Genomic DNA, 576,716 nt, shown 5'->3' on the forward strand with positions numbered 1-576,716 from the left:
TTATGCAGAATCTGATTAGACCAACTTGAGTTTCACGAAAAAGTAGGAAAGGAACGTGAAAACCGCAAGGCTCTATCTTAAATAACAAGCGAGAAACCTGGCTGTCTCACCCAAAATGGGATGCACTGTACACTACTGAAAGTCTTCAAACGTATGAAGTTTTAGATTTCGTGAAATCATACATTCACGTGTATTCGCCGCTTGAGTTACCACGTAGTTTGTCCTTGCATCAATATTATTTATGTCAAGGCGATTTTTACAATCCAATATTTTTCATTTTCCGAACATTATTGTTTCAATAAAAAAAAGCTATTGATTACAACACTGGTATTACGAACACATTACTCTTAGTTGATCATACATTCCACGGGCTGTGACAATCTCAGGAAAACTGGTCATATTCCCCTGGTTGTTATAATAGCTATTTCACCGCAAAAATAAAAATAACGCAAAGAACTTACGCCTTCGCCATTTGGCAGCCATAGACAAAACATTAATGTTTTTTGATTTCCTTCAGTTGTCTATACATTACAATTCAAATTCCACTAGTTGTAATACAATTAAAGCCACCAAAAAAAAAGAACTGGCGCCTTCGCCATTTTGCAGTCCATGCAAAATATTTCAATGATTTTTAGATTGAGACATAAGTAAATAAAAAATTGCTGTCACCTAGAATATAAGACATATAGATGTGTCTCCAGGGTGTTCTGAAAAGCATTTTTTGAGTGAAAATTTTGAAATCGGAGACTGAAGATTTGTGACTTGGAAGCAAATGATTATTTATCAAAAATATCACATCATTGGGTCGAAACCTGCACTATTTGAAATATACTTTTATCTTATAATTCGAAGAACTTACTGAATTCACCAAATCAATCCTGTATATTTATATCAAAAAGATTGCATTTTGGAACCGTAGGCTAACTGAAAGAAACTATTTTCTAGTACGGATTTAAATAGAAAGCCTTTACAACAAGTAATCATTGATCTATTTTCTCTCCTTTGTAGAATATAAATACAAATCAACATTTACAATAATTTTTTTTGGAGAGTTCAATTTTATCTTTTGATTGATGTTGACTAATCAATAAATATTTACTTCATAAATTATAAAGGTTTGATAAATCTACTTGATGAAGGTAATGAAATACCCATAATTTTCAAAATTATGACATCATTGTGTCGAAGCCTTCATTATTTGATATAACTTTTTGTTTAGGAATTTAATTCGAAATTGATTAAATACTAAACAAACAAATAGAGAAGGTTTCGCACAAATGTCATATTTTGATAGTTATTGCCTTCGTTGAGTAGACTTATTGAACCTTTATCTAGCAAATTATTAAAGCAATGAAATACTCCATACATTCGATAAATAGTTCACAAAAAAGGCCTAGCACAGTTATACCTACTGTGTTAAATAATAAAAAGCAAGTTTTTCGTATATTCCTGATTCAGTATAGAAAATCAACACGGGGTGAATTTATCATACAAAGAAATATCTGACGTGTAATCGAACCGTAGACGAACACTCCTCCAAAGTCCTCTGTTAAATATCCCATTTCAGCAGATTTCCCCTGGAAACAATGCGATGGACATGTGACAGCAAATATCTATCTACAAAGCCGAAATTTGATAGGGAAAAAAGCGCTCAGGGACGTATAAAACAACCCCTATCATACAAGCGAATTGGCTTCCAAATTACCATGCATTTTTTATGCGCGACCAAGAGACTTATATATCCTTCTGTGACAGTTTATACAGCAAGGCCCGGGGCCCATACGCTGCGATGCATCATACATATTGTGGAAATCACGCTCAGTGGCGTGATTTCGGTTCACGTATCGGGGGAACAATGTGTTGTTGGCCAGAATGGGAAGATTAAACTACCAAAAATGGCTGAAATTGATAGTGGGGATATCAATCATTTTCCACGGTCTTCGCTGAATGAGTTTGTCACGGTTTTGAATTTCTGCTATTCTAACCTGATTTATTCTAACATAACCTTGTAAGTGAAAATAAAAGACGTGAATACTATTCTACAGAATAGTTTTGTGCCGAAGGAATACATAGAACTCATTGAAGATCAAATTGAACTTTTACCATGGTGTTCTGTTGAAATCATTAACTTCACTTATGACACTTATAAATTTGAAACTTCAATCAACAAGTTGATCGGTCAATGAAGACGCAATACGCAGAAGATTACCTCCAAAGACTTCAACAGGTTTTTATAGAAGGGCGGAACAACTAATCAAGATAATCTTCAAGCAAAAGACCCGATGACTACATCAAGAGAGTATAGTCGATTTCGAAAGCTGTTTGGAGATATTTGAGCGAAATAAGTTGGATTTGTTACATAAATATAAGACAGTGGCTGAAATATGGATTCATCACTGCTCTCAGTTAAAGAGAAAGTCAGCTGAGAGGGAAGCTGTAGATGAAAGCAATAGATAGATAAAGCAAGCAGAATTTCAAACATCAGCAAATTTTAAGGTTTTGGTGATGAAATCGATATTGAATTTTGTTGGAAGCTTGAAACACTATTTTTAATCTACAAGAAAAGTTTCTCTTCCACTTGAAATATTAAGGTTCTATTTTCGTATTCTGATTATTTTCAATGATTCTGATGAGGCAATCAACACGAAATTTCGAAATATTATTTAATATGTCAGGCAAAATCCCAACTTGATCGGATTCTCTCTAATTTTTGCATCGAGATCAACATGAGATTATCAAACGTCTAAATTTAACTTTATTTTGATGAAATATGAAGTTTTGGAATTGAGGAAAGGAAAACACAATTTCGGACGGCCTCAATTATAAAACCTCAGGGGAAAATTTCAAGTGTTAAGGCTTTACGTTTGATAGTCACGTGTTTACAGTCGGTCAGACAATTCTTGAATTTGATCATATTTCGTCAACAGTTAGTGAAAATTTCGGGCTTTGTGAAGAAATGATAGAGCGATCTGATCAGGGAACGCTATCCAAGTAAACTTCGACGTCAAAGGAGGGACATTTCAATAGACATATTCAACTGGTGGACCTTTTATGCGAATCTTAAAACAATCACTGATGATTTAAAATTTTTCTTCATCTTCTCTGATCCGCAGTAAAACTTTCAACTCGAAACATTGCTCTCCTGAAGTTTCCTCTTTCCTGCTAATCCAAAACTTTTTGTGGACCTCTCTGAATCTATTCATCTATTGAAATTCGGGTGGTTCAAAACGAAATTAGTTGAGTTTCGTTTTCACAATCGTTCTACTACTTTCAACGAGTTCTCGATTATCGCAGGGGAATCAGAATCCAGCTAATTAGGGGCGAAAGAATCCTGAAACAGGGAGAATTCCAGGGAAGGCAGTTTAGAATTTGTAAAATTCAGATAGAACGAAAGTTTCATGTGATTTTGCAATACTTCAAGAAATTAATGTATGTATTTCTTGGACTCCTTTTTTAGAGTTTCTTGAAAAAGTGAATTTCATACGAGTAACTTGTCAGAATGTCATATTTTTTGAGTAATTTTTCAACTGGACTGCACTTGTCGCCATGAATTTTTTGAGTGAGTATTTTTCCATGAGAAAGCTTTGCTCGTTCACCGCTGATAAAAAGTCACAAGTTCCCGAACTCCGTTTGGAGCTGTTTGAGCGGATTGCGCCTCCAACCAGTTTATTCTCCAGATCTGACCCCCAGTGATAACTGGCTTTATGCAATGAAAAAGTGATTGACGAGATTGTCTATTTCGAAAAAAATATCCTTCGTGAGGGGATATTTTGAAAAATTAGATGAGCAATGGAATGCATGTATTACAATCACGACTCTACACGCGAGCAACTTTCCAAGCACAAAAATAGAACATATTAGTTATTATGATAAATCACCCATAGGCGATTATTTAGTTGCGACAACTAAAAAATTCTAACACGCGCTATTCACCAGGCAATTCAATTATTGCCAGCATAATGGAAAGCACATGTTCATTCCTGTCTCCGCACAACAATAACAAAAATATTTTTTTCCAGAATTATCATCAACATGAGAGTAAAATGAAAATAAGTCGAACAGATCTGAATATTACTTTTAACATTAATGAGATCTTCGGCATGCTTCCTTGAATTCCAGTAAGTCATAAGGTTCTGATTCGGTCATAAGTGCATTAGTTCTCTTACGAAACGTTTTATATTATGTCAAATTCCTGATACTTCTAGGTAAAAAGTTGTATAATGTAATGCACATATACCTACGTCGTACTTCTTTCAGTTAAAGTTAATTTGTGACATGGAAAAAAGTACTTGTTCATTCTTCTCGTGTTATTCTGATTTTTGAATTTTTTGAAATAGTTGATATTTTTTCGGAAAGAAAGTAGGCTTCTGTAAATATATGATCCTGGTAGAGTGAGAATATTGTTTCTTTTAAAAGTTCTTCTCGGAATTTCATATTGAACATGGTCCTTATTGCTAGCTTCTATGTGATGAAAACTTGTTCAGCTTGTGAACTGAAGCCCCAAAAAATTATTCCATATGTCAGTAATGAATGGAAATTGGCGTAATAAATGGTCTTGATAACACTATTGCTGACTTGGTTCCTAACAGCCCTCAATGTGTACAGAGTTCAATCTGGAAATTAGTTGATCACAATGAGATTTACATTTGAGATTCCTATCAATTATGATTCCTAAAAACTTCTAACTTGTGCTTATTTCAACTTCCGTGTCATTGATGTTGATATTCTTTGGAAAGATAGATAGATATACTATTCGATCTTGTACTGGAAAAATACATGATGTTTGTCTTTTTTGTATTCAATTCAAGATCGATCTTATTACACCAGACTGCATTTTTTGGCATAGTTTCCTTCAGTTGATTGGTCACCAATTCAACATTCTTGGAAGTTATGAGGATATTGGTATCTTCTGCATACAAGTAGTTGTTAATATTTACTTCGGATTGATCTTGAACCATCAAACATGCCTCTCTCATCACTTCAACTGAATAGGAAACTTCCTCTGCCATTGTTACATCTTCCTTGATCATGGTTAGTTTCTCATTCTGGATATCATCTGGCAGGTCATCTATGTAAACTATGCACAATGGCAATTTGAAAAAAAACTCCGTTCCTCAGTTACAGTTTTGTTCTCCTCGGATCATGTCACTAGATATCGAATTATCTTCTTCTTCCACTTAATTTAAGGCTTGCCCTGTATACTCCAATCTCTTCATTCTCGATCTTGGGATGCTGAGGTCGATGACGTGGTCCATCTCTTTGGAGATCTGCTTGCTGGCCTTCTGGTTTTTGGTTTCTCCTTGAATGCTATCTTTGCTTTGCTTTGCCGACCTTTTCCCATTCAATCGATATGTGCCTTCCACTCTCGTCTTCTCCTCCGTACCCATCTGACTACAAATGTTATCTGATTCTATCTCAGAGGGTTACACCAGCTTTATATTTAAGGGTGTTCATCTCTGTTGTTCGGAAAATAAAAGAATAAAAGTTGGTTTATCCTGCTTGTATCTGCACTGGTTTCGGCTGCGTAAGTGAACTGTTTTTTATACGCATCTTGTTTGAGGTGAATTTGTTGCGTCATATAAGTTATAACGTCGCGCAGACTTCCAGATATTTTAGCAACCTTGTTAGCTTGTATGCTATGATGTTTTTACTACTTAATGATATAATTCCTAAATAGCTGAAGTTTATAAATTTTTCTATCATTTCATCGTTTATTGCTAGTTTGCAGCGTACTGGGTCTTTACTTATTGTCATAGGACTTTGTCTTGGGGATAGATATTTTCATATTGAACTGTTCTGCGATTTGGTTGGGTCTGAAAAGCATTCGTTGAAGGTTGTGTAGGTACATCTTCTGCTATAAGGGTAGCATCATTTACATAATATACAATTTGGAACTCGCTTTTTCTCATTGTGTTTCTTCTTCCTGTAGTTTTAACTCCATTTATTATGCGGTTTATCTATTGAAGAGTATAGGACTCAGACTGTTGACCTGTCTATTTCCTGTTATTATTGGAATGTCATCTGTGAGTGTGTTGTCGTATTGTATTCTTGTTAGGTTAACTGAGTTAAGTTCCTCGACTATTTTTATTACCTTATTGTTGACATGTTTCTCTTGTAGAGAGCGTATAACCTCTTTAAATTTCACCATGTCAAATGTCTGGATTAGGTTAACAACTGGTTTGAGAATAAATAAGTAATTGTTTATCGAATAAATTAAATCACACCCAGCGAATTATGATGAAATAGTGGAAAAATATACTGTTAAAAGTCTATGGAAAAAATTGTAGTGTGAATTAGGTACGCAATTTGTCGAGAAATTGATGAACTTAGATAATTAAAAAAAATTATGGGATTGTAACTATAAGATGTAGAACATCCATACATAAAACGAACTACTGGGTTTTGTGTTTCTCCAAAATTTTCATTGAAGTAAGTCTTTGTATATAATTACACAATTTACACATAACTAGTTAATGAAAACTATGAATCAGTTTCACGCACTATTACCAACAATTTACCTACTTGGGTATTTACGATGATTTTGATGACTAAGACCGATGATCGACTGTAGGGTTTTTACTAACCACGTGGCGACAAGGCCATTATTTAAACTTGAAATGCGCAAGGTAAACACTATGTCTCAAAGGAAGAGAGCAACAACGAACTAAACTGACTGTTGAATTAAATACCCACCCTGGTCACCATCCATTTTGCGGTCGAACCATAGAGAAAAGTTGAGAACATAAATGTGCCACAGATAAAACGAACATAGATAAAACACGATTATAGCCGTCGTTATAAGGACTACTGCGCGCATCGCTCTCATAAAGTAGTACGCCGAATTATCTATAACTAGCTTCATGGGTGAATCTTTGGGTAATGGCAGCCCTCAGGCATTAAGGGCTCTGATCAAAATTTAGCTTTTTATTATTTAGGGATATTTTTTTCAATTTTCAAATAACTTGTGAAATTTTCCATTGAAAAGCCTCGCACTGATTAGTCGATGGACTCAATATTTTCTGTACTCTTTCTAAGGACAAGAGCACATACGCACGCGGTCTCAACGAAATCCATTTTGAAATTGGTGTTGTGAAGCAAGTATTCAGTTGCCAGTGGGCGCTTGGTTCTAGCTGCAGGCATCTTTCTGGCGACTACATACTTTTATCACCTAAACTTAAAAGTTGCCAGTGTGCGGCTAGCCTCAAGGTGACCATGTTGATGAATAAAATGCTAAAAAAAATGTCTCGGACGTGGTGAGTAAAGTGTTGTTAATTTGGCGAGAAATTTGGACCACCCTTTCCGCTTTCTTGAAATGATGTATACAAATTTTCAATTAATATCTAAACAAATAAGACGTGATTACGACAATTGCACCAACACTACAAATTCATCATAGTACTGGGAAATAGTGATGACCAATCGTCTGACTATATTTCCTGCTACTGCACCTGTTACGCCACTGTATGGAAGGCCTCAGGCAAATTTCAGATCATAAACTACCCTGAAATGATATCTGCTATGTGACAATGTCGAGATCCATTTTTGATATCGGTTTCAAATGTTCGTAACAATCTTTGCTAGTCCACGATTTCTTTTCTCATTTCCTTCTTATGTCTCATTCTGGAACTGACACATTTTTTGTTTTCGAATGGAAGGTTCCGGTTCAACAGATTTTGCCCTATTTTATTGTCAGTATTGTTCGGCACGTTTTATAGGTTTGGAAGTTCTGGAACGTCTGAGAATACATATGACTATTTTGCATATATCATCGAACTTTCGATATTTGGTATCAATCAAGAAGTTGTTCAATATTTTCTCCCTTTATTGTCACCTATGCTTGCTTTATAGGCACGTTTGTTGAACGTGTTTTCAAATCATTCGATAAACTGCCTTGTTTTCATTGCATTACCCAAGAAAAATAGTTAGGTATCATTTTGCAGACCAGATGAATGTGGTTCGGTTGAAAGAATAGATGATTTTATGAAGATGAAAAATCCATTAACTGGAGAACAGACATTGAAGGTTTGAATACGGCCTATTACTATCTCATCAACAAAATGAAAGAAAACATAACTTGAACTAATTATTCAAATTGAATGTCAATGTCATTTGTGCAGATATTACTTAACAGTTGTCATTATTTACATATGTATTATCAGAGCGGTCTTTTCCCGATTTATCAGTTCTAATTCGATGGTGTCCAAAAGTATTATTTATTTCATATATTCCATAATTCTGACAAAAAAAAACACAAAATAGACTGTAAGTAATTGTTTCCCCTTTTTAATGTTAAATCATGAAGGACCTGTATGCTGAGCTGAATTATTTTCAATGTTTCTCTCACTGTTCGTTCTAAAATTTGTTTTTGCATTGTATTTTTCGAATATTTATGTAAATATTTATTCAATTGTTGTACAAATGTGATGTCCCATTGCATATTCCAACATAGTTTGTTCATAAGTGTTTTAAAAAATCTTGTTATTTATTTTAGAGCCCTGAAGAAGATTTTAGAATAAAATCGAAACATGTCGGCAATGGTCTGAGAGGTAGTTTTTGTTCCAACAACCTGACCTTCGACCCTGTGAAGTAAATCAGTTCGTTAACATCTTCGTCAATATTTCTATCCAGACTTATATTAACATCGTAGATTCATATAAAAACAATACCCTGATTTTTGGGAAATAAAATGAAGCGCCTATTGCTCCAAATAAATCAGAACATTCTTCCGCTCACATCATTACCCAACTTCCGTACATGCCCTTCATCATCTCCCGCACATGTAATAATAGAGTCTGAATCGCTGGAGTGAAAATTTATCGTATCATCAGCCAGGCTTATTTGTTCCCATTCAGCCATGTTGGAACTACAATGATTAAACTACTACCTGTGGGACCATTGCGTGAATACCATTCCTCGAAATTCGATTGTTCCCCATAATGAATATTTTCCTAGCTGTTCATCCGGTGTCATATGGCAGTGATGGCCCTGGAATTTATATTCGGATCTTGCAGCGGCCCAGTACTCGTTATCGGGATCAATCTGGTATCCAAAAATGGATGTAGTTACTCCCACAGTTTGACAGGTCGTCAGCGCGATTGTTTCATGGATTTTGACTTTTTCAGGTCGCGATCTGAATCGCTCATCGTTGTTGAATTATTGCGTGATCAAACGAGATGTGACGTGGCGTTTTTACGGTCAACCATCCAGATATCTGGCAACTCTTTCATATAAGTAGTGTTACCCAAAAAGTGCGAAAGTTTTCAGGGCAAATTTTTGTCGAGATATAATGGGGGTCTTTCATGTAAACAAAACTCTAAGGTCTTTACTTGAAAAGTTCCCATATAAATTGCTGAAGAGTTGAAGGAATGCTATTTCCTGGGCCTGTTTTAACACTTTAACAGTGAGAAGGCTACCTATGAATGTTTTTCAATTTTCTTGTAATATTTCAAAAGGGCGGAACATGGATTTTTTATCAAAACTTTTTAGGGAATCGAAGTTGTTCTATTAAAAAATATGTCAAAATAATGATTCCTTGCAAAATTTGTGTTGTGTTCGTGGAAGCAATAGTTTCCTGAAGAATAAATAAAATACAACGTTGTGCATTAATGGATTTTCTGTCAGTAAAATCGAAAAAATCTAGTCGAAGGCTTGTTTCTGGTCGAACATGATTGCAAAATACCATTGTCTTCCACTTTACGGCAATTTAAATTAAAAATGAAAATAATTTTATCATACTATTCATCTCCAATTCTCTTTAATTTTCAACCTCCTGAAACCTTCCGTACTTATTTGGTAACACCCTGTATACCTACAATACACTTAATGATTCCGTTCTATGGTCTTCAAGGGCGCAGTGACCACATAAATGAATTATAAAAGTTTAATGAGTCTACTTGATGAAGGATATTTAATATAAATCAAATAATTTGACAACTATTGTGTCAATAGTCAATAGTTGTCAAATTATTTGACAACTATTGTGTCAATAGTCAATAGTTGTCAAATTATTTGATTTATATTAAATATCCTTCATCAAGTAGACTCATTAAACTTTTATAATTTGATGTAATCATTTATTGATTAGAGAGTCATTACCAACCAATTGATAAATTTAAAATTCCTGAAAGTGTTTATTCAATGTTAAATGTCGATTTGTATATATACATATTTCAAAAAATAACAAGAGAGAAATCTATGACTACCTTCAGTAATGTTTATCTATGAATCCTCAATAGAGTAAATAGTACGTTTAGTTAGTCTGTAGTTTCTAGCTTGCAGTTTGATTGAGTATTGTACACGTGGTGAGTTTGCAAATTTAATAATTTTCGTTGAACTATAAGGCACTGATGAGGAAAAATTGTATTATTAAATACAAAAATTCCGAAACGTACGTCTGTCTTTATGTTGATGTAGTTGTTTAATTAGTTAACCGTTTACTTAATTGATACATTTTTAGTAATTTTGAATTTTCTTTTGGTTGATTATTAAATTTGTCATTTAAAATTGGAATATCATTCCAAGACAAAAATAAACTAAATATATCATATAGATATATTATTGTGAAGGATTAGACACAATAGTTGTCAAATTATTTGATTTACATAAATGAATGAGTGGAATGCTTCTGAAAACTACAGAATACTCACATTATATGCCAACATGATAGGCATGAAGGAAAAATTCATTCTTAAAACAAGATCTTAAAATTGGAGCAATTCCTGAACTATACCTGGTTTTCCTAAATTGGAGGTACAAATGAAAATGACAGATTCTTTGGCAGATTTTAAGAAATAGAGTCTATAAACATGGGCACACAAATATTTTTTTTTTGGTGATAGATACAAGGTGCTTAAGTTTTTTTTTCAAGTTTTTTCTCATAGCACTTTCGTGCACTAGATATTTAAACTTAAATTTGTCCTACATATTCTAATGAAAGTTTTCAGCATGTGATATGCTAATTTTGAATGCAAATCTACAGGGTGATATTTTTTTCTAGAATAGTGCCTGCTTCTGTCCTCCAAACCTTTTATTTTGGTTGACAACTGATAGTTCAGAAAAATTTAAAAAAAATGTTGACCAGATCTACACTTCTTAGTTTCCTGTAGTTTGTTGTATCTACCACCGATTCCGAGAAAAAATTTCAAACAATTCTCTTTTAATCCTCAGTAAAATCCAAATTATTATAAAGATCCAGTTGTAAGCTTTGATGAATAAATTAATTATAAGTGTTAGTAGTTATTTACTCAATCTGTATTGAAGATTAATGAAGATTTGATAAACTGGTATAATCATCAATATAAAGTAGGACTACAAGAAACACCCCGTATCTCGAATACAGAGCGTTTGCGGGCCCATGTTCATAAGACTTTTTTTTTCATAAAATTACCTAAAGAATCTATCATTTTCCTTTGTAGATACCCCCAATTCAGAAACACCAACATCCTATAGAAGAATGAACGAATGACTCATTTTCGAGTTTTTCTGATGAGAGACAGAAGAAAGAGGGATGGGATTCTGTAGGGCCATAACAAAGCGTTAACGAAAAACTTCTTTTTCATAGTTACGATCATAACTTCCACATTCTTGTTGCTATCGCTGTGTTATAAAGAGACTGTACATTATTTTCTTGAAAGCACATTTCATTATTTAATTTTTGTGGACTTGTTTTAAGAAAGAAATTTTCTCTATACATTTTGGCACAATTTTGGAATCATTCAAAAAGTTCTGGTAAACCATTTTTTTTAGCATAATCATCAGATTCTATGATAAACTTCACTTCTAAAATGTGTTTTTGCATAGTGACGACATAAAATTTGGAAGTTGTCATAGTTTGATGAAAATGAATAATTTTAATTTCCGAGAATGAAAACAAATATGGACATGTGGGTTGAAGTGCCTATAAAAAAAACAGGAAATGAGCCATTCATTTTTCTTTGACTTCTGTAATAAGGATGTTGCGTAATTAATAAAATCAAATGAATTTAGGTTTTCCACATTGAATGGCGTTTTTAAAATACTGAAATAGCATTTTAATTATCTCATTTCTCGAATTCAATTCAATAAGATTGATTTAAATTGAGTTAATTCCTATCGACTAGCACGTGACTGCGAACGCTAATCAGGGCAATTTGACGTCATAGCACTGAAACGTTTAGAACATAGGCAAACTAATCTTATCTAAAACTAGTTTTTCGATGGTTCAGTACGTCAGATGATATAATCAAACCGATTTGACCGTCACTATCAGCTGATATTAGTTCACTTTGACAGACCGTTAGAACGTGGTGACCATAGATAAATTAGTTGGTTTGTCTATGGTGGTGACTCTATTATGGAATGGGGTGACCATAATGCCGTGACAGAATGGAGCGTTTCAGCGGGAATTTTGAGAACTTTTTTATTTACGGAATTTTATTGGTACTTTCTATATTTTTCGATGAAAATTTTTTTTTCGTGTTAATATAGGGCTCATCTACAAATTATAGCAATTTCAAAATATAGGCAACATCTCTATTCCGGATATCCCATCATTAAACATTGAATTTGAACAATCCTATTCATTTAGTTCGTCTCCACTTCCACCAAAATGATACTAGGTACTTTATTCAAAACACCTCTGATATTACTCAATCATAGACCCCTACTTTTCGAATATTTCAAATTGCACATTTCGAATGCTAATAACTAATTCGAATCCAAAATTTAATGAGGATAGATTAGAGCGAGATGAGAGCCATATCTGAACACGAAACTCTCCACTAATTTTCTCCAGAATAACCCCGCTTTTCCAGCTATGGCGAGACCGTTTCAGGAAAATCGTAACGTATATGCGTGTCTAGAGTAATCATACTGCCGTAACATTGTTGTTCTTGGTCGTGTATTACACGTTACATAAACACCGTGAAATAAATGTATCGATACACTGACATTCAGTTAACTGCAATCGGATATTTCGGTTTTTCCAGCTTATCTTGATTCTGTTTTTGCGGGAAAACCGTTTCTTGGTGCATACAGACCAGGAATGTAAATTCGCAGGGGTGTGTACCACCCTGTTCTGTACACGACACGTCGACACAGCTATAGGTTTTAACTCTGAGAGTCAGATATTGAGGAAGCACCTTGGATTGAAGTGAATATAGCAGTCGATTGTGAAAATATGTGGAAATAACATATTTCCGCACGATTTTAGTCTACAAGGTATGACAAATGAATGGATTTGTCACATAATGGGAATATAGTTATTATAATACAAGTGCAGAAGACATTAATAATCTTCCTCGAGTGTAAAAATGAGCCTTCTCTACGAGTATTATACAATATTTTGCCTATAACTGCTATGAAAAGTGGACTATATTTCATAGCTAACTGAATTTCAAAACAGTATTTATTGATGGGCACTTTGTCCACACCTCGCTTGATTATATTGGGCTTTTGAAAAATTGCCCTTTGGAAACGCAAGAAATGCTCAGGTACTGTCAACGAAGGCTATTTTGAATCGAATCAGGTAAATAAGATGTCTTAAATACTGTAATGTTTAGATAACCTGGCTAATTTGCTCCTTAACATGGTGCTATACTGCTGTACAAATAATTGACCAATCAACAGCATCATTTTGAAATTTTCATTTGTGCGGTCGAAAGTTGATCGACATTGACTGAAGAACGATATGAGTGCTATAAGAAACGACGCGTCAATCAAGTGAAAAGGGAACAATATCTTCAAAATCCCAGGTACCGTGACACAAGTGATATTTCAAAACGTATACGTACATTCAATGTTCAGAGCACTGAAAGTACGTATACGTTTTGAAAGATACTTGTCGACAATACGGTCCCAGGTCACTTCAGAAGTCGCCGATTTAATTTTAATGTTTTTCATTCTCTATTCCTAAAATATGCTTAAAGCTGTAATTTGAGATGATAATTACTTATTGTATATGTATCTTTCTTAGGATAGATAGTACAGATATGTACAGTTACTCTCGGACACCCTATATATATTCGAAAAAGTTTCTTAACAATGGCCATTTGAAATTTTTAAAAAATTATTTGTAGCATTCTATGTAATCTGAAATGAACGGTTGAATTTAGAGCGGTGAAGCAATAAAGATATTTGCTCAGCCTCACGAGTTCTAGAACATATGAACAATCCTAGAAAATTCACCGAAAGCGAATTTCCCTTTGATACAATGAATTGTCCTTTCAAATTTGTATTCTAGGCTAGATAAAACATAGCAAAGCACTGTTTACAAACTTTCTGATGGCATAATATGTGGAATATCGTAAATATCTATCATTCTTATAGAAAACAGCAAGAACAAACATTTCTTTCGGCATTCTCTGTACGTCTGTTCAAAAATGCAAATGCACTTATGAGAGTCTATTGGAAATAAGTAAATGTAAGTACTCAATATTCTGGTATTTAATTATGCAACCGGAATGAAAGCCAAAATCATGTCATATAACCTCTGTTGAAACCACCAGTATCAGATAACTCCTAAGAATAACCCTAGAATCAGAAAACCAACCTTTAGCATCAACACCTTTCAATTCCCCAAAAACATGTTTTTGCACCTCAGCTTGCCGAGATGCGACAGAGACAAGGTCCCAAAATCCAATTAATATAATGACGAGCAAGCCATCTCATCTTTGATATATTCAAACTTGTACCTCAGGTCTCCTCACCCGAATGATTTGATTCTACACCGATAACACCTGCCTAATCTTCTCCAGTAATCTACGTCGGGGGTGAAACTGCTTCAATATTATCTGATTCCTAGAGACGCGACCTGTTTGACACGCTTATTTCAGCTTATCCTGATTAATATTATATGCTGATTTTTCTGGTTGCTTCGTTTCGCTTGACGCTGCGGAAAATTGGAGTGTCGCCGGGGAATCAACAAGCTTGGTTGGACGAAATCTGAAAGAGAAATGGTAAAAAATATGGGGGCTTTAAGAGCATTCATATTCTGAACCGATATCTCTATTATTTCGTCACGATACCAACAATTTTCCAATTTTGAACCAGGGATGGACTCAAAACTCCAAAATTCTATTCTATTCTATTCATAATCTGTGACGAAACTGACAAATTGGGCCTGAAGAAGAATTAAATAAATTCGAAATCGAGGCAGAGAGCGAAAGTCACAAATGCAGTCACAAATTATATACATAGACCTATAAAAAAAATTTATCTGATACAAACATTGTATAAGGATACCAAATGGTTTTTAAAAGAAAATAATGATTAAATAATATTGAATAGTGACAAGGGTGCAGTGACAGTTGTAATGAATGAAAAAATGTATAATGAAAAGATTCAATCTATTCTAGTATCCAAAGATTTCAAGAGACTACCCAGAGATCCCACATAGACATTACAAACAACATGTAATAAATCAACGGTTCATGAGTTATTGCGATTCTATTTGAAAAAATGGTGGCGATGAGGACTCACATATTTTGGAATATTCCAGCAGAAAAAGCTTTTTTGAACATTTTTTCTCCTTTTTCGATTCTGCAAATACGTAGTATTATAAGAATGTTTGCGGCTTGGACCAAAAATGTACAGGGTGTTTATAAGGAGATCATGAACTTGGACAACTCAAATTTATCAATTCTCAAAATTTTCAGATTAGAACCTATTATTTTTATTATTTCAGTCGATTCTACATACGAAGATAGTAGGGGTTACTTAACATAACCTATACCTAGAGTGAATACTTTAAGAGTTATCAAGGAAAAGCTTTAAATGAAGAAAAACCGCTATTTATAACTGTGTCTGCGACTTCCGAAAAATACAGAAAGGAACTTAAATTCGATGTTTCCATAACTAAATTTTACATTTCAAGAATTGTAATGGATTATTCGTTTATGGACTTCTCAATAATCCTAACGAAAATTCGATTAAAATTCATTAAATGTAAAATTCAGTGATCCAAACATCGAATTTTAGTTTCTTTCTGTGTGTTTCCGGTCACAGACAGTTATTCGCACAGTTATAAATAGCGGTTTTTCCTCATTTAAAGTTTTTTCTCGAAAACTCTTAAAGTATTCATTTTAGGTGGAGGGTTTGCTTAAGTAACACCCATTATTTTTGTACGTAGAATCAACTGAAATAATAGAAAATATAGGTTCTAATTTGAAAATCTTGAGTTTTGATGAATTTCAGTTGTTCAAGTTCATGATCTTCTTATAAACACCCTGTACATTTTTGGTCAAAGCAGCAAACAGTCTTATAATACTACGTATTTGCAGAATCGAAAAAAAAAAAAAAATTTGTTCGAAAAAAGCATTTTCTGCAGAAATATTCAAGAACATGTAAGTCCTCATCGCCACCATTTTCCTTATAAAAATCCAAATAACTCATGAACCGTTGAGTTTTTACCCAAAGTATGGCATATTGCCGAAATTGCCATCAAAAAGCTATCTAATGATGCAATAATATACTGGGTGGGCCATTTTAAATAAGGAAGTAGTAGTCTGTTTCCGGTATAACTGAAAATTGTAGAGATCTGAAAATATTTTAGGGAGAATGATCATTGTTTCAAACCCCAATGTGCAAATTTTCAGCTCAACATTATGATTAGTTTTCCATAAACGTCTAATAGGCCATCTCCGTGAATCACCCTGTATATGTTCAACTTGATGATTTAGAAATTACTAATGATGTTGCCTGTATATTGTGAGTGGAGGATCATTGATCTGACACTGAATATGTGAATATTATATTTGTAGTTTTCTTTGCAAATATGTAAATATATTTTTGGTTTTAATGATAAATTATTTTAATTCTTGTTACATTTACTGTTTTTTTTTCTCAACAATGATTTTATGCATCTATGAAGACTATCAAATTCTTGACTACAATGTGAAAACTCCAAATCAAAAAAACGAGTTCCTTGTAGACCATGAACTTCTGAACTCTTTGTCTTAGCTCCAACAATTAATCTGATTCTCCATAGATAAAAGACATAAGATAAAGTGCGGATCCAGTGGGGGTGAAAAATCCCCCTGGAATTTAACATACTAAGGCTGAAATAATTGCAAGATTAGCACAAATTTGATTTGACTTAATTTCTGAACCAAAGATATCTAACAGTCGGGCCTGGATCCGGTTTCTACAGCTCATGTTTGATTTACGAATAGAACATGCGCCGTAGGAGAGTGAATTTATTTATTCGCATGTGAAAAAACCGGCCTTAGGCGAGTTGTTTTCTTCTGAACACAATTTTTTATTTTTGCACTCTGTTTCTTTCAAATATCTATCTTGTTCATAAGGGTACTAAAGTTTACCCACAACTGAATGCCAAAAGCTCTAGGCAGAAGGCTTATGCAAGAGAAATTTATGTAAAGTTTCAGAAGTGAATTACAAACAATTTTACAATAATTTAAAACAGAAAGGTTATCGGGTATGTAGTCAAACTTAAACAATTTTAGCTCTTTATTGTTTCAGCCAAGCTTTCGGATAATACCTTATCCTTCTTCAGGGCTACTGAAAATTACAAAATGTTGTAAAAAACACACAGAAATCAATACAATAGAACTTACATCAATGTGAGTCTTGAATGTCTATGGAGTAAATTATTCCAGACTTGTTGGATGTTGGTGTTTTGTCCTTCATTTTTGAAAATACATATTTACCCAAAGTGCAAGGCAAGCGTGCAGCAACTATTAGATCCTGATTGTTTGGTACATGGTTTCTAAAAGTTCTTATGATGGAAGGTGTGATGGCAAGATTTAAGTTTGACTGCATACCCGATAACCTTTCTGTTTCAAATTATAAATTGTTAGTCGAGATTTACAAGTAGTTAATTTTACAATACCATATCAAAGTATCAAAAACAGTGAGCATATTTTACTGATCAAAGACCTTCGTTTGAAGATGTATAGCAGGGATCAGTGGCGTACCCAAGGAGGGAATATATCCTCCAGGAGAAATATCCATTATCTAAGTCGCAACGCTCAATAATTTAATCGTGCAGAAATTGAATCAACCTATTCATCAACCAACTGTTATATCAAGAGACTCGATCTGATCATACTGTCGTTGACACAATCATTATTTACATACGGGCTATAAATATCATACCAAATTGATGATAAACAATTGCGTGAAAACGATATCCTGAAGCTTACTTCAGGAGTAGTTCGGAGCTTTTAATCTGACACTTCGACAGGTGAAAATAAATCTCAAAAAGTGTCTGTAAGTTCAAAACACATCGGAAATGAATAACCAAATTTTTTTTTGTTTATTTCTCTATCCTATCTATTTTTATGTTGACTTCATTCATAGTTTGACGGTCCACATTGAAAACAAGTCCAACATTTATAGGGAAAAAATATTTTTGTTTGAAATTGAAGGATTAAAAATGGGGAATACTTTACAGAATTCTTATGATATTATTATACAACAAAAACAAAATTATCTACAAATTCAAATCAAAGCACATTGATATAAGATATTATTTGTTGTTGTTGCTTTGAATAGCGATGAGCAAGCTTGACACCGATTTCGAGCAATGTTTTCTCTTCGACAAACGTTCTCGCAAAATAGTGAGTACACTGCCTTATGATATCTTCAACTCCACATCTATCTCACTCAACTTAAATTTATGATCGCTCAGATCCATTTCATGAATTTTTCAATTAGTTTTTGAAACAAGTGCCATATTCTGTGGTTTTTTCGAAAATGTTCAAAGTCAGCACACCACCTTTTACAAGTTTTTGTCGATGGAGCCCAATCTAAATAGCACTTATCAAAGCGTTGTTCTGTTGAAAAGTATTTTCTCCCATAAAAACACTCAATCAATACACGAAACTCGTTTTCATCAATTTTTCAAACAATTGTAGCGTCACTTAATCAGACTCAAAACTGTATGTTCCAAAATTTTTTCTCGCATCTTTTGAAGCTTGGTTCATTATGTGACCAGTTAGGTGGTCTCCAAGAGAGCATGAATTAATGAGCGCTTATAAGCTCTTGTCTTCAAATCAATGCTTTCCTCATTTTTTTAATCAATTGTGTTTCTCAATAAAACGTCCGTTTCAAATTTTGTTTCAAATTCCATAAATAATTGTATATTAATCATAAAAAAAGTGTGGCCCGTTATATGGTTCGATCCATTTTCTCACCCTTCAACTTCAGACTGGTCTAAATTCGATACAATCCATCAATACAATGTCCTTATTTCTTGTGGGCCAATTTATCTACCGAAGTTATTTAGTGAACTTCAACTCAATAACGTGGTTTGTCCTGATGACATGCCAACCATTTTCAACTTCGACCATTGCCAGAACTGTACCGTAACACGAAACTTGGCCTGATATGGCAAGTCAGATAAAATTTAATTATTTTCTTGATTGCCTGAGATAAGAAAAACTTAATTGGTTCTCTAGTAAGTTTCCATTTTCACGATCATTACACTAGATTCCTAGGGGTTAGATTAATTGATTTCGCAAAATAATGTTGCAAGAACCAATTAAACAATTTAAATTAGTAGTTGTGATCGTAGATTTGAAACTTTTGGTTGCGCGAAAAGTTGGTCGAGGATTCACTGATGCGGTAATCTTCTTGTTCGTGTTGTGATGATTTGGAGAAATGAAGTAGATTAATCTGACATAATTGCGTGCTTCTTTCATGGGAACAGAGGGCTATCATTTTGCCTAGATGTCTGTAATTTTAGAATTTTTAAGCGTGTTTTTGGTTCGAATTACTGATGAAGAACTCGACTTTAAAATCAATATTGATCGTTCATCCAACTCTTAAACAGAATATGCTGGAGAATTGAAATTTTTAGGATTCAAACGCATTCACAATTTGATCATGCATACTTCTAATTTATAATAATTAACGCAGCGTGTTATAACACTCAGTAGGCGCTGAAGCTTTCAGAATGAAAAAAAGTTGAACAAGAAACTGTAACATTCAAAATCTCAGCTCACAACATCAATTCAACTCAACATGAAATCTTTCGTTTGCTACTCGTTAGAAGTGTGCTATTCTATTGAGATTTAGAATTCTAAAGGAAAAATGGTTTCAAAGGGTTGTATGAAGTGAACAATCTCTCAAAATTTGAACAAAATCAGACTGCTTGTTATACGCTCAAAATACCAGTGGTTCAGCAAAAAAAAAATCAGGTGGAAAAAATTCAAATTTTTATACCCTGTATCTTGAGAACAAACCTTTGCTGGGCCCATGTTTATAGACTTTTTTTGATTATCCTAGAAATCTCTCATTTTGGTTCGACCTATTTTCACGCTTTCACGTTTTCTCAAGAAAATTGTTCGAAAACAGTGATAAAAGAAATTTTGTTGAAATTTACGTTTCCATGGTAAGTTTTTTTTCGAATGAATTAAGGAGTGGTTTTGTACGACAGAGTTGGGGTTTGCACAACATTTCGTGAAATATAATATAAACATGAATTCGAAGAGAGCGAAACCCTCTAACTTTTTTTTTCATTGATTCAATGAAACTACGCGGTAAGGCTCTGAGAGTAAATATAAAAAGCATCGAACTGAAGAAAATCGAGCCTATTATGAATTGATGAGAAACTTAACGTCGTCAACAATTGAACGTGAAAGAAAAGCTTTTCTACGAGAAAAATTATCAGTCAATAATAACTTCTGACGAGATCTGAGGTACTATTGTGGTAATTCTAAAGGGGGCCACGCACGAATACCGGGCAGTTTGAGAAACCCTAATGAGGTAAATCAGAACAGTCTCGAAAATTGATGTGCTCAAAATTATTTCACAAATAAAATCCAAGGCGTGTGGTGTTGATGGCATCAATATCTATGTGCTGAATTTGTGCACTCCCTTCATCCTCCCATATATCACCCACCTCATAAACTATTGTATTATTAACTCGGCATACTCAACAGAATGGAAGAAAGCCCCAAACCAAAAATAGCTTCTCCTAAAGACTGCAGTGACACCTGAGGCCTATAAGCATCTTACCTTGTCTGTCGAAAATACTGGAGAAAATAATTTATGAACAACTAATAGAACACATCACAAACAACAGTATTCTTCCTGAAACGCAATCCGACTTTCGTAAATTTCACAATTGCTCTACTACACTTGCTGATATTACAGACGATATTCTTCGTGCTACAGATTGCAACAAACTCAGTCTACTCGTTTTCCTGGACTAGCAGAGCCTTCGACACCCTCAATCGTCCACTCTTACTAGCAATACTCCACTATATAGGCCTTGACGAAGACGCGGTTTCATTTTTCGACAGTTACTTTGATGGAAGAACTCAGAAAGTTAGATAGACGGAGATTTATCTGAGGACCTGTCAGTAACGAGAGGAGTTGCTCAGGGATCCATACTGGGAGCAATTCTATATGTGGTGTATACTTCTAGACAGGCTAACTCTTTCAGCAGGTGCAAGGTCCATTTCTATGCCGACGATACACAAGTACTAATATCCTGCGACAAAGATGAAGCTAATGAGGCTTGTGATTTGTTGAACTCTGAACTGGAAAACTTGTAGAGTCTTCCTCCCTGCACCACCTCCATCTCAATCACGAGAAGTGTGGTACCTTACTTTTTGGTGCCAAAAACTACGTGGATTATAGACATAAAAATTGGAGATAAAAGTAAAAAAAATTGAAAACAGCAAACGTAACTTGGGACTCATATTAAACAATAGACTCAGATTTTATGATCACATCTCGAGCTGCATACGTCGCGCCTATTTCAAGAAGAAAATACCGTTATCGTCATGATATACCATCACAGAAACAAAAAAGTTACTATGTTCCTCTCTTATTTTGTCTACATTTAATTTTGTGGACGTGATGTATGGAGATTGCTTAACCGAAATTGCTAAAAGAAGAATTCAAAAAGTTCAAAATTCTTGTTTACGATTCATATATGGGATCAAAAAATATGAAAAAATCTCATACAAGCTGGGGGTGGTTGAATATGAATATCCGTCATTATAATATAATTTGGATATAGTGATGATTTGCCAAATTATTCGCAATATCTCTTAATTCTGTTGGTGTCGAATCGATTTCGTCAGACATAATTCACGAATTTGATTCGTAATTATAAATTATTTCAAAATTCGAAACGTACGATTCAAATTGAAATTCCGTAATCTGTCAATTTTCGTAACTAACTACCAAGATACAATACAAATGTCACTAGGATATATGATCTGAATTTTTCATTGAATTTCGACAATATTGCACAAAACTAGACTCGTTTTCGAATTTCGCATTCGTGATAAAATAAGAGCCCATTCTGCAACTTGTTTTAGAATATACTATTATAGGACCGATGTTCACAATATTAATGTGAGAAATGAAGGTCTTATCACTCCACCTATTCCTAAAACAAGTATTTTTGAAAGAAGCTTCACTTATAATATCGCCAAGATCTACAACTCTCTACCTTTTAGCTTCAAGCTCCTGAACATAAATAATTTCGAGGTGAGCGCTTTCCGATACTACCTCAATGAACAGAATAAATGATGATTTTTCCTCTTGCTGTTTCCTAAGTCCTGTGTGTTTTTTTCCTTCTTGAAATAGTGCACACAGAACGCCTTTAAGTGAATAATTATGATTTTTTTTTGTTGAGTTGAGCAGGAGATGCATGCATGCATGACTGCACTCCGCCTTTTTTCACAATCAAGCTACAACTCGAATACTATATGTATATGTTTGTACTTTTATTTGGGAAAATAAAGTTCATTATTATTATTATTATTATTTATTACAGCTTGTCTCGGTGTGAATGTACCCCTCTGTGAAATACGAGGGCGGTTTGATGAGTCCGTGACTTTTTGAATTTCCCGCGCAGTTACTTCCAAAGTACTTGTGTGACCGTCATCTATGACCGTGATCTATCAGTGGGCAACATTCTAATTTTCAGCAAGTTACGACCTGCAGTTGCTGTTTTATAGCCGTTCAAAGTAGACCACCTCGTGAATTTTTAGAAAATGGAAAAAGTGAATTCCGTGTGCTGATTAAGCATTACTTTTTACGTGAAAAATCGATCATTGAAACTAAGGAAAGACTTGATAAATATTACAATTACCATCAATCATTTCAATAGTATGGTTTATAGAGTTATGTTGTGGTCGTACCAGCACTAGTGACGCCGAACGTTCAGGTCGCCCAAAAGAAGTGATCACGCCGGAAATCGTCGATAAAATCCATGAAATTATATTAGACGATCGAAGAATGAAATTGCGTGAGATGGATAATGCTGTATGTATCTCAACTGAATGGGTACATCATATTTCACACGAATATTTGGACATGAAAAAACTCTCCGCGAGATGGCTGCCGCGATTGCTCACATTCGACCATAAGCACAATCTTGTGACCACTTCAAAAGAGTGTTTAGCGATGTTCACCCATAATCCGAAGGAGTTTTTCCGCCTTGTTGTTACTGTAGACGAAACATGGATCCATCACAACACTCCAGAGACCAAAGAACAATCGAAACAGTGGGTTGTAGGGGGTGAACGTGGAACAAAGAAGGCAAAACAGAGTCTGTCAGCTACACAGGTTATGGCCACAGTTTTTTGGGATGCACGCGGTGTCATTTACATTGATTACCTCGAGAAAGGTAAAACGATCAACGGCGAATATTATTCAAAGCTTTTGAACAGATTCGACTTAGATTTGAAGCAAAAACGGCCGCATTTGGCGAAGAATAAAGTGCTGTTCCATCAAGACAACGCACGTGTGCACACTTGTTTAATCACGATGGCCAAAATCCACGAATTGCGTTACGAACTGGAAATGCTACCTCATTCAGCTTATTCTCCAGATTTAGACCCCTGCGACTATTTTCTGTTTCCGAACCTCAAGAAAATGGCTGGGCGATAAGAGAATTGAGTCGAATGAAGAAGTCATTACCGAAACAAACTCCTATTTTGAGAGCCTCGAGGAAACCTATTATTTGGAGAGAATAAAAAAAATAGAAAAACGCTGGACTAAATGTATAGAGCTAAAAGGTGATTATGTAGAAAAATAAAATGTTTTTTTGTCAAAAAAAAAATTTGTTTTATTCAAAAAGCCACTGACTTATCAATCGAATCTTTCAGACTTTCTTGATATCATATTCAAGAAAAATCAATTCTATTTTAAAATTATGGCTTCCCTTTCTCCCCACAGTAGATATCAAATTCACATCAGAATTCAATAACACTCCTGCGTGGGAGGTTCTGTGTGTAACCACCTGTATACCAAATCGATCCGAACAACATATCCCATTAGGCCCCGTTCAACAATATTTCCGCAAATATATCAAATGACACTTCCGAACAAGAGTTAGCACAATTTTCTGGAAGTCAACATGTTATCTATCAAGGCTCTAATTAGTGTCTTACAATATCCAAATTCATCAAGGTATAAGGTACATTGTTATCAGCCGATTAGGCTTGTGCATGAAGTTCGAGTAAACAGATCAAGTTTCTAATCATATTAAACAAACCAGGAATATAATTAATTACGTGCTACAAAGTTAGGACTTTTGGAAGCTCGGAAGTTTCTTCGTATGGCCTGAGGTTCTAAGATGCATAGTCGACTAGGGTTGATTTCCCCTAGTACCGTAAATAATGCCAGCAATTTCAATCTCAAGTCCCGTGAAGTGGTGAGTTTTTTACTAGATGGGGTTGTTTATGTTTTGGAATCAAAGATGGTATAACCTAGTTTCCATAGGAATATATTACAGAATTTGCGCGCTCTATCTAATAACTTGCTCATGTAACTTTTTCTCAAAACTTTGGATATAGATTCATTGAGCTTATTCAGTCTTCTGAATAAAAATCTGGAACATAATAATATCTAGAAAAGAAATTGACAATATTCTTCCAACCATATGTAATTCATCACTTTGCAGAAAATTTGTCTTTAAGGATAAAGAAAAGTTACGACAATGCTAAATGCATCCAATACAGTATATATACAGGGTGATTCCGGAGGAGACCGTCAGATTTTAGGAGAAGTTTACACTAGTCAAGGCAGTTTCGAAACAATGTTTGGTTTATGGTTGGGGCCCTTTATTGAGAGTCCACAGGGTGATTTGTCCGATTCGACCTATTTTTCTTTTATTTATAACTTTAGTATGGCTCGATCAATATTGATGAAATTTTCAGTGTAGAACAATATGATTGTTTACTTCCAATAATTCTAACAGTTTTTCAGAAATACAGGGTGAAATTAAATTTGCAGGTTGAAAAAACAACCTGTACATTCCGTTCTCAAAAATTCACTACCTGCTTAAGATTCTACCATAAGTGCACATTACTGGAGCGTTTCTATTTTTTTTGGCACACGTCCAGTTTTCCTAGAAAATTTTTTTGAAGATGAACAATATCGTTATTTTGCTCCAAGGTAGGGAGAATATTCTGAACTAGATAGTAAAGTCGTCCAATCATACAAAGAACTCAGGAAGACCTGAGTTCTAAAGTAGTTTTTCGAAATTTGAAATTCGTTTTTAATCACTCATATTCTGATGTATAAAATCATTTAATCTAGAAAATATCTTTATATGTATGATACCTAAGTAAACCAAAAACCACTAATACAGAATAAACATTCTAAACATATTATGAAAGGCAAAACAAAAAATTAACACAGAATAAGGTCGAAATGATTTCTTCTTTTTTGAATACATATTCGCGACCTTTTTATTAAATTTCCAATTGACCTTCTGATGTGGGATTGATTTTGCTTTAAGATATAACATTCCTCGAAAATTCTTTCAATTAGATGATCCCTACTTCTAATTCGGAAACTAATTTGACGAGTACTAATAGACGGTTCCTCCTAAACCCGTTCAACAATATGATTGGAAATTTCATTTTGAGTAGGCCTATCAATGTGCTCTGCCTTACTAGGATATTGCCCATGTTCTTTAGAATAATGGAATACTTGTCCAAGAGTATCTTTATTTGGTTGACGTCGGTTGGGAAATCGTCTTTGGTTTTCCATTTCGGCTTCATTTCCATTTCCGTTACAACAATCATAAACAAAAATCAAATCTGCATATTCCGCATCAGTAAAGAATTGGGGCTTTTTGAAATACACTTCTTGTAACAGATTATTGATTTAATATTCTCATTCTGTGGTTCACTATGATGGTAACCATGGATCTTCACAAACTTGATTTAAATTGAGATTTAAGTTTCATGGAAAATTCTCAATTTGATAAAAACTATTTTTCATTATTCGGAAGAGCTTGTATCATTGGACGATACAGCTTTACTATCTAGTTCAGAATATTCTCACTGCCTTGGAGCGAAATAACGATATTGTTCATCTTCAAACATTTTTTCTAGGATAACTGGACGTGTGCCAAAAAAAAAATAAAAACGCTTTAGTAAAGCACATTTATTGTAGAATCTTAAGCAAGTAGTTAATTTTTGAAAACGGAATGTACATGGTGTTTTTTCAACCTGCAAATTTAATCTGAACTTATCATAATTCCCACCCTGTATTTTTGAAGAAGAGTTGGAATTATTGAAAGTAGACAATCATATTGTTCTACACTGAAAATTTCATCAATATTGATGGAGCCAAAGTTATGAATAAAATAAATAAATAAATAAGAGTTCGTCAAGTGTATAGGGTACTATCGGACAAGAATGTTTCTTTGATGTTTCAGAGATGTTCAATCGGATTCAAAACCCCGCATCCGCAAATCCGTGCATTAAAATGAAGTCATCTCTAACAAATGAAGAATGGGCAGCTACAGCTTCTTGAAGAAAGTCTTGTATGTAACGTTGAGCATTTAGAGGTTCGTTTTCAATAAATAATAATTATTTATCGAAAATGGTAAGAGCTGCTCTTGATATTCCGGCCTCTATAACAGTGGCGGAGCTAGGGGGGCCCGGGCCCCCCCTAGAATTTTGCTGCCCCCCCTAAAATTGGACATACTAAGACTAAAAGATTAGCAGAACTATAGTTTCGCATTACTTTGGCCCCCCAAAAAAAAAACCGGTTCCCTCCTGGCCACCCGTGTTTTTGAAATCTGGCGTCGTCACTTCTTTACAATATACGTGTATGTACAAAATAAATTCAGATATCAAAGTGAAATAAAAACTGAAATATCTCGAAAAGGATGGTCTTTGTAATAAACTGGACGTCAACTCTACAAAGTTCCTGAAGTGTTCCACAGGGTATTGAGAAATTGGACTACTAATTCATGTTTTTTTCACCCTGTATAAATGAGCTGGCGTAGAAATAATTGAAATCGATGAAAAATTACAAGAATTCTTGGACAATGAACTTCGGCAGAATTTTAGGTCGCCGAGTCCTTTTACCGGTGAGTGTATTATTCTGATGGTTATATAAACAAAAGTTACCAAGGAATTCGTTATTCCACATATGCACGCAAAATTTCAACATAATCGAATCTGTAATATTGAGTTTTTCTTCACCAATGATGATGTGATAAAATTTGTATTTGTTCCGGTTTTACCATTGACATGAATTTATGAATCAGGCTTTGAATCGTCATTTTTCATCCGAAAGCAAATTTTAAACTACATTAATTTAATACTTGCGTTGTTATTCAACGCAAAACATTCAACTCCAACTACAAGCATATCAGGAGTTTACGAATAATTATGTTCAACTTGCAATATGAAATACATAGGTCAGACAGGACGTGTATTCAAAACTAGATTGAATGAACACTGAATAGATATTACCAAGAATGAGCGATTCTCCACGTTTGCAATATATTGCATAGATAATAAGCACTTTTTACACACAACTGACAACATGAATAATATACATGTGGAATCAATACGCTCTATTAGTGTGATGCCACACACCGCCATTTTTGGTTCTTCTGTCAGTGTTCGGAATCCAAACAAATAAAATGTAATTCAAATAAGTACGGTGTCGTTGAAGGAATTGGCTTATTTTCATAAATAAGAGTATTCGAGGAACGATTTCAGTATTAATTGATAGATAGAAGGAACAATGTTAATACCAGTAAGTTTGAATCCTGTATCATTCCCCAGATTTTGTAAAAAGCCGTGTTTATTAGTTGAACTTCAAGTTCCAACTTACTGGAATTAATCTCGTTCCTTCTGTCTATCAATTAACAGTAAAATCGTTCCTTAAATAATTATTAATCAAAATAAGCCAATTTCTTCTACAACGTACTAATTTGAATGACAATTTGTTTGTTTGGATTCCGAACACTGTCAGGAGAACTAAATGGAGGAGACTAAACTATTTATAATCCATTGAAATTTGAAAACTAGTGAACAGAAATAGTTTCGAAATTATGAATGGACAAACAGAATTGTGTTATTACAATATATCAAACACGTTCAAATAATACTTAAATTTCTATAGACCTTTCTATAACGGTCAAAAATGTTTTCTTCTTCTTTACCAAATTTTTGTCCTTTTTGAGTTTTTCTTAATTTTTTACCTAAAATTGTATAATACTCTGCACCATTCGTAGAGCCTTCAATGTCTGTGTATAAACTTGAAATAACTTCGAAAGTGCGAGATTACACAATGAATAATTGGATATTATCAATATCCAATTTTATTGGTAGCAAAAACATAGAGAGTAAAATAGTATATTCTAAAACAAGTTGCAGAATGGGCTCCTATTCCAACACGCATGAGTGTTGAAATACTGCAACGAGTATTAGACGATATTTTCTCTATTTCAGTCGAGGTTTGTGAAATATTGTCGAAATTCAACGAAAAATTCAGATTATACATCCTAGTGACTTTTGTATTGTATCTTGGCAGTTGGTGTGACTGTTACGAAAATTGACAGATTACGGAATTTCAATTTGAATCGTACGTTTCGAATTTTGAAATAATTTATAATTACGCATTAAACTCATCAATTATGTCTGACGAAATCGATTTAACACCAACAGAAATAAGAGAAATTGCGAATATTATGTCGCAAATCATTTCACTAAATCCAAATTATATTATATCGGCAATTTGACGTGTGTTGAATTTGATAGGATTCGAAGTCTATGTAGACAACCACAAAACGAAAAATATAACTGAAAACAATGCTGTAATGAGTTCATTACAGCACTGTTTTTAGAACTGTACTGAACTCATTACGATACTGAAATGGAGAAAACTTCATATACAGGGTGTTTCCTAAACATGCGGCCAAAATTCAGGGGGTTGTTCCTTGGACTATTCTAAGAATATTTTGTCCTTTGATGATTTTTGAAAAACCTATTTGTTTCGAAGATATAGGGGAAACAAAATTTCAGATAATAACATTTTATTATGAAAAATTACATGAAAATTCAACTCAACCTACAAAAACTGTTGAAAATGACCACCTCCAGCCAGCATACAAGCATCCAATCTTCTCCTCATTGACTGCCGAACCCTTTCAAAAACATCAGGATCATTTCTTATTAAGTTACACCCAGCAATGATCCGATTTCGCAAGTCTTCCACATTTTCTACTGGAGTGGTATAAACTAATGATTTTAGATGGCCCCATAGGAAATAATCTAAGGGGTTTAAGTCCGGGGAACGAGCAGGCCATAAATGAGGTCCACCTCTTCCAATCCAGCGATCTCCGTATGTTAATGTTAAAAACTCACGAGCAACCAAACTAAAATGCGCTGGTGCACCATCGTGCATAAACCACATTGCATGTCTTATTGCCAATGGTACATCCTCCAAAAACAGAGGTAACGTTTGTTCTAAAAAGTTGCGATACACGTCCCCGGTAAGTCTTTCTGGTAAAAATATCGGCCCTATTAGGCAGTCACCCACAATACCAACCCAAACATTCAATGAGAACTGATGTTGAAAACGATCTTCAATTACCTCATGTGGATTTTCGTCGGCCCATACATGGTTGTTATGAAAATTTCTTATTGCATTTCTTGAGAAATTCGCTTCATCAGTAAAAAGAATCAGCGTCAGTAATTGAGGAATTTGAACTAATGTGGTTAAAAGCCATTGACAAAATGCAATACGTGGGGGAAAATCAGTAGGAATAAGTGCCTGAACGCGTTGCATATGGTATGGGTATAACAAATTGTCTTTAAGAATTTTCCAAACAGTCTTATTACTCACATTCAAAGTATTGGAAATTTTTCGAGTAGAAGTACTAGGGTCTTCTTCGATCATGTCCAGCACATTCTCTTCCAGTTCCACCGTTCTTACTGTGTTTGGTTTTCCTGGTCCCCCCATTTTTTTCAATGCGCCTGTTTCATGCAGACGTTGATGAATATTTTGAAACAATTTTCTGTCAGGAATATTACGCCCAGGAAATCGTTCAATGTACAACCTCCTAGCTTTTAATGAATTTCCATCAGCAAGTCCATAAATGAAATGCATGTCAGTCATCTCGGTGTTTGTATAGCGATTCATAATAGTCAAAGATAAAATGTTAATTGCTAATACATCACAAAACGAATTCAAATGAAAACCGTGTTTAATCTGTATTCCTTTACCATCTGCACTTATCAATTTTTAGTCAAAAAACTGGCCGTTTTTAGTAATTGGAATGTTGTTAAACAAATTTAAAAATAAATTGTACCTACTTAGTAAACACAGTGCGGTACGCATTTTTATTTAAACTATTATTAATTTTAAAAATATGAAAAATGTTGTTCGCCCTGTATCTTCGAAACAAAGAGGTTTTTCAAAAATCATCCAAGGACAAAACATGCTTAAAATAGTCCAAGGAACAACCCCCTGAATTTTTGCCGCATGTTTAGGAAACACCCTGTATATCGTAAAACTCGCATATACATGCTTGCTTCATAATTGTCCAATAATAAATTCGAATCCAATTAATTTTCAGATCAAGTCGAATATTCCATACGATATCCAATCGAAAATATAGTCAGTAAATTCCACTCAAGCAAATACTGTTGTGTCCCAAATAACCATTTAATGACGTCTAAAATTCCAATGTATAAATTCTTTCAACTCCGTTGTAGCTACTTGTGAAGAAGTAGCATTGTTGACAAATAAGAGATTTAAATTCCAGATCCTCCGTTCAATAATTCCCATTATGAAGGCAAATACTTCCAGGAATGTGCAATAAAGCCGAAAAGCCATAGGAAAATATAGGAAAACGGAATCTATATGGAATTACAGAATTGCATCTTTTGTTCGATGTTATACGAATGATAAACTTATAAGTCCGGAAAAGGCCCGTTCAATATTTTCAGAATGTTGGCATCATCCTGGGCAGCAGGTGTGGAAAATCGCTCAAGGTTTTACTCGTATCTACATATGAGAGGGCTCTTTAGCGAAATTGGATATGTGCCTTGCTCTTTCTGGTTCATTAGAGGTATAAATTATGTGAATATCCCGTCGGGATGATTTGTTTCCGGTTTTAATTATAAATACTGTTTGGATGTCATGATATTGCGAATTGCGTTCCAGTTTTGCTCTTGCCCGTTCAACCTGGTCGATATCTAGCTTATCCCAAGTTTATTTTTGGTGGAGAAAGGAGTGAAAAATAATATACTAGTGAAATAATTCAAAGGATATAAATAAAATCTTTAAATTTTTTGAAAATTCGATCGAATGAAACAAAAAAACCGCTCCATAGATTGAATTGAAATTCTCTGGGATTTTTGTGGTGATATTGAACTGTGAAACGCACATTCAACATTGACGGGTTTTTTGATATTTTCAATTCAGCGCTTGATTATCTAAAAAGCCTCCAAAAGCTTTTTTTTATCTACTTTCTAATTAATGTAGAAAACGAAGAATTTTTTTCCGAGAAAACCATAGCTACTTCTTGTAGAGAATTCATTCAATATTTCAAATCATCCCCTAAATTTTCTGTGCAGACATTTTTTGGTGAGATATTGATGGTTAAAGACAAAAAGGTCCTTGTCAATCCAAAGTTCGATATTTCAGAAAGAAATGCTCGTATCGAAATTTTGAAAACGGGATATTGAAGCTGATTGTACAAGTTATCTCATTCATATGGTGGTTAAGTTGGAAAAAAATTTCCAAGTCTGTGGGCCTAAAAAAATTTCGCAGAAATTTTAGGCACTGTATTCATTAGGATTGAGCGGTACACGTTGCTTGAAATATTTTGTCATCATGAAATCTCTGAACTATTAACTTTAAGCTTCAAAAAGCTTCTTTTCAAATTGAGATACGACCATTGTTATCGAAATTACATCCATTTGAAAAACCGCTTAAAATTTCGAATTTCATTTTGATCCTTCAATTCATTCCCCTAGTGTATATTAGTTTGTTGATCCGATATTAATAGATTATTCGAAAAAAAATAAGGGGAGCACTAACGTGAAGTCCTTTCATACAATTGCGCCCTTGGACAGCACTCAACTTTATTCATACGAGTATACATATAAGTATAATGTAGTCTCTTCACAATTAGAGTAAAAATTAATAATATCCTCCTGACTCCTCATTTTTTTTAATATTCCGCTTGAATTTTCTATGATTTCTGAAGACGCTTCCAACAAGAAATAGTAAACGAAACATGATATTGCTGTTCTATACAAGTATTTACATATTGATGGTTTTGAGGTCCACTTAATTAAGAACCTTATTCATTTAATTTCCCCTTGTGAGATGGAAGAGGTAAATTTTGAAATTTCAAATGGAAGACCCCATTTTTACAGCCGATTAGTATTCTACCACAAAAAATACAATAGTTTTCCCAAAACAATTTCTGACGAATTGTCACAGATGGCTCACGTATCCGTTCCATTAATTCATCATGATGAAATTTGAAAGTTTTTTGCTGAACTGTTTGTTCTCAGTATATATCATTGATCATTTGAAAATGGAAGAATTATTTGTTTTTGGTACAAAATATTTTCCATTAATTAATAAGGATGTATGAATTGAAAAAAGATTATTTGGAATCTATACCTTTTCAACTTCAAATTGAGACTTAACCAAATCAAATTTGAAATTGACGAATTCAAATTGGGAATAATCAAATTCAAATTGGGACTGAACTCATTCAAATTGGGCATAATCAATTACAAGTTACAAAGTTAATTAGGTACATTTCTTGTTATTCAACTCGATTTTTTTCTATGAAAAAGTGAGTAGCGAACGAATATATACCTATAACAGAATGAAAGATGAAATGGATTCGGTCCTTACTTGACGAAAATTAATTATAAGGAAAATAAAACAAAATAATTTCAACTGAATAATTTCCAGTGGAAATTATTTCGTTTCAATAAATAATAAATAAAATAATTTCAACTGGATAATTTCCAGTGGAAATTATTTCGTTTTATTTCATTTTATAATGAGAGATTTCCAATATTTTCAAAATTTCAATATTGAATATTTTTTACAAATAAGAAAAGTGATCAAAAGTTCTATAAAAATTTATTTTCTCCTCAATACCCATAGCATTCGCGAGTCTTCTCCAATCGACATTTTCCCTAAGGATAGCAATGATCTGGTTTTTAATTGATTCTGCATCTTCCTTTTTAATGTAGGTCATGTTTTCAAAGCAACGTTTTGGTATATAGTCACTCACTATTTTCGACATAAGAAACTGTAAATAAAAATGTCAGAGTTCATAATAGGTGTACAACTTTACTTCCGCCGTTTTGCGATAGATGACTGTAGAGGTTAGTGGTTGTCGAAATAAATAGATACAATAAGATTAGGTATTATAAACATAACGTAATCGAAATATTAGTCGATTTATGTCTGCACCATAGAGTTATTCTCGATCAAACATCTCATCTTACGAGCCAAATTGTTGTCATTTGTGGGAAGTTCTAAATTTCTTGTTAATATGAAGAAATCTGCGGAGGGGCTCATCGAATTCTCTCGAATACCTATAGTGAGGCAGCTGTTAGTGGAAGAAAGTGCCGAGGGTGATTTTGACGTTGCTAAGAACGGTGATTTCGGCGTCGAAGACCTGCATGACGGCGAAAGAGATAAGGTTTTCGAAGATGCAGAATTCGAGGCATTACTTGATCAAAACTCATGTCGAACGCAACAAGATGGCAGGATCATTGGGGGTGACACAACAAGCCAATTCAAAACTCGTGAAAGTCATGACAATGCTCCACCCCATGTTGCGAAAGTGGTCTAGACATACATGGAAACGTTTAAATGGAAAATTCTACTCCACCCGCCTTATTCTCCAGATGTTGCTCCCTCGGCCCATTACTTTTCTCGATCAAGGGCACACGGCCTGGCTAACCAGTACTTCCGGTTTTATGGAGAAAATTGGATCGATTCGTTGATCGATGGGAGAAAGTAGTGGCCAACGATGGAAAATATTTTGAATCATAAATGTGTAACCAGCTTTTTACATTGAGGCCTCGAATTGCGGTTTTTTCCGAAATTCGGCGGAAGCAAAATTGTACGACTATGTACAAAGAATGTTGTCCCAATTCGAATTTTATTATTCTCAATTTGAATTTGTCAAGTCTCAATTTGAAGTTGAAAAGATTTAGACATCTCCATCAAGCCGTTATCGTTATGCGCAGAACGTTTTGAATTGTTTCAATGAATATTTGGACATTTTACGAATAACATTTCATGTGAATTATTAATGGAACGAATACATTAACGTCGTTCAGGCGGATAATTCATACTCGATTACAGAGCCATTTGCGACGATCCGTGAAAAATTGTTAGTAAAGTACTTTTGTATTTTTTTGCCGTAAAATAATAATCTGTAATAAAAAACACGTACTCTCATTTTAAATTCCTAAGTTGACTCTCGTACCCCCACAAGGGATAATCAGATGTTCTGGCATGAGGGAATTTCCCCCTTCAAAAACATTAAAATTTTATTCGAAACATTGTTCCGTAAGATGTTTCCTTTTCAGACTGATTCAACTCAAAGAAATCGCCCGATATAGGTAAATATGAGAGTATATTCATGTTATCCACAATGGAATTCTACAGTCAAAATCCTGTCAAACCAATAGGTGACTTAGAATACCCATAGGGGTTATTTTGGAATCAGCTAGATGCCCCCTATTTGAGTTTTCATTCGTCCGTTTACTCCAGGATCACTCTCTATATACACCTACATACATTGTGTCTGTAAAGTATGGAACGAATTCATTTTTAGCTAAACAGACCATTAAAAATAATCCTGAAACACGTCGATTTTTCATTTTAATTTACCGTATTTTAAAATAATAATCTAATATACAGGGTGCATTACTTTCGAGTTATGACGTCACTGTCATTTTTTTTTAATAGAACACCCCCATTTTGTCTCAATTTTCGAATTACTCTAGCTGAGCTGACTCCAAAAATGTATCACATAATGATTTCAATTAGTACAGGGTGGACAAAAATATAATAGTTTTGTGTGTGCTCATAAAGTTACGCGTATACATTTTTTATTAGTTAAATTAGCAATATTATCAAAAATAATGATTGTCTAGCGGCAATTGATTTGAATGTAACACCCTGTAGTTTGTTACATTTTTAGATTATTAAAAATAAGTTGTTTCCAAACGTGTTTGGTACTTGAGGTCTAGCAGACAGAATATGAAAGAAATTATTTCTTATCAATTTAAAAAAAAAACATAGTCGTCTAGTTTTTTGAGAAATGTCATTATTTGTTTAATTATTTATTAGTGTTCAATGAGAGTTTAGTACTACAATATTTTTGGTATTCGTGAATGTTTCAATTAGTTCTTAGATTTAATATATTATTTTTGTCCATCCTGTACCAATTGGAATCAATATGTGATACATTTTTGGAATGAGCTCAGCTAGAATAATCGGAAAATTCAGACGAAATGGTGGTGTTCCATTAAAAAAAAATTACGGTGACGTCATTACTCGAAAGTAATTCACCCTGTATATTAGATTATTATTTCAAAATACGGTAAATTAAAATAAAAAATCGATGTGTTTCAGGATTATTTTTTAAAATGGTCTGTTTAGCTAAAATGAATTTGTTCCATACTTTACGGACACAGTGTATACAGTCATGTGGTGTGTAGTGGAATTAGCGCATGAAGGAACGATCACTCAAAAGCTCCCGACTTCAAGTTAGTGTCCTCATTTTTCACCTCAGTTTTTCTCTAATCACGATGAATCCTCAATTCACCCTCTCACAAAATTCCCACAAACTCGACCTCCACCGAAAAATTTCCAACAGACACCCCCTTCTCACCCTTTCTTCAGAACGGGCTGAGTTAATGATATAATTTTTAGCCACAAACGCTGCCCCCCCAAACGAGGCTCTTGCGTGTTTTGATGCCAGTGGAAACGGCGAATTTTATGACCTTTCACCCCCAAGAATGGATGGGGAAAAATGCTTTTACGACTAGACGTAGAAGATGTCGCCCAGAATGGACATCCTTCCTAATTTGCGAATATGATGCAATTTGCATAATGCGAAAGCCGTGATTCAGGTTTTGCGCGGGGATGGAGTGGTGCAAGGGTGCAATTCCTGTTGTGGTTCAGGGGGTTAGACGGGAATATATCGGGTCGATACCCTTTGCTAGACGCCGTTCGGGTTTACTATCAACGTTTTGGTCTATAAATCCTGGTACTCAACAGGTGAAATCTTAGGTGGTTTGATGCACATCATTTTTAAGCGTACTTGATGTATATTTTGTTGTTTAACCCTTAGTGGTTTTGGAATGTTACGAGTATGTAATGGGGTGAGTCCCGAAAGTGGAGTGAACTCTGATAACTTAAGGAATTTTGGTCGAATGTGAAGATTGATTCGAACAAATTTGTGAAAAAAAATTATTATTTCATTAACAAAAATTGTTATAGTATATTCCAGAACAAATTGAAGAATGGACTCCTATTCCAACACGAATGCGAAATTCAAACACGAGCGACAAACGAGCGAATTTTCGAATGCATGAGTGTTGGAATTGCCTTCTGCAACGAGTATTAGACGATATTTTTTCTATTTCAGTCAAGTTTTGTGAAATATTGTCGAAATTCAATGAAAAATTCAGATTACATATCCTGGTGACCTTTGTATTGTACCTTTGCAGTTGTAGTGACTGTTACGAAAATTGAAAGATTAAGGAATTTGAATCGTACGTTTAGAATTTTGAAATACCTTACAATTACGCATTAAATTCGTGATGTCTGAAAAATCGATTTAGCACCACCAGAATTAAAAAAAAATGCGAATAATGTTGTAAATCATTTCACTATATCCATATTATATTATACTGACAATTGTGTTGTGTGTGTTGAAATTTGATAGGATCGGAAGTCAGTGCAGAAAGCCACAAGAAAAATATAACAGAAAACAATGTTGTAATGGCTCTCAGAAAGAGAGTTTCTACTTTGGAGAAGGAGAACGTTGAGCTCAGAAGAATCTGTAAGGGATTTGGAAAGTAGAGCAAGAAAGAATAACTTCGTCATATATGGCCTGAATTCAGGTGTGCGAGGGAATCTGAACCCAAATTTTATCTGCCAAGAAATAAACAAACTCCTGGGGTTGAAACTCGATGAAGCAAGCATAAATGATGTTTACTACCTGGGAATATCGAAAAGAAGTCCAATCAAGGTTGAGTTGATATCTTACATGGTGAAGCATAAAATATTTCAGAATCTGCGAGAGCTGAAAGGGAGGGAAGTATATTTTGCTCACGAATTGATGGGATAACAAAGTGAGGAATACAATCGACTGCGGAGTTATCTTTCTGAACTGAGAAGCCAGAACATATCGAATTGCCGAATTAAGGGAAATAAAATACAGGGTGGCCATTTGAAAACGAAACAGACGAGATTACAGACGAAATAAAGTTTTTCGATAGAAATGCTCGGACAGGTCGATTTCTGTTTCGAGGGGGACAACTTAAGATGCAGGTTACGGACGCATAGCGCTTCAACCCTTGCTACTACAACCCTCACCCCCAAATTTTGAATAGGGAAGATGGGGTGAGTGATACCTCATTTGAAAGGTATTTTTATACTGATTTCAGCACAGTAATTGTTTTTTCATTTTATGCATTAGTTCTCGAAATATTCTCAACTAAGTATTTGAAAATGAAGTGGTGTTTTCATGGCACTTGTAGTGTTTTGTGAAAAATCGACATTTTGAGATTCAAAAAAACTATGACTGTGGCTTCCTTCCTAACTAACTAACGCATGAATATTTCGAGAACTAATGCATAAAATGAAAAAACAATTACTGTGCTGAAATCAGTATAAAAATACCTTTGAATTGAGGTATCACTCACCCCATCTTCCCTATTCAAAAATTGGGGGTGGGGGTTGTAGCAGCAAGGGTTGAAGCGCTATGCGTCCGTAACCTACATCTTAAGTTGTCCCCCTCGAAACAGAAATCGACCTGTCCGAGCATTTCTATCGAAAAACTTTATTTCGTCTGTAATCTCGTCTGTTTCGTTTTCAGATGGCCACCCTGTATATGTAGACAACACTGCATATACTTTGGCTGAGATTGAGAAATTGCAGGGGATCCCTTTGAGCGCAGAAATAGCGCACCATCAACTCCTAATATTGGAAAATATCAGGAGCAAACTCAAGAAACCCCGAAGGAACAGCGTGCGGTTCAGCGGAGTAGACAGTTGACTTTGGAGTCTATCCAGGGTGGAGGTGGAACCTCCCAGCAAACACGTTACATCACTTGGCAGTTTCGCGAAGTCGCAAATTGCACTTTGACAGATATCTTCATTGCGATTACGCAAACTTGTTCTAAACATATTTATTTTGCGACATTGCTTTGTTAACAACAATTCGAAGATGCAGTGATAATAATTTGAGGATATTAATAAATAACCACAATGCCATCCCCATAGAAAGTGGTAAATTAGTAGTTAAAAAGTTTACCATCGAGCGACTTCGCAACGAAGTCTTTTTGAGATCTACACAATGTTAACATGAATTGGATGATATTTCAAATCCTTTTTGAGTGGGTCACTTTATGTTCCCAATGTGGCTGTTTATTCTGGTGAATGTAATAGTAATACTTTGCACATTATTATTTTCAATTATCCATCTGTGGCACTGAAATATCCAGCCCTCAAAGAGTCCGACGAATATTTATTTATTCTCCTTCATCTGGATGTAATAAACAAAAACAAACGATTCAGAGCAATCCGAGAGGTCGTCGGTGAAACCAGAACGTGATCCTAATAGAAGCATTTTTGCAACAAAATACAGATTAGGTATTCACTTGGTCCGTTTTCTGGCTGATCGAGCGATATTTCGAAAACTACAATAGCTATAGGCTTCCCGTTTTTTCAGTTTTATTTGTGCGTTGGTGTCTGCCATGTGGCTGGTGATATAGCTATATCACCAAAAAACCAATAAATTAAAATATATATAGTATTTTTTTATAAGTGGTCAAATGAAGACCGGCTCTGTTTGTTAATTTTATTATTTTATGAGAGATAATTTCACTTTTTTGTGACGTTTGTTTTTTTATATTAGATTGAATAATTATTTATTATATGGATGTTTCATTACTTCATTTCCCATTTCCAAATTGTATGTACAAATTTCTACAGGATTACTTTTATGATATTCATAAAAAAGTCCCTTTGGCACTATACAGTGTGTTTCCAAATTGTATGTATGACTTTGTACAAGATATTCTACACATTAAATAAATGATATTCTATATAGGAATCCTTGTCCGAATTTGAACAATACAAGGCATTTGACCTATATTAAATATCATTTATTCAATGGGTAGAATATCTTGTACAAAGTCATACATACAATTTGGAAACACACTGTATACTGCCAAAGGGACTTTTTTATGAATATCACAAAAGTAATGTTTTGTGGGGATTACAGATTCCTGCGTTACGGTCATGGTGGCGCTGCCAACCAGGTTAATGCTTCCCCCAACAGAGGGCGCAACAATCTACTTAAGCCTCGAAGTAAGCATCTTAAACGGAGATAAGCCGAGGAATCCCAGTCAAATTGCAACTTACATCATGTTTTATTTTATAACCGTCTAACTAGGAATATGTAGATAGAGGCCTAGTTAGAAAACCATTTATTTTTCCCGCCAACTAGGAGTAGGCAGATTGTGACCTAGTTAGCGCATGTCCCGTCACAGTTATCCCGAGGTTAATCAGGAATAGGCAGATTGAGGCCTGATTAAACCCCACCATCGACCAAGTCGTCACGCTTTCCCAAAAGTTTTGTTAAGTTCAAAATTTTATCTCATATGGAAGTCAGTATGTGTACTCTATGTGTAGTGAAAAAAGGAATAGAATTGAGAAGTCTAATAATGATATTCTAATGAAATCATAATCGAACTTCCTATTGAAATTGATATAATGTTCTCTATGTGTGGTGAAAAAGGGAATGGAATATAGAGATATCAAAGAGACCTCGCATGAAACGACCCAATGTGGTTATTAAAAAGACATTTATTGACTCAAAAACTTCCATAAAAGTGACAACAAATGGATGTTTTTTTGGGGATATTTTTTCATGTCTCAATTTGAACAACACAACGACTTGAAATGCGTACATGATGTCGCGGACATTTCGCTGCAAATGCGAGCGGGAGGCAATGTGTTTAATACATCGCATGCGAGCTTTTAGTTGCAAAGTTACTTCCATGGTACTTCACAGTTACCTCCCAGTGTTTGCTGGGCTTGTTGGTGAGAGCAACGGAGGAAACAAGTACAGATCGACAGAAGCCAACTTCTGTGTGCCACTGAGAGATACGAGTCTATCGCTGTCCTTTTCATTTCCAAGAACAAATAGCATGCGCACTCTTTTTCTTTCACTGGACGGACTTCAAACAGCTGCTATGCTGTGTCCTCTTCTATCGCATGAGATGGTTGATTGGGACCTCTCAGTCGCACACATTCACTCGTAGCAATATTTAACTTTTTAAAATTCGACAACCGGGATTCTGGACTGATTTTTCGCAGGCAACCCTATACCACCGTGTTCATAATGAAATAATCTTTAATTTTATTGATTTTGATTAAATAGTCTGACCGTTGCAAAATGACCGTTGCAAAATGCTAGTATAGATTGACCTGTTGGGTTAAGATGGCGTCGGGCGATGATGATCGTAGTGAAGACGAGAGCATAAAAAGTGATAAAAGTAGCAGTGTAATTGACAATTATTATAAATGTTGTTCCAAGAAGGCATGTACTATACAAGTGTGTATAAATTGCGAAGGAATTTTTCACGGTTCCTGCGTGAAAAAGAAAAATATCAAAGTTTTAAGCAAACGTCATATTGAATGCTGTGATAAGATTCCCGATGAAAACAAAAAGTTGAATAAAGAAGAAATACTAGAACTGAAAATTGAATATCTGAGTAAGTTGCTAGCTGAATGTCAAGATAAAAATGATGTTTTAAAAGAAAATAATTCCCTATTGAAAGAAAATAATAGGTTATTAACATTACAATTAAACTCCATTCATAAAAAAAGTGAGACAAAAAGTGAATCTCAATATGCAAACGTTGTCAAGCGCGTAAATAATAATGATGTCAACATTGTCAACAAAATAGTTCCAAACGTTCCACAGATTGTAGTTCAAACATCTGAGAGAAGTGACATGAGACCTAACCCTAAAAAACATAACCTTAGTATTAGCAACTCCAATGTAAACTCTGTCAATAAAAATATAAATAATTCTGGAGACATGGACAACTACAATCAGTTGGAAACAGCACAGAGAAAAAAAATGGAAGAAGTAATAAATCTGGGTCAACACACAGACTCAATTAATAACAGAACACATTTAACGCCTGAAAATCAAGAAGAATGGAAAACAATGCTTAGCAGAAAGAAGAGAAAATTCAGACCAACTAGATTTGGGACCTGTAAGATGACAGAAGGTATTGCAGAAAACAGCTTCGTTGGGCAAGAAAAAAGAGCATGGTTCTTCATTAGCCGAGTAAAAGCTCATGTCACTGAAGCTATAATTGAGGAATATATAAGAAAGAAACCAGGATTCGCTAAAGAGGTTGTGGAAATTAATCAATTAAATTTTGAAAATAAAAAAAGTGCTCAAAAGAGTTTCCTAGTGAAAGTTCCTTTTACTAAAAAGGATGAATTATACAAACCCGAATTTTGGCCTGAGAATGTAGTTATAAAAAGATTCAACATGCATGTGTATAGAAAAAATAATACTGCGGTTGATTTTTTATAAGAAACAAGTCGCAGAAAGTCAAAACCAGAAATGAAACAGCCAATAGAGAGTGTAGTATTATACATCAAAATCTGCAGTCTATGGGCAATAGTATCAACGCTTTTCAACATTTTCTCTTGACACAGCCTACCTGCAAGGTTGTTTGTGTAACAGAGCACTGGAAAAGTGAAGATGAATTAGTGCACAAGTTGAATAACTTCAACTTGATATCATATGTGTGCAGAGACAGAGGCAAACACGGTGGATCGGCAATATACATCCATGAAGAAGTCAAATGCAAGCGGAGAAAGAAATTAGAAGAGTTTTCCATAATTGGTCAGTTTGAGTGCGCATCTGCTGAGTTATCACTGGGCAGTCAAAGTTTTATTGTGCTATCAGTGTACAGACCATGCGGTGCGGCAAGTGACATAGAGGTGTTTCTATCACAACTAGAAAAAGTTCTTGCTGTGATTATTGAGGAAAACAAGTTCATCATTGTGGCTGGAGATTTCAATATTGACATTTTGGAGAATACTAGTAAAAGGTCGGATTTCCTTACATTATTGGGTTTATACCAACTTTTTCCCACAATAAATGTTCCTACTAGGGTTACAAGTTGTACAAGTACTTGCTTAGATAATATTTTTGTTAATTTTGATGCTGATTCAGAAGTGCTCAGTACTACTGTTTCAGATCATTTCGGACAAAAAATAAGTTTTACTGTCATGAGTAAAGAAAATAATAACAATAGGTTAGTCTATCGTAGGTTTTATAATGAAGAGGATAAAATGAATTTCCGTGATGGTCTGAAACAGGAGGGCTGGCAAGCAGTATTTTCGATTGAAGAATCTAATATTGATTTACAGTGGGAGTCTTTTATGAAATCCTTTTTTTTAATATTTGAGGAGCATTTTCCATTGAAATTGGTTAAATTGGGTAAAAAGAATTTGAAAAATTATTATGACACAAAGGATGTGAGGGAGAGTAAGTGTAAATTAGACATTTTGCTCACTTTAAAATCACATGATAGTTCTTATAAAGCTTTATACAATAGTGAAAAACAAAATTATGATAAACTCCTCACAGCAGCTAGGACCAATTTCTATAATGTGAAAATTCAGTCATCAGACAATAAAAATAAAACAATGTGGTCGATTTGTAATGATATTAGAGGTACAGAAAGTAAAAATAAAAATAATTTTTTCAATGAAGGTCCTGATAGTATAGCTGAAAAATATAATAAGTTCTTAGTTGATAAAATTCCCATTATGCTAAGTGATTTGGGTGATGAAGTATTTTCTTGTAATTTACCAGATAACCCCAGATCAATTGTTTTACATCCAACTAATCCTAATGAAATAGTCGAAATAATTAAGAAAATAAAGAATAAATACTGTAGTGGCGATGATGGAATACCTGTCAATATTATGAAATATTGTGCAGATGAGATAAAGGGTGTCATTTCATATATAGTCAACAATTCTCTTAAGTTTGGAATTTTTCCCAAGAACTTGAAATTAGCGTTGATAAAACCCATTTATAAAAAAGGAGATGATACTTGTTTTGAAAGTTACAGACCTATCAGTATACTGTCCAGTTTTTCCAAAATATTTGAACATGTAATGTGTGAAAGACTGTTGATATTTATGAAGGAGTGCAATCTGTTTAATGACTCTCAGCATGGCTACTTGGAGGGTCGATCTGTTCAGACTGCATTATATCAGTTTACAGAAAGGGTTATAAGACTTCTGGAGGAGGATAAACTTGGGTTGGGTTTGTTTGTTGATCTGGCGAGTGCTTATGACTGTTTGTTCAGACCTTTTCTTTTAATAAAACTTGAAAAACTGGGTATTAGAGGTAGTGCAAAAGACTGGATAGCTTCATATCTTTCCGAGCGTTCGCAGAGAGTGTCTATTGTTAAAAATGGCAAAGATGTAAAATCAGATATAATTGAATCAAATTATGGGGTACCTCAAGGCAGTGTTATAGGACCCATCCTATTCATAATTTTTATAATAGATATATGTGATGTTATTGAAGACATCCTAAAACTGTTAACTTCTTTTGTTGATGACACAAATTTGATGATTGGTGGAAATGATTTTGATGATATCAAGGCAAAAACACTCTCAATATATAATAAATTAAAATCGTGGTTTACAAAGAATAAATTATTTATGAATGAAAATAAAACATCAGCTGTGCTATTTAGCACAAGCAGATCGCAGAAAATGAGGGAAAATGTGTTGGATTTAAATGGTTGTAATGTCAAGATTGAAGAGTCAATTAAATTTTTGGGGGTATATTTGGATGGTTTTCTTAAATGGTCATATCACATAGATTACCTGTCAGGGAAGCTATGTAGTGTAGGATTTGGAATCAGAACCTTATCAAAGTATTTGAGTCTAAATAATTTAAAAACAGTTTATTTTGCAAATTTTGAATGCCTCTTAAGATATGGAATTATTTTTTGGGGATCAAGCTCAGAGGTCAATAAATTGTTTGTGTTGCAAAAAAGGGTGATGAGGTATATTTTTAAAATGACTTCAATTCAATCATGTAGGGGATTATTTAAGAGAAATAAACTTTTAACAATTTTTGGTATTTATGTATTGGAATGTTTGCTTTTCTTTTTCAAGAACAAAGATATTTTTTCAGTTCACACAATTAAAAGTAATTACCCTTTAAGATCGCAGAACTTACATTATCCTATACATAGGTTATCTCTATCAGAAAAGCACCCATCTTACATGTGTATTAGATTGTACAATAAACTACCTGATAGGATTAAACTGTTGAATGATTTTAAGAATTTTAAGAAAAATGTCAGAGATTATTTGATTTGTTTAGAACCATATTCTCTTTATGATTATTTAAGTTAATTTTAGTATTTTTGTGGATTTTGGCAATTTGACACTATTTCTTTTATGTATAGTACACTGTACAGACATATTATGAAATAAAGAGTATTATTATTATTATTCCGACTTTTGCCTATACGCGTAGGATATCTCCTCGCCGTCGGCTTCTCACTCCTCGCTAAGAGGAACATTCACTCAATCCCAGATATTTAAAATATCAGAAGGGCAGAGCTCGGTCGTGTCCGGTCGTTGTGGTCCCCCTGGTTCTCGTCGAACTTCTGGTCCTCTCACACGTGATCCTTGGACCTGTCCTTCGCTTCCTAGGAATTTTCTCACCGTCCTTGCAGTACCTAAAAGAACAGCTTTTTGCATTATATTACATATATACTCACTAAGACCTAGTTCCTTGATATTTCTCTTGAGATTTTTGGGTACTATTCCTGTTGTTGAGATGATAATTGGAATAGTTCTCGTTGATATCATTCCCCACTGGCGCTTTATCTGAAATTCGAGGTCCCTATATTTTGAAATTTTTTCGACCTCTTTTTGACGCATGTTGTTGTTATTGGGTATTGCTACGTCGATGAGTATTGCTGCCTTTTGATGTTTATCAACTAGCAATATATCTGGCCTGTTGTGAGGGACTGTTTTATCAGTCAAAACTGTACGATCCCAGTACAGTTTATAGCGTTCGTTTTCCAGGATGGTTTCCGGTCGGTATTTGTAGTATGGCACTTTTTCAGAATGAATTAGTGTTAATTTAGTTGCCATTTCTTGGTGTAGAATCTTTCCTACTGCATCGTGTCTCTCCTTATATTCATTTCCTGCAAACATTTGACATCCTCCCGTGATATGTTGGATTGTCTCATTCGTTGGACACCCATAACGGCATCGATCGTCAGTAGTAGTTCGATCCTTTATGATATGCTTGCAGTAATTTCTTGTTGAGATCACTTGATCTTGGATGGCTAAAAGAAATCCTTCCGTTTCTGGATACATCGCACCTGATGTGAGCCAATAGTTCGACGCTTCAATGTCGACATGATCCTGGTTCACCTCGTTGAAATGTCGTCCATGTAGGGGCTTTTCTCTCCATCTTTGCATTTTTTCTTGGATTGTCTGGTGGTTGTATGACAATTGCTCCTTGTGCAGTTGCAAAGGTGTTGATTCGTCTGCTTCACACAGTACTTTGTAGATCTCTGACGTGCCTGATTTGTCTTTGAAGTATGTTCGTAGGCATTCAATTTGACCATTGGCAAGTTCCATGATGTCTAGCAGACCTCTGCCTCCTTTATTCCTCGGCAGTGTCGTCCTCTCAATGCTACTTTTCGGATGGTGCTTGTGTGCTTTCGTCATCAAGGTTCTCATTTTGCGTTGCAGGTTTTCCATATCTGTTTTGCTCCATGGAATGATACCGAAAGAGTATGTGAGAACTGAACATGCATATGTGTTGATGGCTCTCGTCATGTTCTTGCTGTTGAGGTTTGTTTTTAAAATTTTGTTGATTCTCCTAATGAACTCAGTTGTTAAGTCTTCCTTCATTCTTTGATGGTTTATTCGTCGGTTTTGTTTCATTCCTAAGTATTTATAAAGATCGTCCGATTTCATTGCTTCTATCTCCTGTCCATTGGAGAGAGCTATCGGTTCATCTTGGATTTTTCCACGCACTACGCTAATCGTACGACACTTGTCCAATCCGAATTTCATCCCCACGTCTTTCGAAAAATTTTCCACTAGTTTGACCATAATTTGCAAGTGGTTTTTGTTGCCTGTTATAAGTTTTAGGTCATCCATGTAAAGCAAATGATTGAGTGCAATGGTATTTCTATTTCCTTTGACATTGAAACCTTTTTCAGTATCATTCAGTTGTTTAGAAAGGGGGTTCAGCGCCAAGCAGAACCATAAGGGACTCAATGAATCTCCTTGGAAAATTCCCCTCTTTATTGGAATCTCTTTAGTAGTTATGTTCGCCGTAGAGAGTTCGATATTCGTTCTCCAGTTGCACATTGCATACTTCAGAAAGTTTATTGTAATTGGATCGATCTTGTATATTTCCAAAATTTTTGTCAGCCACCCATGTGGAATAGAGTCGAAGGCCTTCTTATAGTCAAAATATGTCATAAAAAGATTTCTGTGTTTTTTGAAGGCTTGGTTACATATGATGGAATCTATGATCAGCAGTTCCTTCGATCCTAGTGCATTCTTGGAACATCCTTTCTGCTGTGCTGTCATTATGTTATTTGTCTCGCAATGCTTGTAGATACGAGATGCTATACATGATGTGATGATTTTATATATTGTTGGTAGACATGTAATGGGTCTGTATTTCGATGGATCCGCTGTGTGTTGCAGATCCTTCGGTAGGAGATAAGTGGTCCCTGTTGTTAGAAATTTGGGCATTTCCGTTGGATTCCTCATAACCTCATTTATGGTTTCAACTAGCCTGCCGTGTATACACCAAAATTTCTTCAACCAAAAGTTGTGGATTCCATCTGGGCCGGGTGATTTCCAATTGTGTGCGTTTTTCAATATTTCATGGAATTCTTCTATAGAAACTGCGTTATGCGGCATGTGTTCTATTGTCTCACAGGATTTCTCTTCACTTCTTATCCAATCAGCCTGGGAGTTGTAGGGGGTTGGTGAAGCCAGTTGATCTGTCCAAAAATTCTCAATATCCTCGACGATTGGATAACTTCCTGGTGTTGCTGACATATTGTTGTTTAACATTCTATAGAATTTTCTTTCGGAGTTTTCAAAAATCATATTATCCTGTTTTCTTCTATAGCTCTCATTGTATCTTCTGAGTCTTTCGGAGTACACACTAAGTTTTTGTTTCAGTGTGTCTAAAATTTGTTGAGCATTTTCATTGTTTGGATCATATGTTGTATGTTGCCGGTGACGATCCATCATTATATTCACCATTTGTTGTAATTTTCTAGACGGCGAACCTTTTGCAAATTGGGTGAGCCTCCCAATATCTTGGCGGATGCTGTGCACTTTATTTTCTAGTCTTTTTTGCCAATGTGGTTTATTTTGTTGTTTTTCTCTGGCTGGTTGCTGACTTTTAGGTTTTGGCTTCACACCTAGCACTGTTGCTATTGAAAATGCTGCACAGTATATGATGAGGTGTAATGATTCGAGATCATGGTAGTTAGAAAGATACTTTGGTATAATCTCCTTGTTGGTCATGACCAGAAGATGAGATAGTTTCTTGGATGTCCTCAATCTTGGTAGAATCGGTCGTCTCAATGGATCTGTGCCCTCAAAATCTATAACGCATCTATTCATTGTGGCAGATAATCGCTCCAGTAGTTGGTCTTCTTCTGGATTTTCGACGGGTGCAGCATATATTTTCCGTCGTTGAGCATCACTTATTGCTATCACATCTGCGTTGTTTTGTTCCTCAGTGTTCATTTGTGCATTGATGTTCTGTTGGTTTTCAGCACATTCGTAGTTTTCTTCAATTGTCCTTTCGTTGTTAGTGAGGACTCTATTCTGTAGCCTCAGTTGGACTTCATTTTTTATGGTGTTGAGTCTCTCATCGGGTACAAGTTTATTTCTCAATATGACCCGGTATTGGTCGGCTACTCTTTGCTCAGAAACTTGGAGTTCGGGATAGTTTCTTTCGAATTCTGCAAATAATTTTTGCCGGTAGCCTATTTTATCCTCTTCCATATTAGTCACTTCATAGTATATGCGCATGATCGTTTCATTTATCGAACTTGTCCATTTCATGCGTCTTCTTGGTAGACCTGCTTGGGTGAGTGCTGGTTGGGGATCCTGCGCAGCACCTTCAGCGGTCGGAGAAACTCGTGTTATTCTTCTCCTAGAATGTTGAGATTGTGGAGGCGTAGCATTTTGTTCGACAGACGCCCGTCTCCTAAGCACTCTGTCACCGACGTCCCGCATACTGTCATGTCCAGCGCCGGCTCCAGACACGCCCTGACGAACCTCAGGCAGCGGCTCTATATTCCTATTCCTCAAATTCACCATCATTCATGGGTTCCCCCGTGTCGTGGGGGAGACGGCCTTTGATCGCTTTTTACGATCCGCAGAGCTACGGTGGGAGAATTCTTGAGCTGCTTTCCACACGGCTTCGTCCGTTACCCTGGACAGGGACCCTTCGACAGGTTTCAGCTTCCCGGGTCAGGGAGCTCCTGGAATCTGCGGTGGGCAGGAGTCGATTCAACTCTCCTGATAGGTGAATCGCTAGGAATTCACCTACCGCTACCCCTTTATTATTATTATTATTATTATTATTATTATTATTATACCTGGCAACCCGAGAGTTGTGACCGGAAAAAAATAGGCAACCTAACGTTTGCACATTCTATGGGCTTCATACTTTCGATTGGTATAGAATTTATCTAATAAGCAAACCGGTGAAATGTTCGAAAAAAATTTTTTTTTTTTATTTATTAATTAAACCTACTCTGGATTAAAATTTGTTAGACAACCCATATGTGAAATATTTATTGACATGTTAAATTAAATATAAAATACGTTTTATCAAATAAGCATCTCGGTGAAGGTCGTTTCATATCGGGATCTTAGACTATGAGTTGTTGCATGAAAGTAAACAGACAACATTCAGTGTATGTTTTCTATAATTCCCAATTCTTTTACTATTCAAATATGGATATAACTCTAACATGAAACAAACATTTCATTTCAAGAATATTCAAATTTGACGAGTTTATTCAATCAAAGCCATCTAAATGTATTATTTCAATTTAGATAATTTAAATGTGAGTTTTATCTCTGAAATAATGTTATCCTTCTGCACCAAAATTTATAAAAATTCCTCACTTGAAACTCACTCTGCATCTTTATACCCCAAATTTCATTGATAATCGTTTTTAAGGACAAAAATTTTGAATATTATTTTCAATATTCTTCTTGAATTTTAGATGATTTGAAATTTGGCAAAAAGCTTCAAATTGTTGTTTTAATTCTTAGTCGGGTTTTGTCCATTAACGAACTCAACTGCGGTATTAGAGATACGAGAACATTTTTGAATAATTTCATCGAAAAAATTTGTAAATGAACAACTAAGAGAAATGTAAAAGGAAAATGGACGACATTATTAAATTAATTGTATTGTAGACCAATTTGAAAGTAGTATCAAACACAAGTAAACGAATACACTTAACTGTTGTATATAAATTCAGTTTCAAATTTATCTACAACATGACCAATAGTAAGTCGATTAAATAAATTAATTCGTCCACGAATTCTTAACTTACTCTCAGTATTAACAAGTGAAAACTGATTAAAATTAGATTATTTAAAAATTTCTAAGCGTTGTTGAATTTTTCCATGATTAAATGGCATAATTTTCTGGACACAAATGACATAAGAAATGTCGAAATACAATGCTCAGTGTTGTCATTCTAACCCTTTCAAATTGTATAATTCCTATTAAAAATCCCTTCATAAAACATCGATCTCGAAGATTTAACGTTAGAAAAATATCAAATTCCATTACCAGAAAAACAAAGTAACAAAAAATCATTTCGGCATGAATGGGATCTATACAGGAAATATTCAGTTACAATGTGACAAGAGCATAGATGATAATTGATAAAGCCATAGCGCCATCTGTGAGCAGACCGAGTCACTACACGATTATACACCGATTCACGAGACTCGAGCTGCGCTCTCGTAATGTTTCGCGAACTACCTCGAGTGAAGAAGTTCGTTTAATAGAAATTTATTATCTATGCTCGAGTTGGTATTGGTTACGAATTTATAACGAATGATTTCAATAACTATAACCAAAGCACTGCATTGTGATAATTCAATGACATTTCCCTGAGCTCGATTTTATTATTTTCGCGAACGTCCAAGATGCTACTATGGAAATTATCCCAATATGGCAGGAGGCGAAACACCAAAACGATCATACCTCGTCGTCAAGGCTTTATCCACATATCAATACGCCGTCACTATGGGAAATGCACGGATTCTATTGGTTCATCAAAACATGAGATATAATAATCAATGATATTCCCTATTATCCCTATTAATCTGATATACTCAACCAGCCTCTTGAACAATATTCCCAACGAAAACTGTTATCAATCCGATTTGTCAACACCGCAAGGTGGATATACTTAGGCTCGTATTATAATTTCTCGCGAGCTAGGATATCGAGAGTGTAGGTGTGTTATGAAATTTTCGAGGCGTGTAATCAAGTGCTCGTGTTAATGGTATATAGATGGGTAATGTAGCCCTGGGGAGATGATGTCCTATTCTATAGACCTTGCGCTATGTGACAACAACAGGGTTGCGTCAGAGATAACGGATTTCAGGAAAATTGTTGCGTTCCTCCCCTTTCCTTTCAACGTTCGCCCCTAAATTCCGATATGGGAGGACAAGAGCAGTTCAGGTACGGTTTTTTCCGTTTCTATTGTTTCAGCGCTGTTAATTCAACGATGTACAAGATTCTGAATTTTGACTGCTGAAAAATTCGGTCAACTGTAGGAACGGGATAGAAGTTTTTCAAATACCCTGCGGTAAAATAGGAATAGGTACGTTTGGACTTTTTGGATCAATCTTAATTCGGCTATAAATGCGAGAGAGAGAGAGAAAATAAGCAAGTGAAATAGTTCGAAATAGTTGAAATTAGGACACCGTTCACTGAATTTTTGATATGTTATAGTCCAAGTCCTTCCAAACAAAAAGTTCAATAGACAAAAGTTTTGATGCTAAAGGCCCTGGTAAACTCTCATTTGATCCTCATTGTTCAACAATAAAAAAACTTCATTCTGGATAGTTTTCAATATTCTGAATAATCAAGACGTGAGCACTTAAGTATCCAGTATCAGTTAAATTTTTGAGAGAGAGAGTACAGTTCTGCTAACCAACATTTCTCAATAATTTAACGAAACTTAGGGAAATAATCTATTGATTTCAATATGAATCCAGTGAATTAGAGAAAATAATGTATGAAATCTTCTCGCACAGAAGGTTCATTCAAAAACTCGTGGAAGACCTTTTATGCATTCTGCGCTCATTTTTTGAATAACTATTTTAACACCACTCTTAATAACTTCCCAAATCAGTTCTCTTGATGAGATATGGAAGATTAGTACAACTTCCACCAATCGAAGATATCAAATTGCCACGCGGTAGCATGTGTACTATTTTGAGCAATGAAAGTGAGCAAATCAACAAATACTATTTCGATAGACGATTAACTAGCGTACTGGCATTTATTCAAGAAGATTGGTGAAACAATTAATTCCCTGCTCCCCCAATAAATGTATAAGAACTTGTAAAACCATTGTATATCAGAAATATTCCCGCCTACTTAAGGTGAATGGAATATACTTTATCCAAATAAAAAGAAAACATCAATCAAGGAACTCAAACCGAGTAAAAATGCTCATTTCAATAACACCCTAAAGACCCCACTTTGCGGATCTTGAGATAGGTAATGATGAAGTGACAGATGTAGAAAGCTGCAGCCAATGAAAGAACCAATTCATCACCTGGCGGAACGTGGAGTATTTCAGCCAATAGAAATAACCAAATCGACACATTCTGGTTGCAGAATTAGATAAATACCGGGTTTTATTCAAAGAACATAGACGCACAACTTTGCCTTCACTGTTTTTTTTTACGAAATTCAAGGCTTTATTTTAAAAAACTGGTTCTACATTTATGATTCAAAGTGTTGTTCCTCGCTGGCCACCACTTTCTTCCATCTTTTCGGCAGCTTACGAATTCCGCGTTGGAAAAGTTTTTCATCTTTTGAAGCGATCCACGAATCGATCCAATTTTTCACTTCTTCATGAAACCGCAAGTGCTGGTCAGCCAGGCCGTGTGCCATTGATCGAAACAAGTGATAGTCCAAGAGAGCAACGTCTGGAGAATCCGGCAGATGGAGTAGGACTTCTCATTTTGCATCTTGCATTCGATAACGATCGCCTGTGATTGTTTCAATCGGTTTTAACATCTCATAATAGAGTACGCCGAGCTGGTCCCACCAAATACTGAGCATGACCTTGCAACCGTGAATACTCGGTTTAGTCGTCGACGTGGAAGCATCGCCAGGGTATCCCCATGATTTTCTGCGCTTGGATTATAGTAAAGAACCCATTTTATGTTAGCAGGTACTATGCGATGCAGATATCCCTTCCGTCTTTGCCTTGGAGCAACTGTTCACAACCGAAAAAACGCCGTTAAATATCTCTGGGCTCAAACTCGTAGGGCACCCTATTTCCTTTTTCTGATTCATTTCCATGACTTTCAGGCGTTTTGAAATGGCTTGTTGCGTCACTCTCGATGATCCTGCCAATTCTTGTTGCGTTTGACAATAGTTCTCATACCATATTTTCTTTAAGGTGAAGTAGATTTTAAATAAGACTATCCATTATATTACATCTTCCGAAATATTGACACATGCATTTTGAAGCTTTTTTCTAACGGGAAAAAAGTTCTATGCTACTAGTCAGGGCCGGCGTTAGGGGTGAAACAGTGAAGCGACTGTTTCAGACGCCTCCATTCGAGGGGCGGCAATTCAGCCCAGTTTTCATATCTCTAAAAAAATAGTCTTGATTCTTAAAAACAACATGAGGTTGACCCGATCCGCTAAGTTTATCAACATTTCCTGCAATAGAAATCTCCAAACCGTCTTTACTAAGCCGCCTGTTCAATAAATAACACATGACAACCCAACCAATATAAGTAGCATTGCCTATTATATCGAAAGAATGATGAAATATATTTCACAAAGACGAAAAACAACACTATCTTCGCATTCGAATTATGTGGAAGTTGTTTACACATTCAACATATGGAAAATTTCTACGATTTTGCATTCGAAACTAGTTACTGTTAAATGCCAAATGTTTTCAGCGGAACACATGTTTTTAATCCCATTTAGTTTTCGAAGCTTTACATGCCCTACCGCCCTTTGTATCTTGTATTATGATAGGTAATCTTTCATCGATCGTACCCTGTGTATTGTGAAAGTGAATATCAGATATATTACTTACACGAAATTGATGTATTTCTCCATCAGCCGTGTACATATAATTTAGTATGAAAAGAAAAACACACTGGTTTTAAATATTATCTTTAATCAGCTATCGATTTCGGCAAAATACTTATACTTATTAAATACTTTATTATTCCTTATTAAAAACAAATATCCAACTATGGAATAATAATAAAATAAAATAAAGACTTCATTACTTCAGCGCATCACATACATACGTCTAAGTTTTCAACCTAATTTGTTTCGAGTCCGCTGTTCCTTTGATTTCACCTCCGTCTGTCGGCGTACTATCTATGCATCGGTGGCATTGTTTGTCCCCGCTTTTTAATATATTATGATTTCTTTATACGTGAAATATTGGAGAATGGATTCGGATTTTAATGAGATGATTTTGGAAAGATACATTTGTCTAGCTTGTAAGTACTTTGTTTGTACATATATGTGTGTATATTACTTTTTATTTTTACTCTTATTTTAAACTAAAAATGTTTTACATTTTATTATGTTTCTTTGTATATCTAAATTATACCAGACCATCTTTTCTGTGATATTTTCTAGTCAATAACTTTAAGTAATGCTCATCTTTCCTTTATTAATGTTGCAAATTGTTTTTCGTAAATTTTGTAGAGCCCTGAGGATGGAAATAAATTTTTCCGAAACGTCGGCGAACTAACAGAGTATTATTTTCCTGTTTCTCTGATCCTACACCATCAATCTATAGTGAATGTCATGAACCACAGCAACAAGCTCCAAATTACAAAATGCAGTACAAACATACAAGAATTCTCAATCAATATATCGATATTTCCATCAGTCTAAGAACCTCATTTTATATCTTAGACTGATGAAATTCTCGATGTATTGATTGAGAATTCTTGTATGTTTGTACTGCATTGTGTAATTTGTAGCTTTTTTTGTGGCGTTTAATGACAGGCAGCCTGATGATGATATAAGTATTTTGCCGAAATCGAGAGATTATTAAAGGTAATATTGAAAACCAGTGTGGTTTTCTTTGCATACTAGATATTAATTACGCATTGTTCATCGGCGTTGTAGAAATCCAGGAATTAATCAAAATACCTACAGCGTAGGTAGCTGTTTCATTCAATTGAAAAACCTTAAAAAACCATACATAATATTATCTTTCAGAATATTTCAATGTTCTTCATTCACTAGAATTTAATTTTTTTTTTGAGTATTTTGAGTATTTGCTCATCGGAAATAGAAAGTTCTGTATTTTCAACGAAGCAGGTGATGTTTTTTGGTAGAGGGGGGAAAGGAAGTGGTCATGTTATTATTATTGTTACTTTTTCAGCAGGAGCGCCAAAAAATTATTTGCTTCAGGCGCCGTCCCTGCTACTAGGGATGGCATATGTACGCCAGGCCCGGTTTTTGTCAAATAGAAAAAAGTTGACATTCAAAATTTCGTGATGAAATCACATGAATACGGAATCGAGTGCGCATCTCTCCAATTTTCTCCAGTCGTAATTCCCCAGTGTGCGTAATGCGAATTCCACATCCAAAAAAACCCATAGGAATCGAATAAAATAAATTGGATAAGTACTCAAAATCAACCGCAATCGATATGGTTAATAAACCAACCGAAAGTTACCACGTTATGACGACGTAAAGTAATAAAATATTCCGCATCCGGGATACTTGGGCCAAACGGGCCAACCAAAACTCGTAAATTCGTTGTTTCCACTCCGGATATGTTTTTTCAGCAGAAGGAACTCATTTTTCATTCATCCCCCGGAATTTTTACCAGTGCGGACAGAGCTCAACGTCTCTCGTTTACAATTCAACAGTCTACATGAATATCTCATGTAGACCTGAACGACCCTGTAGATCATTCCGTTTGATTGCACTCTTATTTTCACTCTTCCAGATAGAATAATAGAGACAAATTCCTGCGGAACACGTGAGCGAGCAGGAAGGAGGTCAGCAGAAATGGGGGCTCGGTTCACGGTTCATGTAGTTCATGCATAGCAAAGTCGTTTGAAATAATATTCAGGTAGAAATTGGTACGGTCTAGAGTTTGGAGCAATTACAGGAACGTCTGAAGAAATAAAACTGGATTGTCGAAGTTTTTTTCTCTCTACATGACCTCGATGTCGAATAGGGTCGGGAATAATCTGTGTGAATGCCTATGAATTTCAATTGGGGACTGAATTTAGGAAGTTCCGGTAGCGAATAACAATCGTGTAGGGATCGTAGAGTGGATTGAACATTCTTGACAACTCCGTGTAATTCGTATCCGTTAATCATCTTTGTGATCTTCTTCTTTTATTGCGTCTTCTAGTGAAGATTAGTGACAACCGTGGCAAATTCGCCTCTTCTTTGGGCGATATGAACTAACGTTTGGACATACATCCCTGTACAGTCTCTTATATTCTTCATCCAGGATTGTTGTCTTCGTCATGGTTCCAGGTTTTGCCCTTTATGATCAACTTTAGCAAGGGATCAATGGCGGCTAGTCTCAGTAAAAGATAGTGAGGCACATTAAAAAAAATATATTATTATTATTATTGCAATAAACATATACAGGGAGAGTCAAAAATGTGTACCGAGCTTTCTGGAGGTGATGCTGTAAAAAGTATATTTTGAATGATTAATTTATGGCCCATAATGCATATTAAGGGAGATATATCCTTCCAAAATTGATAAAATTAAGAAAATTTCTCCGCATAACTTCTAAAAGGGGAATCATTTTGAAATTTCGTGCATAAATGTATATTGTTGAAATACATTTTTATTTTACTTCTACATTCCTGATATTGTTTTGAAGGGTGTTTTCAGATGGTAAATTATGATTTTTTTGCTACAACTTCTATTGTTATCGATGAATCTCGCGAATGAATGAATGAATCTGCTGAAATCATGTGACTAGAACACTAAAATATCTTGAAAACGATTCAATTCCTTGTATCTGGATAAAAGTACCTTTTTCATGTTATTTTCTTCACTGCATCGAGTGCTATTTTTTAACCAAAACGAATACAACGAAAGAAATTGTCCTAAAAAATCATGACTCACTCTCTGAAATCACCCATTTATGCACGAAATTTTAATCTGGTTGCATTACAGTTTAGGAGTGAAGTGGAGAATTTTTTCAATTTCATCAAGTTTGGAAGGATATATCTCCCTGATAAGCATTTTGGGCCATAATTTTTTTCATCAAATTATACTTATTTTTCAATGAACTATCACCTCCAGAAAGCTCGGTACACATTTTTGACACACCCTATATAATATAAGTTTACAAAGTTTATCTAGTGAATTGCACTTTTTCAGTTACTTTGTTCTATCATAAGAATAATTGAAATAAATCTTCAGCAGATCACCCAGAATATCATAAAATCACATGAATCGCTCAACCAGTTTGTCATTTATTACATAACTGAAAATTGTGAATCCGAGCTCATTTCAGTAGTTTCATCAACTTTCCAAGAAAAAGAGATTCTGAGATTTCTTCAATTTTTTAATTTACTACAAAAGAAACCGAATAGATTAATTTGGTTGTGTGGTTTTAGGTGTACCACGAAAAACAGATCTACTGATAATATTATTACAAATGCACGGCTAACAAAATAATCTATTCGAAGCTATACTGCTACTCTGCTAGTAAGCCAGTCGTACTTTTCATAATATGTATTTTGAAACCACCGATTTGATTGTCTGGCCTCACTTATAACCACAAGACATTCACTTAGATCTGGAACAGGTCGCTTCACTTCTTTAATTATGTATAACGTTTCCTCATAGGAATCACTCGAAAAATGAGGCTGACTTATAAACAAATTACAAAATCACAAGTACTTCGAATATTGTCATTAACCTTGGGAATTTGAGACGACTCACTCGGTACCACTAAATCCATCTCGCCCTCTGGTATAATTAAGTCGAATAACAAAATAAAAAATCTTATCGAAAAGAGTTCACACTAATACGGAGATAAACTTACACGAGACAGTCGAGACACAGCAAATCAAAACAAGGCGAAAACTAATCCGATTTCTAGCTCACCCAGTCCCAGTGCAGAATAATTGCAGTTCGCCCTACAACATTGGCATGCCTCACATCTATTTTTAGAAGCAGCATTCAAAGGCGAAGAGATATTCTAAATTTCTTGCCGCGCCGATGTAGATAAAGCGCTAGACAAGGAAGCGCGTTAGGCATGCAACTGACCGTTTACTTCTTGAAGAGGAAGTGAGATGAATATAAAAGAATTGTTAGATTAAGATCGATATCATGAATAGAGACCTAGTGCTGTACCGAATATTGTTAATTGAGGCTGAAATGGATTAATCAATGATTCGATTATTACGTGTAATTTGCAGAATTAATTTTATTTGTTGAGGCACTGCCACAACTGCCTCATAGGACAAGCCGCCACTGCAAGTTATACAGATCAACATTCAACTGATGTTGGAAGTGTCCGGCTTTTTAGTAGCTTTCTATCTGCTTTAACTCTGTCTAGTTTCCGCTCATTCCACACTTTATCTGTCAAAGAAATCTTGAGCATTTTGCGAGAGACCCTCATTTCGAATGCTTCGATTCTATTTAGAGTTGCCAACTTGTATATTTCATTTTTGTATGTATACAGGGTGAGTCTTTGACTTGTACATATATTTTAACCGAAGATTCCTGAGGTCAAAAGAAGCACTTTTTTCCTTTATAGTTTTTTCCGATTCGGCCCGGTTACAAAGATACAGGCTGTTGAAAATCGATAAAAAAATGTGATTTTCGGCTATATCTCGTAAATGGTTCTATTGAAGGAAATGATTTTTGGAATATAGCTTTTCCTTGATGTGATACATCTTCTCCGAACACGAGATTCCCTGCACATCTTTCAGTTTCTTCATTATGAACATTATATCACATAAAAATACCAGAAATTCAAAGAACCCAACTCTTAAAAGTAATTTGAACGTTCATTGAACAATATTTGGCTAATTTGGAAAATAAAAGTATTCTTCATATTTTCTCCTACAAAGCACCGTTTTCGAGTAACTTGATCTTAAAAAAAAAAAATTATCTGTGAAATTCGAAAAATTGGGTACTTTGGCTAAATGCAACTCTGTTCTGTTGTGGAAAAAAAACCACAGAAATGAATATTTACTATGTCATTGCTCAGATTTTAGAATTGAAGTACTTCAATTCTAAAATCTGAGCAATGACATAGTAAATATTCATAGCCAATAGCCAACTTAGTTTGAAAATGAAGTTATTTGAATAAGCTCACCTCAATTCCTTCATTTGATTACAAATTACTGAGCTTTGGCACAGCTGTGATAATAAGAAGATACTTCATTAAAATCAACATTCTATTTTGAAAAGTCCAGATCACCCATAAAGACCGTGTTTGAAAAAGTTTTCACAAAATAGTCCCATTATAATGACAACAATCAATATCCCACTAAAGACTGCTGCTATCGAACAATACTGTATTCTTCTTCTGATCATTCAAACTCACATCGAAACATACCACTAAGTACACACTAGACAAATTTTCATGTGATTGAGATTAAATACTTTTATTCTTTTGCTATTCCATAAATTCATCCTAGAGCATATGATTGACATACTTCCAAGAGTGCCATAATTGTTTTAATATGAAAACAAATAGGTGAGTTGAAAGAAACAGGATATTCAATTGTATATTGAATACTTCTCATTTATTTTCAATGGCAAAATCAAGATGAATCAAGTAGTAGAGTTGGCTATAATGTAGGTACATATTATAGAACAAATTTGATTACAAGTGGAGTCTAACATTTTCCATTGATTACAGAGCCATAAAACTTCATTTCCATATTTTCACACTGATGGCTCCAAAAATATTGAAGTAGATCATTATTTTTATGAGATAGTTGGAACAAATCAAATGCTTCATTTCATAAAGGAATTACTTTCTATCAGAATGCACACTTATTTATTTTGTATCCACACAATTATTTTGGAAATTGTTTCTAAATTTCTTGAAAATATGTATGGAACAAATATCATAATAACAATAACAGTGTAAACTGTTAATGAATATTTTAGGTTAGAACATAGATTATTCGAACTGCTGTGTTTAAATTTGCATCACTCGAAATTTGAGGTTCAAACTTAAAACCACAGACTACCAGTCTGTGTTAGATTCACAGATGAATATTATTTATTTCAGAATGTAAGGTTAAATGTACGAAATTAAATAAACAACGATATAATATTATAAATGCGATATGATAAATGAATGGATATGAATTATGAATATCAGAGCTAAGCTAATATGGGTGGTAGCGAGCACAATTCGTTATGATTATCGAAAATGAAATAGAAAATCAAGAGAAAAATATTTAATCTTTATCGTCAATGAAATTGGGATAATTGTATTATAAATACTACTTTGTTCAACAAATGGAATGTTAAAAGTGAGTTTATGATGGTTTTTCCAATCTACTAGCTTATTTCCAAGGTTCAAATTGTATATCTTATACTTGCGAAAACTTCAGTGTTCCGGTTACCAGGGCTGAATTAGCTCATTATGAAAATTTAAAATGGCTATATCTTTTTAACAGGGCCGAATCGGAAAAAATGGTAAATGAAAAAAGTGTTTCTTTTAACCTCAAGAATCTTCGGTTAAAATATATGTACAAGTCAAAGACTCACCCTGTATATTGACGCTATATCAACACGAAATTTGACTTGAAATTGTTATTTTATAGATACATGCAAAATCTCAACGCAGGTAATTTTGTTGTTACTGATATAGGAGCTTGTTTTTTTATTTTCTTCTGGAAATATTTATCTGGCGAAATGTTGATGACCAGAAATAATTTCTGGTCATCAACATTTCGCCAGAAGCAAAAAACTACTTTTCTCCATCTAAAAGAATTATCCCATACCGAATGAATTATTGTATTCTGAAAGTATTAATCAGGCAAAATATCGAACAGCGATATTCGAGCAACCCTTAATCGGAAATCTGAACCTTAACAAACGTTAACGACTTGTAGTATGTATCAGTATGAATAACCTGTATATTTTCATACTTGAGACGACAAGGTCCGTATAACCAAACACCATCTTAAAATATAAATATATTTACTATGTTTACCTTTGTCGATCGTGTTGTATTTATCAACTCGCAAGGTTGTTGTGAATATACAATATAAATAGTAAATATATATCATGTCGCTAGATACATAAAGTAGTAAGAATGATCTTATTCGGTAGTAGTCTGTAATTCATTCATTTGATGCTCACATTCTTGAATTACATCATGTGAGTTTTCATCTGTGATCAGTACAGTGTGCAATAAGAAATAAATACCCTTTGATGAGTCTGGAGAGTATTAATTAACCATTCCTTCAACTGTATAACGATTGACCGAACCTACCCTAGCTGGGTACATCACAGACTATTTTCGAGATATATGAATCTACCCTAACAATTTCAGATTTCTAGCCCTTTCGGCTCAAGAGTTATCGGACATTGATACAGCATTTTTATTGAATCTTCTGGTCTCGTTGATTTAATTACATACTTCATGCATCGATCCATTAAAATTCCCAGTACTGTATGCTGTAATCCAATCAAAATTGTATATTTTGAAGTGTTCATTGTCATACAGACACTCTCAAATGCAATAACAGAATATGTCACTGATGAATTCATTACAAACTCAAGTTGGATTGCACTGTTTGATGTTAACATTCAATTCAAGAACAATACATATATGTAACAGGGGTTGTTGTATACACCAGAGGTGAACTCAGGCAGACAGGCAGAGAAGGGACGCTTAACAGGAAAAGTCGTAAACTCTGGAGGAATTTATGTTAGCGTTCAGATGATGAGGGTTTATGTGCACTTGAGGTGAAATAGTCCCATATTTGGTTTCTCAGTTTCTAGTTCCTAGTTTTCATTGCGATAAGAACATGTTTGTGCTGATGAAATGATTTGGTATTTTAATAGGTATATTATTCCAAAAAAATGTATATTTTTGCTTGTTTTCTGAACCGATTGCCCTATCATTTCGTCACAAAATCAATGATGACGAATCCGTCCTGAAATTCGATTCTGTCCGTCTGTGCGGCCAATTTCGATAACTTTATAACAGGATAGGTTCGGATCTTGAATGCCTCGGTTAAGTTCGTTAATGGAAAAGATCCGAACAGGGATTCCGTATATATTTAAATTCTTCTCGAATATTATTTTCATGTTAATTTCAAAACAGGATCTAAAATGATAATTAAAAACTCCTTGCAAACTTTCATGTTGATCGCGTTACCAAAACGTCAATATGATAGTGCATTCATGAAAAATATCAAGAAAAAATTATCCAATATTTCTGTTACCACAAAATTGACAAAGTTAAGATTCTAGGTGTTGATATGATCACATTATAGTAAGTATAGAAATTTCCGGAAGAATATTGGAAAACGAACATCCAATATTTTCGTGATTCGATCACTATTGTGATCGTGATAGTGAAACTGTAGAGGTGAACAATTCATATTCTATACAAGATGTTCCACCATTGAAGCGACGCTGTATTGCAGTTGAACGCTGAAATTTTCGGAATTTTTTCGACACAGTATTATTAGGCTCCGACGCTCCATTAGGGTTACATTCTCAAATTGTTTGGAAATACACATGGTGCACCAAAAAAACGTGAATGATCAAACATATTTTTTTTTATGGAACACCCTGTTTTATTGGGTGTTCAGTTGCTTGAAATAAATGTAACCAAGTTGAATCGAAGTTTCTTTCGCTTAAAACTTATCATTTTTGAGATATTTTGATTAAATTGAAGTGCCTCTGGAAAAAGTTAGTGACTCCGAAATGAATGAATTCATTTGAATTAGAAGAATGGAGGTAAGTCCTGACTTTTCAATAATTATTGAGAACTTTACTTGAAATGAAACAGTTCACTGATGATTTATTTATACGTTAATATCAGCTAAAGGCTTATTCCAAATGTCAACCCTATATTAGATATTTTTTAAGTAAGCATATTCTATTTTTTCCGAATAATTATCTACCAAATGAAAAAATACAAAATATAGGATGTGCCATTTGAAAAATGCCTAATATTAACATTTGAATGAGTCGTCAATGAATCGTCTTATTTTAAACACCGAATAGAGTTCTCAATGCTTATAACAAAGTCAGTACCTTACCTCCTTTTTTTTAATATTTATGAAAAATTGAAAAATCAAAAATGATACGTTCTGAGCATATGAAACTTCGAACAACCTCGAATTAATTTATTCCATGTAATAATGAAAATTCAATGAAATACATAGTGTCCCATTAGAAAAACATATGTTTGGTCATTTACACTTTTATGGTACACCCTGTGTATTTCCAAACAATATGAGAATGTATAGCTCTAATGAAGCTTCATGATACTGTTTCAAAAAAATAATAGTTTCAGCACTTAACCGTAATAGAGTTTCGCGTCAACGATGGAACACCCTGTATACCTATGTATATAATAACCATCTCAAGTTTCATGCGAAATTTTTGTATGGTTATAGCCGAGGTAATAGCTTTATCACAACCATATTTGAAGCAGAATATTAAAAATGAAATACGTGATACCATTTCCGAACGAGTAGAGTTTGTGCTTGAATATACCTATAAAATAGGAATTTTTAAATTTCCTTTGAATGGCATTTTCAGATTTATAGAATTTTAGTGCAGTGTTTCGGTGAGAAACAAAAGTTAGCATCTTCTGAGTGCTCGTTCATTCATGTGCTATTAGATACCATGAATGAACGAGCGCTTAGGGAGCCTCTATTTCCTAATTTTTTTCGATATTCTTCTTCCTTTATTCTGATGCCTTTTGCGACAAATAATTCTTTACGAGATAAGGAATTGCTAATATTTCTATATAGGTACCTATGCAAATTTTCAAATTGATCGAATTTGTAGTCACTGAAATATTGGGTATTAGGTACTTTTCCAATATTCTTCTCGAATACAGTTTCGATGTGATTCATTTCAAAATTTCCACATTTTGTCGGTTTTTTGATCACGTTAGTATTGAGTAATTTTTTATTGAATATTTTATGGTTTTGATTGTATGGACGACATGAAATTCTGCACGAAGCTTGAAATTGGTTTTTGCCCAAATGCAAATTTTCATCTCGTCCGAGATCTTAACATGTGAGATTCCTTTATACCCGCAATTCTCGCGGAGCTGTATAAACCGACTATTCCATTACAGTCCAATTCTGATGCGCTCTAGCCAACTTTGTGGAAACTTCACTATACCGCCCGCACAGTGGCTTTACGCCTTGTATGTTTTGACCGAAGATACGCCGTTTGTTCTGAAAAGATCAACAAACAGATGGCATAATTGAGAGACTTTGGATGTAAGTGAATATCGTGTGACTACCAAGGGCTACTGCATGGCTAACTATGGCAACGTATGTTAACAATGTTTGATGAACATGTTGGAATTTCGTTATTTTCTACTCGAAATATCTTGCAATATATTACATAAACTGCTCCACACTGACCACAATACTTAGTTTCAAGAAGAGATATGCAAGTAAACTGGAGTGTATGGGAGTTTCTCTGTTCTGAGTTCCTAACGTATGTGTCGAAAGTTTTGGCACAAATTCAAACTGAATGAGAAATTTGAAACATTCAAAATGTCGAGTAGCCTTTGAAAATAATTGAAAAGTCATTATAAAAAACCGTCACACCGTTACGGTGTTTAAAAAATTCTAAAGATATAATTTCCAATGGAACTAAAGAGCAGAAGTATAGAATATCATAACAAAAAGAAATTAGTAAAATATACGCCAAGTCAATGAGCTCGACTACAGAGAAGTTGCCCTTCAAATAACAAAGGCATAGTCAATTTTACAATTTTACGGCAGGTTCCACCAATTGAAGATTTTTCTGCTATTTTTTTCGCCGGGAAACGGAAAACGAATAACAATTAAGAACGCGAATTTTTAGTAAAATTCGAAAGATAATGTTCGAACGGTCCAAGGTTCGATGTTCAAGAGCGTAGATCTTTTTTTACTTTGTGGAAGTAATAAAAAAAAAATCACAATTCACAAGAAGTTTGAATCAAAATACTCTATTGTCCTTACCTTATACTGGGTTTTCCTAAAATGGAGAGATTTCTTGGATAATTTTAAGAATAAAATGTCCCATAAACATGAGCTCGCAAACGCTTTGTTTTCGAGATACAGGGTGTTTTTTGTATAGTCGTACTTTTTAGTGATGCTTATATTAGTTAATCGAATCTTTATTAATTTTCGCCATAGAAATACCTTCTTCTTCTTCTTCCTTATTCTTAAGACCATGTCTTGTCATCTTCTGTTCATCCAGCCTCCTGCGATGTCGGCCGGGAGGGGGCTTTGAGTTTGGCTTTTCGTTCTTTGCCCACTTTGCCCATCGATCGTTGCTCATTCTTGCCACGTGATCTCTCCAGTTCCTGCGTCTTGACCGTACAAACCGAACAATATCCTGCACTTCCAGTTCTTCCCGTATAACACTGCTTCTTATTTGGTCCCGCAGTGTTACTCCCTTTATTGTCCTTAGGCTTTTCATCTCCGTACTCATCAAAGTATGCTTCATTCGTCTGAGTCCGCACTTCTTGATACAAGTTCTTGCAGCTGGATATTTCTACTCCTAAGTATGTACATTGCATTGTTTGTTTGATGGGTTTGTCATTGTAAATAAATACCATAACTTATAATTCATTCATTCATCATAGCTTACTAACTAACTAACTGGATGTTTATAATGATTTGGATTTTCCTGAGGATTACTACAGAGCTATTTGAATTTTTTTCTCGAAATCGGTAGCAAATACAAAAAAACTACAAGAAAAGTGTAGTACTAGACCAGAGTTTATTTTTACATTTTTCTGAAGTATCAGTGCTTCACCAAAAAATATTTCTGGAGGAAAGAAGTGGGTACCCAACCAGAAAAAATATCACCCTGTAGATTTGCATACAAAATATGCATATTACAAGATGAAAACTTGGAAAATTGGAATATCTATGCCAATTTAAGTTAAATATCTTGTGAACTTTAACACCGGTATCTCAAAAACAAAGCACTTGTGGACTCATCTCATAGGACTCTTTTTTTCAAAATGATCCGAGAAATCTGTAATTTTCATTTGCACTCCCAAGTCGGGAACACCGTTTAGATATTATCAATTCAGAACTGATTTTTGCACAAATAAATTGCAATTTGAATGAAACACAAAAATTGTAGAATACAGTCCGAACAATTTTTCGATGCGAATTACTCAGTTCAGTTCTTTGATGACTACAGTATTGAAATTTTATGACGAGAATGATACAAAAATCCGAAAACAACGGGTAAGTGTATAACGATGACGAATGCAAAAATCACAGATGACAAATGAGGGGCGACGCCGACAAAGCGGATAGATAAAGGAAAATAATATACCTTGGACATTGACGTACTCGTTAAGCAAAAAAAAATTATCTACTAATATTGAAAGCGATAATAAACTCTCAAACCGTAAAAGGGTCCGATTTTTTACTGCCGTGTGGATTTCAAAAGAAAGTTAAATGATTATTGGTGCATTTTATGGAAAAATTTTCATTTTTCGGGAGATTCAAAAGATTGGGTATTGTGAAATGATATGAACCTTCAGTTTTTAAAATGAATTTTGTTGTTTAAGAAACTATTAATTCAACTCATTCTGAAAAATTGCCGTAAAATAATATTTTCTTTTTGAAATTGTACGAAAATATTCGTGCCAATACTTTTGAGGTTTACGTTACTTAAATTATCAAGGTATTCTCATGTTTCAAAAGTTTAACCAGAACCCTAGAAAATATGCATGGTGATCAAACTCTATACACACAAAAAATCTCAACTCGATCGAAGCTGTAATCACAGATAAATTTGGTATTTCTTCCCAATATTCTCCTTCAAGTTTTTATGTTTCTGATAATGTGATCACTTAGAAAGTTTTGTGCAGCAAGCATGAAATTGTTATATTATAACACCCAAAGTCTCAACTCCATCGGCTCTGTGGCCACGAAAATATCAACTAAGAAAATCTAGTTGTTCCCCAACTCACGCGGAGCTCCATGCAAACCTACCGGACCGGAAGCAAAACCTCGAATTTTCCGAACGAAATGAAGCCCCGCGCAGATTGAAAGAGAATCAGCGTATCATCAGACTATTCACATTGTTGGGCACTTCTCGCACAATGAAAGTATGCTTTTGTCTCGCGCCAGTATCGAAGCCATCTACCAATCAGCGCTCCCGATTCAAAGGACTCTTTTGAACTTGCTGCTGCATCAGCTACAACAGTTTACCATTGTCCTATCTTGTAGCGCGCTAAATTTATAAATTCGGCTGTGTATGGCATTAGATAATGCTCGGTTGCCGACTTCGGTGCTGCCGCTGTACACTCTGCGTTTAGCCTTCCGGTGGCGGTTTGGGGGACAATGGGAGCTTTATTGAAAATGTGCAATTTCTGGAGAAAGAGGAGATGTTGGCGATTTTGGAGGTAGACGAGAACCGGAGGCATTCGGGGATATTTTGTTCGGAAATATGAATGGAGAGTCAGCGGACTGGATTTTAGTACGGTGGAAAAAAACTGAGAGGAGTTGTGAAGTGGAAGTGGAGCTTTCTGTTGCTTGTTAATGCTCATTTATTTTATGCCTATAAATCCCTCGAAGACACCTATGTGTTATCCAAGAGAGCAAATGGCACAAGAATGATCAGCGCTCAGAACCTATCGAGTTTATGTCAGACCTTTGCTCAATTTCACTACAAACGTTGAAAAAACTTTACTTTGTCATCAGTTTTAATATTTATTTCACCCATGATCAACCATGAACATAGAAAAAATGTGGCATGAAGTTTAAACTACGGTTGACAAGCACCTAGAAGCACCTTTATGCCAGGACTTGTATTATTTAATTCATTTATGTTCATTATAATAATAATGATGATAATATTTATTGATACAGTATCTTAACAATAAAATTATTGCAAAATAAGAAGAACAAGTCATATGTATATAATATACAGGTTATTCCTTTATGATATGCTAATATTCAAGGTGGGAAACTTTGAAGCCATTTTAAAAATATTGTGCAACAAGTAAAGAAAGCTCAACTTTTTTCAAGAGGGTGGAAGTTTGTGGCACGAGACTGAAAGGCGTGTGCCGAAAAGACACGAGAGAGGAAAGGACTTTTTCCTCAAGTTGCACACTATACTTTTATACTGCGAGAAATATTATTCCTCACGGCACTTTGCCCACACCTCGCTTGATAGACCAATGAGATTGGGCTTTTGAAACATGGAAACAACGGAAACTCAACAAATGCATAGGTACATACTATCAACGAAGGTCATCTCAAATTGAATCAGGTACATTACTTGTATCATTTAAATTTGGGCAGTTGTAAGGATAGTATAGTGTGCAATATGTGAAGAAAGTACTTTTTCCACGTGTGTGTTAGTGGCACTCGCCTCTCAGGCTCACGCTACAAACTTCCTCACTCGTGAGAAATGTTGAGCTTTCCCCAATCGTTTCACAATATACTATTGTATAACCACAAAAATGCAATTGCTGCTATTGCAGATATATTTGGTACACGTAGTCACCGCATCATGATTTTCTGATACAAAAACAATTTTTACCAGTGGCGTCTGTATCGGTTTTGCGTTGAATATTTTTGAAAGAAAAATTTTAGAACTTTCCTTTGTCTCAAATTGATAATTATTCTTGGAATTCTCATCAATTTCTGAATAAATTTTATTTCGTTCTCTTACTTTCTCCATAGTTTCCGCTTAAAAAAATGAAAATCCTTTCAATGTGTTCGGGGGAGGTGAGCATTCCATGGAAATTGCTTACATATCGGCTCAAATTAAAATTAGAGCTCTAATTGGTTCAAACTCGAATGAGAATTCTAAGAATACATTTTCGTCGTTAGATTTATCAATTTTTTTTTTTCAATCTTGAACGAAACTGAATACCTTGAGAAAAATATGATTTCTATACAAGAACCCATTTCAGCTATTTGACCCTAAAGTAAAACGATTTTTATTTTATCGAGGGAAAACCATGCGCAGGACAAATTAAAATCAAGAGATGAAATCTCTTCAAAAATTAATGAAAATATCAAAAATAATAATTTTCAACATGAAACAAAAACAACTCACCGTCATTTTTTGGTAGAATTCATTAGTTTATTTTTTTTGCTATTTAAATTTTGATCTATGAAATTGTTTGTCCATATCGAATTTTCATTTCAATCAAAGATGCAGTTTTGAAATGAACAGGAAAAGAAACGTCCCTTGTCGGATTGTGCCCATTAATGAACTCAACCGTTCAAGATCCGAACCTACCCTGTGACGAAATGGTAGAGAGATTTGGCCTTTGAACGAGTGCTCAAAAATACATAACTCTCTTCTAAAGCATTGCTCATATTACCACGTGTAAACTGTAAAAAAGTGCTACTAACTGACTAGCAAAATGTGTTCTTTTACACATGACAAGTTAAGTGGTGTCGAGTAAACTGATAAAATAAACGACTTTCAATGCAAAACACGCTCAACAAATGGAAAATACGAAAGAATTTTGCCATTATCACTGGCTCGGTTCCGTCGAAGCGAACCTCTACACAAGGTTGCCAGATCCTCAAAATTAATATTCCTTCAATCTGTATAAAAAGTTACCAGATTTTCAATATAAATTCCCAAATTCCTCTTTTAAATTCTCGTAGAAATGACGAGATGACAGTTTTTTAGAAGATTGAAAAAAATAATTCTTTCTATCGAATGATTCATTCGAGCAAATTGGTTGGAGTTCTTAAAGGATGTAGGTACTACGATTGTGGAAGGAATTATCAAATTTGAACTGACAAGTCTATTTTTTTTTCAAATTTTCTCAACCCTTGGTCAATAAAAGAAAATTGCTTTCATTTTATTGCTCAAAGCAATAGAGTAAATTGGTTGCAGTTCTGAAAAACTAGGCCAACTCAAAGTTAATCGCCTCTATACAAGCTATACCTGACACGTTGTACTAATGGTTTTTACTTGGTGACCGGACTCAATAAGCTACGGGACCCATATCGTTGCAAGTTACTGATATACCTGTTTCATATAATCTTCACTCTCAATTCCATTTATCAATTTGCAATATCACTTCAACCTTTACTCCGTTGTGAATTATCAACCAACAATATATTAATTAATATCTTGAGGTGTTTCAGCAAAAGCATACAATGCAAGAATTTCAATGAACCTAGAACAGAACGTGTTTCCAGGCCACCTAATTTCAAGATTCGAAAATGTGCAATGTCTTCCTCGGTCATCTGACCTTAACATGCATGATTCTCATTTGTGGGGAGATTTGATGGAGCGAGTTTATCAACAGAAACCCCCTACATCAGATGACTTGAAACCATCGATAAGTACAGTTGATAACTGCGATGACATTGGAACGAGTGTAGTGGGAGTTTTTGAACAGAATAGATAATTGTCTGAGGGAAGAAGGACGTCGCCTATTTGACATCATTTTTATTCGTAAAGTCAATGGCCTATACACACACCTATACAGGGTGTCCGAGAAAATGTGGGAAATCTCTCGGATTCAGATAAAACATGAAAAAATAAGATGACAAGTTTCCATCATTTCTTTTCCTAGTGGTCCTACCTACGGAGATACGGCCTCCTTAATGACGTCACTGGAAATCCATTTTAGTGGAATAAATTTCAAACTACTTAATATAATTTGAAGAAAATTTGATATGATGAACAGTGTTGAGGACCTCTTAAAATACTGCCCTTATATTTAAATTAGCTCTTTTAGTAATCCTTTAATTACTATAAACTATAACGTGCCTTTCTGTAATTCTGTAATTTTCGTATCAAACTTTGTTGCCTACAAAAAAAAAATTGAATTCATGATTCTTTTTAATAGAAATAAAAACATTAATTCCTTTGTTATTTTGTTCATTTCATCGACGATAAGCAAGAGTACCTTTTTTTAGCTCAATGTTCAAGCTATCCAAATTTGTTTTTTCTACTCCTCGTCGTACGGGGTGTTGAAAATGTAAGCATTAAAATGTACAACCTAGTCGCCCCTGGTAAACTAAAAGAACTGATTTGAACTTAAAGGAAGTATTTCAAGAGGTCCTTACTATTGTTCAACATATCAAATATTCTTTAAATTATATTAGGTAGTTTGAAATTTATTCCACTAAAATGGATTTCCAGTTACGTCATTTAGGAGGTCGTATCTCAGTAGGGAGGGCCGCTACGAAAAAAATGATGGAAACTTGTCATCGAATTATTTTTATGTTTTATCTGAATTCAAGAGATTTCTCACATTTTCTCGGACACCCTGTATAAGGTGAGTTCGAATTCAAATCCAAAATTCAAAGTCAAATTCAAAAGAATAAATATTATCTTGAAAAGTTATTATTGTTTTATTATTTTTAAAACATAAATATTTTTCGTGGTCACCCTGTATAATGGTTTTGTTTCGTGTGAAAAATTAATAATATAATTGGACAACAAGCTACCCATTTCCGATTTTCCCTAGATTTCACTTGTTTTTTCGAAGTTTTTCCTTAGTCCCCAAACTCCATCGAATCTACTCACTCCTGGGGAAAAATCCCTAGCACTGGCAACACTGTCTATACACAATCGCGTCGCCCGTAATCCTCGCGAAGTGTCTCGTTCACCCTTTCGTTCTCCCAATCAGCCCCCCCTCCTCCCACCAATTTCGATCCTCGATACGTACGTCATCCTCTCTTTGCCATCTCAAAGGACTGCTCCTTTACGTCTTTCCGTAGCGGCAAAGTTAATTCGCGGTCGCAATCAAAAAAAGTCGATGCATACGTATAATTTCTAATCAGCGGTTATCCGGCGTCCGTATAGATCTCCGCGCGTGATTGGAAAACTCACCGATTGCGAGCGTTTGGGAAATGCGGCCTGGGTTCCGTTTTGGCGTTTGTTACAGGGGAAAAGCAGGCTGTCATTTCGCTCAATGGCTGTAATTTTCGAATTTTGAGACGAGGGGGTTTGGATTGGTTTCGGTTTGAGGATGAAGAATTTGTGATTCTGCGCTTCCAACTGACTGTACAGGGTGGGCAAATAAGCGAGGTAAGCGGCTATATCTCAGCATCCACTCATCGTAGAGACTTGCGGTAAAAAATTTTACCACTAAAGTGTACTAGAAAACACACTGGAAATTATTTTGAAGTTCATACCACTTCCGCTAGGGGGCGTAATAGCTGTCGTCGAGTAGAAAAATGAATTTTACTCGAAAATGTTTGATATGAAGTTGAAGAAAAAATATTATCACTGTAATCCTTGGAAAATTCTCTTTTTTTTTGAATTGTCACTTTCGATTTTACGACATCAAATGAGGGTAGGTGAAAGGGAGAAATCTGACTGATTGAAACTTCAGTTTGGCTAAACATTTTTGAGCAAATTAGATCTCGTCTGAAAGATAATATCTTGTTGATTGAGGACAAAATATAGTCATGATAAATTTGTTTTTGCTGCTTTCGATAGGTGGGGCTAAGTAAGAAGTTCATTGATTTGTTCATTTTACTCCGAAATTTCAAATGTAATAATAGAATTTTCTTAACAGAAACAGAAATTCCATCAAATTTGCATGAAAACACCTGAAGGTCTCCAAGCGATAATTTCATGCGTTCTGAAGTTATGGCCGAAAGAAAACATTCTTCAACTCATGCACTGCGAAAAATCAAATTGTGTTTTAAGTTCTGACAGAAACAGAAAGCCCATCAAATTTGTATGAAAAAACCAAAAGGTCGCAAAGCGATAGCTTCAGGCGTTCTGGAGTTGTGGACGAAAAAAGATATTCTTCAACTGATGCACTGAAAAACTAAATTGTGTCTTCTTTCTGTTAGAACTTAAAGACACAATTTGGTTTTTCGCAGTGCATCAGTTGAAGAATATCTTCTTTCGGCCATAACTTCAGAACGCCTGTAATTATCGCTTTGCGACCTTCAGTTTTTTTTCATGCAAATTTGATGGAACTTCTGTTTCTGTCAAGAAAATCCTATCATTACATTTGAAATTTTGGAGTAAAATGAAAAAAACAATGAACTTCTGACTTAGCGCCCCCTATCGACAGCAGCAAAAACAAATTTATCATGACTATATTTTGTCCTCAATCAACATGATATTATCTTTCAGACGAGATCTAATTTGCTCAAAAATGTTGAGCCAAACTGAAGTTACAGGCGTTTCAGTCAGTCAGATTTCTCCCTTTCACCTTTCCTTATTTGATGTCGTAAAATCGAAAGTGACGATTCAAAAAGATAGAGAATTTGCCAAGGATTACAGTGATGATATTTTTTCTTCAACTTCATATCAAACATTTTCGAGTAAAATTCATTTTTCTACTCGACGGTAGCTATTACGCCCCCTAGCGGTAGAGGTATGAACTTCAAAATAATTCCCAGTGTTATTTCTTGTACACTTTAGTGGTAAAATTTTTTACCGCAAGTCTCTACGATGAGTGGATCCTGAGATATAGCCGCTTACCTCGCTTATTTGCCCACCCTGTACATAATTGATCGTGAAGGCCCTATTGCTTGTCCCCCAAGATCGCCTGGTTTGAACCCTTTAGATTATATTGTGTGGGGACATCTGAAAACAAAGGTTGATAAGGTTGAAATTAGGAGTAGAGAACACTTAGTTGAAAGAATTTTCGAGGAATGTAATATCAATTCTTCATCAGAGGTTTAATTGGAAATTCAATGAAATGTACTCAACAAAGAGGAAATCATTCCGAATATTCTATGTAAATTTTGTGTTAATCCTTAGTTTTGCCCTGCATAATACGTTTCGAATGATTATTCTGTATTATTACATTTAATACAGAATAATCATATAAATACCTACGTATAATAGTATATTGTGAAACAAGTGGGAAAAGCCCAACTTTCCAAAAGGACTTTCTCCACATGTTGCTCATTATTCTACAACTGCACAAATTTTAATAATTCAAATAATGGACTTGATTCAAATCAAAATGACCTTCGTTGACAGTATGTGCTGATTTATTGCGTTTCCATAAAATCGACTCAAAAGCCCAATTTCATTAGTCTACGAAGCGAGGTGTGGGAAAAATGCCGTGAGAAATAATATTTCCCACAGTATGAGCAATTCATAGTTTTGAGATTGAGTAAGCTATAAAGAGTACGTTACATTTCATAGCAGTTGTAGGAAAATATATGTTCCGTCAGAATATGAGTAATTAAAAATGAATTTCGTATTTGAAAAAAACTACTTAAGATCTCAGGAAGAGTTTTGTATCATTGGACGAAACAGCTTTACTATTTAGTTCAGAATATTCACACTGCCTTGGAGCGAAATAAAGTTCATCTTTTTTCATTTTGTCTAGGAAAACTGGACGTGTGCAAAAAAAAATAAATAAAAACGCTGCAGTAATGTAAACTTATAGTAGAATCTTAAGCAGGTAGCGAATTTTGATCAAGCCATATCAAACTTATGAATGAAAGAAAAATCGGTCGAATCGGACAAATCACCCCGTAGACTCTCAATGAGGGCCCCCAACAAAACATTGTTTCGAAACTACTTTGACTAGGGTGAACTTCTCTTAAAATCTGCACTGCTGAGCTAGCTAGTAAAATCATTTTATTATGTCTCTCGTTATATTGCGGCCGTTTGTCTTTCAATGCTTGGCTCCAAGGCATTAATTGCATTCGATAACGATCGCTTGTGATTGTTTCGGTCGGTTTTAACAACTCATGACACACCACGCCGAGCTGGTCCTAACAAATACTGAGCATGACCTTGGAACCGTGAATATTCGATTTGGTCGTCGATGTGGAGGAATGTCCGAGATATCCCCATGATTTTCTGCGCTTGGGATTATCGTAATGAACCAATTTTTTTGTCTTCAGTCACAATGCGAGGCAGAAATACCTTCCGTCTTTGCCTTGCAAGCAGCGGTTCACAAGCAAACAAACGACTTTCAACATCTCTCTGCTCCAACTCGTACGGCATTCAATTTCCTTGTTTCTGAATCATTCCCATGACTTTCAGGCGTTTTGAAATGGCGTGTTGCGTCACTCCCAATGTGCGTTTGGCACGAGTCTTGATCAAGTAATGCTTCCAATTCTGTATATTCGAAAACCTCCTCTCTTCCACCGCTATGAAGGTCTTCGACGTCAAAATCACCGTTCTAGAAGCCTTGAAACCACTCTCACTCTCACATGAGAATAACTTCATGATGCAAACACAATTCGACTAATATTTCGATGGCGTTATGTTAACAAATACCTAATAGTATAGGATCCCGATATAGAACGACCTTCACCGAGATGCTTATTTGATAAAACGTATTTTATATTTAATTTAACATGTCAATGAATATATCACATATGGGTTGCCTAACAAATTTTAGTCCAGAGTAGGTTTAATTAATAATTAAAAAAAATTTTTTTTTCGTACATTTCACCGGTTTGCTTATTAGATGAATTCTATACCAATCGAAAGTATGAAGCCCATAGAATGTGCAAACGTTAGGTTGCCTATTTTTTTCCGGTCACAACTCTCGGTTGCCAGGTATAAACAGGTCAATCTATACTAGCATTTTGCAACGGTCTGACTATTTAATCAAAATCAATATGATTAAAGATTATTTTATTATGAACACGGTGGTATAGGGTTGCCTGCGAAAAATCAGTCCAGAATCCCGGTTGTCGAATTTTAAAAAGTTAAATATTGCTGCGAGTGAGGACACAGCATAGCAGCTGTTTGAAGTCCGTCCAGTGAGAGAAAGAGAGTGCGCATGCTATTTGTTCTTGGAAATGAAAAGGATATATGCGTGCATTATTTTGGAGCAGATAATTATCAAAATAGATGAATAATTATTTAATTTTTTTTTAATCAATCAATTATTTATGTGTGTATATTTTTTATGTGACACTAAATGAAAAGGATAGCGATAGACTCGTGTATGCGTGCATCATTTTGGAGTAGATAATTTTTGAAATAGAGGAATAGTCAATTAATTATTTATGTGTGTATATTTTTTATGTGACACTAAAGAATCTTTACTAAAAAAGAAGGTTATAGTAATACATATATAATACTAATCTTGCAAATTTCATCTTTATTATTAGACGACAAAATGAAAAACAACAATTAAAAAAATACTTCTCTTTTTCATGAAAAATTATAAATACAAAAATTTTTTGAAATTATTCAGGTTCCGAGTCATCGGACATATAACTATGATCTCCAACTTCTGAATCTTCTTCGTCATCATCACTCTCCGTTTCAGTTCTTTCGACAATGTCTTCTATCTTCAAAGGTGTATGGTCCCCAATGAATCCTACTGGTTTAAAATATTCATCTAAGAACCAACCGCAGTTCTCAGGCTGAAGTTTCACGCATATTGGATCCGTTGCATTAAGCCACATGGAATTTACAAAAATAGTTCGTGAAATTTTTTGAATTAATGATATCCAGCATCGTGGTATGGAGTTGGAGTCGAAGCCTTTTATTTTTTCTAAGAAGTGCTCACTGTCTTCTTTGGCAGAATAATTTTTCATAAAAATGCGATATCTAATGCGAAAATAAAACAAGATTTTATTTCAAAATTTGAACGACAAAAAAAAAGGAGAAAAAAAAACCGAACAGAAACAAATAGGATCAAAATAGCAAATATAAACAAAGAAATTTATAAATTTAAATAAACAAAAGGATATAAATAGGAATAAAAACTAAAATCTTTCAGATAAAAATAACATTAAATAAAGAAATGAATTACTTGAACATAAAAAAAATTATTGAAAAATCAGTATCAATCTGCAGTCAAATCATCGTCTTTAACATCCATACATAAATTTTCACTATCCATCGAATCGAGCATATTTTTTGTAGGTTGAAAATGACAACAATCACCTATCTCTTTGAGTCCTTCTTTAGCATGTTATAATAATGCTATATTTTTAGTTAGAAATCTGTTTTCTATTCTCTTGCATTTGGCATTCGAAATCTGAAATATGCAGCCACCCAAATTTGTCGATGAAATTCCAGTTAGACATATTTTTTTCTACTGAATAGAATACCAAATGTGAGATAATGGTATATTTTCAACGAAAGTTTACACACCACCTGTTTTCAATGAGGCACCCTTCGGATATTCCATCATTCTTCGTATTTATTCTCAGCCGACAGAAGTTTTATGATTTTATTATGTTTAAGTAGGTACGTTCTTCTAGAAACACGTAGAACGTAGAACCTCAATGAGAATGAACAATGAATTGATTCATAGAAACAGTCTAGACATCCGAATTTCCATATTCCCAATCGCCTCGGTTATATTTTTAAAACTACCAAAATCTACTAAAATCTACCAAAGGATTTCTTCCTACTAAAAACTCCATGAAAATGCGAAAAATCTACTAAAAAAGTAGATTTCTACTAAATCTGGTCACACTGTATACGAGTCTATCGCTATCCTTTTCATTTCCAAGAACAAATAGTATGCGCACTCTCTTTCTTTCACTGGACGGACTTCAAACAGCTGCTATGCTGTGTCCTCAGTCGCAGCAATATTTAACTTTTTAAAATTCGACAACCGGGATTCTGGACTGATTTTTCGCAGGCAACCCTATACCACCGTGTTCATAATAAAATAATCTTTAATCATATTGATTTTGACTAAATAGTCAGACCGTTGCAAAATGCTAGTATAGATTGACCTGTTTATACCTGGCAACCGAGAGTTGTGACCGGAAAAAAATAGGCAACCTAACGTTTGCACATTCTATGGGCTTCATACTTTCGATTGGTATAGAATTTATCTAATAAGCAAACCGGTGAAATGTTCGAAAAAAAAATTTTTTTTAATTATTAATTGAACCTACTCTGGACTAAAATTTGTTAGGCAACCCATATGTGATACATTCATTGACATGTTAAATTAAAAATATATATATATATTATAAAATACGTTTTATCAAATAAGCATCTCGGTGAAGGTCGTTCTATATCGGTATCTTAGACTATAAAGCTTATTGTATGACATCTTCGATCCATTTTTTTCGACTACAGCTACAGCCATTTATTGCACAACGTCGGAAGTTGTAGACCTAATATATAAATAGTATCCACCACGGATAAACGAAAAAAAAATAACTAAATAATCATATAATATTCTTATTCTTATTTCAACATCACACTCGAAACAAACAAAATATTTAATCTATTCAGAAAACTCATATCGCCTGACAAAAACATTCCACTGGGTTCAAGCCGTATTTGTTTTCTTCCATCCTCAATAAACTTGGGTGCCCTGGTTTTAGTTTATCTAGTGTTGAACTGTTTTCCCCAAATTTTTGGCCCAGTTCCGTATGAGAGAATGCTTAGTTTAATTTTAGTGACGAAAACCTCTATTATTGCAGAAATGTATTCGCGTTATACTCGAAGAATTACCATTTTTGTAAAATTTGAGTACGCATAATGCGCGAAACTATCTCGAGAAACTGTCCATAGCGATCAAATTCCCAAGAACCAGGCTATCGACTGACATATCCCCTGCGTGTTTACGAATCGTTGCATTTACGCAGTAAACTAAACAAATATAAACTTTCTTTTGAGAAACCTTCTATATCTTCATGAATATCTTCATGATATGTCACTTCGCTAGTCAATTGAGTAATTGTAATAACGGTTCAAAGGTTCATGCGAAATTTTATGCAAGAATTACCATGAATAGAAATCTGAACAATCTCTCAAAACCACCTGACTTCACTCGTTTCTCATTCTTTTGATTTTTTTTTCTAATCATCAGTTATCCGCGTCCGTATAGACCTCCGCGTGATTGGGAAACCCACCGAATATGCCAGTTGAAAGATGCGACCCAGGCTCTCCTTTTTTAATATCCGAGATTCCCGGGGTGTCTTTTGTTGTTATTGAAAATATTTTCGGAAACAATGATTCCTGGGAAACGGGCGGGTGTTTTGTTTACTTTCCGGAGCCGTGATTGCTGTATATTTCTCGGGGCGGATGAGGCTGTAGGGCTGTGGGGTTGCAACCCTTCCTGTTCAATCAAGGATGCAGACGTTTTGTGCGGGATGGAAGTTTCTAGATTATTTTTTTGATATTCTCTATGATGAAAATGTCTGTTTCTGATTGAAGAGGAGCGTACTAGATTTTGAATTTGATTTTAACATTGTTATAGCAAAATTTTTCAAATATTAACGATTAGCAAATGAGCTCAATTCCATGATAGCACTTGATTGGACACTTTCACAAGGTACTTTTCGCACATCAGTTATGCGATACCTCATACACCTCTCTGTTCAATTCAACCCCATTATTTTATAATGTGTTGTAGGGTTGGGTTTGATGTTGGCATGCAACTTATACCTTCTTGTGATTGATTATGTATAATTATTTGATGTTACCTTTTTATCCTTGTAATGAGACTTTTGTGGTCTGTTAGGATATTATATAAATAAATAAATGAAATTTTGCAATAATCTGTGAAGTGTTATTCTACACCTAGGTGTTAATTTGATTTCCACAAGTTCGTAATTTCAAAATGATCGGGAAAAAAAAATTTGAACGATCATATTTACGTAACGTCTATTGAACGTTGAATTTTGCCCATTAACGAACTTAACCAATTTATATGACGTCCTTAAAAATTTCAAGTTTGATGGTTCGATGTCAATAATTCCTGAATTAACTATATGTCATACCTGAGATTTCTAAAATACTGGAAATAAATACTGAAATACACTAATTAGATTTTGTTCAAGATGATTCTGACGATTCGGTTGGGCATGGGTCCTCTTTTCGTTTTCTTTCTTGAAAGAGGTTTATACTTTCGCTTATCAGCGTTTTTGAGATCCCACCACTTTTCAGGATAAGTGAAGCAATCTCAAACGTTCCTCTGATTTACTGTCGTTTTTTATCACATGCAAAAATTCAAAATACATTTTTACGTTTTCATTTTTAATTTCAGAAGAACCTTTTTTTCAGGCTTTGTCAAGCCTCTTTGTGAAATATTTTCATGTGATAATTTCTGAAAACATGAATGTTACATCATACATGTCTTAAGTTGACCGACCGAACTTGACTCGTCTTCGGCTTAATTTGAACGGTCTCTCTGATGATTGGAACTGCCCTGTCTCGAATATCAACCTCCCTTCTTTCGGCTTGACCACACCCTTAGGGAAAGTACCATCCCCTAGTCCAATGAGAGCTTTGCCGTACCGCTCACAAAGATCTTCGCGGATTCCTGGAAATCGAATATACTCGAAGGACTAGTACCTGATACACAGATGTAACACATCTGGTACAACCGTCTTGTTCTCGAACTTTCCCAACCCCAGTAAATCTCTTAAGTTTTACAACCGACATGACACATCTTCGTCACCCCGAAGAATTACACATCCTTTTTACATTATATGTACAATAACAATTCGTTCCCTGTAAATTCATTGAAACTGTCATGCCCTCGACAAATCAAAGAAACTAATAGGTCTCCAAGCATCCGGTTGACCATCTCAATTATTTACAGGGAACAATAACTGGATCCTACATACATATATTTATTCTTCAATAAAAAATTTATCTAAATCTTATTTTTTCATTACGAAAAATCAATGACAAACTCTTCAAAATTAATAATAGTGAAAGCCTCATATGAATCGATGGTCTAGCGTAGAATAAAGCTCACTAATTTTTGAACTGATCACTGAAAAGGTATAGACACCTCTTAAGGTGGCGCTATACAAATAATTGACTAATCAATGGCATCATTGTAAAATTTAAATTTGTTCTGTCTAAAGTTGATCGACTTTTGATTCAACCCAGAAATTACATCGACAGAAAGACGAAGTGAGCGCCATAAAAAACGATGTGGAAATCAACTGAATACATCAAAATCCAAGATGTCTAGTACATTCAAAAGTCGTCACTTCAATCTTAGTAGAGTAGGTGCACATACTTGTATTTTACTCATCTTAGTCATACCCATCAAGATCGGAACCGTGGACTAATAGAATCGAACAATAACTTTTCAATGGACACCGCTCTATGATTCCGATCTTCCTCAAAATAATGTTATTAATTTGCATCCATTCCGTAAAAGAAATTTCGAAAATACTGATTATTTTACGGGATGCTGATTGTTCAGTCTTCTCTTACAATGCCGCACGAATGCAAACAAGATCGCTTATCGTGTTTTAGGACTGATCAAATCGATAGAACATATGTTCTAGGTACCGGCAAATAAAAAAGACGGGATTGACAAGTCTTGAGATGTGCGTCTATGTCCTAGGACATAGAGGTCCCGAGCATCTGTGATTAGGGAATAAGGTCAGTTTAGGTAGAATGGGAAATTCCTCATCCATGTACTTTGATTATGTCATCGCATGTTAAACCGTGTGAATTCGAATTATAGAGATGGTTTAGGGAAGATATTGAGATGCTAAAATTCGCATGACCTACCATATCTACGACCTAGGCTACGTCTAGACGATTCACATAGGTTATACGACCTTGATTGTTCTTTGCACTGACGTCTTTTATAAGGGTCTTCTCTAAGGGAATGTATGTGTATTTGGTTATATGCATATGCAGGATACGTGCTACAAAAAATTATCAATGGTTGCGATGATTATGTTCCAGGTTGCATCATAGAAGAGGCGATTGCAGCTGAAAAAACTATTATACCATTGAAATCTAAATTTGTGTATGGAACGGAATTCAACGACATTGGCATCAACAATAAAAATATGAATTTTCATTTTTGAGAAATTGTTGCTCTGAAACAAGATACAAAATAGATTTGAACATGTGAATGCATTTTTGGAACAACATTCCAGAAGTCAATGAGATTCAAAAGTGAAGAGTTCGAATGCTTCTTGCAGGGCCATCGACATGATTTACGGGTCCAGGAGAATATGAAAATGCGCTCCAGGCGCTTTCGCCATTTTGTACCAGTATTTTCAAAATGGTAATTACAAATTTATCAGTTTTGTATTTCTTCACCAATTTATTAGCGAATAAATAGCGGACAAGCATTGAAATTTATTGAAAAGTATATATTTGCGTATTACACGCAATTTAATATCAACCGAAAACAGGATCAAAATATAAAAACAATTTCGTTAATCCTTTTTATTTGTATCCTATAATCATGGGGTATATTATGTAGAACTATAGATATAAATTCCAAATGAATCACGTTCAATGATTGAACATTTATGAAGGACAATTTTCAATTTTTAATCAATACACAAGTGACTATTAAAATTGGGAGTTTCTGGTCTTGACTGCACCATAGAACTCGATAATAAAGTCGAAATCAATCGTTCGGTCTAAATCCGATTCTAAGCATAGAGTCGATAATTCCGTAACTCTTGAGTGAGCCGAATAAGAATGGTGATAATTTTGTATACCCATTAAAACACTTAACTTTGGGCTTTAGCTAACGATAATGATAATGTACAAAAATTCGCAATGCAATTCAAATATTCGAATTGAATGAAATTTTGTTTCGCTGTTGACATGTAAGAAACTTTTTTCAATTGATGACAAATTTTTCCACATAAATTTTTGGAAAATTGAGTTGATTCAGAAAATGAAATTTAATTTTAAAAACGAAGAAAAAAAATACGAACAATACTGGTTTTCCGCATTTTTTAAATTTTTTTCCAAAGTTCTTCAGCTTTTCTGAATTGATAACTCAAAATTACTCTGATGTTACCAGGAACCGCAACTTCAGAGGTTATAACTGAAAACACTCAATAGAATATTGTTCAGAAATGACGTTGAAACCCCTGTATCTCGCTTATGGGAGGTATATGTCATAAGGCAAATATGTTTCTCCCGTTGTCATCTACGCGACTATACAGGGTTTCTTCGGTTTATAATGACGCCCAGACTTTCTGCGACAGCAGATCCGAGTGTCAGTGAAGTAAGGACCCATTTTCCCGAAAATGAAGAATTTTTTTTTGTATTCTTTAGTAACTCGTTAGTAACTATTTGTAACAGTAAAATTTTCATTTGTACCTCAAGGATACTGGTAAAAAAATATCGCATTTCGCTGGGGTGCTCAGTTCATGATTTTTTCTTTATTTTTCTCGAAAAAAATATTCATTTTGAGAGTCCTTCATTAGTAACTGTAACACAACAATTTTGTTTGTGAGATAACCTATGAAGAAAATATATCACTCCTCAAATGCGAAGTTAGCACCCACTTTTTGAAAATTTCATATTTTTCCTTTGCTTCCGATAGAACTTCGTTAGTTATTTGAAAAAAAAATCGTTTGTAACCTATACTCTTAAATAAAAAAATAGCTCCCCTAAACTGCGAAGTTAGCACCCACTATTTCGACAATAAAGAATTTTTTTGGCATTTGTTAATAATTCGTTTATAATACCGAACTTTCCGTTTGTACCTCAAGAATACTGTTAAAAAAACATCGCATTCCGCTGGGGTGCTAACTTCATGATTTTTCAATTTTTCAATAATTTTCGAAAAAAAAATCGGTTTGAAAGTCCATAATTTTTAACTATCAATAAACACAAAAATTCTCGTTTGTAACCTAACCTATAGTAGAAAATTATCACCCCTGAAGTGAGGAGTTAGCACCCACTTTATCAAAAATTATTAATTCTTCGTTTGCTTTCGATAGTACTTTGTTAGTAACAATTTGACTGCAACAAAATTTTTTGTGTTAAAAATAGTTACTAACGAAGTACTATCGGAAGCAAAAGAAAAATATTAATTTTTTGAGAGAGTGGGTGCTTAATTTGCATATACCAGTTATAGTTTTCATTATGGATTAGGTGACAAACGAAAATTTTTGTGTTGCAAACAGTTACTAACTATGGACTTTCAAACTGAATTTCTTTTCTCGAAAAAAAAACGAAAAAATCGTGAAGTAAGCCCCTCAGCGAAATGCGATATATTCCTACCTATATCCTTGAGGTACAAACGAAAATTTTGGTATAACAAATAGTTTTCCACAAACGAATGCAAATAAAATTCTTCATTCTCGAAAAAGTGGATGCTAACTTCACGGACATCAGATCCGATCGAGTTGCAATTGTTACCTGGTATTCAGAAGTCACTTATGATATACTCTATTATACTCTCATCAGTTCCACCGCCAAACCGCGTCCGGGGTTCAAGTCTGAAGTGCCGGGAATCCTTCCCAAACTTCCACACGAGCCACAATCCTCGGCTCTCACCTCTTAGGTGGAGAGAAGATCATCCCACCGCAGGCGCCATGGCAGCGTCGGTGCAGCGCCGCCGTCCCCCCGTGGTTTCAAGCCGACGGGACGCCGTCCGTCACATGTTCTTCGGACGTCGCGACGGCCAAACGTCGGGTAGTCGGTCTTGAGCCTCACGCGGTTCCTCACGTGGTCATTTCGGAGTTCGTTATCGTTGTATACTATAGATTTGGATTTGGATGTTGCTAGGACTGTAAGTTGAGAGTTGATTCTTTGTATTGGTAGCTTCCGAGGTTTTTTGAATTTTATTAATTCAGAGACGAATTGAAAGGATAACAATAAAAGTTTTCATCTACCATGAATTAAAAATCATTTTTATTGTGATGATGAAGTTAAATATATATCGAATGGGAGACCCACTGAAGTTGACCATCAACATACACTTGTGATTCAAATGAAATGAGAAATAAGTCAAAAAATCTTCAAATTCGAATTTGGGAATATTCTATGATTATCTTATTTGTATATATGTTTCAATATGTTCAATAAATTGTTTATCTCGAACTCAGAATCTCTTATTTTTCATGAAACGTAATATATAATTGGAGAGTTATTAGTTCAGTACATCAAGATCAATTGCATTCAGAACTTTCCATTTATGGGAAAACTTTACTTTTGATAAACGTGATGGTATTGAGAAAATTATTGACTCTAGAACATAACCCTGTGGCATTCCGAATTCACAATAGAATGTCAGATTTCTTGTTATAAAATTCTGGCTTAAAACTTTCTTGCACCAAAAATGAATTTAATAAATGAACCTCTCAGTTATTAGATCTATAATGATATTGAATATTTCAATATATTATAAATCTTTTATAGTTGCAATATATCCTTCTGATTTATTCTGAAGTTATTAAAAAATTTTTCGAATGAAGCATTCAACTTGAAGGAAGTTATATTGAAAATATTCAGCGTTAGTATTTTTCGAAATCCCGAATGATTATGTTTGAAGGTTTCGATTCAAAACAATGTATCAAAGAAATTTTTATCTATTAGATCAACGAAATAATAAATCTATATATTTCTGTCAGAAACTAATACGTGAGCAACATATTTTCAGAAGGCGGATACAAAGTTCCTCTATGAATTTTGTAATTGATTTTCGTTCACATATTATATTCCATAAAAGCATATATGGTTATGAGAGAAAATTCTCGAAGAACCTCTATTCACTTATTTCTCAGAGGGTTTGAGAATATAGTGAATTTTCCTACACGGACTTCACCTTTTATATATGTCTTGCCATATCCACTAAATTCAGAGTTAATTCAACTACCGAGAGCGGTGAAATTTCGAGGAACTTACCCAATTTCCAAGTTGAAATTATGAGAATAATATATAAACGTTATAAACACATAAAGAATTTTAAATTCGAAACCAACAGCTTTTCATGTATCCCAAACTTCTTCATTCGTTAGATTTTCATGCAGCCTTGAATGTTTTTGCGACTTACAGCGATTGTAATATAAGAAATATTCAGTAATAAATAACATGTCGAAATTTATCGAATTTTTTAATGTTTTTGTAGGCTAAAGTCGGTAACTAAAGTTTTTTGTATATTCCTGTGTGTAACCTGTGATATCTTTTGAGTTTTGGTAGTAAAGTTTTATTCTGTTGTTTAGAATGAGATTGTGGTTTTATCAATTAGATAATATCTGATCATTCTTCTATATTCAATAATAGTATTTATACCGACTTGTTAGATTTTCATCACAATTTTCAAAATAGTTTTGATGTTTATCTTATTGCACCAAAAATATAAAGTCCCAGTGTTTTTTTACGTCCGTGCATTCTATTCTTTTTCCTGTCATGTTGGTTTGGAAAATTACACTATTGCAAGAAAATAATAATGTGTCAATTCCAATTTTCAATTTCATCATAAGTACTCCTCTTATTTCATATTCAGGTCTCAATATCTGATTTAATCTGGTCTTTTAGTTTATTTTGATTGACATAATTACATTTGTTATATCTGCCAATAGAAATTTGGCATCAGATGGTTTGATATGGCAGACAAGGGTACTTATATTTGAAAGACGACTAATTTTTAGAGGCGCATTGGTTTTCTGCATTGTTCAAATTATCAAATTAACAATTGATGAAATTAACTGTTTAGGTTGAATTGAAGTGTATGTGATACTGAAGTATTGAAATAAAAAGTTTTTGGGCTAGATGAAAGGCATTTGAATATTCGAGAGGAAATATAATTTGTTTGAATTTTTCTTATTACGCCTGTATATATAAAAGTGTGAGTAAAAGAGAAAGCTAGTATTAGTAAGAGCGCATTGAGTGTTGTTCATAATGAAATAGTAAGGTGATAGGAGTACCTAAGAGTTAGGCTGTAATAGATTGAGTAGATTGGGTAGATAGAAAACCGTGAATGTTTTTGCAAATTTAGTGTTATAAGTTTCTGAAATTACAACATCGTTGTCGAAACGTTCGTTTAGGGTTAGACTCGGTTCTTCAGATTCATTTTGAATCTTTGCGCAAATCGCACTTGCAGTTCAGAATAAACTCAATGATTTCTTTTCATGAAAGAATTTATAGTTTTAGTTTTTCATCATTTTGAGAATTGAAAGGTTCTTCAATTTCAGTAATGAATTTCCAAATTTTTTTCATCATCATGGAATTACCATTATTGCGGACACACAACTTTAAGCCAATTGTATTTTTCTCCTCAATTGGTAATATTTTCATTAATTCATATTCTGAATTTCAAAATTGAAATACACGCTAACGTATGAACTTTTTTCGAAGAACTTTGAGGATTCTTCCAAAAATTGAAAATATGGATCAGGCGATTTCCACATGGAATCAAAATGAATCTGCACTGAATAGTCTATTGAGAAAAGTAGTGTACACCATTAAAAGCTTGAATAGATTCTGTGGATCAGAGTTTGGCTATACCGAAACTTCACTAGATCACTATGGTCACTTGATACTCCAGATAAAACAATATTCAAATTGAATATGAAATATATTAATTTTTGTGAAATTTGAAATTTCAATAATGTTTGTTTCACCCTAAATTCATTCAAAATTGCTAACTATGGACGTCATTATTATTTAAAGGAACCGTCAATTTTCGTGCTATAAATTACATCCAACGGGTTCACCCACCTCTGCATTTCCTCCCTAAATCGTTAATCTTAAAAAAAAAATTACGAATCAATTTTTCGAACAATGGATTCCTCAACCCCCGTTTTATTGTTTCAGCAACTCATAGAAAATGAAGGGGGCGTGTGGCCTGATGTCATCCGTATTATTCTAGGACCGTTAATTGGTTTTTAATGACTGATTCCCCATTGAGATGCACTGAGCGAGACGACTTTTAAATTCCTTCAAAATGTTGCAAGGTTTATTGACGGGAGTTCTGGCGCTCAACTTCCTCCTCTATCCAGGTAAGTTTCTCATGGAGTTTATGCATAATTGATAAAAGTTCACTATATCGGATCGTACTTACCTTGAATGCGGCGTTCGGTTCGAGTCTTCTATAGGAGAGCAGAATACTTTCAGGGATAGAATTATCGGATACTGGATATCCTGCGCGATTTCGTTCAGCCAAAATAATCGCAGATGTATTACATAAGGTGGGTCTGCAGGGGGTCTGGACCCCACCAAAATAATTTCAAAAATACAGGATTATCATTCCACCGAAATTATTTTCATTTTTTTAAATTGAAGGGGGACACCTTCTATTTTATCGCATATGCAGGGGTATTTCTTAATTCATACCATCATTTGTATTTGTAAATTACCTAAGCTATCTTGTGTAGTCCTCATCTACCATTCCTCGGAAAAAATAACTGATCTATAAGAAATTTTGTATGAAATCAAATCTGTTTGATGGAATCGATTATTATGCATTATTATCTTTACGAATTTTAATCCCATCAGTTCATTGTGAAGAACAGTCCATTATTGTGGAGGACAATTTCATATCATATAAAAAATTTGTTGAGTGAGACTAAATGAAATGTGGATTAGATCAATGGATAATGAAATGGCTTAAAGAATCTGTTTCATCTCGATCGATCTATGCTATTGAAACTCTCGCTGAGAGTAATCAGGAATTATTGTTGCTAAATATTTTCGAAACATATTGACAACTCTACCTGTTACAAATGTACTGCGGAAAGATCTTACTCATACTTGAACACCTCAAAACATACCTATTTTAGGAACCTCACAGGTCATGAAAAACCAGAAGGCTCAATATAATATTGTGATATGGATCAGACTATATATTTTTTATGAATTGATTTAATTTTGTTAATTCTTTTTATCAATAAATCGAATTCTATACTGCTTGAAGAAGCAGTGTCAGATATACCATGAATAAATCCACAAAATTGAGAACATAGTTCATACCGCATAACGATTATTCAGTATGATAGTTGACAGAGCCGGCGCGAGCAATTTTGGCTCCTGAAGCAAAGAATTTCTTGGCACCCTTGCTGAAAAAGTATCAATAAATCCCACCACCCCCCCCTCAACAAAAAACATCATTTGCCTCGATGATAATTCGCCATTTTTGATTTCTCTAGCGTTTCTTTCTGAAGTCGTTTTCACTGGGTTTCCTTTTTTTTCGGACACTTTTACCTACAATGAATTCCTGGATTTCTTCGACGCCGATGAACAATGTGTAAGTTCTCACATTCACAGGACACTGCGTACGATCGATGAAATATTACCTATCACACCACAAGATACAAAGGGCGGTACGACATGCAAAGCTTTGAAAACTAAATGGGATTAAAAATATATGTTCCGCTAAAAAATTTAGCATTTATTAGTAGGTAACTAGTTTCGAATGCAGAATCGTAGGAATTTTCCATATGTTGAATGTGTAAACAACTTCCATGTAATTCGAAGTGTTGTTTTTCGACTTTGTGAAATAGATTCCATCCCGGAGTCCATCCCTCATTCTATTAGGGTAATAGGCAATGCTGATTATATTGGTTGGGTCGCCATGTGTTATTTATTGAACAGGCGGCTTAGTAAAAACGGTTTGAAAAAACGCAGCAACGCGGACCAACCTCATAGGGTTTCTAAGAAACAAGACTATATTTTTTCAGAAATATGAAAGGACGGCCACAAACTGGGCTAAATTGCCGCCCTTCGAAAAGAGGCGCCTGAAACAGTCGCTTCACTGTTTCACCCCTAACGCTGGCCCTGATAGTTGATATTAACAAATTCAATCATGTGAACTTTTGAATGTTTCTGATTTAGAAATCATATTATTGTACAATTATTGGTCGCAAACTCCGCAATATTTTTTTCAGTCTTATTGATATCTATAATCAAGTTATTCAATTATTCAAGTGACACCACTCGCCAAGCTTGAAACTACGTTCATTACATATTGCTGTGATATAAATATTGACAGGATACCTATTTCAATAAAATCCGGTAGATCATTGATAAACGATGAAATCGATATTTAAATTTGTAACTACTTTTTGAGCGCTTGTTTCCAGATATTTTTCGACTCACAGATGATGAATACGTGGTCAAATTCTATTCTGTCGAACGGAATAACCTCCTCAGTTATCACCGTTAGTCCATAGACGTTGGGTCAGGCAACCTTGACGGCCACCTGTTGAAACTTCAAACATGATTCCAGAAAAATTCTAAGCATTGTATATTTTTGAAATAATTGAAATAATAATGTTAATTTTAAACTCTTTAGAAATATAGACTGGATATCCTATTTGAAACACAGTTTATATTTTCATGAAACTCTACAGTATTATAGAGTTTATTGAATGTATTTTCATGAATAAACTCTCTTATTATTATTATTATTATTAAACAAAAAATTGATAGAAATATTTCATAAAATATCAGTTTGCTGAAAATTCAATTGAATTCATTGAATTCTACGTAAAAATGAATAAATAAAAATAAAAATAATAAACATAAGAATGAACAGACATAAAAAATTTTCAACTGAAAAAAATTAGTAGTTTCATTTCGAAAATGAACACCTGTTAACTATGTAACGGTGGTTGCTATGGAGTTGCGGATTTCGTTAATGAGTTTCTCATGAAAACTTGCCCTCAGAAACTGACATCAGTTCCCGCCTATTGTGTTGACGAATGAAGTTGAATTTCTGAAGAATAAATATGCTTTTATTGGCAAGACCTAAGACTCTAGAGTGAAGTGTTATACCTAAATACAGTTATATGATCTACAATGGTTCGATTGGCATATAAGTTATAGATCATTCAAAAAAACCTGACTTCAATCTTGTGTTCTCCTTATTCATTTTTCAATAGATAGAAATGTACCACCATAAACCACTCACATTGTAGCGTAAAATGTTGTAATTATGAAGTCCATTCACAAATAGATCGAACAAGATCGACAAGATCTTCGTATTCTCTCCATATTGAGTAGACGTGTCTTTTGGTGCTCCTTATGATATTTATCGAGGCGAATAATTGATCGAGGTTTTCAAGTTGTTTTGAATCGGAAAATAATCTTGTTGATTATTTTTCAAGACAGACGAAATATTCATTTAAAAACAGTAAATGTTCCAGTGAAAACCACCTACGCTGATTATTATATTTTACGGCAAATTGTGTAAACAAGAACAATTTTGCTGAATTCTGAATATGCCAACCAGTGGCGCACTCAAGAAGTGTTTCCCACAAAGTAAATCAGATGAAATGGAAATGAACTGTGATAAATGTGAAAACAAATTGGAGGACTTCGTCGTGTTATGCGATGGATTATGCAAGCGGAGATTTCATCCTAATTGTGCCAATTTAACGGATGATGCGTGGACAACGATATCAGATGCTACAAATGCAAAATGGTACTGTAATCAGTGCCTGTTGTACATCGAATTGATTTTGAAAAATGGTATAAACATAGCTGAAATAAAAAAACTATTTGAAGAAAAAATTGTTGATATTGAAAACAAGTTAACTGCTACAAAACATGCTAAGCAGAATGCGAAAACAAAAACTTATGCGCAAGCTACGGGAGAGGTGTTGGTGATAAAACCTAAACGAAAGCAGGAAAGTTCAATTACTAAAGAAGCCCTAATGAAATCTTGCAACCCTGCTACCTTAGAGGTAGGAATAACCCAAGTTAAAAACATCAAAGAAGGTGGAATCCTGATCAAATGCAACAGCAAAGAAGAAGTTGAAAAAATAAGATCTGCAACTGAGAAGAAATTAAAAAGAAGTTACGATATAAGACTGCCAAACCAAATAAATCCAAGGATTAAAATAGTAGGAATAGAGGAAGATATGGATAAAGAAACAATTGAGGAAATGATTAGATGCCTTATCAAAGAACATCACCTTTTAGATGTGAAAATAATCAAGAAGATGAGAACTAGATATATGGCCATAGCAGAATGCGATCCTTCGTGTTTTAGTCTTCTTGCCGAGAGTGGAAAATTGAGTATAGGATGGTCCAGATGCAGTGTGTATGAATATGTACCAGTATTCAGATGCTACAAATGTGGAAATTTTGATCACAAGGCCAGTGAGTGCACAGAAGAAGATAGATGCCTACTTTGTACGTCAGTAAGTCACAAAACTGAAAATTGTAATGAGAAAGTCAAGTGTCATAATTGTGTATTAATGAATGAAAAGTTTTCACTAAAATTGAATGTAGAACATAATATATTTGATTTGAATTGTTCAGTATATTTAAGGAAAGTTGAGAAATAAATTAGATTTACTTGAAATATTTCTGATGGATGAGGAAATTGATGTACTTTGTCTTACAGAACATCATTTAACAGAGGAACTGTCAGGGTATATATCTTTAAATGGCTATAAACTAAGTAGTATATTTTGTAGAATTCTGAAAAGTTGTGGTGGTAGTGCCATATTCTGTAAAGAATCTTTAATAAACAATGTTAAAGAATTAAAAAAGATAAAGGAAATGTCAACTGAAAATATAGTAGAAATAAGTGCAATCGAGGTATATTTGACTAACAAAAAACTGTATATTATCTCTATATATCGCCCTCCTCACGGTGAGATATCTCCATTTCTCAGGTCATTGGAAATTATTCTAAATTCAGTCTGCAGAAACGCCAATAATGAGATCATAATTTGTGGAGATCTAAATATCGATAACCTAGGCGACGCTACTGCTAAGAGGGAACTAACAGATGTACTATCATCTTTCAACATTTCTAAATTGATAAATACTGAAACGAGGGTCGCAAAAAATTCAAAAACAGGTATAGATTATATTTGTGTAAATAATTCAGGAAATGTTTTGAAATGCAATGTTATTTTTAATGGGTTATCTGATCATTCTGCACAAATCTTAACCATAAGCGAAAATATTAATAAACCTGTATTGACGCAGTATGCTAGGTCATTCACGGAACAAAATCATCATAGATTTCGATCTTATTTATTAAAAGAAACTTGGAGTGAAGTTTTCACATGTCTGGAGGTAAATGAAGCGTTTTCGAATTTTGTTGAAACTATGAGATATTACACGGATATAACATTTCCACTCAGAAAATACGAGCCAAATCTACACAACAACAAAAAATCTTGGATAACACCTGGCATTCGCACGTCATCAAAACACTTGAAAAGAATATACCGTGAATTATTAGACAGCAACTATGACGATAATAAACTAAATTACTATAGAAATTACAAAAGAATTTATTCCAAAGTTATTAATGAAGCAAAAAAGAGGCAGAATATCAGCATATTTCAACAAACTGAAAATAAATCAAAAGCGGCTTGGAAGGTCATCAGCAGTAATATTTCACATAAAAGTAACAAAAATCGTAAAGTAAATAAAATAAGAATAGAAAATCACACTATTTCGGAAACAAAGGATATTGTCAACTATTTTAATGACTATTTCGTGAATATTCCAGTCGAATTGAATGAAAAACTGCCGCAAACGCCTACTAATTGTGATTTGCCCTCAAGGTTGACTCATTCAATGTTTCTTACGCCAGTAGATGATAAAATTGTCAGGGATGTACTGAAAAATCTAAAAAATTCGAATAGCGTTGGAGTGGATGGTATAAATACGGAAGTTTTGAAAAGATGCGCAGATTTGATTGCCCACCCATTGGCATACCTCATAAATTTGATGTTGGATCGAGGTGTATTTCCGGAGATTCTTAAATTGGCGAAAATTGTTCCAATCTATAAAAAGGGAGATACAGAAAAAGTTGAAAATTTTAGACCTATAGTTTTACTGTCCGTCATATCTAAGATAGTTGAAAGAATTCTTTTCGATAAAATAATTTCATTCCTGACCAGTAACAATATCCTTCACAGTGCGCAACATGGATTCCTGAAAAATAGATCAACAACTACAGCCATTCACGACTTTTTGAGCAAACTGTATGACAGTGTAGGTAATAACATGAAAACTCTAGGAATATTCATGGACTTGAGTAAAGCTTTCGACCTGGTTAATCATGAATTGCTTCTCGAAAAATTGATAGCCTATGGATTAAGAGGACAAGTAAATAATTTGCTGAGATCCTACTTGACCAACAGAGCCCAGGTAGTGGAAATAGATGGTGTAAGATCTAAAGAAAAAAATATAGAGTTCGGTGTTCCTCAGGGTTCTGTATTGGGACCCCTATTGTTTTTACTATTTGTAAATGACCTACCAGATATAGATGAGAGAAATTCGATTGAAATGTTTGTCGATGATATCAGTTACCTATGTAGCCATAAAAATAAAAAAGAACTCATAATGTATGCACAAAAAATGTTAGATGGATTCGTTAAATGGTTTAAAGATAATAGATTGTACCTAAACATAGAAAAAACGGTATTTATCAACTTTACCCCTCGAACTAAACTCAGCATGGAATCATTTCTGATAAAAATTAATAGTAAAAGTATACACCAGGTTTCAGAAGCTAAATTCTTGGGGGTATGGCTTGAGAACAACTTGGGATGGAAAAGCCATACTAGTACTGTATGTAAGAGCTTGGCATCTTCTTGCTATGCTTTGTATAGATTAAGGGAATTAACTAATGCGAATGTATTAATGACCTATTATTGTTCTCATTTTTATTCCAGAATAAAATATGGTATCATTTTCTGGGGATGTTCCTCTCTTAGTTTAAGAGTGTTTAAACTCCAAAAGCGAGCTGTACGCATAATAGCAGGTGTTCAAAGATATACTCCATGTAGGAACATATTTATTGAGTATAGATTGCTTACAGTACCCTGTATTTATATTTTGGAAACTCTTGTATTTGTTAAATCTAATTTGGATAAATTTCAGAGGAATAGCGATTATCATAAGTATTACACACGGCATTGTGAGAAATTTTGTATACCTAGGCATAATCTCAGTATTTGTGAACAGAATCCAGCTTACTTCGGTATATTACTATACAATAAGCTACCAAACTCCATTGGAGAACTGAAAAATATTTCTGCATTCAAAAAAAGCGTGAGAAATATGTTACTCGATAAATGTTATTATCATGTTAATGACTTCTTAAATGATAGTGAATTTAATTAATTGTGTACCACCTATGATATAATTGTTCAATGACTTGTCCTATATTGAATGTTCTCAATCTAAAGGATTAATAAAGATTACTTACTTACTTACTTACTTACTTACCCAAATAACGAGTGATTCACAAATCCTCATCCCTCAAAGCGCAATAATCAAGCGAGGCATTCATATAAAGAACGATTTCCCAGAACTCAAAAAGCCCCCTTCCCAATAAAGAAATATTGAAAATAACAACGCCAATCTCCAATCCCCTTGTTACCGAGAACCCGCCTCTGCTATAAAAATATGAGGCTCAAAGACATCACCATGACGCTTTTCACGCCAAAGACATCTAGACGAGCGTGGCTCAAGAGTCAACACATTTAATAAAAGTTAAACTTTGCTCGCAGATAATCTACTCGCACTTCTGTGAGGATTTATTTCTGGAATTCCCTGATATTCTTCGCTTGACACCCGGTCTTTTTCTCCCCACATCTTTTTGTGTTTGGATTGTACGCCCCGAGTCTGATCTGTCAAGCTGAGTTCTCGACTTGTCCTGTACCTCTTTGATTTGACGTCGCTCGATATTAAATAAATCTCATGGCGGGACTTTTGATATTTCAATATGAGGGCTTTTTTCATATCTGTTTTTCTTGTCTACCCGGGTCGGGATATCTGAAATTGATTTATAACAATAGGGGGTAGGGAGGGGGGATGTCTAGGTTATTCTATGGAATTTCTGATGAATTTTCCGATCGTTGCTTATTCCGGGTATCTTCTTCGAGGTGATTGGAGGAAGACTGTGAAAGGAAATGATTTTTGTTGCTTCGACAGGGGAGGGCTATGCGAATTCTTGACCTGGTGTGATTTAATTTCGAGGTAGTGACGTTTGTCAATTGTTGGAGTGAGAAGGGTAATATTGAGGGGAATTTATTGAGGGTCATTCGAGAGTTCAAAGTTTACCGATTCTTCTATGCCTCGGTGGGATCCCTCAGAAGCTTAGTGTAAATGAATGGCACATATGAGATTGTTAGAGAGAATAGGAATATGGCGTAAAAAGTTTTTACGACTTTTTTATTACTGGTGCTATAAACAAGAAACAAAAACATTGTATGGAGTGTTCAAAATTCGTTGTCTTGTGAAGGAGCTTCAGAACTTCTTTGAACTAAAAAAAAATGAATACCACATTGTCGGGCTCGATTTTTGAGAGAATAGACTTGGTCAAAACCGCAACCTCATAAAGTCTGTTTTCAAACTATAACAAAAAATTGGAAAATAGGGTGAAATGAAAAGTTATCTTCATACCTTCTTCATTATTGGGGATATTCACATGAAACAAAAACATCCTACAGGAAGTTTCTTCAGCAGAATCCATTGGTGTAATACTTTTTCTTATTGCCATTAGTTTTGAAGTTAAAATACGAACTTGTGTATTTTCAAATGTAAACCATAACAATTTCTGTAACAAATTAAATCGTTTAATTATTCCATTTTCAAAATTTTTTAACAAGATATATAAATTTCTTATCAGACTATAAAAAATCATCAAAACTTTCAGTTTTACACTGTGAATCAACCTAGTGGCTATCTATAATGATAGGCTAACTTCAAATGATTGAAATATTTGGTGGCCAATAAGGTCTCCGGATTCAACATCGTTAGATGTTATCTTTCGGTCATATTTATCAATTCGAAAATATTGAAATATTGAAAAGATCTAACGGTTTTGGATTCTGGGACCTTGGGGGCCACCGAATTTTTCAATGTTCTGAAGTTCACAGATTATTATAGATAGACACTTGATTTGCCGAGTGAAACTGAAAAAATTGATGATTTTTATAGTTTGATGAAAAATTTCTTTCTCATATTTATATTTTTGAGAGGGGAAAAATAAAACAATTTTATTCATTATAGAAATTATTACGTTTTACATTCAACTTCAAAACTAATCGCAATAAAAAATAAATGATTATTCTTATGGGTTCTACTGAAAAAAGTGTCTGTAGGATGTTTTTGTTTTATGTTGATAGCTACAATAATAAAGAAGTAATGAGAATATTTCATTTCACGCCATTTTTCAATTTTCTTTTTTAGCTTAAAAACAGTTCTCATCGAATCAATTCCTTCAAAAATCGAGCCCTTAAATGTGCCACTCACCATTTGCTAGCTCAAAGGGGTTCTGAGACCCCCTCACTAGACAACGAATTTGGGACACCTGATACAGGGAGGCAAATTCCGATGTTTTAGCTATACAACTTTTGAATCAGAGGGACTAGACAAAATCTGATACCCCATCCTCATACGCTGTTTTTTTGAGAAACTTACAATGGTAATATTCATTTTTGGTCACCCTTCTTTTGTTTTCGAGTTATAAGTGAAAATTGGAAAAATGGTAATATCAAAATAACTTTTTATCTCCGCTAATATTGATGAAAAAACTCCCAAGTTTTTTTTCATCAGTATAATTTAATTGATTCAATTCAATCATCAGGTAATTCAAATTATACTTTTTAGGAAGAATCCAGTGGCGTGCTCGTCTTTTTAGCAGGATTTTCAATTACGAAGCTATGACCCAAAGTTGTTTTTTTAAATGAGAACACATGAGTTCTGTGCCAATTTTGGAAAGCTTAATTCTTACTGATTTCAAAAATAAACGACATCGTACGATTTGTAATCAATATGAATAATGGAAAATGTTCGAAAAACTTTTGTCATCTAAGAGTCTCAATATTTCCATGCACTCAACTGTTAACTGGTACGAAGGTTCAGATAATCATTTTTCTCAATGGATTTAGCTTTCAAAAAAACACAAAAAATAGTAAACGGAATGGAAAATTCCACAAAGTGCGTGCATACACAATGGATTACCCACTCCGAACGGTTTCTTCTTTCCTCAAGTTATGGTCTCTCGGTAAAATCAAAATGAACAGAGTACATGAAATCATCAATGTACTTTAGATGCACGTTACATCAGCCTGGAGTAATTTCGAATTCACCTTTATGGAAATTCCGCCGAACTTCAAAGGTTTCACTCGTTAACTATACTCTTTCATATCACTCCGATACCGCATATATGTTGGCCAATTTTTTTTTTGCTACGCATCACGATGGGTATCTCTTGTAATCAGACGGTTTCGATATGGAAATGGATTGTGCAACGTCAGATGGTTTCAGTTCGATTGGAATGGCGCTTTGTTCAAGGTCAATTATCGGTAAGAACGTATTTCAAAGGGATGGGTACGACGAGGCAAAACTGGAAAAAATTTCTATGAAACTTGATTCGCTTGGTCAAAGCAATATTTTAACGAGATTCGAAAAAAAGAGATTCTCAGTTTAGATAACATTAAATGTTTTGATAGGTAGCTTAGAAACAGTTTTTCAGAACAGTGAACGTTCAATGTTTTGTTTTGTTGCCTACTTAACAAAGGAATCGTTTATCATATTGGCAAACCTGAAAAGCAAGGAAAAAGAAAATTGGACAAGCTCTCAGGAGAAGTGCTAATCGTAGACACGTGTTTCGGGCTTTCGGTCCTCATTTGTACGGTGAAAAAGTGTTAGATGAGCAACACTTGAAGGAAAACAACAAACAAACAGTCCACAACAGAAGCCAACCGTCCATTTGTGGTTTCCGCAGCAAGACCCAAGGGGTTTTCGGGCAACAACCAACATCACCACGTGGGTAGCTATAGCTACCTGCGTGAAACACCAGTCCTGTTGATGATATGTGAAAATATGTTTTTCTTCAAGTGTTGCTCATATAACACTTTTTCACCGCACTGATGAGGGCAGAAAGCCCGAAACACGTCTCTACGGTTAGCATTTCTCCTGAGGTCTTGTCTAATTTTTTTTCTTGCTTTATAATAATACCCTCGTTGATTTTTTCACAAACCTGAAAAGCCCAAGGGATCCTTGACTTTCACTTTGTGAGCATTCAGAACAGATCTGCCTAGAAGTTTAGTCTTGAAATGGCCAATTCTAGAAATTTTCAGTGTATAAGTGTTCATCTGTTTCCATGTTCGGTTTGCAGAGTCTGCAAAATTCAAATGCTCACAGGCTTATGTAGTTAGTACTCTTATCGACAATGTTCCATCCAGTGGCGTTGCTAGACGTCTTATGGTGCTCCTTTCTGAGGCGACAGAAAGCTTAAAATCTAGCGAAAGTTTTACTCTGCATGTCCATATCACAAGTCCACCTACTTGTTCATTTCCCTCAATACTATTAAACCTATACTTTTAACTGAGTCAATTTTTTTGCTTCTATTGCAGTACTACTAGTGTTCTTCAGCATAACCTGACTGGGCATTGTAATGTTCTTTGAGACACTAGTCCTCATATATTTCTGCCTGCAAAAAGAGACTTTCTGGCCTAGGGGCATGGATAACGTGAATTTGGACGGAATTCACAACACTTCGATGACACTTATGACCATTTGTACAGAGTATTCCCATTATCAGCATTATGTCCGAAAGTTAGGTAGCTTATATCCTACTGATTCAGTTTGTACTTGCAACTGAGTAGGAGTTAACTAATCAGCTTGTCAAGTCAAGGCCAACAGATATTTTGGTGCCCGCAAATTTTAAATTGTTTCTTGTTAATGTTTGGGTTCAAAATACTAAAAAGCCCTCAGATTTTGTCTGTCACACCTATTCCATGAGGCAAGTTCCTTGATCGAAAAGTGGCCCTTCAAAGCGAGAAAAAGGATCCTTTTTGTTTGCCCACGTTATGTGATTGCGAAACATAATCTCGGTCAAAATAATCATATTTGAAATAAGGTAACTTCGTTCACTTTAATTCTATACACAGAAGACTTCTTGATCTCTTTGTCAACAGTATTTCAATATTTCCAAATGCAAGCAATAAAGGGACACCCTAAGAAACGTGGCAGCATCGCATAAAAGTAAGCTTTCTCTAAAAAACAGTAGAATTATTTTTATGGCACCGGAGCAAGTTTCTAGCTCTCTTCAAGGGCGACTTTCTGATTAAGCGTTTTTCATTAAATTGTGCCTTTTCGCATGGATTGTGGAACTGGTCCTAAGCATTTTTCATTTCTAAATCATATGTATTTTACGTTGTAACCATTCCTATTGTCAGTCCAAGAAAAAAACATGGATTGAGTAGTTATTTAGAGAAACACATGGATTTAAGTATTCATAACAAAATTCACATATATTCGAAAACTTTAATTAAAGAATTTGCTTCTTTAAAATTTCCTATCGTGACATTTACTAGGGTAGTTTTGCTGACAGCCATCATGTGGATCTTCCATAGTTTTATTGTCCTGATAGACTCTTTTCCACTGTTATTCACTATTATCACAATTTCAGTGAAGTGGTGTGTTTTATTTTCCTTGCTTATTCCTGGAAATTTGTCTGATAATTGCCAAAACTTGAGCTTTCGCAGCTTACTTCATCGACTCAAACTTTATATGTAAATGAGAAAAGAATATATTTTCTCACGAAACAATTACAATTTGTATTTCTTGAATCATGACATATCTTGAAGTCGACTTCCTGTTAATCCAGTCTTCATTTTAAGCTCTGCTGTTCCAAAGGCATAAAAAAAAGGGTATTTCGTCTATCCAATCTGCTGTCTGAGGAGGAAGTTTACTATTATTGAATCAACACAAATTGCCATTGAAGATTTGCATCTTTATATTTTTTTTGCAAAAATTGTGCAATTGTTTCATATTATATTATTATTATATGTATATTCATGAATGATCCGTATGATAGAATCATATTGTCACCGTTATGTAGAAAAAAATATTTGAAATTACGTTCAAACTGTCAATAAAAAGGGACGATCATAATTCATAATATGTATCGTCTTCTGTCAAACATTTTCTTGTTTCTTTATATTGTTACAGAATACGAGGTAATTTTCTTAGATTCAGGTATAATTCCTGCTATATATTTGCCCTATCAGATTTTTTTTCTAATTATGAAATTTCTATTTGGGTCGTTGAAGATTTATTTTCGTCTATTATCAAAACTAACATCAATCAACCTGTATGTCGAAAATAAAAACTGATAAAAAAATCTGGTTGCGTTTTTGAAATCAACACATCAAAATCAGTGGTTTGTTTTACGGCATCGAACTTTTTTCCTATTAGCCTATGTAATCATAATGTTATGTAATCCATAACAGTCGATTCATCCAATCCGAATATCCACACACTATCAAAATTCATTAGTAGAAAAGTAATCCATTATTGTGATTCATTTTTCATCTGGATGATATATCGACAGTTTGTTCAGGCGACAGGTAGGGGATGCGTTTGATGAGCGAATAAAAACAATGACGTACCTTGTTCCCTCTTTTTGTCGTTTTCAATCAGCTTATGGTTTGAACTCGAACAGTTTGAACGGTTAAGATCGATAACGTCACGATTCATCAATTTTACTCCTATCTCAATGCCAAGCTGAACCGATTCTATGTCATAATCGTCTGGGACATTTGGTGTTCGAGGAAAATACGTTAGTTCAGCTTGAAAATAGATAGTGAAGTTCGTCATCAGGGCACCGTGATACTCGTGAATATTCAATAGGAAACGCTAGTTACCGGAACAAAGTGCTGTATCTCTTTCTTGCAATGTTTATACAGGGGGTAGGGGTAATTTGGAAAAGTTATAAATAATAAATGTAATGAAATACTGTCTTTTTTATTTGTTATTATAAAATAGTCATCCATAATGTTTCGATCTTCAACTATCTAGGTACAGAAAAATTATTCTGATCACTAACCGAAACTTCCAAATAGGATATTTCTATAGTTTACGGGTAAAGTCTACAAGGAAGCTAAATACTCATCAAACCATTATAGGAACTAAAATAGGGTAGACCACCAATCCTGGTTCAAAATTCTGAATTACAGACATAGTTATGAAATGATAAAACTATGTTTGGGAAACGAGAGATCAAAAATTTGAGTAATTTCAGTAACTCTAAACCGCGTATCAATTTACCTTTTTTTCCTGTCTATTTTATCATAAAATTCATCCAAACTAGTACCATCGAAATGCTAAAATGCAGGTCTACATAATTCAAAGAGTGTGTACGGGGTGATATTTTTAAGTTGAAGCAGTCAAAAATCTCGCAAAGTGAACATCTTACGGAAAAAAGTTTCGAATGAAAGGTTGATAGTTTTGAGGGGGAATTCCAATTATGCCAGACCCTCTATTATTTAATTACCCCTTTGGGAGTATGGAGGTCAACTTTGGAATTTCTAATGTTAACTCCTTTTTTTCATTGCTGATTCGTATTCTATGTCAAAAAATATGAGAGTTTCGTACGAAGAATTTCTAACGAATCGCCACAGATAGCTCTATAATTAAGTTTGAATTACAGTGACTTTATAAACCACAATGGCAACGATCGTGGTCCCGTTTTTGATTGGCTGAGCCTAAATATGGCGGCTTTTTGTTTACATTCTACATTTACCTGATTTTTGGGATCTATTCAAACTGTAAAGCCCATTTTATTTAGTCACTGTAGTATTCTTCAGTTGAATAAATTTCTTCTATACACAAGCAAATATCATCAGGCCCAATAATTTTGATTTTGACGTGTGTCAGTTCAGTTCAGTGAATTGTATTCTTAAGTTTTATGGTTCTATGTCCCAATTCGCCATTTTTAGGCTCAATTCGAACGAATTGTCGCTACCATGTTTGATTAAGTCACTATAGTTTGAATTACAGTGACTTAATAAAACACAGTGGCAACAGTTCCTTCGAATTGAGCCTAAAAATGGCGAATGGGTACATACAATCCTCGAACTTAAGAATACAGTTGAATGAACTGAACGGACACACGTCAAAATCAAAATTATTGGGCCCGATAATATTTGATTGTTTATAAAGATTATTTATTCACCTGAAAAATACTACTTAATGAAATGGGCCTTACATTTTGAATAAGTCCCAAAAACTCCCAAAGAAAGACGGAGTTTTCTACTATATTCCAATTAATCTTTTTCCAATTGGTACATCTTTATTGATTGATAGGAAGAAATTTCGCCATTTTGAAATGACAGTACATGTAATGAAAAAAAAAAACAGTTCACCAGAAAAAGTCCAAACTTTCTGTGAACGATTATTGGAGTGACTACGTTAAAGCCGTTCAAACGGGAAATTCAAACTCGAATACAAAGCAGTAACGACGCTTGCTTTCAAAAACAGGGGTGGCCAAGGGGGCCGGATTTTTTTTGTGGTGGTCAAAGTGAAGAGAAATTATAGTTCAGCTATTATCTTGTAATTATTTTAGCCTCAGTTTTTCAAATTTTAAGGGAAGGCAACAGGAATATCCCCCCCCCCCCCTTAACGTCGCCAATGATACAAAGCCATCTTTGTGAAAATTTTTGGAAAATTGTATTTTTTGTCGTAGAATACGAAACATAAAACCAGGGGTTCTCATTTGAAATCCCAAAGTTGACCTCCGTACCCCCACAAGGGGGAATTAAATGGGAGAGTTTCTGGCATAACCAAAAACTGAACCAAAAACTAAAAAAAAAAACATTTCAGAAATTTTCGAATAACTCGAACAGAATCCAAGATATAGTGAAATATTTGAAACAGTCCATTTTGAAAAACGTCTTGTGATATATCAGATATATGATCCCCTTCCTGATATTTTATTATATCGATAATGAGATCAGGGACCCGGGAAGATTTTTTCTTTTAGTCTTTCAAGGGCTTACGTAATAGGATCTAAATGCGAAAATAATACTGAAGAAATCATTCATTTTGAATTAAACCACTTTAATATCATTCAGTATGTCATTCTCCCCCATCTCAATCTTAAAGGTCCCCACACTCATCACATCCCCTCCTCCTTGAACACACAAAAGAATCGATGTTCAATTAATGAACTTTCCCTTTCTCATTTCGACCTGTACCAAACATACTCGTACCTCTCGAGGTGTTTCCTTTATTCCCCGAAAAAGAAAACCTCATACTACGATCCAGACGAAAAACCCACACGTCGATCTGTAACTTTCCGCGTCGAGAAAATATCGAGGGTACTTCGGGTAACCCCCCTGCGAGCAATTAGTTCCGCCGGGATGGTCCCTTTGTGAGAATTCCGTTGTAAGGGACCCGGGTAAAATAAGCCGTGAAGTAATTTTCCGAGATCGGGGGAATTAGAAGTTGGCACAACAATTAAATATCTCTACAGCCGTTCTATCGGCGCCCAACTTGGACTTTAATTCTTCTTTAAACTACTTTCCGATATCTCATTTTCGGGGACTCGTCTAGGTAGGTGTTGATACTTCAAACGGAAACTTGAAAATGGGCGTCTTGAGGCCCCAGAAATTGTTATTATAGACCTGGTTCATAAAGGACTGCTGTTCGGGAATGGTTGGAGGAAGTTGGATTCAATTCCGTTCGATTGGTTAACGTGGAAATTTCCGAAGGAAGTGCAGGAGCTGGATGCACGGCTCTAACTTTCTTTGTGGAATTTTGTACGTTGAATATTAATGATGATTAGCCTTAGCTTGCAACATTGCAACAAAATAAATTGAAAATTGAAATTGATTGATTTGATAATTTATTATTGTACTGCTTCAAACCTAACTAATTGGTAGTTGATCATGATTGAAACAAGTTTTATAGTTTTATGTCTTTCTCATTACCAAAAAGTATCCACCAAAACATGAAATATTCAAGAAAGGAACTAATAACTACATAACATTCTTAACCTTTCAATATCACACTCGAACCAAAAAAAAATGTAAAACTTGAAACTGCAATAGAAACTATAAAACCAAACATGCAATTACAGGAATTTAAATGTCACATCAGCCCTAAATCGAATAAAACCCATCATAAAAACCGAAGAAATTTGAAATTCATACTTCGGTATAATGAGAGAAAAAGTAGATCATAGTCTTTTCAGATTATAACTTAATATTGCCGTCGAACGAATGAATAAAATATGATCGTTCTTATTCAATGATAAAATTCAACCAAATACAAATGTATATCAGTAGTTTATGAGGTCACATGTTCCTTGCAACATGGACAGATTGTATCTAATGATCACCTTTTTCTCAGAATTAGCAACAAAAAAGTTATACATTATTGATAATATTCAAAAATATTACACGTGTTCAAATGATAACTGAAATCCTGGATATTTTGCATAACGGTCACAATTCGTTTTTCCCCTTCGCCCAACTTTATAGCCTTTTTTGGTTTTTATTACCTTTCTTGTACTTGAATCCATATAAATATTTTGTATCTGAAGATGATCTTGGAATAAGTTCGAAACTGCGCGGTTACTCATTTGAATATTTGATTGTTTTGGTAGTTTAATCAGATACAGATAACAAAGTGAGAAACTTGTTTTAATTGAGTATTGTGTCTATTTGAATGATGCGCAATGTAAGTTTCGAATAAACTGAATTCAACTGAAGGATTTATCCATATAGAATTGGATATTTATATTTCAGGAATGGATGGGAAAGCACACTATAGACATGATTTGAACGACTTTATTGTATCTCAAAATATTCTCCTCGATGAACACATTTCCAATAAAAACAATTTTTCAACTCATAAGCAGGTAGCTCCACAACTTGCATTTTGAAGGGATCAACAGCCTCTTCTTGTGATAAAAATCACTCGCTATGCAATTAATGAATGAATAAATAATTAATACATGTACTACCATTCAAAACTATGATTTGGATGAGTGAGAAACATCGCATTCAAAAAATATACATTAAATAACCTTCCTGGTAGGGATAGTTTTCTTCATAAAACCTATGGAATGTGCAAGATAGACCATTTTCGGATACAACGCACAGGAAAATATACTAATTACTGTTATAGGGTTACCATGCACTGCCACCTTGAGGTCTATTGTAACCCCAACAGAGGTGATCTCACCACTGGAACATCTACAGCTCGTCTTTAAGTTCAAGAGTACTAAAACTCCAGTATCTAGGATGTTACATTCTGTCTCCTAAAAGTTTCTGGCTAAATCATTTTTTGCGGTGATTTCCAATGACAAGGCATTTTGTGACCAGGACACCAGGAGTTTCTTCCTCTCGTTAAGGACCTCCTAAAAATACTTTCGAAGGTGAACTTTGAGATCTGTAGGTCCTTTGATAATGGTTCGGGGCAAGCATGATGTCACGGTCAGTGATCGGACGCAAGCTGTCCTAACCTTAACTCAAGACTGGAGTCTCCGAGAAGGTTTCAAGATCAACCCCAAAAAGACAATACTAGTGTCATTCACCAGGATGAAAAAATTCTGTCTCAAGGCTTTGAAAGTGAACCTCAATTAATAACTTGGTGTTATATTCAACCAAAAATAATCTTGGAATCCACACCTCAAGGCTGTGATCAGTAAGAGCCAGAGAGCTCTATTCGCATACCAGTAAATTTTCGAAAAGATATGAGGGTTGAATCGTGAAAGGACGAACTTGAAAATCCATTGTTAGGCCAAATATAAGGTATGCAGCTCTCATTTGGTGGCCAAGAGCTAGTGACGGGGCTACTAGACCTGGAAAAACAACAACGTATAGCGGGTCTGTCTATCTCAGCAGCATCACGCTCTTGCCCAAATGTTGTCGTGCAAGTAGGACCTGCCTCCTCAAGATATCTTTCTGGAAAGTGAGGTGGACTGATGGGCTCTCAGGGTGGAAAAAGGGCTTGAACTGAAAAATGGCGACTCTCATTTGATGCTTCCTGAGGTTTGAATGCCATGAAGAAAGCCAATGACGAGGTGTTGCGTGTTCTTACCAATTGAAAAATAATTTATGATCTTACAGTATTGAAATATCATCGCTGGAAGATACCACTAGAGTATATATCTAACGGTTTCTTATCATCCTCCTCTCGAAATCCTTTTTTATGGGTGCAGTTTTTCCTACCACAGAAGAGTTCCGGAACATTAGAAGACGTTTGATTGAAATTAGTATATTGTACAACAAGTGGAAAGTTCAACTTTCCTCAAGAGTGTGGAAAGGGCTTTCTCCACATGTTGCACACTATACTTTTCCTATGGAAAGTAGCATATTCTCAATAGCTTACTCAATTTCAATTGCTCATACTGTGAGAAATATTCCATACGGCACTTTGCCCACACCTAGCTTGGTTCACCAATAAAATTGGACTTTTGGGAAGTGGTTTCTATGAAAACGCAATTAATTAAGAGATACTGTCAACGAAGGCTATTTTGAATTGAACTTAAATCATTTAAATTTGTGCAGTTGTAGGAAAAGTGAAGTGTCCAACAGGTGGACAAAGTCATTTTCTCACTCATGTGTTTGCGGCACTTGCCTTTCAGGCTCGTGCTAAAAATTTCCACACTCGTGAGAAAAGTTGGACTATCCTCACTGGTTGCACATTAAAATATTACCTACAACTGCATGAATTTAAATAATTCAAGTACTATACCTAATTCAATTCAAAATGACTTTCGGTTAGAGTATCTTTCATTTCTTACGTTTCCATAGAAACGACTTCTCAAAAGCCCAATTTCAGTTATTCACATGACAAATGTGACGTTTGGAATAATATTTCTCACAGCATGAGCAATACATAGTTTTGAAAGTAAGTGAGCTATGAAGAATACCGCTACTTTCCATAGAAGTTGTAGGAAAATAAGTACCTTACTATTCGTGAGTCAACTGAGAAATTCTTAGTCCAAACTACGATACTTTCGTGTTAGAATATCGAAGTTAACTCAACAGTTTTCACACCAATTTTGAGTCCACCATTCCATTAAATTCAGCAAGGACCTTGTAACGAATCTTTCACATCAGATAAGTCATATTCGATGTACAACGCTCATGGCGATGCTTTTACCCTTTTCGTCATTCGCGATGCATCGGTTATGCATGGAAAACCCATAAAATGGGGCATTTTCCGGTTCGCGAATATCTCATGTTCGGCGTTTCACGACCGAACCGATTTTTCTGGCGGCCCATGTTGCCAATTCTTATTTACATCCCTGACATGATTAATGGCAACGGTTCCAGCGCGTCAGAACTGTGGATTTATCCGCGGTTTCGGCAGTATTTCAGAGAAATATGTCCCCTCCTGCCCGACTGTGACATCCTGACCAATTTGTTAGATTGAATTCTGACTTATCTGGCGAAGTATACGTGTGCGGGTCACGCCCGGTATCTGATGGGATTGAAATTCGACATATTGATGAACAGATATCAACGGTCCGGGTCGTTAAATGGATGTGACGGTGACGTAATCCCTAAAAAAAAGGGTAATCTAAATTGGAATGCTATCTCGCTGGTGATCCAGACTAGGTTTGGAGAGAACGTTAGATTGACTCGGTCTTTACTTGATGAAAATCCATTGAATTCTAAATAAAATAAAAGTTATTCTATTTCCTGAATTAGAGGTACCAACAGAATTCAGAAATTCTCGCTTTGTTTTCAAAATACAGGTTTTTTAAGTTAGATTTCTTCAAGTATATTTCTCGTGGCATCTGCACTTCATAAAATGGTCCGAATTTTTTTTTGTCATTACCAATGGTTGTTTGGAGAAATATAAAAAAAACTTTGATCTAACAATGAACTTTCATTGTTTGCAGTTTTATCGTATCGTATCTGTATCTCTAAAACAAAGTTGTATGCCAATCTTTATACGACTTTTTTTCTTGAAATCATCTCAGGAGGCGTTCAATTTTATTTGTACTTACTTTCAATTTAGAAACACTATGTGTAAATAACGAGGAGTGAGAACTATTCACATTAGAAATGGAATATTTTGTTGGGTGATTATTTTCTTTATAGTTTATATCGAACAGCTCTGAACTAGATGAAATTTTCCAGACCTTCCAATTTTGTGGTGTAGATTACGCATCCGAAGTCAACGGACTCTGATCTCTTAGAAAAAAAAAGAAATCCAAAAGAAAATCAAAAAATATGTACTCACTAGGTCACTTTTAAAATCATCGAAAATCATTTCTAACCTAACCTAACCTTTTGTTTTTGAATGGAGGGAAATCCACCTTAACACCTGTCGGCACCTGTTGGGTAGCGTGAGGGTCTCCTGAAGGGCAAACTCACTTAAAACCTCCATTACACCCCCACCGAATCCGTACAGAAAGCTTTCAAGGACGGCTCACCGAGGGTTTGGTACTCTACAGCGGAATGCCCTTCTTGTTTCAAGCTGTCCTGCCCTAGTAGAGTGTGAGATAGGGCAGGAACGATTCCTTGAAGGTGGTAGAGTAATTCAACAGGTAGCCTAAAAAGCGTGAGGCTGCTATCCATCAATGAGCTCCCTCATTCCATGGTTTTCCTCATAGCTCTGATTACGAAACTCAAGCCTGAGGTAGTTCCCCGCAGGGATTGATTGGCAAACCTCCTTAGAACTTATCACTACGAGAAGAAGTCACTTGAACCTCAAAGCAAAGCCTCTGTTTGTGCAGGAAGTTATATGGATGGGGGTTTTTAAAGAGAGTTCAGTAGTCTTGACTGTGAACAGTGGGGTTGAGCAGAGGGCTAACATACTTTTTTGTTATCCTCGTTTTCTAAGATTCGAGTGCATTAAAGTCATAGTTACTCCTCGAATAGTGTACCGAGAATTACACTCTATGTCTTAAACTAGCGCCTGCGGAAACATAAGTAGCCCCTATTCTACCACGTACTCACAGCTGAAAGTTGGCATCTTCTTTCTTCCTTCTAGGCCTCTTGTGTCTCGTTCTGCTAGACCTGTCAATAATTTCTTCCTACCTTCATAGCCTCTATCTAGTCGGTTCTGCGTCACTACTTTCTCCTTGGTTGATGCAGCCAGCCGGCTGGCTGGCTGCTGTGCTGCTCTTCTCGTGATGCTCGTTCTGCTAGAACCTGTCGCTTGGAGGGGTAGAGTGAGCGAGGTATTGGCAGGAATTTGGAGTTTGGGGAACATGAGATTGTTAAGGTACGTATGGGGAATGTAGCAAGCTGGGATTAGCCAAGCACCATTTTCTAGTCAGTCATAGTTTCGCTGTCTACTCAACAGCAGGCTTTCCTACAAGCCCTTCCACCACGGCAAGGTGCTGACATCGAGAGAGAACCTAACCTAAACTAATCTTACCTAACCTTACCTAACAGATAATGGTTTAAGTAAAGTTAGGTTAGATTAGGTCAGCCAAGAAATGATTTTTGATGTTTGTGAAGTTACTTTGATGAATATTTGTTGTTCTTTTTTTGGAAAAAAATCTTCTGAAAAAAGGCGATCAGAGTTTGTTGATTTTGGATTCGTAATCTAGACCGCAAAATGAGTAAGTTTGGAAAATTTCATCTCGTTCGGAGCAGTTTGGCATAAAGTAAATAAATAATAACCATTTCGCGCTTTTCATGCATGGTTTTGTTGGTTTTTCACCTGACGCTTACTACTGCGATAGAACATAACATAGAAAAAACGGTATTTATCAACTTTACCCCTCGAACTAAACTCAGCATGGAATCATTTCTCTGATAAAAATTAATAGTAAAAGTATACAGTAGGTTTCAGAAACTAAATTCTTGGGGGTATGGCTTGAGAACAATTTGGGATGGGAAAGCCATACTAGAACTGTATGTAATAGCTTGACATCTTCTTGCTATGCTTTGTATAGATTGAGGGAATTAACTAATGCAAATATATTAATGACCTATTATTGTTCTCATTTTTATTCCAGAATAAAATATGGTATCATTTTCTGGGGATGTTCCTCTCTTAGTTTAAGAGTGTTTAAACTTCAAAAGCGAGCTGTACGCATAATAGCAGGTGTTCAAAGATATACTCCATGTAGGAACATATTTATTGAGTGTAGATTGCTCACAGTAGCATGTATTTATATTTTGGAAACTCTTGTATTTGTTAAATCTAATTTGGATAAATTTCAGAGGAATAGCGATTATCATAACCATTACACACGGCATTGTGAGAAATTTTGTATACCTAGGCATAATCTCAGTATTTGTGAACAGAATCCAGCTTACTTCGGTATATTACTATACAATAAGCTACCTAACTCCATTGGAGAACTGAAAAATATTTCTGCATTCAAAAAAAGGGTGAGAAATATGTTACTGGATAAATGTTGTTATCATGTTAATGATTTCTTGAATGATAGTGAATTTAATTAATTGTGTACCAACTATAATATAATTGTTTAATGACATCTCCTATATTGAATGTTCTCAATCTAAAGGATTAATAAAGATTATTATTATTATTATTATAGGCATCTTAAGAGGTTTTTAGGTCGTAGATTGTGAGTCGGCGCTAGATTTCTGGGATATCCTTTTTTTATTTCATTTCAGTTTCGAAAATATCAATAATTATCACAATTCAATTCCACTGGAGCCGGATACTGGATTGTATTTGCATTTTTGATTTGCTCAGCATACATGTTCATTTTGAAATCTCCAACTTATTTCATTGAAATCTGATATATGCGATTTTGAATAATACGTATCATACTTTTTTTTCCCCATCTTGCGAATACAAATCAACCTTTGTGAGCTTGCTGTAATCCAACTTTACTGTCTGTCAAAATGACGTCACTAATGTATCGTAGCTTGACATCGATTATCAAAATCCCCCATAACCTTTGAAAAATGGCCTATTCTGACTGTGATTCAAGTCAGGATTCACCCCCTTTTGAACATAAAGATGCTATACAATAAGTGTGCGGTTATTCCACTGCAAATATCATGTAAATTTCATCTGACTCTCATAAAAATTGTTAGAACTCTGCTAAATCTGGAGATATGATATATCATTTCACTTTATAAGATGAGTATAAAAATTACAAGACCTTTATGAATGTTTTGGTTTATAAAAATATAAAGATGGAGGGATAAAATGGAAAAATATATGCATCCACTATGCAGAAATTAAACGAACTACCGGTAATATCCTTAATATCCAAGAAGATAGTTTTATCCAACAGTTAGGTGAGACCTTACAAGTGCAAAAAAGAATTTCTACGTGCGAGGTGGATTTCTACATTATTGTTTTCAGTATTTTGGTTTTTGAAGGACAGAGCGTCATATAATTTCCTTGTGATAGCTCAAATGCCCCGTTTAAGTAATCGGATCTATTCAAAATTTTGCATGTAAAATAATTATTTCAAGCTTGATGGAGTTGTGTAGTTCAACCACCTTGGTTACAAATGGACTGAACTGGGTTACTAATGACCTGGATCGTATTTCGAATACGCTGGACTGCTATGACGAAATAGTGAAATCTGTGATCCAATGATTCAAATGAGCCGTATTACGAATAGACTGAACTGATTTTTCGAATAAGTGGAGGCTGTGATCCAACGATTGAGTATTATAAAAAAACTGCAATACAAATTATCTTCTGAACTGTATTACAAACGAAAAAATGAAATGTGTGAGAAACGACCCAACTCTTTTGCGACTGTCAATATAGTGAAATCTGTAATCCAATGATTGAATCATATAAATGATCTCTATTTCAAATAACAAAAAAAAACTGGTTTACCGAAATAGTGATCCAATTATTGAGTATTATAAAAGAACTATGATACAAATAATATTCTTTACTGAATACAGTTAAGTTATTCGTTTGTAATAACAAATGAATTACTTAACTGTATTCGAAATTACCTGAACTGTGATACTAAGGGACTGAACGAGTTTACCCATAAGGTGGAAGCTGTGACAAAGTATCATGAAAAAAATGTATTATAAATTTACCGAACTGGTTTAATGAAAAAGTGTTCCAATGATTGGGTATTGCCATGGACGTATCGAAATGATAATGAGTCTATGGGTGTGAAAAAAATAACTTGAACTGTGATATGAAAACACTGAACCGGTTTACCGAACTGCTTTACCGAAATGGTGAAAGTAGCGAACCAATGATTGAGCATTACATTTGAACATAATACAAAAAATGTTTTGAATAGTATCTAATATCCAATGGATTCAGTTCTTAATTGATGGAAATTCATATTGATTCGATAAAAATAAATATAAACACTTTAGAATTTCCACAGATTTTCAATTAATGCAACAATTGTTTCACAGTCTGAGCGGCTTTATAAAGGATAGTGCACAAGGCAAAGTGACTTACTCTTGATGAAACCGCTAAGACTCCGAAAAAATGGTTGAATTGATTAAAAATCTGTGGAAATTAAAAATGTTTATATTTATTTTTATCAAATGTTCTGAACTGTATTATAAAGGAATAAAAGAACTGCTACAAAATGACCTGAACTGTGTTACGAATAGCCTGAACTGGTTTACCGAAATAGTTATATCTGTGATCCAATTATTGGGTAGCATAAATGAACTGTATAACAGAACGAAATACAGAAAGCTGTGATACAATGCTTGAGTATTATAAGAAAACTGTAAGACAAACGAATACTTAAACTTTGTTGGAAATGATTTGACCAGTGTAACTGTATTCAATGGATTCAGTTTTTACTTGATGGAAATTTATATTGATTGGATAAAGATAAATATAACCATTATTCAATTGTAACTGATTTTCAATTAATTCAACAATTGTTTCACCGTTTAAGCGCATTTATCAAGAATAGGACACATTGCGAAGTGACCTATTCTTGATAAAAAGCCTCTTAGACGGCGAAACAATTGTTGAATTAATTGAAAATCTATTGATATTCAAAAGTGTTTATATTTATTTTTATCAAATGTTCTGAACAGTATTATAAAGGAACAAATGAAATGTGTAAAAAATGACCTCAACTGTGTTACGAATAAACTGAATTGGTTTGGCATAGTTCTATCGGTGATCCAATGATTGGGTCGTATAACGGAACTGTATAAGAAATATAAAATATACCGAACTGGAAATACAGAAAGCTGTAATACAATGCTTGAGTATCATAAGAGAACTGTAATACAAACGAATAACTGAACTGTGTAGGAAATTTCTTGACTAGAGTGACGAAAAAACTGAAATAGTTCACTTAAATAGTGCAAGCTGTGATCCACTGATTCTATATTAAAAATGAACTGTAATACTAATAATGTTCTGAACTGGATAAGAACGAACAATGGAAATGTGTTCAAAATGACCTGAAATGTGTTACGGAAAAACTGAACTTGTTTGATGAAATAGTGAAAGCTATGATCCAATAATCGAGTATCATAAATGAACAGTTTTATAAAACACCAGAACTGCGTTACGAATAGTCTGAACTGTCGTTCCAAAATAGTGAAACCTGCGTTATCATCCTCTACAGCAAATGATACCGATTATGACAGATCCTGTTATGCCGATAACCGATTACTCCACAAACGGCTCTATATCTGCGCAGAGCCTAAATCCGAAACGGGAATTATCGCTTAATAACCCCCTCCAGACTCAAAGATGCCGCCGTTTGACAGCCCATTATCGGTACACGCGCGCTCAAAAATCGAACATAAACAGGACTTCATTAAATTCGAGTCGTGGAAGCTTGATAAGGCCCCCGTTGGTCAGATTACAATGGCGGGATCGTATTGTAATGGATATTTCTGTTAATTGCCAATTGTTTGCCAAATCCGCTGTACGAGAGGATGGATATTTTCATTCAATCAAAATTCATAACTCAATTTCGTGACTATCGACGGCACACCAGGCTATCGAATGGAATTTGTTGGCCAAACGTTCCGTGTGTGCGTCTGTCACTGCATAGAAAATTGCATACACTGATTCGATTTCCTCCCCTATGTGTACGGCTTTACAGGTGGGAGGAGGGAATGTTGTCACTTTTTTTTATACGGATAATGGCATCGAACACTGGATGGGATGATAGTTGTTTTCGAGAGCTCTTCTACGAATAGATCATCCTATCTGTGATTTTAGAATCCAGAACCGATGATTCGCTGATGACGAATTCGTCCTCAAATTCGATTCTGTTCGTTAACACGATTACTCTCGAACGGGAGGACCAATAATCTTACAATTTCAGGGTAGGTTCAGATCTAGAATGCCTTGGTTGAGATTCTCAATGGGTAAAATTCGAGTAGGAAATCCGGGCGGAATTTAGGCGTAGCTTACGCTTAGTTTACCGTTCAATCCACAATATAACAGTTGTTAATATATCTTTTAAGATGAATTACCACCACGTGATGTATCGCGACGTGATGTATCGCGAATCAGTCAAACTTATGTACCTATTCATTTCCCCTCTGGCGCTCCTGTGATGACCAAAGTTTGTACGGTGTACGATGTTGTACATTCACTTTATCTTTTTTATTTTTTCAAAGAAAATAAGTAGCGGCATCACTAGATCGACGAATTCGATGAAATTTCAATTTTACCTCTGAGCAACCACGTGGTGGTGGACAATTGAACAAAAAAAAACTGATTCGACAAAGAACTTTTGAACTTAGAATGTATGTGGCGTGGGATACTGATATTTGACGAACTTCGAATATTGACACTGTGAACATTTCAGCTATATGTGATTTTTGATGTAGATATGGGGGTTTCAGCAGATAAATGATTTTATAAATAATAAATGAAACATGATAAATCAATGGTACGGCGATTCCTCATAATAATTCAAACAATAGAATTTATGTAGTTGAAGTTTGGCATCAACCTCCCCAAATTCAGCACCAACCAGCAACTAAAACGAACCATAAACAACATAAAAAAATTAAAATATTACAAGCCGAGTTGATTACAGTGCATCATTCTTAAACATTCATTCATGAAGAAAATTACGACTATTATGAATGAGTCTGAGAGATAATATTAGGTTCTCTTGTCTAGGGAGAGACATGTTCTGGAAGTTGCAGTTGGGAATCAACAAGCAACCCAAGATTTTCAACTGTTTTCAAAACTTCAAAACCTTGTCGAGAACCTTGACAGAAAATGCACCAAGTTAGGAGATGGAGTAAGCAGGGATTTGACTTATCAAGTTTCAAGTGTAAATTAAGATTCTCTACATTTCATGCCAAGGAACTTAGATCTTTATTTATCTGGAAGCTGCTACTACAGCTCGATGCGGTTTCAAACCAATGTAAACCTGAACATCGTCAGAAAATTAATGAATCCGACAAAATTTAACATTTTCATACAAATCAGCAGTATGAATCAGAAACATGAGTAGACCCAGAATAGAACCCTGTGGTACTCCCTTTGAGATACGAACACCCGACGATCTACCTGCCTCCACCCTCATATACTGACTTCTATTAAAAAAAGGTTTGAAAAAAAAATAAAACAATTCCAGAAAGTTCTAATACGACAATATGTTGTCCCTATTTTTATAACAGATAATGGTGTCGAACACTGGATGGGATTATAGTTGTTTTCGAGCGCTCGTCTCCGAACAGATCATTTCGTCTGTGGTTCTAGATTTCCAATTAGATGACTCACTCACGACGAATCGGTGTTCAAATTCGTTTCTGCCCGTCCGTCCGTTCGGAAGTCCGTGAACACGACTACTCTTAAACAAAAAACCAAGAGGCATGAACTTCTCAGAGTAGGTTCAGATACCGAATGCCCTGGTTAAGTTTGTCAATGGGTGAAATTCGAGTAGGGGTTCCGTAACTATGGCAGTGGGAAATTATGTTTTCAACAACAACAAATTTGATCAGAATTAAAATGCATTTGGATATACAAGGTGTTCCTAAATTGGAGCTACATAGTTTCCTTGTATATTTTAAGAAAAAAAAGCCCCATAAGCATAGGCCCATAAACGCTTCATTATCGAGAAACAGGGTGTTTCTTGTAGTGCTACTTTTATGTGAAGATTATATCAATTTATCGAATCTTTATTAATCTTCGCTACAGATTAGGTACATAACTACTAAAACTTCAATTAATTCATTACAGCTCATTTGATGGATCTTCATAATAATTTGGATTATCTAGAGGATAATTAGAGAATTGTTTGAATTTCCTTTTTCGAAAACGATTGCTAATATGACAAAACAACAAGAAACCAAAGAGGGTATTACTGGACCAAATTTTCTTTTTACATTTTCCTAAACTACCAGAGCTCCTCAAAAAAAAAGATCTGCTGGAAAAAGCGGGATTTGTTCCAGAAAAAATATCAACTTGTTGATTTGCATTCTAAATTAGCATATCACATGATGAAAACTTTAAATTCCAATTTAAAGTTTTCAAATTCAATTGGCATAGGCATATTGAATATTTTGTCGAAAAATGGTGCTATCTATGTGAAAAAAACTTGAAAAAAGCAAACTTCAACAACCTATATCTCGAAAACAATTCATTTGCAAGCCCATATTTGAAGGACTTTTCTTTTTCAATGATCTGAGGAATCTGCCTGTCTTTGAACCTCCAAATTAGGATCACCCTCTGGAATGACACTTTCAAAGTCTCGAGTTGAATTTTATGTTGATATCGAAACAAGGATAGTACAAAATTCAAGAAGAATATCAAAAAAACATTTCAGTATCATCCTGTTTACAAAAATCGACGAGGTTAAAATTCTGGGTGTTGATATTAAATTAGATGTATGATATATCTTTCCGAACAAACATTTCTGTTTTATGAATCACCACATAAGAATATTATACAAAAAGTCTGGTCAAAGGCTTTTTATAAAGTTAAAAATGAAGATGTAAAAACATATTTTGAATTATTTCATGAGGTAGAAAGGAGGGGAAACCAAAAGAACGTTTGAGATTTATTTACGCATCCTTTGCTCAGTTTGGCAACAAGCGTTCAAGAAGAAATTAATTTATTCAACATCGAATGAAAAATGTGCTGAAGAAAACGATCTTTCTCCTTAGCCAAGAGTTATATTCATATATTGTTGTTGTTACTATTAAGGTTTCGTTGATCAATATCTCTGTAAGATCTTCCAGAAGCTCAAAGCCTTCCAAGTTAAGAGAATAGTTTCTGTTCTATATTGTCGTCAATTTGATTCGAATCTTGTTAAATTGTGGGCAACAATTTAATATCCAAATCAGGTGCCATTAACTGACCACCTCACAACTGGATATGTACCCGATTGACGTTCTCCTTTTAAACCTCCTTTGATATTTGACTTAAATTCTCATCATCCAGACTAAGTCAAAATGTCAATTAAGAAAAACGTTAATTAAATTAATTTCTTCGCTAATTTTCATAATCAATCCAGGAATAAAAACCATCTAACACTTAATGTTCTCTTCCTCGATTGATAACTTCTATTGATTTAGGTATCCCCCCAGAACTCTATTTCCGTAATGGGAATCACATGACCTCATAACGTTGGATTACTAAATAATTCAAAACGAAAAATGAGCATGTAAATTAAAACGGGTTGCTAGATTGTCTCGATGTCCCAAATAAAACAGTGCAGAATGCTTCTGTTGGGTAAATACAATGTTTGAAAGGGAAGTTAATTTTCATCATTATTATTGTTTTCTTTTTAATCCACGTACACAGAATTGCCTTTTATTTTTGTAGTACGGCAATAATGGATCGTGACAATGGTTTCTGGTGAAAATGAATTATTTTCAGGGATGTTCGTTTAAAGGAACTGTTGCAGATTTCAGGTAATCAATATTTCCATCGAACACGTTATTCACTTTCTGAACTCTGTCACTTAATTAATCAGATATGTTAGACTAAATCTTTCTCAAATCAATTAATGAATAATAAATTTCATTTGAATAAAAATAAGTATATCAAGTACTTGAAGTAGCAAAGAGAAGATATAATATAAGAAAAAAACCTGTAGAATAACGAAAAATTGAATAAATTTATCAAAATATGAAATAAATAAAACAAAAATTAATCACCGAAAAAATAGGTATATAAAATAATAGGATGAATGATAAATGAGAAAAATATACTTAAATGTGAAAAGGAATAAAATGAAGCAAAGTATAAACAAATGGCCGATGAATGGATTCTTCTAGAAAAAATGAATCGATATTGATTCTCATTGTGATGGCTTATCTCTCTCTTCTCGAATTAATTACCATTACGAAAAAAAGATTTTTACCTTTTCTGAATTGAGCACTGAAAAATAATCTGATTTGACCAAAAATTGTAACTTCAAAGGTTATACATAACCACACTATAGAATATTGGTCAGAAATGACGTTGCACACCCTGTATCTCGCTTATGATATATATGGCAAAAATTATTCTCCCGGTGTCATCTACATGACTATATAGATTTGTCCGGTATAAAATGAAACATCCTGTATATAGATATTAACAAAGTGAAATCTCACTGCCGCATTCACCATTTTGCACCAAGTCCCTAAAAAGTTTGATACCCAAATCAAACGTATTAACTCAGCGTCTATATGCGGGTCCTAACATTGAAGTCCGCTAGATGTAAAATTGATTAACTCAAATTCAAACTAATTCACTATGAACTTGGGAATACATTGATTGATTTATCCGTTTGTATGGGATTTGAATTTACCGTCATCTAGACAGTATTAGAACTATTTTGTAGAACAGAATAAAAGAATTGGCATCACTCACCTATCAATTATATTCAATGGCTGGTTTATGAAATTATTCAAAGAATTAAATGGTTTTTTGCGGAATTATTGATGGATTTAAAGGATGAAAATATATTTCAGAATAGTATTTAGGTCGTCCGTTGATTGGTGAAAAGTTGAAATATTTGAAACGGAATTTGATAAGGTTATTTCTTTGGATAGTTTACATCACTAAATATATTTTGAAATATGTAATTTTCTTGGGTGGCTCACATAAAATATTTCAACCGAATATATTCCCTGAGTATGATTGAATTGATATTCTGCTTATATAGGCAAAATATAAACTCATGATTAATGAACATTTTTAGGATTATGAAAAGTTTTGAGTTGAAAGCATATTCAGAACCCTTTAAAACTCAAGAAGAATATCGAAAACACCTAATCGATATTTCCGTGTCCAAAAAACCGACGGAGTAGATTTTTTGGGTTTATATAAATTCAAACATCTTGAAAAATGCCAAGCACAAGATCACATCATAAGAACCATAGAAAATATAAAAATAATATTGGATAATCAATGTCCAATATTTCCTTGAAAACAAATATGATCGGGTTGAGATTTTGTGTTTAGATGTATAATAGCAATTTCAAGCTCATTATAAAATATCATATCGAGGACGTCACCAGAACTGAAGAAAATTTGAGCAATGTATCGTGAAAGGAATACTGATATCTCAATTACATTCTAGGGATAACAAATACGATCGAGTTTTTATTCTACTAGTGAAAATTGTGTGATTCAAGCTCATTATAAAATATCATATGTTGATGACGTCACCAGAACTATAGAAAATATTAATTTCGATATCATGTTTCAGTGGCAACAAACACGTCCGTGTTGAAATTCTGCTAGTGAATATTCAAAAACAACTTCAAGCTTTATACGAAATTTTGTGTTGATCGTATAATCAAAACAACATAAAATTGAAGCAAAATATTGGAAAATAAAACCTAATATTTCAGTGAAAACAGATCCGATTGAGTGTCGAATTACGTATTAGTATGATAGTTTTGTAAACGCTAAATAATATCTATTTGGCGTTCATATCAGTTGGAAAAGCTGATCGAGTAACGCAATGAATTTTAATTGTTAAGATTTTCAAATTCCCTATTTTTTCATATTATGTTCATTTCGAAACAATATTATATTCATTCCCTAATTCAGTATGTAATTTTGAACGCAGCTTATAATTTTATTTTGTATTCTAAGCAACATTGGAGTACTGAAAGCTGTAGTAGTCACTTCCAAGAAGAGAACACTCACCTGTTTGTACATACTTTCCTGAATCCTATACATCCATGATAACAAGGAGAAACTGACGCGAAATGGAGAGTTCCACAATTACACCACAAGGAATGCGAGGAACTTTTTAACTCCATATCATAGGGTCGCGGTGACTCACCTAAGCATAAGCCATGAGGCCATACAAGTATATGATAAGATCCCTGAAGCTTTCAAAGATATGAACAAAAATAAGTTGAAATATGAAATAAAGAAAATTTTTTACAAAAAAGCCTTTTACACAATCAGTGAGTTTTGGATTGACCATTTTGAGTAGTTTGTCATGTATGTAATGTATGTCTTATACTCGATTATTGACTATCAATGTTTAAATTTAGCCTATTTTAAACTTTAATTTATTTCAAAGTTTGACTATAGTTATATTCACATTTAATTATTATAGATTTGATGATACTTATTTTAACTGCTTCGAAGTAGATGTTATTGACGTATTGATGCCCCATGGAATATGTTGATGGATTAATATTATTCATTTGTATTTATTGCAAATAAATAATAGTATATTATTCAACGAGCGGTGAGGTAGGTCATAACTCACGCAGATGAAGTAATTCATCAAGTGCGCTATGACAATTACCACAAGTTGAATACTATAGTTTATCTACGACTATAACAATACAAGAATAGAGAAAGAACTTTATTAACAAACTCCAAAAGTTACCTATCAAAATTAAAATTATCAAAGTGACATTCCTTTCTTCAATAACAATAATGGAATGTCCTCATTCGTCCAATCGAATAGAAGCAGAGAAATATAGAAGCACAGATCCATCTTTTCCGATTTATTTTGGTGAGTTATTTTAACTCACGCTGTTTGTTAATATTTAGATACTACTAATTGTTCAAATCAGTTGAATAATGAATTTATAATTCAATAGGAGTAGATAAATAAATGAACATTCCATTTCGATCGTATCTTTCTTTTATAAGATAAGAAAAAAATTCAAAGTACCATATTCACGGAACTCTTAGTTGAAAGCGGCCCTGTATGGTGTCTTGCTGTGGGGTCTGAGTACGGATGCTGAGCGAGTTCTAATTCAACAGAAGAAAGCAATACGCGCCATCTTCCACATGAAAAATACAGACAGTTGTAGAGAGGTATTCAAGAGAGAGAGAATTTTGACTATAACGGCAGCCTTTATACTTGCTTACGCCAATTACGTCCACCAAAACCATGATAGGTTTCCGAAAAATTCAAATTTTCACGAATATAACACACGCGAGAAAAATAAATTTGCTATCCCTCCTGCAAGACTAAAGAAGACCCAACAAGGTCCGAATCATACATGTTTGAAAATTTATAATAAACTTCCAGATCATATCAAGGAATTGAGTCCAGCTGTTTTCAGTAAAAAAGTAAAGGAAATACTATTGGATCATACAGTATACAAGTTGAGCGATTTCTTGAATGAGTAAATTTATTTTGTCATTTTTGTGCATATGTGTATTCTTGATATTGTGCGATGATTTGTACTTACATGTTATGATGTTTTTTATTTATATATTGACTTTCAATGCTTTTTACCTGATATGATGTTTTAATTTATATAATGACTGTCAATGCTATCTATATATAATAATGCTTTTATTTATATTATTGGCTATCAATTACTATTTGTTAATATTGTTAATAATTCAAGATTTTGTTTTGACAAGCCATGTAAATTTTTGATGGCAAATATTTGTACATGTTAGGATTTTCTTATGTGCAAATAAATATTATTATTAAATATTATTATTATTATTATTAAATTAGCCCATTAATGATCTCAGCCGTGTCAGTCGAATCTATTCAAATGCAATGCATATTCAAACGGTGTTAAACCCGAAGACCTTGATGGCCACCGAATATGCTCATTATCTGAATTTAACAGATAATCATAGACAGACACTTGGTTGATTAGCCGCGTAAAGTGTGAAAGGTTATATTGTAACGTTACAATTGCCCATGAGACTCTAAGGACTAATTTCTAGGGGTGGTTTGGCTTATTTGGCAACAAAACTCCTACCCAGGTTTTTACAAATTTAATAAAATTAAAATATACAATGATCGATCCTTTTCACTCCAAACAAATAATAAAATAGAAACTTAACTTAAAACGATTTTAAATGAGTTACTCTGCTACTAGGATGGAACCTCTTCTGTAAATTATCTTCAGCCTTCTGAACACCAATTCTTATCAGGAAGCTATAGTACTCCAATCCCCATTCAACGAAGTTGATGTGATAATGCCAGGTATTTCGCAGGTATTCTCTCAGATTCAGGAACTAAAGTGGTCTAACATACGTACTATTCCAAATTCTGTATCTCGAGGAAGTAGTTCTTGATATCTATCAATCCCAAGGAAGGTCTTCTTTGTTTCAATCCCACGGGAGGTTTCTTCGTTCTAATCCCACGGGAGGTGCTTTGAGAAAATGAACAAAAATGATATCAGAATATGTTAACTGAATTTACAACTCCTTCTCGGATTTCTAACCAAGAAATTACAAAGAAATCATTACATTTATTATCAAATAAACCTGAGAAGGAGTTTTGCTGACATTATTTGACACAAAAAGAATTCCACCAAACCTGAAATACGTTTCGACAAGATGGATGACTCTAAAAAAAAACTACTGTTTCAAATTAAATTGATTCATTCTGGTGAGATTATTACTTGTTGAATACAAATATTCATGTCAACACTTACCGAGAATCCCGACACAATTCTCGCCGATAAATAAGATTCCGAGTCTCAAATTAAATTATTAATGACTGAAATCTAAATCTTAGGTACGTATTCTTGCTGAAGTCTCAATAATCATTGAAAATCTTTCAGAAGATTCTCTCCAGAAACGCGCATCTGCGTCCCGACCGATAGTACACGATATGATACGATTAATTGACAAATTACCGCGTCTTCAAAAATTCCAGTAGCGTAACATGGAATGAAGCGTGCAAAATCGTTGCAATATACTTTTGAGAAAGGAGTAGAAAGCGATTTTATATGTTATAGAAACTTTTATGATATACATAAAAAAACAAAGGTTTTCATTATAACTCCGAAAGTACACCGGAAAAAGTGATATGAGAACTTTTCATTTCAAGCCATTTTTAGCTGAAACCTATAAGGTTGTGGTTTTCACCAAATCATTTCTCTCGAAAATCGAGACCGAAAATGTGCTATACATTCCATTTTTTCAAGCTCAAAGACAACGAGTTTGGGACGCCCGATAAATATATCATTCTTGAAGGTTGTCACATAAAGTCAAATTTCGAAGAAAAAACGTGTTCGTACTGGTAAGGCCCTGTAGTTATCGAATGGAGTGTTAGTGTATAAGCGTAGGTCGAAATTGTTTCGTGCCGTAGGTATATTGTATTGGGCAGGTGAACTAATTTGCACATCTCTGAGGAGAACCACCGTGCCGCGACCGTTTTCACATGATCCTATCTAATCATGAACTCACGCACTCTCAAATACCCATAAATAAGCTGACGACAGGGTTGAATCCAGGAATATGGGATAGGACACGTTTTGGACATCCTGGGTCAGGATTGGATGGTCTGTTATGTGGTCGGGACAGAATTACGTGTTTTTGCTGGGAATGGTATCGATCGTGTTTTATTCCGAATGAGGTGCGTAGTTTTTTTTTTTTCTGGAATTTTAACGAGCAGTTGACTTTTTAATTTGTCAGTTGAGATGATATAATTGGTTGGATGAAGTGTGTTTTCATTGCAATTTTGAATTTGTAGTGATATATCGTCGATTGAAATGGATTTTTGCGTTTAGATCTTAAACGACGATCTCTCATACTTCATGGAATAGTTAATTGTTTTACTAGGCAGGAAAGTAGTGGATTGACTGCAACGGCTGATAGTTCATAGCCAAGGGTAACGAGGCCAGGAGTTCAGCTAAGACTGTCAATCTACTTTGCTGTCGAGTTGAACATATAATTTTTTCTCCTATTGTTTTTAATGGCATAAGTAGGATATTGTATTTACAAATTATTTTAATTCCCACAATCTTTCTATTCTTTCTGTAGTGATAAATTAAAACAAAATTTGATAGGAATTACAATTATCAAAATGGTTGGTGCTATGAAAATGTATATGTCCATAATAACTATAATTTGACAACTTATGAAATGTTTTATTCTCATGAGATTAATCATTTTGGTGCCTAGGTAGGAAAGTCCTCACTTTGCTGCCTAGGCAGGAAAAGCACTACTTTGCTGATTGATAGGTGTTTGCAAAATTAATATTTGCTGTCGATCGGAGAAATAATTTAGTTTTATCGCTTCACCAGAAATCAAAGGGAATATTGAAAAAAAAAACATAGTTAATATTTTGGTAACTACTCAAATAATAATTTCATGTTGATCGTTTCAACGGAACCGGGGGAAATTCAAAGAGAATATAGAAAAAAATGAGGAGAGTTTCGACGTGAAATAAAAATCTTTTGAGCACTCGCTCATTCATGCGCTAATTACACCCTTGAAGATCATATAACATTTTTGAGGTATATGTTGGCTTCAAGAACCCAGTTCACGGTTTTTTTATATTCTGTATGAAATTTCTATGGTTATGAAGCCGCTTTCTACATGAAATTTCGCACGATGCTTGGAATTGTTAATATACAGGGTGTTTCCTAAACATGCGGCAAAAATTCAGGGGATTGTTCCTTGGACTATTCTAAGAATATTTTGTCCTTTGATGATTTTTGAAAAACCTCTTTGTTTCGAAGATACAGGGCGAACAACATTTTTCATATTTTTAAAATTAATAATAGTTTAAATAAAAATGCGTACCGCACTGTGTTTACTAAGTAGGTACAATTTATTTTTAAATTTGTTTAACAACATTCCAATTACTAAAAACGGCCAGTTTTTTGACTAAAAAGTTGATGTCTCTTTCCTTGCATCAACTTCGTAAGTTTCGTGGTCAACGCCAAATGGACATATAGGTTATTTTTTCAATATTCTTCAAAAATGTACTATGGTTCTGGTTAATCATTGAACATGAAATTTGGCTCTAAGTTTGAAATTGTCGAATTATACCGAACTAAATTCTTCATCTCGGTCATATTTTCAGTTCCAAAAATAACAGCAAAAAAGTTAAATTTGACCGCAAGTTGGTGAGTCATCAGTAAGTCAAAACTTATTGGTTTGGACCATTCCCTGCCAATAATTCAACAATTACAGACAATTAACGAAACTATCTCTAGTCTGTTCGGAAAACGCAATAGAACCATGAATGACTCAAAATATTTTGACAACAAGTCATGTTCATTCTCAAATTTTTTTCACATCAGGTCACAGTTGGAGTGAAGCTAATGACTGTGAAATCAAAAATATTAAATAGGGCAGCTATGCAGCTTAATATGATTTTTGCCTTTCGTACATGATACTGGCGACCAGAGCATTATTCCGTATAAAATTTCGATTAATATTTCCTTTACTCAAATGATGAAAGCTTCATTTATTTATATTGTTCGAAATGAAGACAACGATGTACGAGATTCAAATTCGATTCGATATCTGATGATAGAAGCTTCGGAACAGCATAACTTACACATTTTTGTTTCTATCGCTATGAAAGGACAAACATCATTGAAGTGAAATTTTTCATAGTATCTGACTGCTGAACAAAAATAATTTTTAGTTCTCTCGTTTATCAAAGAAAGAGCTCAAAAATATGCAAAAAATTTTTCTCTAATAGCTGTAAATCCGGAAATACCATCAATAAACAACGAATTGAAACCATCCTGTATATATAGCGTCTTCAATTTGAAGAGAAATAAATGAAGCTTTCATCATTTCAGTAAAGGAAATTTCAATCGAAATCTATAGACCTCGAACCACCCTGTATACATTTCTCATTCTATTTCACTCACACATTTCACCTAGAACGTCGAAATAATCCAGTTGATCGATGAACAAACTCCCGTGTAACAATAAAAAGAAACCAACGAAATCATAAAAAATTGTTGTCTCATTTTCGTCCACGAACGAAATCGTTTTCGCAACATCTCCCATTTTTCCATTCTCTGCCTGGAACCGTGCCTGTCAACCCCGGGCTGAAGAATGTTTTCGTGACCTGATGAGCTTAACTACCCCCTGAAAAATAGCTTTCAGAAGGTGTGGACTAGAAATAATTACCAAATGGAAAAGCTTCGGACTGTGAAAGACATAAACTATCATGTGATAAAATCAATACGGAGATGGATTCGTGTGGTATGCGTCCGCGATATTTTATTAACTGCTGCATAATAAATTATGCTTGGAAGCCAATTCCATCTGCATAATAAATAACTGACTGAGATTTTTATTTAAACTGCGGGAATAGATACTGGTAATTTCGTGCGGATCTTCTTTTTATCAATTTTCAACGTTAGATTGGATTCTTTCCGGATGCCGATATTTTCAGGGACGTTAATAAAGTGATATTGTCGAGAAATTCCGTTTATTTTCACAATGGGTAGAAGAGGATTTTTAATAATTCTATCTTCAAAATTCTTCCTGCCTCATATAATGTCCCTTTGTTTCTGCAAAATTGTCGGAAATAATCTTTCGAGACTAAGTAGTTGGTTTCAAAATAACGACGTTCAATTGTTGTTCCTTTGAAAGATTGAAAAGATACTTTTGATGAAAACTGTCCTCCATCGAACAATGAGTCATATGGAAATTTGAAATGCAAGTTTCTTCAACAGTAAGAAACAAAAAGACTATTCTGAAAATCTTATTCGAATTTACCGCCAAGGTGAAGAAAATGAGTCTCTCGCTTGTTTCTATATTGTGTGTTTCATCACAATGTGTGGAAGATTCTTATTTTAAGCCGCGAAAGATCTCAAATATATTGACTTAATGATGACAAATCCGTCTTAAAATTCGGCTTTGTCAGATCGTCCACACGATAACTCTCGAATAGAATAACAATAATAATAGGGATGTTGCGTCATATAATAAAATCAAATGAATTTCGGTTTTCTACATTAAAGGCCGTTTTTAAAATACTAAAATAGCATTTTCATTATCTTATTTCTCGAATTAAATTTTATAAAATTGATATAAATTGTGTTAATTCTTATCGACTAGCACGTGACTGCGAACGCCAATCAGGGCAATTTGACGTCATAGCACTGAAACGTTTAGAACATAGACAAACTAATCTAATCTAGAACTAGTGTGTCTATGGTTTAGAACGTCAGATGATATAATCAAACCGACTTGACTGCGAATATCAGCTGATATTAGTTCAGTTTGACAGACCCTTAGCAGGTGGTGATCATAGATAAACTAGTTAGTTTGTCTATGGTGGTGACTCCTTTATGGAGTGACGTCGATATAATACCGTGACAGAATTGAGCGTTTCAGCGGGAATTTTGAAAACTTTTTTTTTTACGTATTTTTTATTGATAGGCACTTTCTATATTTTTCCATGAAAATATTATTTTTCTTATTTATATAGGGCTTATATACAAATTCAAAGCAATTTCAAAATATAGGCAACATCCCTTTTCATCTTAAATATAGGTCTAATGTGAATTTAATAGTCAATGTTTTTTTTTCCAACATAATAAATATATATTAAGTACATCATGTTCTTATGTTGTAGTTCGAATCCAAGTAGAATCCGTCTTTGCTACATCTCCTGAATATGTTACCTTAAATATTTGATGTCCATTGGTATACATTCCATCCCTTGATGCCAAGGGATCTTCATTTAATATTTCCGTTTCTTGTTCTGGGTCAAGAGTCATTAATATGGAGTTCAGCAGTATCATTCAATGCTGCATTTGAGTTAGTTAATGGTTAACTAATCCAACTAGAAGTTACGCAAGTAACAAAAATAATTGTCAACCTTATGCAAATGAATTGGTGCTAGAATAGTTACAACATCAATCTTGAGTAAATAATATAGGTACACATTTTTATGTTTCTTTGATTGTGTAGTAATTCCATCAAATTGTTAAATTTTTAACAATTATTTCATTTCAATGAAAAGAGAACGGAATTTTGTGAAATTCTTCAATATAAACATTTTGAAAAATTACTCAATAATTGTTCAATTTTTATGAACAATTGTAGAGAATACTGTCATCTTTGGCGAGGCGTTCCCAGCCAATTTAAAGATTCGCCTCCAACTAGAGGGATCATGATCATTCATCCTGAAATAAATGATGGAGTCGTCAGTACGATACTCAGAGATTAATACACCAAACATCCCTATAGCGGGGTCGGGAGCGTTATCATTTTACCGGTTTAAATCTCAAGCAGCGCCATCTTTCAGCTACCACTACACTGCTTAGAAGAAAAGGGAGATTCCAATAAATGATCGTCCTTTTTATCGAACGATTTCTGAATTTTTTCAACCATTCGTGATATAATTCTCAATGGAAAATTGAAGAAGAAAAAAGTATTTATTACGTTAGAATATTCATTATGCAATATTTTGTGAAAAACAAAAATAATTCACAAAAACGCGTACACATTCATCGAAAATCGAAGCTTAAAAAAAATACAATTGTGTACCTTTATGAAACAATTATAATAATAATAATAATAAAGTTTATTTGACTTTAAAAACAAAATGAACACTTCAAATAAATTTTACAAATAAACTTAAATAAAGAGACAGAGGCTCACTTCTAAGAAGCTCACCTGTTAGTCTCACAACAGAAATACTATTCAAAGACAGCCACTACAAAATGGAAACAAAAAATAAAAAAATTCTCTGGCTCAAATGGACATCATATACATCGAAACTTAAATAAATCAGGATACATCGTGTGTAACTGCACAACATACGCACTTAAGTCAACTTTGGCAATATTTGTCACTTTAGGGAATGTTAACATGAATACATTAATAAATGTGACTTCAGGGAATTTGTCACTTCAGAAAACGAATAGCAAACAGATCTTTTATATTTTATTTTCGTCATATTCTGTTGTTAATAACGTTATGTATAGTTTTTCTATTCAAACCGAGTAGCCACCGAATCACTTCCTTCTTGAATCTCACAGGGTTTCTCAAAGCTCTCAACGTAATTGGGATTGTTCCATATATTTTGGGAGCTAAATATGTGCAAGATCTCTGACCTATCGTTTTCGTCGTTTTACTCTCTTTATAGTGGTCGAGTTTGTTTGTAATCAAACATGCAATTGAGATTTTATACATCAGGATTTCTCTCTGCAAGTTCGAAATTTCAAGACTGGAGATTCGATAGGGATGAAAATTTGCATTAAGATGTATAGGGTTCTCCAATAGGATTGATATAATTCAATAGTAGATATATTACATAACAAGAGTTGTAAAAAGCAAAATACGCATGACTAGAAAAAGTGGAGCGTAATTGTCTTACAATTCGAGTTTTGTACTATACTTTTTTACGACCGCATTCATTTCCATAAAAACTTGGGCAAATCCAAAAACTTGTGGCAAATCGCGACACACAATTACGAGACCTCAAAAAGTTATCGCCTACGCTGGTTGTTTGCTATTCGTTTCCTTGGCAACTACTAGAGGTTTCATCTTATTGGTTATCCGCCCTGCGATATACTTTACAGATGCTACCGTATTGCTTGTTGATCGGGCTTTTATTACGGTAAAATGAATCGCACAGTTTTACGTTGCACAGGGCTTGAGTAGACAGTTACATAGTTGGCGACATGTACGATTTCCGTCATTTTTTGTAGAGGGAGTGAAAAACAAGATTATCATAGCAACACTATGTATCATTTTCTGACATTTGTTATTTAATTTGTGTTCAGTAGGTTATGCCTTTTGTTATGCAGAAATAAACGCTTCAATAACGTTTAAAAGTTGTTGAAAAGAGGGGTAAAGTCCTCGAAATATTGACGATTGTTTTGTAATTGGCAGCAAATAAAGTCCATATTCCCGATAACCTTCTCATTTATCAATAATATGGATGAAAATCTCTAACCAGAGTTGTTGAATTGTTTTATCAAAATCCGAGCTCATTTGAAAAAACTGAAAGAATTCCTGGACAATATTAATGCAGAAAAATTTTAGAGTGGAACCTAATACGGTATTCTTGGATCGTGTATGTTGAGGAAATTTTTTTTCGAATTTGCTTACAATATGACGAATAGTAAATCGATTGAATGAATGATGCTTTTTCTGAAATTCTAAGTCAGAATTTTTTCTCAACTGAAGCAGTGGCATTTAGTTAACCATTATTGAGTTAGCAAGCTTTTGGCATTGACGTCGGTTAGTGCTTTTCTGGACCATCAGGTTTTTTCCACTTACCATTGTTAGCATCATTCAGGTGATAATAAAAACATGATTATTGTGTTTGAAGAAAAATATTATCTTTAATCTTTGATCTGTTAAATTCATCACAATTTGGATGGACCTGACTCTGACGTTTTTTCAACGCCCAATCGCTACAACTACTCTGTAGACGTTGTTCATTATCAGCAAGATGAGCTCTAACATTGAATTTCTTCAAATTCGAAAAACCGAATATGAATTCCCCTTCAACTGTCTAGAGAGGCGACCCAAAATTGAATTCATGAATTAAATTTGAATAGTTGATTCCAGTGCCTGTTGAATGGACATCAGAGTGCGATATAAATAAAATAATCCTCACACTTGAATGGCCATTAAGTCTACGTGTGCGCTGAGCGACATGAGAAATGGCATCAGGCCCAGAAGGCCAGAGTGCCATGGACTCTTCCTGGTCTGCCACTTCCTCCTATCGTATCCTCTTGATCTTTCGCAGCTTCCGCGCCTTGACCCTTCTCGACCTTGTCGTATTTTAGGCAAATTGATTTTTTACTGCGAACCTGTCACGGAATTTAATTTAATTCCGGGAATAATTTCTGGCTGCCCTTTCCGGGCTGTCCAGAATTTATCCCCTACGTTTTCGCGCAAATAGTGTAGTGAAATTTCGGGTTGGCCGAGTTGGAGCAGATCTATGCTCATTGCTCTACTGCTCACACCTCAGAATAAGTGGATTCGCATACTTGAATAGCTTTGGTTCAATGAAATAATTAGTTATTTTTCTTTAATTACAATAACAACGTCAAATTTTGACTGACAGGATCTTCAAAAAGTTCTACTTTTCTCCCGCCTGAGAGAAAAATATTGCTTTGTCAATTATAAATTACTTTTCCGTCAGCCGTAGGGAAAGGTGTTGCCTAGCAATGATAATTATCAACTATTACACTTCATATCTGTCAAAATTAATTTGACAACTGTATCTAGGAAAATTTTCCTTTGATCAATCAATTATAAAGATCGTTAATATAAATATTATTCAAAGTTGGATCGCCAGATTTTTATTAATTTCCAAATAAACATTTTTTCAAACGAAAAAAAAACAACTCAATCAATTCGGAAGGAAAGCGACTATTCATGGCTAGTTTCCAAAATTATAAGCACAAACTGGCCATAAAAAGTGACACTTCTCTTTCTCATGAAATAATATATCAATATCAATTATTAATTATGCAAGGGAAAAATCTCAAAATTGTGTTGTCTCTTCACGCGAAGTGGAACTAGAATCTAAAAGTTCTCTCGTGTATAATAAACTTAGAAATTTCACTCACAAACTTGACTTCACTTGAAAATCAAACAATTTATGTTAAAAATTTTGACTTGACTTGATTTCAGTTTCTTTAGGTTTGGCTTGAAATCAAACTTCTTCAAACAGTTTGAAGTTTGAATATCACATTGCGCAACGTGTCTGAACCTGTACTCTGGTACTCCGCAAATTAGTTATGGTACATATTTAGAAGGATACTTGGCTTGTTTCGTTTTTTGAAGTGTGTGTGTTGTGCGTTGTGTTTGAACTCAAAATGTCTTGAATGAACTTTTTTCATGTAGCTCATGTTGCTCGGAATAGGTACCAAAACAAATTGAGTCTAATTTTTAAGATCTTCCCCCCCTCTAAAAACTATGAGAAAACGTCTGTAGACGAGGCGAAATTAATCAACAAAAAAAATAAATAAACAGATTTATCTAATGTTGCAGCAGGCGACTCCAAATCAACAAAATTTGGAAAATGCAAATTATGTAAAAATAAGGAACAACGGTAAAATATGCCAATAGTGGAACTAGTTTTCATTGACGAAATTTGATGGAGAGTCAAAAAAAAGTAGAATTTTCGCAGGAAGCAATACCTTCTAGATCAAATAGTATTTGTAACAACATAATATTCGAAAAATTGTCAAAATAGTTTTTGGACGGCAGCTCCTTCATTCTTGAAGTTACAGATATGCGGTTTGTGTTATTGTACATTTAATTTATATTAGCAGGGGGTTCTACAGACAGATTTCTTGTTCACATTTAATTTGTAAGAAGTACTGAAGTAAGAACTTTACTGTTCACGAAGAATTTTGTTGTGGTGACAAGTTGGAGTTGATAAAAATACGTTTGAAATAATGTATTTTCTTTTTGTTCCAACTTAGGGTAGGTATTTGATGTATCTTCTTCCTATATTCAACATAAATATTTCACCCATTAGAGGAATATCTACTAAATAAATTATTTCTCAAACTAGTTTGACAAATAGTTTGAATTCTCAAACCTGTAACCATTGTCCAGTTTGATTTGACTTGAATCATTTAATAGAAAGATAACTTGAGTTTGACTTAATTTCAAGTCAATCTCAAACATTCAAGTCAAACTTGCACTCTAAATAAACTATATTTTTTCTGTGACGGGGAAAACGACGATTTAATAAAAAGCAGCAGCAGCTGAGGACCGTAGCATGTTTTATGCATATTGCAATGTATCAATTAGGATGTGAATGAAAATCAGTTTCATAAGGTGCCTGAACCAGGGCCGCCGCCAGAGATTTTGGCGCTCCGGCTAAATAAAATTTCGGCGCCCTTCTTTATGGGCAATACTCAACAAGAAAAAAACCTATTTTTGGATATTGTTAGAATATTGTAGGTTTGGTTTTGTATGACCAAAGATGTGAAAACTATCACGTATCACGCATTCACTAGACGTCATATATGTATTTCGATTTTTGTTGAATATTTAAATTTTTCTCCAAATTTCGAAATTCGTCCTTTATTTGAGTATAAGAATTTTTTTTGGAATTATGTAAATCGAAATAAAAAATGTATACGCTCAATCTTCCGCCCCTTAGAATTAATTTCCTTTTTAATTTGCTGTCCTAGCCTTCAGCTTGCTCTCGAATCCGCCACTGTTACAGAATGATCACGAAGTCAATGAGAGAACTTACCTTCAATTTGAATCCCTGAAATCCAAAGACACAAAAAATATTGAATAATTAAACTCTGAATACACTCTCAACGTGGTTTTGCGTATTTCTTTCTCTAGAATAGGAAATAAACTGAGAAGATTCTGCAATATTAACCCCCTCCTCCGAAAACAATATCGTGATTGGAGAATGGATAATTGTTTTGCATTTTTGAAATATCAAAGAAGCCGCCTTAAGAATATCCCTCATTCCAAAGAAGCCTACCAATATCATCTGGTAAAGTTTAGTGAGATAACAGTTAATGCCGACAAGCTTTATGATCGTAAAACACATGTGTAAATAGGGGAGCGCAGGGAACGTAATGCCGACTGAAACTTGTTATTTTGAACATAAATGAAGAATCTTTCTCTATATTTCCCGTCCAATTAACTGCTATTGTTTTGTAATTCTTTAACAAGTTGAGAGCGCCTAATCAATTATTTTTACCACATAGAGTGGTATTTTCACTAAAAGGAAAATTTTGTGTCAAAAAGTATGTCTTGTTTTATTAACTGACTTTGCGCCCCTAGAATTTGGCGCCCCGGCAAAATATCCGATATGCCGGTCCTGGCGGCGGCCCTGGCCTGAACTGTAACTAATTCTCTGCTAAAGCTAACTTGAATGTAGGTTTTTTCTTTCTAAAATCGTCTGATACATTTTTACTTGAATCTGGAAGACACTTGAACACAAAAGAAACATGGCGGAAATCTTCAACGGTTGAAGAAAGGTTTGAGAGTTATAGTGTTGATGAACGGTCGGACATAAAAGCATACTTGATTTTGACCATGAATTTGTCATCAACAGATCAAACTTCGTCGTTTGAGATTTATTCTGGCTAAAAATTCGAAACTTATACGGTTATCGTGTCCAAATGATATCTAAGTATATATAAAACCGCTTGCACATATACGTCAAACTTTAAACGTAAAATCACAGCCCAAACGGGACCATCTAGAGCAAAAATGACAAGAATAAGACCCCCCTCAAAATCGTCTGGAGATCCCGGGAAAAATCCCAAACCTTCGATTCTCCCCGCGGTTTTCGAGTATACGGGGTGTTTCGGATCATTTTGACATTTCAAGTCCCATATTTCTGTGGTATCTGTGGACAATTTGACTGTCAGTGTCATGTTAATAATAAATATTCCATTTCGATATATGAAAGTTCTTGAAAAAGTTTGCAGTTTCCAAAATTGTTATTCAATATTTAAATAAATGCCGACAGATAAAATGCAAAGTCTTCGGCGAATCAAAAATTCGATAGATATTTGTCAAAATTTGGAAATGAACATTTATAACATCGAATGCATTTTCCTCAATTCAGGTTTGTTTGAAGGGTTTGTATTATTTGGAATTAATTGGATGAATGTTACTTTATTTCAGGAATTTTTCGTTTATTTTCCACAATCTATAAAACTACATTCCCTTTCGTGAGAATTTGAATTTATTGCGACAGAAGATGGAACTACCAAAGAGAATAGAAGCTTCATTCATCAATTCAGTCTTGGATTGGAGTAAAAGTTATGCTACTATGAAACAGTATTAAACAGATAGAAAGACTCCTTATAGATAATTCACAATTGGCTTTAGTACTGGAAAAAAAGAGCCAAGTTAGTCAGATAACAGTCAAAAGTTTCCATGAGTTTTTTGAATATCTAAAATATACACTTTTACGACAGAGGAGTGCAAAAATATAAGTGACCACTCCGTTTTTGAAGAATTTGAGTGCAGTGCTGTTGAATTTATAATGAATAAGTCAAATCTTTCATACTAATAATTTCAACTATATATGTATACCCTGTTATATTATTTTCCACTCAACTGAAACATGTATTAATAAGCCTTGGAAATTAGAGACTCTCAAACTTATAACCTGATTTCTCAAAAAGGTTTCACCAAGATAAGATATTGTAGGTAATTGCTTATGAGGTAACATAGGCCATGGGTATTTGAAAGGCAAGTCTATTCATTATGTCTCTTTTTAGTTGGTTTATTATAGCTATACTGAATATTTCTAAAAATAACATTCACTTCAGATGTGAATTAATTAAATTTGGACTTATGCATCATATCATATATGACTATGAAATTGAGAAAGACATATTCTTCTGAATTCCATTATAAGTCTTTCGAATAGTACTTTGAAGATATTGATTTCAATGACGTATGGAATATATCAGTTGAAATACTAGTCAAAATGTTACGACATAAATAAATTTTGAAGGATCATTCAGTATATGAAGAATTTTAACATGGCAGTCACTTTCGAAATTGGTATCAATTTTCCAGCAATTCAATGAAGGTATAAAATACTTTAAAAAGCAACTATTTATTGAAAATTTCCATGTCATGAATGAATGATCAAATTTGTATAAAAATGTAGATACCTACCTATTTGTTCACTAAATTTTCCAATTTTTTAATCGTTATAGGAATAGGTGCTATATGGCCATTTCAAAAATGCTATCCTACTGATTTATTCATTGCTTTTCATTTTGGTAAGAATTAAATTATTCATTGATTCAGATCCAAAGTTAACATTTGAAAAAATCAAGTCAATGTAGTTATTCGAACCCACTAATATGGGTCAATAGTATTGGCCGATACAATTTTAGTACCGATTTCAAATACTCAGTTCCTTTTGACTGAAGTAAAAATTGAACAATGATCTTTGTATCTTGAAATGAGTTTTGCACTTTTCCAGTGTTCAACAATGAGATAATTATTAAATTGACTCAAGAAATTAACAGAGTATGCTATATCAGGACTAGTTAATACTGCTGAAGATATTAATAAACCTATTAATTTCTTATATGGTTCATCATTACAACTCTCTTTTGTTGAATCAAAACTCAATTTAGTTTTCACATGTTCACAATCAGACATGTTGAATTATTGCAATACATATTTGAAGAATATAATCGATAGCTTTACTACCTTTTCCATAATTTCTAGTAATATTCATCCCTAATCATTTTTTAGCTTCCCCTAATTTCTTTATCATAAAATTTTCTATCAGAAAATTCATTCAGAATTAACATTAGTTAAAACAAAAAAGTCATCCATGTACAATGCAACAATAGTAAGCCAGTTATTTTTTGATTTATGTAAATACTATGATCAATTGTTGATCTTTTGAAACTTTTATCTATCAAAATTTTATTTATTATATAGGATATAAATTGCCCTGTTTAATTCACCCAGAGCCACAAGTCTCGTTCTATAACATAGCATCAATACAATCTTCAGATACTAAAAAACTCCTTAGTTCGTCAGGAATTTCCAATAGGTCCTTCAAATTGTTGCAATTATATTGTATTTCTTCACAAAATATGGAATAGAAGAATAATTTGCTGCTCAACTGAAAAATGTATTGATAAACCTTGGAAATGAGGGACTTCTTATAACCTGATTTCTCAGATATGGGTATCCGAAAGGTAGATCTATTATTCATTCTGCCTCTTTTCAGTTTGTTTATTACAGCTATACTGAATATTCCTAAAACAAAAATCTCACTGTAGGTCTTTTCATAGATCTTATCGAACGATTATGTAAATTCCATATTTGTCAAAACTGAAAATAAACATTGAATGCAATTTCTTTATTTCAGGTAGTATTTCTATTAATGAGTCAATTGAATAAATGTAACTTCATTTTAGGGCCCACAAGTAAATATCCAATGGAATGATAGCCCTTAAAATATATCTATTATTCATTTTGAATTGACTTACAAGAATATCAATATTTTCATCGGCAAGACATAAAACGACAAATTTTCTTTCAAAGTTGAAATTCAGAGAAAAATATGCTAATAATTGTCTATTGTAACTATTAAATAAACGAAAAAGGACCATAAAAAGGATTACAACTTAACTAACAAACATAAACTTTTTTTGTCAATTTTTCCCACCCAATCATCAATTAAATTTGGACTTATGCATCATACATGTCTCTATAAAGAAGAAATGTGCTAATTTAAAATCTTAATGTTGGGATTATATTATTATTCAATATTCTCTAAAAAATTTTTACAAACCTATACGCATGAATAACTTTCTTGAAAGACTGACGCTCACATTTTGATTATTCATTTCTCCCAAATTCTTCAAAGAAAGAAATTGCCATTTCTGGAAAAATGAGATCTGAGAATTTGGTTGATATCGGTTATTTTTTATTCATTATTAAAGAATACAATATACGATTTATATTTCAACAAAATTCTAAGACATGCGTGTGACTGACAATTATGATCATAGAGAAATCTTTGTTTATGGTTATGACTGCGTTCGGCAAATCCACACTAGGGATGGGCAAAGGTCAGAAAACTATCGATATCTATATATTGTATCGAAATTTTCTGACACTATCGAAATGTGTCGAAATATGTAAGAGCAAAATATCGATATATATCGCTGTGATATTTTGGTGTGAGAAAATTCTGTTGATTTGAATAAAGTTTTTCTATCATAGAGGATAATAATAAGATTCAGATGACAAGATTCAGTGGAAAACGACATATTTAGTAGTTTGCTTCCATTTTTATGGAGTATTTTGTCCTCCTGAACATTTATAGGGACATTGATGTTGACGAGGACGCTGTGATTACAAGGTTTTCAAAGGGTTCAAAGTTTTAAAGACCAAATTAGATTTTGTGATGTAGTTGCCAATTGTCTTCCATGGGCGCCCGCAGAAATTTTTCTCAGGGGGGGCAAAAAAAAATTATTGAAAAACGATAAGGCGTCCATGATTGTCATTGAAAACCGGAAAATTGTTGAGAATCCATTACTTTCCTTTTTTCCATGCCCTTTGGATTGAGAAAGTAATATTGAGTGTGTTGTGCTGAAAAATGAGGCAATCAAAATCTCAGGGGGGGGCCACGGCCCCCCCTGGCCCTTCCCTGCGGGCGCCCATGTTGTCTTCTTTTTTTCATATTAAACAATGTAATTTTTTTTAAATTTCTACCTGAATGGTTAAAACCCTGATAAGTAAATAATGGTATTATAATACAACAAATACATAAGGGTACAACTTTTTATGCGAAATTCTAGTCTTTATTGTAAAAAACTGGTTATACATTTATAATTCAAAGTATTGCCCATCGCTGGTCACTACTTTCTCCCATCTTTCGGACAGCGTACGAATTGAAAAAACTGGTCATCTTTTGAAGCGATCCACGAATCGATTCAAGTTTTTACTTCTTCATAAGATCGGAAGTGTTGGTCAGGCAGGCCGTGTGCTATTAATTGAAACAAGTGATAGTCCGTGGGAGCAACGTCTGGAGAATACGTCGGGTAGGGTTGTGGGGTAGGAATTCCCATTTTAACGTTTCCAAGTATATCTTGACTACTTTCGCAACATGGGGTCGAGCATTGTCATGCAGTAAAATCAATTCATCTTCTCTCTCGTTGTATTGCGACGGTTTGTTTTTCAATGCTCGGTACAAACGCATTAATTGCGTTCGATAACGATCGCCTGTGATTCTTTCAGTCATAATACACTACGCCGAGCTGGTCCCACCAAATACTGAGCATGACCTTAGAACCGTGAATATTCGGTTTGGCCGTCGATGTGGAAGCATTGTCAGGATATCCTCATGATTTTATGCGCTTGGGATTATCGTAATGAATCCATTTTTCGTCTCCAGTCCCAATCCTATGCAGAAACCCCTTCCGTCTTTGTCTTGCAAGCAGCTGTTCACAAGTAAGTAAACGTCGTTCAAACACCTCGCGGCTTTAACTCGTACCGCACCCAATTTCCTTGTTTCTGAGTCATTCCTATGACTTTCAGGCGTTTTGAAATGGCTTTTAGTGACACTCCTATTGATCCTACAATTATTGTTGCGTTTGACATGAGTCTTGATCAATTATTGCCTCCAATTCTGCATCTTCAAAAAACTTCTCTCTTTCACCGCGATGCTGGTCTTCGACATCAAAATCACCATTCTTGAAGCGTTGAAACCACTCATCTATTTCTTTATTTATTTAATCAAACGGAACAAGCCATTTTACTGATGTACCAGAAAATAACTAAACCTAGACATAAACAATATCGTTGGTACGTTCTTCCACCAATATCGTTCTCACTATATATTTTAGTAGAAAATTGAAACCTCCCGCAAATGACGAGAATTTGGCTCGTAAGCTAACATGGTTGATCGTGAATAACTTTATGATGCAGACACAAATCGACTAACATGTCAATGGCGTTATGTTCACAAATACCTAAACTTATTGTATGACATCTACGATATATTTATTTCTACTACCACTTACCGTTACAGCCATCTATTGCAAAACGGCGGACGCAAAGTTGTACGCCTTATATAAATATTCATATGAATATCTAAATATAAATATTTTTGAGAGGTAAGGCTTGATATCGGTATAATCTGGGATTTGGTCCCATAGAAATACTCGAAGCTCATAACGGCGAACCCCCTCAAAATTTAAGGCTAGGACCGCCCTTGATTTGTCGTCATGGAAAGTTATTTGCATCAAATATTTTCATGTGAGCAAGGGCCAAACGGTATGTTCTAGGAAAAAAATCATATAGAATTCCACCCTAGAATCAGCATAGTATACCGAGTGAATCGTCTGAAATCAGCTAACGATACAAGGTTTCCGAAAAAAATCTTTTATTTTCTAGAGGGATACCCAGTGAAGGATCTACCGGCATAGTGACGGGGTCCAAGGGGCTGAGCCCCTTCGGCGAGCAGAGCGAGTCTTTTATTGCTCTATTCAGGGAACCACATTTTTTATGTTTTCCGAAAAACATATTTCACAAACCCTTTGAATCTTGCACTATAAACTCTCTCCTGTACTCGAAGTTCCTGATATTCAGTGAACTCTCAAAAGCAACAGCAACAGTATATCATCAGGCTCCTAGTGCCAGATAAAAAAATAACCGATTATAATTACGGAATCCGATCATTCCATAAATTGTTCGCCATCGACATAACATAGCGAAGCATCAGACATCTGCAGGGCATGTACTGTCGACAGGTTGCAACCATTCGAAACACGGTAATAATAATCATAACGATAGAAGTGTGATCAACGACCGGATATATTTTCCCATATTCCAACGATAAACACTGAACGACCACAAAATTCACAACAATAAAAAATAGTAGTGTATTTAATGAATGTTTATTAACGTATGAAATCCCTTGTCGGAATTAATACCGTTAAATCTGATGAAATATACTGCTTCCACTAAAGTTGGGTATGTGGGTATATTTTCGGTAAATCTGTTATAAAAGGATTTTTTGTGTTGCGAATGTCAATCGTTATTGTTTTATGTTGGATCATGAAAATTATATACAAGGTGATAAACAACTAGTATCTAGTGAAAATTCGATGGAATATACACTACGTCAAAAATTAACGTCAATGTAGTTATTCGAACCCACTAATATGGGTCAATAGTATTGGCCGATACAATTTTAGTACCGATTTCAAATACTCAGTTCCTTTTGACTGAAGTAAAAATTGAACAATGATCTTTGTATCTTGAAATGAGTTTTGCACTTTTCCAGTGTTCAACAATGAGATAATTATTAAATTGACTCAAGAAATTAACAGAGTATGCTATATCAGGACTAGTTAATACTGCTGAAGATATTAATAAACCTATTAATTTCTTATATGGTTCATCATTACAACTCTCTTTTGTTGAATCAAAACTCAATTTAGTTTTCACATGTTCACAATCAGACATGTTGAATTATTGCAATACATATTTGAAGAATATAATCGATAGCTTTACTACCTTTTCCATAATTTCTAGTAATATTCATCCCTAATCATTTTTTAGCTTCCCCTAATTTCTTTATCATAAAATTTTCTATCAGAAAATTCATTCAGAATTAACATTAGTTAAAACAAAAAAGTCATCCATGTACAATGCAACAATAGTAAGCCAGTTATTTTTTGATTTATGTAAATACTATGATCAATTGTTGATCTTTTGAAACTTTTATCTATCAAAATTTTATTCATTATATAGGATATAAATTGCCCTGTTTAATTCACCCAGAGCCACAAGTCTCGTTCTATAACATAGCATCAATACAATCTTCAGATACTAAAAAACTCCTTAGTTCGTCAGGAATTTCCAATAGGTCCTTCAAATTGTTGCAATTATATTGTATTTCTTCACAAAATATGGAATAGAAGAATAATTTGCTGCTCAACTGAAAAATGTATTGATAAACCTTGGAAATGAGGGACTTCTTATAACCTGATTTCTCAGATATGGGTATCCGAAAGGTAGATCTATTATTCATTCTGCCTCTTTTCAGTTTGTTTATTACAGCTATACTGAATATTCCTAAAACAAAAATCTCACTGTAGGTCTTTTCATAGATCTTATCGAACGATTATGTAAATTCCATATTTGTCAAAACTGAAAATAAACATTGAATGCAATTTCTTTATTTCAGGTAGTATTTCTATTAATGAGTCAATTGAATAAATGTAACTTCATTTTAGGGCCCACAAGTAAATATCCAATGGAATGATAGCCCTTAAAATATATCTATTATTCATTTTGAATTGACTTACAAGAATATCAATATTTTCATCGGCAAGACATAAAACGACAAATTTTCTTTCAAAGTTGAAATTCAGAGAAAAATATGCTAATAATTGTCTATTGTAACTATTAAATAAACGAAAAAGGACCATAAAAAGGATTACAACTTAACTAACAAACATAAACTTCTTTTGTCAATTTTTCCCACCCAATCATCAATTAAATTTGGACTTATGCATCATACATGTCTCTATAAAGAAGAAATGTGCTAATTTAAAATCTTAATGTTGGGATTATATTATTATTCAATATTCTCTAAAAAATTTTTACAAACCTATACGCATGAATAACTTTCTTGAAAGACTGACGCTCACATTTTGATTATTCATTTCTCCCAAATTCTTCAAAGAAAGAAATTGCCATTTCTGGAAAAATGAGATCTGAGAATTTGGTTGATATCGGTTATTTTTTATTCATTATTAAAGAATACAATATACGATTTATATTTCAACAAAATTCTAAGACATGCGTGTGACTGACAATTATGATCATAGAGAAATCTTTGTTTATGGTTATGACTGCGTTCGGCAAATCCACACTAGGGAAGGGCAAAGGTCAGAAAACTATCGATATCTATATATTGTATCGAAATTTTCTGACACTATCGAAATGTGTCGAAATATGTAAGAGCAAAATATCGATATATATCGCTGTGATATTTTGGTGTGAGAAAATTCTGTTGATTTGAATAAAGTTTTTCTATCATAGAGGATAATAATAAGATTCAGATGACAAGATATCGGTATAATCTGGGATTTGGTCCCATAGAAATACTCGAAGCTCATAACGGCGAACCCCCTCAAAATTTAAGGCTAGGACCGCCCTTGATTTGTCGTCATGGAAAGTTATTTGCATCAAATATTTTCATGTGAGCAAGGGCCAAACGGTATGTTCTAGGAAAAAAATCATATAGAATTCCACCCTAGAATCAGCATAGTATACCGAGTGAATCGTCTGAAATCAGCTAACGATACAAGGTTTCCGAAAAAAATCTTTTATTTTCTAGAGGGATACCCAGTGAAGGATCTACCGGCATAGTGACGGGGTCCAAGGGGCTGAGCCCCTTCGGCGAGCAGAGCGAGTCTTTTATTGCTCTATTCAGGGAACCACATTTTTTATGTTTTCCGAAAAACATATTTCACAAACCCTTTGAATCTTGCACTATAAACTCTCTCCTGTACTCGAAGTTCCTGATATTCAGTGAACTCTCAAAAGCAACAGCAACAGTATATCATCAGGCTCCTAGTGCCAGATAAAAAAATAACCGATTATAATTACGGAATCCGATCATTCCATAAATTGTTCGCCATCGACATAACATAGCGAAGCATCAGACATCTGCAGAGCATGTACTGTCGACAGGTTGCAACCATTCGAAACACGGTAATAATAATCATAACGATAGAAGTGTGATCAACGACCGGATATATTTTCCCATATTCCAACGATAAACACTGAACGACCACAAAATTCACAACAATAAAAAATAGTAGTGTATTTAATGAATGTTTATTAACGTATGAAATCCCTTGTCGGAATTAATACCGTTAAATCTGATGAAATATACTGCTTCCACTAAAGTTGGGTATGTGGGTATATTTTCGGTAAATCTGTTATAAAAGGATTTTTTGTGTTGCGAATGTCAATCGTTATTGTTTTATGTTGGATCATGAAAATTATATACAAGGTGATAAACAACTAGTATCTAGTGAAAATTCGATGGAATATACACTACGTCAAAAATTAACGCACCACTAAAAATAAGGCGGAAGTTTAAGATATATTTTTGTCAAAACTACTCTTTCGATTTGGACGTTTTTTTATTTATATTCGTCATGTTCTTCTGAATGTTAGTGTGTGAACCGTATCGTCTTGTATGGGCATAAAAATCTTCATTTTATAAATATCGCGTGTCTCAATTATAGCCTGTTTTTTGTTATCAAGTTGGAATTAAACTTACACTTTATCTGTTTTCAACATTTTCATTTTTGATTGACTTAATTTATCTGTCCTAGTACTCGAGAAACACCTGTGTTTTATTCTGGTGTTCTTGGAAAATGAATATCCAAATTTAACAACGAAAAAACATAACTGAATAAAAAGAAACAAGTTGAATGACACTGTCAGTAGCGAGTATTTCCATCTCTGGTACGAACAACTTCTTGGCAACGACGGCCCATACTTAAAATTAGAGACTTTATGTCATTTTGGTCCAGGTCTTCCCGAATTGCAAATAGTATCTGCGCAGGTCATCAACAAGGATTCAAGTTATGTTCCTCTTGTAATTTTATCCCAGAGATTTGCTATGGGATTTAAATCAAGGCTCCAAGCAAGCCATACCCCGATAATGACTTCCTTTTTAATTTATTCAAATTTCGTCATACAACTTTGATCGTTTCTGCGTTAAAAAAATTATTTCAGACTTACTCGTCATGATATGCCAAATGTTAACTTTTCCAGTAAAATATAATCTTCACTCGACGTAGTTCGCGAAACAATACTCGAGCTGTGCTCTCGTGATGTTTCGCGAACTACGTCTCATGAATCGGTGTATAATCGAATATTGTCTATTAATTGTTATTAAAAGGCTAGTTTTAGGCGTAACCTGCCGAGTTAGCTTGATATAATTTCTACATAGCAGAAACGATCAAAGTTGGATGGCGAAATTTGACAAAATTAAAAAGTTGGAACCATTCATTTTTTCTGAGCACACCATACCCACCCTGGAAAAATCTTTGATCATGTTAGGTAGGATGATCCGCCTGCAATTTTCGCTTGAAAGAAGAATAACAAAATACCAAAAATTGTAGCTGTAGCCCTCAGAAAAATGATTAATGTGCAGATTTTGACGATTTCCATAAAACTGTCGATATCTCGAAAAATAAGACACTTTTACCAAATTCAAATTTAGATATTCTGAGCAGGCATGACCTAAGCTATCAGCATACGCCGTATTGACGTCGGTTCACGGGACACCCTGTATAGGAAAAAACGTCAAATTACCCAGCTTTTGCAAATTTAACATATTTGACTGAGCTGTCGAATGTAATGTAAGTTAATTTCAGAACCTTTTTAAAATTATCCAATTCCGTGGTCAATTGCAGATTTCTACTCGAATCTCACCCTCGAGCTGCGCTCTCCTGATGTTTCGTGAACTACGTCTCATGAATCGAATATTATCTATGCTCTTGTGATATTATAACTGAAAATTTTATTTGAAAGGCTAACTTTTGGCTTAAAGTGCCGAGTTGGCCTGATATAATATTTTTATAGCAAAAACGATCAAAGTTGGATGGCAAAATTTCACAAAATCAAAGAGTTGGAACCATTCATTTTTTTTGAGCATACCATACGCACCTTGGGAACATCTTTGGTCATATTAGGTAGGCTGATCTGCCTGTAATTTTCGATTGGGAAACGAATAACAAAATACCAACATTTGTTGCAGTGGCACTCAGAACAATGACTAATGTGTAGATTTTGACGATTTTCATAAAACTGCCGACATCTCGAAAAATAAGACACTTTTACCAAAATCAAACTTGGATATTCTGAGCAGGCATGACCTAAGCTATCAGCATACGCTGTGTTGACGTTGGTTTACAGGACACCCTGTATACGAAAAAACGTCAAATTACCTAGCTTTTGCAAATTTCATTTGCGTAAGATAAATTAGGATCGTGCAAAATAATTGCAAATCATATATTGGAAGCTGTTTTCAACTCCACTTTGGATATACACCTTCATCTCGAACATATTTGACTGAGCTGTCGAAAGTAATGTTAGTTGATTTGAGAACCTTTTTAAAATCAACCAATTCCAAGTTCCGTGGTCAATTGCAGATTTCTACTTGAATCTCACCCTCCAAGAGATGCTAGCAGCAGACAACCGATTACATTAACCCTCATCTTGGCTATTTTTCATAAATTTCCATAGAAATCCCTTTTTCCCTACTTAATTCGAACTGCCGCAAATAAAATTAGAAAAATACCTGGAAAGAATCGCAATCCGGCCTATAACGCCGGAAGATCAATTTAAATTTTTCCCTCCCTCTCTTCCTAACTTGATGATCCGAAGAAGTATACGGACGTGCTTTTATCAGCGTGCGAGGAAAACAAAGGTTTCGAGAGGGTTCTCATTCGCTGGGACCTAATGAAATTAGCGAATATTATTCTGGTCATGAAGCTTCGACTCGGTTTACTGGTCACTTTCCTTGTACAAGGTAGGATATCTGATAGCAATACAATTAAACTTTGTTCCTAACAAAGTTCGGATCAGGATCGGCTAACAGAGACTACCCCCGCACCCCCGCCAACTTCTTCAACCCTTGTAATTGGACGGAGTTTACGGCCTAATTTTTGCGGATACCTATCGTCGGATTTTTCCGATCGGAAAACTCTGCGGTACTTGAGGATTTTCTATAAATATCCCATTAGTGTTTAACAAACAGGGACAGCATGTTTGTCTAACGTTACGACATCATTTACTGGTTCCTTTTTCACTTGTGTGCCTTTTATTTTCTCTTTTTTGACTTTTTTTTTGTTTTTTGAAGTATAATGAACAGATCTTTTTTAGATTATAATAGTTAAATTACGAAGTCGTTTCAATTTGTTCAATCAATATAACAAATCTTTTTTTTTTCAAACTTATATGATTAAAAAACTAATCGACAAGTTCTATGTTGACATACAAATATTCACTGCCCTAAAACATCAGGGTTCAATAGTTACTGTCAGTTTAAACAAGCCAGAAAAAGCTTTCAAACTCCAGAAAAAAGTATTTCGAAAATCCAGTAAGAAGTCCGGTCGAAAATACAGGCAAAAAGCCAGGAAAGTATTCCAAAGAAAAAATACTACAAAAAAAAACATTCACTCAATCCCGGATATTTATATATCAGAAGAATAGAGCTCAGTCTTCTCCGGTCCTCGTAGTCGTTCTGGTCCTCGTCCACGCGACCCTAACGATCCTTCGGCCTGTCCGTCAACTTCTAGGGGTTACAATTGTAATTGAACATTACGAGATGGGCATACCTACAAAGAGGAAAATTTCATTGGAAATAAGATACAGGTGGGAGATAGTAATGAAGTGAAGGAAAAATTTCACAAATTTCAGAAAAAAAAAAATTTAGTATATCGGAAATTAGGCGACTTAGAATACCCATGTGGAGAAATTTTGGAGTGAGTTCGATGTCCTTTAATTACAGTCTTCATTTGTCCGTTTACTCGTGATTCAGCCTGAATAGAAGTCATTTTTGACTTTTCAATAATTAGTAGGGGAAATTGATTCATTCAAATCAATAAGAAAATATTTATAACGTGTAGAGGACGCTATGAATGAACTAGAAAATAAACAACAACAATAGCATTATAATAAATCTCATTTCGTGTTTTCCTATATTCAGTTATGTGGTATCCAAGGGCACAATATAAATACGAATGAACGAGCACTCGAAAGTACCTGACATCAAGTTGGTTTATCTAGAATTTTTCGTTCATTGAATAGGGACTGAGTCAATCCAATTCCGTCAAGCTTTCATACCTCAGTCTGCAAAAACTCTTTCAAAAATTCCTGGAGAAAATCCTGAAACAAAAACACACCTTAATTAAAACACAGAGACCCGCGAACTGCTCCAGAATCGAATACCTTCAAGTAACGAAACCCCTGAGGCAAGGTACGCAAGGAAATGTCCAAAACACCATCATATAAATTTCTGAGAAAATCTTTCCCAACCAGCTTCAGCTAATAGGAAAGACAGAGAGAGTTATTCACACACAACGTAATCCAGGATTTAATTTGTGGTGGATTTTTCATCCGTATTGTCTGGAAAGGAGCATTAATTAACTTGTATTATCCAGGAAAAAGGTCATTACTTTAATGGTAACATCAATTACCTTCGCGAGGATCTCTCTCCTACAAGATTTTCCTATTATCTAAATTCAGTCTGAGAATATAAACTTTCTCGGTATATTTCAAATGTCTCCGGTAGATGGTAATATAAACATCGCAGGATTTCGAACCTCCTTCTCTTCGTTCCACAAGATAATCCTAATTGATGTGTAATTCTTTCCATGATGGATACCGTCTCCTATTCTTCTATTCATCTCGAGTTTTTTTGTCTAAGATAGTTAAGGTTGTAAGATGAAGTGAAGAGTCTTAGGCTCTTGAGGTTGGTATCCACGAACGTTCCAATTTTGGGTTCGCTTCCTTGAGTCAATTTGTCGATGTTCGATTTGAACTAAGACTTGAGTGTGTTTTATAGTGTCTAGATCCATTTGATTTCTTTCAATGTTATTCCCATATTTTGAGCTCTCAAGAGGCATGGGTAGAATTCTTAAGGATCTCTACCTTAAGAATATTTATGAATCTTTCTATCTGTCATTAACTGTTGAATCTGAATTTAATGACAGTTCCACAGTTCAACTTTGTAATTCTATAAATTACAATTATTCGGCTTTACAGAACTTTCTTCAGATTTTATAGTTCAAGAACTGTTTTTAAGAAGGTAAAATCTGAAGAAGCTAATATGTACCCGAAGAATTGTAATTTATACAATAAGGTAAAAAGCGGTTGTTAGGTTGTTAGACGAAACCTGATTGGTTCAACACTTATTGAAATTTAAATGCCTTTGAGGTTCGACAGGAATTAAGTGGAATTGAAAAATAGGAGAATTCCCAACAATTTACGAAAAAAGAAAAAAAAAAATTTAATATTATAAATTATCTTACCCATACGTGGATGAATTCGATGGAATGGATCTTATGGCTGCACTCCTCTCCAGAGTAGATTGATTAAGCTCCAAGAGGCTGATTGAGCTGGCGACGCTAAGAGAGGAAGGAAGGGGCGACCAGGGCCCCCCTAAAATTTTGCTGGTCCTTCTAAAATTTGACAAACTAAGGCTAAGATAATTACAAGATCAGATGAACTATAATTTTTGCGTATTATTTCGATTTATTTTGCCCCCTCCAAAAAAAAATTTGGCTCCTCCCTGTTTTTGAAAGCTGGCGTCTCCACTGCTCAAAAAACTGACCAGAGGCAGAAGATCCTTGTATCGGGTGTCCCAAATTCGTTGTCTAGTGAGAGGATCTCAGAACTCCTTTGAGCTAGAAAAAAAATGCTCATTTTCGGTCTCGAATCTTGGGAGAATCAATTTAGCGAAAACCACAATCTCATTACTTCAACTAATTTCGAACTATAACAGAAAATTGGAAAAAGGCATGAAACGAAAAGTTCTCATAAATTCTTTATTAATGGCGCTGTTGAAATGCAACAAAATATCCTTCAGGCACTTTTTTAAGTGAAATCCATTGTTGTGATAATTTATTTCTTATTGTCCATAGTTTTGAAGTTATAATAGAAATTTGTATTTTTTAATATAAACCATAACAAATCAAATCGCTTTATTTTTTCCTTTTCAAACATATAACTTTATATATCAATATCTAATCGAACTATAAAAATCATCGAAAATTTCAGATTCACACAGCAAATCAACCAAGTGCCTATCTATAATAATCAGTGAACTTCAGATAATTAATATATCCAGTGATCACCAGGAACACCCTGTATAAAGAGAGAAATGTCCAGAAAAAATGGGGCATCTGAGCAGTTATGTTCCACAGAAAAGAAGATACAAACTTTGTTTAGATTTTGAAAGTTGTGTATATTTTGAAGCTTTTTCGATGAATGTGTGTACACGTTTGTGTGAAAAATTAATTTAGTTATTCTCAAAATGTTGTACAATATGAAACTTTCCAACGTGATGAAAACTTTTTATCTTTAATTTTTCTCTTGGAAATATATCACTAATAGTGGAAAAAATTCAGGAATCGAATGATTTATAATAAGATCGATCATTTACTGAAATCCAATTCTACTTTTTCTTGTAAGCAGTATTGTTACTCTGCGCTTACCCGGTAGATGGCATCGTGCACAAATGCTGTAAAATTTTTTGAAAAATATTAACAGTTAAAAATCAAACAATTTGATAGAATTAACACGGTCAAATATACACATAAATGTGAAAATTTTTCCACCAAGATAAGTGCTAAACCTATTCCAGCACCAATTTGTGTACATTAGGTTGACAATTGTTGAATTATAAAATCATTTTTGAGAGTGCATGACAGATTTTAATATTTTCTTCAATATTTGCGTGCGGAAAATATCCTTATATTTCTTTCTTTTCCACACTCTGTGACTTGAAATGCGCGCAGTAAACAGGCTGAAAGCACACGCTTGTAGAAAAACATTTTGTTGAACAAATACCTCGAATTGGTATTCGGAATTCCATCTAAACGAGTTCGTATTAATTAACCAACCATTTCGAATACCCGGCGTGTTTCGAATATTTGTCATAATAATTGCAATATGAGCGTAATTTTCCGAAACAATGAAATTATGCATTCTTGATATCTATACATTTTCATCAAATTTATGTCAATTACAATGAGTGATTAGATTGTTGTCCTTGGCGGTGTTTTCAGATACATTGGATGAATTCGAATTGCGTCCGCTAAATCTGTCGACATACCGACTAAAAGGCCGATAAAATTAATTTCGGAACAGTATGTGAATTATACATTGTTGATATTCAAAATCAATTCGATATGGCAAATGAACAGCCATTCAACAAAAACGAAATGTATTTTGTATGGCGAAATTATTGGGTTTTATGGATGGACGAAATAACTCATGCTTTGGGAATTAGGATTTTCGAATTCAGTATTAAAAGGTATGAATTTTATACATATTATTTCGATTTACACATCATTCAAATGCCTACTACTACCTTCACACTGTTTGCTTATTTTATGGAGCAGATTAGCAATGAGCTTTGAAAACAAGAGGTGTTATTTTATTAACGCATTGATCGATTGATTTTAGAGCATCCCTATTTATTATTCACTGCTTGCAAATAAATGAATTAAAATAAAATCAAGTGAATAATACCTTATGTATAAAGATGACAAAAATATGAAACACAACAGATATTTTGGTCGAAGATTGAGTGCAATATCCGAAACGAGTTTTTTTCTGTCAGATTTATTTTTCGGAATATGCTACATTTGCCAGATTGTTGATAACAGATCGGCTTCAGTTTTCATAATACGCAGAATCACATGGGCAGTGCAAGTGGCACCTTGGGTGCTAATTCACTGAAAATCAGTAGTAATAAAGCTAAAGAATTCCTTGCATCCTGGAAATGAATAACAAAGAAAATACCTTCAGTTTTGGAAGTAGTCAAAAGATTGAAATGCATTCTATTGATCCGAAAGAATTCGCAATAATACATTGTATTATGAATTTCTAACCAATGTTTTATTAAAAACACAAGAATTGTTCAATTTGGCCCAATATCATGTTCCCCATGATTTTCACTAAAGAATAAACATGAAAGGATCATAATAATTGCTGATATGAAAATAGTTATTTATGTGTCAAGGACGAAAAACTGACTATTATTCGAGTCTGCAAATTGATAACCGAGGCGGAGGCAAGGCTAGCAAGCAGGCGAGTCGATATGCAGTTTTTTGCCGAGGTGGATATTACAATTTTTTGTCGTCCTCTACATCCTTTTGATGGAAGTGGGCACTCACCAGTTTGCTCATCCCGGCTACGCACTTCTTCGAACTGAAGATTATAATTTTAATGAATATACAAAATGTATTCTGATTTGCTTTGTAACAACTCTTATATTTCAATTATAGTATAAAATTAATTTAATCTTAGAGACGAATATTAACCGTACAGTCGGTGCAATTATTGATTTTAATTCTTATTGTTCATGAAGATGCAAGAGAAGCAAAATAACTTGAAACATTGTGCAAAAGATAACTTGCATCTGTGGTATCACGAAGAATTTTTTTTTTCAGATTTACAAAAAACTCATTATTTCAACTGATAAGATCCTCGACAAGTTCGACTTTTCCTCCGCAGGAGGAAAAGTGTTGTCTACCAATGATAACTATCAACTATTATACATAACGTCTCTAAAAATTAATTTAGCATGACAACCCTAACTAGGTAAATTTTCCATTGATCAATTAATTATGAGGTTCGTTAACTAAATCTTTTTTAAAATTTGATTTCCAGATTTTCATGAATTCTTCTCCTTCTTATGGAATAATATAAGTTTATTTAATCTTGACTGAATACTGCAGATTTTTCCACTTTGTACCCTGTTATTGTTTTAGTTTTTCAAAAATGCGAGTTTCGGAAATTTTGATACGTGGCTGTAGTTGTCAAATCCCTTAGATCCGGTGGAGAGTTATCCAAATCGCTTTCTCTATCCATTCTGATTATTATGAACACTAATCACATGACTCTCTCATTTAAATGAAAAATTTGAAAGATTTTGTGAATAATTAATATAACGAACCAATTCGCTGTGGTTATTATGATATGATGGTGCCTCTATTATATTATAGTAACGAAAAGAGTTAGGAGACGATGCCAACGTGTATACGAGCGACAAATACTTACATTCAAAAATAGTAAATTTTTCAGTTGGAAATCAGGACGTAAAATGTCACTTTTCTTAAAGGTCGACGAAATAGTAATTTACGTAACAAGTCCGGAAAATAGGGTCCTGGAAGTCTGTGAGTCCAAAAAAACCATTTTCGGGCGTGTTGCGTACAATATTTTTTCGGCAACCATGTGAAATAACACTATTGCTGCTGCTTTCCATATTTTATTGCGATTGCGATCAAAAAACATGCAAATTTTTGACAACTAATTTCATATGAACTGTCAACCGTTATCTCGGTTTCTATGGATTCTATGATTCTTTTCCGGCCTAGTCCGGGAAGTACGTACTTTCCGGACTAGGCCAGGAAATGCTACTTTCTCAGAGAAAAAGCGTTGCCGAAAAAAAAAATTTCTCTATTTCAGTATCGTAATGAGTTCATTACAGTTCTAAAAACAGTTCTGTGGTTTTCTACACAGACTTCCAATCCTATCAAAATTCAATACACGTCAAATTGTCAATATAATATAATTTGGATATAGTGAAATGATTTGCAACTTTATTCGAAATTTCTCTTGATTCTGGTGGTTTTAAATCGATTTCGTAGGACATAACTCACGAATTTAATGCGTAATTATAAATTATTCCAAAATTCGAAACGTACGATTCAAATTGAAATTCCGTAATCTGTCAATTTTCATAACAGTCACACCAACTGCCAAGATACAATACAAATGTTACTAGGATGTGTAATCTGCATTTTTCATCGAATTTCGACAATATTTCACAAAACTTGACTGAAACAGAAAAAATATCCAATTCCAACACTCATGCGTTCCAAAACTCGCTCCTTCGTCGCTCGTTTTCGAATTTCGCATTCGTGTTGGAATACGAGCCCATTCTGCAACTTGTTTCAGAATATACTATACTCTATTTCGGTTGATTTCATTACAATACTCAAAACAATGCTGTAATGAACCGATTACAGCATTGTTTTCAGCTATATATTTTTCATTGTGTGGTTATCTACACTGATTACCGATCCTCTCAAATTTCCACACATAATAATAATAATAATAATAACTTTATTTAACCATCAAAAAAACATTACATACATGGTAAGTCAATATGAATATGCACATATAAGAGGAATTCGCAAAGCCTCTGAGAACATTATTGAAACAATCACAATAACACATTAAAATTTTTAAAACTGAAATGACATAAATTCATCAACAGAATAAAAGGTCTCTTCAATGAGAATCTCCTTCATCACTTTCGCGAATTGATTTCTTGATAATATCTTCAGATAGTTCGGGATCTTGTTGAATAACTTAATACACATATGGTTTGTCACTACCTGAGTTCTTTTAATACGGTGATGTGGAATAAGCAAGTCACCTCTTTTCCTCGTTTCATACTGATGGAAGTCCCCCAGAGCAGCAAACTTTTGGCCATTCTCAAGTGTATATAACAGGCTGTTCAGTATATACACAGATGGTAAAGTAAGTATTCTCTCTTTTTTGAAAAGGTCCCTGCAGCTTGTTGTTCTTGAGACCCCACATAAGGCTCTTATTGCCTCCTTTTTTTTGAGAAATACTCTCTTCGCTGCAGAGCTGTAACCCCACAGTAAAATACTGTAGGTTGCTATGGAATGGAAATTAGCGTAGTATGTTAATCTGCAAACGTCTGTAGAAGATATGGCCCTCATTCGCCTTATAGTAAATATAGCCGTAGATAATTTACCTGACATCTCATCTATATACGGGTTGCAAGAGAGAGAGTTGTCAAAAACTACACCGAGCAACTTTATACTTTCAGTATCTCCACCACATCCAAAACAGATCCTTTGGGTTTTTTCTTTGTTGAGCTTCAGTCCATTAGTAGCGAACCAATCCTCTGCCATCTGCAACGACATAGATGAAAGCTGTTTCACTTCATTTATTGAATTTGCCCTAGTTAGAAAGTTCGTATCGTCGGCGTAACGCAGAGATTTACTGGTAAGTACATTCGCTGGTAGATCATTGGTATAGACGATAAAAAGAAGGGGTCCCAGAATGGAGCCCTGTGGTACACCTCGCGAGACACGGAATGACTTCGAAGTCATTCCTTTCCAATCAATTACCTGGGATCTATCTGTCAAAAAGGACTCGAGTATGGAAAGAGCCTTACCCCGAACACCGTAATACTCCATCTTGTCTACCAGAATTTCCTTCACCACACAATCGAATGCCTTGGATAGGTCGCAGGACAACACTTCGCATTTTTCTTTCCCGTCCAAGGCATCGGTAATTGCTTCCAAAAGACTTATCAACGCAGTTATGGTGGACTTTCCCTTGGTGAAGCCATGGTGATCATTACTCAAGATATTATTTTTCTCTCTTGTCAATTGTCAATATAATATAATTTCGATATATGCAGAGTGGATTAATGTGAAACATTATTCGGAATTTCACTCGATTCTGGTGGTGTTGAATCAATTTCGTCAGACATAATTCACGAATTCAATGCGTAAGTATGAATTACTTCGAAATTCGAAACGTACGATTCAAATTCGAAATCCATAATCTGTCAACTTTCGTAACAGTCACACCAACTGCCAAGATACAATACAAAAGTCACTAAGATGTATAATCTGAATTTTTCATTGAATTTCGACAATATTCCACAAAACTGGACTAAAATAGAGAAAATATCTTCTAATACCTGTTGCAGAAGGCAATTCTCATACTCATGTTTGATAGGCGCCCATTCTGTAACTTGTTTAAGAATATACTACATTGATTCAATTATAGAAAAAAGTTTTTCTTTTGATCGGCTGAATACCACCGTCCTTAAATGTCGAATAAAATTAAAATATCAATTGCAACATTTCCTCCCAGTTAGTGGGAAATATTCGAACGCAACTCATAAAGCCCCATTTTAATATGCCAGTCTAGTACAAATCTATCCCTCAAAATGACTCCCATTTGAAATCCAGGAGAATTACCACGTTTTCCAGAGGAGTGCTACAAGCGAAAATTACGCTTTTAACTAGCTAACTTTTCTAATAAAAATGTGACAAGCCTCTATCCTGCCCCTCCGTAACGGGCAAGAGTTCCCAATCTGCATTTGAGTAAAAGCGCAGTAGAAGAAATATGCAATAATACCAAGATTGGATGATGTGATTTGTAATTCCAAAACTTCCGGATGAAGGAGCCCACTTTTCCGGGAAATACATTATTCATTCCGTTCGAATTATCCTTCTCGGGAATTTTTTTTCGCGAGTGAGGTTATGAATGATATTAGCTGTTCTCTTATTTGTGAATGGGAAAAGAATAGGGTTTTGGGCTGATAGAATTGTGGAAGATTCAATCTAGTCTCGGGGAAGGAGATCTGTAATGTAATAAGGACTCCGACTAAATGTAAACTTTTATGGAATAAGTTTGTTATACTTGGATTATGCTAGACGTTTCATTTTTCAATAGAATAGAAGATACCTAGATATCATTGTATCGTTTTGTTTTCCCGACAATGTCTGCTTAGTGAAATGAAAGAGTGGAAGTAAGATGAGTACTAACTTGAAGTAGGGAGCTTTTGACTCATTTTTCATATGAATGAACAAATAATTTTTTTTACAAATTTCTGCATAAACTTGGAAACCGCGAAAATTGAACAGAAGTACTCCATGAGTAGAATGTCATAAAAAAATTGAATTACATGGTACTTTCAGTACAATGATGCTTCCACAATTTTATTAAAAATTTAAGCCGGAACGAGACGTGTTGGGGAGTGTATAGATCATCGTGGTGGACAGACACATTATTAACAAATTTATTGAAAAAAATTGTGAACCCTTTGTTTTTTTCAAAATTTCAGTCATGTTCTCCTTGCTGTACCTACTATCTATGTTTTACCGAAAAAAAAATTAAAATTCAAACAGCTCCTTCTGGGTGTAGCAGTTTTTTGTCAGTATATGAAATCCTATACTGTTCTAGAATTCCTTGCAATATGAGATCTAAACATTTATCGCTTCTTTGTATGTTATAATATTCTGAGTATTATTCTGATTAAGTTGTGTATAATTGTTGACGAGTTCTCTATACATACTAAGTAAGTTTTTGAGAATACATTTCTAATATTTCCATTATTATTATAGTTTCCAAAGATGCAATTGGCGCATGAATGAAGAGGTGCTCGAAAACACATGATTTCACATCAGTGTTTTCCACATTTTTCTGGCGATTCTATACGCATTACAAATACGCCAATCGGGAACATACAAGCAAAAGCTATTAAATTCGCTCGGATCAGATTCGAAAAATAACCCGAATTTTCATTAACCCCCCAAGTTCTACCGCCGCGATCGGTTTTCAACTGACACGCAGGGTGTATACGTTAGGGATGGTTTTCCTGGACTGGAACCGCTTACGCGATTCATGATTACTGAAATTCCAGCGTTCACGTGTTATTAGCACCATCTAGGCAGCGTTAAATAACAACCCGGCTAATTTGAGGCGAACATGCAACTTGAAAATCATGAATGTGTATTTCGAGGAGTTTCCCGGCCGGTTCAAAAGGCCACTCTTCACGGAATCACTGGAAATTGCACCCCCGTCCGCTGAATTACTGTCGATCGTGTGCGTTTGTTCTCTACCGTTGGAATATTATTCTTCTGGAATATAGCTAATTAATTCGAGGGGAACGAGATTGGATCTTGAATAAGCAGTTTTGTAATAATCTTTTTTTTCACAGATGCGTAACAGACTCTTTGACAATATATCATTTTCTGGCAATTACGAGGGCAATTATTATGGAACTGTGATTCCTCGTCCTTCCTTCTTGAGAAGCTAGTGAATATTTTAAGTTTTAGGGGGAAAACCACCAGGTGACTGCTCAGTTCAAAACGAAATTATAGATTTTTCCTCTTACAACCGCCGATTTTTATGGGGTTTTCACGTTATTCCTTCAAACAATAATTCATATAATCTCTAGTCGAATGACAATATATTGAATTTGCGATTGGAGGAAAAATGTTGGTAAATTTTCGTTTTTCGCAAAAGAAATGATGGTAATGTTCAATTTACCGGGTTTTTCACCATAATTTGACCCCCCCCCTTTAACTTTGTTACTAGGAGAGGTACAAAAAAATGTTTTCTACAAAAGTTTCACGAAATCAACTAGTGTTTTTTAAAATGATTTCACAAAACGAAATATATACAAAGTGGGCAACATATTGATAGCAACTTCATTTTTTCAAATGGAACACCCTGTATATTTTTCTATATTTGACTAGCTCTTTTTCCCCTGATTTCGAATATATAACATATGTTTGGCCTATTTCTCTTATTCTGAGTACCACAGAGTTTCCAATTTTAAGAACCACCTGGCCAGCTAAGTGATCTCAATTGGAAGGCTGCGATATTCAGAATGCCCTTTTATAAGTTATCTCGTTGGCAATAATATATAACACACGTTTGTTATTGAATAAAACTATTCACCGAATATGCACTACACAGAAGCGGAAAAATTTGAAATATTTTCCCTTTATGTGGAGACCAATAAAACTAATAAAGCTACAAGGAGAGGATATATGAAGTTGCATCCAAATGATCCGATTCCAATTTATAGTGAAAAACGTATGTCATATCGTTGCCAACGAGATAACTCAAAAAAGGGCATTTTGAGTTATCGCAGCATTCCACATTGATTACTCTTGCCAGGTGGTTATTAAAATTTGAAACTCTGTGGTACTCAGAATGAGAGAGATAGGCCAAACATATGTTATATATTCGAAATCAGGGAAATAAGAGCTAGTCAAATATAGAAAAATATACAGGATGTTCCATTTGAAAAAATGAAGTTGCTATCAATATGTTGCCCACTCTGTATATATTTCGTTTTGTGAAATCATTTTAAGAAACACTAGTTTATTTTGTGAAACTTTAATAGAAAACATTTTTTTGTAACCCTTTTAGTAACATAGTTAAAAGGGGGGTCAAATTATGGTGGAAAACCCGGTACAAAGCACTGATTCAAATTCAAAATATTCGTTGAAAAAATATACAACAAATCATTCCAAAAGAGGTAAAATATCGTTTTGTGAAAAATATTAGCGACCGTACAGTGATTCCCTCTGGTCATATGTTTCGTAAAGGAAAGAAGATGAAGTGAATGTACAACTTCGTATACCTTACAAAGTTTGGTCAGCGCAAGAGTGCTAGAGGGAAAATGATGTTTAACTGATACGCGGAAAACCACGTGGTGGTAATCCCTTGTAAAGTTTAATGATAATATTAGCGGAATTTTTTATTCAGTAGTAATCACTAGTTACCAGATCAAAATAATAAAATTAACAATCATTTATCAAAAAAACTGCTCCTAAACTCAACATATGATATCGACAGATTCCTGAAGATTACATATTATTATATTTGTTAAATACCTTAACATATTCGGTAATTTATTATAGTATATTAAACCTCCAATCAGAATGCAACCCATTATCAATTCAGCACTTGATATATCAACAAAAAAACATTTTTATTTCTCTGATTGACATCAACTATTAATTTTGGAGACAAACTTCAATCAGCAAAGTATTACTTTTCCTACCTAGGTAGCATGAAAGTATGGACTTTCATGCCTAGGCAGCAAAATTTTGCAATGGGAATAAAACTGTCAGAAAGTTCATAAGTTGTCTAATTATAATTATCAGGGACATATACATTTCCATAACAACCAACCATTCCAACAATTCAATTTCTATCGAATTTTGTTTTCATTGATCACAACAGGAAACATGAAAAGATTTTGGGAATTGTAATAATTTGCAATATCATAATAAACAACCGAAGATAAAATTATATTTTCAACTCGGGATCAAAGTAGATTGACTGCCTTAGCTGAATTCCTAGCCCCGCTAAGCTCGGCTATGAACTGTCAGTCAATCTTTTAACTTAGAAACATACCTAATCTACAAAGATGAATAATTTGGTAACATTTTATTTTCAATTTAGTATATGGAATCCAACGTTTTGAAAAAGATTATTTGTCTGACAGTCATCAAATTTAGTGACTCCAACGTTGACCTACTCTTCTATTTCATATACATTCTATTCTATTTTGATATTGGAGAAAAACGAGTCTATTTTGAAAGAAATCAATTGGCGTTTATTTTATTGAGAATAGAAATTTATACCATTAACTATGGAAAACATATTCAGCCAAGTGGCCGCCAACTCTACGGCAGTGGCACCATATCCTTTTCACGAATTTTTCCATGACCAATTTGCACATTTGAGGCAGTATAATAATAATAATAGAGTTTATTTGCTTTCCACACAACCTAATATAATATTCTATTGAATATTGCAAATGAACATGATGAACAGAGGCTCACTAGAGGTTTGCCTGTTAGGTCTGTCCCCGATAACTTCGCGAATTCCGTCTTGAACCGATTGTGATGAATTGGTATAGACCTCGTGTTTCACATGGCCCCAAAGAAAAAAGACTTGAGGTGTAAAATCACAAGATCTCGGTGGCCAATTGTGATCACCTATTCGACGAATAACTAGACGAGGAAACTTCTTTTGAAAAATTTCGATTGTTTCGTTACTTGCGTGGCATGTAATTGTAGCGCCGTCTTGTTGAATAAAATACTAAGGCCCAGTTTCACCAAATGCTTTAATCTTGACTTAGCTCTTAAGTGAGGCCTTAGATCACGATTAATGTAATGTAGCGTTTCACCACACTCCAAAGCGCCATTTAATCGACCAATCGCGATTTAGCACTAATCGGCCATTTTTGGAGGATTATAACCTTTCAAGTTGAGATTAATAATTATTTATCAGTATGGAACTCTTGTCTATGTAATTATTTTTTCCGGAAATTTCTAATTTTTGGGTCAATTTTATCAAAATATGACTATATGTATAGGCTCAATATTTCCCATTTAAAATACACGTAAACTTTGTTTTTGTGTTTTATGAAATTTATTGCAAAGAATAATTTATTGATATGTTTGATTGAAATATTATTTAAGAAGCAGTTAAACTTGTTAATAAAAATAAATAAGTTAATAAAATTACTTATATAGTTTTTTTTCCAGAATGTGTGGTTTTGTGAAATGGGATAATTTCTTTTTAACTTCGGCAAGTTTCCGACATTTCGAAGCACATCACTCGACATCTTCGGCAAAAATGAACTCTGTTTTTTGTTTACAAGATGACAAATGTTTTGAAATGTTATGAGTTATGAATGAATGACACCTGACACCTAGCGCCAATGGTGGTCATCACTGCTAATACGATACAGAACACTATTATAACTCTTTGTTCACAACGTTGCCAAATGGTCTGACTATTTAATCGCGATTTGGTTAATCGCGATCATCTTTGGACGGGTTGATGCATGGTGAAACAGAAAACACTGTTAAGCCTGCTTTAGTAACAAGCGGAGTTTAATCAATCTGGGATCAAGTGCTGTTTGGTGAAACTGGGCCTAAGATAGATAGAATATTTTTCAAATGTTATGGGACATTGACAGTTAAATGAAGAAAATCGGTTGATGACCGTTTGACAGATATTATCTCTACTGCCGACAGCTGGTGCACGAAGGTTGATCTGCGAAAGAAATTGAAAATAATAATTTTGGTAGGAAATTCTGGGATTTCGAAATTCATATGTCGGTGCCTTAGAATTTGTATGAGTTTGAAATTTTAACTGAAATTGAACAATATATGTACCTAATATGAACTGTTTCAGAAATGAAAAGAAGAATATGGGAATCCATCGGAATTAAATTTGTAATGATTTATGCTGTTTCTATTTTCAAACGAAACGAAATGATAGACGAATTACTAAGGACAACGTCTAGACTAGTATTATATTATTTTAAGTTTTACACTACGATTTGTCATTTCCATTTCCACTGCAAAATATCTCGTCACGTGACAAAAAAGTGTTAATATTTTTTTTAATGAATATTTATTTAATATTTGAAGACGGTGTCATCAGTAACGAATCCAATGAAAATTTTGAAAATTCATATCTTAGAGAAAATAAGTGCTAGGACTGCCCGCTAAAAATTATTTTATTATTATTATTATTATAAAATTTACAAGAGTTGAGGCGAAGCCTATAGAATCACTTAATCAGGGATGAATGGATGATGATCGTAACAAAACATGTTTTGAATTCAATGATTATGTGTTTTTAACTTTGTGACAAATAATTTTTCTCGAATTTATTGTTTTTTCTTCAAAACATTCGTAGTTCGTTTTTTCGATAAAGCGAAAGACCAATGCGTTGCAGCTAACGATTATTCCACCGTATTTTGTGCAAATAGCTCATAGAAATTTCTTGACGGCATACAGCGGATGAACGAATTATTTTATTCCATTCAAGAATTTAACCATTCCAAAACGTAATTTTATAGATTCTGGCAGTGTATTATCAAAAATAAGAAACCGAAATTACTTCCTTGATTTTCGTACTTCGCTATCAATCAGATAGCTTTATAATTTCTGGAAATATTGCTGATTAAAAAAAATTCCTCGTCTTTTGTAGTGATAACAAAAGTTCTAACGACCGCTCACCCCCCTGTTGCAGGTCATGAGAGGGTCTGAAAATAAAGGAAAGGCCGGGAATTCTTCAGAAAGCGCTGAAGAAAGCTATTAAGTTTGAGAAAATGTGAATATTACCTCGAGAATATATTAAATTTTTGAAGGGTGTCGGAGTGCCGATAGCAAAAATTGCAATTTGAGCAAGACCAGGTGTTACACGCTGAATTAACGCCAGTAATTGCTAATACTCCAAGATTAAGGGCGTTCCTAAACATTAGTTCGACATGGTGCTCGTTGCTTCGTCTCCTCCTTCTACATCCCACCTGATTTTCAGATGTTCCACTTGGAGATCCAGACGGGAAGCTGGGAAAGATATTTCTTACTCAGATGGTGTAAAATCTTTGTTTGCCGTAATTTAAAAAACGAAATCAAGATAATCATCGATGTGAAGGTACATGAAAACATTTGTAACCTATCATTATATTCTACTTGCTGGTTGTGATATAAATTGTTAAGAATTTCAATGAATTTTTTATTCTCTTGTTGTACAAAGCCATTCGGAGCTCTAGTCAAATTCGAATTATCGGTAATCCAAATTTGACTCTTGGTCACGATTGGCCTGTCAAGTGCGGAGTTTTCAGATGTGGCATTTCAATGACTAATATAAATAATTCTGCCTACATACAAGATTTAAACCCTTCATTTTGTATGTGAAACAGTGAATCACTATTGATTACTTTATGCTCTTGTGAAATTAACCAATCAGAAGGTGTGGTCAAGTTCGGATTATCGTTAATCCAATCTTGATCTCTGATTGGCCTGTCAAGGTCAGTGTTAGCTTGAAGAAGTCTTTCCAAATTTCTTATCTATTGATTTCAAAACTGTAGACTCGATCAAGATGAAAATTTGAATTAGTCTTACAATAATTTCAAACTTTTCACTAAATTTTAATGAGTTGATCGTGAGAATAGAATTATAGAAACAGTTCCAAGATTCGTGTAGAATTCCGACCTAATCACTTAATTAAAACCTTAGAAAATTAAAAAAAAAATATTGAAAAAAATAAATATCTATTCAATATTTTCCTGAAAACATATCTTATCGGAATTAGATTTATTGAGAATAACGAATACAACCTAACCGCAAGATTTGAGGATGAATGCAAAACCAGAATCAAAAAAATTTAAGAAGAATCTCGAAGAAAATTACCCAAGTTTTCAGTTACTACAAAATCAATAGAGTTGAGATTTGAAATGTAGTTAGATATAAAGAAATAATTGCAAACTTCGTGTTAAATCTGAAGCTGATGACATGAGTGAAACCATAAAATACTTAAGAAGAAAATTAGTGAATAAATACCCAAAATTTCCAAGGCAATAAATCCGATCGAGATGAGATTTCAAAATTTCAAATTGATCACATAGAAGAATAGTATGAGAAAATAACGTAATATTCACGTTACAATAGATCCAATCGGAGTGAGATTTCACGTATATACTTGGTGTTGATGAATAACTACGATATAATTCAGGGTAATTCAGAATGAAAAATAAATGAGTACAGTACAATTTGTGTTTGTAAATGCTCCATATTGAAGTTTTTCTTGAAGACTTGCTATTTATTTATTGCTCAAAATATTTTGAATGACACAAATGATACGAAACTGAGATTTAAATAATATTTGTATGACTCGTATCTATAATTTTTTCCGTTTTCTGTATGGGGGCTGTTATTTTGCAAAAAAATAAAAGGTCTTGACTAGCTGATAATAGATTATGCTTTAAACGAATGAGAAATACATTTTGAGAGCTTTATATTCTAGGGTGGAACTGCGTTTCATATGGAAAAGGGATGAGGAGATTTTTTTGTCACAAATTAAACGAAGAATCATATGTTTTTCAGCTCGAAATATTTCAGTGGCATACCATTTTTCACTAAAAATAAAATAGATCATTTCCCATATGAACGTCAATTATGAACATTTAATTCTTATTTGCAATAATAGCGCAATACCCAACAACTTCTTGAAACCCACCAAATTTCATTCGAATACGTAAATATGTTTCAGAGAAAAATTATAAGTCAGTGTTTAAGATGAATTTCAACACTCCGCATCAAGGAAAACCATTTGTGGACGTTAATTTCTAATGCAGAATCACCCTCTGAAGTAAGTCGCTTCTATTCACTAATACTGTTCTAAAAATAACAATGTTAAAAATCTCTTATTGAACGCGTAGTCAGAAATCAGAACCATAAAAAGTTCAAGAATATCGAAAGAATTATCCAATATTTCCGTGGACGAACGGAGTTGAGATTTGATATGTTGATATGAAATAATAACTCGGAGCTTCGTGCAAAATTTACGGTCATTTCCTTACCCACGGCTTTCAGCGCCCTAAACTGATCATCGCCAGAACGACCCTCAGAAATATAATTGAACTTTGATGAATTTCAAACAAAGAAGGCGAAAATCTAATCTGGCGCATTGTCCGAGCTCATCGTTCAATTCCTTGCGGACGTTTCTTACACTCCCGCTTATTCAAATTTTAAATTATCACCAGGAGAATTTACCGAACGATTTAACGGGCTGGCGGTGGTTCCTTCTTTTCCTTTTTTTTTCTGTCTTTCAAGGATCGGAGTCACTTGCCGAATACTCGGGATCCGATCGATCGGAAGGGAGACGAGGGTAAGGAAATGGGTCTTAATAGATGAACCCATGAGCACTGACAACTCGGCTTTTATCTATGGAAATTACTGGTCGACTTGGAGATTTTTCCGCTTTCTTTAATGGTGTTGTTGATTGGTAAAATCAAGGGAAATGGTTTTTGAGCGCTGGTCCTTCGAATATATCGCTTTATAATTTCGTGACAGTATCTGTAATTGTTGAATTTTGATCTGGGATGGTCTTAAACGATGATGATCAATGAAATTTGATTCTGTTCGAACGTCTGTAGACACGATAACTTTCGAATAGAAACTCAAAATTTTTAAATGCCGCAGTGAGTTTGTTTAGTGGAAACATTTCCAAGTGCTCAGTCAAAAACAAAATTAGAGATATTCATTTATTTATTTCAACTTCAAGAAGGGTTGAGGTTAAACCTATAAACCCATAAGAAAATCGACAGTTCATGTGAATACGAAACAAAAAAAAACAAACAAAAATGAGAGCAACAAAAAGAAAAAGCTAGCGATGTCTGGCACTCCATCTCAGATCTTCTTTTTGTTTAAGGTCCGGAATTTACATTCCCTAAGCCTCTGATTCAATTTCTCCTATTTTCTACTGTTGTATGATCGGGAGACTTTTCTCCCTTCTTCATGTCACTTTTTTTCTTCTATTCAGTTCTTTGAAAGAGTTATTTCCTCTTATCTGTCATTCTTGTAATATTTTTCTTAATTCCTTATTCTCGTGCTCTTTCAGCGTCCCTCTTATCTTCTTTCTCTGTTTGTTTACTATTTCCTCAATAGTTTCAATTTTCAGTTCTTCTCTGATTTGTTGGTTGGTTATATACCATGGGGAGCCAACTGTTGTTCTGATTACTGAATTTAGCGTACTTTGCAACTGATCCTTATTATTGTTTTTCGTATTTTACCAGGTAACTCCTGCATACGTAATGCTTGGTATTAGCACTATTTTTATTATCTTCAGCTTGTTTTCTGAAGAAAGTTTACCTTTAGGGTTGAGCAGCGGGTACAGTCTCCCGTGCCATTACCTTGCCTTTTTTCTGTTTTCTTCTGTTTGTTAAAATTCATTCTTTCATCCAGTATTACTCCCAGGTATTTTGCTTCCTCTTTCCATTCTTTCGTCTGGTTTTCTGATTTTTCGTTTTCGTCTGAAAAAATTATGTTATGGTATACCGAGTGGTATACCTACAAAGGACTGAAGTATTTTAGAGATATTCGTTGATAAAAAAAATTCTAAAAAACTTTACGAAAGGGTAAAACTTCGATTCGGTGGAAATTCATAGAAAGACCCATAAAGAACTTCTCTTCGACGAAAATGTGATTATTGTAATATTCCTAACAATCCGTGATATCCGTGAACATGTACGAGCAATGTGGTTATATTAATTCCCAAAACTGCAATTTCGATGTGGATGAAAATGTATATTTGGAGGTAAAATGAAAGTGTCAAGCTTTGTGAATGATTTCAAGCTGATTACATTACCAGAATAACATCGAAAAAAAAATTCTGAATATTTTTGTGAATACGGATCGGATCGGGTGGAAATTTTGGCCATAGGTGTTTATCGAATAACAATTTCGAATTTCTTCCAGAATTTTGTGCTCATAGCGTACCTAACCGAAAAAATTGAATATTATATATTTTTGGGTGCCGATATATCATACGAATTTCAAGCAACGTGCAAAAATACAAACTCATCACATAATCAAAATCAAATAAAATTCAAGAAGAATATTGGAAAATAAAACACCAACTAATAAATAATAAATATTTTCATTATAACATATTCATTCGAGTTGAGATTTTGCCAATTCAGGGTCCTGCAATCCTTCAACTTCCAAAGAGGTTAGGATAAAAATAGAAAAATATCGAACAATTTCAACAGACTAAGGAAAGTACCCTGCGCAAGAGATCTGAAATTGAAACTGAGGTTCGGACTGGCAAGATGTTATGTTTTTTCGACGTCCCTTTATGAAACGAATTCTTGGAACCTGCATAATCGAAAAGCTAGAATCGTGCGAATTGTGAACGTATGGATGAATAAACAGAGAAATGGAAATTATTAAGACAATCAAAATCAGAAAACTGCAATATTTCTGAGATATTACACGTGAGACAAGATACGCCAAGCTTCAGCTGATTAGGAAAAATGGTCGGAAAAAGAAATGTATCAAGAAGAAGAATATCATGGCTACGTCACCCGAGAAAATAGTATAGATGTACATCCAACGAACTTTTCAGAGCAGCTGTGTCCAAAATAAAATAGACATGATGATTGCAAATATCCGACGCGAAGAAAGAACTTGAAGAAGAAGAAGAACACAAACCTGTGGTCTACATCTAATTCCAGCTATTGAAGAAGATGCAAAAGAAGTGTTTTGATTCCTTATTGATGTATGTAACTTCAGATGCAGAAGCTCTAGCCTCACTATTTTCAAAACTTCGACAGTCTCAAACAAACGGAAAATTTGGCGAATTTCGTGAATAATAAATGATAAACCAATTCGCTGTGGTTACTATGAGACGGTGGAGCCATATCATAGTTATCTCAGCGGATGAAAAAAGTCTGCGGACGAAAAGTGTTTGCAAACGAAAAATACTTGCTTTCAATAGTAGACGATTTTTCAGACGGAAATTACTTATGAACTTTTCGTAGAGGTCGACGAAAAAAAGTTTGCAGTACCTATATTATAAATATATTAATTTCCGAGAAAAAAATAGGAAGGATTATTTATAAAACTTCAGGTTTGCCAGATTAACCTTTAACTTCCGTCTTTCTACAGCTATCAGCTAAGTTCGCACCTATCAGATAAATGGAATTAACCAGATGTGAAAGTAAAGCTCCTTAAAATCGTCAGAATGTGCACATGTTGCGAATGTGACTTATCTGAACTAGCTAGTTAGTATTCAAAATTTTTCTAAGAGATAACATACTCAACGGAGTAATAGTTTCAATAAGGGATACTTAGAAGGTGGGGGTTTTAACACGCCATTTAATTAACTCAGCCCCACGGCACATTCAAGTGAATAATGAACACATCCGAGTAACCCTGCTGAGATTTCATCCTCATTTAACCAGGGGTGGGAGAATAATAGCCATTTGATGCCGAAGTCCTCACACAATTGGATCCAAAGAAAACGTTCAAGGATCGAAGGTATTGTAACGTCCCCCAACCCCTCTGAAAATTGGTTGACGAAAAGGCAGAAAGGGGAAAGAGAATCCCGAATAAATACGATATAAATACACGGCACAATAAAATGAAAATCGAATGGATCTAACGCCCAAGACTTCCAAAGGGATAGAAAGGTTTCCAGCGTTATAAGAAGTTATGTAACATTTTGTTCTACTCTGGGGAGGGATATAATAAAGACGTGACAGGAAAATGCCGGCGAGTCTGTTTATAGGAAAGAATAAGTCCTAGAGCCCACAGGTTTGCGGTCCGGGTCCCTAAAGACGCGTCTAAATGCGTCTGCTGCTCTCAAATATCACTATCATATATTATCATCAACTTGGTCGGAAAATGGAAAATAACGTCTCTGCTACCAGATTTATAAGCCGAAGTTCGGGAGATTAAATCTCTTACCTTCTGCCGAACGGGAAAGTATATAAACCGAAAGTTTAAAAGAGACCGCGCGAACTATAGGAAGATAAATCTAACCAACGATAATTTATCTTGTCTATAGCAAACACACGGTTAACTTATTTCCTAGTTGCATTACGGCTGGAGGTGGAGATACAGGGTGGCCCACATGTAACACTAATAATTTCTTATATGATCTTATGATTTCAAAGTGAGACGGAACACCGCCAAGTGACATTCTCGTGCTTTGTCAAAAGTTAGGAATATTACCATAATTCCAACTTTTGTAGGGAGGAAGTACTTAAAGCGTCTTTCTATAAATTTCCACGAAATAACAATTTTAACTTTTTTTTGTGGGACTTTTTCACGAATCTTCTTCTTCTCAAGGTACCATCTTCACTCAATGAAGGTTGGACACAATCTCAGCAAATCTGTCTCGGTCTTTAGCAATCTGAAACACGAATATTTTTGAAATATATCATTGCTTTGTAAGGGTACCATAACAATGAATATTTTTGTTAGAAGAAGTTATGTTAAAATCAAAGATTTGTAAAGAAAATAGCTCTAAATTTGTTTTTTGAACTGAACAGCCACATGTTGATGTTCCCTTTTAAGCAGAATAATTCACCACTCAATAATTTTAAACAGCAAAATGATTTGTTTTTTGGCAACTCTAATTGATAAAACTGCATGGAAATTTCTGTTTGGCGTTTGTTCAGATCTAAAAAATTCATTAAACGGCAAAGTTACAAAAACGGTTTTTTTCGTTACTTAAACAACCTGTATCTTTCCACCATAGACGAATCTAGAAAAATGGTAAATGAAAGTGTTCAATTTCATGATAGGAATTTATGCTTGAATTTATAGCACAACTTCAAGACTCACCCTTTTTATTGTATTTCCAATATAAAAGGGATGTTGCGTCATATAATAAAATCAAATGAATTTAGGTTTTCAATTTTGAATGCCGTTTTTAAAATACTAAAATAGCATTTTCATTATCATATTTCTCGAATTCAATTTAATAGAATTGATTTAAATTGTGTTGATTCTTATCGACTAGCACGTGACTGCGAACACCAATCAGGGCAGTTTGACGTCATAGCACTGAAACGTTCAGAACATAGACAAACTAATCTTATCTAGAACTAGTTTATCTATGGTTTAGAACGTCAGATGATATAATCAAACTGACTTGACTGTTGATATCAGCTGATATCAGTTCAGTTTGAATGAACGTTAGCACGTGGTGACACTAGATAAACTAGTTAGTCTACAGTGATTACTCTATTATGTAGTGACGTCACCATAACACCTTGACAGAATGGAGCGTTTCAGCTGGAATTTTGAAAAGTTTTTTATTTACATATTTTTTATTGGTACTTTCTATATTTTTCCATGAAAATATTTTTTTCGTGTTTATATAGGGCTTATCTACCTATTGAAAAATATAGGCAACATCCCTATTCTGAACTCAAGAATTGTATTTTCGATCTAGAAGAGTGCAGTATAATAAATGATGTTTTACGAAATTTCATAAAAATAACTCTCATTTTTCCCCAAAAAATAATTGCAATGGAAGATCCAAAATATTCATTTCTGAATATGATTAACCTAAATTGACATTTTATGACGTTTGCGGAAATATCCAGGGGTTCTGTTTTATGTACGCCACCCGGTATACACCTAAAGTTTAGCATAGACCGCGGGAACTATAGGAAGATAAATCTAACCAACGATAATTTATCTTGTGTATAGCAAACACCGGGTTAACGTATTTCCTAGTTGCATTATGGCGTAGTGGGAGACATATTTACCGGTTGAGTTACAGGATTAGGGTAACTAACTCCTTCTAATTAACAGCAAGGAATACAGTGGGTCTCTGCCATTACGCAATTCGATTTCGACCATCAGTTGCTCTGCTAACGATGGCTATTTGTTATTTGACTATTTGGAAGATGAGGGTCTGTTTCAGCTCTAGGAGGGGGAAAAATATTGTGTTTGTTTGGTGGTTGTCATAATCTTAGGTGATTAGATAGATGGATTGCCGCATGATATTGGTCTTCTTATTTCAAAAATTAGACCTTTACATTTCTCGGATAGTAGAAACAGAAAACATCTAAGGAAATGAACTCTGCGACATACAAAAATGCAACGCCAAGAAGACATTCTCATTGGAACTTTGTGACAGAAATGTTTAACTAGTTAGAGGTTGTAATTGATTTGAATTTGATTCAGTACCCATGAAAAATTTGTCGTTTTATTTGTGGTTAGAATAGAATAATCCGATATAATTTTTGAAGAATTAAGTCGATTTCGGTATTGATTTGGTTTGAATTTTTTGTTTTGGTGTTGTTCTTTGCGGTTCGATGCTGCGATGATGCCTGAATGGCAATAGAGGAAGTATTATTGAATTATTTGTAGGTGGTATTTTATTCAGCAAATTCCTAATCGCTTTTACGGATGCTTATCTTCTCTAGGATGGTGTTATCAAGAATAGTCTAGAGAAGGTCTAGAACGTCGTAGATGAGGAAGATGTGGACAGTCTAGACAGACGAATGTTTCCAATACTGATTTTCAAATGAAAGATCAGTATCCAATAAATCATTTCGGAATGAAGGACATTCTGTAGCCCTTCACTTTCAAAGCTAGCCCTTGGCTAGCAGTCGTTTCGACCACATCTTGTTCTTTCGGTGATGGTTCGCTACCATTACCAATATTTCAGTGGTGTACCTTGTGTCTGGTTTAGGACATCAAATGGAATAGGGTGGTCTTAAACGATGAATCTCAATTTTGATTTGGAAAACATGATGGTCGTATGATGGCCAGACCTAGATCTGGAGTACATCACAATGTGTTTTCTTCTGTTGAGGGGCGTGTGTACCACACCCTAGGGGATATGGTATGGGTTATATTAATTATGGGCAGGTGTAAGTTGATATTCCTCCAAGGCAATATAAATGTCAAGGTCCTTTCATTGCTCAAGGAGGAGAAGGACCCGATTATACAACAGCATCATTAATGAAAAGTCAAAAGTAATGTTTATATAAAAGTGCTTCATTAGTTTCAGTGCATACCAAGTCAACTAATTCAAGAGGCATTTCCATGAACAATTGTTCCTTCTATACGTTTATATAATGTTCTTAAGTACTTTTGTTGATGAATAAAACGTGGAACTGAGTTCTCTCTATTTTTTTTTTCATGGAAAAGAAACTTCAATATTATAAATGAATCAAAGTATTGCCCATTATTAGCTACAACTTTTTACCATCTTTTTTATTTCTGTGAAATTGAATTTATTGTGGTAGGAAAGTCCGTAATGCCCGCCACTCACGAGGCATTTTCTCGAGCATCTGGAAGCTAGGCATTCAAGAGATTCCAGTCGGGCATTCAAGTTCATTCTCTGATTTACAGTCGTGCGACTGTGTCCCGAGCTGCCCGACTGTAAAATGATCCGAACGCTCGACCATGGGTGCCTCGTGAGTGGCCGCCTTAAGTGATTTAGTCTTCTCTAAAATTATCCGCATTGACGTATTTGGCCGATAAACCGATAAAGAAGATCTACCGTTATTGTAACAGAGTCTTTTTTTTTGCACTCCTTTTAAGTGAGCTAAATTCTTCTATTCCAATAAAATCTACTTCAAGGCCTTTATAGTGCTTTTTCTCATTTGTGAAAAAAATTTGAACATAGACGTAGCAAATCCTCAAAATCAGATTTTTCTCCTAGACATTCATTATCAAAAAAATCTTGAAATGCAGATAATTTATCTCTTTATTCCTTTTTTCCAATACGATTCCACCACACATTTCATTATTCAACCGCTATCACAGCATAAATCTGTGTACAAATGAAAAGCGCAGAGGAGCTCGAAAGAAAACAACTCGAATGGAGATCTATGGCCCCGAAGAACCGAAATATTCAATTACAGATCTCTGCAATCATCATTAGAGCCGGGTAAATAGAGACGGGCGCGAACCCCTCGGGAAAGAAGAGACTACTTGTCTGTCCTTATAAGGAAAGTAATCATTAACATAGAAGGTAAATAACTAATACGATGCCGGAGGCACGGGAAGACCACGATAAGATTGCAAACTGCTCCAGTTACAAATTAGGTAGCTCAACGCGGCTAAATCCGAGGATTTGCGAAGCGCTAGAAAAATTAACCCATTTATTATTAAGAGACGAAAGAAACAAGGTTAACCAACAGGGAATTGTTCGAGTTCCTCCCTCGTCTGCTCCATATTTTTCTGGAGCTCCGAATGTGTTGTGTTTTAATGTTCTCCGGTGTAATTTCGGAACTTTGGTTCAGCAAGATTCTGTTCCCTGGAGTGGGGAAAGGAAGGAGTTTCTTCTGAAAGGTGACAGGTGACTGGCGTTGGGACGTGAGAGTGTCTAAAATGAGGTATGTCTGATGGTTGTGAGGGGTCTCACGGAGGAATATTAGAGTTGGGATGGACAAAAAAAATGAGGAAAGCGCTAACGTAAGTCGGGATCTTTTAAATGTTCTTCATACATGTGCCATTTGCGGCTTTTGAGACCACAGAACGGTACTGGCTGAGTTGAAGTACTTTTGTTGATTGATGAAAATGCTACTTCATTGCTACAAATTAGGTAATCATTCGAAGTATTGTTCGTTGTGATGTACAACTTTTTTCCATATTTCTGGTAGAGCTCGAATACCGTTGGGTAAAAGTATTCATCTTTTGAAGCTCTTCACATATCGAATCATTTTCGTATGTCTTTATATGAGTGGAACTGCTGATGGGGCAGACCATGGACCATCGACCGGAACAATTAATAATATGTCTGCGCAATATTTGGGGAATAAAGCGGATGAGCTAGGACATCTCACTTGTGCGATTCCAGATAGGATTTAACGGGTTTAACAATGTGAGGTCTAGTGTTGTCATGGTGTAGAATCTTTTTTATGTGCCTATGCTCATATTTTGTGATCCTTTTTCGCGCAGTGCTCGGCTCAATTGCACCAAGTGAAGTCAATTCCGTTCTGAAGTAATGGTTTCAGCAGCTCATAATAAATAACATCGATCAGGTCCCACCAAATCCTCAGCATAATCTTTCCAGCGTCAATATTTGGTCGAGAGACGACGTAGTAGCATAACCGGACACTCCCCATGACTTTTTTTTTTAGATGAATTTTTCGAACAATGGATTGGAAGGTACGATTGAGGAATATGGCCACCAAGAAGCCCTGATCTTACTCCTTTGAATTTTTTTGACTGGAATACGTTAAAAGGAAAAGTTTAACAAATATGCGTTCAAACTCGAGATGATCTGATAGAACGAATCCAATTGTGTTGTGCAGAAATGAGCTAGAAATATTCTGAACTACGCAGGATTGTAGATTCAGTATTAAATGTATTTAACAAGGTGGTAGACATTTTGAACATTCGCTATCAGTTTGTTTAATTATTTATAGTGAGTTTTTTCAGCATTTTGGCCTTTCTCTTGATTTCTTCCGTATAATATGTATTAAAAAAATTTAGTTCATTCATTTCACTTGAAGGATAAATTAACAGTTTAAGTGAGAGTAACTCCAATATTCCATCAGAGAAAACAACTGATTCAATAATTAAGAGCTTCGAAATGGAAGAAAATCAGGTTTGAAAAATATCTTTTTTTTTCGTTGTTATCATGTTAGCCATGATATTGAGGCAAAGAAATTACAAAAGTTGATATTCATTCTTAAGATTAGTAAATGGGGTGGTTTTTGCTGAAAAGAAAACATGATGACCATCATTCATTTTTCATCGATAAACCTATTGCAAAAATATTATTGATATTGTTCACCTAAGAATATTTATTTTTATCAGCTTACCACTCCCGCTATGAGGAATTTTTAGGCACAAAAAAATTCTTGTGTTATAGCCAGTTTTATGATCTTTTGAGGTATGTAATCAAATTTGATGAGACTACAAGGATAACTGGAGTATGATTGATTTTATGAAAAAATTCAGATATTTCGTAAAAACACAAAATGTCGAATTGAAAAATTAGCGTCAATATTTCGACCATGTGTTATATGGCATTTTTTGTTGAAAATTACATGTAGATTCTCGCCTTGAAGTTTTGGATTTTTAAAGTAGACATCCTGTATAATCTGAATGAATGATTGTGATGAATGAAGACATTTGATCTCTATTACGCAAATTCACCGAAAATAAATTTCCCTTTGATGTGGTACGTGGTCCTTTTATGCAGTTAATGGTTCCACAATGAACGAATCAATGCACTCTTGTCCTTTCGATGTTTACACCACCGATATAATAGCACTCAATCAAGTTGAAAGTGTGGAAATTATGCATATTTTGCATATTATTATGAACATCAAATGGATGTGATAGCGTTATAATCCAGCGATCGATTCTTTATTTCATAGTTTTCTTCGAAGTTAAATAATGAAAAATGCAATGAATTTCATTGAGTAACAGAAGGAAAAACAATTCGAAAATAATGAAGACGTCCATAAAAACCGCAAAACATTGTAACAATCGATTTTAATCAGGGAAAGTATTTTGGTGTAAGAAATTCCAAAAAATCGTATGATATCAATGGATATGATGAGTGAAAATCAAAGTGGTTACTAAGCGGCCCTATATTTTTTTATATCAAGTGATAGAAAACTTAAATTTTATGATAAATTTCAATATATACAAAAAAGCGAGGTATCCTGATCATAGCTATATTCAAAGCATTTCATTCATCTGAAGTGGATCCATAATTACTTTACAAAAGTTTTTCGATATTATAATTGAATTTTTTATGATACTGATGACTCCATTAGCGTAATCAGGGTAAAAGGCTTGAAATTGTAGTTCTATATTATACTTATATTCGAAGTATTTTCGTTGAGTGTAACGGAATGCCTAGATTTCGAAGACGTAAATTTTATCTATCGGCATTTTATAAATGTGAAAACAAATAGAACAATATCTCCTCAGATTCAATGTCTTCCAATTATGTCATTTGTTTTTTCGTGTTTTCAGAACGAGAGTAGGATCTTCATTCAAATGTACTTGGGTGGAAAACGGTGTGTGGGCGCTATACTGAAGTTTCCAGGAAGTTGTTTAGAGCGTTAATACGCGCTAGACAAATTCCTGGAAACTGGCGTTGTAGTTGACATAAACTGCTACTGGGAGTTTTAAATCTGTACATAGTTTTTTGATTTGAAATTTTCTGTTGAAGTAGTTTTGCAGGAAGTTAACTCACAATCTTGTGAACTTGCAGAATTTGATACATAAATTTTTATTATTATTATTATTATTATTACATTGGATACAGAGTTGAGTATAAAACTATAAAACTCTTAACAAAATAAAACCTAATGTGAAAAAATAACACCAAAACAATTCAGGAAAAACAACACATATTGAAACATCCGATATTTGAAAATATATTTGACTTTATTCAAGAACTCTTGTCCACCAGATGTCGAACCCATTCTTGAACACGCTCACCGACGCAGCTCCAACAAAATCATGCGTTAGTTGATTCCAACACAATCACAAGCGAAGACAGATAACTGTTCGAATTTTGAGTTAATAGAAACAATATTCGTAAGTGGCAACGTAATCAAGTTAGACTTCAATTTTTTGAGGACGGTATTTTGATTATCGAAGGGATTCCCTTCCTGTATTTAATAGTCAGGTCAGTCTCCCCAGAAGAACGTTTTCTTTCAAGCTCCTTGCGAAGGTCCTGAAGCTGCTTAATTTGAAGTGGCGTCTTATCATCATCTATTGAAATCCTCCTGTAGTTCTCAAAGGCAGCAAGGACCCGTCTATGACGTAGGATATTGGCAGGTACCGCCGGGTTCGAAAACTCTACCTTAACCAGTCTGGGCGCCCCCTGTCGCAAATTACCGAGTCTTCTGGTCGCGATCATATCGCAGGGTGAGCCGTCCCTGATCTTCGAAATAATATCAAGAATTAAAGCTTTATCTGTTATAACATCTACTGACTCAGGAACATTTCGGATAATGAGATTGTTAGCTCGCTTAACACGATCCAGTAACTCGACTGGATTAACGTACAATAAAGAGCCATCGGTTCCAGCCGCCGCTGCCGAGATGGACGAACCAGCGATATCCTTCAAGGTCAACACTTCACTCTTCAATATAAGGCTAGCCTTCTCCAACGCCACAACATCAACTGATCCCAACTGATTCTTCAACCCCGAAACGTCCTCCCTCAGAACTGAATGGGAAGTTTTGAGGACACTGAGCTCACCACTGACTTGCTGCAATGATGACGCATGCTGCTTCAACATTTTGTCATGTGCCTCCACACTTCTTACACAGCTGCTCAGTTTATCTGAAAGCTCTTTCTGTGCCTGCTTAATTTCAGCAATATCTCTAGCGATACCGTCGAGGATAGACAATCTGGACAAAACCATGTCCAACTGATTCGATGAACCAGTGGTTTGGGACTCCGCTACACCTGTCTTACTCCGAAGCGGACGGGGATTATTGCTTTGCTGGCTGGACATTATGAGGATGATCGAATTCCGAATAATCAAAAAAAAGGATGAAAAACAAAGGATACACGCTTCACTCAGCCGAGGCCGATCGGTGAGACTTAAATAAACGTACAAGGTGGGCCTAGGATGAGAATAGGATGAAAGAAAACAGAGGATCAAAAACACAGGTGAAAATAAACAATAAGTCAGATCGGGTATGGCTCCCCTTAGAATGTGCTCGAGATTATCTCAAGAAACATATGCAGAGCGTCAGGCCTGAATCAATTGAAAACCGAGGTAACGAGGATTCAAAATAAACAATATAATCCAAACTAATGCAATATCAACAGATAATACCTGAAGGAATCAATACAAATTATGTACGATCAAAAATTGTGGAAGTTGTAAATCACATAGAACAGAAAATGAAATTTTCTTGCGATAAAACACTCTGAATAAATCGAACAATCTTGGAGCACCACCGAAACGTGTTATCTCTCACAGGTTTTCACAATGAATATTGTGAATATTTGAAGATAAATTAATGAGAGGTGTTTTCCCTTCATCAACTGTCTATTTTAGACTTTAACATTTTCATCTCTCCGTTCAAACAGAGCGCCTTTCGAATTTTTTTTTTCGAGGCATCGACTACCATGGTCATCAGCCTGAAATATCTCCTCATATTTCACATCGCCTTTCATTTAAAACGAGTAGAACAACAGAGAGAACATGAAAACAGAAAACAATCACAAAATAGAAATATAAATAGTGTAAAATAAAATGATTTGGTAAAAATATAAATGAATAGCTATAGTTTATTAAATATGGATACTTTTCAGAAATTCTATCGTGTTCATACTATCTTCATTTCCTTGTAAATTGGGTACATCTCTCATGTTGTGTCGTAAACGATCATGAGAGTATTTAGGACATTCATATAGGATATGAAAGGTGTTGATGAGAGCTACATGACATAGTTCGCATTTTGGTCTTTCTTCCTTTTTAAGGATGTAGAGGTGGGTGAGTGCAGTATGACCTATACGTAAACGATGTATTTTGGTAATATCCATTCTGGGTAGTGTTGTGGATATAAAAGGTATTCGTACATCTGGTTTGAAAAGCTTCAGTTTAGCGTTGTCATCATTCCATGTTCTCTGCCATTCCATATTTTTTTATTCCTCAGTGTGTGAACTTGTGTTGCAATGAATACTACTGTGATTCCGGTAGTTGTCAGCTAATTTCACACTCTCAGGTGAAATAAAATTTGATATTGCATATGTTATTTGATACGGATCATTGTACCTACAAACCAACTACTGAATGTTATTGGCTGCTCCATATTTCTATGAATGAAATATAATGTATTACACATAAGTAATTAATTTTTTGAAGAATGTTTATTTACAATTTTGTGATAAGGCAGGATTTGATTCGTAAAAAATAATAACATCAACTATCCGTAGTAGATTTTTCATCCCTTCATACAAACGGAGTGCCTTTCGAAATATTTTCCAATAATTCCTGAGAGTGTTAACTTTGCTGTCAGGTAAGCGCTGCAGGAACTACTAGGCGGTCAGCTAAGTTCACAGTCTCAGATTATTATTGTTAACAATATTTGATATTGTATATGTGATTTAATGTAAATACTTTATAATGTTATTGATTTTTGATTAATTAGTTTTTAATGAAATACGATGCAATACACATATGAGAATTCAATATATACACTCCTAACAAGAAAAACAGTCTCATATACAAATTATCATACTCCGTTATGCTTTAATCAAGTTTCCAGAATCCCTTCATTCCTCATGCACAAAATCTCCCCTCTCCTTCTAAAAAAAAGACCATGCAGATGTCGACCGTTCCGGACTGAAAAAGATATAGATTCCGGACGGCCGGCCAAGTCGCCCTAATTCCCTCCTAAGCCCGGAAAATATGGGCCGGCGTCCAGACTCCCGAAACCATTCATCAATTATCGAGGGCGTTCTGTTCAAGTGGATGTTTTTGTTTCAGGAAGTCTGGCTGTCAGCTGGGAGGATTGGTGGACCTACGACGGCATTTCAGGTAGGATTACGGCCGGCGTATTGCCCATATTTATATCCGCGATCAATCAGCGCGATTCGGGCGACGTCATAACCCCCGAATGGGTTTGGGTCTCGATGAATTATGCCCATTTGGTGATGTGGAGATGGACACGTGTGTGTGTTTATTGAAGTTAGGTTATGAGGAGTAGGTTGGGTTTTGATACGATTGGATTGGTTTTGGGAAAAATAAGATGTGATTATAGCTTGAGAACATGCAGGTGGTCCAGATTTTAGTGCAATAACTTTGGCGTCTGATAGAACAGCTCTTCTTATGAAAAAAATTCCTATAAAATAAATCCTAAGACGCTTCGTTTTCGAGAGGGTGTTAAAATTTGAAATTTTTTTTTTTTATAACTGGAATCTTTATAATATAATGTTTCGAATTAGGTGAGTGTCTCCTGCTAAACTTATTCAGTGGCGTAGATACGAGAGTAGATATAGGGGTGCGATGATCTTTTACTTATTGAAAATCTACACCACTGTCTTTTCTTTCGAAAAAATTATTTTGTTTCTGAACTCAACAGAGCTTCTTAAAAAAAATCATGTACCATTTTCGAGATAATCGTGTGAAAGCAAATACTATACACAAAAATTGATTTTCAAATTTTTTCGTTTGTGACAGTACAAAAAATTTGCGTAGTGTATAATTACGCTTTCAGATGGCATTTAATTGAACATTTCAGAAAAAAAAGTTATGTGACACTCAAACAATAAAAAATATTCACAAAAATTGTTTTAACATTTCTGAAAGACACTCAAGCAGTCTTTCAGAAATGTTAAATTTAATGTCTTCTGAAAGCGTTATAATACACTACGTCAATTTTTGTACTTTCATTTATCACTAAAGGGGAAATTCGAAAAAATTTTATCGATTTTTGTGGATACTATTAGCTTTGGATTCGATTATCTTGAAAATGGTCCTATAAAAAATGCAGGTGCTTTTTTCTTTAATGAAGCTCTGTTGAATGAAACAATTCTTTCGAAAAAAACAGTGGTGTAGATTTTCAATAAGAAAAGGATCATCACACCCCTAACACTACGCCACTGGATAAGTTTGGCAGGAGACACTTACCTAATTCGAAACTACATTATCAAGACTTCAATACCTGAAAATTAAAACAATGATTGTGATAATACTAGAGTTATAAGTGAAAAACTGTTTTTTTTTTTCAAACTTCAACACCCTGTACCGAACTTGAAGTTTGTTAGGATATATGTTTATAGGAATTTTTATCATCAAACGAGTTGTTCTATCCGATGCCAAATTAATTGCACTAAAATCTGGGCCACTGTGTATTCGGATTCAGGTACTAAATTACACTGGAGGTCAATTCTGGTTTATAAGTTTTAATAATAAACAATTGAAATCAAGAACACGAATTCTGAAGGGAAGAAATCAATGAAACAAAGTTCGAAAAAATTTTTTTTTCAGGAATTAAACATAACACAATCTTGAAGATGAAAATATTTTTAACCGCTTAGTCTCAGCTAAGACTTCAAGGAACGAATGACGCTGGGATCGAATCTCGCCAGTGAATATTCGTTAACATTTTTTCCTCGTTGATCTTTTAATGTTATTGTTTTCAGTCGAAATACTTTGTGAGAAGAAATTCATACTATCATTTGATATTTCATCGTAAAATACCACAAATTATTGAAAAGATGGAAAAAAAGGATGTAGAATTGTTGTGCTCTCTATGCGTCTAGGCAATATAAAAAATAGAAGAATAGAATAGAAGATAGAGTAAAAAACGAAAAAACGAATGATTTATTAATTTCGGAGGAAAGAATGTGGAACACTGGATCTCTGATTTCTTGAATGGAAATAAATGAATTTCACTTCATGCTTCTGAAATTGTAAAGTCTGAAGATTTCAGGAGGGATTGAAAGTTTTTTCCTCAAATGGTTTGTTCATTTCGTAGGGAAGAATATGGAAAACTAGATGTATGGTTTCTTGAATGAAAATGAATGTAGTTCATTTCATGTTTCTGAAATTGTGAGGTGTGAAGATATCAGGAGGGATTGAAAGTTTTTTTCCCCTCAAACGATTCTAAAGATTTATCATTGAAAATAATCAACCAAAACCAGTCTCTTGATCACAAGCCACAAATCCAAAATTTCCATTTTTGAGTAAACTATAAAGAACACAATGAATTTGAATCACTGTTATTGCATAACAGGAAATATGTAGAGGGCCATTGCTTATCAATATTTTCAAGGTTCACGTTCAATTGTTTTTGTTTCAAGATAATGCCCTAAACCAAAATACACAGTGGCGCTTTATATTCAATAGACCCTCTCTTAACGTCCAGATCGACTCATGAAATATACCTACAAATTTTATTAGTGCAAAATTCAATGGATAAATGACAAAGAGGAAAGCACTGAAGCGTTAGTACCTATTCTTAATCATATACACGCTGAATATCAACTCGGTCGGATCCCTTGTCACTGAAATATAAGAATTTTTTGTTCTATACTCTGATTGGAATTTCTATGCTTCTGACGACGCTAGTATAACAAAATTTTCCGCAAATCTTGATATGATTATTTTTTATATAAATGCAGAACTTCAACCCGATTCGATTCATAATCACGAAAATGTTATCTCTTTTACAAAATTGTTCTGTTGATGTTGATGTTCTGGTCATTTTGCAGGAAGCATGAAATGGTTATTCGATATCAACGCTCAAAATTTGTTCTGTGGTCAAGGAAATATAAGGTAATTATTTGAAGATATTCTTCCCGAATATTTTATGGTTCATACAATTTTCCAAGAAATTTGAAATTGCCAGTCTTTACTTCTCACAATTAGATACCAATTTCCATATTGATCGAATCTGCAGTTTATAAAATTAACCAAAAACAAAAATTCTGTAGGATATAATAACGGATCCCCTAATCATATTTTGATGATATGTTTGTTGTTTTTATAGAATTTTGGTATATCCCAGTGAAGTGAATTTAATACAACTTCATGTTATAATATGTAATTAATAAATTTTCCAGAAATGTTGATAGAAATTATCTACAAATATCTCACAATTTCAGCAACAAAAATCCAATCCATTTACTGAATCAGAAATCCAGTTTTCTATTTTCTTCCCTTCGAAATGAACAAACCATTCGTATTTCCGGTTTTTCCTTCAAAAGAACTCTATCTTCATTTTCCGTATTGCCTATACGCACAAAGAGCACAACAACTTCTACATCCTCATTTTCCGTCTTTGATCTTCCCCTTGATCAATTTCCAACCAAACTTGTTGCGTTTTTAGGCCTTCCCGAAGCGACAGCGCATTATCAGGGACTTTTTCCCGTATCAACCTGGAATTTTCCTCCGCTCGAGGAAAATTTCAGGGATTTCCCGTGTAATCGCTCCTATATTCATAGAAATACCGCTTTTATAGAACCTCATCATCCCCAACGAAAGTTATCAAAGACGGCATTTGCGAGCTAACATTAACTTCGGGAATATTGTGGGTATTAAGCGGGAAACAGGAAGCGATATAGTAAAATTTATTTTTTGGGTTCTTTCTACCTGCAATATACGGCAATCTCTCGGTGAATTCTCTTTAATTCGATTCCAAACGCGAGGTGCAGCGTTGATAGCATGGCTTCATCTGGTCTTTCGCTGTGTTAATGTTTCTATAATAACACAAGGTGTCTCAAAATAAAGTTCATATCTAAAAAAGCGTTCAAAAAGAACCTGCTGTTTGTACAGGGTGGGCCAAATTGGACACTTTTGAATGAGAAGTCTTATTTCTATACTAGATAGACGAAAACTGATGTCTGAGGGCCAATTTTCATGAGAAACTCATTGGAGGAAACCGCAACTCCATAGTTATCACCGTTGAAAAGTTACAGGGTGTATATCGAAAATGTTCATTTTCGAATTATTTCTGTAATTTTTGTTTGATGTAAATATTATAGTTCTGTGAAAACATTCTTGTGGTTACTTTCTACGTAGAATTCAATGACGTTAAGTGAATTTCCGCAAACTGATATTTCATGAGATATCGCTATGAATTTTTTTCTGCAAATAGAATACCCCATATCTTTTTACATATTTCGATAGAGATCAAAATTACCATTCCAAAAATATAGCATACTTGATATTTTTCTGATTTCATGTTAGAAGTCCCAATAGGTGGCCGACTAGGTCGCCTGAGCTAACGTCTATGGGGAAGATAATATTTTTTAATCTTCCCCTAAGGTGAAAGTCCATAGACGTTAGGTCAGAAGATCTAGCCGGCCACCTGTTGGGTCTTTGAACATGATTTCAGAAAAATATCAAGTATACTATATTTTTGGAATGGTAATTTTGATCTCTATCGAAATATGTAGAATTATACGGAGTAATCATTTAAAAAAAATGTCCTAGAGACATCTTATGAAATATCAGTTCCCGGAAAATTCAGTTCAAGTTTGAACTCTTCATTTTAGAAATATTGCTGTAACTTTTCTTCTGTTGAAAATTTTTATTTCTGTAAAAACAGAGATTTTTGTTCGCCAATGAGTTCCTTTTGAGAATTGGCCTTCAAACACCTAAATCAGTTTTCGTCTCTCTAGTATAGAAATACTACCTCTCATTCAAAAGTGCCCAATTTGGTCTACCCTGTAGGTACAAGAACTGATTAATTATGAAAAAACACAATTTTTCAATTCATTTCTTGGAGATAATGTCATACAAATGTCTACTTTCCGTTGACGACACTCATTCAAGCTAAGATAAAAATTCCTTTAACAGCTTGGCAAGTTTGCTCCGAGATGGCTTCTATTTCACGACGAATATTTTGTTTTAACTCAAGCAGAAAAGTTGGTATATTGTAGTAAATTTTATATTATTCAAGGACTTTCCATAGGTAGAATTTCATGGTCAAAATCATAGCGGAAAGCAAAAGGGGAAAATGAATGTCACCTCTCTTGAATATTGATTAAGCCTGAAAAAATTACTCGAATTCGTGCAAATATACATTGGGGTTTCCAATTCTTCCATCAATTGAATTTTTATAGGGAAACAGCTTTAGATCTTCGTGCAAAATGCGGTGTAGAGAAGATCTACGCAAATTCATAGCATTTTCTCGCTTCCGAATGGACAGGTCGGGATCATCACGAACAGACGGATTAACCCGTTCCACGTTTTTTCCGCTTTCGATGAACTTGAACACTGAAATATCAGTTTTTTTGTCGATATTCCTTTGAAATTTTTTATGGTTCTGATGAAACTTCAAAAGCGAGTCAAACCTTAATGACATTATAGCGATATAATAATTTTTTGAAAGCTCGCTCGAAATTTTAACTTCAAAATGACATGAATTGAAAATTTTTTTATGAGAATTTGAACTTTTATGAGAATATTCACCTTTTCTGAATCAAATAATGTGTAAATGAAGAGGAATAATATTATATTTATCAGAGGAAAAATCAAATGAAGCTTCTATGTGCTGCAGTGGCTACTAAATTTTGGAATTGAATTTCATAGGAATAATCTCCAATTACAATTCGCGAATTCAAAACGATCCATTTCTATGGGAAATTTGATTATTTGCTCAGTGAATATCGAGCTCGTTGGAATGGCACGATTTGCACCATTACGCATTATATTGAGAGGTTAACAGCCAGGCAAAGTAGGTTAGATTTTAATCGACTTCAATCGAAGATTTCGGTTATTCATTAACTCTGAAGTTTTCCGATAGATTATTTGTGGAATGGACTGTACAAGTGATTAGGTTCAAAGGGTTCAAATTTGGACAAGGAAAATGATGAGAGTTTTTTTTTTTTTGTAGAAGTTCGTTGAGAATTTATCGTGTTTCAATCCTTTAATGAGTCAATTTTCAAAATATTTCTCTAAAAAAAAGATCAAAGAAATCAATTAAAAAAATACAGAGGATGAAGAGTGATAACAGTCTTTGAAATGATATAGCAGTCGATAACAAATGCCATTGAAAAAAATATGGGAGCTAGGAGGTAAATTTTCGGTGATGAATTTCATATTAATGTTGAATTTTCCAGAAAAAAAGTGGATGTGTTATTTGAAATTCTGTCTGTTTTTTTCTCGAAATTTGAACCAGGGATATTCTCAAAAGATCAGGTTCGATTTATGATGAGGAAAACGTCCTAAAATTCGATTTTGTCCATTCATCCGGCCGTGCTCATCCACAATATCATTCAGGTAGAAAGGATTGTGAATTTGAAATTGGATGGGAACATTAATACCGTTCGTTGATTTTCACTATGTATTCCGTGAATATGGCAGTTTGAATTTTTTTCCTATTTATTTTGAGTGTCAATTGAATCTTATAGGGATATGGAGAAGCAAATCCGAAAGCAAAATATACCATAGCGTGCCGTAAGAGAGGTCCAAATATGGTGCGCGCTGAGGAATGAATAAATTTGAATCTTTTTCAAAACTTTCACTCGTAGCAACAATATTTTCAATCGAGCGTGCATTTCGAAGATATATAAGACATCAGTATCAGATCCAACCTATTCGAATTCTTTCACTGTCTTACAAATTTTAAGGTCAGTTGGAAGATTATATGGAACATAATCTGCATGTAATATACGAAATTTTTTAATGAAATACAATCAGTATAAATCTATGGGAGATGATTACCCAACATAAGGAGCCTGAAGAGATCCTGGTACACTGAGGATTCGAAAAAATCCTCTCTTGGAGAATCGGCCCTGGTTTGTATTATTTACTTGAATATTGAAGAGATCTATGAACAGGAGTCATTTTTGTCGACATTGGCCATAGATAATGACAAGGTGGTGATCCTTCTGCAAGAAACCCGCACGGCAATTGAAGAACAACTCCGTGAAAGAGGATTTTTAGTATTGATAGATTGCCTATTGAGTTCTGTTTATGGTCTGGCTTCTTATATTGAAGAATCATTAATAAGTTATGATGAAACGGTCCAGAAAGGTGAAATTGATGGAGTTTTTCTATTCATTTCAAATTTTGTATTATTTTGGTAATTTATATGTACAAAATCCCTAATACTCTTCGACCTAGAAATTTCGATATGATTCTTTTTTATCCTTCTTGCCTAATTTATTTTGTAATTTCAATTGTCATCATTGAATGTGGGATATAACGGAAGCTATAACATTTTTTACCATTTTCTAGTTCTTTTCTTTTTTGTTTTCAGATTGAATTTTGAAAAATATGTTTAATAATTTCTGATGAAAAGGAAGGATGAAAGGATTTAGTTTGGATGAAATAGCCCTTCAAATTGAATTTGTCAGCTTATTTTGAAAACAAATACACAAACCAATCACTAGACCTATACGGGAAATGAAGACAGAGTTTTTGCTGAGATTTTTATATGTGATCTTGTATCATAATGTAACATTCACATTTCCTCTGCTAATACTGTGATTTATCGATACATGCTTCATTGTTTGAAGTTAACAATATTTTGTGTTGCTCTTTCTCGAAGGAATATTCATTAGTTTTGTAGTGAGTCTTCACAATTTTAACTTGTTCATCAGAAGAAAAACGATCCCAATTGAAACCACAACTAAACATATGTCGCTTCGGATAACAGTCCAGTTTGACATTATGTCATGATGCAGGGCTGTGAAATCCGGACCACGACATGGATAACCTAGTTTAAAGATGAAATAACCCAGGACCTTAATTATTTGATGAGTTTCTGGTATAATATTCCGAATTCCGATAGAGGCCGCTAGAAACAGCCCAAACCCTCCTAATTTTTCGCCAGCTCAGTCCCTAATCCCCATCCGTCTGCCCGTTCAACCCCATAATTGTCAACCCTGCCCCATGAACGTCAAACACGTCGTTAATCTCCCATCTAAACGGGACAAACAATGCCATCCAAGAGTTTGAGAAGAACCGAATAGTTCGGCCTTTTTGCTCCGTAAGACTCGCACTGCTCCCGTCCCTGATTAATGGTCCTTCGGACAAGGACCGAACTTGAAAATATAAATATAACTAGAAATTTCGTGCGGGGTTACTCGTAACTGACATCGCCGAAATTAATACGTTCTTCGAATTGTGAAGAACGACCGCAGAGAAACAAAAGTCATGTATAACCTCGTGTATAACCCCCCTCAGTTTGACAGATATTAGTTTTACTAACGTTTCGAGTAATTGATTACGGCATGAATATGGAATTTTATAGTGATTTATCAAGTGTGCTTTCACGATTGATTAACAAGTACAAGGAAAAACTAATTTTTCATTATATTTGCCTTATTTCCTGCTTCTTCTATGTAATTATTAAAGGTCAAGTCTGTTTGCATTATAATCCCAAGATAGTTGAGTTTCATTTCTTGGTTGTTGATCTTAGTTTTCGTTGTAGACTTAGTTTTCTTTCTTCTATATCTGAACGTGATTGCCTTGTTCTTGGAGTTTTCTTGTCGCAGATTGACGTTTCCTTATATCTTCTTTTTGTTTAAGGTCCGGAATTTACATTCCCTTCGCCTCTAATTTAATTTCTCCTATTTTCTGCTGTTGTCTGATCGGAAGGCTTTCCTCCCTACTTCATGTCACTTGTTTCTTCTATTCAGTTCTTTGAAATAGGTATTTCCTCCTATCTGTCTTTTTTATTTTGATTTGTATTATCATTCTTAATTCCTTATTATCGTGCTCTTTCAGCGTCTCTATTGTTTTCTGTCTTTGTTTATTGACTATTTCTTCAATAGTTTCAATTTTCAGTTCTTCTCTGATTTGTTGGTTAGTTATATACCATGGGGCACCAAACTCTGTTCTTATAACTGAATTTAGCGTACTTTCCAACTGATCATTATTATTGTCCTTCGTATTGTATCAGGTAACTCCTGCATACGTGATGCTTGGTATTAGCACTATTTTTATTATCTTCAGCTTGTTTTCTAAAGAAAGTTTACTTTTAGGGTTGAGCAATGGGTACAGTCTGCCATGCAATTGCCTTGTCTTTTTTTTCTGTTTTCTTCTATCTGTTTGTTAAAATTCATTCTTTTATCCAGTGATACTCCTAGATATTCTGCTTCCTTTTTCCATTCTATCGTCTGATTTTCTATTTTGAAGTTTCCTGCTTTTTCTTTCTTTACTGTTGTTCCTCCAAAGTAGATTGCAAGTGTTTTTGATGTGTTCACTTCGAATCTCCATTTCTTGAAGTATTCCATTAATGTATCTAGGTCTATCTGTAGCTGCCTAGTAATTGTTTTCCGCATTCTACTGTGATAGTATAATATGGCAGTGTCATCTTCAAACTGGGCTATCTTGCATCTATTCATTTTCGGTATGTCTGCCATGTATAAGTTGAACAGCAGCGGTTCTATCATCAATCCTTGGGGAACTCCGGCTTCTATTTCTCTAATCGTTGACCTGGTACTATCGATATTCACCATAAATTTTCTATTTGTCAGGTACGATTGTATCAATCTCGTATGTTTGATTGGAAATTTCATCAACTTCATTTTCTAAATCAGACCCTGATGCCACATTTTATCAAATGCGTTTTCTATATCCAAGAAAATTGCACCGGTATCTGTAGAGTGGTTCATTTGCTCCTTAATATTTTCCTTTATTCGTACCAGTTGATGAATCGTTGAATGATCTTTACGAAACCCAAACTGGTGATCTCGAATTATTTTCTTTTCTTCTACGAAATCTGTCAGTCTCCTGTGGATTAATTTCTCTACCACTTAATAGGCTTATGGATCGATAATTCGTTGGATTTTTTTTGTCTTTTCCTTTCTTCCAAATTAATATTGTATCCGCCGTTTTGACGTTTCTCCCCAGATGCGGAATTTATACTTTCTTCACCGGTGGTGCCGAACCCATGGGGGTCATCCCCTCCACTTCAGGGTACCGATTCATAAAGATCCCTAGGGAGCTAGGGAGAAGGAGCCACGCCCACTCTGCTCAAGCCCCCGATATAGATGCAAAATTACCATAATTTGTTCAATTGTTGATATTTAGATGTATTTTTCATTTTAAACATAAATTTTGATTCAATCGTCGTATTCTAATAAATTAAAAACCATTTTATGATAGGCAACTTTTGATACAACCTACAACGTTGTCGGTTCTTAGACGAAAAAAATTGACTTCAAATCCGCTGCCTTGGACCCAGCGGTTTTCATTGCGATACAAACTTGGCAACGCTGTGACATAAACGACATTCTCTGTGACAAATGTCAAAGATGCACACGTGGGGTGTCTCTTCAAAATTCGATTATTGGTGTTATTATAATTTATAATTAGCTCATTTTACTGCTTATGTTGAATACAGTAAGTTTATATATATATCACTCATGGTTTATTATGGAAAATCGAAATAAATGTATTGAATTGAAAAATAGATCCAATGTAATATGTACATTTGGCAATGGTGGAATTATTGTATGACAGTAAAAGTGATCTCGAATTACTATCAAAATATAATTTAAAGCTTCAGTTATTGTTATCCATTTGTTTTTTCCATATTTATAGGTGCTAGATTTATTTTAGATTGAGATAGACATAAAAAATAGAAATTATTTATTTTTCTGTTAATGTCACAGAAAAATAGTTCAAAGTTCGCCCTTCAATTTGGCAACGTCGATCCCCCTTCTTCCTACTTTAATTAGGGTGGAGCCTAAAATTTGGCTCCTTCTCCCTAGCTCCCTAGGGATCTTTATGAATCGGTACCCTGGTAGAACTGGTTTTTATGCATTCTATTGATGCGGGTGCTGCTATTGGCGTTTCTTCTTTTCTGTTGATGTTATTCGTATGTTTGTTATATTTCGATGACTGCCATATTCATTCGCGGACAGTAGTTCTTGAACTCTAAGATGATTTTTGCTCCGTAAGACTCGCACCGCTTCCGGTCCTGATTAATGGTCCTTCGGACAAGGACCGAACTTGAAAATATAAATATAACTAGAAATTTCGTGCGGGGTAACTCGCAACTGACATCGTCGAAATTAATGCATTCTTCGAATTGTGAAGAACGGCCGCGGAGAAACAAAAGTCATGTATAACCCCCCTCAGTTTGACAGATATTAGTTCTACTAACGTTTCGAGTAATTGATTACGGCATGAATATGGAATTTTGTAATGAATCCACGTGTTCGCGACAGGATAATTCATCATCTGGCGATTTTTGTTTTATGGAAAACGGCGGTGAGTTCTAAAAAGCGTCGCGGTGATTGCGTCGTGTAAATTGAATCGTGACTCGACGGCATGAAGGGTTTATTGCGGCGAGTGAGGGGGGGGCTAAGGGGGTGAAGTTGATGATGACGGAAAGGGGGTCGATGTAAAGTGTGGAGCGTTGCTCTATAATAGAGCAATTGCTTTTATTAGGCGTACTTTCGGTCGGCGTGTAATTATGATCATCATCATATAGCGTTGTGGCTTATGATACTTTTGGTTTATTTCCGGAATCGGAGGTAAATTGGTTCCTAATAGTTGCCGATCAGGGTTGTGAATACTTTGAAAGGATCAAGGTCTTCGACTCGTCTGTGGTTTAAATGGAATAGAACGTAATATCAGACATGTATTTTGGGGTATTTGTCATTGGTATATCTCCGAAATTATAGGAGATATGAATAAACAGTTGAAAATGTTTCTTTAAATATGTACGGAATTCGTTCATTCTGCCATACCTTGTAGACTAAAATGGTACCAGAATACATCAGTTCCACACAGATATCATGGTTATATTTTATTATTATATGTTGGTACTTCTGTCTCGGATTTATCTATCTATCTATCTGTCGAATTCGTGGTACAGAAAATAGTTCTGCCAAACCAACATTTATCAATGCAAAAATCTCTAAATGATATTTATGGATAGATTTCATTAATTTCAATAAGAATGCAGTGAATTAGAGAAAAGGTATTTATAATACAAGTGAAGAAGGCATTGATATTTTTCCACGGGTCCAAAATTAAATAACCTCGACACTTCGTGGCTCATTTTTGAAAGAATAAGTGCTAGAATGGGCCCTCAGCAAGAATATCATACATTATTTTCTCTTATTCACTGGATTTATTCGCTCAATTCGAAAATATTAAGCCAAGATACTCATCATGAACTCTATTATGAAAGTTGAAATAAAGAAACAATTACATAAACATAAATATTTCCATCATTTCGTGATTTTTGCATTGAAAAATGTAGTTTGGCCAAACTATTTTCTGTATCACAAATTCGCCAGATAGATAGAATAGATAAATTCGTGACAGGAGAGCTTCGAGTACCAACTTATAATAATGAAATATATCCATGATATCTGTCTGAATCCGAGATATTCCTTCACGATTTTGTTTTCTAAGGTATGACAGAATTAACGGATTTGTCACAGAAATCGAAAAAATATTGTTTAAAACTCATACGGAATGCTCTTTTTAATACACTTTCATTCAAAAATTTCGTGGCTCGTTAGTTGAGCTTTCCAGCGATCCCTGCCTAAGATATACACTCTGACACCATCATGGAGAGGTGACTCTGTTGCAACAAGATGAACCTTATTAAATCCGCCGGAGCCAAAGTATGTATGGGGCGACGATACCCATACCGCCATCCTTGAGCAGACAGAGTCACTACAGTGTAGAGTGGGAACAATAATGGCACTCACCCTCACTAGCCACCCCCAAAACTTTACAATTATAAATGACACAGCTAGGAAGAATGGAATTGTTTGCGTCATTTCAACACAAATACAAATCCAACCATAAATTAATTTCTTGTCGGTGTATGAAATTAGCAACTTCGATATCAATCGTTCGAAATTATTGCATTTGTACTTGAAAATAATCGACTGTTCTCACTCTCTTCTCGCACATGTTCCAATATCAAAGTAGTAATTATGAAATTATTATTGGTATTTTTTATGTATTTAGCAGACCTCAAAACCATTATCTCTTTCGTGTTATTATTCAATTTTGAGAATGATTATTTCGATCAGAAAAATGCCGATATCAGGTTATATGTAAAGTAGATCGCATTCCTTGCTAGTTTTATTGTTTATTTTTTATTTATTGGTTCTTATGAAAACTTATGAAAAAAGGTGAATTTTTATTATACACACGAGTCTATTTTATTGATGAATCATACTTTCTAAAGGCTTATATCGTTTCTGTGAATGGAGATAATGAAGTTTAATGAAGATGTTATCGAACTGAAAAAATCTGTGTCTACTTTGATATCTCATGTATGCATTGTCATTATTTACGTGCGAATGCCTTGGGTATGTCAAATTTTTTGCTAATTTTTGAAATGACAAGCCGGAAAGGCTGTGTTATGATTATGTGAATCACAAAATGTTTATAGAACCAGTGAGAAATCATGAGAACTTTTCATTTCACGCGATCTTAAAATTTTCTCTTATATCTAGAAAACAGTGTAACGTTATAATTGCCCATGAGACTCTAAGGACTAATTTCTAGGGGTGGTTTGGCTTATTTGGCAACAAAACTCCTACCCAGGTTTTTACAAATTTAATGAAATTAAAATATACAATGATCGATCCTTTTCACTACAAACAAATAATAAAATAGAAACTTAACTTGAAACGATTTTAAATGAGTTACTCTGCTACTAGGATGGAACCTCTTCTGTAAATTATCTTCAGCCTTCTGAACACCAATTCTTATCAGGAAGCTATAGTACTCCAATCCCCATTCAACGAAGTTGATGTGATAATGCCAGGTATTTCGCAGGTATTCTCTCAGATTCAGGAACTAAAGTGGTCTAACATACGTACTATTCCAAATTCTGTATCTCAAGGAAGTAGTTCTTGATATCTATCAATCCCAAGAAAGGTTTTCTTTGTTCTAATCCCACGGGAGGTTTCTTCGTTCTAATCCCACGGGAGGTGCTTTGAGAAAATGAACAAAAATGATATCAGAATATGTTAACTGAATTTACAACTTCTTCTCGGATTTCTAACCAAGAAATTACAAAGAAATCATTACATTTATTATCAAATAAACCTGAGAAGGAGTTTTGCTGACATTATTTGACACAAAAAGAATTCTACCAAACCTGAAATACGTTTCGACAAGATGGATGACTCTAAAAAAAAACTACTGTTTCAAATTAAATTGGTTCATTCTGGTGAGATTATTACTTGTTGAATACAAATATTCATGTCAACACTTACCGCGAATCCCGACACAACTCTCGCCGATACATAAGATTCCGAGTCTCAAATTAAATTATTAATGACTGAAATCTAAATCTTAGGTACGTATTCTTGCTGAAGTCTCAACAATCATTGAAAATCTTTCAGAAGATTCTCTCCAGAAACGCGCATCCGCGCTCCGACCGATAGTACACGATATGATACATTTAATTGACAAATTACCGCGTCTTCAAAAATTCCAGCAGCGTAACATGGAATGAAGCGTGCAAAATCGTTGCAACAGTTGAATCTTTAAGGTTGCAGCATAAAAAAATTAATTATCTCATGAATCGTGTGCAAAATTTTATTATAATTTTTCTTTAACTCGAAGCGATTCCGAGATCCCCTCACTAGACATCAACATCTTGAAAAAGTATAATATAATATTCAATATTTTTCCGAAAACATATACGTCATTAATCCACCGTTAACGTAGCTAGCAAGAACATCAAATTCGCTTTTCAATATCCCCGTTACAGCCGTCCCGTGTTCGACAGAAACGACGGCCGGGGGTTGCAAAGTTTTCACCCCTTTGAGCCCGATGGTTGATGACCCGAGCGAGGCAATATTTCAAGAATTGTACATTTTCTCGGCAGAAAAACTTCGGGACGTTTACTGGAAGTTTAGTGTGGCAAATACGCCGCTAACTCGCAAATCAACTCGCGCTATATATTCTGCCAGGTCGGAAAGTTTGCACTTCCCACACATCAATCACGGCCCTTGAAAGATAGGAAATGAACGAACCTTACGGCGTCCCTACTTTCATATACCGTCGAGATTCATGTATCTGAGTCTTTTGTTCCGCTATTTCGTAATACACAGCCGCCTTCTGATTGACTGACACGAACGGGGGTGTATATAAGGGTTCAATTCGGCTCGATTTGGGAATTTAACGGAAAGAGTTTGGGTTCGTGCGTCGCTTTATTGGGTCACAGGGTCAGGAAAATATACATTTATGCGGCGCAAATATACCCGCATATTTGACAGAACTTCACCTAACGTTTCGCTTACTACTGCGGTAAGCATCTTCAGAGGTTTCTAGGTCTAGGTTCTAGGTAGATACGTGATGTTGTATTTTTCCGATATGATTGACGGTGCCTGTTTCCAGTTTCATTGTGTGTTTGCAGTTTTAGAATTTCGTGTTTTTTTTCTGTTCCCTTCGATTGTAATATTTTGGGGACTTCTTTACAGTTCTGTTACAATACTTTTCTCAAGCGTGTGTTTTCTTGTGATTCGAAATTGTTGAAGCTCTTTCTGCAAACTTTTTAAGATAATTCTTCTAGTTGTGGGGTTTCTGTTTCCATTTCTATTTTTGTACTATTTTTATTCAAATATTTATATTTTTCATTATAATTTATTCATTTCTCATGTACCAGTTTTCCTTAAGTGCTCTCTTCTCTGGGTTTTTTTTATCTCTAGTACTTTCAATTTCTTTTTTTTCAATTAACATTCATATTTTATGGTAGGTCTGATAATTGATATTATATATAACTTTCAGTGAATCATCACGTGTGCTATTTCGATTGATTAACGGGTACAACTCATTTTTATTGTTTTTGCCTTATTTCCTGCTTCTTCTATGTGATTATTGAAGTCTGAGTCCATTATAATGCCAAGATAGATGAGTTGAACTTAATTCGCAATTGGTGGAACCATTTAATGAGATTCTCCACTTGTTTTTGCAGTATTCTTGTCGCAGATTTGAGTTTATCCCCAGATGCGGTATTTTTACTTTCTCCACCGGTGATGCCGGAGATATGGAAGTCAACCCCTCCACTCCTTGTAGATCTGGGTTTCATGCAGTCTATTGGTGGTAACCAGGTGCTATACACTATTGGTGTTTTTCTTTTCTGTTGATGTTATTCGTATGTTTGTTATAATTCGATGGCTTCCATAGTCATTCGCGGGTAGAGATTCTCGGCTTGACTTGATATTCGAGCTACTTGAGTTGAGTTTGACTTGAAATCAACTCAAGTTCAAGTCAGGAGTAGTCAAGTACTCAATAAATATATACTTTACATTGAAAAACACCACTTCACGAATTGTCTTGAATACGAGTTGAGTTCAAGTCAAGCTCAAGTCAAGTAGTTTGAATATCAAGTAAAGCCCTGACTCCCTATTCGCGAAAAGTAGCTTGAACTAAGAGATTATTTATATTCTATATATAAGATGTTAATAATTTTCCCACATTCACAAGCCATCTGAAAAGACATACAATACAATAAAACAATACAATATCGTTTATTTTCAGAATCATCATTATAAAACAACCATTACAACAATGAGATGAAAACAAGTCAAATGGAACCAGAATCATCTACAACATTAACAGTTATCTAACTACTTTTTACAGAAGTTTATGAATTCTGTGAAAGAATAGGGTTCACTATCCAATATGAATGATAATATAGTCTTTCGAAATAAATTATACACAGCTACCCTTCTTATACTTATCGGGAGAAGTTTTATACATAACATAATGTGTGCTTTTTTAAGAGCTTGAGAACTTTAAACAATTATACAATACAGAAATATTGTTATTTGTGGATACACAGAGAAATTTAGAAGAATTCATGGACGACATTATTCAGTTAATCGACTTACTTTTCGTCGTATTGCAGTCAATAACCGAAAAATGTCTTACATTAATTCTTTTTATTGAAAATCTAGGTTGAAATTCAAATTGGATATCTGAAACGATTTCTTCAATGTTCACGTCAAAAGAAGGAAAATCGTACAAATTCCTTTCAGAAATAAAGGTAATGTCGACCCCTGGACGCCAATGTAATTTAAAATTTCGAATCTAATGGAAATCCCATTTTATGAAATAATTTCCTTGAATATTGTCGTGTTTTTTGATAACTCCTTGTATATCTCCGTGCAAGTATTGATCATAACTAACCATCAGTCATTTCTATCGGTCTTTTCCAAACTGATGAAGATAAAACGAATTCCGATAGGAAAAATAAAGAGAAGGAACCGAACAATTTAACCATACTGTCACCCGACTCCCGTTAAAAAGTTCCAGAAAGTTATTTATAAAAACATAACGAATTGCGGACATTTATAAGGAGTTATATTGACTTTTCGTGTCATATTAGCGGAAAGAAATGACGTCCCTTCCCAGAAGTCTTCCTATAGCGTCGACGAAATCACAAATTGAAAGTTTCCACCACATATATTTAAAGTTTCCCGGGAAAAGTTGCCGGACACAGTTGTCGGTGAAAGATGAAGAGTTTGTCGTTTGTAATTGTGGTTATTGGAGTAAACTTCTTGATTGATTCTATACAGACGTAGAAACTTCGAGGGCGTGGACCTTCTGGGTTAGTATAAGGGAGGATGTTTTATTATGATTCGAAGGTGCTGTGTGGAATTCTCGTCTCCTGAAAATACATCCATATTTCGCTTGAGATCTTTGATTGTACGATTAGGAACTCCACTGAAGAATAACATGTTCGAGGGTACGTAGTCTTCCATCATTGGGCTAGATTAGATAAGATTATTTTTGGGGTCGATTCGCTAGAGATCAGGCTTTCAGAACAGCGACCATTTTTAATATTTTGTTTCAGTACCCTTCTCAACAGTAGCGACGCTAGGGGAGGATCGGGGCCGTTGGGCCTAGCCCCCCCTTAAAATTCTGCTGGCTCCCCCTAAAGTATGACATACTAAGGCTAAAATAATTAGAAGAATAGCAGAACTATAATTTCGATTAACTATGCCCCCAACAAAAATCCGGTCCCTCCTTGGCTACCACTTTTTTTAAAAGCTGTTGTCGCCATTGCTGCTCAATCTGTCTTAAGGAGATCTTCGATGATGTTGCCATATCTCACCAGCATCATCAGAAGGCTAAGTTATCACATCGTGTGGATTGAAAACTAGACCGCCTAGGTGTTTTATTCTTGGGCTAGCTAGTCTTGGGCTCAGCTGTTTCTTTCCCAGATTTTCAAACAGGCCCATTAGTCAGATAATTGTAACGACAATGTCCTGTCAGAAGTCCTACAAAGAACCGAAGCTCAGTTTTTGGCTGTAACCGGGGTTTCTCAATGTAGGACGGCAAACATTTCATGAATCGTTCTGCTTGAAAAAGTCTGGATGTGTTCCTCTAGAGAATCTCTTTGCATCCCATCGTCGCATTGTACATTGTGCATTTTTTTTCCAAGCCCACAGAAAAGTTTGGTTCTGGCAAGTGCTACCATTGAAGCCTTTCATCATGAGACTTTAAAGCACATATGTACTGATCAGTCAAAATCTAACAATTCTTTTTTTTACCGAGGTTTTTAATGGTTAGGGTCGAAATTCATTCGATGAAGTGTTAGAGTAATTTTTTCAAGCTTTGTGCGAAATAGCGGTGTTGAAATCGCAGAAAATTCAAGTATAATATAAAGAAACTTATTTAGCGTGTTGCTGAATTGGAGGTATCAACGGAAATAACAGATTCTTCGGATAATTTAAAAGAAAGTCCTACAAGCATGGATTCTTTGTTTTCGAGGTACTGATTTCATTTGGATTTTTTTCCCATAGCACTTCATCTTATTCACAAGATATTGAGCTATAATCTGCATAGATATTTCGATTTGAAGTTTTCATCACGTCAAATGCTAATTTTGAATGCAAATATTCAAGGTGATATTTTTTCTGGAACAGTGCCCGCATTTTTCCCTTCAGTACTACTTTTGGTGGACAACTGGTATTTTAGAAAAATTGTGATAAAAACTTTAGTCCAGTGCTACACTTATTAGATTTTATTATTTTTTTTGTATTTGCTATCCATTTCTAGAGAAAATTCTAGGAATCCTCAGGAGATTCCAAATTTTATGAAGATCCAGTTCACTAACCTGATCTCTATTATAATTTGAAGACAGCTTAATAGCTGTGATGAATTAATTATTTATAAGTTTTTGTACTCACTTATCCAATATGCAGTGAAGATAATAATGAATTCGATTAACTGGTATAATCATCACAAGAGTTGGGCTACATGAAACACGGTTATAATTTTTTTTCCTTTGAATTATTATCTAAGGAATCACTCATTTTGTCTGTTGATTGAACTCTTGAACACCACTTATATACAGTTCTGCGGTCTCAAAGAACGTAATAGGCACATCAAAACGAGACCATGAAAGATGAAGACTGCACGTCAGTGCTTTCTCCATTTTTCCGAATAAAATTTCTTGTAGTCGCTCGAGGCGTATAACAGGTGCCAGATCCCCATCCCTCGTAATAAGAAAAGAGTTCCACCCACTCCAAAACCGCCTCAGAGTGAGTCGTAAGCCTCCCATCTCCTGAATTATACAAAGCCCCCCGAAACTGTCCCGTATACACGGGGCAAGACACAGAAATTTAACATTCATTACTGCCCCGAAGACCGATCCTGTCTCTTTACTGCAAACAGGTCATGCATTTTTCCGAGCCTACTTTGCATAATGTCACCCCTGGGCTGATAACTACAATGAGCCCTCCCCAACCCCTTTTCCGTTGAGATCCTTTCATTTCTTCGGCGGATTTTTGTATTTATGATCCCCCACGCCCGGCATCCGTGTGGCGCATCCGGCTGTTTGTCCCGGCGACAATATACATGTCGGAGGAGACGAAACTTTCTAATTGTTTCAATTGCCATAAATTTATCTGGAGCAAGATCCGGAATTTTTAAGTCCTTAACTCTTCCGGCGTCCGGGTTCATTGTGGAAGTTTCTGCGGCTTTTCAGGGTAGATTTCGGCGGGTGGAATTTATGCCCGTCCGGGGATTGTTTGAACAAAAACTGAGGTTGGTTTTACGGGCGGGACGACAAATAGCTGCGTGGCACTGGAGGATGTTGCGGTGATGGGAGATGTTGTTTCGATTGTGATGGAATTATTTTGTGTTGTTCCTAGATTAATCGATTCAAATTGAATTAATTATTGATAGGGAATATTGAAATACATTTGGGAAAAGAATCGAAACTTGCCAATGAAAAAGTCTCAGGTGAGGCATATATAGCTACTATAATAATGAAAAATAATGAAGATCTGGTGAATATAATAATCGGTCGGCTCCGGCAACATACATACTATGAACCAAACAACGAAAATGCTCAACAAAAGTCCTAAGTCTAACAAACATTGTGTGAAGTAGACGAATCAACACCTTTCCAACTGCACAAGAACAAAGAACCTAGTGTCTCAAATAATGCCTTTATTGAATGAATTTGGTATGATTTCAACGAAAACTATCCAAATTAATATCTCAACAACTGAAATAAGACCCAAAAAATCTAAAGAGAAATATCAGCAACTAGGACTTTGTCCATATGATATGTAGGTTCTCAGGTGGTTTTTTACATATGGTCACCAGTATGCCTTAAAACGTTGAGGGCATGACGTTCTCAATTGATTCACAACGGAACCATTTTCTGTTGTGAATTTTAAGAGATGTAAGATTCCAATTATTGTTCCAGAAAGTAGTTTACATATGATTACCAATATAGTTAGAAATTCATTAGTTCTTCAAAGTGTTGCAGGCATGTAGTATTCAATTGATTTACGATGGATTTAATTCAGGTTGCAAATCTTTAAAGTTTCATTTACGCTGTAAATGAACATGATGCGTATAGTTTATTCAAAGTCACTTGAACTATTCCATTAAAACTCTTGGCCATAGATGTCCCTTTGAAGTGGATACCGCGATCTGCAAAATACCGGGGTTTATCTAAAAGTATTGTTAGGCAATAAATTCACTGGGCCCAAAGGAATTTCTGGAAACTTGGACAAACCTTGTATAATTGAAATATTCATCTTCCTCCAAGTGACTTTGGATATACTATACCACATGTCTACTATAAAAGTACTACGTGCAAGACAGCCTTGAACCGAGAATATTCCATAGTGAAAACCACCTAAATTCCTAGGAACCAAGGAGTATTTTATAGGCGGGGATGAAAAAGCTTATTGGCCTGGTTGGTACTCTCTCCGATACCGAGGAGATGCTAAGAGTGTGACCAAGAGGAGGGGGAAAACAGATAAGCATGTCAGAATGAGACGAGAGGGAGGTCGGTGGTGGGTAGTTAGAGTTAAGACGAAGTCAAGAGTCAGTGAAAACTCATAGTTGAACAACTAAAAGTTAGACGAGTCGCGAATTAGGTACAGGACGAAAAAGCCGAATTAGAAGTTAGACGTAGGTGACAGTATTCAAAAGACGTGATATTTGAAATAATTGAGACATGAATATTCAATACTGATGTGTACTACCATATTGTAAGACTTTGTAAATAGATGTTTACATATCCAAAAAGTGTTGAATTTGTCCAACCTCAAGCAAAGTCAACCAGAAGACAAAGATTGGCCAGGTTATCGAATCATACCCTTAGGGCATCGATAAACCAAGCCTACATAAATATGTAATGAAGCTGTTTTATTTGGGTACAACAAGGACAGTAACAAAAGGTGACGAAAGGGCCCAAGGATCGACTAGATTGATTGGACGAGAACCAGTGGGTCTATGAGAACTGGACACGACCAAGCTCTATTGTTAATTCATTTGTATTGAATACTATGCAGTTTTGAATTTGATAGGAATATAAAATTTGAAACGGTTATATGTACAGAACTCAGTCGGGTTTGGTCATTGAAAAAACTTAATTGTGGCATTTGAGATTCGAACGTACCCTGGAAATGTTGACTCTTCAACTCTGTCCGTTCGAAATTTATCATTTCTAAAGACATTTTTGAATTTGGGAACGAATTGATCATCAGCGAGTTGATGCTCGATAAAAAAACGGCTGATAAAACAATGAAGTGATCTGTTCGGTGAATGAGTGCTCGAAAACTCGGATAATCTTCCAGAAACTAACTACCCTTGCCTCTAGATTATTCTGAAAATCCCCTTTAGCAGCAGCTAAGTCCATACACCATTTATAATTTTTACACCCGATACAACAAACGATCTCCCATACACGCGTAAATATCCCTTCCTCCAAAGTAAAACCCTCCACCTAACGTATCGCCTCCGAATCCCGTGATTTACGCAAAAACATCATTTTTGGGGTGGCGCAAAACATAAATTAAAGGCAAACAAACCCCGGGGTTGATGCGACGGCGAGGATGAAGCCTGTTGTCGGGTATTTTGAAGGCGACACTTGTATAATATCAAGCTCAGATGGGATCACAATCATTATCCGGAGCTGACAACCCTAGTTCAAACCTTCCACGCTCGCCGTGATCCGTAACTTCGGGAAATTTCCCTAGTTACGTTGACATCTTATGAGAGGAGACGTTTTGAATTTCCGACGAATTCTCGGCTTTTCTTCGAGAAGGGTTTTCCACGGTGTGTTGGATGAAAATTGTGGTTAGGTGTGATGGACGTAGGGATGAGTTTGGGATTGGACGTAGAAGAATTTATTCCTTATCTATGTTCGATTTTGTTCAACCTTATGTTGTTCGAAGTGTTCGACCCTATTGGTAGCTAAATTTGGATTGGAAGTCACATTCTGTCATCTGTGTAGCCATCATTGGCAGTTATCACACTCAATCTTACTTTGCCGGATCCTATCAATTTCGTCCATAACATTATTAGTAATGTATGATTAGCAATCAATGATAAAAACAAGTCACTCGACTTTTTTAGTATTTTTCAAATCATAATCATTCTTATAAGGTATATTTTCCTCATACATAAAAACACCGCCAATATTAAGGGAACCTACAAAATCTCAACAAGGTTTACAGTTCATTTTCTTCTAATACATTCACCGTCCGATTTTAGCAATTATTTTTTCACATTAGGCTTTATTTCTCGGAAACATAACTGTTCAGATGCAGTTCTCAGTTACTTCATGTTTTTTTATATCCTGAGATGAAGAAAAAAAAATTAAAAGAAAGCTTTTATTCAGGGAAATAAATCGTTGACAAACTAGTATGTTGACGAATACTCAGAGGTTGCTACAGCATCACTGTATATTCCCTCTTTTTATTAAATGTGATATCCTTATTTGAGAGAAATTGAAACACTTTATATGGTAACGTAGTTGAATGAGAAATAAATATTTCGAATCGTAAAGCTCTGAATTTAATGTCAATTTATACAATGTATCGAAAATGTACATTGATTCCATAAAGAGTTAATTATATCATTGGATTCAGTCATCATTTTCAACTAATGAACAGACATTATAACAATGGAAAGTCGTTCATCATATCGTTGATAAATTAGCTTCATTGAATCGAAGCACAACTTTCATTGAACTAATGAAACGTTTGTTGTAGCAATGTTCGGTTCATTATTCAATTGGTTGTACTTGGTGTATTAATGTACATTGAAATTGGCCGAAGTACTTAGTTGATATGAGACTTGTATGCATCTGAAAAAAACAATTTTATCGGAAACACAAACACTGTAGAGCACCACTGTAGAATCATAATATTGATGAACAGGGATTAATAATGTAAATGAATAGATGTATGCGTAAAGGAATGCAATTTCATCATATTGATGAAAGAGTACAATGTATCAATGAAACCAAGTTGTTTATTACTATTTTTTATATAATGAATAATATTTTTTCGGGGTTCTGGAACCATTCGAAGTGCTGTAATTTCTCCCAAAATTAAGGTATGGCAATTACTGAAAAGAGGAAATTTTCAGAAAAATCAGGCAACATCTGAGTGTTCGCAAACATTATCCTGTGTTAATGATTTACTCCACAGGTTGTTTTGAATCAAAGCTTATTTTTCATTCTTTTTATTCAACTCTGTATACAACTAAAAACGGAGTAACAGACGACGGCATCTGAACTGTTATGAATCAAACCATAATTCAATAAAATAATTGCTCAAATTGGTGGAAGGCTTCAATAGAAAATAAACTTCAAACTTCGTTGAAATGTTGTCAGTTATTCCAATTTTACTGGTGTGTATGGAATTGCTTATGACAGGAATGTAATTATTGAAAAATTACAGCGGTAATTGCACTGCAGAGTGAAAATTGCATCGCGAAAACATCTATCCCGTCCACATTCACAATAATACCACAAACAATAATTGATAATGTCCGATTAACCTTCAAAAATGGCCCTTTTTGTTGAATGCTCAATACAATTGATCAGGGAAAATATAGTTATTGAAATATTTCCTAGACAAAGAGACGTCCATGAGCGTTCTGAAAAAAATATTAACTGACCGATCATTCAATATGCGCAAGCTGAATGGTGAGCAATATAATGACTTCAATGTGGATTGTGACCCCAATAGTACGGAAAAGTACTACAAGGAGAAGTAGTATTACTTTTAATCAGTAAAGTTTTACTTTCAATATGTTCACCGAGATTGTAATCAAATGAGCAAGGAACGCTGAATAAACTGAGAGAACAAACGATTATTGAGAAAAGAAGGGAAAGTTCAAAGTTCCTCAAAAGTAACGAATATAAAATTTGGTTATACTGTGCGATGAAGACACACCAGTTGGAATGCAAAACATGTGGAGAAGGCTGAGAGTTTTAAGCCTCATTCTTCAAAGAAGTAGTGTATGATTATATTTAAAGAATGGATGAATAATTTATTATCTCATTTATTCAAAAACAACCCAAGTTGAAGAAAAACCAGTAGTCCCACGAAAATTATTGATTAAAAATAAAATGAATCCTGATTTATGTCCTATAAGATTGTACAAAGAATGTAAGGATCTGGAAGGAATTCAGTCGGATTAACTCTTCAAATCAGATGGAGCATGGTTCAAGAATATTACTGTAGGACGAGATAGAATAAGCTCCTGAACAGACCAACAAGCATTATAAGAAAAATTATGTGTGAGAAGCAATTTACTGAAATCACTGACGATTTAAACATCAAATACATTATACTATATCTTCATATAAATTAAGTTCATAATGAGGAAATAATTGAAAAATGAAATGAAATTTGTGACATATTTTCACTCTTATGGATGAATAAATTTCTAAATTAAAAGAAAAAAAAATGAAGTAGTATCACGCGTAAGTTTCGTGTTGAATTCCGACAAAAAGAGGCCTTATTCTGTAACTCAATTAGAAACGAACGAATCCCACAGTGATTTGAGAAATCGGAATGTTTCATTTCTATCGTGTTCAAATTTGATATTCTGTTTCCAATTCTTCTCTTATTACCAAATGTAATTCGTAATTGATATAGTAATTCGACTTGAGTTACAGAAGAACATTTCGAACCGATTCCGATTCGACGGGTGTATTTCTATTCGGTCCATATCATCTCTATTCGATTTGAAGTTACGGAATAGGACTGAATGTATCAGCTGCAGCTGTCGAAGCTGATGAATACCAAAAACTTGAAAATTGACTTGTGTAAATATAAATCTAGCACGTTTTAATTACTTGTCTTTGTCAATGCTATGATATTTTTCAGAAAAAATCAATATTTGATTATTCGTGCATTATCTATACTATATTAAACTCGTAAGCGCTCCTCCCACCGAAAATCGAACGATTTTGGACCGATTTTGCGGTCGAGTGTTCTCGGCTCTGGGAGAGATACGAGAAAAACTAAAAGTACGGAAAGAAAGAGAAAATGTCGAATTAACTAACGCGGATATTCCCGTTTCCCGATTTTTCGGGATTACCTGGGAATGAACGGATAAAGTTTGGGAAATTTCCCGACGAATTTCCAGATTCACGTCGACGTGAACGACCAATAGGAAAATACTACGATGTCCTTGGGTAGCAACGGGCCTAGCAACGTCCGCGGCAATTGACGTTTCTAGAATATTTAGGTTTTATATTATTTTTACTGTGTCCATTAGAGGGCTCTTGATGAATAGAACTATTTGAAATATGAATAACTGTATAATAAAATCAAGGATCAATCTAATAATCTATTCAAAATATTCTGACGTTTTAACCAATTCTGTGCTCATTCATGAAATTGTCGAAATACAGAATGAAAATGGGAAACGTCAGATGATATTTCAATGGAAATGTTGAAATTTGGACGAATCGAGAGGAAATATGCAAGAAAAGATGAATCAGATGCGATTTATATCCCTTTTTCCATGTATATTTTATGATATTTTCAAGCGGAATCGTTTTGTGTCAGTGGAAAGCTTGGTTTGCCAGAAGCCTCTACAGGAGTCATTTGGTTATTTGAAAAGTTTTTAACGAGAAATTTGAGGAAATAATAGACTACACCTGTATGTACCGCCCTTTTATGATGGTATTTTTGCGTTTTGTTGATATTTTCATGGAAATTGGTCAAATCTTGAAGCATTCCGTTTCATGTGAATTGTCAAGGTAAATATATCATTTTGGAAAGATATCAGCATTTGAGGCGAAGAAAACTGGTAGGTAGAGATATTTTAATTCGATTTCCTTTATATTTAACGATTTTTTAAACGAAATTCATGAAAATTCATCAATTTATAGAATCTCTGTCACCAGTTATTTTGACATTATTCCTATAAGGAGCACAAATGCATCTAAATATACAAAGGCATTGTGGCCGGGTCGTTAGGGATGCGGTCGTACAATCTGAGGTCTCTTTTGGGATGCGAGTTCAAATCTTGCAGCAGGTGATAATTTTTTTTTCTTAATTTTTCGCCAGTTATTAATTTTTATATTATTTGGCGGTGAATGCTTCGGATTATTGAAATGGATCAATTTTTTGTTTAGTCTATTGTGTGAATGATTTCGTAGTATACACATATAATTATGTTTTTCCGATTTTCAAAGTACATATAAGAATAACGATTATACATTGTTTTTAAGTTGCCTATTGGAGGTTTTTCGATAAATTGACCATATTATACAGGGTGTACAATTTTCGAGCGCCAATTATGCTTTTCTGTAAAATTGAAAACTTATGAAATCTGAAAATTGAAATTTCAAGTTAGATTTCTCTCACATAATTTGCGAAGATATACGTGCGATGAATAACGTTTATACAGAGTGTACAATTTCCGAAATGTCTCTGGAGAACTGAAAACTTTTCTTATAGTTGTCATGTTAGCTCTATAGGTTATCATTCAATTGCATAATTCTTGAAGGTATACAGGTGGGGATTGACGATTATATACAGGGTGTACAATTTTCAAGCGCCAATTATACATTTCTGGAAAATCGAGACCTTATGAAATCTGGAAATTGGAATAAGAGCTTTAGATTTGTTTTCTCTTGCATAATTTGCGAAGATATACGTGCGATGAATATTTTTTATACAGTGCGATATCGATTTTACAGGAGATATGGAAGTATTTATGAATGAATTAAAATATGGATCTATGGGCTATATTGATCAACCTAAAAGGTAGATCTATGGGCTATGATGATCTACCTACAAGGTAGATCTATGGACAACATTGATCTACCTACAAGGTAGATCTGTGGGCAACATTGATCTACGTACAAGGTAGATCTATGGGCGTACTAGTTTCAATTAATTACATCCGTGCTTAAAAATCACCAGATTATTTCACATGCAAATGTTTTATCTTATGGAAATTGCATTCGGTGATTTTCTCCTTACTACTTCTTCCTTATTTCAAATGGCACACCCAGTTTATTATTCCATCATAAGATAAAATATAAAAAAAAATGGTGGCGATGAGTATTCACATTTTTTTGAATATTTCAGCATAAAAAGCTTTTTTAGAGAATATTTTTGTCTTTTTCGATTCTGCAAATACGTAGTATTATAAAACTATTTCGGTTTGGACCAAAAATTTACTGGGTGTTCATTAGAAGATTATGTACTTGAACAACCTAAATTCATTGAAACTCAAGATTTTCGAATTAGAACCAACATTTTTTTATTATTTCAGTCGATTCTACGTATAAAAATAGTCGGTTACTTAAGCAAACCTTATACCTAAATTGTATACATATGAAAAGTTATCGAGGAAGAACTTTAAATGAGGAAAAAACGCAATTTATAACTAAGTAGAGTAGTCTGTGACTCCCGGAAAACACAGAAAGAAACTAAAATTCGATGTTTCCATAACTAAATTTGACATTTCACGAATTGTAATGAATTATTCATAATTGAAAATTGTATTGGTTTATGGACATCTCAACAATCCCAACAATAATTTAATTATAATTCATGAAATGTTAAATTTAGTCATCCAAACATTTTAGTTTCTTTCTGTGTTTTCCGGAAGTTACAGACTACTCCACACAGTTGCGGTTTTTCCTTATTCAAGGCTCTTTCTCGATATCTCTTTAAGTATGCATTTCAGGTATAGGGTTTGCTTGAGTAACCCCCACTATTATGTAACGTAGAATCGACTGAAATAATAAAAAATATAGTTTCTAATTTGAAAATCTTGAATTTTGATGAATTTGAGTTGTCCAAGTTCATGATCTTCTTATGAACACCCTGTTCATTTTTGGTCTAAACCGCAGACAGCCTTATAATACTACATATTTGCAGAATCGAAAAAAATTTTTTTTTTTCGAAAAAACCTTTCTCTGCCGAAAAATTCAAAAATGTTACTCCTCATCGCCTCCATTTTTTTTATAAGAATTCTATTAACTCATGAACTGTTGAGTTTTCATCCAAGGCAAATTGCCGAATTTATCGTCAAAAAAACTATCTAATGATGTAATAATATACAGGGTGTACCATTTGAAATAAGGAAGTAGTAGTCTGTTTCTGGTATAACCGGAAGTTATACCAGTTATATAGAGAGTTATATAGAGATCTGACAATATTTCAGGAAGAAAGATCATTGTCTCAAACCCCAATATGCAAATTTTCAGCTGAAAATTATGATTAGTTTTTCATAAACTTTTAATATGCCATCCTGGTGAATCACCCTGTATTTCGATTATACGAAGCTCTTTCTTCACTCGAGCTGCGCTCTCGTGACGTTTCGCGAACTACGTCTCGGTAGGCGAAATGAGGACAAAACGACATATGCGGACAAAATGCTCTTTCGATTTTTTCAAAATTGGCGCCATATAGCTCGGGGTTTTCAGTGATTCAGGTTTTGCTTGTGATGATGACAATCCTGCGAAGAAATTGACATTCTACTGTCTGTTTCACTGGTGCAGTAGCCACAAATAAGTTTTGGTCGGTTGCAATTATTTTGTACACTTGGTTTCTAAATTACTTCTGGAGAGTGTCATGACAATATTCGTTGTATATTGAATGTATTCTTGTTATTACGGTTATGACGTAATAATATGTATGAGTTATAAGATGAAAATTGGACAAAATGACATACTATCCTGATGAACGAAACGACATAGTATGTCATTTTGTCCGATACATGTGAAGAAAATATACTTTTGGTGCTTATATAGAATTTTATAGATTGATTTTCATGTAAAACTAATGAGTTCATTTTTCATGTTATTTTGTACATAGTTTTCATGCACTATACGTAATAGGAGGTGAAATTTCTGGTATGTATCTAGTAAAAAATAGGTTAACTACCTATTGATTCCTGATGATTACAATAGACCAGGAACTTCTTAAGGATCAATCTTCGTAATAAAATTCTTACACCACTTCTTCAGGGACATAGCCTCATTTTGACAGAATTAAGACTAAATCTGTTGCGAACAATCCAACCAAGAAGAAGAAACAAGAAGTTATTAAAATATGATTCAATGAAAAAAACCCGGTGGTAAAGAAAACCAGACCGTTGAAAATAAAAAAGTCGATGACCACGAAGAATCCAACACTAAACCGTTTAAAAAAAAATGAGGACGACGATGACTGTCCCTGCATTGATTGCAGTGACGTTTTTTTTCGTTCCAAACCTGGTACATCGTTTGTTACTGTCTCGAAAAGAACCAAAATGTTTATTAGCGAACTTTGCATTCAAATATTATAAGTATGTCATTTTGTCCTTAGTGTACGGACAAAACGGATTTTTTTAGAAGTCAAAATAACTTCTTATATCTTCTTTTTTTGTAGTTCAATTCAATTTTCACCTTAAAATACGGAAAAACAATTAACCAAAGTTGGTATAAAGTATCAAAATGGGAGAATAATTGCAATAACTAAAAATATATGATTGGAAAACTAAACAGTATGTCATTTTGTCCGCATTTCCCCTACTCGTCGTATAATCGAATATTGTCTAAGCTCTTGTGATATTTTAACTGAATATTTCATTTCGCAAACTTGATAAAAACGAAAATTCCCCGAACGCGGAATTCGAAATAAACTCCAACCAGCAAACACACTCGACTTTTTTCCCCTGAATATGTACCAGAACTCATAAATATACCTCCCCGTAATAATAACCCAATTTTTCCACTTCATCCGATCCGAATAGCCCTACCGGATCCGTACGGTCGTCGCCGTATCGCCGAATTAAACGAGACAATGTCATATAATCCCGGAATCCGGCGTATTTGACTAATTCCGATTCAGGACTCGCAGACGGTAAAACGCTTGAATAGCGACGAATCGAACGGTCCGCTTCCGAACCGTAAGTTACCGAAATAATTCAGTGAAAGAGATAATAAATGATCATATGGCCGTGACATATTAAATGAAATAAAGGGGAAATCCTTTTCTATTGAAAAGGAAGCAGCGTAGCGCCGCAATCGCGTAGCCAAGGGGACGACCGTTTAGTATCGGATATAGGTATCGGTAGTATTGGGATTCTGAGCACCAAGATCTCGACTATGCAATGATAACTGGAGGTTGTGCATACTTATATCGCAAACAAAATAGATATCTCCATGCTTAGATAATTTGAAGTAGGGGTACCTCATGGATCCTTATTTGGTGCTAGGATCTTTGTTATGCATAGCTATAAACTTTTGATTCCTGAAGCATAAATTACCGCAATTATTTCATTGATTAATTGAATTACATAATAGATGAGCATCAGGCTCTGGTATAATAAATATAATATAAAGGTTATCCTCTTCAATACTGCAGGGTAGCACAGCATTTTCGTAGCCGTAGTTCTTCTTTTTGTATGAGGTCCGGAATTTACATTCCCTACGTCTCTAATTTAATGTCTTCTATTTTCTACTGTGTCTGATCAGAAGACTTTCCTCCTACTTCATGTCTCTTTTTTCCTGTATTTAGTTCTATGAAAGAGGTATTTCCTCTTATCTGTCATTCTTATGTGGATTCGTAGTATCTTTCTTAATTCCTTATTTCCGTGCTCTCTCAGCGTCTTTATTGTCTTCTCTATTGTTTGTTGACTATTTCCTCAAAAGTTTCAATTTTCAGTTATTCTCTGATTTGTTGGTTGGTTATATACCATGGGGCGTCAACCGCTCTTCTGATTTTAGCGTACTTTGCAACTGATCCTTATAATTGTCTTTCGTATTGTACCAGGTAACTCCTGCATACGTAATGCTTGGTATCAGCACTATTTTTATTATCTTCAGCTTGTTTGCTAAAGGAAGTTCACTTTTAGGGTTAAGCAGCGGGTACAGTCTCCCGTGCAATTGCCTTACCTTTTTTCTTCTATCTGTTTGTTAAAATTCATTCTTTCATCCAGTAATACTCTCAGATATTTTGCTTCCTTTTTCCATTCTATTTCTGGTTTTCTGCTTTGACCTTTCCTTCACTGATCCTTGGGGAACTCCGGCTTCTATTTTTCTGATCGTTGACCTGGTACTTTCTTCCAAATTAGTATTGTATCCACCATTTTCCATTTGTTGCGACAATATCCTGTTTTTGGTATGAATCTCGTAACCGTAGCCATAGGGACGACCATGTAGTAGGTATCAATAGTATTGGGATACTGAGCATCAGGTTGATCATACTTAAATCACAAACAAAATAAAGATCTTCACGCTTCGATACGAGTACATAGGCATACTACTTCGCTTCCGCTGTTCTTTACGAAGTTCGAGGCTTTATTGTAAAACTCTGGTTATACATTTATGATTCAAAGAATGGTCCATCGCTGGCCACTACTTTTTCCCATCTTTCGGGCAACGTACGAATCCCGCGTTGAGAAAACTGGTAATCTTTGAAGCGATCCACGAATCGATCGAATTTTTTACTTCTTCGTAAGATATTATGAGTTTTGATAATAAATGAACATGTGGCTGTGACACATCGAATGGAATGGAAGGAGAATCCTTTTCAATACGAGAGCACATATCCTTGATCCTGTATTCGTAGCCATAGAAAGGCCATTCAGAATAAGATATAATAGCAAATGTAGGGAACTCGTCCGGAGTGACAACAAATGGAAATTTTCGGTCGGTTTTATGAAAATACGTCATTACATAATCTAAAAGAGGAAATCATATGAATAGGTACATGTAAGAAAGTTGCTGTCTGCTCATGAAAATCAAATCAAAATAAACAAACGATATATAAATTCTTGCATTCAACATTGAATGAAAATTCAATATTAGCTATTAGAGGGTTTTGTAATAGAAATGAGTCAATTTGAAATGGTTATAACGACAACACTAATTGATATTCTCAACATTTTTTATGTCATTCAATGAAGTAGGTAAAGATATTTCATCTTGAAAAAATGCTTCAACTCACAACATGAGAAAAATCAGTGAAATATGGGTAAATAGAATATAATAGAAATATAATAGGTTTTTTTTAAATTCATAATTTATAAAATATATCTAGATTCAAATTTTGTAGAAATTAGTGAAAAGCATAGAAATAACCAGATTGACGTAAGGACGCAGCTCTTGTTATAGGAAGCTCTATTTTTCTGTGTTCATCAAAAGTTGAAACCAAAGAAATATTGAGTTGAAAAAAGGTTTTTACCATTTTCAAATATTTATATTGATATAATCATACGATGTTATATATTCTTGAAATCAAGAAAAACTCAGCTTTCAAAAATTGGAACAGAAATATAATGTTTCCATTGAAAAAAATAACTTTGCTTCATAGCTTCGTAATTAAAAATCCTGCTTCTACGTAAAAATGTGCCTGTAGAATGTTTTAGTTTCAGTGTTCTATCATCAGTATTAGCGGACATTCCAATTTTCGTTTATAACTTGAAAACAAAAGATGGTAGCCAAATATGAATACTACTTTTGTTAGTTTCTCAGAAAAAGGGAACGAGAATGGGCTATCAGATTTTGTCTATCCCCTCTGGTTTAAAAGTTGTAGTGCTAATAAATCGAAATTTGCCCACAATGTATGTACAATCATTTCCTTAAGTTTAACGACTCTATTTTAACCAATATTCATTATAGCGAAATAAACGCCATCCAGAATTTTGATAAGCCGAATGGCAAGCCATTCAAAAATCTACGTCATTCAAAATTTGAAATTCCTGAGGAGGTTGGCACTCAGGTTAAAGAGATGATCGCACACCTACGAAATTAAATTGAAAGGATTTCCCCCTCCAGTTAAAAGTGACTTGTTGACCTCATATATAGAGATATTTCACTTTCTCTGGTTTATGTGGGCTGCCTGGTATAGCTGTTCGTATATCTACAAAATCCTCAAGCCATAGGTAGGCGCGACCCCTCGCCACTGGATATAACAATCAATCCCTAGGACGCGTCCAGATTCACAACAAGCGCAAACTAGTATAAATAAAAGATAAAGCCATAATGCGTTATATAAGAGGGAGGCGGCTTCGTATGTGGCGGCGAGATCAAAGGCAATTTTTGAATTATTCAAAATATCCACTTCGAAATTTCTAGGTATCCCAAGGAATTTTATATCGACGTTGTTTGACATATAGCACCGACACTGCAGGTTGTTTTCACTCGAAGAATACAGATCACGTAACTCTCGCCATTCCACAATAATTCAGAACGATGACAGAAGAATATCGTACCGGTTTTTACGGGTAACGTAACGACCATTTGTTCTGGTTGGATTTATGCGGTTAAAAGTTCTATCTGTTTAATGGCAAAACAGTTACGTGAATAGCAATTCAGTAAATAATAAAGCCCTGGCTTGAAATTTTCGCCTATTGGTGAATTTCCTGAAGTAATCCAGTACATTTATGTTTATTTTTTTTTTTCTATTCCGACTCCTCTAGCCTCTGTGAGACTTCTCAGAAGCTTAGGGCTTGAGCGAGCTTATAGTCCAGTCGTCTCAGTCAAAGTTAGGTACTAATCTCCGAATTGGAGATATCCAGCTATAAACTCGTATGTATTTGTATTTTGACATGTATTGTCGTCACTGTATTTTATCAAGTCACTGTAAGTTAGATCAACCTCTAACGTCTACCATTAGTATTAATTATTGATGAATACATCAATTATAAATAATTTTCATTTTCTATTGAATATTACTTCATATTTACCTATTCATTTTTTTCATCAATTAAATATCTATCCACTCAATAACTCTTATAACCAGTAGGAACAATATGTTCAATTGTTTTGTACACTTACGACCGTTTTTTTTTTGAGGAAAGCTTTTTTTACAAACCTTGAATATTCGTTTCTCCTGTTCTACAATATCGATTAATAAGAAATAGTGAAAAACTCATTCGAAACGAGATATTTGCAATAAATCCATATTTGAGACCTTTGACCTTAGATTTTAATAGTTACGGGCATCCTAACTTACGTAGGTTTCAAGGTAACTTTTAGGATGTCAAAATACAAAATTATACAGGTTTATAGCCGGGTAGTTAAAATTCCAAGGTTAACTACTAACAGTAAACTTGTTACCAATTTTTTTTAATAAAAGTATTTTGACCTTAGTGAATCACCATCCAGTCATCATCCAAATTTATATTTTAACTCTATCGAATTCATTTAACCACCACCAGACATACACAACATCCATGACCTAGCCAGGATTCGATCCCAGTACCTTCGGCATCACAGTCGACTGTTAATCCACTGCGCTACCGGGGTAGTCTTCGAGCAGATTTCATAATAATTTAAACTACTAATGAAATCTTTGACATGCATTCTTGAATTCCAGTTGACATACTGGACATACTCTTATGACAATAAGGTTCCAATTCAGAAATAAGTGCATAAATTCTCTTAAGAAACGTGTTATATTCTGTCAAATTTCTTATATTTCTAGGTGAAAAGTTGTATAATATTATGCACATATAGGGCTCGCTCCTTCCAGTTAACTCTAACTTTGTGAGATGAAAGAAAGTACTAGTTCCTTCTTTTCCTGTTATTCTTATTTTCGAATCTTTGAACATAGCTGATATTTTCATCAGAAAGAATTAGACCTCTATGAATATTAAAAAATTATTCCATATGTTAGTAATGGTTTTGATCGCACTACCCCAATGTATCACATACGTAGTTCAATCAGGAAATTAGTTGACCGCAATGAGATCTCCAGTTGAGATTCCTATCAATTGTAATTCCTGAAAACTTTATATTTGATCTTATTTCGATTTCGTTGATGATATTTTTTGGAAAGATTATGGTCGATCTTGTGGTGGATCATTAAATCAACAATTTTTGAAAGATATGAGAATATTGGTGTCATCTGATTACAAATATTTGTTAATATCAACTTCGGATTGGGCCTGAAGCAACAGGTATGCCTCTCACTTATCAACTAAATAGGAATTTTCATAGAAATTTCGTGTGCCACTTGGTCGCCTTCTGGCATGCCTGACTGAACAGAATCTGTATATAGGTAATAAGGAATATGGTGAAAAAAAACCACAGAAGCATACTAGAGGGGAATCGAGGTTAACGGTGATACTAAACGGCATAAGATGCCGACACGATCATGTTCACAGATAGTGAGGAATCCTTGAAGACCATAAGAGACAAACCATACCGTGTTCATGGTAATCTCGACGACCAATATTATAACAGCCAATGTGGTTCTGGAGGGGCAGTGCATAGAACAAGCCGACAGAATCAAGTACTATGGATGCGCAATAACTGACAGTATAGACCAAGACATCGAAACAAGATCAAGAATAGAGTAGGCTAGATCTGCATGTCATCAAATGGTTAAATGCTATAAGTATTAACTCTGTTTCTTCACACAGTATCGAAGCGTTGGACATCCAACTAGAAAACTCTGAGGGTAATCGAACCGTTTGAATTGACAACGATGAATGTTCAAACTTTGGTACACACCACCCACAAAAAGAAGAAGAATAGCTCTTCTGGCCATATCAAAACATTTTTACCTAAACAAGGCCATCATGAAGCATATTAACGATCTTGCATAACCAACCTCGCTCCATTTCTTTCCATCGGAAAATTATTTTCTGTTATTAATATCGACGTTGCATCCCATAATAGACTCAGACCCTAACAATATTACGATTCTGCATTATATTTCCAGTTCGAAACATCGCAGTCAATAGAGTTAACTCATGGGTTCTATGTAGATTCTCCGCTATCTCGATTTTTAGCAACATAAGCGAGCAAAGCGAATAATATATTTTCATTTCCCTTTACTGGAAGAACAAAAACAAATTGCGACCAGCCCTAGGGGGTTACAGAAGATAACCATACCATTTTTGCCGACTTCAAAAGAGACAAAATGCTTTTTCCAGCCATAACGCTCATATTGTGAATCGGAAATTGAGTCAGAGTACGGAGATAGAAGAACGGATTTAATACCATCATATCCTCTCGTTTCTTTACCAGATAAACTCTCTGTTTCTGTATTGGTATCAAATTTCGAACGATTATGAATCTGTAATAACCTTAGAATCAATGCGAATAGAATTTCATCCAGCAAAAGATGCATACCCATATTATACAGAGAATTTTTTTCAATTTACTCGGCCATTACTTGATGGAAATCTATGCTAATTGGATACACCAGATACGATGAGATTTTCACAATTATTTTTATTTATCTTAAGATATGTTTTGCTATGATAACATTGTAGCTTCTTGGGATTTCAATACATTCAAACTATAACATTAATAACCTTACCATTTATATTACTTAAGTTGTAGTGTGAAATAAAGAAAATAATATCTATAAAGGAGAAAAACTGAAACGATTTAAAAAAGTTTTAGATAATTTCTCAGAAATAGTAGTGAATCATTCAAATCATGTTGGTTTTCATTTAAGTAATAAATTTATTCGCATTTTCCATTGAATTCATTTGTGTCTATATTAAATATACCTGGAAAGAGGAAGAAAGAGAATAGTCTAGATCTAGAATGACATAAAATTAATTAATTGATTTCTTGTTCCATTGAATGAACGAAATGTGACAAAAAATTCATTTCCAAAATTACAGTCTAGTGTCATGAAGAACTTCACCTTTAACATTTTTCAGAATCATCTGTATTTCTTCTAGTGTTCTACCTTTGGTTTCCGGTACATAAAGTTGAATCAAACCGGTAGAGAGAGCACACAAAAAACTAAACACAAAAAAAGAAACACTCAAATCATAATTGAAATTGATCCACTGATAAAGATACACCGATGTCATTGATGATAGGATATATATAAAATCCGCTAAGGCCATACCCATTCCTTTCACTTTAGCAGGGAACAACTCGGCCGTCATAACAATTGGAACTATGGCTAGCCCGAATTTAATTCCAACAGCGTAAAACATAACAGCCACGAATATAATCCAACTATAATCCCCTGTTGGGAAACCCATAGATTTCAACTGAAAGAAAGCTCCAATTGTCAACAACGTGACTGTGGTTACTACGCCTGAGACCAGCAGAAGTATTTTCCGTCCACAATAATCAACAGTTAGAGTAGCAACAGTGGCGGATATCAACATCAAAGATGGAAAAACTATAGCTGCAATGTCTGGAGATATTACTTCTGATCCAGCCTGATTCAGTATGGTGTGGAGGTTCATAAGTAAAGCTGAGACTCCTGCAAAATGCTGGGTGTAATTCAGCAAGATCATGATGAGGCAAGCTTTCCTATTGCTCTTTATTTGAAAGAGGTCTTGAGGTCTGCCTTTTTCGGATTTTTGCCTTACAATCGCAGCTTTGATTTCTTCGATTTCTTTAGAAATGTTGTCGTTGTTCCTGAGAAACTTAAGAACCTTTTCTGCTCTCTCATTCTCGTTTATATAAAGGAGGTAGTATGGTGATTCGGGCATGAAAGGAAATAGAACGAGCTGAATTAGGAGTAAAGAGCATCCAACAATTGAAGAGGTACATATGCTTACCCATGGTCCTATACAGTATATAATAATTATTCCTACTAGCATCATCAGATATATCAATCCTGCTAGGAATCCTCGGATATCCTGATGCGCAATCTCAGAAATATACACAGGAGATGCCGTGAAAGCTATGTCTGCTGTAACACCAAGCAGGATTCTACCAGCATACAGATAGTAGACATTATCTGCTATCCCAATGCTAATCCATCCAAGCATACCAACAACTGATGCAAATAGAATAGTTTTTTTTCTTCCAATACAATCAATCAGAGTGATAGAGAAGGGTAGGCCGATGAAGCCGCCGACCATATAGAAAATTTCGAGCCATACTTCTTCAGAATGCGTCATTGATACTGGGCTGTCAGGTGATCGTAGTTTTGGTATAGAGGGAGCTGTCCATCCGTACTGCATGCCATCGGAAATAGCATTGAGGGTACCTGAAAAACAGATACAGTTCACCATAAAGGCCAAAATAGAGGAAAAACTAGGACCAGGAACAACACAACACCTCTGGATGAAGCCTAATGGGTATGGGTACGTTGATATAACGTTGTAAAATGATTAGGTAACCAACGGTTCATTTAAGTATTTTAGACACCTATGATTTATGATGGTAATATTTTGGTATATTCTGGATAATCAAAATACATTGATTGGCGAGACCCAAGCTAATTTTTGAGAGGGATTGCGTTGTTTCATCGTGAGATCGCATCGTCAGTTTGGCACTCAGTAATATCTGTCAATACACCGTCTATTTCTATAGCGGAGGCCTTCAACTGAATGAAATAAACTTGAAGCTTACAGCCCGCCGTGTTCCTTAGCGGTCACCCACCTCGCTCAGCGTAGCTTGGCTTCAGTATTCCAACGTGAACTGACAATTTCGGCATACTTTGGGTGACTTTGCTGGACTTGCAAATAGGCAGTACAAATGTATATATAATATAATCAACTGTGAATGTGAAATAAACTTGAAGCTTACAGCCCGCCGTGTTCCTTAGCGGTCACCCACCTCGCTCAGCGTAGCTTGGCTTCAGTATTCCAACGTGAACTGACAATTTCGGCAGACTTTGGGTGACTTTGCTGGACTAGCAAATAGGCAGTACAAATGTATATATAATATAATCATCACATAAATATAAAGAAATATTATTCTTGTACTTACAGGTTACTCAAGAAATCTCTCTAAACAATTCAAATTTTGAACAACGTGGTTCACGTAAGCGGGTCTCTAGAATTGGTAATTTATTCTTCGAGCCAATTTAAAAAGTGACCCATCAGTATGATAGGATTTTTCACAGGCTATCCAAATATGTTATCAGAAAAACTATCGAACCCAGGCATAGAAAGTTATAAGGGAAAACCCGTTTCTCAAAAAAAAAAGCCAATTTGACCGGTTTTTAAAATAATATGGTTAAGCGACAATGCCTGGTCATTTTTTTTTCATTTGAACTTCCAGTTTTCTCGTAAGTGGAAAATTGGTTCTAAGCTTCTGAGACAATGAGGAAATTACGTTGCTTGACAATGTACAAATAACAATATAGGACAATGTGATATAGTAACAAGATTAGATCATAGTTTCATCATCGTTTTAAAATGGATATCCTATTATTGTTGAGAGATCGGTTGAAAGATGATATACTGTTGAACTCGACCGTGTATTTTAACCAAATAAACGACAGAGAGTATGAATTATATTTTTATATCAACGTTGAATGGGAACCTTATGATATGGTAGATGATATTAGAAAACGTTAAATTTTGTGTACACGCATCTGAAACACGTTAGATTTTGAAAATGACAACGTTGAAAATTCTACCGGTAATGTAAATTTCAACGATACAACTTTGAATAAACGTTGAACCATCGTGTGTGTGCCCATTGGTAGTATACAAAACTGGACAGGGATGAATGTCTAAACGTTGGTTCAAACCGCCTGAAAGAAGGACGAACTTGTCATGGTAGTCGCCAATAATCACTAGAACAGTAATTTATCTAACTAAGTGGTTCTGATGATACGAAACACCTTGAATTAAGCTCATGAAAACACTTCAATCATATTGGTTTTCAGCTAAATATAGAAGGAGTATTGCCAACTTCATTGATTACTTATTCATACGTTGCCATGTCAGTATAAATTCCGAGATAACACCTTGAATGCACGCATGGAACAAGTTCAATATATTCCCAGATAAGGTGAAATGTTTCAACTGAATGCAAGCCGGCGTATCTGAAGGCATCGAATAAAGGACACTCAGCCCCAAAGACATGGAGCGTCAGGACTAATTCGGCAGGAATGCAGGGTAGATCATTTTACGGAGCCGTTTCCGTCTATCGCTTGTTAAGGGCGCCATTAAGCGTCCCACTTGTTTGCCGGATGCTGCAAGGGAGAGACGGCCTGAGGGCTTAGCGAAAACGCCACCACAGAGATTTTCATAATTGCTAATTGAGATTGAGAGCGTCGTTTTGATCCAATGATTCTTTGGATTATTGCGCGCTTGTTCCAAGGGAACAGCAGGTTGCCGTTTTGTCCAGAGATCTGTCGAATCAATTGTATACATGTTATGTTGTGGGGAAGTTCAGAGTTAGAATATATAGGTTGAGTTCATTAATTTAAAAAATTCCGTTTATGATTCTAGAGCTATATTATATTAATACGTTCGAAGTGGATTTAGGAATCGGCTGCACGGTACTGAAACAAAATTTTTCAGGTGGAATTTCGTGTTGATTGTATAATTGAAAAATGTTTTTTTTTAATATACAGGGCAAAACGATGATCTCATTGGGAAGTGAGCCCTCTATCTTGAAAACTGAGACACTAGCTTTCTATACTTGCGCCTAAGAGTGTCTCTAAAAGAGCCTGAAAGGGGTGCGTATTTACATCACTACGGACAGCCAGGCCACGCTGAGATCCCTGGAATCATATATCCAGGGGTCTCTACTGATATGGAGTACCGTATTTGCATGAAGCAACTGGCCAGGGGAAATAAAGTAACTCTACTATGGGTACCGGGGCATTGTGGTCTTGAAGGAAACGAAAAAGCCGATGAACTTGCAAAAAGTCAAGGTTAGTTGGTGCTGAGCCCTTCTGAGATCAATGTAAAACAGCGGTCCAACAATGGGAGTGGGACAATGTAAAAACCGTCTGGAGAAATACTCCGGGTCTTACTCAGGCAAAGAAATTTATGGTGCTTTCAGCGACCTATACCAGAAAGCTTCTGAAGTCAACACGAGCTGAGCTTCGAGTAATGGTGGAACTGCTGACAGGACACTGTCGGTGCAAATACCTTTTGTACCGCATGAATAAGTCAGCAGGTGAGATCTGCAGGCTTGGTGGAAAAGAAGTAAAAACAGCCGAACACATAGAGTACAAACATCTGGGGCTGACTGGTCTAAGAACCATTCATATGGGAAAGTGACAAAGTAATATCAAAGGCTCCTTAGGATGTCGTTGGTTTCGTTAACCGTATTGACGGCCTCCCTAGGTTTGTATAAATAGGTAGGGTCAAGACGAAAGATCAAATTTGTTGCAGTTGTCGGAAGGCTAACAGAGCCGAAACAACCCCGATACAGTAAATAATAATTTCAATAAAATACAGGGTGTTCCTAACTTGGATGTACGAAAACGAGAGATTCCTGAAATCATTTCAAGAGAAAAAACGGTTTTTGTACACGAGCTCGCAAATGCGTTGTTTTCAACATTCAGAGTATGATTTCTTTTAGAGTTTTTTTTTCATATCACCTTGCCTTCAAGAGATATCTCACTTAAAACTGGCATAGATATTTCAATTTCCAGTTTTCATCATATGCTTAGAGTTCCCGCTTCTTGCCGCATAACATTTTTATAGTGAACCACTGGTAGCTTAGAAAAATGTTAAAAGAAACTTTGGTCCAGTACTACACTTTTTGGTTTCTTGTAGTTTTGTCGTATCGCTACCGATTTGGAGGAGAAAATTTCGAACTCGTGTAGACTCTTAAAGTCTAGATAATTCAAATTATTATAAAAATCTATTCAGAAAGCTGTGATGAATAAATGAATTTAAGTTTTGGAACTTCTTTCGTCAATCTCTGGCGAAGATAAATAAGGATTCGATAAAATGGTATAATTATTAAAAAAATTAGAACTAGAAAAAACACACTGTATCTCGAAAACGAAGCGTTTGCGGGCCCATATTTCTATGACTTTATTTCTTAAAATTATCCAAGAAATCTCTCATTTTCCTTTGTACCTCCAATTTAGGAACACCATGTAGGAAGTTCATCAATGAAGTGAGTTATCCAAAAATTGAACTATGTAGCGCACACATCAGGAAAAGGATCAAGTTGTTTTGTTTTTGCTTATACAGAGACACCTATCGATACATTTTTTCAACCATTGAGTCAAAAATTATCTGACACATGTATGTTGACAGACGTTATATTGTCTACCAACCTTAAAATGGGGATAGGTTTCAAAATAACGGGTATTTAGTTGAACATGGGAAGTTTCGAAAATTTTTATCTATGATTTGATAAGTCAGACTGTCAGACTGTGAAAATTCAGTTTGAAAAAATAAATGTCTCGACATACACCGCCTTTAATTATCTATTTATTGCAAAATCAATTTGGTGACAACTTTATTTCTAGAAGTGGTCCTCTTAACTCGTTCGTGTGTTGAGGTCATTGGTTTCTACCGATAACTCTTGAAGCATTGAAAGCTTATATTCAAATCACCATTGACCCCTTACGGTCAGATTTATCGTAAAAATAGTGAAAAATGGGACTGATGTAATTTGTATTCGCGGGGGATATATGCAGGAAATCATATTCGAAAAATAAATGCCATAAAATTATCAGATAAAAAATTCATTCCAGCACTTTTTTTTATTTTTAAGTTTAATCCAACCCAATATTTAGAGGGTTCCATTAAATTTAATTCGTGATAGTGACATCCGTATTCAGAAAATTCTCTGGATGGAAGGAAGTCTATCGGTCCGTTCATCTGAAACGAATTCTTGAATTTAAGTTATCGTATTATCGAACAAAATAACTACTTCTAGAATTTGATTCATCGCATTATCAAACAGAATAATACTAGTATCAATTTTCGGTAGTACCAACTCACCTAAGACAACTGCAACTAATTGAGATCCATTTTCGGTAAAGAAACTGGGAAGCAAAATTTTCATCGCTTCTCTTTGACAAATACTAACACTGAATGCAATGTTTCATCTCAAACTCAATTTAACAAATCGTATTACCTCAAAAACACGCAATGAGGATACACCATGGATATGGATGAGCCAATTTGAATAATTCTCATGAAAAATCAATGAAACAATAGGAATAAAATGCATATTATAATGCAGATATTTGTTTTCATCGCAGTTTATCGTCAATATGAAGTGGTTTGATTTTTATACAAATCAATCTGACGAGATGAGGTTCCGTAAAATTAGAACCATAGAAAATTCAGAAAAAATATCACATTATTTACATGTACATATGTGATCTCCGAGGATGCAATTAGCGAATTGATCAACGAGCGCTCAAAAGCTACTGATTTCAGGTACGTGTTCCCCTCATTTTTTTTCTTGAATTTATTATTTGAGAACAATTTTTTTTTAAATAATATTGATTCATTTTTATCCAACTGAAAAATATAATTCCAAAAAATCAGTTTAATAGGGTTTAATAATAAAAAACGATAGTAGCTATTCATTCTTTTTTTCATAAAATTCAAATTCGCATTCCATATAATATTTTATATGGAATATTATACATTTGCTCCCTCTCAAACGTCTCTCATAAAAAAGAGAGGATAAAATGACAATGAAATCACAATCGATCACCACTTTTAAGCCATTGCAAGGACTTTCAACTGTCCACACTCACATCCTCGTATCCTGAATCTTCTTTCCCTCTCCAACATCCTTAAGGATCATTTGTATTTCTTCCAGCGTCTTCCCTTTCGTCTCAGGCACATAAAACGAGATCATAACAGTACATAAAATGCAGAAAAATGAAAAAACGTAGAAGGAGATGTGAATTCCTAATGCTTGGTTCATCCAAGGATACAGATAGAGGGATATTATAGATGAGAGTAGATACATCATATCAGAAAACGCCATGCCCATACCCTTAACTTTGGCAGGGAATAATTCGGCTGTTATGACAATGGGTACAATGCCCAAACCAAATTTCACACCAGCGGCATAGACCATAACCGCCGCTAAGGGCACCCAATTGTACAGATGCGTAGGAAATCCAAGTAGTTTCAAATGGAAATAAACAGCCAAAACAAGAAGCGTTATAGTTGTTATTATCCCTGACGACGTAAGTAAGATTTTTCTGCCACATCTGTCCACCAAAAACGTGGCGGTAGTGGCTGATATGAACATCAAAACAGGAAACATCACAGCAGATATATCTGGAGATATTAGGTCTGATCCAGCATCGTGAAGAATAGTGTGCAGGTTCATAATTAGTATTGAAACTCCTGAAATATGTTGGGTGATGTTCAGTAACATCATAATGGTGGCTGCCTTTCGGTTGCTCTTGATTAGAAACAAATCCTGTGGTCTTCCTGTCTCGGTTTTCTGTCTCTCTACAGCTTTTTTTATCTCGTTGAGTTCTTCGGAAACATTTTTATCTTGTCTCAGTCTTTTCAAAGCCTTTTCCGCTTCTTTGTCTTTATTCACATAAATAAGGAAATAAGGTGACTCAGGCATAAAAGGAAATATGATGAGTTGCACTAATAGTAAAGAAGATCCGACGATAGCTGAAGCGTATATAGGTATCCATGGTCCAATTGAGTATATCACGATGATACCAACAAGCATCATGAGGTAAATAAGACCAGCCAAGAACCCCCTGATCTTCTGATGTGCAATTTCGGAGATGTATACCGGGGATGCTGTGAAGGCTATGTCTGCGGTGATTCCGAGAAGAAATCTCCCAGCGTAGAGGTAGTATACGTTGTTGCCAGCTCCAATGCAGATCCATCCGCATATGCCTATGATTGATGAAATCCATACTGTCATCTTTCTACCGATGACATCGATGAAGGCTATGGAGATGGGCAGGCCAACGAGACCGCCTATTAAGTAGAGGATCTCTAACCAAATTTCATTGGAGTGGGTAATTTTTACGGGTGAGTCTTGTGATCGTAGAAGTGGTATTGAGGGTGCCGTCCAGCCATATTGCATACCATCGGATACTACGTTGATGGTGCCTTGAAAAAAAAGTTCGGTAAGAAAATATAATTATGCAATTTTTTCATTGGAAAATTCTGATTATTTCTTGTATTCAACATATTATATTGATTTTGTCTTTTCTTGATGCGAACTCATTTTATATCGAAACTAAATGGACAGTAATTATGATCCCACTTTTTTATTTAGAAATTGGAACTGTTTCTCTCATCGAGGTAAATATAGGAAAAGGAACAAGTGGCGATTTGGTTTCTTCCACTTGATCCTTTTATAAGAGTCAATTTTAGTAGGTCTAGAAATTTTAAGCCACAACGTTTATTTTTTGTATGTGAAATTTCAGAATCTTATTTAAAATAATAATTGAACTTGAATTAAATTATTCTTGTTGTTAATATGGAACAACACCACTTGACATTCTCATGATCTGTCACTATTTGCCTTGAGGGGAAATAAAATGTGATTGAATGATTCTTAAAAGTTTAGGATATTACAATAGTTCCAACATTCGTCGAGGAGTAGCTTCTTTAAGGATACTTATTTTTTTAAATTTTCACAAAATTAGAGTTTTGCCCCATTGGTAATGTTTCTCTTTCCAGGATTTTTTCACGAGTATTTTTCAAATTCGTCAGTCTTTGTTGGAATAACATATCATCCATTATTTTGCAAAAAATGAAAAGTAACTGAAATTAATATTTTTTTTTCATTCACAAATTGAAAATACTGAAATATGTAATCAATTTCATTTTGAACTGAGCAATCACGTGGTTGGGTACCTTCCTAAGAAAATCTTCAAATTCGATTCTGCCCGTCCGGATGGTCATACAAATGATAACGCTGGAACAGAAGGGCCTATAAATTTGAAATTTCTAAGGGAGGTTCGGATTTTGAAAGAGTTCGTTAAGGTGCAAAATCCGACTAGGGTTTCGTAAATATAGCCGTTCAAACTTTTGTTTTCTTGATAATGTTAGAACTGCTGTTTAGATCTGCCTGAAGTTTTTATTTGAATATAGGACAATCGTGAGGGATGAATATCGAAAAAAAAATAACCAATATTTCCATGAAATCGACTAAGTTCCAATCGAAATTTCAAGCGGTTAACATAATAAATATTCAGGAAGAATATTGGAACAGCTCCCAATATTTCCGTTATTACAGAACCTATTGTGTTGAAATTCTGCTAGTGTATAAAGAATAACTATTTCAGGTTTCGTGCAAAATTTCTGTTGAAATCCGAGCTAAAACCATAGTATATTCTTGTAGAATAGAAATCACTAACGGAAAGTCGGGAACTTTTGAGCCCTCGCTTATTCATTCGCCTACCGCATGAAGTCTACATATTTATTTTACGCATATCAACAATTATGTGGTCTTTATTTTTCATAATTTCACTGGAATTTTCTATGGTTCTGATGGAAATCCACACAAGAAGCTTGACATAAATATCTTATAGGATGACGGAAATATTGAATACTCATTCTCAATATCCTGTTAAAAAGTGGAATTAGAGAATGTTTGTTTGAATTCGCAACATTCTCATCATTCAGCAATAGCTTTAGAACTGAAGAATGGTCATTTTAGTTCCATTTTATTCATATCGGTTGAAATTCTAGCTGAATAAATATGTAAATTTATCAGATAGATGATGATTGAAGTCCATTGAAAGATGAAAATAATTTTCTTATTGTTCAACAGAAAAGAATGTTTTCGTTCGTTATTTCAAGATAAAAACTCAGGTTATGTAAATTTTATTATCAGGATTTATTCAAATTCAATTCTTATGATAAATGGAATTGCTTCTATAATTGGGCATAGGTAATTATTTTTATTATGAATAAGAAACGCTCATTCGAAAATAGGGTACTGAACTTTAGGAGGTAGTACATTGCTTTAATTTCCATTTCTTCATATAAATATTTACATAATATGGAGATCAATTCCTATATTATATTCTTTTATTTCTAGAGATTTGAGTATTCGACACTCATTATCGATTTGGTATCCGTATGATGGAAATTAATTTGGAACACTGCAAATTTCATACAATAGCTTGAAAAGAATTATCTTGTCACTCAAAAATTAATCCGAATCCAAAGATCAATGAAGAGTGAAATCTCAAAAATAAAAAGAATTTTTACCTCTTGGAATGCAAACACCTGGCCGTGGGATAGGTAGAGTATGATGTTAACTTGAATGTGCACTTATCATCAGCGTCATACTCAAGAGAGACTATTCAAAAATTCTAAATTCTGAAACTGAGCCAGAGCCTCGCTGTTGATATATTTTTTTCAGTGAAATGATAGCATTAGAGGTTCTAAATTCCAAGAGTGCGCACGTAGACAATTTATGTAAATATAGGATTTTTTCTAATGAAGGCCTTGATTAATTAATAAATATTATTTATTCAATTAGATTGAAAATTAATGGATAGTAACCAATCTTGCAGGATCGATTAGCTATCACAATTAATTTTGTATCTAATTACATACGAAAAGCTCTCATGGTTTCCGAAATAACTCTGAACGCCAGAAGAGATTCATTAACAGCAGGGACAATTCTTCATATTCCAATCTCTTACTGGTACTAAAGAAAATTTTCTCATATTTTGGACGAGCCTTCACATCCTGAAGTCCTGAGCATATATTAAGAAACATCCTGTATATTCAACCAATTAACCATAATTTTGGAATTCTACATGAAATTTGTGGCTTAACATTCATAGAAGCTCTAAAATTAAATATACATAAAAAATTGGAGCATTATTGAACGACCTAGTTGGATTTTGAGTTAACAACTTTTGTTAAATATCTGGCTGTAAACCATTTACCTATTGCTGGAATTTCCAGAATTCATAGTTGAAAACATGTCTTATGCCTATTTACCCTCATTAGATTAATTCACCCTTATTAGGTTAGAGTTTCATTTTAAAAGATTTCAGTAAGTAAAAATAAAGAAATTCAGTGTAGCAAAATAATGGTGCTTAATTCATAGAATCGAACAGTGAAAATATAATGACCGATTCAATTCCGGATTTTATATTGTACGAGAAGTCTCAACATTGTCGAAAGACCAAAGCACTAAGCAGAAAATAATGCTTTATTTTGAGGGAATATTTTTGAGTATTCTAACGTGAGTTCCGAAAAAAAAAACTCTCGACGCCGGAAGGGCGTATTCTTTTATTCAATTTTTGCATTCTATTCCAAAACTGCGAAGATTTTTCATCAGAAATAATAAACCAAAGAATAAATTTCGAGCTTTTATATTTTTTTAGAACATTTTTGAATAGCGCAAGAATGAATTTTTGTATTCTTTGGAAGAAAGTCACATAACTCCTTAATAGTAGGCGAAGGTAGTCTCAACTTAAAGTTGAAAAAATGAGGCAAGATTGAAGTGACCTGATTCAGTCTTGTACGTGCATACGCATAAAATTCCAGGTCATAAATTTATAAAGTTAAAGTTAAAATTCCAGTTTTTTATCTCAAAATCCTTCGGGAAGACAACACAAGCCGCTAGGACGTACCGGTTTCAAATAACCTCAATAATATCTAGACACCAGTAGTTTCAAAGGGAGCATTTCATATATTGCAAAAATATATATAACTGGTTCAGAATTCATAAAATAAATGAAAAAAATTTAAATCAACACAGCCTCTATCTCTAAAGGGATTCGCGATTTCACTCTAAAAAACTCCTTTTTGTAACTACAATTAGAAATTATGACCTGGACTCTGAAATCACCCTGTATATCAAATCACAGTTATGTGGTCTTCAAAGGCGAAATTGGAGAATGAATGACGGACGCTCACAATCTCCTTATTTAATGTCAGTACTTTTTTTTAACAGTACGTACGTTCACTGGAACTGTCATTTACATTGAATGAGCATAAAACAATCAATATAATAAATTTTTGAGTTTAACTCACCTGACAGTACTGCCAATAGCTGTGGGCCACTGCCCACAAACATTTCAGGAATTGGTAGCCTCATTTTGATCGATGACGATGACGATGACTTTACACTCTAATTCAATCTTGACTCCGGATCATGGTGGATCCCCTTTTCCACTGTGAAGAAAGTGAATGAAGAGAAGAGTGAATAAACTCGTGACTAATACTACTATTCCAGAATATTTATCCTTCAATAATGAAGTGATAAACACTGGTGTTGAATTATTCCGATGGTAATTAATGGGAGTTGCGCAACTATGCAAAACCCTCCATCATAAACCCACAAATATTTTTTTAATTAGATGGAAGTTCCAAGTTTTGCTAGGTCCCATTCTTGAAAATGATAAGCGTTAATTCTAATTCAAACAGAATTTGATGATGATGTTGAGCAGTGATAGAGATCTTTTATGATAAACGATCAAGAGTTTACGTGGATTTTTTTATTTTACTTTCGTGAGTACGGTCTCCGTGTACAGATTGAATATGGTAATCAGGTTCTATTCTTAGATATCCCATTCATTTGAAATAATCTTTCACAGTCATGTTTCGGAATATGTGGAATCCACGAACATTTTAGATTTTCATTATGATTCATTACTTTTACCTATGTCATAGAGCATCTCAACAATGCAGCCAAAATTCATCAATAATGAGACAAAAATTGCGATGAAACTTGTATTTTTCAAATGTAAACCATACATATATCTTTGAAAATGATATTGTTCAACCGCAACCTCATTATTTCCACTGTTGTCAAGCTATAACAAAAAAACTGGAAAATGGCGTGAAATGAAAAGTTCTCATAACTTCTTTATTATTGATGCTAGATGCTATCAACATAAAATAAAAATATCCTACAGACACTTTTTTCGGCTGAAATTTGAATCCATTGGTGTAATGCTTTATTTTTGATTGCCATTAGTTTTGAAGTTATAATACACATTTGTGCTTCTCTGAATGTGAAATAACAACAATTTCTTTAATGAATAAAATCGTTTTTTGTCCCTTTTGAATAATATATAACATAATATATGAATTTCTCCTCAAACTATAAAAATTTTCGAAGAAAATTTCAGTTTCAAACGGCCAATTGACTTGACCAAGTGCCTATCTATAATAATCTGTGAATTTCAGATAATTAAAATATTCGTAGGCCGCCAAGGTCGCCGGATACAACATCTTTAGATTTCTTCTTTTGGTCACATTTACAGAACAACGTTCATCAATTTGAAAATGTTGAAATTTCAAATCCAGATACCTTGGTGGCCACCGAATATTTTAATTATATGTTCACAGATCATTTTACATAGACATTAGGTTGATTTGCTGAAACTGAAACTCTTGAAGATTTTCCGTTCGATAAGATATTCATAAATCAAGTTCTATATTTTTGAAAGGGAAAAAAGCGATTTTATTATAACTTCGGAATTAATGGCAATAAAAAAAAATAAACGACCACAACTCTAGGATGTTTTTTTAATGTTGATAGCACCAATTATGAAGAAGTTATGAGAACTTCTCATTCCATTTTCCAAATTTCCCTTATAGCTTGAAAACACCTTGATTTATAAGGTTGCGATTTCCACTTAATCCATTCAAAAATCGATCCCGCCATTGTGCCATTCTTTTTTTGTGCTCAAAGGGCTTCTGAAACCCCTTCACTAGACGAATTGACGAATTTGGGACACCCGATACATATAAAAAATTTTTTGAATACTACTCACTGTCATATTTTATTGACGGCATGCACACATCACTGTAGTCCGCTTAGAGTGAAGCGTTGCCTTTCCAACTTCCTCATTTATACATCGTTAAAAGGATGAAAATTTAAATATTCTGCGAAGTACAAATAATTTGTTTACTCTTTCTCTGCGTTGGGATTTTTCATCTGTCGGTGTTTTATGAATAAAGGCTATGTCATGTTTTTGTGCCAACATAACCTGTTTTGGCACGCGTGGATTTGAATAATATATAATGAGTTTAGCGGTTTCTGAGTATAATGAAGCGAGTCATTGTCAGCCGATGGGGGTTTCATGAAGTACGACATTCATTGCATATTTAATGAATGGGAATGAAAAAAATACCGCAAAATTACTTGTTGTACCTATAATTTACATTCCCTTGTTATGACTTTTCCACTTCTGTTTCACTTCAGATTGAATGACAGAATCGTGATTTTGCGCTAGTATGATTCTGACAATTTCATTGACGGACAGTTCATTTTCACAGCTATATAGGGTGTTTCATTGGTAAATGTACATACGTTCACCTGAGGTAGAGCTACCCTAGATGAGTCCAAAAAACCTATATATGATAGGTGTAATCTTCCCCATATCTGAGATACAGGGTGGTTTATGAAGTCACCAATATTTCCAATTCCTTATAACTTTTGAACCACCCATCATATTTGATTGATATCTGGAACGGACGATGCACTCTATTAGGTCTTTCGATTGATCTTTAAACTAATTGAAAAAATCAGGTCCGTATCAGAAAAATTTTTCACAAGCTGAGATTCAACACTCTGTATAGTGGAATTTGAAGGAAATATTCAAAAAGAGCAGAAATTGTTCAATGGGGATCAGTACATTTTAATGTTCCGCATGTCATTCACCACATCGAAAATTTCGGCCAAGAATTTAGTTCAGTACAGGAATTTCACTAACTCCTCAATAAAATCGTACATTGAGAAAAAATTGGGAAGTTCTCTTGTTTCGCTAATTGAATATTTGTATTTATTGATATACTGACAAATTTTTTTGAGTATTTGCCAGAAACACAAGGATTGTGTTGTGACAAATTAGCAACAATGAATAAATGATAAACACAAATAAATGAACAAATAAAACATTTTGAAAAAATCACAGATTGCTCGAAAAGACCATCGTCTTGATCGAGACTTATTCTTGCCCTTTTTTAATTATGTCGAGTAGCCTTTTTTATCATGTCTGGATTATTACGGATCTTGTTGCATGCAACTTCGATGCGTTATGAGAGAATTTCCTCACTTCATATTTCAGACGAATACACTAATATTTCCAAACGAAATAATCGATAGGATTGAAATCTGGTGATCTAACGGGCCCTGTATGGAGTTCATCTTTGCCTATCGACATATTTGGGAAGTTCTGTTAAAAAAAGTTGTTGACGTTAACTGTAAATTGAGGTGAAGGCCCATCCAATATATGTCATAGATATTGTTGTAGCCTACTCGAACAAACTCTTGTGGAATTTGACACGAAATAATTTCTCAAAATTTAATCATTTAGTGAAAAATAATGTTCAAAATATTAGGACATACAGCTGAATTAATGTATTCAATTAGCGGAATAAGAAAATTTCTCAATTTAATCTGAATGTTGGATTTTTCTGAGAAGTTAGTGAAATTCCACCATTGAACTAAATTTTTGGCCGTAATTTTCGACGAGTTGAATGACGTGCGGGACGTTAAAATCAACTGATCCCCAATGATAAATTCCTGCTCTTTCCGAATATTTCCATCAAATGCCAATATTCCACTATACAGGGTGTTGAATCTCAGCTTGTGAGAAGTCCCATATTTTTCTGATACGGACCTACCTCAGGTTAACGCATGTACATTTACCAATAAAACACCCTGTAGAAGATGCGATGACAAAAATTTTCATTTAAGAATTTTCATAAATCAGTGGGTCTGCATATATTCGTTGAGTTCGATTTGGAAAAAAGATATTTTTTGGGTTCGACATATATTATAATTTCAAATATCACAATATATTTCTATAGACTGATATGAGTGAGTTGAAAATAATATATATTCTTTATGTCGTTGCAATATTATAAAAGTACTAATAACTCTTCTCCTATTACTAAGAACAAGTGAAGAAAGATCTTCCACTTACCTTTTGAAAAAATCAACTGAATATCCTTACTGAACCCATTTTGGAAGCACGATAGTGGTTACCTATTATACTCACACTGTTTAGTTGAATATAAAATTTTTAGTACAATTTTTAAATACAGAAATTACAAACTGATAAGGCAATACATTTTCTGCTATTACCTGATAGCTTGGATAATTCTATAACAATAATCGATCACGTGTTTGTTTATTTTGTTTAGATAATCAGGGAATCATATCAGCCTTGTATTCACTTTAACACCAAATAGTCAATAGTCTATTATTGGAGACTATCAAAGTCAAAATAAAATGGTTTCCAGCAAAAATATATTCTGATTTGGTTTGAATATACAAACATATCTCACATAGTATTCCACAAAATCAAACGCTTATACAGTGTGGCCCACATAAAACAAGAACAGCCGAATATTTCCTTAAATATGAGACAGATCAATATCCGGCTGGACAGTATATGGTCCACCCTGAATAAGGTTGATTAGTTTCATTTGCTTTTGAAATCACTCATGAGATAATAATTTCAACCTTCCCTGAAATTTCAATGATTAATCTGTTAGTGGTCTTTTAATTTGAAATCTTCAACAAAATTCTCAGAAATGAATTTTTGATAAAATTGTATCTATATTATAGAAAATTAATGAGTCTTCTTGATAAAGGATATTTAATATAAATCAAATAATTTGACAACTTTGTGTCTAATCCTTCACAATAATATATCTGTATGATATATTCAGTTTATTTTTGTCTTGAAATATATTCCAATTCTAAAAATCACAAATTTAATAATCAACCAAAAGAAAATTCAAAATGACTGAAACTGACAAATTGAGCAAACGGTTAATAAATTGAACAACCAAATTAACATAAAGACAGACGTATGTTAAACGTACGCTCAATTTGTACAGTTTTAGTCATTTTGAATTTTCTTTTGGTTGATTATTAAATTTGTCATTTTTAGAATTGGAATATATTCCAAGACAAAAATAAACTAAATATATCATACAGATATATTATTGTGAAGGATTAGACACAAAGTTGTCAAATTATTTGATTTATATTGTATCTATAATTATTAATGCTCTACTGAGATCAATTAGGATATTTGTTCATTAAATTATGATCATAAGATATTACCATTGTTAAGAATGAAGTGGTTGATATAGGGGGTTTCTTGTTTCGTCCTTATTATTGAAATAATTTTAACTGTTTCTCAAACATAAGTAGGAACTTCTTACAACTTTGGGCATATGCCAATCCCAAGTTTTCAAAAACCCACGGTGTATAGCTTCAGCAGAATGACTTCATGATATTCTCCCAGAAAAATATATCGGTGGCTTTGATAATTTGAATTGTGGAACTTGGTTACAAATAATAATAATAATTGTCGTCATATTTTTATTTACAAACTCAAATAGAAAATTAATAAAATATCACTCAGATACAAAGCTCAGAACTCACAACCAGATCACATCTGTACAAATATCAAATTGTCCATAAATTAATTATCTTATTAAAAACTAAAAATCAAGGATCAGATCATGCTTCCAATGTTACCTCTTCAAAATCATCTGTATTTCTTCCAGCGTCTTTCCTTTGGTTTCAGGTACATAAGTTATTATCAGAACAGTCGATACTATACAGTAAATACCAAAAAAGTAAAATGATACGTGCATTCCGAAAGAACCAGATAACCACTGATAAACATAGATGGATATTGAGGAGGACACTACGTATACCAAGTCGGACACAGCCAATCCCCAACCTTTGACTCTAGCGGGGAATAGTTCAGCTGTAGTGACTATAGGCACAATACCCAAACCAAGTTTGAATGTAAGAGCATAGAACATAACCGATATCATGGGTATCCAGCTGAACCTAGTCAGGTTCATTTGAAGATGCTGCAGATGGAAATATACAGCAATAGTAAACAAGCTTACGCTTGTTAGCATACCCGAAATCAGCAAGAGTATTTTCCTACCAACTCTGTCCACAGTGAAGGTTGCCGCACTTGCTGCTATCAACATTAACGAAGCAAAAATTATCCCAGCCGTCGTAGAACTGAGCAAGTCAGAACCTGCATGATTCAGAATTTCGTGGAGATTCATTATAAGGACCGTTATACCCACAAAATGTTGAGTGTTGTTCAGTAGCATGACTATAACGCAAGCTCTCCTATTGCTTTTGACCAAGAAGAGGTCAAGGGGTCTTCCTTTCTCAGTTTTCTGTCTCTCCACTGCCATCTTGATCTCCTCCAGTTCTTTGGTTACGTCGTCGTCAACTCTAAGTCTTTCCAAGGCTCGTTTCGCCTGTTTTTCCTTGTTTACATAGAGTAAATAATAGGGAGATTCAGGCATGAAAGGGAATACAATGAATTGGGATAGAAGGAGAGATCCACCAACTATTGCTGTAGTTTGAATGGATACCAAAGTTCCTATCGAATACATCACGACAATACCAAACAGCATCATGAGATAAATTATGCCAGCTAGAAAACCTCGTATTTTTTGATGAGCTATTTCGGAAATGTACATAGGTGACGCGTTGAAGGCTATGTCTGCTGTAATTCCTAAGAGAAATCTTCCAATGAAAAGATGATTGACACTTGTTCCGGCTCCAATGAGCATCCAACCGCACAGACCAACTACTGAAGAGGTGAGTACTGTTTTCTTCCTTCCAATGTAGTCAACTAGGTAAATCGAAAATGGTAGCCCTGCAATTCCACCAAGCATATAAATGGATTCCAACCAAACGCCATCGCTTGCTGTGATTAGTACTGGTGAATCGGGAGACACTAAGATTGGAATTGATGGGGATGTCCAACCATATTGCATACCGTCGGCCAAAGCGTTAATGGTTCCTGTCGGACAAAAGAAAACGTTAATTTTTTTTTAAGATTTTAGAGAAATTCGAGTAAAGCAGTCAATTCTTCAAATAATCGATTCAAATGAATTTAATCTAATATCTAATCAATTGCAATTTTGGAAGTATGGTTCAAAAATTATATCAATCAATAAGTGGTCGACTATATAATTTCATCAAGATAAATACATTGCAGGAACTTTCAAGTGGAAAACCTAGAAATTCAGGTAATTTATGGTAAGTGTATATCACGTATGCCACAGTTGAATTTGGCAAATGTCAAAATCCAACTGAATATTTCGTAAATATGACCGTATAAAATTTGAGTTTCCTGATAATTACAGAACTTTCGAGTCAACTAAGATGAAGTTTGTCATTCAGATGCAAAATAATAATTTCAAGCTTTGTGTGAAATGGCATATTGATCGCGTAGCTAGAACTATAAAATTATAAAAGTTTAGTGAGTCTACTTGAGGAAGGTTATTCAATATAAATATCAAAAAATTGGCAACTTTGCGTCCATTCTCTTCACAATAAAATTGGAATTGTAAGACAAGACAAAAATTAACCAAATATATCATAAAGATATATTATAGTGAAGGGAATGGACACAAATTTGTCAATTTTTCGATATTTATACAATACTATAAAATATTCAAAACAAAGAATATCTCCACAAAAATTGATAATACAGTTATTTTCCTAACAAGAGCGGAAATTGGTACTTTCCACAAGAGTTAGGAACAACATTTTTTTACAAGCGCTTGAAATTAAGTGAAAAGATTTGATTAATTATTCAGATACACATGAATGACAGAGGTAATTCTGCAAGTCGTTACCACAGTTATCTCATCCTTGACGTAAATCGGGCGTTCGGTGAATAGACACATGACAGAATTTGTTATTGTTTACCTAATATTTGCGAGTGGAAAAATTCGCTGCTAAATAGCAGGGGTTTTTCCTAGACTGTGTGAGAAAGAGACTCTTTGTGACTTAAAATGCGCGTGGAAAAGGGTTGAAAGCGCACGCTTGTAGAAAAAATAGTTTTCTTATTTAATATGGTCTCAATGACCACAAAGTTTATTATTTGTTTTGTCATTTTTCATTCTCTTGTCATTGTGGATGGATTTGAAAATTGATTTTCTTCACATCTCAACAGTTCTATGGAATATCATCACTTCAAATTCTGTAATTCTGTTTGCAAACCATTAATTCCAAAATGAAGTTCATCACTGACAAAAGTTTTCAATGAAATTGGTCATCATTTTTTTGTCCGAGAGCTAATCAGAAAATGTAGGTTTATGGTGCCTTCAGTTCTGAATTTTGTAAGGATGTAAAACCGATAATTTTCCATGTGGTTTTTTGATGAGAAACACTCAAATATTGTAAACGACATGTAAGCAATGAATTTGAAATTTTTTCTTACATTTGTTAATGGCAAATCAAATCAATATTGTCTGCTTGCATCCATTTGTCGTACTGGTACTCTTGTATCGTGTAAAAAAATTCATTCTGAATTATTAATTCTTCTTAAATTATCTTTCACCCAAAAGTCAAAAACTTCTGCTTACGAAATATCACTTTTTTTTTCATATTGTTGATGTAGTGGAAATTTGAACTTCAAATAGATGGTTCGTTATTGCAACACATGGTTATGATATCTGTTTAGATTCAAATCTGCGAGATTCAGTGCCTATATAAGTTGAGTATCTTGAAAAAACCTCAAAATATCCGACAATATAACTAAATTCAATCAATTCTTGGTCAGTATTCTCTTTTATGAAATGATGCATGGTTCTGCGAAAATATATTTGAATTTTGTATGCGTTTGTCAACATTGATGTTGAGTTAGGGGTACAAGAGAGGGTAATTTCTGCGTTGAAAAAATTTTAGCTATACTTGTAAAAATGAAATGAATTAATATTCCACTTTTTTTGTATTTATTTGGCCAGTAACCTCTATTGACGTCAATCGCTTTTGAGGAATAATTAGGTTTACTTCCTGCAAAATATGTATTAAACATGAATATTCATCAATCATAACGATTATCCTTTTTATATTATCAATCTAGCAAGTTTGATTTTTATGAATTCTAATTTTTAGAAACCTATTCTCGGAAGAATTTGAAGGACAAGCATCCAAAACCTCAATTAATACCTAATTCTAATTTGATACAGTTGAATATTTCTTGTGATTCACAGTTGAAAAGTTGCCATATATTTATCGTTAGTATTTTTTCAGCTCTCACTCGAAGAATTATCTTCAGAACTCTAAAACTTTCATTGACCATCAGCATAAAAGAGCAATGATAAACGTATCGAAGAAAATATTGAAGCAATCTGCAACTTATTTTATAGTTCAGATATCAACGCTGCCAAGGTAAACAAATAAGTACGGTAATACTCCAATTATTTATATCTACAGATAACAACACCGACAAAAAATTATATTTATTTCAATTGTTCACTCTATTGATCCAACCATATGACGAAAATTGAAGATTTGAAGGACGCAGAGACATTCTTGATATTTTAGTGGTATTTTCCAGACAAGAATAATCTATTGTCATCATGTATGATAAATGTTCGTAAAAATATCAATGCAGTTTTCCAAATATTTTGTCAGACAATGGAACTGATTACCGCTCGTTTTAAGAATTCATTTCCAATAAGAACTATACGTAGATTTGTTCATTGGTTTACAAGTACATTTCGAAAAATCTCATTGAATACATTTGAATCAAATTATATAGGTAACCAAGATAATCTCACAGCAGCACCTTATTACCATAATAAATTATGTTCTTATCTACTTTTAATTTTATTAATTGAAAACACACGTGTCGATTTGACTTTTACTTTGAAGACACTGAAAATCATTGAATTTGATTGATCATCAGTTATTAATTCACAAATGGATTTATCATTACATAATGAATTATCAACAGGAATATGTTATTGTATAATATTTGGGAAATTCTTCTATCTGAAAGAATTCTAATTTGAACTGGTTATAATGACAACACTGTGTATTTTATTCTGATATTTCTTGTGTCCTTTGTATTCAGTAGATTAGGACATTCCATCATAAGAAAATAAGCCTTTGAATAATGTCTTGAAATTATTGAAATGTATTATCAAAATCAGTGCTCATTCATATAATAATAATTATTTGTTTTTATTGCCAACAGGTTATAACCCAATTACAGGAAAAACATTTGAAATTGAGGTAAATTTAAAAATAATTCGTGGATAATAATCAGTTGATAAACACACTTTTCTTCGTATTGTAGACAAATTTGAATGTGGTACCAAGTACGACTTAGTACTTTTGCAGTTTTGCATCATATCAAAGAAATTAACCTTAAAATTTATTACCAATACGACGAAGAGGGAGTCAATGAACTGAATAATGTCGTTTATGAATTGTTCTTAAGTTTATCTTGGTATGCATAACTGTGCCCTGCTCTTGACAAAACAAAAAACGTTGTTGAAGCATGTATCTTTCCATGAATGATTTGAATGATTTTGGCATAACCTGCTAAACACATATTAACAAAAAACAAATAAATAAAAAGATACATTGAAACCTTTTCAAATTGTATCATTCCTATTGGAAAATACTTGGTAAATATGATAATTATAGTAATAATACTATAGTTTATTTCTGTGGAGAAACATCTACAGCCTCAAGGTGTATATGAAGAACTTATCTCTAGTTTAGGTGAATCAATAAACTCTGTCAATCAATTTCGAAAATCAATTGATCAACCTAAAAGAAGGTAAGGAATTGAAGACAATTTAAAGATAGATGCTCATATGAGTAGACTGAGTAGCACAAGGATATATACCTATATCTTAATTATTTTAATGAATTAATTCTTTGAAAAGTATAGAAGGCTCATTAATAATATTGAATATACCCTTAAGTCATTATTCAGACATTTAAAATGTTGAGAAATGGTTAATTTCATAACATATTGGTACTCATCCCTACAAATATCTGATGCAGTTGAAGTGTTGATCAAAACTAAATGAATGCAAATCAATATGCCAGGTGTTATTTAACTACGATTCAAAATAAATTGTATACAAAAGCCCAATATTTTTTTTATTTCGAAGAAAACGAAAGTCAATAATATGACAATAACAATAATATGAAGTATTAATTGAAAAATAAATCAAATAAACAACGATATCGTTTATAACGAAAACGACAATACAAAAAGAAAAAGAAGTACAATTTCCAAGTGTGTAATATCATACGATATTATATTATACGAATAACGAAAAGTTTGAGCTCATATAGCCTTTATTCAACTATACAGGGTAATTTACCGCGATGGCCTATTAGACGTTTATAGAAAACTAATCATAATTTTGTGCTGAAAATTTGTATGTTGGTGTTTGCGATATTGATCTTTATCTCTAAAATATTTTCAGATCTCTACAACTTCCGATTATTCCGGAAAAAACTACTTCTTTCTTAGTTCAAATAGCACACCCAGTATATTATTGCATCATTAGATATCTCATTCGATGAAAATTTCATCAAAATGTCTGTGTCTGAGACACCAAATTTTAGTTTATTTATGTTTTCCAGAAGTGACAGACTGGTCCACTCTGTTAGAAATTGCTATTTTGCCTTATTTCAAGTTCCACCTAGATAACCCTTAAAATTTCAAGTGTAGAGTATACTCAAGTACCTAACCGCCCTCTTTTGTAAATAGATTTGACTGAAAGAATGAAAAATATAGGTTGTAATTCCAAAATTTAGAATTTTGTTGAATTTGAGTTGTTCAAGTTCATAATTTTTTCATGAAAAACCTGTACATTTTCAGTCCAAACCACAAACAGTCTTATAATACTACATTAGGCAGGATCGAAAATTGAAAAGATTTTTTCAAGAAAAAGTTTTTCTGCAGAAAGATTCGAAAAAATGTGTCGCCACTTTTTTTTCATGAGAATCCCATTAGTGTACGAAAAGTTGAGTTATTGCATATTGCTGAAACTGTCATCAAGTAAGCTAACTAACAATGCAATAATATACTGGGTGTGCCACTTGAAATAAGAAAGTAGAACTTAGTCTGTTTTTAGCATAACCATAATATAATATATATAATATAAGCTGTAGAGGTCTGAAAATATTTAAGTGAAAAAGATCATTGTCCCAAACCCCAATGCAAATTTGCAGCACAAAATTATGGTTAGTTTTTCATATACGTCTAATAAGCCTTCTTAAGCGTTGAATCACCCTCTATTTATATAATTTTTCCATATGTTCATCGTGTCATTCTCAAATTTTTCCATTCTTCCATTCAGTATCTGATTTACAAAAATTGATTGATAAAACTGTAATGCTATTAAAACCAGATTAGGTGTTTCCAAAACTTCATGGGTAAAAATGTTTTGGAAACACCTAATCTGGTATTAATAGAATTACAGTTTTATCTATCAATCATAATACAGATAAACATTTTATCGAAAACAATTAAATCAATAGCCATTGATCAAGCATTGACCTCAAATCTATTTTTACCTGCTAAAACCGCTAGTAGTTGAGGGCTACTGCCCTCAAACATTTTGAAAATAGGTTTGATCATTTTCGACACTGTGTCTTCACTTCAAATATTTCGACAACCTTCAAAGAACCACATAACAATTTCAACTTATATCACAAACCTCGATTGTTAACTTTGATTGTACCCAGAGCACATTCTTATTTTCTAATATATTCGAAAACCTACTGTGACAGGTAGTTTATCAACGTTTTGATAAGATTACTCTTGTTTGCTCTTAATCAAAAAGGTGCCAGCTCCCAGTGTAAATTGTTAAAGAGATCAAACAATGAGAAATACTCATTGAATCTTCGCCAAACATTGCATCATTGCGTTATTGCTAAAAATTTTCCAAAAAGAGAAAAAAATTTATTACAATATATCAACATGTTAAATGCCTTAAAACATATGTAGGTAGTGGAAATGCGAAAAAATATCAAAGAATTTACAATAAAAAAATTACAAATCAAGTTACAGATTAATTAGGAATGTTCCATTTTTATTCTGTTTCTGGGAACAACAGATTCGAATCCATTATTAGATTACATGTGTTAATCAATGTTTATTTTAGTTGTTTCTACATTCTCCCTAACAATTTGCTGAAAACATACTCATTTTGAACGGTAAATATTTGGTACATGTTTTCTCGATGGTATGGAGATTATTCAGGACTTAATAACGATTTGAACAGAGTGAAAGCTTCCAAATCTGTTGAAACTGCATTCACGCATCATTCAGATTTGTTTGTTGTTGTTTTTATGGACATCCCGAATTATCCATTTAAAACTTTTCAAAATTCACAATGTTGAATGCCTACTAAATTATTGAACTGTATCGGCCGTTACTAATTGATAGTTGATGATGAGTAGTAAGTTTTATTTTATACTTTCTATGTACACTAAAAATTGAATATTAAAAATATGAGGGTTACACTGTGCAGCCGTGCAGTTTCGAACTTATTTCAAACACATCTTCGGACACAATATCATTCGAATGTAGAATTGATATGAATTCAGGTACAAACAATTTTATAATAAAGCTGTTCAATTTTGAAACTATTCCTTAGATGATTAATTTCGTTAAATTCAAAATAGTTGAGTCCCTATTGAATGCACATGAAGATCTAATGTTTATGTTGTTAATTATGGGGAAAGGGTGATCATTGTCATTCTATGCAAAGGTGGAAAAATTCTTATTTCTGATAAATTCCATTCGATGTCCTTAAAACTAGTTTTGAATGAACGTTCTGACTGTTTCATCTATTTTAACCAGTTAAAGTTAATTCACAAACTCCTAATTTACTTGTGTTAGGAGTTGAATATTTCGCATTGAATAATAAGGATGATATTTTATATATTGTAGATACGACAAAGAAATTTTGATTTTGATTTTATGAAATGTTTGATTTATAGCTACTTGTGATATGATTCACTAAATTCTCTATAGTTGTAGATTTAAACCTATTGTTTTCAGGTATTGTTTTTATTGTTTCCATTTGATTTTCGCTGTTTACTTAGTACAATGGTAAGGTGAAGTCCTGTAAAACATTAATCGAAATTTTGCAGTTTTCTGTGTTTTTTCGCAACACATTGATTTCAATTTGTTTCGGAAAGAGGAAAAAAAACCACTTACTTTCTTCGACCTTCCAATATTACACTCGAACCAAAAATTTAATTTATGTGTTTAGAGAACCCACATCAACTGATATGTGCCTTCATTAGATTCAAACTACCCATATTCACATAAAATTTTATCACGATGTCATTTATTTTCTGACTTTGAGCCGATAATGGTTTGAAATGGTTAGCTCACTAATGACGAATCCGTTCATAAATTCGGTTTTTTTTTTGTCTGTGCGACAGTAAACTGAATAATTTTCTCCATTGATAAACCACTGTGTTCGAGATCCAAATTTTTGTGATCAGTGAAGTGAAGCTTTACGTTTGGGTACCACAGTTCGAAAATTTCAGAAATCGTGGCGAATTTACAGAGGTAGTTCTCTTTTCGGGAAACGAGTGCACTTAAAAATTTTCTTCGAATGCATTTTTAGGAATCGATTTAAAAAGAAACCTTTAAGCGGCGAATTAAATTGTATGTCTTTTATCGAATGGAAATAGTTGCCCACAAATTGAAGTGAAAAGAAAAAAGTCTACCAGAATCAATATGACAATTCAGGAGTTGAATAATAATGTGTTGAGTTTTTAGCAAGAAATGATTATTTCGACTTTACTGTTTTGTCAGAATATAACTTGTTAACGTGTAAATTTTTCATCGTGTTCTTACGGTGATATAAGGCAAATTGACAAATGGTGTATCAAGAAGACCTACCTTCAAAAGAAATATCACAAAATAATGAGTGATTACCAAGCGTTTTATCATTCAATCAAATCCACTCGAATATGAGAATCCCCTTGAAATAAAAATGTCTAAAATTTCTTTGATTTCCCCCTTCAGTTCACAGAAAGCAACAACAGGATTCTGCAATGCAGTGAATTCATTCTTGGCCTCGTCTCTAACAGATGATGTGTCCACGGAGAAAACTCCATAAAACAAAACATGTCACGTAGGGACACAGCTATACTGGACTTGCTCTATTTGATGTACACTTCGGAACATTTGATAACGTTTATCCCAGGGGTTCGTTGAATTTTTCTGGAACGATACGTATAAATCTTTGAAGTGAAATAAATGCCATACTGCATCACGAATTTCGGTTTGAATACGAAACACGATCGGTGAAAACGGAATTTGAACTCTCTGGGCTCATTCATATTTCGGTTTGGTAGATCAAATTACAATATTTGTCTGAAACGTAAATTCAAATTTAGGAAATCATGACTGTTTCTATCAAGGGACATAATTTAGTTTGACTAGGATTCTCAAGTATTGGCTCGAAGGTGCGCCCTCTCTCTGAGGATTCCAGTATTTCATCTCGAGATCAGTTTGGCTCATAGTGCGTTCTGACAAATAGGTACACTTTCTATTGGTGACTGGAATCTAGTGAAGTTGGTTTATATTCCCAGCGGTGCCTAATAAGTGAATGACGTGAAGTCCATAATGCCATCTCTCGGACATGCACAGAATCACTACAGAAAATTCTACCACCATTCAAAAGTGATTATTTCCGCAAGTGCCGATTGAGTAACATATCCAGGTAATAATTGAGAGTGGAATTCTCTACTTCATCTAAGACTAATTTAATCATTCAAGACTTCTAATGAACAACTGTATTTGTTATTAGTGTTCAAATTAGTAATTGTACTATTGACTACTGATGACTGATACTTTAATGATTCGTTCTCGAGCCAAGTTTGAAGGTGTTCTCTCTCAAGGCATTGGGGACTCACATCCAGAGATCACTGATGGAATCCTCAGTTTGGCACTCACTGCTATCTCCATAGCGAAGCTTAGTGACTCCGCCGTAGCAAGTATGGGTTTATATCCCAAGCGGTTCCGATTTCGAGAGAGATGCGCAGCCCATGATACCATCTCTCAGGCACAGAGTCACGAAAGTACTATACCAACTGCATCTCTTCTTCCAGTTTCAACATTTTAAAGAACTCCTGCATCTGGTTTGGCTTCAAGGAAGTTACATCCCCACCATTACAAGTTTCTCGCATTTTAGGTTGACTTGCAATGGCGAAGCATTCTGTGTACTGATTATCAGGAGTCTATTCTTCCTCCTCCTCACAGGATCTACTCTCGTTAGTTTCTGATAACCCTATCCTCATTAGGTCCTTTCTGATGCGGCATTGTCCTGTAAGAAAGGCAGAAGGTACTGAGCGCTAAGATACTTTTTAGATCTTGTAGTATTGAAGTTCCGAAAGATGTCTTTGTAGTAATCCATACCTGAAATATTCCGCTATAGTATTTCTCTTTCGATTACCTCCTCTTTTTATAGTTGCATTTCCATATAGGTACCACAAAAAGGCTCGGGTCAATAAAAAAAAATTGGTCATCCCTTCCTGGCATTCATATTGGCAATAGTCTTTTCGTTTAATTTCTGTCTGTGTGTCGCGAAAGAGATTGTATTTCAACATCAAAAATGTTTGAAAAGAACATTCCCTAAAAATAATTCTTCTTCAGATTATGCTTTTCGTCCATGAGTACGTAGGTTTTGTTGTAAATGAATTCTGATATTTCTGCTATCAAGATGAATGTTTCTACAGTGTTTCTGGATGTTTACGAGTGAAAAACTCCATCATTTCCATCTATCTCATTGAAAATTAAAACTGACAACTATTGAGTTAGTTCATTTGATTTCCACAAGAGTGAATAATGTCTATTAACGCATCCTCATGAATCGCTAAATGAATATCACATGACATTTAAATGCAAAAATCAAAATGTCTCATGTAGCTTTCATGAAAAATTGTGTTCAAGCCATTCACATCTCGACCAAAATCAGAATTCAGAAAATAATGAGCAATTATCTAGATAATTCAAAAACACTTTTCTTTTTGGGAATATACCTATCGAGTCCAAGACAACTAAGATTAATATATTCAGCTTCAAGCCAAGTTTTTGTTGAAAAATTTCCACTGTCCATAATCTGATGGATTAAACCTGAAGTATCTGTCAGAATCTCGCAGCAAAAGAGCGATAGCAACGTCATCGTTAGCTTGTGGTTAGATTAGTGCTGTAACATCCATCCTCCAAAAGTATTCCCTTGCGTTATTGTTCAGGGAATTATTTGCGACATTGTTCTCTTGAAAAATTCCACGTGACCCTATCTAGGTCTCACACACTGAAGCATGATATATTAGAAGCTTTTATGCACCCCCCTAGAATTCTTGATAAGGATGTTAGTCTCTGGGAAACATATAGTCTTACGTATCTGGTTCTGCGGTTTGACATCATGCGAATGGAAACAGAGCATTTCATGATAATAATTCACTGATGGAAACGTATTTACATAGAATTTCAATTTCAATAAGTGATCTGCTCACATAATGGATTGGTTAGTTGTACAGGTACATAAATTAGCCCGAACGGTAGATACAACAATGTTTTAGTAAAATAATATTGATGATCGTTGGTGATTTATGCGGATGTTGGTTAATCGAGATGTTAATCCGAATGGTAGGATTCTCGATTTCGGTGTGGAACTTTTTTGAGCGTTCTTTATATGAGCAGCTCGTTCTATCATTTCAACAAATTTCGACAAATAGTAATAGGTGTTTTTTAGAACTTGGGAACTTTAATTAATAATACAAGACAGAACTATTGTTGAAATGAATTTTTCATTATTATAACCTGGTAGATAATTTATTGGCATTTATTTTTCAATATGATTTCTGGCATATTATGTTCGACGTAGCTATACGTTTCACATAGTCCATTCGATCAGTCCATTTTTTCTAATGAATCTGGCCATATGGCTTCAATGGTCCTCAATAATAATTGTACAAAGAATTATTGAGGTAAATCCTCGCACCCGTTGATTTTTAATTTCAAAAGCAATTTATCGTATGCTTTTTTGAATTCGATATTTCTCACGATGTGGCTGTAAGTAGAATTGGTTGTGCAGTTTTTTATTCAAAAATTAGGAAATAATTTATAGTTTGTGATTAGAGGGTAACTGCAATCAAACCATTATTCCTCTACTAATTATTATGAAGGTAAATCCAGGATTATATATGGATTTTCAATTTCAAAAGTAGGTTTCCCTATGTTTTTTGAATTTACGTTCCACACCCTTTACGCTCCACATCCCTCTACTGTGTTTTTTTCAAATAGGAATATATGGATTGTGATTATATCAAATGGAAGGACATTCGATTGCTTATTGAGCGATGTGACTGAAAAGAAAATTTGTTGAGCTATTTTTTCATTACAAAATTAACAATTTGTGATTGATGTCAGGTTTTCATTCTTGAAATAGTAAATACTCATCGATTTTAAAAAAGCGAGTAACTATAACAAATTGATTATTTTAATTTTGATTGTTTTAATGGAAAAAACGGTTAAATCAATTTTCCTTCCATTTGCACCGTTGAGTAGGTAATCAAATTACCTTTTATCAGATGTATCACAATGCATATATTCCCATTTGAAAATTTTAAGTAGAGTGATGCGGGACGTAGGGGGTGAGAAATATAAAATTCAAAAAAAGCATACGATAAATTACCTTAAAAAAAATCGCCGGGTGCGAGGATGTTCCTATATCCTCGTACAAGAATTATTGACGAGTAATCTTACTTTTTTGGCACGCTGTATATACTGCCAAAATCGGATATGTATTCACGGAAATGTTGCGTATTTCTTTTGAAATATTCTTCTTGTGTTTTCGAAGCATAAACGAGATAAAGGGTGATCAACGTCATTTCTGAGTAATATTTTATTTAGTGTGGTCAGTACCTGATGTATAACCTTTGAAGTTTTGATTTCTGTTCACATAAGAGTATTTTGAGTGCAAAATTCAGAAAGTGAAGAGTTCTGAAAAAAAAATTTTGCTTCGAAAACGAGGTTATAAGGCAAATATGATTCTCTCGATGTCATCCACGGGAATATATGTTTGTCTGGTTAATAATGACACACCCTGTATACAAGCTACAATATTTTATGCAGCATCAACCGGTGATACGCTTCTTCAAGACAAAAAAAAATCTTTTCCGACCTAGGGCTCGAACTCTCGATCCTCACACCAGTATTAAAAAGGTTTTTCACAAACAGTCCAACCAACCTTAAAAATCGCACAGAGACAACGAAATGGATAGAAAATAAACACATCCAGTTCGAAGAAACAACCAAAGATCGACTGAACGTCTCAACAAAGAAATACCTACGATCCTAATCGAACCCATCAAGTGGGAGATTGGACCTGGAATTCGCTCCGGAAAATAAGCGCCTGAAAAAGGTCTCATTACCAGCGCTAAAAACCCAAGAAGGGGCAAAAAACCTGTACGATTCCGCAAAGAATTCCAAGAGGCACGCCTGACGAAACAAAAGATAAATTATCTACTTCTGTGATAGGAAATGCCACGTGTGTGGGTGGTGGGGATTTGCGGCATATTCCCGAGGGTCCCAGCATGAGAGTTCCCCAGGTGTCCGCGATTAGTAGATGGCGCTGTCTTAGCACGTCGAGATCTTTGTGTGTTCAGACAAAAAAAATTATTTTATTGGAAATTTGTTGGGGCAGTATGAAAGACGTATTTTTCTCGCATTATCTGAGAGGACAGATGGATTTAGTGTAGTACGAGGGATGCTGTTTGGGAAACGGAGGACCCAAGTCGTTATTTTCCGCATTGTTCGTTGGTTTAATGAATGTGCAGTGGTGTAGCGAAAAATTTGAGGCAGCCCCACAGCCAGGATTATAGTCACGGCACCCTCCATATAGATGTTGTTTAGAACAAGTTTGTTTTGAACATTGTTATTGGCGAATAGAAAAGAGGAATTATTTGAAAAATATACATATTTAGCAACAACTACTGAAGGATTTAAAAAACAATAATATAGGCTTCCATAAAAAATGAAAGTTTTGAGTAGACAATTTCTATTAAATGAATATCAATAGGTAGGTAGGTAACTTATTAATTCATTATTTGTCAAAACTTCACCATCCTTCTTTAATTTTTCTCGAGAATACGAAAGGCACTGAATAGAAAATTGATCTAAGCAATTGTTCAGTTTTGAAAAATATACGTCTTCCTATGGTAGATCTCGGATGTGATCGACAGATATAAAATCCCAATAGTTGAATAAACACAATTACCTACCTTTCCAACAAAGCTTTCAGGGTATAGGCAACAGGTCCATGTAGATGCGTTGGAAATTGTTAAATTCTGCGTTAGCATTTTTATTTTGCGACGTTGTTTTGCTGACGTCATGATCGTAATTCGACCAAGTTATTGAAGGATACGATACAATAGCGATTCGAAAATTTTGAATATTTTTCAGGCTCTAGCTGAAATAATAAATAATTATGAGAATTATATATATATATATATATCAGAAGAGCCATCTGAAAAATCCTTTATCATTCTGGTACCTTCACTAAAGAAGCAGCCCAAAAAACCTCCAAGCCCAATATTAAACAGTAGCGTAGCTTATATAGCTTTCATTTAATCAGTCAAATTTTCTTTTTTCTTTTCCTCATTTCATTTCCATTTGCTTCTATTGATTTTTTTTCTGCTATTATAATATCAACAGAAAAAATTGCGAATTCGGAAGTAAACCAGAATAAAATATCAAGGAGTGCCTTTTCTGCTGCTCGTCTAGGCCCCTCCGCATTGTAGGATACAATGAGCCTTCCCCTACACCACTGTATAGGTGTGAGTTTGATTTGTATTTCTGTGAAGGTTTAGGGATTGTTCGCATCAGCAACTGATTTGTGCCATCAATTGGCAGTAGCATTGGAGATTTGGGTCACAATAGGCTGAAATTTCGGAAAATATTGCCTTATTTATTGACATCCTTAAAGATTATGCTTCAACACACAACACAATAGGTACATACAATTAATTTATCGACATCCAAAGTTCCCATAGAAAATATAATTCTTGCTTCTGAAAGCTCTGAAAATGATTCATACAATTTATCACGTGACGGGAAACGAATGGTATCAGATGAACTCACAATCACGTCAATTCCAACTAAACACGTGTATCTTTAGCAATCTCGTCCCTTTGTGTTTAGTGCTTCGCTACAAATTTTGACATTTCTAACAAAAGGATTCACGTACGGTTATTTTGAGAATACGATCGTATTCATTTTCCTCATAGGTAGATAATTGAAAACTTAGGGTATTCAAAACATCAATCAAATATAATCTCAAAGTGGATGCCATATAGTAAGAATGTTATGGATCAAATTATCTTCCGCAATGTGATACATTTGAATAATAATAATTGTATTACCAAAAATGATTTCAGAAGAGAAACGGTTGAATCAACAATCAGGGCCGGCGTTAGGGGTGAAACAGTGTAGCGACTGTTGCAGGCGCCTATTTTCGATGGGCGGTAATTCAGCCCAGGTTGTGGCCGCCTTATATTTCTGAAAAAATATAGTCTTGATTCATAAAAACAACATGAGGTTGGTCCGCTTTGCTGCGTTTATCAATATTCCCTACAATAAAAATCTCCAAACCGTCTTTACTAAGCCGCCTGTTCAATAAATAACACATGGCAATTCAATCAATATAAGCAACGTTGCCTATTACCCTAATTGCATGAGATATGGAATGTATTTCACAAAGACGAAAAACAACAATTCGAATTACGTGGAAGTTGTTTACACATTCAACATATGAAAAATTCCTACGATTCTGAATTCGAAACGAGTTACTGAAAAATGCTAAATGTTTTCAGCGGAACATATGTTTTTGATTCCATTTAGTTTTCAAAGCTTTGCATGTCTTACCGCCCTTTGTATCTTGTAGTTTGATAAGTAATCTTTCATCGATCGTGTGTGATCGATTGTGAATATGAGAATCAGATTTATTACTTACGCATTGTTCATCGGCGTCGAAGAAATCCAGGAATTTATTGTAGTTAAAAATGTCCGAAAAAATAACCAGTCGAATCCACTTCAAAAAGAAACGATTAGCAAAATCGCTAGAGAAATAAAAAATGGCGAATTATTATCGAGGCAGGTGATGATTTTTTGTTGGGAAAGGGGGGGTTTATTGGTACTTTTTCAGCAGGGGCGCCAAAAAATTATTTGCTTCAGGCGCCAAATTGCTCGCGCCGGCCCTGTCAACAATGAATTCAAACGGTTTTTATATAGCATTTGTTTATATACCTTTAGATGACGTCACTGATACCATGTTGTTGATGTTTGCGTTTTCGTGATCTCTTCAAATTTGATTACTTCGTAAAATGTTTATGCAAATTGATAACTTAATAAATAAAATAAAATTCAAAAATAAAATAAGGATCAACTTTTGTCGCTAGCGTACAAAATAAAGATCATGGAAGAACAAAGAGGTGACAGATTTTGTGTTTTGCCATGGGAAACCGAATAACACAGGACACTCATGTAATTATTGAAATGAATTATGGAAAATCAGATACACCAAATATTCATAATGTCAAAATATCAGATGCCTCACTTATCCAAGTATTTGAAAGCAATAACCTACTTACAAATATAATAATTAGAATTTCCTTGAAATGAATGGAGATATTGGAAACATTTTTCATTATCAGCTCCAGAATAATTATATTGGCACTTATTTTTCAGTGACTTTTGGATACTAACTGCGATAATTTGTTTCATCGCTTAAAATTTTATGTAGGTACAGCAGAAATTTCATGTGTATACGGAACACATTCAAAGATCAAAAAAACCATATCAAAGGACAATGAGAACAAAATTGGATAACAATTTATTCTGGTATTAAATTTTCGACATGAAATAAAGTTCATAAAAAACTTTTTGACGTTCGTGGTAAAAAGCAATGCATCTATCGATAAACACTAGCCTTTGTATTGTATAGTAGTTTTAATATAGTAACCTTTTTTTCAAGTTTGCGAAAAAAAATCAATCTATCTATCGACATGAACTAATATATATTAATATGATTCGGTCCTCACTCGATGGAAATTTATCATCAGATAAAATGAATCGAAATAATTCACATAAATATTTCGATGTTAACAACCGTCAACTATCAATATTCGAGGACAATATTTTGTTTTATTTTATATGAACTAATGTGAATTTATGACATTTACGTGGAAAATATATTTATCTATTGATATGGACCAACGTTCATTTCTCTTCATAAAGCAATGAGTGCTTTCACGTCCTCGAGTAAACATGTTGAAGTTCTTCCTAAATGACTAGGACATTGGAATCAGGCGACCTGTTTGAACTAATCCAACGTTTCATCTTTATATTTAGACTTATCAAATCTACAGAGAAAACAAATGTAATGGAATAAAATGAAGTAACAAATATGTATAGTGAATAGTAAAAGGTGAAAAAGTTAAAAATATGCGCATCATTTTACTCAGATGAAGATTATTTGTTTGGGTACAGAGAATATCGGAAACTGAAAGTAAAACTTCCTCAAATAAATAATATTCAATACCCATTTTATTTATTTCCTCTGTAGTCTTGGTAAATTAAAAATATAGACGAATTCTTGACTCAGTCCAAATTGATATGATGATTTTAAAGGTCCTAACCCTATAATTTAATTACGTTAGTGAAAACGATGTTCCTTGAGGTTTGCCGAAAAATTCATGTGCCTATATCGATATGAGAGGGGCAATGAATGTCACCTTCGCTGAAAATCAATTTTCCTGGAGAAATTTCACTCGTAGCTGTTTTACGAATTCTAACCTCTGAATTTCATTTTGCTCCAATTGAATCTTTAAGTGGTGCAACTTTGTGCAAAACTTTATGTAGCGACGATCAATGCACATCCGAAGCACTTGCACGCTATCGAATAGAGAGGTCGGGATCATCATGAACAGACCGATGAACCAGTTCCATATTATCTTCCGTTCTAAATTACCTTGGGCTCCCAGTTTTAGGTTTATCTTGTTGAATCATTCTCCCCAAATTTTTTACCCAATTCCGAAAGAGATGAATGCTTGTCGCATCATTCAAGTGATGAAAACTTCGAATATTGCAGAAATTTCATCGCTCTCTATTCGTAGAATAACAATTTTTTGTAAAATTTGGGTACGCACAACGCGCGATCCGCTTCCGTGGAACACTCTATAGCGACTCAATCCCCAAAAGCCAGGCTACCGACATATACCCCGCGCTTCTCGGAATCATAAAGCATAAACTGAAGCTATATAGAATATGAAATTACATAGGCGTTCAACTTTGCTTCCGCAGTTTTTTTATCCGAAATTCGAGGCTTTATTGGAAAAATCTGGTTATACATTTATGATTCAAAGTATTGTCCATCACTGGCCACTACTTTCTCACATCTTTCGAGCAGCCTACGAATGCCGTATTGAGAACACTCGTCATCTTTTGAAGCGACCCACGAATCGATCCAATTTTTTTCTTCTTCATAAGATCGTAAGTGATGGTTAGCTAGGCCGTGCGCCATTTATCGATACAAGTGATAGTCCGAGAAAGCAACGTCTGGAGAATACGGCGAGTGGGGTAGGACTTTACATTCCAACGTTTTCAACTAAGTCTTGACCACTTTCGCAACATGGGTTCGAGCATTGTCATGCTGTAAAATCATTTTATCAAGTCTCTCGTTGAATTGCGGCCGTTTGTCTCTCAATGCTGGCTCAAACGCATTAATTGCGTTCGATAACAATTGCTTGTGACTTTTTTAGTCGGTTTAAACAACTCATAATACAGTACGCCAAGCTGGTCCCACCAAATACTGAACATGACCTTGAAACCGTGAATATTCGGTTTGGCCGTTGACATGGAAGCATGACCGGGATATCCCCTTATTTTATGTGCTTGGGATTATCTCAATGAACCCATTTTTCGTCTCCAGTTGAAATCGATGTCGATGCAGAAATCCCTCACCTCCTTGCTTTGCAAGCAGCTGTTCAAAAGCAAAATTACTCCGTTCAACATCTCTCGGCTTCAACTCGTACGGTACCCAATTTTCTTGTTTCTGAATCATTCCTATGACTTTCAGTCGTTTTAAAATGGCTTTCTGCGTCACCCCAATGATCCTGCTAATTCTTGTTGCGTTAGAGACAAGTCTTGATCAATTAATGCCTCCAATTCTGCATCTTCGAAAACATTCTCTTTTCAACCACTATGCTGGTCTTCAACCACTTTCGGCACGTTCTTTCACTAATAGCAGCCCCACCATATTCGATGAGCCTCAGCCGAAGATTTCTTCATATTGAAGCAGAAAATTAAAACCTCCCGCAAATGACGAGAATTTGGCTCGTAAGCTGATATGTTTTATCGAGAATAACTTTATGATACAGACACATTTCGACTGATATTTCGATGGCGTTATGTTTATAAATACCTATGCTATCGTATGACATCTACGATCTATTTATTTCGACTACCACTTACCGCTATAGCCATCTATTGCTAAATGGCGGAAGCAAAGTTGTAAACCTAAATTACTTTGTTTTATTATTTTATCTTTAACGAAATTTCATCGAATCATTTAATTATAATAACCTTGTAAACTAGTATCATGACCACTCTAAAAACAACCCCTGAATTCACCCCCCCACGCACAATCTAAAATCGATACGTTTCATTCTACCAATAATACATGGGTCATTGAAAGACCATCACACACAACTAATACTGAATAATCATACGTCAATTTCGATTAAATGAACAAGTAACTCATTTTTGCCGTCACAGTCGAGACAGGAATTCCAAAACGGGCTGCAATCAACGCTCTACGAGCCGGACGAAATGGGCATGTCAACAAATTGTACCAATTGAATCCATAATAATCGGGACGGCTATGAAAATCGACCCGAGGTGCCGGTGATTTATTGTTTAATTGTTCCGGGTTTTTAATATAAATCCGCGGGCCATCTGTCCGTGAATAATTATTCCTGTTCGATTTCCAAGTGATTCGATTAATATTCGACGTTGTCGGACGCCGCACCATCCGATATAAATCAGGGAAAAACGTGTGCGTGTATATGCGGACGCCAAAGTCAGGGCGGACGTCATTGTGCGGTGAGAAATATGAACGGGTTGTTATGTCGGCATCTGTGGTACTAAACGTCGTTGCGGCCATGTTTGAATTGGTTGTGAATGTCATTTGTTGTCGTTTGTATTTGGTTTGGTTCTGAAGAAAACATTTTTTTAATGAATGATATACTGATGTAGGAATCGTTTTTGCGCGCTTCGACTATCATTTTGCCCAAATGATCGTAATATCCAACTTTCGAGCGAAGAAATAATTGGAATAATGGCATAATGGGAATCCAATCCCGCAAATGCGGGATCCCTCTGAAATTCTGTGGGATCTAAATTGCGGGATTTGTCATGCGGGATCTGCGGGATTCAATATTATAATAGCATATTAGACAATAAAAGTGCAAACTTCTTTTGAAATATACCAGAAAGCTGTAAACAACTCATAAGTTACGGACGAAGATGCAACACTAGTTACTGCTGAAACTACACTACGATTAATGATCAGCAAATTAGAAAGTGATTTTAACTCGACATTGCATAAAGAAATAGTTAAAGATTTATTTTCTAGGATAAAAGAGCGCCGTTCATTAATGACAAGTATGTGACCGTATTCAGAAAACCCAAGGAAACATCTGGAATTTCTGGGATAACAGTCAATGTTTACTTATGGCCAAGAAGATAAATTCGTATCTCATAGCAAATCAACATTACGAAATGAAATTAAGAGTTTGAAAAACAGGCTGCAAATAGAGACGACTGTAGAAGAGAACACACTATCCCAAACTGAAGACCATTTGACTTGGGACGATGAGGATAAATCTATCTAGCAACAAGAAGTGAACCATCGTCTTTGAATTTAGAAGAGGAATCGAATTGTAGTATTAGTTTAGTACTGCGTGGGTACCAGAATCAAAGGCTTCCTCTATGGCTGTACGAACACGAGTACGAACAATACTTGACCAGTTATTAAAACATGACATGACCCTTTTTGAATGCACACGGAATAAGTGTTTACCCGCGACAAAACTTGACAACTGTTTCCATAAAATAAACACTTTTATACTATAGTATGTTTTTAAGAACATAAGACCTTTTTATGTGCATGTTTAATAGGTTGAGTACAAAGAGTATATTTATTGTTAACAATCCCGCATTCTTACGGATCCGCGGGATTGATAATTTTTATGACGCGGATTTGCGGGATTGATATTTTGGTGCCGAACTAGATTCTCTAGACCCACCAATGATTAATTCGAGGACAAAATGAATTCTTTCGGTTTATCCAGTCGACCGTTATGTATGCGATGCCTCGGTTAGGTTCTTTATTGGGCAATTTTTTTTAATGGTTTCGAAATCATTTCCATATGAAATTTTATACCCATCTGATGGAACTGAAATTCAATAGTCATTTTCCGAATGAAACTTCGTTATATGAACATGAAGTTCATAGCTACAAAAATTCAAATATTTAGCTTTTACATGGAACAAACATTTTTCTGGTCTAGTTTACTCGTGGAATATACCATAAATGTATTTAGAAGGAAAGACTGATTTGTTTTGTACTGCAATGAGGGATGAAGAAACGCCAATTGTGGGACAATAAGAATAACACGAAATTTTCGTGAGCAATTGACTTTATGGTAATAAGAAGACGATACATTTTTTTATAAATTCCGATGAAAAGATACGAAGTAGACAAATTAATAGAGGTTAATGTTTTCTTTCTTAATGATTTGGTGCCGATATTTAATGGCATTGAAAAAGAAGAGTTCCAAACAGATAAGAGGTTAATACGAGACACAGGATACAATAAAATCCCTCAAAAAGAAAAGGAACAAATGGAACGAGCCTTTTTAGTATACTCCCAAAAATCGGTAGAGATGGAGAAACAAATACCAAGAGACCACCCGGAAGGCTGGTCTAGGGCTGGGACTTTTCCGCCTTTTTGTTTTCGAATATTCATTCTTAAATTTATACGATTATTCATAATAATCGAATAATTCATTCGAACAAATATTCATGCTTGATTATTCATGAGTAGTTATGAAGATTCAACTATTCATTGAATATTCAATGAGTATTCATTGATTATTCAGTGATTATTCAATGAATATCCAGTGATTAATCAATGAATAGAAAACTAGTCATTGAATATTCAACTATTCAGTGAATACTCAAATATTCATTGATTATTCATGAATGAAAAAGGGAGTCATTGATTATTCAACTCTTTAGTGAATATTCGACTATTCAGTGAATATTCATGGATATTCGCAAAACGCAATTATTGATCCCTGAGACGGAAATTTTACTGGAATGACTCTCGAAAAATACGATATACGAGTTTATTTTAGGAAAAAATGATAGCAATATCGTCGAAGGAGGCAGAATAAATTTATATCGGAAAAAATCCTATGTCTCTTATTCATCCAGTTACACCACTTCCAGTTCAAACTCGCTCAGCAAGTTTTCGTATCAGGCCAGAACGAGCGTCATCTCTTCCAACGCCTCACAACCCATTCAAAGTCATTAAAACGCTAAGAAATAACTAGGACAGCACACAGGTCTCATTTAAAATACATTTGCGGCACGTGACTAGACCAGTACAGCCAACAGTACGGCCGAATTTCAAGGCGACGTCTCTAGATTCCAATCTAACGCTTGCCATCGATATTTCATTAAAAGGTAACGGCCCACAACGAATCCCAAGACATCAAGATGGAGAATAAATAGCTGCCTATTATTTATTCAGCATAAGCGTTGTCGCCACTGCCACTGTAATTGGTTCCCAAGGGGTATTTTTATATATGCAATATTGATGCTAGTGATCGCTGCCAGTCTCAGTAGTTGTGGAGAGAACTGGATAATAATATGTAACAGATCCAACGTTTGAGTGTTTGCTCAACTGAATATCTTGATTATTAATGTTTGTTCATTAATCTCTGGGGGTTGGAGACGATTAAATGATTCATTAGGGGGATGGGGTTGTTCGGTTATTTCTGCTCCAATTCTAGATATTCTTTTAGGGTGTTATTCATAATAAGAATTATCACACCTCTCATTTGGAATTTGTAGATAAAAAAGTTTCTATTTTAAGTAGAGAAACTGCAACACCCAGAAGGAGCTGTATAAATTTTAAACTTTTTTGGTATAACATAGATAGTATAGCAAGGAGTAAATGATTGAGATTTGGAGAAAAAACGAAGGGCTTAAACTTTTTTCAATAAATTTGATAATAATGTGTTTGTCCACCGCGAATATCTATACACTTCACAACACGTCTCGGCATTGATGCAATAAGTCTATTTCTTCTTGAGGGATACTATCCCAAGCTACCTGTACTTCGTGTTTCAGAGCCGTCAAAGTCCGTGGGGTTTGGGGTAAATTTTCAAGCTTTGTACCCGTGATGTCCCAAACATGCTCTATGGGCGAAAGATCGGGGGATCTGGGAGGTCATGGCAAAAGATTCACAAGGGTCGCTTCGAAAAAGTTTAAACTAACTCTGGCAACTGGATTGTCTAGCCGGTTGAGGTAAGGGAGAACAAATTACTTCACCATTTCTTGAAAGTAACGCAGCGCTGTCATGTTACCTCGAATAAAAACCTAAGACGTCGTCTAACACTTCTTCGGCCATCATGTGCATCCAAAGAGAATCGAGTTTTATCAGAAAAGACGACCTGATGCCATTCCACATTCCAATCTAGACATTCTCTGCACCACTGTAATCGTTGCCGGCGATGCTCAACCGTCAGAGATAAAACAAGATGGGGTCGATAATGCTGCAGTCCCATAGACCTTATCCGTCGGTGAACCGTTCGGACGGTTATCGGGCTGCAGCTTATTTTCTGAGAGGATTTGAATTTCGTTTCGGAGAGCTCTTTATTCCATCCATGTCCTTGGACGACTCTGGTAGGGCCTCTGCGATCTGTCGGTCCATGGATGTTTCACTGCGCCATTTATTTTCTTGTTGGCAGTCGGACTGGGAGACGTCTGACTTGGGTCGTTGTACCTTCGACTGACTCTGTTCATTTTACCCTTGGTTTCGCCCAAATTTCCCTCTGGCCTGTTTTATTTCAGGCCATGGTCCTTTCAAAGGTAATCTGTTCAGGCTGGGTCTGGTCGATGAGGAACATTGTTCATGTGGTCGCCCACAGTTCAGCGACCACATCCTTAGAAACTGTCCCTTGTGACTTTAGGGTCATTTTCGGTCTTTCTATTCTCGAGTCTCCGGGTCTCAGAATAAATGATTTTCGTTCATCTCGCAATCATTTTGGCCCTTTATCTGCATTCGCGACTGACGCTATATGTCGCCTCAACTCCTGGCATTCGGCCTTATCTGAGATTCTTCCACGGACAGCAATGATGTGAATGTGCTTAAGTGTAGTGACGAGTACTGCTCATGAACTACTTTTTGCACTGCTGAGCTGAGCTGAGTTATAGGATGATATTATTCTCCTAACCACCCATCAGCCAAAGTTCGAGTTGTCGTAAATCGGTTTCTAATGGCCATAAGTATTATCTTCCCCATCCTTTTTTTTACTAGAAGTTGACGATGCATATATTATAATCAAATCTGAAAATAGAAAAAAAAATCAGTAAGGACTAATAAATGTTTCCATTCTTCTTCTTCTTATACACCTTCAGTTCTTCATATCATTTTCGCAAAGGTTGATCTGAACTTTTTCGACACTTTGAGTGAATATATCGGAGTTTTCAACGAGTATTTTCATTCAATTATGAGGAGGAAATCGAACAAGACGATGAAGTTGCTCTTTTAGTTCCCAAGATATTTGAACTGCGTTCCGAACATCTTTTCCAAAGTTTTTGTTATACATAAATATTTAAATTGTTTTTTATGTAACATTATTCCTTCCTTGATCCGAATCATAGATATAAACATCCCCTAAGCAACATTCCCCATTGTTCCCGAATTAGCATAAGGAAATCCCCCCAGCATCCCTCTAACAAGCGCATCCATTCAAGAGACCGAACCCCGATCAGATTCATTCCTGCAGGAACTAATTGTAAAACAAGATCATCCCAGTCCCCCTTCCAGATAAACAAACGACGCGGCGGGCAGATAAAATCATTCCACCTGCGTAAAACTTGAGAGAGAAAGAGGGTGGTGGGGGGAGGATGTTCACCCGCCTCCAAGAGAAAGCCACCACAACAGCGCGGGCGGTTTACATAAATATCTTGGAACCAGTGGAGACTTGTAATTTCACCTTTACAGTTCCGCTGCAAACTCCACTAAATCTCCCGAGCTCGGCGAACTTGTTTAACTAAAGAGTTGTGGGTTAACTGGTAGTTAATTCCAGGCAGTGTATAATTATGAGATTACATTTATTTCGTGCATTACTGCGCTGCCTGTTGATTAGGTAGCCAGGCAGTGTGTTCTCTATTGAGAGTTATGGGGCGATTTTCGCCTTGTGGCTACGGTCCCAAAACATAATAAATTCGTCGTTTAGGTCGTAAAATTAGGGTTTATGCTGTGGGGAACTGCCGGAGTCAATTTGAAGTGGCTGCCGTGTTACGACTTTGATGACTTTCGCCGATGTCAACACGAAGCGCAAGTTCTGAAAGTATGAGGGCGATGTGTCTCGATAGTTGTTTTTTAAATTGTCGGTAGTACAATGGGAGTTATGGAGATTGGGAATGATTAGAGAGGTATATTAGTTATAAGATTAGAGAGGTATCTGAGATTAAAGAGTAATAGGGATGTTGCGTCATATAATAAAATCGAATGAATTTAGGTTTTCTACATTAAAGGCCGTTTTAAAATACTAAAACAGCATTTTTATTATCTTATTTCTCGAATTCAGTTCAATAAAAATGATTAAAATTGTGTTGATTCTTATCGACTAGCACGTGACTGCGAACACCAATCAAGGCAATTCATAGCACTTAAATGTTTAGAACATAGACAAACTAATCTTATCTATACAACATAATAGACAAACTAATCTATGGTTTAGAACGTCAGATGATATAATCAAACCGACTTGACTGTCAATATTAGCTGATATTAGTTCAGTTTGACAGACCGTTAGCACGTAGTGATCATAAATAAACTAGTTTATTTGTCTATGGTGGTGGCTCTTTTATGCAGTGACGTCACCATAATACCGTCACAAAATGTAGCATTTCAGTGGGAATTTTGAAAACTTCTTTAATTTACGTATTTTTTATTGGTACTTTCTATGTTTTCCTATATTTTTTTCGTGTTTATATAAGGATCATCTTCAAATTAAAAGCAATTGCAAAATATAGACAACATCCCTATTATTTTCTTGACTATATCTCCGTTGAGTTGACGACATAATAACTTTCTATATATAAGTATTGAAAATATTACTGAAATGATGTAGTTTTATACAAAAATATTTCTTTTGTTTCAACTATTTCTTTGTCTAGGAAAACTATTTCCTCTTGGCCCAAGCGCAACAAATGAATTCAGCACGCAGCCTAATACAAGATGTTGCACTTGAGCAGTTGACACCTCGCAAAGTGTGTTCGCGTATTGGTGATCGGTTTTGGTATTCTTTGTATTGAGCACCAGAAGTTGCGAATCAGTTAGTTCAGGTTTATGCCCTGAAGAAGGTCTTACTTCGAATACCTCGAACCTATTTCTGCATCTGAATTCGTTTCGATGCCGAAGTGGCCAAATATATATCTACGTAAATCAACACTAAAAAGACGAATAGTCAGTACTTCAAAAAGAGGAATATTCGCGGAAAATTTTCTTCACAAAAATAATTGTGTGGTGACCGGTTTGTGAACCGTCTGAAGTAAGTGGAAGAAATGCATAGCATCATTAAGAATATCAGCCTGTTATTTCCTTTAATTTTCGCTTCTAATTTTGTATTACCCTGTATTAATATTCACTCTTCCGTATTTTGTGATTTATTCAAATTTTAAACATAATTTAGCCCTTCTTTAATATTGATTTTTCCATTTGAACTTATGAATTCTCATATATAATTAAAATTCAATGAAATAATTTAATTACCAAACCCCATCCATTCAGGTCAATTTCATGTATCATGTGTTTCATGTATCATGTGAAATATTCCTAAATATTCCTAAATATTTCAAAATGATAGAAAAAACAAGGGATTAAGATGTACAGTTCAATCGAAAGGTTTAACTTCAAATTCATTAAAGGTCACGAATCGGAGCAATGAAGCAAACTAGGACTCTCGGGTGAAAGGGTGACAAAATCCTTTTTTGAGTAATAAAGTCTTGATGCTAGTGTAGAGCTGGGAAATCGAACTGATGGTGCTTCCGCTATAGAGATCGTCTCCTCAAAAGTCAAATGTTCAATTTCAAGAGTTTTCATTTGAAAGTCAAGTATTTCGGTTGACCAAAAAGAGTGCTCATAATTAAGTTATTATGTCGACTAATTTTTTCCATTTTAAGCCGGAATAGATCTGAAACGAATAAACGATAAAGTTCTGGAATTTGTAAATTAAAGTGTAATTACCATAACTTCATTAGAATCTTGAAATTTTCAGGGTGTTTTCAAGTTGTGCATTCGATGGAGATGAAATTTCGCACTTGAATGTGGAAAAAATTTGAAAAAAACAAGCGGTATACCTTCTGAACAAAACGGAAGTGAGAAAGAAAAAATAGAACCGAATTGGTTTAATTCTCCCACTTTCAATGAGAATTGAAAAATGAATAATTAATTCAGATGAACAAATAATTGGAGCCTCTAGCTTCAAGCTCAAAGTTACGAGAATAAACAAAATAAAGAATGCAAAGGATTCAATGAAAACAATAAATCAAAGAATAGGAATCACCTGAATGTATACAATACGAACTCAAACAAATCCTATAATATCATCCGCTTCAGTACACAAACCTGAGAGCCATAAAGCTTGAAACTCGACGCCAAAACCATCTCTAATGGACCACTCACCTGAATCGCTTTCCGAACAACAAAGCAATAACAGTAACAACCGCACCAAATACACCGTAAACCCGGCAACAAAAGCTGCATTTCATACGTCAGAAATTAAACGAATATCATCGGATGCGCCACGTATTCTTAGCTTATAAACTCGTACTCCGAAACAAATTAGGATCACAAAGAGAAATTTCACTCTCATGAAGTGATTATCGCTACAAAAGGGAGCATCTTTCGAATTTCCAAACCCAACTGCTGTACTAATTATGGAGAAAAAGTTTTCTCCTTGTGCCTGAACCATATGTGGAAATAATGTGTGTTTAATTCGAATTATAATATAATATAATAGTAGTTTTGAAGTCCTTCAGTTTTCTGTACTTTTCTTTCATTTGTCTAAACTTTCCTTTTTATTTATGGAAGTAAAATGCCCATAATCTGGATTACGGATGGAATTACGAAAATTTTTTATTGTGCAAACCACCATTATTTTTCTATTTTTTGCCTATCCTAGGTACGGAGTCACTTTTTTTGAAACACGTTACATACATAAATCGGTTTCAAAACGTTCTCCGATTTCTTCCAATACTCAGTCTTAATTGATTCCTATATTTCCGGATATCCCCCTCCAGTCTTAGTACTTCTATTTCCTTGTCTATCTCCTCTCTTCAGCCTTTCCGGAGTCTTCCTCTTTCTCTTCTTCCAGTTGGTTTCAAGTTGAGAATTGTGTTGGAAGTTTCTCATCCGTCATTCTTTGTATGTGGTCGTACTATTTTAAATGTTTTGTTCTCAAATCGTCTATAGTTGTTCGGTGAACTCTCATTATTTCACTTATTCTATCATTGGCTATTCTTTCTATTCTGGTCTGCTGCCGTCACCAGAAATCCATTTATGTTGTTTCGAGCGTAGTTTTATTCGTTAGCTGCCAAACTTCGTTAATATAGGCGTATACTCTTTACAGTTGCGTTGTATATCCGGAGCCGTTCTTCGAAACTCCTCAATGAATTATTCAAAACAGCAGCAGGTATTCTTCCCACTTCTCTTTGAGTCACAGGTCTTTTGAATTATTTGGCCGATTTTGGTGAACAGTACTCTTCAAATGGCCCCAGGGAAAATAGTCAAGAGGGTTCGAATTTGGAGATCGGGGTGGCCATTCAACTGATTTTATTTTCGTTAACATAACTGAATTAGTCATCGAATGATCTTTGATGCGATATATCACAAGGAATATTTTTCCAAAAGAAAGAAATTGTTGAGGTTTGAGGGTATAAACATAAACCTCCAACTTCGAAACTGCAAACTTCGAAAATAGAAATCAGTGGTAGGAGGGTATTTCTCAATATTTATTATTTCAAGAATAAGAACGTGGCACCAATCACCAATTGTTAATTTTGTAATAAAAAAATAGCTTAACAAATTCTTTCTTCAATCGAATGTCCTTTCATTTGTTACATCACCATTCATATATATTTCCATTTGAAAAAAAAACAGAACATGAATGTGGAGCGTGAAGGGCGTGGAACGTAAATTCAACAGAGCATATGGAGACCTTTTGAAATTGAAAATCCATAGATTCGTTGATTTCCATTTAAATACCTAATAGTAAAGGAATAATGGTCTGATTGCAATTACTCTCTTATCACAAATTGTGAATTATTTCCTAATTTTTTAATAAAACACGGCAGAACCAATTCTACTTTAGCCACATCGCTGAATAGGTAATCGAATTAACTTTCATTTGATGTATCACAATCCATATATTTATTTTTGAAAAAATCAAGTGAAGGTGTGCAGAAATATCAAATTCGAAAAAGCACAAGATAAATTGATTTTGAAGATAAAAATCGACGGGTGGCTAGATTTTCCTTAAGAATTCTTCTACGATGAATTATTGATGAGTTACGTTACTTTTTTGGCATGCTGTACCTATATTGATTTCCTTCCTTAGGTGTTTCTGTCACTTATATTCATATAGGGCTGGATGATGATGATAATATTCATATAGGGCTTCACTTCTCAATATTTCCATTCCCAGTTTTTTATAGTTTTCGCAACTTTGAATAGTTGTTTCATTTTTCAGTATCATATTCGGGTGGAGTCTATTTATGCACAGTTACATTATTTTAGATATGTTGACTTGCAGTCTCTACTGGTTATATTCTTCCATCAGTTTACTGGTCATGCATTTTAGATCATCGAGGTCTTGCGACATGACTACTCTCGATCGTCAGCGAAACTCAAGAAGGAGTAAATAGTGATGGTGTTGAGTTGGATAGCGATGTTGTTACATTTACGCTTCCATTGCAATCGTTTTTTCTGGGAAGATTTTAAATAGCTTAGGAGACAAACAACATCCCTGCTCTAATCCTTCATTTGCGTAGAAACTCTGGAAATATTATTTCTAAATTTTATTTTGATATTGGAGTTTTTATAGTTGTATTTAACAGCTTTGATCATCATGATGTTTGTGTGTGTTAGCTCTAAGGCAGTTCGATTAACGGGACGATGACGTACGCTTTTTTAGATCTACGAATAATAGGTGGGTTTCCTTAGATATTAACTGCTGACATTTTCTCCAGTATTTCAGTTGAACAAAAAAGATGGTCTATCGTTGATCTTCTTCTCCAAAATCCGGCTCGTTCTTCAGCTTCTTGATAAGCAAATTCTTGTTCTATTCTAGTCAAATTTTCCTATATTTCTTCAATTTGACCGAATTTTTTCTTAAATTAAAATTGTAAGTATTTCAGATAAACAATGCGCTTAAATGTCAAGATTGAGAGAGCCGCTAAAAGTAAAAGTCTCCTAAAAAAGAATTGAAAGATTCCAACTGTAAATAATAAATCAATGTATATAAATTCAAATGGCATCCCAAATATAATCCACTCAACTACACAATCTAGAGAGAGCCATAAAGCTTGAAACTCGACGTTAAAATCATCTCTAATGTATCACTCACCTGCATCGTGTTCCATACAACAAAGCAATATCAGTAACAACCGCACCGAATACACGGTAAAGCCGACAACAAAAGCTGCATTTCATACGTCAGAAATTAAACGAATATCGCCGGATGAGCCACGTATTCTTAGCAGGCTACGTAATCCCGTACTCCGATACAAATTAGGATCTCAAAGGGGAATTTCACTCTCATAAAGTGATTATCGCCACAAAGGAGAGCATCCTTCAAATTTTCAAACCCAAATGCTGTACTAATTAAGGAGAAAAACTTCTATCTTCATCCTTTCCCTTCGAATGATGGGGTGTCACTTGCAGTAGGCGAGAGAGAGCAGCTCAGTTCTAACCGATTCATTAAGGCCACTTTGCCCGATCCGCGGCGGCCGCACAAACAAGGCATCAGCTTTTTGATGTTCGGGCAAAGTTCCGTCCTTTGTTATTAAAATCAAGTACCTACTCCCTGCTATCCGGATTGTACTGGCGCTCGCTTACGAGGTTGCCAATTTCGTCCCGTTTTCCCTGTCTGATTGTTTTGACATCTCGGAGCGGTTTCGTTCGTTTATTGAAATGGGAGTTCAGGGGAGGAGATTTTCGATAATAGGGGGTTGGAGGAGTTTGGCGAACGAGAAAGGATAGAGGAATTAGGCAGAGAGTTGTTGTAGATATACCAACTGACAAAGAAACTGTAACACCCAGAAGGAGCTGTTTAAATTTAAATTTTTTTTTGATTAAACATAGATAGTAAAACAAGGACTGAATTATTGGAATTTGGAGAAAAAACGAAGGGTTTACAATTTTTATAAATGAATTTGTTAATAATGAGTTTGTCCACCGCGATTATATATACACTCCCCAACACGTCTTGGCATTGATGCAATAAAATGGTTTATTTCTTCTTGAGGGATACTATCTCATGCTACTTGTACTTCATGTCTCAGAGCCGCCAAAGCCCGTGTGGTTTGGGTAAATTTCCAAGCCTTCTACCCATGATGTCCCTAACATGTTCTATCGGGGGATCTGGTTGGCCATGGCATAATATTTACAAGGGTCGCTTCGAAAAAGTTTGTAATAACTCTAGCAACATGTAGTCGGGCATTATCTTGCTGAAATATAGGATATTCGAGCAGGTTAAGGTAAGGGAGTACCTCGAATAAAGACTAATTGACCTACTTGCATGTGCAAAAGCACCCCATACCATAACACCTACTGTCCGCCTACTCACATGACGCTCAACATCAAACTCAGGTTCACGTCTGACGTCCGACGTCGTGTAACCCTTCTTCGGCCATCATGTGCACCCAAGGAGAATCAAGATTCATCAGAAAAGACGACCTTATACCATTCCATATTCCAATGTTGACGTTATCTGAACCACTGTTATCGTTGCCGGCGATGCTCAACCGTCAGAGGTAACGCAATATGGGGTCGATAATGCTGCAGTCCAAAAGACCTTATTCGGCGGTAAACCGTTCGGACAGTTACAGGATGGCCTTATTCTCCTAACCACTCATCAGCCAAAGATCGAGTTGTCGCAAATCGGTATCTAATGGCCATAAGTCTTAGACGTCGATCTTGAACTTCGCATGTGCCTCTTCGATACTCTTTTTTGATTTTGGGCATTATCAAACCAAGCTTGGCAACATACTTCAACAGTAGTTGGATTTCTGTTCGTACGGTTATCGATTTTTCGAAATGACAATCTCGCCTCTCATAGACCAATAGGTCGACCTCTTTAAAATTCACTTAGCTAGCGATAAATTCCGCGTACACGTGCTCCAGGTATTTTAACAAACAACTTAACATCGACTTTGTTGTAAATCAAAAAAACATGCAGAAAACGACTACAATATTTAAGTAACAAAAATTGTTTACATGAAAAAACTTTCACGATTTTTTTCTCCAAATTCAATAATTCACTCCTTGCTATACTATCTATGTTTTACAAAGAAAAAATTAAAATTTAAACAGGTCCTTCTGGGTGTTGCAGTTTTTTGTCAGTTAGTATATTATTATGAGATCCACATCGACCGAAACAGCACAAGTCAACATAATAGAAGAAGCTCGGCCAACGCCGTTCTTGGAAATGTGCGCGATAGTGCAGAAGTGCAAATTCTCTCTGTGAACTCATAAAGCTTTCTTTTTAGATTTCAGGACAGACTTTAGTTAGTTATGAATCAGACTTAGAACATCAAGCTTCGTTTTGTAACTCACGTTTTTCCCAAATCTTAATCTGTAGAATTATTAATTATTTATCCAAGTGTTGTAATTCTTAATTCAAAATAGAATAAATCCTTTTTAAAAACAGACTTTAAGATACGGAAAACATAATTATATAAATACTTTTGGAAATGTTTCCATTTTTTCCAATTTTTCAATATGAGTATTATTAAAGTGTATATCAGTTGTTTCCAGATTCTTTTATCTGAGTAAAACTAACTCACCAAGAAAGAATGCAGATATGGTTTAGTAATTTGTTCAAGTAGAAGCTTTTTATCTGGAATTCTTGTAGAACAGATGTGTTCGTTTTATGTTCCACCCTGATATTTTTAGACCAAGGCACTGATTTTCTTTTTCATAAGCTTTTTTCTCTACTCAGAAAAACATTGTGGAAAATAACGTCGTGTCTGAAGTAATTCTATTTATTATTGTTTGTAACTTTGCAGATTAATCGAGTGAATGTATTCCATGATAATTAAACATTGGGCGCACAGCAACTTATTTTACATCGGTGTTTTTCTCATTTGTTTCTTTATTGATTGTTATCATTCGATATCTCTCATACTTAATACGACAGAATAAAAAAAACTAGAAAGAAGCACTGACGTGAAGTAATGGAATTTTAGGCGCTTATTCATGCGCCAATTGCGCCTTTGAAACCACAGAATAGTACTTAGATAAATATATTCTTCTAGGGTGCAATTTGTAGACGAATGACGAGTCTTAGACTTCAGGTCAGATCGCTAATTTTTTTTCTTTGTCACTATGTCACTCAAGATTAATACAAGCACAGTTCGCTTTCTGATGCAAAAGAGTGAAAAACTAACATCCGGCCCGGTCGAAAAAATTCTAATATAAACTCGGCAACTACCACCCGCCAAAAAAAAAAACCCTACGCTCACTAAAGGCAACACGGACGGCGCGACGTGTCGGTACAGCGTCGCTAATGAATTCCGACACGTTCGGTTTTTTATCGAAAGTTAATTTATCTATACCTGTTAGCGTATTCGAGCGGTTCCGGCCGAGCCCGGCAGGGTAAATAAAATACCGCAAACCCCTAAATTCAGCAATTTGCCTGAAATGATAAATCACACAGCGGCATGTTGTTCTGAACTGCTGCGTCGTCGCTCGGGGGGTCGCCATTTATATTTTTAACTCCGCGAAGTCGTTCGATGATTTATATCCGTGTTGTACACGGCCCGGCCGAACTTTCGTTCTTTCCGGGGTTTTTTTTTTTTTTTAGAGCCGGAATTTGAATATTTTCTCTCGGCGTGTTTCATGAATAAATACGGGGTGGGGGGCCTAATTCGGAATTTTTTACGGGGCGATTCTTCGGAGCGTATTATTAGGTGCGTTGGTGTGTTTGTTTTCGGTGTTATTCGATTTTGTTTGAATGTTTGAAATTATAAAATTTCGGGTCGACGATGTTTTTTCGGAGGGGTAGCTGTGACGATTTGATTTACCTTTGATAATGGAATTATTTCGTTTTTTGTCACGAGTGTTTGAAGGATAATAATGTAGATGGAGGACTTGGCGAAATCAGTTATGAAGCTTTGAAAATCATCGAATGAATTTCTGGAAAAAATTGTGTGCACGAAAACAAAATAGTTATAGTACACAAAAAATATAACTTTGCAATCTTTGCTCTAATCTCCGAGTAATAAACATATGTCATTTTCAGGAAGCAAATTCTGTCCCGAACATGAACTATCAAATTTGACATGAAGGGCGCGGAAATAAAAACATATCAGTGATACGATATTTTACTAAATTCGCGAGTTTCTCTACAAATTACGCACTTCTTATGTTTCATAGTTAATCAACGTTCCATATCAACTCAAAATATATTTAAATAAATACCTAAATATATCTGAAATTCAGAAAATAAACTTCAGGCGCGCCACACGACGTGAAACAACCGATGACACTAGGAAAGCAAAAGTTGCCAAACCTTGGATTTTAGCAGGTAGATACCGAAATTATTAATTCGACAATTAGGAAAAACATCAGATTGCAAATATTCAAATTTTCATATCTAAGCGGGAATCTCTCAAATAAATATATTCCATTCAATATAATATACATTCATAACAATAAATTAAAATTGTGGATTTAAAAATACATATAGGTATCACAATCCGATAACGTAATCCAACCATGTTGGGTAAATGTGAAAATTGCTTATACCCCCTCTATCTGTTTTCATTACTCTATGGTTTAAGTCTAAAAAATGTTCACTTCACTTGTAAACGAAATTATATTTGTCATCGGTAAACAAATCAGCTGACACATGTGTTGTATGGCCTTTGACAATACAACACATATGTCGGTTAAAAGACGAGTAGTGAACTATTATAAAATCGATGTACCTATAAGATGCTAAGGACTAGGAAAGGTGAGATACAGGTGGATAATCAGACCCCCTCTGCTGAAGCCACTCACGGAACACCTCAAGGGGGTGTAATATCTCTCTTTCTATGGTAGTAGTGGATGAACTACTCCACAGACTTACAAAGCTTGCCTTCGACTCTATGATGGGCTACGCTGGCGGTAAAATTCGAGAGGACCGTGTACGATTTAATGCAGGAAGGCCCCAGAATTATGGAACAATGGTGCTTGTCAGTTAGGCTAAACATTAACCCATCCAAGAGCACAGTATTCCCATTCACTTCTAGCTATGAAGTCCCTCTCTCTAAATGGAGACATTATTGAGTGGAAATCTGAAGTCAAATATCTGCGAATAACACTAGATAGTAAAAGTGAATGATACACAGCTAAAAACATCATGGTCCCTTCAAAACTTTGACACTGCCAGATTCAAGAAGTAGCTGGATCTTAGCAAGAATATTCAAATCTCCTCACTGCATTCCTCAAAGCATTGTCATGTTAAGAAACACCTCTTGGGAATGGCTCCAGCAGAAAATGACGAGTACAGATTCTGTGAGGAGGAAAAAGAAATTCCTGATCACCTGGTGACGGAATGTGTCGACATCACTTGCCAACGGAAAATCTGTTTTGGACAATAAATTTGTAAAAGTTAGAAAGTATCCTCCTCGAAGCCATCCCAGTTAGTGGAGTTCATAAGAACTCTGGAACTGAAGGACGAGCTGTAGATGAATTTATGGCAAGAATAGGTCTTATGGGGGCACAATAGATCATTAGGTCGCAGTGCAATCTCAATCTTAATCAGTGCAATTAATCAGCACTTCCAAAATGAGTAGTGTAAAAGTGAATTGCCTGAATAGGGATGTTGCCAATTTTTTTGAAATTGCTTTTAATTTGTAGATTAACCCTATATCAACACGAAAAAAAAAATGTTTCATGGAAAAATATAGAAAGTACCAATGGAAAATACATAAATAAAAAAAGTTTTCAAAATTCCCGCTGAAACGCTCCATTCTGTCACGGTATTATGGTGACGTCACTGCATAATAGAATCACCACCATGGACAAACTAACTAGTTTATCTATGATCTCCACGTGCTGACGATTTGTCAAACTGAACTAATATCAGCTGATATTGACAGTCAAGTCGGTTTGAATATATCATCTGACGTTCTTAACCATAGATAAACTAGTTCTAGATAAGATTAGTTTGTCAATGTTCTAAACGTTTCAGTGTTATGACGTCAAATTGCCTGATTGGCGTTCGCAGTCACGTGCTAGTCGATAAGAATTAATACAATTTAAATCAATTTTATTGAATTGAATTCGAGAAATAAGATAATGAAACTGCTATTTCAGTATTTTAAAAACGGCCTTTAATGCGGAAAACCTGAATTCATTTGATTTCATCATATGACGCAACATCCCAATTATGGAAAAAGAATACGGTGCATTTAAATTTGTCTATCGTTTCATTGACGTGTTCTTGCCATAAACTCAACGTTACTCCAGAATTCCTGTTCCTATATTTTATTGCAACTTGGAATTTTTTCGATCTTCCCGCCAATATCGGAAAATCCTACCAAATCAGTAAACCATTGCTGTGAAACAAAAACATTATGTATAAGTTTCTATAAATTTCTGACATTTTGAAAATCTAACCACCTAACTGTAATTCAAAATGTAATAAATAGCTACTATATAGCAAAACAATTGTTGTTTACACAATAGAATAAGGAAAAATAAAAACTCATATTCAATATAAATTAAATTGATTTCCACCAACTAAGGACCAAGTGAATCAAATACTCTTTACGTTTAAGTCGAACTTATTTAACATGAAGAGCCTCACAAACATACGTCTTCCAATACCCTACGGTTATGAACCAAGAAACCCAACAAATCTCATTTATACACAAAACTCCCAGTCCCCCAATTCGTTCCCATCTTATCTTTTCAATGATAGCCTGGAACTCCGGCCCAACCTTTAGATAATCCGAGTACCGTAATGAAATACAGTTTTTGTTTTTTTGAAGAGGAAGTACGTTTCCTGCGCGGCCTGTTCGACCTCAGATCCTCCAAGTGAACTATTTAATTACAACTTTTCTCATTATCGTATCTGGCATAAAAAGAAAATTGCTTAGAAGTGGAAAATCCAATCCGGCGGCGAATGATACCGATCCCGCAGGTTGTGATGGCTCGATAAACGAACTCCCCCTTCGTCTTGCACAAAAGCGCGGTCTGATAAAACCTCCTTTCAAGATCGCAAATATTGATATGTATATCTAAAGGGGGGATGAGGATGAACACCAGGTAAGGAGGTGGGTGGGGATCCTTAGGATTGTTGTTTCAGGCTTCGCTCTTGATTCGGATGGTTTTCCGGGAATTATTCAGGGAACGAATTAATTTTACGGTTCTTCGGGATTCTTATTGAGATTATTGCTTATTTTCCGAGAGGTTTGAGGAAATTGGAAAATGGTGAACATGTTCCGGTTATTTTTGCGCCGAAAAGGTTAAATAATGAACCAGAAATAATTTCCTGCTATAACGGCGTCTCTGGATCTTCTTGAGGGTTCACCAACGATTATTAATAACCAGAAGATAATTTCTCCAAGACTACTTTACATAGAGCTCTTCCTAATTGAAATTTGATCATATATCATTATGGCATCACTTGAAATGTAATAATACTTCTGTAACGCCCAGTTTAGTAATCAATTTGACTGAATTTCATTCCATCTAAATATGGAATGATTCCATTTAGTTATGGAAGGATTCCATGTGGTCAAGGATTCCATCCAGTTATCAGATAATTATTATATAATCATCTTGATAACATAGATTAGTTATTTATAATACAAGTACAAAAGGCATTGATATTCTTCCACGAGTTCAAAATTCGAAAACAAGTCACGAACTGACGAGTTTTTGAATGAACGAGTTTTAGAATGAGCCTTTAATACGGGTATTTTTACATTATTTTCTGTAATTCACAGAATTTTTATTGCAATTAATTAATGAAATAGAATAGATATAATGAATATCTTTTACTGATTTTTGCCTTGAAAAATGTTAGTTGATGACCTGTTTTCTGTATATCAAATTTGCAAATAATAAATACGAAAATAGAGTTCCGAGTACCAACATATAATAATGAAATATCTCCATGAAATCTAAGTGAATTTGAGATATTCCCTTACAATTTTGTACAAGCTATGGCAGATTGAACGGATCTGCCACAGAATTACAGACTCGCTTTGAAATGTAATACTCTCCTCCTTATGTAGTAATATAGAATTATAGACAATTCTTCACACAAAATATCCGCTTCGGTTATTTCAATAATTGTCATACACAATTAATATGAGTGTAAGTATAAAAAAGGTTTTGACGCTTGGGATACCTATGTTTTTGAGTTTCTATTATTCAGAAATATTTTCTCCTGCGATGTGATGAATTTAAGCAAGTGAAATGAATTTTTTCAGATCTGAACGTATCATAACCTACTGTGAAAGTAACTGAGAGAAAAGATTTGATCGCAAAATTTTCATTTTCGAATTTTAAACATATGTTACAGAATTTTGTTGAACATTTTCATCGAAATCATTAAAACCCTTCTCATTTTTTCAATGACTGTAGAATCCTTTATAGGTGTTTGATTAAATTTTCCTTAACGGCTGGTAATAACTCACAGAAGTTATTACTCTCATTAAAAAATGAGATATTGAAGATGAGCACAACTCCAACCAATAACGGCGATCAAATAGGAACGCGACTTCACGTATTTCGGGCAAGGAAATTGACCAAACCGATACATTCTATTTCATATGACGATCAACTAGAATACTGGGATCTATTCAAAAAAACTTGTAAGCGAACTAAAACCGAGTAAGAATTCTCATTTTATCCATCCACCTACGTACCGCACTGGTCTATGCGAATTATAAGATAATGAAGAATTGATAGCTGCAACCATTGAAAGTAGCCAAATCAGCATTCGGTGAAACGTGGACTAAATTAGCAAATAGAAAAAACCAAATTTTCTGGTTCCAGGGACGATCCGCTATAATACCAGGATTCATTCAAAAGTACTGTACGGCAATAAATGCCATGGCTCGTAATGAATTCCTGGAAACTTGGACAACCCTTGAATAATCAAAACATTCTGGCTTCCTCTAACTGACTTTCGATATACCATAACTGGAATTAGAAAGAATGGAAATTTTGCAGTGTACTCTGGAAAATATATGCTGGAGAGAAATTTTCTTGGATGATCCAATAAGGACCTCGCAGTATTTCCCAGACAATTAATTCGGTATTCTCGCAATATTAAACAACTTGTGCAAATATCATAGGAAATAACATCCGCACAAGTTCGATAACCCACAATTGTAACATTCTTCCTTAATTGAGTTGAGGTAAGGTTGGGCATCCCTTCCAGAGCACGTGGTAATGACAGGCTCAACATCCGAGGTGAACTAGCCCAATAAACGATGAGAGGCAACTCTCAGATTAAAACAGGATGTCGAACACAGGAAACTCCGTCTTTTCTAGGCAGCTCATCGTCTAAATTTGATATACGTTATTCTAGTTGAAAGGTTGGAGTTGGGTTATAGACACAATGACAGACTGAATGAAATAACGAGCATCTGAGCCGTAAATTCGAGTCCAACTAATCTTCAGCAATTGAAACAATGACTTGTTTTATAATGTAATTCTATCCCTGAGCAGCATAATAGTTATTCATAAATTATAATACAAGTGCAGAAAGCGTTGATATTCGTTTACGAGTCCAAATTCAATGAATTTGACTGAACGAGTGTACTTCGGTAATAATAATATAATACTCGTGCCTTCGGTACGAGCATTATACGTATTTTCTCTAATTCACAAAATTTTTATTGAAATTGATAGAATAATTCCATAAATATCGTTTTGTGATTTTTGCATTGAAAAATGTTGGATGACAGAACAGTCTTCTGTATCATAAATTTGACATATCTTAGATAAATCCGTGAGAGAATAATTCCGAGTACCAACATATAATAATAAAATATAACCATGGAATCTATGTGAGTCTGAGATATTCGCGTACGATTCTGTTCTACAAGGTATGGCAGAATGTACCGATATGTCACAGATATAGAAAAAATAAATTGAAAAGTTGAAGGAGCTTTGGATCATGTATCACTCTTGAAGTTATGTATCACTCGTGAACTGTAATATAAAAATTACAAATCATGAAAAATTCGGTGAACAAATGAATGTTTAATTTTTCTCTTCATGAATGTTTAATTTTTCTCTTCATGAACAAGTTTACCTTTTGAAGTTTAAGTTATCGTGTTCACTTTTAGAAGTTTTCTGGAATGATACTAAGCGAGAAAAAATTCCTTTAAGGAAATCCGCGCATTCGCCATTTTGTCACTCTGAACTCTCTGTTTCTTAATTGGATATACACAGGAATATGAGAGATTCCTTGGATAATTTTTGAAGAAAATATCCTTTACACATAGGTTCACAAACGCTTTCCGTTTTTGAGATAGGGGGTTTCTCATATTCCTACTTATTTGTGATAACTATACAATATAGGTACCAGTTTATCGAATCTTTATCTTATCTTTATCTTCACTACAGAATGGGTAAGCATCAATTCATTCATGACAGCTTACCTACTGGATTTTTATAATTATTTAGATTTTTCTAAGGATTATTACAAAATGGTTAAATTTTTTTTAATCTATTGTAGATACGGCAAAACTACAAAAAATATAGCACTGGACCAAAATTTTTCATTATTTTTTTTTAAATTACTAGTGTTCCATCAGAAAAAAATTTGAAGGAACGAACTGAAAAAAATATCACCCTGTAGGTTCAACATTCAATATGAGCTTATCATATGATAGAAACTGAAATTGTAATGTTTAAGTTGAATATATTGTGGAGGGAATGTGTTCAGGAAAATACATGAAAAAACAAACTTTAACACCTGTTAACCTGTTTCTCGAGAATAAAGCGTTTATGGGAATGATCCAAGATATCCGAGTCATTTTTTTACCTCTAATTCAGGAACACTCTGTATAAAATGAAATTAGCATAAGATAATGTTAATTGAATGAAAGCAATGCACGCTGAATAAACTCTTGTATCATAATACGTTTACGGGAATGATCCGTGATATCTGTAATTTTTTTGTACCTCTAATTCAGGAGCACCCTGTATAAAATAAAATTGAAATGAGATAATGTTAATTGAATGAAAGCAATAATGCACGTTGAATAAACTCTTATATGATAATATCAATATAATTTATTCAAACATACCAATAATAAATAAAAAATATTTACGTGGTATTTACTTGACGGAAATTCATTTCAAATCAAAAATAAAATGACAGTTATTTTATTTCCACTTTTAAATCAATTAAATTACAAATGTTCCGTCACTATTGAAAATGTAAATCCTGAAGGAACAATTGTAATTTATAGAGTTAGAACGTGGAAATAGAAAAACTGTCATTTTATTTTCGACAAACAAACAACTTTTTTCCCCAACCCGAATTGAACAAGATCGGTCGTTCCGAAACAAATCAAAAAGCAGCCCTGGATCGTCAACGTAATATTCCTTCGGGAATAAAGGAACTGGGCCAGATACTCAAAGGATTTAGACCTAGATCACACTCGGAGGGACAGGAGTGCTAATGTTATTAGTTTCTACATGAAGGATAAAATAATGGAAAGCCCTCTCCCTGACCAAGATAAAGTGAAGATTGCTGTCGTATTAGCAGTTCAATGAGCCGGATAGGTGGAAAGGTCCTTTTCGGAGTAGAAAAGCTTGTCTGTGGGGAAAAATCGTCCTCTGATCTGGATGGAGCCGACAATCTGGAGACCTCCGCCTGGCTACGGAACCGGCGAAGATTGGAGAATTGTTTATGCGGAGCAAGATGCAATCCTTGATAATTTTGGTAGCGATTGACTTCATTGCTGACTAGTCGTTTTGTTTTATTGCACACAAAGGGAGCATTTAGGACTCGGAGGCAATGAAAGAATATAATGGAAAATAGTTTTTTACTTTCTGTCTTTGCTACCAAACATTTTTGGTAGTAAAAACATAGACAGTATTTTGAAAGAAATTTTTAAATTATTTTTATTTTTATGATATTGAAATTGCCTTGAATCAAAAATTAATATAAATTCAGAACATACAGTCAAATCATAAAAAACAGCAAAGAGACTATATCAAAAGATGAATTTTCAGATTGAAATTGAAAAAAATCTTGAGAGTTCCCTTAACGGCACGAATTTTTTTTTATGTATAATTCAACATATTTTTATAATCACTCATTAAAGATGGAGCACACGTTTGAAAATAATTTTGAAATTATACATACCAAAAATGAAAGTTATAGTCAAACCTTTCTAGTAGCTCTAGAAATTAATAGACAAAATTGGAATAATATGGAACAATCAAGTGGAAGTTTACAACTCGCCGTTTTTACAGACTATTAAAGTCTTGAATTTTCGCTATTCCTTGTGAAATGAACCTACCTCATATCCACCTATCACTTATTTAGGTTATTGTTTGATTTAAAAAATTCAGTTATTCAAAATGTGGAATCTGAAGAATGATTTTTCAATACTATGATTATTTAACATTCGAGCGTGCTATTAAAAATGACATCAGATTAATTTTATATTTTGGTGAAACAGCTAACTTCTGCAATTTTCAGATAACACGCTTTCTTGCGAAATTATGAATAATTTCCACGCACTTGTGCCAATAATGTATCAGAAATAAAGAGTCTAGAGAAACTTTTGTGGCACTTAGTTCTCTTGAATTAGAATTAAAAACAGGTGGGCTATAACAATATTGTGCCTATTGTTATTGATCCAGATCGAAATTATTGACTGAAAATGGTCAGAGAAAAGAAAAGACTTTTTTTTTCGATTGGCAGAAAATATTGATTTTGCTGATATCAGCAAAATATTACTTACTAGGCAGCAAAGTTACTACTGAATAAAACATTCGACAATCAATATTTCTTGCCACCAGTAAGTGCTAAGATGGTATCAATGTCCATAATATGAATAAATCTGGTATTTTCCCGAAAAAAGTTATCAAACCATAATTATCATGGATATATGCATTTCTATAGCAACCGACCATTCCAACAATTACGATTTCTATCAAATTTCGTTTTAATTTATCTCTACAGGAAAAATAAAAAGATTGTGAGCATTGTAATAATTTGCAAATACAATATCCTACATATATCATTATAATAATAAACAATCAATTCAATTGAACTCAACAGCAAAGAAGATTGACTGCTTTGGCTGAATTCCTAGCCTCCCTACATTCGGCTATGAACTATCAGCCGCGGTTTGAATCTGGATTCAGTATCAGATTTAGGTGAAAATTAAACTTTTTTGAGTTTTGATAGGTAATTATAGATCAAATAGTTTCTATTATTCATCAATTAAAACTGATCCTACTTAAATCATCTTCGTTTTGCCGATGACATCGTCATAATAAGTAGCAACATGCAGGAATTGAGCGAGATGTTAAAACAACTTAGTGATGCTCTGGAAAAAGTAGGTTTGAAAATTAATGTTTCGAAAACCAAACTTATCAACAACACCACAGAACACATAAACATTGACGGCACACAATTTGAAAATGTAGAAGAATATATAATATTCAAGACACTCAATAAGAATCGGCAAAGAAAATCAAACAGCAGAGATAAAAAGAAGAATCAGGCTAACTTGGATGACTTTTGGAAAGATGAAATATATATTCAGGAATAACGACATCCCATAAACCTTAAAAGGAAAGTTTTCGATGCCTGCATATTACCGGTAGCGACATATGGCCTGGAAACTATGGCAATAACTAAGAAGACCGCAAACCAGCTGAGGGTGATGCAGAGAGCGATGGAAAGAACTATGCTCAATGTCAGTCTCAGAGACAGAAAAAGGAATGAAGAAATCCGACAAAGAACTAGAGTCGTAGATATTATAGCGCGTGTTGCAGAATTGAAGTGGCAGTGGGCAGGACACGTGGCTCGACAGAAAAAAAAAGTAAACTAAATTCAAGACAAATAGCAGCTAGAATACAGTTGTTTAAAGTTTTTCAATAGACTGCCTAATGAAATCAAAGAAATAAATAATTATAAACCATTTAAGAATATAATTTTTAGTTTATTGTTGAATAATTATAATTAGAACCATATACTTAGTATAGTCGATTTCTGCTGTTAAGTGGTAGGTGAATGTTATTTTGATACTATTTCTCTTCATTTGTATTTGTTCTACGTGTATCTCATGATTTCTAAATAAAGAGCTATTATCATTTTTATATGGTCACATAATAAATTTTTTTTCTTCATTAGCATCTCCTTCACAGGATATGATGACGAGTTCTTCCCAAGCCCGTCTCCTTGAGTTTTTATCCGAATAAACACTACTTGTTATGTCGCATATTACAGTAAAATTCTCAATTTCATCTATGAATAATTTAGGAGCGTCCGGTTCCATTTTGAAATATTTCTGACCGAACGGATCGAAGGAAAATACGTAAATACGTCTCTGGCATCTATCAGCTCGTGCCCGCGCGGTCATCTGAACGGTTACATTAGAAACCTATGATCTCAAACCGCGCGCCAACGCGCGGTTACTACGGGCAAGCTCTAGAACCGCGCTCTACGCGCGGTCCATAAAACCGCGCGGAGGCATGTGTACGCTTCGAAGAAAATTCATGTACTTGTAAACGCGCGGTTTCAAACCGCGCGGAAACCGCTCGTCATGTGAACGGGCTCTAATACTCTGCTGCCTAGTAAAACAAATGACTATTTCCCCTTTTCTGTCAGTCACGGCCAAATTGGCCTTATAAATTGACATTTCTTGACAGTTAAGGTGTAACATATTTTCTGAATCGGTCTGGATTCAGAAATATTCCTTATCCCGTACAGGGTGGTTCAAATTCGATGTTAAATCATGGCGTATGCGGAATAACAACAGTTAAAGAAAAATTTATGACATATTTTTCAGCTCTTTTTTGAAAAACAAAAGAAGCGAAAACTACAGATCGAGATTTCCTTTCATATTTCCTAATTCTTGATGATATCCTTTTAAAACAAAGTTGTAATTTTCAATGAAATCTAATAAATATACTGAAAAAATTATAGTATCTCACAATTTTCAATATTTTGATGTTTTTCTCAATGTTGAAATATTAGGTTAGATTAAAAAAAAATCACTTTGTATTTTTATAAGAAAACTTGTGAGAAAACGATGATTTGAGCAAAAACACCATATTTTTATGAAGCTTTCAACCTAAATAATATTTTATTTCCTATTGATAGTAAAAAGAATATAAAAGTTATGTTGCTTTGATAAAAGTGGAATTTTCGTTCATATCTCGAATATGGAAGGAAATATCAATATGCGGTTTTCAGTTTCCTTCCTTCATAGAAAAAAATGCTCGAAAATATGCCATACCCCTACCTGAGATCCTATCATTTAACATCAAATTTGAAATACCCTGTAGAGAAAGCCCAGTTAGGTTAAATGGATTCTACTGAATGTTTGCAGACACATAATACTCGGATCATTTGGCCTCTTTTATAACATCTCAACCTGTTGGAGGGAACATCAATAAGCGATCTTCAGTCCTTGTCTGTTCAAGTTGACGTATACGTGCTATTTATACACTAAAAGCTTTTTATGGATTTTTGATCTTACGTCGACTGCTGGATATCTAGAGAATTGATCGTTTTGATTAAAATGATTGAATGGCACGGAAGTTTATTCAGGGAGGGAGAATGTGTTGCGATTAGTTTTCATAATTTATGAATTCTCATTTATGGACAGAAGCTTTCAATATTTTTTCGAATATTGAAAATCTTATTTGTTCCAATATTTGCAAATCATAGACATTGATGACATTCTGAATGATGTAATTATGAATGATCTGCAATAATTATATTATTATTATCACCAGAAATCATATTATTATTGGCTTTACCGTGGCGAATCACAGGTGCAAAAAAAATAGTCAAATTGATATTTTTGCGTAGTTTGAAAAAATTTATAGGGATTGTGGTTTATTTTTGAGGGGCTCCCAATAGCGAAAATATTTGGGAATAATATATGGTTTATAGAATAATACACTGTAAAAATTAAACTTTATATCAATATCTCAAAATATACGACACCAGAATAAAAAATAGGTATGCCACCAGATTTTATGTGAAAATATCTAATTATACTGATTCAACTATTTTAGTACTTTCCCAAAAGCCAAGATATAGTCGATGCCTGAAAATAGTGAAATTTTTGAATCACCCTATTGCACAAAAGTTCAGCAAATCTGTGAGTGCTATTTTTGGTTTCATCAAATAAAATCACAGTGTCGCAAAAACCGCATCACTCAATCTATTCTTAATCCAGCGAAACTTTAAGTTTGAGACATCCTGTATAGTGAAAACAATATTTCTCTGGGTTAAAGTCGACAGATTTCATGTTTTCGAATTCAAATTGAAGGAAAGATCGAAAGTGATAATAATATAATAAATTGCAAGCAAAACTCTCCAATTCTGAAATATACCTACATTAAAAATGAGGAATGCATTGACGTTAAATGAGAAGCTCTCCCTCATGCGTCAATTGCACTCATTAAAACCACTACAGAACGCTATATTATGGCTGCAATCGGAGCATGAATACGAGCGCTCAAAAGCTTCAGACTTCTCGTCTGTGCTTTGTTCATTTTAGTGTGTTGATTTCGGATTTGGAGGTAGCTTCTTCTCACGTCAGTGATTTCTTGTCCCTTTTTGTTATTGTACTTCAATTTGCTTTCATTCTGATGATGCGATTAACACGGAATTTCTCATAATGCTTGAAATTGTAATTTTATATTCACCTGCAAAAACCCAAATCAGAGGAATCTCTTTTCACTGAAATATTAATGTTCTTCTTTCGATATTCTGCTTGAATTTTCCATGGTTCTGATGAGGCTATCAACTCCATCTGCTTGAAACTATATAACCAACTACCGGCTGATATTTAGTTTTTGAATGCTTAGTAGGCACATCAAGAGAAAACGGACGCAGTTACTTCTTCACAGAATTTTATACATAAAGGAATAGTTTTTGCAGGCTTGAATTTTAGACTGTTACTTTTATATTCACATGGCCGTATGTCATTGATCGAGACAAGTGATAGTCCAAGGAAGTAACGTCTGGGTAATACGGCAGGTGTTGTAGAACTTCTCATTTCAACGATTCCAAGTAGGTCTTGACCACTTTCGCAACATTGGGTCGAGCATAATCATGCTGTAAAATCACTTTATCATGTCACTCATTGTTTTACGACCGTTTGTCTTTCAATGCTCGGGTCAAACGCATTAAATTCGTTCGATAACGATCGCCTGTGATTGTTTCAGTCAGTTTTAACAATTCATAATACACTACGCCTAGCTGGTCCCACCAAATTCTGATCATAACCTTGGAACCGTGAATATTCGCTTCGGCCCTCTACTTGGAAGTGAAATGTTTCCGTTTCGAAATGGCTTGTTGCGTCACTCCCAATGTCCTGTCAATTCATGTTGCGTTTGACACGTGTCTTGGTCAAGTTATGCCTTCAATCCTGCATCTTCGAAATCTTTTTGTCTTTCACGTCATGCTAGTCTTCGAGGTCAAAATCATCGTTCTTGAAACGTTGAAACCATTCTCGGCACGTTCTTTCACTAATAGCGGTCTCACCGTAGGTAATTGGGAGCATTCGATGAGCCTCAGCCGCAAATTTCTTCATGTTGAAGCAGAAAATTAAAACCTCCCGCAAATCACAAGAATTTGGCTCGTAAGCTGAGATGTTTAATCGAGAACAACTTCATGATGCAGACACAAATTGACTCATTTTTCTCTGACGTTATGTTGACGAAAACATAAGCTTATTGTATGACATCTACGATCTATTTATTTCGACTACCACTTACCGCTACAGGCATCTATTGCAAAACGCGGAAGCAAAGTTGTAAACTTGGTAAATAACTTTATCAGTTTTGTGCGGCCGAAAGGTTTTTTTTCAATATTTTTCTTAAGTTTTCTATGGTTGTGGTATCAATGAGTTCTCGTATCAAATTGTTCTGATATTAATTAAGTTTCTACGGTTCTGACATCCACTTTAAGTTTTGAGCAACGTGTGATTTTTATATTTCACTTCCAAATCCATATTTTCATTCTGAATGAATGAATAAACAGGAATTTAACAGCTATAGTTAAGGAACTTCTAGTCAGATTACGCTCGTTAACGAAGTTGACCTAAAGCATTCAAGATCTGAATGTAGTTTGAAAATTTCAAATTTCTAGGTCCTTCCGTTCGCATGTTATCGAATTTGTCGAGAAATTCGTCAGACCATTCTCAAAATTTGAAAATTACAGACACTGTGACGGAACGAACGAACACTCAAAAACCAGTTCGCAAGACTTAATCATCCCGAGATGAAAATCTGGACAGCCTGTGCATCTGCTCCAGGACGCGTCGCAGATGAAACCGACCATCTGTAACTAACTCCCAACTTTCCCTGAAATATTCATACCGCTGGATGAAGACAGTAATAACTCTTTCCTTGAACGATTCCGAAAATTGCAGTTATCATAAACGGCTTAAATACGCTCCCCGTAATTAAAACTTTGATGATTTGAACAAATTAGAACAGATTAAGGAACTTGCTGAGTTGTGTTTTCGGTCGGGTTGCTCTGGTCGCGGTGTGCGATGAAGCACACAAATATTTACTTCAATTAGATAACTCTCCCCTCGTTTCCCCTACGGAACCCAACGGTTGGAAATACCGATCGCGATTGAGTCAGCGTATTGAAATGACTGTGGACATCTGAGGGTTGGCTGGACTGGAGTGGGTGGAAGGTCCCCAAATAAACAGGAAAAAGCTGGCTAAGAGGTTTTATAGTTATTCTCCCAACGTTTTTGACAAATACGGGGCCTATGGATTTGGTGTTGGGCTGTGGTCAGAACCGTATCCGGGAAATGAGGAATTGTAGGGGGACATTACGGAAAATGCTCGATAAAATTAGATTATATTGAGTTTGATTTGTGAACTCTTCGATTTGCAGTTGAAACTGTCTATACCGCGTGGCCCACCACAGACGCGGATCCTATTTTAAGGGTATCAATAAAGATATTTTGGAAATATTTTTCTGCTATATCTATTGGGCAGACAGAACCATAAATTAAAATTATTTTTAAATATACAGGGTGTTCGGAAACAGAAATATAGACCAACGTTACACTTTTTTCAATGTATATAAATCGAAAAATGGAATGGCAAGGAAAGCTCAAATAATGATAAGTTTCTTTACATCTTTTTAAATCATCATTCACGAGAAAAATTGAAAATATGGAATGTGAAAAAGTTATCGAGGGTATTATTGTAAAGTAAGGAAAAAGAATATTGGACTTCTCCTGAGGGCATGTCCAATATTCTTTTTCCTTGCTTTACAATAATACCATCGATAACCTATTCACATATCATTACCAGGACTTTGGATTTCACACAGGTAGCTATAGCTTTCCACGTGGTGATGTTGGTTGTAGCCCAAAAAAAAGTGGGTCTTCCAGCGGAAACCAGAAATGGACGGCTGGCTTCTGTTGTGGACTCCGTTTGTTGTTTTCCTTCAAGTGTTGCTCCTCTAACACTTTTTCACCGTACTGATGAGGGCCGAAAGCCCGAAACACGTGTCTACGGTTAACACTTATCCTGACGACATGTCCCCTATTCTTTTTCCTTGCTTGAAAATATGGAATTTTCTTGATTTTAATCATTTAAGAAACCAGGTACGCCGGCGTTACATACAATGTTTTTTCGAGTAGACACATTCGCTACTTCTATCCAGAAAAAAAAGTTTCAAGAGGCTTTCCACTTATCAGTCAAACTACGATAGCCATTCGTTTCCTCTCTGGCACTCCTGCGATGACTAAACTTTGTATGGTGTAGGAAGTTGCATATTCTTTTTTTTTTCTCTTTACGGAGCATATACGCAGATGGCAGCACTGTACGAGGGTCAATTATTTTATTCGCAAATTTATAGTTTTACCTCTTTTGTAATGATTTTTCGTAGGTTTTTTTCTCACGAATATTTTAAAAATCAAATAAATCAATCATTTCAGAGAATACCAATTTCACTAATACAAGAAGCATCCCAATGAATAATTTTACCTACTATCCGTTTATGCAGTTCTGGCAAATCAGTATCTTAGAATATAATATCAATGTGTTAGAAATGAGGGCTTGATAATTTTATCAAGCAAAGTCAAACAGAGAGCGATAACGTTTAACCATCTTTCCATGCACAAACAGTGATGTCCAATTCCTTCGTGCAAAAACCGGTCAAGTCCACTTCTTTAATTGTTCAGAAATCGATAAAAATACACAACATTCGATTGTGGGAAAAATATTTTCTGATAAATTAGGGAGCAACTGATATTTTGTTTTGGAGAATTAGGAGTTTACTGCGGAGTGTTCAGAAAAAAGTCGATCGAGATGTTTGTTTCTTGCACAAAAAAAAATATTATGAACGACAAAAATGAGAGAAACAAAAAAAAAAAGATCCAAAAGCGACAAAAAAACAAATGACGCTATTTTTCATATGTATATTTTAAAACAGAAAATTTTCATTTGTTTCAGTTGTCTGAAAATAAGTAAAGCGTAGTTCAATCATCGTTGATGTATTTGGTTATGTAATGATGTAAAAGACTGACTACTTCATGGTAGCTTTTATTCGTCATTTTTTGGTGCAAAAAACAGTAATCTCCTGGAGGTAGCCGATTTTATTTCAGTCAAATCCTCAGCGTTAATATTTCAGTTAATACATATAAGAAGGATTTGACCTTATATTGTATGCGGAATAAGCAAATTCAAACTTCAATAAAATTCGAAGAAATATTGAGTTGATCGGTAATTGCACCGAGCCCTTGAATTAGAAAAAGAGAAGAGACATCCCCTACCTTCGCAAATCTTCATTTCTTTTGTCAGCATCATAATTCATACTCGTTGTTGTATTTCCTTTTGGTCGTTCTTAGCATCTTGTTTCAACATTGTTTAGTTTTTTTTTTCAGAGCTTTTAAATGATACATAATGTCAGAAGGGGTTGCCATGAAAATTTCTAATTTTGGGGTGGCTTGAGCGCAAAGAGTTGGTGGGGCTGAGGGCCTAAAAATGTCATTATGGTTGCCTCTCTTTAGATGCATTTGTAATATTTTCAACTGATTTTTCATAGTCCTTACAACTTCGGAGATATGCTTATGGCAATTATGAAAAACTCAGCCTATATGTACTTACTAATTTTGCTTCTTCAAGGTTCAAGACTTGAGAATTTCGCATTAGAAGTTTGTAAATCACCAGATAAACTCCATTCCTTGACTTCAGGGCTGTTCACGAATTTTTTTCAAACAACGATTTCAATCAATACGAAACGAAAGGACATCTCCTCTAATCAACGAAACACTTCAGGGTTCATGCAGTAAACACTTCGTTCCAACTTCAATATTAGATAACCTGATGCCATACCGTGCGGCTCTGAAGGCGAGATGAAATAAGTTTTTACATTAATAGAGATCGTAAAGTCTCCCATATCGAAGTTTATACGACTTCCGGTTCTCCTTACGAAAAATTAGTGCTCAAAGGTAACGAGACCGTTCCACTCCACCCGAAAATATAGTTTATGCGAATTTTCCTAGCGATTCAAATTACCGAATGTCAATATTTGCAGTGGCATGGACCGTGATGTTGAAGGAGGATGGAAAAGCTGATTTCCCTACGCTAAATTCGCTGATTTTTACGAGTAAAGAAGCCGGATGAGGGTGAATATTTTTCTAGAAGTGGGTGCAGGGGCTTTGACGACGAATATATAGGAGACTGTTGGGTTCATTTCCTTGAGAATTTTTGAAATAGAGTGTTTCTATGTGCGAGGACCAATGAAATTATAATACAAAAATATGACCCATATAAAACAGCCCATCCCAATATTTCTGTTAAATATGAGTTATCCGGAAATTTTGAATTGGAATGGACATCTTGTAGTTGCAAATTCGTTGTTGTAAGATCATTTCCTTCGGCAAGGTGGGGTGTGTGAATAAGTCTTTCCCGTTTATTTTCAAATTTTGAGCCTTTATTGTGAAAAAATGGTTACAAATGAATTATTGAAAGTATTGGCCATCGCTAGCTACAACTTTTCCCCATCTTTCTGGCAACATACGAATCCCGTTGCGAAAAAATTCGACCGGTTTGGCCTCTATCCAGTCATCCACCCATTTTTTGGCTTCCTCGTAGAGATGGAAATGCTGGTCAGCCAGGCCATGCGTCATCGATCTGAAGAGATGGTAATCAGACGGAGCAATGTCTGGACTATACGGCGGGTGGGGTAGGACTTCCCATTTGAGCGTTTCTAAGTATGTTTTCACCGGCTGTGCAACATGTGGGCGAGCATTGTCATGTTGCAAAATAACTTTGTCGTGCCTGTCGGAGTATTGTGGCCGTTTTTCTCGCAGTGCGCGGCTCAAACGCATCAATTGTCGTCGATAGACCTCGCCTGTGATCCTTTCATTCGGTTTCAGAAGCTCATAGTAAACCACACCTAGCTGGTCCCACCATATACAGAGCATGAGCTTGGCGCCATGAATATTTGGCTTGGCCGTCGATGATGATGCATGGCCGGGTAGTCCCCATGATTTTCTTCGCTTCGGATTATCGTAACGGATCCACTTTTCATCGCCAGTTACGATACGATGCAGAAAACCCTTTCTTTTATGTCGCTGAAGCAGCTGTTCGCAAGTGAAAAAACGCCGTTCGACGTCTCTCAGCTTCAGTTCGTACGGCACCCAATTTCCTTGCTTTTGGATCATTCCCATGGCTTTCAAACGCTTGGAAATGGTTGTTCGGTCAACTCCCAATGCTTCAGCAAGTTCTTCTTGCGTTTGACACGAATCTTCATCAAGCAAAGTCGCCAATTCTTGATCTTCAAAGATTTGCGGCCGCCCGGAACGCTCCTTGTCTTCCACGTCGAAATCGCCACTTTTGAAGCGTCGAAACCATCCGCGAACACTTGAATCATCGACACAACCTTCTCCATAAGCTTCCTGAAGCAACCGATGCGCCTCGGCAGCAGATTTCTTCAAATTGAACCAATAAAGTGAAACTTCCCGCAAATGACGTCGACTCGGCTCAAATTTCGACATTTTCACGATTTCAAAAATTTATGATGCGAAAAAATTTCAACTAATGTGTTAGTGTGGAATTGTTGACAGATGAATAAGCTTTGATTATGACATATGTAACCATTAAATTCTCGCACAGTATTGGTGGCGCCATCTCTTACAAAAAACGGGAAAGACTTATTCACACACCATAATGTTGGAGACATTTTCTACTCTAGTCCAATCCCTATTTCGAGTGTCTTTGTAACAATTAACTTAAATAATATATTACTTTAAAATACAGAAATTTATTCGCTTTAACTGAGTCGCGAATCTGACCAATTACACGAAATGAAGAGTCACAAATTTCAAATCACAAAAAACACTAATATTAAGTATCAAGTATTTTTCTCATTTTCTCTCTACTCTTTTTAATTTGTATGAATTAATTCAGGGGAAATCAATATTCAATCTGGCTCTAGAGAGAGTGTGGGCAAATATCATTTTCTCTAATTCTGTGGTTATTCCGTTCATTCTTCCACATCTTGTAGAACAAAATCGTGCGAGAATATATCAGAAACGCACAGTTTTCATGGTTATATTTTATTATTCTATGTTGGCACTCCGAACATTCCGCTACGGCTTTATCTGTCAATTCATCAAATTGCCTTAAAGAAATCAGTTCTGCCAACCAACATTTTTCAATGCAAAAATCACTAAATTATATTTATGGAAATATTTCATTAATTTCAATGAAAATGCAATGAATTAGAGAAAATAATGTATAATACTCGTACAGAAGGCTAATTCTACCACTCGTTCATTCCAAAACTCGCCACTTCGTGGCTCGTTTTTGAATTTTGAACTCGTGGAAGAATATCAATGCCTTCTGCACTTGTATTATAAATAACTATTCTTCTTCTTTTTGATATTTTATCCAACTATGCCTCCTGTAAGAACGATGTCTTTCCTTCGCTTTGGCGATCTCCCCAATGGTCGGTGTGTTCCTTGATCTCTAACAATCTTTGCTATTCGATCACATTCATTGTGAATTTCTTCGTTTCTCCTTCTATCTCGTAATGTGAAGACTAAAACGTTTCTCGGTACTTTCTCGGCTGTTCGTAATGCATTCTTTGTAACTTGTTTCTTTACCGTATTTCATTATTAACCTCACAACAGTTTTATATATTCTAGTTTTTGTGCCAGTGCGCTAATGTTTGTCGTTATATATGTGGTCATATAATGTCTCTGAGAGGACCAGATATTATTATTGCCTTTTTGGTCGGTTCTTCAATTTCCCGGATTCTATCCTGATTGGATGTTATTTGCACACCCAAATATTCAACCGTCATCACCTGTTCAGGGTTGAACAATGTTTTAAGCAACGAAGATGGACCAAGAAACCTGCTTTTGAGTTTTTTATGTTTTTGCGTCTCTGGACAACGGTCTTCATGTAAGTTTGTTTTTCGGCCTCTCACGTAACTTTGACTCCATTATACGGAACATAATCATCGATAAACTTTATTGTCTCGGTTTTTGAGGATATATTTTGATTGGATATGCATCATCTTCAGCGAGCGTACTAGTCTATGAGCGTGGGTGGTTATTGGTCCAATAAGAGTATAAACGATTTAGGAGTTCTTCAAAGCACCACTGCTTTTTATTATATTCATAAATGACCTGAATATCTGGCTGGGTCTTCAATTTGTTTAGCTTTTTGTCGACGACGCATCAATAGCTATCATTGCTTCAGGCTTGCATGATCTAAACTTCATGTGTACGTCTCCAATAAGTCAATTTTCTGAAAGAATTTCAATTGATAAGATAAGATGTTCAGATTGACGACCGTTGATTTCTAAATAGAAATATTGTTTTTCTTTTCAATGATTCTCTTCCATTCTGTATCATTTTGAAAAACACTTGTTGCAACTGATTCGTTTGATGTTACTGTTGATTCTCTGATCACACATAAGTGCTTCGAAGTGAAGATACGAGTTAAAATACTGACTAAAATCGCTGTGTGCCACTAAATAAGCGCGAAAGTTTTTGGAAGGTGAATACTTGTCGGAAATTGAAGGAGTCTTCCATGTGAATTGTAAACAATAGCTCTTAGACCTTTCCTTCGAAATTAAACGATTCCAAAAGTGAGACATTCGAAATTACTAAGGAGTTGATTGGTACACAAATGGTACAAATGAAAAAAATGTGATTGCCATCTACTAGATCTTTTCCATTCCATTCACAGACATTGAAGTTCATGCTAAATGTTGTGATTTGTTTTTCATCATGAAACTAATGATTTTACTGACACAACATAAGAATTAAAAAAGTTTCGTGTTGAATTTCATTTTCAACAATTTTTTTTGAATGGAGAAATTTTGTTGCATTGAAAATATCTTTCAAAAATTCAATAGCACATTTCACTCTTTTAAAAGATCATAACAATAATGAAAAAGTATTCATGTGCAACCTTCTCATTGGTTAACAATGTTTTATCATTCATACAAAAGGCCATTCTTTCATTTCTTTTGCAATTTCGAGGGAATTCATCATTTTGGAATATTAAAACGTTTCAAGAAAAGACTAACAGTTTTTGTTCAAATGAAAAAACCCCCTTTAATTTGGGACAAAAGATCTCCCCCAAACATTTCGTAATTATTTTGTAATACGCTTTATATGAATATTATTTGTTATAATTATATGTTGTTATTGAAGTTAATCCAGGGACATAACAGAATACTTACAATGGATAATACCCTTGCTTTCTGAAGCTGGATGCCCCCAGTATGAACCACAGCTTGAATCCCTTCACGGATACGAAAATCCAATTCGGGAATAATTAAAAGCGACAAGAAAGAGAGGACATCAAAGCAATCCTTCCAACTTCCTTAATTCAACCTCACCTCCGCCAAGTATCAATCATCCCCCTCTACCTCCATTGTGCTGCCGACGCCGAAATTGTTTTCTTTGGGCAATTTCCAGTAATTCGAGTGGGCATTCATGAGAAAGGCTGGCGGTGGGGGTCGGAGGGGACTTCCTGCCCGCCCCCCACCGGGCATTGTTGACATGTAGCGCGTAAATTCCGTGTTTCTGACGTAAATATTGCCCGACAAAGGACCACCTCATAACTGGAACACAAAGGGGCCAAATCGCGAACTTCAATCACATAAACGCCGTTTTATCGGCGGGGTTCCGTTTGTCTCCGAACAGGGCCCCGTGGCACTTCCGGCTCCGAGAGCGGCGAAAGTTTCGTTGTTTCGTCATCCTCAGCGTTAGGAAGAAGTGCCGGTCTGGTAGTTTGGTATCGATCCCGATTTTACGTCCGATGGATCGGGATGACGGGGTTCTGGAACTGAGGAGGAAATTCGGGCGGGATTGCCCGGGAATTTTCCGGTTGTGATCCTGGATGGTATCGGTTCTGCTTTGTATCAGAAGTGGCCGTTTGGTCTAGATGGGCTCTTTCTTGTTTTTCTCGTTGTAGTGATCGTGGCAATGCCCGATTTACCAGTTGCAATTTGGAAATTTCAGTCTATTATCTGAAAGGATTTCACGTTTTTTGTCAAACGCCCGTTCCCTGAATATTTGGTTGTGATGTATCTAATTTCGAAAAGTTGACGAATTCTTATTCAAATCCACTTGAAACTCAATTCGATAAGTTGCGGGTCTATCCAGTAGAAACACATTTTCGTAAGTAATTGCACAAGTGCATCAAAATTACATAATATAATTTTGCATGACAGCTTGTTGTCATAAAAACTGCATGAGTTCATTCTCATTTTTGAAGAAAGAGTCCGACACCGAAGATGCAGGGCTCTTTCTCCAAAAATGAAAATGACCGAATGCAGTTTTTCAAAGAAAACACGCTGGAATGCGAAATTATCCGGTCATTTTGATGCACGAGTGTAATTCAGGGGAATATTTCCCGAATAAACTGTTACATTACTTGTCAAACTGATGGAGAATGGAATTGTCATAGATTCGAACTATGTAAGATGCACAGAAACTATGCATCTATGAACAGAACAATTATAATGCCGTTTCGCTTCCTACAATGCAATTATCGCTGTAATTTTCGATAATTGTTCTCCATATACATAGAATTTTTGACAGGAGGGAAATCTTCCTGAAAATTCGATTTGATTATTTATTCATCAACACAGTCATTTTCAGTGATACATGTATGTACAGGGTGGGCAAATTTCGATGTTTTAGCACTACAACTTTTAAACCAGAGGTGATAGACAAAATCTGATACCCACTTCTCGATCTCTTTTTCTGAGAAACTATCGAGGGTAGTATTAATTTTTGACCACCTTCTTTTGTTTTCGAGTTATAAGCGAAAATTGGAAAAATGGCGATATCGAAAAACATTCATATCTCCGTTGATATTGATGATAGAGCTCTGAAATTTAAACATTATACAGGCACTTTTTTACGTAGAATCCAGTGGCGTGCTCATATTTTCAAAAGGGTTTTTAATTACGAAGGTATGACCCAAAGTTATGTTTTTTTAAATGGGAACACTGTATTTCTGTGACATTTTTTGAAAGCTTAATTTTTCCTGATTTCAAAAATATATAACATCGTATAGTTTGTATCAATATAAATAATGGAGAATGGTCAAAAACTTTTCTCACCTAAGTGTCTCAATATTTCTATGGTTTCAAATGTTGATGAGCACAGAAAAATAAAGCTTCTTATAACAAGAGCAGTATCCTTCCGTCAATCTGATTATTTATATGATTTTTATGATACTAATTTCGACAAAATTCGGATTTAGATATATTTTATAAATTTTTCATTCCAAAATGGTTTCGGAAATAATGGAAAGATCCACATCATTGACTGTTTCAATCGAGATAGTTGTAATGAGATGAATGCATTGATAAATTATTTCTATAGGTTTCTAGAATGAATACGCACAATCAATTTCAAAAAGCATATGACATAAACGCATATATGATTAAAATCAACAATTTAATTAGGAAAGAAACAAACAAGAAATAATATTTAACCTAATAGTGATAACAATTAAGCAGAAATAACTTTGAACGAGTATAAAATTTTTAGAGAAGATGTTCAAATCGTTGACCATCCGCAGCAATGCACAGTCGACACCTCTTCTCAATACTTCGCACCGAATTAAATAGATGAATATTTGAAACTGTGTTCAAGCAAACTAGGAAATTTTCTTTTAGTTCATCCATGTTTTCGTATCTATTTTTATAAAGTTTGTCCTTAATATATCCCCAGAAAAAACATGCTCATCAACATTTGAAACCATAGAAATATTAGGACACTTAGGTGAGAAAAGTTTTTGACCATTTTCCATTATTTATATTGATACGAACTATACGATGTTATATATTTTTGAAATCAGGAAAAATTAAGCTTTCAAAAAATGTTACAGAAATATAGTGTTCCCATTTAAAAAAACATAACTTTGGTTCATAGCTTCGTAATCAAAAACCCTTTTGAAAAGACGAGTACGCCACTGGATACTACGTAAAAAAGTGCCTGTATAATGTTTAAATTTCAGAGCTCTATCATCAGTATTAGCGGAGATATAAATGTTTTTCGATATCGCCATTTTTCCAATTTTCGCTTATAACTCGAAAACAAAAGATGGTGGCCAAAAATGAATACTACCCTTGATAGTTTCTCAGGAAAAGAGATCGAGAAGTGGGTATCAGATTTTGTCTATCACCTCTGGTTTAAAAGTTGTAGTGCTAAAACATCGAAATTTGCCCACCCTGTACAGGCTGTCTCAAATTCGATTCTCACTTAAAGAATTTCGAGAACTATAAGATTCATTACAAATCATAAAAAATACTTCTTAAGAGATATAGTGGAGAATTGGTGTTTTTCAAAGAAAACACTTCATATTCAATGCAATTTTTCAGCCACACATTTGTCGAAAAGCATTCCGCTATCAGTTTTTCGAAAATTGTCAATTGCTTCAAAGGTATTGAGTTTTTCGACTCAATTTCTTTGATGGGACACCTTATATATACATATTTTTTTTTTTATTTCATTTTGTTTCTATTGTATTATTGTGAATAAGTCATATATAGCCCAATACGCACAAGTATGTTGATATAACGTTATGAAAAGGTTGGGTAACCAACCGTTCATTATAGGTAAAAATGTCTCGGGAAATAACGATAATTTGCTCGACGTATTATATCAATATAAACATAAGTTTAGTGTTTTAATGGGTTTAAGCTCTGAAGATGACAAAAACCTTTGTAGATATCTAGTATACTTTTATCTTATGTGTTTGAATTCATGTAATTTTGTATATTTTGGAATATTGATTTAAGTAATACCAGGTTGTGAAATAATGTGTACCTCTCCCATTTCAGAGCCCTGACGATGATAATAAAAGTTATCGAAACTGTCGGCAACTAAACAATTGGTTTTTTCATCTTCAGACCTTAAACCCATTAAAACACTTAACTTATATTGAAACAACAGGTCATCATAATCCAAAACCACGTATCAAAGCAATATTAACCGTTGTTTTTAAACGTAAAAATACGGTTTCATTATGATATCAACAGAAACGTTGATCGAACTCTTAAATATATAAATAAACTAATTTTTTGTGAGGATTTCGTTGTTTCATCTCGAGATCACTGATAGAATAGTCAGTTTGGCACTCAGTGATCTCTGCCAAATTTACCATCCATTTCTATAGCAGAGGAATTTGCATGAGGAAAATAAGCTTGAAGCTTACTACAGCACGCATTGTTTCTGAGCGATCATATAAACAAGTCATAACCGCGCTGTTCGCTGCTTGGCTTCTAACGTGAACTGACAATTTCAGCGTGTTATGTGTGACTTTGCTGGACTAGCAAAGAGTCACTTCAAATGTATAAACAGGGTGTTTCCTAAACATGCGGCAAAAATTCAGGGGGTTGTTCCTTGGACTATTTTAAGCATGTTTTGTCCTTGGATGATTTTTGAAAAACCTTTTTGTTTCGAAGATACAGGGCGAACAACATTTTTCATATTTTTAAAATTAATAATAGTTTAAATAAAAATGCGTACCGCACTGTGTTTACTAAGTAGGTACAATTTATTTTTAAATTTGTTTAACAACATTCCAATTACCAAAAACGGCCAGTTTTTTGACTAAAAATTGATAAGTGCAGATGGTAAAGGAATACAGATTAAACACGGTTTTCATTTGAATTCGTTTTGTGATGTATTAGCAATTTTTAGTCAAAAAACTGGCCGTTTTTAGTAATTGGAATGTTGTTAAACAAATTTAAAAATAAATTGTACCTACTTAGTAAACACAGTGCGGTACGCATTTTTATTTAAACTATTATTAATTTTAAAAATATGAAAAATGTTGTTCGCCCTGTATCTTCGAAACAAAGAGGTTTTTCAAAAATCATCCAAGGACAAAACATGCTTAAAATAGTCCAAGGAACAACCCCCTGAATTTTTGCCGCATGTTTAGGAAACACCCTGTATAATATAGTAAATAATCGCTCAAGTGTGAATGTTTGAAGATCATAGATAAATATGTTTCTTTTACTTTTTATACTATCGATCGTCTTTCTTATAACAAACATACAGACATTCAAATTTGTACAAGATGGTTCACGCAAACGGATCACTGGATTTTGTGATCAATTCATTTAGTGAAATTAAAAAGTGACCTATCAATTGATGATATGACAATTTCTGACTGATTGTTTTTCCATTTGAATTCGTGAATGGAAAATTTGTTGCTGATACAATGAAGAAATATCGTTGCTCGATAATTTAATCTCAACTAAGTATAAGAGAGCATATAGCAACATAATCAGATAGTAGTTTCATCATCGATTTAAATTGGATATTCTACCATCACTATCAACCATTTGAGTCAAAAAAAAAGGTTGATACGTTGAAAGATATATTCTACATGAACGATAATATAATGTTGAACACAAAAGTGTATGTTATTGAAATGAAAGATAGATAGTATGAACGATATGTTTATATCAACCTTGAATGAAAACGTGATAATATAGTTATAAGAAAATGAAAAATCAACGTGTTCTATAGATAGGTGGTTATTTAATATTCAATTCAATGTTGGAATAACGTCCAATATCAGCATATTAATAATAACGCAATATAGTTATTAGAAAACTAGTTTGGACACCATAGATTTAGTTAGATTTCAAAACCAAAATAGCAACATTGAAAATACAACCGGTAACGTGAATTTCAATGAAATAACGTTTCATAAACGTTGATTCAACGTACGTCGTACGTGTGTCATTTCCTATATCTCTAAAACGATAACTTATTTCTATGATATATTTTTAGTATTGATGAATTCATTTTTTATTAAAGTAATCCATCAGAAACTCGGAATATCTTATTATTTCGGAAAAAAATCAGGATCCTAGAAAATCTTTTCTCTAAGTCTAATATTTCTCGAGATTATTTCAGTTAGCCTCGAATTTGGGACACCCTGTGCTAAAACGCTCTAACTTTTCAATACCTTTTCGTCTTTCATTATTTTGAAATAGGCATCAACTTTGGCCCTCACTTCTTCATTTTCAGAGCCAAATTCCTCTCCCTGGAATATTCTGAGGTCTGCAACAAGCCAGGAATCACTGGGGGTCATTTCTGGCAAAATATTTGTCTTTGGTTCCGAAATAGGCAATCACTTCTCTACTTAAGCCAAATTCCTTTCCCTGGAGCATTCTTATGAGGTCTGCAAAAAGCAAGTGATTACTAGAATCTGGATCTGAAGCCTAAGCTGGGAAGTCAAGCACCTGTAAGCGCAATTCATTCAGTTTGACCTTCATCGATTTGTGATAAAAAGTATTGTCTATAACCGATACTAGTTTCAACTACATATTTTTCAAACCACATCAAATGAAGCGTCACTTCAACTTCAATATCGCCATCCAGTCTTGAATATATGTCCGATATTTCGACACGCATCTTGTAAAGCTTAAGTTGATGAGATTGAAAGTGGAATAGCACTGATGGTGCCATCTGTGCGCCAGACCCAGGACTCATTGAGTAACGTGATCATCCACGTGACCCGAACGAAGACATAGAAAAAGATTGAGATGTGCCGTATTTTGTCCTTGTTGCCTTCTTACCCCCATCTAATCGAGTTTTTGAACAAAAGATACATACTTGGAGCACACACTGAGAGATTGTTCTCCTAACATTTCATGTATTCAGTTAAAACAGGGACCGAATTAATTGAATAGATCCTAGAATTAATTGAATAGATCTGAATCGAACTCAGTATGAACGATATTCTCGGAACACATCAAGATAGTAATTTGAAATGATGGGAATGAAAAAGGTTCTTCCAAGAATATATCTCCGTGGAAATTCTGAGAATCAACAATTGGATCGGCCGAAGGAACAATAAGTTGAAAATAAATGAAGGAATATACCGGATCTACAGAAAAAATCTCATAGAATTAACTTGGATTCTCTGTTTCTACAATAGGTGCCCCACTTCGCTAGGTATGCTATGAAAACGATTAATTAGTTACCATGAACAAGAATAAATAATTCTAATTCAAACGTCATTTTCATTCACCAAAGTTGTATTAAATGTACAATTGGTTAATGTTGCATTCTGGAAATTGAAACCATGTAGTAATGGACGGTCAGAATTATATTCAAAAGTTGATGGCTCAATGTGGTCAACCACAAGCTCGCCATGAAAAGTGACACTTCTCCTCCCTATGAAATAATATACTATTATTCATTTCCAGATTTAATTCCTTGTTTTGGTTCAATTGTCATATATAGCTCAATGGGCACAGGTACGTTGATATAATGTCATGAAAAAGTAAGGTAATCAAAAGCTCGTAGTGCTGTATAAGCTCAGCAAGACTCCGAGCTGAGACTGCAACCAAGTGTCATCCACAAAAATGACAAGGCATTAAATAATGAAATAGGCAAATCATTAAAAAGCACTGATAAAACAGTGTTTTTGTTTTTATCGTAAAATATACTGTGCACTCAAAGCAATGGATTATCAAGTGTAATTCATAATTTGCTCCATCGTCGACAACGGTTTTAAGATGGTGTTCCGTCTAATAGTGGTACGAAACAGATGGTATTCTGACTTTAAAGGTAGTCGAAGAACTAATGACGATACTGAATTATCTGGTCGACCAACTTCGGCATTTGTTTCAGAAAACGATCGTAAATCGAAGTTGCAAGAGCTAGTGGTGGAGTTGAAGATATCACAAAGCAGTGTATTCACTATTTCATGAAAACATTGGTCGGTGAGGAAGCTTTCAAACCGCTGATCAAACGCAACAACGCATCGTCGATCTCGATTGCTGTTTGACGCTGTTTAAGCGGAATGAACAAGATTATTTGCACAAAGCTTTAAATTGTCATTAAACATCCAAACTCTAATTTTGAACAAAGTTTTGAACAATCATATTTACGGAACCGCGCTTCGTATTATGTTGATTTGCGAAATTCACTGTGAAATTTGAGATACGAACCTACCCTGCAAATTTCAAGTCTCTAGGTCCTCCCGTTCAAAAGTTACTGTATTTACGGCCGGGCAGAATCAAAATGGAGGTCGTTTGACTCATCGTTTGAGACCGTTTCCAATAAAAAAATTGAAAATTAAATATTTCATGATAAAATTACAGAGCAGTCGGGAAACGAGCACTCAAAAAGGACACACTCTTCAACCCTGATTTTACATCGAACAACCATCAGATTCAACATTAAATATTCATTTCTCAGACAGACGATGTGCCGACCGATTTCGAGGTGAGCTTTGACCTCGTCCGCTAATAATTCAAAACGTAGCCTGAATACGAAATTGATTTAGTTACGCCTATTATTTGATTACCCGAACACAACACATTAAAATCGAATCAGGATTACGCTTGCTCTATAGATTACCGCTGAACGGATGTGAATGGTAATAATTTTGTGCCAACACCGTCGTAATATCCATTACGTCATTAGTTATACCCTTTGAACGTCGAAAAACTTTTTTCGGACTCAATCTTCCAATTATTTAGATATTTTCTTTCTGGAGTGGGGTAAACTGTCGATACGCCGATAGTTATGAAGTTATTGCGTGATCCGCAGTGTTTTCAACGCCCCCTGGGATGGCATTAAAAAATACTTATTGCTATAACTTATTCGGAGTTCTGAAGAATATAGGAACTACTGCAAATCAAATAATTGTCTTGCCTTTGGTTGGGGAATACATTTTATATAGTAGCCATTAATAATAGAGTTCGCTCCAGGTTATTCGGTTGATACGAGTTCGAAACTTTGGCCAAATAATAAATTACATCATTTATTTCACTTTACTTTAGGTGCCTTATTTTCTGTGGAACTTTTGCAGAGGGGATATATATGGGAACCCAAAGGGCTAGAATTAGACACTCCTTAAGGAATAGGTGCAGATGGCATTGGGGGTAAAACAAGAAAAGTTGAAGAAGCTGAAGATGTCAAGTTCGCCAAATTGAAGAATAAAAATTAGCTGGAATGGAAGTTGGGCGAAGAAAACCTATAAAAATCGATAGAAGTGGATTCTGAATTAGAAAGAACTGAACAATGAGATGATCACTGAAATGAACTAAGGTGCGCTTTGGGCGCTAGTTCATTCATTCGCTACTTATAGAGACCACATATGTACCTATCTTTAATAATTATATTCAGTTGATAACTTTTGAAAGCCAAAATAACTCCAACTAGACTATTACCAAATTATCTTTTTATTCTGAAACTCACTATCCTTCAAAGTCATTTCATATTATTGCGAGTCTTTCTCGAGCCAAATGTCGTTGCTGCGCCCTATCTCAAGGGATTACGGTGTTTTGTCCCGAGATCACTGCTGGACTGCTCAGTTAGGCAATCCAGCGATCTATGCCTACACCCTCTCACATCATCATGGGTAGGTGACTCTGCTGCAATGTGGTGATCCCCATAAATCCACCGGGCCGAAAAAGAGTGTGACGCGACACCCATAACGCCACCTATCAGGCAGACAAAGACACTACCATTTTTTCTTTCAATCTCCCAAGCAATGCAATAATATTTTTGAAACCATCTTTGTACAGTCAATATCTAAATATTGCATACAAAATTTACTATATACTCTTTATTTTTACTTGCAACAGTTCATTCAACTGGGTCTGATCTGCGATAATTATGGGGTAACTCATTTTCTGGAGGATCAAACCTCATGCTTTGAGTAGAGTCCTATGTAGTTCCTTCGAGTTTGTGAAGTTCGGTCAATGAAACCTGCGCAGATACAAGGTGGAAAAAGTAACTAAAAATAACAGGACCAAAACTTTAATCCAATGTTTTAAAGCTCTACGAAAAAATGAACTCTCCTCATTTTAAGATGGCCAATTTTCATATATATTTTGAAGAATATTACGTTCGAATTAAAACAAACGCGTCAGAAACTTTGTACAAAAACTTTAGTCAAATGCCTTAAAGCTCTGCAAAACAATGAGGCCTACTTATTTATAAATTCTCTACTCTGTAGCAAATTCGTAGTGCTCTCGCAATCATAATCGTGAATGAATAGTTATAATGTTTAGGTCAATACAATTCACCTAATTGATTAAAAATAACTTTGCTATAGTTGTCCAAATAAAAATTAAAAAACCAGAAGAGTAAACAAAAGTGAAATCCATTTATTTTTCGTGGAACTTTAAAGAGTCTGACTGAAGTTTTGGTACAAGGAATGTGTATGTTGTTTCAGAGTAATATTTTCATAATATATATCATATAAAAATCAGCCATTTGAATATGAGTTAAGTACAAATTTCTCTGTAAAGCTTTCAAGCGTCTGACTAAAGTTTTAGTCCATGGAAAGCGTCTGAGACATCTGATATAACTATAGCAATATTTTACAACATATATATAACAATCAGCCATTCAAAAATAATCAAAGTATGGAGCTGTTATTTCTAGTTAAACCCAGGTGTCACTGAGTGAACTTCACAAACTCGTAGGTTTTCCCTTTTTCTCATCCTTCAGAAAATAAGTTTTACAGCTCTAGGATCTTGCTCTTTCTGTTTCTGAATGGTGTGCCATCGATTGTGAGTAGAGATAGACCGATTTCGCTCTCCAGTCATTCATGTTGTGTTAGGCGATACTGATGAGCACTAAGGAGAGCGAAACTATCAGTCTAGGTTAAGTTAGTCTGGTTCCCTCATTTCGTAGAACTATTAATCATTTCGGTGATTTACAAAACTCGCCTCTGGCTCGTCTCGTGAACTTATCCCTCCTGAGTAATAACAGGCATAATATGCTCATTGAATGACATAGTACTATAAACGTCTACAGCGAACAAATATCTTCATCAATTCCATTAGAGTTAATAAATCTTGGCGCGGGAATTTGTGACACATTTCCCCTTGTAGTTTTTCAAACAGAAGGTTGGAACCCGTGAATAGAATCATGTTTCGGTGGCATTCTGGTTCCGGAATAATTATAGTGAAACAGAATCTCGACAACTCAACAAAACGCTAGTCACACACATACACACAAGAAGCACGTAATAATTATATGCAAAATCTTCCATTAATAAGAGTCAGCACGATAAATCAACCGTTCCTGACGTTTTGACCTTTATTTTTAGCAGTAATTTTACGAGACGAATTGTTTCCTTTATGTAGTTTCGGTATATACGAGCCGGAGGAGAGAATGGAAAACGCTTGCTGTAAACCACCACATTGTGAACTGCTAGTTTAGGATGTGATAATTTCCAGCCTGACGAGAAATGTGGTCTATTCTTGGGTTTACATTACTTGCATGTTACTTTCACTTTTCTTGCGATGGAAAATTTGCTATTGAATTTTCACTTTTTACTTACTGTTGATACAGTGGAAATTTTTCAAGTAAGATCCTTGCTTGACAGAAATCAGTTATACAGGATGATCCGCCATTGACTCGACTCTTTATTTATTACAATTAAGGACAGAAATCATCGAAACTTTTTTTTCGACACGTTATCATTGAAGCCCAATTCTCAATTTATTTGGAAATTCACAGGGTATACCAAATAAGTATTGATGACCAAATAACCAAATATATATTTTTCCTTGTTATTATTCTATTGAATTTTCAGAAGGGAATGATGGCATCGAATAAGTGAACCCAAGTTTGTTCGAAGTTTCATATGCAAAACTTACCATTTTTGAGAATTTCGATTCTTCTTGAATTGAAGGATACCTACTTGGAAAAATCAAATGAAATCTAAGTGAATGAATTTATTGTATTGAGATTTTGAAAGGGAATACAAGAAAAACGGAGGTGAATTCTGACTTTTTGGTAATCATTGACAAATCTACGGGGTGTTCAGAATAAGACGATTCATTTATGAATTATTCAAATGATAATATTCAGCCTATTTCAAAAGATACACTCTATATTTGGGGTCTTTCGGAGTGGAAGCATTTGAATAAATTATTTATTCTGTGAAAATATTCCTTGAGAGCAATACTTGGGTTAATATCTAGAGAGTCGTGTAGATTTCATTTTAGAGATGATTTCAAGCTGACATTTCAGAACTGTGCGTTTGTTTATTATTTTTGAAAAAAATCCACGTACAAGACGTAGAGTTCAGTATCACTTCTCTCGAGGCATTCCTAAACACTTACTGAACGAAACGCAAAATAAATGTGCATAAAATTGTATAAGATGCTACCTACCTCTAAGTATTTAACTGATTTATCTGGTATAAACAAAATTAAAATTGAAATCAAAAACTTTATGCTAGATATTGAACCATATTCTATGAAGAAGTTCATGGAATTTTCTTTTAAGTTTTGATTATTGATTAATTCGTGGTAATTAATTAATCAACATACAACACACAAATAAAGATAGAAAATAGTCAAACATGTATTTTTGACTATTTTCCGTTTTCATTTGTTTGTATTACATTACATTGATTATTGAAATGAAGTTTATGCTGTGTTATGTTATGTTTTTTGAATTTCTCTTTTGAAAGAGAATTTTTCGGAGGTAATAAAAATTGCTTACAAATAAAAAAATAATATGCAGCCTATACCATTTGGAATGAGCCCAATTAAGTTTGAAAGATAATTAATGGAATGTCTCATTTCGAACACTCAGTAAAGTTCTCAATGATTATCAAAAAGTCAATAATTACCTCCGTTCTTCTATGATTAACTTGAAATCTCATTCAAATGAATTCAATCATTTCGTAGTCATTAGAGTTTTCCACGAAAACTTCAATTCATGAACGATCAAAACATCTCAACAACGGGTGTGTTTAAGCATATGAAACTCAAACAAATTTGAGTTCGTTCACTCCATACAATCAGAAAATGAAATTAAAACATGCTGTTTCATAAAAAAAAACACATTATTGGTCATTGACACTTTATTGGTACACCCTGTATATTTTCAAACAATTTGACAATGAAGCCTATTATTTGCGGGGGTGATTCGTAAGTTCTTCAAGAATAAATTCCTATGAGTAAATACATTTCCGGAGTTGATTCGTTTCTGAGATACGTCAACGTTTAAAAAAACAACAATATTTATGAACTATCTCAAATATTCTTAAACCAATTTGTTTGGAATTTGGTACAGTTTTTCGATGTAATTGGGTGGAAATTATTTATATTTTACTTTTGGTTTTTTTTTCGTTGTCTATGGATAGAAATTAGAATGAGCTTAAGTGAATTTTTTTTTATTGAAAACGAAGAGACCAAAAAGTTGAATTTTTTAGTTGCCTATGATATAATACGGAAAAAAATCAGTGACCTTCTATTGTTGGCTGATGTGTTCAGTGAGTCACCACTGACCTAATAATATCAATATAGTTAGGGACAAATGAGCACCTTATCACTTCAAATACTGAATTTCAATCAAATAGGTTTGAAAATATCAATTTGAAATATTTGATAAATAAACCGTTGTTTTCACTTGGAAATTTGCTCATAGAAACTTTTTTTTTAAAATAGATCTAGCGAATCCGTAATGAAATTAGGAAACAAAATGTACAGGCTGTTCCACCAACGACGCGTATATTATGGTTGAAGGCTGAAATTTTCGAATACAGTAGCATTATAGGCTTCATTGTCAAATTGTTTGAAAATATACAGGGTGTACCAATAAAGTGTCAATGACCAATAATGTGTTTTTTTTTATGAAACAGCATGTTTTAATTTCATTTTCTGATTGTATGGAGTGAACGACCTCAAATTTGTTTGAGTTTCATATGCTTAAACACACCCGTTGTTGAGATGTTTTGATCGTTCATGAATTGAAGTTTTCGTGGAAAACTCTAATGACTACGAAATGATTGAATTTATTTGAATGAGATTTCAAGTTAATTATAGAAGAACGGAGGTAATTATTGACTTTTTGATAATCATTGAGAACTTTACTGAGTGTTCGAAATGAGACATTCCATTAATTATCTTTCAAACTTAATTGGGCTCATTCCAAATGGTATAGGCTGCATATTATTTTTTTATTTGTAAGCAATTTTTATTACCTCCGAAAAATTCTCTTTCAAAAGAGAAATTCAAAAAACATAACATAACACAGCATAAACTTCATTTCAATAATCAATGTAATGTAATACAAACAAATGAAAACGGAAAATAGTCAAAAATACATGTTTGACTATTTTCTATCTTTATTTGTGTGTTGTATGTTGATTAATTAATTACCACGAATTTATCAATAATCAAAACTCAAAAGAAAATTCCATGAACTTCTTCATAGAATATGGTTCAATATCTAGCATAAAGTTTTTGATTTCAATTTTAATTTTGTTTATACCAGATAAATCAGTTAAATACTTAGAGGTAGGTAGCATCTTATACAATTTTATGCACATTTATTTTGCGTTTCGTTCAGTAAGTGTTTAGGAATGCCTCGAGAGAAGTGATACTGAACTCTACGTCTTGTACGTGGATTTTTTTTTTTTTTTTTGCTCCAATGATACTAGCTGAATACCGTAGAAACTGCTCTTTAGATGAGCTCAAAGAAACAATCGTACGTGAAAAATCTGGTGATCTTGATGTTCATTCGATAGCACTTCTCCAGCCTCTCCATTTTCCAGAAAAATGTGGAGATTCTGCTCTAATCTAGTCCTCACGTTTTGAGTCTTAACTCCTACAATAACTAGCTGGATATTGTAGAATTTGCTCTTTAGATGACCCCAATGAAAAAATCGTACAAGAAAATCGGGTGATCTTGGTGACCATTCTATACTCCCCTCCATCCCATCCATTTACCAGAAAAAACTCTATCCACCCACTCACTTCACGTGCATGGTGAGGGAGTGTCCCATCTTGTTGGAACATCAAATGCTCATCCAAATGATCATCATTTTCGGCAATCCCAACAGTAAATGAATTTATATCGCTCCACAAAAGTTAAGCAAGTTCAAAACTTTTGTGACCGTTTCAAAAGCTGCCGATTCTTGTCTATCAAATGTTCACACCTTCTATCATTAAAATCATTCGATTCCCCCAACTCACGACCAAGTCAATAAAATACTCAAACGATTATTTTCGACTTTCCACTCACTGATGAAGCATAACATAGCAGTAAAAAAGCCGGTTTACACCCTCAAACCATTTGCTTCAAAACTGGTAATAAAAGATAATAACTGAATCAACAACACCCGGCAGTTAGAAGACACACAAAACATCAATTCCGCAAGGACCCTTCGAGGGGTGCAAAATTCACCTCGCTATATTCATCGTCCAAAAAACACGGATCTCGAGCAACTGTAATTTCCCGAAATTTTATAGGTGGACGTGGAGAACTAACCTAACAAATAGCGAATCCGGCGAGAAAAAGTCGTGGAAATAAACGATGGAGAAAATAGAACTATATTTTTCTTGGGAATTGCTTCATATTTCATCTGTCCCGCCGTCCTGATATACACAAGAGTGTTCACGGGAGTCTTTATTGCACATTCATCCGATAGCGATTTGATTTGATTGTGACCGAGCCGAATGCGGTGCCCATAAATATGGTAACTAAATTCAATGGAGCTATTGTCACCACAATTTATTTTCGGGTGTGAAAATTTCTCAGACTTCGGCCGATCTGATCTGACGACTTTTCAATGGCTATTCGCTCTTTTTATCTTGATTACTTCTTTGATTTGAAGTATCATTTTATCGTTTCATCAGTTATTATAATCCTCATATTTTACTTTCCTCATATTTCACTTTCTCCATAATTATGAGGAAACTAATATTGGAGCAAATGGGGACATAATGATAATACATTAGTTACCAATTCTGAATTTCCAGTTTTTCGATATCGATGGACAAGTCGGGAAACTACGATGTCACTAACTTGAAAGAAATTCGCAACATCTCCCTGATTACGTCCCATCTCGATCATACCAATTGCCCTATTGTCTTCATCCGCACTAAGTTTACATCTAGGTATTATTGCAAACAGAATTTGAATCAAAGTTGATTGCAAGTACGTAACAAAAACTGATCCAAAATTCTTCGAAACGCGAACGACAAGAACAAAGTTATCAAATGAGTAGCAAAAAATTATTCAGATATAAGAAACTAAAGTTTATTCCAACAAGATGGGAACCTCCCTCACCATGCACGCGAAGTGAGTGGGTGGATAGAGTGTTTCCTGGTAAATGGATGGGATGGAGGGGAGTTATAGAATGGCCACCAAGATCACCCGATTTTCTTGTACGATTTTTTCATTGGGGTCATCTGAAGAGCAAATTCTACAATATTCAGCTAGTTATTGGAGGAGTTAAGACTCAAAACGTGAGGACTAGATTAGAGCAGAATCTCTACATTTTCCTGGAAAATGGAGAGGCTGCAGAAGTGCTATCAAATTAACATCAAGATCACCAGATTTTTCACGTACGATTGTTCTTCGAGCTCATCTGAAGAGCAGTTTCTACGATATTCAGCTAGTATCATTGGAGCAATAATGCTACAAAAGGTGAGAATTAGATTAGAGCAGAATTTCAACATGTGTATGGGCAAGACAGTACGCCCATTCGAACATTCAATCCAATATTTATTCAATTGTGCGATAGTCTACTATTTTGCAGACTATCAGCTATTACCCATGTTGTTTTATCATCGAAAGTTTTCCTAACATGTCTTTTGAAATCAAAAATTTTCTTTCACTGTCCCTAAAATAAGAATTCAAGAACCCTTCTACCTTCACAGTTGATGGGAGAAACCAATAGTATTTTGATGTCTTGCTTATTATACATATAGTTATGAAGTACCATCATAACTAGAGAATAAACTCGATTGACTAAACATCATGCTAGATGGGAAAACCAGTGTTATTAAAAATTTAAATATTAATATTTCGAAAACCAATAGATGAAATGAGAAAAAATCAATATGCACTCCATCGACCTTTTTCGAAATTCAGAGGTCTATGTTGAAACAGTTGGGGCTGAAACGATATGGATATGAATTTGATTCCAAAAATTTTGCCGTCCGAATCGAAATTCGACGTGTTCGAGCATTATTTTGAAATGAGTTCATTCCGCCTGTTATCTCGTTTTTTTTTCATTTTCAAAAGCCCACCCTATTAAAACGAAATGTTGGCTTAGCCCAAATTGGTCGCCCAATTTCAATAGTCTTAAAAGGGAACACGACCACGTGACTATTACAGTTCAAAACGGAATTAGAGATATTTCTTATTACAATTCACTGATTTTTATGGGGTTTTCACATAGTTTCCTTAAACAATAATCTACATGGTAGAAAATAAATATTTTCAATTTGCTAATGGAGATTAAAAAAAAATTGGTAATTTTTTGTTTTTTGCGAAGAAAATTGATGATATGGACTTTGTACAAAGCACTGAAATATTTTTAAAATATTCTTGAAAATATCCTACCAAAAATCATTACAAAAGAACTGAAACTATAATGTCGTGGAAGTATTCGAAGCAAATACTTCGAAAAAAGAAGGGTGATCGCCAGAGGGGAAATCATATGACTTGATATGCCAAAAACCACTTGGTGGTAATCCCTCTTATCCCTGATATTTGAACTCAAACATGTTCACTTAAAGACGTGAAAATACCAAATCCAGAAAAAAAATTTTCCAGTTGTAATATGTAACACTTCTGATGTCGCCGAACCCATTCGGTTCCCCAGTAGGGCCAACATTAGCCCGTGCGTTCAACAAGCACCGAACGGCGCCCTTATTTCCACAGAACTTTCCCGGAATCCAATAAACAAAATATAGGAAAACTTTCGCAATTCCCAGAAATGTCCGGGGAGTCGTGAGATCCGGAAAGTCCGCCGTTCGGCGTGATCAAAGTTCAATGCGCCATTATCCCAATCGGCGCCGAAGACGCCACATGCCGACTTTTATTACGCGGTCAAGAAATCTTCCTCGCACATTCTCATTTTCGGAACGGGATTTTCCGAGGATTTTCCCGCCTATAATTTCTTTATTGCGACCGAGGGGGCGCTGGCGCATAAAAAAGCCTTTGAGATCTCGGCCGTTGGACGAAATAAAAATACATCCGCCGCTGAATGCGGTAGGCGGCTATGAGGCAGAGAGGACGTCACAAAGTATGGTGTCCGGTCGGTTAATATCCGGTGGAATCCGGGATATTTTTCGGATTGGGACGCAGGCTTCTCGGGAAATTACGTTATGGACGGACGCAGGAAGAGGGGAGAAACTATGAAATATATATGAGTTTGGGGGAAAAATAAGTTTTATAATGTATTAATGAATAACTAGCTCTTGAAACAGTCATTATACACTGTCTAGAACAAATTAATTCTTAGCTAAACAGACCTTTTTCAATAAATTATCCTGAAACACGTCGATTTTTTATTTTAATTTACCGTATTTTAAAATAATGATCTCATATACAGGGTGAATTACTTTCGAGTAAGGACGTCACCATCATTTTTTTTTAAATAACACCCCCTCATTTCGCCCAATTTTCCGATTACTCTAGCTGAGCTGATTCCAAAAATGTGTCACATGTTGATTCCAATTGATACAGGGTGGACAAAAATATCAAAGTTTTGTGTGTATTCTGTCTGCTAGACCACAAGTACCAAACATGTTTGGAAACAGCTCATTTTCATTAATCTAAACATGCAATAAATTACAGGGTGTTACATTCAAACCAATTGCCGCTAGACAATAAGTATTTTTGATAATATTGTTAATTTAACTAATAAAGAATGTTACGCGTTACTTTATGAGCACACACAAAACTATTGTATTTTTGTCTACCTGTACCAATTGGAATCAACGTGTGATACATTTTTGGAACAGCTCAGCTAGGGTAATCGGAAAATTGAGACAAAATGGGGGTCGATAACCTGAATAATGTCGTCCATTAATTATTTCGAAATTTATTTCAGTATTCACAAATGTATACTGATTTTGATAAAACAATTCCTAACATAAAATAAGGCGGCAATACGGAGCAGTCTATGAAACCGGACTACGGTGTTTGTGTCTGTACTCAAATTGTGTTTTCTCCACATTCGTAAAGCTCTGGAAATAAGAGTTTGTACGTTTTAAACTTTTATAATAAGTGAAATACCTTTCACATTGAAAAGATTTCGGTTCGGTGATCCTTGAAAGTATTCCACTTGAATAGGCAGAAAAAGAAAATAATAAAAATTTTGGGGATGATAGTGATGGAGAGAATGTTGATGAGAAATATTAGAAAACCGAAAAACATGTTACACTTCAGTATGAACAGAAAAACACACTAATGGAGAAATACATCAATTTCATGTTACACTTTATTTTGGCAAAATTTGTCATAAGCGAACGTATGCTAGTGAAATTTGTAAGCATAACATTCAAGAAAATTCACTGCTTGCAATTTTCGATTCTTCAAATATTGATATAAATTATTTTTTGTTATTGATATCCTTGTTATTTTGGTTTTTGAGAATGATTCGTTATTTTATAAATGTGCTTTCTGCTGATTGGATAATTTCTGAAGGTCCTGAGAAAACGAACTGAAATAACATTCAACATATTTCTTTCATATTGTACAATTTTAAAATTAAATTACGAGAAACAACATGCTTAATTCTTTTCTTGGAAAGCAAACCTGGAATAAATGCAGATATTTTCATAAAAAGATCAACTTTCAATATCTTAATAACTGTATTTGTACATGCGGTCTCGTAGACCGCACAATATTGATAGCGCTACTGTTTTTGAATTACGGTGTTTAAAGGCTAATCATTGTTGAAGTGTGAATCTTTCTATGATTGAATGGTATAACCTTCTAAACTCTAGAGACACAAATCCAATTCATGTTTATCATCTGTCTAGATGTCGTCTCAATTTCTTCTTTAATCTATTATTGTGTTAATGACTAATTTTTTCATTCCATTCTGCCCAGCCTGTCCTAACCGAACTCATTTCTATCAGACAACTTCTGAATCGAAATTGGCGAATTTCACACACTAGGATCAAAATTTCCCTAGGAAAACTACGAAAAAATGACTGAATCGCATTCAAACAGCTCCTATTGTTCACCAACTCCGTATACGCCAACCTGTAAAAACAAGACAATCGTATATGCCGTGGAAAATAAGAAAGGTCCGATGTTATGCATAATGCCCTACCTTGCCGAAAACGAGAGAAGGGTCCCTTTTAAAAAGCACTAACGCCATATTTGAATTCCATTAGATGTTTTAGAAGTGAAAAGGTATGCCGTAGATCAGGTGAGAGGAGGGATTGTGCTCGAAGCAAGTTTTTACACATCCTAGTCACCTGGACATTTCCCATGGATCTCGCTATCAATAAATCTCGATGAATTTTGAACTACATGTTATATTGAAAGGTTTCGCATGCCTCCGGGTCCCAGAGCACTACCTCCGTGAGTTTCCAGGTGAAATTGAAGGTTGTTTACCGAAACAACTTGTGAGATTGAGTTTCAGGCTGTTATAGTGGTGGTTGCAGTTGTTGGTCATTATCTAGAAAGGGGCATAGCAATTTTAGAAAATATTGTTGTTCCTTTTTCTGAGTTTTAGAAATATGAATTTACAATTCGAAACGTGTATTCTAATGAGATTAATGATAATATAAAGATTTCGATAGGAATGACAGCAGTCAAAATGTTATAATAAATTATTTTTGGCATTTCTGATGTAGTTTGATCAGTACTCAATGCTTATTTGTGAATAATGAAAGAAATTCAGGGAAATTCAGAAAATATTACAGTTTGTTGTCTTTATAACTATTTTTAATGGTATCAATTCTATTGGAAAGCTCATTGTATTATACCATACCGGTACATAATGATAAGTATATTATTTCCGAAGAACATCTTGACAAAAGTTTGGTAGAAATCTGGTATCAGATAAAATGAAATGAGGAAAATATTGATGTGAAGTAAGCAGGTTTTGAGCGCTCGTCGTTCATGCGCCAATAGAATCGAACCCTTGGAAACCACATTTAGACCCATATCCTGTTATGTGCTTTCAAAGGGCGCAATTGGCACATGAATGAACGAGTGTGAAGAGCTCCTGACCGCACATCATTATCGACTTTTTTCTCGATTTTTTCCTCAAATTTGTCTAACAACATTTTCTACGAAGATAGAAAAGTTATTTTTCATATAAAGGATTTTCCAGTACGAGGTTTCATTCTGATGTTCAATAAAACGATTATAGTTCAATAGAAACCAACGGATGTTCATTTCATTGTGAAGAAATCAGCCAAATGGCCGCCACGTTTTTCTACCGATGCAACACCATATCTTTTTCATGATAAATTCACACATTTGCATCTGTATGTCCTCGATAACTTCACGAATTCCATCAAGTTTTGACTCGATTGTGGATCATCGGCACAAACCCTATCTTTCAAGTGGTCTCAAAGAAAAAAGTCGAAATGTAAAATAGAATACATTTTTTTATATTCAAAATTATTGCTACATCAATCATATATGAGTAAAAAGAAAGCATGTTGAAAAAAACTAAAACTAAATTGCTAAACAGAATTACTTGAATAAAACAATTCCTTACAAGCCAAATCAAACTCTTGTATTGAATAAGAATCAATTTTAATCAACAATCTTCGAATTTCTCCGTTAAATGTCCTATTGTTGATTATTGACTGCAAATATCTTAGCATATTGACCAATTTTAATGTCATGTGGAGACAGCTTTTTTCTAAAGAGCTTAGATGTTGATGCAGATAAAATAAGGAAATTCTTGCCTTGAATTACTAAAATTTAATGAGTGCGTGTAGTGAGATCTGTGGTTTTGAAAAAACAATAATGATCTTAATAATCTATAAATGTATAATTTTATGATAGTATCTTTAAATAATTTCAATGACCAATTTATGAGGAAAAAAAATTCGGTGAACACCAGAACTACTTTCCCAAATAAAAACCATAACTAATTACAGATTGAAAATTCGTATAGAAAATAGTTCTGTGAATTTTATGATCTAAGTTATTTCCCAAAACTCTCAAGGTATGTACAACCGCATTCAATTTTTCAGCAAGGAACTCAATTTCATCGATTTTTCAGACATAGAAACTGGATATTTTGCTGATGTGATCACCATGGTCAATGTGGGCCTATCTGTATTGAATATCATACATTCTGTCTTATTAATGTTCAAAGCTGAAGAGTTTCTAAGATACCATTCCTGAACTTGATCCATAATCATGGATAATTCAATCTTCAAATGGTCCATATCAGAAGAAATTAGAATGTTGGTATCGTCTGCATAATTTATAGTCTCCACCGATTTATTCCTACATAATGTGTTACTCAAATCGTTCACATAAGCCTTATATGCTCCCCTGTATGACACCCATCTCAGTTGTTCCTTTAGAAGACATATTGTTCCCCTTTCACTTGGATAAGCACTTTTCGTTTCTATATTATAGATTTTTGTAAAAGCTTTCCATGATTCACACAATCGAACGCATTGGATAAATCTGTAGGATTTCACATATGCCTACTTATGCGTTTCGTCCCTGGCACACGCCGGACTCATCAGTGTGACTTTGGTATATTTGTGTGTGCCGTGTCACAGACGCTTGGGGAATTTATTATTATCGGGAGCCGCCGGGACTCGAACCCGGCACCTTGTCGCATCTCGGTGAGTGAGTCTACAGTCTTAGCCTCTGGGCTACCGAGTGCTGTGTTTATTGTTGCTATGTGGGCCTTATGAGAAGCCGCCACAAAATCAAGAACAATCCGGTTGGGATTTCCTCTCTGTCTTCAATCACAAGATCTCGGTGGCCTACTGTCATCACCCCTCAGAGAAATAACACGGCCAGAAAACGTTTCTTGCCAAATTGTGATTGTTTTCGAATGAGTAGGGTCCAAGCATACCACCAGCCCAAAAACCACACCTAACACAGATACGTTAGGGATGGAGAAGCTTTTACACAATCATTCTTGGATTGTCTGAGCCTCAAATGCAAATAAATCTGGATCATTTTATTGCATTTCAAGAACTCATTCTAAAACTGAATTTAAAAAGCCCTAAGATCTTAGTCTTTACGTGGAATAATTTATGAATTGCCTAATTCTCAAGATCGACGAGGAATCGACAAACCTTTATCAACACAAGGGTCTACAGCAGCAATATTCGCAGTTGTTTTTGAGCAACGCATACGGTTTCGATTCTTCACATCACAAACTTCTCTTTACAGTTAAAATTTTTTCACCAGTTTCACTATTGCCGGCCATGAGTGTGCTTCACGACCCAAATGTGCTTTAGTTTTACGAATCGCGATTGCAAAATTTTCATTTGTGTAGGGAATGTCAAAAAAAACAATTTCAGTGAGTAGCTGAAACGTGTATCGTTACATTTTTAGCAATGCCGTAATTTGTTCGTTTCAAATTTCATAAGATAGATGTACAGGGTGGGCAAATTTCGATGTTTTAGCACTACAACTTTTGAACCAGATGAGATAGACAAAATCTGATACCCTATTCTCGATCTCTTTTTCTGAGAAACTAACAAGGGTAGTATTCATTTTTGGCCACCTTCTTTTGTTTTCGAGTTATAAGCGAAAATTGGAAAAATGGCGATATCGAAAAACATTTATATCTCCGCTAATACTGATGATAGAGCTCTGAAATTAAAACATTATACAGGCACTTTTTTACGTAGAATCCAGTGGCGTGCTCGTATTTTCAAAAGGATTTCTAATTACGAAGATATGACCCAAAGTTATGTTTTTTCAAATGGGAACACTAAATTTTTGTGCCATTTTCTGAAAGCTTAATTTTTCCTGATTTCAGAAATATATAAAACATCGTATAATTTGGATTAATATAAATAATAGAAAATGGCCGAAAACCTCTTTTCACCTAAGAGTCCCAATATTTCTATGGTTTCAACTGTTGATGAACACAGAAAAATTGAGCTTTCTATAACAAGAGCAGTGTCCTTCCGTCAATCTGATTATTTCTATGATGTTCACTTATTTCTACAAAATTCGAATACAGATATGTTTTATAAATTGGTTAATTTATTTTTCGTATCTTTCTTAAACTTTCCGTCGTTTTTGTGATGTGATTGAGATAAAATTTTCTTGAAAGAAAAGTTTAGGCTATCCTGGATGGATTCACAAGGATAAATTCTCCTTTTGAACAATGATAACTTGAGCAAGCTTTATGTTCACGTTTTTCTATGAAAAAAATCGCTTGGAAAATCAATCAAATAATACCTAATGGAGTTCGTATTTAATCCGATCGTAAAGATACCGATTACCTCCTTTCACGCTCCTTCATCAAAAGGATAATGGACATATAGTTCCCATTTCTCCGCAATTCAATATCGAAAGAATCATAAATACCAAATTGACCATCGTTCAATTCTACCCACGTAATACTCTAGTCAACATGATGCGCCTCCTAATGGTCGTCGCGGGAACTAATGTCTTCTTTATATGCTCGAAATTCTTTTTCCATACTTTAATATAACATCGTGAGATAACGTTCCAAGATCATTTTTATGAGCCATTAATAAAATTCAGGACGGTCGTATATCACTATAATATAAAACTTTATGGTTTTTGAAATAAGATCTGAGACAAAAGCTATTTGCAACTGCCGGAAGACGTCGGTCCAATAAGACCGCAAGTGTAGCAAATGTGGGGACGTCGCAAAAAACCATCTAGTAGATGAGGGTATCTGGGTTGGCGGTACGCATTTAAATTTCCATCATGTACGAATGAATTTCCCGCTGATATAAACTCGGATAGGGAAAATCCTTGTTCTTGGTCGTTGGATGTCGATTTTCCCGTGTAATGAGTGCTTCCAAACGACACACAGGATTAGGATAATTGGTTGTGTCATGAATATGTTGAGGAATAACTGCACAAAGCACTACACATTTCACACTAGTCTTTTTCGGTAAAAAATTATTTTGTCGTCTTTTATTAAATCAGGTTCATAATAGTAAGAAACCGAAAATAAAATGGCAATTCTCATATTTCCATTTTTAAATTCTATAAATTACAATTGTTGTTGAAATGTTTTAAATGAAATACCATATAAAGGTTAATATACTATTTGTATACGAATATGTTATCAACAACGGATCCTGGACAATACAAAAATTCAAATTCAAGAAAATCTAAATATGTCTTATATTAGATTTGATATGTTGACGATATTTTCTGACGTTTCACGGTACAACAAAATAAATGAATAAATTCCTTCAACTCATCAACAACTTGCATCCTTCAATTGAATTCACAATGGAAATTGAAATAACGACAGCGTTAATTTTATTGATTAAACATTTGAAAGATCAAGTAACATATTTTCATCAATTTTCGATTTTTCACAAATCAACTTATTTCGGATGTCATATCATATATAATTAATCAAAGCACCACCTTCAACAAAAATGATCCAAATTAAATTCAATGTTCCCTCAATTGAAGAATTTCATTTTATGGAACTTTGTTAATTAAACAAATAGCTGCAAATTATAAATATGCTGTGAAATTAATAGAGAGGTTGTTGATGAATAAAAAAACAAATCATCACTCATAACGTCTAAAGTATACAGGGTGATTCAAGAAGATCGTTGGTTAGAATATTTCGAAGGAAAGACTCTAGATAAATATTTGAAATTTTACAGTTTAGTCTTAGGAAATACTTCCGTTTGATTTCTGGTTTCAACTGAAATTATTTTATTTGAGACTCAATTTTTTTATTCATAATCAGATTAACCTCTACATTCTACATTACTTTGATGTATCATTTACATATATTTCCCAGAAAATTTGCCTGAAATTTGAAAAAAAATCATCATAGTTTCCCAAATAGGACGTCATTCCAATGTTGAAAAGTTTGAGATTTATGCATGAAAATATCTGATTTTTAAGTTATCATCAAAAAACAAATCAATGCTTCTCCTCCGTAAATTAACAATTCAATCAAATATACAGGGTGTTTCGTTTTCAATGTCATAGTCAGCTATAACAAAAACATCAAAAACTTTTTGTTTTCAAAGAAAAACCATTTTTTTTTTGCTAAGGTGGAAATCAACGTCAAAAAAATAGTGTTTAAATGTAATATGTTACTGCTCTAAATTACTTATTTACCGAGATATAGAACAAAATCTCGAATGGTCTCGAAAGGAGATTGCATTATGTCTGACGTTTTTGGTAGAAATAATAATAACAAAAATTCTCAACATAATCAACTCCATCTTTCAGTATCTCCACAATTCTTGGCCAATGCTGTATAATTATTATTAAGAAGCTAAAAAGGAAAATTTCATTTATTGAAGACAAATTTCCTGGGTCGTGGAAAGGTAGTAGGTACTGGTAGTGACACCTTCTATGATAACAAAAACGATAGATGCAATGAATTAAATTAACACTCGAATATTTTCAAGCTTATCCACGTATGCCCATCAGATTGGCTTATTCTGATTTAGGATTTTTTTGCTCTTTTAAATTCATTAGGCTATTATATACGCAGAACTAACTTTTGTGGGGCAAATATAATGAGGCTACAAGAAGATCGTAATTTCTTATAGAAAATGATTTAGACAGAGGAGGATAATTTTGTCGACAGGGTATTTTCCACAGAAGTAATCGGCATTTTTGAGCACAAGATAATCCTCATGCAGTAATGGAAGTTGAGAACCAATTTCGATTGAGACTTAATGTTTTCTGTTTACTAATGGACAATTGGGCACATTATTACATGTACGATGAAAATATGAATGATATATCATTTAAGTGAATGAAGAGAAGTAGTGGACAATGTTATGGATGATTTGCCACTCAATTGGATATTTGCCAAGCTAGAGGATTTAATTGAAGATCTTTGTTGTTGTAATATATATGACACTTATACACTATTTTTTTTCGTAAATTCCACCTGACCAATACAAAAATGGGTTTTCATTTGAAAAATTTGAAAAATGATAGTGATAGTAATTTGGAATTGGTATCTCCAAGCAGAAGAGAATCAGCAAATTCAACAACACTAAGTGTATTACCGGACACTTCTAAGGAAACGTACAATCGGGCTTATAACCTTTTTCTGGAAAAGTTGTTTTTTCTACGACAGTATCGAAAAATGTTCAGGTAAACAGCGTCAAGGTGGCTCGATTTTCACAGCAGTCGCTGAGGTATATATCGATGAGTCGGAAAAAATAAATTAGACAAAGCTGATAAAATTGCAAATGCAATACAGAGCATTTCAAACAAACCATCAACTTCATCAAGAATAAAAAATCGTGAATCGTGGAAAAAGTATAGTATGTAACTCACACAAATTATCAATTTTGCACTCGTTTGAATTGAAACACTCGCCTTCGGCTCGTGCCGCAGAGTTTTAAACTCGTACAAAATGTACATCATTTTGTGTTCGTTACATAATGAACTTTCTTTACATTCTTTTTCAGAATGACACCTAACTAGATCCATCCTACAATCTCAATAGTAACGTCGCCCCATATTTGTTCACTTTGTATCTTGTAATATTGAATTCCGAATTCCATTTCGCCTAACTAGTTCTAGCACGTGTTCAACAGTGATGGCCGTTGGCATTTCTCATAATCGGGACTAATTACATCAATATGAGAAATTAGCCTCTGCATCAAATCAACATGCCCCTGCTGAATACACCTACAACAAAGACATAAACACCCACAACAGGTCTCTATAGCTTGGCGATAATTCATAGGTTGTCTAGGTATGAATGAAATATTCGCATCGGAGGATCATAATGAGAACTGCAGATCTCCTTACATAAAACCTGCACTGATTGTTCATCTGTTTTGAGGAATGTTATCGGAAATCTTTGAATTTCTAGGATGTTTGAGATAAGAGGATCATTATCATTATTGGCTTGAAGTTTGAAGTAGCCACAACTTCGTCCACTGAATCTTCACTTCTGTGGAGATAATACGAATGATTATATTGTTGTTTGGGAGTTGGAGCTTATACACATTTTTTGATTCATATACTTATTGAAAATAATTTTGTGCAGATTCGACATTTTTCAAAACGAAATCCACCTTGGTCCCTTATTTATGTTAAAACAGCGTTATCTTTCATATTTCGCTCGCGTTGCATTCATTCTGTTTCTTCAAATAATATTAGGTGTACAACTTTGCTTTCGCCGTTTCGCAATAGATGGCTGTAGCGGTAAGTGGTAGTCTAAATAAATAGATTGTAGATTTCATACAATAAACTTAGGTATTTGCAAACATATCGCCATCGAAATAGTCGATTTGTCTCCGCATCTTAAAGGGGGAGGTTTTAATTTTCATTCTTCGATATGAACAAATCTGCGGCTAAAGCTCACGAATACTCTCATATACCTGTGGTGAGGCCGCTATTAGTGAAAAACGTGCCGAGAGCGGTTTCAACGCTCCAAGAACGTCAAAGACCAGCATGGCGGTGGAAAAGAGAATGTTTTCGAAGATGCAGAATCATTGGGAGTGACGCAAAAAGTCATTTAAAAACACCTGAAAGTCAAGGGAATGATTCAGAAACAAGGAAATTGGGTGCCGGGCGAGTTGAAGCCGAGAGATGTTTGCTTGTGAAAAGCTGCTTGCAAGGCAAAGATGGAAGGGATTTCTGCATCTGCATGGGTTCAAAACGATAATCCCAAGCGCAGAAAATCATGGGGATATTCCGGACATGCTTCCATGTCGGAGTTCAAACCGAATTTTCACGGTCCTAAGGTCATGCTCAGTATTTGGTGGGACCAGCTCAGCGTAGTGTATTATGAGATGTTAAAATCTACTGAATCAATCACAGGGTATTGTTATCGAACGCAATTAATGCGTTCGAGCCGAGCAATGAAAGATAAACGGCCGCAATACAACGAGATACATGAGAAAGTCATTTTAAAGCATCAATGCTCAACCATTTGTCGCGAAATTGGTCAAGAAATACTGGGAAACGTTGAAATGGGAAGTCATAACCCACCCATCGTATTCTCTAGACGTTGCTCCCTCGGAGCAATATCACACGGCCTGGCTGACCGGTCTCATGAAGAATTAAAAAATTGGATCGATTCGCTCTTAAAAAGATGACGAGTTTTTTCAACGCGCGATTCGTACGCTGCCCGAAAGATAGGAGAAAGTAGTAGCCAGCGATGGACAATGACAATGAATCGTGAATGTATAACCAATTCTTTATAATAAAGCCTCCAATTTCTGAAAAAAACGGATGAAGCGAAGTTGTACCTACGTCTATGTATATTGAAGGAATGTACGAATTGAATTGTCGTAATTTCAGTAGAGAAGCATAGAAGAGCAAATGAAATTACCATTCGATAAGAAAAGTATCAAATTACGCAATGCAAATCATTTATTGCAACGAGAAAGAGATTTGTGGCAGAATCGCAGAGCACATCTTTCTTTTTTCACATGCACCTCATTATATATTTAGTGTTGTACAAACATTCGAAGAATTCTTGTCCACTTCCCAAGAAATTGTTAAGTACCTAACAACAATCACTGCAACTGTTTTATTCAAAGGCACTTCATTTCTTTTGAATATCAAAAATATTATGATTCAAATCAGAAAGATTAAAAATATGGGTAGGGAAACTAGAAATTTTTTTTTTTTTGAATATCGAATTAATTATTATCTTTTTTTTTCAGGTCCGGCATTCTGGGGGCTAATCAACCCGGAATGGTCACTGTGCAACAAGGGCCGACGACAATCTCCGGTTAATCTGGAACCCAATAAACTCCTTTTCGACCCCAACCTTAGGCCTTTGCACATCGATAAACATAGGGTAAGAGGTTTACCATCCAAGTCCAACTCTATACGGCAATTATGGCCGGCTTTAGCCACTTCTGGGAGGCGTTGATAGGCTAGGATTACCACTGCTCAGGAAATATTCATTGTTTACAAGCAGCGCAGAGTTCAAACCGTGGGATTGTCGAAAAGTTCGGGACGCAGTGAATTAACGAGTTGGATCCCCTTGTCGTGTGATACTGAACGTTTGAATTCCTTCGGCGATGAGTGAAACTCGACAACTCGGGGGTTAGTTTGAATTGAGGCACGGAGAGATGTGCTTACTCCCCAGGTAGCGGTTAAACTGTTATCAAATACCTGTCATCATTATAATAATATTGTCCAAGATCACATGTCACTTAATTTCTGATTGATAAATTGACATTGAATAGTGCAGGATCTCTTTGAACGATTGCAACATCGTTCTTTGCCTCTGAATTATTCTCATCTTTCCGCTTCATATAAGTCCTAAGTTATCGTATACAAGCAATATCAAGCTCATTTGACAAGATAATAAAAAAATTTAAAAAAATCCTTTGAATAACGCCAGAGTACCTTCCCAATGATCTATAAAAAACGCTTTTACATTTTACCCTGTGGTAGCTACCCCTAACTTTTAATTTCCAACTGGCACGTGTCATTCTATTTGAAATACATCAATAGTACATACTTGATATTTTTTCATTAATAACAACAAAAACATTAAATTTTGTGGAGAATGAATTGCAACCAGAATACAACTACAATTAAAAAACTAAGAAACATTTAAAGCAAGTGTTCAAAATTATTTTATTTATTATCCTATTATTTCTTGGTTTTTTGAAAAAAAATTCATCGACTTCTCATATGTGAAGTTTGTACAAACATGGGTGAAGTCATTTCATTTTTATAGAGATCAATAAATTACGTAAAAGAAGACACAAAATATTAATTTTTTTGTTGTTATACAGAAAAATTAATATGTTTTTTTCTTTTTGTTTGCATGTACAAACTGAATGAAATGAATTTTTTTCAAAAAACCGAGTAATAAAAAGATACTTAATAATAGTATCTTCTTAAACAAGTTTCTGAATGTGCTCCTATTCCAACACGAATGCGAAATTCGAAAAGGAGCGAGTTTTTGAACTCATGAGTGTTAGAATTGCCTTCTGCAACGAGTCTTAGACGATATTTTCTCTATTTCAATTTCAGTCAAGTTTAATGAAATATTGTCGAAATTCAATGAAAAATTCAGATCAAACATCCTAGTGACATTTGTATTGTATCTTGGCAGTTGATGTGACTGACGAAAATTGATAGATTACGGAATTTCAATTTGCATCGTACTTTTCGAATTTTGAAATAATTAATAATTACACAATACATTCGTGAATTATGTCTGGCGAAATCGATTTAACATCAACAGAGTTAAGAAAACTTGCGAATAATGTCGCAATCATTTCACTAAATCCAAATTATATTATATTGAAAATTGACGTGTGTTGAATTTTGATAGGATTGGTCTGGGTATAGGGAACCACACAACGGAAAATAAAACTAAAAACAATGCTGTAATGAGTTCATTACAGCACTGTTTTTGGAACTCTAATGAACTCATTACGATACTGAAATCGAGAAAATAATTTTGAACACTTGCTTCAAATGTTTCTTCGTTTTTTGAATTGAATACAGGGGGTGACATTCAATAATAAAAAGTTATAGGGGTATCTACCACAGGGTTGTAAAGTAAGTACTATTTTTCTACATCATTGAGTACTTTGATGTTATTCGAAGCAATTTTTTATTACCTTATCAAATATACTAGATATTGCCTGTATACGATAACTTTGGACACCTGGTATAATGTTTGTTCTCCGATACAAGCCACCAAATTATTATAGAATGATACTGTGCTCATGACAAACTACATCATAACCTTCTTTGTTCATATTTTAATTGAAAATTAACACTACAATTCAACACTTCCGAAATGGCGGTTAAGGTAAATCTTCCAATTATCGACACAATAGCGTGCGCGCGAGAATAACAAATAGTTATCGAAAACAAAGGCTATTTTTATGTGGTTGCAATATACATTTTTACATTCTTTGAACCTAAGCAGATGAAAAAACGAATCGTGAAAGAGTAAAAATAATTCAAATTGAATGAATCAAAATGCAAAGCAGATGTCCCTAGCAGAAGAATATGATGATATTGTGCAATAGCTGAATTTTCGAAAACTCGTGACAGGTTATTTCAATATTGTGTTAAAAATCAGCTCATTATTTTTGTTTTCGAATTTTTGTATGATTGCTTTGTATTCTGCGGTGGCCTAATTTAAACCATGGTGTTTATCGATTTTTGTTCAAACTTGTTCATTATTGTCAATCAACAAAACTCGTTTCTATCTATTATTCAAACAATAAACAAATTTAACGTCATTCAACCTTCAATATCCTGATCTAGACTCGACTCTTAGTTCGGAAATTTTGGCACGCATCTTTTGAAATTTGATATTAGTGAAAAAAGGAAGTGCTATGGCACTTACGGTTCCATATTTGCATCAAACCCTGGACTTATCAATGACGTAGTTTATCAGCATCATATTATGAGAGAAAAACATCCTGCCTTCGAAGGAACAGGCAGAAACATTTGTAAACGGTTGATCTCTCAGAATTTTTCGTATATTTTAAAATATGACCTCATGTCAAGAAAATCTTTGGATTCAACTCAATTAATGATTATTTTCTCTTATTGTATCTAATTTATGTTGGCATAAATTTGATTCGATTTGAAATTTTCAAGAAACAGGGTGTCCAAATTTGAAAATGGTATTTCTCTGGATTAACATGCCTCGTAACATCTTCGAAACACTTTTGGCCAACAAATATTCTTTACCCATAAGGTAATACTTTTAAAAGGGTTTTCAATGAGAATTATTGTTAGATACGGGATGAGTTGAACATTATTTGAAGTGATATTCATTTAGTTCATCATTCCCTCTGTAATTTCTGTGGGATTTTTCTATTTTTTGTCATTACTCTGAGTTCAAGTACACTATTAAAATATCAAACAGTATTGGCTTCGCTATGGCCAGTTTTTGAGATACAGAGGGTAATATATTGAGAGGGCGTAGTTATTTTGAAAGTTGTCAAAAAGTTGTGAACTATGAAAAATTCATACAGAATAACGGTAAGAGATACGTTGGCGATAACTTATAGTTATTTCGTAATTGGACAATGAAATACATTGCACAAGGGGTCCTAAATTCGACGCTCACTGAAAGCATCTCAAGGACTATAAGACTCAGAGAAAAAATCTTTCAAGACCCCTTCCTGAACTCTTTATCGAAATAATTCTATGAGATGTTTTCATTGAGTCTTATAGTGCTTGAGATTCTCTCAGTGAGTATCGATTTTGAAACACTCTTTACAATGTCTTCCATTGCACAATGACAAAATAACAATAAGTACCTAAACTACAATGTGTCTCTTGCAGTTACTCTGTATGAAATTTTCATTGTATACAACTGTTTGAAAATTTTTGTAATAATGATCGTCCCTTTCAATATTAATATTACTGAGCTGATCATAAAAAAGTAATTATTTTTCGACATGATAATAATTTATCCATATCAAAAATTGAAAAATTGCATGGACGTCTTTTAATTACAGGGTGAATTATCAATTGAACGAATTTCATTTTGAATAATTTTTTACTTTTACTTGACTCGAATTTGAGTTGATTTCAAGTCAAGCCCAAGCTACTTAAGCTTGAGCCAAGTAGTTCGAATATCAAGCCAAGCCGTGAATCCCTACCTAGGTGTAATGTTACTTTAAAGAAATGCCATTTTCCAGACTTCGACACTCTGTATCTCGAAAACTTCCTTATTCTACAACATACAAAAAAAAGGAAAATCAACCGGTGACAGTTTTTCCATTAGATTGCTGCCTGCTCCTTTGGCTAATTCGAAAAAAATCGATACCCCATCATTTTGTTTCTTCTTGCAACATGAAATTTCTTCGAGCCTATCAGAAAATAACCCAAAATATCCTAAACAAATCTGTATTCGCTTTGATAGATATTCTGTGGTTCGAATGAGAAATCAGCAATGAGGACTCGCATAGAACAGCGTATGCGCAGAGCGCACAAAACTCGTATGTTCTACCTCATCCAATTTTTATATTTCATCCGATGCAACGGTTCCTAAAAAAAATTTTCATTAAACGATATACGACCTCCAATATTTCCTCTTGCAGTCCCCGTAAAATCCGTTCGATTTATTGCAGGTGAGCGGCACCATTTCCAACACCGGTCATAGTGTGATATTTACAGTGGACAATGACACCCGTCATCACATAAACGTGACTGGTGGCCCACTCTCCTATAAATATCAATTTCAAGAAATCCATATCCATTACGGCCTCCACGACCAGTTCGGATCGGAGCATTCCATAAACGGATACGCCTTTCCGGCTGAGGTAAGTCCGAACATTATGTTAGAAAAAAAAAGTTTATATGTGGGGTGATGAAAATTTCTATTAGGGAAGCTGTCAATTTTGTGTTATTTATGTGGTGTGTTTGATGTCCGCATGTGTTGGTGGATTGGGGTTATTAAAAAGGTTCCAGCTATTTTTTTTTATATATTTCCATTGAATAATACGATTTTTTGTGCTGGCGAAATACCATGAGAACTGCTCGTTTTCTCTGGTGGTAAAACTTTGCTTTTTACTTATGTCGCCGTAACAAACGTGATGGATTTTCAGCGGTTGTATTTTGTCCTCATGTTGAATTATAGTAAAATAATTGCTATTAAAATAACGAGAATCTTTGCGATCTCTGGGGTTCATAATATGCGAGGTGTATACCGAGTCACCTGGTAACTTCTAAGCATTTCAAAACGAATATTGTTCGAGTTGTATTCTCAGCTTATATTTATCATCAAAAAAGGCGTCGATGATAAAACAAATCAACCATTATCAACTGTGAGAAACAATACACTGAATGGAATAGTATATTGTGTAACAAGTGGGGAAAGTCCAACTTTTCTCACGAGTATGGAAGTTTGTGGCACGAGCCTGAAAGGCGAGTACCGCAAACACACGAGTGAGAAAAGGACTTTCTCCACACGTGCACACTATACTCTTTCTACTACTGCACAAATTTAAATTATTCAAGTAATGTACTAAATTCAATTCAAAATGGCCTTCGTTGACAGTATTTGTTCATTTCTGACGTTTCCATATAGAAACAACTTTTCATAAGCCTAATTTCATTGGTCTACCAAACGAGGTGAGGGCAAAGTGCCGTGTGAAATTATATTTCTCACAGTATGAGCAATACCTGGTTTTGAAATTGAGTGAGCTATCAAGAATGCGCAACTTTCAATAGCAGTTGTAGGAAAAAGTACTTTGTGCGCGAGTTATTGAAAAACATTATGGTGGATTTTAGTATTCCCGCTAATATTTCAGAGTTAACGTTTCGATTTGTCTTCTGAAAAGTTTTTATACGAGGAAAAATATGCACTCCTTTGCGGTTGGAAAAAAAGAATCATATTCAAGTTGCGAAGAAGCTAAAGCTCAAAAGAATATGCATATTTGTGTTTATGGCCAAAATATTCCATGTTATACCACCTTGTCATAAGATTAATAAGGTTTATCAAAAAGAAGAATATTGGGTACAGACCTTAAAAATCTGAAATTTATATGGGAGAAAAATTCAATAATTTTATTTTCAGAGCCCCAGACGAAAAATCTTTGATGATTAAAGTTGCTTTATTGATTGCATTTGTCGAAGCTTGAAGAACTAGTGAGTGTATTGAATTCTTACAGACTATGTCGAGATGATGAAAAACAAGATAATTCTGAATATGCCCGAAACAAAAACTCATAGGAAAAGATGACCTGCAGTTGTACCTATTCGATAATGACCATGTACTTTTATTTGAAAAATATTTTACCTTGCGACCCCCTCATTTTACATACAAAAGGAAGTAAATTCATCCTTATGGTTTCACTTCTTTCCCAATATACCTGATAAAATTGTAAGATATCCTAATTTCGAAAACTCAAGCTTGTAACCGACCATTGTACCAGAATATTTCTTGTCAGTTCTGGTGGAGATATTTGAAACTTTAGAATTTAGAAGTAGGTATGTAAATCTGATTCTGATGAAATGAATTGCAATTGCGTAGAAGGTCCAGATGAGAGAAATTTCTATAAAGAATTTGCCAAATGCTGATGTTTTGTTGAGAGATCAGTTTCAGTCTTCATATTAATATGCAAAATTACGTGACGAGGGTAAATGACAGCTTGGAAATCATGGGTGTTGAATAATCCGAAGTCAGCAGCAGTATAGCAAAATAATACCTGGCAATGAAAACACTGAACAAAAAAATAATTTTAATCTCACCATATATAATAGGTGTTTTAGCAAAAGACATTGAGTCAATTCTTGGAAAAACAGAATACACAAGTTATATGGATAGCATATTTCCAAAAACAAAACTCGTCAATTCAGTAGCATACCATTTTGATAGGACCAGAATTGTTATGCAACATTACAGAGTGTACATGAAGGGAGAAACAGTCACAGTACTCGATTGATTATTTGTAATATCGGAACAAAAGCTTCTTCATATTTATACTGACCCTACTTACCGTTACTTATACAACAAGAAAACAAATTGAACTAGTTGAATTTGCACGAAAGCACCAGTGAAAACATAAAATCAGAATTTACGCCGAAAACATTTTTCATTCTTCTTCTACTAAATCGTGATTTCACACATCATCAAAATTCCAAACGACTTTGATCAATCGTAAATCTCTTCTATCCTTTGTCTACGATGACTAATGTAGTGCGGTGGGTTTATATAAGTACCCATGGATGCCGATTTAGAGAGTGATGGGGTGTCCACAACGTCATCTTTCGGGTACTCAAAATAATTTCCTTTTCAATGAAAAATCCAATTGGTATGTTTGAAATGACGTTTGAAAGCTTCTCCATGACAAATACTTAATACTCGTACGTCGACAACAACAAATCCCATCTATCGCCGAAACGCAGCATCCATAATCACGAGTTCAAAACCCACCCCCTCCCGTTCCCCCCCACCTCATAATCTTGAACCGACAATGAAGTAACCCGAAAACAATCGTATCCCTACAGAGGTAAACAAGCCGATTTGAGCGCCAGCAACGGCGGAATAATTCTGCAGCATGGACGATCTTCAATGTATCATGCGGGGTGCACGCTCGACATATATTAATTAAACGGAGTTATCAGCAAGATTTCCGGGCAGCCGTGAGGCCGCAAATACCAATTAGATTCGCACAAGTCCGGCTCACGGTGGGGCTGGGCCGGATCCGTGGACCCGTGAAGGAGGGAACCGTCGAGGCGAGGCCTCGTTAGAGTCGACTGTCGGTCAACAAATCCCGTACACAATGGGACCTAATGCTAACGATCTAATGCATGGTTCACCTGTGCTTATACGAGGACGGATGTTTTGATGTATCGGAGTGCAGTGGGATTTTCGCCCCCGGGTTCCGCGGCCGTAATTGGATTCGTACGTCGCGACGTTGCTATTGCACGTATACAAAGATAGGTTGATGCATAAGTACGATGTGGCGACAGATTGTTGAGACTAGAGGTAGAGGGCGCAGCTGACCAGGGTTGTATAATTTGAATAGAATAAGAACAAGAAGGAGCACGTCGTAACTCCCACCAACATCGTTGCTGGGAGAAATGAGCTTTGATGATGCAGTTTTCCCCCCTCTTAGAATAATAACAATTAACATTTTTCTTCTTTGTTTTTGCCAACTTTTTTGTTCAACTTTGCTTCCGCCGTTTTTTTTTTCCGAAATTTGAAGCTATGTTGTAAAAAACTGGTTATACATTTATAATTCAAGGTAATGTCCATCGCTGGCCACTATTTTCTCCCATCTTTCGGGCAGCGTACGAATCTCGCGTTGAAAAAACTGGTCATTTTTTCAAACGATCCACGAATCCATCCGATTTTTTACTTCTTCATAAGATCGGTCAGCCAGTCCTTGTGCCATTGATCAAAACAAGTGATAGTCCTAGTCCGATAGTTTGGAGATTGAGTCGAGTGTGGTAGGACTTCCCTTTTCGACGTGACCAAGTATGTCTCAACCGCTTTCGCAACATGTGGTCGAGCATTTTCATGTCTCTCGTTGTATTGCGCGCGTTTGTCTTTCAATGCTCGGCTCAAACGCATTAATTGCGTTCGATAACGATCGTCTGTGATTGTTTCAATCAAATACTGAGCATGACCTTGAAACCGTGAATATTCGGTTTGGCCATCGACGTGGAAGCATGGCCGGGATACCCCCATGCTTTTTTGCGCTTGGGATTATTGTAATGAACCCATTTTTCGATTCCAGTCACAATGCGATACAGAAATTCCTTCCGTCTCTGCCTTGCAAGCAGCTGTTCACAAGTAAACAAACACCGTTCAACATCTCTCGGCTTTAACTTGTACGGCAAACAATTTCCTTGTTTCTGTATCACTCCCATGACTTTCAGAAGTTTTGAAATGGCTTGTTGCGTCATTTCCAATTATTTTGTGTTTGACAAGAGTCTTGATCAAGTAATTCTTTCAATTCTGCATCTTCGAAAACCCTTCTTTTTTCTGGTCTTCGACATCAAAATTATCGTGTATAAAGCATTGAAAACACTCTTGGACATTGTTCCAATAATAGCGGCCTCACCATAGATATTTGGGAGCACGCGATGAGTTTCAGCCGCAAATTTATTTATATTAAATCAGAAAAACAAAACCTCCCGCAAATGACGAGATTTTGGCTTGTAAGCTGACATCCTTAATCGAGAACAACTTCATGATTCCGACACAAATCGACTAATATTTCGATGGCGTTATGTTTACAAATACCTAAGCTTATTATATGACATCTACGATCTATTTACATATTTCGACTACCACTTACCGATCCAGCCATCTATTGCAAAATTGCGGAAGCAAAGTTGTACACCTAAAAAGAGGGAGTCGGGGATTATGGAATATCTTTTCATTTTTCTGAATATTTTGATGGAATAAAATATACCGGGTGACCCACCCCAGACGCAGATCTCATTTTGAGGGAATAAATAAAAATATTTTGTAAATCTTTTTTTTGTGATGTGTATAGGGTGGTAAGAAGCAAAATTTGAAATTATTTTCATATATACAAGGTGTTCGAAAACAAAGATATACACCAAAGTTACTTTGTTTCCATTGTGACAACCTGTGTATAAATTCGAAAATGGAATAACAAGCTCAATTAATGGTGAGTAATGATGAGAATAACGGTGTGGAGACCTAGAGAAACCAAAAGAAGTGTTGGGCGCCCCCAAAAACGGTGGGTGGATGATATTAGGAGGATTGCTGGTAAGAGGTGGATAAACGTGGCACAGGATGGGAGACATGGAAGCGGTTGAAAGAGACCTATGTCCAGGAGTGGACGAATGCAGGTTGAAGAAGAAGAAGAAGAGAATGATGGTCTGGCAATATTGTATAAGAGGTAATATTGAATATTGCTATCTTGTTTCACGATAACCAATTTTACCAAAATCCATTGGCAGTTTGGATTCCAAATAAGCTTTACCAAACAATTCACTGATGAAATCTCTTTTCAAAAATTGCCGAATTTTTTAAAAGCCCCAAGTTCTGATTTATTGAATAGCTGCATCTTTTGCGTTGGGTCTTCATGTCTTCTTCATTCCATTTTTAAAGGTTGGGAAACCGATTTTATCATTTGAATATTTTGTCGCCCTCAAAAAATTTCAACCAATCATATTAAGCATATAATACAAATCACTAAACAACAAACCAATATTTTTGATTTAACTCCTGTTCTGATGAACCAATAGAATCCGTAAATTTCATATAGTTACGTCGTATTGACAACGTGATCTAATCGTTTTGGTGTTTCGCCTCCTTCCATATTGGAATCATTTCCATTGTGACATTCTTGGAAGTTTAACAAAAAAAGTCAAGCTCAGTGATATGCCATCGAATTATCGAAATGCAGCGCTTTGGTTATAGTTATTGAAATTATTCGTTATATAATCGTAACGAATACCAACCCGAGCATAGAAAATATATTTCGATTATACGAACCTCTTCACTGGACGTAGTTCGTGAAACACCACTCGAGCTGCGCTCTCATGATGTTTCGGGAACTTCGTCTCATGAATCGGTGTATAATGGAATATTGCCTATGCTCTTGTGATATTATAACTGAATATCAATGCAGCGTGAAAATATTGAGGTGTGCTTTAGGTGAATATTTTTGTGACGTTTTAAACTATCGAAAATATTTAGGATGATTGTTAAAAAGATTTTATTCATTTGAATCACTGTTAGTATTCCAACAATAAATTGAGAGAAATTTTCTTCGGGAATAGTCCCTCATATACCCCTCGAGCTTGCTGAATTATAGAATATTTTCCTTCATGCACTTCGTGCAGTCGGGAAAATATTCGAGTATTTGGTGAGCACTCGGGATATGGAAATGAAATGTTTATCTGAAAATGTGCGGTATATCTGAGCTGAAGTTTACCTACAATCTTCTCAATTGAGCAAAGATCAAAGGGAAAGTTCTTTAATAAACGTAATAATAAAATTTTAATATGCTACCGAAAAATCTCCACGAGCACCCTAAGCAAAAACTATTATGTTTTGAAGGGATTTCTGTTTATTGCATCATTTATTGCTTTTTATTCATTATTTCTTGGGGGTTGCTTCTCAACAAAAACATATCATTATTTCTTTGTATCAAGTATCATGATCGAATACTTCCTAAAAAAATACTTCCTAAAGCCGACAAAGTTGCCAACGGATGTTGGGTCAAAATAATATTTAATTATGCTACTCGAAACTTCCATTTTCACTAACTTGAATTTGAACACCGTAGGCTGACTGAAAGGAAAGTCACTCTGGTAACATTTACAGAAGTAGCAATTTGAACGGGCAATATCTTAGATCTTTTCCTTTACTCTTATGTGAAACGGATATGCAAATCATCATTTATTGGTAATTAAACTAACAATTTTCAATAATTCAATATTATCTTTTGGTTGATGATGAATAATCAATAAATGATAACTTTGAATTTTAAAGATCAAAACAGTTTATTTGATGATGGTAATATCATTTGACCTTTACGATAATGAATACTTACGAACAAGTATAGGTACTCAAAAATATCATATAAATATATTAAAAATACTAATTTAATCCATACTCAGACAAGCAGACAAAAACAAATATCGCACATAACCATCTCATCAAAAAGACTCTCAACAGTTAATCAATCAAAGAAAATGCTCCATTGACTAATAGGTCAGTAATATACTTTGTGGTTTACTCTCCTTTTTGCGTTGAAAAGTTTCTGGCAATTTGCTGTATATTTCGAATATTCAAATGGTATATAGAGAGCCAAAAAAATTCCAGGGCCTTTAAGGCTACAATTGGCAGATGAATGAACGAGCTCTTAAATCATCTTAACTGCACGTCGGTGGTTTTAACTATTTTTTTTTATATCGGATAAAGTTTATTTTTCTGGCTATATTTTTGAGCATCAATTGATAATTACGAAATAAAGCAAATTATGTTACGCTAATGCTATAGTGTCCCGTCAAACAAGGAGTGACGAATGATGGAATCAAAACAAATTGATCAGTTACAAGGCGATTTCCGTTCCTCTTATTAATGTTTTAAGAATATAACTGAACTTTACTCTTGAAATTGAGGCTTCAGATTGGTCTTCTACAATGAGGAAAATACAGGGCCGTCGCTAACAAAACTGCCGCCCTAGGCAGAGACCCATTTTGCCGCTCTAACAGAAGCTTACTCTGCAGAATGCTGAAAATTGATATTGGATAATCGGGGTCCAGGCAAAAATACAAATAGGAACCCTTTCAGGTTTGGGATTTTGTACCAAGAGCAGCAGGGGGGATTTTGGGGTAGTTGTTGGTTTGAAAAAGTCCACACTTTTTCAAAAAAAGTATTTTAGGAAGGAAAAAATGTACCTATTTTAAGTCTGATTATTTTTATGGATTCAAATTTTAATCCAATAGATGATTTAGGATAAGTGGAATGCTATGAACAATTAAACAATAAACGTGCTCTACTGAATTCTAATGAATAAATGATAAAATTTATTAATTGAATTCAGTTTTCAGATCATTCCGTTTTTTTTTTATTTGATATGATTGAATTAAACAACGGGATGATTAGAATGAACAATTATTTTAAATTCGAATAGATGTTACAGATATTCACGATGCGAAGATGTTCAAGATTAGAGAGTTTGGTAAAAAAAATCATTAGTGAAATTCGTTTGAATACAAAAAAAAAATTAATACGTCCTTCTAGTTATCCAGATTCCTCTAGAGTGGGCCCTGTAGTTTCAGATTCCTAGCTCAGTTTCGATTTTAGAAAAAATTTTTTTTTTGTTTAAGATTATCGAGTGAAACAATCGGATGATGTGGAAGAAACATTATTCAATTCGAATGCGCCTTCGACCAATACTAAATAATTTGATATAAGAAATGAAGGATATTATGAAATAATGTAATGTGGTATGAAATGATAACACTTCTTATATTCCTTAACAAGGATCAGTTGGAAGTGATGAAATGGAATTGTTTTCTTATATTTTGTATTCCATTCTGAGAAATCATTATTCTGATAGAATTGAAAAGAAAATAATCCAGAACCCCAGGTGGCAATGAAATTCGGCAACGTAAAGGGTAAGCCGACAAGCCTGATGGATGCATGTGTTTTCTTTAGCGTCAATAACTCGTAAACAGCACCCTGAGGGAATCACGCCACATCTGGATATTCATCAGTATTATGTATAATGCGGCACCTTTGAGGGTTTTTGATGTTGAATAAATTTGTGGGATTCCTTCCTGTTGTTGCTGACTGAATTGAATCTCATTTGCTACTTTGAATTTCTACACATGTAATGTTTGAAGCGGCTTGAAATGCCGCCCTAGGCGACCGCCTACCCTGCCTACCCCCTAGTGACGTCCCTGAGAAAATAATAGAAACAGAAATATTGAAAATAATGAACCAAAACGAAATATCCTCTACTTTCTAATTCCTCACCACACCAGAATTTCCGTATTCCTCAATTTCAAAACATCCCTCTTATCGGACTCCCCCACCCCATCCGCTAACCGTGGAGATCCCCTGGAAAAAGACCGCTAATCAGATCTCGTTCGACATCGAAAATCCATTTAAATATCCATATCGCCGCAGATCGGGGCCGTAGATCCTCTTCAAGGCCCCAACTTCAAACTTTCTTTTATCAGGATCGCGGGCGGCGCGCGGTACCTACAAGTGCACTTAAAATATTAACATCGTAATTTCGCAACTTTTTTTTTCCGGAAGCGGTGGCCAAGTATTAACGATATTCCGGATGAAGTTCGCGATTGAATTGGAATTCCCGGCGTGTGTTCATCATTTATTCAAATTCATCATTGGATTGGAATTCGGGAATTAGGAGCGGGGAGGGGAAGTGGAATGGAGGGGTGGGGGACGTTTCGGTTAGGGAGGGGAGGTAATGCGGTTTGTTGGGGGACCGCACGAGTTTCTAGGACCAGTTTTGGGTTACGTGACTCATATTTCTATGATTTATCTGGGGCTATAGAATATTGTTGTTTTTCTTTCTTATGAATGGTCTCAATAGTTTATGGCTTTTGAAATATAGGATAAAAGGTGATTCCTTTGAAGCTCTACGATTTGAAAGTCCACTAAAACATTAAGACTATTTCACAATTTGAAAAGGGTAAAAATTAATTTCGTGACAAAACGAATGACAAAGTATCGAATAACCCTTTTCAAATAATTTTCAACATTGTTCATTCGCCCCAAAGAATATTTGGAATGAAAAAAAGCAGATTACAAATTGAAAAGAACTACAAGGCCACTCGGAATTATAACTTTCTTTTTTTATAGTGCTATCTCCTGTAGGATTTCTCTGTTATGATGATAATCAATCAGTTCGAAATTTATATATAAAAACTTATTGAATTCGAGTAAAAAATCAAAACAAATCAATTTAACTGTAACGAAAATTACCTAAAGAAACAATCATTTTTTTATTCAGATTAATATTTTTTTATTTACTGCCTGTATACGACGGTCGAATAGCATCTTGAAGAACATTTCATTTCTCACAGTAAACCATTGATGACGAGTTCATTTCTCTCTAAAAAATGAACTAGTGCACTTAAAGCTTTGAACAAAAAAACAAAATGTTGAAAAGAAATGGTTCTTAATGAAAATTGGTATAATTTGAAATACTGATGTCACAGGTTCACCTGTCAACGGTCCAGTCGAGTCAGGTGTCTATTTGCTGTCCAAGCTAAACAGTGGAGATTGGAGTGGATGCCTATTAGCTAGAAAAGAATGTTCAATGGGCGCGAGGTAGATCTAAATTCACAACAAATACCCTAAAAGACTACCTTCAACATAACCAACCTACCTATTAATGTGGGAATAAAAAAACTCTTAACTGTTTATTCTCCCAGATGTACCACACAGTATAACATCTGTACAACTGTAATAATAAGGTGGAAAATTGAAATTGAGGGAGCAACACATTACTCAATACGCTGATGCATGTTATCAATAATTGAATAATGTAATTAATATCTCAAGTAAAAAGAAATATACATGCAATATCTTCAATCAATAATCAGTCTTTGGTCTAACGCGGCAACAAAACCACGAAGTACTTGACAAGAGGCAAAATAATGTAATCTAGCAGCATCGCGTGAGCTCAAGCACAAGCGCAAATAGTTCAAACAAATAGTCCACTAAAACACGATGTTTCAGTATCATTTGAAGAAAATCAAATAATGCAATGTAGGGTTTTTATATCGTTGTCTAGGGGTTTATATAAAAGGCCGCCGGAACTTAACTATTGTTTATTTACACAATGTACAATTCAACTTCAATTGAATGTACAGCCACTGAACTTTCGTCTATAGAACTATCGAAGTTATTTTATTCCGTCTAATTGTTAATAGTCTAATTATCGAATTATCTAACTCGCTGCGTCTACTATATTTTACATCGAATCATATACGTCTATCACGTCGAATTCTTTAACCTTTTCCGTCTAATCTGTAACGTCGAATCCTAACTATGTCCGTCTACTATCTTACGTCGAATTCCACCCTCGTCATCTGTAAGTCTCAAGTACCTCTTCCCCTTACGTCTCCCTATATCGATAAATCTGCATGGTGCAACCTTTTAGGGTCGATCGTGTAGTTCTCGTTTCGTAAAGTCAGTAGCGTATCATTCAGTCGGGTGTTAAGAATTTGGATCCCACATGCAATATCACTTCTATCTGTAAGCCTTTTCGTCTGCCACGATGACTAAACAATCATTCGATGTATATCACCCAATACATCACAACTTTTCCAAGGCATCTTCGAATGCTTGGAACTGCACGATGAACATTCCAACAGCAGTGTTTCATCAAAGTCAGGAACCGAATATAAAAATTATAAAGGAAAGAAAAAGGAAGAAAACGAGAAAAAAAAGGAACGAGGAATGAGGAAATAAGAAAAGCCTGTCGGATAAGAGGGTTTTGAAAATATGATCCTTATAAGGTGTTAGAGCTGTTCTTTTGGATCATTTAAGTGACTAAGGGCCTTATTACAGTTCTCAACCTTGAGGTGCGGACACGATAACCCTCATTCATTCATGCATTCATTTATAAGAGTGCGATTTGAGGTTGACAACCAAAAATATCGAAATCCGCGAAACCAGTCAACCAAATATCGCTTTCCCCTGGAATGAACCAATATTCCTAATCAAAGATGGATCAAATTTCTATCGAATAATCCATTCGCCGCTTTAAGGTTATAAAATCACACAACCATCAAGACAGATTGATTACAAAATGAAGACTGACAGCTATCAATCATCTGACAACAATACTTCAAAGGAGGGCGCCACTTCCTGGAGCGTTCGAATCCAAAACCTACTAAACAAAGACACAATATCGCCATCTACCTAACGAACTATCAGCTGAAGGGCTGCTCTGAGAGTCAAATTACAACCATAAACTTACGAAAAAAAAACACTTGACTATCTCTGGTCCAGGATGTCCGCACAAAAATAGAGAATCTCATATATTCCTTCCTTCCAAGAATCTACCAGACGACAAGATCCAAAACAGTCACATTTACACTTCGGATGAACCCAGTATAGTCACTAATAAGCCAGTATTCAACAAAAATTGAAATTAATAATTTCATCTACAGTTTACCGAGAAAAATTTGAAAAATTGAACTCAGAATAAAAAAACTATGAGACTTCAAATTTTACTAAATATCAACCTGTCGGTTTTTTTGCACCTGAGTATATATTCATATGAATCGAAAATGCTGTTTTGAAATTAACATCAGGAAAATAATATTTCGAAGGGCCATATTTACTGAAGTTGGACAGAATTGAATCTGTTTACAGATTCGTCATCAGTGACTCACTGTTGCTTTTTCATTTGAGTCCATTCCCAGCTCAACATTCCAGAAAAACTGACATTTTGACGAAATAATCAAGCGATATATGAACAAGAAATGAAATTCTCTTTTCTTATTGCAATGGACTGGAAACGGGCTGAACCAATCAAAACGCAACCTTATCCTTGCCGAAACGAGGTTTTGTCTAATCTACCTCATTTCCCCAGATTTTCCTCGGAAAACCTCCTTTTTCACGATTCGAAAGGAAAAGGAAAAACGCGAGTTTGGACGAGAGGAGAAAAAGTTGTTTATCTTGACTTCGCTTCACCTGGGAACGAAATCGAATTTATTTGGGGAATTTGATATAATTTGATTTGTATAAAGAGGTGCCGAGCATCACGCATGTATATTTTTATATGATTATCTGATTCGATGGCTACATTCGGGAACCAATTCGATTTCATCTTTTGGCCTTCCGACCTACGACGACGACCGCCACAGTGAATGTCGAGATTACGCTCCCGTATACCGCAGCCTCTCCGTCTTATTCGGAAACTCCACTCCACACAGTTCCTAATATGGCTCTTGAAAATTTCGATAAATGTTGGTATGGAAAAGTAGGAATCTCGTTTAATGTATATATGATATAATTAACTATGAGCGCTACGACTTTCCAGCAGAAATATAACATTCCGTATCATTGTAGCAATTCAGAGCTACTTACTTTCAATTTTGTGTTTATAACTCTTCTCTCAATGAGTAGGTACTTATGGCCTAACAAGTTGAAATTATTTTTTTCTGAAAAATTTGACTTTATTCGTCAACATAGATATACAATTGTTGAGAAATATATAATGTTGTTTGTTACAACAACTGAAACATAACATTTTACATGGTTACTTGATTATTTTGAATGATATTTCAATCAATTGTCAGTTTTGATTAGTTGAAAATTTTTTTCAAGTTTGGGTACAAAATTCTATCGAATTCTTGTTGTAATATTTTAAATCGGCAATGAAGAATTTTTTGTTGATATTGTCCTCAAGACAATAATATCGAAACAGATCATAATTTCATAATTCAATAATCATTTTTCTCATCCTGAAAAGAGTGATGAGAATAATGAATAGGTTGGGCTTTCATGAGTCCTGTCGCGGAGTTTTCAGATCCAATGGAATCCAAACCGTCTTTGGTCTTTACATTTATCGCCTATTTATCTTCCTTAAGTTACGGAAATAGTAATTTACGTAACAAGTCCAGAAAATAGGGTTTTTTTGGACGAATAGACAAAATTCCAGGACGAGCGTAAGCGAGTCCTGCAAGTCTGTGAGTCCAAAAAAACCATTTTCGGGCGTGTTGCGTACAATATTTTTTCGGCAACCATGTAGAATAACACTATCGCTGCTGCTTTCCATATTTTATTGCGATTGCGATCAAAACACATGAAAATTTTTGACAACTAATTTCATATGAACTGTCAGCCGTTATCTCGGTTGCTATGGATTCTATGATTCTTTTCCGGCCTAGTCCGGGAAGTACGTACTTTCCGGACTAGGCCGGGAAATTCTACTTTCTCAGAGAAAATTTATTATTATTATTTATTATTGACTTTATTTGACGAAGAAATAATAAACCATAGTGGAAGTTATAGAATCAAAAAGCACGCATACTTTGCTTTATGGTTGAAATGAAAGGATTCTTGTTATCTCAACTTCCTCAACTTGAAGGCCACCGACAATTTCTGAATTTTATGACGAAAATAAAAAGATTCTTGAAAATTTATTGAAAAAAACTCTTGTGAGGTGGAAATATCTTATAACCATTTTTGCAGAAAATTTGTTCTTATGAAAATGAGATCGATATTTTATTATACTACCCATTATTTGAAACGAAAAATATCCAAAGGAATAGCAATTAAATCTAACATAGGATAAAAAAATATTCACAAACCATATTTGGGCGAAAGGATTAATTTTAAAGTTTTCCACATTATAATAAAAACAATTGAATCAAGTTTCAAAAAGTAAATACGACTAAAATGAAAAATTAACTTTAATCAATAAACGCTTTCAGAAACCGTATCGATAATCGTTTTACTGTATCGTGATTTCCAATGTTAATTTGTTTGTTTTTTTTTCCTACCCTCTCTTTTTGATTGTATTGTTTTGAACTCCTCGCTCACGAGCAATGTATTTTTTTGAATTTATTTGTACCTGCAATGTATTGGCTTTTGCTTCCTCTCATTTTCTCAATAAATAATAATAATAATCAAATCGAACATAGTATGAAAGAATATTTACGAACAATATTAGGTAAAAATGACATATTTTACATTTCTCCACGATTTGATAAAACTAATTGATTTAACTCTCAAATTGAGTTTGATGTTGTGAATAATTTTTGAGATTAATAAATATTATTGTTATTATTAGTGTTAATAATTTCAGATTCAGATACGACTGATTTGGGATTGTTCGCCATATGACACTTCACAAGACCACTGAAAAAACAGTTTTAAAAAAAAATTCGACATTACTCGTCAACGTAAGGCTGATCCATATGTATACACGGTTTGAAAAAGATGCGGCAATATTAAAGGGGGTGATTGCCCAGGTCATTTTATACAAGAAAAAATTTATAAAAAAGGTCCGCAAACGCTTCGTAAACGATCTACAACGTGTTCAATTAAAAAAAAAAGCAGTAAAAATTAGATTTTTCCAAAAAGGCTTGAGATATCATAATGAAATTTTAGGCGTGTTAATAGCTGTGGGAGACACATACTTTGCAATACAACACGATGCTTCAGTCGTACCAGTTGCGCACGTATTTGCCCCTGAATAAAACTCTTGTTCTTCAAAAATCTTTTTCTGTAATGAATGGAATTCACTAAAATGTTTTTTTTTTCACTAGAAAACGGCACGTCATATGATAAGAAATTAAAAGAGCTTTTTTCTCCAGAATTGAAAAAAGAATAACAACATATTTTGACGTGCCAATACGCAATAGGTCGTGGGTCTATTTGTTTTCCAGAATTCTTGATAATTTCAAGTAATTGGGCGCCACTTGATTCATCCAGAATATATTATAAATGATTCGATTTCCCACAAATCAAGAAACAAGCAATATTACTTCTCATTCTTGAATAAAATAGTAGGATTTCCTCATAAGAATTTATAATAATGAGTTGCAGTTTATAATGTACCGGGTTTTTCACCATAATTTGACCCCCCCTTTAACTTTGTTACTAAAAGAGGTACAAAAAAATGTTTTCAACAAAAGTTTCACGAAATCGACTAGTGTTTTTTTAAATGATTTCACAAAACTAAATATATACAAAGTGGGCCACGTATTGATAGCAACTTCATTTTTTCAAATAGAACACCCTGTATATTTTTCCATATTTGAAAAGCTCTTTTTCCCCTGATTTCAAATATATAACATCTCGTTGGCAATTTGACTATATGTCATTCGTTGCCAACGAGATAACTCAAAAAAGAGCATTTTGAGTTATCGCAGCCTACCGCTTGAAAACTGATTACTGAGCATGCTAGGTGGTTCTTGAAATTTGAAACTCTGTGGTACTCAGAATAAAAAATATAGGCCAAACTTATGTTATATATTTGAAATCAGGGGAAAAAGAGCTAGTCAAATATAGAAAAATATACAGGGTGTTATATTTGAAAAAATGAAGTTGCTATCAATATGTGGCCCACTCTGTATATATTTCGTTTTGTGAAATCATTTTGAAAAACATTAGTGGATTTCGTGAAAGTTTTGTGCAAAACATTTTTTGTACCTCTTTTAGTAACAAAGTTAAAGGGGGGGTCAAATTATGGTGAAAAACCCGGTACAAAAAGGGGATAAGTTATCTTATGATAATTCTTCAAAAGTGCGATGAAGAGCATATCCTTGTTCTTCAAAAATAGCTCGATATTGAAATTATTACACCAAACCAAGTTTGCCCCTATTTCTAAAATATTCTATTCTCTATTCTAAAATATATTGAGGACTGTCGGCACGTGGTTCAGTTAGAAATTTGTCTATTTCATAACGCCAAGTTATTTCATTTGCTCGATTTACAGGGGATTTCTTCAATAAACTTAGATGATCGATGTCAAACTCATCTATTTATTCTTTAAAGATGATAATTTAGCCTAAGTGCGCTCGAGCTTGCAGAAATATATGCCGTGCGAGACTCGATCGTATCAAGTAGGTAGCTTGATATCAAGTCAAGCAATTAATATCTCAAATCAAGTCCAGTTCAAGTAAATAATTTGTCACGACCATTTTCAAGTCCAGCAGTTGGTTCAAATATCCAGCCACTTGGCTTAATGAATCCCTAACAACAATGTCAATAATGAAAAATCTGGAATGCTGATACTAAGCCGAGTCAAGCAATGAAAATAAATAGATAATTGGACATTGGTCGACATCTGTGTTCGAATCTTAGTGTTATTAATTCTTGCAATTGTTTGTTACTATTGAAATAATAATAGTTTATTCTGAAATCTACCGGATAAACAATACATAAACAATATTAAAGAATACACAATAAAGTCTCGATAAGTGTAAAAACACTTGTTTCGAGATATGATTTTATGATTGTAACTGATCCCGGAAGATGGACATAAAATGTATAGAGGAAAACTGTGTTACGTGAAAAGAGCGTATAATATGCAGGGTGAAATTTTGAACCCTTACAACTTTGTCAGCTGATGTTTGAGATTTTGGTCGCTTACTATCACCTTGGTTCAGGCATGTAATGCTGAACCCATATTTTATTCACAGTCAAATATCGATGCAAAAAATCCTTTCTAGTCCATTGAAACAGCTTCAAATGAGTTAAGAATCATTGTTGGTTTTGATCAGCGGCGAGCAAGCGCAACACTCAATGCTTTCTCATTGACAGATGTTCACGTAAAGCCGTGAATACGCTGCATTGTGATTTGTTCAACTCCATCGCTATCTCAAACAACTTTAATTTACAGTCATTCAAAACTATTTCGTGAACTTTTTTGATGTCCTCCAAAATAACTGACGCATTCTGATATTGAAGTCAGCATACGAAATTTTAACAGTTGTTGTGAAACTTCAACACTCATCTTTTGAGAAAAAAAACAGATTGGCTCTGTCGGTGTCATATGTGCGCCAGTGGAATTCTATTCCAATAATATCAACGTATATCAGTGTCGCAATGAATTGGAAAACAACGAAACTGAATTTGGTGAAATGAAATCTCGCTATGATTGATGTCAATTGTAGAAATTCCTCCCCTATGCTCATATCGAAATGTCCCATCATTTCATATTATCTGGGTTGATTTTCAACATATGCTAGATTGAAAACCAATGATGAATAATCATTATAAAATCGTAAATATTATTCAGTGATCATCATCAATATACATATTACATTCCAAGCGTAACAAACTAGTTTATTGTTGCATTGCTTCAAACCATATTCGAATTACCATAGAATTTCAACAATTTGGGTGTATCTTTACACGGAGTTAGATTATGCTGAATATTTTATGGGTGGTCGGCTCATTAATTCCATTATAATTTATGAAGCGATGGTGGATATAAAACTTCTAATTATAAATATACAGGATGCTTAAGGAATGGAGGTCGTGGTGTTAGAATAAGTGCAGTGCAAAATAATTTGGGCTATTCTGGAAAAAAATCGTTTCGGCATTTTTAGCCATGGTACAGGGTGCTGGAAAAAACATTTATATCTAAACTAGCGGCAAAATGTAATGAAATTTTGTATGAGTTTTAATTTACATCATTTAAATGATGAAGAATCACATTTCAATTTCATTTGAACATCCTTTTCCTTGAATACGAAAGCTGTTATTAAAATCCAACAACTAGCTTATTTTGCCGTGTTCTTTTTATCCTACCAACAGGACAACTCTTTCTGCAACACGCTCTTTGAATGAGATGAATTGGTGCGAAAAAAATTTACCTGTGTGACAAAATACCAAGGATTTCATGATAACCGACTAAAGAGTTGAGTTTCAAAATCTTCAGAACAATGCGTCAACTTTTTGTGTCCCTTGGTCAAAGTTTCGAAACGAATACATTTCTAAAATTGATGCTCTCTCAAACAACCAAAATGAGTCGACTGTGACGGAAAGTGTGATTCAACTCGAAACTGAATTGTGCAGAAATACTTAATTGTTTCTGCAATTCCCCGCTGTCTTTATGAAGTTTGAGGGGAATATAAACACTGAAAAGGGGCTGTTTGTTCTCTATATTCAAGAGTTCACCTGCTTCGTGCTATTCAAATCACAAAGTCAATATTCTGTATAAATTTTGAATGATAATTAATGCTCGGAAAGGTACTTCAACGGTTTTGAATGGTGAAATTCGTTTCTAACTCGAATTTAATGGTGCATTGTTTAAGTTCTTATTGGCGATAATTCCGGTTGATACGAAAACGGAGGAGTTGGCCTTCTTGAAATATGAACTCTCGAAAATATAAGAATTAATTATAATCAGGAGTATTTGATGAATATATTGATGGAATGAAACGGAAACGATGTCAAATATTCTTTTTTTCACTCTATTTCAATCTCGATTTCAATCCATTCTTGAAGGGATATGAGAATCCTCAAGAATTCAATTACGCACAGGAATACCTATCCCAAATCATTGGTGAATTTATATTTACATTCCTCATGAAAAATTAGAATTAGAGGAAGGAATAGTCTTTTTTCAGTGCCTCTTCTAGTGAAGATTGGCGACAACTATGATGAATTCATTCCTCTTTTGGGTAGTGTGAACAAACAATTGGACATCAATCCTTGTCCAGTCTCTTATATTAATTATCCTTCAAAGTTGTCTCCTTCCTCGTACTCATTTGCTTTTATGATCAACTGGAACAACTGGTAGTGATAACCTATCAACAATTGTCCGAAGTATGCCATTTCCTCTTTTTAATGATGTTAATAGTTCCCTATCTGCATTAACACTGTCTTGCACCCTCTCATTCGATACTTCATCTGTCCAATAAATATTGAGCATTCTGCGAAAGACCCATATTTCAAATGCTTCCATCCAATATAAAGGAATAGAGTATTCGACCATTCGATGACGTAGTCTCTTCGTTTGCTTCGTTTGCATGCTCTAGCATGCTTGATCATGCTTGAAATAAGATCAAGAGTAGACTCTTGATCTTAATTCGATGTCTGGATCAAGACTGTCACTTATCTAGCATCCCAAATAACTAATTTTAATTACTGATTTTATGCATCATGTTGGTTGATATATTATTGGTCTTTGATATTGCCATGACCTGTTTCTTTTTTAGATTGATCAATATGCCGTATAATCGTCCTCTTTTACAGACAGCATCTGGATTCCTTACTGTCTGATGGTAGGACCTTGTTATCAGCATATCTTACGTTGTTCAGTATCACCCTGTTCACCTTGATATACTCTTAAATGTTTTTGAGTGCTTTTATGAAAATTTCCCCAGAGTATATATTGAACAGGGGTGGTGAGAGACAACCCTGCCTAACTCCCCTCTGAATTTCAACCGTCTCGATCTTTTCGATTCGGTCCTGATCTTATCTTTCTGGATTCAATACAGATTTCCCGTAATGTCTCAGACCTCAAAAAGAAACATTTTCAAATCTAGGAGGCCAAGACAACGAATCGATTTGATTGTCTTCAAAATAGCCAACGTAATTCTGGATTGAAATGGTCGATCATTATCTTGCTGAAAACGTGGGCTTTGCGAAGATTGGTCTTTTGTATTCGGAGAAATTTATTAATATTTGTATATGTGGACTCAATTGTCTGCTCTTAAGGTTATCGTGTACCAGCAGACTAACACGGTAGATTATTTATTGTTCAATTACATGACTCGAAAGTAGCTTCTGAAAGCATACATCAAATTTTTCGAACTTTCGTATCAAATTGGTAAAGGAAACGGAGAATTTTTCAAGTATTCAATGCGTTAATGACATCAACGAATCGACGAACATAAGGATTGTCCAGATCGGTAGCCGACGCCGACGGTCACTATCATTCAGCGTCAAGTTGCGCTATTATGTTAGCTTATAGGGAAACCAATGATCCAGATTTCCGTGCGTAAAGTCGGTCTGCTATGCGTCAGAATATTTGGTTTTACCACATTCTAGATGTAACGATTGGCGGTCATGTTACCTCCAATGAACACCAAAGACGACCTCCTCCTACAAGTAATAGCACCCTATATCTTAATTCCAGCAGTGTAAGTATAGTATATCCAAAGTCACTTGGAGGATGCCAGAATATTTCGATTATACAAAGGTGTTCCTTTGGGGTCAGTGAATTTATTGCCTTACTTTCAAATAAATTTTTAGCGGATCGCGATATCCACTTCAAAGAAACATCTGGCCAAGCGTCTTTATGGACTAGTGCAAGTGACTTTGGATATACTTTACTTGCATATTAATTAGAAATTAAGGATATTGCTTTTTACAATGTCGTAATTTCATACTTGTATGGCTGAAATCAGATCTTGATTGGAATAGCATTGTCTTTCATAATGAATCTATAATCTGTTTGGGCATTAAGATGGACATGCAACGGTCAGAATCGGTGAGATCCTCTTGTTCTGTACTGTTGGAATCACCAGTGTACGGTACATCCATGAGGTGGTGGAACCCCATATCCTGTCTGATATATGAATATTCACCAAGCTCTTTTCTAACAAAATATGCGAGACCACGTTTGGCCAGAATGACGTTGGTCCACTTTGAAGTCAATCAGCTCGATTTGTTGCCTTGATCCCCTTAGTTCCTAGTATTTCATCTATTGAACATGTCTGTGGTATTAAGATTACACCGTTGATCCCATTCTCCTCAAACTCAAGTGTCACGATAGACAAGTAGCCTGGGATGAGATACCTCAAAAGGAAATCGATCATCTCATTAAGGGTTATATATACCTAGACGAGTTTCTGTGGATATGAGACCTCATAATCAATTATATTTTATCAACGATTGAGTTTTCTGTAATATTGTTCAATTATTAACGTTACCCTATGTGTATTAAATTCATAAGATACTACTGGGTGTTCTTTTTTCGATGTCACGCAATATATTATGGCTTGTGCTTACATTTGATTCGATAATATCAAGTTTTACCTGCCCCCTACCACACAATGACTCCTTATACATGCCTTATCCAGAAGCCTCATTATCGAAAATAATAATCCGAAATTGCAGCACGTCTTATCGCTTCACAGAGACGTATTAGCCTCGGATGTTCACACATTCATCATCCCGGCACAAAAGACATTATCGGCTCTTCAGTTCTGGGTGATTTACCACAGTGGTTATACGTATCAAATTCGGGAGTTAAACTTTCCTTTGGGGTTAACCGAGGGAGCAGTAATGCGTTCAGGAAAACGTGTGAGGAATTGAGAGGAGTATCGGCGTGAATAATTGAAAATGATATGGAGGATTCATCACAGGTATGCCGCTATGTCTGACTGCTGTTATTTCCTTCGCGTCGATCCTGATTCGTGAGGATGCAGGGGATGTTTCCACTGCCGAGGGGATGATTTCCCTAAATTATTAGGTTTTCATATTATATCCGAGTTTACGTGTTGCCTTAAGTTGTTTCCTTTCGCCGTTATGTTTTTTTTAGTGTCGGTTGGGAAACGCAATATTATGGCTGAGTGAAGAGTGGTCTGGAAAAAAGGAATGGAATTGGTTGGGATGATCGTGGAAAATTTGTCAGTTTCGATGTAGAGAATCATTTTGTTTAGGTTAAACTGCGTGTTACTGAAGCTGTGGGATTCATTCTGTTTCTAATTCTAGTAAGCCTTCCAAAACACATAGATGAATGCAGTGTTCTCCCAGAAACAAAAGAAATAGCCAATCACCTCTTGCTTTTACAATACGAATGCTTCAATCTTGTTTGAAATATATTCAGCGAAAATATTATAGGTTCTGAAGGAATAAATTTAGATGAACTAAATAGTTTTCCAATAGGAGTTATGAAATTGAAAAGGGCACTCAATTACATAGCTCCCATCTCATCGGTTCGAACTTGATATGTAGGTGCCGAAGTAAAATCAATAAATTATGCAAGAATAATGAGGTCGTTTCAGTCAGGGTGCCTGGTCACTTGGGAGTCAAAAGCAACGAAGCAGATAATACACTTGTGAGAAAGGGAAAGAGATTAACACCTTTTTGTGATCCAAAACTTTTGTGTAAAGAAAAATTTCTTTGTGAAGAAGGGTTCAAAGGAAAGTAGGTTAAAGAAAGAGAAAACCTCCAGTGGAATCTTCCAGGGATGGATCACCTCATAAGAATATGTAATAAAAAACTGGAAGATGAAGATTCTGTAAGGTGGAGGAAGAAATTCCGATCAGCTGGTCGCATAATTCCTCGCCATATCGAATGCTTTTGTCGAAAAACTTGAAGCCAACTCAGATACTGAAACTCATTAGAACTCTATTACTGGAGCTGAAGATGGTAAAGTGTTGGGCAAAACTCTGATGAAGGGCACAATCGATCTTGACGTCGCGGTGTTATGTAACCTCTTAAATTAGATATAATAGGGTTCAATCGCACTGCCGCCTTATAGTATATTCTGCCTCATCAGAGCTATTCTCGCCATTACTTGATTCACAGCTCGCCTTCCAGTTCCAGATTTCTTTAGGCTTAAGGAGGCTACTTCTTCACTTCTAAAAGTTTCTTGTTCAAAGCATATTTTGCGTTGGCTAATGATAACGAGGCATTCAAAGACCAGATGATCCGGAGTTTCTTCCTCCTCCCCACATAATCTGCATTCGTCATTTTCTGTTAGACCTATTATCATCAAGTGCTCCTTGAGTCGACAATGCCCTACAAGGAATCCAATGAAAAGGTATAGCATATTTTTGCTAGATTAGATTAAGATTCAATCAAGGAGATCACATTTCACTGCGATCTAATGGTCTTTTGTGCCCCTCATCAGAGCTATTTTCTCCATAACGTGATCTACAGCTCGCCTTCCAGTTCCAGATATTCTCCAATATCTGGGATGGCTTCGAGGAGGCTGATTCCTCACTTCTATAAGTTTCGTGTCCATGGCAGGTTTTGCGTTGGTTAGCGATGGCGAGGCATTTCGTCACTAGGTGATCCGGAGTTTCTTTCTCCTCTCCACAGAATCTGCACTCGTCTTTTTCTGTTAGACACATTTTCATGAGGTGTTTCCTAAGGCGGCAATGCTCTGTGAAAAATCCAGTTCGGAGGTGTAGCATATTCTGACTAAGATCCAGAAACTTCTTGGATCTTGTAGAGTCAAGGTTTCGAAGAAACTTTTTGGAGTGATTCAGGGCGTTTTTCTCTTTCGGTTGCCTCCTTTTCCTGAAACTCTTTCTTGTAGGTACATCTGTCTATACCGCAGAAAGGTTCCGGGCCGATGAAAGGAGTTTGTGCTCCTTTTCTGGCATGTGTGTTGGCCTCCTCGTTCCCTCTGATTCCCGAATGGCTGGGAACCCAGACTGAAAAGCCCCTGTTATTCTTACCCATTTCATTTCTTCGGCACTCCAATACCATCTTAGAATCGATGATATGTGAGCTCAGTGCTTTAATTGTAGCCTGACTATCGGAATGTAGCGCTGTGTCATATTTCCGATAGTTTCTTGCTATGTTAACTTCTACAATATTTTTGTTAAGATTCAGATACTTCTTAGATCTCACAGTGACAAATTCCGAAGAAACTTTTCAGAATTATCCAACCCTGGAAGATTCCGCTAGAGTGTTATCCTTTCGGTTTTTCCTCCTTTTAAACCTCTCACATACTAATCAAGATTCCTCTCGACTATTTTATAGCCATCTTCCTACACCCAGTATTCAATATACGGCGAAATATCAAAAGACCTCAAACTGCTCAACTCCCAATCAAAGATCCAAGTGCTTCATCATAAGACGATTATAATTCCCATCACAATATAACCACCGGAGCACCGAATGACTGAACGTCTATGTATGTAACACGTCGAATGACGGTGTCAATTTCCCCAATATGTATGCATAAACACCTACTCTTTGATTTGGTCCCACGAGCCGCGCTAATCTCCAGAAACCGATAAAACAGGGTTCGTCAATTGATGTCGGGCACAGTCTAGAGAGGCTTAATTCATTTCCCTAATAACTTGCTTCCCAATGCCGCGAATTAGTACGAAACGATCCCCCCTTCTGCGTATTCAAACTAATACTTATTGCTTCTCGTGCCATGCGAGTACAGAGCATCGCCAATTTTGCAGGTGGGTAAGTAGTTGCTCACAATGGCATGCTGCCGGGGAGACGGATGCTCAAAAGATGAATAATTAAGTACATAATTCCCGCGGTTATTTGTGTATCGGACTGGGAAATTGAGATGTGTAATCTGTACGGGTAGAGTTGATGTTTGTGGGTGTCTGGGGTGGAGTGGTGTACTACATTTGTATATGGAGGGTTTAATAATAATACTTTGCTTCCGCCGTTTTTTCTGTAATTCGAGGCTTTATTGTAAAAAACTGGTATACATTTATGATTCAAAGTATTGTCCTTCGCTGTCCACTACTTTCTCCCATCTTTCGAGCAACGTACGAACCCCGCAGTGAAACAACAGGTTATCTTTTGAAGCGATACACGAATGGAATCAATGTTTCACTTCTTCATAAGACCGGAAGTACTGGTCAGCCAGGCCACGTGCCTTTGATCGAAACAAGTGATAGTTCGAGGGAGCAACGCCTTGATAATACGGCGTATGGGGTAGGACAATTTCAACGTTTCCAAGTATATCTTCACCACTTTTGCAATATGTAAAATCACTTTGTCATGCCTCTCGTTCTATTGCGACTGTTCGTCTTGGAAGGCTCGGCTCAAACGCATTAATTGCGTTCTATAACGATCCCCTGTGAATGTTTCAGTCGGTTTTAACAACTCAATATAGACTACGCCGAGCTGGTCCCATCCAATATTGTTCATAACCTTGGAACCGTGAATATTTGGTTTGATCGTCGACGTGGAAACATGGACGGGATTATCGTAATGAACCCATTTTTTGTCTCTTGTCACAATGTGATGCAGAAATTCCTTAGGTCTTTGCGTTGCGAGCAACTGTTCACAAGCAAACAAACGCCTTTCAACATCTCTCGGTTTCAAATCGTATAACACCCAATTTCCTTGTTTTTGAAACATTCCTATGACTTTCAGGCGTTTTGAAATGACTTGTTTTTTTGATCAAGTGATGCTTCCAATTCTGCATCTTCGAAAACCCTCCTTCTTCCACCGCCATGCTGGCCTTCGACGTTGAAATCACAGTTTTTAAAGCGTTGAAACCACTCTAGGCACGTTCTTTCACTAATAGCGATCTCACCATAGGTATTTGAGAGCATTCGATGAGCCTCAGTCGCCAGATTTCGGCATGCACAGTTTCTCGTTGTGAGTGCATCGGCATCTTCAAAATAACATGTGGATTTTCTAATCCCCAAATGTGGATTGTGCTCATTAAGATATCCTCTGAGGTGAAAATGAGCTACATCAGAAAAATGGTTTTTTTTCGGGAAAATGTTCGTTTTTGACCATACAATCATTAGCCTATTGAGGCGGAAAAGCTTCGGATTGTCACGAGGTTTCAGTTCAGGTTGAACGCTGTGAGCTCACATATCGAAGTCTTTTTGTGAAATTATTCTCAGAGAAGTGCAAATAATATTCTTAAGCACGATGACTTGTTGATGTCAAAGAATGTTGAGACACAGTTCACGATATAGCAGCCATGTTTTCAGGTGTACATACTGGACGAAAAAGTGAAGTGTTTCATCCAATAACGACGTAGTTCACGAACTCGTTTCACCAATTGATCCACAAACTGCCGAGACGGCATATCATTTCTTTTGAATTTTTCACGTCAATTTCTTGAAGTTTGAATAGAAGATTCACGACTTTGGAATCAAGGTTTTATTTTTCTTTATTTTTCCTAATATTTTCAGGCATACATAGACCCATTTCGTTAATATCAAATGTTAAACTTACTTTCTGTCATAACATCGAATGGCGAAAGTGTTGCCAGACTCCAAATAGCAACTACTTCAGAATGCAAATGTTTGATGGCTCACACACACAAATCGGCATTGAGCTTATATCCAAAATGTACAAAAACAAGTCAGCAATCATATAGGTATATAAAACAAATTATAAATTATAGTACTTATACCCAATGATCACCCGAATCTCACAGCATGAAGAATGCAATTATACATACATTTGAAATAACATTTATTGCTCACACAACAAGTACTCTATAAGCTTACACTTGAACTCAATGTATTCAACAATTTTAGACAGAAACTTCTTTGAAATGAAGCTGTTTTATGTCTCGGCACTAAGCAATATGTGTGAAGTTATTTGCGAGCTTTCAGAGTGGTGTCACTGGAATGCTCTGATTTTAAATATCAGTAAGACAGAATATACAGGGTGAGTCTTTGACTTGTACATATATTTTAACCGTAGATTCTTGAGGTCAAAAGAAACACTTTTTTCATTTACCATTTTTTCCGATTCGGCTCGGTTGAAAAGATATGGCCATTTTAAGTTTTCATAATGAGCTATGCCGAACCTGGAAATCAGCCCACTGCATAAATTTATACCATTTGAACTTTGGAAATGGGTTACTATATTAGCAAAACAAGCATAAACTCACTTTTTCCATTCCCATTGGTGACCGAAGTATTATTTTCAATATAATAAATGAGTTAAAGCAATTTCGTGGGAGATAAATATGTTGATTATTTTTCTCTTGATTTCTATTTTATATTCGATAATAATAAAAAATTCAGCTTGCAACCACCCATATTAAATCTAATATTCATATCCAATCATTTATTTTCGCTTTTTCACTTCGTTTCGTATTACCAATTCATATAACCTTTCATTTTCATAAAGGTGAAATAAACATTAATGATAATCATCTGTGGACTTCCCACGTTGCCAAGTTTACAATCACAAAACACTATAATGACAAAAAACCTACAGAATAATAAGCTAAATCTATGTACCTATGAATACTAATCATCTCGCATCTGTAATGTTATGTTTAAAGGTTATGTTATGTTTTGTCAATAAAATTCAAGAAACCCAACAAACGGTTGAAGTTTTGTACATAACTAGAAATTTGGGCTAATTGAGTATATTTTGTTATCTAGAGGTCAGCAAAAAAGTGGTATTCAAACCAGTATTCAATTTGAATTCTTATTATCATGGAATCAGTGAGAAAAGTTTTGAATTTTTAGGGTAGCAAAAAGTGTAAGAACGCTTGCATTTTGGATTGAATGAACCCAGAATACTTTATCTAAGTACCTACACAATAACTTAGCTCGAAAATGAAAAGGCAGTTTCATGAATGGATTTATGTGGAAGATGGAATCACCTCTGTATCACACAGAGGTAATTTTGTGATGGAAAAATTCCGATTTTATCTTGTTGAAAATAACAGTAGTATGAGGAGTAATAAATAATTTCCAGAAGGAATTGAATTTTTTTCCTTTTTCATCCTAGAAGCTTATAAGTTTCATGAATCTTCAATATTCCATTATTGATTAATTATTGATCTTGATTTTTGTATTAAAAATGAAATGGTGGTATTCAATATGAATATCCACTATTGAATATTCTGCTTTTTTCAACTCACTGAAGTTTTTTATTTATTTTCACGTTAAAACAATTTTGGCCCTCTTAAAAGTATGTCAATCAAATGTTCTAGGATGAAATTATCGAATAGCAAATGGATAGAAGTATTCAATCACGTAAAAATGAAATTTTAGGATGTATTGTTATGTATCGATGAAAGTTCAGAAGACTGGAAGAAGATTATAGTAATGTTTGGTAGCAGCAGTTTTTAATGGGATTTCAGATCTTGATTGGTGTTATTTTATAAGGAGCCTAGTTTGTGAAAATTCACTTGAAAATGAGTTTCGATCAGAATTATTCAAAATAGAATATTAACTTTAATGAAATATCTTCATATTATAGGGCTGTGCCAAAGCTCAGTAATTTGTTATCATGAAAATATTTGAAATCCTTTTCTTCTTAGTGTTCACTAATGCCAATATTCTGTCTGAAAATTTGATACCCAATAGGTAACTCCAAAAAATGCTCTCGAGTACTTTCGATAATAAAGAAGCAATTAGTCTTTCCTTAATATTATCAATGTTATAATCAACATCTTCGAAAATTTCATTTTCCTGAAGATGGTAAAATGGTATTCGGCTAGAAAAAAAGGAAGTACAACGTACAAGTAAATTTACTTGTTTGTTATCGAACAGATAAACTGAAAATATTATGAAACTTCCCAACAATTATGTGATCTTTTTTTTTTTTTTTCACATATCAACTACATGTAAAATAAATTTTGAATTCTTGTAAGGTATACCTTTTTTTCAAAAGTACTCAATAAACTGAAGCTTCTGATAAACTTATCGAAAGATTAACAGTGACTTGAAATCATGTATTATTGCCAAATCCACTCTTTTACTATAAATCCAGTATTCAAATCAAAATAGAAAAATATTTCTCTTGTGCCCCACAATAGGTATACAACATTCAAAGCAATTTGAAATAAAGATTTTTCATTACTGAAACAAAAAAATGCATATCAAAAAACAGGAATTGAAGTAGAAACTACCATAATAATAAATTGTCTTTATTTTCATTTAATTTATAAATAACCAGGTTTAACATTTTTTACTCTTATACTTCTTACGTAGATTCATTTAGCCTCAGATGGATTGTGCGAAATAAAAAACATTCAATAATTATTAAATTAGGCCTGCCATTATTCCAATTAATTCTCAATGATTCCTGATCTCAGATGTATTCATTATATTATTATAATATCTATAAACCACGGACAGTAACTACAAACTATGTATATGCCTTAAAATATCAATAGCTATTGATTCTGAAACATATGGATTGGATCAGTACATGTACTAGATAATAGGATAGGATCTGCGTTAATGGTGGAATCAGTGACTTTGAAATTATTTTTCAGTACATCGATGAGTATGAAGTTTGAATAAATATTTATTACTAGTATAACTAGTGCTTCACTTATTCAAGTAGTTGAATTTATCAACAGAATCATTGTATTGTAGATTTTTGGTTATTTCAATTAATCAATTTACTTTTCCATTCATTATATGGAAAAATTATCCTTATGAAATCATGAACACCTCACAGCAAACTGTTGCCGGTTGGATTTAATTTGAAGGGGTTCAAGATTCTCTTTAAATACAGGTCATCTGAAACTTCTCTGTATCTAGTGGGCAATCATCTTCACGAAGGAAAATCGTCGTCCAATTAAATTCATTATGGTGTTTTTCTGAATGATTCGATGAATTATTAGGAGATCTGAAAGTATACAATAATTATTCAATATATTATTTATATTATATAACTTAGTAACTTACTTACGCCGAACTATGTTGTTTCTTATTGAAACATAAAATATTTTCGAATCATATATCGAATTATTATTATTATTTGTTTGCCAAACATAACCACAATTCTTCGAGATTTCTCAAATTTTCAGTTTGGCCATGCGCATAGAGTAATAAACTCTGAGGCCATGCGCAATAGTTCAAATCGTTCATAACATACGGTAATCTAGCATATTATGACTTATTTTATTATACAAAATTCGATTTAACATTTCGGATGATACTAATTGTTACATTTAATGAAATTCATAATAAAATAAATTTATTAATTCATAAATTTGATGTTTTGTTTAAAAAATTATTCGAGATTCTTCTATGTTGATCGGTCATGCGCATAGAATGATCCGAAAACAATTGAAATTCGAATTTATGGTATCATGATTTCTGTTGCTTTGTTTAATGTAAATGATAAGTATTGAGTGTATTTAGTTTGTTAAGTGTTACCTAAGTGCATTTAACTTGTTAAGTGTTAAGTGTGTTTAGTTTGTTTAGTGTAAGGTGTTTGTTTAGTGTAAAGTGGTTTGTGAAGTTCTTTAAGTGTGTTAAGTGGAAATTAGCAGAATGTATTCTAACCAGGAGATGGTAGATATGTTGGAATGCTATTTCACAAATGGAAAAATAGCGAGAAGAGCTAAAGAAGCTTATGGAAGGCTGTTTCCAAATAGGAGACAGCCAAATGAGAGAACTTTCGTAAGGATTGTTCAAAGATTGCGTGATCATGGAACCCTCGCTATCAACATGGTGGATAAGGGCCGAATGCGATCAAGAGCAATGGATGATGTTCTAGATGACGTGCAACAGCACCCCGAAACAAGTACGAGACGTTTCGCATTGCCCATACCATATTCAAAAGGTACAAGCTTTATTGCCGACGGATTTACCAAAAAGAATTGAATTTTCTCAATGGGTGAGCTTATTCAAATAACTTTATTTTCAAACTAAGTCGGCTGGTTCCCTCACTTGTCAATGCAAATTCAGTGTTTCAATCCATGATTTTTGACCTGACAACGTAGCAAATATTCATTTCTGTGAGTCTTTTCTATCAGAGTTGCAATTAGCCAAAGTACCCAATTTTTTGAATTTCACAAATTTTTTTTTTTTTTTTAAACACATATTACTCGAAAACGGGTCAATATACGAGAAAATATGAAGAATACTTTTATTTTTTAAATTAGCTAAATATCCTTCAATGAACGTCCTAGTTACTTTTGAGAGTTCGGTTCTTTGAATTTCTGGTATTTTTATGGGATGAAGTGTTCATAATGAAGAAACGGGGAGATGTGAATACAATTTTGTATACGGAGAAGATTCATCACATACATGAAAAACTATATCCCGAAATTCATTTTTTTTCTATACAACCATTTCCGAGATATAACGGAAAATGACATTTTTTTATCGATTTTCAACAGCCTGTATCTTTTTAACCGGGCCGAATCGGAAAAAATGGTAAATGAAAAAAGGGTTTCTATTGACCTCAGTAATCTTCGGTTGAAATATATGTACAAGTCAAAGACTCACCCTGTATACTCTCTTATTACTAACACTCATTCGGATCGTTTGGTATATTTGATGGATATTTGAATTCACTTCCTGAGATACAAAAAAATAGTAAGTTCTTATTGCATTATCTGCAAGATTAAGGTTTCGATATCTACTGAGTCCACGGGAAGTATTCATTACAGTATGGTTTATTGCTTTCTTCATTATAATGTGATGCTATGGGAACATTCAATTCAATCGAGTAGAGTGTTGGTAGCTCAAAAGACGATACTGAATTTGAATATTCACCTATCCACAAGGCTTTTGATTTGGTCGGACCATTTGGCATTACTGTCTTATAGAGATTATGTGATATAAATATGTCATCTTCAAGAGCGCAATTGGCGAATAAATGAACGGGCGCTCAAAAGCTGATGACTTCACGTCAAAGGAAGAGTAGATTGAAGGTAGAACTTGAACTATCTGCATATCTCTTTAGTAATTACATAATCGGTAATAGAATAAAGCCAGGCGGTAAGTAATCAATCACATAATTCGTCCGAAGAAACCTTCGCCTCAAAATTGACGAAAGTTCCACGTCATGCGATCACGGCCTCCTTACTCATTTTGATAAGGTTTCCAAAGTTACCCCCGTTCCTAATAAACCAATTAGGGGCGTCGAGAGCCCCGGAATTTCAGTTGGGAAAAGTTAAAATTTCATAAAGATATCAATGCGACTAATTACTTAGCGACTGCCCGAGAAAGTGAATAATGGGTTTAATAGTGTAATAATTATTTTATTAAATTTCGGACAATCTCTCCTCGCTCTAATTCAATTTTCATCCCTGATAATTTTCCTCAAGACCTACGCTCGGATATTCTCGCGATTATTTCAGAATTTTTCATTAGGTCCTAATTTCTTGGGCCGCTTTTTCTCTGCCATTCCTGCCTCTCAGCAGGTTTTTCATTGGCGCGGAGGTGGCGCGCTCTAAATTTCGTAGGAAATTTCGCTGCAGTGACAACGTCGTTATTCTAGGGAGATTCCGTAGTTTGCATCGGAGGAATTAAGAAGTATTAATTCCGTGATTAATTTTGCGAAGATTGGTCTTTTGTATTAGAAGAACTTTATTAATAGTTGGTTGGCTGGATGAAATTGGCTGCTTCAAGATTATCAAGTATCAGTTAGTAGTACGCTAAAGTGGGTTATTTGTTGATGAAATACATCATGAGTTCTGAGAAGAAGTTCTCAAAACAATAATTGAATACTATTTTGACTTATTCATAAATAATTGGTGGAATTATACTAAATGACCCGGAAAAGGGAACACCCAGTAATAAAAAATTCTTTATAAAAATCTTTTGTAAAAATTTTCCTCAGAGTTATGTTGGTGCTTGGTCAAACTTTAACAGTTCAAAAAATGTGAAACTAATAATGTTTTTAGCGTACATGATATATTATGCACTCAGGAACACGTAAGGTAATAGTTTTAGTAGGATTATTGATTTTCTATTGAGGTATCTCATCCCAGCTAGAGTATTTGGACTAGTTGGAGGATGGTTTGAAGGAAGTGAACTTCTTCCATAACACCCAAACATATTTATTGAGTGAAAGATAACAAATCGATTTGTTTGTCTTCGATATAGGCAAAAACATTCTTGCTATGTGGGATATTATATTAAATCGAGACATATTTTTTTCACATAAATGATACACAAGATTTGTAGAATTTGAGTTTTCTAGGATTCCAAGCACAAATGTTATGAATGTTTGATCAAAGCTAGAGAAAAAGGCAACGAAGTTGATACATAAATAATCAGGAGGCTACTGCAAATCGAAAAAAAGTAATAAAATACAGTATTTCAGTTGAAATATCGAAGATGTATGTACTTATTAATATGAGCAGCAACAACGCAGTGCTGAAAATATTTCATATTGATAGAGCAGTGATCCCTGCCCAACAAACCAGTTATAATATCACAAAAGAATACACAATGTTCGATTATTCACCGATTCAATTGACGTAGTTCGCGAAACACCACTCGAACTGCGCTCTCGTGATGTTTCGCGAACTACGTCGAGTGATGAGGTTCGAATGATTGAAATATATTGCCTGTGCTCGAATTGGTATTCGTTACAATTATATAACGAATAATTTCAATAACTATAACCAGACCACTGCATTTTGAAAATTCAATGAACTTGATTTTATTTTTTTACCGAACATCCAAGAATGTTACTATGGAATTGATCCCAATATGGCAGGAGACAAAGCAACAAAACGATCATACCACGTCGTCAAGGGTATACCCACTTATCAATAAGACGTTACTATGGGAAATTTACAGATTCTATTGGTTCTTCATAACATGAGTTTTATAATCAATAAAATCGTACCTTTCATTCTCAGTAAAATTCTAGTGTACCATCAACCGTGACCCATTCTGTATATGTGGTCTCTAAAGGTACAACCGGCACATGAATCATGAATGGGAGAGCGTTTAAATGGGCCAGACTTCCTTTCAGAGGATTTGTCTTAATTTTTCGATGACATATTCTGGAAGTTGTATTAAGTGTACCTCTCAAGCGTGGTCCGGGATGGGGGTCAAGGGGGTCATGACCTCTCCAAATGGAACCACCTAACACTTAATATGCGTTTCAAGCAGACAATGTACGAAATTTACCCATCAAAAAACTAGAAGCCCATAACGGCGATCCCCTCCTAAAAATTTAAGGCTAGGACCGCCCTTGGTATCTCTTCTATCCGAACAACAACGATATTATCAACGAGACACCGTGTATACACATCAATGTTTTTCCACCCCGCTACCCAAATGCTCCAAATCTTCAGCATCCAGTCGTCTTCTAAAACCGATCGACAGTATGCAAACACACACAGGATGGACCCCCCTCCTCCGTCCTTAAAGACGGGGGCGCCCAGACGCCCCATTACGTACGACCGTTCGCGCCTGTTTCGTCGCTCGCCCGCCTGCCCCAAGATTCCGTTTTATCGTCTTCGCGAGACTTTTCAGTTCACACGTCGCGCAAATATTATGATTACTCGAAGGCCCCGCGATTCAATATTTGATCTCACATTCGGCGACCTTTCCGCCCGACGGGGCTCGAATCGAAGGCAGTCTGGTCCTTCGAGCCGGATGATCGAGGACGTCCTGATTGGATGGGAGCGTATCCGCTTTGATCTGCGGGACGGCGCCAATTAGATTTCGGATTTTTTCGGATTGGGAAGCGATGATGAGGTGTTTGAAGTTGAAAATGGTTTTTGAGGAGGTTTGTTGTTGTTGGGGATGACCGTTGATGATCGATTATGGATAGAGATTTTCGTTTTAAGGATAGTGGTTGGGAAATTTGTAAAAAACAAGCCTATTGATTGAAGAGCGTTAGAAAATGGACCGTGATAAGAAGCAGAACAAATGTTGAAACTAGCTCAAGATAAAGAGACTTTTTGCATTTGAATCCCCAAGTTAGGGAGACTCAATATCATACACAAAGAAGAAGGATAGTGCTTGGAAGGAAAATTGCTATTTCGGAGGTTTGAAGATGATATGGGTCTAAGTACAAACACCAAGAGAACAAGAGTCATGGTGATCATTACACAGATGTTTTGTTTGGAGAAACATTAATAAAATATAATCAGCAAAAGATTGAACGGATAAAAAAATTTAATATTTGGGAACATAACTTCTGGAGGAGTGGAAATCTAGAAATAAAATGAAAGCCCGTTTAGAACAAACCTGAGCAAGATTTCTCACAGTTCCAATAATTTTCACGTGCAGCGTTTTCGATCTCAGATTCAGACTGAGATTTGTGGAGTCCTATTTCTGATATGTATTTCTTTATGGTGTAAAGGGATGGACCCTTAAGGTGAACTTCTTAAACAGGTTGAAAGCCTTTAAAATCCTGAAGATACGCATACTATAGACAGTCAGAGTAAGGAATGATAATGTTTTCAGACGAGTGAATAGAGGTCGTGATCTACTTAAAACAATAAAGCGAAGAAAAACTGATCATTTTTTAGTGACATGATGCGAAACCCTAAATATCAGCTCCTACAACTGATTATTAAGGGCAAAATCGAAGGGAAAGAAAAGCCATGGAAAATAAGATCGCAAACGTTCATTGACGGATTTGCATATGAAAAAGAAGAAGATTTTAACAGTTCATTCTACAAATCCCCTGCTTAAACAGTGAAAGCATATGTTTTCCTAAAAATTGGACTTGATTTTTCCACATGATCACTTTTCTGAAGAAATATTAATCTTAGCTTTCGAAAAAGACTCGGCAATAACTTCTTCATTAAAACCAAATTTCTTTCCCTGGAGAATGCTTCTTTAAACAAATCTTGTTATCAGTGAGGGGCACATCGATAGAATAGGGTGGTCAAGCAGTTGTAAGCCTACCTCGTTTAATTTGACCATGGTTTTTATCGATTTCTCTCCAGCAGCATTGTTTTGGCGAAATGGATTTTTTTCTTTTGCAGTTGATGATGATTTCTTTCAATTTTAACAAAGAATCGATTGAATAAGGTTCTGTAGTATTCACTGTTAATGGTTTCACCTTTGAAACTTGTTAACTACTGACCAAAATCAACAACGCATCGTTGATTCCGATCTCTGTTTGGAGATATTCAAATGAAATAAATGTGGGGTCCAGTTATTGTTCCCTGTAAATAATTGAGATGGTCAACCGGATGCTTGGAGACCTATTAGTTTCTTCAAGTGTCGAGGGCATGACAGTTTCAATGAATTTACAGGGAACGAATTGTTATTGTACATATAATGTAAAAAGGATGTGTTATTCTTCGAGGTGTCGAAGATATGTCATGGAGTTGTAAATCTTGAAGAGATTTACTGGGGGGTTGTGAAAGTTCGAAGACAATATGGTCGTACCAGATGTGTCACATCTGTGTATCAGGTTCTAGTCCTTCGAGAATATTCGATTTCCAGGAATCCGCGAAGATCTTTGTGGGCGGTACGGCAAAGGCGAAATTCAGTACCGTAGTGAGAAACTTGTAATTAAGACGTAATTAAGATCTTCTCAATACTGAGTTTGTACTCTATAATTGTGGCTTTGTAAATAGATGTAAATAATTCAAAAGAGTTCAATTATTACAAATCCAATAAAGTCACGGAGAAAAAGACGAAAGGCCAGGTAATCGAATCATACCTCTAGACGATCGATTAACCTTGCCTACATAAACATAATTTTTTATGTCAATATTTGCAGATAGTGGACAATATATATATATATGGATACAGCATTTTAACTCTATGTCAGAGAGATTGTCAGCTACTCAGCTTGCACTCTTTCCACTCAGAAAAAAGGTATATTATTTAATGATGGACAAAGCTCCTACGAAAGTTTTAGATCGGCCAATAGGGTAAACGATCTATTTGGGGATTGTTAAGCAAGCTATAGAACGAAATATCACATTTTGCAAAGTCTGCTCTCTAGGTTATTCAATATATACAATTTCCGCAAGGGTCTGTTTTGAAGAAGTTACAATGATTTCATATAAAAAATATCCTACTTATTCCTGGTATGTAAATTTCGATAATAATTTCACCTTCATTCTCTGAGTCTGAATATACGTAGAACAATTTTGAGCCTGTGAATGGGCTCACGGGGAAGATTAAATTGAAATAATAATATATAATAATAATAATAATAATTATGTTTATTCATTCCGAAATACAAAAAATAATACACATTAATTCTATCCAATTAATGAATGAACAAACATAAATCTCCCACAAAAGTTGACACTTGTGCGTGGGTTGTAATTCAAATTAACAATAATTCCATGGACACACGAACACACAACTAAACAAACTTATTCCTGCTCGTGAATGTATCCCAAAAGGACTTAGGTTTGCTCCTGATCCAGGTTTCAACTCTTTTATTGAACGTTCTGTTATTTCTTGTTTCTCTGATATCTACTGGAAGTTCATTATAAAGGATGTAATAACTTTTTCCATAGCCATCCCTATTCCAATGAGTGAGAACTCCAAACTTATTTCAATCCAACTAAGGAAACCACAATAATTTCAGTGTATCAGTTTCGGGAATCAGAATGCTCACTCAAATAAAAATTTAAAAAAATAATATCTGCCTTCTGTTAATGTTTTCTAATTGATCATTTTAATTCCTCATGAATTAATGAAATGTACAGATACATTGGTTTCTACTGCTTTGTTATTGAATTATAGTTTTCTCCATGAAGCAGTCATAATGAATTCAACTGTTTCATAGAAAAATACCACCTTATGCTGCATTTTACAAAACAATAGAAATAAGTAACATAACCTCAATCCACTTCCTCCCACGATCCCAACAATCGAACGCCCACCGCTTCCCGAAACAAAAACAAAAATCTCTGGCCGGAATTGAAAGTTTTTCTCCATTATTTCCAGATACAAATTTTCGGCTTCAACTCTCAACTCTATACAAACTTCTCAGACGCCCTGCACAGAGCTCAGGGGATAGTGGTGGTGGCCCTACTGCTCCAGGTAAGCAACTATTTTATATTTATCCTCCCACTTTGAACTTATCTCGCTTCGCACAGCCGTGCCAGAGATCCTGAACGGAAATCCGTTTTTATTCGATTTCCAGACATTGACGAGAGCCTTATTCGTATGAGATCCGGGTGGATGTTGTCCAGATTCACAAAGGATCGCGAACGATTCGGCAAATTGGGATGTTTGCTTTTATGAACAGGGGCGTCGCGTGGGAGAGGTGCTCCGAGCGCCGTTGTCGAGGGGGCGCCCTATCAACGGGATAAATAAAGTCAGAAAATTCGAGAGAATTGAACATTTTTTAAGTTTGTTATAGTGTTCAATTGAATTTTGAATATTATGTTTTATGTTTCGAGTTAAATTGAAATATTAATAATATATTAGGTGATACAATAAAAGATAGCATAATCGATCGATAGTAATACCACTTGTCATTCAATTTTGAGTCCATTGACTTATTTAATAACGAAACGAAGTTGTTCGAAATAACTCTGTTGAATTATTTGATAAAAGATAGATCCATGAGATAAATTCTTGTCGAATTGTATTTCAATAGACTATTTCATGAACAAAGTTAAACGTCAAAAACCTTGTATTCGAGAGAATCGATGGAAAACATTTAATAATAAAAAATTTAATCCAGGAAGATACCGATATTCGTTTGTTCATTAGGTATTCTTAATTTATATACTTAATCAAAAATTATTTGTTATTTGAATCCATACAAAATAATTACGCTTAAAATACATTTTTTTTCCTATTTTTCATAAGGAAGTGTGGATATCTGAATACAAATTCACCAATCACCCCCCTGCTCTTTTGCTCAGTACAAAACCCCAAACTTGCAAGGGCGCCGACTTGTTTTTTGACGTGGCGGCAGAAACGCTAAAGCTCAATATTAATTTTTATCATTCCACAGAGTTAGCTTCAGTAAGGGTGGCAAATTGGGTATTTGCCTAGGGCTGCTGTTTGGCCAGCGCCAGTGACGGCCCTGTTTGAAAGGATCAATATTTCTCTGGTACTCTCTGAAAGATCTTTCTTGAACTAATAGTAGCAGTGTTTCGTATGCCTCAAATAACACTGAAACTGTCTGTACCAATGGTTACTTCGTTGGAAATATCATCATTAAATAAATCATAATTTAAACAGTGTTGGTCCTATCATGATAATACCAGCTTTCTTTTGATTGTGATTGGTCAGATGAAATGAAAATTTCAATAAGAGGAAAAAGTCGATAAAATCAAGATCATCACGAATTTTTCCTAAATTATTGACTGCATTCCTGAAAAATAAAAGATATCTGGTACGATTTGTCTTCAAGTGTTTTCGAAATATGGTGTTCACAGATTGCACACTAATACAGTGGCAAAGGCGCGCCCCCTTGAGCGATGATGCATGTTGAAAAATGACAAAATGACTTCCATCTGCATATTTCATGTGCATTCAGTACCCCTCCCCCTTGAAGGAATCCTGGACCGCCCCTGCACTGATATTGTGATTCAATTGAATTATTTCCAACAAATACTTTCGGAATTCGAGAACTTGTTCATCTATTGAATTGTTAGCTTATGCTTTTAATTGATTGTGTGATTGGAACTCATCCTAGGTACCTTTAATGCTTTCTGGCAAATTAAAATGTTTCCACTCGCAAAATTCCTATTCAATTCCCTGGTCGATAATAAATAAACTAAACAAAGAAATCATTTCTAATTATTCTGGTGGATGCCACAATAATTCACGGTGCCCTACATCCACCCCTGGGGGGTTCCTTTCAGGCGTGCGTTAATTGGTATTTGCGCCAGGTATATATAAAACTTTAAATCACTGCCGAACCTCCCGAGACGAAGAAACTAATAAATGTGAAAAATTGATCTCGGAATTAATTAAGCAATTTTAATTAGTTCAACCTCTGAGGTCGTGATCAGTCTTGTAGACAGAGTTCATTATAAAGACACGACACTGAAACTTTTCCTCTTCTGAATACCCACTCAGTTGTAATTTATAATTAAATTCACTGATTCTCCGGCCTTGTTTATTGTCGACGCGATGTTGCTGAAACATTGTTCCAGCCTCGGTGAAATATTTCATTCGACCCGCTTACCGCATAACGTTGGCCTGAATGGTTGGAATAATTTTACGTCAACCCTACGCCATTTTTCATCGGTTTCCCTCGATGAGGTTTATTATACAGAATGTAACTTTGTGTCCAAACATCATGTGACAATACCAACTTTGATTTGTTTTGTTTAAAAAGAGTCTACTTATTAAATAATATTTACAAAATTTTGAATGTAACTTTATGTATTGTTTATTAAGATGTCATTCACGATCGTTGAAACTTTCACCTTATACTACCTTTGTTTGAAATCGTCCTTTATGTAGGAGAAAGTCAGCTGTATTGTACCAAGCCTTTACAGTGAGAAAGTCCAGATATCAAATCGTTAAAAAAAACAATAAAAATTTTGGAAATCAACCTTAACCATAAATAAGCGGATTATCTTCCGACTTTATGGCTCCCAAGAAACATTTCAGCCAAATATTTCGGTCAGAATTAGTTTTTCCGTAATACGCCAAAACTGATAAATTTTCATTTGAAATAAGTGGTTGTATTATCCTATTATTCATTTATTTTTTTTACTAATATCATGCCTTGGAATCCATATTTGTTTTCACTTGTCAGGAATCCCACTGAAGAAAAACATAATACACTAAAGGAAAATTTACAATTTACAATTTACAAAAAAGGATATAAACGTGACGCAGAGAATTAGAGTCCAATTTGTCTTTCTTGGAGATCAGTCATTACTAATATCTTTGAATGCATAAATTCCTGGCCATAGTGTCCAATTGACGTTGTTTATCTGGATTTTTATCAAGCATTTGACCGAATATCACATACATGCCCGGTCTGGCTCCTTTGGAGGCCCTCGGCTAGATGCTGATTTGAGGCCCCCCTTCAGGAAATAAGACGAGAACCTTCCCCTGCAGCGAAAACGTGCTCTTGAATAATTTTAATTCTGAAGTTACACGCTTGTAAAGGGTGTTTTTTTTAGAGCTATAGAATTTTAAATTGCAATAAAACATAGATGGATCATTCGACTGACATGAATTTTATTTATCCGCAAGATAATCTTGTGGCATTAAATTTTAAATATGATTTCTGGCATATGACCGCCACGGCTGGCTCGGATGTAGTCCAATCTGGACGTCCAATTTTCGATGACTTTTTCAAACATTTGTGGCCGTATATCGGCAATAACACGGCGAATGTTGTCTTCCAAATAGTCAAGGGTTTATGGTTTATCCGCATAGACCAATGACTTTACATAGCCCCACAGAAAGTAGTCTAGCGGTTTTAAATCACAAGATCTTGGAGGCCAATTCACAGGTCCAAAACGTGAAATTAGGCGGTCACCAAACGTGTCTTTCAATAAATCGATTGTGGCACGAGCTGTGTGACATTTTGCACCGTCTTGTTGGAACCAAAGCTCCTGGACATCATGGTTGTTCAATTCAGGAATGAAAAAGTTAGTAATCATGGCTTTATACCGATCACCATTGACTGTAAAGTTCTGGCCATCATCGTTTTTGAAGAAGTACGGACCAATGATTCCACCAGCCCATAAAGCGCACCAAACAGTCAGTTTTTCTGGATATAACGGTGTTTCGACATACACCTGAGGATTAGCTTCACTCCAAATTCGGCAGTTTTGTTTGTTGACGTAGCCATTCAACCAGAAGTGCGCTTCATCGCTAAACAAAATTCGCTTATGAAAATCGGAAAGAACGGCAATCCCCTCCTGGGCCCATTCGACGAATTTACGCCTTACTTGATGATCGTTTGGCTGAATTTGATGAATTGCCAAACCAAACTGAGAATAAATCACTTGACAGCTGTTAAATCGGTCGCCATCTTGAACAGTAATGCCAACTTAGTTATATACCTCGAAAAAAAACACCCTTTACAATGCAAGTCCACTCGAGTCTTCAACTACAGTATTTTCTAGAAGCCTTTCATAAACTTTTTATCGAATGATATACCGTACAAAAATAGCGAATTGGTCCATAACTGCTTTCTATATCTTTAATAAAGTCTACCTTAACGTTTAAATGAAATAAACTTGCCAAAAAACATCTTTTCAAAAATTTTTTTTAGTTTAGTTTTATTCAGCTGGGGGCCCCCTTGGCCGGGGGCCCTCGGCGATCGCCGACCTGCCGACCTGGCCAGACCGGCCCTGATCACATAATCTCCAACATAAACTTGAACATTTTGGGATTCGCGGCCGCCTACTTTCTTGGATTAAAGCATTTCTTACCTATCGAACCTTCCATGTTTGGGTCGGTAGATCTTTCTCTTCGGCGAGGCCTATTGAAATGGAGTTCCACAGAGTTCTGTTCAGGGTCCAACACTTTTTCTCCTTCACATCTCTGATTTACCAAAGATCTTCAATTCTCGGTGTTCCCAATTTTCCGACATTACCAAATTATTCATTAACACCACCGTGACAGCTCATCTGATTCAAGAAGTACAATCTTTAGTACAATTTCCAATAGAGTAATAACATCATACGTTATCAAATATTTATCTGGTCAATGTATCAGCAATAGGAAACACAACCATTGTCAGACAGAAGGTCTCCACGCCATTACGTAGGAATCATAATCAAGGAAGGATAGCGATATACCGGTTTCACCCTTATTAGGGATCATCAGTACCGCATAACCCTACCCAAGATGACAAACAAACGAAATAGCAGGCACCTTATACCTTATAAGGTGAAATTGATATTTCAATGAATGATTGATGGTTGAGCGTGCTATATAGCTAGTTGCGTCATTTTTCGTTACCAAATATCGTCGATGTTTAGCTGATTCATATTTGGAAACAACAGCTCCTCCTTCATTTTAAATAAATGATGACCAAGGATGCCGCCAGCATATAAACCTTACCAAACAGTCAATTTTAATGGATATAATGGTGATTAGTTTATGTCTCAAATTATCTCTGCTCCATATACAGCAATTTTGTTTATTGACAAACACAAATCTTCAGTGAAAATGCTCATCTTTGGCCAGTTTCAAATTAGCCCAATAAGCAACAATGCGACGTAAACGAAGGTCATTTGAGTATAATACGTACACGAACTTTATTTTATAGGCATGTAAACCAAAACTTTCACGTAAAATTTCCACGTAGTCGAAGGTCAAAGGCCAACCTTGAGATTAAATTGGCGACTTTTGAAGGGACAAGATCGACGTCTTTTGACAGAACAAATAAAAATTTTAAAATGATGCCGTTGATTGATCAATTCTTCATACAGCGCCATCTTGAGGAAGAATATGAAAAAGAGACCCATGCCGAGCAGAATGATCTCAAACCAAATCTTATCAGTGAACACACCAGTATTTTAGAATATGATACGGATCTTATGCTCGAATCACAATCTATACGTCAAGTTCGAACAACTCTATGAAGGCACATTAGTGTCTCAGACCTACTTGAAATTCCGTAGGTAATATCAAATCCCGATCGAGTCTATTTCCACTAGACGAAAAATTAAATTCACAATTTTCCACCAAACAGCTCTCCTGAAAGCTTCGCAGCGAAGAATGAATGCGACAGCCTCAAGTTTCATCAGACAGATTGCACCCCGTTGAAATATTCAGGTGGTACGCGCAAGAAAAACGAATTAATGTATGCAGCACATCCACCGAATTGCCGTACAATAAATCCGAGAGACCTCTCGACGGTTCGAGGACACCGGGCCAGGTTCCATTGTTCCGCGCGTTTCTAAATGAAAAAAGCGCGAAATACGGTAAAGAACACTTTTTTTAATGAAGGGAGAAACGGGGGACAATGCGCACGCGTCGATTTGTTCCCAGATGTGTCCCGCATTTCATCAGTTTGAAATCTCGCGTAACGTGGGACACAGAAGTCCCAGGGGCTCTTTGCCTTTTCCAGCTAAGAGAACGAGCTGACTAGCAAAACATGTGGTAAATATTTACATAGGACGACGTTTAACTTTCCGCTAGCTGGGTTATTTATAGAGGGAACGACGGTTCTGTCTTTATGCCGGCCAAATTACTCCCTGCTAAGTCTTGGCGGGTTTTTCTCCGCCGTTCGGTTGTGTTTGAGGTCGCGTTTACTATAAATTGGGAGCTAAGCCGATAAAGGGGGCTTCTAGGGGTTGAAGGGGCTCTTATTTACCGAAAATTCGACTGCAATCCCACGCTCTATGTATCGTTGAATAGTTGAACAGTGTTGATTAATAATAACGTTCATTCATAGTTCTTCCAATCTTACTTGAACTTTTCCATGCAAACGCTTGTCCAGATGTTCCCTTGATCTTATATCGCAACTATGAGGGCACGCCTTTTAAACCCTAAAGTTTAAAATAATATTTTGCGATTGAATTGAACTCTGATGTCGATTGTTTCAAATGATTCGTGACGTGAATAACTTTTGTTGATACATCTTTAATGCTACTGTGTTATTCTACTGTGCTATAATTTGATTTTTCTATATTGACAACCTGTAATATTCTAGCCAGGAACATTATCAACCATGATGACATGATCCTTGAATAAAAATCTGAGCCCACTAAAGTGTTTTAGATGAACTTGGAAATGTTCTGTCTGAAGATAAGGCAACCTGTAATAACCTTGATAAAAATTGATGAAAAAAAAATTTTAAGTGGTATGACGTCGCTTAGGATGTGAAATCATCTTGTTCAGAACTGCACGTAGGTATCATTATAATTGATCGCAAAATCCTGATCTTCAGTTCTCAACATGTGCCACAGAATTGACAAACGTCAAAAAATTAAAATCCTCTCTCATTTTATGAAGACTGTAGAGCAATGAAAGTGATCAAATCGATATATATTATTTTGATAGACAATTAACTAGCATACTGGCATTTATTCTGAAAGACTGGTTAGACCACTAATTCCCTGATCCATAATAAATTCCTGGGAAATTGAAAAAACCCTTGTAGATAAGACATATTCTGGAATACTTCATATGAATTTGAAGAAAATTCATTCAAATGAAAAGGAAAAATATGAAAACGAACCAAAACCGAGTAAAAATGCTTAATATACGAACCATCTTCTTCTTCGTTCACTCCTGGACGTAGGCCTCTTTCATGGTCTTCCATGCTGTCCTGTCCTGAGCTATCTGAAACCATCTAGTTCCGCATATCCATAAGAAAGATAATTAAGAAGTGATGGATGTGCATAGCTGCAGCCAATATGAATAACCAAATCGACATATTCTGATTTCAGAGACTATCCGCTAAAAACCGGGGTTTATTGAATAGTACTGTTAGGCAATATAATCCCTGGCTCCAAATGAATTGCTGGAAACTTGAACAACCCTTGCATAATCGGAATATTCTGGTTTCAAGTGACTTTGGATACACTATACTAAGTTATAGCACCTCTAATTTAGCTAGAATCAGAAAACAAAAAAATCATATTCAATTATCATAAATCAACAAAATGAGAATAAAATAGAGAATGCTACGAATACCTCAGTTCGCCTTTGAACAGTGGAGACAATGTTGGTTCAAATTATGTTTGAAAAGCGCCAACGTATTCAATCCCAGCTTTTCTATAAAAAAAAAGGAATGCAATTATTGGAAGTATCTTGCATATGTCAAATAGGTAAATTCCTATACAAATTGAAATGGAATTATTCAATTCCATGAAAATGCTAATCTGCATATAAGTAGCTTTTAACCAATGAAAAAAATATTTAGCTTCAACATAAAAATCAATTCTGCAATATACCTATAACAAAATCGATTATACCTTGAATTCGTCATTCATCATTATTCCCCCTGTACTTGATCAACAAGGTCACAAACCTTTATATTTATAACAATTTCAAAAATGATTGTAATGAAGAGTAATTTGATAAGCCATAAATCAAATATTCGATAAATAACAATACTCATTATTGAGAATCAAGTAAATTTACAGAGTTCAAGTTTATATTGTTTATGCTTTATCATTCACATATAGAAAATTTAAGCAGAATATCAAAGAAAACAAAATAGATAAGCACATATGTATATGAAGTCGGGAGCTTTTGAGGTTTCGACGACATTTATGAGCTAAGTCGACCCAGGGATATACCTGCAAACAGTTGTGCAGCCTACAAGGGAAAATTGGCGAATTAATAAAAGGCGCTCAAAATCTCCTAACTTCACGTCAGTGCTTCCCCATTTTTTCATGATCAATTTTTTCAATTTCCTTGTTTATATTCTTCACTAAACTACTAGTGGGTATTCATATTTCAATCGAAAAAATACATTCTTCTCTTCCAAAACAAGGGCCTAGATCTTTTTTTTTAAGCAAATTACTCGAAATAATTTTTTTTTATCACTATTTCGATTAGTCTTATATTATACTAGGTGTTCCTGAATTGGAGTTACGAAGGAAAATGAAAGATTTCTTTTTAATTTTGAAAATAATATGCACATAAACATGAGCCCACAAACGCTTTATTTTCGTGAACACCCTGTTTCTTGTATTTTGATGAAACAGTTTTTCGAGTTTTTATTGATCTTCGCTACAGAGTTGGAAAATAAGTACCAAAACTTATAATTTATTTATTTACCTACCTTACTAGATCTTCAAAATAATTTGGATTTTCCTGAGAATTACTTTGAAGAGCTAAAGAAATTTTTCTCTAAATCGATTGCAGGTACTGAACCATAGTTTCTTTTTAAATTTTCCTAAACTACCAGTGATTCAGGAAATAATTATTCTGGATGAAAGAAGTGGGCACCCTTCCAGAAAAACGCACCTTGAAAATTTGCATTTGAAATAAGGATATCACATGAGGAAAATATTAAATTGGAATATCTGTGACAATTCAAGTTAAATATCTTGTGAAGGGAAGGTGCAATGAAAGAAAAACTTGAACTTTAACACCTGCATCTCGAACACAAGCGTTTGCGGACACATGCTATAGGATTTGTTTTCTTGAAATGATCCGAGATATCTGTTATTTTCATTTGTACCTCCAATTCAGGTACACCCTGTAGATATAGTGAATTCAAAACTGATGTCTTCATAAATAAATTGCAATTTGAATGAAACACAATAAATTTTACCTACAACACAGTCCAGACAATTTTTGATGCCAACTACTCAGTTCAGTTCTTTGATAACTACATATTGCAATTTTGTGACGAGAATGATTAAAAAAATCGAAAACAACGGGTGAGTGTATACCGATGACGAATGCAAAAATCACAGATGACAAATGAGGGGCGATGCCAAGAAAGCGGATAGATAAAGGAAAATAATAAACCCAGGACAAAAACGAGCTCGTAGTGCAATAAAATTATTCATCTTGAAAGCGATAATAAACTTATAAACCGTAAAGGGGTCCGATTTTTTACTGACGTGTCTATTTCAAAGGAAAGTAAAATGATAATTATTGGTTCATTTTATGGAGAAATTTTCTTTCTTCGTCTTTGCGAGATTTCTGAAATTTCATATTTTGAAAATCTTCAGGGGGTAATCACCCCCAGTACCCCCCATTTCTACGCCCTTGAAAAGATTTAGAAAACTTATTATTGAAAAACCCACTCAAACGAAACACAAATAACACCTTTCGTTTACATGTTTATGCCTTCCCCGAAAAAGTTTAGCTCAATATATACAACCGTGGCATGAAATTACAAGTTTATTTTCTGAGACAGAATTTTTCAGGGGTCATAGAAAGTTCGCACGAAAAATTAAATTGAATCCGGCAAATGACATGCACACAGACGATACAACACGGTTTTCCATGATGAAAAATACAATTAGAATGGCGGCACGCGGCTAAAATTTGCATGATTACTCCGCTATTTAAAGTATGTTCGAAAACTTAGACTACACGATTTGCATATACGGCCAGCGGCAGGGAGGAATTCTACAGAATAGAAGAATTTACTCGGAAAATAATAGGTCTGCGTCGAATTGGAAATTATCACGTTTCATTAATGTTTTTCGATAAACTAATGGGTTATTCGATTCGACCACAATGAAGTACAGAAATCTAATGAATTAATTAGTAGAATTCAACGGCATATCTATTATTACCAAGCGTTGGGAGTTCGGAATAAAAAATTATTCGATTGGATAGTGGAAAATCAATTTCGGAACAATCAAGAGTTTAAATGAATGAAAACCACCCTTCTATTGAATACCTATTGGTTGAGACATTTATTGACTTCATTAATTTATTCACAAGATTTAAACTACGTGATATTCTGTATACACTGTGTCCGTAAAGTATGGAACAAATTCATTTTTAGCTGAACAGACCATTTTAAGGAATTATCCTGAAACATGTCGATTTTTAATTTTAATTTACCGTATTTTGAAATAAAAATCTAATATGCAGGGTAAATTACTTTTTAAGTAAGGACGTCACCGTCATTTTTTTTCAAATGGAACACCCCCATTTTGTCTCAATTTTCCGATTACTCTAGCTGAGCTGATTCCAAAAGTTTATCACATGTTGATTCCAATTGGTACAGGGTGGACAAAAATACAATAATTTTGTGTGTGCTCATAAAGTAACGCGTAATATTCTTTATTAGTTAAATTAACAATAGTATCAAAAATGCTTATTGTCTAGCTGCAATTGGAGTGAATGTAACACCCTGTAGTTTGTTACATTTTTGGATCAATAAAACTGTAAAAAAATAAGAAATAATTTCTTTCATATTCTCTCTGCTAAACCACAAGTACCACGCATGTTTGAAAACGTCTCATTTTTATTAATCTAAAAATGTAACAAACTACAGGGTGTTACTTTATATCATATATAACTCAAAAATGACTGGATCGTTTTTCATGGCCTTCAAATAACATAATATTCAACATTTTCAAAATATTGTAACTAAGAAGGAGCTACGGTGTTCTGTGGAATTCTACTCATATTTTCGAAATCAAATTTGTCACCAAAACGAAAGCCAAATTTTTTGCAGGACAATGCCAGCTGGGTCCAACTGTTATTAAAATTTCAGTTTGTTCGGACTAATGTTTTTCCTCACGTACAATAGAATTTACACTGCATTCATTATTAATTATCTACATAATCTAATAATGATTATGATTTGACACTCATCTACACTGATCAACAATTGCTTGGGATCACTTATGAACTTCTCTTCATTTGTATTTTTTTCAAGTTATCTCGTGAATATCTGTACATTATATGTTCTCTAAGGAAAAAGTAAGATGTTTTGAGTTGATTATATCAAAGTCTTCCTCACTTCATCGGCTCTTGTTCACAAAATCGATTTATCTGTAGGCTGTTACAGGTGGAGTGAAAAGCAATGTGGTGTTTGTTATTAAATCTGTTTTTTCTCTCGTTCAAACACATAAGGTGACAATAATTGAAGAAATGAGAACAATATCAGCTTATCAGTCATGCCGAGAAGACGTTTGGCTCCTGTGCAACTGGACCAAATCATACGGTGGATACAGGAAGGTTTGCCCCAGCGAGAAGTGTCCCGGCGGTTGAATGTTTCGCAAAGTGTCGTGAGTCGGGCTTGGAATAGGTTCATCCAAAACGACTCAGTAGCTTATGTTCATGGGGAGGTCGGCAGCGCAGTACAACAGCTGCCCAAGATCGTCTTTTGATCCTCAATGCTAGGAGAAATTCCACTTACCCGGCGTCGCGGCTCAATACATCACTGAGAGTTGCAACAGGAGTTCTAATTTCGAACCAGACTGTAAGACGACGACTACATGTTCGTGGTTTGAGAGCACGTAGGAGGGTACAACATCCCCATTTGAATAGGGAACACCGGGTTCATCGACGGCAATGGGCTGAGGAGCACCGCAATTGGACACTTGAAGATTGGAGCCGATGTTTATTTACGGATGAGTCTAGATTTCGTTTGGTCAACTCCGATGGACGTATTCTTGCTTGGAGGGAAAGAGGTCGAAGGTATGCAGAACAGTTTATGGTACCCACAACAGCTTTTGGCGGAGGTTCTATATGTGTATGGGGAGGCATTTGTTTGAAGAACCAACGCACAGAGTTGGTTGTTCTGCAGAACACCACCATGACCAGCCAGAGATATCACGATACGATTATTGAACCCATAATTGTTCCGTTTGCGGCTGCCGTGGGCGAGAATTTCATTTTAATTGATGATAATGCCCGTCCACACCGTAATCGTCTGGTTAATGAAGCGCTAGAAACTCATGCTATTGATAGGATGGACTGGCCAGCTCGCTCTCCAGACTTGAATTGCATCGAACATGTCTAGTCTGAGATGTCTAGACAATTGTCAACCTTAGAACAACCGTTCAATAACATGGAGGACCTTTCTAACGCTTTACGGGATATTTGGACGAATTTGCCCCCAAATTTTATAAATCGTTAGATCGAAAGTATGCCTCGTAGGGTAGAATGCTTGAGACGAGCTCGTGGCGGACCAACTAGGTACTAGCTTAACCGAAACTTCAGCCTTCTTGTGGTTTCATCATAAAATTTTTATGTTATACAAACACAGAATTTTGAGTGTTCCTAATAAAGTCTTTTTTTCTCTCCAACTTTCCATTTTTTCATTCTTTTCTCAAGTGAACCATATTATCAACTGAAAATACTCTAATATCTGACTAAATTTATAATCTTGAAGCGAATATTTCCGAAATAAATTTAGAACAAGTAAGTGATCCCTATCAATTGTTGAGCAGTGTAAATGACATAATTACCTTCATTACCACACTAAGGCTTTTTTCAATTCATCACGACACTAGTGTGATGATGATATCCAATAAAATCAAACTCATAGACGATATAATGCGATTATATGGAAACTCCTAGCTATATTGTAAACCTTAAGAATAAAATCTTAACAGTTAAATAAATTAATGCGAGATACATGCCTAACATTTCACACCTACTCTCCGTCGGTGGTCGAGGTCTCTGCTTGGTAAACGTAGCATCGTAGCTCCGCTAGGTAGCTGAACCATAGGGGGTTCACCAGGAAGGGGATGTCCGCAGGGCGGTGTTCCGTCGCCGCTACCATGGAATCTTGCCCTGAATATGCTCGTGGTTGATCTGACGAGGGCTGGGTTTGATGAGGTGGCATATGCCGACGACCTTGTTATACTGATCAGAGGTAAGGTAATCAGTATCATTGTAGATCTGATGCAGAATACTCTGAGACTGGTTGAACGATCGTTCTTGAGAAACGAGCTCCCGGTAAATCGTAGTTAGACAGAGAGTTCTCTTTACTGGGAAGAGGGTGCCTAGCAACATGAGACTTCCTAGTCTGTGTGGGGTTGGGCTCGCTCTAGCCGAGCAGGTTCGTTACCTCGGGGTGATATTGGACCGCAAACTTTGTGGAACAAGCACATTGAAAATCAAACGAATAAGGCCTGGTCTGCTCGAAGGGTACTTCAGAAAGGATGGAGCTTCAAACCGCACATTATGCACTGACTGTATACTGTCGTGGTGAGGCCTATCCTAACCTACGCCTCTATGGTGTGGTGGCCTTCTATGGAGAAGTCCAGTAACCGCAGCACTATAACCAAATGCCAGAGGAAAGCTTGTCTAGGTATGACAGGCACTCTGAGATCAACCCCTACAGCAGCGATAGAGTGACTGCTTGGTCTCCCTCTTGTTGTGAAGGAGGTGGCTATGAAAACAGCTCTCAGAATCTGGGAGCAGGGACAATGGGGTGAGGGAGGACTCTTCATTGGGCACACAAGGACTCTCAAAATGCTGAAGAATGCTTACGCTCCCCTTCTCCAAAGAGGTGACCGAGTGGGCACTAGGTTCTGCTTCAATGAGCCATATAGGGTTTTTGTACCTGACAGAGACCTATGGTCTTCATCAACTAGGCTTCTTAGACCCGGAGGTCCCACGTGGTTCACTGAAGGCTCTGTTACATCAACAGGGTCTGGTTCCGGAATTGTGGTACCTTGCTTCAATCAGGCTATCCCTCTGGGGAAGGAGTGTTCCATTGTCCATACTAATCTATAGGCAGTTGTAGTCTGTGCGCTGGAGAATATTCGCAGAGGATAATCTGGCGAGCACATTTACATATACTGTGGCCGTCAGGGAACTCTGAAATATCTATCCGACGTTAGAGTTGACTCTTTATTAGTAGAGAAGTGCAGGAAAGCTCTACGTGAGCTGGGTGCTGGTAACTTTTTGAAAGTAATCTGGAATTAGGCCCATGTGGAGATACCTGGTAACGATAAGGCAGATACACTGGTTAAGCGAGGGGCCGGAGCAGAATTTGTAGGTCCGGAGCCTGCGCTGCCAATCTGTCGCACATCTGTCAGAAGCTTCTTCAGGAGTTGGCTGAACTAGGAGCTTGCCTCGGAATGGAGAACAGGAAATGGGCCAAGGTGGTCGAGGATTCTCATTGAGAGACCGTCCTCGCGCCTCAAGAGACTCCTGTTGCTGGAGAGAAAACCACTCAGTCTGGTAACCGGTGAATTGACTGCCCACCTGTTCAATAAACATTAGAAGAGAATGAGATTGACGAGCTGCTCTCTATGCCGCTGGTGCAGAAGCGCTGATAAAACGGTCGAACATATATTATTCAACTGTGGTGACTTAACTGGGTTAATCTAGGAAATCCAACACTTACTATTCCTATGGGGGGACCATTCCTGCCAGGCTCGCGACATTTCTGTCTGCTTGTCTGAGGATCTGAGTCTCCCCAAAACGATGCTGATGAACAATGGGCCACTGGGCCTAAGTTCGGCTGTATAAGCGCCGCATTAAGAAGTAGAAGAAGAAATACATTTCACTGGATATGTTATTTATGTGGAAATCTTTTGTGGTTGTTGATGGATTGATATTTTTAGATATTGAGGCAATATTCTCCGCTGTTAGAAGACAGCTTTAATATAGTCTTCAGCGAACCAATTAGATTTGCAGTCACCATGTTTTTTCACATTTAAAAGATAAAGGGCGAGTTCGAAAAATTAGTTGTTGAATTCATTTGACATTGACAAATAATGTTTTTGTATATGTAGATGTATGTATAAATGGATAATTGAGTTCATTTTTTTTATTTGCTTACATATTATAAGAATATTCGTTCATTATTCATAAAAGAAATAAAACACTTGACTATACGTTCAAAAAATATTATATAATTTACTGTTGACATATACGTTTCGGGTTTTGTCCCATTCTCAAAACTGAATATAAAATATACACACATGTACATATAAATTCTACGTAAAAGATCTTATTGATCATTAACAATTGAAAGATTTTGCTTTTGAGCTGAAGATATTTTCGAAAATTCCATGACATGCAAACGTTTACCTTCATCACCTTTCAGTTGTAGGTATTGTAAATAACTAATGAAACAACAATTTCAAACAAAAATGATAAAGGTAAAAATTTAGATCCCTTAATTTTTCGAAAATTGATCGAATGAAACAAAAAAACCGCTCCATAGATAGAATTGAAATTCTCTGGGATTTTTGTGGTGATATTGAACTATAAAACGCATACTTGACATTGATGGTTTTTTTGATATTTCAATCCAGCGCTTGATTATACAAAAAGCCTCCGAAATCCTGTTCAAATGAATGCAGAGATCGAAAAAAAATTCTTTCCAAGAATCCAATAGCTACTTCTTGTAGAGAATTCATTCAAGATTTCAAAACATCCTTCAAATTTTCTGTGCAATCTATGATTGGTGAGATATTGATGTTTGATATTTCAGCGAGAGGTGCTCGCATCAAAATTTCGAAAAAAGGATATTGAAACTGAATGAACAAGTTATATCATTCATAATTATAGTGGTGAAGTTGGAAAAAAACGTCTGTATGCCAAAAATGGAAACCGAAAAAATTTCGCAGAAATTTCAGATACTGTAATCATTAGAATTGAGCGGTACACATTGCTTGAAAAATGTTTTCATCATTAGCTCCTGAACTATAAGCTTCAAAAAGTTTTTTGTTTTCAAATTGAGATACGACCATTGTTACCGAAAATAGAGTCATTTGAAGAACCGCTTAAAATTTTGAATTTTATTTGGATCCTTTAATTTATTTCACTAGTGTATTTGAATTAATTACTTTAACCCTAAAAATCCCAAATAATAATAACATAATTAATTGGGGATAAGATCTTGCATGAAACACGTTTGATCATTATCGCACCTATATCAAACTATTACATTCGTGCCTTAATAATATCTATATCGACTATATCCCATTTGTTACATAAAAAAGAATTAGGTGTGGCATTTCTGAAACTTTTATTCAACCTTTTTATTATCATTAACAAACGAAAAGAACGCCGTTGATGAAAAATTCAATCTACTTGCAAAATTATTTTTTTTCATGCTACTATTTATGAATCATCCCCTTCGTTCATTGAAGTAGCCATAACAATTCTACGAAACAGGACTCCGAAGGCAAATAAATGGATACTGCCACAATAACTGTACGGCCGGCAGGAATTGCACCCACGGGACCCAACACACACCGATCCCATTCCGTTAATAATATCCAGGTCCTATAGACAGTTTCATATCCGAAACCCTATTCCAGACGAGGTGAACGGACCAAACCCGCCGATAGCAATCAAAATCTTCCACTTGCACCTATCAAAACGACACATTTTCAATAGAAATAATAGAAACAGATAAAATTTCATAGTGGGGGGAATTGAATTTTTCTCAATTCCTACACAAAAATCAATTACATATTATTCAACCTTTCATGAAGATAACAATTTTTTTGACGTTAGTGATGTTAAGGGTATTCCAATGGAAAAGATACAATTTAAAATGGATGTGTAATATTTTTGTCATTTATTATATATTTTATGTTCAGTTGGTTATGGCGTTCAATCATGAAAAGTTGCACGCTTCAACAACATTTAAAAATTGTTGAATTGTTTTCTCAAAAACAAGTGTTTTTTTGAGAATTCTCTAGGAAGAATACATGGAAGACGTTATTCAGTTTATCGACTGACTATTCGTGGAATTGAGAAAACTTTGAGAGTGGTGCAGAGTACAACTGATTACTTGTTATTGCTATTGAGTATAAAATTGAAGGAAAAGTCTATAAAACACTTCTGTTGTTGGAATCTTGTATATTAAATCATCCGTTTACATGTTTCGGCGTATTCGCCTTTATCAAACCAAAGATTCTATAAAAGATTATACTCTTAGGTACAATATATGAAGTTGAGCGATAAACTTAAAGAAAGGTTGAAAAAAGGTGGATAACAAAATTCTACAGTTCGGTTAATTGCTCACTGAAACTTACGATTTTTAAGGTTCCATAGTCATATGGTAAAACATTGATAAAATATGAATAAGTCACAAAGTGAAAAATAAAAATAAATAATATCAAAAATACAATGGTCAAAAATGCATACTGTGAAAAGTCAAATAATATAAAATGACAAACAAAACATAAACAAAACAAAACTGACGTTCATGCTGACGGATTCTTCTTCGTCCAATTCAGGTTGACTCAGGTGTTGAATTTCCCTACGATGCAGTGGCGTCCTCGATGAGCATCAATATAAAATTTTATATGTATCTTTAAAATTGTTTGTTAACATAGCATTTAGTGTCCTGTATTCTGTGTTTTTTATATGCTTAAAGATTTCTACCTCCTCTAGAATTTCTTGTTTGTAGCCAAATTCGCAGTGATGAATTAGTTTGGTGTTGTTTTTTATATCAAACTTATGTTCTTCTTCCCTTAAATGACAACCGAAGATAGATTTATGATTGCTTGGGTTCTTGGCGCTATTTAGATGTTCCCTTGTCCTCGTCCGAATGGATCTACCACTTCTTCCCACATAGACTACATTGCAGCCTGGTTCGCCGCACTCCAATCTGTAGACGCCAGGTTCGTCTAGGTTATCGATAGGGAACTTATTCTTTATTATAAACTGACCCAACATTTTATCTGATATAAAAGACACATTGGAGTCCTCAATCTGTCCGATTACATTGGCAATCTTATGTGAAATGCTGCCATAGAAGGGAATGCAACAGTATTTATTTTTCGGAGTTATACCTGCTTACGAAGTCGACAAGTTAGATTTTTCCGTGTTGTGTTTCCTCCTTTTCTCCTCAATCAGTTTATCGATGACATTCGGGTGGTAACCATTCTCCTCTGCTAAGTACTTCAGGGTGTTAACCTCTTCACTATAATCATCTTTACTCAGAGGAATATTGAGTAGTCTATTAATATATGTGTTAAAAGCCGCCATTTCATGACCCATGTAATGGCATTAAATTTTATGAATTGTGAATTGTGGATGTTTGAAAGGGTTGTATATGCCAAAAATGAATCTATTTAGGTGTCTCTTAACTGTAAGATCTAGGAAGTTGATTTTTTGTTCTGACTCGATCTCTAACGTAGAGTTGATATTCATATGGAGTTTTTTGATCCATTCATGAAAAGCTTTCAGTTCTTCCTCACTGCCAGTCCAAGCTATCAGAATATCATCCACATATCTTTGCCAAAAAAGAATTTTGTCCTTGAAAGGATTGTTCGCTATGAAAATCAATTTCTTCTCAAAGTATGACATAAACAGTTCTGCGAAGAAAAGAGAAAGGCAATTACTCATACTTAGGCCTTCTAGTTGTGTGAAAATTTCTCCTGTAACTTTGATTCCTGCTTTTATTTCTGTATATTTCACGTTGGACAGTTTTGTTTTGTTGAATTCGAACTTCATGTTTAGTGTTATCCGAGGTGTAATCATCTACGGCGATTTTTGACGAGCTGTTCGTCTCATTTCGCCTAGTAGGTTCATTCGATTTGTCATTAACCGTTTTTTGTTCGATAGTAGGTTTCTCTTGTCCGTATTGTCTATTTCTTTTTCCGAGTATATTTGTGGTAGTTTCCTTGTACTGATTTTTTCTTAATTATTTTTGTAGTTACAGAATACTTCAGGTCGATTGCTTATAGAACTCATGATGCTTATCAAATTCTTCATTGTATATCCGCCCTGAATTCAACCGTTTATATTATATGGAGTGATATAAATAACTTTTCTAAAATTACAAATTCTCATTGTGAAGAAACGTTTTCGAATATTTGAGCCAAATCGGGTTTGGATCGTTTGTCCATACCTACATCAGATTAACCACTATATGAGAAAGAGATTCTTACACGCAAAGAAAATATATAGGGTGACGCCAAAGTTATCAGGTTCTTCAATGATTTCCAAAAAAATGAGCAGAGGAATCGTGCCGAGTGATCTTTCAACGTGAACTTTTGAGTTGGAAATCGACTATACTGGAATTTCAGGCATCTAGATATATGCAGTTTAATACGAAATACATATATACATAACAGATATATCAGTTTAATTCAGGATATGTTAGCATCATCAATCCCAATAATTGATATTGATATCCCACAAAATATCTTGCTCGCGTGACTCATTTTCAACATTATTCACTAGTACATAAATTACTATTCATTTTTGGAATTTGTTTCTGTTTATCATTTAATTACTTATTTTAGTATAATTTATATTATTTTCGAATAAATTATGGCGAAAAAAAACCTTAGTACTCATTTTCACAGAAGAAATTATCTTTGCCATTTATAGTCGCCAATAAATTCCCCCATACACTGAAATAAAATTGTGGGAACCCATTTCCATTCCATGAAGAGCGACTAATCATCTAGTTGCAGTGCTAGAGCAGTCCACTCCGCCATTGAAAGAAAACATACTCTCTTATTCGATATCGTATCACGCAGATGTTTTGGTTGTGACACTATTCCACTGAACCATGAGTACTCTCTGGAATAACGTTGAATATCCTATATTTCTTAATGTATTCACCTAACCGGTATATCACAGAGGTTTTGATTTAGGTTATGAACAACCCAGGTATTTATACTATGAATTTGAATACTCATTTATGTAGTTTTCAAAATACTACGTCAAAAGGAGATCCTTGTAGAAATGAAAAAATTAAGAATACACAACCTTTAATTTGAATTGAAAAAAGATAATTTACTTCCAGTTTTCATTTCGATTACCAAAAATCAAGATGAAGGAATTACTCTTTCTTAGTGTAACATTTGGTATTACATTCATTAGTTGAATAAGTCTATTTGAACACAAAAAGAAAATTTGTCTTCCCATCAATTTCAAACGTTGTTTTAAATTTTAAACTCGCAATTCTCTTGGTAATTCAAGAATGTAACGTTCATTATTGTTGACTCTATGAAATTCAGCAATGAATGAAAATATAATAATGAAAGACTTGCAGCTCTATGAAAGTCAACGGTTTCCAAGGTGGATATCAAGACTTATTGGTAGATTCCTGTCAAATCGAAATCTTCCAACAAAAATTAATTCTAATAAATTAAAGAGAGGCTGTCATCAGTAAAATTGAACCCAGGGAAAAAGAACCTGATTCCAATTCAGCAATAAATGAATGGAATATTAAGGATCTTATCTTCAAATCAGTAATAATTGATCCAAGCTCTCAGATAAAATATTTTCACTGAAAATTAGCGATTCGAGATGATATTCCAAAGAACACTACTGATTGTCACCTTGCAAGAAACTGACGACCGTAGATGCTATGGGAAGGAGAAAGAAACTCCTGATCACCTGCTTACAAAATGCTCCGCCATTGCAAGCCAAAGCTCAAATGCTTCGGATGAAAAATTTGCAGGAGCGAGATTTAACCTACTCGAAGTCATCTCAGATACATGGAATCATTTGGAATCTGAAGCTGGGAGGAGAGCTGTAGATGATGTATAATTCACCTTAAAGTCACAGTTCAATGTAATATAATGAAAACTAATATTTTGTACTCCTTTCTGCTTCTTTTCTTTTTGTTTTAGGATCCAATTGGAAATTATAGAGTCGTCAACCGAAAAGAGAGGATAAAGGAAATTTTTGTTTTGGTTGAAGAGGAAGTCCTTCAATATAAATTATGTCAGCTTATTCTGTAAACGTTTACACAAACCAGTCACTACACCGATACGGGGAGACAGAGTTTTTGCTGAGGTTTTTATCTGTTCTCTTGTATCATACGTTGAAATGTATGATGCCCCGTTACATTTCCTCTGCTAATACTGAGATTCATCGACACATATGCTTGATTGTTTGAAATTAATATTTTGTATTTGCTCTTTCTCAAAAGAATATATATATATATAATTACATAATACGACCCCATTCTGATCATACGACCTATTTTCGAATCTTCATTTATTACTTTATATTTCATGATAGAATATTGTTAACTCATCAATCTCAAACACGGGATAATGTGGGTGGAATGAATGCCTATTGTAACTATAATACATCCTTTGTTCTTACAATGTAATTTTGCTATTTTAGCTATTCTTTGTGTGACGCTTAGGATCACGCCACATTTTGCATTAGAGATAAGTAATGTTATAAATTCTCAGATGCATTGTTTTTTTAGTCAGTCAATAATAGATCAGTCAATAACCAGTCAATAATAAGTCGTTTTGATTGTACCTTTCGTCTTTTTCTTGTAAATAAAGTTTTTTTAAAAACGAGGTTTTCCATCTCAAAAACATAATTGGCGACGAGGATGGGATCTCTTTAAATATTTCGGAAATAATAGCGCGACGGAAATCTCGCGACGTATTATCTGAAATATTGTGCCGGTCGTAGAAGTGACAAAACAAAAACTTTCTTTCGACTATCAGTTTCAACTGTTAAGGTGAGAAGCAACCCTGAGAAGGAAGCCAAGAAGCCCTGATCTTTGGAGTAGCGCCCAAGACGACTTCACTACAAGGAATACGAAACAAAAAAGGTTAGCAATCCTTTCTAATTGACTCCCAGTTTACCTATTCTGGCCCAAAAATAGTCAACCTTTTCCCAAAGTTTTGAGTGTAAAACTTGTAGAACAGTTTTTCCTAGGTTTCTTTAAAAAACCGACATAAGAGTTTTTTCTAGGTTACTCATTTAAAAAACCGACATAAGAGTTTTTTCTAGGTTACTCATTTAAAAACCGATTACCAATTTTAATTCAAAATTACTTCAATAAAACATTTTAAAGGCCGTAAAGCGCGAACAGTAAAAATGGCATTAGAAAATATAAACTTAACATTACCGGAAAAGTTCGGGATGCTTTTGCCAAGATTTTCAGGAGTGGAGAATGAATTACATTCTTTTATAAAAAGTACAGAAGAATATTTAAGGATGTTCACAAATGAACAAAATATAGTAAAAAGTTATTGTTTATCAGTTGTTAAAAGTAAATTAGTAGGAAGAGCGTTAGCTGAGGTAGCAACTTCCGATATTCCTGATGATTGGAATTTTCTAAAGAGATTCTTACAGATTAAATTTGGCGATCAAATCAATTTAGATGTATTGATACACAAATTACAATTTTTGAATAAATCACATAATGAAGATATAATAGATTTTATTGATAAGATAATTTCCTTAAAGATAAGAATAAATTATAGAATTGACGCGGATCCCATGCCCGATCCAGAAAAACAATTATATAAAACTAATATTTTAAAGATTTGTAAAACAGTTCTTATATCAAATGCCCCAATAGAATTGAGGACTTATTTAATAACAAATAATGCTTTGAATTTTGACGGAACAGTAAATGCAGTTAAAGATTATATATCGAATTTAGCTCAATATGATTTACTCGATAAAAGCAGAAGACACAAATTTCAAACACGCCCTGAAAAAAATAATTTCAGAAATAATCCCAATACGAGAACAAATAATTATAGATCAAATTATATTCCTAATAATTATCATTTTAGATCGAATAATAATTATAATTCGAATTCAAATTCAAATTTCCCCTCACAACCTATTCAGTTTAATCAAAGACCTGTGAATAGATACTATCCCTCAAACAAACAAGTTTTTGGACATACTAATAGTAATACTAATGTTTTCAAACCAAATCCCAACCAAAGAATTAATACACCACCAGAAAAAATGTCAGTACAAACAAGAGTTAACCCCCAAAAACGTCCAAATTATTCGACGCAATTCCCAACGAATCCCCAAAAGAAATTTTTTAATGAACGCGTTTCTAATCAACCACATTTTACTTTTGAAGAATTAACTCAAATAGGATCAAATCCTAATAATGAACCCTTTGATAGATTTAACTATAATAATCATGATAGAGATTTTTATTCAAAACCTTCGACTTCCAAACAAAATTTTCGGGACCCTACTTTAGAAAACGAATTGACATGAAGCATACCCTAGATAATACAAATCAAAATCCTATTAAATTACTAGTAGACCTGAATCATCTAGAAACTAAAAAGAAAGATTTATCACAAAAACAGAAACTGCATATTGCAAGTGATTTTAGAAAATTAAATGAGAAAACTATTGACAGTAATAATCCCAAACCGGAAATAAATAGTCAATTGTCGAAATCTATAGAAATGAATAACATTGAATACGTATTTTCCAAATGCGATATAACTAATGATTCCAATAAAAGCGAAACCAATGAAATTGAAAATAATAAAGTCACGGAAGAAAAATCAGATAAACCCTCTGAATTATTAAATACTATTGAACAAAAAGATAATAATGTTTTGATTCATAAATCGATAGAAGATGTAAATGATCATAATTATACGGATATTTCCAGTGATCCAAAACGAAAATACTTAAGGACAAAAATAAATAAAGAATATTCGAATGATATGAATTCCCATAAAATTCCCCATGATATTTGTCGAAAAAGCAAATTTAAACGACCTCCCATACAATTTCAATCAAGCTACGTAGGTCACGAACCGTTCAATTACTCCTATTGTAATACGAATCCAACTGTTATCAAAGCACCGATTATTCGCAACCTTGATCCTATATTCAGAAGAAAGCAAGTATGCAATTCACGATTTTTCTCAACTAATAAAGAATGTGCTTACCCATTGAGTAGAATTATTTTAGAATCTGATAATGAAATGAATCAAATTGAAACATTGAATTCCCAAATAGATGATTTGAATGAAATTAAAGATTTAAATTGTATTGAAGATTTTAATGGTATTGAAGATTTAAATGGTATTGAAGATGATTTAGTTTCAGTGATTAATCAAGTTACTGACGAAGAACTTGATGAATGCTTGGAATTATTAAATGCGAGTGAATACGAAAATAATGATAATGATGAATTTACTAATGAAATTGAAGATGATATAATTGACTTCGAAACTCAAAATGTTATTATTCATGACAATATAACTATACATAGCAATATTGAAAATCCAATTTTCGAAATACCTTATACAGAAAGAAGTATTAACTCATCTAATTTACAAATAATATTCAAGACTGCATCTAATTATAATGTTACAAAAATTAAATTATTCGGAGAAAAACTCAGATTTATTGTTTCCATAAATTCAATCGAAAGCGATTTATACAAATTTATTAAAGAATATATTAAACCAAAAAGTTCCTATACATTATTTCTCAAATCACCAGAATTAGAAAAACCGCTTATACGAATCTTGCAAGAGAAATTTGATTACAAGAGTTTTGATTTAAAAATTTCAAGAATTCTGTTAGAAGATGTGGAAGATATAGATGAAAGACAGCTTAGAATCCGTCAGTATCATGAAACCAAAACGATACATCGAGGATTAAGAGAAAATCTTATTAGTTTGAAACGGAAATTTTATTGGCCGAATATGAATAAAGATGTTCAAAATTATATAAATTCGTGTGAATATTGCCAGAAAAGCAAATATGAAAGAACTCCAATTCAATTACAATATAAACCTAACCCTGTTGGTTCTAAACCCTTTTCTCATCTTTATTGCGATACAATACGATTTGGTCAAACATACTGTTTAAGTATAATAGATTCATTTTCTAGATTGGGACAATGTTATCCCTTACTTCAAAAGAACGGATTGGAAATTGTAGACAAATTAATAATTTATTTCAGCCATTATGGTATACCTAATAGAATAACATGTGACAACGGTATTGAATTTAAAAATAATGTTGTACAAGATCTATGTAAAGTGCATAAAATCGAAATTCATTACATTACAAATTACAACCCAAATTCGAATGCTTTAGTGGAACGATTTCATTAAACACTTATAGAACAATTACGAATTATTGAAGGTAAAAACAGTACTTTTCAAAATAAATTAGCTCAAGCTTTATTAAGCTATAATAATTCAAATCACTCAAGTTTAGAAATGACCCCCATGCAAATTATTAAGGCAGACTTAAATTACTCATTACCTATTGAACGTACGCATAACGAACAAGTTCAAAATTATGTAGAAAATTATATTGAAAATTTGAATGACATCACGAAACAAATAGAAAAACAACGAGATAAACAATTAAATCGATTAGAAAAAACGAATTTTAAGAGACGTGCGAAAGAAGATCACCCTCTTAATAAAAACCCGACCTATATCAAAGCCCCAATCACACGAAAACTTGATCCTGTTTTCAAAAAGATAGATGCGAAAGAAATTGATTCACATCGTATTCAAGACGATAAAAATAAGCATATTTATCATAAAAAAATTCTGAAACAACGGAAAAAGTAAATTTTAATTTTTATTTCAGATTGAAAATGAATTATTTCATCGTGACACTCACACTACTTGAGATTATCATAGAATCATTTACCTTAGAAATTATTCCTATTGAAAATAATATTTTACCTATACAACTTGGAAGAGCATTTATTACAAATAGAAATTTGCAATTAATATATCATATTGATTTAAGTAAGATTGAAAAAGTAATTAGCGAATATCAGAAAGAAATTGAGAATATTAGAAAAGAACCACTAGGTTTTGCACAAACAGCGAATTTTAAATATTTACGACATTCCAATGAATTGAATATCAAGGCCCTTGAAGAATTATTAAATGAAAATATAAAAACAAAAAGAGGACTTATTAATCTCGGTGGAAAAATATCAAAGATTTTATTCGGAACTTTAGATTCAGATGATGAGGAATTATTTAAGAATTATTTTGATGGCATAAAGAAAAATGAGAAAATACTCATGAGGAATCAAAAGAATATTGCTACTGTAGTTAATGACTTAATGAACAAATATTACGATAAATTTCAAAAAAATAACTGAAAATTTGAAATTAATACAAATTGTACCTGCACTCCAAGAAGTCGAACAAATGCATCTTATGACGTTTCAAATTAAAGATATTAAAAATACTATTGATGAAATTCAAACGGCAGTCAGTTTTGCTAGATTACATCTTTTACACGAATCTATTCTGCCTTACAATCAATTTTCTGAATTAATCAAAAATGTTACGATAATCCCTGTTCATCATTTGAAGGATTATTATCAACTTTGTTATACGAAAGTTATTTTCAAAAACAAGATGTTATTGTTCTTAATATCGATTCCAACTATTTATGAAAAGGAATACGAGTTGTATAAGTTTTACTTCCTATCACAAAATAATGAAACCCTTCCTTACACCGATTCCTATTTGCTATCTCAAGAAGAAATATTACAATGGTCGACAAGTGAATGTCATCCAGTTGAAAAGGACTTCCTATGTAATCAAGAATCCATGAAGAAGATGCCTCATCAACGTTTTGAAAACCCATAAAGAAAATTGTACCAGAACAACATCAGTTCCCTATTCAGATTTGAAATTATTAGAAGATGGAAATATTTTATCTCTAGACAATAGAAAAGTCATAGAGAAATGCCCTCACCAAATCAAACATTATTTTATTCCGCCAATGGCCCTGTTGCATTCTAAATGTACTATAAGTAATTCACAAAAAGAAATTTTTCCTCTAACCATCATAAATGAAGAAAAATATATTATTCTACCCAAGCAGACCCATTTTATCAAGAATGATTCTCAAGAAGAACTTATCAAGAATGAAGATATTCTAGACATCGTTTTAGAAGAATTAGAGCAGTGGAATCTTCAACCTATTGGAATAACATTTGCATTTATTTTGACAATACTTATAATTATTATTGTTGTTGCTTTTGCTTGTAGATATTTCAGAAAAAATGTATCTTTAAAAGCTACACCTCAGCAAGGTGATACCTTTTTCCAAGAAGGGGAGGAATTACATAATACGACCCCATTCTGATCATACGACCTATTTTCGAATCTTCATTTATTACTTTATATTTCATGATAGAATATTGTTAACTCATCAATCTCAAACACGGGATAATGTGGGTGGAATGAATGCCTATTGTAACTATAATACATCCTTTGTTCTTACAATGTAATTTTGCTATTTTAGCTATTCTTTGTGTGACGCTTAGGATCACGCCACATTTTGCATTAGAGATAAGTAATGTTATAAATTCTCAGATGCATTGTTTTTTTAGTCAGTCAATAATAGATCAGTCAATAACCAGTCAATAATAAGTCGTTTTGATTGTACCTTTCGTCTTTTTCTTGTAAATAAAGTTTTTTTAAAAACGAGGTTTTCCATCTCAAAAACATAATTATATATATATACGGTAATCAGTAATCAACACTTCTTCGTACTAAGGGTTCTTCGTATTAAGGGTTGTGTCGTTATTAGAAATACATAATATAATTATAATATCCAAACTCTTATAGATCAAAAACCAATTCCTATTAGGGTCAGCGTACCCAATCCGCCAACGGCAATCACAATCTTTCACTTCGACCCATCAAAAGGACATAATTTTGAAAGAAGTAATAAACCGAGCAAGGAGGAACTTTTCCTCCACGAAATATCCTCTTTAAAACTTTGTCCGACGAAGATTACGGAGAAATAATCCAAAAAGTGCGACGGGTCGAGCGGAGGCAGCAAGCGACGAACAAACGCGGTAATGATTGCTAATTTCGATGAATATGTAAAATTAGTGCGGGACAAGGAAGTTCCGAAAGTTATCCGCCAGATGTACGTGGAGACTCCACTAGCCCGGAAGCCCTTAAACTTAAAAACTGAAGGTGTTCATAAATATGCATCTACTTTGAGAGCTTTTGTTCGTTGAACGCTTCGGCGGGGGGCGGTAAATATGCATAGAATAATTTGTAATCTACTTGAAGCTAAAAATCGCCGAGAAATTACGATACATTTTGGCGGCGCGGGTTCTTGGTGACATAATGAGAGTTTGGGGATGCTCTCTCCAGTTTTGCCAGTGTCGGAGCAAGGGAAAATCGAGGGGAATCTGTAATACTCCAAATCAGATATTATTTTTTTTATGAATAACTAGACACGTGAATATATGAAAAATGTTTACCGGTTAATTTCAAATAATAATATTGCTTTCTGTTTCTGTAGACCTTTATTTTAGGAAAAGCTGATCAAAAGACTCTGATCAAGGCTGGTTCCGCAGTTATAGGGTGTTCAAAGTGGACATAGCTATTATCCAAGGTAATACATAGGCGTATAACTTTACTTCCGCCGTTTTTTCCGAAATTCGAGGCTTTATTGCTGGGCAGTCAGACCGTGTGCCATTGATCGAAACAAGTAAAGGTCAAAATTAAGCATCGTTTGGAGAATACGGTGGGTGGGGTAGGACTTCCCATTTCAACGTTCCCAAGTATGTCTTGACCACTTTCGCAACATGGGGGTCGGGCATTATCATCCTATAAAATAACTTTATTATATCTCCCGTTGTATTGTTTATCTCTCAATGCTCGGCTCTAACGCATTAATTGCTTTCGATAACGATCGCCGTGTGATTGTTTCAGTCAGTTTTTGAAACTCTTCACTTCACCGAGCTAGTCCCATCGAATACTGGTATGGCCGGGATATCCCCATGATTTTCTCCACCTGGGATTATCTTAATAAACTCATTTTTAGTCTTCAGTCACCATGCGATGCAGAAATCCTTACTGACTTTGGTTTCCAAGCATCTGTTCACAAGCAAACAAAAGCCGTTCAACATCTCTCGGCTTCAACTCACCCTATTGCCTTGTTTCTGAATCATTCCCATGACTTTCAGGCGTTTTAAAATGGCTTGTTGCATCACTTTCAATGATCCTGCCAATTCGTATTGCGTTTGACACAAATACGATCAAGCATGTAATGCCCCCAATTCTGCATCTTCCAAAACTTTCTCTCTTCCACCGCCATGCAGGTCTTTGACTTAAAAATCACCGTTCTCGAAGCGTTGAAAACACAATAGGCACGTTCTTCCTCTAATAGTCTTACCATAGATATTTGAAAGCATTCGATGGACCTCAGCCGCAGATTTCTTCATATTAAAGTAGAAAATTCAAACCTCTTGCAAAAGACGAGAATTTGGCTCGTTTTCTTTTCCACGAAAACCTATTTATTCAGCAAAAATATGCAAACAAACCGATTGATTTATTCTTAATTTGGATTGTTTGATTATTTTTGCCTCAAATGAACAAGTTTGAGTGATGAAAATAATAAAAATTAGCGAATAAAATTAGAAAAACGAGTTTTAATTTTTTCCAAAAATTTAAATGTTCAATATTCTTTTGGATGATGGCATTGAATCGGTTTGTGTTCATATTTCAAAGAACCTCGAAGCACTTAAACTGTCAATAATGACAAATTCGAAGTAAAATTTTGACGTTTTTAAGTATTATCGATGAGGAAGCAGTGTTTTCAGTATAATCTGGAATAATTGGCTAGAATAATGCATTGCTATTAGTTGAAACCAAAAAAATCAGATTTTGACATGTGAAAAATAATCATCATGACTTTTGAACCAGGGAACATATTTGAATAGTTTTTTCGCTTCTTTGCATCTAAGGGGCTCTTCTTCATTGACCACTGAGATTTTTTAATTTGGATTTTTTCGAATTTTTTAGGTGTTTTAACTTATGAGTTACATAACCAGTCGGAAAAAGTAACAGCTTAGCTGTTTTTGAATGGCATACTATCCAGCAACTCTCTCTGTTCTGAAACGGGATTTAGTCATTATCGTCAGCTACAAAGTTGAAATTTTTATTTTTTCTTAATTCTTTTTTATTAACATCAACTCAAAGATCTTGCACGTGTTGGATAAGTGAGAAATATTGAAGAATTTCTACCTTTGCCTAGTTAAACACTTATGCCAAATTTAGTCGAAACACTTCAAGGCCGTCTCGATCTTGCATTTTTTATTTTACTGCAGATTCTTCTCAGTTTTTGAATGAATAATTTCGCTGAACTATAATTTTCCAAGGGCATTCCAAGAAAGACTCGTTATCGTAAGAAATAATAACCCAGAAACAATTAAAAGCTCTCTGAAACCGTGAGACAAAGCGTCCCGAAGAAAGAGACCAGAGGTCAGGGAATTGGAGGGGTGAGACCTCCAACAACAAGACGGATGGATCCGTTTTCAATGGGAACACCACGTTCCATTTAATTGCCCCATTTGACGCTGGCACACCGGGACCCGGGACTCTCTTTTCCCGGCCATTGGACGTTAAATGTTCGGTTTTGATAGTGGACACGTGGCACATTTCATCGGTATCCCGTCGATCTGTTCGATAAGCGTTCGGTCATTTCGAATTCGTTAACGATTCGGTCAAATTGAAGGGTTCGTTCAGCGCCTTTTTGATTTTTTATTTCAAGAATTTTATCGAAACCTTCGACCCCTCATAGTTTTGTGATAAATATTAAATTATACAGACTATTTTTTCACATGTCAAAATCTGACATTCAGGTGATTTCCACTAATAGCAATGCATTATTCCAGCCAATCATTAGGGATTATACTGATAATACTACCTCTTCATCGATAATAAATGGTTTACATTGAAACGTCGAAATTTTACTTTGAATTAGTCAATATTGACAGCTTCAAAGTGCATTATTGAGGAATGAACACAAACCGATTTAGTGCCATCACCCAATAAAATATTGAACAGTTGTTGAACAAAATAATCCTCTCAAATACAACAACTTCTTCAAATTTTATAAGATAATTTTTCATTTTCTTTACTCAAACTTGTTTATTTGAGGCAAAAACATTCAAACAAACCGAATATAGATCAAGCGGTTTGTTTTCATGTTGTTGCCAAATAAACAAGTTCTAATAATAATAATAATTATTATAATAAAATTAATTTAGCACCCGGCTAGTACAAAAAATAGAAAATCAACACAACAATAATATAATCATTCACATATCTCTGAAGTGGCCATTCAATCCTCCGCAGAAGATTTTTCGTGGAAAAGAAAAAATAATACATAATATTCGAAGCACTCGTGGTCTTACTTTTGATTATATAACTCATGTTTCGATGAACCAATGGAATCCGTAAATTTCCCATAGTTACGGCGTATTTATAAGTGGATATACCCTTGACGACGTGGTATAATCGTTTGGTGTTTCATCTCCTGCCATTTTATGATCATTTCCATAGTAACATTATGGACGTTCGCCAAAAAAATAAATAAAAGTCAAGCTCAGTGAAATGTCATTAAATTATCAAAATGCGGTGCTTTTGTTATAGTTATTGAAATTATTCATTTTATTATCGTAATGAATACCAACTCGAGCATAGACAATATATCTAGATAATACGAACCTCTTCACGATACGTAGTTCGCGAAAAACCACTCGAGCTGCGCTCTCGTGATATTCCGCGAACTTCGTCGAACTACGAACTACTCGGTGTATAATCGAATATTGTCCATGCTCTTGTAATATTATAACTGATTATATTATTACTGAACTGTATTTCCCAATTACCACTTATCGCTACGTTGTTTATGCAACCAGAAGAACTTCAACATATCACTAATTTGGTATATACTAGGGGTTGTGTTGTTAGCTTTATAAGAAACAGAAGATTTAAATGAAATATCGAAAAAACTGACATAATATCTTATAGAAAACAGATTTGTTGGGGTTAATATTTCGTAGATAGAATAGGAATACCAATTTCAAGCTTCGTGCAAAGTTTTGTGGTAATAACGTTATCAGAATCATAGAAAATTCAAGCAAAATATCGATTTTTTTTTCTTAATGTACAGTTCTTCAGTAAAGTTGGCGTTGTTGGCTGCACATCTCTCGGAAAAACGGTTCTGCTGGGGACATGAATCCAACCGTTCTACAGTTCTAAGACATATAAATGGAAAATATATATGGCAGAGTTACACTGAGTGCCATACTGATGATATCTCAGTGACAACTTGAAATTTTGCATGAAGAAATAAAATGACAATTTCAAGCTTGGCGCAAAAAATACTTTGTATCAGGTGTGTGAATAAGTCTTTCCCGTTTTTTGTAAGAGATGGTGCCACCAATACTGTGCGAGTATTTAATGGTTACATATGTCATAATCGAAGCTTATTCATCTCTCAACAATTCCACACTAACACATTAGTTGAAATTTTTTCGCATCATAAATTTTTGAAATCGTGAAAATGTCGAAATTTGAGCCGAGTCGACGTCATTTGCGGGAAGTTTCACTTTATTGGTTCAATTTGAAGAAATCTGCTGCCGAGGCGCATCGGTTGCTTCAGGAAGCTTATGGAGAAGGTTGTGTCGATGATTCAAGTGTTCGCGGATGGTTTCGACGCTTCAAAAGTGGCGATTTCGACGTGGAAGACAAGGAGCGTTCCGGGCGGCCGCAAATCTTTGAAGATCAAGAATTGGCGACTTTGCTTGATGAAGATTCGTGTCAAACGCAAGAAGAACTTGCTGAAGCATTGGGAGTTGACCGAACAACCATTTCCAAGCGTTTGAAAGCCATAGGAATGATCCAAAAGCAAGGAAATTGGGTGCCGTACGAACTGAAGCTGAGAGACGTCGAACGGCGTTTTTTCACTTGCGAACAGCTGCTTCAGCGACATAAAAGAAAGGGTTTTCTGCATCGTATCGTGACTGGCGATGAAAAGTGGATCCGTTACGATAATCAGAAGCGAAGAAAATCATGGGGACTACCCGGCCATGCATCATCATCGACGGCCAAGCCAAATATTCATGGCGCCAAGCTCATGCTCTGTATATGGTGGGACCAGCTAGGTGTGGTTTACTATGAGCTTCTGAAACCGAATGAAAGGATCACAGGCGAGGTCTATCGACGACAATTGATGCGTTTGAGCCGCGCACTGCGAGAAAAACGGCCACAATACTCCGACAGGCACGACAAAGTTATTTTGCAACATGACAATGCTCGCCCACATGTTGCACAGCCGGTGAAAACATACTTAGAAACGCTCAAATGGGAAGTCCTACCCCACCCGCCGTATAGTCCAGACATTGCTCCGTCTGATTACCATCTCTTCAGATCGATGACGCATGGCCTGGCTGACCAGCACTTCCATTTCTACGAGGAAGCCAAAAAATGGGTGGATGACTGGATAGAGGCCAAACCGGTCGAATTTTTTCGCAACGGGATTCGTATGTTGCCAGAAAGATGGGGAAAAGTTGTAGCTAGCGATGGTCAATACTTTCAATAATTCATTTGTAACCATTTTTTCACAATAAAGGCTCAAAATTTGAAAAAAAACGGGAAAGACTTATTCACACACCTTATAGTATTGCTTACAAGTTTACCGAAACTAGAAAGAAGCCTATGGGCCTTTTAAGATTAAATTCAAAATCATAGAATTTTTTCTATAACTATATATCTTTTGTTGATTCAACCTCATTTTTAACAATCCCAAAAATAAAAAGTATCCTCCTACTAACTTCCTGAAAACGTTATTAATGCCATATCCTTGTTTCAGCTCGGTGATTTATCAAATGCAGAGCTGCGGATGCTGACAGATCAGTTGGACAGGATACGATATGGAGGTAATTATCACCCTATCCTATAATGGTTACCTAATCTTTTCGATCATTATGATGAAACGGTGACAATTTTCCCTATAAAATGAATATAACATAAAGTTGTTGGTGTTCATCTGTAAGGATAATAGATATTTGACTGCTATCAACAGGAAATAATTCATTTCGCAACCTTTATTTTTCAACTAAATCTCGTTCATTATTGGTCACATTGGTTTATACGATACGGTGTTGTGAAGATGTGAATGTAGATGTACTGACGTTTCTTTGATAGTAGTTCAGTCGTGGACTGTCGTGCGTCGAGTATGGAGGACTCAAAGGAAGAAATTCTCCATTCACATTTTTACTACTCCATTTACATTTTTACTACCTGGAAGTGAAAAACGCTTCGGAAGTGGCCAAAAAGCTTGCGATATACACGGGGCAATACTCTTTAGGTTCGTGTTGCACAACGGTAGTTGGACCGATACCGTTCTGGTGTGGTGAATATGTCACTCTGACAGGCTCTGACAGTCGTCGAAAATGTCGATAAAATCATGTTAATATCGAGATAGCATGTTAGCAGACGAAGCATCGCCCAGGAGCTGAACATCGGTTATAAAACCATTTCGACCATTTCCAGAAGACTGAATTGAAAAAAAAGGTCGATGGTTAGGTGCCACACGTTCTGGAGCAAAGAAACTCATCTAACGACAAAAATCCTGGTCGAAAACTAACGCAACGGCTCTGACCGTGACCAAGCCGAGAGTAACAGCCAGAAAGGTGGCAGAGATTGGCTGAAAATATTCTACTATAGTACTATGAGCTGCTCCCCAATGATAAACGTTCAATTCTGTCCTTCTCCACCTGTGCCGGTCTATGGCCGATGTGCTTGATGGGGGTTCAAACTTGACTTCAATAGAGGCCAGTGAAAATTGGTTGTCCGAGTTTTTTACTTATAGTGACAAGGACTACTATAAGAGAGTTGGAATCTCCTTGACAATAAGTTATTGAATAGAATATTTGGCTGTGATTTAGATCATTTTGAAAGTTTATCTTCTTCTTGTTCACATAACTTTAGGACTATGACCTGTTACTTTACACCATTGTCTTTTTATTGTCTACGATTTCTTGAAACGTGGAGGTTCAACTTCCTCGTCATCTTTCAAGTGATCATCCTGGTAGTCGTTTGGCGTCTAATGGTTTTTCTTTTTGAGGCCTATTTTGCTAATTTTTTCCGGCTCAGAGAGATCTACATGATCTTTAACCCTCTAAGTCTCTCTCTAGACAATCTTGCCACATATGGAAACCTCACTTTTCTAAGATAACCACATTTCTCACTCTGTCCAGAATTGTCACACCTTTTAGCATTCTTAGCGTTTTTATTTTCTATTTTCTTAATATGCTTTTAGTTTTCGCCGTTTCAGCACATGTCTCTATGGCATAAGTAAGTATGGGCCTTATACAGGTTTCATAAATTCTCACTCAGCTCTCGACTGACCAAATATTTAGTACACAAGTAGTTTGGTTCAACTAACAAATAATAATACAAAGATATGATGTAATTCCTGTAGTTTCGCAGTTGGTAGTGGCGTGCCTCAGGGGTTTGTCCTCAGCTCAATCCTATTCTTGGCTTACGTGGCTGATTTGCCGATGGGCTTGGTCTGCCGTCACTCTTCGTAAGCCGATGACATTAAGATGTTCGCTGATAAGCGTTAATTTGCAACAGGATTTGAATCGCATATTCGAATGGTCGAAAAGGTGGCTCTTGCCTTTGAATATTGAAAAATGTGCTATTATGCACTTGGGGAGAGGAAACCCTGCCCACCAGTACTTCATTAATGGGCAATTGGTGCGAGTTACCAGTTCCCAAAGTGATTTGGTTGTTATGGTTTTCGACGACCTAAGTTGGTCTCAACATATTGATTGTATAGTGAGCAAAGCTAATAGACTCATATATCTCATCAGGCGATCATTTCCTCGGTGCTCAGTGGAGACCTGTAAATTACTTTACACAACCTATATACAGCCAATACTAGAGTATGCTGGTCCTGTCTGGGCGCCTGTACTAGTTCGAGATCGTGAAACCCTGGAGTCTGTCCAGCGAAGAGCTACCAGGATTCCATTCGGTATCATGCGTCCAACGTACGAGGAGAGGCTCAGTTTATTTGGTCTGCCATCTTTTTCGGACCGTCGTGCACGAGGCGATCTCATCGTGACTTATCGCACCCTCCATGGGCCTTTCGGTTGTGAAATGAGTGGATTGTTTGTGCGGGATAGTGCGGGACGGCGTGGTCATCATCTTAAGCTCTACCACGAAAATTTCAAGTGTACCATTCGAGAGCATTTTTTCTCTCATCGTGTATTCCATGCTTGAAACGCACTGCCTAGTGAAGTTGTATGCGCCCCGTCAATAAACACTTCCAAAAACCGTCTTGATCATCACTTGTCTGTATCGTGATTTCCAATGTTAATTTGTTTGTTTTTTCTCATCCTGCCTTCTCTTTTTAATTGTATTGTTTTGAACTCCTCGCACACTAGCAATGTATTTCTTTGAATTTATTTGCACCTGAGATGTATAGGCTTCTGCCTCATCTCTTATTTTCAATAAATAATAATAATAGCGAGTATGTGTTTTACTATGCTGAAGGTTGAAAATAAACCTATGGAGTGCATCACATCTAGATACTTCATATTAATAATGCCGCAAAGATGTTTTCGTCCTCAATTGCGATATTTAGATCACCCAAGGACTATTTCCAAAAACATTGGCTTCAATGTGATAACAACAGAGACACAAAGCTGAATGATCTCTGCTCGTCTTAAGGGATCACCTAGCTGGAGAAAGACTCCTGTGTGACGTAGCTCCATCTTACTAAAAGCTCTTTAGATCGTGCTCATCGTCATATTTATTGTTTCGAATTTGTGCAACCAAGACAAATTTGTTTTCTGGTCCGGAACACTCACAGTAGCATCAAGAACACCACTCAACTCTCCTGACCACTGCATTTTGAGGACTAAAAACTATCTACGGCACCCAACGAGACCACCCACCCTCTCAAGGTACAGAATAGGCTGATATATTCATATTGAGGGGCTTCCTTTTCATCCAAACAAAATCTTCTCCATCCTTTCTTTCCACCAACGGTTGACGACTTTATAATTAAATCTGAAAGCAGAAAAAACCAGAAAGGAGTGATAAATGTTAGTTTCCATTATATTGATTTGATGTTAGCGACCCATTTTAAAAAGATTATGAAACTGAATGGATAGCTTGAAAACCACCATGAAATTTATAAATTGGACAAGTATTCACCAAGTGGTCAATGGTTTCTTCTACACCACACTCACATAGTGGACAATCAATAGAATGCAATGGCATTCTATTGGTTGAGCATACTATTACAACGACCATGACCTGCCCTAAGTTTATTTAAAATACACCATATTTTCCTAGGAAGATTGAAACCTGGAACTTTCTCTGAAGGATCAACGATTAGAAGTTTTTTGAAGACATTACAAGAACTACATTCCGAACGACAAATTTCCTTGTAACATACTTCCATCATGAGAGATTGAAGGAAGGTATTAATCCATAAAGGTTTGCGTGACTTTACCTGGCAGTTCTAGAATCTGGGAGGTAGGATACAATTGGAAATGAGTTCGGGTAGAAATGAAATTCTTCCCAAGTTTTCTTGGCTGAGACCTCTCTACGAATATGAGGCGGTAATCTTTCCATTGGTTACCAGTTACCAGTAGATCTACATCTTTGTGTAGATCTGATAGTTCCACTGATAATTCTCATAGAAACTTTAAGATGTGCATCAATTTTATGAACATGAGCACTATTGAACAAAAAAAAATAACATTATTTAGCAGCAGAAAAAAACAAAGGCAAGGCTCTCGTACGAAGAGTGCTGGTATCAGCACCCCATGAAGCTATTTTTTAAGGATATTAGTCCTCGACTTCAATTTCGAACATAAATTTTCCAAATGGACCTTGAAATTCAAAAAAGGACAGACGAGGTTTAACATAAGCGATTTCAGTGTAAAACAAGATCGAGGAAAATTTAGAATTTCGTTTTGTTAATGGGATTTCGCAACGTTATCTACCATCGAAGGCATCACTACCAAACAACTATCTTTATCAGTTGAGAGAGCGTTAGCAACTAATAAATTCAAATTCGCCTGTCAGAATTACCCACCTAGCCAATTCCGTGCATTTATATAAATTAAAAATTCCATTTCACTCTAAATATACACATATTCCAACTTCGTGCAATCATGCTTATCCGCCAGGGAAATTCTGTCTCTGATAATTATGTCTATCGTTCCTTGTCCATGCATTTATCTGGTGTCCTATTTAGTTACGTTAATTAATTTCAGACTTCTGTTTATTATATGTATCTGAAACGGCTCACATTGTCGATGTTCATTCATCTCAGGTACCCAATTAGAACTATACCATTATATCCGGATGTTCACGATAAGGAAAACTACAACGATGTCTGCATTTTGGTCTGGTATTAATTGGATCGAATAGAAATAACTGTGTGAAAGTGCGAGAACTCAAGACAATTAAAATTTTAACTTGTTTGCACATATGCTTGTTTGTTCAAGGCACCAAAATATTTCGAAAATAGCTCTTTACTTGATTTGATTGAAATCAAGTCGTAAATAGGTTTATGAGAAATTTCACAAAATTTCACCAACATGAGTAGATATAGTCTTCGTTTGCAATTTACAAAAGTAATAACAAAAAACTTTTTGTTACACGTCTCTCAGTAAGTCTTGGGTCATGCCTCGGGTCTTGCACACAAATGGCAAAAATGGATAAAAAGTATATTGCAAAGGCGTTGCCCCAAATCGATGAAAACCATGGTCAAATTGAAAGAATTATTCTTCAAACTAGTTGACCTCGACTCGTCCTTTAGATCTGGCACCCATTACTGGCTTTTTGAATACCTCAAAAGAATTCTCCAGGGAAATAAATTTGGCTGTTTTGAAGAAGTTGAGGTTGAAGCCTATTTAGAAAGCAAAGACGAATCTGTCTGCAAAAGAGGTATTGAAAAGTAAGAGGAGCGTTTGACTGAATGTATCATTCTCGAAGATGACTATGTTGAAGAGTAAATTCGAATTTTCAAGAAAAAAATGTGTTTTTATTGTAAAGAACAAAACTATGACATCGTTGTGCCAAAACCTTCACTATCTGATATATATTTTTCATATATAGTTTCTATCTAGAAATTCAATTTCATTAACTGAGAAAATATTAAAACCAACCCAAAGAAAAATGAATTTCCAATACTGTAAATACAATTGATGATTTCACATAAAGACAGACGTGCGTTATGGAATTTTGAATTTTTATTATATTATAATAATTCATCATCAGTGTCTTATAGTTCGAAAAACTTACTGAATTTACAAACTTAGGTACTTGTATATTCATTTCACTAATTTTCATTTGAGAACACCGTAGGCTAACTGAAAGAAAATTGTTTCTGGTAATAATTACAGAAATTGCAATTTTAACAGATAAAGTCATAGATTGTTTCTCTTACTCTTCTGTGGAATGGATATGCAAATCATTATTTGCAATTGAAATAAAATTTCAGAGAATTCAATTTCATTTTTCGAAATATGGTCGTCTCTCTTACTCTTCTGTTATATGAATATGCAAATCATCAGTTAAAATTTAAATAACAATTTCAGAGAATTTAATGTCAATTTTTGATATATGGTGACTCTAATCAATATATGGTTTCTTTGAATCATATGGTTCGAATGAGTCTACTTGCCAAAGGCAATTTAAATTTGTACATATGTACTTTCTTTTGGGACATCTTGTACAAGCTGTGTTTTTTATCGATAGAAATGTAATCTGAACAATCCACAATTGTTGTAAATATTGAAATATATGTGAAAATTCTTCATTTCATTTTGCTTCTAACCTGCCTTAGAGACTAAACAAACGCAGTCTCACAGCTTACTACACGAATCCTAAAAACAAAAACTTCTCTTTTGTCGAATCCCGATGTTCGCATTTGACACATGAATTGATTGATTACAGGCGAGGAGAGCGAGGTGAAGAGGATATCGGTGAGGGGACTCCTGCCCGAAACGGAATATTACATGACATATGACGGATCCACTACGATGCCGGCCTGTCACGAGACAGTAACATGGCTCATCCTGAACAAGCCTATTTACATCACGAAGCAACAGGTAACCCTCTAACATTTAGAAACCCTAACGATATCACTCCGCTCGAGTGATCTCGAACTTACGTTACGCGAATCCGGCTGCTTGCTTCGGCAATGTTGCCGGATGCGACCGTGTATCGCTAATGTTTTCGTCTTTTCTCGTCGGGTTGGAGATGTAGATATTTAATTTCTGTTGATCCGAGTACATCTACCTAAATGTTTGACAGTTGTTGTCAAATTATTTGACAAGTGACAGTTGAGGCTTCGTTCAATGATTCTTGATTAAGACAGCTTCTCCATTTTGGACGACTATTAGATTAAGCGCAAGTTGAGGTACGTTAACTATGTCAATTCGTTTTGGACACTTGTTAAGGAAAATGGGCAAAGTAGGTACTGATCTTTTGAGCACTTGTTCATTAAAATGTCATTGGAGACTACATCATTCAATATGCTTTCACTTCATCGAAAATTTCAACATCAATATTTTCCTTCAAATCCAAAATTCACCTTTGTTATCGAGATTGGTGAATATTCTGTGACTACAGATGGAACAAATTAATCACACGTCAAAAATAACAAGAATCAGAAGGACATACCTAATCTTCAAAAAACATAAATATTTTCCACGACGCCGTTCATCAATTTTTTCATTCTCCACTTCTGAAAGTCTCCATATGCTCTGATATAAATAACTTCAGATTTTGTCGACTTTCTCTGCTTGAGTAATAATACAGTTTGGCATTTCATCAATTTCAGTTATGATGAGACGCGAAAATAAAACCAGTCAACTATGATTTTCTCAAACGTTAGGTACCAATCTTATAATTCAAAAAATTTGCAACCCTATATCTTTCTATTTTTCTTAATAACAATATTGTTTCAATGAGAAAAAACTATTGATTACAACAAGGAAATTGGGCGAAGCCAACCTCGGGAAGTTCTCTAGTTGTATCGATAAATCATACGTCAAAAATAACAAAAATCAGAGAAACATATCAAATCTTATGAGGTGCCCAACTAAGTTTCCACTGTTTTTCTATCAAAATGCAAATTTATTGTAAAAAAAAATGGCTACAAATGAATCATTTAAATTATTTACCATTGTTAGCTACATTTTTTCCCATCTTTCTGGTAGAGCTCGATTACCCTCACCTTATCTCTGAAGCCCTTGAAAGTGAGCCCTCTATTTTAAAGACCGAGATACTGGCTGTGTACGTATTCGCTCAGGAGTGTCTTAAAATGAACCTTAAGGAGGCGCATGTCTACATCACCACGGACAGCCAGACCACGCTGAGATCCCTGGAATCGTACTGCCAGGGGTCTCTGTTGACCTGGATGTGCCGTAACACCATAAGGCAACTGGCCAGAGCCAATAAAGTGACTTTACTATGGGTACCAGGGCACTGTGCTGTTGAAGGAAATAAAAAGCCGATGAACTTAAAGTGCATCAAGGTTAACACCTGCTGGACCTGAGCCTTTCTGTGGGCTAGGAAAAGATCAATATAAAGCTGCGGTCCAGCAATGGGAGTTGAATAACAGGATAACCCACTGGACTTTCATTCCTGAACTCACTGGACTTTCATTCCTGAACTTCTCAGGCCTAGAAATTCGTGATGATTTCACCTACCTACGCCAAAAAGCTCTTGAAGCTGTAACGAGCCGAGCTTCAGTTGATGGTGGTACTGCTGACGGAACACTGTCGGTACGAACATCATTTGTACCGTATGGGAAAGTCAGCTGATGATATTTGCAGGCTCTGTGGATCAGAAGCAGAAACAGCCGAACGCATGGAAGGCGTGTCCAGAGCTGGCTGGCCTAAGAACCATTCGTATGGGGAAGCCGTTCCTGGATACCCGAGAGGTAATAGCCACAGCCCCTAAAGAGGTTGAATTATTAACGTCATTGACGCCCTCCTTGGGTTTCCATGAATGAGTAGGATAGAGAACAAAATATCTACAGGGTCACAGTTCCCGGAAGTCTTACCGAGCCACAACCACCCCAGTTCAATTAATAATAATACCGTAAAAGTGTTCATCTTTTGAGGATAGCCACGAAACAAGCCATTTTTTGATATCTTCACATGAGTAGAACTGCTGATGAGCCAGACCATGTGTCATCGACCGAAACAAGTAATAATCTGAGACGCAATATCTGGGGAATACGGCGGCAGGAGTAGGACGTCCCATTTGAGCGATTTCAGATAGGTTATAACCGGTTTAGCAACGTGAGGACAAACGTTGACATGCAATAGAATCACTCGCTCGTATTATGGCAGTTTTTCGCGCAGTGCTCGGCTCAATCGCATCAATTATAGTCGAACCGTTCCCCAGCAAGGGTTTCACTCGATTCCAACAACTCATGATACATTCCACCGATCTAGCCAAACCAAATTCACAGCTAAACCTTCGCGGCGTGAATATTCGGTCGAGGCGACGACGTAGAAGCATGACCGGGCAGTCCCCATGACTTTATTTCCTCTGAGTTGCTGTAATAGCATCACAAGCTATCAAGGTTCAACAAGATGGCGAGCGAAGAGGATGCGTTAGATGAGCTCCGCTCGAAAAGTGCGAGTATTTCTACAAAAATTAAAGAAATCAAGGCAATTTGTGTTCATTGTAACAGAAAAGTAATTGAATTCGTCAAGTGCGCGAAATGTAAAGATATTTTCCACCCATCCTGTCTTACGCAAGCGGCGACGAAGAAATCCACATTGTGCATTCATGAAAGTGAAATTTCTGAGGAAATATCCGAAGATCCCAGAGTGTTATTGCATATTTTCCAAGTGCGAATACAATATCTTGAATCCCTACTCAGCGAAACCCAGAGTAAAAATTCTATATTGGTTCAAAACAACGAATTATTGACGGAAAAGGTGAGAAATTTGGAATCTTCTAAAAAAAACGAGAATCAACAACAAAAAAAACCCGAAAGTCGAGATAAGGATCACAGTCAAAGTCAACCTTCTCATATCTCGTCTATGATTGAGTCAACTTCTGTGGTGCAGAAATCCTCTGTGAACGAACAGAAAGGTCAAAATGTCAAAGTGACAAGCTAACCTATTCTTCAAAAGTAAACAAGGGTTTAAATTCAAGTAACAAAGTACTTAAAAATATGTTACCATCAACATCTACCACGGATGTAACGGCGATTCCAAATGAAAATTATAATGAAAACAAAACAATCGTGGAGAACAACAAAAATAAGGACATTACAACACCAGAACAAATTAATTCTGGTTGGAAAACGGTAATTAAAAAACGAAAATTACAAAATAAAGACAAAATTATATGCACTGGATCTAGTAATAATTGCGGAATAACGGGTGCATTAAGGAAGAAATGGATGTATGTAGGAAAAATAGCGGGAATTGTTAAGGAAGAGGACATTATAGACTATTTGGGAAAAATGGAAGTTAAAGACGGAATAGAAGTGCGAAAACTAGACACGAAGGGTTCAAATCCGGCGTTCAGTGTGGGTGTTGCATCAGAAGAACTATTTAAAAAGTTGGGCGCCCCAGAATTCTGGCCTGCAGGTGTACTGGTGAGAGAATTTTCCTTTCGCGGATTCTTCTCTAGGAATAACAAAAATTGAGCAAGCTACAAACTCTAAAGCAGAAAAGACCTGAATATATAGCCATTAAGCTGTTCAATAGGCTTCCAATGGGAATCAGACAGTTACCACTGCACAAATTCAAGAAGACAGTCAAGAAACATCTAGCAAATGCCGCGGTATATAGCACTGAAGAATATCTAAATTAATTTTTTTCTTTTTTCTCATTACTGTTTGGACATGTGTAAGATTATGTATTTTTAGCACGAATAATAGTTATTTATTATACAAGGGAAAAAAGTATTAGATTTTAGCTCGAGGTTATGTTGTCTCCCGACGCGAAGCGGAGGGAGACAAAAAACCGAGAGCTAAAATCTAATATTTTTCCCGTGTATAATACACTATTTTTTTCTGTGACAGGAAAAACGACAATTTAATAGTGAAAGAACATATTATTACAATATATTAAAGTCAGAATGTTATCGATATGAATTTTGAATTTTTAAACTAGTAAGCTGCAAATAGACCTGCGTTGCTAAGGGAAACTTCAAAGTAATCAAATAGCTGTCAATTTAATTTTGTGATTTGTTTCAAAAATTGCGAACAAAGTAATAATTGTTTAGTAGTTATTTTGTTGAATAATATAAAGTTAAAAAATGTCTGATTCCGAGTTTTCTCTGACTCCACTGGAGTTGATAGAAGCAGCGCAAGTAGCGTCACGAAAATTATTGCCAGCTAAATCGCGGAAAATTTACGAAACCGCGTATTCAAGACTTATGGAATGGAAAATGAAAAAGACATGCAGTTCTTTCTCGGAGACAGTGTTATTCGCTTATTTTTCGGAACTGGCACAACAACAAAAGCCATGAATAGTGTGGTCGAATTATTATTATTCCTTTATCTATATGTAGATAAATATATATCCGGGAAAAAAGTACTCACTTTTTTCCCGGGGAAAAAAGTAATTTCGTGAAAAGTCATATTTTGTTACCTGTCAACAGAGATAAAATGTCAAATTTTTTTCCCGTCACAGAAAAAATTATTATTATTACAATGCGGTGAAGGAACCCCTTCCTTTTTTACTGCTGAAACATTTCTTCCCAAGGGAGAAAAACGACGTGCAACGTCTCTTGGCTTCAATTCATAAAGAACCTAATTTCCTTGTTTTTGAATCATACTCTATGCATGGAGTTTCTTGGAAATGGTTTGGCAGTTGACACCTAATGCTGGACGAAGCTATTCTTGCGTTTGGGAGGGATCCCCATCAAGTGATAGCCCCAATTCAAAATCTCCGAAGGTTTTTGGCCTTCCTTCAAGCGGAAGGTCCTCAACATCGGAATCACCGTCTTTACAGCGACGGGAACAATCATGGCTCGTTGTTTCACTTAGAGCTGCATCTCCGTAAACTTTTTGTAGCTGTCGATGTGCTTCAGCATTTATTTTCTTCGAATGGAAGAATAAAATCAACATTATTATTACACGATTATTTGGCACAAAATCAAACATATTCACAAAACCAAAAGTATATGACGCCAAATGAAATCACTAATGTGTTAAAACAATTTGTTTCCATAGGTATATATTATGCTATGGTTCATGACGTTCTTGATATGTCAAACGACCAGCAATCACTGCCGGATCCATCTATTAACAAACAGCAGGAACTAAGTTGCTCACCTAATAGAAAAGGGCTACCCTTCTTGAATTTTCTTCTCCACTCCTGAAAGTTTACAAACGCTTTTTTGTAAACAGCTTTAGATTTTGTCGAAACCAAAAATTCACAGGCTTTCGCCTCTTAAGTAAGCACCTAGGTTGACATTTCATCAATTCTATTTATGACAAGACGCGAAAACCGAACCAGTCAACCATTATTTTTACAAGCACGTCTCTTAACAACGTTACCAATTCATTTATTTATTTTTCAATTTTCAGAACAATATTCTTTCTATCAGAAAACAAACAACTGATTACAACACAAGAAATCTGATTACATTTCCCTTGGCTGTCCATACATCTAGCCAACCTTGGGAAATAGAGCAATATTTTTCTGATCGAAATGTCATAAAAATCAATTGCTCCAGAGAATAAACTCTTCCTAACCTACATACAATGCATGCATTGTGATTTCCCGACATCGACCTCTGAGCCTATAACTTTCAAAACAAGCCTTTCGGGAGTCCAGGTATCCTCTCACGTTTAAACCGCAGAACCCGAAGTAACGCTCTGGGCGTTATGTAGTCCTAATTCAATAACAAAGCGGTCAACAAGGCATGTAACAAGATCTTAAAAAGCCATTGCTGGCGCCCTCTTAAGCACCAGTGAAAAAGTTCCTGAACGAGGCGCAAAACGCTAACGAGCATTTTTGTAAGACGATGTTTAACGCTAGATAAGGCTCGATCAATTCGGGTTTACCAGCTACGTCAATCCTGTTTCCGTTGAAGAATACGAAAGATCTTCTACAGTTCTCTTTTAAACGACCCATATATTGTTACGATTCTGTAGTTTGTCTCTATTCAATTAACTCGCTCTGCTCGCCGAAGGGGCTCCGCCCCTTGGACCCCGTCACTATGCCGGTAGATCCTTCACTGGGTATCCCTCTAGAAAATAAAAGATTTTTTTCGGAAACCATGTATCGTTAGCTGATTTTAGACGATTCACTCGGTATCCTATGCTGATTCTAGGGTAGAATTCTATAAGACTTCTTTCCTAGAACATACCGGTTCGCCCTTGCTCACATGAAAATATTTGATGCAAATAACTTTCCATGACGACAAACCAAGGGCGGTCCTAGCCTTAAATTTTGAGGGGGTTCGCCGTTAAGGGTTTCGAGTTTTTCTATGGGACCAAATCCCAGATTACACCGATATCGAGCTTAACCTCTCAAAAATATTTATATTTAGATATTTATATGAATATTTATACAGGGTGTTTCAAGTTCGAAGGCCTATTAGACGTTTCTGGAGAACGGGGCCGATTTGAAATCTGAAAATTCAGAATATGACATTGTTCATGATGCCCTATTCAGCTAAAATATTTTAGAAGTTCTGGCACTTCCGGTTATACAAGAATTAAAAAAAAAATTCTTCGAAAAAAACATTTTTTTTCATTTTGTGTCTCAGATATTATAAAGATTTCCATTCTCAATTACTCTCTGCTAAAATTATTGCGTTAGTTCTCATAGTTTTCAAAATATTAAGAAAAAACCGTAAAAAAGAGAGAATTTCCATAGTCACTATCACGTGAATTATTTTCACTGTGAATATCCTATGCGTATACTCAACTCACTTTCACAAACTAGAATGATGTTGGAATATCGTGCATATCTTGAATTTGAAAAATATCATCACAGGGTGTTTCAAATATTGTGCCAAAAATTGTGAACAAAATTTGATCATAACTTTCGATTTTCAAATCAGAACCCTATTTTTTTGTGATTTCGTTGAATTCTACGGTGAAAATAAGGGTAGTGTTCAAACATGATTATGCTCTCAAATTCAATAATTCAAGAGTTATTCCAGATTTTATGAATTTATGTTATACGTAGGGTCAATTTCATTCAATCTGTTTCTAGAGTGCGTTTCAAATATTCAATTATTTCAAAGTGACAGGTGTACTCATTATTGAATCTAGTAGATTATAATTTGATGATATGAATCCCCGTTATTCAAATAATGAAATTCTGGATCTATTCCATATCCACGGTGAATGCAACAGAATTGTTTCGAGAACTTGTCGAGCATTCAATCAGAAATATCCACATTTACCACCAATTGACGTGAAGATAATTCGGAAGGATGTTTCAAACTTTCTGTTACTCCCTTTTCATCACCACGCTGATTTTTTCCTGAATTCATAAAATGTATTCTACCGCTTTTTCATATGAATAGAATTGGCACACAGGAGTCCTGCATGATTTTATTTCATTTGGTAGGTAGAGGTTTTTTTCTTCTAGGTAGGTACTCCATCCAGTATAATGGATATTCATGAAGTATGCAACATCCTTTCAAGAAGATGAGGAAATTTCTGATTTAAAATTTGATGAGTTCTACCAATAATTCTAATGCATTCATCGTGAATATGGAATAAGATATTTATAATACAAGTGCAGAACTTATTGATATTCTTTCAAGAGTTCAAAATGACCGAGTGGTAGAATGAGCCTTCTGTACGAGTTGTAAACATTATGTTCCCGAATTCACTGCCTTTTTATTGAAATTGACGGAAATTTCCATAAATATCTATTAGTGATTTTTGCATTGAAAAATGTTGGTTGGTAGAACAGTTTTCTGTATCACAAATTTGATAAATAATAGATAAATCCGTTCCAGTCTATTTTGTTCCACAAAATGTGCCGGAAAGAACTGATTTGCCACATAATTAGAGAAAAGTATAAATCCAGAATTTTGTCATTTGAATATCGGAAATTCAATTCGTGAAATCAAATTAGTGAAGCTTTGATAATGAAAATACCTGTCACATGTAAAGTAATTAGATATTTAAATTTCTATGGTCATAGAGTATCATTGCTAGTCTGTCTGAAAACAGATCATTACGATAATCCCAAGCACATAAAATCATGTGGATATCCCGGCCATGCTTCCACGTCGACGACTAAACCGAATATTCTCGGTTCTAAGGTCATGCTCAGTATTTGGTGGGACCAGCTCGGCGTAGTGTATTATGAGTTGTTAAAACCGACTGAAACGATCACAGGCGATCGTTATCGAACGCAATCAATGCGTTTGTGTCGAGCATTGAGAGACAAACCGCCGCAATACGACGAGAGAGTAGATGAATGGATTTTACTGCATGACAATGATCGACTCCATGTTGCGAAAGTCAAGATATACTTGAAAAAGTTGAAATGGGAATTCCTACCCCACCCGACGTATTCTCCAGACGTTGCTTCCTCGGACTATCACTTGTTTCGATCAATAGCACACAGCCTGGCTGACCAGCACTTCCTATCTTATGAAGAATTAAAAACTTGGATCGATTCGTGGTTCGCTTCAAAAGATGACCAGTTTTTTCAATTCGTACGCTGCTCGAAAGAAGTGAGAAAGTAAAGTGACCAGCGATGGGCAATATTTCGAATCATAAATGTATAACCAAATGTATATTTACAATAAAGCCTCAAATTTCGGTAAAAAAATTTGTACGCTTATGTATTTGTTATATTGTAATATATTTATTTACTTATCACGGTTTTATCTATTCAGGTAGAAATTAAAAAAAAAATAGTAAATCTATTGTTTCATATGAAAAAAAAAGAAGACAATGGGCAAGTATAACACAACATCAAATTTGGTCTGTGAACCCTTTGAAAACCTTGTAATCACAGCGTCCTCGTCAACATCAATGTCCCTGTATATGTTCAGGAGCAGTGTTGCCACCTCAACTTCAACAGAATAAGCTAGTGTAGCGTTCAAAAAATGCTAGAAATATGCTAATTTTTTTTTAAATATGCTGAAAAAAAGGCTAGATATTTTGACTGTTTTTTTTCCTACATTTATGAATTAGTATATATCAGTTAACTTGAATTTCACAAATTTGGAGGTCATATAGGATATAACCTGTTTATCTATGGTTTGAAGGACCAGCATCACAGAATAGATAGTCCCGCGTTCCGAAATTCCTGGCAGTACTGTCCAAAAAAATTCCCACTGTTTGAGTTCACTAAATCCACCATAAATTGAAGACATTTCCATTCAACTTTGGTGTTGGCTATATACATATATTTATAATAAACAAACTAAATAAAAATAAACTCAATTTATAGGGAAAAAAACTGTCGTAATTTTAGCAATCAAATCATTGAACTGAATATTTTATTCAAATAGATTAAGTATTCGGGAAGAGATACTGTCAGCTTTCATTATTCACAATTTTACATTATATAGATCCAGGACAGTGATATATTATAAGAGTTTTATAGGGCTATACAAGTATGTTTTTGTTTTGTTGAGGAATTTCAAAATTGAAATATGGATTCAGATTCAGATCGTGAAATATCATTTATTGGCAACTAATATTAAAAATTTATAATTTATGTTAACTTTGTGGCCTCAAAAGCAGAGAACATTACTTGAAAATTGAAATTCCTGATTTTCTATGATCACCGTCGAGATTTTGCAATGTTGACAAACATATATCATGTTTAGCTAAATATCGATAATAATCAAACGGTAGAAATTATAAACATCGGTTAATACTTGAAAATTGAAATTCCTGATTTTCTATGATCACCGTTGAGATTTTGCAATGTTGACAAACATATATCATGTTTAGCTAAATATCGATAATAATCAAACGGTAGAAATTATAAACATCGGTTAATACTAAAGATTGATTATGGAAACGATGTTTATTTTTTGAATGGTGTAATTGGCTTTTCGTTTTTGAAAATATGCTAAATAATATGCTATATGCTAAACGCCAAAACTTAAAGCTAAACATGTCTGAAATATGCCAAATTTAGCATAAAAAATGCCAAGTTGGCAACACTGTTCAGGAGTACTAAACTGAATCCGATGCCAATATCGAAAAAACCAGAATAACACCATATGAACTACCATTTATTCATTTCGAAAATAAACTTGCCGAATTTTCTGCTCGAATAGCTGTGCGAAAATTATGAGTTTCCATACAGTTTATCTATTAATATGAATTTCCACCGAGTAAAAAACCGATCCCATCAAGAAGATCTGGCATACAGGCAACGTTGCAGATTATTAGATTATTAGACCTAATATTAGGTCTATGCATCTGACAGACGTTACGTATTAAACATGATGGCCGCCGCCATATATAAACAATCGATAAAATCATCGATTTTGACGAAAAAAAGGCATTTTTATTCCAGGGAAAGCTTGAAATGTGATTAATTAATCATTTCTAACGAGAATCAGTTAATAAAATACAAGAAAACTAGCTATTAATGTGGATAACCTCACCTTCATTAGGCCAATTTCACAATTAAAAAAAAAAAACTACTGAATTAATGAATTTATGACAGCGGATTCGTGATCTAAGACCCAAAATATGTAAGTCTGCAAAATTTCATCACTTTTGAATCATTATTAAAATTAATTCTATATAGTAAACATTGTTTTTCTTTTCAGAAGATGGATTATTTTCGTTTGGATGAATAATTATACAGGATATTTATTTGTCGAATATCAATTTGAAGTATCTAGAGATGTTGGACCAATTCAAGTCTGAAAATTGAGATTAAAGCTTCAAATTATTAACTAATTTGTAAAGAAATACACAATATTTGATCAACAATTATATAGGGTGTATATATATTCGAAGTAGTAATTAGATATTTTGAAATCTGAAATTCTCATTTCTCTAGAAATGGCAATTCCTTTCTTCTTTGAAAAATTTGGGAAAAATGCATAATCAAAATGTGACAGTTATTATCAGTCAATAGAAATAATACCTGAAAAAGAAACTGCATTCAATGTTTATTTTCAGTTTTGACAAATATTGAATTTACATAATCATTCGATAAGATCTATGAAAAGACCTACAGTGAAATTTTGTTCTAGGAATATTCAGTATAGCTATAATAAACTAAAAAGGGGCAGAATGAATAGATCTACCTTTCAAAAACCCATGGCTAATGTTGCCTTACAAGCAATCGTAAAAATATCAGTAACATCTTTGAGAAATCAGGTTATAAGAAGTCCCTCATTTCCGAGGTTCATCAATACTTTTTTCAGTTGAGCAACAAATTATTCTTCCATTTCATAATTTATTAAGAAATACAAGGAAGGACACCTTTTGAAATCTAAAAATTTGGTTAATAGTAGGTTATTTTCCATAATTTATAATATTGAAAGACCAATTGGACATTCCTGAAGAACTAAGGCGTTTTTAGAATCTGAAAATTGTATCGATGAATTTTGCATACTCTTCTGTTCCATATTTCTTGAAGGTATATGGACAAAAATGATTTTTGTGGGTTCTGGTGAATGATCAAAGGGATACAGGTAACAATTTCATTAATACCAGTCGAGATGTAGTGATCATAGATAAGAGATGATATAGAAATTTCACTAGATAATTCTGATTCAGTGGAGGACAGCTGAATTAAAGCTTAATCGTGATGGTTCGTTACGTTATAGAGCAAGCTTGTAGCTCTGGGTTTTACTCAGAAGTAAATTGAACAGGGAAATATATATAGTAAATGAAATTTTGACAGATATTAGTTAAAAAAGATCAACAATTGAGCATTGTATTTACATAAAATCAAAAAATAACTTGCTAACTGTTGTTGCATTGTACGTGGATGACTTTTTTGTTTTAACAAATGTTAATTCTGAATGAATATATCTGATAGAAAATTTAAGTGATAATTTCATCATAAAGAATTCAGGGAAAGCTAAAAATGTTTAGGGATGAATATCACTAGAAATTATGAAAAAGGTAGTATAGTAATTGTTTATATTCTTCAAGTATGTATTGCAATAATTCAGCATGTCTAATTGTAAACATATGAAAACTCCTTTGAAAACTTAATTGAAATTTGATTCAACAAAAGAGAGTTGTAATGATGAACCATATAAGAAATTAATAGGTTTATTAACGTCTTTAGCAGTATTAACTAATCCTGATAAAGCATACCCTGTTAATCTCTTGAGTCAATTTAATAATTATCTCATTATTGAACACTGAAAAAGTGCAAAATTCATTTCAAGATGCAAGTATAAAGTATTTTATACCTACATTGAATTGCTGGAAAATTTATACCAATTTCGAAAGTAACTGCCATGTCAAAATTCTTCATATACTGAATGATCCTTCAAATTTTATTTCTGTTGTAACATTTTGACTAGTAATTAAAGTGAAAAATTTGAACTGATTTCATATATGTATATAGTATAGCTATAAATGAACAACCTGAAAAGAGACAGAATGAATAGACTTGCCTTTCGAATACCCATGGCTTATGTTACCTCATAAGCAAATTTAATATCTAGGTAGAACCTTTTTGAGAAATCAGGTTATAAGTTTGAGAGTCTCTTAATTTCCAAGGTTTCAGTTGAACGACAAATAATATTATGATAATATAACAGGGTATATATGGTTGAAATTATTCGTATGAAAGATTTCACAACGATTTGATTTCTTCATTATAAATTCAACAGCACTGCACTCAAATTCTTCAAAAACTGATAGGTCACTTATATTTTTGCACTCTTCAGTCGTAAAAGTGTATATTTTAGATATTCCAAAAACACATGGAAATTTTTGAATGTCATCTGACTAACTTGGCTCTTTTTCCAGTAATAAAGCCAATTGTGAATTATCTATAAGGAGTTTTTCTATCTGTTTAATACATGATCAGATGAAGCTTCTGTTCTCTTTTGTAGTTCCATCTTCTGTCGCAATAGATTCAAATTCTCACGAAAGAGAATGTAGTTTTATAGTTTGTGGAAAATAAACGAAAAATTCCTGAAATAAAGTAACATTCATATCCAATTGAATGATACAAACACTTAAAACAAACCTGAATTGAGGAAAATGCATTCGATGATATCAATGTTCATTTCCAAATTTTGACAAATATCTATCGAATTTTCGATTCGCCGAAAACTTTGCATTTTATCTGTCGGCATTTATTTAAATATTGAATAACAATTTTGGAAACTGCAAACTTTTTCAAGAACTTTCATATATCGAAATGGAATATTTATTATTAACATGACACTGACAGCCAAATTGTCCACAGATACCACAGAAATATGGGACTTGAAATGTCAAAATGATCCGAAACACCCCGTATACTCGAAAACCGCGGGGAGAATCGAAGGTTTGGGATTTTTCCCGGGATCTCCAGACGATTTTGAGGGGGGTCTTATTCTTGTCATTTTTGCTCTAGATGGTCCCGTTTGGGCTGTGATTTTACGTTTAAAGTTTGACGTATATGTGCAAGCGGTTTTATATATACTTAGATTCCAATCCCTTTATAGACCGTGTCCGTAAAGTATGGAACAAATTCATTTTTAGCTAAACAGACCATTTTAGGAAATAATCCTGGAACACGTCGATTTTTTATTTTAATTTACCGTATTTTAAAATAATATTCTTATATACAGGGTGAACTACTTACGAGTAATGACGTCACCGTCGTTTTTTTTTAAATGGAACACCCCAATTTTGTCTCAATTTTCCGATTACTCTAGCTGAGCTGATTCCAAAAATGTACCTATCACATGTTGATTCCAATTGGTACAGGGTGGACAAAAATACGATAGTTTTGTGTGTGCTCATAAAGTAACGCGTAACATTCTTTATTAGTTAAATTAACAATATTATCAAAACTACTTATTGTCTAGCGGCAATTGGTTGCAATGTAACACCCTGTAGTTTATTACATTTTTAGATTAATAAAAATGAGCTGTTTCCAAACATGTTTGATACTTGTGGTCTAGCAGACAGAATATGAAAGAAAATATTTCTTATCAATTCAAAAAAAACATAGTCATCTAGTTTTTTTGTGAAATGTCGTTATTTGTTTAGTAATTTATTGGTGTTCAATAACAGTTTAGTACTAAAATATTTTTGGTATTCGTGAATGTTTTAATTATTGCTTCGATTTAATTTGAAGTAGAAATAGAGTTTTTGTCCACCATGTACCAATTGGAAACAACATGTGATACATTTTTGGAATCAGCTCAGCTAGAGTAATCGGAAAATTGAGACGAAATGGGGGTATTCCATTTAAAAAAAATAATGGTGACGTCATTACTCGAAAGTAATTCACCCTGTATATTAGATTATTATCTTAAAATACGGTTAATTAAAATCGAAAATCGACGTGTTTCAGGATTATTTCTTAAAATGGTCTGTTTAGCTAAAAATGAATTTGTTCCATACTTTACGGACACAGTGTATACAACTTCAAGCTATATCTATCGAAAAGAAACATAACAGTCCAAATACAATAAATCCATATAATTCAATAAAGATATTATGGTAAACAAGTGTTTTTAAGTGTTCAAAGAATGTTTCGGAACTATTTAACTCAAGTACCTCAGTAAATTTTTGTTTATGAAGATAAAAACATCGTTACCAACCTCTTCGTTAAAAACTTATAAAGATTTCCTGGGTTCGAGTGTGATATCTACAACTTTTTTCTTTAATATTATCCCCACTGAGAGCTTACAAAACTTCATAAACATGTAATTCAGAAAATTGTGATATTCTTTGACTATTACGTGTGCTCTTGAATTTTTTCAACAATTCGTGGTTTCTAACTTCACTCAAGCTGAAAAATATCAAAAGGTAGTTAATTATTTCTGCGAAAACTTTCTAAAGTTCATTCTCTGAAACAACCGAAATGAATGAAACCAATTAACCATAAAACCGAAATTTCCAGATTTTTCCGATTTATGTTTCATAAACTGCATTTTTTTGCGGGTTGCTCGGTGTTGGAAAGGATTGAATTCTCCTCTGGCTGTTAGCTAACCAGACAGCGCTCTAATTCCAGAATTAGGTCGAGTTTAGACGTCAGACTTCCCAAAACAAATGATATTCCATTCCGTTATGGTTTTAATTTGCGGAGTTATTATTTCTTACGGACCGAGAACTTTTATGGAAGTAGGTTGGAACCCTGATATTGGCTGGTAATTGGGGTAGTTTTTCGAGTTCGGGAACTGGCCGCGGATTGGCTGAATACTTGAAATTAGTTGAGGTGATTAAAAAGTTGATATTTTTACGACTGGAGGAGAGCTTCGATTTTGCACGAAAAGCGCCACGGAACGCTTGGGGGTAATTGAACCACTGTTTGAAGTTCGAAGGAAATTTCGAGGAAGTTCATACTCAACTACCCCTTCAACGTTTAGGTCGACGGTTCAATGAATTTTGAAACATCGAATGGAAATCATATAACTTTTCGGCTAAATTGATTTTTCCAAATAAGTCTTTTGAGAAGTGTTGAATATTTGAAGATGCACTGCTGTTTTTTTCCCTATTGCATCTGGTAATTTCAAAAGATTATTTCTGTATTTCAGTATCGTAATGAGTTAATTACAGTAATAAAAACAGTGCTGTAATGAACTCATTACAGCATTGTTTTCCGTATTATTTTTCGTTTTGTGGTTCTCTACACTGACTTCCGATTCTATCAAATTTCATAACACGTCAATTGTTGTAGTGAGATGATTTGAATTATTCGCAATTACTTTTAATTCAGATGGTGTTAAATCAATTTCGTCATACATAATTCACTAATTTAATGCGTATTTATAAATTATTTGAAACTTCGGAACGTACGATTCAAATTCAAATTCCGTAATCTGTCAATTTTCGTAAGTCACACCAAACCAACTGTGGAGATACAATAAAAAAGTCACTAGGATATAATCTGCATTATTGAACTTCGACAATATTTGACATAACTTGACGGAAATAGTGAAAATATCGTCTAATACCTATACTCGTTGCAGAGGGCTATTCTGTAAGTTGTTTTAGAATATAGTCTTCCGGCCATAACAGATATGTAGGCGGTTCTAGTTCAGGGAAATGTTTATGATTCTAAAATTAATTGAGTAGGTACAATTAAAATTTTCATATTAACTGCTACGTCAAGTTACAACCAAAAACCTAGAATTGTCTGATGATGCTTACCGCAGTAGTAAGCGGAACTTCAGGTGGAAAACCGACTGTGTAACACTGCTTAAATACTCGAAATTTTTCAATTCTGGGGTTTTGGGAGAAGCTGTGAAATTTTCGAGGGGAAATATTTTTTTTGTGATTGAACGGTTTATTAATGAAAATAATGAACTCCAATTTAATGGTTTAAAATAAGTAGGGATCGCCGAATTCTAGAAAATTTCCAAATGTTTTCTTTATTTCGAAACAAGTAGTAGTTTTAGATTTTAAGACACGATGAGAAATTTTATATCAATACCAAAATTTCTTGTCAAGAAAAAACAAGTTATATTGAAATATCTTGACCAATAATGAAAATGCTAAAACGTGGGTATTCGTAAAAAAAACATATTTTGGAATAACATATTTCAATTTAATGAACATTTTTTCTGCTATAATCACAAAAATGTATTCTAAAAATAAAAAATGCAAAATTCTGTTGAATCTAAAATTGCACACAAGATTTTGAAAAATATGAAATTTAACACCTTTTTAAACTGGACTTCCACACATAACATTTTTAATCGAGTATACCCTCTCAAAAACGATTCAATGTGCGAAATAACTTTCAAAACAAGAGTTGTTGAGAAATAAATCCTCTATAATACTGTTATATTATACCAGACAGCAACCACTCCAGAGAGTTTATGAAACTCTGGATTCTGGCAGGCATGTTGCTGCTCTATTCTTTGATCTCTCCAGGGCATTTGACTCTCTTGATTTCAAATTTTTGTGTAGCAAACTATCCAATTTGGGCTATAGATGTATTTTTTGGATTGTCTATCTAATTATTTGCAGCTGAGAGGAATAAGGGTCAGGGTTGATAATGTTTATTCTGATGCTCACGGTGTAGGTGTTGGTGTAACTCAAGGGTTCGTCCTTGGCCCATTGTTGTTCATATTATTTATTAATGACTTACCTGAGTAAATTCCATCCAGGATTTTGACAATTTTCGCTGACGATACTTCTATTGTGGTATCTACTGGTTCCATGGAAGATCTAAAGAACCAGCTGAAACATCTCTTTCAGGTGTTTGTGGAATGGTGTAGGAAGAATGCACTCATGGTTAATATAGAAAAAACCAAGTGTATTCATTTCAAGATTGAGAGTGCCCATGATGGTGTGTTGAGTTTTCAGTTTGAGGGCTTCAACATCCAATCAGTGGACTGCACAAAGTTTTTGGGATTTTTCGTGGATCGCCATCTGAGATGGGAGCAGCAGATAGATGCTCTCTGTAGAAGAGTGAATAGTTCCCGTTACGCTATTTCGCGCCTAAAGCAATCCATGCCACGGTCAGCAATATTGTCAGTGTATTACGACCTATTATACTGTCACCTTCCATCCAATGTGATATTTTTTGGTAACTCTGTGCACAGTGAGAAAGTGTTCATAGCACAAAAGAGGGTAATGCGCACTATGTTCATCATACCCCATAGAGAGTCTTGCAAACCTTTTTTCCGGCCCACAAGATTCTCACCTTTTCAAGTATCTATATCCTCCAGTTGTTGATATATATGAAAACTTACAACCACTTGATTGACATAAATTCAAGGTTCCACAACTATATTACTAGACACTCAGATATGCTTTGTGTTCCCTTACACAAAACTAGTAAACTAGAGTCATTTGTCTCATATCAAGGTCTCATTCTCTATAATCATTTACCTTCCCGTTCAACAAATCAGCAAAAATACTTGTTTGCCATCATCGAAAACCATCTAGAATCATTGTAAAATGTACATTCTCAATGAAAAATAACAAAAAAGTGAAAAATACGAGGGGCCATTAAAGTAAAGAATTACCAAAAACTTTTCAGGAATGTGGACAATGCTTTATTTTATTCTCACAAGTTTACTTTTGCCAACGTTTCGGAGGCGATTTCCTCCTTCTTTAGGGCTAAAAAACAAAAGAACATTTAACAAACAATAACAAGGACAGATCCTGAAACTAACCTCAAGAATATCAAGTGTTCGAGAAAACAGCAATTAAGCAATATTTCATAAATTATTTTTTGGATTAAATAATAACAGGTATAACGTCGCCAGAATCAAAACAGAAATGTCAAACACAAAAACATAGACAAACATGAAATTTCAAATGTCAAGTGTTACAACCATAGATAGGTCTTTTTCTTTTTGTTAAATTATATTCTACGTTTATTTCTTTGTTGTGTATCACGTAACAGGATATCATAAAAATAGCTGAGGTTGTTTACATCTCCTCTAAAGTTTACAGTGTTGTTTCTCGATGGAAATCATCTCACTTATTTCTCTTGTAACCATTGTTCTCCACATCTAGTATTTCCACATCTTCAAAGTTGAAATTATGACCATCACTGAACACATGATAAATTAGGGCAGTCTTTTCCTTGTTGTTTACATTTCTTGTATCATATTTGTGTTGTTTTATACGATCTTTTAAGTACTGCCGAGTTTGTTCTATGTTACTATTGTCACAATCCAAGCATGATATCTTGTAAACCACAGATGATAAAAGTTCTTTTTTGGTGGTTTCCTTTAATCTTGAGAAGAATCTGTTGGTGGTAGAAATGTTATAGAAAGCACATGTGCAATTTAACTCTCTAATAATCCTTTGAATTTTGTAAGACAGGCCCTCGATGAAGAGGAACCTGTGAAAAGGTTTTGTGCCATCCTCTGAGATGGAACGTGATGTATTGTCTTCCTCCCTATTTTGAATTTTCTTTTAGCCCTGAAGAAGGAGGAAATCGCCTCCGAAACGTTGGCAAAAGTAAACTTGCGAGAATAAAATGAAGCATTGTCCACATTCCTGAAAAGTTTTTATCTTATATTGTATATCATGGACGAATACCAAACTGGCATACTATAATGTTGACTTGTCCTATACATGTAATATGTCTAAACGGACCAATAAAGATTTATTATTATTATATCAATAATCTTTGTTTCGTAAAATATCACACATTTTTGTTCAGGGAAAAGGAAAAAACACCTGATTTTCTTCAAATGAATGATATAAGTAGCAAAAATATATTTTTCACAATGTACATATTTAGCTTTTGTAGTGACTTTACTCAGAAAACCTGAATTTGTGGCTAATACCCCATTCACGTCCAAGGCAACGATGACTGAACTAATAAGTGCCCTTGAAAGATTCCAAGTGTAACGATATCGAAAAAGTTTAGGAACCGCTGATTCACGTTCCGCCAAAACAAAAGCTCCCGTTTTCATATTCAAGAATCCGAGCGTATAGATAAGAAGCACCGATAAGGAGGGGGCGCGCGCGGAACGGAGCACAGAACATGTTAATCTAGCGGTCAGGGTATTCGATGGTCGACGTGATTCATTGGTTACGGGAAATAAATTATCTCGGGGCATGACTGGCCCCGCACGCACGCCACAGGAAGCGCCAATAAAAGCTTCATTTGCACAACAATGGCGTTCCGAATAATTCCGGTGTACGGTGCATTTTAGGTGGGATTTTTTTTTTCGCGCCGCGACGAACGATTCTCGCCACATTATCAATCGGTCACGCATGCAATTTGTCGTTTCCGTGTCGATATATACGGCACACTTTTCGTAGACGCACCAGAGGGTTGTGGGATTGTGCTAGGTTCGTTTTAAGTGGGGAAGGATTGGTTTTCGGACAACAGCTTACGGGCCTTTATGGTGTTCTGACCGGACGTTTTGCTCTCACCCCAATATCAATATCGGTTTATTATTTTCAATAATGAATTTTTGGAGTCGATAACCCCCTCTGAAAAGATCACGCACCGCATCACAGACAAATTGGCTCTCAGTGAATTTGATCGATTTTTTTTTATGTTGCAAAACTCGTAATGCTGATGAAATGTTCAATGCTTTATCTCATTAAATTCAACCGTTTGGGGCCAATTGCACCATTCAAGAAATAAACATTGTTTCCATAATCAATGTTTAGTATTCACCGATGTTTATATTTTCTACCGATTACACCGTTTGATAATTATCGATGTTTAGCTAAACAGAAACAGGAGATATGTTTAGTAACATTGCAAAATCTCGACGGTGATCATAGAGAAGTACATAGATAGTATAGCACGGAGTAAATGATTGAATTTGGAGAAAAAAATCGTGAATGTGCATGTAAATAATTTTTGTCACTATTGTAGTCGTATTTTGCAAGTTTTTTAATTTTCACCACAAAACAGCTGTTCGAGGAAATCCAAAGTCCAAAGTCGATGTTTAGTTGTTTTTAAAATGCTTAGAGCACGTGTACGCAGAATTTATCGTCAGCTAAGTGAATTTTAAAGAGGTCGAATTAGTGGTCTACGGGAGGCAGGTATGTCATTTCGAAAGATCGCTAACCGTACGAACAAAAATCCAAATACTGTCATGAGATGTTGTCAAGCGTGGTTCAATAATGCCCAAAATCGAAGAAAAGTAAGCACCGAACGCTGAAGGGATACAAATGGAGTTCAAGATCGACGTCTAATACTTATAGCCATTAGAGACCCATTTGCAACAACTCGAACTTTGGCTGATGAGTGGTTAGGAGAACAAGGCCATCATCTAACTGTCCGAATGGTTTACCGCTATAGAAGGTCATTTGGACTGCAGCATTATTGACCCCATCTTACCTCTGAAGGTTGTGCAGAGTCAACATTGGAATGTGAAATGGCATCAGGTCGTCTTTTCTGATGAATCTCAATTCTCCTTAGGTGCACATGATGGCCGAAGAAGGGTTAGACGACGTCGGGGAGAAGGATGTGAACCTCAGTTTGATGTTGAGCGTCATGTACAGGGCGGGCAAATTTCGATGTTTTAGCATTACAACTTTTAAAACAGGGGAGATAGACCAAATCTGATACCCAATTCTCGGTCCCTTTTTCTGAGAAACTAACAAGGGTAGTATTCATTTTTGGCCACCTCCTATTGTTTTCGAGTTATAAGCGTAAATTGGAAAAATGTGATATAGAAAAACATTTCTCTAATTCTGTGGTTATTCCGTTCATTCTTCCACATCTTGTAGAACAAAATCGTGCGAGAATATATCAGAAACGCACAGTTTTCATGGTTATATTTTATTATTCTATGTTGGCACTCCGAACTTTCCGCTACGGCTTTATCTGTCAATTCATCAAATTGCCTCAAAAAAATTAGTTCTGCCAACCAACATTTTTCAATGCAAAAATCACTAAATTATATTTATGGAAATATTTCATTAATTTCAATGAAAATGCAATGAATTAGAGAAAATAATGTATAATACTCGTACAGAAGGCTCATTCTACCACTCGTTCATTCCAAAACTCGCCACTTCGTGGCTCGTTTTTGAATTTTGAACTCGTGGAAGAATATCAATGCCTTCTGCACTTGTATTATAAATAACTATTATATCTCCACTAATACTGATGATAGAGCTCTGAAATTAAAACATTATACAGGCACTTTTTTACGTAGAATCCAGTGGCGTGCTCGTATTTTCAAAAGGGTTTTTAATTACGAAGCTACGACCCAAAGCTATGTTTTTTCAAATGGAAACACAGCAGTGTCCTTCCGTCAATCTGATTATTTCTATGCTTTTCACTTATTTCTACAAAATTCGAATCTAGATATGTTTTATAAATTTTTTATCTAGAAATTGATTTGGAAATAACGGAGAAACCACAAGATCGAATTTTTCAATCGAAAGAGTTGTATTGAGATGCATGTAACAGAAGATTATTTACATAGATCTCCAGAATCAATACGCACAAGTACCAATCCATTTTAAACAGCATATGAAACAATGTATATATGATATGAACTCAGCAATTTAATTACGAAGGGACAAACAAGAAATAATATTTAACCTAATAATGACAACAATTACACAATGCACAGTCGACACCTCTTCTCGATAATACAATAGATGAATATTTGAAACTGTGTTCAAGCTACCTAGGAAACTTTTTCCAAGTTCGTTTATCTTTTCGAAACTATTTGTATATAATAAATATTCGAATATTCGAATTTTGTAGAAATAAGTGAAAAGCATAGAAATAATCAGATTGACGGAAGGACACTGCTCTTGTTATAGAAAGCTCAATTTTTCTGTGCTCATCAAGAGCTGAAACCATAGAAATATTGAGACTCTGAAGTAAAAAAAAGGTTTTTGACCATTTTCTGTTATTTATTTTGATACGAATCATACGAAGTTATATATTTTTGAAATCAGGAAAAATTAAGCTGTCAGAAAATGGCACAAAAATCTGGTGTTCCCAGTTGAAAGAACATAACTTTGGGTCATAGCTTCGTAATTAAGAACCCTTTTGAAAATACAAGCACAACACTGGATTCTACTTCAAAAAGTGCCTGTATAATGTTTTAATTTCAGAGCTCTATCATCAGTTTTAGCGGAGATATAAATGTTTTTCGATATCGACATTTTTCCAATTTACGCTTATAACTCGAAAACAAAAGAAGGTGTCCAAAAATGAATACTACCCTTGTTCGTTTCTCAGAAGAAGAGACCGAGAATGTGGTATCAGATTTTGTCTATCTCATCTGGTTTAAAAGTTGTAGTGCTAAAACATCGAAATTTGCCCACCCTGTACACCAGGCAGTAGGCGTTATGGTTTGGGGTGCTATCGCACATACAAGTAGGCTACCTTTAGTCTTTATTCGAGGTAACATGACCTTCAAGAAATAGTGAAGCCATATGTTCTCCCTAACCTTAACCGTCTCGAGAATCCAATATTACAACAAGATAATGCCCGACCTCATGTTACCAGAGTTAGTTGAAACTTTTAGGTCTAAGCGACCTATGGTGAATCTTTTGCCATGACCTCCCAGATCCACCGATCTTTCGCCCCTGGAGCATGTTTGGGACATCATGGGTACAAGGCTTGGAAATTTACCCCAGCCCCCACGTACTTTGGCGGCTCTGAGACATAAGGTACAGATAGCTTAGGATAGTATCCCTCAAGAAGAAATCTTATTGCATCAATGCCGAGACGTGTTGCTGAGTATACAGGGTGTTTCCTAAACATGCGGCAAAAATTCAGGGGGTTGTTCCTTGGACTATTTTAAGCATGTTTTGTCCTTGGATGATTTTTGAAAAACCTCTTTGTTTCGAAGATACAGGGCGAACAACATTTTTCATATTTTTAAAATTAATAATAGTTTAAATAAAAATGCGTACCGCACTGTGTTTACTAAGTAGGTACAATTTATTTTTAAATTTGTTTAACAACATTCCAATTACTAAAAACGGCCAGTTTTTTGACTAAAAATTGATAAGTGGAGATGGTAAAGGAATACAGATTAAACACGGTTTTCATTTGAATTCGTTTTGTGATGTATTAGCAATTTTTAGTCAAAAAACTGGCCGTTTTTAGTAATTGGAATGTTGTTAAACAAATTTTAAAATAAATTGTACCTACTTAGTAAACACAGTGCGGTACGCATTTTTATTTAAACTATTATTAATTTTAAAAATTTGAAAAATGTTGTTCGCCCTGTATCTTCGAAACAAAGAGGTTTTTCGAAAATCATCCAAGGACAAAACATGCTTAAAATAGTCCAAGGAACAACCCCCTGAATTTTTGCCGCATGTTTAGGAAACACCCTGTATAGATAATCGCAGTGGAAAAACACATTATTAACAAATTTATCAAAAAAAAGTTGTAAACCCTTCGTTTTTTGCTGCAAATTTCAATCATTTACTTCTTGCTCTACTATCTATGTTTCACCAAAAAAAAATTAAAATGTAAACAGCTCCTTCTGGGTGTTGCAGTTTCTTTGTCAGTTAGTATATCAAACACACCCGTTTTCTCTCTCCTTCCATTCGGCGGGATTCCGAGCCGTATTTCCGTTCGAATTTACAGTCTGGATCGGCCAGAAACGGGAGAAGTCACAGTCAGTCATTTCCCCGCGGTTTAAAAATCGTGAAATCGGACATGAAAGCCCCAGACCACCCCAATCGAGATTTCAGGTACGTTCAATCCAATTTGCGCATTCTCGCATGACTTGCCTGGAAAGAAGGGGCAGTATAGCTGTCAATCGGGCGGATTTCCCGCTTGTCATTCTACCATGAAGGCGATGGGTGCGACCCACGTGATCCACGACGACCGTCGATGATCTTTGTGTAAAGGTCGGGACAGACAGTCGGATCGAATTTTTGCGCGTTTTCACCGGAAAATTGCGGGTTATAGTTGTGGTGTCGGCTGAATTATGAAGAATTCAAGGTCAAAACTGATTATGTTGGCCTTCGAAACAATAACTCCCGACCGAAATGTGTCTGACTCCCAGTTGAAGGAACGATCATTAAAATTCAATACCATCATTAAAATTTTAATATTCCAGTAGGAGCAGCCTATTGGCTACTTGCACCGTTTAATGGAGGATTAAATTCGTAATGCGACATTAAATTTTAACGGAATGTTTCAACAATATCTTATTTTGAGTACGTCAATGGAAAAATTATAACAGGTGTTTTTTTAATTTCATATGGAGTTGCGATGGTTGTCGTCTATTGTTTAGAATGTCAAACTTTGTTGACCTTTCTGTTCAGTGAGGTTTGGCAATCATGAATCGTTTAACGCCAAAACAATGCTTCAAAATTGTGAAAATCTATTCGCGAATTTCATAGAACACTTCGTCCCTTTCTCGTACAGTATAGTTTTCGACGTTTTCAAACTGTCAAACAAGACGTAGAAATCTGCGTACTGAAGAGTATATTGCTTCTGTAACACGAATAGTTGATGCAGAAGTCGAAATGTCGATACGTGACGCCATTATCAACTCGTGCGAAATTTTATGTAAAGATCTTGGCTTACGTGCCTATAAAAAAAACTCGTTCGAGAATCAAAACCAAATGAACAACATTTACGTAGCATTTTTGCTGATTGGGCTAATTTAAACTGACCGAAGATGGACATTTTGACCAAATAATTGTGTTTAATGTTTAGCTCATTTCTGGTTGAATTGAATTCGTCAATGAGCAAAATTTCCGTATATGGAGCAAAGAAAATCCTCAAGCCATTAACGAATCACCATTAAATCCATTAAAAATTGAGTGTTTGGAGGGGTAAAGAGATTGGCGGCGTCATTGGCTCTTATTTCTCTTGAAATGGGGAAGAAACTACGGATATGGTGGATGGCGAGCGTTATCGAGCCATGCTTATTGATTTATTGTTTCCGAAATTAATCACCTAAACATCGACGACATTTGGTTGCAACAAGACGGAGCAACTTGCCATACAGCGCGCTGAACCTTCAATTCATTGACAAATTTTGTGACGAATAACTTTATTCCAGAAGTGGTCCTGTTAATTGGATCCTTTTTTTAAATGGAGGAAAATCCACCTTATGGCCACCCAACAAACCTTGACCAGAGCAAAAACCCGTGTCGGCACTTGTTGGATAGTGTGAGGCTCTACGGAAGGGTATACTTAAAAGCCTGCATTACACCTCCACCGAACCCGTTGAGAAAGGTTCCAAGGACGCCAACCTTAGTCTTACGCGTTCAGACGGCCAGCTCATCAAGGGTTTGGTACTCTACGGCGAAATGTCTTTCTTGTTTCACGCTGTCCTGCCCTAGTGGAGTGTGGGAAAGGGCAGGAACAATTCGTTGAAGGTGGTAGTCATTCATCAGTTAGCCTAAAAAGCATGATCTCCCTCGTTCCGTGGTTTCCCCCATAGCTCTGAATATGGAACTCTAGCCTGAGGTAGTTCCCCGCAAGGACTTGGTCCTCAGAACTTATCACCACGAGGAGACGCCTCTTGACCCTCATCTCGCGACCTTTGCGAACTTGCACAACTAACGTGAACCCTACGTCCTCACAGCTTAGGATCAGTCCCTATTTGTGCAGGGAAGTTATAAGAATTGGGGGTTTTTCAAGGGGGCTCAGTTGTTTTGACTGTGAGCAGAGCGCTAACATACTTTTTTGTTATCCTCGTTTCCTAAGATTTCAGAGCATTGAAGTCATTTCAGTCAGTCAGTTCTGAACTCTAGTTACTCCTCGAATAGTGTACCGAGAATTACACTCTAGGTCCTAAACTGGCTCCCGCAGAAACATAAGTATACCCTATTTTACCACGCACTCACAGCCAAATGTTGGCATCTTCTTCCTTCTCGGCTTCTTGTGTCTCGTTCTGATAGACCTGTCAATAATTTCCACCTACCTTTATGGCCTCATGGGATTGTTGAGGTATGGGGAATGTAGCAGAATGGTATTAGCCTCGCTAATACATTTTCTGGTCAGTCTTAGTTTCACTGTCTACTTTACAACAGGCAGTTACTACAAGCCCTCCCACCACGACAAGGTGCTGACCTCGGAAGAGTGTTAACAGAACCCTACGTTCGTGAGACTTAACGCCTTTCGGTTTTTTTTTTTTTTGTAATGTTGAGTCATTTGGTTTATGCTTTATGCCGACAAAACGGTAACTCTTGAAGTATTGGAATCAAATATTTAAGCCACCATTGATGCCACATGTCCAGATTTATTAAAAAAAGTGTTGGAAATGTGGACTGATCGAAGTCACCATTGATGCCACATGTCCAGATTTATTGAAAAAAGTGTTGGAAATGTGGACTGATCGAACGTACAATGTAACTCGTAGCCACGGCGGTCATATGCCTGAAATCGTATTCAAAAAATGAATTACATGAAATTATCTACCAGATTTCGAAAAAAAAAATTTCCAACAATATTTCTGTCTTGTATTATTTTATTTACAATGGGAAGCAGGAAAGTATTTGTTTTCCGTCATCAATAAAGGCGTCGTTGGACATGGCTATTATTATTATAATTATTATTATTAAGTATCTTTTCAAAAAATGGCTGAGACTTGACAATTTCAAAAGTCGTGAATTGGAATAGACTGGATTTTTTGGTATGAACAAAATTATTGTATTGTGAAATTTTAGATTGGTAGTTTGGAAAAATTCACTCAAATGGGTTTCGTTATTCAAAAATCAACCATGCTTCCCTCCCACATTTGCACTGCCCCACTAAACTTCCAAACCATCTATCAGACGTTCAACCCATACACCAGACCAATTGAAATACGTTTCTGCTACAGATGCACGCGCTGAGGAAGCTGATGCAGGGGGACGTCAAACACCAGAAAGCACCCTTGGGGAATAACTTCCGACCACCCCAACCCCTACACCATCGCCCCGTGAGGACAAATATTGACTTTAACATCAAGCGTAGTGAGGTAAGTGTTTTTCAAATATTGCAGCCACGGAATTTCTCACCCCTTTCGTTTTTCTTCATATCTACCCTTCGGGCCCATAAAGCTGGTTTTCTTAGAGCTCCAGTTTGGGAAAATTAGCCGATATTTTTGTTTTCCTACCCTTGCTGGAGTTGTTACGTTAGAGGGGGTTGGAAAAGAAGGGAAAAATATCGAATGGGAATATTAGTGTTCTTTGTGGAAAGGTTACGATAAATAACCTTTTATTGGAAAAATTCACATCAAGTCGTTTTCTTAAAATATTCAAGTTTGTTATAAAAATACCGTTAAAATTTTCTATCCCATTTTTTCGGTTAAAAACGACATTATTATTCCACATATAACAGCAGAGATGAGATGACGTTTATCCACTCAGTGAATAATATATTTTTAATTGACTATCACAATTTACCTATAATAAGAACAAACTTATATTGCTCATCTGAAGCGGTATTAGAAAGAAATTCCAATATATTCTTTACTGTGTATCCTTTGAAATGCTGTCTCTTTTAGAGCTATCATTCTCTTGAGTTGCGTGTAATAGGACCATAGATTTCTTCTTCATTAGAGCCAAATTGTTCTTCCTGGAGCATTTTTTTGAACTATGCAAAAAGCCAGTAATTATTGGGGACGAGATCTTGAGAAAAAGCGGCCAAGCAGTTGGAAGAGCAATTTGACCATGGTTTTCATCGATTTGTGACAACTAGTATTGTCTAAGTGGAAGAGTATTTTTTCTGCATTCAATCGATCCAATACATTCAGCATTCAGGTTGTTGATGGTTTTATGTTTTATATTTGTGAAGTTAATCAAGGAACAATATAACATGCATGTCTCAAAATACGAACGCCTAAACCTTCCTAGATGATGTTTAAGATTTTGGTCGTTTTGTACGGCTTTCATCCAGTGATTACCACTCAGCTGACGCCCTCTTTGACTCAAGAGTGTAATGATTAATTCATGTTTCATCCATTGTCACATATCTTTTTCTTCTTCCTTTAGCTAGGGAATTCTCCCTGTTTATTAGTCCTTGATGAGGAGAACCAACTTTGTCCTCATCTCTTCGGTGGTCGTCCAGGTTTTTTTCTTCCATTGGGTCATTCATGTTTGCTGATGCATGCAATTCTCTCTGATGCTATTCTATCAACTTGGTCTCTCTATTTGCCTCCTTTGCCTACTTTACTCGATAATATCTCATTTACCTAACCTCTCTCTTATTGATTTGCTGGTCTCTCTATCTCTCAATGTAACCCCTGAAATTCTCCTCGAAATATTCATTTCTACCGTTTTGAGTTTCTGTATGGTTCTCTCTGTTTCCTCCCGGGTTTCTATGGCGTAAGTCATAATTGCACGCATGGCTCTATAAAGTCTCACCTTTCTTCTTTTGAGCTTGTAACGTGTGTTCATTTAATTTTGTGGTCAAGAGTACTATGAGGAAATTAGAGTTGATTTTCTGTGATTGCAAGTAGCGCTTAGCTTGTACTTTATAGTTCCCAGATTCGAAGTATGTAAACAAAAGTTAGTGACAGTCAGGGGGGGGTTCCAGCATTTCTTCAAAGAAGGATTGCACAATATCGAATTCACATGAAAGTTTTACAGTAGGAAGTCTTTTTCCATTTTTCAACAAGCATTATCGCTTAAGGGATGCCCCTCTTCTGTATCTAGCCCTGCCTCCAGTTCAATTTTCGACTTGAGCTATTTACCCTTCGATTCAAAAAATGGTTTGCTCCAACTGAAACATTTCATTGCCAAGTTTGCTTGAATTGATAAAATATGAGGATTTAAAAAAATCAGCTGAAAATTCCCATTTGGATTGGATAAGGTTTCAAAATTTTAATTGCGCATCAAATAAAGTTTCTATCGATTTCTACGAAGTAATCTCCAAACTGAACATGAAATTGATTTTTCTTTATTTTACTGATCATGTTTTTTCCTTGTTTCAGCTGGGAAAACAGTGCCCCAGTATGTACAAAGACGTGTATTATAAGGCAAACAGCTGGAAGCAACACTAATGACAGCAGTGTATTGGAATTCGAAAAGACATTTAGTGAATTGGCAGACTGATAGTGCTACGATAAATAATGAAGAAAATAAGACATATCATATTTTGCAACAGATATAAATATGTTCTTGACTGAATTTTCCTTTGATGTTGCAACCGAAGATATGCCTGTATCAATAAGAATATTTTAGACATGTTTTCATGTTGCAATCTAGATTGAGTTTCCAGCGGGATAATTCTCGAACATACAGTGTTACCCTATATCGCCAGGCAATTTTCGTGATCAATATACCATTTTCTTTCATTTCAAGATCAACGGGCGGGTCATACGTTACTTATTATCTTCTGATTAACATAACATACTAGTTTGAGCCATGGGCTGATTTAGAGGCATCAGTCAGATACAAGGAGCCGTTTTTCCTGCCATATGCTTCAAATTTCACGAGAACCCGATTATACTATGAGATTCATAATGAATCCAAAACTGAACTGAAATCATGATAGTCACCACAATGAAATAACCTTACATCATTTTCAGCAAACTTTAAATCGTTGAGAGAAAACATTTCCCACGAAATATTTCTGGCAATATTGATAATCAATTGTCGATTTAGCAATGTAACCGTGTACTTACCTCAAACACCTGTTATCTCCAAATTGGCTCACGGCTCAAACTAATTCACTTTAAAGCTTAATACTTCAATCGGACAATAAGTAATGACTTGCTGCCCTGGGATCTTGCTCTATTCCATTGATTTATACTTTTAGAAATTAAATTCTTCCAGACACAGTTCTGCATATCCCAATACTCAAAATATTCGAATATCAATTCAGTACAAAGCTAAATATCATTTTATCAACATTCCTGCTATTTTTGGAATAGGAATTTATTCTTCCAATTTTTTTCGACCAAATCTATGAGACGTTTTTGGTATTGAGATGTGCTAAGCTTTGTGTATGTTGAAGGAGAAATAGTTGACAATTGCTTCTCAAAAGCTACATTTTGTATTGGACATTGCTTTAAAAAATGTATTAGAGGAAAATTATCGACAATGTAAATTGAGGCTTAATAGTGAAATTATTATTATTTGTATAAATGTTTATATATGTTGACGTTATTTTCGAATATAAGGAGTTTTATACAAACTAAAATATGTGTTTTAATTTTATACCTTACTAACATTCTCAAAATAGAATACCATAAATAAATAATAAACTATACAGAGAGGGCCATTGAAAACGAAACAGCGGCTCTGTAAGTCGGCGGAACCGAGTTATATAAAAACGCTCGGACACGTCAACAACATTTTCGAGGGGGACATCGTTCGCGATGAAATTTACCCGAAATACATTTCATCCCTCGGAGCTGTGACCGCCACCCCTAAATTTTTAAATGGCACCATATGGCAAGTGATACCTCATTTGAAAGGTAGTTTCCTTCTTAATATCAAACAACAAAAATAAATTAATTCTATCGATTCGTTTTCGAGATATAGGAACTTGAAGTTGGGAAATAACTTTTTATTCACTCAATCAATAAAAATAAGATCTAACATTGCAACTGTTTAAAAATAATTATCATTGTCAAGGAATTAAATGATCTAACTGTTTACCACCCATTTCCATGCAATAGTATAAGTTCTTTTCAAAATGAGACCTCACATTTCGTAGCATTTCCGGCGTTATTCGACGGCATTCTTCATTAATTCTACGTCGTAAATCTTTCAGTGATTATGGTTCGGTTGCATAGATTTTGTTTTTCAAGTGACCCCACAGGAAAAAGTCGAGTGGGGTTAAATCTGGAGATCTGGCTGGCCACCCTATAGCGCCTCTTCTTCCAATCCAACTTCCAGGAAACATTCTATCTAAAAACTTGTTGAAATTTCAAGTGCTCTTCATGGTAACGAATGAGTGAATAAAAAGTTATTTCCCAACTTCAAGTTCCTATATCTCGAAAACGATCAGATAGAATTAATTTATTTTTGTTGTTTGATATTGAGAAGGAAACTACCTTTCAAATGAGGTATCACTTGCTATATGGTGCCATTTAAAAATTTAGGGGTGGCGGTCGCAGCTCCGAGGGATGAAATGTATTTCGGGTGAATTTCATCGCGAACGATGTCCCCCTCGAAAATGTTGTTGACGTGTCCGAGCGTTTTTATATAACTCGGTTCTGCCGACTTACAGAGCCGCTGTTTCGTTTTCAATGGCCCTCTCTGTATAAACGCTGAGTTCAAGACCTTGTCAGAAAAATACAGGGATTTGGTCAATAAAACACGAAATATGCAGAGATTACTCATCGAAATTCATTATCATACCTATACACTTCAAAAAATGAATCACAAAAAAATTTAACACAAATTTTCATTAACTCTGGAGTTTTTTGCTGAAATTTTCAGAACTTCGTTATCATTATGCAAAATTCAATTGTGTTCCGAAGAATTAAGATTTTCAACTTTTCGGTACTCACATGCAATTCTATTTATAATGTAGAATTGAAGGAAGAATTGTTCGATATTTCTATCTATTGCAAATTTTGCTAAAAACAATTCGAATGAACTTACCAAATTGAGTAGTGAAAACAATTCAATTAGCATAAGTAGGAAGAACTTCCAAATCTGCATGAGTTCTAATAAATAATAGTTGGGCAAATACAATTACACCATTGCAAAATCCCGTTCATGTGGCATCCAAAGGACTAAGAAAATTAAAAAAAAAGCACTGAAGTAAAGTCAATGACTTTCATGCGCTTGTTCAAATTCTCATATGGGTACATGTAATTTTCTACGGAATTACGAATGACCCTAAAACTTAATTCCCTCTTCTGAACAAAAAAACCTACCAAGTGAATTGCCACAAAAATATAAAATTACGTGATATACAATGTCATCCATCATTTTTTTTGGAACAAGTTTGTTGAGGAAACGAAAAATGCTTCTCACCAAATAACCGAAGAAATTGAAACAAAACAGTTCGTTCTCCGAATAATATTCTTTGGTTCACTGGGTCATCCGATACAAAATTTAAGTAAAATCTGATTGATATATTTTCAGATATCGAAATTAAAAAGATATTGCTTTCAATGATCCTAACAAATTTTGCACGCACATTTGTCTCACTATTTTGGAACGAATTTCTTTACTTTAGTTCGATCGGATGATATGATATTTCCTCAGGATAATGATCGAAATCAAGTTTGCCCCGTGCTCTCCAATACAATGGTTGTATCATGGCAACACTGTGTATTACTTTCTGACAATACTTTTGTGATTTGTGTTTTCGAAAAGCTGGCGTCGCCACTGGTTAATACTGAGAGAAATTTCTGAAGAATTCATGGAGGATATTGATATTATTCAGTTAATCGACTACTATTCTTAAATAAATTTAAAAGGGGTACCAAGATACGAATCTGTACTTTTGTAGCATTTAAAGCAATTCAATGCATTCTCAAATTTTTCTCAGTATTCGGAAATGATCACCAATTTTGATAACACATTCAAATAATGCTTAACGTTGTTGAAGCGTGTATCTTTCAATAATTGAATGGTTCTTTCTTAACAGAAATAACATAAGGAATGTAAAAAAATTATTTATAGTGCTGAAATTACAGCCATTGCAAATTGAATTATTCCTATTGGAAAACCCTCTGCGTCCAGCTAAACAAACACAAGTCCGAACTCAGACTGCTTACCTTGACAATGCTGATCCAACGAAATTCAGTCCGAAGATAAAGTTGATATCGTTTGTTCAGTAATTCATACCCATCTGGCTTATTAGTTTATCTTTCGCCTAATGGAATCAACAGTTTGAATTTCCCCTGAACAGGGGAAGAGCATCTTGGCTCTTGACCCCAATTATCTTACTGTGGGCAGCATGGGTAAATTAGAATTCTGAAGTTGCGGCTAATGTTCGCAAAATTCATGGCCTGATTGGTAGATAATGAAACCCGTTGTTAGAATCTTCATACACGGCTTCCATTATGTCGGTGAAATTCAATGGATACCATGTTTTCATTGGTAGAATGTAAATATTTTCACTACTTGTCAAGATGAAGCAATCGCTTAGAGAAGGATGTAAGTCACCCTAAACAACATCAGAACAAACAAGCTCGATTGCAGAATATGGTTCTGGACTATCACTTCAGTGTAGCGAGAGTAAACTAATGCAATTTCATGAAGTGAGCCGTGATTTTTGAGTTAATGATTACCAATAGCGCCATCATGTATACATATATGTGAAGTAAGTCACTTCCTCAATCTTAGTAATTTGACTTATGTCAAACAGGTAGGTACTATTGGTTCATTATTTTCAATAAAAATCCTTTGAAATCGATCCGGGAAAAAAATATTTTATCTCCACTGAAATGTTGAATTTACATCTTGGAATATGAATATCGAATATAAAAAAAACATGCACATGAAACTTGAAACAAAAATCAGATGTTATATAGCAGTGATCCCCCAGCACGTGAACAAGATCAAGAAATGAAATTTCGTCTCGAGGTTGAAATACATTTTTTATAAAGCCTTTTTCAAACTACATTAAAACATTAGTATCAAAATATGGGATCAGAATTTCTGACCCAAACCAATTGAATGATACGCTACTGACGTTACGATAAAATACGCCATCAGACCTAGCACGATGGACCACGCAGTTTTATTGATGCAGGGTGCGTGGAGAAAAAAGTACTTGAGACTTTTGAAAGTACGATATGTAATACAAGCATGGGCGCCCGCAGGGAGATTTAGATTGCCCCATTTTTCAGCTCAACACCCTCAATATTACTTTCTCAATCCAAAGGACATGGAAAGAAGGAAAGTAATGGATTCTCAACAATTTTCTGGTTTTCAATGACAATCATGGACGCTTTATCGTTTTTCAATAATTTTCATTTTGCCCCCCCTGATAAAAATTTCTGCGGCCGCCCATGAATACGAGGGAGGTATTCGGACGTAACATACGATAAAAAAGTCAAATAATTCGACGATAGAGAATAGACGGATCTAGTCGAATAGGTGGTTAATTAAAAGTGGAATATAATAATGTTAAGACAAAACTTCAATAGACGAAAGTTCAGTGGCTGTACGTTCAATGGATTTTGAGTACTACACATAGTGTGAATATTTGCCCTTGGCAACAACAAATGAAACCCTTACAAAAATAACCAAAATATTCCAAGTATATGTATACTTGAATTTTTTGCTGAAATTTTCAGAAATTCTTTATCATTATGCAAAATTCAATTGTGTTCCGAAGAATTCAGTTTTCAGCTTTTCGGTACTCACATGAAATTCTATTTGTAATGTAGAATTGAAGGGAGAATTGTTCGATATTCCTATCTATTGCAATTTTAAATTCAAATTCAATTGAACGTACAAAACATGTTTTCAATTGAAGTGGTTGTTAATTCTATAGGTGCATTTGAGATTTTCACTTAAGGTTAATAAAGAATTCGTTAATTCATAAAAAAATATGTGAAAAAGGTTGGGAATATTGCTATCGAACAGATCATAGGAACACAATGATTCATCTCTTTCATAATCAAAGCTGGAGTTTAGCCTGTATGAAAATCTCTTATATACAATTGGTAAATCCAACAGCGTTTCTGTTCTTTTAGGATTTTTTTGAGAGATACCAGATGTTTAGTCCATTGCTATGGAGGAAGTGAATATTTGGACGAATTTGATTTATGCATAGTTCAAAATACGCAGTACTTGTCTGTATTAATGACACCTAATTGAAACTTATTTTTAAGCTATAGGTATATATAATTCTAGAAATGGTGAAAACTACCATACCTCATCAGAATAGGTACGAAATAGGCATGAATGAAACTCAAACCGTACCAGTATGGTAAAAAACAAGCCGTCTATTTAAATTCTTTGAGAAATACCAGATATTGAATTTATGGTACTTAAAAGAAGTGAATATTTCGAAGAATTTATTTTTACACAGTTCAAAATACGCAGCCTCTGGAAGAAGTTCTCTGTATTTTTGAATTCAATGCAATATCTCGGAGTGCAATTCGGAGTTTTTGAAAAAATCATACATTTCAATTGAGATGTGGCTAGTGAACCATATGGGGCAAGTGCGTCTTTCGCAATATCTTCCTTGACTGGCAATATATCCGGCAAAAATGAAAACAGTTCATGAATGAATCAATTATCTTGTGGTGTCAATTGAAAACTTTATGAAAAATAGTGAAACTTAGGTAGATATGGAGATTTATCGTGATACAACTTTTGTCTTGTTATATTTCAGGTGAATTAAACAAGGATTTTTTATAATTTATAGGGAAATTCTTAATATTTCATAGAATCTAAGTATATATAAAACCGCTTGCACATATACGTCAAACTTTAAACGTAAAATCACAGCCCAAACGGGACCATCTAGAGCAAAAATGACAAGAATAAGACCCCCCTCAAAATCGTCTGGAGATCCCGGGAAAAATCCCAAACCTTCGATTCTCCCCGCGGTTTTCGAGTATACGGGGTGTTTCGGATCATTTTGACATTTCAAGTCCCATATTTCTGTGGTATCTGTGGACAATTTGGCTGTCAGTGTCATGTTAATAATAAATATTCCATTTCGATATATGAAAGTTCTTGAAAAAGTTTGCAATTTCCAAAATTGTTATTCAATATTTAAATAAATGCCGACAGATAAAATGCAAAGTCTTCGGCGAATCAAAAATTCGATAGATATTTGTCAAAATTTGGAAATGAACATTTATATCATCGAATGCATTTTCCTCAATTCAGGTTTGTTTGAAGGGTTTGTATTATTTGGAATTAATTGGATGAATGTTACTTTATTTCAGGAATTTTTCGTTTATTTTCCACAATCTATAAAACTACATTTCCTTTCGTGAGAATTTGAATTTATTGCGACAGAAGATGGAACTACCAAAGAGAACAGAAGCTTCATTCATCAATTCAGTCTTGGATTGGAGTAAAAGTTATGCTACTATGAAACAGTATTAAACAGATAGAAAGACTCCTTATAGATAATTCACAATTGGCTTTATTACTGGAAAAAAAGAGCCAAGTTAGTCAGATAACAGTCAAAAGTTTCCATGAGTTTTTTGAATATCTAAAATATACACTTTTACGACAGAGGAGTGCAAAAATATAAGTGACCACTCCGTTTTTGAAGAATTTGAGTGCAGTGCTGTTGAATTTATAATGAATAAGTCAAATCTTTCATACTAATAATTTCAACTATATATACCCTGTTATATTATATTCCGCTCAACTGAAACATGTATTAATAAGCCTTGGAAATTAGAGACTCTCAAACTTATCACCTGATTTCTCAAAAAGGTTTCACCAAGATAAGATATTGTAGGTAATTGCTTATGAGGTAACATAGGCCATGGGTATTTGAAAGGCAAGTCTATTCATTATGTCTCTTTTTAGTTGGTTTATTATAGCTATACTGAATATTTCTAAAAATAACATTCACTTTAGATGTGAATTAATTAAATTTGGACTTATGCATCATATCATATATGACTATGAAATTGAGAAAGACATATTTTTCTAAATTCCATTATAAGTCTTTCGAATAGTACTTTGAAGATATTGATTTCAATGACGTATGGAATATATCAGTTGAAATACTAGTCAAAATGTTACGACAGAAATAAATTTTGAAGGATCATTCAGTATATGAAGAATTTAACATGGCAGTCACTTTCGAAATTGGTATCAATTTTCCAGCAATTCAATGAAGGTATAAAATACTTTAAAAAGCAACTATTTATTGAAAATTTCCATGTCATGAATGAATGATCAAATTTGTATAAAAATGTTGATACCTACCTATTTGTTCACTAAAGTTTCCAATCTTTTAATCGTTATAGGAATAGGTGCTATATGGCCATTTCAAAAATGCTATCCTACTGATTTATTCATTGCTTTTCATTTTGGTAAGAATTAAATTATTCATTGATTCAGATCCAAAGTTAACATTTGAAAAAATCAAGTCAATGTAGTTATTGACCCATATGGGTCAATAGTATTGGCCGATACAATTTTAGTACAGATTTCAAATACTCAGTTCCTTTTGACTGAAGTAAAAATTGAACAATGATCTTTGTATCTTGAAATGAGTTTTGCACTTTTCCAGTGTTCAACAATGAGATCATTATTAAATTGACTCAAGAAATTAACAGAGTATGCTATATCAGGACTAGTTAATATTGCTGAAGATATTAATAAACCTATTAATTTCTTATATGGTTCATCATTACAACTCTCTTTTGTTGAATCAAAATTCAATTTAGTTTTCACATGTTCACAATCAGACATGTTGAATTATTGCAATACATATTTGAAGAATATAATCGATAGCTTTACTACCTTTTCCATAATTTCTAGTAATATTCATCCCTAATCATTTTTTAGCTTCCCCTAATTTCTTTATCATAAAATTTTCTATCAGAAAATTCATTCAGAATTAACATTAGTTAAAACAAAAAAGTCATCCATGTACAATGCAACAATAGTAAGCCAGTTATTTTTTGATTTATGTAAATACTATGATCAATTGTTGATCTTTTGAAACTTTTATCTATCAAAATTTTATTTACTATATAGGACATAAATTGCCCTGTTTAATTCACTTCTGAGTAAAACCCAGAGCCACAAGTCTCGTTCTATAACATAGCATCAATACAATCTTCAGATACTAAAAAACTCCTTAGTTCGTCAGGAATTTCCAATAGGTCCTTCAAATTGTTGCAATTATATTATATTTCTTCACAAAATATGGAATAGAAGAATAATTTGCTGCTCAACTGAAAAATGTATTGATAAACCTTGGAAATGAGGGACTTCTTATAACCTGATTTCTCAGATATGGGTATCCGAAAGGTAGATCTATTATTCATTCTGCCTCTTTTCAGTTTGTTTATTACAGCTATACTGAATATTCCTAAAACAAAAATCTCACTGTAGGTCTCTTCATAGATCTTATCGAACGATTATGTAAATTCAATATTTGTCAAAACTGAAAATAAACATTGAATGCAATTTCTTTATTTCAGGTAGTATTTCTATTAATGAGTCAATTGAATAAATGTAACTTCATTTTAGGGCCCACAAGTAAATATCCAATGGAATGATAGCCCTTAAAATATATCTATTATTCATTTTGAATTGACTTACAAGAATATCAATATTTTCATCGGCAAGACATAAAACGACAAATTTTCTTTCAAAGTTGAAATTCAGAGAAAAATATGCTAATAATTGTCTATTGTAACTATTAAATAAACAAAAAAAAAGGACCATAAAAAGGATTACAACTTAACTAACAAACATAAACTTTTTTTGTCAATTTTTCCCACCCAATCATCAATTAAATTTGGACTTATGCATCATACATGTCTCTATAAAGAAGAAATGTGCTAATTTAAAATCTTAATGTTGGGATTATATTATTATTCAATATTCTCTAAAAAATTTTTACCAACCTATAAGCATGAATAACTTTCTTGAAAGACAGACGCTCACATTTTGATTATTCATTTCTCCCAAATTCTTCAAAGAAAGAAATTGCCATTTCTGGAAAAATGAGATCTGAGAATTTGTTTGATATCGGTTATTTTTTATTCATTATTAAAGAATACAATATACGATTTATATTTCAACAAAATTTTAAGACATGCGTGTGACTGACAATTATGATCATAGAGAAATCTTTGTTTATGGTTATGACTGCGTTCGGCAAATCCACACTAGGGATGGGCAAAGGTCAGAAAACTATCGATATCTATATATTGTATCGATATTTTCTGACACAATCGAAATGTATCGGAATATGTAAGAGTAAAATATCGATATATATCGCTGTGATATTTTGGTGTGAGAAAATTCTGTTGATTTGAATAAAGTTTTTCTATCATAGAGGATAATAATAAGATTCAGTAGTTTGCTTCCATTTTTATGGAGTATTTTGTCATCCTGAACATTCATAGGGACATTGATGTTGACGAGGACGCTGTGATTACAAGGTTTTCAAAGGGTTCAAAGTTTTAAAGACCAAATTAGATTTTGTGATGTAGTTGCCAATTGCCTCCTTTTTTCATATTAAACAATCTAATATTTTTTAAATTTCTACCTGAATGGTTAAAACCCTGATAAGTAAATAATGGTATTATAATACAACAAATACATAAGGGTAAAACTTTTTTTGCGAAATTCGAGGCTCTATTGTAAAAAACTGGTTATACATTTATAATTCAAAGTATTGCCCATCGCTGGTCACTACTTTCTCCCATCTTTCGGACAGCGTACGAATTGAAAAAACTGGTTATCTTTTGAAGCGATCCACGAATCGATCCAAGTTTTTACTTCTTCATAAGATCGGAAGTGTTGGTCAGCCAGGCCGTGTGCTATTGATTGAAACAAGTGATAGTCCGTGGGAGCAACGTCTGGAGAATACGTCGGGTAGGGTTGTGGGGTAGGAATTCCCATTTTAACGTTTCCAAGTATATCTTGATTACTTTCGCAACATGGGGTCGAGCATTGTCATGCAGTAAAATCAATTCATCTTCTCTCTCGTTGTATTGCGGCGGTTTGTCTTTCAATGCTCGGTACAAACGCATTAATTGCGTTCGATAACGATCGCCTGTGATTCTTTCAGTCATAATACACTACGCCGAGCTGGTCCCACCAAATACTGAGCATGACCTTAGAACCGTGAATATTCGGTTTGGCCGTCGATGTGGAAGCATTGTCAGGATATCCTCATGATTTCATGCGCTTGGGATTATCGTAATGAACCCATTTTTCGTCTCCAGTCCCAATCCGATGCAAAAACCCCTTCCGTCTTTGTCTTGCAAGCAGCTGTTCACAAGTAAATAAACGTCGTTCAAACACCTCGCGGCTTCAACTCGTACCGCACCCAATTTCCTTGTTTCTGAGTCATTCCTATGACTTTCAGGCGTTTTGAAATGGCTTTTAGTGTCACTCCTATTGATCCTACAATTATTGTTGCGTTTGACATGAATCTTGATCAATTATTGCCTCCAATTCTGCATCTTCAAAAAAGTTCTCTCTTCCACCGCGATGCTGGTCTTCGACATCAAAATCACCATTCTTGAAGCGTTGAAACCACTCATCTATTTCTTTATTTATTTAATCAAACGGAACAAGCCATTTTACAGATGTACCAGAAAATGACTAAACCTAGACATAAACAATATCGTTGGTACGTTCTTCCACCAATATCGTTCTCACTATAGGTATTTGAAAGCATTCGATGAACCTCAGCCGCGGATTTTTTCATATTTTAGTAGAAAATTGAAACCTCCCGCAAATGACGAGAATTTGGCTCGTAAGCTAACATGGTTAGTCGTGAATAATTTTATGATGCAGACACAAATCGACTAACATGTCAATGGCGTTATGTTCACAAATACCTGAACTTATTGTATGACATCTACTATATGTATATTTATTTCTCTAATTCTGTGGTTACTCCGTTCATTCTTCCACATCTTGTGGAACAAAATCGTGCGAGAATATATCAGAAAAGCACAGTTTTCATGGTTATATTTCATTATTATATGTTGGTACTCCGAACTTTCCGCCACGGCTTTATCCGCCAATTCATCAATTTGCCTTAAAGAAATCAGTTCTGCCAACCAACATTTTTCAAGCCAAACATCACTAAATGATATTTATGGAAATATTTCATTAATTTCAATAAGAATGCAATGAATTAGAGAAAATAATATATAATACTCGTACAGAAGGCTCATTCTACCACTCGTTCATTGAACTCGTGAAAGAATATCAATGCCTTCTGCACTTGTATTATAAATAACTATTCTACTACCACTTACCGTTACAGCCATCTATTGCAAAACGGCGGACGCAAAGTTGTAAATATTCATATGAATATCTAAATATAAATATTTTTGAGAGGTAAGGCTTGATATCGGTATAATCTGGGATTTGGTCCCATAGAAATACTCGAAGCCCATAACGGCGAACCCCCTCAAAATTTAAGGCTAGGACCGCCCTTGATTTGTCGTCATGGAAAGTTATTTGCATAAAATATTTTCATGTGAACAAGGGCCAAACGGTATGTTCTAGGAAAAAAAATCATACAGAATTCCACCCTAGAATCAGCATAGTATACCGAGTGAATCGTCTGAAATCAGCTAACGATACAAGGTTTCCGAAAAAAATCTTTTATTTTTTAGAGGGATACCCAGTGAAGGATCTACCGGCATAGTGACGGGGTCCAAGGGGCGGAGCCCCTTCGGCGAGCAGAGCGAGTACATCATATAACATCAAACTCATGTACTTAGGCTTTATATTCAGAACGTTGCCAAACATAAGCGTACTTTGCAAAACATCAATTTCACTTCGTAAAACACATTGGGGCAAGTGAGTCTCGAGTACTAAAATAATGAAATATTCATCCTATAAAGACAAACTCAAAGAAAAAGTAAAAATAGCGAGAACCAAAGCAGTCATAAGGACTTTGAGAATGCTGGACCAAGTTCTTTGAATAAAAAAGAGGAAAAGAGAACAAACTCTGAGGACAAAAAAAATTTTACCGGAAAACCACCAAAAATATCGTATGAAGAAAAAACACAATATAACGAAACAAATTGGGATTTTTTTCATGAAAAATGATTGTGATTCACCTGATTGTGTATTAATATATAGCGCCTCGATGAACGAAGGGTAGAAGGACACTTGCCCCACGATATGGGGCAAGTAAGGCATTTGAAATTCTCACCTAAGAATTATTATTTTGTTAATTTTGTGTATTGAATAAGTCTAAAGTTATACCTGGTTAAACCTTAATGTGTCTCAGTTGCGCCACCCTCCCTTACATGCTTCACTCTTTAAGGTGGCTATGTTTAGGAATAAAGTAAAATTTTCAAGAAGAAAAATGTCTTTTTACTGGTTAGGCCTGGAACTATCATATAATATATGATAGTTCCGAGGTTTGAAACTTTGAATCTTGCACTTTTGTTTGTGATATTCATTTATAACTTTCCTAGGTTTTACAGAGCCTTTCAGAAGCTCAGTTCTTAAACTAGTTTAGGGTTGTGTTCAATGTAGGCTTTGTTACTGTGTCCTACCTCCAAATTAGGCAATGTTAATTATTTACCAACAGTGAAAGGTCAGACGGTTTCCGAAACCATATTTTTTCGCCGTTCGTGCTCGTTTTATTTGTATTCTACTTGTGTGAATAATTTTACCATTTTTCTTCGATAAAAACCTGGTAGATTCTTCTGAGACCTCCTCGACTGTTCGTGATCAAAATATCATACATAAGTAACTGAGAATTTATCCATAGTTTCTGCATTCCATTCATGCACTGACAGAATGGCTTTCACAAACGAGCTTTTGATTTCTAACTGTACTGGGATTCAAAAATAAACGCCTTATATCCTGCTGGGAAATCCATCACGCTGAAAGTAATTACCCCGAGTCCCTTACTGCTCAAGACCTCCAAACTGCTAATAAAACCGGAAGCTGCATTGTACCTCTTCCTCGATCTCTCTTCCGTATGCATCTATCAACAATCTTGAGTATAGAGTCAATTTTTTCACAGGATACGTCGGAATTATTGGTCTCTTGAGCCGAAAACGAATCTGGCTCATACGTCGTAAAACAAAATAAAGTTCCGGTCCAGAATTTCTCTTCGGCTTCTTATATTTTTTTATTTTCAATTTACGATCACTCCTCCGCTTTTCTTTGTGAGAACACAATGGAAAACCGGTGAATATGCCTTATCAATCTTTCGTTTGTTTGCTGGAAGTGTGAATAAATTGGCGATTTCATATACAGGTTCGATATTTGTAGAATTCTTTTTTATTTTCCACGGAATACCTCACTGACGTGGAGATTTTACGCGTTTGTTCAATTCCGTATTCATGAACTTCCCGAAATTTCGCATGAATCTTCAAAGCGTTATCACAATTACCCTACTAACATACAAAGCGACATGGCATGAAAACGAAGAATGACGTAATACTTTCGACACAATCTTATTTCGAATGTAGATGACAGTTATCCTATTTCCATTTTTTCATTCTGTAATTTACAATTGTTTCGCTTCACAGTATTTTATAACTGAAAATTTCAAAATGAAATTATCACTTATATATAGGTAAATATGGGGTAAATATGTTATCAACAATGGATTCTGGGAATTCCAGCAATAAATGGTCTACAGTAAGATATTTGAGAGTGTTATTAACTTCCACAAGGACCACTAGGCCGTTGAATAATATTTTACTATATGTATTTGTTTCTGGAAATTCGAGGAATGTTAAGCCATAACTATTATTTTCGGTAAGTAGAATTTCAAAACGTATATGGTTAAACGTATGAAATGAAAAGAGAATATATGTCATGTGCAGTATGCCTCCTAGTCAAGAGATATGAAAACGTTTTAACATATATAAAAAGAGTAGTTGATGTTTGAGATTCATCAGTAATTTGAAGATGAAGAATGCAAGGGGATTTAAGAGTTAGAGAGTTGAGAGATGCTAAAAGAATTTGGATTAGTCACAATACAGATGTTTCAATGAAGAAATTCGTCACATCGAGAAAAGAAAAGAGCTGAGGAAAGGAAACAAACTCGATTCACTTTCTCTCGAGATGAAGAATGATTCTCTAGAATTGGGAGATAGGACAAACTTTTCCAAAATTTGGACAAAGACACTAAGCAACCGCTCATTCTATCTGCGAAGCATCCATATACAAAACTGTTGGTTCACTTTCATGAAATATTTCGACATTGAGGAGTCGAAAAGACATGGATTGAGATAAAGATTTTGGATCCTCAATGGAATAGCAGCGGTAAAGTTGGTTTTAAGCAAATGCAATAACTGCAGAATAGACCGTAGCGAACCTAAGAAAGACTGATCAAATCTTCATTCAACTAATACAACATTAAACTCTACAGCGATGCCAAATCCATTGTGTTAACTGGCACAATGTTCAAATGAGAGGAGTTAACCTTACTTTCAGCAACCTTTTTGTAAATACGGGCATGGTGAAAATCGGAAGAAAATGGAGCTTAACAAGCTCAACTGGATTCATTTGGAAATTTCCAACACTTTAAACCTGGATACAGCGATCGTGGCTATTTTGCGAATGTCGGCTAGATAAGACAAACTAGACACAATTCATTGCGATAATTGTACAAATTTTAAAGGAGCACCTGGACCTGCGACAGGTCTAAAACTTTTTAGAGAGCATCGAATTGATCGTTTTCGATTTGCACGAGATCATATAAACTGGTTAGAATCTCAATCGACCCAGGTATTTTTTTCTGATGAACCCAGATTCAGCTCTTGAGGTGCTGCTGATTGTCGTAGATGCGTTTATAGACTTCCAGGAGAAACATACGCCGATGCCTTACAGGCCAATTGAAAAGTCCCCGGTCTACCATAGTGAAACACATTTTTTTGGCAACATTCAATTTCATTATTCAACACATATGCTTTCGAGGGCGATACAGTAATTATAGCGATCTTCCAATTTTTCGATACAATTTTTGTCTTTCGTTTCGAAATAGGACTTAATTACCCAATTACTTCTTCATTGGCGCTAAATTTCTTTCCAGCAAGCATTCTTTTGAGGTCTGAGAACAGATAAACTCGCTGGGGGCCAGATCTGGCGAAAACGGTGGATGCAGAAGCAATTCCAAGCCCAATTCATGCAAAGATTTGTGACACGGCGCATTGTCTTGATGAAACAGCATCTTTTTTTTCTTCAAATGGGGCCGTTTTTAACGATTTCATCCTTTAAACGATCCAATAACGCTATATAATAATCGCTGAACTTTTTGAAGTTAATCAATGAATGTTATACCTTGCGCATCCCAGAACACTCATGCCATAACCCTTCCCGCGGACTGTTGTGTATTTCCTCGCATTGGATTCGGTTCATCGTGTGCAGTCCACTCAACTGACTGTCAATTGGACTCCGAAGTAAAATGATGGAGCCATGTTTCATCCATTGTCAAATATTGACAAAAAAAATTCACGTTTATTGCACTTAAACAGGCACAGAGACTGCTCAGAATCATTAACACATTGTTGCTTTTGATCGATTATGAGATCGAGAGGCATCAATTTTGCACACAGCTTTCTCACGTAATATTCGTGAATGATCTGATGTACACGTTCAGATGATATCTTCACAATGTCTGCTATCCGATCAACTTCACTTTACGGTCACTCAAAATTATTTTGTGAACTTTTTCGATTTTTTCTTCGGGGCAGCCTCTTTTGGGCGTCCACTGCGTTAGTCATTTTCCGTGCTCATTTCACCACGTTTTAACTTACCATCTAACCAATCATGATTGATTTTCCTTCTGTAGACACCGGAAACTCTTCATCAAGCCAAGATTTTGCTTCAACTGTATTTTTTCCCTTGAGAAAGCAATATTTTATCAACACACGAAATTTTTTTTTTAACTTTTTTCAAATAACAGAAGTAGCTACACTCACAACGCAATATCTCACATAACTAATGGTCGGGCTTTTGTCAAATTTTGACAGGTATCGTTTGAAGATTGGTGTTTATTATTTTTATACGAATCGAATAAAAGTTTTTCTTTGGGAAATTCTCATTTTCATGCAATTTCCGGAATTTTATCATTGTCGTAAAAATTTTAAGTAAGAAAGGTATTTGAACCGTAATGATCAAGTGACCCGTTTTTTTTTTCTGCTCGCCAGTGTATATATTCATTAGATTTTGGTTAATTGGCATTTATTCATTGTTCATAGAAATCTCTGTTGAAGAATGAAATTGTAATTTATTGAATTGAAAAGTGGAAATAGAAAAACTGTCTTTCAATTTCGATTCAAACTGAATTTTCATCGAGTAAATTCCGAGTTGATCGAATATTTGAAATGTTATTTATAATTTCTTGTTTTTAATTTCGTGATGAGGTTGTGTAAGAGTAAGAAAAATAAATATTTTCGAGTTCTAATGTTAATATTATGCCCAAATCCAGAACATTATGAATTTAATAATAATAGTATAAACACAATTACCTACATTGAGTAAAAAGAATATTCATTTTACTCACTATAAGACTCTCATATTTATTTTTTTCGGGTGCTCTCAAACTACTTGTTCATCAACACTTCTAATTAATGTGTTGATGAACAATACTAATGAAATATAATTTTTTTTTATTATCGAAAAAAAAATCCATACATCGTGAAGAAGGCTATGGAAACATTCTAATGAAATTTTATATTATCGTAACTTGACTATGATACCATCAGTTTCACTTCTTTAATTTCATAATAAACTCGCCTCATTATATCTTTAACTGCATCGAAATGTATTGAGCCAAAATTGTAGCTCTGATAAATCGTAAAATCGCGCATCCACATTGTATCATGATAAAATCGAATTTCCTATATCTTGATAGGATACGAATATAAGGAAAGGCCTTATATAAATTTTCACGGTCTCTTTGATTTATTTTGCTCCGTAAATATTTTACGAGGGTCAGATATTGGGGTTTATGAATTTGTTGGCTTGTATAGGGTCTACGATTTGGGATTGACTGTTGCAATTTCGTCATTGTTCTGTATTGGATTTTTTTTAGGAGGGGAGAAGAAAATGTTTGGGAATATTTGACGACATTCAAATAGTTCATTTATGGTTGTATCAATTCTGACATTCGCCAAATAATTGTGTTCACACTGAAATATTTGCGTTTGAATATATTTGTAGTTTTTTGAAGATCAATAATAATGAAAGTTTACGATTTACCGAAATTATATCACTCAAAACTAAAAAAATCGACTTCCGAAAGAGACATTCCGACATCAGATAACTTAATGCTTACAATTTCATGTTTAACGGATTTGGACCTAACTTGATGAAAATCCATCATTGAATAAAGTAAAACAAAATAATTTCCTCAAATATTTCAATTTTAACAATAATTGTTTCGCCAACACTTCGGCTTCTTCAGGTTAATTTTCATTTCTGATGATACTGAACAAAGCTTGTTGAGCAAATTATTAAGATAAAAAAAATTGGAACATTGGCCGAAAAAATATAAAAACTAATAAACAGGTACATTTAGACCTTTGCCGCTTGAGATTTCCAAACTATTTGAAAATATTCAATAACGGAGATAAGTTCACATCTGTTCGTTCACTCAAAAGATTATTTTGATAATTGGGTCTATTTATTCACAATCACAGGGATTCTGAGAGTACTTCAATATATTATTTTCCATGTGGAGAATATTGAAATTAATGTTCATAATAATTATGAACATTAATTTCAACATTCTCCACATGGAAAATAATGTATTATATCCTCTTCTCGAATGATTCTCTCGCTTTTCCAATGTGAATGTAAACCATTTTCCTGTTAAGTACAGATTAGTTGTACACAATGTCTCAATTTCGAAGCTCTCTGGAAGCATCTTGCGAACTATAAGATCTCGACCTCGAGAACTATAATATATCGATCTCGAGAACTTCAAGGACTCCCGATCTAGTTCTTTGAAATAATAAATTAATCATCAGAAAGCAGATCATAGATATCTTGATTCGTTGTCCAGTTAAAGTAAGTTTCTGAAAATTTTTATGGTTTATGATACTCATAACAGATCATTCTAATCAATTACCGTTTTGAAGATATAGGTGAGAGTTGTTCTTTTTCAAATGGCTTATTCGTTATAGGCTTTGCAAAAATATGATCCGTTTCATTGTTTCAAAGATATTGGGTTCTTCGACTTTATTTTTGGATAGAACACCTAACATATAAGTAATTCTCATTTATTCCTTGATTTAATTAATTTTTGTGTATTGCATAGGTGGAATCATATACAAGGTCTCCCATTTGAAAAACACCAACACTCTTCTACATGTATAACGTTAATTGATATCTATGATCTGTGTTACATATTGTATCTATAGCAACGATAGTGGCCAATATGTGATATGTGCAGATGTGCATTTTGGTTGTAACCGTTCAAGTGAGTGATAAATGAATTAAGAATAACGTATACCGAACTTCATTCCAAATTGAGTGAACCCGATTTATATCAAATTATATAAATCTTTTGAAAAATATCGATAGATATTCAACAATCTGGAAGTTTTTTCCTCTAATTCTTACAGTTCACGAGATGCTTTCAGTGAGCATCGAATTTGTGACACCCTGTACAATATCTTTTAGAACCATTAATATTTTTATCGAATGTAATATTGAACTAATAAAGAAATTTAATCCGGAGTCTACAAATTGACTTGTAATGATAGCCCTATAATTGGACAAATATAGAAAAAGCATTCAAGAAGAGGATATATGAACTCCAGAGGGGTTATTTTTCGGAGAGTGTACTTTCAATATATGCGAATCATTTGAAAGATTAAGGTCACACGTACTGTGTTGTGATAATTCAATGACATTTCACTGAGCTTGACTTTAATTTTCTTGGCGAACGTCCAAGAATGTAACTATGGAAATGATCCCAATATGGCAGGAGGCGAAACACCAAAACGATTATACCACGTCGTCAAGGGTATATCCACTTATCAATAGGACGTAACTATGGGAAATTCACGGATTCTATCGGTTCATCAAAACATGAGTCATATAATCAATTCAATTCAGTTCTCCGAATATATGGGACATGTCATGAAAACATAGAATAACGTAGTATATACTTCCAACAAAATTTATCACCAAAAATTTTTCATTAGCTAATCAACCTAATTATATTCGGCTCAAAATTCGAAAATTTTCGCATTTCGCTATCAGTTGTCATCGTCAAAACTTACTTGCCGTTTTGTAACCGTCATTTATTCAGGAGAAAGTTAGTTGGGTTATTATAGGTACCAAGTTCTGACATCTAGAAAGTCAGTCACTGTAGCGGGAAGATATCAAATTACATATGAAGTAGAACCTAGAGAATTTGTTTCATTTCAAGAACAGGCGTATTACGACGAACGCACAAAACATCTGAATACTTCAATCAAAAAAGTAACAGAAACCGTTAGCGAACAACCTGTATTTGGCAATCTCCCCCATTTAACGGTATAATAAAGCTCAGATTTGCTATTTTATGGTTTATCAAAACCCCCATTATTTGGAAATAATTTTGATATACCGTTCCGTAGGATTCGTTCAACGATCGAAGAGCTCTACGAACAATCGTCTGATATCAGGGGAGGCATCGTTAAATTAGACACTCGAAAACCACTACACTCCAGTCCAATTGATCGTATCTGTTCCAGAGAGCTACCCAAACAATGAAATGGTGGCCAATCCGGCAATATTAAGAGTTTATTGGATTTTCGATTACTGGATGAATTTCGTTTTAGGGGAAATACGATGAATTTCACCTTAATATCTTTATAACCATACGAAATATTATTGCTTTGGTGTATAATGTTACCGAGACATAGATTAAAACAATGTTTTATGTATTGCAAGGATAATATTATGAAATGAAAATCATTATGACTATGAGTGTGGAATTCAAAAAAAGAAAGAAAAAGTTATAAATATTAATTCAAGTTCTCATTAAAAATGAATTGAAGGTATAAAGTTAATGGGATTGATTTCTATCATGAATGTTAGAGCAGAAAAAATTCTCACGAAAAAAATTAGGCAGTACGAAAATGAGAGAAGAAATAAAAATAAATAGGAATAATCTCTTACCCTGAGGGGCCAGTCGGATAATAATCATAATCTTTATTGGCATAATTGCCTCAATGTGATTTCCACATAGTAAATAAATCTGAAATAAAAGAAATAAATGAAAATGACTCGTCATTTTCGCATCCTTCTTGCAATTTCTCCAAAAATTCTTTAATGGAAACGAAAACAACAAAAAAAAAAGAAAGAAAATTCTATTATAACATATTGATTCATTCAATATTTTATTCGCACTGCAATGTTTTCACATTTGATTTACTGATGATGCGAAATGATGTCCCATTCAAACATTTGCGGTATGTTCTTGAAACATTACTTTGTAATATTTCATGAAATATTTCTGCGATGGGGTATAAAAATTGGACATTCTCATTTAAAAACAGGGTGGTATTGTGTTTCATCATTTTCGGACCAGCCTTAAGAGTCTAAAATAATTTCTCTATTTCAGTACAGTATTGAGTTCATTCTTCTTCTTCTCAGTGTGCCTTCTCTGTCAATGGAGGTTGGATATCACCATGGCATATTCCTCTCTGCTTTCGGCGGTTCTTATGAGTTGTTCGAAATTTAGACCAGTCCACTGTCGTATATTTCTCAACCATGACAGTTTCTTTCTTCCTATCCCGCGCCTTTCCTCGATTTTTCCCTTCATAATGAGTTGAGCGTTCATTACAGTACTAATAATAATAATAACATTTCTTTATTACCCAACAGGAATATCCCAATTACAGGGTAAAAATAATATACAATATACAGTGCAGAATACACGAAAATAATTCAACACATCAACATGATGCATTACCCACTTGAAAATTCACTTCCCGAAACTCAACCAAAAACATTAACTCTTAGTTTATCAGCACTTTTCAGTTCAGAAATATTAGTCCGTAGGTAAATAGAAAACTGGTGTCGACCTCGATGCTAGTCTCGGCACATTGAAAGACATCTTGGACAGAAGATATGGTGAGTCTATCCTGTTGGCTAACAATCCACGGGCAAACCTGGCACATTATTCTTCATGTCTATCAAGTAACGAGGATATCCTCAACTCCTCCATAACATCAGAAAGGTCTGCACCACGCTCAGGATACCGCCCTTTTCTCTTGAAAAACACATATTTAAAAAATCGCCTATGAATACGCTCCAATCGCGACAGTTGACAACCATAAATAGGGAACCACACCAAGTGAGCATACTCCAACTTACTGACAACCAGCGCGAAATAGAGATTCCTCAATATCGACCAATCCCCGAACTCACTGCTGCATCTAAAAACAAAGCCTAAAGCTCGACTAGCTGATGCACAAAGCTGATCTATATGCGGGATAAAGCTGAATGAGGAGTCAAATAAAACTCCGAGGTCACATATTTCATCTTTATTGCTGAGAAATCTCTCAGCAATATGATAGCCATACGATAGAGGAGTTGACTTTCTAGTGTATGTGACCTTGAAAAATTTGTCCATATTTAACACAAGCCTGTTACATAAGCACCAACCATGAACATATTCCAAGCACGACTGGAGAAACAGCAAATCAGCCACATCACGGATTCTCAAGTAGAGCTTAAAGTCTTCTGCGAAAGCCAATGCTGGATATCTAAGTGAGGTGAGAAGATCATTGATGTATAGAACAAACAACAATGGCCCCAAATTGGATCCCTGGGGAACGCCACATGAAAGAGCATACTCAAACGATTTGAAGCCATTGTAAAACACATAATTCATTCTTCTCCAGAGATACGATCATAGAAGCCTCACATATGCTGGACTGAAACTCAGTGATGTTAATTTCCTCAGCAGAATATTATGGTCAACAGTATCAAACGCTCTAGATAGGTCAGTGTAGATAACATCAACTTGACCACCCTCGTCCAAGCACTCCGTGATGTATTGTGAAATTGTTGCCAGGTTAGTTACGGTAGATCTTCCTCGAATGAATCCGTGCTGTTGTGTGGACAAATATGAATGAACACTAAAATATATGTTCTTGTATAACACCTCCTCGTACACCTTCGCAAAATTTGACAGGATAGATATTGGCCTGTAGTTATGGACATGTGCATTATTCCCCTTCTTGAAAATCGAAACCACACGTGCTCTCTTCCATTGAGAAGGAAAAATGCAATTCTTCAGACTGAAGTTGATAATGATAGTCAACGGTTTAGCAAGAACAGCACTGTAATTTCTTAAGAAAAACGATGGGATACCGTCATCTCCAGATGTTGTTTTGTTGGTAAAATTGGACATAATTGATTTTATTTCATCTTCAGAGATTTCAGGTACAATTACAGGAGGATACTGATCAGCAGAGGTGTACCGAATATTCTCCGGTTCATATGCAGCTTCAACGTTCAATTCGGAAAAATGTTCAGCAAAAATATTAACAACTTCCTGAGGATGATCATGGGGTTCTTCATCGACATACATCACTCCTGGTATTCTAGAGCAATTCTTCTCCTGGTTGATAAATTTCCAGAAAATTTTCGGATCCAACTTCATCTTTTCCATGATGGATGTGACATAATCATCATAAGCCGAAGAAATCTCAGACTTGATCAATGCTCTCAGCCGTACAAACTGTCCACGACAATTTTGATTTCGAGTCCGCAGCCATTTTGAACGATAACAATTTTTTAAGCGGATGTTACGCTTGAAAACGCAGTAAACCACACAGGAAAACGGTTATTGACAGGAGTGTATTTTTTCTTTGGAACATGATCTTCAATCATTTGAAAGAGCTTTTCATAGAAGAAGTCCAGCGCATCATCTACATGATCAAAACTCTTCAGTTCGTCACAATTGATGAAAGTAAGCTTTCCATGTTCGCTCTCTTGAAGTTATAGAATACATTATTCGCTATTGGAAAATTTGCCTGACGTTTGAAGGACTTCTTTATCATTATATTTAGAGCAGGGTGGTATGGATCTTCATGAACGAATGGCAGATCAGAGCGGTCAACAAAGACATCGATATCATCATCACAGGCAAATATCAAATCCAAGATTCTGTTTTTATTATTCAACACTGAATTATGCTGACTGGAGATTGCAGAAATCGCGTAGCACCACCGCTCTTGGACAGCTCGAGGAACCGTCACCAAAATTAGGAATATTAAAATCCCCCAACATTAAAACTGTTTAATTCAAAAAACTCTGTTCTAGGGCAGACGTGAAGACTTCAAGCTGAAAAGCAGGTATATAAGGTGGAATGTATACAAGACAAATAATGAAGGGAAAAGGTTTGGTGCAGCTGCAAAGTACGACATCTATAAGAGGAACTAAATCCCTCAGGAACGTATTATCCAGAACCATGTAGCTAATGTTATCAGAAAATGCAACGAAAACACCACCACCGCGAGATCTACCAACATCATGAAACCGTCTGTCACAACGAATTATAGTATAACCCGACGGTACAACTTCCCCATCAAAAACAGATTCACCAAGCCATGTCTCGCTCACACAAACTATATCATAATTGTAATCACATACTGATTTAAAAAACTGTGGTAACTTAGTATTGAGTCCTCTAGCATTCTGATAGTACAACGAAACACACAACGAAGAACTATGATAAATCCAACAGCCATATCATCCATATCAATCCTGTTGGTATAAACTAGTTTTCCGAATTAGATTGAATTATTGTCGGTAACCCATTAAATTATTTTATTCGCAGATTCGTCTCACCGTCACTCAAGCGTCGTTACAGCTCCATTCTGACACTTTTATAAATGGACACTTGCCGTGGTGTCCTATCAGGAGAGAGCGACAGCTGCTTGAACTTACCACTGGATTTAAGCTTTTTAAACTTACGGAGAATGACGGGAACACATTCGGATGATCACTACTAAAAACAGTGCTGTAACTAACTCATTACAGCGTTGTTTTCAGTTAAATTTTTTGTTCTGTAGTTTTCGGACACAAGTCAATTGTTAATATAATATAATTTGGATATAGTGAAGTGATTTGCAACTTTATTCGCAATTTCTCCCAATTCTGGTGGTGTTGAATCGATTTTGTCAGACATAATTCACGAATTTAATGCATAATTATAAATTATTTCAGAATTGGAAATTTTTAAATTCCGTTATCTCTCAATTTTCTTAACAGTCACACCAACTGCCAAGATATAATACTTAAATCACTAGTATATACCTAGAATCTACATTTTTCATTGATTTTCGACAATATTTCACAAAACTTAACTGAAATGGAGAAAATATCGTCTGATGCTCGTTGAATTTTAAGCTCATGCACTGAATACTGTAAAATTCGTCAAAATTTGAATAATTCTACTTGTCCAAAATTTCCAAGAGTTATCGACCGATTACTTTGAATATCCTTTTATATAAGACTTTCAATATACCAACCATTAGATACTCACGTTATTACGAATGTTCCAATCGTTCGTAAGAATAAATTGATAATCAGGAAACCGAAATCGAAAGAATTCAGTTTCTATTTCTAAATCCAATTTTCTCCCTGGGTGTGAACTTTCGAAGAATCCGAATGCCGGATATGGAAAGAATTTGTTAATCTCGAAGAATTCGACTACGATCGAACGCATTTCCGAAGCGCGAGGGATGAATCTATATCTATTGAAAGGTCCTTAAATCATCCATAGATTCCATTTAATTTTTTAATGGAGCGGATAGCAGAGGAAGCTGGAAAATGAACGAAAACTCTTCAATGGTTTCAACCTTTTCGAAGGAACGAGAATGATTTAATGTGAATTCTTTCGCCTCCATGCCTATTATTCCCTTTTTATGGCTATGAGTTGTCGTTACACTGCTCAACTCACTTCATGTCGAAAATTTAGAGAGTGTGCACGTGGAACTTTCGCCATGAGTGAAATAAGATTCGAATATGATCATATAACTGCTACAGTCTTCTCATTTTCAAATTAAAAATTTTTATTCTTAATGTATTTCTATGGTCATCAATTTCACTTGAAAACAAATCCAAAAAAAGATCATAAAAATTGGTTCATATGTACTACAGTTAATACTTCACCCTATAAGTCTCAGACATAACCAGTGAAAAAACATTTTTTTTTAATTTCGTCAACATAGTCATCATTGATATTTTTATACATGTTATAATGACTTATGATACATAATGTTTAAATATCGATTCACAACTAAATATGGATAAAAAGTATCTCAATAAACTTTCAATGTCCAATAATTATCACTACAATCTCTAATTATCATAGCGTTATAGAGCTTCAATCTTTCAAAAAATGGTCACAGAAACTTATATGTATACATATATTGTCTTGTACTTGTAGGATTTTAAGATCTGAAAAATTCATCACATGGTCAGTGTCGTCGCCATGCTTTGATTTATCAAAGCATGTTCCTTAAATGAAACGTTTTTTGCAGATAATTCTCAAATTCCGGTAAGCCTTAATGGCAATTCTGTATATTATTTCAATTGTTGTTTGCTTTAAACAAATTATAGATCAGTGACGATGGCTATGACAAAAAACTTTTCAAGAAATAAGTTTTTCATTGATCTATTGGATTCACTTACCGATACTTTTCATCCATAATAGTGATACCTACATGTACTTTTCAATCCCTTATTTACTATAGAAATATTTTTCTTCTATGCTTTCGAAATAGGCTTCAACCTTGGCACTTCTTCGTTAGAGCCAAATTTTGCTCCCTGAAGCATTTTTTGAGTTCTGCAAAATCCACTATCTCCAGATTTGGAAAATGAACTGGTTGGTCAAGTAGTTGGAAGCGCAACTTGTTCAATTCAATCGGTTGGTGGTTTTCATCGATTTGTCAAGGACCATTGTCTTGGTGAAAGAAAATTTTGGTACGTTCATTCTTAACTCTTGCACTCAATCGATCCAAAAACGTTATGTTATATTCACTTTTGATGGTTTCACTTTTTTCAAGATAGTCAATTAATAGGTAATAGCTTTACCATGCACATACCAAAATACGAATACCACATCATACCCAGCTGTTGTTTGAGATTTTGGTAGCTTTGGACAGCTTTCCTGACTGCTGAGAGCTGATGCTCTTTTTGACTCGTGAATATTGTAATGAATACATGTTTCATCCACTGTTATATGTACGGAAAAAATTCTATTCTAAACAGCTCCAAACAGTGTTCGGAATCGGCGATAAGTTATTGCTTTTGATCAGATGTGAACAAGCGTGGCACTACACTGTCTTCTAATATTTTCAACTCCATCACTATCACATTCAACTACCACTAAGATAGCTCAAAACCATTTTGTGGACTTCTTTGATTTTTCTGAAACAATTTCTCCTATCCCATAGGAATATACCAATGTGTTCTATATTTTTTCCTTATTTCAAAGATTCATTATCAGAAATAACGAATAAAGCCAGAAATGAAGGCATTCAATACTAGGCTTTTAAACCAATCGGCAAAGAATTGTTTAATACTTTGTACAAAATATTCAACAAGAAGCAGTTTATTTTATATGGCGTCTTATGAAACGATAGAAAAAAAAGTATTTTTGATAAGGATTAGACTTGATCAAAACTGAAATATGAATTCTGAATGATATTCATATTCAGAACCAGGCAGCAGCCTAATGGAAAAATTGTGAACAGTTAATTTTTTTGAATTTGTTGTATGTTGTAGATTATGACCTTCTGACAAAGAAATTCTTGGGTCCAACTCAATGCTATGACTAGTTTCCGAAACACATTGTTTTGAAGTTGAAAAATAACATTTCTCGTAGGAAAATATCTTGAATGAATCACTTTTACAACAACAAATATTGCTTACCCATAAGGTAATAATTTTAGACTGGTTTAAAAAAAAAATTATTGTTAGATACGGGGTGAGTCAAACATTATTCAAAAAGAAGATTCATTCAATCCATAATTCTCCCTGTAATTGAAAAAGTCGTCCGTGGAATTTTCTAATTTCTTGTAATTACTCTAAGTTCGAGTGCACTATTATAATGTAAAACAGTATTGGCTTTGCTATGACCTGTGTGCTTAAAATAATACCCTGTGTCTCAAAAACTGGTCATGGAAAAGCCAATACTGTTTGACATTATTATAGTGTACTCGAATTAAGGGTAATGACAAAAAATTAGAAAATTCCACGGACGACATTTTCAATTGCGGGTGGAATTATGAACTCAATGAAATTCATTTCGAATTATGTTTGATCCATACCGTATCTAACAATAATTCCATTAAAATCCAGTCTGAAATTATTACCTTATAGGTAAGCAATATTTGTCGCACAAAAGTTTGATTCAAGATGTTTTCCTACGAAGAATTTTACTTTAAACAAATGCCATTTTCCAACTTCGACACCCTACACAACGACAATCTACAACATACGAAAAATTCAGGAAAATTAACCGGTGACAATTTTTACGAAAACGAAAAAAATTATGATATTGACTTACAGGGTGATCCAATATTCACGGAAATAGAAAAAGTCTAAAATTTTTCTAGTTCAGACCTGATTTTTTTCGGTTTCAGAATTATTGAAGGAAGCCGATAGTAAAATGTGACAAAACTTCAAAACTTGAAATTATTCGGTGGATTTATTGAAGAGTTATTGAACTAAAAAAATTTCACTCATAAGGGAATGTTTATTGATCACCCTGTATGACCGTGCCAAGTAGAGATTTAGAATTTTTATTATGAATTAATTCTTTGTGGTTACGAAAACGAAAAAAAATCATAATGTTCACGTACAGGGTGATCCAATATTCAATAAAATAGGAAAAGTCTGAAATTTTCCTAGTCCGGATCTGATTTACTCGAATTCTGAAATATTGAAGAAAGGCAATAGTAAAGGATGACAAAACTTCAATATTTGAAATTATTCGGTCGATTAGTTGAAGAGTTATTGAACAGTGAAATTTCACGCATAAGACGAACATCACCCTGTATATCCCAAACGAAGGCACTCAGGCGATTGAAACCTCTTGATACGGGTCCTCCATGATGACCTCAATTCATGGTATTCGTTTGTCGCATTCTTCCTGGGACACCCTGTATAATATCCAACATTGTTGCAGTACCTGATTCATCTGTAGATTTTGCTTAGTAGGAAGAAGTGGTTATTTTCAATTCAATATGTTACACCATAAGCAAAAATGACAAGAGATAATAGAATGCTGAATCAAATCTATTCGATGAGAATCTATCATTCGATAGAATAAGGAAGTTTGTAATTAATAACTAATCTATTAAATTATTCTATCAACATACTTTGTGCAAACTATCACCACGAAAATTTCAAGTTCCATCAAAATTCGAAGCAAAATCGAATAGTGCAGTCGAAAACATTTTCAGTGTATTAAGAACAATAAAAAAATAATCTAGTATGTTTAAATGGTGGACGTAAGATAAATTCGAAGCTCAACTCGGCGATACATAGTAATTTAGACAAGTTAAATATGTGTACTGGATAAGTGTCTAAATTTAAACGCTTCCACGATATCTAAACTGACAAACGCGAATAAGAATTGAAATTTGAAACTCGTTCCAATCATGTCACAAGAGAATTTGTTCAGTTTGCTCAAAGAAAATTCCCCACAATTGATTGCAGTGTTCTTTGGTGAGTTTTATATCAGACAATTCTGTCATTTATGTCAGAAAATTTTCCCTGTTGTATCGATTGAATCATCCAAATTTTGATGTGTTACGATTTCGATTCAAAAATGACGTGTGATGATTTCATGACATCACATAGGTCAGACATTATTTTCAGGAAGTGTAAACTTCCTTTGAACATAGAGATAACAAGTATAGATTATTATATCGTTCTGACTCGATAGTTCGAACTTTAAATTGATATAGAAAATAGTGATGTCATTCGAACTTCGACTCATAGAATTTGAAAACAACCTAATAAAACTATTCATTGTCACTTAAAATCAATGATATTTGATATATTAAATTTAGTCTTTGAGAACTGCGATATTTTGGTATTTTTCTCTAACAACTTGCCCACTCAGTCCTCAGGGGATGTTTTTTTTGATAAATTCTCCTAAAAAACCTTGGTTGTACCTAGACTCATTCATGTATTGACGGAAAAAATAAATGTTAATATTTATACAGACCCTTGTGAATACCACATACACCTGATGGTACAGTATTATTCATTCATAAATATACTGACAACATTTCACCTAGTAGGTACTTACAGACTGCAGTAGAGATTTATAACATTTTTCGATTTTTCTCACAAGAGCAATACCACATTCAAGTTCATTGAACCCACAAAATAATGCATATTAGCTAGAATATCTACCTTAATTTGCATAATTATCGAAAAAATAATGAAATTTTTACTTCTGAATTTTCTTCGTATCTTTATACTAAAGTAGTTAGCACAGTCTTGTGATTTAATCTTTTTCATAGGTACTCTGAATGCTTTATCTGATGGAATGCACTTTGGATGGACAGCTCCAACTATACCAATTCTAGAGAGAGAAGATAGCCCAATCAAATTGACGAAGAATGACATCATATATCTCGAAGTTTTTTATGTTACATTTGGTATTGTTGGACTTCCAATCACAATTTTTCTAGCTGATAAGATCGGAAGGCAGAAATCTGTTATTGTGGCTTCTTCAACGAGTCTATTCGCATGGGTGCTAATAGGTGAATCAGTTGTTATTTATTAATAAAAAAACATATTGTAAATAGAAATATGATTGGTTCTTTTATTGTATATGTGTTAATTTTCAATAAGCTGACATTTAGATTAATTTCAGGCATTGGTGATAGAGTGGAGTATTTCATTGTTGCGAGATGTTTGGTTGGAGTAGCAGCAGATGTAGCATTCGTTTGTTCTCCGATGTACATAGCAGAGATATCCCACCAAAAAATAAGAGGATTTCTAGCAGGCGTCATATACACGATGGTACTCATTGGCGTGCTCACTATATACACTATAGCACCTTACACATCTATAAGAGTGCCACCACTTGTAGGAGGTGGCGTGATTTTAATCCAACTGGCTGTCTTTCCATTCATGCCCGAGTCGCCTTATTATCACCTCTACAAAAATAACAGAATCTCTGCGGAAAAATCACTGCAAAGACTCAGAGGCAAAGAAGACGTTGAAGATGAACTTGAAGAGATCTCAGCAGCTATAAACAGACAGAAGATGGAGAGAGGAAGAATGTTTGATCTGTTCCTCATCGGAAGCAACAGGAAGGCTATAATTATAATGATATTCCTCAACTGTATACAGAATATGGTAGGATTCGCCGCAATTCTCATGAACCTTCACGAGATACTCATTGAGGCTGGAGCAACATATCTGGACTCAAATATTTCTGCAATCGTTTTCGCTGCGACGATGGTTGCAGCATCTTTAACTGGCATGGTAACTGTAGATAAATTCGGACGCAAGATGCTGTATGGAATTTCGTGCGTTATGTCTGGAATTTTTCTATTGATCATAGCGATTTTTTACCATTTGAAACATGCTGGTTACGATGTCCTTGTAGTGGCATGGATTCCTCTAGTTTTCATAATGTTATTCGCTGCTGTTTTTAAATTTGGGATTGGTATCATACCCATAGTGATGACTGCCGAACTCTTTCCTGCTAGAGTTAAAGCTCTTGGTATGACTGCTGCTGATGGTGTCTATGTTACTTTTGCTAGTCTCTCGTTGTTTATCTACCAAGAATTAAATAATTCTGTGGGATTGCATATGTCGTTTTATTTGTTTTCTTTCGTGGCGTTCAGCGGTCTGATCTTCAATGCGTTCCTGTTACCAGAAACAAAGAATAAAACATTAGAGGAAATACAAATTATGTTGAAGAGTTAATATTATTTCATTTTAAACTCATAGAGAATAGATGTTATTTGTAAGTTATTTTATGTGATAATTCTTATTGTATCTATTTATTGTATCAATTGTGTTGTATTTTGCTATTATCAATAGGCAAAGGATCTTTTTATACTGACCATTCTAATCGAATAAATTCATAATAGAATTACTATTAAGCTGATATCCATAGGAATTTATTGAATCAATGAGTTACTTGAAATTTAAGTTAATTTTATATCAGTTAAATGTATCAAGCATTCTCAATGCAATTATGTATGGTAATAAATCATTTTATGGAGTTTGTTTTCTTTGTTGACTATCTTTGATTATTTCCAAAATGAAAAGAGCACTCATGTGAACAATTAAACAAAAGCTAAAAAGCTGCTTAGGACAAGTCGGTGTTTTCGTCACTATTGAATCAATAATTGTTTATTTCGATATTCTTTTCGTGTTTTTTTTTATTCTTATGAAGCTATTGGGAAGAAATAATCAAAAAAAGCTCGAAATTGGTATTCTTTATAAACAAGCAAAATTTCAATTGAGTTGGATCCTAGATTGGATCAATTGTCACTAATTCTTTTTTTAGGCATTCTTCTTGAATTTTCCATTGTACTGATGATGATGTGATCACATCGAATTTTGTCATGGAGCTTTAAAGTATTATTTTATGTTAACACCCAAAATCTCAACTCTGCCAGTTTTGTGGTCCCGGAAATATTAGAAATATTTTTTAGATATCTAAAATACTGGTGTGTTCACTGATTAGATTTTGTTTGAGATGTCTAAAAACAACTTCTCACTCACTTTTGGAGAACCCTAAGACCAAGTTGGCGACTTTTGAAGGGATCAGCCTACTTGGATTTTAATTGAGGTTTTTTCAATGTTTTGAGGTTGAATCAATAATAAAGTACTTTTGACAGAACAAATGAAAATTTTGAAATGATGCTGTTGATTAGTCAATTCTTTGTATAGCACCACATTCAGAAATCAAAGGAAAAAGAGACCCATGCCGAGCGCCAGATTCATATTAAATGAAATCTAATCAGTGAATACACCAGTAGTTTGAACCTATTATTCCAATCTAATTTTGGCAACTCGGCTCGGCATGGGTATTTTTTCCCTCTTCTTTCTTAAAGAGGCTCTATACAAATAATTGACCAAACAACGGCATCATTTTAAAATTTTCATTTTTTCTATCAAAAGTCGTTGATCTTGTTATTATCGTTGATTCAACCTCAAAACACAACATTGACAGAAAGACGCCATAAGAAACGATGCGAAAATCAAGTAAAGAAGAACCAATACCATTAAAATCCAAGAATGTTGGTCCCTTCAAAAATCGCCAATTTAATCTTAAGGTTTTTCAAGAATGAGTGAGCACACCAGTGTTTCAGACATTTTAATAGTGATCTTGAATAGTTTTAGTTATACGAACAACTTGAAATTTTTCAAGAAGATTGAAATTGTCATTCTACATCTAAGTGCAGTGAATTTCAACTGGATCGAATATATACGAAATTAACAGAAAAAACAAAATTTTCTATCTTCTCTATTTTTCCTGAGATTTTTTCTCGAAACCTATTTTCAACAAAATATAAATTTTTAGTTCATAGCATATTTCTCAAGAAATGTACTTTTTTGTTATTACAGATTTTTCTTTTTATTTAAAAGAGGTTAAGTAAAAGTAGCTATGCTGAACTTTACTCTTGATATGTATTTTTTTTTCTTCAATAAAGGCAATTTATCATTATTATTTGTATGTCAGCTGCATTATTTTCAAAGAAGACATGTTCCAAGTTTTATATCAATTTCATGTAGTAATGACATTTAAAATCCACGAGAAAGCTAATAAAATGTGGTCACAACACAAACATATGCCTTCATTTAAATGGTCATCAACTATTTCTAAATTACAATTCTGGTTCACTGATCACATGTGTTTTAATTAATCTCCATAACCTAAGTCTTCCAATAAACAACGTAAAAATCTGCTTGATGGAAACTGATGACTTTCATCAATTAACAAACACTAATTCCCTTGTCTGTTCTTAAATCCAGTCAATCAACCGTTACACATACGGGTCATTTCAAATTCGTCACCACGTCAAAACAATGTTTCCAGTTAAGAACCTGTATATTGAATGATCTACAAATATAATTGTTATGATGTTAATAAACTTGATGGCTGCTCTTCGATGGACAGTGAAGTAGAAGTACTCCTGAAGTTGATTCAAGAGTGGAAACTATTCTATTCTCGATTCCCACAGTCTATTCCGGTTATTCCAGTGGCGTATCATTTTGATAAGTAGGACATGAAAGAAATAAATTGTATTTTACCAAAACTCGTATGAATTAAAATCCTCTATGGTAGCCATGAACATTCTACAGCTAGGAAAATAACATAGGTTCATTAATATTTATATATTAAGATTAATTAATATAATTTTTGAAGGAAATGATAAACAAAATACAGGAAGACAATTCAAATTATCTCGAAGAGAAAAATTCAATGAGTGTTATTTATGGGTCCAGCTATAAAATTTATTGAAGAAAACCAATAATATTGAAGAAAGGAGTTTTTCAGGAAAATTTAGCCACCATTTCGAAAAAACGAGAATATTTTACTTGTTCAACATATTATGACCCGAATAAACCTGAAAAGAGTACTGAATTTTAATTGCTCTCGTGATCAATTCTGTATTTTTTTTGCAGTATTTTTCGGTCTATTATTTCACAGAAATTTCGAATTAATCGCTCAATGGAAACCATAGAAAATTCAATCAAAATATCAAATAAACATACCTAATATTTCAGTGGCAAAAATACAATACAAACAATACAATTTAAAATGGTTATAATGGCAACACTGTGTATTATTTTTTGACATTTCATATGTCATTTGTATTCAGTAGGTTATGCCATTTAATTACAGAAAGATACTAGCTTCAACAACGTTTAAAAATTGATAGAATATTTTATCAACATCAGTGTTCATATGTGAATACTAAAAAAAATTCAAGAAGCATGGATGACATCATTCAGTTATGTAAACAAAGAGATAGTCTACTTCAGGTTGTGAGATTTACCACCTTGTAATTTCTTTCTTGGGGGATATGTTAAATTGCAAGTTTATGCTGATAATACAACAACTAAGCAATCAAAAATCGACATCGAACGTACTATTAATGAAATACAGCATTCGTGAGAAAGTGATGAAAACTTGATTTCCATACATAATGGCACCTAACCTAACCATTTCAAATAAAAAAATTTTTTGTTCAATTTTCAAATTCTATCATCACTATTTGAAAACTCTATGTGTGCATCACTATCAGAATCACACCTCTATACCAAACCCTACGAGCCGCCTATGATCGCCCATAAAAACAGCTGGCAAATCCGCATAACCCTGAAACATCGTTCGAACATTCACTATTATCCAAGTTCAGTTGCTAAGCTTACTCTATCGATCGTTCAATTTTGATTGCCAATATTGCTTAAGCCGACTTAAGTACATATCTAACCTCCAATTCGGGCACTATGCATTTTGCATGTCTTTGGAGTTGATCTTGCTTACGAAATATATCGCACTGTGCTGACACAACGATCAATACAGACATACCTACCAGAATGAATTCCACTGGATTTCAATAGTGTTGTGATACAAAGAAAAAATAATGACTAGGGAAAGTTATTCAAGCCTGTTTAGGGGTACATCCCCTCAACTAATAGCTATGCTATTCGGTAAGTTTAGCCACTTTTACGATTATAATATCTGTTAATCGAGACATAATATAAACGTTTAAAATTTATTGGTTACCATTGCTTGAATAGGTATACCTACCTCTTTCATCGTTATCGTTTCAAATCGTTACTATTATTTCTTTTCTTTTATCTTTTAATTGTCTAAGAAGACTTCAACCTGTAAATTAAGAAACATTCATTTCATTGAACACGTGTACACTATGAATAGAATAGTTTTGTGTGTGAGCCAAACAAACATAGTATTTAATTTCATTCAAACATTTCTGACATTTGAGTTCAATGCCATAGCGTACCTTTACAATGAGCTTTATGGTTTATTTATATATGCCATTATTAATATTTGGAAATTTCCACACAGAAGTGTAATTTACTGATTCTGGTAGGTATATCATCCAAACTTGAATAATTTACTCAATGGTTCGAAAAAAAATTATCCCCTGAAATTTCCACACAAAAAAATTACCTGAAGAGGTCCACGAATAATAATCACTGATGTGAAATCAGGACCCTTTGCACCATTGTTCAAATTCCTATTGATTCGACAACCCACTACATTTTTTTCCTCTAGTATATTTAACCTTCCCTGTATATAACCTAAACAATTTAAAATAAATCAATCTGATCTCAGAAGTATATTATGGGTTCAGTAGGTTATCAGATCAGAAAAAAATATCATTCAAGCTATGAAGCTGAAGTTTTGGATAACCCACTTTAACTAACTCAAAACACAAAATTTTAGTAGAATCCGAGGTGGTTTCTGAAGGATAGATTGTGACATATCTAAATATTACAAAAATGCTTTTATAGTCTCCCCGAAATCTTACAATTTTTTCACTATCTTGTATCGAGCAAAATCAATTGAAAAAATTTATTTACTTCAAACAAATTTTTTTCTTAATTAAAGTATGATACTTCCCTGAATTCGAAAATATAACTATTAGTTTTCTTTCGAAAACAAATTCACTTCCATCGAATTATATTGATTGGGTTAATCACATTGTGAAGTATTCTGCATAATTTATTTCATTTCGTATCCGCCACTGATATGTGCCTATCTCTATATCAAGTGTTATTTTTAACACATAAGCTACATAATTTCATAATTAAATTCACTATTTTTGCCTTGATTAGTCTCAAATTGTTAGCCAACTAACATGTAGATGTAAATTATTAAGATAACATCGTGTTTTCAACATATCATAATTAATTCTCAGATAAGTATATCAAATCGACATTGAACTTGGTAAAATACAGAAACAAAATTTGACTCTTTCATGACATCATAATAAATTCATGATGATATGTAATGATTTTTTAATGGATCTTATCTTCTCTTCCTGTCGAGATATTCTCATATATTGGGAATCTGAAACGAATTTCGTATAAAACTAGGTCAAAGTGGGGCAGACAGTAGCTAAGAACATGTCTCATCTTTAACAAACGAATGTCATTTTTCTCACATGAATTTTCTCAAGAAACTCTCGACGATATTTAGTCAATCCCGGCAAACTTTTCGAATTGAATTCAGGAATAATACAGAAGATGATCCGAAAGATCGTGTTCATCAACGCAAAAATCGAAGTCACAATCATGAACTTCAGAACATAGATAACTGATATACCTATAACTGATGCTTTTATGGATTATAAATGCAAATAAATCACAAGTTGCAAGAAAAGAATTATCGATTTTGTAACAATATCAAATGAATAATGTATTGGGTATAAAGTCACTTAAGGATCTTATGAAGTTCTTTATTAAACTTGGCCTAGCTTTCGGTCATTTACATGGCCATCTTCAGGCCAAATTAATCTGAACCTAACAATGCAAAATTAGGCAGAACCATAAAAATGAGAGTCACCGTTAAAAGGTCACTCTCATTTTTATGGTTCTGCCTAATTTTGCATCACCTTTTAACGGTGACTCTCATTTTTAGGCAGAACCATAAAAATGAGAGTCACCGTTAAAAGGTCACTCTCATTTTTATGGTTCTGCCTAATTTTGCATTGTTAGGTTCAGATTAATTTGCCCTGAAGATGGCCATGTAAATGACCGAAAGCTATGCCAAGTTTAAAAAGAACTTAATAAGATCCTTAAGGGACTTTTTACCCAATACATTATTCATTTGATGCAAATAAATCATTTTAAACTTCAAACTTTGTTAGCTCGAGTATTTCGAAAAGCTCATCTATCACAAAATTTTATGAATTCTGCTGTAAAATACCATGCTGGGAGAATAAAGTACGCTTGGACAGGACAATTTAAGTTTTCAACTAATATACTTACTGCATAAAAATTTAACTAATGACGTCATTCGTTGTTACAGAGAGACAACAGGATTTTTGTAATGACTACAACCAATTTTTTTAACTTACCTACCTAACTGATGGTGTAAAAAAATTGGTACCATAGATAACAGTTTTTTTGAGACAATAACACATTTACTTTGAGAACTGCAAATTACACCTTTATGGAAAAAAATTTTTTTCGACACAAAAAAACAAACGGAATTTAGCGCAAATATTCAAATTGTGCCCCGTTAACCATTTGGCGATACGGGTGTAAACACTTTGTAAACTTCGCTCAACAACTTCAGGAGTATTCTGCTAAACTTCATCGCGAATTCTCTGCCTTGACCCTTCCAAATTATTTGGCATATCATAATGAATCTTTGATTTCAAATTACCCCTCAAAAAAAGTCTAAGGGTGTCCAGTCTAAGGAACGAGGTGACCACTAAAAAGGTCCTAATGCCCGCCACTCACGAAGCGTATCTTCCAGCGTTTGGTAGCAAGCGTCGAAGAGATTCCAGTGGGGCAGTCAAGTTCATACTCTGATTTACAGTCGTACGGCCGTGTCCCGAGCTGTCTGACTGGAATCTCTTCGACGCTTGCTACCAAACGCTGGAAGAAACGCTTCGTAAGTGGCGGGCATAACAGGCGTTTATTCCATTGTGAAGAGGAGCCCCATCTTGTTGATACCAAATATTCTGATGGGGAACATCTGTTTCGTCATCATTTGGAAGCATTGCGATCAGAGCAGGCACTAAATCAAACCTCGAAAAGTTCAAATAACGTTCTGCTGAAAGGTTTATTTCAGAAAAGTAAGGTCCTTTTATTAAACGCTGTCGGATTATTATTGCAATGTAAGCATTCAATTCTCGCGGCATTGATTGCGACATTCTTGAATCCAGTGAGGATTTCCTCTTAGGTACTGTCCCATTCAGGCAAAAATAGCTTCGTCCGAAAATATGATAATATTCAAAAAATTGGGGCATCCATTAATTTTTCGCCAAACTGCAAAAGGCAGTCTTGATCATCCTGGTTTGATTCTTGAATCAGTTGAATTTTGTAAGGAAGAATGTTCTCTTTCTTGAACAACTTCGCGAGAAAAGAGTGATTCACCTTATGATTTAGGGCTAGTTGTATTAACGAAAGGAGAGTATTTTCTTCAGCTTCAACACATTTAATCTGGTTCCTTCGTTTAGCCGAGGTCGGCCATGCCGAGGTCCCGTTTCAGTAAATTTAGCTACCAATTTACTTACTGAGGATTTAAAAATAGGCAGTCTGTCAGGATCTTCATGGTTAAATAATTATCTTCCTCAAATGGTCCCACCATATCTAACCATTATTACAAATTTTATTCTTTTCCATTCTGTGAAAGCGTGCCTTTTTTTACATCGGAGTTAATTCCCTTAAAACTTGGTTATGCCTTCCTGACGCTCTCACTGCAACTACTCAATAGTTTTTAAGAAGTAAAATTCAGGGGTAGTTTTTATTTCATCCGCAAAATTTTACACATATGTCATATCGATAACTTGTGCAGAAATATTTTGTTGTTTTTGTTATAAAATGTTTATTCATATCGATCAGATCCAAATAGTTGAAGGATAGCATTTCGAACATTTGTTTTTTTGAGTTCAATGAAAATCTTCTTTCATGAAAGTTTCATTATTATTTCTTAGAGTTAAAAAGTTGCTTTCTGAAAAAAATATTCCAATTTTTTACACTATCATTTAAGTAAGTTACACCGTCAAATACACAAGCAAAAAAAATTGGGGTAGTCATTTAAATAAAAAATATTATGTCACTCTGTGAAAATGTATGAAAACTCAAATCCACCTGTTCGATCGTTTTTCTGAAAAAAATTCACAGTTATCCACATACTGCACATTTCATTCACTTTGTAAACAATACGTGACCTTTAAAAGGCAAAGGTAACGTCATAGGCTCTAAACATCAATTAGATCAATTTAAGAAAGTATGAGTATGGGTCTTTCCAGAAAACACCTCATGAGTTTTTCCATGTCTAGACATGTAAATATTTATTTGAAGGGTACATCTTGTGATTTCAAACTTGTGGATGTACGATTATGCAATGACAAAAAATTTCTGATTGGTATTCGTTTTATGGTGAAAAAACTCTGAGATGTTAAATCTAGATGTTAATGAGATTCTCATTCAATATTTTGATCAACATTTTGTAGCTGGTGTGATCAATATGTAAAATCAATAACTTAATCATGAAATGTAAGCGGAAATGTTGCATAATTTAAAAAAAAAATTGAACCAAGATACTATAACTGAAAATAAATTCTATAAAATGTACTCTGTGAAAATAAAATGCAACACCAAGGGAGTTGCATTGGATTTTTTGCCAAACTTGGAAGAAATGCTTAACTGGTTAGTGAAAATTTCATTTAAAATAATCTAATAGCCACGGAAAATTGGATGCTTTACTTGTCGGTTTTCTTACAATCGAAATTGACTGGTATATTTCCTGAAAGATTAGGTCATTTTGGTTGCAATTTTTTGGTTTTGTGTTCTGCTTTGCGTTTTTAAATTCCGATTATACCTAGTGTGCGACAAGGATGTCAATAGACAAGAAAATGGAAGGCTAAGACAGACAAATGTGGTTCAAGACCGTCAATTTCGATTAACATATTCCGTCATCGACAGCAACGTTTGGATATGAATGCCCACCGATTTGTTGATGAAGTGGTAAAACCCCTTAAGCTTCCATTCCTTCAGGAGCTGGAGGACTCGATTTTTCAATAATTTAATGCATGTCCCCCACATTGGAAGGCATTCTATGGGTCGCTCTGAAGATACCAACTACGATATCTTACCATTGCCACCCAGATCTCCAGATTTTGCGCCTATATGGAACGTGACGTATGGAATATGATGGTTAGTAGATTGGAGCAGTAATCCAATACTCCAGAAACACTTGATGCTCTGTGCATGAATTACAGATTGCCTGAGTTTTAAACTAATAGCGGTGTTGTTACACAATATTGATAAAAAAGTTTTTATCTTTCGTTTGATTCCATTGAAATCTTGATCAATTACTTCTTTCCACGAGTTGAACATTTCTTCTTATTTGTAGATAACCTTCAGAGCCTTCTTGGTGTTGCATTCTTTATGTCACAGAATCTTCAAAGAGGTTGCCACCACGCTAAAGATGTCTCCCTCCAATTTAAAGTTTATCTGTCTCTGTTGTTCCCATAAAAAGGAAATACCATAAGGGATTTCAGTAATATCCAGCTGAATTATTTTTTTTATGTGGATTTCTCTGTATGAAGAAATATAAAAAACCTCTCAACAGAAAGGCTTTTTTTGTAATATCCAAACGAGCAACACCTACCGTTTCATTTTTAACATTCAATTCGGACATGAATGACTTTCTTGGAAACAAGTTATCTTTTGTAGTATTATCAGGCCACTATTATTTTATCTATATAGATTATGCAATAATTGTTGCTATAGGCACCAATTACCCCCCTATGATTTCAGTTACGTATTGCAAACAAAGAAAATAATTCTCCGAATGCTTATTGAATTCGCGATTAACACATACTTACGTTATCTATATTTGCACCACGGTGGTATTGCAACCTTGACTTATATCGAAATTGTTGAACGTCAACTGATTATGTTAATTTTTATAGGAACTCTAAATGCTCTCTCTGATGGTATGCACTTTGGATGGTCAGCACCTACGGTACCGAAACTTCTGCGAGGAGAAGAAGAAATAAAGATTGCACAGAAGGATGTGGTTTGGCTTGAAGTACTCTACATGCTTTTTGGTCTGGTAGGCCTTCCTATAACTATCTATTTGGCAGACAAAATTGGAAGACAGAAGTCGGTTTTAGTAGCTTCAGCAACTAGCCTCGTAGGATGGTCCTTAATAGGTAAACACAATTCTTACTAATGAAGAAGGTTAAAAATTTCTAACAAGAATAGGGAAAAAATGTGTTTATTGATATTTTTCAAAATGAGGTTTTGGTGAGGCGTTCTCGTGCCAATTTCGCAAGTGCGCTCTTCCTCAATGGATTGCGGTGTTTCATCCCGAGATCACTGATGGAATCAAATACACCTTGCAGATAGAGATTAGCATGATCCACTATGGACATCCATAGCAGGTGGTGACTCTGCCATAGCAAGCGATGTTGATTTATATAGACCGATGATGGCCGAAGAAGGGTAAGACGACGTCGGGGAGAAAGACGTGAACCTCAGTGTAATGTTGGGCGTCATGTATACTAAACAGTAGGCGTTATGGTATGAAGTGCTATTGCACAAGCAAGTAGGTCACCTTTAGTCTTTATTCAAGGTAACATGACAGCGCTGCAATACCTTCAAGAAATAGGGGAGCCATATTTTCTTCCTTACCTTAACCGGCTCTAGAATCCAATATTTCAGCAAGATAATGCCCGACCTCATGTTGCCACAGCTTAAACTTTTTCGAAGCGACCTATGTGATTCTTTTGCCATGGCGCCCAGATCCCCCGTTTTTTGCCCATAAAGCATGTTTGATACATCATGGGAAGTAGGCTTGGAAATTTACCACAGCCTCCAAAGACTTTGGCTGCTTTGAGACATGAAGTACAGGTAGCTTGGGATAGCATCCCTCAAGAAGAAATAGACCATCTTATTGCATCAATGCCGAGACGTGTTGGAAAGTGTATAGATAATCACGGTGGACAAACACATTATTAACAAATTTATTGAAAAAAATTGTAAACTCTTCGTTTTTTCTTCAAATTTCAATCATTTCCTTCTTGCTATACTATCTATGTTTCACAAAAAAAAAATTCAAATTTAAACAGCTCCTTCAGGGTGTTGCAGTTTCTTTGTCAGCGGGTATATTTATAATTTTTCTTCTACAAAAATTATTAGCAATAAGACTTCTGTCTTCATTGAATCAGTCTATAAATTTACACATATTCGACGTTCAACATATCCATACTAAATTCTATTAATCCGATAAGAATTGCAAGGGTTTTTCAGAAATAACTAAATTTTATGAAGGGAAACTTCAAATCGGATACGGAGCACTCGAAGAGATCAATTTTGTTAAGCTTATACACTTTCTGAATATTCTGCAGGGTTCAAATTTAAATTTTAATAACCATCATTTCTTTCAGGATTTGGGGACAAAATCGTCTACCTCTTCATAGCAAGAAGTTTAGTAGGCGCAGCAGCAGATGTAGCCTTCGTCTGTTCACCAATGTACGTTGCCGAAATAGCTCACCAAAAAATACGAGGATTCCTTGCAGGAACCATATACGTAATGGAACTGGGTGGCATCCTTTTAGTTTACTGCATAGCACCTTTTGTATCTATCAAAATTCCTCCTATGGTAGGAGCCTGCATTGTTATAACACAACTCATAGTGTTTCCATTCCTCCCTGAATCACCCTACTACCATTTGTACAAAGGCAACGAGGAGAAAGCTAAAAGATCCTTGAGAAGACTCAGAGGAACAGATGACGTCGAAGATGAACTCAACGAAATTTCCGCAGCTATTAGAAGACAGAAATCTGAAAGAGGTAGACCCCAAGACCTTGTCATGGTAAAGAGCAACAGAAAAGCTTTGATCATCATGACGATCCTAAACGCTGCCCAGCACATGGTGGGTTACACAGCTATCTTGATGAACCTTCACACGATCCTAGAAGCTGCTGGAGCGAATTACATCGATTCTAACTACGCCGCATTGGTTTTTGCCGGAGTAATGTTCTTCGCCTCTATAGCTTCAATCCTTTCAGTCGACAAGTTTGGAAGGAAAATACTCATGAACATTTCTACCATATTCTCGGGTATCTGTTTGATCGTCATTGCGATCTACTATAATCTCAAGTACAACGAAGTGGATGTTGAAGCTGTGACTTGGATTCCTCTGGTTTTCATAATGATTTTCGCAGCCTTCTTCAAATTTGGCATCGGTACAGTTCCTATAGTCATGACTGCAGAGCTTTTCCCAGCCAGAGTAAAGGCTTTGGGTATGACGGTCTCAGATGGTATCTACGTCATTTTTGCCAGTATCTCTATTTATATGTACCAGTATCTCTACGAACATTTCGGCTTGCACACAGCGTTTTACACGTTTGGTTGTTTCTCTTTCCTCACGTTTTTCGCTAGTTTATTTTGGGTGCCAGAAACCAAAGGAAAAACGTTAGAAGAGATTCAGATCATGCTAAAAGATTGATGTTTGATCTGAGATAAGTAGCAAAAATCAACTGGAAAATGTTGTGATATGTCTCATATTGAAGGCTTAGAATAGTATAGGAAATACTTCCAGTATTCAATCGTTAAATAAATTTTTTTGTAGGAACAGGAAAGAGTCCAGACATTAATTTTAGATCTTTTTGCCTAGCGAACTCTTTGATGAATATTTTATTATATAATTTAAGCATCGAATAAACTCAATTGAATGGATATATATTCAATGTCTCATCAATATTTCGTGTTCATATTTTGTGATTTCCTATATTTTTTAAATATTTTTGAAGTTCTGTGTTTGCTAAAATATGTATATTTTATAATAGTATAATGGCAGGAATCTACAAATTTGAATAGTTTTAGTCTAGATATCGATGTACAAACAAAGTGAAATAAAGATCAAATTGTTTTTGTTTTCTATATGTTCTCGTTTTTCGAACATCATTTGAAATATGCAATTGCAACTATGTATAACATTTCCTTCAACACACTAACTAACAATTTTGAAATAGTAATATTTACATAAATAATCAAGAATTTCGAGTGAATCACACTCCCTTGAAATTTTACAAATACATTTCTATGATAATCGTTAGAAAACACAATGTGAAACATGAAGGTAACTGACTGTAGGGTGAAATGTGGCAATAGCATTGACCCATGTATTTCAGTGCATTACACAACCATTTATTGATCAACAGTCAATAGGGATAATTATTTCCTCTAAAGTGAATCCTCATAAATTGAACCATTTCCGACATATGACATAATAATAAATAGGTCGTCTATAGCCAACTAATATATCCAAATAGCAATAGGAAACCTCTGCAAGTTGAACACAGATTTATGTTCTCATTGGAAAACCGATGATTTCAGATTAGCCTTGCGATACATAGAATGAACTGAACCAGGAAAATTAGGAATGTTCAAACAATTTCTGAATTTGAATTTTTCACTTTGGTTCTTCCTGAGCGAACTTTCCCAAATAGAGCTCATCATTTCGCTACGATATCTGTATTTTTCGAAATTTGTGTCATAGATAGTCTCAAACGATAGGAATGTGGACAAATCAAAACCTTTGAGTCCGTATACACGATAAATTTTGAACGAAAAAGCTAAGTAACTTGAAATATCTTTTATGGGCAAAATACCACAAGGGGTTCGTAAATTATTTTTTTCCGCAACCGTCCGGGAAGTGCTCACTTCCCGGACGCTTTTTCTCTGAGAAAGTAGCATTTCCCGGCCTAGTCCGGAAAGTACGTACTTCCCGGACTAGGCCGGAAAAGAATCATAGAATCCATAGCAACCGAGATAACGGCTGACAGTTCATATGAAATTAGTTGTCAAAAATTTGCATGTTTTTTGATGGCAATCGCAATAAAATATGGAAAGCAGCAGCGATAGTGTTATTTTACATGGTTGCCGAAAAAATATTGTACGCAACACGCCCGAAAATGGTTTTTTTGGACTCACAGACTTCCAGGACTCGCCTACGCTCGTCCTGGAATTTTGTCTATTCGTCCAAAAAAACCCTATTTTCCGGACTTGTTACGTAAATTACTATTTTCGGCAACCGTCCGGGAAGTGCTCACTTCCCGGACGCTTTTTCTCTGAGAAAGTAGCATTTCCCGGCCTAGTCCGGAAAGTACGTACTTCCCGGACTAGTCCGGAAAAGAATCATAGAATCCATAGCAACCGAGATAACCACTGACAGTTCATATGAAATTAGTTGTCAAAAATTTGCAAGTTTTTTATCGCAATCGCAATAAAATATGGAAAGCAGCAGCGATAGTGTTATTTCACATGGTTGGCGAAAAAATATTGTACGCAACACGCCCGAAAATGGTTTTTTTGGACTCACAGACTTCCAGGACGAGCGTAAGCGAGTCCGGGAAGTGCTCACTTCCCGGACGCTTTTTCTCTGAGAAAGTAGCATTTCCCGGACTAGGCCGGAAAAGAATCATAGAATCCATAGCAACCGAGATAACGGCTGACAGTTCATATGAAATTAGTTGTCAAAAATTTGCATGTTTTTTGATCGCAATCGTAATAAAATATGGAAAGCAGCAGCGATAGTATTATTTTACATGGTTGCCAAAAAAATCTTGTACGCAACACGCCCGAAAATGGTTTTTTTGGACTCACAGACTTCCAGGACTCGCTTACGCTCGTCCTGGAATTTTGTCTATTCGTCCAAAAAAACCCTATTTTCCGGACTTGTTACGTAAATTACTATTTCTGACAATTCAAAACAACGGATTTGGCAGAAATCAAACTATACATTTCATCTAGTTAACAATTTATCACGTATCAGTATCACAGAACATTTTAGTTTTTATCATGTCACCAAAAAAAGAGAAAATTCAAGAAGAATATCGGAAAAAATACTTCATATTTCGGTGACAACAAATTCGACCAAGTTGAGATTCTGAATGTGAAGGATGTTCCAAATCCAATGCTCACTGAAAGCATCTCAAGAATCATAAGACTTGGAGAAAAAAATTTCAAGAACCCTCGATCTCTTTTTTTGGTAATAATAAGATATCAGAAAGCAGATCATAGATTCACAGATATTTTGATTCGTTTCGGAGAAACAGGTCTCTGAAAAATGACTGTTTCAAATATTTCACTGCCTTTATCCTATTTTCTGTTGGAGATTTCTAAAACGTTTTTTTTTTTCAGTAATTTTTATGTTTTTTATGATACTGATAACCGATCACTGAAATTAATAACCGTGCAACGGATGACATTTTTGAAAAACTGATAACGGAATGCTTTTCGACAATCCACGGCTAAAAAACGGCGTTGAAGTATAAAGGTGTCTCATTTAAAATACAGCAATTCTCCTGTATATCTATCTATCTCTGAAAGAGAAATTGATTTCTATGATCTGGTATGGGTATCATATAAACCATAAAAATTACTGAAAAAACATTCAATGATTTTTCGAATATCTAAAACAGAAAAATTAAAAAAGTCATTTTTCAAAACTCTGTAACTCGAGAACGAAGCAAGATATTCTCGATCTGATTTCCAATATCTTATTGTCTCGAAGAAAGAATTAGAGATTTTTATCTCTTAGACTTATAATTTTCAAGATGCTGTCAGTGAGCATCGAATTTGGAACATATGTAAAAAAAACACTTCCGAACTCTGTGAAAAATTACTATTGATCGCGTCGTCAGAACTATATAGATAATTAAAAAAAAATATATTTAAAAAAATGAGGAAAACATTTTTGAACACTCTTTCATTCACTGTGATAGCCTATTAGAAGTTTATGGAAAACTAATCATAATTTTGTGCTGAAAATTCGTACACGGGGTTTTCAGACAATCACCTTTCTCCTCAAAATAGAAAAAACCTTTTTCATTTTCAATTCTGCAAATATGTAGTATTATAAGATTGTTTACGGTTTACACCAAAAATTTACAGGGTGTTTATCAAAAGATCATGAACTTGGACATCACAAATTTATCAACACTCAAGATTTTCAAATTAGAACCTCTATTTTTTTATATTTCACTTCATTCTACTTATAAAAAGAGAGGGGGTTACTTGAACAAACCCTCAGGGCCGGCGTTAGGGGTGAAACAGTGAAGCGACTGTTTCAGGCTCCTCTTTACGAGGGGCGGCAATTTAGCCCAGTTTGTGGCCGACTCCTCATAACCAACATGAGGTTGGTCCGCTTTGCTGATTTATCAACATTCCCTGCAATAAAAATCTCCAAACCGCCTGTTCAATAAACAACACATGGCAACCCAACCAATATAAGTAGCATTGCCCATTACCCTAATTGAATTGTTCATCGGCGTCGAAGAAATCCAGAACTTTATTGTTGGTAAAAATGACCGAAAAAAAGAAACCCACTAAAAACGACCAGCAAAATCGCTAGAGAAAAAAATGGTGAATTATCATCGAGGCAGGTGATGTTTTTTGTTGGGGGGAGGGGGTGTTTATTGATACTTTTTCAGCAGGGGCGCCAAAAAAGTTCTTTGCTTCAGGCGCCAGAATTGCTCGCGCCGGCCCTGCAAACCCTATACCTAAAATAAATACTTCAAAAGTTATTGGAGGAAGAACTTTTAATGAGGAAAAAACGCAATATTTAACTGTGTGGAGTAGTCTGTGATTTCCGGAAAAATATTTATTCACATTTCATGAATTGTTATTATTTTCTTGTTGGGATTGTTGAGAAATCCATGAATCAAATTTCGATTACGAATAATTGATTACAATTCATGAAATGTCAAATTTGTTTTCCACACATCGAATTTTAGTTTCTTTCTGTGAAGTCACAGATTACTCTTCACAGTTAGATATTGCGGTTTTTCCTCATTGAAAATTTTTCCTCGATAACTCTTCAAGTATCTATTTTAGGTATAGTCCATTCAGGAATTATTGACATCCCGGGTGGCTCTGAAAAATCGGAATTAAGTTGGTACTGGCTCATTCAGTAACATTTTGAATTGCAGATTTCGGGTTGGCATTGGAAATGTCATTGACAGGTGGTTAGAATGGTTAGATTGTTCAGTTTGTTTATGTTATTGGTTTTGATCAAAGAAATATTGAAACTAAAAAGTTGTATCAATTTCAAACACATTGATTAGTTTATTTGAGTATTTCTCACAGTACTGTTTTAAAAAAGAAGAAGGCAAGTCATTACAGCCTGGATTATTAGTGGAAGGAAACCTGTGCAATACGATTTCACCTTCAAAGAATTATTGAATGATTTGATTGTTACCAAAAGCAACCAATATAATATCAGTCTGGATAAAATTAGACCAAAAAGCATCTGGATTTTAATGAATCAATGTCAACATTACATAAAATTAATTGGTTACAAGTTCGAAACAGTTAATGAAAGGAAAATTCTTATTGATAAACAGAAAAATATAATAAGTTGAGTACGATTTTATGATAAATACCGAGAAAATTTGCAACAAAATGTGAACTTCATTTATCTGGAGGAAATTTGGTTATTTGAAATTGGCAGTTTTATTCAACAGTGGACTCTAGAAAAAAAACAAAAAGTTTTTCATGTATATTCAAGGGTAAAAGTAGAAGGAGCACTATTTTGAATGCTGGATTGATGGATTTTTACCTGGTTGTTTTGTTTTGATAGTGGTGATCATGAGGATTATTTAAATCTATGAAGGGAATTATTTTATAATTGAGTTGCTCTATTATTACCTTTTCTGCAGATAATTGGAATAATGTTTTCAAAGCTCAAATGATGAATTTCAAAAATTCATGGAGCATGACTGAAGTTATATTATATCAAGCTATATGAAAAAGATCGGTGAACAAAGTCTTGGCATTGCATCTATAGTTTATTAATATTCTTTTTTAACTTTAAGTATTGTTATATCTGTTTTTTGTTCTTCAATGAGTAATCCAAAAATGTAATAAATTCTAATTGCCTTATAGAATTTTTACTGATATACTAATATAATGGAATGTGGTATGAAAAAATAAAACTTTTTATATTTGTTAAGAAGGATAAGTTGAAAATGATGAAATGGATCGTTTCTCATATATAATGTATTAAATTCTGAGGAATCAACATTCTGATCGGAGAATTGAAAAAAAAAATCCAGAAGCTGCCTCAACTCCCAAGTGGCAATAAAATTCGGCAACGTTTAGCAAAGTGAACGCCGACAAACCCGATGAGTGTATGTGTTTCATCAGCGCCGATAACTCGTAAACAGCACTATTAGAGAATTAGGCGACATCTGGACATTTGTGAGTATAATATATTATGCGGCACCTTTGATGAATTTTGATGTTAATTAATTAAATTAACATAATTTAATTTTTCCGATAATCTGTAGTGACTCTGTTCTGGACCTTGACATCGTGGTTTGCGCATATCTCTCTAAATTGGCACCACTGGGTATAAAATCCCAACCGTGCTACGGTAGAATCATCATGTTCCGATATGGAGATGGAAGGTGTGTTTTGCAGAGATCACTTAGTGCCAAACTGATGGTTCGATCAGTGATCTCGAGATCAGATACCGCAATCCCAAGAGAGAGGTTCGGCACACCTTCGAAATTTACTCGAGAACACCTCTCTGAAAACCTGTTGACTATTCGTCATATTGAAGACAAATTTGGAAGTGAATTTTCTTTACACGATACAAGAGTACCAGTACCAATTAGGTACTTAGCCGTATTTGGTACCACTTTGAAATTTGTCTAAAGAGTGAGACGATCAACTATCTTGAATATATTCTCTTTTAGAATAGTCCTAATCACAAAAATTATCTCGCGAATCTTAAAAGATCTGTCGAAAACTTTATATTCACCATATCAGCGGTTTAGATGAAACAACATTTGTGAACTGAATTTTCAAATTTTCATACCTGATTGTTTCAGTTGCAACTTATTACTAAGCATAATATTTGATCATAGGATGAACAATGTGAGATAATCACTAACAGGATCTTTACAGCTTTATGGATTATGTGACATAATAACCAAATTAGCGTGGATAAATTCGAATGTACCTTGCATTTCAAGATAACGTAAAATACATATTTATTTCAGAAAACGAATTTTTCAGTTGACTACCTGGCGATGTCTTAGTAACATCTCACTCGGATAAGAAAGCAGCATAATGTTTAAAGCTTACGTCAATTTATTCAGAGGGACTGGTCCTCAACTGTTATGTATGCTCTTTGGTGAGTAACCTACTAATAAACTTACCTGAAGTATTTTCAGAAAAATATTCGTCACTAATAACTCGAAATAGGAATAATAAAATTGAATTAGTTAACTATCACTACTTTATTATACACGAGTATGGTTACAGAACAGTGACCCGAGTTTCATAGCTTTGCTACATTTTCAAACTAATTATCTACTTGAGTCCGTATAATAAAAATTGATTGTTTGTTTCTTAGTTATTCAAACAACTCCTCTTGAATATGTCTTTTTTGTGGGAGTTCGAACTTTTTTCAAATTTAAAAAACGACAATATTCACAAATAATCTTAAAAAACATAGGAAACCAGGAAGCTATTGAGTATTTGTTAATTAATGCGCCTATTGTACCCTTGGATTTGTCATCAGTGAGATGAACCTTATTATTTCAGAATATTCTCTGCTCAAAATTCGAAAGATATTGACATCGATACGAAATGATACCTATGCCGTTCTGTTCGGGGAGCAAGTGTCCAATATTAATTTAGTTTCGAATGAGAATTTTCCACAGCCCTTTCATGCGAGTGTTTCAGATTGTCTACTCAATCCTAGTTGGACACAATTAATTGAGCGCATAAAAATGGCTTGCGACGTGGTACGGATTACTCTCGATCTTATCAAACAATAGGTCGCCAACCTTATTGAACGATCAGAAAATTATATTGAATAGGTGGAAATTATTTTAAAAATGATCTTTGAGGCGAATTGCAAAATTTGTAATATTTTTTTTTTCTAATTTCATGTTGATGCAATATATGTTATTCAAAAAACGAATTTTCAGTCAAATTCATATATGGACATATAAAATAGTTATGCAGACAAAAATTTAGAAATTTCAGAAAACAACCTGCATATTATCCATAGTGTTATTTTGAAATTAGCTTAGATATTCAATCTGAAAAGATCTTCATGTTTGTCCAATATATACCCTTCGTCAATCATTACAGGTTAACTTATCTTTTTATGTAGTATCTTCGTTGTTTCTGATTAATTCACTGAGGAAATATGAAAATGAATTGACTGTCATTCAATTTCGATTTGAATGAATTTTCATCAAGTTGAGTCGGAGTCAATCCAATACCAATAACCATCTCAGATGCCGGAGGTTATTTTATAATACTAATGTCACAAAAAATATAAATCCTTGTAAAGGAATGTATAAAAATTAATAAAATAAAAATTTATTTTGTAACTAGATCATTTAAAGTCAGACAGTTCTTATTATAGTTCACTTTTATTTCACACTCATTTGATTTCTTTTATATATTTCCTAATTCATGTTTCAAATTGTTTGTTATCATAATTTCTTTTTCTTTTATATATTTCCCAATTCATTATTCAAATTTTTCGTCATAATTCATGATATCTTAAATAATCAGAATAAATACCAGAGATTGAGAAATCTAATCTAAAATTAGAATAACATATTTATTCAGTTAGTCAAAAACTCATTTGAAAAACTATTAATCCCTTCATTTTGTTAGAGCTTTTGTCGGTTCAAAAATATTTTTATTTGGCCTTTATTTAAATAAGTAAATAGTAAATTATATTGTGTTTTTATGCTGCTTAAGATAAGATCAATGTTTACAAACCAGATATATGCATTCATAATCTGTATATAATTCGAGTGAATATTTTTTATTAAATTATCTCCAAATACACGTGAAATAGAAAAGACTGCATTCGATGTGGTAGTTAACATTATTATTATTGATTTCTTTGATCGTTAAACTTATTCGATCAAACAAGCTACTAAGGATGTATCATTCTTCAATGTATTCCTCGAAATTATTAGAAAAACCTTCAATTTCATATTTGAGAAGTAATTTTTTTCAGGTACTCTCAACGCTCTCTCTGATGGTATGCATTATGGTTGGACTGCACCAACAATACCAATTCTACTCGAAGAAGATAGTCCAATCAAAATAACACAAAATGATGTTGTTTGGTTAGAAGCATTATACATGATATTTGGTCTAGTGAGCTTACCATTAACAGTATACTTAGCTGACAAGATCGGAAGACAAAAGTCGGTTCTTGTGGCCTCAGCAACAAGTCTGATTGGTTGGACCTTAATAGGTAATACTTTCAAAGGTTGTTATATTTTAAACATGTTTAATCTGGCTGTCATAACGACTCATTAATTGAATGTTGACTATTCCATCGGCATGAGTCTAGTACGTTCAATGATTCAACCCTTGGGGATTGAAGGTGTGTAAGCTTGGCATGTTGTTCATTAAAAAATTTGTCGCCGTTCCATTATTCTCAATTTTCTAAAGTTTTTCTGGACATCTCCACCAGCTGCTTTGTCGAAACTCACTTGAAAGTTTGCAGAACTCAATGATCTCTTCTTATTTCTTCAGCTCTCTCACTGCCATTAGTTTGCTACATCTTTTCAACATTTTAGGTACTGCAACCAGGGTTGAATACCTGTACATAGCAAGAAGTTTGGTAGGAGCTGCAGCTGATGTAGCCTTCGTATGTTCACCCATGTATGTTGCTGAGATAGCCCACGAAAAAATTCGTGGCTTTTTAGCTGGCACTATCTACGTAATGGAACTAGGTGGTGTCTTTTTGATCTACTGCATCGCGCCTTTCGTATCTATACGTATCCCACCTATAGTAGGAGCATGCATCGTCACAACACAACTCATCATATTCCCTTTTATGCCTGAATCTCCATATTTCCACCTATACAAAGGGAAAGAAGAGGCTGCAAGAAAATCTTTGAGATTCCTCCGTGGAACAGATGACATAGACGAAGAGTTCAAGGCTATACATTCTGCTATAGAGAGACAAAAAGCTGAAAAAGGAAGACTACAAGATTTAATTTTAGTTAAGAGCAACAGAAGAGCCATATGGGTCATGACTATTCTTAACTGTGGTCAACACATGATTGGTTTCTCAGCTATACTGATGAATCTTCACACCATCCTGAGTGCTGCTGATGTCACGTTTGTAAGTTCCGACTCAGCTGCAATTGTATATTCGGGCATCATGATGTTAGCATCCATAGTTGCCAGTTTGATTGTAGATAAGTTTGGACGTAAAGTGCTGGTGAACATATCTTGCATCACTGCGGGATTGTGTCTTTTAGGTATTGGTGTATTCTTCCAATTGAAGGCTTCTGGTGTTGATGTGAAAGCTTTGAGCTGGATTCCTATAGTGTTTATCATGTTCTACGCCGCATTCTTCAAGTTTGGAATAGGTACGATTCCGATAGTGATGACAGCAGAGATATTTTCTGCTAAGGTTAAAGCTTTAGGAATGAGTGTAGCGGATGGGATGTACGTTTTTTTCTCAACTGTTTCCATATACGCTTATCAGTGGTTGAACGAAACGTATGGGATGCATTTTGTGTTTTACATGTTTAGCGCCTTTTCTGCTTCTACCTTCATTTTGACTATGATATTTATTCCCGAGACTAAAGGAAAGACACTCGAAGAAATACAGCTCATGCTAAAGAAGTGACATGGAGGAGAATCATAAATAAAAAATGTATTGAATAAATAACAAAAAAATTGTAAACAACGAAAATATATGGATTACAAAAAAACCTTTTACTTGTATTTTTGTGCAATAATAAAAAGTTTCTCACTTGTTTCGGATGATGATAGTGCTTGCGAGAAGCGTAAGATCTTTTTAATTCGCAAGATTCATTGATTTTGACTAAACAGTTTAACAATTTCTAAACGTATAGAATTAGGCAAGTTCTTACAAGAACCTCTTTTTCAAATATATTTACAATATGACGAATAGTGAGTCGATTAGAATAATGTCATCTATTGATTCTAATTAAATTTATCTGATGTTGATAATGCAATATAACAATTTCTGAACGTTGTTGAAGTCATAATTATATAGCCCACTAGGTACTACCAAACATAAATGACAAATGAAATGTCGAAAAATAATACACAATGTTGCCGTTATAACCACCCTGTAGCTCGTACATTATAGCAGCAATATCAAATCTGTTGTAAGTATCTTCGGTTTTGTCAAAAATTAGCATGGTGTCACGAGTTTTGGACACACTGTACCTACATGTTCTTCTGTCTAGTGAGCGTAATAAACAGAGTATTCTGACTCTTTGGTTTGAAGGACAACGAGTTGCCATTGAATGGAACAGAGTCATATTTCTTGAACAAGACAAAAAGGAACAACTTGCAGCTAGATAAACCTACAATTCACCGTCCGACAACTATACTTTCTAATAACCTCCATTCGTAGAATTAGGCAAGGACAAGTATATTCCAATGTTGCCATTATGACCATCTTATAGCTCGTAAAATATAGCAGCAATATCAAATCGATTATAGGTATCTTCGGTTTTATCAAAAATTAGCATGGTGTCACGAATTTGGGACACACTGTACCAACATGTTATTCGGTCTAGTTAGCGTCATTACCAGAGTATTTAGACTCCTTGGTTGAAGGACAACGAGTTGCCACTGACTGGAACGGAGTCATATTTCTTGAACAAGACAAAAAGGAACAACTTGCAGCTAGATAAACCTACAATTCACCGTCCGCCAACTACTTTCTTATAACCTCCGTTCGTAGAATTAGGCAAGGACAAGTATATTCCAATGTTGTCATTATGACCACCTTATAGCTCGTAAAATATAGCAGCAATATCAAATCGATTATAGGTATCTTCGGTTTTATCAAAAATTAGCATGGTGTCACGAATTTGGGACACACTGTACCCACATGTTATTCGCTCTAGTGTAAGCGTCATTAACAGAGTATTTAGACTTCTTGGTTAGAAGGACAACGAGTTGCCACTGACTAGAACAGAGTCATCTTTCTTGAACAAGACAAAAAGGAACTACTTGCAGCTGCATAGATAAACCTACAATTCACCGTCGACCAACTACTTTCTTATAACCTTCGTTCGTAGAATTAGGCAAGGACGCCACTGCATTACCCTTACAAGAACCTCACTTGCAGTAATACCTCAGCTTATCCGTGTCTCAGGCTCATTGATATCATAACTCATACTTAACGTCGCCTTTTCTTTAGCTGGAAATGTTCTCGCAGAACTAACGGTATCCTGTAGGTATTCGTTGCCCTGCCCGCCTGCTTTGTTTATTGTGTCATTTATAAACGAAGCGTACTTTTGTTTAAAAAAGAAAACCGGGAACCTTAGTCAAATGGTTTCCTCTGACAGTTTCTTGCTGTGCAGAGATATTATAAATTTGGAGATGAGGTGATGGGAAAATTCTACGCAATATTGTTGGCGCTGAGTTTGGAATAAAATTTCCGATTTTCATTTTGATAACACCAACCTAGAATGAGTGGATGTTTGAAAGAATGTTTTTTCGTTGTGTGAATCACTGCAAACCCTTCATTTAACTCGAATGAAGATAAATTAAAAAATCAACGATGAAGGTTATTTGTAGAGATGATACGGAGCTTCGATAGCGATTCCGATTACGATAAGTCAAAAGTTCTAATTCAAATTAAACTTTCGATTATGATTTCTGTTTTAATATTCTTGAATCGAAGGTTGAGAATGTTAAGACACCGGATACTAACGAAGTCAGAGCGATTCAGATTGGCAAAGCAGGAAAGCAGAGGAGCTCAAGACGCGCCCGCCCCCACGTCGCAAATTTAGGGGTCCACAAATTCATGTTTGGCGTTATTTGTTACGAAAGCCAGTTCAAAATTTTCAAAGTTGCGAAATTATTGAGGCTTGAAATTTTAGGTGAAAAATCATCGATTTGGAAGTTATTGTGACGCCTTCGGCTTACCTACATGGCCAAACTATGGAAAAAACCAGTTATGTATATAATCCGACGTTGACTTTAGTTCAAAAGCATCATCAGGAAAAATACTGTGCCTCAACCAAATTGACGCAAATCAAAAGCATAAAAAACCACAGTTTCTGTATCGGCTTTCTCAATTTAATGTCATTCTTCAATTTTATTGATTCTTAAGAGTCTAGATGAAATGGATTGACCAAGAATATTACACAGTATTTCCTTTAAGAAAATTTATAAATTAAACGAAACGTAGGACAATACATTAGTGTTTTTCCATAGTTAGTTCCTCTAAACCTGTTATATATCATTTTTGTCATGGATTCAGTTTCATTTCATTGATGAAAATTGAGAAAGCATTAGCGTGAAGTATGCAGTTTTTGAGCGCTCGTCATTCATGCGCTAATAAAACTCTTATACGAATTGGATTTGAGGACGAATTCGATCATCATCGAGTTGAACCATAACTTGCTCAAAATTCTAAAAATACAAACATTGTGATGAAATGGTATAGCGAATTGTTCGGGGAACGAGCGCTCAAAAAGAATACCCAATAGTAATTTAGTAATCTTCTTTCTATAATGTCCCAGACGTCTTCAATGGATGAAAGATCGGGTATTAATCGTCTTCCAAATGGACCTTCTTGATATAAGGACATACATTAGCTCCTTGGAGATATTGGTTGGTAAGCATCCTTCTATAAGACAAGGCATGTGGTTCCACTACCTCCTTGATGTAACGCACGGTAGTCATGTTGCCTGGATACGCAAATTTGACTTGCTTCCATTACCAATTGCCCTTCTTACTATAATTTCAATTGTGTGGCACTTTCATTGAAAATTGAGATTCTTATCTTTTTTCATTTCTCACCAAAAACAAAAACTAAAAGGAAGTATACTGACTTTAAAAGTGGTCGAAGAATCACTGAACATGCTGGTCATCTGAATTCGGAAATTTCAGAAATCAAGCCATCACAGTCCGAATCGTTCAACGACTTGGACTGTCATTACGCATCAATTGCCAGATAATTAGAGCTGATCGGCGCCAGAACAAATCTTCTAAAATTCCCTTTCGTGTGTGCCTTTCTATAGATTCATGCCTTGAGCAGGTTTTTTATTTTTATATTCCTGCATATAACCAAACATATCCTAAACTGAATTACATCATCCTTGTACAAAAAAGAAAATTTTATAGACTTTATGTCCTTTATGTTATGAAAACTGTAGTTAAGCAAAAATTATTTGCAGGAACTAGCAATTATATATAATTAACTAAAAACTATCGTAAAAAAAATATCTTGTATGAAAAACGTGTAAATAAACTCTTCTTGTCTTGTCTATAGATTCATAAGTATACATTCCTGAGTTGAAGAGAGCACTATCTAAGCGGAAAGGAGTCGGCGGAAGGTGTCCAAAGCTACCAAAATCTCAAACAATACCTGACAAGGTTATCGTATCCGTATTTTGGGGCGGTCTTTCTTTGTCACAAATCGACCCCAAATTCCTTGTCACAAATCGATTAAAACCATTGTCAGATTGAATGAATTGCGCTTCCAACTTCTGGACCACCCAGCTAATTATCCTGTAGTGACTTTGTCTGCTCACAAAGGACAGTAGGAGTTTTCGCGCCGCACTACTACGGCCCCTACTGATTTAAAGAGATCGTTGCGTTGCGTTGAAACAGGGTCACCTCTCCACGTTGGTGTGAGATGGTGTGTCTTGGGCAGAGATCGATGGATAGCCCAACTAATGAGTTCGCCAGCGATCTCGGGACGAAACACCGTCTCACCTCGTAATTTGGCTCGAAAAAGACTCGCCAAAATCCATCTGACCATTTGCAAGAAAAGAATTATCGACTTTGCAACAAGATCAAAGGAATAATGTATTAGGTATAAAGTCACTCAAAGATCTTATTAAGCTCTTCATTAAATTTGGCCTAGCTTTCGGACATTTACATTGTTTCAGGCCACTGGAAACAATTTTTTACATTACGAAAGACTATTAAAAACCAAAATTCTCTCATTAGATAACTAATGAGTTTTTTTTTAATAGTCTTTATACCTAATACATTATTTCTTTGATCCATCTGACCATCACTGATTAGAAACTGGCTTTTTGCAAAATTTAGAAAAATGTTACAGGGAAAGAAATGTTGCTCGAATGAAGAAATAATTGCTGAAGTTGAAGCCTATTTCGAAAGTAAATATGAATTTTCCTACAGAAAAAGTATGAAATGTTAGAGTAGCCTTGAAGTATATTATTCATTAGTCTTGAAAATTTTAACTGATGAAGACAAATTACTGGTTAGGTCCGGGACTCATTTAGTGAAGAGTTAGCTAGGTAATATAATTTGTTTCAAATTCACAGTTTATTAAGATAGAAAAATCCGAAAATAATCAACACTTCTCAAAAATTATTACTCGTTTGGAGCAAAAGTTTTCTGTTGATCATTCAGACGAAATTCTGACAAAAACCTAATACAACTTAAGACAACCATACTAACTGACAAAAAAACTGCAACACCCAGAAGGAGCTGTTTGAATTTTAAATTATTTTTGGTGAAGTATCGATAGTATAGCAAGGAGTATTTGATTGAATTCGAAGAAAAAGTCGTGAAGGTTTTTCCATGTGAACAATTTTTGTCACTTAAATATTGTAGTCGTTTTTTTGCAAGTTTTTTTTAATTTTACAACAAACCAGCTGTTCGAGGAGATCCAAAGTCGATGTTTAGTTGTTGTTGAAATTCCTATGGTATGGGGTGCTATTGCATATGCAAGTAGGTCACCTTTAGTCTTTATTCGAGGTAACATGACAGCGCTGCGTTATCTTCAAGAACTAGTGGAGCCCTTACCTTAACCGGCTCGAGAATCCAATATTTCAGCAATATATTGCCCGACCTCATGTTGCCAGAGTTAGTTTAAACTTTTTCGAAGCGATTCATGTGAATCATTCGCCATGGCCGCCCAGATCTCACCCATAGAGCATGTTTGGGACATCATGGGTAGACGGCTTTTAAATTTATCATGACATGACATCAAGTACAGGTAGCTCGGGAAAGTAGCCCTCAAGAAGAAATAGACCATCTTATTGCATAAATGCCGAGATGTATCAAGGAATGTATGGATAATCGGGGTGGACAAACACATTATTAACAAATTTAAAAAAAAATTGTAAACCTTTCATTTTTTTCTCCGAATTTCAATCATTTAGTCCTTTCCTTGCTCTACTATACAGGGTGTCCCGTAAAGACCACGTCAAACCGAAGGAGACTGTAGGTCAAAGGATAACCCACCTGCTATGACAAAATTTCTATTATAAAAGTCTTACCGTTTTCGAGATAAATTTTTTTTTTGAAAATAATTAATTTTTGCCCCTTTCAATAGTTCTGCCCTTACGGTTGGTACAATTTTACATCTTTCTGGTTAGTTTTTTCAGTAAAATATTGCTGAAGAATGATTTAAACGTTTACATTAAAAACATCCTCCGAAAATTTTAAAGGGGGGCTATGAGAAATATTTTTATTGGAAATTTTGGGAGTGGATAATTTTGTTCATGAAGTTTAGCCCATCGTAGTGGAAAAAAAATGTACCGAGCTACTGCTGCACATTACACCAATAAATTGTCTATTTTATAGTGATTTCAAAGAGGTATCACACAAGACATTTGTTGTTCAAAGAAAAAAGGTATGGCTGTTTTTATCCAAATGGGTACGTTTCTGACAAAATCAAGTTTGTCAATTATGTTAAGAAATCTTCGATGTTGCATTACTTAGTGAACAATGGCAATTGTTTACGTGCGAAAATATTACTCGCATAATTATTCGCCTCAACGAAATTCAATTTTGCCGGCAAATTTTGGAAAACATCATGCAGATCCAGATTTTTTTAATAAGATCATTTGGAGCGACGAGTCTTTCTATACCAAGGATGGGTACATAAATCTCCACAATTCGCATAGCTGGAATATCATAAATCCACACGAGGAGAGAGAAATAGATCACAATATCGATTCAAGATCAATTTATGGACTGGAATATTTAATGGTGCAATTTTGGGCCCGATCGAACTGCCGCCATCACTGAACGCAAACTATGTTTTGGAATTTTTAACCAACCAGCTGCCCATTTTATTGGAAGATGTGCCACTGGCGCTGCGATGTAGTCTGTGGTTTCAACATGATGGATGCCCAGCACATTACTGACTCGAAGTTACCGTACATTTGCATAGAACTTATCCCCACCGGTGGATTGGAAGAGAAGGGGAAATTTTGTGGCCTCCTCGTTCACCTGACCTAAATCCTATGGACTTTTATTATTTGGAGCGACGAGTCTTCCTGTACCAAGGATGGGTACATGAAGACCTGAATCCTCTGGAGTTTTAATATTGGGGCTGCCTAAAAGACAAAGTATACGCAACACCCATACGTGATGATGCCGAATTGAGAGAACGCATCCGCAATTCGGCTTCATCACGTTTGGGTGTTGCGTATACTTTGTATTTTAGGCAGCCCCAATATTAAAAGTCCAGAGGATTTAGGTCTCCATGTACCCATCCTTGGTACAGGAAGACTCGTCGCTCCAAATGATCTTATTGAAAAAATCTGGATCTGCATGATGTTTTCCAAAATTTGCCGGCAAAATTGAATTTCGTTGAGGTGAATAATCATGCGAGTAATATTTTCAAACGTAAACAATTGCCATTGTTCACTAAGTAATGCAACATCGAAGATTTCTTAACAGAACTGACAAACTTGATTTTGTCAGAAACGTACCCATTTGAATAAAAACAGCCATATCTTTTTTCTTTGAACAACAAATGACTTGTGTGATACCTCTTTGAAATCACTATAAAATAGACAATTTATTGGTGTTATGTGCAGCAGTAGCTCGGTACATTTTTTTTCCACTACGATGGGCTAAACTTCATGAACAAAATTATCCACTACCAAAATTTCCGATAAAAATATTTCTCATAGCCCCCCTTTAAAATTTTCGGAGGATGTTTTTAATGTAAACGTTGAAATCATTCTTCAGCAATATTTCACTGAAAAAATTAACCAGAAAGTTGTAAAATTGTACCAACCGTAAGGGCAGAACTATTGAAAGGGGCAAAAATTAATAATTTTCAAAAAAAAAAATATCTCGAAAACGGTAAGACTTTCATAATGGGAATTTTGTCATAGCAGGTGGGATATCCTTTGATCTACATTCTCCCTCGGTTTGACGTGGTCTTTACGGGACACCCTGTATATGTTTCACCAAAAAAATTGTTGTTTAAAATTTAAACAGCTCCTTCTGTGTTGCAGTTTCTTTGTCAGTTAGTATATAATAAAAACACTATAAGACGTATATAACAAAAAATCAAGATGTGATAGAATTTATTCTTCCCCGATCAATCTCAAAGATCCACAGTGCAAAACCATAGAACAAAACAGCTCCCCCTTGGATATAATGATTGTCATCCATCAAATTACCCGTTATGATGTTGATTATCTACCATCCACTCGGATTCTCAATCAGGACACAATTTCCTGAGTTTCCAACTCCAGCCTGATGTATCAGCTCATAAATATGAGCTAATATCGATACGACCAATGCCCAAATGCCCTTGAGGCCGATCGAAAACTGAAAATCAATCCAAACATGAAGATCGCCCTGTCCAATGCGGTGCACCTAAAACTAACCGGTTCAAAACAGGAAATTAAAATACACGGAGACCGCTTTAGTGCCGGCAAGACCACGGAATATGATTTAAAACGTCTATTGAAACGGGGTACAATGAAAAGGGTTGAGTGCGTTGCATGCAAACCGTTTTCTATTCTCGTTGTTCTATGAATTCGAAATCTGTGGTTTGTGGTGAATTCGTTAATTTCGTTTTGGAGTTCATTTCAGGGTATAGCGGAGAATCTTTGGTGCTTGAAGTGTTGCATCGACGAAAATAGGGGTTGCCACGTATGAAAACTGAAAAAAGAAATGCTTCGATAAAATTATAGAATGCTTTATATGTGAAATCAGTGATTGGAAAAAAAATAACAAAGCAGTCAAGGGCTTTTTAGCGCTCGTTCATTTATGCACCAATTGAACCCTATTAGATCGCATATCCAGAGTTTCATTATAAACATATACCTACAATATGTTTCCAAATTAGAAGTGAATCTTGGAGGACGTGTTAGTATGACTCATTTGATATAGTTAAAGCCATATTTAGTTATAACAAAAAATCAACATTTTACGAGATATTTGAGTTCTTGTGATTTTTAAAGGTTTCTTATTTTTCGTCAAATTTTTCTACGTTGACCAAATTTGATAATAATCTTGAATTATTTTCAAGAACACCGTTAGAATAGACGAAGCAGCGAGAAGATTGAGAGTAAATTTCAGGCGGATAATAACAACTGAAGAAATAAGAAAGATAGCACATGCTTGTACCTATAAGGAATGGTGGAGGTCATTTCAAATATAATTTAAATGCTTAAACGTGGAGTTTAATTGCAATAAAAAAATTTAATCAATTACTTCCTTCTTTTTGCTTCTTTCCTTTTCCAAATCAAAATCTGCTGATACAAAACTAGTGCCAATACAAACTAACGAAAAGTTTTTTAAGAAATATAGAAGACATTTGGCAAATTTTTTCAATAATTTTATTAAACATGAATCGTGAAATTCGAAAATTACAGGCAAATTTAAACTAGAAACTTACCAATATTTGCTTTATATACCATATTTCAAATCAAACTAATTCTTATTCAACATCTGATATAGCAAAATTTTGCTTTTTTCATACATATTATATCTTTTTCTGATGAAAATAATCCAAATTTCAAGTTAAACCTGGTCAACGTTGAAAACATTGACGAAAAATGAAGTGAGGTGAGAATATTCTTCAAAAAATACAATAACGCAAATATCTCGGAAACTGTTGATTTTCGGTTATCAATGAGTATGACTCAATAAACAGTACCTAAATGAGCGATACCTCCTTCATGTTTCACGTCTAATTTGGAAACATGGCTCGGGAGAAACATTTTGGCCTTATAATATATCCCTCTTTTTAAAACATAATACAGGGTTCAACGTCATTTCTCAGCAATATTCTATTGAGTGGGGTCAGATATGTATAATCTTTAAAGTTTGAATTTTAGGTCACATCAGAGTATTTTCGAATGTTCAATCTTTCAGCAGAAAAGACATTGAACAGTGAAAGGAGTGTTCGAATACATGTACAGGGTATCCCAATTACTATAAGACTTAGAGCAAAAAACCGATCCCTTTTTTCGAAATAATAAGATATCATAAATCAGATCGTAAATATTTTGCTCTATTCTCGACCCGCTGAACAGATTTCTGGAAAATGACTGTTTCAAATATTTCGCTATACATATCTTGGTTTCTGTTCGAAATATACGAAAAATTCTAAAACGTGTTTCACAATGATTTTTATGGTTTATATGATTCTTACTCATAATAGATCATAGAAATCAATTACCGTTTTAGAGATAAAGAGTTAGTGTTTTTAAATCTGACACCCTAATTTATTAATATTACTCGATTACAATTGAACAATAGACATAGAATGAATTGAATCTCCGAATAAATGAAAATATATGAAAAATAATTATATACAGGGTGTCCCGTAAAGACCACGACAAACCGAGGGAGAATGTAGATCAAAGGATAACCCACCTGCTATTACAAAATTCCTATTATAAAAGTCTTACCGTTTTCGAGATATTTTTTTTATTGAAAATAATAATTTTTTTTCTAATTCAACTTCCGATTGAATAGATGAAATTTCAGCTTCACTGTCGTTTTTTAAGAAGTCTTCTTTGTTCTATAGTTTTCGCAAAAAATAAAATTTCATCCGATAAGAACGAAGGATTTGTTGGCAGCTTCTGACACAATGAGAAAATAACGTTGCTTGATAATGTACAAATAACTGAGGATAACAGCGCTTATACAGGGTGTCCCGTAAAGACCACGTCAAACCGAGGAAGAATGTAGATCAAAGGATAACCCACCTGCTATGACAAAATTCCTATAATAAAAGTCTTACCGTTTTCGAGATATTTTTTTTTATTGAAAATAATGAATTGTTGCCCCTTTCAATAGTTTTGCCCTTACAGTTGGTACAATTTTACATCTTTCTGGTTAATTTTTCATTAAAATATTGCTGAAGAATGATTTCAACGTTTACATTGAAAACATCCTCCGAAAATTTTAAAGGGGGGCTATGAGAAATATTTTTATTGGAAATTTTGGTAGTGGATTATTTTGTTCATGAAGTTTAGCCCATCGTAGTGGAAAAAAAATGTACTGAGCTACTGCTGCACATTACACCAATAAATTGTCTATTTTATAGTGATTTCAAAGAGGTATCACACAAATCATTTGTTATTCAAAAAAAAAAAAGATATGGATGTTTTTATCCAAATGGGTACGTTTCTGACAAAATCAAGTTTATCAATTCTGTTAAGAATTCTTCGATGTTGCATTACTTAGTGAACAATGGCAATTGTTTACGTGCGAAAATATTACTCGCATAATTATTCACCTCAACGAAATTCAATTTTGCCGGCAAATTTTGGAAAACATCATGCAGATCCAGATTTTTTTAATAAGATCATTTGGAGCGACGAGTCTTCCTGTACCAAGGATTTGACGTGGTCTTTACGGGACACCCTGTATAAGGTGTCCCATTTCCAGAATGAATTCGGAGAACCCATTACCTTTGAAGCAGATGACACTTTTGAAAAACCAGTAACGGAATGCTTTTCGACAAATCGGCAGCTAACAAACTGCATTCAAAAATATAGAGTTTTCCATTCAAAAACACCCGTGTACCCTTCAAAACGGTTAATGATTCCTATGATATGTCATGATTGCCATATGAACTATGAAATTACAAAGAAATACGTTCAAAAATTTCTCTAATATTTTGAATAGAAAAAATGAAGTGAAATAGCGAAATATCTGAAGCAGTAATTGTTCAGAAACGCCGTTTCTCGAGAATCAAGATATCCAATGGTATATATCTACTTTCTGATATGCTATTTATTTCGAAAAAAGCAATATTTTAGAGTTTTATAATTCCCGAAATGATTTCAGTGATCATCGAATTTGAAACACCTGAAGACTCTTGAAAGTGCTATATCCGCCCTTGATTTCAGATTCGTATTAGAATCCCTTGTATAAGCAAAAGCTATTTCAGTTATGTGGACCAATTCTCGTTAGGAAAGGTAAAATAATAAAAAATGTGAAATTTCCAGTATTCTTCATCGAATCCTCCCCCTATCCCGAATTATATCCGATATATAAACTTCTGGGCCAGAAGAAAAGAAACCATCCCAGCCGAAATTCCATATATTGTAGGCAGGTGAGGCGCGAGAATGAAACAAATTCGAAATTGGTTTCAGTTCGGCCGGGCATCGCCGACGTCGCGACGTCAAACAGACCGGAAATGGCCGGAATTGGAGTTGGGATAGGAAATCGGGATGACCGACTTATGCAGAATCATCGCAATTCGGAACAAGCGGATGAAAAAGGTCCTTTTTGGCCTTTTTGCTATCGCGAGGGGTGCCTCAATGTTTGAGGCCCCGAGATTCGGTGGGAAAATGATTTTCTTTCCGTTTATATTCGGGGAAAAAATGTGATCTATCGCATCATCTTATCCCTGGCTTAATATGGTAAGTTCTGAATTAGAGAGAGTAACACTTCGAGGATTCGGGCCTAGATAGTAGAAACACATTTTTCCTCAAAAATTCGACTTTATTCATTAACATAGTCACATTTATAGGTGATTCATCTACTTCAACTCTCCTCTAACTGCCCAATACCTTTTCTGTAGAAAGTTTCGCCTTTGCTTTCGAAATAAACCTAGGTATATTTATCCATTTCGGACGAGGGACATTGTCAATTTTTCTTTTACATTTGAGGCCGTTTGTTCTCAATTTCTGCACTCAATTGGTTCAATAACATTATGTAATATTCATTGTTTCTACCTTAGTCCAGGAGATACCAACAATACAGAGAAAGTTCAATGGGAATACCATTATGTATCTAATGATGGGCCGTCCCCATCAGGACCGGCAAACCGGACATTTTGCCTAGGCGCCAAATTGTAGGGGCGCAAAGTCAGCTAATGAATGATACATACTCATTGACACAAAAATGTTTTCTCAGTACTAAAATAATAAAATTTCCAAGAGACAATTTTTGTTTAGCACATAAGTGCTCTCCACTATAGTTATGAAAAATTGAAAATGAAAATAGGTATAGCATATACAAATTCACTTGGAGGAAGCCAGAATATTTCGATTATACAAGGGTTGTCCAAATTTCTAGAAATTCCTTTGGAACCAGTGAATTTATTGCCTAACAATACTTTGAAATAAACCCCGGTATTTAGCAGATCGCGGTATCCACATCAAAGGGACATCTATGACCAAGCGTTTTCATGGACTAGTTCAAGTGACTTTGGATATACTATACTCAAAAGCACCTTTATGAACTACGTCGTCTTTTTACTATAGACTTATAAAGCGCCGTGCTAACGGGGGAAAAAGGTGGTATTGCACTAGCGGTGCCATCTGTTCGTCAGGCCAGAGATTTAATGGGAGCCGTCCTATTAATAAAATGGGGCTTCAAAATTAATTGAAATTCATTTAATCTGATATTTTTTTTCACTTATATCCGTCGGTGACTTGTGTGTTAAAATATGTGAGTGAGCTGTACTAACACAAAATTTCAAATCTCCAACTAATAATCAAGATCAAGATAGGTACCACCTTTTAACCGTTGTTGTCAATGAAGGAAAGGCTGAATAAAATTTATCAAGTCATTGCTTTGCTTGCATTCCATTTTAAAAACAAAAACAAATGTTGCTTCATTCGATCTTCAATATCTCAATCGAAACTTAATTCAATGGGCCCTATTTTGAAACTCGAATAGGAATAAACGAAACAGATCGTAATTTCAATTATCGGAATGTTTCACTTAAATCCAATTCAAATTTGGTATTCGGTATCGAATTCTTCTTCTATCGCTAAATGTAATTCGAATTGATATTCGTAAGTAATTGCACAAGTGCATCAAAATTACCGATAATTTTGCATGACAGCGTGTTGTCATAAAAACTGCATGAGTTCATTTTCCCGACACCGAAGGTGGAGGGCTCTTTCTCCAAAAATGAAAATGACCGAATGCAGTTTTTCAAAGAAAACACGCTGGAATGCGAAATTATCCGGTCATTTTGATGCACGAGTGTAATTCGGGGGAATATTTCCCGAATAAACTGTTACATTACCTGTCAAACTGATTTAGAATGGAATTGCCATAGATTCGAACTGTGTAAGATGCATAGAAACTAAGCATCTATGAACAGAACAATTATCGCAGTGCAGTTTCGCTTTCTACAATGCAAATATCGCTGTAATTTTCGATAATTGTTCTCCAGATACATAGAATTTTTGTCAGGAGGGAAATATTCATAGTAATTCTACTTGAGTTACAGAATAACAATTCGAAACGATTCCGATTCGACAGATACATTTCTATTCGATCCATACCATCTCTATTCGATTTTAGTTAAACAATAGGGCTGAATATTGAGAAATTTTGACACGCATCTTTGGAAGAATGCAGTGAAGAATACGGATTATCACTTAACATCAGCAAAACAAAAATAATGGTAGTATCTAAGTCACAACAAAACTTCTCTGACATAACCGTGCATGGTCAAAAACTTGAACGTGTGAGAAAGTATAATTACCTGAGAACTGTTGTCAACGAAAATAACGATAGCTCTGAAGAAATCAGGATCAGAGTGGAAAAAGCTAGAGCCACATTTACTAAAATGAAAAAGATATTCTGTGGGCGAGATCTAAGCCTTAAACTTAAAATTCGCCTTGTGAGATGCTACGTGCTGTCAATTCTTTTCTACGGAATGGAATCGTGGACATTAAAGAAGATTGATATCAGAAGGATAGAAGCATTTGAGATATGGATGTACCGTAGGATACTAAGGGCATCGTGGACAGAGAGAGTAACGATGGGGAGATCTTGCGGAAAATGCAGAAAGAGAAAGAATTGATAGTGACTATTAAAAAGCGCAAACTGCAATACCTGGGACATATTATGAGGGGAAATAGATACCAGTTGCTGCAGCTTATTGTCCAGGGAGAGATAATAGGGAAAATATCAATAGGAAGAAGAAGAAACTCATGGTTGAAGAACTTGAGAGCAACAACTGCCAATTGTTTAGATCTGCAGTATCGAGGCATAGCTTTGATGATAGCCAAACTTCGGAACGAAAACGGCACTTGAAGAAGAAGAAGATCTTTGGAAGCTTGGTACTAAAGTGAGAAAGGGGATATAGCACTGGCGGTGCCATCTGTGCGTCAGGCCAGGGATTTAATGGGAGCCTTCCTATTAATGAAATTAATTTATACGATTATTAGTCGTTCTCGATTGTGGTAAAAATTAATTAAATCTGATAATTTTTTTCACTTATATCCGTCAGTGACTTGTGTATTAAAATATGTGAGTAAGCAAAACTATCACAAAATTTCAAATCTCCACCCAATAATTGACAGAAAATAAACGGTAATGCCAACATAAGAATAAAATGAAAATGTATCTAACTGAATTCTCTTCTGAATTATCAACACAACATTTTGAAACTCAATTTTTCATTGAATATATTATTTGTCATTACGGAGTTGATCCTCCTGAAGGTGACTCAATGGCTACTGTTACGTCAAATAAGGTCAATATTACTCAAATCCCAAAGTATACCGATAAGCAGATCTTCTGCAATTTAATCAGTATTGTGTCAGAGAAAGTTATCATGTAGGTATTATGCGCATATTTGATTCCGGTGAATTCGTCAATAACAATTTGAATTTTTTTGTTATTAAATTTCAAAAAAGGAAAAACACTTGAGAAAACACAGGAACTTTTAAGCGTTCGATTATTCAGTGGCTGTTGGGCGCTTAAAGACCACACTCCATATTTTTCAATGATCTGCTCGAACGTTTTATGATCCTGATGAAGCCATCAATAAAAAATTATTATTCTTTACATTCATGTAAAATGTTGAACTCAATCGAGTCTGTTGTCACAGAAATATTGGGTATTTCTTGCTTATGAGCTTATGAGAAATATGAAATTTCTCAAGAAATTTGAAATTGTCATTTTACGTCCATGTGCGAATTTTCATCTCTATCAAAGATGCAGCTTTGGAATTACTAAGAAAACCCAAACGGCCATATACTCAATCGAATTTTGCTCATTAACGAACTCAACCTCTGAAAATTTAAAGTTTCTAGATCTTCATCTTCAAGAGTTTTCATGTTTACGGACGGTCAGAATCGACTTTGAGGACGAATTCGTCATCATTGAATCGAATCTTATCGTTATAGAGTATTTCCGGATCAAAATTCGAAAATTATGGACATTACGACAAAATGATAGAGTGATCTGTTCGGTGAAAAGAGTAAAAAGCAATTCCCCAAATTATCAAAAAAACTTGAAACAAATTAATCCATTCTCCGGAAGATAATATGATATTCAGATAGTTATCAGGACAGAAAAACTTCATTATTTTCAGCTACAAAGCTGAATTTACTGATAACTGACTTTAGGTATGAACATTTGAGGTAAACTCAGAAAATTCGAAAATCACAGACATTTGAGTGAATTGATTTCCTGCTTCCTTTGTTCATTCATAAAAAAAACAATTTAACTGAGAATAATCAAAAATTTTCAGTTATGAGGATAATAATAATTCAAAATTGATAACATTTTACATTGATCCGAGAAGATCGAGTAGTTCTAGGAACATATTTCCTCGGAAACCTCCCTCGAAAATTATGTAGTTCAAGCATCTATTTTCTAGCAAACCGACCAACAAAAAGACACCGAAAGTTATAAATGTCCTGAATAAATTCTAGTCGGATATTCTGCATCCTACGTAAAGCATGAAAACCCAACTGTGTGACATTACAATTTTCACGTTATAAATAAAAGTTTTCCCTTGTAATCCTAAATTATGAGGCAGTTTCAACCGTCTGATATTTTCACCTTTGTCCTTTCTAGAACGCAAGGATGGAGCTCAAATGGGTTTTTTAATGTAGGTATCAAGTTGGATTTTTGCAGATTTCTGATATGGCTAGATTTCCTGAAATATAGTTGAAAACCTTGTTTCGAACGATGATTCGATTGAATGAATGATATTTTATCTTATCTTGAATGCTTTATAATTTCGAATTTTGAGAACCAGATGCAATGGCGGATCGTCAAGGTACTTATTAGGGGGGTGGCGGGTTTAATGGTGTAATGAATATAAAAATTCTCTTATGTTAAAAGTAAAATATTGATATATTCCAAAAAAAATACAATACGAAATAATTAAAACGAATAAAATATACTAGTGGAATAAATTAAAGGATCAAAATAAAATTCGAAATTTTTAGCGGTTTTTCAAATGGCTATATTTTCGATAACAATGGTCGTATCTCAATCTGAAAAAAAGATTTTTGAAGCTTGAAGTTTATAGTTTAGAGATCTCATGATGAAAAAAAAAGCCCTTTTTTTATCAACTTTTCAAATTAATGTAGAGAACGAAGAAAATTTTTTTTTTGAGAATACCATAGCTATTTCTTGTAGAGAATTCATTCAAGATTTCAAAAAATCCCGTAAATTTTCTGTGCAAACATTGATTGGTGAGATATTGATGGATAAAGACAAAAAGGTCCTTTTTAATTCAATGTTCGATATTTCAGAGAGAAATGCTCGTATCGAAATTTTGAAAAAAGGATATTGAAGCTGCATGAACAAGTCATCTCATCCATATAATGGTTGAGTTGGAAAAAAAAATTCCAAGTCTGTAGGCCAAAAATAAAAACTGAAAAATTTCGCAGATATTTTAGACACTGTATTCATTAGGATTGGGCGGTACACGTTGCTTGAAAATTTTTTTCATCAATAGATCTCTAAACTATAAACTTCAAGCTTCAAAAAGCTTTCTTCAAACTGAGATACGACCATTGTTATCGGAAATACAGCCATTTGAAAAACCGCTTAAAATTTCGAATTTTATTTTGATCCATTAATTTATTCACCTAGTGTAGGTGGGTATGTCACTAAAAATATATATATTAATAAACACACAGCATTCTGCATATACAAAAACCAAATAATATACATTTCTAAAAGTTTTACAGGGTGTTCCTGAATTGGATGTTCAGAGGAAAATGAGAGATTCTTTGAATAATTTCTAGAAAAAAGAGTCCTATAAGGATGGGTCCGCAAACTGTTTGTTTTCAAAATATATGGTGTTTCTTGTAGTACCACTTTCAAGTGATGATTATACCTTGTTTATCGAATCTTCATTTATCTTCGCTGAAGATTGTGCAAATAAGTACCAAAACTAAAAAATAATTAATTCATCAAAACTTACCAATTAGTATATTTATAATAATTTTGATAACTATAGAATTCTTATAGTAGATACCTACGACAAAACTTACCAAAGTTTTTTTTACATTTCTCTACTTTATCAGTAGTCCACTTAAAAAAGTTCTGGAGAAAATGTTGTACATTTGTATTCAAAATCACATGATGAAAACTTTAAATTTGAATATCTAATTCAAATTTAAGTTGAATAATTTGTGGAAGGAAGGTGTTATGAGAAAAAACTTGAACTTTAACACCGGTATCTCAAAACAAATCGTTTTGGACACATGTTATAGGACTTTATTTTTTTAAATGAATCTGTCATTTTCGTATGTACCTTCAATTTAGGAACACCCTGTATAATCAATTCAAAACTGATGTCTTTACAAATAAATTGCAATTTGAATGAAACACATTAAATTGTAAAACACAGCACAGAAAAGTTTTCAATGCTAATAACTATGTTCAGTTCTTTGATAACTGCACGATAAAAATTTTGTGAGGAAAATGATACAAACAACCGAAAACAACGGGTAAGTGTATATCGATGACGAATGCAAAAACTACAGATGGCAAAACAAGAGGGACGCCGACAAAACAGGTAGAAACAGAAAAATAATAAACCTCGGACATAGACGTGCTTGTAGTGCAATAAAAGTAATCATCTGAAAGCGATAATAAACTCATAAACCGTAAGAGGGTCCGTTTTTTGCTGCCGTGCCGATTTTGAAGAAAAGTAAAAAGAATATTGATTCATTCCATGGAGAAATTTTCGTTTTTCGTCTTCGAAAAAATTCTGAAATTTTATATTTTGGCAATCTTCGGGGGAGGGGGTAATTACCACCAGTACCCCCTCATTTCTACGCCCTTGTATAATTGGTTGGAATTTTTTGAACGGGAATAGTCACTGGTATTCGTTCTTGTTCAAAGATGCAGCTATACAAAAAGCATTTGCATTTGCACTTGGTTGAAAGTTGAATCGGCTCAATAACTATGAATAATTCGACAAGGCTTGGGGGATTAACAACCCCCTTAAAATAACCTTTAATTTGCATTTGGATATAGAGTGGCATTTTTTAAATCCCATGCAATATTTCATTTTTATCTCGTGATCAAAAATATAAGTATTCAAGAAGAATATCGGAAATATATTACCCAATATATCTAACCACAAAACCGACATTGTTGAAATTCTGAATGTTGAGATGAAGTAGTAATTTCAAGCATCACGAGCAATTTTAATGTGATCACATCATAAGAACCATAAAGAATTCAAGAAGAATATCGAAGAATAAATAACCAATATTGCAGTACGAGAAAAAATCCGTAGATTTTTCGTGTATGTTAAGAATAACCATTTCAAGCTTGTTATAAAATTTCGTGTTGAATCAATCAGAATCATAGGAAATTATTTCAAATTTTGGAAAAAAATTTGGAGACCAACCCCAACTGCTCAATTGGCTCATCTAAACGAACGCTCACTAGCTCGGGACCTGGATTTACTTCAGTACTTTCCTCACTTTTTTATTTCACTAAAATCAAACCAAAACTAATGATTCAGTTCCAAATAAAACGTTAAAGAAATTATCTACATTTTTCAAACTCATATTCCTGCCAGCCTTTTTTTGAGACCATATGTCATCATATAAAATTACATAAAATACCCCGAAGAAATGATAAAACACAGTTTCCCGCGCAATTTTCAAACAAATTTTCTCTAAAATTGCTTTTTTCCATGCAACCAATATAATGCTCAACTAGAGGAATTTATATGAATGAAAATCTCGACAAGAGAATGAACCGAGGAAAGAGGTGCTTTAAAATTCAAATAGGGCACTATATCTTGGTAAACATGTCTGAGAACATGGATAACTTCCGTGTGAATTTTCTCTATTATGTTATAATAATGGTTTGTGCCTCCACTTGGATGTTAAAGTAACCTTTTTGTCGTGTCGCGATATTCTCGAGTAAAAATTCAAGAGAGCACCGACTTGAAGACAGGAGCTTTTGCGCGTTGGTTCGTCTGTCTATTTACACACTTAAAATCCACCCTGAAGATATTCAATGCCGTTATTCTTCGGTCAAATTCCGGATAACAGGAAGGACACCTATCCTTATACTGACCGCGCCATAACTGCTTCGATTGACGAGCAGAAAATTTTATTTTCTTCTTATTGTTGGATGACTTGTATCATAACAGTTCCCTTGAGTTGAAAAGTCCCGAGTTAACCTGTAAAAACACATTTTTTCTCAAAAATTCGGTTGGGGTAATACAGTTTCTCTAACTTTTCAAAACCTTTTCTAGATTCATCTTTACTTTCCAAATAGGCTTAACTTCCGCAATCAATTACTCATTAGAACCAAATTTATGTCCCTGGAGCATTTTTTTGAGGTCTGCATAAAGCGGGGGGCCAGAGCTGAACACATATTTTTTACATATTGAACGACATTTTTTTCAATGAATTAATGTAAATTTTTCATGAAAGTCTGATATGAAAATCTGAATGTACCTATAGGATAATATTTTCCATACTGTCAAACAGACTATCCAGCGTAATTCTGGAAAAATTCCCAGTGAAAATAACCCACATGCATATTCGTAGCAGAATAGTGAACACAGCAAAATTGAAAAATAATGGAAAAAGGCAACTTTAAATTGACATCTTTAGAGATATTTTTCAATTAATTGATGTAGGTATTAGTTGTACAACTTTGCTTTCGCCGTTTTGCAATAGATGATTGTAGCGTGTGATAGACAAAATGAATAGATGTCATACAACAAGCTTAGGTGTTTGTAAACATAACGCCATCGAAATATTTAGTCGATTTGTGACTGCGTCATAAAGTTATTCTCGATTAAACATGCCAGTTTACGAGTCAAATTTTCGTCATTTGCAGGAACTTCTAATTTTCTGCTTTAATATGATTGAATCTGCGGCTGAGGCTCATCGAATGCTCTCAAATATCTGTGGTGAGGCCACTATTAGTGAAAGAAAAGAACGCGCCGAGAATGGTTTCAACGCTTCAAGAAATTGTTGATTTTGACGTCGAAGACTAGAATGGCGGTGGAAGAGAGAAAGTTTTCGATGCAGAGTTGGAGGCATTTCTTGATCGAGACTCGTGTCAAACGCAACAAGAATTGGCAGAATTATTGTGAGTGACAGAACCTGCCATTTCAAAACGTCTGAAAGTCATGGGAATGATTCGGAAACAAAGAAATTGGGTGCCCTATAAGCTGAAGCCGAGAGATGTTAAACAGCGTTTGTTTGCTTGTGAACAGCTGCTTGCAAGGCAAAGACAAACGAGATTTATGCATCGCATTGTAACTGGAGACGAAAAATTTGTTCATTACGATAATTTCAAAAGCATGAAAATACCCCAGCCATGCTTTCACGTTGACGGCCAAACCGAATACCTATTCACGGTTTCAAGATCATGGTCAGTATTTGGTGGGACCAGCTCAGCGTAGTGTATTATGAATTATTGAAACCGACTGAAACAATCAAAGGCGATCGTTATTGAACGCAATCAATGCATTTGAGCCGAGCATTGAAAGACAAACGGCCGCAATACAACAAGATACATGATGAAGTGATATTACAGTATGACAATGCCCGACCCCATGTTGTGAAAGTGGTCAATACATACTTGGAAACGTTGGAATGGGAAGCCCTACGCCGCCCGCCATATTCTCCAGAAGTTGCCCCCTCGGACTATCACTAATTTCGATCAATGGCACACGTACTGACTGACCAGCACTTCCAGTCTTATGAAAAAGTAAAAAATTGGATCGATTCGTGGATCGCTTCAAAAGATGGCCAGTTTTTTCAACGCGGGATTCGTACTCTGCCCGGAAGATAGGAGAAAGTAGTTGCCAGCGATGGACGATACTTTGAATCATAAATTTATAACCAGTTTCTTACAATAAAGCCTCAAATTTCGGAAAAAAACGGCGAAAGCAAAGTAGGTAGCCTATGTAGGTAGGTACATTGTTCTTAAAGATCTGATAATAATATCCGTAATGATCCAGTGTATGACTAGGTTGATGATTTTTTATTATAATTTTTTCAATGTCAGTTAAGGGTTCTGTGCGAGTTATCTAGAGCGGAGAGTTTAAGTGCTCGGGATTTTTTTTTCTCTTATGCGGTAGTATTGGATTGGCTGTTTTTTACTTTCGATTTTGGTTGTTCTATTTTCATAATTAAATTAATTCTAGAGGGTTAGATGGAAGAATAGACACATGTTTTTGGTATCAATCTCACAGTGTTCACCATGTTGATATTGACCAAGATTGTGTGAACTAAATCTCGCCCTATGATATATAGTCATTTTATGGTGATTTGTATCAATAAAAACCATTATTATTATTATTATTATTATCTATTTGGAAATCAATGAATAGGACAATATTTTTCGTATTGTCAAACATCCTATCTGCGAATTATTCTCGTTGCGACCCTGAAATAACAGTTGTGATGTCGTACAGCTAACAGCTTTAGATTTGTTTGTATCATGGAAGTAAACCGTGTATCGATTTCTTGGGAAAACTCAAAGCAGCAGGAAATAACAAAAAACAACATGAAAGGAGTCACAACTAGATAACCCCTATTCAAATTGATTAACTCCATTCAAACGTTGTCTCACAATGTTATTGGCTCATCATGAATAGATCCAACTGGATAATTTTCTGTACGCTGTTTTTATTATGGGACTTCGGAGTTTATTCAAGTCCACCTCAGTTGAAACCTAGTGCCACTATTATATGTCCAGATAACTATATTTTGCTGAGAGGAGTTTGTAGAAAAACTGCTATTCGTAAGTTATCAATCTGATTTATCATATTCATGCTCTTTTTGGGTGTATAGATAATCATCTATGTTGAAATGTTGACTCAAACAATTCCTTAGATTTTTTCAATTTCATTCTATTTGGTCGGATGTTATTACGTTCATATAATTCTATTTCGCTACAGTTTAATGATAACAATAAATTAATAAAAAATATTGGATAAATTCATCATGTTATTTTCATTTACAGTAAAATTAAAAGCTAGCAAAAATTCTGAGAAATTTCTGTTTGTTTCTTCAGTCAGTTCATTACTACTCAACAATAACTGAACATAATGAAGTCGTTTTAATAATAACTTAATTTCAAATTCATTACACCATTCTGTTTCAATTTATGATGAAATTTTTTTCCGATTGACAGCAAATATTAATTTTGCAGACACATAGCAAACAACAAACGATTACCTTTCCAGTCTAGTCAGTAAAAGGAGTACTTTTCTGCCAACGCATCAAAATAATTATTCTCAATGGAAATAAAATATTTCATAAATTGTCAAACTATAATTATTATGTACCATGGCAACCAACCATTACAACAGTTACGAATTCTATCAAATTTTGTTTCAATTTATCACTACAGGAAAAATAAAAAAATTGTGGGAATTGTAAAAATTTGCACAATATAGGTACTACATTAATCATTATAAACAATAGGAGAAGAAATTATTTGTTCAACTCGGCAGCAAAGTCGATTTACTGCCTTAGCTAAAATCCTATAGCCTCGCTATGCACGACTTTGAACTATCAGCCGCGGCAGTCAATTTACTACTTTGCTGCGTGTAAAACAAATAACTATTGTTGTTCAAACTATAATCTAATACAGGTCTATTTCAGGCCACGCTTGTCCAAAGGGATTAACTCTCATTCGAGGAGAATGCAGATACGTTTTAGAATCGAATGAACCAAATTCTTCTGAAAGGTGAATTCATATTCTCAGTGATAAAATATGTAATATAGCGATCTGTGAAATATGAAAATTATATTTAGTTGCTTGTAAACATTTACATACCTAATCTTAACTATATTCTTCTTTTCTGAACCATCATGAGTTTCCTTATATTCACCTTCAAATTGATCAAATTGATGAGAGAAACTTAAGCATTCTGGATGAACGATAAATTATCAAGACCATACACTTAGGTAATATTTTTTCTGTATCGAAATAAACATCTATAAAATAAATGATAACAGTATACACTTCAACAACAACCAACTGAGATAAGAAAAATGCCTAAATTTGAAAAACAAGATGGGGGTGAAAAGATTGATATCCTGATGTCCCAAATGAATACCTACCAAAAGCATAAAATGAGTGATTTAGAGGATGGGATTGAGTAGAGCCAGTTAACCAGGAATGAAAAGAATGATTCTGGTACTTATACACTTATACAAGGTGAGTCAAAAATATGTACCGAGCTTTTTGGGGTGATAGAACATTTAAAAATAAGTATTGTTTCATGAATAAACCTATGGCCCAGAATACATGTTAAGGGAGATATATCCTCCCATGGTTAAATTAAAAATTTTTTCACGCATAACATTCAAACGGTAAATGCCACCAGGTAAAAATTTCGTGCATAAATATATGTTATTAAAATATTTTTTTTTATTACACTTCTACATTTCTGATATTGTTTAAAGGGTTTATTTAGAGGGTGAGTTATGATTTCTTCAGGGCAACTCCTTTAGTTGTATTCGTTTTGGTGAAAAAAAGGAAGCATTTGATGGAGCGAAGAAAATTACATAAAAAAGTACTCTTCTCCAGACACAAAAAATTGAACCGTTGTCGAGATATTTGAGTTTTTGTTGTCACATGATGTCGGCAGATTCATTCATCGCGAGATTCATCGATAACCATAGAAGTTGTTCCAAAAAATATGACCCACCCTCTAAAAACACCCTTTATAACAATATCAGGAATGTAGAAGTGTAATAAAAAATGTATTATTACAACATACATTTATGCTCAAAATTTCAATCTGGTGGCATTCACCGTTCAAAAGTTATGCGGAAAAATTTTTGCAATTTTATCAATTTTGGAAGAATATATCCCTCTTAATATGCATTTTGGGCCATAAGCTTATTCATCAAACTATACTTATGTTTCAATGTACCTACTATCACCCTCAGAAAGCTCGGTACACATTTTTGACTCTGTGTATATTTGGCTAATTATATTTTAATTTTGAGTTAGGCCGTTAAACATTTACCGAGTACCCAACTTTCAAGTTGAATCAGTCAAAATTTGGAAGAGAAACATCTTATACAAGAATGTTTCGAATAAGGTTAATGGTTCGAGGGGGAAGTCCATTTATGCCAGAACCTGTTCCAATTAATTCCCTCTTGTGGGGTTACAGGGATCAACTTTGGAATTTCAAATCTATGTTAAGAAAATCAACCGGTATTTATTTCTTCGTTTTCGGCAAGTATCAGAATCAACATCAATTAACCAGTATCTCAAAAACTAGAGCTGATAGAAAACATCTGGTGGTGTTTTGGAATCAGCACATTAAAAGCATTCATTCGTTATAAAATCAGTTACCTATTGGCTTTCTGGAACCAAATTTTTTTCAATTTTTTCGTCCATATAATACGGGGGGTACTATTTATGTATTGAGAATTGGCAATACTGATATTGCCAGGTAAAATCTGATATTGACATCGTAAAATTTGACATTTTTTGTGTTATAAGTACCTACCCATGATGTTTTGAGGTACGAGCACAATTTTTGTTGTTTACGGTAAATTGAAAATTTCATCTCTGCCAAAATATGAAAATTTTTGAGCTATGAAAATAATGACTTTCGACGTGGTCTAACTTAAGAAAAATGCATCTATCAATTAAATTGAAATTTTGGTGATGAAGCACCATTTAAAGTCACTGTATATCGCTAGTACACTGAATTCAAACGTGAACGTAGTTCGCTCACGGAAGAAGTTAAAGAAGTTTGTCCAAAATACGTCGTTGTGCCGGAAAATATTGATGCTGTGCGAAAACTAATTGGAGAAGATCGTCATGTGACATATCAGGAAATTGAGAGATGTTTAAGCATTAGTATGACTAGCATTCATAAGATTTTGCACGAACATTTGTGTGTTCGGTAGCTCTGTGCAAGTTGAATTCCACATTTATTGAATGATGCTCAAAAAATTGCTAGTGTCGATTGTTGCCGTAAAATGATTTCGAAATACGACTGTGGTGCATCCAAAGCGTATACAACATCGTCACAGGTGACGAGGTGACGAATCTTGGATTTATGCATACGAGCCAGAAAGAAAAGGCCAATCGGCAGTTTGGGTGTTTCAATGTGAAGCAAAGCCAACAAAAGTTGTTCGTTCTCGAAGCGTTAAGAAGCAAATGGTGGCGTCATTCTTCACGGAAACTGGCCATGTGGTAATTGTGGCTCTTGAAAATCAAAAGATCGTTAATTCAGAGTGGTATGAAACCATTTTTTTGCCTGATAATTTCGGTAAATCGAGAGAATTAAACACAAAACGACGAATCATCTTGCATCATGACAATGCGAGTTCACACACATCAAATCCAACGAATGAGTACATACTTGGACACACAAAAATCAAATTAATGGGTCATCTGCCTTACAGCCCCGACTTAAATTAAAAATAAACTTCGTGGACAACGATTTTCATCACCCGAAGATGAGGTTGAGGTCTTCAAAACGCATGTTTTAGAACTACCATCTTCTGATTGGAAAAAATGGTTCGATTGATGGTTCAATCGCATGCTAAAGTGTATAGATCTTGAAGGCGATTATTTTGAAAAGCAATAAAAATATTCTGCATCGAAATCACTTGTTTATTTTTTGTATTTTCAATACATAAATAGTAACTCTCGTATTACCTCCCTGAACATCACGCGTACCAATAAAGTAGTGTTCCAATGACTTGAAGAATTGGTTGTACCAATACAGCGATTTCAACAATCTTCATTAAAATATTGAATTGATAATCAGATCCTATAACAAGGCACCAATATCTTCAGAAACTATACAAATTTCCGTTTGATACGTATCCAATTACCGTTCAATAATCTTCTGGATATGAACTATCTCAGTTACCTAGGAAATAACACCTACTACTGGATAAGATAAAAAATGAAGTTAAAGACTTCCTTCGAGGATGTACATCGAGTACATATAAAGCTCGATGACAATCGTCAAGAAACACAGTCCGAAACGTGAACCTATCTTTTCCTAATATGAAGCTCACTCAATTCTTCGGAGTACTCCTTCTCTTCGTAGTTGGTTTGATGGTAACTGAAGGGAACAACATGTATATTCCCAAGAGAATGTGCCCACCGGGAGAATATGTAGTAGGAAATGGACCTTGTAGACCAATAGAAATCTACGACCGGTAAGTACCCCTACAACTGAAAATATCGCATATCTTGAAATATAATCACTTGAAAATACACATTGTATCGAGAAAGTACCGCTTGAAGTAACAGTTGATTAAATTTTTTATTTTTTTTTTAATAGATAAAAAAATAATATATTTATTTTCGAAATATTTTTATTTTATTTTAAACCATGTCTCCGTTGGATTCGAAATAACAAATTAACGAATATATATTTTCGAACATCAAAAAAAAATTAATATCTACTATCACCCATCTTATACTGGCTCTACAAACAAGTGTCCTAACTATTTCCACTATCAGTTATGTAGTATATTTGTTTCGATCAACTTTTAATATAATTAAATTTTATTCAGTTGATAATATTTACTATTAGAAAAGTGTTTCAAGATAAAAAAAACTATTTCCACTCGACTATCTGCCTTGCAATCATAGTTCCAGATATCTCCTGCCTTGCAATCATATTTCCGAAAACCATTCAAATAAATCATCTCCATTCTTTATATCTAGAACTTTTTTTAACTAAAACGTATTTGAAACAAACTAAGTTTATCTTCATTCATTCATTTAGATTATTTTTTGATTTAATACTTTATAAAATTACTATATCAATTTCTTTCAACAAAATATGATGAATTAAGAAGTTTTTGATTGAAAATTCATAACACTACGTATCAATAAGAGAAGAGAAGAAAATGTGTCATTATATTTATTGAAACGCTATCAGTTAATGACCGTCAAAAACTTACTTACCCGGTTTTGTAACGGTCACTTTTATTTTAGTAAAAATTATATTCTACCAAAATCTCACTTTGATCAAGTCAGTTGTCCTCGAATCGTTGTACAAAAAATTATATCGAAATTGTTTTCATTTGATAGAAGATATAAAAGGAAATTGAAGAATTTAATACTGATTTTTTTTCAGAATGGATAACTAAATGATGAAAAGCTCTCTATGGAAGAAACAACATTTCAGATTTGAATTCAACAAGGTAAGTACATAAACTATATTCCTCTGTATGGTCTACATGTAGTGTACTCTTTGCTTGCCAAGTAGTGAGGCTTAGAAACGGTTATATTTCATTGAAAATAGTCGAAATTCAACAAACATTCGGAAACTATTCCTTCCGTTGCAAATTGATAAGGATTGATTATCATAAATCAATTGGTTTTTTGAATATATTTTTCGTCAGCAGAAATGATTCAATTATCGATCATTTTTACACAATATTATTTTTATTCCCGTCAACTCCTAAAACATAAAAAGTGGGCCACTCTTTGCTTCACAATTGTTCAGTCTGACAAATGTTGCAGTCCAAATTTTAACAGTTTGTTCTGATAGAGGTTTCAATCTTAATAGACCTTTTAGTGTTTTAGTCGTTTTTCCTTAATTTTTATACATTTAACAAAGTTTTACTGTTAATTTCCAATATTCTCTGTACTCAAATCCAAGGACGTGATGACACCGAACCTAGTTTGAAAAACGTTTTCCGTTTGATTCTTTGATGTCGATGATTTTACATTTTTTTTTAAATTTTCGCTTTTTCAGAAGCACATCTTCATGAATTCATATCATTTCAATGCCAATGAAATCGTATTTGTTGATACCAAACAGATTTCGCAAACGGGATTTACTCATTTCATTCACAATGAAGTTGTTTTGATTGAATTGATAAATTATCTGATTTATCACAATCAATACAAATAAATACGTAAATAAATAATGATGTCACATTCTTGGAAGATGAATTAAATGTATACTTTCATCTCACTTCAGATTCAATGAATTTTATCATAGATAAATGCAGCATACGAGCAAAATTCATGAAAGAGGATTCAATAAAAGAGATGTAAGATAGTATCGAAGCTTCCACTTTTTCAACATATAAACCACAATCCGTTTACTGATCATGGTAGCCGATGCCCTGAACTACAAAAAATAACCATAAATGTACTCACTTATGGAATGTACAACGTAAACCTAGCAATAAACTAATTACACTCCTGAAAGCAGAGAAAGATCTGACTACAGCTCAAATGGAAAATAATTTATCGCTATTCCAACATTAATATCCAGAGTTTTGACATACATTACTCGCATAATGGAAAATCCATTTAGCTCAAAATAAATAACACTTCAATTCACGAATTTATAGTATCATTTATCACACAAAAATCGATTTGCTTCTTTATCACAGAGGAAAGGTACTTAAATGATAAAACTGATAACTTCGTTCAGTTAACACCAGTTTGATCTCAGGTATTGTTGATAGCGAACGTAACATAGAAGAAATCGTTATGGCTTCTTCTAAATACACTTTTATTTTGCTTGCTGCGCTTATTTTATTATTGGGTTTGTGCACATCAGTAATGAGCGAACCTGATGTTGGTGTCACTGGAGTGGGACACATAATTGATGCTGGATGCAGGGAAGGATACGTTAAAATTAATGGAGTTTGTGTAGAAGATCTTTGAGTATTTCATTTTAAATTATTCCGTGAGTATAAAAATTTTTCTAATTTTAAAGTTTTTCAAACTTCTGCACTGTTTGGGGTCTGTATTCGACTGTTGAGTTCGTTAATGGGCAAAATCCAACCAGCGGTTTCGGATTTATAGCCATCTGAAATTTTGTTTTTCATGCAAAAAAAAGTGATTTGATCGAATTCAAACCAGGTAGTTAGTTGCCAAATGCCTAAAGAAAAGATTATGCAAAATTTCGTGAGGATCGTTCCACTGAGGAATCGAAAAAAAATCTTCTAAGCCTGAAATCTCGTAAATTATTCGCAATATTTGGCTAAAATTTCATTTCAACATATTGGGGGTCGAAAAAGTCGGTTGCATAGCTTCTTTGTCAAAGATTAAAGTAAGATATTTCCGAAAAATTCATTGAAGTTTTTACAAATAATTTCGTCATTCGCGATCTCAAGAGTAATAAACATATGTTTATTACTCTATGTTTGCGATAAATGAATGAGACGTCACTTTGATATAAACCATCAAAATTTGTTGAACATAGATGTTCATAGAAGCTCATTTAAATAAGATGTCAGTTGGATATATAGCACAGGAGTATCCAATTTTTCTAGAAAATTTATAGTTCAGACTAAAATCGTATTCTTCTAGAGAAGCAGTGAAATGTATTCAACTAACACCGAACAAAAGCCAAAAACTTCTGACCTGACTTTTAAGGCAATGCTATTTCTGAAATCATAGAAATATTTGATGCATAAGTTGTTGAGTATTTTCTTTTTTTATTTTTCTATACTATTTCAATTATTGATACATTTTCTCTATTTTTTCAGCTTGGCCAATCCTTCCATATTTACATCAACTCTTCAAATTAGTAGTAAAAATTTAATAATTTTTCCAAAGAGATAGAAACCTTCATTTTTTTCCTTAAACAAATTCCAGCTATTGAGGACAATCAATGTACATCAAACAGTAATACAATAATTTATATTGTTATATCGTATTTTATTTTAAATATCATATGTAGCAAAGCACATTAATAAACCATATTGCATTGATACATTGATTTGTAAAAAAGCTCCTAAACCATACTTAATCCTAATCAACGCTTTGATGATGATGATGAGATGTCATTTTATGGAATGATGAAGTGCAGAAGTAACGGTCACTAATATTAGAATCGATTCATAATTAAGGAATAAATTACCTATCCGTAAGGCAAAGGCAAACATGAAAATATCATCATCATTTTAACAGAAACGTAATTTGAAACTTACATCTATTCGATATACGAACAAAGAAACTAAATAACAAAAAAAAAATAGAAACTGTTCAACAAAGTGAGGAGAGTGAGATTCAAATATTTCCTAGAGAAATCAAATGGAAATGATTCATTGATTTCCAAGCGTTCAATTTTGACAACAGTGATCAAACAAAATTTTGAATGTCAGTTTGAAGTATCACATTTGACGACAACATTGCACAAAAAGTCCTACATAGTTGCACTTTCTGGAATTATTTTTATTAGATGTAAGTACTCGAATCGGTTAAATATTTTTCCACTCTCTCGACAAAGCTATTAATTGAATTTCAGTTTGTTTTTCACAATAAATTGAAGAAATTCCTTTAGATTTCGCAAAATATCACATAATAGAAACAGTATGCAACCTATTTCAACCACAAGTTGAAACCTGGTTCTTTTGATTTATAGGAAAGTTTGATAAAGCTCATTAGAATAAGACCCTTCACTGAATTTTCAGTGGAGCTATTTTCATGTACTCAGAGTTTTGAAGAATTCAGCTCACTCATCAAGAAGTTTCTTCAAATAAATCATTCCTTCCATATATAAAATATATGCAATGAAAATGTTTATAATAAGCATAACTAAAACTTTCAAAAATATGAGTTTGAACTGCATTGAGAAATACTTCCATATTTGCTGAGAATCGTCTCCTTATGATCTAAACCTTCTGCCATTCTGAAATGAGATAAAGCGAGATTGTATAATGACGGTAATGAGAATATCACATCTAGAACTTCAAAGTTTAGTGGGATACTTACGATGGAAATTGTTCACATGCAGGTGCAAATCATTAAACATAAAAGTTATTAAGAAGCCAAAATTAGACAAACTACAAGTGCCGATAAAATGAAAACCTACGCAAATAGTATTTTTCAAAGGAAACGATGAAGCACTCAACATGATAGACCTTATAAGCATATTATCAACTCCATGAGAAATGTACGAAAATTTTAGGAGATCAAATAAAAAAAAATAAAATTTTATGGATTTATTTTTAACAAACATAATTCAACACATCTTGTTAATTATACATTGAATATACAATATTATTTCATTCACGTTACCTTTCGATAATCTACTTGAATTATGTATAAAATAATTTTCTTGAAAATGCATCTTGTAAAAATTGCACGAATTCTACTAAAATTTAATTGACCTAGCAGGCTTTCATTCACAATATTTGATCGTTTCATGAGAAATTCAATTCATATATATGTGTTACAATAGTGCGTAATTAGTGAAATTTTTCTGTCCTTAAAGCTTTTTAATAGATTTCCATGATAACTTAAAATAAAAAAAAATATCATCACTGGGTCCGTAATTTTGAATAATTTCGTGATAAAACACTTTGTTATGATTTAAATCCATTAAATTATGATTTGAATCAATTAATAGATAAATGTTTGAATAAATTAAGAAAAATATACTATGTTCAATTTCGAAATTATTCAAAGGATAATATGAAAATTCTAATAACGAATACATAAGGAAGTAGAAAAATGCTATTCAGAAGAGTTGTTTAAATCAGTTAAGCAAGAAGCCTTATTTCTCCATTGAAAAATTAATGAAGATAAATTACAGTAATAAATAAAAATTAGTTTCCACATTTATATCAACGCCCTCGTTTCAAACAACATAAACTTTATCAACTTCGATCTCACTATAGGAATCAATTGCATAAATTCGATTAACAAGTACTTTGAAAATCATTCAAAAATGTCCATAGTAACCTCAATGATTTCAATTCTGTCGTGCATTTTAAGAGTGGAATGTCGATTACTAATAATCATTAGATTAATGTCGAAGGGCTTTTTTTGGATGAAGCTAGTTCGATGGATTAAGAGCTAGGTTTGGTAGTGGCCGAATTTATACCCAAGGCGTTAAAGAGTTTGGTTTTCAATCCTCCCTTTTCAGTATCTGGAGTCCTTGCAGTACTAGGCTGTTGAGAAACAATAAGAATCAGGCAAGGTTGGAAACTAACTACCCTAATACTAGTGTATCAGATATTAGGCAAAGCCCAGCAAAGCGAAGTGGCATAGTTAATGTATAAAAATATTCATTTTTTAAAGGTTCAGACACATTATAGACCGGTTTTTTGTGATCGGCATTTTAAATTAACTGAATTTTTAAACACCATGTGAAAGGTTTACCAAAAGGAATTATTCAATTTAAAATGGTTATAGTAGCAACACTGCGTATTATTTTTTGACTTTTCCTGTGGCTTGTATTCAGTAGGTTATGCCATTTAATCATAGAAAGATACACTCTTCAACAACGTTCAGAAATTTTCGAATCGTTTTATCAAAATCTCAAATGATTTGTGAATACTGATCGAAATTTAAAAAGAATATGAACATTATTCAGTTAATTGAATCACTATTCATCATATTGTAGACAAATTTAAAATCGGTACCAAATTCGGCTCATTAGTTGACACTGGCACCTACTCTTGTACCTTTTAAAGAAAATTAATTTTCGAATTTGAGTAAAATACGAAGATACTGAGTCAATAAAATGAAAAATGTCGTCTATGAATTCTTCCGAAATTTCCCTCGATATTCACAAATAAACACTAATTTTGATGGAACAATTCAACAATTTCTAAACGTTATTGAAGCGTGTATCTTTCCTCTATTAAAAAGCTAAACCTATAACACTAATGTTCGAAAATTTAACTTTTAATAATGTAATTTGTATAAATTGCACGTTATGAGTAAAACCACGTAAATAAAATCGTATAGAACTTTAGGTCATGGGTTTCTACATAGGCAGCTGAAGAAGAATTGAGTAATGGAGTTGATAAATGCCTAGCATCGATTTAGATACAGAAAAATTATTGCGTAAAAAAAATAAGCATTGCTGAGATTGCATAAAATTAAAACCAACCTAGTCATAACCTAAAAACCTAAGGAAACAAATATTGCGGAAACATTCAATTCAGTGAAAGGATCTCTGTCTTGCACATCCCCAGGTTAAAGCCGGAAAATGTTAGTATGGAAAAGAATGAATAAATAAAGACAGAAAACCTTCGACAAGCCAAAGCAAAAACATTCTACTCACTTCGTCACCGTCATAGGTCATTTCTAGAGATTCTCTTGATCCTCTTCTTGAAGCTCTATCTTTTGCTCCGCTAGATTTACGTTTGTCAAGGTCACCGAGAAGGTTCACTTTAGAATGCTTGACAATATCAAGGGCCTGCCAAAAACAAAAATCCTATCATAACTGAGGAACTAAAAGGCTTTCAAAAAGAAAATAAATATCAACTAAGGTGTTCTGATAACATAAGCAAAGCTCGCCATTTTTTCAATATTTCCGCATTAAAAAATAACAAGGGGCTTTTTCTTAAAAAAAAAAGACGTATTTGATAAAAAATAGTTTTTAAACTGGGCATGTGATCTAGGGATTGGGATTCCTCAAGGTTCCAATCTGGGTCAACGCAATGTTCACGATATTGTTCCCGCTATTTGGCAAATGTTGCTTAAAACTAATCCTTTGACTATTGCCCTTAACAATCAAACTTAGCTGAAGCAAACTATTCTATAAAGTCAAAGCAATGTCCATTCTATGTGATAAAGCTTCTATTGATGCTATGTGGAATGAGGAAGAACTCTATGAAGTTATCGCTATTTGTGCGTATTTATTCACCTTCTCCTGTATATTCTGAGGAAAGGAAAATCTAGAGGTGACATTCGGATGTTTATGTGCCACATCCTTGCCCTAAAATTACACATATCCTAGTGAATAACACTTCAGAAGTATTTGTACTTTTCCACCTTAAAAGTAAAACTCGTGCTTTCGTATTTTGAGCTCAACCTCTTCACTAGATTCAAACGAAAAATCGTAAACAAATGGAATATAAAAATGGTATAAAATTAACTCATGTTGAGAGCTACAGTATTCGTTCCCTTTTAAAAGCAATAGGTATTCTGTGTATATAAAAAAGCAATCCAAGGGTGTGCTGTTGTTGACATTGAGTATTACTAACGTTTTACACATCAACACATAAACATAATCAGTATATTCAACTTCTACTCCACATGAAAACAATATAGAGTTTTTACACTTACTTGTTGTACGTGCTGCAGCATAAGAAAAAAATAAAAATTACTAAGCTATTAAATGATAATATGAAAGTTCTGAATTTGCTGGCTTATACAATTATAATACTTCAAGTCGCAACTTCAATGTGATTGCTATACTAATGAAGCTTAAATTGATATGTTATCATATTACTACTGTGAACTAATCATTGCAGCCATAAGTCGCTGTATTCTAAAAAAAAGTACAGTGCTTTAATGAGCAAAATTTTATAAGTATCACATTTTTAATTAATAAATTATTGAAGTAGTTATGTTCCCTAAACAAAGCTGTCAAAAAGAATTATATCAGTTTCTGTGAAGTTACTGTACTTAAGTTTCTTTTATTTTTTGACAAAAAATACAACCTAGTATATCAGATACTTTTCAAAATGAACTATGGAGTAACTGAAAAAGTAATTTATTGGCAACTAAAATGTAATTTGAAATATGTATTCAAATTCATTTTCAAAAAAGGAACTAGATACTCAAAGTAACTTCATATACTCTTCGGAAGTAACTTATCTAGTGAATAGATACTTTATAAAAGTATTGTACAACTAAACTGTAAAAAATGTGTCAGATTGTATAGTTTCCTCCTTCATGTCACATTTGATAATGAACAAGAATATAAACAGTTATAAGGCGAAAAGTAGATCGAAATCGTGTCACCTGTAAGAAGCAAATACTAACCTCTTTACGACTTCTCAAAGCGCAATCTTCCAACGTTTCGGCAGCTTCGTATTTACCTTGACGCCGGTAGAGGGCGCCTAGATTCTTCAGTGTGGTAGTAACAGTGGGAGAGTCAACTTTGGCTGCTTTATGCCAACCCCCGTACTCACCGTAAGGGGCGTTCTCCTTATTCCTAGCTTTATTCTCCTCCCTTTCCTCTGCTACTTGCCAAATGGGCTTATTGTCACCTGTAGTGAACAAAGTGTTGTCACTACAAAGATTTTGGCAATTTCTGATCGAGCACCGAATATCTGTCTGTACTTAGAGAACACACTTCAAGAAGTTAGCAGAGAAATTTGAATTTTTTTTTTTTAGTTCCTTCAAATTGTTCAAACATATTAACTAAACATAGAATTATCATAGTTCTCAACAGAATACCCTTCACCAGCTTCTTCATGAAATGTACTCCTTTGATTTGAGTTATACAGGGTATTTATTGAAATTTTGACTCTTTGGGGAAGACCAAATAAAATAAAACACATCATGCAATTCGGATTGTATATTGCAACAGAAAAAAAAAATACATCAACTTGGGACAAAACACTCTGTATAACTAAAACAAATAAAACCATGCCCCCGTTAAGTTCCGTAAGTGGAAAGCAACCAAGTCTACAAACTAATACTATGATAAAATATCGAAAATATAATTGCACCAATAAGAAGCAGTCGGCAAGATAGATTTCGATAAATTAATTCTTCGATCAACGGATAATTCAAAAATTTTACTTATTCATAATTAAAATAGCAACCACAAAAGAATTAACAGAAAGGCATCACAGAAATACATTTCACAGGACAGCTCTAAAATTAAATACCATTATTTTATACTGATAAAAGAAAGCTGAATTAGTAGATAAATTTATAATAGAAAAAGGCAGTGAAGTTAACAGTGAAGATAGTAAGTAAATTATTTACTTCTTTTGATCTATTGTACTCTTACTCTTTGATATTTTTATCGTTGGTTGAGGAAAACTTTGAATTTTATACTAACAATAAAACTATTTATTTCAATTCTTTTTGAAAATTCATTATAATTATCTACTCAACCGATATTAACAACTTCATAACAGACAAATTACTGCTGTAAATGTCGAGGATTTTAAATATATTCCTTTTCAGCCAATGGAAAATTAAACCAAAAATATTACATCATTCTTTAATGAGTGAATATTTCAAGAATATGGTTACTTGAAAAAAATCAATTTCGATTTAATAATTTCCACAGGATCAATTTTCTGTATAAAAATGATAAATATCAATTCTTCAAAAAATATAATTCAGTGTATTTCAATTATTAGATTTTCCAATTGTTCAATGTTGTTTCTCCAAAAAAATTAAGTACTTTCCAAAATAATAATTTGACATCAAGAAAAAATATCTACCTCACTCATCAAACCATGCATTTCATATAGCACCAAGTATTTACTCAAAAATTCAAAATCTTACTGTTACTGTTAGGTCACATCTAAAACCATTTTTCGCGACCTACACTGATATTGGAATGTCATAATCGTATATAATACTGCATAGAAACTGCCTCAATTTAGGAACATTCTCAAAGCTTTATAGTCATGCTTCTCAATACTAAATAAAATATAGTTACACTAATGTTAAGTTAGGAATAGAAATTTCCGTGGAGCAAAAATGATTAAGAACATGACATCATTTTTCAATAAATAATATTATGCAAATTTGAATAATTTTTGTTCCACAAAAACATTTCTATCGTAAATAGTTGAACCTTTAATTATTTCTCATACCATCGATTGCTCCAAACTCCTTTTCATGTGCCCTGTTCAAGATGGATTTATACAGCGACTCAGCCTCCTTGTATTTGCCTTGTTTCAAGTAACAAGACGCCAGGTTGTTCATTGTTTTGCTCACATTGGGATCATCTGGACCCAGTTTCTTTTCGTAGATTTCCAGAGCCCTCTGATAGTATTTCTCCACTTCCTCGTATTTACCCTGAAAGAGACAACAATTCAAAGAGATATTCTGGGGTGCACTTTATCAATAGGTTTATTGCAAATTTATGACAGTTACTAAGCCAGTTGCAATGTGCAAGTCTCAAATATTCTATTTTATGTTTGATTGCAAACTGTAAGAGCCTATTCTAACCTTAAAGTCAGTTTTACTTTTGTTTCTTTCATGATGCATATAAATTTATTGGCCCTGTGGCCTAACTTAATCAATTTTTTGTCAATGTTGTATTTATGGAGGGTAGAGATAAGGAGAAAAATCTCTTATGGTAGAAGTGTTGAGAAAGTGACCAGCGGAAAAGGATAAATAGGAGACGCAAGTGTAGTTAGAGGGTATATTTGTATTCTGTGGTTTCTCAGGTTTCTGCAATCTGTATTCAGTGGTATCATTTTAAGCATGGTAATAATTGATTCTGTTGTGATTATATTTTATTATTATTTTGTATGTTGTAGTTGGTAAACAATGCTTATTGGGGAAAAATAATTGGTTATGAACAATTTTTACATCTTCTTCAGCCCGTGTCTATCCATTGTCGGATATAGGCCTCTTCCAGGTTTTTCCATGCCACACGATCTGTTGCCAATCTCATCCACTGTCCTCCCGCTACTGTTCTGACGTCATCGATCCATCTCTTTTTAGGTCAGCCCACACTTCTTGTTGTCCCCCTTGGTCTCCATAGTATCACCCTCTGGGTCCATCTGTCCGGCTTCTGTCTCGCCACATGGCCGATCCATTGCCATTTAAGGCTTGCTACTCTTTTAATAACATCTGTTACCTTGGTTCTATCACGTATCTGGCTATTTCGAATTCTGTCCCTCAAGGTAATTCCCAACATTATTCTCTCCATGGCTCTTTGTGCAACTCTCAGTTGTTCTGCTGCTTTTCGGGTTATTGCCATGGTTTCCAAGCCATAGGTAAAAACAGGTAGGATGCAGCTGTCGTAAGCTTTTTTCTTTAGGTTGATGGGTACCTCTTTGTCTTTAAAGATATATTTCATATTTCCGCATGCCACCCATGCCTATTGGATTCTGCGTTTTATTTCCACACTTTGATTTTCTTTGCCTAATTTGATTTTATGACCCAAATATATATAATGATCCACATTCTCTATGGTAACGTTATCGATGGTAATGTTATTTTCATTGTTGCTCATTATCTTGGTATTACTTAGGTTCATTTTTAGGCCTATTCGCTTAGATTGTTCGTTTAGCTGATTTAGCATGGTGTTCAGTTCTTGAATGTCTGTGCTCAACAAGACCATATCGTCTGCGATTTTCAGATGATTGAGGTAGGCGCCATCGATGTTTATGCCCTTTTTTTCCCATTCAAGCTTCTTGAAGACATTTTCCAGTGCTAAGGTAAATAACTTAGATGAAATTTTTACATAATAGAATAAAATGTGCATGGATTTAATACAACCAGAGTTGATGGTTCCACTCAATTTTGAGGGATTTTGTTTGGATTTCAAGTCTTATTTCAATAATGGAAAGATGGAAAATCAATAGTTTATAAACGCTCTGTTGCGCATTCGACAGCGCTGACTTTCCGAACTCTCTCATAATCTCTAACAGCACTTTTTGAAGTTTTCATATTAAATTCGCCTCAGAACATCTCTCTGAGAAACATACCCTGAGAAATTCACCTTCTAGCTACACTGGCGCCACCATTTTAGGACAGTTCAACGGACACTTTTCAAATGGAAAGATTATTCTCCTTATCTCTACCCTCCATAATTGTGAATATTAATTACAGTATAATTAATTTGAAAAGGTACTCGAGGATGCTATTTTTTGGGACATTACTGATATTTACTATTTAGTCTGGATAAATGGTAACATTTTGGCTATTTGTTATTTGCAAATTTTAAATTTATACTTGTTATATCAAATGAATCTCGAAAAACCCACCTGATTTTGGCAGAGCAGAGCAAGATTATTCAACTGTTTGGCAACGTCAGGATGTTCCCGACCAAGGACTTTCTCTCTAATGTCGAGGGCTCGCTTGCACAGGGGCTCTGCGTCTCTGTATTTGCCCCTCTTGCCATATAACACAGCCAAATTGTTCAAAGTAGCAGCAACCGCTGGGTGGTTTTCGCCCAAAGTCTTCTCCCTGATAGCTAAAGCATCGTTGAGTAAGTTAGCAGCATCCTTATACTTATTCTGATCTCTGAAAGTGAAAACGAACCATCACTCAATTCGATTCAAGATATAAGCTATGGTATTTTTACATCTGGTTGACTAGATTTATCAATCGGTGTGAAGTAAGCTGTCAGATAACTATTTGACAATACAAGAAAATAACGAATATAAAATTGTATGACTAAACAGTAATAATTGTATTACATGCATCAAAATGATATCCACAAAAGGAAACCATTGAATCAATAATTGACGTTTTTGTATATTGAATCTTAGTTTTTCTGATTGCAAATTGAAAATATCCACTGTTTATGTGTTCAGTAAGCATCACTTAATAATTTACGAGTATTGAAAAATGTGTCATATAACTTATTTCATGTTTACTTTTTATGCAATCAACAATTTTGGTTCTGGCAGCTTAGTTAAGACCGTTGGATAAATTCAGTTAACTGTAGGTGAAAGTACTGGGCCTAAGGAGGCCTTACCTATAAACTAAAGCCAAAATGTTCAACATTGTTGCCACATCGGGATGATCGTGACCACTGGTTTTCTCCAAGTCTTCCAGAGCTTGCTTGCACAAGGGTACGGCCACTTCGTAACGGCCTTGTGAAGCATATTGGATCACTAGGTTGTGGAGGGTGCGCAGACGAGCTGGTATTTCGTAGCCAGCGTTCACTTGCTGGGACAGGGTGAGTTGATTTGGAGGAGTGGGTGATGCGTCTGAAATGATTTAATAATTTTTAAATCCCAAAAAATTCCATCTATTTTATCGTTTCTCTCTTTTACTTGTCGGAACTTCATTTTGAAATTGTGAATAAAAACATAGTGGGGATAAATTTTTGATTATTATTATTTTTAATGATGAATTAAAAGTATGTATGATAACAACAGTGGTGATAAGTGGACTAACGGTTAAATGCAAATTAAACAATGATGTAACCAAAGTACCTTTGTACTTGTTTCAGCAGGCTCAATCGACTTTTATAAGAATGAGTTATGAGCATTATGGTCACATAATAACCAATTCTGACAATAAATCCAAAGCAACATGGACATTGATAAGAGAACTGAGAGGCAAACAGGATGTACGGTCTGGGATACCCTCTGGGGAGCTTGTCACAGTGGCAAACGAGTTTAATAAGTTTTTCAGTAACATGGGAAGAAGTACGCATTCATCACTCGGCAATTTTACTGTAAAATCAAAATGTCACAAATCTTTCTTTATGTTTAACCTTTTACCATCTGAATTAATATCAATTGTTGATAAAATGAAAAATTTCTCATCATATGGTCATGATGGGATTCCTATGAAGGTGCTGAGAAAATGTATACTTTTAATTGCAAAACCCTTAAGTTTCATCATTAATAGGTCATTTATTGAAGGAATATTTCCAGAATCCTTAAAAATATCAGTTGTTAAGCCCCTTTTTAAAAAGGGTTCCCATGAGGAAATGGAAAATTATCGACCAATTAATCTCTTGACATCTTTTTCTAAAATTTTTGAAAAAGTCCTTTCTATCCGTTTAATCTCTTTCTTTAAAAAGTTGCATGTTTTCAGCAAATTTCAACATGGTTTTGTACCACAAAAATCCACTGAAACCGCCATATTTCAACTCTTGAATGAGATTTTAAAGGCCTTGGAGGATGGAAGCATTCCACTTGGTATGTTTCTAGACTTGTCTAAAGCGTTTGACAGTGTAGATCATGAAAAATTATTAGAAAAATTAGAGGCTTACGGCATTAGGGATAATTAACTTCTATTAATTAGAAGTTATCTCAGTAATCGAAAGCAGAGAGTTGAATTAGTACGGGATGGAACGACTTGTATATCAGATGATGTTACTGTTACTGGGGGTGGGCCTCAGGGGAGTGTCCTTGGACCGCTTTTGTTCTTGATTTACATTAACGATTTGCCGGAGGTGGTTGGTGATCTGGCTTGTATGTTCTCTTTGTACGCTGATGATACTAATATCATAGTTTCCGACGATGATTTAGCCACCGTTATCAATAGAGCTGAAGATGCTTTCGAGTCTATAACTTCCTGGTGTGGTGATAACAGTTTAAAGTTAAACATTGCCAAAACTAACTCTATCTTTTTCCATAGCGATCGCTCTCGTCGTTCATTTCCATTGTCAGTAAGGATTCTTGATAATGATATTACAACTAGTGAGTCTATTAAGTTTTTGGGTGTCCATGTTGATGTTACCTTGAAGTGGCGTCAACATGTTGATTACTTGAATGGGAGACTGCTGTCTGTCTTGTATTCGATCAACGTTTTGAAGCATCAAGTTAGCTTATATGTATTGAAAATAATTTATTCTGCAAATTTTGAATCGTTGCTGTCATATGGAATAATATTCTGGGGTAACAGCCCACATACCCTTTTCATTACTCAAAAAATGACGTTGAGATCGATGTTAAGACTACCTTTTCGGGAATCGTGTAGAGGTTTATTTAAAAAGCATAATATTTTGACTGTACCCGGCTTGTTTGTTTTTAGATCTTTGCTATTCATTTATAAACACAAAGAACTGTTTTCTGACTTTAAGAATCTAAATAATACACGACAAATGATTCCTTATCAACTGCCAAAGGTTTCACTCACACTCACTCAAAAAATCACAATGTACACTTGTATGAAATTATATAATGCTCTCCCAAAACATTTCTGGGCTATTGATAGTGTGAGTCTCTATGTAACAAGAGTTCGTCAGTTTATCCTTGATGCAGAACCTTATCATCTAAATGAATATTATAATTACTGTTCCATCATCCAGCATTAGACTGTGGTTTCGTCTGACATGTTTCAATTTTATCATTTGCACCTGTTGTATCTGTGATAATCTTTGAAATAAATATTATTGTTATTGTTATTCATTTTCTCGTTGGCCAGTTCACCTGCTTGGAATAGAATTTTCTACATGGTGGTGGCTATGTTCTTCCTAGTTTGTATTCATGAACGACTATACTATTGATAAGATGCATGTAAATAGAGGAGACTTCAATCTCTAGTGTTCTTAGTTGATGAATTTTGCACCACCATTTTTTTAAACGATATTTGCAACTTTGTTCCAAAAAACAAAAGGACCAGGCAGCAGCTTAATGTAAAAATTGTCGCCAGTTGATTTTTCTGAATTTTCTGTATTTTGTAGAATATGAACTCCTGAACAAGAAAGTCTTTTCGACAACTCTTGTAATAACGGTTGCCGTCTTAATATATTACTCTGTGTATCTCAAAACTGGTCATAGCAAAGCAAATAATGTTTGACATTATAATAGTGTACTCAAATCAAGAGTAATGACAAAAAATTTTGAAATTCCACGGACGACTCTTTTAAATAAAGGATAAATTATAAACTAAACTAATTTCATTTTGAATAATGTTTGACTCACCTCATATCTAACAAAAATTTTCATTAAAAACTCGTCTAAAATTATTACCTTATTAGTAAGCAATATTTGTCGCGTAAAAGTGTTTTATTCAAGATGTTTTCCTGAGAAATGTTACTTTAAAGAATTGTCATTTTCCAACTTCGACACCCTGTATCTCGAAAACTAGTCACAGGATTGAGTTAGACCCATAGACTTTCTTCTTCCGGAGGTCATATTCTACAAAATACGAAAAATTCAGAAGAATTAACTGGTGACAATTTTCACATTAGGCTGCTGTCTGCTCCTTTCTAGATTATTTCTCCTCATCCTAGCTACGACCATACTCACTTCTATCCTCGGCGTCATCGTCAGGGAATAGGTCGATGACCGGGTCCTGTTTTTCCGATTTAGAATTTTCGTTCGAGTTGTCCTCGAACAGGTCCTGATCATACTTCCTGACGGAATTCATGAACTCCAGGTGTCTCTTTTCCTGGTCGAGCTGTGCCACTGTTTGCTCACTGGCCTGCAACCTCTGCTGGGTAGAGGCCAGCTCGTCTCTGAGCCATGCGTTCTCCTGGCACAGCCTTCTGACCTGAGTGCGTAGTTTTTGTTTTTCCGCTTCAACCAGCTGCAAGTGCGAGGCGAGGGCTGTTATGACCTGAAAAAAGATACCCATGTGAATGTTTCATGAAAGAATGCAGAAATTTAAGGAAATGTTAAAATAGAGGGTGCTTCAACACTAACCTAGATTTTGGCTTATTGGGAAATCGGAAAAAACTCAATAATTCATTGTGAATGTCAAGAGCTCGGCAGTCTAAGAAACACACATTTAGGCAAGAGGGTTCTGAATCCTCACGAGGTGATATCTGGCATAGACCTTATCAGAGATGCCGACATGGTGAATGATCTCTAGATCCCTGGAAAGTGAGCCTCTATCTTGGAAACCGAGACATTAGCTATCTATACCTGCTACCAAAAGAAACCTCAAGGAGGAGCATATTTACATCACTACGGACAGCAAGGCCACACTGAGATTCCTGGAATCATAAGTCTCTACTGATATGGGAGTGCTGTAATACTATAATGCAACTGGCTAGAGGCAATAAAGTAACTCTACTATGGGTACCAGGGCAATGTGGTATTGAAGGAAACTAAAAAGCCGATGACCTTGCATCGGCATCAACACCTGTTGGTCCCGAGCTCTTCTGTGGGCTTGGAAAAGACCAATATAGGACAGCAGTCCAACAATGGGAGTGGGGCCATAGAAAAACCCTCTGGAGGAAGACGCCGGATCTTACTCAGGCAAAGAAATTTGTGATGCTTTCACCGACCTATACTAAGAAGCTCCTGAAGCTACCACGTGCTGAGCTTCGGGTAATGGTGGAACTGCTGACAGGACACTGTCGGTGCAAATACCCTTTGTACCGCATGGGTCAGCAGATAAGATCAGCAGGTTAAAAAGTGTGATGCTAACTTAGAACGTATTCGACGTATTCGGGCGGCCAAAGAGTTTACACTTTGGCCGAGTGAATTGGACAGTTCTTTCGGAAACATAAAAAAACTCCACGACATGGTTTTGATCGATCGTAATTTAAAGTTGCCTTATATGGTAATAAAGTTGAAGAAGACAGAAGGCATTGCATTCACTATTTTGCGTGAATATCTGTCCACGGAAAAGCTTTGTTCGGAATGGTTGCCGTGCTTGCTCACCGCTGATCAAAAGCAACAACGCATCGTCGATTTCGAACGCTTTTTAGAGCTGTGTAAGCGGAATTAACAGGATATTCGCGTCGATATGTGTCAGTGGATAAATAAAACAACGATTCATCCCTACAAACTTGAGCCAAAGAGTGCGTCACATGAGTGGGAAACAGTCTGTAAAGCGTCTAAAGCGACCAAAATCTCAAACATCAGCTGGCAAGGTTATGGCATCCATATTTTGGGACGTGCAGGGATTGTTCATTGACTATCGTCACAAAGGTGAAACCATTAACAGTGAATATCACATAAAGTTATTGAATCGATTCAGTGCAGAAATTTGGAAAAAGGTCCCCAAAATGCAAAAAATAAATCTCTTTCACCAAGACAATGCTCTTTTTCACAAAACCATGGTCAAATTGAAAGAATCGCGCTTCCAACTGAAAGGAAATTTGCCTCTAACGAAGTGATTGTCGAGGTTGAAACCTATTTCGAAAGTAAAGACTAATCTTCCTATAAAAAGGTATGAAAAGTTAAAGCGTTGGAGTAAATTTATCAATCTTGAAAATGACTATGTTGATGAATAATTTTGAAGAAAAAATGTGATGTAGTAACTAACCAGTAGGTTAGTATGGTTGTCGTGGAATATACACTTGAAATGTTCATAGTTATGTTCACAATTAGGGAATCCAATACCGCAAATGCGGGATCCCTCTGAAATTCTGCGGGATCAAAATTGCGCGATTTTCCATGCGGGATCTGCGGCATTCAATATAAAAATTGGATATTATACAATAAAGACGCAAACGTCTCTTGAAACTTCCCAGAAAGCAATAAACCACTCATAAGTTACGGACAAAGATGCAACACTAGTTTCTTTACCGAACTGCAAGGCTATGGAATACCCTACCTCAAGATGTATTCCCCCTTGGTTACAACTTACAGCAGTTTAAGACACGCACAAACCGATTTCTTCTAAATTCATCCCGGGGCGCTTGAAAGGGCGTTATAAGCTCAGTCTTTTCCCGAGAGATGCGTATAAAAAAAAAAAAACTTCTGAAACTACACTACGATTCGTGATCAGCAAATTGGGAAGTCATTATAACTCGGCATTGAGTAAATAAATAGTTAAAGCTTTATTTTCTAGGATAAAAGAGCGCCGTTCATTAATGACAAGTATGGTACCGTACTTAGAAATCCCAGGCAAATATCTGGAATTTCAGGGATAACAGTCAATGTCTACAAATGGCCAAGAAGATACATTTGTACTTCATAGCAAATCAACATTACGAAATGAAATTAAGAGTTTTTCTGACAGGCCGCAAATAGAGACGACTTTGGTAGACAACACACAATCCCAAACTGAAGACTATTTAACTCATGCTGATGAGGATAAAGTAACTTCACCTAATCTAGCAACGAGAAGTGGACCATCGTCTTTGAATTTAGAAGAGGAATCGAATTGAAGTATTAGTTTAGTGGTGCGTAGGTACCAGAATAAAAGGCTTCTTCTATGGCTGTACGAGCACGAGTACGAACAATACTTGACAAGTTATTGATTGATATTTTGGTGCGGGATTGAATTCCCTATTCACAATAGTGGTTGGAGCTCCAAGTTACAAGAGTAATATTCAAATTTCACGATTTATCTGCGTTATTTAAGGAGAAAATCAATTTAGTCCATCGTAAGGATTAAAATATTCGTGGAAATTATTTTATTTTGTTTGATAATGAATTTCTGAAAATTAAGAACCTAATGCATTAAATATTCAACGAATGGAAAAAAAATATGTGAACTTTATTCGATTGTAGAATACGTAGGTGAATGAAATAATTGAGCACTAATTTTATTTTCTATTACGAAACTAGTGACTAAGCTTCCTCGATTCATCCCAAAGTACGTCACACCTAAATCGTTTGTTGCGGTTTAGATGTTGACAATGATGCACATTTTAGACGTTATAGACAACAACAGCCCAACCCAACGGAAAACAAAACTGAACCGGAAGACCTACATAGAACGATCCCCGAACCCTCCGCAGAAAAGATAACCGACGCGTATCTGGATTATTCGGATGGTCGCGCTCCAACGGTTCCACTCTCAGTCGGGAGATTCTTTGATCGATCGACGTCGCTGAGTCACCTCGGGATGAGTCATCAGCGATTTGCAATCGGACGTCGCGTCCGCCGGCATTCCGGTCCGAATCGAAGGATGCCTACTAGATCGGCGGAATTTCACGGCGTTAGGGGCCGTTTACACCGGGACATTCCGTCGACTTCCGCAGGGATCGGTTCTGTCTCCCATACTTTTCAATTGATACTGGTGTGACATCCCTGTAACCTGATCTGAGAAATTCATCTATGCCGATGATATTGCTCTTGTGATTCGTTATTCGGACTTCGGAGTTATTGAAAATACTTTTAATGAAGATTTAAAAATTATGAAATATTATATTCCTACAACTGCTATGTGAATTAGCGTATTCTTCATAACTTACTCAATTTCAGAACTATTTATTGCTCATACGGCACTTTGCCCACACCTCACTTGATGGACCAATGAAATTGGGCTTATGAGAAGTCGTTTCTATGGAAACGCAATAAATGAACAGATACTGTCAACGAAGGTCATTTTGAATTGAATTAGGTGCACTAGTGTGCTCTTCCGAGGTCAGCACCTTTTCGTGGTGGGAGGGCTTGTACAGCTGCCTGCTGTCAAGTAGACAGTGAAACTAATCTGAGGCTAATCCCAGCCTGCTATATTCCTCATACTTCAACTATCCCATGTTTCCCCCAAACACCACATTTCTGCCAATACCTCACCCATCCCTAATAAGATCCCATTATCTCTACCCATCCAAGCGACAGGTTCAAGCAGAACGAGTAACACGAGAAGAGAAGTAAAGCAGCAGGATCCGCCACAGAGACGCAGAACCGACCAGACAGAGGCCATAAAGGTAGGTGGAAATCATTGACAGGTCTAGCAGAAGGAGACACGATAGGCCGAGAAGGAAGCAAGAAGATGCCGACTTTTGGCAGTGAGTACGTGGTAGAGTAGGGGTTACTTATGTTTGCGCGGGTGCCAGTTTAGTACCTGTAATTCTCGGTACACTATTCGAGGAGTAACTATGACTTCAATGACCTCGAATCTCAGAAAACGAGGATAACGAAAAAGTATGTTAGTACTCTGCTCAACTCCACTGCTCACAGTCAAAACTACTAAACTCACTCTAAAAACTCCCATCTTTATAACTAAGTTAGCAAAGGTCGCAAGACCAGGGTCAAGAGGCGTCTCCTCGTGGAAGATTAAGTTCGAAGGGAGGAGGCTTGCCGGCCAAGTTCCTGCGGGGAACTACCTCAGGCTTGAGTTCCGTAATCAGAGCAGGGAAACCACGGAACGAGGGAGATCATTGATGGGTAGTTGCCTCACGCTTTTTGGGCTACCTGTTGAATGACTATACTACCTTCAACGAATTGCTTCTGCCCTATCCCAGACTCCTTAGGGTAGGACAGCGTGAAACAAGAAGGACATTCCGCCGTAGAGAACCAAACCCTTGCTGAGCCGGCCGCACTGAGGCTGAATGCGTGATGCCCGCCACTCACGAAGCGTTTCTTCCAGCGTTTGATAGCTAGCGTCGAAGAGATTCCAGTCAGACAGCTCGGGACACGTCCGTACGACTGTAAATCAAAGTACGAACTTGACTGCCCGACTGGAATCTCTTCGACGCTAGCTACCAAACGCTGGAAGAAACGCTTCGTGAGTGACGGGCATTAGAGGAAGGTTGGCGTCCTTGGAACCTTTCTTTATGTTCATGATATAGCATTGATTTTTTTTTTCTTGTTAAATTAGTATTGATTGTTGTTTTTGATTTTCTGTAATTGGGCACCAATATCTGTTGGAAATAAAGGCTTATTATGATTATTATTTACGGGTTCGTCGGAGGTGTAATGGAGGTTTTTAGTGAGTATGCCCTTCAGGAGAGCCTCACACTACCCGGCAGGTGCCGATAGGTGTTTTACACTCGAGATTTTTTAGGTGTCCATAAGGTGGATTTCCTCCATTAAAAAAAAAAGGTACACTAGTGTGCAACGTGCAAAAAGTCCTTTTCTCACTCGTGTGTTTGCGGCAGTCGCCTTTCAATATACTATTTCCTACAACTGCTATGAAAATTAGCGTATACTTGATAGCTTACTCAATTTCAAAACTTTGTATTGCTCATACTGTCAGAAATATTATTCCTCACGGCACTTTGTCCACACGCCTGATAGACCAATGAAATTGGGCTTTCGAAAAGTCGTTTCTACGGAAACGCAACATACACATATATACTGTCAACGAAGGCCATTTTGAATTGAATCAGGTACATTACTTGTATTATTCAAATTTATGCAGTTGTGGGAAAAGTATAGTGTGCTGCATATGTGAAGAAAGTCCAACTTTTCTCACTCGCCTTTCAGGCTCGTGCCACAAACTTCAACACTCGTGGGAAAAGTTGGACCCACATGTTGCATAATATACTCTTTCTAGAGTGGTATTTATATCCTTATCCAAACAAAACAAAAGTAGGTAACCTGTTTTCATTTAAATAATCGAGATAAATATAGAAAATTGAAAGTAACTTTGACCATCTTGAATCATGATTATATTCCCAAATATCTTGGGGTTGAACTTAATTCTTCTTTGAATTTTGAATTCTTGGACAATTTTCGTTTGAAATTGAAGTCGAGGAATATAATAATATTCATTGAAAATTAGCTGGTTCATCATGAACGAAGTTGCGATTTTGAGCGTTGATATATAAATCTAATTTCTAGCTTCTTGTGAAATTTCAAACTGATCACATCATCAGAACCATCGGAAATTCGACAAGGACATTAGGAAAAATAAACAGAATATTTCAGTGATTATATGTATATCCGATCTGGTTGAGATTTTAGCTTTGAGCAAATTTTGTGTAGAGAACAGAATCATAGAAAAAAAGAATATCGAAAGAGAAATTACCTGTATTTCTTTGATCACAAAACCGACGTATTTGAGATTTTAGGTTTGATAAGAAAAAACGATTTCAAGTGTCGTGCAAACTTTAAAGCTCATCACAACATCAGAATCATAGAAAATTCAACAAAAATTTTGGAAAGAAATGCCCAATATATCCGTGATTGCTGATCTGATCTGATTGAGTCGATATTTTGCGTGTATAAAAAAGAATAACTATTTCAAGATTCATGCAAAATTTTCTATGGATAGCATAATCAGAACCATTGAAAATTCAAGAAAAAAATTACGCAGTATATTCGTGGCCAAAGAACCTATAAAGTTAAAAATTCCTATCAAATAACAATTTCAAAATATGTGCAAAATTTCCAACTGATGACATAATCAAAATTATAACAAATTCAAGAAAAATATTGGGAGAAACCCAAAACTTCTGTGATTTTGCACATCAGAACCATAGAAAACTCTGGATAAATGGCGGTAAAAACTAACTAAAAATAATTCCGTAACAACAGATCCTACCTTGTTGAGATTTCGCAAGTATATACAGTAGAACTCCAATTATCCGAACTCCGACTATCCGAATCGCCGATTATCCGAATCACAAAAAAGCCGCGAAGCCAGTGTTTGCGCGTCAAGTCTTGACTTGACTTGTCTTAACAAGTTAAGACAAGTTCCGGCACATTGCAGTCACGGCGCACCTGTCATTGTTTGTTTTGATTAGCCAGTGTGCTATTGACCTTGCTCGAGGACGCTACTCTTTCGCTACGGCTTACTTTTGTTTGTGCGTGTACAATACTGTATTGTTTTTATACCATGGCTTCGAAAAGAAAACGTGTTGTGCTATCGTTAGCGGACAAACTGAAAATTATAGAGCAACTCGATAAAGGTGTAACGGGTAAGAAGTTGTCTGAGATTTATGGTGTTGGACAAGCAACAATTTCTGACATTAAAAACAGTAAGTCAACACTTTTAAACTTTGTTTCGGTGCTTGAAAATGGAGATGGAAGTTCCTCCAGGAAAACAATGAAGACAGCAACCAACAAAAATTTGGAAGATGCTGTGTTTAAATGGTTTTTGCAGCAACGTTCTATGGGAAATCCGATTTCAGGTCCAATCCTTTGTGAAAAAGCCAAAATCTTAGCGGAAAAGCTTGGTTATTCATCTTTTAAGGCTAGTAACGGCTGGCTAAGGAATTTTAAATTCAGGCATGGTGTACGCGAGTTAGATTTGGCTGGTGAGAAGCTTTCAGCAGACTCTGCAGCAGCTGAAAATTTTATTGAAAAATTTAAAACTGCATCAGAATCCTATGATCCAGAGTTTGTTTATAATGCCGATGAAACTGGCCTTGTTTGGAAAGCATTACCAAAAACCACTTTGGCTTCTAAAAGGGAATCTAGTGCCCCTGGACATAAGGTCAGTAAAGAACGTGTTACAGTGCTTAACTGTGCCAACTCCACTGGAAATCATAAACTGCCACTTTTTTTGATAGGAAAATCAAGAAATCCAAGAGCATTTAAAAACGTAAAAATACTTCCACTCTTCTACAAAAGTCAACCCAAGGCCTGGATGACTGCAGCTTTGTTTACCGAATGGTATGATGAAGTGTTTATTCCTGAAGTGAAAAAGCACCAAAAATCGGTGGGAAAAGAAGGCAGTAAGGTGCTTTTAATTGTTGATAACGCACCCACTCATCCTACAGCAGAACTGTTGGAAAGAGAGAATGGGCAGTTTAAAACGACGTTTTTGCCTCCCAATGTTACAAGTTTGCTGCAACCCATGGACCAGTCTGTTATTGAAACAATGAAGCGCCATTACAGAAGGCAACTGCTGAGAAAACTGCTGATCGAAGGTGCTGAAGATGAAGAATTGGTTTTGGCAAATCATAGCAAAATAAATTTAAAGGACTGCTGTTACATTGTAGCGGAAGCTTGGAGTTTGGTTACGCCAGTGACGCTAAGACGTGCGTGGAATAAACTGAAAGGCCTACCGTCTGAGAAGAACAAAAAAAAAGAATCTGAAGAATATGAGAAACAAGAATATGGAGAGGATGATGATGATGAAGATGCGTTGTCACTAGAGGAAATAAGAAAAATGATTGTTAAAATTCCTGGCTGTACAGAAGTAAGTGCTGAAGATGTAGGAGAGTGGATGGCTTGTGACACGTCTGACCCTGGTTTTCAAATTCTCAATGACGATGAAATTGTTGTAAGTGTGAGAGAAGATGTTGAAGTGGAAGTGGAAGAAGAACTTTCTGCTGATGTTGAAGTAGACGCTGGACCATCAGCTAGTGAAGCATTTGCCGGTCTCGAGACTGCTTTGAAGTGGATGGAGCGTCAGCCCGAGTGTGACCACTTGCAACTGCTCACCGTCAAGCGAATGCGTGACCTGGCTGCCCGAAAACGGTTGAAGACCGCAAAACAGCTTACATTGACGGAGATGTTTAAAAAACAATGATTTTTATTTCTAAACTTGTACATAAGTACATTTTATTTATATTTAAAACATGTGAAAATTTCATGTTTCTTTCATTTAATTCAATAATAAAAAAATAGTGCAATATCAAAACGTAGCTTTTATTCTCTCCAATGGCAATTTTTTTAAAAAAAATCCGATTATCCGAATATTTGATTATCCGAATGGGCCCCGGTCCCCATTACTTCGGATAATTGGAGTTCTACTGTATATCTAAAACAATAAATTTAAGCTCTATGAAAAAATTCATTTACCGCATAATCACAATTATAGAAAATAAGTACAAAAGTTTGACAAGGAAAAACCCAATATTTTCTTGATTGCAGATCCGGTCGGTTTGAGATTTTGTGTATTTGTGTAGAATATATAAGCATTTCAAGCTTCGTGCAAGAATTTGTGTTGATAACTTAATCAGAACCATATAAAAAAAGTCGAACATTGAAGGAATTACCCATTAACAATAAAATAAAAGTTTTAAGCTCTAAATAAATTATGATATATGCTTATAAGTGTCATTTACTTGCAAAATATAAACTCAATTCCGTTTTGAACGCGTCATCAAATAATAAAAATGGAAAAGTCAATATCATACCAAAGAAAAAATTATTAAGATAAAAACAATGAATTAAAGTTAGGAGCTTTTGAGCGCTCGAACTTTCATGGACCAATTGAACCCTTATAGACCACAGAATAAAATAGAACCTCAAGAATTTTAAATTGCATTAGGGGTCGAGTGACACAATATTTTCGAAGATTTTGCATTTCTATTAATGAATATTATGCTGAAGTATAGCTGTTAATTCGTCTGCTGTTTCGGAAGAATTCCTCTGAGAGAACACAATTTACATTAAATTTGCAACAAATTTTCCATTCCTAATATTCGAAATTTCAAATTACTTTTTCAGGGACTAACAACTATTGATTTCAATAAATAATTCACGTCAATGATCTGACACGCTTTGGTTTATTTTAGTAACAATCACTGCGTCAAGCGATACCAGAATCAAATCGTTTCATACAATACGTTCCAAAAACCTAATTTCAATTAATATAATTCAGAAACATAAATACGGATCGTAAGAGCCCACTTTCTTAGTGAAAAGAAGGAAACCGACGAGAATGGCTAGGAAACATGTGCATTCACGGTCATTATCAAACGGCAACGCTGCATAATTATGAACACTAATTAAATTTTCATATTATTCCAATAGGTTTTGCATGCTTCATAACTACGGATCGACGAGATATACGGTATTAAAAAAAACAGTTTGCCTTCGAGTATCTTGCTCTTGTTCGTGGCAATTATGGAACAAACGTGATCTATAATAGAGACGGTGTTGCCAAACTGACAAGAACGGATAGTTCGCTTCTCAAATGAAACGAGGAGGTATATTCGTGAAGGAATTTGCCGAGTGAACATAAGGAAACCAGGAAAAAGCGGAGGTTTTTTCGATAAATGATCTGGGAATATTACATGATTGTTTTTACTGGACCGTGGTGACCTTGAAAAATTCAGTATTATGTCCTACTGCCGAAACCGTTGTTTAATCAAAAAATAAATCATACTACTGTTACTTCACATATTCTGACTGCATATTGCAAGACGCGTCTTATTTCCAAATGTTTTCGTAACTGTTATAAATACAGGGTGATTCAAATTCAAATAGGGTATGGCCTATTAGATGTTTATAGAAAACTAATCATAATTTTGAGCTGAAAATTTGCATATTGGGGTTTGAGACAATGATCTTTCCCCCTGAATTATTTTCAGGTTACAACTTCCGGTTATACCGGAAACAGACTACTACTGCCTATTTCAAATGGTACACCCTGTATATTAATGCATCAGTAGATAGCTATTTCAACGACAATTTCGGCAATAGGTCATACCTTGGGTAAAAACTCAACGGTTCATGTGTTAATGGGATTCTTGATTGATTGATCAATCTTTTAACCTGTACTTGGCTGGTCGCCATCGACACATTAAACAATCTGCAACACAAATCATAAAAATATCAACAATCGCAGACTATTTTTATAATTTCAACTTCACAAACGCTTCAGTATAATTTTCAAAAAGACTCTTTCAAATTAAGGAGCTCCAAAACGGGACGTGAGGAAAAGTAGTCTTCTCACCGTTACGACCATTTTGGAACTGTAATGGGATTCTTATGAAAAAAAAAATGGTGACGATGAGGACTCGGTTTTTTTAATTTTTTTGTAGAAAAAGCTTTTATCGGAGAAATTTGTTCCTTTTTCGATTCGGCAAATACGTAGTATTATAAGACTGTTTGCGGTTTGGAACAAAAATATACAGGGTGTCCAAGTGCATGATCTTCTAATGAACACCCTTTAGATTTTTGGTCCAAATCGCAGTCTTATAATACCTACTACGTATTTACAGAATCGAAAGAAAAAATTTTTCCCGAAAAAAGCTTTTTCTGTCGAAAAATTAAAAAAAAAATGTGAGTCCTCATCGCCACCATTTTTTTCATGAGAATTTCATTAACTATGAACCGTTGAGTTTTCACTCAAGGTATGACATATTGCCGAAATTGTCGTCAAAAAAGCTATCTAATGATGAATAATATACTGGATGTGCCCTTTGAAATAAGTAGTAGTCTGTTTCCGGTACAACCGGAAGTTGTAGAGATCTGAAAATATTTTAGGTAGAAACCTCAATTTGCAAATTTTCAGCTCAAAATTATGATTAGTTTTCCATAAACGTCTAATAGGCCATCCCGGTGAATCACCCTGTGTAATTATAGAGGGAAGAAGATCCTTCTCTGTTTTATGTTAAGATCCGTGTTTGAAACTACACTTCAGTTCGTTGAATTGATTAAATGGCTTCTTCAGAACATATGTTTGTGTCATTCTTAATGGGCTTAACAGAAAACATCAACACCCATAAATTTAAGTGGACGACAAATTTATTCTATCTGAAAAGCTCTTGTCACAAATTATTCTTGATGATTTTGTAGCAAGAAGAATCAAGCAGTGCAAAAATGACCACTTCACAAAGTCTTACATTATACTTTGATAATGGATGCTGTACGTGTGTTTTCCCTGCTTGAAAGAATAATAAATTTGATTTGTAATATTTACAGAATCAAACGAAGTAACGTTAGAACAGAAGAAGTTATTAAATCAACGGTCTCCATTATAGCACCCGTGTACACTAAACTTAACTCAGCCAACGGATAGCATAAGGTAAAGGGGACTATTATTTCTATAGGTGAATTGAGCGAGCAAGTAATATGTATAGGAGAAAGCGTTCCGTGAAAGGAAACAGACCAATAAGTAACCAAATCTTCAATCGAGGATACGAAATTATTAGAAGAGATTCTTACATTCAAAGCAATACCTGGCAACAATGTCAATGTTTCACTTTCCGAATAAGAAATAAATTGATTGTCGACTTCAAAATTTCCACTCGCAAAATTCATTTCAGACCATTATGAACAATCTTGGTTTCGTTTCTGTCTGCCCGCAATTCCTCGTAACAGCCTTTTATTCTACATTTCTTATACAATTTTGATTATATTTGGATCGATTTCTATGAAATTTCGGATACGAGTGCGCTTTGCTCGAATAAAATTCCCGGGACCTCAATACTCATATTATAATAGTCCGATTTCAATTAAATTTGGTACGACTATTTCCTTTAGGACATAAAGGTTCCCTTAGGAATTTGAGCCCTTCAGCGCATAATTGAAATAGGGCTACTCATGAATTAATAGTTGTACAAGACCGAAAATACGGTATTGTGAAGGGCGGATCTTTCATGTGAAGATCCCACTAGTCTTGTCATTTGTAATTTTAATTTTCAGATTATTGCTCATGAACATTTTTCATGGAACATTTTTAATTATAAAACCAATACTCTTCACAGCATTTAGAAGAGATTCATAACCCCCAAACTTCTGTCAAGGCAAAATTTGTTGACCAATGACAAGTGGCAAGCGGTCCGTATGTACGAAGCAGGTAACCAGATATATGTAAAACCGCTAGTATAGTATATCCAAAGTCACTTGAACTAGTCCATAAAAACGCTTGGCCAAATGTCTCTTTGAGGCAGATGCCGCGATCCGCTAAATACCGGGGTTCATTTGAAAATTCTGTTAGCCAATAAATTCACTGGCCCCAAAGGAATTCCTGGTAACTTGGACAACCCTTGTAAAATCGGAATATTCTGGCTTCCTCCAAGTGACTTTGGATATATTATAACAGCTCTGAAATTCTCGGTAATATACGGACCATACTCATAGCGTCACTTCCAGTTGGAGTATAACACATTATTCAGCAGGGCATTTGAAAGACGTCCAAAGCAACCAAAATGTCATCAACAGTGAATTTTAAATAACGGTTCAACGTTTAATCTTTCAACAGGACGATGCTTCTAGTCACAAAACAAATCGTTGAAACGCATGGTCAAATTGAACACATTGCGCTCCCAACTGCTTGATCAACCAGCTCATTTTCCAGATCTAGTCCCCAATGATTACTGGCTTTTTGCAGACCTCATAAGAATATTCCAGGTGAGGAAAAATGGTTCTAACGAAGAAGTGATTGCTGAATGAAGCCTATTCCGAAAGTAGGAGTGCCTACATGTATCAATCTTGAAGGTGACAATGTTGACGAATAATATCGGAAGCTTCAAGAAAAAAATGTATTATTAGTGGTAAGGCCCGACTTCGAGGCAGATGAAATGAATGAGTAAGCAGGATGTTGTATGATTCTTGTTTTTGCTTTTTGGCGCTTTATCTCCTATACCTTAAAGTTGTTAGACCTGCGTGAACTAACCTGCGCTTCTCCAAGGCCAAGCTCGATCATATCAGCGCTCTGCTGCACTAGGGAAGCCCTCTCGCTAGCTAGGGGATCCGGGGCATCGTGTAGACCGTGGAGAAGACCAGTGTGTTCCGATCTTAGGGCCTCCAATCCCTGAGCCACCGTCCTGACTGCAGTCACTATCTCGTCTTGCGTCATCGCAGTCATTTTACCGAGACTCTCTATTTTCTTACTGAAACATAGAACAGAAAGATTAATAACATTCGCAAACATCTCGGGCACGACGCCTACCAGGCATCTAACCAAAGTTAAAGCCATTAAGGCTCGTTCTTTTCACCTCCAATCAACCAGATTCAACTGCCATCGTGAACTTAGGTGTTAGCTGCGCGCTATCGCAAACCTACTGGTTTTCTCAACAAGCACAAAAACTGAGCTTCTTTCTGAAATATCTAGAAGAGCCGAAATGAAAACATTGAAGCATCCAAGTTCACGTTATATGTGAAATATAGTAGACTGGAGGTAAAAACGGGTCTTTCAAATTGAGCGCATTCTTTTATAGTTCTAGAAATTAACCATTTCGCATCGATTTGGAGGTATGGTAACAGGAACTTGATGTACGACATTCAAACACAAATAGGCCCTTGAACATTAGTCGATGTAACTGTTTTCAAAAGTCTTGGATGCATCAGCACAAGAATTTTAAGTTTTTTGACACAATTTGACATGCATTATTTGTACCATAGATTGATCATAAAAAGAATCGTCGACTTTTTGAAATACGGCTTTCATCACAATAACGTTTTTAACCTAACTAGATAATTGTAGCAGATTCAAAGTGAGATGTCTTCAACAGACATACCAACAAATTAAATAATGACACCCATTGACATTTACAGGATGCTTATTTTTTTAAAGTGTTATATTTTTTTTTTGTAGTACTCAAATGCATTTGCCTAACCTTATTTGAATGTTGAAAGAAACACACAAAATTGTGTAGTTTTTTATATAGAAAAACCCAATTTGAAAGACCTAGTAGCCTTTTAGGTATTTCAAACCAAGTGTGCGATTCAAGAAACTTTTTCCTGGATTCTCTCAAATATTGACTGAAGTAATAAGTATTTCAGTAATGGAAACAAAAACATGAAAAGCAGCAAGAATAGCACAATCCCAACAACATAAGATAGTTTAGTTAGATCAATATTCCGAAGGATACTTTTGTCCACGGACTTATTATTTGCTTTTAACTCCGTTTCGACAACAATGTTATCATCTTCTGGCAATATCATTCCGTAGGCAAGAGTTGGTCGCTTCAACCTAAAGTATAATATACAGTTTACTCAGAATTCGATGTGTTTCACATAGAACGATATTCATTAAAAAAAATTAATGTAATATCTTCGTACTATATTTCATTATCAGATTAATTGGGAAAATGTTTAAAATGCATTAAAAGATAAGGAGGCTCTATAGCGGGTCTTCAAAGATTCTGGTCTCTTACAATTTTTTCATGAGTGAAAATAAAAATTGCATTCAATCATTCACATTTTTATTATTTTGTATTATCATCAAGTGTTGCTGCATATTCCTAACACTATAATAATCAATATTTTTATTTTTAATATATAATATCTTTAATACCTTTCAAAACTTTTTTATTTGTATTCCTATAAATATTTCAGGGTTGTTTTCCATGCCTCATTAAATATTAGGTTGAAACTCTACATAATTGTTCTTCCCTTTTCATTTTCTATATATTTCTTCTCGATGCAAACTAGCTCTACATTACGACTTTTTTCTCCAGTTTTTTCAAAATTTAAGCATGTTAAGCATTAAATAATCATCAGCAATGAAATTCACCCAATGACGTAGCAAATATAACTACGTTTATTTTATAAGCGGTTGAAGCTTGTAAACATACACAAACACAAAAAAGAAATAATGAATCAACTTACATCCTATACTCATTGATGGTTCTAGACATTTTCTCAAAAGTTATATCCAAAGTGATGGTTTTTAAGCTTGCTATAAAACATCACCAACAGCGAACGCGTACAAAAAGTAAAAAACTATAGCTTATTATCAATAATTTTCTATTTTAATATTCAACCACTATATATCACAAATAGTACGACGGCTTTTTCAATTTAGTAGAAAGCATTTAGAAGCTTGAACGTATGTTTACCCTTTGTTATTGTCTGAAATGAAAGAACTGAATTAACATAATGAAAAATAAACAGAAAATTTATCATTACAGTCAAATGGGAGAATAATCGATAATGAAGTGATTCATTCATTTTGATAGAAAGATCAAAATTTCAAATCCATTTTGAATTTTTAAAATTGATATAGTAGAAATATTATTATCTGGTGATTCTTTTTTTTTATTACAACCGCAGTATTGTTAAATGTGAAAACTTTCATAAACTGAAGTATTAAGTCACTACACTATAACCCATGTGGGTTCAATAAATCCCCTTATCTAAAGATATAGGCTTCATAAGGATTTATCTACTGACCTAAATCTATACAATTCATTAACTTCCGCAAATCGAAACCACAAATAATGATTTAGCGAAGTCTAAATTTAGATAAACTACAAATACACCTATAGAGGTATAAGCACAAGCTACAAGGGATATTTGATTGTAGTCGGTTAGATAGCACGCTAACATGCGAAGAACATGTAATTTCTGATAGGCGAAAATCAATAGAAAGATTTTTACATGAACACAATAAAACTAGAATTTTTCTTATCGAATTCAAACGAACGTGAAGAATGAATTTCCTTTATTATTGCACACTAATTTTTTTTAACATATTCCTTTCGATTCAATGCAATTTATATGAATAGTTAGATACAGTATGGCACATAAAACATTACAGGCGCATATTTCCGTGAATATTAGTATTTCCAGAAAACGCAGAGACTGGTCAATTTTTATGTAGAGGGGCCACCTTGAGATTTCAAGTTGGCAACCCTCCAAAAATATTGAAAGACAATAGGAGTCGCCTTATGATTATTCTAAAAAAATTAGGGGATTGTCCCCCCACTTAGGGGGATGCTCGTACACCCATGAATTCAAAAATCCAAAATATTCTCCCTCAAAAAAAAAAAAAAATTGCCTTTTTTCGGCGTTTTCCATCAATTGAGTGAGTCAATCAGTATAAAAATAGACAAATGAGAATAGTGAAAACGAAAACCTTAAGAATTCAGTAGAAAGAACGAAGAAAGGAAGTTTGGCAAACGATTGGCAATTGAATATAACAATAGTATTCGATAAGATCTGAAAAAAGAATCAATTATTGCATGACCACATTTCGTAATTTCAATATTGGTTATTTACCCATGCAAAACTGCAAAATTCTGTAATTAAGTAGCTTAATTTTCTATCAATTTCAATAATGCAAAAGAAAAATAAACTCACAAAAAAAAATCCAAAAACACAAAAAATATATCAATTCCCCCCACTCAATCTGTGTAATTCCCCCACAACCAATACAACCATACAAACAAACCGAAAATGAACTTCACCCTTTTAATATTGCCTTGTAAAAACGAGTAAAAAATTGTTGAGACAACGTCTCAGACACAATTACGAACGATTGACGAACGAAGAGAAAAAAAAATCGCTCAGAAGAGATTACATGGTGAAAAACGCACTAGAAAAACAGGGTGTGCCACGCGCTTCCGACGTCAGTGCGAGACTGACGGCGACGCATCGACGTCGGGACGTCGCCACTGCGACGACGCGTGTCAACACGACGGATATTGACAGGTGGGAATGGGTTTAATTGAAGTCATGTTGCGAGGGTTATAAAAAACTGGTTTCATCTTCTATACCTGTGGATATATACAGAAAAAAATAATGAAAGATATTTCTTGACGATGTTACCGAATGAAATATTCAAATTTACATATTTTAGCAATATCAGAATCGCTGGATATTAATATAATGATATTATGTCAGAAAGTTTGTTAGGATTAATTTTCTCAGCTTAGTTCCTCAATACAATACATGCTTATAGCTCTTTACTTTTAAAAAAGAATAGACATTTCGCAGCATTGGAATTTTGTTTGATAATGGTAATAAAAAATAGATCAATATGAGATGTAGGAATTCATTACAATTCCCTTAATACTTGTCTCTTTCTCTCTATATTATCCTAAAAAATAAAATCTGCCAATATTTCAACACGCAATTATTATGAAACAGTTTTAATCAAATTCAACCATAATGCTTGTCAAATTCCACATAATGATTGCTCCATCTATGAATTTGATTCTGAATATCAGTTTGATTTTTTGAATTGTTATGACTATTTCAACACTATTTATTTCTCCAGAATCAAAAGGGATATTTTTTGAAACAAAGTACTTGCAAAAGTTAGCCCAAAAACGCATTACACTCGTTGAATTTACTAAGAAATTAAAATGGACATAACTAGAAATGATCTCCTCAAGGCTAATGACCATAGCAGTCGATGCCTTCAAGTAAAAAAATAAAATAAATAAATAACTAGAACCAAAGGAAAAAAATGAACTAAAATTCATAAAATGACCAAAATATATGAAGAGCCTCTAATTATGGAAGGCAGAACACAAAATTTGCCTACTAGTCATTCAGTAAATCATTCTAATTTTCTGAATTTTCTGAAGTGATCAACGCATACAGGTGTAATAAGTTGAATGCATTAGAAAATAATAACTTATTATTATTATTATTAATTGATCTGATTCAGATAAACGTATGTACCTATATAGGTACATACGTCATATATTAAAATTAAAAAATAATTGCCAAAAGCTAAAAAGAGCTACATATATTAAAATGAATACATATTTGTTTTAATCAGTTTATATTTATATTTTATAGGACTAAATTTATTGTTATGTAGATTTCTCTTAGAATGCTTGGATTTCAAACTTTCAACTCGTATAGACAATAGACTCATACAAGCATTTGATTTAATTGATTTCCTAAGACATAATTTCAAAGAGAACAAAAGTAATCTAATGAAACATTTTTTTTATTATGTGCAGGATGACAGTCATTACTGGAATAGAATCGCAAAGTACAATTTCTGTAAATAGTACTTCGTATAGGTAGGTATACAAATTATTTAGGAATCTGCAAAATAATTATTATGCAGGATATTCATACATGTAGCCTTGAATAAAATATAGAGCAGTTAATTTCAACAAACAAAACTGTTCAACAATTTTACTTATAACGTCGTACATAGCAGAGATTTTGGTTGAAGAAAAATAAAAATAGGGATTTCTTTCATATCTGATCTTTCTTGTGTCATTAGAATCCATCAGCAACTCTTGCTTTGTTTTGAGTAACTTCCCAAAACTAATAGAACTCTATTACTATTATACAAAATAAAAGTGACAGTATCCTACTCTTGAAAAAAAATGGATAATTCGGTTCATTAGTCATGGTTACTATTTTCATGCTACTTCATTTAACTCCTAAGATCAAAACAAAGTCCTTCGTCCATACATATTATTACAGTACTTTTGATGAAAATCAGTTCGACAAGAACCATACAAAACGGAAGTTTATTTGTACCAAAAAAAAATCGGACATCCTCAACTTTTCTTATCATAATGTGGGAAGAATCTGTCACTAGAAAATTCCTAAAATGGAGGCTAAATATAAACGAGGATTACTCACAGGTAATTTAGAGCCGTTAAATATTGCACTTTTCAGGATGTTATCACGAAACGGATAATTATGAAAACAATTACAACTTGAGACCTTTCTCTGAGCTATTATTGTAGAACAGATTAGAGAGATTGATTGGAGATCGGATTAACCACTGTTGTCGACACATTCAAGTATTCAACTGTCAAAACTGTCAAATTGACGCAAATTTCGGTAATCTGTCAAATAACAGAACAAGGGAACTATGCAGTAGTAACACTCTCTGACTCTCGATAAATGAACTAAAATTTTGTTCCAATCGAGAATTCGCGCATTCCTCCCAGCGCAGGAGGAAGCCATTAGGATCTTTATTCATTTGAGAATATTAGAATTTTCGTAGATATCTCAAGATTTTCAATAAGGAGAGTGGCTTTGGAAGTCATTTTTTCAGTATTTTTAAATTTCATGTACCAATGGTTAGTTTATTTATTATAGTGACACTAGAAATAAGGACGTATTTCATAATTATCTCATACAAATTGTATATTTTTTCCTCTAAATTACTTTTCAATAAATCAATGAAGGTTTTATAATTAACATTCGGCTTGCAACTAATATTTGATTAATTCTTTTCAAGTAATTCCATTCTTATAATAATTCAATATTATAAATACCAATTCCCCATAAAAGCTTTTCAACAAAAAAGCAGAACCGATTTAGAAATATTGTCATGAAGAAAGTACTGGAAATTAACATGTTATTACCACAGACTAACTACGTTCAATTAAGGCTTTAATTTCGGTGTCATACAATAATACCTGAAGTAGAACTGAAAATCGTAGGTAATTATTGTAATTTGGTTAACCTTGGCCGATACCTATCAAAAAGAGTTCCGAAATCGGTTTAGATATGTCGAAAGTATGAGGACAAAAAACAAAAAAATCAATTGAATATCTTTTCATTTTTTAGAGGTCAGTTATAAATATTGACTTACCCAAATAACTTGATTGTTTTTGTCACTCATATGTTTACTCCTATTGTTCTTACTAAAATTTTAGAGAAGGTTCTTGTCTTGAGTGGAGGAATTTTAACTTGTCAGAGAATTTTTGAAGACAATTAAAGAAAAACATATTATGAGAAGAGAGATTCTTCGTTTATACAAATATCTCAAAAATATATCAATAGAAATCTTGTTTTATCACACAAATATATGGATATAATCAATAGAAGTCTTGTTTTTGAATTAATACTATTGTTTCGACAATCAAACACGCTGCATTGATCATTTTGAATAAATCAAGTAATTGAAATCTTGGAAATTCAAAATTAACAAACGAATGTTTACTTGCTAACAGAACAAGGTAAATTGACACCAGTGTTGCCAATTGACCATATTCACCGTCGCCATATTGTTATGCGACAATACCAACTACCCAGTGTTCCCAACGAAGAAATATTGAGTTTACTAGAAAAATTCCACAATATAAAGTTTATAAGTGAAGTTTATGTGTACCTTTTCTGGCTACTACGCCAGATAGGCTTGTTTGGGATAATATTTCGCAAAAATTTCACCTTTTGTAAATAAAAACATTAGTGAAAGGTGGTTTTATGAACAAATTAACTGCGGCCGAATGTATAAATGAAGGCTTCGCTCCATTTTTGGAAGTAGTCAGTGGAAGAATAATCTCTATGGCTGATAGTATTTTTGATATTTGCGGTATTTTTCTAGTAAACTCAATATTTCTCCGTTGGGAATACTGGGTAGTTGGTATTGTCGCAGAACAATATGGCGACGGTGAATATGGTCAATGGCCTTCCGACAAAAAATCCGAAATATTGATCAAAAACTCCGAAAAAATCCGAAATATTTGTCAAAAACTACGAAAAAATCCGAAAAAAATCCGATCTCTCTTCTATTGACAGAACGCTGATAGACCACAGAAAAACATGTTATTCTGTGGCTAGACCACAGAAAAACAGGTTATTCTGTGACTAGACCGCCTAACGAACATCAATTAGGATCATAGAACTATTATTCTATTGTTATGATCACAGAAACCATAGTTATATGAGGTAAAATGTTCTAAGATATGTGGTAATCTTAGAACATAGAACTAGTATTCTTTATTCAAATGTGGTAATGCGCAGATTACAGAACAGTACGCTTGAATTTTATGGCAAAAAAATTCAAATTTTACCGGAATTTCTACTGTGATGCCATCGGGCGGCAATGAAAAGTACTAAGTTTCGTTAACAGAGGCTATATTATATAGTGTAGAATAGCAGGTACCCTGGAAAAAAACCCTAAATAGCAATGCTATCAGTGGCCGTAGGGGTTTTAAAATCATAAAATCTCTTAATAGTTTTATCTTGCTTTCTCTATCTGATTAACCATACTAGATGTCGACATCTAGTGGCTAAGTCAGTAACTTCATCACCAACCAAATTACAGAAATCTCTTTTATGAATATCTCTGAAACCAGGCAACGACTGAAAAAATCCGCAAAATAATAAAATCCGAAAAAAATTCGCTTGAGGGAAAAAAATCCGCAAATCGGATTAAAATCCGCGAATTGGTAACACTGATTGACACTAAGGTTAGGTTCACGTGCAAATCGACGATTTCTATGACATGGTTCAGTTTTCAGTTTCTCTAAGCTGCGCTAGGGGGAATGCGCGTGTCCGAGAAATGGACAAAAATCCTCGAAGTTTTACCACAGACACTAATCTGTTATCTGTGGTTTTACTAAGGGTTAGTCTGTGGTTTTACTCTTAGAACATTAATAACATCTATCTATATTCTAAGGTTTTACTACTGACTACTGTGTAGTTCCTTTTATATATTTAATATTCTGTGGTTCTTATACTGTGAGAAGTACATACAACTATATAAAAAAAAATTGTGAATTTTGATAAATTCTAAAGAAGTTCAACAATCAAATATAGAATTTCTATAGGTAATGTAGACATGATCTTCAATTTTTTAATATATTTTATTTGATTCATGAATAATGCGACGTGTACTGCAATTGCGGTTGGTATTCCTGATTAGATCATACGACTACATTAAACATTTTCTGGTTCTGTGTAGCCTGACTAGGAAAGCAATTATAATTAAGTGAATTGTAGTCTGAATTGAATACGTATTTTCTCTAAAGGGATCATATTGAGTTTGAATAATAAATTAAGTTTTATCTATTTTCATTTCGTTGATTTCTAGTGAGGACTTTCCACCATATCTAGTAAAAGTTCATCAAGCTCCAAGACAATTGGTGCTTGAAAGCTCGAAAAACGAGGTGAGTTTCTGTGCAAAAATAATTGCATAAAATTTTAGTGGATATTTTAAGTTTCTGATTTATCTTTGTGATAACAATAATTGTGATTATTGCACATGTCCGAAAGTTCGTAATTATAAGCCAGTTAAATTTTTCAGGTTTTTAACCATCATAATCTTACGTTCCTTTGCCAAATATCATATTTTGTCCAGCATTTATATCGTCCAAAGGGGCGCTACTATTTTATATGACTTTGGTAAATTCATCAGGTAAGTGTTTGCATTTTTCAATCTGTTTTTACCAATTAAATTCGTTCCATATTTGACTGACAAAATTCTATAAATATCTAGGACGTCTACGTATATGGAAATGCAAAAAAAACAGAATAACCATAGAATTTTGTGACGAGTAATATATTTTTGAATTTAAGTAGTTTATTTAACTTCTATACATTTTTTAAAGCACCATATTGTAGGATCAATGAGGTTGTTACATCATCTTCCCTTTGTTCAAAGATATTCATTTGAAAATATACCTAAATTCTATTGAAAATTTTTCTGTGCATTGAAGCATTCATCATTGTTATAGATTCAAGGATGTGACATTTTCAACTATTGTTCTTGTTGTCAACTTTTTTATTTCTCAATTTTTATTATCATTGCCGTATGGTGAAATGAGTTTTCGAAGTTTTATCTTGTGTGCTTGAGTATATCTTGAACAAATCTATTTGTTTATTGTATTGCTATGAACTTGTGTGATAACTGAAGTTATTTGAATATGAAGGGCTATATTTGATAATATATCTCATTTTCATGTTGTATGAATAAATATGTTCAACATAACTGGTAATGATGAAAATGTTTAAATTTAATCTGTATCCTTATTATCTGAAATTTGATCATAACAAGTAAGGTACGAAAGTCTTGGTATTGCAGTAATGCCAACATATGAAAAGTCTAAGAATAATTTCTGACACATAATTTTTAATCACTATACAGTCGACGAAAAAATACTAACGGTGGCATATGCAGTATTTCCATCAAAAATTATTTCAATTTTTTATACTGTAGGAAGAGGATTGAAATGTAGTATTGAAGGCTAAAATTTAAAGCAATATGTGAAACCGAAGAATACAAATTATTATAGCTTTGATATGTGGAGGCAATAATAGGTATGAGGAATTTATGGAAGACTTGGAAAAGCATGAAATAGTTCATTGCTTAAAAACATGAAAAAGAGAATGTGCAAAAAACAAGATTTTGGGACTTATAATTGATAAAAGAACCTAAGTAATAAAAGAAACACTAATAGTAATATGAAAACTGAATTGGTTCGAAGCCACATCAATTATTTTTCTCTAAAAGGGTTGTTGGATCTCTGTATCATATTTTCTTTGTTTCTTAGAAACCTGTTCTTTGGTGTACTTGCTGAGACTTTCTTGTCTTCCATACTTTTCACTCTGATATTCTCAGATTTTATTTTTGGTACCAGTTTTTTATGAATTTTTTCAATTAGGCATTCCACCTTGATTTAGAACGTTAAGAACCGGCAGTTCGTCAGCAATTCAACCTTCAAAAAATTTTTTTTCGACCAATTTCTTCTTCCAGTCGAAATTTATAGATGATGTTGCTATCATCGCTACGGAACCCTATGGAGGCCTCCTACGCATACGGAAAAAGCGGCCCGTCGCAACAGCGGCGTCGCAATCGTTCGGTGTATATGGCCGATCGATAAAAGTGGCAGAAGCAACGGTTGTATTGCGTCACAGTGCGCCGTTATTTCATCTGCTCCTATCGATCACACGGGGAAGCCTCGGTGTCTACTCTCGAAGGGTTGCCGCATCGTCGGATTCAGGGGAAAGGTCGAATTGGTCAGGGATAACTTGTGCATCGTGACCCAAAAAAACTGCGGATTTTAGAAGGCTTTATTGAATAGGCCCCCTATTGCACCAACATTTTTCACTTCATATTCAGAATTGAAAAGTTTGTTGCAAAAAGAACATATCATTTATCGACGCGCATTTTTGTCTATACACATAAGAAACTAGTAGAAACTAACGTGTCTGTCTATTTTACAAATTCATGTAAAAATCGGCGTAATTTGGGCTTTGATTTAATAAAATCGCCTGATTGTGGAAAAAATTGTCGTCATTTCAAGAAACTGTTCAGCGTGGGCTGGTAATAGTAAACGTAAAATATATTGTACTATTTATTGGTATCCTCTTAGATCACGCTTATAATAACAATATACATAAATTATTTGAATAGATTTAGTTTCCTTTTAGGAAGGCCGTTGAAAAAGGGCAATCGAAACATTATTCCTACCCTCAAAAAGGTTGCTTCAGTGATAATGTAATGCAACAAACTAATGATTTTCATGAAGTAATTATACGTTCATTACTCATATCAAAATGATTTCGACAAGAAAAAAGTTCACTCAATAAAACGTACATTTTCAAGTAATGGACTTTGGATTTTGCGTTTTTGAGTGAATTTTTTCAGAAATATGCCAAATATCCCATTCGGCTACCTCTGCAATGATGTATCTTTTTATATATGTATTAATTCGTGTAGAAATATCTTTTTTGGTATGAAGAATTCATTTACATCAGTTTTCTTTTATTAAAAGCAAATAGTATTTTTTATACGAGATAGTTTTATATTTGTAATAGTTCATAAAAACATGTTTCTAATCCTCCTGACAGTTTTGAAATGTGAATAGTCTAAAAATCGATTAAACAATTTCGCCTAAAGATTAACGTTTTTTCAACGACATGCGGTTACGTTTTGGAATGTGTGACAAATCACAAAAAATTATAAGAAAAATACGTCTAGCGTTTTCTCTGGAACTGTGAGAACTATTCGCCTAAAAATCTCTACAAAAACCATTTGTTATACCGCGTTGATTTTCCAAGATCAAAAATACCTACTATTTTTGGTAGTAAAAAATCAGTAAATCAAATTCTGAAAGATCATATCTACACACATTCAATGCACAGAATCGTGAAATTTCAAACGTGCAATCTCATGATTGTGCTAAATACAATATTTTCCTGTAAAATTCTAGTCCCAATAGTATCACAGTTATGAAACCTTTGATTATATTATTATTTCGGGGCCCAAACGTTTAGTCAGTATGTGGCGGTTCGATTCCAAAAGGGTTGAATATATTTTTTTCATAAGTAGTTTCTTAACGACATCTCACTAGATTTTCAATATACCTCGAGTTTGACAGAAATAAACCATACTGTGAATTTTGCGGTATTTCGAGGTCATAACTAACCGGAAGATTTTTCACGCGGTATGGCAACGTCGCTCCGCCCACCCGCGCCACCACAACCCTTCTGTAGTACGCTACTCGCCGCCTCCGATTGACCGAGTGGCGGCAGCAGTGCTGGTTCACCCGCCGGTCTGGAACGTGTTGTCTTGTCGGCCCCCCTTCAAAAACAGTGTCCGTGTCAGGTTTGTGGGGGCGCAGCGACTGCCTCCTCAATGCCCATGCTGTCGCTTCTTCAGGATGGTGAGATCAGTACGTGTCGATTTTTGTGTATTTTGGAATTTGGTCATTCGGGCCGGATAGTTTGTGTCCACCATGTTTGGGGACGTGGAGCCGTGTGGAATGCAAATTCGGCTTTTACGAAGTTTTGGTAGATCGATAAGATATGAGAGGAATAGCTGTGTGCTTCGCCAGATTTTTTTTTTTGTTAAATGTTATGTTGACTGGGTTCTCTTTGTTGTGTAATTTTTTCTTATCGTAAATATTTTTACAGCCTCAAATTTCCGATTGCAATGTATAACTAGAGGGCTATTTGTTATTTATTTTTAACTTTGGTATTATCTAGTTTTTTGTTGAAAGGTGTTAAACAAAAGACTAACGTCTGGGGTCAACCAGCTTTTGAAACATATGTCAATTGGATACACAATATGACTATCGACATTCAAAGAATAACTATACTTGTCTTATATTTCTTTTCTTAATATGTTTCTTCTGTAGGCTGGGGTGGTTTTTAATATTAAGGGCCAGTTGCACCATTTGCCTAAACATTGATTAAAAATTTAAACGTTGATTACTCTGATTTCTTAAGAGAAATCTGAAATTAATCGACGTTTAAATTTTAATCAATGTTTAGGCAAATGGTGCAAATTACCCTTATCATTTTATCTTTTAGCAAAATTTCTTCACTACCATTCCTCATCTTTTCACCTTTGACATCTTTGATTTGATAGATGTTCATTTGCTGAATTTTAAAGATATTTTTTCCTGGATGCCTCTGCTTTTCATTTGTGGTTTATTATTCCACTAAAGAACCTCTTTTTTGGGGTTGAGGAATATTTTAATATAGTCTCTTCAATATATGTTATTTCTGATGTTGAGAAGTGGGTACTTTTATGGGTCTAGCTCTACATATTATTCTATAGAAGTTGTAATTTTTTCAGTTATAAACTTCTTGTATGTATGTCAAAATTCAACTTTTTTTCATCAGATGAATTTTTCGCAAAGTTATTTTTGGTTTCAGCTTTTGTCAGAAACTAAGCCAATTTTCATCAAATCAAATAAGATAGTTTGTTTCAGATATAGAATTCCTAGGTCCATCGTTTTTAGAAGATAGCAATCTACAAATTAAATTGAAAAAAAATTCATTACAATGAATATAGAGCTTTTTTTGTATTTTTTTAGAAGTACCTTAGTAACTGATGATGCATGTAAATAATAATGAATTGGATGATCACTAAAGCGAAAAACTGTTCATCCCATTAATCTAAAATATACGAAATACGAACTAGTTAAGCAATAATAATTAACACGTTAAGAAGTAGACCAAACTGGTATTTAACTAGGTAAGTGGGTGTTTAATTCTATTCGCGATTTGCTGTGAAATTGACAATATTGTCCTCGACAACTGCTGGAGATGATTCCAAAAAAAAAATAGACCCTATTCTCTATTTTTGCAGAACCAAGCACTTTCAAAAAAGCCAAACATTGATTTGTCATAAAAATTAGTATTGAATATGCAGAAAAAATCTCTAAAAATTATAACCGATTGCGAATTGGATTGGGCCAACCTACTATATCGTCAATTTGCATTTTCGATCCTTTGCGTTGAGTGTTTTGTTTCGAATTTCGACATATTCTTCTGTGAAATTTGCTGGTTACTTCGAGTACTAAACAAATACATTTCTCCCATAAAAAAGTTATTGAATTTTAACCTCAAACAAATTCTTATAGTAAGAATGTAAAGTATTCTTCGCAATGAAATATGTAATTACTATAAAATAAGTTTATTATTCACATCTAAATCTTCATCTCTTCATAAAAGAAGACAATTGAATTAATAATGAAGTAAGAGCTTTCATATATAGTTATTGATTATTTATACATCCAAGTGACGTCGCTGACTCCATAGTGCTTAAAATGCGTTTTTTTTTTAAGAAATGTATGCAATTGAAAGTATCCACTTTGTGTGTGCTCAATAAACATCAGTAAAATAATTTGAGAGGGTTTAAGAAGTATGACAAATAACTTATTTCGTAAATTAGTAAAAATTTCGTTGTAAGAACTTTTGCGCTAATCTGCTATTTCTCTCGGTGTGCTTTGGACAGCTTGACAAAACGTCAAAATAAAAAGTCAAAATTCAAATGTAGTTGAATGTTTTTTTCCAACTTTTTCCTCGTGCCCACTAAAACTAATCCGATGAACAAACAAAGGACCTGGTTTGAAAATCATGTTATGGGGCTGGTCGATCAAAATCTGATTAAATAGGACGAAAAAATTTGACCCGATTTTGCATCAATGTTAACTGCAGCTTCGATCTAACCAAAACCAATGGTTCAAGTATTATGTTAATGACGAACATTTCACTGACTGTACCAATAGGGAATTCGAGAAAGGAATGAAAATCTGCCTCGTAAGTAAAATCCGATTCCAGCAATCGCCTACGCTCTCGATTATCCATTGTGTATTTCCGTTCGTGTGTGGGTACCTTCATCTTATCAATGTGTAATATGAATCGATCGGTTTACACGTCGGTATAAAGTTCAGATTGGATTGTATATTCGATTTTCTCGTCTACGGGCTTTTTTGTAAGAGTTCGACACTATTTCAGCTACACAGTACCTATTTTACCATATTTTAAAGGGTTTGTTCTTCATCACTTAAGCCAAAACTGTTTTCTTTATTATTTTCTCTTGCAATCCAAAATATATCATTATATTGTTTTCGAAATAGCTTCAGCTTTTGTCATTTATGGTTTCTATCTCTTTTAAATTACTAAAAGGTGTGGCACTATACTTCCTCGTCATTCGTTTAAAAAAAACCGCGTCAAGAGTCATTACCTCCTATTTCAACAGAAAATATTTGAACACGTGAATAAATAATTTGAAAATATCGATAAAATAATTGTAGATGAAAACTTAATCTGGGATTCGAACCCGGGGTGATATATTTCTAAATCCAATGAATTTCAAAAATTCATAACTCTGAAACTGCAATAGCTAGGACTTTGCGGCAAAAAATATTGTATTCATTATCTCGTAGCTTTGCAAGTTCCCAAAAGTCATGCATATAACACACATAGTTTCTGGAAAGTTCTTATTATATGGAGATTATGGTAATTTAACGTTTGTTCATACTTAAATCGACACTAAATTTGAAAAAGCTGAAATTCGTATGGGACATTCTACGATTCATACAGGATAGCCATTCCAAATTTAAAATCCAATATAAATTGATGTTACAAACGCACAGATCGACAGACAGACTAAAAAACCTTGTTATCTATAAGTAACCATAAAGGTATTGTGTTTTTAAAAAGAAAAAAAATCTGTCGGGATCATATCTAGAAAATATGATGGTTTGATGGATTAATTAAATTACATACTCGTATTTTTACCGCTTCAATAGTTTGAAATAGTGCGTGATTTTTTGCGAACATGTTTAGATATTTTTCGATATAAGTGGAAATAATGAACCAACGTGAAATTTGTAGTATTTTTTTCCAACTGAAATATTATAAAAGATAACATAAAACAATGAACCATTGTGTAAAAATGTAGCGTTTTTCTAGCCTGCAACAACCAAATATAATTCAATCGTATTATACCTACTGTGATTCAAATCGGTTATTTCCAGTTACAGGATTACGCATTTTATGCACAATACCTATCGACGCATTTTGATGGATTACCATTAAATATTTAATCTGAAAATTTGAGTGTTGTCATCGGCAATTTGATTTGAATATTTCCACACTGTTTCTGTTTCCATCTACTTCTTCTATCGCATTACTTCAATTTTATCGAATATATGTATAAATTCAGTTAAAATTGATCATTATGCATTGACAAAAATGGTTATTTTTTTCCGCCTATTTTCTACAGAATAGACAATGACGTTAGCCAGAATATCGACTCGATCGTAAATCAATATTGGATGCGATTTTTGTTGCCATGGAAAATTTACATTTTGTCTTTGCATATTTGTTTTTTTAAATGTAAATGTCGTCGATCTAGCCGAGTTTCTCGGATAATGAAAACACGTTTTCTTCTCGATGGGAGCAACAATTTTGAAATAATCGGTAAGCCTACATTCACGTAGTTCACATGTATGTTAGGGTGATTTTTTCGTTCGGGTTTGTATCGATATGTTCGGAAAGTTGGAATGTTGCTAACAAAAACAATAATTTCCGATAATATTGAAGATATGCATTTCAAGAACGATAACGGGCTTGTTTTTATTCGCCAACTCAATCGTCAATATCGTGATATTTTCGATTCCTATGTTCAGTATTTACTAATGGAGATTTATTTGTTTCTTTTGTATGTTTGTTGAATTAATTTCATTGATAAAAAACCTATTCAGAAGTATTTCGTGGAAAATGTAGCTGTAATATCTACGTATTTTAATACTTCAGTTCTGACCTTGGGAGATAAAATAATGAAAGACTCTTTTCCTATCAGAACAAGAATGGACCAAACAATAATTTTTTTACTAATTCATATTTATGACCTATTCATATCTAAACAAATATGTCCTAAAAATGCTATAATTATCTTTAATATGGTTGGTTTATTATTTTCAGTTATGACTCTAAAATATTTCAGGGAAATATCTTGCTATTTTATATGAGTTTTTATCACAATACGAAACTATTGATAGTAGAACCTTACTATAAAACCTCATTGAATAGCATTCCACAATACATTTTTTAAATTTCTTGATTTTATATTGTAGGGTTTTTAAGAATTGAACTTTTATTAATTTCTTTACATTGATTTTTACGTTTTTCAATTCAATAATAATATTCTTGATCTAGGGTGGTATAGCAAATGATTGTTCACATCGAATTCTGTCTGAATGCCACATAGTTTTCCATATACGATGAGACAGATATTTTCTTAGGGCATATTTCAAGACTCACATTCAAAAAAACCTGATCAAAACTCTTATGTATCTTCTTTTAATAAATAATAATATTTATATCATCTTTAGGATAATTAAAATTCTTGTTTTGACTTTGTTTCTTTCTTATGTTGCAGAGACATTACTAAACAAAAGCATTGTTGGGAGTTTAGGGCCCGAACTAGCGAGGTGTATGACTTCGCAGAGACGAGAGCCCACCTGTTATAGGTGAGCAGAACAGTAATAGAGGGATTCCGAACATCTCACAATCGACTCTTTGAGGTGATCGGTTAGCTTTGTAGATTCGAGTTTTTCCTTGGACCAATAATAGATAACGCCCTCGGGTCTTCCAATAGGAATTGTACAATTTAAAATGGTTATACTGGCAACACTGTATATTATTTTTTGGCATTTTTATGTTATTTGTCTTCATTTTTGTTGGCATTTAATCATGGAAAGATGCAATTTTCAACAATGTCCAGGAATTGTTATATAATAATCAGTGTTCATTTGTGAATACATAGAGAAATTTAAGAATAATTCAGGGGCCTTATGCCTTATTTACAATCAACAAAATATGAAATCACAAAAAGGATAACTTCAACTGTTAGACACATTTCTTATTTGAGGTATGTCATGTTGAGCAGATTAAAAATATGTTTGTCAATCTACATTTCGACATTTAAAGCGAAGAAGTTACTTTAAATTTCATGCTTGCTTCAAAAATAGACCAGTCAGAAAAGACACAAAAAGGCTGTGTATTCAGAATGAATGAAATATATATCTTATCTAATGTTAACCTCAAAACCTGTTATTGGTCCTGAAGTATTCTTAAAGAGGACCAAGCACCTGCATTTATTGAAAATTGTTGCCAGTTGATTTCAAATGTAAGTATTGTTAGTTATAGATCTTTATACCCTCAATAAGAGAAGCTGATAAAAAAACTCTGGTTTCCATGTTACACATGTTTCAAAGTAATAGCGGTAAAAGCTACAAAAGTAATATCATCATAACTTTTGAACCAGGAAACGTATTTGAATAGTTTTTTCGCTACATTGATCGCTGATGTTTTTTAATTTTGTAGGGGTATTTATCGTCTTTACTAATAAGTTACATGACTAGGGCGGAAAATATAACTGCTTAGCTGCTTTGCACGTTTTTTTTTCAATATTCGTTTATTACATAGCTTTTTTAAATATTAGAAGCAAAAGAATATGATAACAGTATTTTTGAAAATGACACACTTTCCAGCAGTCTCCCTGTTCTAAAGCGAGATTGAACCAGTATCGTCGGTTATACAATGTTGATATGCGTAACTTTATCCCTTTTTGATTATTTACTATAATTAACTCATAAGTAAAGACGATAAATACCCTTCAAAATTAAAAAACCTCAGCGATCAATAAAGAACAGCCCTTTCAGCTCCAAAGTATCCAAAAAACTATTCAAATGTTTCCTGGTTCAAAAGTTATAATATTACATTTGTAGCTTTTACCGCTATGTCTAGTTTGAACAACTTGGGAACCAGCTTTTCTTTTTTAATAATAATAATAAATTTATTTCAGAAATCTTGTACATAGAATCTGGTACATAGAAAAGAAATACGTCAGTTAAAGAAAACAAAATCAAATATTCTTACAAAAAAAAACGAATTCTCTCATAGAATAGGGTTCACATTCACATTCTTACTGAGGGTTATAGAGCTCTAACAACAATACTTACATTTGAAATCAATTGAACCATTTGCACACATTCAGGTGTCTGGTCCTTTTTCACCTGTTCTAAATTTGATCAAAATTTAAAGTTTATTCCATATTTCAGTGAATGGTTAAATAGTTGGCAGCGTTCATGATCCATCGGTTACCTACCTAGCTTAATTGATGTGTTCTATTCCAGGACTACAAAATTCTCATCCAATAGGCATCGGAAACTTCAACCCTTCAGAGAAACGTGACTGACGTCTTCAAGAACGCCTACAAACAATACCAACATAACACGATTTCTTCAAAAGCAGCCGTCTACCACCAGCTGGCAACATTTCTCCCCTAGCCGAAAGGAATAATAGCGCTTCCTCCTCCTCATTCAACGTCAACAGTCTCGCCAAACCGCCCAATCATGAGCGTGAACGTTAATCGTAACGTCAGCGATGTCTTTTACCGTTACAAGATGCCCAGGCTCACGGCCAAAGTCGAGGGCAAGGGTAACGGCATCAAGACCGTCATTGTCAACATGACCGACATCGCAAAGGCCCTTGGCCGGCCGCCCACCTATCCGACCAAGTATTTCGGCTGCGAACTCGGCGCCCAGACGCTCTTTGACTTCAAGAACGAGCGTTACATCGTCAACGGATCCCATGACGCCAACAAACTCCAGGACCTTCTGGATGGTTTCATCAGGAAGTAGGGCTCTTTTTTTTCATATATTCTACTTACCCCTTATCCACTCGCCCAATGATTATTAATACAGCTACATCGTGAGCTAGTCCTTCACAGACTTTGCGAATTCAGGAACAGGTTCTTTGATACAGTTCGTGAATTTGGTAACTAATGGATTTTTCACAGTTTTTGAATTCGCGAATTGGTTCTTACAGTTTGTAAACTGGTTCTTTTATGGGGTTTGTGAATTTGAGCACTGGCCCTGTCATAGTTTTTGAGTTCGCGAACTAGTTCGTCCACAGTTTTTGGATTCGCGATCTGGTTCTTTCATAGTTTTTGAATCCACATACTGTTGCTTTCATACAGTCCCTGTGTTCGGGAACTGATTTTTTCATTCAATTTGAAAACTGCAGTCTGTTGCCACAAACTACTTTATATTGGGTAATGATGAAGCCGGTTACACTAAACTGCTTTGCAATCTTCGATTATTCATTTTGTATGTATTTTGTGCATTTGTTTGAAAAGTGGCTTGTTCATAGTTCGGAAACTTGTCAATTCAAACTAAACACATGTGTAATTTGCATTTTCGTTCCATTGTGTTTAGTTTTTGCTGGAAATTTCGACATATGATAATAATAAATAAGTTTATTGAAGCAGAAAAATATAACGAAAAACAGTTTCTGAAAAACAATTAATTTATTTATTTATTCAACTAATAAATATGCTAGAGTCTAGTATTAAATGTGCGAGTCTGAACAGTTTCATTTTCATCATTGTGCTCCTTTATGATAGTTTACTATGAATCTATTTACTTGTTTTTCCTTTTTTATCTGCTCTGATATTTGCAAATTTGACTGATATTATTATTAATATTGAAAACTTTGGCTTTTGAAACAACATTAAATTCTAACCTTAAACAGATTGCTATAGTAAGAATTTTTTAAAGTGGATCAATCTTAACAATGAAATACAAATAAATAATATTTTCTAATAATAAAAGTTCATTACCTACATCAAATTGATCTTCTGAAAGGAACGGTATGCGTCTTGATTGTTTATACCTACCTTCAAGTGACTTGACTGACACGTTGAATCGCATTCTTCTTGAAATTCAATTTATTTTTGAGAAATACTGAATAATTTGAGAGGATCTGAAAAATCTGTCAAATACATAGCTGTTTATGGCTGTGCAATCTTTCTAAATCAGACTTTTCTCTGCAGATTCGTTCTTTGCCCAGAATGTGATAACCCGGAGACTGACCTCTTGGTCTCTACCAAACGCAACACCATCTCACAGGGTTGCAAGGCCTGCGGCTACCATGGCCAAATTGAGTCCAATCACAAGCTGGTCACTTACATACTGAAGAATCCACCCACACTGAATCCTGCGATGCAGGGTTCTTCGCTCACTGAAGGAAAACGTTCCAAACGTAGCAAGAAGAACGGAGACACAAACACTAATGGCGAATGTCAAGATGATCAAGATATGGTAGATGCCCCCCCACCAGACTCTACTATCAAGAATGTAAGCATTTTTTGCCTTAATTAACTTGAATTATTTTGTGCGTTATGTTATATTTTGTGTTTTTTTTTAGGGATCTGGTGATGATGATGAAACGGAGTGGACGGTGGACGTGTCTGAGGAAGCCGTTAGAGCCAGGATGCAAGACTTGACAGATGGCGCTAAGAACATGACCATCAGCGATGACCTTGAGAAAACTGAAAAGGAGCGAATCGACATTTTGTACAGTTTGGTGAAGACCAAACGCGATTCCAATCAATTGGAAGACCTAGCGGTGCAAAAAGAGATCGCCAACGAGGCGGAACGTCTTGAAGTTAAAACGAAGGCGCCTTTATTACTGTGCGAGCTGCTTTTCGATCAAAACATCCTCAGCCAAACTAAGAAGTATCGCAAGTTGATTCTACGCTTCACATTAAATGACAAGAAGGCCCAACGTTACCTAATGGGAGGTATCGAACAAGTTATTGCCTTGCATAAGGACCAGCTCATGGCGAAAGTGCCAAATATCTTGAAGGTGCTTTACGATTTGGACATATTGAGCGAGTCTGCCATCATTGAATGGAGTGAAAAGGTAAGGGCTCTAAGCTTTGTTTACATATTTTGCGCTATTGCATCTCTTCACTATATAATTTTTAATTAAAAGTAATCTAGAAAAAGAGCCATGACTATATTCAAAATTAAAATGATAACAAACAAATTAACATTATCTGTTCTCTGGTTCTGGAGTTGAAATCTTGTTTTCTCCATAATTGTAAAAATAGAAAATATCTTTATGAGGAAAATTCCTTCTAGGTATCGAAAAAATATATTTCGAAAGAAATTAGCCAAGAGATCCACGACAAGGCAGCTCCTTTCGTCAAGTGGCTCAAGGAAGCAGAAGAAGAAGAAAGTGACAGTGAAGAGTCTGAGAGCGATGTTGAAATTGAGTATAACGACAGAGCTCAAATCTCGCCTCTGAAACAGAAAGTCCAAGAGGCTCCAGCCAAGAAGATCCAGGAAGAAGATGATGTGGCAGATGTTGATATAGATGCTATTTAAGTCACTTCCAATAAAAAAATGGGATACTGTACCAATTTCAAGTTATATTAGAGGTTGATCCAGAGACATTATTTGACATCGCTTTAATTCTTCACCTTTCGAATTCAATTGATGGCACGTTTTGTTGATGAAATTCTTTAGTTTATACATATTTGAATTTCAGTTAATTATTGGCTTCATCGTTTTGCTTTATTCTGTAGTTTTCTGAAGGGTTGGTGCAGTATTTTGCAGATATAAAGATGTGTGAATTCCAAACAAAAAAATCGAAAAATCAAATAAAAACAGAATTGATGTGCAAATAACCTATAGCAAAAGTTGATGTATTTGGTGACATTGATTCTTCAATGTCTTCTCTGTACTTTTTAATTTTTATCAATTCACACAGCTTTATCAGGATCACTTAACAGTGTCCTTATTGTTTTTATTTGTTATAATTTCCTCATTCAATTTACTTCAGATACTTTCTGATTCTCTATTGGTACATTTGGTAAATAATCTGAAGAAAATTCATAGATTGATAATTCTGGCTATTTGATTACCATAAAATAGTTTTTAAATTATGAAGATGTTATAATAAAGGAATTATATTTACTTATGGTTAGATAGGTTTCATATTTTACCATGTCCCATTTTAAAATAAAATGTATATGTGGGTTTCAATTGATTATTGTTTCAATGTCAATAAAAAGCATTCTAAAAAGTTATCAAGTGTTTTTATTTTGTGAGGAGTTAATATCATAACTTCAATTTTAATAATTAAGCAGGAAATACTTAAAGATTACAAGTATTTCTATAGCATGTTTTCAAAAGAGTTATTTTTTCTATACAAGGAAAAAATCAAAATGAAGCATCTCGCCCAAAATCGCTTTCATAAAGTATGCAAGATGGGGTCGACCACAGTGTATTTGGAAGGAGAACTTATTTCATTATTGCTGCTTGTAGCCGTTCTTTTATTTGAGGCGAGACTTCTGTGCACATAAATCATCAGTGAACACTTTGAATAATTTGGGTTAATTATATTGTTGAATTATTCATTTATTGGCAATTTTTTTATATTACTGTTTTCAAAGTTAATCATTTTTGTGTTTGGAGGGTTAGATCTTATCAGAATAAATGACCTAGGGAAAAGCTTTGAATGAAAACAAGATAAATTTGTAATTTAGTTAATAAACAAATTGGATATGAAATATTTTGGATCCATTTCACTTAAATTCACTTCACATTTTTCAAATTTATTTTTTGAGTAATTCATTTAGATTAAAATTGAAATGAAATTTTTTATAATGTCAATATGTGCTGAATTTAGTTTCAATACAAATCCTGATTTCAAAGAAAATTCAAATAAATTGCGAGTTATTCCAATTTATTGTCAAATGTGAAACATCAAAATGAAGACTGACAAGCCTCGCAATGCTATGCCATGTTTGAAAAAATGTGTACAGGCAATACCATCGGCATTACTTGTTGCTCTAATTTTTTGGACTTATTATACCTATTTAGTAGAGTTTTGTATATTAGAACTAAAAAGCTACTCTACGCGACAGATGATATATTTGATAATTGGAAATATTTTCTTCCTCATGTTCATCTGGTGCTATTTCCATGTCATGTTGTGCAGAGGGAATTATAGGATCCCCACAGAATTCAAGTTGTCACCTGTGGAGCATAACAGACTTCTTTATTTAACACCTTTAAAGCAGAGCGAAGTTTTAGAGCATTATGTTCAAAACAGGCATATCACTTTGTGGCTTAGAACTGTGGATAATTTGATAAGGTAACTTTCCAAGAATGTAATCTTTGAAGTAAGAGTTTTAGTTTTTAGATATTGCATGAAATGTCATTTAATAAAACCTGACAGAGCTCACCATTGCTCGGCTTGCGAAAGGTGTGTTCTCAAGATGGATCATCACTGTCCTTGGACCAATAATTGCGTTGGCTTCGCAAATCAAAAATCATTCATGTTGATGCTTATGTATGGAATACTGGCAAGCACGTTCTTCTCAGCAATAGTAACCCACCATTATCTTCAGATGGGTTTGATAAAACCAGATCTTCATACTGGTTTAATATGTTCAGGGTGAGCTAAATTTCTGTAAATTTTCTTTGGTCGTCAGTTATTGTAAAGGAATTTAATAACCGGTGTAGGCTCAAGTACTCTATTATTATTTTTCTAGTTTTACAACTTACGGCATTTGTACGAATCTGCAACATTTATTTCCTTAGATAACTACAAATTTTTCCTAAAGGTTTATTATTTCCTCTTATCTCGACGAAAGTTTCAATTTGTTTAGGAAAAGTGTAAAGTCCATAGTTTTAGATTTGAACTTTTTGAATGAATAGTTATTTACTTTCGGGCTCTGTATAGGGCATTGACCTTAAGGTGGTATCACCAATTAGGAATTTATTCTAGAATTAATTTACATCAAGAAAGTACTATAATACATAATTTTCGACTGATTTCGACCTTATGTCGTGAAAACGTCCATAATTTCAAAAATGGTAAAAATAAAATTAACTGTACCATTGGATATATCTATTTCCTATGATCATAATACCCAATGAAAATTTTCTGAGTGGATTCAATGGGTAAACAATAATCTCCCAAAATCAATTCTTCAAACACTTGGAAATTTCAAGTTTTGTCAAATGAATCGGTACATGTTAAGTTCTTTGTGCTTTTTCATACTAAACCGAAAGGTGTTGAACCTCACCATGCAGAATCTCATTTTTTATTCCAATTATCTATAAAAGGTATTAACTTTTCTGCATGTCTACCACGTCCTTAATTGTTGGAATATTCGAGATTCACCTTTTTTGCTGAAACATTTCTGAGAGTATATCAGTGAAAATAATAAACCAATTTGATAAATTTTTTGTCTGTTGCAGATTAGTATCATCTCTGATAATCATAGTAGGAGGGTGTGCGATGTTACAAGAACAGATTTATAATCTGTTAAAAAAGAATGAAACTTTCTTAGAATCGTATCAAAAACAGAAGCAGACAATCAGATTTGAAGATGAACGTTTGACCTTCAATTTAGGATATAAAAGAAATTTCGTAGACTGCTTTGGGAAGAAACGGTGGAAATGGTTAATCCCTATAAGTACAACATACGGTAACGGACTTGTATACAGAGTGTGTCATAAAAAAAATAAAGCAAATCTTGCATGACTTCAATTCAGCGACCCCTCATGATATGTGGGTATAAATTACTGTTATTGCATCAATAATTTAATTTTTTACTTTTACTAAAACTGTAACAAATTGATTAGTGCGAATTTTGTTGCAGATTTTTTTCATCTTCATTCCTCATCGTCTTCACCTTTGTTTTATTTTGTCAGCATGCAATTCTTATATTAAAGAATGAAACAATAATCGAAACACTTCAAGATGTACACTTCATAAATCCTCGTCTTACCTTCAATTTGGGTCGAATGCAAAATTTTTTAGACGTAGCTGGAGAAGTTTGCTGGAAATGGTGGATACCTATCAATACTTCATATGGAAGTGGTACTTACTTTGAAGTTCGGTACAAATCGGGTAGTTCAAGAGGAAGTTCAGCTTCTTATCGAAACTCTAGAGTGTAGAAAAGAATATATTGTTTGACTTTACTTAAGCTCAACATGTAAGAACAGCTAAACAATACAAATCTGTATCAATGTTTACAAGCTTCGCCAAAATAAAAACCAAACTTCACTAATCAATTCAATTTTGGATTCCTTAAAATTATATTTTCATATGAGTAATTTTATACAAGTTATGATGAAGTAAAGGTCTATACAAAATAATTATCCTAAATATTAAAACTTATTATGGATAAAATTCACTATGTTTTTATATAATTAATCATAGGACTATTGGGCTCAATATCATCCACGATATCTAACATTATTTCCAAGTCTTTGATGGAATGAATGAAAATAGGAGATCCTAAGAGAACAATTTTTTTAGCATCGATAGTAATATCACACACTAAACTTTTTGCATTAACTGTGACTACCTTCTCTGGAACTAGCTTCTTTGTGAAGCTCACTGATACCATCTCTTGCTTATGAACCATTATTTTAATTTTCCAATTAGGATTAGGTAACTTCATATGTTTTACTTCTGCAACTAAATTGTCAAATTGATAACCCAATTTTCTAGGTTCTGGTTGTTTAGGTTTTGGCATTTCTAGCCAATAATATGTTTCACAGTCAGAATTTTTTGAATTAATAGCTGAGCCATTTTTTACAGGTTTAGGTGTAGTGGTAGTTCGCACCAATTTTAGTTGTTCTGATTCAGAACTCATATCAGTACTCATTTTTTTATCTGCTGTTATCTGAGTTCTTTCAACACTAAGGGTGGAATTACTCTTAGGCAAACTAGGTTTGATATATTCTTCAAATGAATTCTGAAATTGAGGATGATTCATGTTTTGCTCAAATAGATGAATTTTTTTAGATTTTTGTACTGCTGAAGTGCTTTTCCTAATAGTACACCTATTGTAATTATTTATTTTCAAGTCTTCTAAATTGGTAGTTTCTACACTGTGTGCTTTCTTCAAAATTTCACAGTTTTGAATAATAATTTTGTGTTTATTATTGCCTTTGGTTGATATTTCAGATGATTTTTTCACAAATGGGAGAGGTGCGTTTCCTGTGCTTTTAGGAGATGCTTTTTTTTTTTCTGTGGTTTTAGAAGATGGTTTTTTTCTAGATCCAAAAGATGCTTTTTTAGTGGACTTAAGAGATACTTTTTCTATGGTTTTAGAAGCTTTTTCTGTGGATTCGAGAAATTCCTTTTCTCTAGATTCAATTGGTTTTCCCTCTGGCTGAATTTTTTCTATGGCTTTCACTTTCTTTGAATTTTCTGAAAAGTGAAATCACATAAGGATATTACCGAATTGGGGAAAAAAGTGAAATTTATTGGTTTATAAATTCACAAAATTTATATTAAAAAAATTATAAGACAGATATATACAATACACAACTAATCACATTCATTTACAAAATGTTAGAATTTGATGAAATAAAAACATCGAATCGAATATAACTTCAATTCAGACATTTAATTACCTTCTTTTTTTATTGAAGGCTGCTTCTTTGGGTCAGCCTTGCTAATCGATGAATTTTCAGAAGAGCTTACTGAGCTCTTTTGCTTTTTTATTTGACGAAGGCGTTTGAGCCTTCTGGCAAAAGAAATGTGTTCAGTTGAATTTGCAGTTGATAAAAGTTTGTATCTTCCTATATGTGGCCTTTTACTTGTTCTTTGATAAGGACGAGGTTCATTTGTTGTTATATATACTCGACAACGTTGAGCATACTCTATTTCTTCTTTACATAGTCCACATTTGATAACTTCCTGTAAAACATTGAAAATTACCGTTTAGCATCATACACAATGGATGTACTATTTACCATTGTTACGTTATACAATGCGTAACTACTAACACGTTTGAATTAACGTTCATTATTAAAAAATTCTAATCACCTTCAGTAAGAACTTTACGCGTACTCAAAAATTAAATTATATAGGTATTAGTTTCTAAAGAAGCTGAAATAGTAAAATATAGCATCATATTTCTGACAGACTGTCATTAAAAGTCACCAAAAAAATGTAGACGTCTAGAAACCGAAATATTTGAGGTTAGAAATAATTTTATACTCACTTTGAATCGTAACTGGTAAGCTCACAATGAATCAGTACCCTTATGAAAATATTTCTCATGTAAATACAAATATTTAGCACTCAACTACAAGTAATTAATACGGAATTCAAAACTAATTCATTAATCATTAAACCTAAAATAAATAGGCTGTTGTTGGTACTGATCACAAAATATTCTTTTTCTTTTGTTTCCTTTTGGATTCTGTGCGGATGGCGAGGATATTTTAAAGAAGAACTATAAATGTTACTCTGTGGAGAATCATTAAATATAATAATTAAAAGGAGAATAGAAAATATCTTTATTTTGCTTGAAATATATCCCTACCTATAGTCCGGGAGCAAGGTACAAATTTGGTTAATTATTTCCTCTCGAGTGATAATTGGTGAGATTCATCAGAGAATAGTATTATTAAGTCTCGTGAACGTCAGCTGCCGATAGGTGGGGAGATGAGCTGCGCCAGCTCCCCACGCACTGAGAAAAAAAAATACATTCAATTATTTCCTCTCAACAGAAAATTTGTCAATATGTAGCTAACCCAATTACTCGACGAAAAAAAAACAATCAGCTGGCTATAGCATAATATATTATAAGTTGGTAATAATACTATTACCAAAGTATGTTTTTAATTTTCAATAGCATAATCCTGAATTAATTACTTGATTAATCCTAAAAGTGTTTATTTCATGGCAACAGTTTTGCTGCGGGTAAACTCGAAAAATCTGCCGACAACTGCTGTCTCACAGTTTTTCCAACTCGAAACCATTTGTGTTATTCCAAATTTAACGTTTGTGATTGGTGGAAACGACTAAATTAAGTCGAGAGTCGGAGTTTTAAACAGCTTCCATCTTCCAAGTATGTAGTATACGTACTCATACCGTTATTCCGTCTGTATTCAAAAAGCATAGCCGGAACTAAGATTCAAGCGCCTGTGGCAAACTTTCAAAATGCGCCCTTGAAGAATTTCATTTTTCAATAAATACATGTTTTTCATAATTGACATTTATTGATTATATTTTATTCACAATAATCTCTCATATTTCTTAAAAGGTAATGAACAAAAACTCAATCCACAAAATTAATAGAAAACGATAAAAAAAGAGTTATTTATTCTCAAAATGATATACTTATGAATACTCAATAACAGAAATCATCAATATATTTGGAAAGGAATAAACTAAAACTTAACCCTTCTTGCTTTGGTTTCAGCGAAAACATCTATTTTATCATCGTAAAATTCTAAACCACTAGCAAATGGATTCCTCTCTATTGATATAATTGCCAAATTGGCTAGCCTCTCCTGTCCAATCGAGGACCTTAAGTAAGTTTTCACTAATTTCAATTTACTAAACGACAGTTCACATGTTGCTGTGGTCACTGGTAACGTTAAGAATATCCTGAGAGCTGTGTCCAGATTTGGATATATTGTTTGAAGCGACAATTCACGCATTTTCTGAAGAATATCAAGAGCATTCATGTTGCCCAAGTGCGTAAACATTGCATATGCTCGAAATTTAAAGCTCTCTAATTCGTTCATGAATTCATACGGATTCAAATAGGAACTATATTTCAATGCCAAATCCGCAGCTTTCTTCTTGAATTCATCAAGTGAAGAGTCTTTTATAGATATTTCTTTCAAAAAATTGAAGTAAGTCTTTCTCCAAGTGCATCGAGAATCGAGATGGAGACCCATACTTGAAGGAGTTCAAGTTCAGACTATGTGTTGACAGGGAATGAATCTTGCGAATCTGTTGTTCTTTAAAATTCTAGTTTTGACACCTTTATATTTACCTGCCCCATTTCTAGCATTATCATAAGATTGGACTCTAATATTTCCTATATCTAATCCATCCGCTTTCAGTTTTTCCTCGATCAGTTTAGCAGGAGCTTCTCCAGTATGTTTATTAGTTGTTATAAAATCGACAAAACTTTTTTCAATACTAATAGCACACTTGTCGGAATCAATTTTCAACATATCTGCATATTTGAGTCATCTGTTCTAGATGTGATATATCTGGTGTACAGTAAAACAAAATTGAAAAATATGTGGCTTTCTGTATATTGGCTATAATGTTTCCTAATTTTTGTGGAAACCAAATGTATCAACTCTCTCATCTTGTATCTTATGAGAGTAATAAGAAATCTGATTCTTATTATGTGTCTCTAGGTGATTTTTCATTATAGGGTCATAATGGATTATAAGCTCAATTGTGCTCACAAATTTTCCGCAATTCGGGTCTCTTATTTTTTCAGAAGTACCCCGAAGAGCATCATTATTCTTAAAGCAGTGAAGAATCGCATCCATAATCATCCATAATCATTTTCTCCAAATGATCATCTATGAATCCGCCAATATTCAAACTGCGTTCAAAACTTCGCAATTTTATGTAGTTTTCCCTATGACTTAAAGAAACTTCATGACGTGGTAGTGATGGATTGAGATGTTGCCAGTCTCGATAGCCTGTAGCCCAAAAATCTTTTTTTCCAGAAAAGAGCAAGCAGGGAAAGCAAAATAAAGCATCCATCCTCTTACAATAAATAAGCCAGTTTCTGTGCATTTCCATTTGGCAAAATGTTCAAGAACCATTTTTATCAAAACGTCGATCACCGTCACTCGAAGGATAAAAGTCGATATCATTGCCTAATTCAGGTCCCCGTTGAACAAATATTTTGAAATTATTTTTCGTAATTTGCCATGTTGTAGGGTCATTGAAATCAACTAGTTCAAGTGGTTCCTTAGTAACTGCTGATTCTTTGAAGCAATTTTCTTTGTCTGGATCGTCCGAAATAGAATAGTTCAGTTCAAATGGTTCTTCAGTACTTGAAGAAGTAGAAGGAATACTTTCTGCACCATGGGCGTCGCATTCGCGGAATCACTTCTTGTCGGGACAATAACCGCTTCACTCTTGAAGTAACTTGAGATGTCACTTGTGTTTTTTTGAGTTCTGATAATTTTTGATCTCTTATCTTCCGAAATTGTGATCCTGATAATTTTTTTCGGAGGCATTTTATTTGGTTGTAACAAGCTCTCGGGGGATTAGTCGACCCCAGCCATGCCAAGGTCTGTGCTGGCATGGTTCACCGCAGCCTCCTCGGGGCGAGAGTTGGACAGTGATCGACTGACACTGACCAATGCGGTGCGACTCCCCATACCCTGCTGTAGTGTCGTGGCTTGGGGTATTGCACGGGGTTTACGATGCCAGGTATGCAAGGGATCAGCACATTCATGCCTGATATACCGACATGTGGAATCTGATGTCTGTGGTCATATCTCGCGAGCAGAGGACACACGCCGGGGGATTTGGCTTAACCACCTGAACCGAGTGTATGGAAGACACAATAAAAACTTTCCCCAAGACAACGTGGAACAGCGTATGCCGAAGTCTGCGTGGCTAGTGGGAGGATCTAGTCCTGAATATGCGAACTCCAGATACCAGGCGACCTCTGGTTTAATTGGCCTTCCAGGGGCATGCGGGGCTCTACCTCTGGTGACTGAAATTCCCTAGCTGCACGTGGGACTTCATATCGACCAGAAAGTAGAAAAAGAAGGGCCTAGCACTAGCCCTAATGTGCTAATTGAGGAAGAACAAAGCCTCACTCAGCCTGAGGAACAGGGCGCAAGTCCTGACTCCATGGCGGAGGAAATGCTGCTGAAGAGCAGCGATGAAGAGTTCGTAGCTGGCCTCGAAAAGCTGACGGTCAGGAGACCTAGACTCTCCGGGGCCGCCAGAAGGAGGATGAAGTTTCTCCTCAAGAAAGGGATGGCTCCTGACGATGCCATGAAAGAAGCCTCCAAACCAATTGGTCCAAGGCAGACAAGAGAAATAGGTCGGAGGACAGCACGCCTAAAGGCATGGAGCCTAAGAGTGCCAACTGTGAGGCTTCAAAAGTCGCACGGTCCTCAGGAGGTGCCGGGGCTCAGGCACGGGTGCCTCCAAAGTTCAATCCTCGGGAGCTTCCGGGGCTCAGTCCTTAGGAACTCCCAAGGTTCCTGCATCAGGTGGGCCCACCTACAGCCAGGCTACCGCTGGTCTGAAGGTGGGGATAATGCACAAAAAGTTTCCAGAATGGAAATGGACCAACTAATGGCCATCAAAAAATCGCTGATGGAAGAGATTATTGCACTGGGGAACGAGGACGCCATAACGCCTACGTTCCAGCAACTGCATATGAGGCCAGGCTGGCTTGGGCTGACATGCTCTGACAAAGCCACTGTGGAGTGGCTGAAGAGCATACAGCCAAAACTCAAACCTTGGGAGGGAGCTGATCTAAGGATAGCCGAAGAGGCAGAACTACCTCACCCGGAGATCCTGGTCGGATATCTCCCCGACAGCCATGATCTCTCCAATGAGAAAATTCTCAAGGCGGTTGAGAATCAGAACGCAGGGCTCAAAACCTCCAGCTGGAGAGTCCTTCGAAGGGGACCATCAGGACCCATGCTCGAGATTGTCATCTCGGCTGATAGAACATCGGTCGAGAGACTTAGAGCGAAGAATTGGCGGATAAACAACTTTTTCGGCCAAACAAATCTTCGCCTTAAGGGACCAAAGACAATGGCCGAGAGGAGAGGAGCATCTCAGGCCTCAACCTCTGGTCCGGCGTCGAAAAGGCCCAAAGGGGAGGTAAAGAAGAAGGTGGTGGAGCCTCCAGGAAATGAAGAGGCCATAAAACCGACCACCAGCTCTGGGGGGAGGGCTGATCCGCAGGGGCGTGATAAGGGGAGGGTCCGACGGAGAAAAACCGGCGGTCCCTTCCGAAAAGCCTAGCGGACATCCAACCTCATAAGGAGCAGATGTCTGACATGCCTTCAGATAAACCTCCAGCACTCGAAGGCAGCCTCTAGTGCCTTATGCTGGAGAACATCTAGAAGGCATGTTGACATAGGGCTGATACAAGAGCCCTGGATCAATGGAGGCCAAGTAAGAGGCCTACCAAACAAAGTATATCAGATGATATACTGCGATAAGGCATGAAGTCCAAGAGCCCTAATAATACTCAGAAGGGGACTAACCTGTCTTCCACTTAGAGAGTTCCTGACAAGGGATCTTGCTGCGGCATTGGTTGAGGTGCGAACTGAGAACATCAAGAGGCAGCTTGTTATCGCCTCAGGATATTTTCCAGGAGACGCCATCAGCCCACCACCGGAGGAAGTACAACGCCTCATCGAATGGTGCCACATGGAGAAGAAACAACTGATTCTGGGCTGCGAATCGAACGCACACCACAAAGTATGGGGCAGCACAGATATAAATCATAGAGGTGAGGATTTGCTTGACTTTCTATTTTCTACTAACATAGAGATAGTAAATGTGGGTAATAGTCCAACCTTCATGAATGGGATCAGAAGGGAAGTAATTGACCTTACACTGGCGACACCTTTTATTGCGGGGATAGTCAAGAACTGGAGGGTCTCAGAAGAGCCATCCATGTCAGACCATATGGCAATAGAATTCAACGTTGAAGCAACTGCTTCAGCTGATGTTGAGTGCAGGACACCCAGGAAGACAGACTGGGAACTTTACATAGCCCACATGAGTTCTGATCTGAAGGGCCTGAAATACAACATCAGCTCCAATGAGGATCTGGAGAACGCCTCTGCTCACTTCACATCATGTCTGAAGAGGGCATTTGAAAACAGTTGTCCACTCAGGAAGAAAACGATCTCCAGAGACGTCCCCTGGTGGAACAATCATCTTGAAAACCTCAAGAAAACTGCTAGAAAAGCCTTCAATAAGGCTAAGTGAGAAGGCAGCTGGAATGCCTACAGACTAGCCTTGACCAACTACAACAAAGAGGTCAGGAAAGCCAAAAGGCAGTCCTGGAGAAGCTTCTGTGAGGGAATAGATAAAACGGCCCCAGCAACTAGACTTCAAAATGGTACTATCTAAGGATCACTTAAACCCAATTGGCCAAATGAAGAAGCCATGTGGGGAATTTACGAATGATCCTCAAAAGAGCCTAAGAGCTCTACTAGAGACTCACTTTCCTGGCTCCAGGCAGATTACCAGTGAAGATGGGGCCCCCACTGGGGATGTATACAACCCCACCAGGTGGGATTCTCAGAAAGCTGGTAGACTATTCACACCAGAAAGAATTGAATGGGCGATAAACAGCTTTCAGCTCTTCAAATCAGCAGGCATGGATGGTATTTTTCCAGACATGCTTCAGAAAAGTGTTGAAGTGTTTATAGCCCCGATAACTGAGCTCTTTAAGGCCAGCTTTACAAGGGGCTATATCCCGAAATCATGGAGGGAGGCGAGGGTAGTATTCATACCCAAAGAGGGTCGAAAAGGCTCCCCATAGCCTAAATCCTATCGACCCATATGCCTCACCTCCTTTCTCCTGAAGACAATGGAGAAAATAATTGACAATAACATAAGAGGCAGTTTAAAACTCCACAGCAAACAGTTTGCTTATAGGGCGGGTAGATTTACTGTAGACGCCCTTCATCATCTTCTTAGAGAGGTGGAAGGCACCCTCAACGCAAAGGAGATTCTGCTTGCAATGTTCGGTGATATCGGAGGGGCCTTTGACAAT

The 576,716-nt window shown here is 34.7% G+C and overlaps 12 protein-coding genes and 4 long non-coding RNA genes across 36 annotated transcripts; 9 read left to right on the forward strand and 7 right to left on the reverse strand.

The window, feature by feature from the left end:
- The first annotated feature begins 84,277 nt into the window (after window positions 1-84,277).
- On the forward strand, window positions 84,278-432,474 carry LOC123684980 (carbonic anhydrase-related protein 10). The gene is made up of 10 exons (XM_045624525.1): window positions 84,278-84,400; window positions 87,427-87,611; window positions 178,981-179,031; window positions 319,946-320,082; window positions 324,353-324,544; window positions 361,956-362,051; window positions 395,694-395,760; window positions 401,807-401,961; window positions 429,179-429,316; window positions 431,273-432,474. Exons 2-10 carry the CDS (start codon window positions 87,557-87,559, stop codon window positions 431,339-431,341), a joined length of 960 nt encoding a protein of 319 aa, XP_045480481.1. The 5' UTR covers window positions 84,278-84,400; window positions 87,427-87,556; the 3' UTR covers window positions 431,342-432,474.
- LOC123684978 (facilitated trehalose transporter Tret1-like) lies at window positions 216,198-222,410 on the reverse strand. 2 transcript variants are annotated; one of them, XM_045624522.1, is made up of 3 exons: window positions 222,259-222,410; window positions 217,159-217,592; window positions 216,198-217,107 (listed from the first exon to the last, which is right to left on the reverse strand). In XM_045624522.1, exons 1-3 carry the CDS (start codon window positions 222,320-222,322, stop codon window positions 216,253-216,255), a joined length of 1,353 nt encoding a protein of 450 aa, XP_045480478.1. In that variant the 5' UTR covers window positions 222,323-222,410; the 3' UTR covers window positions 216,198-216,252. The 2 variants fall into 2 exon arrangements, with proteins under 2 accessions (XP_045480478.1, XP_045480477.1); XM_045624521.1 differs by having other exon boundaries at window positions 216,198-217,592.
- LOC123684977 (facilitated trehalose transporter Tret1-like) lies at window positions 222,845-232,297 on the reverse strand. 3 transcript variants are annotated; one of them, XM_045624519.1, is made up of 3 exons: window positions 232,173-232,297; window positions 228,268-228,408; window positions 222,845-224,367 (listed from the first exon to the last, which is right to left on the reverse strand). In XM_045624519.1, the coding sequence occupies exons 2-3, from the start codon at window positions 228,329-228,331 to the stop codon at window positions 223,025-223,027; spliced, it is 1,407 nt and encodes a 468-aa protein (XP_045480475.1). In that variant the 5' UTR covers window positions 228,332-228,408; window positions 232,173-232,297; the 3' UTR covers window positions 222,845-223,024. The 3 variants fall into 3 exon arrangements, with proteins under 3 accessions (XP_045480475.1, XP_045480474.1, XP_045480476.1); XM_045624518.1 differs by lacking the exon at window positions 232,173-232,297 and adding an exon at window positions 230,016-230,148; XM_045624520.1 differs by lacking the exon at window positions 232,173-232,297 and having other exon boundaries at window positions 228,268-228,549.
- Window positions 233,571-240,785, reverse strand: LOC123684979 (facilitated trehalose transporter Tret1-like). The gene is made up of 2 exons (XM_045624523.1): window positions 240,587-240,785; window positions 233,571-235,046 (listed from the first exon to the last, which is right to left on the reverse strand). Exons 1-2 carry the CDS (start codon window positions 240,648-240,650, stop codon window positions 233,740-233,742), a joined length of 1,371 nt encoding a protein of 456 aa, XP_045480479.1. The 5' UTR covers window positions 240,651-240,785; the 3' UTR covers window positions 233,571-233,739.
- LOC123684981 lies at window positions 236,307-237,596 on the forward strand. The gene is made up of 2 exons (XR_006748222.1): window positions 236,307-236,444; window positions 237,290-237,596. It is a non-coding gene; the product is annotated as an uncharacterized LOC123684981 (long non-coding RNA).
- Window positions 432,475-460,192: 27,718 nt separating the features above from the next.
- LOC123684117 (facilitated trehalose transporter Tret1-like) lies at window positions 460,193-463,131 on the forward strand. The gene is made up of 3 exons (XM_045623248.1): window positions 460,193-460,604; window positions 461,411-461,653; window positions 461,767-463,131. The coding sequence occupies exons 1-3, from the start codon at window positions 460,538-460,540 to the stop codon at window positions 462,828-462,830; spliced, it is 1,374 nt and encodes a 457-aa protein (XP_045479204.1). The 5' UTR covers window positions 460,193-460,537; the 3' UTR covers window positions 462,831-463,131.
- On the reverse strand, window positions 462,637-472,560 carry LOC123684118. Its single transcript, XR_006748107.1, has 3 exons — window positions 472,460-472,560; window positions 464,913-465,221; window positions 462,637-462,770 (listed from the first exon to the last, which is right to left on the reverse strand). It is a non-coding gene; the product is annotated as an uncharacterized LOC123684118 (long non-coding RNA).
- LOC123684116 (facilitated trehalose transporter Tret1-like) lies at window positions 466,250-475,525 on the forward strand. Its single transcript, XM_045623246.1, has 3 exons — window positions 466,250-466,577; window positions 472,547-472,789; window positions 474,026-475,525. Exons 1-3 carry the CDS (start codon window positions 466,511-466,513, stop codon window positions 475,087-475,089), a joined length of 1,374 nt encoding a protein of 457 aa, XP_045479202.1. The 5' UTR covers window positions 466,250-466,510; the 3' UTR covers window positions 475,090-475,525.
- A 6,104-nt stretch (window positions 475,526-481,629) lies between these two features.
- On the forward strand, window positions 481,630-485,432 carry LOC123684532 (facilitated trehalose transporter Tret1-like). The gene is made up of 3 exons (XM_045623824.1): window positions 481,630-481,785; window positions 483,643-483,885; window positions 484,214-485,432. Exons 1-3 carry the CDS (start codon window positions 481,722-481,724, stop codon window positions 485,275-485,277), a joined length of 1,371 nt encoding a protein of 456 aa, XP_045479780.1. The 5' UTR covers window positions 481,630-481,721; the 3' UTR covers window positions 485,278-485,432.
- Window positions 485,433-506,999: 21,567 nt separating this feature from the next.
- Window positions 507,000-508,887, forward strand: LOC123684775. The gene is made up of 2 exons (XR_006748181.1): window positions 507,000-507,836; window positions 508,703-508,887. It is a non-coding gene; the product is annotated as an uncharacterized LOC123684775 (long non-coding RNA).
- A 4,357-nt stretch (window positions 508,888-513,244) lies between these two features.
- Window positions 513,245-515,773, forward strand: LOC123684774. The gene is made up of 2 exons (XR_006748180.1): window positions 513,245-514,743; window positions 515,549-515,773. It is a non-coding gene; the product is annotated as an uncharacterized LOC123684774 (long non-coding RNA).
- On the reverse strand, window positions 515,700-549,052 carry LOC123684773 (kinesin light chain). 9 transcript variants are annotated; one of them, XM_045624215.1, is made up of 11 exons: window positions 547,955-548,161; window positions 544,226-544,468; window positions 542,289-542,505; window positions 528,665-528,974; window positions 525,430-525,664; window positions 524,714-524,972; window positions 522,587-522,791; window positions 520,788-521,014; window positions 520,086-520,097; window positions 519,079-519,213; window positions 516,992-517,957 (listed from the first exon to the last, which is right to left on the reverse strand). In XM_045624215.1, exons 2-11 carry the CDS (start codon window positions 544,252-544,254, stop codon window positions 517,856-517,858), a joined length of 1,731 nt encoding a protein of 576 aa, XP_045480171.1. In that variant the 5' UTR covers window positions 544,255-544,468; window positions 547,955-548,161; the 3' UTR covers window positions 516,992-517,855. The 9 variants fall into 9 exon arrangements, with proteins under 9 accessions (XP_045480172.1, XP_045480176.1, XP_045480171.1 ...); XM_045624214.1 differs by lacking the exon at window positions 547,955-548,161 and adding an exon at window positions 545,699-545,975; XM_045624216.1 differs by lacking the exons at window positions 516,992-517,957; window positions 544,226-544,468; window positions 547,955-548,161 and adding exons at window positions 515,700-516,693; window positions 542,847-543,005.
- A 1,945-nt stretch (window positions 549,053-550,997) lies between these two features.
- LOC123685413 (eukaryotic translation initiation factor 5) lies at window positions 550,998-565,235 on the forward strand. 10 transcript variants are annotated; one of them, XM_045625093.1, is made up of 7 exons: window positions 550,998-551,220; window positions 551,358-551,468; window positions 559,734-559,824; window positions 561,418-561,995; window positions 563,193-563,496; window positions 563,567-564,064; window positions 564,286-565,235. In XM_045625093.1, the coding sequence occupies exons 4-7, from the start codon at window positions 561,712-561,714 to the stop codon at window positions 564,529-564,531; spliced, it is 1,332 nt and encodes a 443-aa protein (XP_045481049.1). In that variant the 5' UTR covers window positions 550,998-551,220; window positions 551,358-551,468; window positions 559,734-559,824; window positions 561,418-561,711; the 3' UTR covers window positions 564,532-565,235. The 10 variants fall into 10 exon arrangements, with proteins under 10 accessions (XP_045481049.1, XP_045481048.1, XP_045481052.1 ...); XM_045625092.1 differs by having other exon boundaries at window positions 550,999-551,220; window positions 561,493-561,995; XM_045625096.1 differs by lacking the exons at window positions 550,998-551,220; window positions 551,358-551,468 and adding an exon at window positions 554,550-554,727 and having other exon boundaries at window positions 561,493-561,995.
- A 680-nt stretch (window positions 565,236-565,915) lies between these two features.
- On the forward strand, window positions 565,916-567,727 carry LOC123685416 (palmitoyltransferase ZDHHC20-A-like). Its single transcript, XM_045625104.1, has 3 exons — window positions 565,916-566,305; window positions 566,354-566,608; window positions 567,418-567,727. The coding sequence occupies exons 1-3, from the start codon at window positions 565,920-565,922 to the stop codon at window positions 567,701-567,703; spliced, it is 927 nt and encodes a 308-aa protein (XP_045481060.1). The 5' UTR covers window positions 565,916-565,919; the 3' UTR covers window positions 567,704-567,727.
- A 65-nt stretch (window positions 567,728-567,792) lies between these two features.
- Window positions 567,793-570,119, reverse strand: LOC123685415. The gene is made up of 3 exons (XM_045625103.1): window positions 569,932-570,119; window positions 569,590-569,875; window positions 567,793-569,383 (listed from the first exon to the last, which is right to left on the reverse strand). Exons 1-3 carry the CDS (start codon window positions 569,932-569,934, stop codon window positions 568,359-568,361), a joined length of 1,314 nt encoding a protein of 437 aa, XP_045481059.1. The 5' UTR covers window positions 569,935-570,119; the 3' UTR covers window positions 567,793-568,358.
- Window positions 570,120-571,356: 1,237 nt separating this feature from the next.
- On the reverse strand, window positions 571,357-571,872 carry LOC123685313 (zinc finger MYM-type protein 1-like). Its single transcript, XM_045624969.1, has one exon. The coding sequence runs from the start codon at window positions 571,870-571,872 to the stop codon at window positions 571,357-571,359; it is 516 nt and encodes a 171-aa protein (XP_045480925.1).
- Window positions 571,873-576,716: the final 4,844 nt, after the last annotated feature.

Source organism: Harmonia axyridis, chromosome 7 (genome assembly GCF_914767665.1).
Source record: "Harmonia axyridis chromosome 7, icHarAxyr1.1, whole genome shotgun sequence".
In the NCBI taxonomy this organism is placed as follows: domain Eukaryota; kingdom Metazoa; phylum Arthropoda; class Insecta; order Coleoptera; family Coccinellidae; genus Harmonia; species Harmonia axyridis.

Excerpts from the sequence above, each read along its gene's own strand:
- LOC123684979 (XM_045624523.1), bottom strand. The coding sequence starts at position 240,650 with ATGATCAAACCTATTTTCAAAATGTTTGAGGGCAGTAGCCCTCAACTA. Across the intron at positions 235,047-240,586 it reads ACTACTAGCGGTTTTAGCAG|GAACCATTAACGCTTTGGCC; the intron begins GTAAAAATAGAT and ends TTTGTCCGACAG.
- LOC123685415 (XM_045625103.1), bottom strand. Across the intron at positions 569,384-569,589 it reads GCCTTCAATAAAAAAAGAAG|AAAATTCAAAGAAAGTGAAA; the intron begins GTAATTAAATGT and ends TTCACTTTTCAG.
- LOC123684978 (XM_045624521.1), bottom strand. The coding sequence starts at position 222,322 with ATGAAAATTTTGCTTCCCAGTTTCTTTACCGAAAATGGATCTCAATTA. Across the intron at positions 217,593-222,258 it reads ATTAGTTGCAGTTGTCTTAG|GTACCCTCAATGCTATTTCC; the intron begins GTGAGTTGGTAC and ends TCTGTTTTTCAG.
- LOC123685416 (XM_045625104.1), top strand. The coding sequence starts at position 565,920 with ATGAAGACTGACAAGCCTCGCAATGCTATGCCATGTTTGAAAAAATGT. Across the intron at positions 566,306-566,353 it reads ACTGTGGATAATTTGATAAG|ATATTGCATGAAATGTCATT; the intron begins GTAACTTTCCAA and ends TTTAGTTTTTAG. Across the intron at positions 566,609-567,417 it reads ACTGGTTTAATATGTTCAGG|ATTAGTATCATCTCTGATAA; the intron begins GTGAGCTAAATT and ends TGTCTGTTGCAG.
- LOC123684117 (XM_045623248.1), top strand. The coding sequence starts at position 460,538 with ATGTCACAAGAGAATTTGTTCAGTTTGCTCAAAGAAAATTCCCCACAA. Across the intron at positions 460,605-461,410 it reads ATTGATTGCAGTGTTCTTTG|GTACTCTGAATGCTTTATCT; the intron begins GTGAGTTTTATA and ends TCTTTTTCATAG. Across the intron at positions 461,654-461,766 it reads ATTCGCATGGGTGCTAATAG|GCATTGGTGATAGAGTGGAG; the intron begins GTGAATCAGTTG and ends GATTAATTTCAG.
- LOC123684980 (XM_045624525.1), top strand. The coding sequence starts at position 87,557 with ATGTTGCAAGGTTTATTGACGGGAGTTCTGGCGCTCAACTTCCTCCTC. Across the intron at positions 362,052-395,693 it reads TGGTGGCCCTACTGCTCCAG|CTCGGTGATTTATCAAATGC; the intron begins GTAAGCAACTAT and ends TCCTTGTTTCAG. Across the intron at positions 401,962-429,178 it reads TTTACATCACGAAGCAACAG|ATGCACGCGCTGAGGAAGCT; the intron begins GTAACCCTCTAA and ends TTTCTGCTACAG.
- LOC123684977 (XM_045624519.1), bottom strand. The coding sequence starts at position 228,331 with ATGAGGCTACCAATTCCTGAAATGTTTGTGGGCAGTGGCCCACAGCTA. Across the intron at positions 224,368-228,267 it reads GCTATTGGCAGTACTGTCAG|GCACCATCAACGTAGTATCC; the intron begins GTGAGTTAAACT and ends TTTTTTTTCAAG.
- LOC123685313 (XM_045624969.1), bottom strand. The coding sequence starts at position 571,872 with ATGGGTCTCCATCTCGATTCTCGATGCACTTGGAGAAAGACTTACTTC.
- LOC123685413 (XM_045625093.1), top strand. The coding sequence starts at position 561,712 with ATGAGCGTGAACGTTAATCGTAACGTCAGCGATGTCTTTTACCGTTAC. Across the intron at positions 561,996-563,192 it reads CTGGATGGTTTCATCAGGAA|ATTCGTTCTTTGCCCAGAAT; the intron begins GTAGGGCTCTTT and ends TTTTCTCTGCAG. Across the intron at positions 564,065-564,285 it reads TCATTGAATGGAGTGAAAAG|GTATCGAAAAAATATATTTC; the intron begins GTAAGGGCTCTA and ends AATTCCTTCTAG.
- LOC123684532 (XM_045623824.1), top strand. The coding sequence starts at position 481,722 with ATGTTTAAAGCTTACGTCAATTTATTCAGAGGGACTGGTCCTCAACTG. Across the intron at positions 481,786-483,642 it reads ACTGTTATGTATGCTCTTTG|GTACTCTCAACGCTCTCTCT; the intron begins GTGAGTAACCTA and ends AATTTTTTTCAG. Across the intron at positions 483,886-484,213 it reads GATTGGTTGGACCTTAATAG|GTACTGCAACCAGGGTTGAA; the intron begins GTAATACTTTCA and ends TCAACATTTTAG.
- LOC123684116 (XM_045623246.1), top strand. The coding sequence starts at position 466,511 with ATGACTAGGGAAAGTTATTCAAGCCTGTTTAGGGGTACATCCCCTCAA. Across the intron at positions 466,578-472,546 it reads ACTAATAGCTATGCTATTCG|GAACTCTAAATGCTCTCTCT; the intron begins GTAAGTTTAGCC and ends TAATTTTTATAG. Across the intron at positions 472,790-474,025 it reads CGTAGGATGGTCCTTAATAG|GATTTGGGGACAAAATCGTC; the intron begins GTAAACACAATT and ends CATTTCTTTCAG.
- LOC123684773 (XM_045624211.1), bottom strand. The coding sequence starts at position 542,896 with ATGTCGTACATCAAGTTCCTGTTACCATACCTCCAAATCGATGCGAAA. Across the intron at positions 542,506-542,846 it reads CTCCAAATCGATGCGAAATG|TAAGAAAATAGAGAGTCTCG; the intron begins GTTAATTTCTAG and ends TCTATGTTTCAG. Across the intron at positions 522,792-524,713 it reads CTCTGCTCTGCCAAAATCAG|GGTAAATACGAGGAAGTGGA; the intron begins GTGGGTTTTTCG and ends TGTCTCTTTCAG.